The 576,716-nt window shown below is 41.3% G+C and overlaps 2 protein-coding genes across 4 annotated transcripts; one reads left to right on the plus strand and one right to left on the minus strand.

Moving 5' to 3' along the window:
- Positions 1-30,791: 30,791 nt before the first annotated feature.
- On the minus strand, positions 30,792-388,881 carry xrcc4 (X-ray repair complementing 4). 2 transcript variants are annotated; one of them, XM_080189183.1, is made up of 9 exons: positions 388,733-388,881; positions 379,418-379,447; positions 369,393-369,556; positions 364,497-364,684; positions 241,596-241,762; positions 235,609-235,761; positions 232,991-233,112; positions 156,083-156,215; positions 30,792-34,150 (listed from the first exon to the last, which is right to left on the minus strand). In XM_080189183.1, the coding sequence occupies exons 3-9, from the start codon at positions 369,535-369,537 to the stop codon at positions 34,036-34,038; spliced, it is 1,023 nt and encodes a 340-aa protein (XP_080045309.1). In that variant the 5' UTR covers positions 369,538-369,556; positions 379,418-379,447; positions 388,733-388,881; the 3' UTR covers positions 30,792-34,035. The 2 variants fall into 2 exon arrangements, with proteins under 2 accessions (XP_080045309.1, XP_080045308.1); XM_080189182.1 differs by lacking the exon at positions 379,418-379,447.
- A 269-nt stretch (positions 388,882-389,150) lies between these two features.
- Positions 389,151-416,032, plus strand: tmem167a (transmembrane protein 167A). 2 transcript variants are annotated; one of them, XM_080189715.1, is made up of 4 exons: positions 389,151-389,224; positions 395,296-395,405; positions 404,494-404,528; positions 415,615-416,032. In XM_080189715.1, the coding sequence occupies exons 1-4, from the start codon at positions 389,222-389,224 to the stop codon at positions 415,683-415,685; spliced, it is 219 nt and encodes a 72-aa protein (XP_080045841.1). In that variant the 5' UTR covers positions 389,151-389,221; the 3' UTR covers positions 415,686-416,032. The 2 variants fall into 2 exon arrangements, with proteins under 2 accessions (XP_080045841.1, XP_080045840.1); XM_080189714.1 differs by lacking the exon at positions 389,151-389,224 and adding an exon at positions 389,246-389,419.
- The last annotated feature ends 160,684 nt before the right edge of the window (positions 416,033-576,716 follow it).

Raw genomic sequence — 576,716 nt, forward strand, 5'->3', positions numbered from 1 at the left:
TATATTCCACTTTGAAGGAGCAGTGAACCTGTACCCCTACATCTCTTTGTTCTGTAACTCTCCCCAGTGCCCTACCATTAATTGAGTAGGTCCTGCCCTGGTTCGATCCACCAAAATGCATCACCTTGCATTTATCTAAATAAAACTCCATCTGCCATACATCAGCCCACTGGCCCAATTGATCAAGATCCTGTTGCAATCCGAGATAACCTTCTTCACGTCCAATATCCCATCAATCTTGATGTCATCTGCAAACTTACTAACCATGCCTCCTATATTCTCATCCATTAATATAAATGACAAATGGTTGGATAAGGTTATGTTGGCACTTTTATTGTGGGTTTTTCCCAGCGTTGGACCTTTATCCCAAGCAATCTGTGTGTTTAAGGGCAAACTTGCATTTTGATTCTTGACTTCCTGTGAACTGCACTGTTCTTGATGTTGCCATCATTTTATATCATCATCTAAGATTCAGAAATTTATCAGAGAAGCTCTTTGTGGGTTTCTGATAAACTTGGAACTCAACAGACAGTTACTATGAAGGGTGGTGGCTCTCTAAACACAAGAGGATTAGTGGATTTCATCACTCTGATGCTTTTTCACTTATGAACACAGAATGATTAAAGTCAGATTTCTTTTGGCAGAAGTGCAGAAAAGATTTTAATAATGATACTGGCAATAAAGTAACATCCTAACCAAAATTGTCAGGTGTAGTTCTATGGCAGAAGGAGCTGATGTTACAGCAAAGACATAACCTTTGGACGTTTAGGCAATACTAAGTGGATTTGGTGGGGATAGCTTAATGGTGTATCATTCTGGCATAGTGAGAGAATTGCTATACCAAATTTCAACTGATGATGGCATTGTTAGAAGATTAGATTTAAAGACACATCCTGCACATCATGATAGATTAACACAGAAAGTCTGCTTGTGGGGTAAATAATTCTTTTCATGCTTTGTCTACATATATATTGCACACATTCAAGGATATGTTATCCAAATTACTGCTTGATTCTACAAATTGTTAACCTTTTCAGGTTTCTTGCCTGAAAATTGAAGACAAAAATTTGGAGTCAGTGCACTTTTTTTAGAGTTATAAGAACATAAACTCTAAAAAAAGTGCACTGACTCCAAATTTTTGTCTTCAATTTTCAGGCAAGAAACCTGAAAAGGTTAACAATTTGTAGAATCAAGCAGTAATTTGGATAACATATCTGCAAGACATTATTAACAACTACAAAACAAAACTCCCTTTGTGGTGTCTGCCAGTATTTTAATAGAAGGGAGGCTAATATCACTCAGCACTCCGAAAGCTTGTGCTACCAAATAATCCTGTTGGACTTTAACCTGGTGTTGTGAGACCACTTATTTAGTTATACATAAATGGATCAACAACTTAAAACGTGCCCAGTTCAGTCTAAGTACCTTGATAACTATACATTACTGCCAGTCAATCTTTCTGAGCATGGACTCATTCAAGTGTGAAATTTCATTTCTTTGGGTTTCAATTGCTGGAGATTTTAAAACATGAAATTTGATTATTTTTTACTTTTATTTTCTTTCTTTTTTTACCCTCTCTCAAGCCAATCTTTCTTTCCCTCTTTCTGCACCTGATTTGACAATGAGTTCGCCCATTGTAATTTATACTTTCTTCTCTGTCCTTGTGCTGTTAATTTCTCAGCCCTTCATTCTGATAGGGGATAAATTGTAGTTTCCCTGTTCACACAGGTCCAGATGCTTGGTTTCCTTCATTGTGATATTATCAGCTCACACTTCAAGCAACTTGAGACACAAAGGGTTTAAAAACTTGAACACGCATGGGCAAGTCTAACAAACCGCAGATACTATTAAATTCCCTCCAATCTAGACAACTATGCTTTTCAATCTTGGAGACTGTGTCTAATTCAGAGTTTTATTATTATTTATTATTGTCACACGTAGGCTTACATTAACAGCGCAATGAAGTTATTGTGAAAATACCCGAGTCACCACACTCGGGCGCCTGTTCGGGTACATTGAGGGAGAATTTTGGAATGGCCAATGCACCTAACCGGCATGTCATCCAGATTGTGGGAAGAAACTGGAGCACTCGGAGGAAACCCACACAGCCACGATGGGAACATGCAGACTCTGCACAGTGACCCAAGCCGAGAACCTAACCTGGGTCCCTGGCCACTGTGTCACCGTGCTGCCCAAAAGGAAAGGGTGTTGCAACTTAAGCTTTAAGCTTCTTACAGGTTCTCCTTGAAACAGACTGCCACGTTCTGTCGCATCACTTATATTAGTTGATATATTTGAGAAGCTTTAGATAAGATATGCAGAACTGGGTCACTAATTGATTGGTCAATAACGCCAAATTTTCTAAGGAAATGAAATTTTATTGCTAGCTATGAAATCATTCATTCAGAAGAATTTGTGATACAGCTTGGTGAATTAGCCACTTTATCAGCAAAATTAGCACACAACACCACCTTGGAGCCCTGTTGCAAAAGTGAAGGCTTCAGCAGACATTATACATATAAAGATTGAAGGTGAGGTAAAAGGTTAAATGGTTTCCAAGAGTGCATATTTAGGGAGACATGCAAGGAGCAGAATACAAAGGAAGTTGGGGTTGTGTAAAATCCTTACGGGCAGCAGCTTCTCCGACTTTGAAACTAAAAAAAGCCTAACCAAAAAAACTAGTATCGACAAGAGATGGTAATTTTGGTTGCATTACAAAAATGCGTGGATCCACAAAATGTATTTATTTTTCATATTCTAAAATTTGTAATTTGTTGCAATTGTTACGAGTTCTCTTGTTCTGCAGCAGTGTGGTGTCAGATTTCAGAGGGCAGTGAAAGACAATGCTTCTTTTTAAACAGCTTTAATCAATAGACTTGAGTTAATCATCAAGGCACATTCAGAGGCCCTAGGAGTAAATTAATGTTAGTGGAGATATCTAGTCTGGTCAGTGCCAAAGATCATCAGATTGTGGAGATCAAAAGGACTATAACAATTAACAATGTTCAAACACAATGTCATCCATGTTTAGTTAACGCTTTGCACTTAAATAATCAACTCATTGAAATGTTAGGTATTATAAAACATCAAGGCTTCTTATAGAATGACAATTGAGCACAAACAGAATAAAAGCCAAATGCACAAGCTGAAGAATATTACCACATGGCTGCTAGCCACCTTCCAAAATAAGGATTATGGGACATTTTGTGCTAAATCCTCACAATAATACCAAATTTAGGGTGGTTTTCTGTGCTGTAAAATTACTGCTGTTCCCATAAATGTTGCCTACCAGCTTTAAACTATGATTAAAATTACACAAAATTAAACATCTAAATTCAATATTTATTGTACATGTCCAAAGAAATTCGAGAAGGTGATCAACACAAGTTCCAATAAAACAATGGAGAGATTTAATTACTGAGGTTAGAAAGACAAAAGAATGTGGTATGACTTAAAGGTCGAACTTTCATGGTAATTTAGGAAGAGAGTCATTCTGATGATGCCAAGCTGAAAAGTAAAACTTATTTCATTTCTGGCCTTCATAAAACCCAAATAATAAGTTTTAATATAGTTGTACAAAGAAATTATACGGTCTATTATAAGATGAACAGAAAAATCAGATTAATGATTCATTGTCCATTGAGATAAAGGCATTTGGAATTAATAAAGAGGTGAATGTATTGACTACCAAGTTCTTGAGTTAATCTTTTAGATAGAATCCATAGAATCCATGCAGTGCAGAAGGAGGCCATTCGGCCCATTGAGTTTGCAATACAACAATCCCACCCAGGTCTTATCCCCGTCATCCCACATATTTATAAGAACATAATAGGAGCAGGAGTAGGCCATCTAGCCCTTCGAGCCTGCCCCGCCATTCAATAAGATCATGGCTGATCTGTCGTGGCTCAGTTCCACATTCCCGCCCTCTCCCCATAACCCTTAATCCCCTCGCTTATCAAAAACCCATCAACCCTCGTCTTAAAAATATTTAGCGAGGCAGCCTCCACCACTTCAACGGGCAGAGAATTCCAGAGATTCACCACCCTTTGAGTGAAGAAGTTCCTCCTCAACTCCATTCTAAACCGCCCCCCCCCCTTTATCTTGAGGCTGTGCCCCCTAGTCCTACTGTCCTTTCTGAGTGGGAAGAGTCTCTCCACCTCTATCCTATCCATATACCCCGCTGATCCCTCTAACCTACGCATCCTGGGACAATAAGGGGCAATTTAGCATGGCCAATCAATTATTCCGCACACCTTTGGGGTGAGAGAGGAAACTGGAGCAAACCTACATAGACACAGGGAGAATGTGCAAACTCCACACAGACAGTGACCCAAGCTGGGAATCAAAACCCAGGTCCTTGGAGCAGTGAGGCAGCTGTACTAACCACTGTGCCACCAATACATATGATACAATGATTTCAAATGGTGATGGTTAAGTCCCAACTTGAATACTTCCTAAATATTCAACCTTAACGTATATTTACTGTGGCATCTTCAATGACTTCATGACTGAGGCAGAGACCTTTAAACTGTGGACTTTACAGTTTCGCACATATTCTTTATTTCAAAAGGTCACAAATGCATGGCAAAGAGTATTTCACATTACTTTGAAACAGAAAATGGAAGGCTGTAAACCTTAGCAACATACACAATCAAGTCAATTATGCCTTTAATGAAACTGACACCGAATTTTCAATTTTAACTTGGCAAAGTAGTTAGCACTGCTGCCTCATACTCCTGGGACCCTGGTTCAATTTCAGCCTTGAGTGACTGTGTGGAGTTTGAGCATTCTCCCTGTGTTTGCATGTGTTTCCTCCGGGTGCACACAGTAAGAAGTCTGACAACACCAGGTTTACAACACCAGGTTTAAAACACCAGGTTTAAAACACCAGGTTTAAGGTGTTGTCAGACTTCTTACTGTTTTTACCCCAGTTCAACGCCAGCATCTCCACATCATTTCCTCTGGGTGCCCCAGTTTCCTTCCATAGTCCAAAATTGTGCAGGATAGGTTGATTGGCCATGCTAAATTGTCCCTTAGTGTCAGGGGGATTAGCAGGGTACATACATTGGGTTATGTGGATAGGGCCTGGTTGGGATTGTAGTCAGTGCAGGCTCAATGGGCTGAAAGGCCTCCATCTGCACTGTAGTAGAACATAGAACAGTACAGCACAGTGCAGGCCCTTCGGCCCTCGATGTTGTGCAGAGCTATGTCCGAACCCAAGCTCAAGCTATCCCAGTCCCTATCATTCTGGTAGTAATTCTATGATTCTGTTCTATCTCTTATCCCCAATCACATTTACTGGAGGACAGTCTTCCTTTTGCCTTTGGCTTTGCATAAAATGTATTTGAATACACAGTAGAAACTAACAAAAAAGATTAACAGGTTAAAAGCTAATTATGTCCAGCCAGTCAAAATTGATTAAGAACTGATAAAAAGCATTTGAGAACAAATGGAAAATATTTGTTTTTTAAATGTGTATGTCTAACAATGATCTCATTAAGTATCGCTTTGGCAGTGATAGATGAGTACATTTCCTGGCTGGTTAGGGAATGCAAAATGACAGTAGTTGATAATAGTTACACTTCTTTGGTAATGACTCAGCAAGTTTATATACTGAACAGCTGAGCCATGGAACACCTACAGCCTTTGGCCTATGGTGGTCCTTTGGCTTACTGAATCTGTGCTGGTACTAGCTCCAACTGATAACAAAAGCCTTTTCTTGCTCTTTCTCCATTTTCTTTACATTTTTCCTTTTTTAAACATGGACCCTCTTCCCTTTTAACAAAGTTATAGCTTTTGCTTCAATAGCCAATTATGGTGAATCGTTCCGTAAATTATCATTATATATGGGTTACTGTGAGAATATTTTTTTCCCCTTTAATTTTTTTGAGTGAAATTCCTGAATCTATGCCACTTTGTTAACCCCGAGGAATAATCTTTCACTATTTACTTTCTAAATAGCAGAATTTTGAAGATATCTATTAGATATTTTTAACCCCAATCTAGTCTCTCATTACTGATTTAAATGATACTGAATTGCTGCCACAACCCTTTCATGACTAATACTACCTCATACACTTGAGTTTCCAAAAGTACATGCAATGCTCCAACTGTGGACATTGCTTTATAAAATTTCAACATATCGGTTTTTGGGTTCACTATGTCAAATATGATACTCAGAATTCAACATTTTTTTCATTGCCTCTTTCCAATTTTAGTCCCACTGGAAAAATCAATATTTCTACATTGTTTTATATCTCTACTTTATCTTCTACTTTATTAAATTGCAAGGCTGGAGGGGAATACAGTGATAGGCAGGAGAAGATATATGGAGGGATTTGAAAACAAGGATGTGAACTCTAAGGTCAAGATGTTGCTTGACTAGGAGCCAGCATAGTCAGTGAGCACTGGGGTGATATTACTTACGTGGCGAAAAACTGCAGCAGGCGACGGTGCAGAGGGACCTCGGGGTCCTTGTGCATGAGTCGCAAAAACCCAGCTTGCAGGTGCAGCAGGTGGTCAGGAAGGCGAATGGGATGCTGGCCTTCATAGCGAGGGGGATTGAATATAAAAGTAGGGAGGTCTTGCTGCAGCTGTATAGGGCATTGGTGAGGCCGCAGCTGGAGTACTGTGTGCAGTTTTGGTCGCCGCACTTACGCAAGAATATTTTGGCCTTGGAGGGAGTGCAGAGGAGGTTTACTAGGCTGATACCGGAGTTGAGGGGGTAGAGCTATGAGGAGAGGCTGAATAAACTAGGCTTGTACTCGTTAGAGTTTAGAAGAATGAGGGGAGATCTCATTGAGACATATAAGATGATGAATGGGATGGATAGGATAGAGGTGGAGAGACTATTCCCACTCAGAAAGGACAGTAGGACTAGGGGGCACAGCCTCAAGATAAAGGGGGCGTGGTTTAGAACGGAGTTGAGGAGGAACTTCTTCACTCAAAGGGTGGTGAATCTCTGGAATTCTCTGCCCGTTGAAGTGGTGGAGGCTGCCTCGCTAAATATTTTTAAGACGCGGGTTGATGGGTTTCTGATAAGAGAGGGGATTAAGGGTTATGGGGAGAGGGCGGGAATGTGGAACTGAGCCACGACAGGTCAGCCATGATCTTATTGAATGGCAGGGCAGGCTCGAAGGGCTAGATGGCCTACTCCTGCTCCTATTTCTTATGTTCTTATGATAGGGGAACATCATTTGCCTTAAGTTAACAGAGGGGAGTACAGTCTTAAGCTCTCAGTTTACAGAGAATGTGGGTGACCAGGCAGGAGCGTGTTAGAATAGTCAAGTTTTGAGGGAATTAAGACATCAATAAGGGTTTCAGCAGATGAGATGGGCACAAAGCTGGGCAATGTGATAGAGGTGGAAATTGGCAGCCTTAATGATGGCACAAATATGAGTTAATAAATTCATCTCAGGGTCAAATTTGACACCAACGCTGTGAATAGGTTGCATTAATCTCAGGCTTGCTGGGGGTGGGGGGCTGGAGTCAGTAGCTAGGAACGGAGTCTGGAGCGGGGTCCAAAAACAATGCTTTAGTCTTCCCAATGTTTAATCGGAACAAATTTCTGCTCAGCAATAGTGGAAGAGTCAAAAGATGGTGAAGTAGACCTGGCTGTTGTCAGTACACACGTGAAAACTGACACTATGCCAATGATGTTGTTGAAGGGCAACAAGTAGTTGAGAAATAGCAAGAGGCCAAGGAGAGATCCTTGGAAAACTTCAGAGGTAATGGGGCAGGATGCAGGAAGGAAGACATTACAAGCAACTCTTTGGCTAAGCTTAGATTATCCGGGACTTGAAGTTTTACTCACATCTAATATAAGACTAAGACTAGCTGGTTCTTCAGTTTCTTTGCGTATCCATTGCCCGTTTCAAACAGGGATAAAATGGAAGAAAATAATTAAAACATTTCCATCCTTCTCCGATCCTTGTACACAATTCTTGTTTCTAAAGGTATTTGGCAAATAACAGTTAGCGCCTTTGTTATCTTCTTTTGGAAAAGCAGTCAGAATTTCTGGAGGAACATCAGCAAGAACTGATGATATCACTATTCTTAGTTCCCTCAGCTTTACTAATAAATGTTTTCTTTTGAATATTCAGTGTGGCTCTTGCATTGCCTCCTTTTCCACTTTCACATCCCTCTGTAGAAACTGATCTTAAATAATTGTCAACCACTTCAGACAGTCCCTGCCCTCAAGTACATGGTGGCTCTATATCTCTTAAGTAATCCGTCTGCTTTTTATTGTTCTTTGACTTTCTAAGTGCTTTAAAAAAATTAAACCACTTCATATCTAACATGTGTACTCAACCTGTTTCTCACAGACTGGTCTCTTCAACCATCAGCATAAATAAACCAGATGAACCTTATCCCCAGTGTCTTAGGCAGATGGAAGGTTGCCAATAATGAGGCTTATTAAAAATCAATGCTATTTTCCTTTTCATTGACTGTTATTCCTCTCAGCTTCCTAATCTTTTCCTGATTTCTTTTCATGCTTACTGTTATATCATCATGTTTAAATCAGGATGCTGTTGATTCAAGCCCCACTGGAGCTTGCCCTGCAGCACCATGTTGTGTGCTGTGGACAGGCTAGATTGCCTGCCAGTGGGACCTTTGCCACTTTATAGCAAGTTGCGGTGTATTATCAGGACGAATTGTCTTGTTGAAAAGCTCAATTGACCCTTGATTGGTTATTTAGATATGGCAGGCAGGCTGCCAATTTTGTTGCCTGTCCACATGGCATGGTATGGGGGTGATTGGGAAGGTGGTGAGGTTGGCTCTCTCCCTCACCCGGCTGGGGCACGTGAAGTCCAGTCCCCTGTCTGGCTTCTCGGATGAACCCAAAAAAAAGACATTATTTTGAAGAATTAATGCTGGTGCACTGTCAATAGTTGTCCCTCAAGCAACGTCAATGGCATGGTGGTGCAGTAATTAAGCACTGCTGCCTCACAGCATCAAGGACCTGGGTCTGATTGCTACCTCAGGTGACTGTCAATGTGGGATTTGCACTTTCTCCCCATGTCAGCGTGGGTTTCCTCTGGGTGCCCCAGTTTCCTCCCACAGTCCAACAATGTGCAGGTTAAGCAGATTGACCATGCTAAATTCCCGTTTAGTGCCAGGGGGTTAGCAGGGTAAATATGCAGGGTTAGGGCCTGGTGGGATTTCATTTGATTTGATTTATTATTGTCACATATATTAGCAGACAGTGAGAAGTACAGACAAAGCATATCATTCTTAGAGAAGGAAATGCGAGAGTGCAGAATGTAGTGTTACAGCCATAGCTAGGGTGTAGGAAAAGATCAACTTAATGCAAGGTAGTCTATTCAAAAGTTTACCTGCAGCAGGGAAGAAGCTGTTCTTGAGTCCTTTGGTATATGACCTCAAACTTTTGTATCTTTTTCCTGATGGAAGAAGGTGGAAGAGAGAATGTCTGGGGTATGTGGGGTCCTTAGTTATGCTGGCTGCTTTGCCGAGACAGTGGGAAGTGTAGACAGAGTCAATGGATGGGAGACTGGTTTGCGTGATGGATTGGGCTACATTTGTGACCTTTTGTAGTTTCTTGCATTCTTGGGCAGAGCAGGAGCTATACCGAGCTGTGATCCAACCAGAAAGAATGCTTTCTATAGTACATTTGTAAAAGTTGGTGAGAGTCATAGCTGTCGTGCCAAATTTCCTTAGTCTTCTGAGAAAGTAGAGGCATTGGTGGGCTTTCTTAAATATGGTCTTGGCATGGAGGGACCAGGACAGGTTGTTGGTGCTCTGGACTCCTAAAAACTTGAAACTCTCGACCCTTTCTACTTCGTCCCTGTTGAGGTACGCAGGGGCATGTTCCCCTTTACGCTTCCTTAAGTTGATGACAAGCTCCTTCATTTTGATGACATTGAGGAAGGAATTATTGTCACCGCACCAGTTCACCAGATTCTCTACCTTATTCCTGTACTCTGTCTCATCATTGTTTGAGATCTGACCCACTACAGTGGTGTCATCACCAAATGGCCTTCTTCTGCACTGTAGGGATTCTAAAACAGATTTCACTTCGTGGAGGAGCTTGCTGCATTTACATTGGCTGCTGCAATCCCGACATTGTATCAGTGGCTCCACTTTAAACGTACCTCATTGGCTGTGAAGTGCTTTGGAAAATGTGTGGTTGTGAAAGGTGCTTGACAAATGCAAGTCTTTCTTTGTGCATAAACATTTTTAAATCCCAGTTAAGTTTGTCAGACTGGCTAGTCATGGCACAAATCAATTCCAGCCTCCTGGACAGCCTGGAACCACTACAGTTCACCTACCACAGGTCCACAGCAGATCCATCTCCCTGGTCCTGCAATCAACCCTGGAACACCTAGATAACAAGGACAACTACATCAGATTCCTATTTATTGACTACAATTCAGCCTTCAACACAACTATTCCTACCAAATTCATCTCCAAACTCCATGGCCTGGGCTTTGGCACCTGCCTCTGTGACTGGATCCTGAACTTCCTAATTCACAGACCACAATCAGTAAGGATAGGCAACAACACCTCCTCCATGATCATCCTCAACACCAGTGCCCCACAAGGCTATGTCCTCAGCTCCTGACTATACTCCCTGTACACTTATGACTGTGTGGCCAAGTTCCTCTCCAACTCGATTTTCAAGTTTGCTGATAACACCACCATAGTGGGTTGGATCTCAAACAATGACAAGATAGAGTAGAGGAATGAAATAAAGAATCTGATAAACTGGCGTTGCAACAATAATCCCTCCCTCAATGTCAACAAAATGAAGGAGATTCTCATCGATTTCAGGAAGCATAGTGGAGAACATGCCCCTGTCTTCATCAATGAGTATGAAATAGAAAGGGTTGAGAGCTTCAGGTTTTTAGGTGTCCAGATCACCTGTCCTGGTCCCTCCATACTAACACTATAGTTAAGAAAGTCCACCAACACCTCTACATTCTCAGAAAAATGAGGAAATTTGGTATGTCAGTTACAACTCTCACCAACTTTTACAGGTACACCGAGAAAGCTTTCTTTCTGGTTGTATCACACCTTGGTATGGCTCCTGCTCAGCTCAAGACCGCAAAAAATTACAAAAGGACATGAATGTAGCCCAATCCATCACACAAACCAGCCTCCCACCTTTGACTCTGCCTACACTTCCCACTGCCTTGGCAAAGCAGCCAGCATAATTAAGGACCTCACGCACCTCGGACATTTTCTCTTTTACCTTCTTCCATCGGGAAAAAGATACAAAAGTCTGAGGTTAAGTACCTACTGACTCAAGAACAGCTTCTTCCCTGCTGCTGTCAGACTTTTGAATGGACCCTAGCTGTGACTGTAACACCACATTCTGTACTCTCTCGTTTCCTTCTCTTTGAGCAGCACGCTTTGTCTGCATAGCGCACAAGAAACAATACTTTTCACTATATACTAATACATTTGACAATAATAGATCAAATCAAATTACTGTAAACCTCAGTAATATGACAAAATTGTTTTAACCAGTCTCAATTCAATTCACAGGAGCCAGCCTGGACAGGCAGCAAAGAATTTTCCTGAATTTGACACTAGTTGACAGCCTTACTTAGAGAAACCACAGAGTAGTTTATCAAAAAGGATGTCATAGGCACTAGGACTGATGTACATTGTTGGGGTGCAGTGTGCATCTGATCATGCTGTGCTGCCCAATGCTATCATTGGATGCTGGAACTATGGGCCGTAACTTCTGAGCTCCCGAGTTTGAGAAGCACCCCAAAGATAAAGTTGCGGAATTCCTCTTGGAACATCACAGAAATGCAAATGTCCCCTGGGCAATTGCCCTGCTTTGGGAATCACAAACTTCAGATGATGTGGACAGGATTATACCAATAGCTACACACGTAGGGTTAGAAGAATTAAAACCTTTTTTAACTTCTAGGTAAATATTATACAAGCTGAGACCAAACCGCAGTGGGACCACCCAGGGAATTCCCCTCACTCCGTGACAACCACCCTTCTCCACAGGACATGCCTCCCCCATTTCCCAGAATTCTCCCTCCACCCACAGGACTGCTCCTGACCTACAAGGGACTCATTCACCATGCCCTGGTTAATTGGACCCAATCTGAGGTCCATCCCCCACACCTTCCCTCTTTGCAGGTCGATTTGGCCTCCTGACTCAGCCACCCCCGATTTCCCACACAACTGACTCAATAGCCCCCTTACAGGTCTGTCCTGACTCACCTGATGAAAGAGCAGTGCTCCAAAAGCTTGTGAATCCAAATAAACCTGTTGGACTTTAACCTGATGTTGTGAGACTTCTTCATGGGAATCGGAGTACATTTCAGAAGGACATAGTTGGACAAGTAAAATGGGCAGCTATGTAAAAGCTGAAACTTTGACGCAGCAGAGTATAAAATGCTGTGTTTCAGACAGAAAGGTAATAAGCACTATAAATGAAATGATATGCTTTTAAAGGGGACGGTCATAGAGGCAGAAAAGAAGCTCCAAAAATTTGTGAAGGTAACAAGACAAGTTGTGATGGCTGTTAAAATTATATCAGATCCTTGGCTGTATAGAATGACATAAGAATGCTGAAGGAAGCTATAGTAAACCTTTGGGTTAGGCCTCAGCTAGAGTACTGAGTCCAATCCTCTGTACCACATAAGCCAAAGAGGGGATTTAATACAACGGTGCTAGCAATGAGTAGTTTCAATCATGCAGAGAGAGGAAAGAAGTTGGAATATTTTCCTGTGCCACAGAGATAGTTAAGAGGAAATTTAATAGAGTGATTTTGATTGAGAGAAATTGTTTTCACTATCAGGACGTCGGTAACCCGTACACATGGATTTAAGATAATTGCCAAAAAAATCCAGGGGGCAAATAAGAATTGATTTTACACAGTGAGTTATGATCTGGAAATGCACTGCCTAAAGGCATGGTGGAAATAAATTCATTATAACATTCAAAACCAAATTGGATTAACACTTGAAAAGGAGAAAATTGCAGAGCTTTGGAGAAAGAACAGGGGAGTGGACTGACTGGTTAGCTCTTTCTCAATAGGGTGAATGGCCTGATGCTGCGATGTACGATTCTATGGTTCATCAGCTTAAATTCATTATTTTCAGTGCAAAGTAAGGAAACAGTTTGGTTTATACTGGGACTGTGATTCATCCAATACATTTAGCTTCTGGTGCCAGTCACAATATTGTTAACACAGCCAACAAACCATGGCAAACAAAATAAGAAAAATGCCAAAAATATGTAAATGGGAATAATCTCAGCTATGATGTGATTTATGTAGTCACTGTATGTCAAATTATATGTTATGATTCTTGTATTAAGAGTGTTCATTTACCATTTTGTTACATCCAATTGTCCTTGTCCAAAACTGAATGAGTTTGAACAGCTTCAAACCAACCTTTGTGCCTCACAAAACAGCTTCTAATTCCAAACTGGCAGCTTCACGTGGAGGAGGTTATTCTGCAGGAAAGGGCACAATTAAACTACAGTATAAACATGAGTCAGGAATCAACCTGACTCCAGGGATGAACAATGTGAAACTTTCCGGAGTGGATGGTCTTAAATTAGCCTGGTTTGATATTGTTAACTCCAAACAGTATCAAAGATATATTTAAGAGATGCTCGGGAAGCCCTGTGTAGTTAGAGCTAAACAACATGAATAAGATGGCTATGTGCTGCATCAATGTGGAGGATCAAGTACTCTGTTTCTAGACTTGGTGGGATTTTATGTAGAGTGAGTACGTCAGTACATTACTAAGAGAGGATCTTAAAGGACCGAGATGTAGAATCAGTTTGGGTGGAGCTAAAAAAACAGCAAGGTGAACAAACACTGGAGGGAGTTGTTTATAAGTCACCAAGTAGTAGTGCTAATGTTGGGCAGGGTATAAAGTAGGAAATTAGAGGTGCATGTCATGTGGATAATACACTAACAATGGCAACTTCAATTTACAGAAATTTATGGAGTGGCACAGTGGTTAACACTGCTGCCTCACAACTCCAGGATTCAACTGCAGCATTGAATGACTGGGTGTATGGAGTTTGCACATTCTCTGTGTCCATGGGCTTTCCTCCAGGTTCTCTGGTTTCCACCCACAGTCCAAAGTTATGCAGGTTAGGTGGATTAGGTATACTTTTTGACGACACAAAGTTAACAGGGCAGCACAGTGGCACAGTGGTTAGCACTGCTGCCTCATAGCGCCAGGAACCCGGTTCAATTCCAGGCTTGGGTCACCGTCTGTGTGGAGTTTGCACGTTCTCCAGATGCTTAAAGCAGTGCTCCGGTTTCCTCCCACAGTCCAAATGATGTGCTGGTTAGGTGCATTGGACGAGCTAAATTCTCCCTCAGTGCACCTGAACAGGTGCCGGATTGTGGCAACGAGGGGATTTTCATTCACCTTCACTGCAGTATGAGTGTAAGCCTACTTGTACTAATAAATACATTTTAAATTCAGTGGCTGTCCAATGATTTGGGGGATTCAGGCACATAGCTCCTTAAATGCCACAAATAGAAAATAGTCAAGAAGACCAACAAAATGCTGGTTTTCATATCTAAAGGGCTGGAGTAGAAGGATGAAGATGTTATGTTGCAGTTGTACAGAACCCTAGTTAGGCCCCATTTAGAGTAGTGAGAGCAGATATGGGCACTACACCTTAGGAAGGAAGGTCCTGGAGGGAGTTCAATGAAGGTTCACAAGAATGATACCTGGACTTCAGGGGTTAAATTACAAAGACAGATTATACAAATTAGGCCTTTATTCTCTTGAATTCAGAAGGTTGAGGGTTGATCTGATAGAAGTCTACAAAATATTTGCAGGGAAGGAAGGGTGGAAAAGGATCAACTGTTTCCATCAGTTGAAGGCTCTGAAACCAGGGACCATAATCTAAAAATTAGGACAAGCCATTCAGCAGAGATGTTAGAAAACATTGGTACCAGCAGAGGTCTGGAACTCTCTTCCTCAAACAGAGGTGGACGCTGGTTGACTTGTTAGATTTAAGTCTGAGTAAGGCAAATGTTTATTAAGCAGGGGTATCAAGGAGTATGTGCCTAGGGCAGGTACATGGAGTTAGCCAACAGATCAGCCATGATTCTATTGAAGGGCGGAGCAGACTCAAATGGTTGAATGGCCTACAGCTGTTCTTATGTTCCAATAAAAGTAAGGATATATTGGATTTGTATAAAACACTGGTGAGGCCACAACTGGAGTACTGTGTGCAGTTCTGGTCACCATATTACAAGAATGACATAATTGCTCTGGACAGAGTGCAGAGGAGGTTTACACGAATGATTTGATTTATCATTGCTCCATGTATTGAGATATAGTGAAAAGTATTGTGTCTTGTGCTATACAGACAAAACATACCATTCATAGAGTACATAGGGAAGAAGGAAATAAGAGGGTGCACAATATAGTGTTACAGTCAAAGCTAGGGTGTAGAGAAAAGTGTTAGAGAACAGTTATAAAAGCATAGAACAAGAGTAAAAGATTGAATTAGAGGGCATCTCGCAAGAAGGCACCCTGTTCCGTTGCCATCTTGATTTGAGAATGTTGCTGGGGCTAGAAAAGTGTAGCCATGAGGAATGATTAGATAGGGGGTTATTTCCCTTGGAACAAAGAAGGTTGAGAGGTAACTTGATAGGGGTGTATAAAATTATGAGGGAAAGAGATAGGGGAGGGGTAGGGGAAAAGCGAGAAAAGGGGAGGGAGGGTGCAGGAGGGAGGGGGAGGAGAGGGCGGAGAAGAGGGAAGGGGAAAGTGGGAAGTGGGGACTGGGGGGAGGTGGAGGAAGGGTGGACAATTCTAGGACCAGGGGACATAGATTTAAGATAATGACAGTTAGTGTAGAGAGGACATAAGGAAGAACTTTTTTATGCAAAGTGTGGTCAGTATCTGAAATTCACTGCCCGAGTTGGTGGTGGAGGCAGAGATCCTAAACTCTTAAAAACTACCTAGATCTGCACCTTAGGGCTGTAAGCTTCAGGGCTTTAAGGCTGGGTACAGGAAGATGGGATTAGAAAGGGCATCTGGGTGTCTTCAGGTTGGCATGGACAAGAGGGCTGAACGGCCTCTTTCTGTGCTGTAACATTTCTATGGCTCTATGTACAAGTAATCAAGTGACCTGTGAAACTGAGAAATTAAAATAAATTAGTATCACTACTTAATAAATCCCCTGGACCAGATGAGTTTTATTCCAGACTGTCGAAGGAGTTTGCTGTAAAGATAATGGATACATTGGTGGTTATCTTTCAAAAATTCTGAAGATTCTGGAAAGGTTCCTGCAGACTAGAAAGTAGCAAATGTAACCCCTTTTTAAGAAGGTAGGAAGAGGGAAAATGGAGAACTACAGATTTATTAATTGGATGACAATAATAGGGAAAATGTTGGAAGGATGTGATAACTGGACATTTAGAAAAGAATGGTCAAATTGGGCATAGTCAATATGGATTTATGAAAGGAAAATCATGTTTGACAAACATTTGTTGGAGTTTTTTGAAGATTTTACATGAAGCATTGATAAAGGAGAATTAATGGATGTGTTGTATTTGGAGTTTGAGGAGGCTTTTAATAAATTCCCATATTAGAGGTTATTTAGCAAAATTAGAACACATAGGATTGGAGAATATACTAATATAGACTTAGAACCACAGAGAGTAGAAATAAATGGGTCATTCTCAGGATGGCAGGCTTTTACTAGTGGGGTACCACAAGTTTCATTGGTAGATCCATAACTGTTCACAATGATTTGGATGTGGGGATCAATATTTCCAAATTTGCTGATGACATCAAACTGCATGGGAACGTAAGTTGAGGAGGATGCAAGGAAGCTACAAGGGAACTTGGGTAGTCAAAGTGAAGGGGATACATTGGTGCGGTTCCCAATGTTTTCCATTTTGCAGATCACAAGCTCATCATCAAAAGCTTTTACAGGCCACAACATACACAAGTTGTTTTAAACTTTTTTTTACATAACCCATTGCTAACAGGAGTCAAACTTATGTATCAATGAGTATTAAAATGCAATTGTTTCAAATAGTTTATGATTCACACTCACAAATACATTGCACTTGTCACAAAACATTTACCTGCAGTAGGCCTACCAGTGGAAACTGATAAAGCTTACCTAATGAGAAAGCTGATGTTGTGTTGGGAGCAGGGAAGTTCTCACGTAGCTATGCTTTCAAACTTTACAGGTGCTCTCTGTTGTCATGTTTCAAATTGTTTGGAAGTTGCATTTCTGATGGATTTCGTTTCGTGGTTAGCACTGCTGTCTCACAGCACCAGGGACCCGGGTTTGATTCCCAGCTTGGGTCACTGTATGGAGTTTGCATGTTCTCCCTGTTTCTGGGTGGATTTCCTCCGGGTGCTCCGGTTTCCTCCGACAGTCCAAAAGGCGTGCTGGTTAGGTGCCTTGACCATGCTAAATTCTCCCTCAGTGCACCCAAACAGGCACCAGAGTGTGACAACTAGGGGAATTTCACAGTAACTTCATTGCAATGTTAATGTAAGCCCACTTTTGACAGTAATAAATAAACTTTTTAAAATTTGCAAACAAGTTGCAATTTAACTGCTCGAGTCATTTACCCACATTTTGATTATCGCTTCTACTTTGTCCTACATATGAAAAACGGTCACTGATTTCCCCAGGAGATTCCAATTGAGACCATTTCGGTTATCGAAAGTATCTGCAATTTCGGCATGCCACTGAAAATCTCTCACACGTTGTGAGAGCTCAAACTGAGTCAAGCAAAAAGATTCTCACTTCACCACGCACTCAAAAGGACATGGGAGTACCTTTCCTCAGGACAGCCGGTGGACCTCGGTGTGCAGAAGTAGTTGATGCTGAACAGTGCCCACCTTGTCACGTGGCTCTGTAAATATTCGCAAATTCAGTGGACAGGCCTTGATAAGATTAACTATTTTAACCATTTTCTCCAAAACGGTCATGAGATCAGCAGGCATTTTCTTTGCAGCTAATGCCTCCCCATGGATGCTGCAATGAATGGATGTTGCTGGTGGAGCCATTGCTCTTACACAAGTAACAACCTCACTGTGTTGGCCTAACTTGTACAGGCCCCATCTGTTCTAACTCCTGCACATGTTTACCAATCAATTCCATTGCAAGTAATAATGTAATATTGATTATGGGGCAGCATGGTGGCATGGTGGTTCGCACTGCTGCCACACAGTGCCAGAGACCCGAGTTCAATTCCGGCCTTGGGTGACTAAATGCAGTTTGTACATTTTCCCCATGCCTACATGGGTGCTCTGGTTTCCTCCTACAGTCCAAAGATATGCGGGTTAGGTTGATTTGTCATGCTAAATTGCTCATTAGCGTCAGGGGGACTTGCAGGGACTTTGGGGATTACGGGGATAGGGCCTGGGTAGGATTGTTGTCGGTGCAGGATCATTGGGCTAAATGGCCTCCTTTTGCACCGTAGGGATTCTATGATACAAGTACATGTAATTGTATTCCTTTTTTCCACAGAATGGTATTTAGCTGTTAAGTGTTATACAATAGTATGATTTTATTCTTGTTTGTAATTGGTAAAAGTTATTGTTTATTTTATTTCCATACATGTTAACTGTATTCTTAAATATACTTTGTTTGATAAAAGCTCCCTCGTGGATCAGTTGAATCATACCTGAAGTGAAGCATTCATGCATACCTTGCCAAATTCAAACTGCCAACTTATGATCCAGGCAGAGTTCATAAAACACTTTGGAGTTTCTGACCAGAATTAGAACAGGGATTCACTGGATTAACATTCGCAGACCCTCACCTGACACTTGGCTACCTCGATTATCTGGCCGGGAGCTGGAGAGCTGTTCTAGGGAACAATCCATTGTAGTCAGTAGCTGATTGGCATTCCCGTGAATTGCGGGAAAAGGTTTTCTTTCAGTGATCGATCAGAGCAAGATTGTGCTGAAGAATCCCCGACAATCAGGATGGTGTCTTTTTTTAAGCCTAAGCATTCCTTAGAAGAACAATGTCAAGGTTGAGGTTGGGGGGTTAGAGCAGTTGAAGGTGCAATGAGAGCACTCCTGTTCCTTCTGTGCGCGGAGTTCAAAGTTTTAAAACTTGCCCTGGCAACTTGATCCCTCCTGCTATGGTGGCACACAACTCGCCTTGCGTTCTGAGCAAGACTTTTGAATTCTAAGCAGGCCCCTCTCTACAGTTAATACAAGCTTCATCCACTGCCTAAATTACTGTTATTAATAGTATAGCATTTGCTGCCAAATAAACCTGTTGGACTTTAACCTGGTGTTGTGAGACTTCTTTCTTTTAATAGTATGGCAGCGGGGAATGCGGCAGTTGAAAACAAGATCTTGACCCTAGGGGTTTAATCCCTCAACTGTTTCTTTATAATCTTGTCTATGATGGTGGAGGTTTTGTGGAAGTTATGCTTGTAAATTGGGCAAATCAAAATATTTACCCTCCATCATCCAGAGTTGTTTCAAGGACATCACTAAGTCCCTTCTGTGACTATACCCTCTTCAAATCAGCCAATTCTCATAACTTGGCAATTCGGCTCTGTACAGGTCTTCTTAGCTTCTTCTCAAATTGATTAATCTCCATTTAATGGCAAGAAGAAAGCTTTTCAAAATTGTGCAGAGTATTCTAAATGTGTTCTTATCAATGGGTTACTGGGCAACCTGCTCTGACTTGTAATTAAACACCCATGATCCCAAGACTGGAGTGGTTGACATTTACTGCACACATTTTCCATATGAAATCCTTACAGCCACTCTAGTTCTTAACTACATTTGTTCAGACCTCTCTCATTGCTACAAATCTCCCGTGCATTGGTTATCTTGGCACACAGCTTGCAGTCTTCTGCAAAGTTTATAGCCCTCAAAGTACCTTCTTCCAGATTAGCATTCATAATTTAAACAACGTGGAGGTCGGAACAGATTGATTCCTGTGGAATTTAGTGCCCCAGAGAAAGCTCCTGTCATTTTCATGTCACACATGATGCAATTAGCATGAAATACGTCGTATGGTGTGAAAAATAAACCATTATTGGAAAGAAAAAGTTTAAAGAGTTAATTAAAAGCTACTGAAACCACTCTCTTTATCTTAAGTGAAGTCCTGCACTTTATCCAGCACCAGAAAAGTCCAAATTTTAATTCTTTAGCCAATGGATAACATTTATATAAATAAAACATTAGTCTGCCAACCAGTTGTAACACACTGACTTATGTGGCATCAAAGATCAGTGATTTCTGGGATACCTGTGGAAACACATTCTAAGAAATTTTAAATTCAGGGTTCTGACACCTTGGACAAATGAGTGCAACTGAGGAACTGAGAGTTTGGTGAGTGGGGGAGTTTGAAATGTTTACCTTGTTCTTGTGAAAAGAGGGAAAGAGTGTGGGGAAGGAGGGCAGGTGGCGGTGCGGGGGCAGGGGGCGAGGGGGGAAGGAGGCGAGGGGGGGAAGGAGGCGAGGGGGGGAAGGAGGCGAGGGGGGGAAGGAGGCGAGGGGGGGAAGGAGGCGAGGGGGGGAAGGAGGCGAGGGGGGAGGAAGCGTTTGTTTCTTTTTGCTTTCTCTACCTTTTCTCATCCTGTAAGCAATGTAAACATAATAACATAGAAAATAGGTGTAGGAGTAGTTCATTTGGTCTTCTGAGCCTGCACCACCATTCAATATGATCATACATTTTCAATATTCCACTCTCGCTTTCCCTCCATACCCCCTGATCCCTTTAGTCACAAGGGACACATCCAGCTCCCTCTTGAACATATTTAACAAACTGGTCCCAGCAGCTTTCTGTGATGGAGAATTCCATCAGTTCACAATTCTCTCAGTGAAGAAGTTCTTCTTCATCTCAGTTCTGAAATGGCTTACCCCTTAGTGCTTATAGGATGATGTACAGTCCCCTAATAATAATCACACAGTAAGATGGGGAATAAAAAAAGAAATAGTGGAAGCTTGTCAGAAAGCTGTAGCAATTTTCAGAGGTAATTTTATCTATGTATAGACTGGAATAATCAGTTAGCCAAAGGTAGTGAAGAAGCCAAATTCATAGAATGTTTTTGGGATAACTCCTTAGATCAGCATGTTCTGCAGGTAAGCAGAGAACAAAAGTATTAAACTTAAAGACAAAGCATATAATCTGCATAAGCATTAATTGTAATCACAGAAACATGGGTGGCAGATCAGTAGATTCAACAAGATATAAAAAACAGCAAAGAATAACTAAAAGATTAAGGAGGAGAGAAAAATTAGAGTACAAGAAAAAGCCAGCCAAAAATATCAAAACAGATAAAAGTATCTATAGATATTAAAAAAAAGAGTTAACAGTGATTTTGGCCCAACAGAAAGTGAGTCTGGACAATTGAAGATGGAAAACAAGGAGATGGCAATGAACTGAACAGATATTTTCCATCTGTCTTCACTATAGAGGATACAAATAACATCCCAGTATTGCTCTAAATCAGGAAATGGAAGGAAGGGAGGAACTCAGGAAAATCACCGGAGGATTGTTGCAAATTGTAGGCTGATAAGTCGATGGGCCCTTGATGAACTTCAATGCCAGGAGTGTGGTGAATAAAGTGGATGAGCTTAGAGTATGGATTGCTGCTTGGGAATGTGATGTGGTGGCTATTACAGAGACTTGGATATTTCAGGGACAGGACTGGATACTTCAGATGCTGGGTTTCACATGTTTCAGAAAGAACAGGGAGGGAGGGAGGCAAAAGAGGTGGGAGAGTGGCACTGTTGATCAGGGATAGTGTCACGGCTGTCGAGAAGGTGGACGTCGTGGAGGGATTGTCTATGGAGTCTCTGTGGGTGGAAGTTCGGAACAGGAAGGGGTCAATAACTTTGCTGCGTGGTTTCTATAGGCTGCCCAATAGTAACAGGGATGTTGAGGAGCACATAAGGAAACAGATCCTGGAGAGATGCAATAATAAGAGTTATCGTGATGGGAGACTTTAATTTCCCAAACATCGATTGGAATATCCCTGGTGTAAGAGGTTTGGTTGGGGAGGAATTTGTTAGGTGTGTTCAGGAGGGTTTCCTGACACAGCATGTGGATAAGCCTACAAGAGGAGAGGCTGTACTCGATCTGGTATTGGATAATGAACCTGGACAGGTGTTGGATCTCTCAGTGGGAGAGCATCTTGGGGATAGTGACCATAACTCTATCTCCTTTACACTAGCATTGGAAAGAGATATGATCAGGCAAGCTAGGAAAGTGTTTATCTGGAATAAGGGGAAATATGAAGCCATCAGGCAGAAAATTAGAAGAGTAAATTGGAAGGAGGTATTCTCAGGGAAAAGTCCCGAAGGTGGCAGATTTTCAAGGAATGTTTGTCTGGAGTTCTGTACAACAACGTTCTGATGAGACAGGGAGGTTTTGGTAGGTTATGGGAACTATGGTGCACAAAAGTTGTAACGAACCTAGTCAAAAAGAAAAGGAAAGCGTACAAAAGGTTCAAAGAGCTAGGCAATGTTAGGGATCTACAGGAGTATACGGCTTGTAGGAAGGAACTTAAGAAGGAAATTAGGAGAGCCAGAAGGGGTCATGAGAAGGCCTTGGCAGGTAAGATTAAGGAGAACCCTCAGGCGTTCTATAAATATGTGAAGAGTAAAAGGATGAGATGTGAAGGAATAGAACCTATAAAATGTGAAGGTGGGAATGTTTGTACAGAACCGGTAGAAATAGCAGAGGTGCTTAATGGATACTTCACCTTAGTATTCACGGTGGAAAAAAATCTGGGTGGTTGTACTGCAGGCTTGCGGTGGACTGAAAAGGTTGAGTGTGTGGACATTAAGAGGATGTGTTGGAAATTTTGAACAGCATCAAGATACATAAGTTACCGGGACCAGATGGGATGTACCTCAGGTTACTGTGGGAGGCAAGGGAAGAGATTGCAGAGCCTCTGGTGATGATCTTTGCATTGTCGATGGAGATGGGAGAGGTTCTGGAGGATTATGGATGTGGCTCCTATATTCAAGAAAGGGAATAGGGATAGCCCAGGAAATTACCGACTGGTGAGTCTAACCTCAGTGGTAGGTAACTTGGAGAAGATCCTGAGGGACAGGAATTATGAACATTTAGAGTTTAGTATGCTCAAAAGTAGTCAGCACAGCTTTGTCAAAGGCAGATTGTGCCTTACAAGCCTGGTTGAGTTCTTTGAAAATGTGACTAAACACATTGACGAAGAGTAGTAGATGTGGTTTATATGGACTTCAGCAAAGCATTCAATAAGGTTCCCGATGCAAGACTTCTTCAGGAAGTGAGGGGGCATGGGATCTAAGGGGCTGTTGCCTTGTGAATCCAGAACTGGCTTGCCTGCAGAAGGCAGAGAGTGGTTGTAGATGGATCTTTTTCTGCATGGAGGTCCGTCACCAGTTGGGTGCCCCAGGGATCTGTTCTGGGACCCTTGCCATTTGTAATTTTCATAAATGACCTGGATGAGGAAGTGGAGGGATGGGTGGTAAGTTTGCCGATGACACAAAGGTTGGTGGTGTTGTGGATAGTTTGGAGAAAAGTCAGAAGTTGCAGCGTGACATAGGATGCAAGACTGGGCGGAGTTCTTTGAAGAAAATGGGTGCTGTGGATAAAGGGGAACTGGTGTACTTAGATTTTCAGAAGGCATTTGATAAGATGCTTCATCAATGGCTTTTGCGTAAAATAGAAACTCATGGTGTAAAAGGCAACATATTAGCATGGATAGAAAATTGGCTAGCTCACAGGAAACAGATTGCCTGGCTGGATTGAAGGTCATTTATCCTTTTCCCACACTCACTTTGGGTGGAGCCTACAGTTGCCAACGTCCTCTGCAATCTCTATTCGGGTGTCCTGGGCCAGGCAGGAGGGGCTCTATCCCCTGCTCGTCTGGAAGAGAATCTGCAAGAGGGCATCACTGGTCAATATCTTTGTTCTGATACCTCCAAAATGATACTTGGACTTGATGATGGTGGAAATTCCAGGAAAACAAAATAGGGAGAGGGGAACTTGAGGGGAATGAAGGGCTTACGCAGGAAAAAAATGGCTCAGATATCTGACAAAAGGTGTACTAAAGGGCCTTGATGCAGAACCTCGCTGCTTATCCAGGTGTCTCTTTAATAGCCACCCAGACCTTCTGATCTGTTACCTGATGGTGGGATCCTACAATGGAAACTAGCCCCCTTCACATAATTGCATGTTTCATGCTCCCAGTGCTGGTCCATTGAATTTTCAAAGGAATCTCATGGGCACTGTCACTCGACACAAAAGCGGAAGTCGCACCCACTTCCTGTTCTGTCATTGGGAATGGTATGCCATTGTTAAATTCTGCATTATGTCACTCTCCATGTTAAAAGATTATTAACTGGTAAGGACACCACAGATTTTGTAGTGTATTATGGTTGCAGAAGAACCGCATATGTATTAATATTCCACTTGCACTAAATGAATTAAGAAATGAAAACATCTCCACTATTTGTCTGTTAAAATTTAATGCAAATTGAAGCTGGTTCAAATTGTGAAAGACAGCAGGTTCACCACAATGTTTTAAAGTAGGGTCTCTGTTAAAATATCTAATTTGAAATATTGCTGCAAAGGAATTACTCATTAATATGCACCATGGCCTCAACTTAGTATTTGCTGTCTTCCAATTTTCTCTTCATACAGCTTTTATTTCTTTCAGTGTCATTATTTGACATTCTTGTATTTTCCACAATTCAAACACTGGAAAAATACTTCCCGTGCCTGTATAATGCCAAGTACATTGGTAATACGTTCTAGCACTAATCAAATCAAACAGCATGATCCTATGGTTGTTTGTGATAGGGAGAGCATGTACTGCAGTCAATCAGTCTGTGCTTGCAAAATCGAAAGCAAAAGTTCCACTGTTAGATGTGATTCAGCACTTGCTGAACAATCCTGAGTGTGCTAATAGCTACTCTAACAACCAATTTAAGACATTCACTCAGGCAGTTCATGTGGCTCACTTATGCTTACTAGAAGTGAATACATTCACATGCAGGAACCCATTTTCTGCAAAAAGGTGTTCAAGCCTTGCCTTTTTGTGAATCTGGATGGATGGGGAGCCAGAGATTCCCTGTTGCTTCTTCTATGCCAATGCCTCACTTCTCAGATCACAACTCTTTACAATATATGTCAACGATCTACAAGCAGGGACAGAGTGTACCATGGCAAAATCTGCAGATGACATGGAAATAGGTGAGGAAGCAGGCTGTGATGAGGAGATAAAAAGTTTACAAATGGATATTGACAGGCTAAGGGAATGGGCAAGAATCTAGTAGATGGAGTTTAATGCGGATAAGTGCGAGGTTACCCATTTTGGCTGGAAATATAAAAGGGCAAATTACTTTTTAAATGGGAAACAGATTTAAAAGGCTATCTGTGCAGAGGGATCTGGGTGTCAAAGAACAAAACAAAGAACAACCCAGCACGGGAAACAGGCCCTTCGGCCCAACGAGCCCGCGCCGCCGCATCGCCCTACACCTATTCTACCCTGCATGTCTACGAATGGGACCCTACTCAGTCAGATTCAGGGAAGAAATAGTGTCAATTTGGTGGAAACCAATTAGCCTAAGAGCACATCTTTGGGGTGTGGGAGGAAACCGGAGCGCCCGGAGGAAACCCACGCAACCACAGGGAGAATGCGCAAACTCCCACAGACACAGGCCCAAATCCATGTATCTGCACAGCTAGCAGTGCTAGTCACTGAGCTGTTGCGGTGCCCGTCTATCGGTCCAGGATCAAGCACACACACCGACATGAAGTACTAGGCCACTCCTGGACTTCCAAGAGCAGCCCACGCACAACCTGCCGTGTGCATGCCCCTCGCTTGACACGAGGTGGACCTCCACCTGTGGAATAAAGACAAAACATATTAGTTATACAGCCTGCCCTTCCGGTGTCTCCCGAGGTTTACCCTATTTAATAGCCCCTACCATATCCCTCCATTCCCGTTTCACTCATATGCCTATCTAACTGCATCTTAAACGAGTCCAACGTGCCTGCCTCCACCACCCTACTCGGTAGCGCATTCCAGACCCCCACAACTCTCTGTGTAAAGAACCTTCCTCTTACCTCCAAATTATACCTCCCCCCCCTCACCCTTAATTGATGACCTCTTGTGTTCGTACCCAGTCTAGGGAGCAGTCTCTCACTATTAACTCTATCTATTCCCTTCAGTATCTTATATACCTCTATCATGTCCCCTCTCAATCTCCTTCTTTCCAAGGAGAATAGCCCCAGTCTCTTCAGTGTCTCCTCGTAACCCAGTCCCCCCATGCCAGGCAACATCCTGGTAAACCTCCTCTGCACCCTTTCCAGAGACTCCACGTCCTTCCGGTAATAAGGTGACCAGAACTGGACGCAGTACTCCAAATGCGGTCTAACCAACGTTCTGTATAACTGAAGCATTAGACGGCAGCTTTTATACTCTAAGCCCCTTCCTATAAAGGCTAACATCCCATAAGCCTTCCTAACAACGTTCTCCACTTGTGACACAACCTTCATGGATTTGTGGACCTGCACTCCCAGGTCTCTCTGTACATCTATACTCCTAATCGGCCTACCTTTTATCACATAACTCCTCTCTGCATTATTCCTTCCAAAATGCATCACCTCGCATTTGTCAGGATTAAATGCCATCTGCCACCTATCTGCCCACTGCACCAACCTATCTATATCCTGTTGTATCACCTGACAATCCAGTTCTGTACCCGCCAACCCTGCCATCTTGGTGTCATCAGCAAACTTGCTGATCACACCACCTACTCCCTCTTCTAAGTCATTTATGTAGACTACAAAGAGGAGAGGTCCCAGTACCGAGCCCTGCGGCACACCACTGGTCACTGGCCTCCAGCCCGACAAGGTACCCTCCACAACTACCCTCTGTCTCCTATTTCCCAACCAGTTCTCAATCCACCTAACTACCTGGCCTCGTATCCCATGCGCCTTAACCTTTTCTACCAGCCTACCGTGAGGGACTTTGTCAAACGCCTTACTGAAATCCATGTAGATGACATCAACGGCTCTCCCATCGTCAACCGTTTTTGTCACCTCCTCAAAGAATTCCACCAGATTCGTAAGGCAAGACCTCCCTCTAACAAAGCCATGTTGCGTATCCCTAATCAGATCGCAACGCTCCAAATGCTCATACATCCTACCCCTAAGTATTTTTTCCATTAACTTCCCTACCACCGACGTCAAACTCACTGGCCTATAATTCCCAGGGTTATCCCTACTACCTTTTTTGAACAACGGGACCACATTTGCTACCCTCCAGTCTTCTGGGACCTCACCTGTGTCCAAAGAAGAGACAAAGATGTGCGCCAGAGGCCCAGCAATTTCATCTTTCGCCTCCCTAAGCAGCCTGGGATAAATACCATCAGGCCCCGGAGCTTTATCCGTCCTTACGCTACCTAAAAGCCCTAGCACTTCCTCTCTCGTAATAACTATATCCTGCAACTGAACCTCCGCTCCCTCCAAGAGACCGCACGATTCCGAACCCCTCTCCTTCGTGAATACCGACGCAAAGTATTCATTCAGGAGCTCCCCCATTCCCTCCGACTCAATACACAACTCTCCACTCTTGTCCCTAAGAGGACCAATTTTCCCTCTAACTACTCTCTTGCCTCTAATATAGGAATAAAATGCCTTAGGATTATCCTTAATCCTACCGGCCAAAGCCATCTCATGCCCTCTCTTTGCCCTTCTAATTCCCCTTTTTAGCTCCCTCCTACTCTCTCTATATTCCTCCAGCGCACACTCCGTACCCATTTGCTTTGACCTAGCATACGCCTCCCTCTTCTTCCTAACCAAGTCTTCAATATCCCCCGTAATCCACGGCTCTCTAATCCTACCTTTCCCATCCTTTCGCTTAACCGGAACAAACCTCCCCTGCAACCATTTCATTTTGTCCCTAAAAGCCTCCCACTTGCCAACCGTGGACTTGCCAGCTAACAGTCCCTCCCAGTCAGTTTGCTGCAGCTCCCTCCTAATCCTGCCATAGCTCGCCTTTCCCCAGTTCAGCACACTCCCGCTTGGACGGCACTCGTCCCTTTCCATTTTTATCCTAAAGTAGACGGACTTGTGGTCACTGTTCGCCACATGTTCGCCTACCTCTACCTCACCCACCTGCCCTGGCTCGTTTCCCAACACTAAATCCAGTATAGCCCCTACCCTAGTCGGGCAAGTTACATACTGTTCTAGCGACCCTTCCATAACACATTTCACAAACTCCTCTCCCTCCGTACCCCCAGCTCTAGGCCCCCTCCAATTCACTCCGGGAAAATTAAAATCACCCACTACAACCACTCTATTCTTTCTGCACCTGTCCAAAATGCCCCTGCAAATTCCCTCCTCCACTGACTTTGGGCTGTTGGGTGGCCTATAGTACACCCCTAGCAGTGTGATCTCTCCCTTTTTATTCCTCAACTCCACCCACAGCGACTCAATCCCTATCTCTTCCATATCGCCCTCCCTCTGCACTACTGTGATGTTTTCTTTGACTAACAGTGCCACCCCTCCACCTCTCTTCAACCCTCCTCTGTCACACCTAAAACACCTGTACCCAGGAACATTCAGCTGCCAGTCCTGCCCTTCCCGTAACCACGTCTCCGTTACAGCCACCACATCCAACTGCCTCACAAACATCAAGGCCCTAAGCTCATCCGTTTTCCCTGCCACACTCCTAGCATTGAAACAGACACAGTTCAACCCACAAATGTCCCTCGGAACCACGTTCTCCCTTATAATTTTCCTTTCACCCGTCTCTCTCCCAGCCACCTCCCCACCCCCCCTCCCTATTAGTTTAAATCATTCCTGAACACCCCAGCTAACCTCCCTGCTAAGACACTAGTCCCCCTCCCGTTCAAATCCTCCCCACCCCTCCTGTACAGTTGCCTTTCTCTCCTAAACACCTCCCAATGATCTACATAAGTAAACCCCTCTACCCTACACCAGTCCCTCAACCATGCATTCAACTGCATGATCTCGTCATTCTTAGCCCTGCTCATACTGGGCAGCAACCCAGACAGTGCCACCCTAGAGGTCCTGCCCTTTAGTTTGGCCCCCAACTCCCTAAATTGCCTACGGACCTCTCCCCTACTCCTCCTTCCTATATCCCCCTCCCCTACATGTACTATGACCTCTGCCTGGGTCCCCTCCCCTTTCAAAATTCCCTCTACCCTTTCCATTATATCTTTTACCCCTGCTCCAGGGAGGCAGACCACCATCTTGGAGTCGCGCCCTTGCCCACAGAACCTCCTATCAATCCCTCGGACCCTCCCATCCCCTACCACTATCACCTTACCAGACCCTTTCCGTCCCTCTAAATCAGTCTCCCCTTCCTTCCTATTTTTCTGTGCCCCTGCCGACGAACCTTGGGGGGCCTCCGGGGAGGCCGGGGGACCCTGACTACTCTTCTTCTTCCTCTTTCCCCTCCTAACAGTCGTCCATCCTCCCTTCTCTTCCGCCCTTGAGACCTCCTCCTGCTCATGTTTCCCAGCCATTATCTCCTCATTCTCCCTAACTAGAAACGCATCTTCCAGTCGCCCCTCGAGTTGCCTGATCCGGGCCCTCAATCGCTGCAGTTCTAAACATTTACTGCAGATGTGTACCTTGGGGACCCGTGACACCACCAGGAACTCCCACATGTGGCACCGGACGCAACTTACATTCCTCCCTATATTCCCTGCCATGTCCCAACCTCCTGTAAGTGCCCAAGGTAGGAATCTGACTCTCACCTTCTCTAAGCCTGCACTCGCCTAAGCCCAGCAAGCCAAAGCCCTTCTCACTCAGTTCCCACTCACTCCGCTGCCCGCTCCCGACGCTGCCCGCTCTATACTGCTACCCCTTTTTTATACCCCCCGCTCCCCCTTAACGACAATCCCCTGGCCTAACTTCCGGTACGGAAGTAAACTACACTCTAACAAGCCCCGAGAACCGGAAGTACAGGAAAAAAGCGGTTTTCACTTTAAATCAGTCACTCACCACAGCCACAGCCACCAGGTTCAATGCTCCGGAGAACAATGTCCTTGTGCATGAGTCTCAGAAAGTGGGTATGTAGGTGCAGAATATTATAAGCGAAATAGGATCTTAGCATTAATTGCAAATAGCCCAGAGTATAAAACAGAAGTGTTGCTATAATTATATAATGGATGAAAAGGGATCGGTTTAGGTTAGAGGGTCATTGTTTTTTAACTGGTCGGCGCAACATCGTGGGCCGAAGGGCCTGTTCTGCGCTGTAATGTTCTATGTTCTATATAAGGCATTGGTCAGACCACACTTGGAGTATTGTGTTCAGCTTTGGTCACCACTTTTGAGGAAAGATATGGTGGCACTAGAGGCAGTTCAGAAGAGGTTCACTAAATTGATTTCAGGTTTGAAGGAGCTGTTGTGTGAGGAGCGGTTGAGTAGCTTGGATTTGTATTCGCTGGAGTACAGAAGAATGAGGGGGGATTTGAATGAGATAAATAAAATACTCAATGGGATTGGTAAAATAAATGTTAACCAAATGTTCCCCTTTCTAGAACAATCTAAGACAAGAGGTCATGGTTGTAGAGTAAGAGGGGGGAGGTTTCAGACAGAGATAAGGAGAAGCTACTTCTTACAGAGGGCTGTGAATTTATGGAACTCAGTGCCCCAGATTGCAGTGGACATAGAATCAATCAATGGATTCAAGAAAAAGATAAATATTTGATCAAAAGCAGGATAAAAGGCTATGGGGAAAAGGCAGGGAAATGGAGTTAGGACGAGATGGAGATCAGCCATGATCACATAGAAGGCAGAGCAGGATCAAAGGACTAAACTGCCCACTCTCGCTCCTAATTCCTATGATGGTCTTTGATGAAACAGCTGAAGGTGTTTGGACCTTCAAAATTGCACTGTGTGGAACTCTTGGAGTGGTGCCTCCAACGCCACAAACATCAGTTTTGTGCTAAGTACGAGTCCACTGAATGTAATAAAGTTGTTTCTAGCCCAGATGCGGGAGCTATGATTGACCTTAGTACATTAAGACAGCAATTGGAATATCACTCAATGACCCCTCTCCTAGCCATTATCTAGAGACCATCCCCCTCTTAACAATGCACATTTAAGCGGTTTGAACAAAGAGAGAATTGAACTCAACTGTGACACTCTCATAGTTTAACAGTCAGCTCACATACTGTATGAAAACCCAATGTTGCTTTTGACCAAGGTACTAGCAAGGAATCATGTAACATATTCCAGTAAGAAGCCAATACCAAAAAGAGAAACTGGGGAGACAAAGTTGCCAGAGAGGAATTGGAGGCAAAAATATTTTTTGAACACATCAATTTTGATAAAATTGCTCAGTAGTGACACAAAAGAAAACTTAGTAGCCCCAAACACCATTCAAAGAAAACCATTTACATAAATGTCTCTCCTCAGCTACCCTTGCCCCCCAATCTGGGTTGCTCCGTCTCCTATAGCTGGCCCCAGCTGATAAAATCAATGAACAAGTTACAATTTTCCATGGCAATGCTACTCAAAAATGTGGTACAGAGGTTCATTCACTTGTAGGGGCATAGTACGAGATATCCATCCCACTATGCAACATGGAATCATCAAGTGACTTGATGATGAATAATTCAGCATACGCGAATATCAGTGAATCCCAGTTTGTTCTCAAAGGTTGTTGTGCAGCAATGTCAAAGAAGCACCTTCAGTTCTCTGAGTGCTCCTTGCTCCTTGTATCCACCACCCTCTGTTTGTGATTTAAATGCGGAACCCCCATGTTTAAAAAAGAGAAAAAAACACCAAGCATTTTACTCATGGTACGGTATAAAATAAATTCTGATTGTGGTGCATGTTTACAGTAGAGAAACAGCATTAAACACAAGCACATCAATAGTAAGGCAAATAAAAAACAGAAAGAAAGAATCCCTTGTTGAAATTAAACCAATGAAATCATCTTGAGTGACATATTGTAAATTAAGGGGTTCAGATCATGTCATAGAACATACAGCTCAATGGTGCATGAGGTAATCGGAGCCCACAGTTCAGCAAGGACCTTTCACTCACAGCTATCTACAGGCATAATTGAATCAAAAATACTGCCTTGGTTAATTTGATTTGTAGAGATCCACTATCCAAAATGAATAACCTTATTAAAGGAGTGTAGAATACTCTGCTTAAAGAATAGTACTTACCATTGTTCAAATTCAGTGAGTAATTCATGCAACTATAAGAATAAGAGAGATGCCAGTCCCTTCAATCAATCCTCAAGCCAGACTCAGGCTATCCTCTAATTAGTGATCTTCGGTTCTTTGGATGAGAAAAAGGTTTTTTGAGAAGAAGCTTCAGTTAGGTCTAAATGATAAAGGTAAGATGTGCAATAATTCTAAGTTACTGTGACAAGCTATCAAAGATCATCGTGGAGTAGCTACTACCAGAATAACTGGCCACCTTAAACTTAATAAAGAATAGTGCTCTTCTCATTAAAAGCATAGTAAAATTACAATAACCAAAGAGAATTATATTTCAGAATGGGCGAGGCAAAAGCTCTGTTCCTAAATAATAGCGTCACTTTGGTCTATTACTTGAATCTCTTTGTTATGTCCTCTTGTCATGTAATGCACATAACAATGTATTTCTGATCAAAATTCTGTCTCTATGAGATTGAAGCAGAGGATGCATCTATATTATAGATCAGTTAGATTGACATGAACACTAAGTTGCTTGGCTAAGCCTGTCCTACAGGTAAATCTCCTGCTTGCAAAAGCAAAGATAAAATAAGGATTTGTGAGGCTACATTAACCAATACCTATACACCATCTTGAGCACTTTGTAGATGATAATTTGAACATACTGTTTTTGAAATTGGATGTACTTGTTAGGAATTACCAAGACGTGCTCTTGGTGAGGGGATTCAACAAAGAAATATCATGACTAAACAATGAGACATTGAAATCTATAGCCTAGAGATTATTGTTGGTGATATTAAAGAACAAAAGCTTAAACATTTGTAATTAATTTCCACTATTTTAATGTAGACATTGCTACTTATTTTAAATCATTTAATTTCCCTGCTAAAATACCAGACAAAAAATGTGAAACATGTATATTTTTGCTAACATCAGCAACAGCTATTTCTATTCTGACATAATTTGTTGATTCTTGAGAGTACTGAGAATGGTTTGTTAGGAATCACAGTTACCTAGTGGATACCACAGTTCCACCAAATGTCAACTTTGGGATGTTGAGAGTTTGTGGTAACAGCCACAGGGGCTGCGAGGTCCAGAGCTACTGTTCAAAAGGCCTGCATCATGCTGTAGGACTTCCACCTCATTAAAATAAAAATGGAAAAGATCTTCCAGTCTTCACCCTTCACAAACACTTCATGCCCCATCCATACCAACTCATTTCCCCCCATGCCAAACTATGCTCCCCACCCATGCCCACTATGCCAAGCTGTGGCCCACTACTCATTCGCCCATGCTAAATTATGCCCATCAACCCAGCATATTATGTATAATGTGAATGAACCAACAGTGACAATGAGAGGGAATCAGAACATGCCCATCATTTTTAAATAGCTTCCAAATCCTTCCTACTTGGCGAAAATCCAGGGCTTTGTCTTTTATTCAGCTTACGTTTATTTACATTTGAGGCGGTGGCACTGCAACTAACTGCATGAAGCGAATATTCTTAAAAGGTGCAGTTAAAAAAATCATATGAAACCCAGTAAAGAAATTTGAGATGTATGGATTTTCCTGATTGCATAATTTTCCTCCACACTTCCATATGGAGTACAACAAAAGAGGAAAGCACATGTCATGTCACTCATGAGGGAAATATTGCAGGAGAACTGAAAGCACAGTGCATAGCATCAATAAGAAACTACGTTTTAAAAGAAACCAAGTGATGAAGATTGCCATATTAAACAGATGTTGTAACTGTAACTACACATGTAAATTTACTTATACCATGTGGTTTCTACAATAAAACTTCTTACATGACCAATTGTATTTCATTTAATGATGTTATTATAAGATATATGTACTTTGTTTATTTGCTGTTCTCTGTGCATATCATGTTTTAAAGAGAAATGACAGTTTAAATATTGTTGAAGAGATCATCTGGCTCAATAGTGTTGGGCAAGGTTTCCAGCGATTGTTCCTCTTTAGCTTGATTATGAATTATTGGTGGTGTAGAGTTCAGAGGGCATGATCTGCAGAATAACAAGCAAATAAATTAGAGGTCAAAACTGCAAAATAACTGGATTTCTTCAATTGTGAAGATAACATTGACCAGTTTTTGTTACTGAATAGCAAGTGTTATGAAATGCTCCCAGACACGCTCTCTTCAATGTTCTTCCTTCCGGAAAAAGATATAAAAGTCTGAGATCACATACCAACCGACTCAAGAACAGCTTCTTCCCTGCTGCCATCAGACTTTTGAATGGATCTACCTTATATGAAGCTGCTCTTTCTCTACACTCCATCTGTCAGTGTAATACTACATCCTGCACTCTCTCCTTTCCTTCTCCCTATGTACTCTTTGGAGAGTACATTTTGTCTGTATAGCTTGCAAGAAATAATATTTTTCACTGTATCCTAATACATGGAAATAATGAAAATAATAAATCAGTTCAATTAAATTTGTAATTGAGTGCACTGAGAATTCTTGAACGCAAAAATATTAATATTTTTGGGTAGGGAGCTCTCTATTTGCACTGATGGGAGAATAGCTTGCTGTTGCACACAAAAAATATGGCTACAAATATCACATTGAAAGTCAGACAAGGTAACGATACATGGCATTTTCAGCAATTCCTGTGAATTGATGGCTTGCTTTGCCAGCCAAGTAATTGGGAACAAACTCAAATTATTTCAGACTGTCATGCTGGTTAGTCAGTAACTTGTGTTACCAGGTGCTGAAACTAATACGTCAAGATTTCAAGGCGGTCGTGAGTGTCTTTTTTTAGCATTTCATCTATCGACCTCTATTGCAAAAGCCAGATCACTATAGATGACAGCTTTGGGAATTCTATGATCAGATATGTGTCAAGACTAATGAAAATGTATCTTTTTCATTGTGGCTTCAATCCCAATTGCAATGCAACTCTTCAGGATATCAACAATGTCTTTAATTTCTATTTGACAAATTGCAATTATTTAATTGAGTGAAGAAAGCATACCATAGAAATATGACAGTGCTGAAAAGTAACAGATTGTACATATAATATATACATACACACACACAGCTAGATTTTTTAATATGTCCTATGATGTATCAATTTGAACATATGTACAGTTCTCTATAGTTTAAACAAATGCCTGCTTATCTTCAAAAATGTAAGATTAAATATATTAATAATGATCGTTGTCCATAATGACAAACAAGTTTTAATTAGTAAGAGAACCCAATAATGTGCAATTATGAAGTTAAATGTTACGAACATGTTTGTTGAAATGCTATTTGAAAAAAAAGGTGATCCTTAACCTGGACTACCATGGAAGATTGGGGAAATAAGTGTCTAATATAAAATATTGAAAACTTAAAAAGGGGCAGAGCTTTGACGCACAGATTGACACAAAAACTTACATGCAGCTTGCTTCCTGTAGAAAATGTTCCTTTAGCTCATATACCAAACTACTAATCACCAATGTTAGAACAATGAAGAACTACACCAACGGAGACAAGCTAGATGAACTACTTGATCAAAAAGAGACTGAAAAATTCACCTATAAACTTTAAAGTCCTGTGTTCACAATCCAGATGCTCCTTTTAGCTTGAGGCTACAGAATTCACTCAGTGTTGTGTACTTTCAAAAGTTCAAAGTTACTTTTTAAAATGGTAAAATTACAAAGACCACTTTGGGCTAACAATCTTAAACTTACTTGTAAGTGACCTTCATGTTCGCAACATTCTTGATTTAGACCGTTGTCAAATTCAGAGACAACAGGACAAAATATTTTCCACCACTATGACTTCCAGAAATATGCTGCGATATTGTGCTTTGGTATTTAGAAAACATTTAACAATAAAATGATTATTATTCATTCTAAACAGTTATAATTCACCAAGAAGGTAATTACTTAAAATTGAAATGTATTTATACAGACTATTCTACCTGCATTGTTAATATTTGTTCATTTAAGTTAAAATATAAAACTTAGGGTTGTATGGTAAAGAATTGTACTTCTGTTCAGAAAGACTAAATCTGAATCTTAACCTCAACAGCCACATATAACTATTGCTGGGCTACTAAGTGGAGCATCTGTTTAGTGAAAGGGTTGCTGGGCTCCTAACACTGTGTGAGACCTGTGAAACTTGGCTACAATTTTATTCCTGCACATCATTAACGGATAACCGCCCCTTTTAACTGCCTTGATTGGCTACATGCCATGAATGAGCAGATAGATAGCTGCTAGTGCAGGGAAGCCACCAAGATACTTCAGTCCGATTTTCATGCACCGCACCCCCCCCCCCCACCCCCACCACCCCATCCCCCAAATCTTACATTTGATTGGCACTTAATGCTTCCAAGGAAACTAGGCACAGGACAATAAATACATGTTAGTGTCATCCACATCCCATGAACAACAATGATTTGCTTTTTTATATAGAATGGAGACCAAAGATTTGAGCAAAGAGGTTGATTTTCATCACAGAATGGTATTGCACAGGATTTGGCCCATTTATTGTTAGGGGTATGGAGTCTGTCACTTGGCTGCAGATGATATTCCCCAAATGTTTAACTGGAGGAACATAAGAACATAAGAAATAGGAGCAGGAGTAGGCCATCTAGCCTCTTGAACCTGCCCCACCATTCAATAAGATCATGGCTGATCTGATAGTAGTTCAGTTCCACTTACCCGCCTGCTCTCCATAACCCTCAATCTCCTTATTGATTAAAAATCTATCTACCTGTGATTTAAACACATTTAACGAGGTAGCCTCCACTGCTTCAATGGGCAGAGAATTCCAAAGATTCACTACCCTTTGGAAGAAACAGTTCCTCCTCAACTCTGTTCTAACAGGAAACTGCAGCTTATCTAAGAAATGCTGTCAGATAAACAGTGAAATAACATGGATAGTGGAGGTAGTCCATGCCGGCGACCTATGTTGGAGGTCCCAATGCCCATGGCGGGAGGAGGGGGATTGAGAATGGGTGTCTTTCAATTGAAGGGCACCCTGATTTCTGTAAAGCCAGGCATGCCGGCATGTTTAGGACCCACCCCACAAAATGACAACGCAAAACATGACTGCCTTCAAAAGAATGAAGTGTAGAATGGTCTCACTGAAAAATCTGCCCATTTTCTGACTGAACCTGACACTTGGCCATTTTTTGGGAAAATTCCACCAAGTCTTTATCTTGGGTAAAAACTTAGGATGTGGCTTACAGTTCACAATATAGACTTTAAAGGAAAGATGAGAGGGGAAAAAGATAAAGACAAAAACTTTCTTCTTGACCATGCAAGTTGCAGAATTGGAAAATAAAAATCAACACAGTCCCAAATGACCAGAGGCTGTTTTGCCCTTTGTGGGCAGAAGTTGACTGGTGGTGATTTAACCTTAGGATCATCACACTTCAGGTGAGGGGCAAGGTTGAGAAGGAAGGTCTTCTTGAATAACCTCAGCCGGTACACAAACTGACACTGTTAGCGTTATTCCACATCACAAATTAGCCTTTGAGCTAATTGAACTAACTGACTCCCAGAATTGGAAGGGCAGTAGCCTGATCTCTGACCTTTGATCCTGGGGGGTGAGGCCCCTTCTATTAGTGTGAGTGGATGGAATCTGCTCTTAATGGCATGACTCTTTTAGGTGTTTCAAAGAAAGGGTCCACACATCAGTACAAATACTGATTAGAAAATCAAATCCCTTCTTGGAGAGTTTGAAGTATATGGTGTTATACAGGCAGTTACAGTTATCAGGTTTATAAGATTATTGTGTTTTGGATTGTGGTTTTAAAATTAGGTTAAAATGAATGGGGTCATGTGAATTCTCTGAATGCTGAATGACAGCAAGTCTGGCTAAGTCAAGCAACCTGCTGAGCAACGTGTGAAGTCTTCACACCTGGGAACAAAAGGTGAGGGCAGCTGTGCTAAAAGTAAATGGACTTGCTGGCTCCAAGCTTTCAGGCAGAAGGGCAAAGAGGAGCAAAGAACAGCAGTAGGTGTAGTCAGCAAAGAGAAGTTGCTACATGTTTTACTGAATGCTATTGAAGCCGGATACAGGAGGGAGACGGTCTCTAGTCGAAGAGACACATTACACAGCCATGTGAGGAATCCAGAAGGTTCATCCTTGCATGGCCTGGGGTAGGGAGGGGAAGAAAGAATCACTGAAACATGCTGGTAGCTGATTTGGGAAACGCTGAAAGTTGAGAGAGCACCTGCAGACAGACACTCTAAATGATTACTTGATCAAACAGGAAATTGTGAACCCACTGAAAGTGGGAAATGACAATGAGCCATTGTTTAAAGTTTATTTATTAGTGTCACAAGTAGGCTTACATTAACATTGCAATGAAGTTGCTGTGAAAATGCCCTGGTCACCACGCTCTGGCACCTGTTCGGGTAACTGAGGAAGAATTTAGCATAGCCAATGCACCTAACCAGCACATCTTTTGGATTGTGGGAAGAAACTGGAACACTCAGAAGAAACCGATGCAGGCATGGGGGAAGGTGCAGACTCTGCACAGACAGTGACCCCAAGCCTTGAACTGAACCCAGCTCCCTGGCGCTGAGAGGCACCAATGCAAACCACTGTGCTAGACTGCCACCCTGATTATGAGAACTGTAATTCTGAGGAGAATGCAATATGTATTACGTATAAAAGAGAATGGCTCTTTTCAGTAGTGAAAGTATACTTTGCCGACAAAAATAGTGTTCAGTTGTGTTTGTTTTTAGTTGTTTATCACAGTGAAAATCTTAAAATGTGAAATCTTGTCATGTCATCCTTTCCAGCTGTTCAGTGGAAGCTTGAAGGTCCCAGTGGGTATAATATGCCTTATAGCAGCATGCCATCACCAAAAGGCAAATGGGTAATGGGATCCAGCCTCAGTTTCACTTTGGCCTGCGAACATAACACAGCTCTGATGTCTTTAAGTTTTCTATCCATGTATACAGGTTCTCAAGTACCTTGTTTAAATACATAAACTCATGACACCTTACGAGTGATTGGTGCCTTCGTATCCTCATAAAGAGGATGGTGTTCAGCGGTGGTCAAACAATATAGCAGGAGGATTAAGTTCAGATACAACATGGTGAATAGCATTAGATCGTGCTACATGGTGTGACCCTTGACGTTTTTGTCAATATCGGAGAGTGTTGAAAACACAGCAGGTGACTGTGAAGAAAAGCTTTGAAGACAGAGCGTTGAGATAGGCTCAAGTAACCTTTTAGAGCTGGTAAGTAGAGGGATCCCACATGGGGAGATTGCAGCGCATAGCCTGTTCAGTGAGTAGGGGACCAGCACTCGGTTAGCTCAGTCAGGAAGGATGACACATAAGTTCTACGCCTTGCAGATGCACAATAGTGACTCTAGCAGTCACTTGAATTCCGAAACCTGCAGCTCAAGCTTCTGCAGCCAGTGACATGTCCTGCAGATTTGTTCATCTAGGACACATGGTTCGTCCATGACTTCCCACATGCTGCTGGATGTATATTCTAATATACCTTGTCAGCACAAAGAACCTGTGATTTCAGATGAAGTTCTTACTTATGTTTGGTTGAAAATACATTTGCCCTCTTTCATGTCCATGGCACTGACTTCAATGTCATCATCGACTACTTTAACAAATAGCCCATTATTTGACAATTACACAATATGTCAAGCATAACTGCTTCATACACTCTGAGTGCTAGTTTCGGTTTACTTGATGTTCCTAGAGACATTATTATGGATAATGGTTTGCAATTTATTGGCAAGCCATTTCAGGATGTGTGGTGTGAGAAGAGCAATATCAATCACACTACTTCATCTCTTCATTACCCAAGATCTAACAGTCGAGCTGACTGAATGTTTTGCATGATGAAATCTCGAGTTCTCAAATGTAGACAGGCCAAGCAAGATCTTCAAATTGCAATGATACACCTGAGAATGACACTATCACTGGCAAAGTTCATGTTTGGCAGACCAGTACTTTATCCATCTTACCCATTTTACGCTCTCAGATACTAGACAGAGTAACTTTTAAAACAGCAAAGGAGTTTGTAAGGCTTATCTTTACATCTTCAGAACAAAGGTGTGACATTTTAAATTCTTAAGTCCTCTGCCATCATCCCATAGTCTAAGAAAAATAGAAAAATAACAGCCAGTGCCTCCATTATTTGTACTCTCACTTCCTTCAATATCCTTGGGTACAGCTCACCCAGTCCTGGTCCCTTATCAAATTTAATTACAGACAGCCTATCCAATACTTACTCCTTATAAATTTTAATCCTTCTAGTATCCAAATTACTTCCTCTTTCACCATACTCGAGGTAGCATCTTCTTTTTTGGTAAAGACAAATGCAAAGTATTCATTTCAAATCTCAGCTATCCCCCGTCTACATGAATAAATCTCCTTTGTGGTCTCTAATTGGTCCGATCCTCTTTTTGCTAACCTCTTACTCTTAATATGCCTTTTGACAACTTTGGGATTCCCTTTTATGTTGGCTGCCAGTCTCTTTTTATACTCCCTCTTTGCTTCTCTTAGTTGCTCCCCTCTGAACCTTCTATATTCAACCTGGTGCTGGTCAACTTCTATTTGCTTATTGTACAAAAATAATACTTGGTTTGGAGATTACCAAAGCTCCCTAATAATTGCATAAACAAAAAGGAACCTATTATTTTTATTCCCCCATTAATGAGAGTCTTATTTAACACAGTAAAAGCTTCAATAACCCGCTTGGCAGGGTTATTTTTTGTATACTCAGTTGTATACTCAGAAAATAGTATTTTCTGTATACTCAGTTTGCTGGTTTGTGACGTGGACCGATGCCAATAGCGCACAACTAATTCCTGTACTGGCGGAAGTTATTCATGAAAGCCCACCTTCTCAACCTTGCTTGGTGCAGGATAGGGTTTTGGAGGACCCACAGTTTTACTGCTTAATTTCTTATTTTTTTGTCAGGTAACTGGAGGTGTGATGATCCTCAGGCTAAATCACCACCAGTCAGCTCTCTCCAAAAAGGGTAGAGCACCCTATGGTCAAATGGGACAAATCACCTTCATTACCAAAAAATAGTTTATAGTTCTGCAATGTATATTTTAAATTTCCAAGTTATTCTAATGGTTCTGGAGTACATTGCTTTACAAATGTCATCACACCTAAACAAGAAAGGACCTTCTCAACGGATCACTGGATGATGAAGAGTCATGCAGAATTTGAAGTTGTTTGGTTAAGTTACCAGACTGTGTGGAGTTAGCCGGCCTTAACTGAGTTAAGCATGACAACAGACCTGTGCCCTGACAAAAATGAAAGAAAATAAGCCAGCTTCCAAATCCTATTGCTACTTTGTCCAATCTCCACTCTTGCAATAAAACTGCAGGTCACTTCAAACTCTATCCTGCACCAACAAAGCACGCTATCATGTCGGTCTCACAGATTAATATTGGCTCCTGAATTCACAATGCCTGTAATTTAGAACTTCCATCCTTTTGTTTGAACCTCATTGTGGTCTCACCCCTCTCTTTCACCATAACCTCCTACTTTTCTATCACCCCTCCTTTCCCACCATCTTGACATCTCCGTTCCTCTGACTCTGGTCTCTTGTATCCACTTTGACAGCTGTGCCTAAGCCACTTATGTACTACATTCTGAAATTCACTCCACTCCCTCCCCAAACACCCCAATTCCCCTCCTCCCAACCCATAAGACACAGGAGCAGAATTCGGCTACTCGGCCCATTGAGTCCACCATTCAATCATGGCTGATATTTTTCTCATCCCCATTCTCCTGCGTTTTCCCATAACCCCTGGTCCCCTTATTAATCAAGAACCTAGCTATCTCTGTCTTAAAGACCTGGCCTCCACAATCTTTGTGGCAAAGAATTCCATAGATTCACCACTCTCTGGCTGAAGAAATTCCTCCTCATCTCTGTTTTAAAGGATTGTCTCTTTAGCCTGAGGTTGTGCCCTCTGATTCTAGTTTTTCCCACTGGTGGAAACATCCTCTCCATGTCTATTCTGTCTAGGCCTCACAGTATCCTGTAAGTTTCAATAAGATCCCCCCTCTTCCTTCTAAACCCCAATGAATACAGACCCAGAGTCCTCAACCGTTCCTCACACAACAAGTTCTTCATTTCAGGGATCATTCTTGTGAACCTCCTTTGGACCCTTTCCAAGGCCATCACAACCTTTCTTAGATACAGGGCCCAGAGCTGTTCACAATACTCCAAATGGGGTCTGACCAGAGTCTTATACAGCCTCAGAAGTACATCCCTGCTCTTGTATTTGAGCCTCTCGACATGAATGCTAACATTGCATTTGCCTTCCTAACTGCTGAATGGACCTGCATGTTAACCGTAAGAGAATTGTGAACAAAAACATCCAAGTCCCTTTGTGCTTCTGATTTCCTAAGCACTTCCCCATTTAGAAAATAGTCTATGCCTCCATTCCTCCTTCCAACGTGCATAACCTCACACTTTTCCACATTGTATTCCATCTGCCATTTCTTTGCCCACTCTCCTAACCTGTCCAAGTCCTTCTGCAGCGCCCCATCCCCCAACTTCCTCAATACTACCTGTCCCTCTATATATTTTTGTATCGTTTGCAAACTTGGCAAAAGTGCCTTCAGTTCCTTCTTACAAATCGTTAATGTATATTGTGAAACGTTGTGGTCCCAGCATCAACCCCTGATGCACATCACTAGTCTCCAGCTGCTATCCTGAAAAAGACCTCTTTATCCCCACTCTCTGCCTTCTGCCAGCCAGCCAATCCTTTACCCATGCCAGGATCTTTCCCTTAACATCATGGGCTCTCAACTTATTTAACAGTCTCCTATATGGCACCTTGTCAAAGGTCTTTTGGAAATCCAAATAAATCACGTCCACTGGTTCTCCTTATCTAACTTCCTTGTTACCTCCTCAAAGAACAGGTTTGTCAGACATGACCTCCTCTTGACAAAGCCGTGCTGACTCAGTAATATTTTATCATGCACTTCTGCAATCTCATCTTTAATAATGGACTCTAAAATCTTGAATGATCAAAGTCAGGTTAACCCATCTATAATTTTCCTTCTGTTGCCTCCATCCCTTCTTAAACAGTGGTGTTACATTAGCTACTTTCCAGTCCTCTGGGACCCTCCGTGCCACCAGCGATTCTTGAAAGATCACAACCAATGCCTCCAATGTTTCCTCAGCTATCTCTTTTGGAACTCTGGGTGTAGTCCACCTGGTCCAGGTCATTCATCCACCTTCAGAGCTTTCAGTTTCCCCAGAACTTTCTCCTTAGTGATGGCCACTGCACTTACCTGTGCCCCCTGATCCTCCTGGAGCTCTGGCATCCCACTGGTGTCTCCAGCTTGAAGACTGATGCAAAGTAACTATTCAGTTGCTCTGCCATTATTTTCCTATTATTATCTCTCCAGCCTCATTTTCCAGTGGTCCAATGTCTACTTTTGCCTCTCTCTTATGTTTTATATATTGAACTCTTCCAATCTTCTTTTATATTACTAGCTAGCTTACACACATATTTCATCTTCTCATCATCGCCCCCCCCCCCACACACACACACACACACAATTGCTTTTTCAGTTGTCCTCTGCTTGCTTTTAAAGGCTTCCCACTAATCCTCGCCACTGTGTATGCTTTTTGCTTTGCTTTTATACTGTCCATGACTTCCCTCATCATCCGTGGATGCCTTGTTTGCCCCTGAGCATGTTTCCTCCTCTGTGGCCACAATTTCTGTTGTGGCTCCTGAATAACCCCCAAAACTTCCTGCCATTGCTGTTCTCTATTCTCTACCTTGTTGTTCTTCAATTTCCCCTCCTTTGCCTCATGGACATTTTTTCAATGCTTTTGTCAAGTGCCAAGGGGCATTATTCTAATTTAAAAGTGCTTTTGAAATGCAAGTTGTTGTTAATTATAATCATCCAGTGATGCAATTTGGAAAGTATGTGCAGGGATGTCAGTTTAGAATAAGATTGTGTGGTCTGTGGTCACATGCAACATGGTCTATCTCACACATAAACAAGAACTTGGATTAACTTATTTGTTGATTTTCTTGCTACTTTTAAGCTTTAAATGCCTAAAGATGTGTTAAGATAATGTTTTGTGCCTCATTTTTTCCAGTAGGTTCTTATTTTTCTAGATTATCACTATCACTCCCCATGAATTCATAATATTTTGTAAATATGAGGAAACAATTGCATGAGGTCTATCATATCGATGATAAAATGATAAAAGGAGCTAGAAGAGGTGTCCTAATAGGCACCTAAACTTGCACTGTGATTTAGGGAACCAAAAAAGAAAATGCTGGAAAATCTCAGTAGGTCTGGCAGCATCTGTATGGAGAGAAGAGAGCTGACGCTTCAAGTCCAGATCACACTTTGTCAAAGCGGTGATTTACTTACTGTTTGACTATTTGAAAAATAGTCCTGAACATTACAGTATAGAAACAGGTAATTTAACCCAACGAGTCTCAGCTGATGTTTTTCTCTTCGCGTCACCTAGTCCAGCCCCATGTTGCTGCCTTCTCCCTGTAACCTTTCATTCTCTTCTTTACAAGCAAATTTCTAACAACCAAGTTTCTAGTCTTTCCTTGAAAATCCACGCTTTAACCATCCTCTGTGTATAGGTTTGTTTCCTAACTTTAAACTCTTACGTTCCCTCTAATTATCACTTTGCACAGCAATGGAACAATCTTATACAATATGCACCATTGAACCTTCCATAGTCTTAAAGTTCTATCAGGTTACTTATTAGCCTTCTCAACAATAATCCCTAACCTCTCCATCAAACAGAGTTAAATTCATTATCACTATTATTATGCAAAAAGATAAAATTAATAGAGATGTATCTGAAAAGTAGATGCAGTGAAGGTGATCTAATTCATTCAACCAGGAAGAACAGAGCATCCTGTAACAGCATCCAACATTTTCTTAAAAACATTCCAGGGTATTTACCCACACAACTCCACCTGAGAGTCCATTTTACAGTCAGGACTTTTCAGCCTGGTTGTGGCTGGCCCCTCTACGGCGAATGTGGTGATGATGTGGATATGCTGGCGTTGGACTGGGGTAAACACAGTAAAAAGTCTGACAACACCAGGTTTTAATCCAACCGATTTCGAATGTGGTGAGCCAGTCAAGACTCCACTGACTTTGGCAGGACTGAAGCTCCTGTTGGTCGGCTGGACCAGAAATTCCCGACCTATGTGTTTGCACGAAGATCTTTCTAAACTGACAAGGAACTACAAAAGGGTCATGAATGAAGCTCAGTCCATCATGTGAACCAGCCTCCCATCCATTGACTCTGTCTGCACTTCCCGCTCCCTCGGAAAAGCAGCCAGCATAATTAAGGACACTATGCTCCACAGACACACTCTCTTCCACCCTCTTCCATTGGGAAAAAGATATAAAAGTCTGAGGACATGTATCAACTGACTCAAGAACAGCTTCTTCCCTGCTGTCATTAGACTTGAAATTAAATTCACCTTTCTCTACACCCTAGCTATAACTGTGACACTACATTCTGCGCCCTCTCCTTCTCTATGAATGGTATGCTTTGTTTGCATAGTGCGCAACAAAGAATACTTTTCATTGTATACCAATACACGTGACAGTAATAAATCAAATCAAGTTAGTTCTAAGTATGCCTTATTTGAACAAATACCACCTTTTCCTATTTTTTGATTTAATTTTGAAGTATATTTCAATACTCTTGGGGTGTGTGTGTGTGTGTGTGTGTGTGTGTGTGTGGGGGGGGGGCGGTGGGGGTGGTGGATAACATGTCAGCATGGATAGAGGTTTGGTTAGTTAACAGGAAATGAAAAGCAGGTTTTTTTGGGTCGGCAAGATGTGACAGGGACAATGTTGGTGCCTCAACAATTTATGTCAATAATTTGGATGAAGGGACCAAGTGTATGTTTGTTAAATTTGCTGATGATATAAAGTTGTGAATAGCACATAAGAAGCCTTTAATGGAACATGGATTGATTGGGCATTTGGCAGATGGGAGTATAATGTGGGAAAATGTGAACTTTAATTGGAGGGACATTGCAGAACTCTGTAGTACAGAAGGATCTGGGTGTCCTGGTACATTTTAAAAAAATGATTAATGGGATGAGGGCATCATGGGTTAGGCCAGCATTTATTGCCCATCCCATTTGTTCTTGAGAAGATGATGGTGAGCTGCCATCATGAACCTCTGCAGTCCATGTGGTATAGATACACCTACAGTGGTGTCAGGGAGGGAGTTACAGGATTTTGACCCAGCAACTGTGAAAGAATGGCAATATCTTCCATGAAACACAAAAGTGAACATGCAGATGCAGAATGGGATTAGAAAGGCCAATGGAACATTGTCATTTATAGAGAGGGTAATGGAACATAGAAGTAGGGACATTTTACTGCAGCTAATCAGAGTATTGGTGAGACCATATCTAGTGTACTGTGTACAATTTGGTCTCCTTATTTAAGAAGATATACAAATGCATTAGGACAAGCTCACAGAAGATTCACTCAATTGATACCTTAGGAGATGGGGTCATGGAGTTATCTTACGAGGAAAGGTTGGACAAGCTGGGCCTATATCCATTGGAGTTTAGAAGATTGAGGGATGATCTTATTGAAATATATAAGATCCTGAGGAGACTTCACAGATTGGATGCTGAAAGGATACTTCCACTTGTGGGACAGGCCAGGCACTATGTTTAAAAACAAGGGGTTTCCATTTAAGATAGAAATGGGAAGATCACTTTTCCTCAGAGGTTTATGAGCATTGGGAACTCTCTTCCATGGAGAGTGGCGGAGATTGGAATATTTTTAATGTAGATGTAGGTAGACTACTGACTAAGAAGGGAGTCAAAGGTTATTAGGGGTGGTGAAACGTGGAGTTGAGGCCACCATCAGATTAGCCTTGACCTCAATGAACAGTAGAAGAGCAGACTCAAGGGGCTTAACGGATTACTCCTGTTCCTAATTCATATTAAGATTCACATCAGCCATTCTCTTTTGTGGTTTCTCTCTCAACATCAGTAAAATGAAGGAGGTACTCATCAACTTCAGGAAGTGTAGTGGAGAACATGCCCCTGTCTACATCAGTGGTGATGAAATGGAAACAGTCGAGAGCCTCAAATTTCCAGGTGTCCAGATCACCACCAACCTGTACTTGTCCCTCCATGCTGATGCTATAGTTAAGAAAGCCCACCAATGCCTTTACTTTCTCAGGAGGCTAAGAAAATTCAGCACATCCACCACAACTCTCACCAACTTTTACAGATGCATCATAGAAAGCATCCTTTCCAGATGTATCACAGCTTGGTATGGCTTCTGCTCTGATCAGGACTGCAGGAAACTACAAAGGGTTACGGGTGAAGCCCAGTCCATCACGCAAACCAGCCTCCCATCCATCGACTCTGCCTACACTTCCCACTGCCTCGAAAAAGCAGCCGGCAAAATCAAGAACCCCACGCACCCTGGACATTCTCTCTTCCACTTTCTACAAAAGTCTAAAAACACATACCAACTAACTCAAGAACAACTCCTTCCCTGCTGCCATCAGTCTTTTGAATAGACCTACTAAATTGATCTTTGTCAACACCCTATGACTACAATACCACATTCTGCACCCTGTCCTTTTCTATTCTATGTACTCAATGATCAGTATGTTTAGCCTGTGTAGCGTGCAAGAAACAAACTTTTCCCAATACATGTGACAATAAAAAAAACCTAATTTCTTCATAATCTTACCCTGAAATTTTACCAGTTTCCCCTCTATGTCTTAAATTAAGCAAATATTTCAGCTTATTCTTATTTTTCACTCAATTAAACATGTTGTGGATATAAAGAGAGCAGAAACAATGTAGCTAAGCTATTAGTAAGGGGAAAATATGTATCTGGTTGTGTTAGTAAGTGAGAAGTAAGAAAAATGTAAATATATCAGCAAGTAAAAATAATGTACTGAAATTGCTGACAATAAACAGGACTAACATTTTTGAGGATTCCCAATATTTTTCTGTTTCAGCTGCTAGTATCACTTGCCACACTAATTTTTCAGATGTGATTCCCCTCAGTGAAGGCTAAACAATCGGAATGCAGCAGATGGACAAACTGCTGATATGACAATATGAGGTTATTTGTTTACTATAGACTTGTGGAAATCCTTACCCTGTATCTCATACCTATTTCAGATCTAAAGAGTAATGGCTCTCTCTCTGCTTTCTTTTCTTTACTAACTTCTACCACTCCTCCAAAAGCATTGACCTGTTGTTGAGCATGGTTCTATGCACAGCAGTTTTCCTCTGATACCATGCTCCAGTGGCAAATCTAAAATTAGGAGTCTACATAAGTACATTTAACAGTATAAAACATTGAGATGGGAGTGGGGTGAAAAAAATACTCCACAAACAAGATGCCTTATTTCACTCATCTGCACTTCCAGCAAGGATTATTATATTCAATTAGGCACAGGAATCCTGGCCTGATTTCTTCTCCTGAATAGGCACACTGAAGATAATTGTAACAACCTTAAAACTATACTGCTGTTCTGGTTGATATCAACTAACTCAGCATAGATTTCACACAAGACCGGATCAAAGATGAACCTTGCTGGTCAGCATGGTTCAGCTACCACTTGTCAACTATGTTAGTACTGGGAGACCCTGGGGAATTTGCATAAACAGAACTTGCACAATGATGACAAAAAGATACCTGAAAACTAATTCCAGTTACAAACTTCCAGCTCGATTTGATGATGACATTTGATAAACTCTTGAGTCACACAAGTGCTGAATATTGCTAGAAATGCAGGAAGAATGGGAATCATCAAGACAATTCAGTCATATCACGTTAGTAGTCTGAGTGTGGTACAGCTTACATCAAAAGAAGTTTATATCAGATCTTCCACTGGGTTAAAATCCTGGAACTGCCTTCGTAACAGAGTAACTACACCACATGGACTGCAGTGGATCAAGATGGTGGTCATTAAATGCAATTAGGAATTGGCAACAAATGCTGGCTTAGCCAGCGGTGTCGTTAAACAGTGATATCCTGTTAAAGAATACATTTTTAAAAATTGTAGCTGCATTTGGCAGTGAAAATATATTTTTTGCTGTTGGACTCAATTTATTTCAAGTATTTTGAGAATAGATTTGAGAAAAGCCAGCAGCAATCCCGTTGGAATTAAATCGCAATTAGGCAGCCTGCTGCCTACCAGTGGAGTTCCCAGAGCCTGTGATTATTGGCTATTCCACCTCTCAGAGCCGTCTGCCACTCAGCAGCTGGCTGCTCTTCAGTCCATCCCGGGAGAAATGGCTACGGCCGTACTGCAGAAAGCCCCAACAGAAGGATCGTGGCAGTGTGGCTGGATTGCCAGGGCCTGTGAGGAAGGCCCTGTTGAGTAGTGGGTGGGGAAGCTTCCTGCAGGGACAGCCTTTGTCACTGGTGGTTTCCTCTGTTGGATGTCTAAACAGGAGGGTCCCACTCCTCGCCACTATGCCGCAGGTGTGCCTTTCCTCCACTGTTGATTGAACACCAGCAGCAGTAGGTTGAGGCCCTTAAGAGCGGCAATTGGTCCCTGGGCAGGAAGGCTTATTTGTTGTTACTGCCCTGAACTTTTGAGGGCAGTCAGGAAGGTGAAGGCCTCTTCCCCCACACGCTGGAACTTGACCATCTTTCCCGCCATGGAATCAGAGCAGGCAATGGTCCAATAATAGGAATCTCCGTTCACCGTGGGTGGGAATTTCTGGTCCTGCTTGAGTGACACCATAAATCCCGCCCATAGTCTTCTCACTCAATTATACAGCAACCCAATCCAACTTCCTGACCACTCCTGGGAAGTGATGGGATGGAGCACATTAAATTCTGCCTGTAGTATTCAAATCTGGGCACCACAATTTAGGAATGAACACCAAGGCCTTGGAGGGGGAAGGGAAGAAATTTATTAGAATGGTCTCAATTATGCAGAAAGAGTGGCAAAGCCAAAGTAATGCCTTTTATTAAGTTAAGAATAGACACAGCATTTCCATCTTTGGGTGCTCTCCCCCTCACTTACCTAAAAAGTGAGTGTGCTGATTCTTCAATGCTGCAGCACCTCCTATTGGTCCTCCAGTTTTGAGAACAACCTGCCACCCTCAACTAGCAGGTTGTTCTCAAAACCTGCTCTCTGGTCATTAATTGACCAAATGAAATCATAGAACCCCTACAGTGCAGAAGGAGGCCATTTCGCCCATCAAGTCTGCACCGATTTTCTGACAGAGCATCTGACCCAGACCCTAATCTCCATAATCCAACACATTTACCCTGCTAATCCCCCTAACCGACACATTTTTTGGGACACTAAGGGACATTTCAGCATGGCTAATCCAACCAACCTGCACATATTGGACTGTGGGATGATACCAGAGCATCCGAAGGAAACGGACGTAGACACAGGGAGAATGTGCAAACTCCACACAGATAGTCACCTAAGGCTGGAATTGAACCCAGATCCTTGGTGCTGTGAGGCAACAGTTCTAACCACTATGTCGCCAATCACAGCCAAGTGATTGTTACCCACATTGACTGCAAAGGTGGTGTTCCAAAGCCGGGTAGTAAAAATTTTGTTTCGTATTTACATCACAGGCACAGGCCTAAGAGTTTAATACTGATGCTTACACTCCCCATAAACCTCCTCCCATCCCTCTTCAACTAACCCCATCAACATATCCGGTTATTTCTTTTCACTCATGTTTAGCTAGCTTCCAGCTTAAATTACTCCTTGCAGTAGCCAGTACTACACTCTCTGGGTAAAAATGTTTGTCCTGAATTCCCTCATGGATTTATTTGTGGTTATCTTATATTTATGACCTGTGGTTCTGGTTTCTCTTGCAAGTGGGAACAGCTGCTCTATGTTGACCCAATCAAACGTTTTTAAAGAGCTCTATCAGGGTACTCCTCAAGTCTTGTTTATCTACGTAACAATTTTTTATAGCCTGGCAGAAAGGATAGCAAAAGCAGATTCAATAGTAACTTCCAAAAGAAAATTGGATAAATATTTGAAGGGAACAAAATCATGACATTATTACTTGAATGGGTGTAAACTGAGAAGTGGATACTCAACGAGATCTTGGAGTCCTCGAGCATCAGTCGCTGAAAATAAGTGTGCAGGTACAGCAGGCAGTAAAAAAGGCAAATGGAATGTTGACCTTTATAGCAAGAGGATTTAAGAGGAATAGCGATGTTTTGCTGCAATTGTATAGCATGTTGGTGAGGCCACACCTAGAGTATTGTGTGCAGCTTTGGTGTCCTTATCTGAGGAAGGATGTCCTTGCTGTACAGGGAGTACTGCGACGGTTGACCAGGCTGATTCTTGGGATGGGCAGGTCTGTCATGTGAGGAGGGACCAAGTCAGTTAGGGTCATATTCACTGGAGTTTAGAAGAGTGAGAGGGGATCTCATAGAAGCATATAATATTCTAACAGGGTTAGACAGGATAGATCCAGAAAGAATGTTCCCAGTGCTGGGGGAGCCTAGAACCATGGGTCATAGTTTGAGGATAAGGGATAAACCTTTTAGAACTGAAGGAAGAAGAAATTTCTTCACCCAGAAGGTGGTGAATGTGTGGAAATCACCACCAAAGAATGTTGTTGAGGCCAAAATGCTGTCTAATTTCAAGAAGAAATTAGATATAGCTCTTGGGGCTGAAGGGATTGAGGGATATGGGAGGAAGGGGGTATCAGGATATTGAATTTGATGATTAGTCATGGCCAAGATGAATGGCTGAACAGGCTTGAAGGCCTGAATGGCCTACTTCTGCTTTTAAACATTACGAGGAAACAGTAGGGAATGGTAACAATTGGATAGGTCTTTCAAAGAGTAGCAGAGGTATGATAGGCCAAATGGCCTCCTACGCTTTATTATCATTCCACAATTCACAACAGAATCAATTTGATAAATTGTGTCCTTACAGCAAGTTGCCTCGCTGCTCTGCAATTTAGTATGTGAAATATCCCAAAGTGAGCACTCTCTCGGCATTCAATGAAATGATGAAATGATATTTTTTAAATTGGTAGACTTTTCCATCTTATGACATGGTCTTAATATGTTATAAATATGCTTTTGTTCAGCAATGTATAGGCCCCACAATGTAGACATTTCACCATTTTCAATTTTCATTCATTTTCAATGAATTAACAGAGTGAACTTTTGTTGCGTCCATTCTTTAATCTAGATTTACTCTCAATTTAAATCTTTCATGTGAACTGAAACTAGCTGAAAAACATTGGTCTGTGTAAGAACACAAAGGAAGGGGCAGAGCCATACATCTGCAACAACAGCTCTTTATGAGCAAACTGCAGATGTCAATCATAGTAAGCAAACCATTGTACACATGTGAACCAGATGCTCCTTCTGTAAAATAACCCAGGGTGTTACACAGATGAATCATTGAGAAGTTAATTATCCATCAGTCCTAGCTATTAGTCTGGGCATTTTTTTTTCTATTCCATCTGTTGCAATCCAGTCCAAACTATATGGAAACAGAAACATTACAACTGAAAACTTAACAAGCACAAAAGCTCTTTTGAGGTTCTGTGTTTAACATTTTTGAAAGAACAAATTTCAATTGTTCTCCAGATTGCAGCCTAGAGTCACAACAGTCAACAGGTTTGCATTTAGATGCTGTGTTTATTTCTCATGTCCATTTATGAATAATGCTATTAACTACTGCCACTCAGTGATTGAAGACCACTGCTGCAGTGACATTTAACAAATCAAAAATGGCAAGTATATGTGCAAGCTAATACATACTTGATAGCAAACATCAATTCTGCTAACTTTTTGTATTTATGTAAAGCTTTCTTGGGATGTTTTTGAAGTAATGCACTGCGTGAAACTGGCCTGCTTGTTTGACCTGACGTGCACTCTCCTTTCCTAACTTTGGCTTCCAGCCGAGTCTAAAAATCTGGGTTCATTTAGGAATTGGTGGGAACAACAGATGAGGGGACACTGATTCATTCATACTGTAAACAAGCATTCAGTCATACAACTGAAAGGACAAAAGTTATATCTGCCTATCACTTTCCCTTAGGGTTATGATGGAAATATTACCTGGTGCTGATGATTCACGATCTAACGCACTGCTATTTTTGGGCCATCGGCAAAGTTAATTGTCTCATTGTACCCTCCCCCCGCATCATGGAGATGTGAGGGGAGGAGCTGTTTCTCTCATTTTTCTTGTGGTTTTCATTTACTGAGATTTTTTTTTACCTGCGGTTAAAACTCTGCTATGATTTAAATTCAAGTAAACAAACTTTATGTCATATTCAGCTTATTCAAGTGTGCATAAAGAAAACGTATTTCCTTCCAAACAGCAGCAGGACCTCCACTGTTGTTCTCAGAATACAACATAAGTTTTTTTACTTTTTTATCTTCAAGATCCAGGTGTTGAGACCTGTAGAGCAGGTCAGGGTTGGGAAGAGTTGGAGCAAATATGAGATGAATCATGAAATGATGGCTAAATGTATATGAACTGTTAAACAGGGTATTAATGCTGTTTATGCTTTCTAAACCTCAGTAATAACTTTAGATACCAGTGCTGAAATATGACAATGTTGTAGATACAAGTTCACAACAGGATGAAAGACTCAAAGAGATTTGAGTGAAGTGGCACTGAATGATTCTGAGTGCTTAATGATTGTAGTTTAAGATTCATGTTCCATTGCTCCTAAATCATGCTGGTATCTTTCGATTTTAAGTCACTTTGCAGAGACGTCAACTTCACAGGGTCACAACATCAAGGTAAGAGGTTCATTGGTTAGACCAGGCATGAGGAATTTCTTCACTCAAAGGGTTGTGAATCATTGGAATTCTCTACCTTAGAAGATTGCAGATGCTCCATGATTAAATAAGGGTGGGATAAATTTTTGGTCTCTCAACTAATCAAGGGATATCGGAAACATTCAGGAAAGTGGAGTTGAAATTGGATTAGCCATGATCATATTGAATGACTGTGTAGTCTATTCCTGATCCTGTTTCTTATGTTCTTGGTATGTTAAGCACCTGTGTTAAAAATGAGGATGAGGAAATGAGTTATAGTGTTGGCTTTCAATTGGAAAAATTGCTAGACGATTCACAACATCTTTCCAATTGGAAACATAAGAATAGATAGGTGTGGCAGAGTTGTTCATTTGCATTTAGCCACCACTTCTTGATTGACTTCATATTTCCCACACCCTAGAGCCGTCATATCCCAACACATGCTCAGCTTTGGCATCTTAATTGTTTTAAATCCAAATTCTATGCCCTTTCCCTATATCCTTTCACACTCTCATTTTACAAATATTGCTCTGATAAATACCTCATCTTGTGATCTACACAGGGAAGATATCAAAATCCACAGCTTACTTGTTTACTTTACTGGGAATACTGTTCGAATAGTTCACAAGTACAACAGACAATACCTGATAGCGGGGTAGTAATTTTTTCTATGAACAGATTGAGAGTGTAAGTCATAATGAACTGCAAGTTATAAATTGAACGTGCTGAGGTTTTGGTTAGCCATTATATAATCTGGATCATCGACAAAAATGGAACAAATGGATCTATCCAATAACACAATCTGCTTATTATTCTGTTTGTAGATCTCACCAATTTTTGCTGCGTAAAGTAATCCTTGACATCTACATATTTATGGTTTAATGAATAATATATAGCCAACAGGACCTGGATGAAGACCAATCCTGCTCATAGCAGAACAGCAGTCTTCCTAGCGAGTGCTAGAGGCCCTCTCTATAACATTTTTCATATTGTCAGGACTCCCTTTGAAGTACCAAAATGATGGTTCTCTCTTTCCAGCCACTGAAATCATCCTACTCTTTATGACACTGCTTTTAAAGAGCAGGCTTTATCCCTACTTTTGCTGAAATATGTTTAGTGCATGCCTGCTGGAAGATCATTACTAATAAAAATTGTAATTAATTTTCACAGCATTGACAATAAAAAGAACATTACTGAAAAACTAACTACAATAAAATAAGGTGCTTAAAAATGACAGTTTAAATAATTTAAAAATACTGAAGATTTATTTTTGTCTTTTTAATCACATTATTTACTTTCCCCCATTTTCTGAAAACATTGACTCCTGCTGAGGCTTGGTTCATCTGGTGCTGGCCACCCTCTGATACTCACTCATGTGGCAAGTCTTCAAACGTGAATCCAGATAGTAACTGTCATCAGGTTGTTTGACAGGCAATCCACAAAAGGTGACCCTGATCCTTTCATCACTAATGTCCATCCATCCATTCAAACTTTGCATCAAGGCTAACTGGTTTGTGATCAGGAGTGCAGAGTTTGACCGAATCTTCCATTTTCAAATTGTGAACAATGAGGTCAACTCTGCCACCTCAACTCCTTCGCGACACACCACATTGCAGAGTTGCTGAGCAGAGACTGATAGCCAAGTTCCACACAAGTGAGGACAGCCTCAACCGGGATCTTGAGTTCATGTCACACTATCCGTAACCCCCACAACTTGCCTGGACTTGCAAAATTTCACTAACTGTCCTGGAGACAATACACACCTCCTTAAATTGTACTTAATGCCCTCTCCACTTACATTGTCTGTACCTTTAAGACTTGATTAGCTGTGAAGACTCGCATTCCAATCATTATTCTGTAAATTGAGTTTGTGTCTTTATATACCCTGTTTGTGAACAGATCTTCCACTCACCTGACAAAGGAGCAGCGCTCCAAAAGCTAGTGGCATTTGCTACCAAATAAACCTGTTGGACTTTAACCTGGTGTTGAGAGACTTCTTGCTGTGTTTACCCCAGTCCAACGCTAGCATCTCCACACCTCAACTCCTGTCCAAACAGGATGGGTAGAGATTGGGAGGATGTAGAATCTTGTAATTTTTTTGATAACCCAGTGTACATAGCGTGCTGTACCTATCAATCAAGCAATGAGGCACTGAAATGAAGATTAAACAGATTCTCAGAAGAAGCAGCCTCTCTATGAAATGATATTTCCAAAAAGAATCTTGACTCCTTGGTGCTCTTACATGGCCCAGGAGCACTGAAGCTGACTGTCGCACCTTAACAGTAGTCCCTGCACCTAGCGACGTTAATCTTGGCTCAGCACTAATACTCTCACCTCAAGGTCAGAAGGTTGTGGGTTCAGATTTCATTCCAGAGACTAGGATGAATAATTGACGCTGGCACTCCAATGCAGTACTGAGGTAGTGCTCTCTTTCCTTGGATGCCATCTTTTTGATCAGATGTTATCCAAGGCTTTGTCTGCCCTCTCAGATGGATCCAAAAGATCCTATGACACTACTCAAGAACAACAGCAGGATAAATGCACGCCTTTGAAAAAATATTCTTTTGTCTCTCCTATTTCAATGTTTATTGTAACAGATTTTCAAAACATTTCAAATGTATCAAAATAGTTGATGGAGCTGATTTAATTGTTGAATGTGGCTGTAGTCCATTCAGCATTAAATTAATAAACTGGGAACTTTTCAATTTCCTTTACGTAGAAAAGGTGGAAAGCACATCCATCTCCAGATGCACAGAAATACAGATCCGCACAAAGCATTCCCACATACTGGAAACTATTCAATCTTTGAATTATACTGGCAAGAAATACCTTGAAGACATTTCAGCATTTCATTTCTGTTACACTAAATAATCTGGGTAACTAGACAGAACACTTTACTGAGGAAAGGATAAGCTGAAACTTGGCGTCATATTGCAAAGGGACACAATCTTGATGAAAGAGTGTTTGGCAAACCTTTTCTTTTTGAAATAAGTCATATTGAAACACATCACTGTGTCTAGTGAATGCGACATGAAAATGATGTGAACTCCAATCCTTCTTAGTTTCAGAGAATAATTGCCAAATGCTTTTTTTCTTAAAATGAAATTAATTTCAGAATTTAACTGCTGGTATTAAAAATCCAGACATTAAATCTCCTTTTAATAAGGCTCAAATTCAACCCAATAATAAGCTACAATTTTGAAATGCTAAAACAAATACATTTCAGATGGGCAATGCATCTTCCTCATCTGTTCACAAATTTATTTTATTGTACAAAAACAAAGGGCTTTCAATTGCGAAGCAGTAGACAAAGAAGACCTTAAATAATCTACTCTTCTGAAACCCATTCTCTCACAAGCTTATTTGTTCTAGTGTTCATATTGAAATATGAATTGAGAGGGAACTGCAGAGCTCTTAACTCATTCCGGCCCTGATCTTAAATTAATGCAGGGTCAGGCCGGCAGGAACGTTTGCAGCAAACATCTGCCTCTTTTGATGTCCAGTTAACTGACTTGGGAGTCAAAAGGTCAATGTAAACCTAACAGTATATTTAGACATCTTTACCCTGAAAAGTTTACAATTACTTTGATCTGTTTATTACTCTATCATTATTTTCAGCTGTTTCATACCGAGGAAAATAAAGATGCTTTGATTAGTTGATCTTTGAGCTCAAAAATATAGTTTTTAGTTACCTCGTTGGGCTGAAAAGGGTTAAACTGTCAGTTAGACAATTTATTTTGAGAAAAGAACACCAAGACTTAGAATCAAATCTTTTTATACCAAGTGTGTGGTCTGCGGAACTGTGGAATAACATCCATATAATAACAACTCAGTTGGATCTATTTATTATTAGTAATGCCTGTGTAAGAGTCTGGCACTTCCAGTGCAAGAGAACTGATCACTGACGCATTGGACCCACACACTATAAACCACAGTGCTCAGCACACTCTCCTTCTATACAGATCACCATTATTTTCAGGCCACAGACTTTACACATTTCTTATGCGTACCCATTTATACCATTAGCCATATTATCAAGCATGGCAACTACTTGTTTCTGGGTCTAGATCATTTCACAGAGAAGCTGCAATGATCTAGTCTCAAATAGGCACTCCCACAAACCAGTTGTCATGCCCTGCACGATCAGCAGCACCTGAGTAACACTTTTCATGAAATTGAAAAGTCTACAATGACCAAGAAACCATGCTGATCATTGTAAAAACTCCCCAGTGGAATTTCCCCAAAAGGTAAAAACAAGCTCAGAGTCTACATGGAAATACTTCACAATTTGTGTGCCAATTTATAAAAACAGATTGCAATGATATCAAATTGCTCCCTATGCTATGTAAAACCAAATTTAAACAGTTTTCCCACTCTGGTTCTGAAAAGATTCTAAGTACATAAATGTCAAGGGCCATCAAATCCATCTCTTCCATTCCACCACTGGGCTGCACTTGAACACCATAATGCCTTTTCCGAAAAAGCCTGGCAAATTATTCCCAACATTTGTCAACCTTTAAATGATCAGGCAGTGGCATTGTTACTGGACGAATAATCTAGAGACCCAGGCAAGATCTGGGGATGTGGGTTCAAACCCCATGATGATAGATGGCGGAATTGAATTCAATTTTTAAAAATCTGGAATTAAAGTCTAACAATGAACCTGAAACCATGTTGATCATTGTAAAAACTCATCTGATTCACTCATGTTCTCTTGGGAAGGAAATCTGTTGTCCTTACCGGTCTGGCCTACATTTGCTTCCAGATCCACAACAATGTGGTTGACTCTCAAATACCTTCTGAAATGAAGGGCAAGTAGGGATGGGCAATAAATGCTGGCCCAGCCAGTGATGCCCATGTCCCATGAATGAATGAAAATAAAGTTCGTCCCATTACTCATCTTAAATTTATTTCAATTAACTAAATTATTAAAAGAGAGTCTTTTGATTCTAATCTCCTGCATTATTTTCAAGTAATATTCAGGGCTTACCTTGTCAATTTATACTATAACATTTTATATACTCTAAACCATACCCCCTTCTCTCTGGACTATACAACTTCTGTTTTAATATACTTTCTGCATTGTAGACCCCATTTATATTAAAGACTCACTGCCATTTACAACATCCATTTAATAATTCATGGTTTTTGTGGCATGATGACCAAAACAGAACAAAGTGATCATGATCTGACACACTCGACAGATCTTCCCCACTTATTGGGCAGGATTTACATTCTAGAGGCAGGCAGTGGGAGTTGGGAAATTTCCTGACTTTGCCTGCCCTTCTGGAAAAAAGTTCCAGAACAGGGCGAGAGAGAGTGTGAGCGAGAGAGAGAGAGAGAGAATGTGAGCGAGAGAGAGAGAGAGAGAGAGAGAGTGAGCGAGAGAGAGAGAGAGAGAGAGAGAGTGAGCGAGAGAGAGAAAGAATGTGAGCGAGAGAGTGTGTGAGAGAGAGAGCGAGAGCGAGAGAGAGAGTGAGCAAGAGAGTGAGCATAAGTTGGAACAGAGAGTATGAGCAGCCCTGGGGGATAAGTGGAGGGACACAGGTTGGCATGGATGGTATTAGAGATCATGGAGAGTGGGTGGGGGGCATTGGCTGGCATGGGCAATAAGTTACCTTTTAAAAGATTCCCTCATCTAGACTATGGTTCATGACACCTTTGAGGGATGGTGAAGCAAGAGTCCTTGAAAAGCTGTTCTGACTCCATGAAAATTGTGGGGTCCATCTCGGTGATAACTGTCCTCGCAATGGAGCTAGCCAGGCCAGGTGTGCATGGTGTGGACGTTTGTGACTCTGCCTGCACCCTTAGCCGTCACTGGTGAAATTTGGGGGCACCGTGAGTCCCAGAATCGGGTCCCAACTACCATTTTTAAAGATCCGCAGAGTCTTCCTGAATCCCCAAAACTAAAGCTCCAATAAATCTGTATACAAATGAGTAGGAACACAGAAAAAACAAAACTTGAGAAATGATTCAAGATCAAATGATATTTATGAATTCTGGCTTCTTTAATGAACCCTATGTCTATCTAACTTTTGTGCTTCCTGTTTCAGCTCAGACTGTCTGGGTCACAGAGATAGCCACGGTTCTAGCCATTGGTGCTTATATCTGCTTACCCCAATACAGACTAATCTACTTAATATTTCCTATATTTTGAGTTCCTTTCTCCTGAGTGTCTCTGCTCATTTTCTCTTCCCCCTCTCGGTTTGCTTGCTTCTTAAGACCGTGGGAACATTTTAAAAATGAAGCACATCTTAATCCCCTGGTTCTCAGCACCAGCTCCTGCATAAAGGAAGAAAGCCATTTTTATATTTTAAAACAGTAACAGACATTCTTGATGGAAATTTAACATTCTGATGGTGCATTTTTGTCAAGAATTTTGGGAGAAGTCACTATTTTAAGAGAAATTATAAGAAATACTAGTCTGCTACTTTCCGCCTACTGAAATAGAAAGAATGATTATTTTCCTTCCTGAATATGTGGGAATTCCTTTGAAACTGTTAAAAATAACAGAATAACAAGGTTTGGAGATTGTGAATTTGGAGCACTGGATGCTTCCTTCACAGTATCTCTTTGGAAACTTCTATTGCAGTTGATAACAGATTTTCTTCTTGACTGAAGCTGGGTAAGTGTAAAAACATATGCAATTCTCTCTGTTCTCTTCTGCAGATATTGTCTCATGCCAATGTAGGGTTCCAAAAGGGGCAGTAACGCTTTTCTTCCTCAATGCCCCCTCCAGTGAGTATTCTTCATTAATGAGGTTAGGCAGTACCTCTGAACAGTGTGTACATTACAGCCAAGCTTCATTATAACCCCCACCCCCACACACGTACACTTTACAGCACAAAGCACTGGATCGAGATCAAGAGTTGGAAAATACTTGATTTCTTAATTTCCCTAGGTAAGAGATGCTGGTTTGTTGTAGTATCCCAACTGCTGCTTTAGCTAGATTATCTAACTGCATACAGAGCAAGAGTAGATCTTGGGACTTTCCAGGTCACTAAGAGGTAATACCATGTTAGTGAGTGCAATTACCCATGGATCCATCAAGGATTAAATTATGTTTAATGAAATATTGAAAATAAGCACCAGGTACTGCTAGCTCTATATCATGTTTTGCATTATTAAAATAAGTACAGTGCTGCACTTCATTCTTACATTAAAACAGCAACTTGAAAGAGAACTGATATAGATATTGATACTGTCTTTTAAAATTTGTACAAAAGGATTAAATAATTGCATCTAACAGATGCTGGATCAGCATGAAAGTAATTTTCTTGACACATATAAAATACTATCTTCCAAAATGTAAGCATGACACTGGGTGTAGCCCAATGTGCAAATCAAATGAGCCTCCCCATATGGCTCACAATTAATAGTTGCTGGCATGAATAAAAACAAAGTATGCCAGGGGGGGCTGAGGTTTAATCCGAGTAACCAAATCTTTGTAGCACAAACTGACATATTGAAATTATAATTTTTAAAGCTAATATTAAATATTTCAGTCAGTTGGTTAACTTCAATGGAATGGTGCAGATGAAGGAAACTAGCCTATTTAACAAAAGGCTGTCATAATTAATCATTAAATTACAGTAAATTCTCCCAAAATTGATTAGCGTATATATTAAATGAGCTGTGTTTAATCAGCAAGTGATGCTGAAAGAATATAAAATGCACCAAAAACTGTTTGGATAATAATATGCATATAACATTAAATACAATACAATGATTCCAGGGTCTACCTGAAGAGAGTCAGGAGCTGCCGCGGACCAGAGAGGAAGTGGGAGAGGCAGGAAGCAGAAATTGAAGCCCAGGCTTGTGGCCTATTTCTTACCCAGTGAGACAGAGTTGGTAAATGCAGCAGACCTGGGAGCATTTGAATTTGAAAAAAATGACAGAAAAATTAAACTAACATCACAGCAAGGCTGAGAGTTGTGTGGCTGGTAAGTATTGTAGTTCTGAATTCTGGTTGGAAAGAGATGCACTCAGGAGACTCCTGCATGACCAGTCTGTTTCATTTCAATTGCCTGGTGGTCAGCCATTCACTCTCTCCCTGCATAGCCTTAGGCTGAGGCATGAGTACCTCTCTTAATGTGTCTCACTTCTGAATGCCAGTTGGTGCAAGTGATCGTTTATCTAGGGAGTTCAACCAGAGCCAAATCCATGGCATCATGGATAGCTTAGCTGTGCAGGATACACACACATACACGCATACACACACGTACACACACGAAGTACACTGGAAGTGCAATAGTGGAAGTTAGGGGAATAGATGTGCGTTTCTGCAGCCACAGATATGAATCCAGGATGCTATGCTGCCTGCCCAGTGTTAAGATCAAGGATATCACGTATGGCTGCAGAGCACTTTGAAGGGAGAAGGTGGTCATGGTGTACAAAGATACTGTTAGGATCCCAGGTGATGTTACTTATGCACAGTCAGGTCTCAGAGTGGAACCCCAGCTCGATAGATCATTACTTTTAATTTTTATTTACAAACAGGGATGAAGAGATTTGCAGGACATTCAATTAACTTTTACCAAAAGAATAAAACTTTCCTTAAACAAGAAAATATTAACTACTCCTTCACCCCAGCTATATCCTTACAGGTATATATAGATTTATCAGGATAATACAAGTTCACAAAATCTTATACTCTAATATTGTAAGTACTCAGTCCATGTAAACCAACAGGCCAACTGTGATCAGACACATCACACTCTGAAAATAAGTAGCAGATGCCACCCAATACAACCTCTGTGGATTTCTCATCAAATCCCTCAGATGCTTGTCATACTGAGTCAACTAACTCTCACCAGAACTTTCCCCTAACCAATGCTTTCTCTTGGATGCTATCACCAAGGATCTACTTTCAGGATTTTAATATCTCCTTTTGGGATTCCCCTACCTTGGATTACCACGTTTATCCAAGCTTCCACACAATTTCTCAGGTACCTAGCCATGTCAACAGAACATTACAACTTCACAGGCAGCATTAGGGTGTCAGCAAACATTTGATTTTGGAGCAGGAGGCACATATTCAAAAACTCTGTAATAGGTTCTGAAGATCTTCCTTGGTCAATATGTTCTTGATCCAACTGGAAAGAAGGCATTGTTTGTTGGTGTTGGGCATGAGATGGACCAAGTGTCTGTTGGGGAACAACAGGGCTAAGAGGGATCTTTGAATCATAAGGTTTAGACTAATCATGGAGAAGGGAAAGGAACAATCTGAAGTAGAGTATTTAAATTGAAGAACAATTGATTTTGACAGAATGAGAAGGTATCCAGTCAGGGTAAAATGGAACCAAAGAGTGACAGGAAAAACTTTAACATGACGAGGAATAATCTTTAAGGAGATGATGTTTCAGGTACAGGTCAGGTATGTTCCAAGTTGGTGAATGGTTGAAGAAAGAAAACCAGGGCTCCTTGGATGATAGAGAATATGATTAAGCAAAACAAGAGGGTGTGTGATGCATGTCACGAGAATTCTTCAAGCAAGAAACAGGTCACCTGGATAGTTTGAGAGGGTAACTGAAGAGAAAAATAAGACGCGGAAAATGAGACTAGGAGAGTAGAATGGCAATCAACACATAAGGAAACCAAAAAAAATTCCACTGGCAGATAAAGTTAGTGGGGAATAAAAAGGTGGGGTACATCCTATTAGGGACAAAGAAGGTGATAAGTGCTGAGAGGTGCAGGGTAAGAGGAGAATACTCTATTTACTATGTGAATATTTTTGATGAATCAACAGCAGACAATTGATGAAGGGATAGCAATGAACGTTGTCTATGTATATTTTAGGAAACCATTCAACAGATTACCACATAAAAGGCTGCTTAACAAATTTGTGGCTAATGGAATAGAAGGGTCAGTGTTAATTGACACAAAAAATAGCTTAAGGACAGAAAAGAAAAGCTTTATGTTTATTTACACAAGCAGGCTTACATCAACACCACAATTAAGTTACTGTAAAAATCCCTAGTCACCACGCTCCAGTGCCTCTTTGGGTACACAGAGAGAATTTAGCATGGCCAATGCACCTAATCAGCACGTCTTTCAGACGGAGGAAACTGAAGCACCCGAAGGAAACCTACACAGACACAGGGAGAATGTGCAGCCCCCACATAGACAGTGATCCAAGCCGGGAATTGAACCTGGATCCCTGGCGCTGTGAGGCAGCAGTGCTAACCACTGTGTCACCATGTAAATAATTATTTTTCAGACTGGTGGATTGTAGACAGTTGTGTTTCCTCAGGGTCTGTGCTGGGACCCATGCTTTTTGTGATGTATATAATTTCAAAAATTGCCAATGTGGTAAACAGCAAGGATTATCATTAATATAAATTATTCATATGGGTCACAAAATCAAAGGGATTGTTTTGACGGTCGGATAGTTTGCATTTCTTTTTGGACCATCCTAAAGAATGGCATATTGTCATGGAGATGGACTGTGGAGTAAGAAGACTCTTGTATTGAAGCTAGTTGAGCGTTTCACACAGAAGGCATTTGATGATTTTGTCTAATCTGGGGTAGGCTGAATGAAAGAGGAAAAGGTTGATGGGTTTTTGATAAGCGAGGGGATTAAGGGTTATGGGGAGAGGGCGGGAGTGTGGAACTGAGCCATGAGAGATCAGCCATGATCTTATTGAATGGCGGGGCAGGCTCGAAGGGCTAGATGGCCTACTCCTGCTCCTATTTCTTATGTTCTTAAGAAGCTGGAAGGTTCTCCTAACTTGCAGCCACAAGAAGCATACTTCAATGACCCACACAGCGCAAAGTACCTAATCTTGTGGCAGAAAGCAGTGAGCTTGAACAGTTAATGTAAAGCTATAAAAAAGCAGTGGGAGTAAACTGGTAGTCTAGCTGTCCAAAATCCAGATGAGAAAGCAGTGAAATCCTGTCAGAGAGAAAGAGCTCTGAAAGACCAAGTGTTAAACTGGGAAATAGGCGACATCTAAGTGAATTCTAGAGTGCTGAGGCATACCTTTGAGTTAGCCCCTGGATTCATAATATACATAGTAAAACAATTATAGTATTGTTAGCAGTACTTGTTCTCTAAGTAATTTTATATATACAGTAGATGTTTGCTTAAAAATGTGAAATCTTGTGATTTTTTTCTGCTAATTGCTGGATGTTCAGATTTACTTTTAAAAGTTAGTGTTTCCTCATGGGATGGCAACAGTAGGATATATAGAGAGAGTAGCTACCAATGGAAGTGGGACCTTGGGCTTCATAAATAGAGGAACTGAGTATAAAAGCAGGGAAGTAATGCTGAACCTGTATAAAACTTTGGTAAAGCTACAGCCTAGAACATTCTGTCCAGTTCTAGTCACCATACTTTAGAAAGGATGTCAAGGTCCTCAAGAAGGTGCAAAGGAGATTTACCAGAATGATCCCATTGAGTTGGTCTTTTGCTATTATTTATTAGTGTCGTAAATAGGCTTACATTAACACTACAACTAGGTTACTGTGAAAATCCCCTAAAAAATTGGGTTGGAGAAGTTGGGATTATTCTCCTTGATGGGGGATTTGATATAGGTGTACATGACTAGAACATGTTTGGATAAGGTAAACAAAGATAAACTGTTCCCACGTTTCTATTTATTCTTACATGAGATGTGAGCATTGCTGGCTGGGCCAGCATTTATTGCCCATCCACAGTTGCCTCAACCCATGGACTGAGTGGCTTGCTAGGTCATTTTACAATCAACTACAGTGCTGTGGGTCTGCAGTCACACATTTGACAGAGCAGGGAAGGATGACAGATTTCCTACTCTAAAGGGCATTGATGAACCAGATGGGATTTCACAATGTTTCCATAGTCATCGCTAGACTTCTAATTACAGATTTGTTTTACTGGAATTCAAACTTCAAATCTGTCATGCGAAGGAGAATTTGTCTGTTGCAGCTGATGGTAATAGCCTGGAACTCTGCGCCCTTGAGAATGAGGGGAATCAGACACAATCAATGATTCCAAAAGGAAATTAAATGGGCATTCCAGGACATAAACTTACAGGGTCAAGGGGACAAAGTGGGGAAAAGTGGCTGACTGAACTGCTCCATGGAAAGCCAGTAGAGACTCAGTGGGCTGAATGATTTCCTTCTGCATCATGAACGAGTCTATGGAATTGATTTTGAGCCTGTGTTAGCCAACATGGGCCCAAAACTTGGCGAGAGTTGGGAAACAAAATTCTCGTAGCAAACAAAATATTGGCTCCTATCCTGGATATACAGGGCAAATACAGTCAAAGCAGTTGGGGTTCAGAGTTGAATTGATACCAGAAATTGATGGAACTCAAAAGATTTTGCATTGATTATTGCAAAATCAATGCTGTAACAAAAACTGATTCTTATCCTATTCAATGAATTAAAAATTGCATCGATAAGAGTTGGAACTTCAGAACTTATCAGCAAAATTGACTTCTTAAAAGGATATTGGCAAGTGCCACTAACAAAGGAAGCCAAGGAGATTTCTGCCTTTGATTCCCCAGATGGTCTATATCAAAATAAAGTGATACCATTCGGAATAAGGAATGCACCAGCCACATTTCAAGTCACATTATTAATGCAATATCGAACTGTGTTGATATCAATGACTTACTCATTGGCAACTACTCTTGGAAGACCATGCGGAATACTTCAGTGCACTCACTATTCAAGAGATTACGAAAGCTGACTCAGTGATAAATTTGGTGAAAAGTGAATTTGCCAAAGCTGAAAACCAGATGGGCAAAGGTAGCCTAGGTAAGGAGTTCATGGAATGTTTTCGGAATAGTATTTTAGAACAGCATATTCTGGAGCCAACCAGACAACAGGCTATACTAGGCCTGGTATTGTGCAACAAGATGGGATTAGTTAATGACCTTAGAGTGAACATGCCGCTAGATAGCAAAAATCATAGCATGGTTGAGTTTTAAATTTAAATTGAGGGAGAGAAGAGTGGGTTTAGCACTAGTATTTTAACTTAAGTGAAGAGGACATGAAAGCAGAACTAGCTAAAGTGAACAAGCAAATTTGATTTAAGGATAGGCCTAGGGAGATATGGTGGAAGAAATTTAAGGGGATGTTTCAAATTACACAGAATACATTCCATTGAGTATGAAAATTCTGAGGAGAGAATTTACTCTCTGTGCCTAACTAAAACAATTGCAGATATTATCAAACCGAAAGGAAAAACATATAATTGCACAAGGATAGCTGGCAGGTCAGACACATGTCAAAGAAACAGCAAAGAATGGTCAAAAGATTAATCAGGAGGGGAAAATTAGAGTACAAGAGAAAGCTGGCTAGAATTATAAAGACAGATAGTAAGTGTTTCTATAAATATTTTAAAACAAGTTAATAAAGAGAACTTTGGTTCCATAGAAAGTGAGCTTGTGGAATTAAGAATGGAAAATGAGATGGCAGATGAGCAGGAATCAGTCTTCAATGTATAGAATTCATGTAACATGCCAGATATAGTAGAATTGTAAGGGAGGAAAGTGGTATCGAACAAATTGCTGGAGATGTGGTCTGACAAATCCTTATGTCCTGATGGATTTCATCCTGGGGTCTTTAAAAAGTGGCTAGTGAGATAGCTGATGCATTGATTTTAATTTTGCAAAGTTCCCTAAATTTGGGGAAGGTTCCATTCGATTGGAAAATAATGAAATTCATTCAAAAAGGGAGAGAGACAGAAAGCAGGAAACTACAGGTCAGTTAGCTTAATATCCATCACAGTGAAAATGTTAGACGCAATTAAAGCTATAGCAGGGCACTTCAAAAACTTCAAGGTTATCAGGCAGAGTGATCGTGACTGTGATTTTCTAGCCTGCCTACCCCTTCCCCCCCTCTCATTTAGTCAGAACAAAGATCCCACAAGTCAGAGGGACTAGAAAATTCTGCCCATGGTTTTGAGAAAAGGAAATCATGTTTATTGGAGTTCTTTGAAGAAAACAGTTGTTGTGGATAAAGGGAAACTGGTAGATGTATCTGTGATTTTCTATGCGTGGGCAGGGAAGAGAGAATTTTGTTTTTTGTTGTGGTGATGGTCCCTTTAAGAACAATGTTCTTCTGGTAAAAAGTAGTTTGCTTCCAGTATATGATCATGTGACCAAGCTGCCCAAGAGATAAATAATGGAGGAAAAAGGATCAACCAGAAGTTAATTATAAGGATAAATAGTTGGGTGTGGTTCTGTGATCAAGGAATTTGGGTCTATTTCAGCACAATCTGACTGCAGAACTAGAAACATCTCTGTCAAGCAGATTTCATTTGAAATTTCATATGCTGGCTATAAGAGTTTAAAACTCTTGTTAACTGAAGGACTCCTAACACTGAGTTGAACCTTTAAGGATAGCCACACATAAAAAAGAGAATATTTTAGATGTCAAACTCCAGAGTGAAAGAATATTAGGAGCAAGAAAGTTCTGACCTGAAGTGACTATCCTCAAGATACTAGTGACACCTTTGTTTGAATCAGCAGTCTACGACTGTGGGGTAGTTGGAAGAGATTTGAAGAGACAACCTTGCTGGAAGTAATTGGTAGAACCAAGAAACTTCAGCCCTCAAACAAACTTTTGAAACAGTATTTTGAAATCAAGTGCATTACTCTTCCAATTTTGGATATTTATCTGACTTGGATTTTAAGTCAAATTGGTGCAGAAGGAAAATGGAGTTGAGAAGTTTGGTTTAAAGAAAAAGTAACTGTGTTCATTGTACTTTTAATATGTTTAACATTTTTGACGATTTAAGATAAAGGGGAGAATTTTTCTGCTCCACCTGCCATGGGAATCATAGTGGGCGGGGAGGGGGTGGTGGAGGAATGGACCATGCAAAAGTCTGTTGACCTCAGGCTGGATTTTCCAGTTTTGGGGGCATGCTTGGCCCAAAAATCCGGCCAGAATAAAGTAATCCCTATTTATGTTGTTTGATTTTTGTGTCATAAAATTATTTTCATTTAATCCCTGAAACTTGGAGCTTTGATCTTTTAATAAATAACTATGATTGAACTATGATCAGCCATGATTGAATGGTGGAGCAGACTTGATGGACCAAATGGCCTCATTCTGCTTCCATATCTCATGGCCATATTGCATGACGTTAATAAACTAACCATTTTATTAACTGGGAAAAAAAGAATCAATTTGTATTTTTCAAGGAATTAAAGTCCTTATTCACCAAGTATGGGGACTATCTCATTAAAATGGACTGTACAGATCCAGTTCATCCGTCATGAAGGCTCTTCAGTTAGGAAAATGTTATTAACTTTAAAGGATGAGCAACCTTCTTATTGTGCTGGGTCATCGGCTACGAGAACAATTAGTCATTTTCCCATTCTTCTTTAGGGGCCCTTCATGTCCACCAGACCTATTGTGATCTCATTACAATAAAGTCTCTGAATATAAATGGGCTGCAAGAAAAATACTAAGACAGGTAACAAAGGTTAAAATGAATAAAAAAGGCAGTTTGGTTTGAGTTTGGAAGAGCAAGATATATGATATCTTCTTTGCATACCTGATTATCTATGTTTTTTCCAAGTCTATATGCAAGTTAAAATATTGGTTTATTGTGCGCATATAGTTGTAAAAGGTCATCATGATCTGCTCAAGTGATTTATTTTTCTCTTTTGCCATAGATGAATTGTTTTAAACTGGTTCTCAGAGGTGGCATATTTCTCAGAGGATTTCTGACTTCCATGCCTGATTCATGGATGAACATTTAAAGTTTATTTATAAGTGTCATAAATCGCCTTACATTAATATTGCGATGAATTTACTGTGAAAATCCCTAAGTCACCGCACTCTCACTCCTGTTCAGGTACACTGGGAATTTAGTTTGGCCAATGCATATCTTTTGGACTACGGGAGGAAACCACAGCACCCAGAGGAATCCCATGCAGACATGGGAGAACATGCAGACTTCGCACTGACAGTGACCCAAGCCAGGAATCAAACCTGGATCCTTGGCATTGTGAGGTGGCAGTGCTAACCACTCTGCCACCATATTATTTAGTCCCTGATTTGGTCTGTTGCCAGGGCTGGTGTAGCTATCTGAGCTGTAGGTGCAGTGACCTTAATGACCCCTTGCCCAGATAGAAGATAAGGACAGGATAGGCCTTACGGCTGTGATGACGTTCATAGTCAACGAGCCTACTGACACTTATTGCAGAGTTTTACATAAGGTGGTACTGGAGGGCAGTTAGCAGCCAGCAATCATGGAACGATACACTAACATATGCATTTCAGAAGGGAGAAAATTAGAGACATTTTTTGATTCCTCTAATATCAATAGACATTATAATGTTAGCATTTTTAGAATATATTACTGGAACCAAATATGTTTTAAAAATCACTGACAATGTTTTGGTGAATTACAACTCTGGCAACTAAATATTTGTCATTCAGGATAAATTAAATGGCACATGCATGGGCACAAGAAGCACTGGACAGTGTTTGGGTTCCACTGATGGCCTTTGGGCCTTTCATTTCAATGCGCAGAAGTACTTATTCACTGTGTCATAAACATGGCAAATGCAAACTGAAGATAAGACATTTTAGAAGAATGATTTTATATCATCCTGCCATGTGTGAAATTTTACATTACAGAAACTAATCTCAAAAAACAGAAGAGCCACTGCACTATCTTTATGCAGATGATTACCCTGAATATCATAACAACAAAATCTGAACCCCGTTTCAGTGCTTTTATACCTTCCATCTATCCAAAGTAGGATACATGATTGTGAAAACAAGTATAAGCTTAATTGCTCACTCAAAACAAAGGCTGGGATTCTCCAGTCCCAGCTTTGTTGGTGGGAATGGAAAATAATTGCAAGAAGTGCAAAGTTGCGCTTTACATCGGCATGAACACATGATACAATTGCCCCGCCCCTGTCAATGATAGGGCACGATTCCCAATGGTCAGCATCAGGAATCTCATTTGAATACATTTATGCATTATCAGCCCTGCATGCCAGAATTATTCTCACATCAAAGAATCCATTCAGCATGGCATGATGGCAAATCAGCACAAAGCACGACTGTTTTTTGAATGTGTGCACCTGGCAAGCAGATCTCCCAGGTGAGCTCTGATGAGTGCAATTGCTCAGGGGGAGAGGTTTATGTCAGCATAGTACCTGGGCACTGCTGCTGTGGTGGCCTTTGAAAATGACACCCTGGACCCTTGAGTTTCTAAGTTGCTAATGATATTTCATGGAATGCATCATGAAGTTTTTTTCCCCCTCAAGTCCTGGACTTTTTGTCGGAGAAAGCCATGTTACTGTCAACACCACTTTTGTGCCTGACATCGGCCTTTGTCAAAATCCAGGGAAATCCATCAAAAGTCTTTCAAAAACATTTCATGTGGTAATACTATACCACAGAGATGCTTGAAAAACCTCTATCTGCTTGTTCCCAGATATAAATACGAAATATGTCAATCTTAGTTCCAGAAGTTTAATGATAATCAATGCAAAACAAATTGATGAAATATACTTGTGTTTGTACACAGGTTTTTCTTCTGGAACTGCAAGAATTAAAGATCAACCCCCTGGACATTGCTGGAAGGGATTTTTTTTGTTATTTTCTCTGAAATTTCTCCTTACCAGATATAAACATATTGGAAATGGGAAAGAAGACTGCCAGTGAAGCATCATCCAATTGGTTAATAAGTCTTAGTGCTTTCCAATTGGCAAAGGAAGGCAGTACGTCACAAGGATGGAAGTCTTGGCTGTCAAAGGATTGGAGCATGGGGTCAAATCATGTGATGAAGCCTCCAGGAATACTTTGAATCGCAGTTGGCAACCCTAGCTGGAGCTCAGAAAATACTTTGAAAACACTTTCAAACAATCTGGTTGCTCACCCTATTCAACCAAAAGGCCTCAAACATGAGATCGAATACAAAACGGTTGTAAAACTTTTCTGGAAGATAGTCCGTTTTTCTAAATACTCTGTTTTCTTCTATACCAAAAGGGCATTCATCTGTATTAATATGTAACTGCTTGCTTGCAGACACATCAAATCTAGTGACAGTATACAAAATTCTCTATTGTTATTTGGATTGAGTAACATTTAAGAAAATAAATATATGGCGGATTTATGCAGCAAGGCATCTGTTAACGAAGATTTGATTTCCTGCAAATTATAAGATACTGCACGATTAATGACCAAAAGGTCTGTTTAACCTTCTCATTTTAAAAATAGTTCAATTTTATAACATCTAAAAATTGGCAGGAAATAATTTCCAATGGGACTCATGTAATAGAAGCTAAGAAACAGTCCCAGTTGAGTTGTGGGTTGCCCATGTGGAAAGTCAGGTTTAGGTTAACTATTGGGGGACTGATTTTGTTCTGAAGTAAGTTTGTTCTGAATATTAAGCTGACTTCCAAATTCAATAGTACTTATTTGCAAAGAAACAAGTTCACTGGTGATAACATACAGGCAGTTAAATGTTAGTACAGATTTATTTTTTAAATTATTTCAGAATATCCTGTTTGTTATCATATTTTTGAATTGGTCCTCTGTGTATTCTTTTGTCTTTAAATGTCTGGAACAAAAACAAGATGGATGGCTTGCAATGTAGTGAATGAATGGATTTTGGGGTTTCATTTTTTGGATACATCCATTCTGCAAAGCTAGCTTCGAAAGTCAAATTAGCCTTGGTTACAGGTTGTTGGCTTTTTAACCAGGCCACTGATGCAGGTAAACCAGCATGTATTGGTGCTAGTCTCCAGCTTGAATAAATGGGATGGGTTAGTTGCAGCAAGGGCACTTGGCAGCAAAACCACCCGTCAGATCCAAATGTGAGCAACCAGTACTGTGGCAACCCCATGTAAGATGGGAAAAGCCTAAAGAGGTAAGCCTGTTGTCTTTGAATGTCCAAGTGTAAATTGCTTTAACAATAGGTGATACATATCTGGATCCCACAGTGCAGTTAAGTAGCAAGTATTGTTTAATTTGGAGGAGTAAGAAAAATACAAGTATGAGTTTTATCAAATAATCGCAAAATTCTGTAATCTGCACATTGTAATTTGAATCATCATTGATTGTGTTACAGTCAATTGCTATTACTTTAAGACTTGTAATGAATCTGACAAAGAACAATGGTTGAAACACTGTCCTGTGATGTAATTTTAATGATACAAATATTTTAATCATGGAGAGTCAGAAGACACTGATCTTAAATCCATTGATATGCTTCTATTAACAGCATTTATTTCACTGATGGCGTGGATAAATCTACTTCAAACTCAGTCATTGAAATATTTAAAGTAGCTACTTTTCCTCAGCTGAACCCAGGGCACTGATTCATTTGCGAAATACAATACAACCACCAGTTTCTATCCTTGTCACAAAAGAAAACCTTGGCTTTTCAGAACCAAAAATAATTGTTTCTTAAGCCGTGTGAATAGTCCTCACTGTACTTTTGTACTCATATTTCTTTGTGGACATGAATGGTAAACAAAGTTGCCTGGGGTGAATGAAATATAGCACATTTGAAGAAACTATGAAGCAATAGTATGGGAAGAGATTGAGTGGACAGGATAAAATTGTTTCCCTTGGTGCGAAAGTTTAGAATCAGGGAACACAAATCTAAGATAAGAGGCAGAATGTGTAAAAGGGACATGAGGAAGCGCTTTTATTATGCAGAGGGTGGTAGGTGTCTGGAATTCGCTGCCTGAGTTGGTGGTGGAAGCAGAGACCTTAAACTCTTTTAAAAAGGTACCTGGATCTGCACTTTAAGCGCTGTAAGCTATGGGCCAGATGCAGGAAGATGGGATTAGGACACCTGGGTATTCTTGGACTGGCATGGACAAGATGGGCCAAATGACCCATCTTCCTGTAACTTTTCTACGGTTCTATCATTCTAATTCAAGGTGAGAAATATAACAGGTAAGCAGAAAGGTTATGCAAAAATTTGTTTCTAAATTGGCAAATTAATTGAAAACCACCAATGCTCACAATGTAAGTAATGGTGCTATTAAAGCATTCAAAGAAGCATTACTCGACTCATTCCTGGGGTGAAGGGCTTATTTTGTTAAGATAGGTTGGACAGATTAGGCCTATATCCATTAGAGTTTAGAAGAATGAGAGGTGAGAGAAAGTGGTGGAGGCTTGGTCTTCAAATTTATTCGTAGCTGAGTTAGATAGATTTTTGTTAGATAAAAGAGTCAAGGGTAAAAGGAGTGGGGAGCCAAACAGGAAAGGAACCGAGATCACAATCAGATCAGCCATGATCACACTGAATGGCGGAGCAGGTTCCAACGGCCTAACGGCTTACTTCTGCCATATTCCTATGCCCATAAAATAGATGAAAAATCAAAACCATTTTCTTAGTCAGAAATTCTGAACAGCTGCATTCATTCACTGGAGCTGGGTTGGTCACTCAAATATTGAGCAGGTTGTATACATCCATTTTAACTTATTTATAGTGTTGCATGACTGGTTTCTTGGGCTTTGGATATCCAGCAGTTCTGGGAATTCCAGCAGATTAACGTTTAGGTGGTCACTGATGGAGGCTAAGAATACTGGACACCAGATTCCACCATTCCCAACACATATGCGTGCACGCAAAACTGGCTGAGTTTAAGGCTTGCCAATATAATGAATTAAAATAAGATTGCAGTTGCATTTGCACATTCAATCACTTCATTAATTAAGTTTAAATAATTACCAATGATCTGTACTAATTATTAATATATGCACTATAGCTAATATATAACTGATTACAATATCAATATTTTGAAGTCAATAAACCCACCATGGGAACAATAACTAGTGTTTATACCATCACTAATCATATTCAGATGCTTTTGTTCCCTAAGAACTCACAGGACGTATCTTTCCAAAATGTCTTGCTCCTCTTATTTATTTAGTTATTTAGAGATAATACAGAAACTGGGATTTTTCTTCTTAGCTGGGGAGATTAAAGGGATATTTAATAGATTTGTTCCAAATTATTAGATCTTTGATTCAGCAAATGGTCAGGAACTGTTTCTATTGGCAGGAAAGTTGGTAACCAGAAGATATAGATTTAACATAATTGACAAAAAAAGCCAGGGGAGATAGGAAGAATGTTTTTAACACAGTAAATTGTAATGACATGGAACGTATTAGCTAAGAAGATTCAGTAATAACTTCGCAAATGGAATTAGATGTCTATTTAGAGGATAAAATTGCAGGATTAAACGGGAGATGAGAGGAATGGGACCAAATGAAAGTTCTTTTAGACAGCCAGCATAGGCTGGCAGGGCTGAATGATCTCTCTCTGTGCTGTGCGATTCTATGATACTTTGTTAATTTTTTTAATCATTGATTCTTATATCTTAAGTAAAATTATCACTTTAATTACCTCTAATGGAGGCAGGAAGATGTAATTGAAATGAGGTGGGCTAACATAGGCAATATAAACGTTTATAATGTAAAAATAAGGGCAGAACATAGGACTTTAAAATGGAGACTTAAAAGTGACTGAATTAGATCTGTGCATTCTGGTTCAATTAATCCCTCCCTGTAATCAGTTGGCATTCAAAGACCACATTTGATTTTAATTTCCTGGATATAATGCCACTCTGAAAGTGCTGGTGCACTGAAAATTATTTGTTTCATGGAAACTGTATGGTTTATAAACATAAATCAAATTTTAAATGGGATAAATACGAAATTGCTCACATTATCTTCCTTTGTCCTGCAAGTAATCTTATCTTTTTCATTACAAAACCTTTTGGGTGTCTTTTTTTAAACTTCTATTGCATTTTTATTGCTGATAAGCATCAATGTCCATTTCATAAGCAGTTCTGTATCCATTTATATTTTCTCTTATTTATTCTTGGGATGTGGGTATTACTGGAAAGGGAAGCACTTATTGGCCAACCCCTGAGATGCCCTGATAAAGTGGCTTTTTCACCCACTTTAAAGGTTGGTTCAGAACTAACTACATCTCAATGGGAGAGGAGACGGCAAGGAAGACTATGACAAGGAACGAATGCTAAGGAATTTGGTACGGGTAGAATACCTCTGGTAAACTGTTTCTCAAGCCAAAATTTAGGTTCACAGTTAGACTCTGAATTAGGACGTTAAACTACAATCTAGTTTAACAGAAATTGCCTGGTATTGGCATAGCATGTCAACCAACTGAAAGTGGTTGCCTGAATAGGTGTTAATTACTGTAGCTGGACACTGACGAAGTAAGTTGCAACTTGGGTGTGAGTTGTTAGCTCTTTGTAAATGCAGACAGATTATGCTACCACACAGAGTGGCAGCTTTGAGTGGAGACAATAATGTCTGAGTGGACATGCAATGAGAGCCAAATTGGGAATTTGATGCAGAGAGGAGAGGAATGCTCCATTTTATACCCTTTTTCAGCTTCCAGTGGTTGGTGACTATTCTTTTAGCTCCAAACTATGAGACCTTCTATTATTTTATCTGTGTGAATTAATAATTGATTGACTAATTAGATAAATTTAGATAAACATAAGAGGGATGGTAGTACGCCATGGCTGCAACATGTGGGAATCTGTGGAATGCACTGCAGTTCTGGACAACTACATCTGCAATAAATGTTTGTGGCTTGAGCAACTTTGTTTCAGAGTTGCAAAGCTGGAGCCTCAGATGCAGACACTGCAGAGCATCAGGGCAGGGAACAGTTATTTGGACACTACAGTTCCAATAGGCTGTCACACCCCTTAAGTTAGGTAGAATTTCAGAGGTTGGTCAATAAATAACAGGGGTGTGCAACTGTGGGCCAGCAAACAGTGATGGAGGAGCCTCAACACTTAATCTTGACCAACACTTGAGGTGCTTGCTATCTTTGTGCATGAGGAGACGGTCTGCAGAGTGGATGAGCAAACTGACCTTGGCACCAAAAGCCAATGTAATAATTGTGGGGCTTTAATCTGCAAACAGACAGGCCAACTAAATTGACAAGGGTGGTCTAGAAAAAGGTTTGTTGAACATTTTTGTAAGAATTTCCTGGAACAATATGCTGTGGAACTAACGAGAGATCAAGCTTTTTAAGATCTCACATTATGTAATGATGCAAGATTAATTGATAATTTCAGCCTAAAGTTTCTGCTGGGAAATAGTAATCATAATACAAATGAATTCCATACTAGCTTTAAAAGTCACACTTTCCAATCACAAATGAGAATCTTAAGCTTAAACAAAGCGCAAATTGTGCGGAGGGTGTGGAGAGTCTGCAGAAGGATCTAGATAGGCTGGGCGAATGGGCCAGGAACTGGCAAATGGAATTTTATGTTGGCAAGTGCGAGGTGGTCCACTTTGGTAGGAATAATGGTAGGAAGGATTATTACTTACGTGGAGAAAAACTGCAGCAGGCGACGGTGCAGAGGGACCTTGGGGTCCTTGTGCATGAGTCGCAAAAACCCAGCTTGCAGGTGCAGCAGGTGGTCAGGCAGGCTAATGGGATGCTGGCCTTCATAGCGAGGGGGATTGAATATAAAAGTAGGGAGGTCTTGCTGCGGCTGTATAGGGCATTGGTGAGGCCGCAGCTGGAGTACTGTGTGCAGTTTTGGGCGCCGTACTTACGCAAGGATATTTTGGCCTTGGAGGGAGTGCAGAGGAGGTTTACTAGGCTGATGCCGGAGTTGAGGGGGTAGAGCTATGAGGAGAGGCTGAATAAACTAGGCTTGTACTCGTTGGAGTTTAGAAGAATGAGGGGAGATCTCATTGAGACGTATAAGATGATGAATGGGATGGATAGGATAGAGGTGGAGAGACTCTTCCCGCTCAGAAAGGACAGTAGGACTAGGAGGCACAGCCTCAAGATAAAGGGGTTTAGAACGGAGTTGAGAAAGAACTTCTTCACTCAAAGGGTGGTGAATCTCTGGAATTCTCTGCCCGTTGAAGTGGTTGAGGCTACCTCGCTAAATATTTTTAAGACGCGGGTTGATGGGTTTTTGATAAGAGAGGGGATTAAGGGTTATGGGGAGAGGGCGGGAATGTGGAACTGAGCCACGACAGATCAGCCATGATCTTATTGCATGGCGGGGCAGGCTCGAAGGGCCAGATGGCCTACTCCTGCTCCTATTTCTTATGTTCTTATGTTCTGTCTTCACAGTATAAGACATACATTGTATCACAAAAATAGAGTGTAACCTAGATGTTGAAAAGAGTGAGGAAATAAAGAATATTAGTGTCAACAGAGAAAAAGTACCAGAGAAACAGACTAAAAACTGATAAATCCATAGGATCTGATGGCTGAAGCCTTGAATTTTAAAATAGATAGTTACAGAGGTAATGGGTATTCTGGCTATGATTTTCCAAAATTCCCCCGATTCTGGAAGAATCATAGAATCTTACAGTGAAAAAGGAGGCCATTCGGCCATCAAGTCTGCACTGACCACAATCCCACCCAGGCCCTGTCCTCATAACCCCACGCATTTACCCTAGCTAGTCTCCCTGACATTAAGGGGCAATTTAGCATGGCCAATCCACCTAACCTGCACATCTTTGGCATGTGGGAAGAAACTGGAGCACCCGAGAAAACCCATGCAGACACGGGGAGAATGTGCAGACTCTGCACAGATGGTGACCCAAGCCGGGATTTGAACCCTGATCTCTGATGCTGAGGCATAAGTGCTAACCACTGTGCCTCCATGCTATCCAAACACATTGGAAATCAGCAAATGTGACACTGCTATTCAATAAAGGAAGATGAGAGAAAAGAGGGAACTGCCGGCCTGTTAGTCTGCCATCAACTGTCAGGAATGAACTGGATTCCATTATTAAGGAAAAGTTAACAATGCAGTAGGAAAATCATAGTATGATCAGACAAAGTCTACGTGGTTTTACAAAAGGGAAATAGTGGAGGGAATTCTCCAGCCTTGTCAGATAGCCAGTGAAAATGCAATGTTCTGCTGAAAGGGACGTTGGCCAAAATATTGGGATTCCTACTGGGCATGAGGACCTGCTCCACCGGACCCTGATTATTATATAAACCTGCTCCTTGTGGAATGATGGCTTATTTACTGTGTCCTCCCATATGTCACCAGCAACTCCTTAGCAAAGAGTGGCATTCTTCTCCCCACCACTCAAATAAGTAGTAACCCCCCCCTCCCTCCTGCACACAATGCAAGCATGTAACCTGACCTAATCTCCCGCCTCAGCTCTTTTTCCCCCACAGACTCCCACTAAGCCCTCTCTTCTCAGACCCCCCTTCAGGCCACATGGTGCACAGTTCCCTGGTGCATTGGCACTGATGCCCTGGCCTGGTTCTTTGTGCCATGAGGAAGGTCAATGAGTAAGTCCAGTGCCCATGTGCCCTCTGTGACTGCCAGGCTGCAGAGGAAGGGCCCTGCAAGAGTTGGTAGAAGGGGTAGCAATCATGTGTGCTGCTTTGTTCTGGATGGTGTCAAGCTTCTCAATTGTTGGAACTACATTCATCCAGAGAGTACTCCATTACACTCCTGACTTGTGCCTTGCAGATGATGGAAAAACTTTGGAGAGTTAGCGGACAAATTGCTGCAGGACTTCTAGCCTTTGACCTGTTCTGGTAGCCACTGTATTTATATGGCTAGTTCAATTCACTTTCTGGTCAATAGTAACTTCTAAGTTATTGATCGTAGGGAATTCAGCAATGGTACTGCCATTGAATGTCAAGAGGAGATGGTTAGATCCTCTTTTGTTGGAGATGTTCATTGCATTGGACTTGTGTGGAGCCAATGTTACTTGCCACTTGTCAGTCCAAGCCTGGATATTGTCCAGATCTTCTTGCATTTGAACATGGACTGCTTTAGTATCTGAAAAGTCGCAAGCGGTGCTGAACATTATGCAGTCATCTGCAAACATCCCCATTTCTGACCTTGTGTGATGGAAGGAAGGGCTTTGATGAAGCAGCTGAGATTGGTTGGGCCTAGCACATTAGCCTGAGAAACTCCTGCAGTGATGTACTGGGTTGAGATGATTGACCTCCAATTAGCACAACCTTTGTGTCAGGAGCATTTTCCCCAATTCCCATTGACCTCAGTTTTGCTAGGGCTCCTTGATGTCATACTTGTCAAATGCTGCCTCGATGTCAAGGGCAGTCATCTCACCTCTGACATTCAATTCTTTTGGTCATGATTGAACTAAAGGTGTAATGCAATCAGCAGCTGAGTGACCCCAGTGGGACCCAAACTGACCATCCATGAGCAGGTTGTTGTTGGGTAATTGCCGTGTGATAGCGCTGTTGATGATTCCTTCCATAATTGATTGCTGTCCATGACTGACTATATTTAAGACTGGGATATAAAGATTTTTGGTCTCTCAGGGAATCAAGAAGTATGGGGAACACACAAAAGTGGAGTGGAATATCAGCCATGATCATATTGAATACTGGAGTATGTTCAACAGGCTATATAGTCTCTGTGTTATCTCCTATCTCCTGAATTCTTATGTTCACAGGGCCAGAGCAGGAAAAGATGGCAGGTTTTCTTTTTTCTAAAAGATGTAATTAACCTAATTAGGTTCCAATTGATGATAATGCAAAAGGTTATAGTCCCTTTTGCTGATACCAGCTTTTCAAGGGAAAATTGCTTGACTGGTCATAGTGGAATTTAAACTCTCATTCTTTAGATTATTAGTCCAGTAACAGCCATGAAACGAATGTACCCAATTTCATACTTCGGACATCCTTGTACATCCTTATATTTCATTTGGTTCTCCATTGTTGTCTGTCGCTATGCTGGATGTTCTTTTACTGACTGCTCCTAATACCTCTGCAGTGCTTCAGAGCAAATAAAATTAGAAATCAACTTGGTCTTAAAATCTGAATGCTGCCAGTAAAGAAAGGTTTGCAGTATTGATTCACTACCGACCAGATACATACTTGCAAAATTAATCTCCCTATTGGCACTAAATTCTTCAGAGAGGCCACAAAGTTGGTTGCGTCAGATGGAAATGTGGCATTATGGTCAGAAGTATTTTTCAGAAATTGAGTTAATGGCAAATTTCTGCACAGAGTATGGGAACTTTATTCTGTATTTGACCTCGATTATGTTTGACTTGGCACTGCTTGATGCCAACAGCGAATGCTGAAAATGAAGGTATCTCACTGCAGAATATTGACATCACTCATTATGATAAGCACAAAATAAACCAAGAAATCAACTATCCAGACATTAAAAAATGTCTTGCAAAACAGTTGCTTTATTTTTTTAAGATTACATCATGGTAAATTGCAAGAGTGTAATTTTCTCCCATTGACTGTAAATGAGACAAAATTCTAATGCAACTCTTTCAACAGCTTCAAATCATCAACATAATATTTATCTCAAGTAATAATACTTCCGGTTGAATATTAAATTGTTGGTTGAAAAGAATGATTTTTTCAGGGTTCCTTTTCACTTTACATCACGTCTGAGAATTTTAGACTTTCACATTGGATTAACAACTGGCTGAAAGTTCCCTTTGAACAAAATCTAGAATTACAGCCTGACTAATTAATTTCCTTTTAATTGCCTATAATACCCTATTATTTGCTTTTCAATAATTGATAAGTGTCAAATTTCACGCAATTAATTAGAACAGTTTTACAGTTCACTGAATTGAGATTTCTCAGACAGAAGCCCTGTTTGCAAACCTGTTATGATGGTAAGAAGATGTTATTCTTGAAAGATTCCCATTATAAAACTCAAGCTAAAGGGACAATCCTTTAAACAGAGATGAGGAGGAATTTCTTCAGCCAGAGACTGCTGAATCAGAATCTCTTTGCTGCAGAAGGCTGTGGAGGCCAAGTCATTGAGTGTCTTTAAGACAGAGATAGATAGGTTCTCGATTAATAAGGGGATCAGGAGTTATGGGGAAACAGCAGGAGAACGGGGACGAGAAAAATATCAGCCATGATTGAATGGCGGAGCAGACTCGATGGGCCGAATAGCCTAATTCTGCTCTTATGTCTTATGCTCTAAAATGGATTATTTAAGAAAATTTTAAACACTTGTTCTGAATACAGCATCTAAAGTCATTATGCTGTTGCCACTGTGCATTTCAGGGTTTAGAGTCATAGAGGTTTACAGCATGGAAACAGGCCCTTTGGCCCAACTTGTCCATGCCACCCTTTTTTTAAAAACCTCTAAGCTAATCCCAATTGCCCGCATTTGGGTCATATCTCTCTATACTTATTGTACCCATGTAACTACCTAAATGCTTTTTAAAAGATAAAATTGTACTCGCTTCTACTACTATTACTGACAGCTTGTTCCAGGCACACTGTGAAAAAACTGCCCCTCTGGATACTTTTATAGCCCTCCCCTCTCACCTTTTATTTATGCCCTCTGGTTTTGGATTCCCCTACCTTTGAGAAAAGATGTCTATCTATCCTGTCTACGCCCTTCATTATTTTATAGACCTATATAAGGTCACCCCTCAGCCTCCTACGCTGCAGAGGAAAAGGTCCCAGTCTATTCAGCCTCTCTTATAACTCAAACCATCAAGTCCCGGTAGCAACCTTGTAAATCTTTTCTGCACTCTTTCTAGTTTAATAATATCTATTATAGGGTGGCCGGAATTGCACATAGTATTCCAACTGTGGCCTTACCAACATCTTGTACAACTTCAACAAAACATCCTAACCCCGGTATTCAGTGTTCTGACCGATGAAACCAAGCATGCCGAATGCCTTCTTCACCACTGTCCACCTGTGATTCCACTTTCAAGGAGCTATGAACATGGTCTCTTTGTTCTGTAACTCACCCCAATGCTCTACCATTAACTGAGTAAGTCCTGCCCTGGTTCAATCTACCAAAATGCATCACCTTGCATTTATCTAAATTAAACCCCATCTACCATTCGTCAGCCCACTGGCCCAATTGATCAAGATCTCGTTGCAATTGGAAATAACTTTCTTCACTGTCCACTATGCCACTAATCTTGGTGCCATCTGTAAACTTACTAACCACGCCCCCTTTATTCTCATCCAAATCATTAATATAAATGACAAATAACAGTGGGCCCAGCACTGATCCCTAAGGCACACTGCTGGTCACAGGCCTCCAGCTTGAAAAACAACTCTCTATAACTTGTATCCATTTAGATACTTCACCCTGGATCCCGAGAGATTTAACTTTATGCAACAACTATCATGTGGTACCCTGTCAAAGGCCTTGCTAAAGTCCATGTAGACAACATCAACTGCACTGCCCTCATCTACCTTCTTGGTTACCCCTTCAGAAAACTGAATTAAATTTGTGAGACATGATTTTCCACTCACAAAGCCATGCTGACTGTTCCTAATCAGTTCTTGCATCTCTAAATGTCTGTAGATCCTGTCTCTCAAAATACTTCCCAACAATTTGTCCACCACAGATGTGAGGCTCACCGTCCTGTAGTTTCCAGGCTTTTCCTGGCAGCCCTTTTTAAACAAAGGCACAACATTTGCCACTCTCCAATCTTCAGGCACCTCACCTGTGACTATCGATGATTCAAATGTCTTGGCTAGGGGATCAACAATTTCCTCTCTAGCCTCCCACAATGTCTTGGGATATACCTCATCAGGTCCCGGGGATCTATTTACCTTTGAGACTTCCAGCACCTTCTTCTCTATAACATGTACACTCCTTAAGACATCACTACTTATTTCCCCAAGTTCTCTAACATCTACGTTTGTAAAGTGATTGTTAATGTTTTAGGTAAAGAAGGGAGAACACACAAATTTGACATTTTTACAAAGTTGCATAACAAACAAGTTAGTTAATTTGTAAGTATATGTTGTTAGCAAGTTTCTCAATTTTAATCAATGCTTCCCAATGATGTTGCCTGATAATTAAGAGAACTACACAAATAAAAAAAAATGCAGGGTCTGCAGACATAGGTTACATTTTCTGTTTTACAACTCTAAATCATTGAGGCCAGACTACTATCCTCTATTCTGACCTCATCATGACACCACCCCATGTCCCTGGGTCAATGGATCATAATGCATTCAAGGTGGGCCTTAAAAGAGCTAAAAAAGACCAGCACTGCAGGATTAGAAGATGTGGGAGCAAGATTAATAGGGCAGTACCACATCAAAGATTTAACCAAGACTAAGGCCATCAAAGCTAAGTAACCAGGCTGAAATAAATGAAAAACTTCCATTTATGCACCATTCACAACTTGCCTAAAATATGCTCCAGTCAATATTATAGTTTTGAATTGTTGTCACTGTTGTAAGGTAGGAATCGTAGCAGCCAATTTTCCCACAATAATCTCCCACAAACAGCAATGTGATAGTGACAAGATAACATGCTTTGTGAGATGTTCATTGAGGAATCAAATTGCCAGGTTACTGGAGATAAATTCCCAGAATTAAAAGAGAGGAGACCATCACTTTACATTTACAACATTTGTCACATGTCAGTCTCAGACATTGCTACAGGTGTTTCTCAGGATAGTGTCCTAGGCCCAACCATCAGCTGCTTCTTAAATGATCTTCCTTCCATTAGAAGGTCAGGAGTGCAGATATTCGTTGATGATTGCACAAAGTTCAGCACCATTCACAATTCTTCATATACTAGAACAGTCTGTGTCCGTATGCAGCTAGACCTGGACAATATTCAGACATTACTGCCATACATGTACCAGACAATGACCATATCCAAGAAAATTCTAAGCATCTCTCCATGGCATCTCCATCACTGAATCCCCTACCATCTACACCTTGTGGGGGAGGGGGGAGGAGGTGGGGGGAAGGGGGCAGGAGGTTTTATCATTGACCAAAAACTGAACTGGACTAGCTATATAAAAACTGTGACTACAAGAGCAGGTCACAGAGTTGAAACTGAGGTGAATAATTCATCACCTGACTCCCCAAAACCTGTCCACCATTTACAATGACACAAATCAGAAATCTGATGGAATGCTCTCCATTTGTCTAGATGAGTTCAGCTCCAAAAATGCTCAAGAAGCTTGACACTTTCCAGGACAAAGCAGTTCACATGATAGGTACATCCATACAGCGGTAGAAGTATACATACATACATACACAAGATGCACGCATCCATAATGATCCTTTAACAGCACCTTCCATACCCATGAACTTCACCAACTTGTAGGATGAAGACAGCAGACACATGGAAATGTCCGCCACCTGAAAGTTATCTTCCAGGCTACACATCACCCTGATTTGGAACTATATTGTCACTCCTTCATTGTCACTGCATTAAAATCCTGCAACTCTCTTCCTAGTGTCACTGCAGCTATACCTGTAGCAGATGAACTGCAAAGGTTTAAAGAAGGCAACTCACTACCATCTTCTCAAAGGTAACTAAGAATGGGAAACACATACTGATTTTCCAGAGATACCCATAACACATGACAGAACAAAAAAAAAGTTTTGGTCTATTATTGCCATTATCCAAGGTGTATTGCCACTTTTCATTGGAAACCAGAGCCTTATGCACATGGCTGTTCCGAACGGCTTGACTGGGCCCTGGTGCTCAAATGTTCTCGCTCTTTCTTTTACTACCTTACACCTGTAATCTTCTAACTCAGTAGACCAATTCCATTCACTTCTTACAGACAATATCACTGCATTACAGTTAGATTTTATCATTCGGAAAAAGCAGATTTTTCTAATTTTCTTCTCTCCTTCCTCGCTTTTGTTGATTCCAATTGTAGAGGTTCCAAATCCTTTCTCAAAACCTTATCAAAATTGTCAGTCTTTTTGTGAACTTAGGTAATTAAAATTGGCCTTCTGTCTCATGAGACAATAGTTTTGTTGCATCCTGGTGGCAAACTTTGTGTTGAACATTGCTTGTTATCATTTAGGAGCCCCATTCTGGAATGGCGGTCTCTGCCACATTTGCTGCAGATGAAGACAGTGGGCTAAGTGCAGGAAATGCTGGCTTCTTTTTTTCTCAAGACTCTTCTCAGCCTTTTGAGCTTTCTGTTTCATCTTCCCGCTTTAACATCCTTCAAAGCAGTAAGCATTCAGTGATCATGACTGTCCCAATTGTCTCCCAGTTATCCATATGAACATATACCATCTTCACTTATCACTTGCAGATATCCTTGTAGAAGAGGTATGATGGTCCAGCAGGTCAAATCCAGAGGCCAATTCAGCATACAGGTGATCCTTGGTTAAATGGCTTATGGATTTCATCCACCTGATGAACGTGGCCCAGCCTAGGTAGACATCACTGCTTTATAATAAATTTATACTGATGGATCAGCATGCTTCAGGATCTCTCAGTTGCTGACCTTGACCTTTCAAGAGATGCTGAAGATATGTCTGAGACAGCAAAAGTGGAAACTGTTTGACTTTTACCCCTGCTGTGGATGTAATGTCCACATCTAACTACTACAGAGGAGTGCACAGTAGATGCAGGCCTCATGTCCAACACATCCAGCATACTGATGAAAAGAGTTAGCTTGCTTCCAGCTATTCGTGTTCTAGTTTGCTTCTCAATTTCAGCCAATATCGCTGGGAGCCAGTAATGTGAAAAGGAGAGCCTAATATTCTCTCTTCAGTACACAGTTCCTCAACTGGCAAGTCCCCTGCTCACCCTCCTTCTGGCAACACATGGAAACTAGGTCCCTCATATCCCCAGGATAAAGGCTCTGAGGAACTAGAAGGTGGTTTTACCCTTATATGTTATTGTCTGCATGATGTATAATTACTAAATAAATTTGCTCTCTAGTTTTATTGCTTTTATTGCAATCACATCAAGCACAATAGAGTTGTTGTACATGAGTAATAAAATCTTAACGCTTTTTGTCACCTTCAGACTACATTTTCCAATGCTTTCCTCTTTAATCTCACAACCTGCATTGCAGAGAAACTCAAACTCATTTATTATTTTGTTACCCACGTCCTAAGGCCCAAGTACTTGCCATTCCTGCTTCCATAACAGTACACTATTCTCCCCTTTAATTTCAGGACTCTCATCTTAATATACAAATCCTTCTTTGGCTCAAATCCCAAATCAGCCTTCATTATTTGATTCTGGTCCACTGTGTTTCTCCCAATCTGTTCATGTTCTCTTTGCCAACATTACTGATTACTTTTAATCCCCGGCCATCGTTCCCTCACCCTTGACACCTATTCTGACAACTTAAGACTCACTTCATTAATGCAACCATCTACGTATAAGTTGCTGTAATGTCTGGACTAAACAGCATCCTATCACAAATACTAAAATTCAGAGGTTTTCTTCTCAGTAGATGAATAGCAATGGAAATATCTATTCTGATAAAAGTATCTAAATGTAAATTTTACGTAAAATGGCCTGTGGTCACAACATTCCATTGGAAGTGTTTCTGTAGGTGGTGCTATCAGCATAACGTTACATTACCATTTATAGGAGAATTCAGTTCACATTCTGTTTGAAACACGAAAGACTAAATTTAAACCAGAGATGTTATAAAAAGAGATATTAATAAATATGTTTCAGCAAAGCGAGTAAGTACAGTAACTCATGGTTCCTCCAATTAAAAAAATGGATTCAAGGTCATTGCATGTGATGAAGGATTCCATTATAAAATAACTTGGAAAATAATTTGGATCCTTTTGACTAGAATTGCAAAGATGAAGGGGTGAGTTGATAAGAAATTTTCAAGATTATTATAAGATATAGCTAGTTACTTACTGCAATGTAATAACTTGTCAGAATTCAACAAACTATGATTTGGCCACAGGATGTGACCTTTTAGAATTGTCTTAATGTTTTCTCTTTATTGGCTCTTTGCTTGATTTACAGGAAAGAACTTCCTCCAGTAATTGAACCTTCAGTTTTACAATCCATTCAATTAACTGGAGAAGCATCCCAACAATTTTTACTCAACAGATTTATTGTAATGAAGAATAATGCTGCATTTCTTTTATTCTGGAGTTTTTTTGCGGCTGTACCCATTGGTTAAATTATATCTATGATGCATCGGCTTTGGCTATTTAATTGAAGCAAATTTCTTTAATAACATTACCATCTAATAAATCTATCCATGTAGTATAGAAGCAACAGTACTTCTTAACCAGTACCCTGGTTAAGTTCAAGATGAAGAATTGTGGTCAATTCTGGTTACCACACTTTGAGAAGGATGTCAAGGCCTTTGGAGAGAATACAGACGAGGTTTGCTAGAATGGAGCCAGGAATGAAAACTTTAGCAAAGTGGCAAGATGAGAGAAACTAAGGCTAATCCCCCGAGGGCAAGTAAATTTAGTTTTAAGTTTATTTATTAGTGTCACAAGTAGGCTTACATTAGCACTACAATGAAGTTACTGTGAAAATCTCCTAGTCACCACACTCCTGCGCCTGTTCGGATACACTGAGGGAGAATTTAATATGGCCAATGCACCTCACCAGCACGTCTTTCAGATGGTGGGAGGGAACCAGAGCACCCAGAGGAAACCCACGCAGACATAAGGCGAACGCATAGACAGTGACCCAAGCCAGTAATCAAACCCAGATTCCTGGTATATAAGGCAGCCTTGCTAACCACTCTACCACTGTGCCATTTAAGAAAAGATTCTGAGAGGTGTTCAACATTATTAATGGTTTTGATGGAGTAAATAAAGAGAAACTGTTTCCAGAGATAGAATGGTTAGCAACCGGAGAACATATATTTAAGTGACTGCAAGAACCACCAGAGGTTACATGAGGTGATTTTTTTTCATATAGTGAGTTGCATGCTTTGCCTAAAATTGTAGCAAAAGCAAATTCAATATTTTTCAAAAAGGCAGTAGATAAATACTTGAAAAGGATAAAAAGGACAAATTTTCAAGTTAACAGAAAAGAGCATAGGAATGGAAGGAATTGGATAACTCCTTCCAAGAACTGACACAGACAGGATGAACTGAATGGTCTTCTATCATTTTCTATTTGCTATGATCAACACTAACACTGTGACAAATCTGCATTCCAATGCTAAACATTTGCTGCACGAAAAGGTCTCATATTTCTTTTACTTCTCTTATCAATTACTTTAAATCCGTGTCTTCTTGTTCTCAATTCTGTCACGCGAGGGAACAGTTTCTCCATTCTGACCTCTCACAATTTTTAATACCTCTATTAAATCTTCTCTCCAAACAAAACAGTTCTAACTTCTCCAGTCTAGCTTCATAACTGAAGTTCCTTGTCTTGGAACCATTCTCATGAACCTTTCTTGTATTCTCTCCAATGCTTTCATATCCTTCCTAAGGTGTTGTTTACAGAATTGGATGCAATACACCAGAAGAGGCCAAACCAGTGTCTTATATACAAGATCAACAGAACGTCCTTGCTTTTATGTCCTATGCCCCAATGAATAAGATCTAGGGTAATGTATGCTTTATCAGCTGCTCTCTCAACCTGTCCTTTCACTTTCAATGACTCACGTACATAGATGCTCTGGTGCCTCTACTCCCCCTTTAGTATTATACCATTTATTTTTTATTGTCTTTACATGTTTCATTTTCCTATCAAAATGAATCACTTCACATTTCTCCATATTTAGCTGTCACCTTTCCATCATTCCACCAATTTGTCTATGTCCATTTGAAGTTCTACGCCAGAGATCAACAACCTTTTCAAACCAAAGAGCTAAGCTAGATCAAAATTCAAAACATTCAGGAACATGCAGAAAATTCAGGAAAGCTAATGGAATATTGGCTTTTCTTTCAAGGGTGTTGGAGTATAAAAGTAGGGAAGTCTTGCTGCAATTGTACAAGGTATTGGTGAGACCACATCTAGAGTACTGAGAGTAGATTTGGTCCCCTTATTACAGAAAAGATATTTCATTGGAGGAAGTTCAGAGAAAGTTCACTAGGATGATCCCTGATATGGAGGGATTGTCTTAAGAGGAAAGGTTATAAACAAGTTGGGTCTCTACTTATTGGAATTTAGAAGAATGAGAGGTAATCTAATTAAAACATATAGGATTCTTAAGTGGTAAATGCTGAAAGGATGTTCCCCCTCATAAAAGTGATGTGGACTTGCCGGCATTGGACTTGGGGTAGGCACAGTAAGTAATCTCACAACACCAGGTTAAAACTTCAACAGGTTCATTTAGTACCACTTTGGTGCTACCAAATAAACTTGTTGGACTTTAACCTGGTGTTGTGAGACTACTTACTGTCCCTCACAGGAGGGACTAAGACCAGAGAGCATAGTCTCATTATAAAGGGACATCAATTTAAGAATGAGATCATAGAATCACAGAAACCCTACAGTGCAGAAAGAGGTCATTTGGCCCATCAAATCTGCACCGACCACAATCCCACCCAGGCCCTACCCCCATATCCCTACATATTTATCCGCTAATCCCTCTAATCTACGCATCTCAGGACACTAATGGGCAATTTTAGCACGGCCAATCAACCAAACCCGCACATCTTTGGACTATGGGAGAAAACCAGAGCACCAGGAGGAAATCCATGCAGGTGCAAGGAGAATGTGCAAATTCCACACAGTAACCCAAGCCGGGAATTGAACCCAGGTCCTTGGAGCTGTGAAGCAGCAGTGCTAACCACTAAGCCACCATGCTGCACAGTGATGGGGAATTTCTTCTCTCAGAGGGTTTAGAGTCTTTGGAACTCTTTGTCACAGAGAGCTGTGGGGGCAGAGTCCTTGTGTATATTTGAGGCCCAATTAGATAGGTTCTTGATCAGTGAGGGAATCAAGGGTTATGAGGAAAGACAGGAAAGTGGGTGGTCAGGAAGGCGAATGGGATGCTGGCCTTCATAGCGAGGGGGATTGAATATAAAAGTAGGGAAGTCTTGCTGCGGCTATATAGGGCATTGGTGAGGCCGCAGCTGGAGTACTGTGTGCAGTTTTGGGCGCCATACTTACGCAAGGATATTTTGTCCTTGGAGGGAGTGCAGAGGAGGTTTACTAGGCTGATGCCGGAGTTGAGGGGGTTGAGCTATGAGGAGAGGCTGAATAAACTAGGCTTGTACTCGTTAGAGTTTAGAAGAACGAGGGGAGATCTCATTGAGACGTATAAGATGATGAATGGGATGGATAGGATAGAGGTGGAGAGACTCTTTCCGCTCAGAAAGGACAGTAGGACTAGGGGGCACAGCCTCAAGATAAAGGGGGGGCAGTTTAGAACGGAGTTGAGGAAGAACTTCTTCACTCAAAGGGTGGTGAATCTCTGGAATTCTCTGCCCGTTGAAGTGGTGGAGGTTACTTCGCTAAATATTTTTAAGACGCGGGTTGATGGGTTTCTGATAAGAGAGGGGATTAAGGGTTATGGGGAGAGGACGGGAATGTGGAACTGAGCCACGACAGATCAGCCACGATCTTATTGAATGGCGGGGCAGGCTCGAAGGGCCAGATGGCCTACTCCTGCTCCTATTTCTTATGTTCTTATGAAAGTGGACATGAGGAATACTTCATTAGCCATGATCCTAATGAATAGCAGAGCAGGCTCGAGGGGCTGAACTTTCTACTCCTGTTCCTCTCTTATGTCTTAGCTGGTCACGAAAGCCAGTATAAGAATGCCCATTTGCACAAATTAAAATATACAATTTAATATTATTGACATGATGATTAATAGTGACATGAATGAAACATTGTGCTCACAGATTTTATTTAATGGGATTTCAGTGGCTGTATCTTTTTGCACGTATTCAAAGTTTACATCATAACTGGTCAAATTCAGCTTCATGCATGGATTCAGGCTGTCTTCTGTCAATCTTGAGCGCAAACTATCTTTAAGGTGATTCAAATAGGTGGAGCCCAACTCAATGCAAGACAAAGCTGACATTCTGCATGCTGTTGTATGTGAACGAAGTTCTTTCCCAGTTTGCAGAATCGCATTATGATTGCGCTCCAATTTCTTCATGTCAACCCATTTGTGAAGTTTACCAATTCTTCACATTCTTAAGTAAGACATTCTAAATCAGAGTTCAGAGTTGCAATGTTTTCTATCCAGATATCTGCCTCCTCGAAATCTGATAATTCCATTCCCAAATCGCTGACTGAGATGACTGGAATGATTATCAAACCCATTCATCAATGGACTACTTAATCTGGACGAATCATTAACTTAAATAGAGCATTGTGTTTCTGAAAGTCAACGAAACAAGACTTGAACCCATCAGAAGCTCAGATACAAACTTGGAAAGCTGCTGCAAATCATGGCTATCATTTGGATTCTCACTCTGATAGGAAACGTTCGTAATCTTTCAAAATGTACCAGTCTGACTGTCTCGATATCTTTGATGAAGACAATCAATTTTGACTCAAACCTAAACATTGCCTGCAGCAGAGTCAACACTGCATTTCCTTACCCTTGTAGCTTAAGCTTCAACTCATTCAAATAACTGGTAACGTTGATGAGATAGTAAAACTTGAGCAACCAGTCACAGTCTGGAAACTCGGCATGTTTAATATCCTTCAAATCCAAAAATGACTTAATTTTGTTAACACAGATGACAAAATGAGACAAAACATTACCACGAGATAACCAGTGAACACTGCTGTGCATTAGCAGATTCAGACCAAAGAATAAGGGTTCACCTGTATTTGTTGACCATGCTAGGTGCACAGTCCATGTACACAGACACAAGACTATCCAACTGTATTGGTTTCTCATTTACATAGTTCATCACAGTTTTAAGGGTGTCTTTGCCCCTTGTTTGATTATTTATTGGTAATATCACAATCATGTCTTTGTGCACAACATTGCAATAAATATATTGCACCAGAATACACAACTGAAAGTCACATAAATTGAATGTCTTCACCAAAACAAGTGAAAAATAAGTAGCTGAACTCAGCTTTTGCATTTTTAAAATTTGATTTATTATTGTCACATGCATTGGTATACAGTGAAAAGAATTGTTTGTTGCGTGCTGTACAGACAAAGCACACTGTTCATAGAGAAAGAAAGGAAAGGGTGCAGAAGGGCCACTGCTGTTTGTAATTTTTATAAATGATCTGGATGAGGGTATAGCTGGGTCAACAGCTGAAAAAGACTGTGAGGGCGGAGAGATCTGCAACTTGAAAAAGACCACAAGTCAGGAGGGTTCTGTAACTTCAAAAAAGCCACAAGGTGGGGAAGAGGCTCATGACTTGAAAAAGGCTGACAGGGGCGGAGAGGTCCAAGATCCCAAGGAACTTCACTAAAAAAACCTTCCTCCCACCTCCATCAACCACTACTCTTTCTTATCATTCAGCCTATTTCACATCTGTTTTACTACTGTCTCTTTTATCCCATGAGCTATAACTAGCTAACAAATCCGTTGTGTGGTACGGTATCAAATGTCTTTTGGAAGTCTATGTACAGCACATCAACAGCACTGCCCTGATCAACCCTCGCTCTTACCACTTCATAAACTCCAGCAAGTTAGCTAAACACAATCTTACCTAACAAAATCCATGCTGCCTTTCCTTAATTAACCCACATTCACCCAAATGACTGTTAATTTTATCCCAAGCTATTGTTTCTAGAAGTTTCCCATCACCAAAGTTAAACTGACTGGCTTATGGTTGCTGAGCACATCTTCGCGTTATTTTTTGTCAAGGGAATAATACAATTGGTTGTGATTTCTCCTCAACTCAGTCCTAAACGATTGGCTCCTTGCCTTGATAAATGTTCCCCATGTTTTAGATTCCCCAACAAGAAGAAACAATTTCTCAGCGCCAACCCTATAAAGGTCCTTTAGAATTTTGTATGTTTCAATGAGATTGTCACTCATTCTTCTAAACTCCAAAGAAAATAGACCCAATTTGCTCATTCTCTCGTCAGAGGACAACCCCTTCATCCCAGGGACCAATCCAGTGAACTTTTGCTGTGCTGCCTCAAATTCAAATGCATCTTTAAATGTGAAGACGGAAACTGCAAACTGTACTCCCGATATGGTCTTGCCTAAACCATGTACAACTCTGGCAAGACTTCTTTATTCTTGTACTCCAATGCCTTTATATTGATTTTCCAATTCCAGTTCGCTTCCTGCATCTCATGGTGCAGTAAGGGATACTTGTGTCTGTTGACAGGGTGTTTGATGGATGCCTGAGGTCACCACGTCAGGAATGATGTTCAGGGCTAGAAGGTGCAGTCTAGCCATGAGACCCCCATCCTGGGGGAGAGTGCCGATGTCACCCCCCTGCCCCCAGCCCAAGCCAAGCCAAACCCCAGGAACCCTGGAGACCCTTCCTTTGCAGCTTGGCAGCGGCAGAGGGGCATATAGGCATTGCACTTACCTCCTTGACGCCCTTCAGCGTCTAATGCACCAGGTCCATGATACTCATGAGCAGCAACAAAGCCTGCCCGGTGCAAATCCCACTGTGGAGGCTTTGTATCTGACTTCAAGCCTGTTAATTACATTAAAATGAACTGTTCTGAATGATCAACAGGTTTCTAGCTGGTCTAGGTGTGAAACTGATCGGGGCCAGTGGATGGGTTGGGTGAATGGCAATGGGATTAACAGCAAGAAGTCTCACAATACCAGGTTAAAATTCAACAGCTTTATTTAGTATCACGAGCTTTCAGAGCGCTGCTCCTTCATCACGTGAGTCAATCACCTGAGAGCGGTGAGACTTCTTACTGGATTCACCTCAGTCCAACACTGGCATCTCCACATAATGGGATTGGCACATGTCAGGAATCCCATCTTAGTCCTGGAGCCCCTTTCAGTGGGACATTGATATTCCTGCCAGCAGCAAATGGGGCCATGAATCATCACCCCTCCCCCCCGCAAGTCTACAAATAAACATTCAGATATGTTGACAATGTAGTCAAGCTGCTGATTAATATGGGTGCCGAAGCAGCAATTATTTCAGGACTCTAGACAAGATGTATTGCAATTATTTACTTAACCTTTCTTCTCTAGATTTGAACACTGTGCATGGTGAGTCATATTAGATCTTTCTGCAACCTCAGTGGCCTTCAGCATGGCTCACAGCTGTCTAGAATGGACCACATGGTTTAGATCAATCTCAGCTCTCCCAGCTAAACTCAATAGCTCTGTAAAATCACTGATACTACAAATGTGGTATCAATGATTCCAATGAAACAAATTAAATGCAAATTGCCATTATTTAATTTTGTTTTAGCATTGAAAATACACTCAATCACAGTGTGATGAAAAGGCAATTTTTCAAGGATAGGGTTGCAGACCACGAAGGTACAAACAAAAAGAGCTTTATTAGAAAGGTGTTTACTTCATAAGCTGCGAGGTTAGACCACACCAATGGCTGATGATGTCATCAATACATCATGTCATTGGACTCTTAAAAGTGACCTTGTTCCAACTAGAAACAAACATGAATACACATGTTCTGAGTGTAAACTAATGAAGTTGTTGCATATTACTGAATACAAATGCTAGCTTCTGCTCAAAACCAAATTTTCTTCTGACTATGATGCAGTATGCATCATTGTGCTTTGTTCAATGGAAACAATATAGGTTTGCTTTTCAATAAAAACCAAAACAAACATATGGATTTTTCACCTATTTTAGTCATGCAATTGACCATTATTTTGACATTAGATCCTGTTCTTTGTACTTCACTTCATACAGATGTATTTTGCTTTTTATTGTTAGTAGGGATGGGAGAAAGATGAGCTTTTTCTTACTAAATAGTTCAGATTTAAGTGACAGGTGAACAATATGCATTTATATAGCATCTTCAATGTAGTAAAACATCTTGTGTAGGTTAGGTGGATTGGTCATGCTAAAGTTAAAGTTTATTTATTACTCACAAGTAAAGCTTACAATAACACTGCCATTAAGTTACTGTAAAATTCCCCTTGTCGCCACACCCTGGCATCTGTTCGAGTCAATGCACCTAACCAGCATGCCTTCTTGAGTGTGGGAGGAAACCGGAGCACCTGGAGGAAATCCATGCAGACACAGGCAGAACATGCAAACTCCACACAGACAGTGACTCAAGCCTGGAATTGAACCCAGGTTCCTGGCTCTGTGAAGCAGCAGTGCTAACTGTGCCATCCATACTAAATTGTCCATTAGTGTCAGGAGGATTAGCAGTGTAAATATGAGGCTACAGGGACCATTGTCAGTGTGGGTTCAATGGGCTGAATGGCCTCCTTCTGCACTGTAGGGTTCTATTCTATGATCTCAAGGCACTTCATAGGAGCATAACCAAGACAAAATATTGACACCGAGCCAGAGAGGGAGACATTAGGGCAGATGACCAAAAGCATTGGTGAGTTGGAGGCTTTAAGGAGCCTGTTAAGAGAGGATAAATGAATGGCTTTACTGAGGGAATTCCAGAGCTTAGGCATTGGAATAATAGTGAGGTGAAATGAATCAAGAACGCCCATGACGATATCATTGAGACAAAGAATTCTCAAAGGGCTATAGCCTAGAGGGGGAAATAGAGCTAAGGAGGAGTGAGATTTGAAAACAAGGATTAGAATTTTAAATTTGGGAAGGCAATGTCCTTCAATAAGCACAGATGGGTGATAGGTGAGCAGTGTTTGGCACGAGTCAGCATATGGGCAACAGACTTCTGGATTAGCTCAAGTTTATGGAGGGTGGAAGAGGGGAAGTCTGCAAGGACTGAGTTTGGAGATAGCAAATGCATGGGTGTGGGTTTCAGCAACAGATGGGCCAAAACTGTGGTGGGGATGGATGATATTACGAGGTGGGAAGGAGGTGGTCTCAGATAGGGTACAGGGTTAGAAGCTCAATTTACGGTCAACAGGATGGTGACTTTGCAAACAGCTTGGTTCTCCCTCAGGCAGTAATGAAGGTAGGGGATAGAATTGATGATGAGGGAACAGATTCTTTTTGTTCTATGATGGCAGAATATGCTATAGCATCATGTGACCAGTCTGAAAACAGATGGATGGGGGGAGGGGGTGGTAAATTCCTTTGAAAATGACACATCTTTTTCAACAAAGTACTCTATTTTACAAAGAAAGCTTGTAGATGCAACTTAAGTTCAGCAGAATTCATCTAAATGCCATACTGCTGCTGTACTCATAGTAAAAAAAAGTAATAAAGTACGTAAAAATATTTCCCTTGTTGTGCAGCAACTCCTTGCAAAGATCTCATATTTCCACGTGAACGTCTCCTGGTGAGGACTAATTTAATGCGGTATAGGATTATAGCAATGCAGTCTTGGCTGTATTTTATCAGGTCTATGAAGACTTAGTGAAAAGAGCCTTTACAAGTCCTGTTTTGACACTGTTTTTAGTAATTATTTTCAGTTGCATAGTAATATATTGTTTTGTTTTTAATTTCTGGCAGAGAGAATACTTCTTTCTAGCTTTTTTGCTGATCTTATGGGAACAGTTGCGCACACAAGCAGCAAAAGTGCCCCTTTTCACAGTTCAGCCAGCAGTGCTCAGGGATTTATGTTATGGCAACAAATAAACACTCTCATACAGACTATGGACCAACAAAGCCAAGTAAGAAACTGGAACTTTTAGAAGAAAATTATCTGGCACAAAAAGAGTAGTGGCTGTGTATGCTACTGTATGGTTGAAATACAGACCTTCAGAGGGTGGTGAGAAGTGGGTGGCACACCTACAATGTGCGCCTAAAGACCCAAGGTGTTCTGTAAATTGAGCTCAGGGCCTTTGTTCACCTAACATCAGAGAGCTTCAAATTTGTGGGAGGTATACCGGCATACCTGTGGGGTCTTTGGAAAATTTGGTCAGCTTGGTCTATAAGGGGGGTGAGCATGGATTGAAGGTAAGGGGGGGGCTAGCGCAGACCTCCAGCTGGAGTTAGCATTCATGCTCTTCCTGGCTCCACATTTAAGTAAGAATGTTTGCTATCTTTGAAGTCATAGCCAGATTTGACTGCAGTGTCTAAAACTGTTATCAGCATATTCAACAGGCCCTTATTAGTCTTAGAGGATGTCTTTGGCCTCAGTACTCAAGCCATTGGTTGGCAATTTGGCAGCCAGCAATTTTCAGTAAGCTTTTCCCAGAGATTGGTGGCCCAGCTTGTACTCGTTAGAGTTTAGAAGAATGAGGGGAGATCTCATTGAGACGTATAAGATGATGAATGGGATGGATAGGGTAGAGGTGGAGAGACTCTTCCCACTCAAAAAAGACAGTAGGACTAGGGGGCACAGCCTCAAGATAAAGGGGAGGCGGTTTAGAACGGAGTTGAGGAGGAACTTCTTCACTCAAAGGGTGGTGAATCTCTGGAATTCTCTGCCCGTTGAAGTGGTGGAGGCTGCCTCGCTAAATATTTTTAAGAAGCGGGTTGATGGGTTCTTGATAAGAGAGGGGATTAAGGGTTATGGGGAGAGGGCGGGAAAGTGGAACTGAGCCACGACAGATCAGCCATGATCTTATTGAATGGCGGGGCAGGCTCGAAGGGCTAGATGGCCTACTCCTGCTCCTATTTCTTATGTTCTTATGTTCTTAACTCCTATTTTTCACCCAAAGATTGGGTGTGAAGAAGACCCATTGCTGTTTAGTAAATCATTTTCTTTAAGATATGAACAATCTGTACAATAAATATATTTTTATCAGATATGGTGTGATGAAGCTTTTTTAAATTAAAGTGCAATGTTCTTGCAAGGATCTTAGAAGAAGAGTCAATAGATGCTGTCAAAAAGAAATTGGATATTGGCTTGAAAAAAGAAATTTGCAGAGATGGTAAAAGAGCAGAATGAGACAAATTGGAGTGCTCTTTGAAAGGGGGCGAGCGTGGCGGGGGGGAAGCAGTTACAGATACACAGTGGGTTGAATGGCTTGTTTCTGTGTCAAGTGATTACATAACAATTCTTTAATGTCACAAAAAGTTCTCATGATGTCTTACTGATTTTTTTTCAAAAGCTGGCGAGCCACAAGCTTAATTACTGATCCCAGCTGGTATGGCAGTCAGGGTACTACAAGAAAATACCAGGATTCCTCGTGTGACTTCTGTATTGACACTTAGGCAAGCCACACAAATGAAAGCCAGGAACTTTCATTTCTGGCTGGAGCTAGTGTCTATGTATTCCAGAAATTCTCCAGGAGCAGAGAAATGAGGACAAAACGTATGAAACAACAATAAAGTACATTTTTAGATGCATGAACATGAGGCTTGTTGCCTTGTGTGGATGAATTAATGATGTGGGTATGCCAGCGTTGGACTGGCGTAAACACAGTAAAAAGTCTGACAACACCAGGTTTTATTCCAACCGATTTATTTGATAATAGACTCACAAGCTTTCGGGGTTCACCTGACGAAGGGACTAACCCCGAAAGCTTGTGAGTCTATTATCAAATAAATCGGTTGGACTAAAACCTGGTGTTGTCAGACTTTTTACTGAATGAATTAAGGCATATTTGGAATTTAGTATCGGCATAGGGTATATTCCTGCTAAACTGAAAGTTACATTCTCCACCTTCCTTCACAGAGCTGGTGCAGGCATGATGGTTGAATAACCTCCTTCTATGCTATAATCATACCATGGTATCTCATTAATAACTTAAACTGTCTACAATTAAGGGATCATACAAATTTATAACCATAAATAAACAGCTTTGTTGCTTAAATGAATATTCAAGTTAATGGGGGGAAAAATCTCAACAATTCTAATTGTTCCTTCAACAGTTACTCCAATCCTTCATGTTGTTTGTGAAGGTGCCAGTCTGCATCTTGCTTTCATGTTTTTGCTTTCAGAGCTGTTCATTATTCTGCCATCAACACCTACTCTGGACCAATGTTTTGTTTCCTCAATACAACAATTAGCACTCAGTTTGCCTTTTGTTCCAAGGCATTTTTGTTATTTAATCTCTCCCATTGTCCTAGCCTCGGCCTTTCCTTTTGATCCCCCCCCCCCCACAATAGTATAAAACCCATCACATTTCGACCTCGCTTCAGTTACATATTCGATTCAAAGCATTAATTCTGTTTTTCCCTCCACTGATGTTGCCAGACCAGCTGTATTTTTCCAGCACATTCTGATTTTATTTCAGATTTCCAGCACCTGCAATATTTTGACTTTATTTCTTTGAATATTGCCTTGGGAAACTTTAAATCCTGAGGCTTCAATGTAATGCCTCATCTGCAAGATTGCACCTCCAGAAGTGCAACATTCTTTCATTATATTGAAATGTAAGCCTAAATTATAAGCTCAAATCGTTGAAAAGAAGCCTGATTTCTTGACCTTTTAACTCAGAAGTGTGAAGACTACCACAGAGCCAAGGCTGACACCCAATTAGTTGATTCATTGTTATGTTTTGTCTCTCTGGAGATCTTAAATGTTGGGGTCTCCCTTTGCAGCAGAGAGCTGCTCAATTTATGTCAGCTATGGAAGTTTCAATAAGCATCTTGGAAAGAAAATTCCTAAATGGCTTTTGAGCCAGCAAGTTCAGTGCTGGCGGAATGCACCTCACTGCTTGTTATTCATTACTCTCAAATCTTTCCACTGCTATATTTATGGGTCTCCAAGCTGCAATGACTGAATTCTTCAGCATGAATTTGGCACTGTGCCAATGGGTAACCCTAAAAAGTTAGTGAACAAAATGGCACAAAGCACTAATGAAGTACACCATAAATTTATAGCTCACAAATTACTGTGTACAATTTTGTTCTCCTTCACCACTCACCTTCCATTTTTACCATTAATCAAAAGTACAGGGATTGCATGTAAATTATTAGCGAAGAGTACAGAAATAATCAAACAAAAGAACCTGTGTTTACACATCACCTCCCAAGGCCTCAAGGCATCTTAAAACACTTCAAATCTAATTGTTGTTCGTCCATCGTCATCGATGAGGACCTCAACACCATTAGTCATTTTGAGGCTGGTTGCAGTGTGTCCGAAGATGACTGATCACGCCTATTCGGGCATGGAATGTCCTGCCACATATTGGACAGACTTGTGTAGACACTGTAGTTGTTGCACTAGTGACTCTGAACTTGCGCAGCTCGCGCTTAAGTTGTGCTTCAGCAATACACCTTGCTTCGTGAGCATGACAGCCTTTGTGGATGAGGCAGCACCAGGTATGGCGGTTTTGTGCCAGTGTTTCCCAGGTGGTCGTGTCAATGTCAAGCGACTTCAGGGAGGCTTTGAGTGTGTCTTTGAAACGTTTCTTCTGCCCTCCATGTGAGCATCTTCCAGCAGAGAGTTCCCCAAAAAGGAGCTGCTTGGGTATGCGCTCATCTGACATACAGATGACATGACCTGCCCAGCAGATCTGTGCTCTCATCAGCAGTGTGTGGACTGATGGTAGACTTGCTCTAGAGAGAACTTCAGTGTCTGGTACTTTGTCTTGCCATCAGATGCGTAATATTCTGCGAACACAAGTCATGTGGAAATGATTGAGCTGTCTTGCATGCCTTCGATACAAAGTCCACGTTTCACAGTCATACAGGAGGGTAGTGAGTACCACGGCACTGTAGACCTTCAGTTTTGTTGCTAGGCTGATTCCTCGATGTTCCCATACAGTGGAGCGCAGTCTACCAAAAGCAGAACTTGCCTTTGCTATTCTGCAGTTAACTTCTGCATCAATAGTCACTGCTTGGGAGAGGGTGCTGCCAAGATAAATGAACTGGTCCACTGCCTGTAGTTTCTGCCCTTTGATTGTGATTATGGGTTCTGTGTACGGTGCATGAGGAGCATGACTTCGATCTTTTTAATGTTGATGGTGAGTCCAAAGTTGTCACAAGCTGTGGAAAATTTGTCCATACTGACTTGCATCTCTGGCTCTGAGCCAGCATACAGGGCGCAGTCACTGGCAAAGAGTCATCGGCATGTCAAAGTTCAGCTGCTCCCCCAAATTCATTCAGATGGTACGCCAGTTCCATGATGGCATGATGGCCAGAGTACTGGATGGCGGAGAATCCTCTGAGGCATTCCCAGTCACCAATGGCATCAAACAGGGCTGTGTGCTCGCACCCACACTGTTCAGCATGATGTTTACTGCCATGCTGAACAACGCCTTCCAGGACAATGTGGCTGGAATCAGCCTCAAGTACAGATTGGATGGGAAGCTTTTCAACCTGAGGAGACTTCAAGCTATTGCCAAAGTGAAAGAGGCTGTTCAAATTTAATTAAGCACTTCTGAAGGGCAGTCATTGTTATAACATGATGCCAATTTGCATACAAGGTTCCACAAATGGCAATGAGATAAATCATTGCATATTCTGTTGAGCGATAAATAAAAGTAAATCACAAACAAATGTTAACTCAGCTTATCTCTCCGCAGTTCCTGCCTGACTTGTTTAGTATTTGTAGCATTTTCTGTTTTATTTCAGATTCCCAGCATCTCCAGTATTTCTGCTTTTGCACTATAAGGAACACTCTCATCTGAGTTAAAATGTTATGGGTTCAAATCCCACTCCAGAGACTTGAGTAATCAAGTCTGGAACTCTAAGCTGGCATTCCAATGCAGTTCTGGGGAACTGCAACATTACTGGGAGTGCTTGCTTTCAGATAAGGCATTAAACCAAGTCTAAAGCTACCATTTCAGGTGGGTGCAAAAGTTGATATGATCCCCATGGAGTCAGATAACCATTAAAAAGAAAAGCAAACTCCAGTTAATAACTAAAAGAATGGTTTGATTTTGATTTGATTTGATTTATTATTGTCACATGGATTAACATACAGTGAAAAGTATTGTTTCTTGTGAGCTTTACAGACAAACCGTTCGTAGAGAAAGAAATGAGCGAGTGCAAAATGTAGTGGTACAGTCATAACCAGGGTGTAGAGAAAGATCAACTTAATGACATGACATGATTGCATGTTTTGAGACATTTAGTGTAACAAACTAAAACACTATTAACTAAACATATTTTTACAGGCAATTTATACACAAAACTACAGAAAAGAACTTTTAACACAACCACTATTAGATAAAACATTACACTATCCTTTAAGTAGACATTCAATTCTCCCAGAATCAGTCCAAAATGATTTTTAGCTTCTGGGAGTTTATTTCCTTGTCTTTTCATTTCCCAGCCTGGAAACTTATAACTCCAGAACTGTTTTTCATGGTGTGAATCTTCCTGGAGACTTCTTCCTCTAGCTAAAGCTTGGCAAATCTTCCAGCCTCATTTTAATCCTCCCAAATTTGGTCTTTCCAATCTGTACCCGAACTCTCACCTTCATTCCTGCACAGTGAACAACAGCTACTCTCTCTCCTGCATACTCTAAGGATTAACCTGTGAGTTTTCAAAGATATCTCAGGAACCCTTGCCATCTGAAAGTTCTATGGCAATGTGCATCACATGGGTTTTGTAGCCAGGCAGAGGTTTTAATTAGCTATACACAAGAGCCCAGCTCTCCTCCATGTTGGGACTAAATGAACAATTCAAAGACAAGCGTTTATAAACCAACATTCTCAACACTTTTCTGAGACCATTGAGAGTCCTGTCTTTGATTTGGTTTGATTTATTATTGTCACGTGTATTGATATACAGTGAAAAGTATTGTTTCTTGTGTACTATACAAACAAAACATACCATTCGTAGAGTTCATAAGGGAGGAGGAAAGGAGAGGGTGCAGAATATAGTATTACAGTCACAGCTAAGACATAGAGAAAGATAAACTTAATGTAAGGTAGGGTACATTCAAAAGTCTGATGGCAATAGGGAAGAAGTTGCTCTAGTGTCCTTAGAGGATGAGAAGGGGGACTTAGTGGTAGGGGATGGGGAAATGGCTGAGGTCTTGAATAACTTTTTTGTTTCAGTCTTCACGGAGGAGGACGTGAATAATTTGCCGGGTGTTAGCGATGGAAAGGTGGTAGGACTGGAGGGTCTCAATGACATTACTGTTACTAGAGAGGCGGTGCTCGACAGACTGGAGGGGCTGATTGTGGACAAGTCCCCAGGACCGGATGGAATGCATCCGAGGGTTCTGAAAGAATGGTGGAGGTGATAGTGGATGCCTTGGTGGTTATTTTCCAAATGTCGCTGGATTCCGGGGAAGTGCCGGAAGATTGGAAAGCGGCTAATGTTACACTGTTGTTTAACAAAAATGCGGGGAATTATAGGCCGGTTAGTTTAACATCTGTTGTAGGTAAAATGTTAGAATCCCTCATCAAGGAAGAAATAGCGAGGCATCTTGAGGGGAATTGCTTGATAGAGCAGACGCAGCACGGTTTCGTTAAGGGGAAGTCGTGTCTGACAAATTTACTGCAGTTCTATGAGGATGTGTCTAGGGCGGTGGATAGAGGACAGCCAGTGGATGTGGTCTTTCTTGATTTTCAGAAGGCGTTTGACAAGGTACCTCACAAGAGGTTATTGCAGAAGGTCAGGGGACATGGAGTTGGGGGTAGGGTGTTAGCGTGGATAGAGGACTGGTTGTCAAATAGGAGGCAGAGAGTGGGGGTCAATGGGTGCTATTCGGATTGGCGGTTGGTGACTAGTGGAGTGCCTCAGGGGTCGGTGCTGGGGCCTCAGCTATTTACCATTTATATAGATGATCTGGAGGAGGGAACCGAGTGTATGGTGTCGAAATTTGCTGATGACACCAAGATTGGTGGAACGGCAAATTGCGCGGAGGGTGTGGAGAGTCTGCAGAAGGATCTAGATAGGCTGGGCGAATGGGCCAGGAACTGGCAAATGGAATTTAATGTTGGCAAGTGCGAGGTGGTCCACTTTGGTAGGAATAATGGTAGGAAGGATTATTACTTACGTGGAGAAAAACTGCAGCAGGCGACGGTGCAGAGGGACCTCGGGGTCCTTGTGCATGAGTCGCAAAAACCCAGCTTGCAGGTGGTCAGGAAGGCGAATGGGATTGAATATAAAAGTAGGGAGGTCTTGCTGTGGCTGTATAGGGCATTGGTGAGGCCGCAGCTGGAGTACTGTGTGCCGTTTTGGGCACCGTACTTATGCAAGGATATTTTGGCCTTGGAGGGAGTGCAGAGGAGGTTTACTAGGCTGATACTGGAGTTGAGGGGGTTGAGCTATGAGGAGAGGCTGAATAAACTAGGCTTGTACTCGTTAGAGTTTAGAAGAATGAGGGGAGATCTCATTGAGACGTATAAGATGATGAATGGGATGGATAGGATAGAGGTGGAGAGACTCTTCCTGCTCAGAAAGGACAGTAGGACTAGGGGGCACAGCCTCAAGATAAAGGGGGGGCGGTTTAGAACAGAGTTGAGGAAGAACTTCTTCACTCAAAGGGTGGTGAATCTCTGGAATTCTCTGCCCGTTGAAGTGGTGAAGGCTACCTCGCTAAATATTTTTAAGACGCGGGTTGATGGGTTTTTGATAAGAGAGGGGATTAAGGGTTATGGGGAGAGGGCGGGAAAGTGGAACTGAGCCACGACAGATCAGCCATGATCTTATTGAATGGCGGGGCAGGCTCGAAGGGCCAGATGGCCTACTCCTGCTCCTATTTCTTATGTTCTTATGTTCTTAGTGTCGGTTGGTATGTGATCTTTGATTCTTGCATCTTTTTCCTGATCGAAGAAGGTAGAAGAGAGTATGTCCAGTGTGGGCGAGGTCCTTGAGCTGGCTGCTTTCCCGAGGCAGCGGGAAGAGTAGACAGAATCAACCCTTTGTAGTTTCTTGGTCAGAGCAGGAGCCATACTAAGCTGTGATGCATCCGGAAAGGATGCTTTCTATGGTGCATCTGTAAAAATTGGTGAGAGTTGTAGCCAACATGCCAAATCTCCTTAGCCTCCTGAGAAAGTAGAGGTGTTAGTGGGCTTTCCTGACAAGTGTCAGTATGCAGGGAGCAAGACAAGTTATTGGTGATCTGGACAATGAGAAACTTGAAGCTCTTGACCATTTCCACTTTATCTCCATTGCTGTAGACAGGGGCATGTCTTCCATTATGTTTCCTGAAGTTGATGACTATCTCCTTTATTTTACTGACATTGAAGGAGAGATTATTGTCGTTGCACCAGTTTGCCAGATTCTCTCTTTCCTGCACTCTGTCTCATCATTGTTTGAAATCTGACCCACTACAGTGGTGTCATCAACAAACTTGAAATTTGAGTTGGAGTGGAATTTTGTCACACAGTCATAAGTATATAAGAAATACAGTAAGGGGCTGAGGACACAACCTTGCAGGGCACCGGTGATGGGGATAATCATGGAGGTGCGTTGCCTATTCTTACTGATTGCAGTCTGTGGGATAGGAAGTCTAGGATCCAGTTGCAGAGGGAGGAGCTGAGACCTAGGTCATGGATTTTGGAGATGAATTTTGAAGGAAAATGATGTTGGAGGCTGAATTGTAGTCAATGAATAGGAGTCTGATATAAGTGTTTATGGTTGTCTCACAGAGTGGATTTTCTGATTCTGAAAACCACTAGAATCACCTGATCCCATCAAAAGTCAATGGTCTTTTGGGTCACTGGATCACTCCTGGTAGGTCCCATAGAGATAGGGCCAGAAAACCCTGGCCACAGGCTGCTACTATTTTATACACGAAAACATCTTGCACAATAAAACAATCTGGACACCTTTAATCTCTAATAATCAAATCACACAGGTTTGCTGTCAGCCTGTTAAACAGGCTGATACCCTTCACTTCACTTTTAAGACATAGTTCCAAAACACAATAACCTTATAAACCTCATAACTGTAACAAGATCCAATGGCATAAATTAAAGAAGATCATTTATCACTTAGCCAACTTTACTACAATAAATTAGCTGATTATACATTATCTGGACCTTGATGTGAGCATATTAGTTATTTCTGCACTTACTACAAAATGCTATTGTCTATTACACTTAGTAATGAAGACCTTGTTTGACATCACCACCATAAACATTTGTGATGTGGATTTTAAAAAAAGTCATCAGTCATTAGAATGTGAATGGCATACATGAAAGGCATAACATCATAACCTGATAGATTTCAGGTGCTGGAATAGGGCTTCTATGTGAACTGTCCCCTTTAAGGCTCCTTTAAAGTGAAGTTTGTGCCTAGAGTACTTCTTTGGTGTACCAATAGAATCCCCTACCTTTACCTACAGTATTTAAATTACATTCTTCCACCACCAATGGCCTCCTGGGATGCCTATAGAAAGTATAAAGGTCATCAAGAAGCAGTACCATATTGAGGTGCTGTACCTAAACTGTTCCTGGACAGTGTGCAATATCAGCACTGATCAACTCCAATCTTCTATCAGTAGTGCAACGCATACCATAGAAAAATACAAAATTGATGCTTAATGATGACTAATATATGGTCCTTTCACCACTGGAATGTAGATTTGAATCCAGCACAGATTGGTGGGATTAAATTTCCATTTTCTACCACCTGCATACTAGATTTAAATTCACTTCCCCAGAGACCAGTAGAGGCTGGGTCTTTGAATTCATTCAAAGCAGTTACCAGACAGATTTTTGATAGGAGAGTCAAGGGTAAGGAGACAGGAAAGTGGAAATGAGAACAAAACCAGCTCAGCCATGATCTTACTGAATGGTGTTGCAGGTTCATTGGGCCAAAAGGCCTACTCCTGTTCTCAAGTCCTATGTTCCTATAAATGAGTTTGAGCAAGCTCAATCTAGGGGACAGGTGAGTACAAATCACTAACACAAAACTTCCAGTAATTTGTAATGAACAGAATTAAATTAGTAATCTTAATTAAATAGTTGACAAAGGTGGATTATTTTGGCAATTAAAATATCAGACTCGGGTAAACTAAAGAGAAAAAATGGTCAAAATTGATGGATTAAAATGACAGAAAGCACTGATAGAAATCCTAAAATCTTATAATAGGAAACAATGCCAATACAAATCCAATCCATTAGGTAATATGAAGCAAATGGCCAAAAAGCCTGTGCTAATATTTACAATAAGAGTGACTTCCTATCTGCCTGTGTCTAGCATTTCTGAAGTGAGACCAAAGGACTTTTGTCTGGACAGATCTGAAATTAATTTTCAGCTTTTGACTGAAAAATCATTGGTGAGTTTGTACATACCATCAAACATTATGAGAATCACACAAACATTCTTACAAGAAAATACGCAAAATGCACCATTCCAAAAAATTGAAAAAATATTGCCTGACATTTAAAATTGCACTACAGCTGTTCCACCAGCCAAAAGAGAGAAGAATTGTGGATCAAAGGTTAATCTGTTTCCAGCTTCTTCAACTCCAAAAGCAGCTCTGAATGTCTTTATTTGAGTTATATCATATGGATTATCGCTCATGGATGACTCTAGGTACAGACCTTCCAGATTGATTAATGATGTAATTGTGACAAGGGCAAGCATCTTTTTAATATATTGTCTTGCAGGCTTCAGTGCCAGATATGTAGTATAATAAAGGAGGTGATTGAGCAGGACTTTTACTCGTGTGCATGAAGAATAAGATGACACATTTACATGGTTAGTCTAGGTGGAAAACAAGTTACGTATTTCCGGAAATGAAGAAGTCGAAGTCTTTCAGCCATTTGGGAGTTTTAGTGTTGGGCTGTCTTGTACAAGATGTAATCTGTGTCAGCTACTGATTTGCACTGAGAATTCGAACATAAACCATTGAGAATGTAACAGAGGCACAAGGAAACCTTAAGAGTGAGGCTGGTTAATGGCTTTTGTTTTTCCAATTTGCACAAATCATTTCATATTTTAATCTCAATTTTTGCTTTCGCCTCTTTAATAGGCCGAGAGCTAAATGTCTTAATGAAAAAGTAGGAGACCGAGTAAATCCTCTTTCCACAGTCTGAAAAAGATGCTGGTTAGGTGTGATGACCGGATAAGGTGCCGGAGTGCGGCGACTAGGGGAATTTCACAGTAACTTAATTTCAGTGTTAATGTAAACCTTACTTGGGACTAATAAATAAACTTTTTCTTTTTAACTTTAAATTAGAAATTACTATAATACCCCATTTGGAGTACTGTGAACAGTTTTGGGCCCCATATCTAAGGGGGGGGGGTGTGCTGACCTCGAAAAGGGTCCAGAGGAGGTTCACAAGAATGATCTCTGGAATGAAGAACTTCTCGTATGAGGAATGGTTGAGGACTCTGGGTCTGTAGGAGTTTAGAAGGGTGAGGGAGGGGATCTTATTGAAACTTACAGGATACTGCAAGGCCTGGTTAGAGTGGATGTGGAGAGGATATTTCCACTAGTGGGAAAAACTAGAACCAGAGGGCCCAACCTGAGGCTAAAGGGACGACCCTTTAAAACAGAGATGAGGAATTTCTTCAGCTAGAGAGTAGTGAATCTGTGGAACTTTGCTGCAGAAGGCTGTGGAGGCCAGGTCAGTGAGTGTCTTAAAGACAGAGATAGATAGATTCTTGATTAATAAGGAGATCAGGGATTATGGGGAAAGGCAGGAGAACGGGGATGAGAAAATATCAGCCATGATTGAATGGCAGAGCAAACATGATGGGCCGAGTGGCCTAATTCTTCACCTATGTCTTATAGGTTAAAATGTGGATGTGCCGGCATTGGACTGGGGTAAACACAGTAAAAAGTCTGACAACACCAGGTTTTAGTCCAACCGATTTATTTGATAGTAAACTCATAAGTTTTTGAGGGGACTCCCTCTTCATTAGGTGAATGGAGAGTTCTGGCCTTGAGGCATTTATACTTTAATGTGGATATATATTCATAGCCCATCAGTTAATTGGACTACATGTTTTAATACTTTGCTGGTATTATGCAAGAATTACTTCAAATAACATATCCAATTGAATATTGAATTCCTTATCCAACTAGAAATTCAAACATAATTTTGTAGACTGTTAAAGTATGACATTTGGTAAGATCAGTTCAGTTCCTCTTCAGTTCTGGAGAATCATAGTGGACTCAAAATGTTAACTCCGTTTCTCGCCACAGACACTTCCAGTTTTTAAATTTCAGATCTCCAGCATTGGCAGTATTTTGCTTTTATTACATTCGACCAGATCAGCGATGTTTTAACTTTTATGAGGTAAATTAGAGGGAGCGACCAGAAATTTCCGCCATGGCTGCAAGCAAGGACAGAGAACTTGGCACTCAGCCAAATCCCGTTCACTGCAGCGGGAGCAGACAATCGCACTGGCATGAACTCCAGCCAGAATGTATACCATTGTTATGATTTCCTATTGGTATTCCTCAAAGTCACAAATTGCATTCTGTGTGATTGTGACAAAGGTAAACTTTACCTCCTTGCCCTGAGAACCAGAGAATCTCGACCTTGCAGAAAGAGATCATTTGGTCCAATGAGTTTGCTCCTACTCTCCAAAAGAGAATCTTACCCCCCACCTCATCCACATAATTCCACGCATTTACCATGGCTAATTCACCTAACCATCTATGGACACTAAGGAACAATTTTAGCCAATCCACCTAACCGGCACATCTTTGGACTGTGGGAGGAAACCCACACATACACATGGAGAACGTGCAAAACCCACAGGCATCCATGGCTGAAATCAAACCAGATCCCTGGCATTGTGAGACAGCAGTGGTAACCACTGTGCCACCTTCTCAATCAGTCCTCAGCCTTTGGCACAACTGATCCCACATCATCCTTCTGCAACATCTCTCCATTATCATCCAGTTGGTGGATTGTTCTTATGTGGTTCCATTCTTATCTATCTAATCATAACCAAAGAATCACTTGCAAAAGCTTCTCTTCCTGCTCCTGCATCTTTACCTCAAGTCATTCCCGAGGATCAATCCTTGGTTCCTTCATATTTCCCTTCCACATGCTGCTCGAAGTGACGTCATCCAAAAGCAGTTTTCACATGTACATTGACAACACCCAGCTGTACTGCAACATCACTTCTGTCGACTCTGCCACAGTTGCTGAATTATCAGACTTGTTCAGCTAACAACCAGACTTGGATGAGCAGAAATGTTCCTTTAATTAGCTATAGGGAAGAATGAAACCATTGCTTCCAGTCTCCACTTCAAATTCAATTTCTGTCCTTGGCAACAATCTGAGATTCAGCCAGTCCGTGCACAAATTTGATCCCAGAACGAACTGCTGATTTCATACTCATGGCATCACTAAGACAGCCTATTTCCACCTCAGGAACATTGCCCAACTTTGCCCCGTCTCAGTTTATCTGCTGCTGAAACCCTCATTGACGCCGTCATTATCTCCAGACTCAAGTATTCCAACCTACTCCAGGCTGGTCTCTCCTATTCCGTCCTCTGTAAACTGGAGGTCATTTAAACCTCTGCAGCCCATATCTTAACTCATCTCAATATCCTTTAACTTACACTGGCTTCCAGTCTGACAACATTTGGACTTGAAAAACCTTCATTTTAAATCCCTTGCCCCTTTCTTAGTCTGTAACGCCATCCAGCCTCTCAACTCTGAAAAATCTGCACTCCTTTGTTTTTGCCATCAAGTGCATTCAAATTATGGATAATTGGACTAATGATAATTACTCCCCTGTCTTCAGCAACTTAAACTCCGAGCTCCAAAATTCCCTCCAGATGCCTCTTTGCCCCATACCTTGCTTAAAAACTTTAATTTTGACCGAGCTTTTGGGCATCCAATCTAATATCTACTTATCTGGGGGCTAGGGTTTAATTCTCAGCAGGGCAGATGATGAAATTTGAATCCAATAAGACATCTGGAACTAAAAGCCGAATGATGACCATAAAACCACTGCCAATTGTCGTAAAACAATCCATCTGGTTCATTAATATTCTTTAGTGAAAGAAATCTGCTATCCTTACTTGGTTTGGCCTACATGTGACTTCGGATCCAAAGCAACATGATTGATTCTGAAATGGTTGAGCTCAGTTTCAATGGTAATTAAGGATGGTCAACAAATGGTTGCCCAGCTACTGACACCCACATCCCATGATTTAAAAAAGCGCTGGTTTGGTTCTGCGCTGGCACTGTTGCCTCCAGTCAGAAGTCCCTGGGTTCAAGTGCTCCTACAGGACCTGAGCACATAATCCAAGCTGATACTTCAATACTGCACAGAGGGGATACTGCATTAACAGATGCTGGGGGTTTCTCTGGCCTCCCTGTGGCATATTTCTTGCGACCATTTCTCATTGGCTGCATCCCACACCCTGTAAACCCAATGTGGTGTGCACAGTGGCACAGTGATTAGCACTGCTGCCTCAACGCCAGGGACCCGAGTTTTGATTCCTGGCTTGGATCACTGTCTGTGTGGAGTTTGCATGTTCTCCCCATGTCTGCATGGGTTTCCTCCGGATGCTCAGGAGATTCCGGTTTCATAAGAACATAAGAAATAGGAAATAGGAGCAGGAGTAGGCCATCTAGCCCTTCGAGCCTGCCCTGCCATTCAATAAGATCATGGCTGATCTGTCGTGGCTCAGTTCCACATTCCCGCCCTCTCCCCATAACCCTTAATCCCCTCTCTTATCAAAAACAGGCGTCATCAGACTGTGGCGACTAGGGGATTTTCAGAGTAACTTCATTGCAGTGTTAATGTAAGTCTACTTGTGACACTAATAAATAAATTTCAAACGTCAACTTCACTGTCAACAGGGCCAAAGGCAAAGAATCCTGCTGGCATGAACAACCGAAAAATACGAGTCACAGCCACCATTTGTTACAGAACAGATGGGAAACTGCTCAACCTATGCTGTCTTGAATTCAAAACCAAAATCACTCCAACTTAATATACCAATGACATTTGTGTGTGCATTCAGAAACTGAGCTCTACGTTATTGTCAACTATTCTGCAAAACAATGGGAAAATGGGTCTTTCACTAAGCCCAGAAAACTATAGTCCTTTTCTAACAAGCTCCCACAGCACAACACTTGCCCCTCGTCAATTACGAGGATTGGCACGATCCTGAAAAACCTGGATAATGTTCCATATCTTGGGAACCGACTCTCGATGAAGGCAGAAATAGACAACAAAATTCACCACCAGCTCTAATGTCCTAGCTTAGCCTGCGGCTGACCAAGGGACGGAGTATTTGAGGATCAGAATCTCAAACCTGAGACATGGTTTATCGGGTAGCATTAATTATCACGCTCCTCTATAGTTTGGAGACTTCAACAGCTATAAGAAAGCACGTCAAAACACTGGAATCTGACTGGCTGAATTTGCCAAAGACAGTAATGGCAGAAAAAGTTACAAATTCGACTTCTTTATCATGTTTTCTGAAGTCACACTTTAATTGTATTCTATCATTGTAATGCATTCCCAACCAATTGTTATTCTACACAACTTCTTCCAGGATAAACATTTTTCAAATACAGAAAAGCCAGTGAATAACCATTAATGAGAAAAAATGTTTGACCATTGCCATTGTTGCCAGGAGCTCTTCCGCCTTGGGTATTGTATTGGAAGCTACAACATCACTTAGAATTCTAAGCTTAGTGATCAGCTGCTTGGGACAGGAACAAAAACAATGGATGCAGACAATAAGATTGAGCTCTGCTCAGTTTGGCATTACCTTTAAAAATTGTGCTGCAAGGGTTCCCTTGTGTGAACTACCTGATTTGAATGTAACCACCTACAATTATACGTTATTGTTTAAATGGCTGTGAAGACTTCTTTGGCCTTTCACCATTTCCTTCATTACTGCAGTTATTGCTTACTGGAAACAGAGCTACATAAGATCTCTTTCACTTTGAATTTTGGTCAAGGTGAGAGATTCTCCATGACCTTAATCAACAGCTCTACAGGATTTCTTCAATTAGCACCTCATTATACTTCAGTGTAGCGTTTATCATGATCAGACTCAAAGGGTGACCTCACAAATAATGCAGGGGAGAGATTTGAAACAATTTGAGTGGGTTCCAAGATTCTTTGCAGACAGTAAACATGATTGCATCTGTAAGGCATCAATTTTCTTTTCAGTGCATTGTGAGCTGGTGTTGCTATAATCCCTTGTTCATCATATTCAATGTTAAATTTATTTGTGTCATCGCATTATCCAGATTGCCACTATTATTGATGTGCTAACCCAAGTGCACAAAATAATTTATTCTCCAACTATTCCCTGATGCAACCATACAGATCTATCATAATTTGCGTTTTAGTGTTCATTATTAACCAACTACTATCCAGTACCATTTTATTAAATGCATTTTGTGGCTCCTTAACGTTCTCAATTTCTGTTTATTAGTAGTGCTTAGGAAAGATTCAATCTTATACTCACCCTTCAGCTTTTCCTTATCTAACGGCTCACTTAATATTTGATGCAAACAACAATATTAATTTAGGCAATGCCATTCACAAAATATACTCTATAGGGACAACAATGCACTTATTGAACACAAAACTAAAATTCTACATCTTTTTCAAGGCTGAGAAATTTAGGGAGGATGAGTAAATTATATATTAATCTGCCTTTATCAAATTTGGGTTTTGAAAGCCTCTGCATTTAGGAGGAAACAACAATGGGAATAAATAAATGAGTTCACAGTTTTGAAATCCCGAGAATGAATTGAGACTAACAGGCAGAATGCAGTGTTTGGAGATAACTGTGCAATTACCACAAAACACGCTCACAAGAAAATAAAATGGCATGTCAAAACTGTTTCCCTGTTAAAAATGTAACACTGCTCAACAACAATAAAAATCTAGTTTTACTGGCTACCTAAATAACTCAAAACAAAACCACCTTCTCTGAAATTTTAAACTACATTATTCTTCTCATGACTGTCACTCCAACACACTGAAGTTACAACTACATTAGAGTCAGCAAGTCAGTGCTCAGCATTTGAATTTCTGTCATTCGTCACGTGAAATGGTGTGGTGGACAAACCTTTCTGGGTTGGGATAAACATGAAGGAGTTAAATGCAATTAAGAGTTAGCATTTTATTACAACCTCAGACTATTTAAAAAGACTTGACATTACTATTTGTGACAGTAAATTATTTTACATTGTATAAAATGTGCCCATTAATAGCAATTTTACGCTGCACACAGTGGCTGGTGTAACCTGATGGCCGAGATTCTGGAGATGGTGGGTAATAAGCAGGGAATGAATCTTTATTCTCGGTCTCTCCAGTAACTGCCAAAACACCCCAGAGCTTTTACTCAATACCTTGTGTATCCAGAATCTACATCTCCTGGGACCATACAAGTGGCTACAAGACTGCAACATGAGTGGATGGACAATGTCAGCGAGAATGAGTTAAACGCACCTAGTCTGTTTTCTCACCTTTTTCACTGGTAATAGAAAAGTTTGAAATGTGTTCCTTTTCAAATAGTCACCTTACTGCAAATGGGAATAAAGAAATCTAAAGAGGGTGCAGAGGGAGGGAGTTCTAAATGTAAACGTGCACAAATCATTGAAGGTGGCAGCACTGGTTGATGGAGCAATTAATAAAACATACGACATTTCGGTGTTTACAAATAGGGCACAGATTTTTTAAAAAATTCCTTTCTGAGAGAAACTTACCATTGGTGGAAGGATAGAGAACCAGTGGGCACAGATTTAAGGTAATTGGCAAAAGAAGCAATGGTGACATAAGGTAAAACTTTTTTACGTAGTGAGTGTTGGGAGAGTATGGTGCAGGCAGGTTCAATTCAGGCACTTAAAAAGGAACTGGATCATTATCTTAAAAAAGGAAAAATGTGCAGGGCTGTGAGGAGTCCCACCTTCTCCAATTCATCTACTTAACTGTAGATCCTCATCTTTGGAATCATTGTCATGAATCTTTTTTGCACCTCCTTTAATGTCATTACACCTTTCCTAGAACGTGGTGGTCAAAGCTGGATGCAATATTCCAGCTGAGACGGAACCAGTGTTTTACATGGGTTTAATTTAACCTCCTTGCTTTTACATCTGTGGCCTTCTCAGCCTTTTGGTTAAGATCAGATTGTAGAGGGTCAAAATAAACACAACAGTTGAGTTTTGTGCTGTAACCATTCCATGGATCCAGATGTGGACAGTTGCTTGAATAGTATGTTTAATACATTTTCATCAGCTTTTCTGTAACTGACATCTATGGTAATGGTAAATAGTTAACCCGATATAGGTGATTGCGCAGGATAAGCAGGAGATTAAAAAAGAGGTGGGGACTGTACATAAACAAACGGTTTGCATATTGTGAAAACTTTGTTTTAAATCATTCATTCATAGAATGTGGGAATTGCTGGCTAGGTCAGCGGTTATTACCCATCCCTAATTATCCTTGAGGCGGTAATGGTGAGCTGCCTTCTTGAATTGCTGCAGTCATAAAGTCATTGAGGTTCACAGCATGGAAACAGGCCCTTTGGCTCAACTTGTCCATGCTGCCTTTTCTAAAAAAATAATCACTAAGCTAGTCCCAGTTGCCCGCATTTGGCCCATATCCCTTGATACCCATCTTACCCATGTAACTGTCTAAACGCTTTTTAAAAGACAAAACTGTACTTCCTCTACTACTACCTCTAGCAGCTTGTTCCAGGCACTCACCACCATGTGTGAAAAAATTGCCCCTCTGGACCCTTCTGCATCTCTCCCCTCTCACCTTAAGCATATGCCCTCCAGTTTTAGACTCCCCTACCTTTGGGAAAAGATGTTGACTTTCTAGCTGACCTATACCCCTCATTATATTGTAGACCTCTATAAAATAATCCCTAAGCATCCTATGCTCCAGGGAAAAAAGTCCCAGTCTAGCCAGCCTCTCCTTATAACTGGAATCTCTGGAATTCTCTGCCCGTTGAAGTGGTGGAGGCTACCTCGCTGAATATATTTAAGTCACGGGTAGTTAGGTTTCTGACAGACACGGAAATTATGGGTTATGGGGAGAAAGCGGGAAAGTGGAACTGATCCACTTCAGATCAGCCATGATCTTATTGAATGGCGGGGCAGGCTCGAAGGGCTAGATGGCCTACTCCTGCTCTTATTTCTTATGTTCTTAACTCAAACCATCAAGTCCTGGTAGCATCCTAGTAAATCTTTTCTGCACTCTTTCCAGTTGAAAAATATCCTTTCTATAATAGGGTCACCAGAACTGTACACAGTATTACAAATGTGCCTTACTAATGTCTTGTACAACTTTAACAACACGCCCCAACCCTGTATTCAACATTCTGACCAACAAAAGCAAGCATGCTGAATGCCTTCTTCACCAACCTGTCTGCCTGTGACTCCATTTTCAAGGAGCTATGAATCTGTACCCCTAGATCTCTTGGTTCTGAAACTCTTCTCAATGCCCTACCATTAACTGAACAAGTCCTGCCCTAATTCGATCGATCAAAATGCATCACCTCACATTTGTCTAAATTAAATTCCATCTACTATTAATCGGCCCTCTGGCCCAACTGATCCAGATCCTGTTGCAATCCACTGTTCACTATGCCACCAATCTTTGTGTCATCAACAAACTTACTAACCACGCCTCCTAAATTCTCATCCAAATCATTACTCTAAATGATAAATAATAGTTATCATCAGGACCCAGCACTGATCTCTGAGGCACACCGCTGGTCACAGGCCTCCAGTTAGGAAACCAACTCTCTACAATCACCCTTTGGACAGCATCTCCACATTCCGTCATCAAACCAAGTTTGCACCCAATTGGCTACGTCACCCTGGATCTTGAGATTTAACCTTTTGCAACAACCTCCCATGCAGTACCTTGTCAAAGGCCTTGCTAAAGTCCATATGGACATCATCACCTACACTGCCATCATCTACCTTCTTGGTTACTCCTTCAAAGAGCTCAATCAAATTTGTGAGGCATGATTTTCCACTCACAAAGCCACACTGACTGTCCCTAATCAGTCCTTGCTTCTCTAAATGCTTGCAGATCCTGTCTCTCAAAATACCTTGTAACAACTTACCCACTACAGATGTTAGGCTCACTGGCCTGTAGTTCCCAGGCTTTCCTTTGTCCCTGTGGTGTAGGTACCCTCATAGTGCTTTTGGGAAGGGAGTTCCTGTATTTTCATCCCACAGCAGTAAAGGAATGGTGATATAGTTCCAAGTCACAATGGTGTATTATCTGGAGGAGAACCAGCCGCTGATGGTATTCTCATGCATCAGCTGTCCTTGTCCTTCTAGGTAGTGAAGGTGTGGGTTTAGAAGGTGCTGCTGAAGGAATCTTGGTGAGATACAGCAGTGCGTAAGGTAGATGGCATACCTACCACTGCACCATCAATGGTGGAGGGAATGAACGCTGAAGGTGATGGAAGGGATACAAATCAAGCAGGCTGCTTTGTCCTGGACACTGTTGAACTTCTTCAGTGTTGTTTGCACTGCTACCACCCAAGGAAATGGAAAGTGTTCTATCATACTTTTAGACTTGCGCCTTGCAGATGATGGACAGGCTTTGGAGAATCAGGTGAATTCTTGTTGCTGAATTCCCAGCCTCTGACCTGCTCTTGTTGCCACAGAATTTATGTGGCTGGTCCAGTTCAGTTTCTGGTCAATGGTAACTACCAGGATGTTGATACTGGGGGATGCTATGGGATAATGCCACTGAGTATTAAGGTGAGGTCGTTAGATTCTCTCTTGTTGGTGATGGCCTTTACCTAGATGTTGTTGAGGTCTTACTGTATATGGAATCTGACTGCTTCAATATCTGTGAAGTTGTGAACGGTGCTAAACATTGTGCAATCCTCAGTGATGTGATCCTAGGTGATGTGGTCGGCGCAACTTGTGGGCCGAAGGGCCTGTTTGTGCTGTAGTGTTCTATGTTCTATGTTCTATGTTCTATGTTCTATCCCCACATCTGACCTTGTGATGGAAGGAAGGTCCCATCTTCCTTTATGATTTGTATGATTCCAAACAGTGGAGAATTCTCCATCCGATTCCCATTGATTTCAGTTTTGCTAGAGCTCCTTGATGCCACATTTAGTCAAGGGCTGCCTTGATGTCAAGAGCAGTCACTCATTTTATCTGACACATCTATAACTGTACAGAATTAATGTTCCAGCAATAAACCCAAAAATATATTTTAAAAGATGTAAAGTTGAACTATTTCCCTCTGTAAATCTACTTGCAAAATTAAAAATCAAGGCATCCAAGCATAGTAGCAGCTTGGGCTTCAATCCATCAAACCTTAAATCTTCTGCAAAATTATATAAATAAAAACGACAGGCACCTGCGGTGTCTACTTAAATACATTAGGCAACTATTGGTGGAATATTGCACAGGTAATCAAGAACTTAATTTCATCCTAGTTTCTTTATCTCAATTATAATAATTATAGTGCAATTTGGATTTAATCTTATTGAGTTGCCAGACACTGCCTGATAATCACAGAATTCAATTTAATTCCCATGAGATTCTAATTTCTTTCACATAAACTAATATGTTGAGTTCTTGCAGCAAAACAACAGGATTTTATATTTCAACACTGCTTTGAAAGGTTTTTGTTTAACTGGAATATTGAACAAAATTACAGTCCTGGGATACAAATAGTTTGACTGTATTTGAAATCACTGACTTCTTTGTAATTTAGTAAACTAGTACGCAATTCTCGAAGTTAGGCTTGCAGAATATCCAAGAGAAAATAGCCTCCCCATATAAAATAATTCTAGTCTGCAAAACATCTTTTGATCTCCCAAATGCATTCCTATCTTTCTCCGAACTCCATGTTTGAATCTCTCCAATCAGGTCTCCATTCCTGCCACTTATCGAACCAGCTGATAGCAAAGTCACAAATTACCTCCTTTGTAACTGTGACATAACTTCCATATTTTGGACTTCATACCTGGGAGGTATCCCAGATGATGCTCTGGGGGACCCCAAGGAAGCCTGCACACAGGGCTGCACAGCAATTACTCAGCAAGTTCAAACTTCCCACAGGCAATTCTCCTGCATCAGTGTGGTGATTGTCCTTTTAAGGACAACACAGCAGAGCAAGGGTCACCTGGTCTGAGTGACAAATCGGGACTCGATCATCCCATGGCAAGAGGGGCTCCGAGGCCGAGACATCATGGGAGCTAGCTACAGCCATGCTGCGGCTGTCTTATTAATAATCTTATTAATAAGTACCTTTAGAGTTCACTAATGAACTGATTTATAGTTGTCCAGCTCATGTATATGTTTAGTTAGTATTTTGGACAGAATGAATTAGCTGTTGAAAACTGCATAAAGGAGTTGAAGGGGAGGAATGCAGTGATTATTCCTTTAAGGGAAACACGGCAGAATAAAGATCACCTGACTTGGGTGACCAATTGGGGCTCAGAATGTGGAATCACCCGAGGGTGAGAGGGGCTCCTAGGCAGAAACACTTTGGAAGCTAGCTACTACAGCTGCTGGACAATTCTCACTAATAAATAGCTTTTGTGATCACTAATGAAGTTTGTGAAAATGCATCTTTACAATTGGGAACTCCAGTTTAAATTGGAGACTTTGGATGGTTATAGCTGTCTTCACAAAGTAATTACCCAGGAAAAGTTAGAAGAATTAAAGCCACCTCTACTGTCTTGGTAACCATCGTACTTTCACCCATAGAGCTCCCAATTACCACCTCCTAACTATCCACCCACTGCTATGCTGGCCTTTCAGTCGCCCAGGACCAATTCCACCCACTTAGCTTCTCTCCCTGGTTTCTCAAAGTGACTTGGAGCTTTAAGCAGATTGCTTTACAGCAACTGCTGCTGCAAAAAACAGGAGCATGATTTCCTTTCCTTTGACTCTGCTGCACTCGACTGAAAGTGCCGGGAACCCACTGCTCTGCGCTTTTCTCACCCAGAACGAGTCACAGAATCGGGTGAGAAAGGTTCAGCTGAATTTAAGAGTGAGTGAGAAAGAACGGCGTGGCAGTCTGACCATGATTGCCACTTCTCGGAAGTTCTGGCCAATAGAATCTAGAACATCGACGCCGCAACTGATATTTTCTCAAAAGTGAGAGTAATGTACTCCAAGTGTTGTGTATTGTAGTGATACAAAAGGTTACAGTATTAATTTAAACAAATTCAATTGCTGCCTTCCAAATCATGCTGGAAAAAACACTTCAAAAGCTATGAGGCAATGCTGACATAAATCCCGTTGAGAAAACTTTATTCCAAGAACTTGTTAAAATCCTGCCACTTAATGTTACAAACAAGCAGAACTTATTTATTGAAATCAAAACACAGAATTAAAAACTGGAAACAATGATTACCATAAGTAACAAACAGGAATTGCGAAGGAAAAATGTCATTAGTCATGGTTAGGATCAGAAAAGACCTTGCAGTTAATGAACTTCAGAGTTTTTTTTCCAGTCCTAACAACACCTCTTGGCAATTCCATTTTTGGTGGGTAAAATAGCAACTTGAGTGTACTATGGATTGAGTTTTAATTTATCGTACCTTCATTGAATGATAAGCGAACCATAACTCTTGGATTTTTGGTGTTCATGTTTCCAAAATTCCTCTTGATCATTTCATGCCTGTATATATTTTGTGCAGTGTGATTAATAGCTGTTGATACATCACTGACTGTTATAATAGCCCGGACTCATCAAACGCTGAAAGCCCTTTGTCATCATTCAAATTAAACCAGCTTTCAGAGATGGAGAATCCACAGAAATTCAGTCGCAATACCTTTTTAATTCAAAACATTTCAAAGTAGAATTACAAGAAAACAGCAAGTGGCTCAAATTTACAGCATTCTCAAAATATGTATACTAGTTTATGAACTTTTCTTTAGGGTTCAAAGAGCTGGAAAAACCTTCAGCAAGTGGTTGGTTCCCTTGATTACTAGATCACGGCTTGGTCTTGTGAAAAAATTCAGCGGCCTGTAGAAGTCAAATTCAATAATCGTAACACCTTTTGAAATAGTTAACGATTGTTTGCCAACCTTTTCATCCAAAGCAAATTTGAATAATTGAAAACCAACTGACAGATACAGTGGTCTTCCATTTCCTCAGCTGCCTCAAGAAACATTTTTAAAGTTTATTTTACACGGTAATATTTTTGATCACTTTGTGATATTGATAGATTTTGTTGTGGTCAGGAAAACGTTAACTTTATTGGGACACATCTTACTGTGAGCGACATCTCACCACGAGGTTGTAGAAAAGGAAACAAGGTCATGTCCTAATTCATTACTTCTCATGATTATATTTGTCTCATTAGCATATTAATTAGAATTAACAGCTTTGTGGGGAAAATCAGAGACCCCAAGTCTCTGATTTCCCCATAAATCTCTATCTTCAATTTCTTTTGTATAGACAAACCCCATGGTGGTTTCACTAGTCTACCTGAGCAGGTCCTTTGTTCTTTTGGAGATTAGGAATTTGAATCCATGGGTGATCTCTCAGATTCTGCTGAGCAGAAGGAGAATTAATGGGTGAATCACGTTCATCAGTCTCGTAGTCACCTGGGTTGGTGAATGAATGCAGCATCTCGAGACTGTTTAATTTGATAAATGAATGCTTCAATCACGTAGAAGTTGCTTTTATGTGGAAACTAGTCAATGTCTGCTCTGGGTCACCCTACCATTATCCGTTTGGATGAGGTAGGACTGTAGTGTCTGTTCAACCACCTGCTTATAACAAACATGGTCTTGGATCCAAACTGGTTCTCCTGTTTGGAGTCTGTTAGATTGCATGCTTTGTGATATTTGCCATAGTTCCATATTAGGCTGGAATCCTTTCTCCCTCATCTTGTTCAAGTGATCCGCCTGGACAAGTGGCATGAGTGTGTGTGGAAGAGGAGGGAGCTAAATTCTCAGTCTTCTCCACCTAGGGTTTCACATGGCGCCCATTTAGAAATAGAGTTGAATGATGGCTCAGAAGTGCAAGTTGGATGTCATCATTTTTCTTCAGTAATGTTTTCACTGTATGCAATCCTCTATTAGCCTCAGTGTTGAGCTGGTAATATGTGTCATGTTGTTATACTGATATAGACACCAATCACTCATAAGGGATTCTGTAAACATGTTGTGGGTTCATTTATTTCGACCAGGCGCATGAGGACATTTATACCTACATTGAAAGCTTGAAGATTTCAGCAACAGAACTGTGTGTGCCCTGCTCAAAAGCAAAAATTACAGTTTCTTTCTAGTGAATGACCAGGCACATTACAACATTCACTTTTGTTTTGAAAGATACTTGCACCCTTCAAAGTATAACTGTTTACATGCTCATGTTTAGCTACATTACGTGAGTGCATAGAACTGATGAATTTGAGTCTCTGAAGTGTAAAGATAACCTGCTAGTACACCCAGATCTTGTCATGATAACCTTGTCTGGAAGTTCCTTAATTGCTTAGAATGAGGTGTGGCAGTATCATTCTTAGATGCTGTTCTTGGTTGTATTTGGGATCTTGACTTTGATTCAAAAGGATTACAAGCTGTTGAGGAACTAGTGTGACAATGTTGTGCCTTTATGAAATGTATTTACTTTCTCTCACTGGAGTTGTGCTGTATGAAGGATTCAAACCCAGGTCCCCAGAACATGAGCTGAGTTTCTGGATTAATAGTTTAGTGATAATACCACTAGGCTATTGCCTCCCTTAGGTTTAATTAGATTGATTGACGCTTGCATGTCATGTGCCAATGGAATGAATTAAGCTTGCACAGAGACAGGCAAGCAGTTGCAGTTTGAATTTGCAAAGAAGCAACAGCTCTTCTTTTTTCTCTGTCTTTCTGTAAGAAGTCTCATAACACCAGGTTAAAGTTCAACAGGTTTCAGATGATGAAAGAGCAGCATTCCAAAAGATCATGATTCCAAATAAACCTGTTGGACTTTAACCTGGTGCTGTGAGACTTCTTACAGTCCAACACCGGCATTTCCACATCATCTCTCTTTCTGGACACTGAGGTCTGGGACCTGCTAGAAAATTCTCTCTTCAGAGTTCTGCAACAAGAGGTGTTTTCTCCCCTTTTTTGTCATTGGAGTTGTGCTGTATGAAGGCTTTTCTTTAGCGGCTGCTGTCTGAGATTCAGAAGACAGGTGTCTCTTAATATCTCTGTCCTGAGGTGTCAAAAGGCTGGAGGATGAGCAACCCACATAAGCCAATGTGTTTTTGCTAACTGATTCTGAAGAGGAGTTTATATCTACGATGAAAATTACTTAAATAGGAACTAACAGAAATAGCTAGCAGATAAAATGTATACCTTGTCATGTTTAACTCAATGGCAAAGGTTAACATAGAACATAGAACACGACAGCACAAACAGGCCCTTCGGCCCACAAGTTGCGCCGATCATATCCATACCTACCAGGCCTATCTATAGCTCTCAATCCCATTAAATCCCACGTACTCATCCAGAAGTCTCTTAAAAGAACCCAGCGAGTTCGCCTCTACCACCACCAACGGCAGCCGATTCCACCCTCTGAGTGAAAAACTTACCCTTGACATCTCTTCTGTACCTGCTCCCCAGCATCTTAAACCTGTGTCCTCTCGTAGCAACTATTTCAGCCCTGGGATATAGCCTCCGAGAATCCACCCTATCTATTCCTCTCAACATCTTAACCTCTATCAGGTCGCCTCTCAACCTTCATCTCTCCAGGGAGAAGACACCTAGCTCCCTCAACCTATCCTCATAAGGCATGCCTCCCAATCCAGGCAACATCCTTGTAAATCTCCTCTGCACCCTCTCAATAACTTCCACATCCTTCCTGTAGTGAGGCGACCAGAACTGCGCACAGTACTCCAAGTGGGGTCTGACAAGGGTCTTATAAAGTTGCAGCATTACCTCCCGACTCCTAAACTCAATCCCTTGATTAATGAAGGCTAGCACACCATACGCCTTTTTGACCACATCCTCCACCTGCAAGGCCTATTTGAGAGTCCTATGGACCCGGACCCCAAGATCCTTCTGCTCCTCAACACTGCTAAGACTCCTACCCTTGATATTGTACTCCTTCATCCCATTGGTCTGCCAAAATGGACCACTACACATTTATCCGCGTTGAAGGCCATCTGCCACTTCTCCGCCCAGTCTTGCAACCTATCTATGTCTCGCTGCAACTTCTGTCATCCCTCTAGACTATCCACAACACCACCAACCTTCGTGTCGTCAGCAAACTTACTAACCCATCGCTCCACTCCCTCATCCAGGTCATTTATAAAAATGACAAACAACAAGGGTCCTAGAACAGATCCCTGGGCACTCCACTGGTGGCCGACTTCCATGCAGAAAAAGACCCATCCACAACCACTCTCTGCCTTCTGCAGGCAAGACAGTTCTGGGTCCACAAGGCCAAAGCCCCTTGGATCCCATGCCCTCTCACCTTTTCAAGAAGTCTTGCACGGGGGACCTTATCAAACACCTTGCTGAAGTCCATGTAAACCACATCTACCGCTCTTCCTTTGTCAATGTGTTCAGTCACATTTTCAAAGAACCCAACTAGGCTCATAAGGCACGACCTGCCCTTGACAAAGCTGTGCTGACTATTTCTGATCGTACTAAACTTCTCTAAATGTTCATAAATCCTGTCCCTCAGTATCCTCTCCATCAACTTACCAACCACTGAGGTCAGATTCACCGGTCGGTAATTTCCCGGGCTATCCCTGTTCCCTTTCTTGAAAATAGGAACCACGTCCGCAATCCTCCAATCCTCCGGAACCTCTCCTGTCTCCATCGACAATGCAAAGATCATCACCAGGGGCTCTGCAATCTCTTCCCTCGCCTCTCACAGTAACCTGGGGTACATCCCATCCGGTCCCGGTGACTTATCTATCTTGATAGAATTCAAAAGTTCCAACACATGCTCTTTCTTAACGTCCACATACTCAATCTTTTCAGACTGCCGCAAACCTGTAGTACAACCTCCCAGATCATTTTCCACCGTGAATACCAAAGCAAAGTACCCATTAAGCACCTCTGCTATTTCTTCTGGTTCCACACAGACTTTCCCCCCTTCACCTTTTATAGGTCCTATTCCCTTCACTTCTCATCCTTTTACTCTTCACATATTTGTAGAACGCCTTGGGGTTCTCCTTAATCTTACCCACCAAGGCCTTCTCATGACCCCTTCTGGCTCTCCTAATTTCCTTTTTAAGCTCCTTCCTACAATCCGTATACTCCTCTAGATCCTTAACATATCCTAGCTCTCTGAACCTTCAGTACGCCTTTCTTTTCTTCCTGACTAGGTTCATCACAACCTTTGTGCACCACGGGTCCCACGACCTACCAAAACCTCCCTGTCTCAACGGAACATTGTCGTGCAGAGCTCTAGACAAACATTCCTTGAAAATCTGCCACCTTCCTTCAGTACTTTTCCCCGAGAACACCTCCTTCCAGTTAACTCGTCCAATTTTCTGCCTGATGTTTTCATATTTCCCCTTACTCCAGATAAACACCTTCCTAGCCTGCCTGATCCTATCTCTTTCCAATGCTATTGTGAAAGAGATAGGATTATGATCGCTATCCCCGAGATGCTCTCCCACTGAGAGATCTGATCCAGGTTAGGCTAATTATTTTTGTTATACTTAAACTGCATTTTCTAAAAACTTTAAAGATGGTTTTAAGGTGTCCAGGGTTTAGGGAGGGAATTCTAGAGTTGAAGACCAAGGGTACTCAAGGCATCACTGATAACAATGGGACAATGGTGAGGCGGGGGGGTAACCCTTATGCATAGCACTGATTTAGCTGTACAGCAAGGAAGTGCAGAACATTTGTGGACTACTTAATCTGAACTTAAGTTTCCTTCCCCACTTCCATGCTGCTACCAAAACCCATTTCTTCCATCTCCACAAAAACATCCACATGCAGCTTTATTTTCCCAACTCTGAATCATCAACTAATCCAAATTTCTGAAGCTTGCACCATCACCAGCACTAAATCATGTACTCCTGTTTCCCCTGTACCCTCCACATTTCCCTGGCTCCATGTTTCTTAGTGAGGTCATTTTAAAATTTCCATCTCTCTTTTGAATCCCTCCATGGTCTTACTCCATCCCACTTCATAGGTTTCTTCTAGCTTTGTTTTAAGCATCTGCACATCCCTTCTGGCAAAACCTACTCTAAGCACCTTCTCCTTGACTGCTTTCAGTCTCTTTATTCTAAACCTCTACATTTTGCCTTTATTTCCTCCTGCTCAGTAACCATTATTCTGTCCTTCCTAACGTCACACTATTAAAACACACATTCCTTTGTTGTGGAGGGTCAATTTGCAAAATCTCCATTTCACCTATGACCAGCTGTCAGAAACTCTGTTTCAAGGCTACAATCAAAAAAGATAAAGTAATCCTAGGAATAATAATTCACATTTTCTCATTAAACTTCAGATTCTAGCAAGAATGGTTATAGAGGAGACCAGTGAGTTATAAATGAGGCCACGTAGCTTGATTGCAGCACAAGGCCAAACTACTCATCCTGAATAGTAACCTGCTGTACTCTCAGTTGTCTGTTTTTCTTCATTAGTACAGTACTGTCTATTGTTGATTTTAGCTATATAAAGAACTGATTTAAAAATACAACTCACTGTGGACAATTTAGTACCGATTTTGGCAGTTCTCAATACTTTCTGGCCAATTTTTAAAAAAGTTCAAAGCAGAACCATGGTAGTTACAATGCTAGTGGTAGGACTAATCATTGTGATGTTATATTAGATGCAGCAACATGTATAAGTTTAGGATGGCAAAGTGACCCAAACTTGTAGATCACAATGATAAAACTGGGACAAAGCCCAAGGGGGAAAAGGACAGAGCCAGGAATACGAAGATGACAGTCTGGATAGTAATGATTTACTTAGCATGATCAGGAAAAACAAAAAAACTTGGATGAGTCTCAGGAATCAGTACACACTAGAAAGTGACATTTACATATCTGAGAGAGACAACAACTACAACTCACAGCCTTACTGTGGATGTTGCTAATCTAGCATTTTATCTGTTGTGGTATTATCCAACCACTTAGCCATAATGCTTTTATTTTAACACAACGGACCTTATTTACCATTTTGATTCTAACTGCTGGGTAGACTTAAAACTGGGAGTGTTTCAGATCCAACTTTTGGATCCATTCAGGTGCCCCCATACGCACTTTGCCTGCAAAAATATCAGCAATTCCGAATGGCGCTGCACAAGCCTGTGGGCGTGAGTTAATGCGCCTGACACGTAATACCTTTGGACCTTCTTCATGGAGCTGATTGCAGAAACATAGGGGGTCACCAATCAGTGGGAGAGACTCTTGTCAGGCTGACTAATTCCTGCCCTGATTTTCTTCCCTTTAGTGACTCGCCAGTAGGCTTGCCAATAAAATTAGTCACCTTGCGTTTAAGAAAAACATACTTAGATATTCTCAAAATGAATGGAGGCCATCTTGGATCTGGGAAAAAGTAGTAGATGCTCATTGATCAGTTGTGGTATTATACAAAGTGGCCTGCCTGGTTCGAATACAATGGCTGCCTCTTTTTGAAAACAATAATTCAATCTCAAAATCCAGTTCAGATGAAAAAAAAACATAATTTTTGTGGTAACTATGTTGATACTGCAAATAACCACATTTTTGCAGGGGGGAAGTAGGGAAATCCAACACCAACGGTACCCTGCCCCTGATAAAATGCCTAAAGCACAGCCTTATCACAATAAAAACTGAATTCTGTCAGAGACAAAAGTGCAAGGCTACATGGCAACATCTTCATTCCAAGCACTGGCCCTTGCTTGGCTACATCATCACCCAAGTGAGTTACTGTGAGGGTATGTATATCACCCATATCATAACAGGAGCCACATGTAGGCCAGATCCAAGGTTGCCCCATCATCTACAGTATGCAGATGACGCTGGTGTTGGTGCACATTCGGAGGCTGAGCACCAAGCCACCATCAACACCTTCACTAAGGCATACGAGATCATGCACCTTACATTAAGTATCTGCACAACAAAGGTCTTCTATTAATCTGCCCCTTCCTCACAGCACCTCAGTTCCCAGGTAGTCATGAGGTTAAAAACTCAGTGCCTCCTCTGCCGGACGCCTCCCCACTCCTGCTCCATTTTTGGCCTCACTAACCTCCTCAATGGAATCCCTGATTGGCCAATTAGTATTTTCTGATGGAATGCCCAGTCAGGGCACTGAAAGGTGAAACAACAGGCCTTTCAAAGTTATCCCATTGGTAGCCAGTCCATTTCAAGGAAAAGAATTTCCCATAGCTCTGGCTATGGATGCTGATGAGAAGGGTTCCCTTGGTGTGGAGTACTGCAATACAACCACTTAAAGTTCAGTGAGTGGGTGCCATTTCAATTCAAAGGATGCAGCCAACAGGACGTTTTGAATTTGCCTAGTAAATGGAGAATATAAAACAGACAGGGAGAAGAAGTGAAAAGAAGAGGCGCTGATGCTGTGCAATAAGACAAGGTGCTGATGTGGTTCTTGCATTAGGGGAGAAGTGACAATCTGGGAGGTTTGAACTGTTTTGAGCAAATTGTCAAGAAACTGGGACATTTAATGAAAAGCCAGTCTGTCTCAGCAAACCTGGGTCATCTGGTCACCATACTTCACAACTTGCTTGACGTGAGATTCCTGAAACAAGTGCTCTACTTGAAGCTTTGAGACAGAAGTGAGCTTCAGGAGGGCAGAGGAAATGCTTCAAGGGTACCATCGAAGCCTGTTTGAAAAGTGCAATACCCCCACCAATGCCTGGAAATCCCTGGCCCAAGACTGCCCAAAATGGAGGAAAAATTTCCAGGAAGGAACTGAACACCCTGGGTTTCATTGCCGAAAGAAGACTGTAGCCAAGCGTTGACAGTGAAAGGAGTCTGTGGTAACCCCACCTATCTACTCCACCTGTGACAGAGACTGTGGGTCACAGATTAGACTCCTCAGTCACCTGAAAACTCATTCATAGTGTGGAAACTCTGAGGGACTGCCTAATAGAAGGCACAATACTCTAGCTAATAATTGTTTCATACAGTTCTAGCATAACCTCTCAAACTCTATGCCTTGGTCAATGAGGTAAGTTATCCTCAATACCTTTTTGTTCACATTTTCCCATTCTGCTATGAACAGGTGCTTCCTTTACGCCTCTCAGGTGGACATACATGACCTTATAACTCTAATTCAAAGAACAATGGGAGCTGTTATCCCCAGTGTGCTGACCAAAATTTCTCCCTCAATCAACATCACAGTCACAGATTGTCTAGTCATTGTAATATTGCTGTTTGTGGGAATTTGTTTTCATACTTCCCAGTCATTTGTCTATTGCCCTTTGATTCAACTTAGCAAATGTTTTCTGCAAATGAAAACCTTACATTCATCTGAATCTGTACCTGTAGCTAAAGTAATAAAGAGTAACTTTGGAAAATTGGCATTTTTTAAATTCATTCATGAGAAATGGGCATCATTGGATGGCCAGCATTTATTGCCTATCCCTATTTGCCTTTGGGAGTATGCCAGTTGAAAATCAACCACATTGCTGTTGCACTGGAGTCAAATGTAGGCCAGACCAGGTAAGGATGGCAGATTTCCTTCCCTTAAGGATATTAGTCAACCAGATGTTTTTGCATTGTTTTTTCAACAATGTTTTCATGGTCATCAGTAGATTCTTAATTCCAGGTATTTTCTATTGAATTCAAATTTCACCATCTGCCATGGCAGGATTTGAACCCCGGATCCCAGAACATTAGCTGAGTTTCTGGAATAATAGTCTAGCGATAATACCACTAGGCCATCAGCTCCTGTCTGTCCAAAATCTATTGTTATTTAAGCTCATGGTAGAATTTTTAAAAAGCAGGAAGTTTAGGCTGATGCGTTAAATAAAACTATCCTAGGAAAGCAGCAAAATCAAAGTGCAAATAAGAGACACATCAAAATCCCAATGAGTGGAATATTCACTGAGTTCACTGTGACTGTAGTCATCAGTGTTCATTTAGCAAGAGTATCATATAACCTTTATTTATATAATTTAATGCACTTGGATGTCAGACTTTAAAAGGAATGTAGCTGTAAAAGCAAAAACAGAGCTTCCTGAATGAATAAATGCTGCCCCATTAGGATATTTCTGCACATTTTTCTGCATCATTTGAAATTATGTTGGAATTAGACAGTTGAATGCTGATTACACAAGAGCAGTTGTTCAGGCTACAATTAGTAGCTAAGTAGCAATCTTCAAAGACAATAGCTCCACATAGTAGGTCAATTGACCTGAATGAGCTTCCCCTTTGTTCTGCTACCTCATTAAATTGTACTTTTGGCTGCCTCTCAAACAGAACATACTTATCAGGGCACCTCTTATTAATCACAGATTAACATTTTTATTTTAATAACTGCACATTTAATACAGTAAAAACTAATTTATTACATAAGAAATAAATGTGTTCTGGTCTAAAAATACATGCTTCATTTACAGTGAGACCTATCAATCCTACCACATCCTTTATTGATCACTAAAATATATCAACTTTTGCAAATCTGTCATACTCTATACACTGTTTTTCTTTGACAAATTTTAAAAACTGCACCCACAGTTGTACTTATAATGTTGAAGGATTCTGATCATCTGGAGCAAAGACTAATATCAACAAGTTATTGGCAAATCCATCAACATATTTATACTGTTAGCTATCCATACTGTCTCCAAGTACTGCAACAAGATATATATTTCATGCTTCTACTTTAATTCCGATAATAAGTCAGGAAATAACTATACTGACTGTTGAATATCAATTTTGAGTAAAGGAACTAAAACTAGTATTACATGAACAAATCATTACGGGAAAATGAAATGTCTAATTATTACAATCTTGATGGAGGCTTCTACAGTTACCAGCAACTCCTGCATTTGTTTTTTTTTTTCACTCTTTTTTGCTTTTAGAACATAGAACATAGAACATTACAGCGCAGAACAGGCCCTTCGGCCCACAATGTTGCGCCGACCAGTTAAAAAACAATGACCCACTAACCTAAACCAATCCCTTTTGTTTGGCTGTTTCTTTCTCTGCTGCTCTACATTAATATTCTGATCTATTTTCTGTTTATTATTTTCACTTTTGCAGAAGGAAGTTTTGCCTATGTGAAAGTTGGGAAACGTTAGACCAGATTTAGTGCTAATGAGAATGGAACAATGGTTGCGGTTGTTGCAGGCAATGCACTTTAGCTCAAGGACATCTCTGCAGGAGTTCTCAGGTAGCACCCGAGGCTCGACCATCTTCAGCTGCCTCATCAATTACCTTTCCTGCACCATAAGGTCAGATGTGGGGGTGGTCATTGATGATTGTACAATGTTCAGCACTATTCACAACTCCTCAGATACTGCAGCACCCTCTGCCCACAGTCAGGCTTGGGCTGTGAAGTGGCAGGTAACATTCATGCTACACAAATGTCAGGTAATAACAATTTACATTTCCAAAAAGGAAATGTGAACCATCTCCTCTTGACATTCAATGGCATTATCATTGCTAAATCCCCCACCATCAACATCCTCGGGGTTGCCATTGATCAGAAACTTAACTGAACCAGTCACACGAATACTGTGGCAACAAGAGCAGGTTGAAGACTGGGAATTCTGCAGTCAGTAATGCATCTCCCTACTCCCTTGAGTCTGTCTACCATCTACAAGGCACAAGTCAGGATTGTGATTGAACACTGTCCACTTGCCTGGATGAGTAAGGCTCCAACAACACTCAAGAATCCAGACATCATCCAAGACAAAGCAGCTCTCGAGTAGAATCCTTTTCAGCCCCTTAGATATTCATTCATCCACCAGGGGCGGATAGAGGCAGCAATTTGCCAAGCAGTATCCTTCCAATCCTCAACCTCTATAACACACAGAAGGGCTAGAGCAGCAGACAGATGGGAACACCACAAACTAAGTTCCCCTTCAAGCCATATGACATTCTGACCTCGAACTATATTTCCGTTCCTTCACTGTCACTAAGTCAAAATCCTGGACCTTCCTCCCTAGCAGCATTGTGGATATACTTGTATTATAAGGACTGCAGCAGTTCAAGATGGTGGCTTATCACCACCTACCCAAGGACAATTAGAGTTTATCAATAAATGCTGGCCCTGCCAGGGATGCTGACATCCCAAAAACAGATTAAAAGACTGTAATCAAACAGAAATCAATGAACTAATCAAAACCTGCCTTTATGCTGAGTCAGAGTGTAAAATCCCAGAAAATAGTTGTCATGAATAGGTTTTTAAATGCCATTCTAAATTTATAATCACTGATGAGCAGCCTCATTGGCCCTAAAAATATAACTTATTGTGTCAAATTCCTCCATATTGATAAAAAAGACATTTTTAATGATTTTATGTTATTTTAGTTTCTACCTTAATTCTCATCTAATATGGGTGGCACAGTGACACACTGGTTAGCACTGCCGCCTCACAGCGCCAGGGGCCCAGGTTCAATTCCGGCCTCGGGTCACTGTCTGTGCGGAGTTTGCACGTTCTCCTTGTGTCTGCATGGTTTTCCTTAAGGTGCTCCGGTTTCCTCCCAAAGTCCAAAGATCTGTGGGTTAGGTGGATTGGCCGTGCTAAATTGATCCTATGTCGGGGGATTAACAGAGTAAATGAGGGGTTGTGGGAATAGGTCCTGGATGGGATTGTGGTCCGTACAGACTCGATGGGCTGATTGGCTTTCTTTTGTACTATAGGGATTCTATGATCATTTATTGTGCTCTTTGTAAAATTTAATTGAAAGTTAAGAATAATAAGCACTGCTGACTCCCTGATTCGCTGTTTTGTAAGAATACCTGAATGCAATTGACAGTTTACTCTGCATGACAGTACTGCCGTTGCCTGGAAGTGTCCTTGCCTTGGCACTGGATTCTAATTAATGTCAGCAGAGGAATAACCTAAGTCACAGAGATTTCTGAATCTTTGAGGAGCAGCTTTCTCACTGAGCATCATCGCTTTGCTTCCGAAAGTAAAATTCGGGCCTTTGTGATTGCACGTGCAAAGAGCTAAAACAACTACCTGTAGGTATATCGCAGCCCAATCTATATTGCCTTCTTGCCTCTTCCTCTCATTTTGCCTCATCAATTTTTGCTAATCTTTCATGAGATTTGAATTTTTTTTTATATATTCCTACGTACATATTCAAATATGGCAAAACCTTCAGCTACCTCGGCCTTGCCTTCTGGAGCTTCCTCTTTGTCCAAACTTTTCTGCCACAATATATTTCACTGTCAAAACTTACCTTGAATAACCTCTTCTGTTAATTCCTTCACTGGGAAATGCCCTCAAACATTTACAACATGGAATTTTATTTTTCATAATGTGCTTGATTTTGCTGCAGTAGAATTTAACAAAGCTAATTGAAAATATTGCTAGAGAAGCTGATTGTTTCTCAATTTAAGTTTTATTGCAAAGGGAACCCTAACTTTTGACCAATTAAGAATGCAAGTGTAGAATTAAAACTGTTCAGTTTTCTCTCAATTTAATATTATTCAGAACTGGAAATGTCACCACCCCCAACCCTGGGAAGGTTAAATGACATTAAAAATTAGGATGTGACCTTGATCAATATTTTTCCTGATATCACTTGATGGAAAATGTTAAAGTTGGCCATGCTTTCCTTTTCTGATTACACCAATAGAAGTCACAGTCCAATGTTCAAGATAAAAGAAAATTTCAATGGCAACATGTGGAACAAATGAATTTACCCATCGTAAGCAAAAATATAGGTTGTAAATTTATTTTAGGTGACATTTTGGGCATTAGACAATAACCATGCAGTCATGGTCATATTGACTTCAGGATCAACATTCAACTTAAACAAAGCTGATAAACAATCTAAGTATTAAAAAGCAAATCTTTTAATATATACTTCCATTAGCAGCTGGCATGTTCTGTCAATCCGTGCACATTTTTAATACCCCACTTTAAAATATCACCATTACATATTATATAAAAACTTATGTACTCCATACTGAGTGTCATATATTAAGTTTTCTTCAAAAGCGCTTAGGTTTCTTAAGACAGGAATTATAGATGCTACTGTCCAGACCCTTGTTTCCCACCTATTATCCTTTTATTACTCAAAGGAGTATTAATTGGATTTATCATCAGTGCTGGCACAGCATGTATCTTTTCTTTCAAGCATGCTCTAGCTTTGGCGAATGGCATTAATGATCAGATCTCACCAGTGCATGCAGAGAACCATCACATGATGTGCTACTGTGGCAGCATTGCAGGAATTCTGAAACACTAGAATAGATTGTTGCTTGGGTTTCTTCCATTAAAACATTCAATTGATATCAAACTCTGGATGAGAATATATAATTATTATAATAGCTACCATAAGAATGCTGGTAAGATGAGAATAAAACAGTATTATAGCAATACAAAATTAACATTCCATGTATATATGTTGACAGTCATTCATAGAGAGCAGTTGAAATAGAGTAAAGATCATGTGCATAGAAACAGAAAGGGGCACCTAAAAGTTTTATTTAGTGTTATTTCTGAAGACTATTAAGTGGAAGAACAAAATAAACAGAAGCAGCTACTTAATGTGGTCTTCTGTAACTTAACATTTGTAGACATACAAATTATAGACATACAAAGCATACAAAATATTTTAAAATCAGCAATCAGAATTATTGTCATGTAGTGTAGGGGAGACCATTCAGCCAATCATACCTATGCCAACTCTTTGGAAGGGCCATCCAGTTAATCCCAATTCCCTGCTCTTTCTCCATGGCCCTGTAGACTTTCCTTTGGAAAGTTATTATTGAATATGTTTCGACTACCTTTTGGCAATTATCTTGGATGTTTCCTCTAGTTTCTGACCCTCCTGCCATAAAAGCAATTTCATCTCACGAGCTCATATTGTTCTTTTAAAATACAATATTGAGAATTTTGCAAATGATACATTCTTTTCAAATTCACATTATAAAATGAGAATGATGTGAATGAATGCACCATCCAATACTCCGTTCCTCACAAAATTCACTTTGTCTTATCCCAGTGCTGTAGTTGAGATTTAGATCTCTCAATCCAGCAAAATATATGCACAAGTTCAACCTCTGCAGACCTTTTGTACTGTGCATAATTCATCTGAAAACAGTCTAGTGAATCTGCATTGCTGACTTGGCATTTATTGCATTTTGCACTCAGGATACAATGGCAATAGACATCTATTAGCATCCCAGTTGATGTTACTACTGGACAAGGCAGATTCCAGAGGAGAACCTGGCTTGATAGGTCCTAATGTTTTTTCCCAAACCATAGAAGAAAGTTACTGAACAATTTTACAACAGTTTGCTGATGAACTTTTAACAAAAAGAAAACATTTATTAAATAGGAAAAATGGAGTATATAACACCAAAAGGTCGGAAAAGACTCAATACAACACAAGAAAACAATTCAAATATTCACTATTCCTTCACCTCTGCTATATTTTTATAGACACTTACAAATACGGAAAAGTCAAACAACCTACCACATTGATCCTACACAGTAAAGTCCTGCTGTTTGCGGGGGCTACATTCCTGCAAATTCTTACAAAGGACAAAATCGCAAACAATGAACATACTTTATAAGGGGAGCGATAGCTTCCAGCCATACCAAAATGTGACACTTAAAGGCACGAAGGCAATAAAAACAATGTCTCTCAGTAAATTCAAGAAAATTTGATTGGACAAATTGTTTAACAAAGCAAGAAAACAAGAACTAATTTTTATTAAAGTGCTCTCCTGTACCTGTATTGTAAATACTGGTCAGGAGTTGCAGTATCCGGTGAATCACAACAACTCATGTGCAGTGATAGACGATGCAAACTTAGAAACATAGAACAGTACAACATAGTACAGGCCCTTCAGCCCTCAATGTTGTGCCAAGCTATGTCCAAACCCAACTTGCTACTGAGGGAAACACAACATGGAAACTTTGGTTTATCTATTTTCTAAATGTATTTTTTTCTTTATTTTAGGACAAGTTCATGTTCAGGTACAAACTTTTAATGTCTAAATTGAGACTAGGTGAAGATTTGGAGCCCAAATGAGCGATTGTATGTATGAGGGCCTATTGGCAGATAAACAAATTTCTGAAAATAGCTGCAAATGTCCTGATTTTATTGTACATTAATATTCAGTAAGAAGTCTCATAACACCAGGTTAAAGTCCAACAGGGTTATTTGGAATCATGAGCTTTCAGAGCACTGCTCCTTCATCGGGTGAGTCACTCACCTGACAAAGGAGCAATGCTCAAAAGTTCATGCTACCAAATAAACCTGTTGGACTTTAACCTGGTATTGTGAGACTTCTTACCGTGCCTACCCAAGTCCAACACCGGTATCTCCACGTCATATTTAATACTCAGGGTAAGCATGTGGTACGTATGAACCAACTAGTGAACTGTGGTCAAACACCCCATACGCCAAGATAAATGACAGATGCGGCTAAAGCAGATTTGATGAATTTTTTAATAATCCACCCAGAAGCTCGTCACACTATGAGCCAAAGAGTTTCACTGAAAATCTTTTTTTCATATGAGGGTCTTCAATGCAGATGTTTGAAGAACTTACTTTGGCATTCTCTTCCAAAGTTGCTCCCATTCAGATGATTTCAGTAAGAATCCAACTCCAGGGTTTCAATCTCCAAGATTCCTTTACCCTGGATCTCTGAGTATGCTCAAACTTCACCTTACAAGCATTCTTTCAGATCTTTGGTCATGCCAAGTACAATATCACTGCTCCATAAAAGGGTACCTTTGCCCTTATGGCCCGCAGCACAGAGTCACCAACCTTCAGCTGCCATCTCAGATCTTCAGAGTTTCTCTCAAGTCTGCTTCACTTCTGTTCCCCACAGTTCTCTCTTTAATTCAGAGCCTAACTTCTCCGCTCCTGTAAAGGGATTTTCTCAGGGCATCCCACTGGGGGTTTTGTATTCAGCCGATCTCAGCTAACACAAAGACTTGCATATTGAGAGAGAAACAGTCAAAGGACTCCAACTTCCCTCTGACATAAAAACCACAGGAGCACAACAGATATACATTTCTGAAGATCCGATCTGCCCGCCCAACTGTGATCCAAGCTGGACAGTCCAGTTACATTAATACACCTTATTTACCTTGGCCAATAGCATTCTACCTTCCAGCAGAATAAGGAATTCATTGGTCAACTGAACCCAGAGGATTTCCCTCCATTGCCTAGTAACCTTACCTATGCAAATCCGGTAGGTTCAAAGGTTGCTCCTAATATTTGCAGTCCTGGAACGAGAAGGGAGTGATCTTTCTTGTCTGATTTCTATCGACTTATCAGTGGAGTCTGAATATGCCTATTCATTGCAGCTAGAGGCTGAATCCTTCAATTCATTTTCAAAAACCTTGGTAGCTTGTAGCTGCCTGACCTGCTTCTGATAATAATAGAGTATATGCTCTATGCTTCATTGTTCCAAAAGGATGTGGTCTCTCTAATTAAACTAATTCCCTATTATGCCTAGGGGTAAATTGATTGTTAGCCAAAGCTCACAACAAAATACAAAAATACAGTTTAAGTCTACAATACTGGTTCAAAAATGATTATGTATGCATTATAGAGACAATACCTGTGTATAGCATATAAGTGAGGCACATTGTGATGCCTCCGAGGCACACTGTGGTCCTTATTTTAAACTAATCTACTCTGTTTTAATAGTCCTCAAAAAGCAAGGGTTTCTGTATCCCTTGCTACAGTTCCTTTCTCTCAACTTTACAGAGCAGGATCTTTTCTGATTTCTGTCCTTGCCCTTACCTTGGACTGTCTTCTGGGATCTCTTTCTGATCCTTGCCTTTGTCCCTGCCTGAGGGCTTAGTATAATCTCAGTTAATCTATGTTGTGCTTTTTTCATTCCTTTTATACCAATCCCAGTAATGGGATTCATACTTGTGTCACAAATGTGGCACAATAAACATTGAAAAGTTTCCCTGATTAGAGGTTTCTAAACATACTTTGCCTAATGTGCATGACTAATAGTTGAACAAATTAAAAGTTTCATGATTGAAGAAATACTTGCTAAGAATTTAATGCTTTGCATGAGTCCTCATTGTTTACACTGATTTACATCTATTTTATGTTCAAATGTACACTGATGAGCTTTGCAGGGAATTACAGTATAATTTGATGTCAGCAGGTTGGCTGCATCATGGGACTTAATTTCTGGATTGCACCAATGGAGGAAATGCTTCTATTTCATCCTTTCAATGGATTTTATGTTGCTAAAAGGAGACATGAAATTGAAGTTATAGTTGCAGAAATGTGTTTGTTCTGGTAAGTACAAGATGAAAGTTTCAACAATACTGTTTCTCTTTTAAGCAATATTTAAGTTCTGTACTACAAAGCGACCAATTTTATATCCTTTCTATAATGTTGCGTCCAAAACTTTGCACAATAATCTAACTGCAGTTTACGGTCTTATGCAAGTTCAATGTTATCACTTTTTTGGAGTTGTATCACTGGTTCCACCACTATCAACAGGGTTTCCTACTGTGTGCACCCCTCGCCACTGGGACTCCCATGGTGGGGGTGTACCATTGGCGAAACCAGAAGATTCTGCTGTCGTGAACGGTTGGAAAGTTCCAGCCACTGTCTCAGTACCAAAGTTCTATTTGGGACCAGATTCATTTCATTATCTTCTGCAAGCAAAATTCACAGTTACCATACACCCAGCCAGCCTCATGTAGCTCAATGAGCCTAGGAGTTTTACTTATCCTTAGTGTCATCTCAATTAATCTATGTTGTGTCTTTTCCATTCCTCTTATTCTGAACCCAATTCATAAAACTACAATAGTGCTCCAGCAGCAGCCTAATCAAGTTCTTGCAAAAGTTCAACATCACCTCCTTGTTTTTGTATCTTCTAAGACTAGATGCAAAATAAAAGATTCAATTTGCTTGTTTCATGACCTGCATAAATGCACACTTAGCATCTATAGTACTGCTGTCCTAATTAGTGCAAAGTTTTAATTTTAATGCTGTGGTTCTTTTCCCTATTCTTTCTTAAATGGTCTAAAATTTCCTGCTTTGAATTGCATTTCATGACATTTGCTCAACTATTGTAACAAAGAATTTGAGATTTAGCCTAATTTAAACGGTCTATCTTCATCCATGTTGTGAATAGGAAGTGATACTACAACAACTAAACAGTTTATGGTCAGACTTTGTAATATTCTTTGCAGTTTTGGGCATCCATAATAGGAAGAAAATCCAGCAGTATTTCACCAGAATAATTCCTGTGAGAAATGCATTTAGTTATGATGACAGATGAGTAAACTTGAATTCTAATTCTAGCAGCTGATGTAGCAGTGGTCTGACTGAGGTGTTTAAATAATTAAATGAATTGAGAATATAAATAGGAAATGGTTCATCTCTTTGGTATGAAAGCCCAGAGTTAAAAATATCTACAAAAAGATTTGAAAAAGAGTCATGAGAATGCTTCAGATGCTTAAATCAGTTGAAGTGTTTAAAGGACAGGTTGACATTTATTTGGGGTGGAGAAAAGAAATTGGAGTTAAAGAATCACAGTGGCTAATGCAATTGAGGACAAGGCTTGTTGGGCCTGTTGGCCTATTTTATTCCTTTATTCATGTTGATTGACATCTACATGCATTTTGTTCTAGCTGCATCACCCTCAACAACTATCAGTGCCAAGTCCAACTGCGCAAGATGGTGCAAAGTATGATAGTTTTGCTTGACTTTAAACTTCCCTTCTTATCCAAAATCCCTTCAGTCATAGAGAATTTAATTATTCCAACTTACATGTTACACTTAGCTCTAACTTGCTTCTGCTATTGTTAAACTCTAATCTATGCCTTCAGCATCTCAAAGGTTGATTCTTTGAATACTCCTCTCACTCTCTTACCTTCCATCAGCTGGTTAATGCAGAATTCTACAGCCTGTGCTTCCTCTCACACAAGTCCTGGACATCCATCACCCTTATCCTTTCTAAGCATCACTGACTCATTCTACTCTGGCAGAATGCAGACATTTCCCAACATAAGGTAATTGAGTGCTCTTACTTATCTGATTACAAGGTCCTGGTTTTCAAATTCTTTCATGGTCTTACACCACTTTATCTTAATGATCTTCTCCAGGCATGTCTCTGGCCAGAACATCAGGTCCTTGGATTCTGGGTTGCTACTTATTTCCTGCTCTGCCTACTCCTCCACTAGAGGCTGATCTTTCAGAATGAGCACTCTCCTCCCTCTTTATAATTCTCTTTCAAAGCCATTATGCCTTTCTATCTTCATCACTTCCTTTAAATGTTTTTTAAAATACTAACTCTGTAAGTCATACTTTAGTCCCTTCCCTCCCATGCCAACATTCCCTCATGTCCACTCCAAGCATTTTTAATGGTTTGAAGTTCTCCATTTGCCCCTTTGTAAATTACTGGCAGCCACGTTTTACGTGAGCAACACCACAGTAAAGCCAAGTAGCCGTTGTAACAATTGTATTCAATATCAGTTATCAGAAGGATAGAACTAGGCAGAGGATTTAAATATGGATAAGGCAGGAGAGGATGCACTATCTTAAGGATTCAGGTGGGTGGACAGGAAGAGCAACAGCAGCAATGGGACTCAAGTGGATATAAACAAAGGCTAAACAGGTCAAGGAGAGCAGCTTGATCCTGAAATGTTATCTCTTTTTCAGCTTTCTGTATGCTGCTGGGTTTGGTTGCTTAAATTAGCAAAATGTTACTTGAAAGATTACCAGAAAAAATAATTGCTCAAAATATTCATCCTGATTCTTTTAAAAAATAACCTTCCCAATTCATTTTGTGGTATGAAAAATAATTTCTGCACAACTGCTGTAATGTTAAGGCTATATCCTTGCTGTTGTCCTGTTGGATCCTTTGGCAAACCAATGCAGTAACAAAATAGAATCATGCTGGAGAGAGCTGATTAATATTTATAGACAACTTGAAATGTTGCAATCCAATAAACAATGCCATAATGGATCATGGCTGTGCAACACCTATGCTGCACATACCATGTGAACCTAAGTACGGATCTTTCAATATCCTAAATAAATCATTTTTAAAAGATGTTTAAAAGTGTTGCTCAATTTTTAGTCTCATTGATAAAGCTTTGATTTTAGGCTGCAAGTTTTGAGATAAATAATTTTTTTATTATGGGTTATATTAAGGGTTAAGGTGTAGAGTTTTGGTTTAACTTAACTTCATAGGACGCTCAAAGCAGCTGTGCAGGTTGAAGGTGTGGTTAAGAAGGCGTATGGTGAACTAGCCTTCATCAATCAAGGAATTGAGTTTAGGAGTCGAGAGATAATGTTGCAGCTTTATAAGACCCTAGTCAGACCCCACTTGGAGTACTGTGCGCAGTTCTGGTCGCCTCACTACAGGAAGGATGTGGAAGCTATTGATAGGGTGCAGAGGAGATTTACAAGGATTTTGCCTGGATTGGGAGGCATGCCTTATGAGGATAGGTTGAGGGAGCTCGGCCTTTTCTCTTTGGAGAGATGAAGGATGAGGGGTGACCTGATAGAAGTGTATAAGATGTTGAGAGGTATTGATTGAGTGGATAGTCAGAGACTTTTTCCCAAGAGGACACAGGTTTAAGGTGCTGGGGAGTAGGTAGAGAGGAGATGTCAGGGTAAGTTTTTCACTCAGAGAGTGGTGGGTGCATGGAATGGGCTGCCGGCAACAGTGGTGGAGGCGGACTCGATAGGGTCTTTCAAGAGACTTTTAGATAAGTACATGGAACTTAGTAAAATAGAGGGTTATTGGTAAGCCTAGTAATCTCTAAGGTAGGGACATGTTCAGCACAACTTTGTGGGCTGAAGGGCCTGTATTGTGCTGTAGTTTTTCTATGTTTCTAAATTGAAGGTAAATTGAAGGTTGTTACTTATAGTTTGCTTTAGTATGCCTATGTATGTTTACCAATCATCCCTGAACTTCTAACCCAGCAGAGAGGCTTTTGGAAGCAAGAAAGCTTTAAGGTCGCTATAGAGGTAAACATTGAGGTAGAGCTAAAAGAAAAACTGGTGAGCTTTTCTTTAGGGGAAAAGTAAGTGTAAGAGAAGCTGACTTGGAGGCAGTTGCATTTAACCAGAGAATGCAGCTCTGCATATGTTCTAAGTCAAAAAAACAAAGTTCTAGAGCGTTAACCTGTGCAGCCAGACCAAAAGTTAAAGGAACTGCCTCCCAGATTATGTGTACGTTTAAAACCCCGCATGAGTGAAAGCCACAGGAAAAAAGTATGCTGGGCTAAACCTGTTGGATTAAATTTAAGGTAGAAGCTTATTGTTTAGAATCATTACCTTACTTGCTCAGTGTACCTATTTTGTTATTGCTGGTGTTTGTTTTGTTCAGGCTTGCATAGTAAAGATTCTTCTGGTGTTTCAATTTAATCTCTGAGTCCTGATGTTTGTTTTCTTACCATTGATCTTTCCATGCATAACATTCTTTGAATGATTATGGTCTATCAAGCCAGATCCTCACAAGTTTCAGGCTTTTTCAGTATTCTCATAGCTGGGATTATAACAGTGTGCACTGCCTATCAAATAACAATCTATTTAAAATTTGGATCTGAGGAAGGAATAGCAATCAAATACACAGCGACCTCAAATAGAGGTATCAGCTGGTTTGGGAACTCAGTGCATACCACCTTAATGATTAGTTCAGAGTTCTATTAGCAGAGGTCTAGGAGTAGATCATACCCACCCATTTTCTCTAAAGACAAAAAGGACAAAGAAATAGAATGTAAAAAGAGCTGAGTTGCACCCCAGAAACATTCTTTATGTTCTCAATTTTTCTACGGTTGCTATATAAACCATTTTGCATCGCCATGTTTTCAACATTCATGAATTTACTCAAAGTTGTAAGTATTGCTTACTCCCTAATTTCATTACCAATTTTATTTTCTTGTAAGCTGGTCAGCACTTCATCAGTCAGGAGACTGGAATAATTAAGACCGACTCTGCCCATGCCCTTTGTGAGTGTTTGTCTGCAACAATCTTGAAGGATGTATGAGAAAGCAAAATATTGTGGATGCTGGAATCTGAAACAAAAACGAAAATGCTGGAGAATCTCGGTAGGTCTGGCAGCATCAAAGCTCTGACGAAGAGTCATTTAGACTCGAAACATTGGCTCTATTCTCTCAGACCTGCTGAGATTTTCCAGGATTTTCTGTTTTTGTATCAAAGGATGTACTTTTTAATTGTAATATCTCTTTCTCATGCTCAAGATGAAGCATTTTGATACCCTCCACTCTATATCTTGTGGAAACCTGAAGAAAACATTCAATTTTTTCCGAGTGCAAATAGAAACAACAGCAATGCACATAGTTGTAGGTTACGGAACAAAGGTAAATGGTTGCAATTAAGGCGTGGATCAGCCAGTCACGATCAACTGAATAGCAGGACACATTCAAGCAGCTGATTGGTCTTCTCCAAATCCAATGTTCCTAGTTACTTATAGGTTATCATTTGGTCATTTAATATTCAGGATGGATAACTCATTGTTCTCCGGAGCAGTGTACCTGGTGGCTTTGGTGAGTGCTGGATTTACTTGGAATCACTTTCTGACTGCACTTCCGGTTCGCGGGTTTCTGTGCGTGTATTTTACTTCCGTACCGGAAGTTAGGCGAGGGGATTGTCGGGAAGGGAGAGCGGGGGGGTATAAAAAGGTAGTGATAGACAGCGGGCAGCGTCGGGAGCGGAGCTGAGTGAGAGTTATAAGGGCTTTGGCTCGCTGGGCTTAGGCGAGAGCAGGCTTAGAGAAGGTGAGTAGCAGTTTCTATCCTTCCCGTGTTGCATTTCGGCACACACAAACCCAAGGGAGGTTGGGACATGGCAGGGGCTATGGGGAGGAACATAAGCTGTGTTAGGTGGGAGTTCTTGGAGGCATCACGTCTCCCGAGGGTCCACATCTGTGTTAAGTGTTTAGAGTTGCAGCGGTTAAGGGCCCGGGTCAGGCAACTAGAGGTGCGTTTAGAGGATGCGTTTCTGGTTGGGGAAAATGAAGAGTTAATGGCTAGGAACCATGAGCAAGAGGAGGTCCCAGGGGCTGAGGAGCAGGATGGGTGGACAACTGTCAAGAGGAAGAAGAGGAAGAAGAAGAAGAATAGTCCTGGTCCTCAGACCTCCCCAGTGGCTCCCCAAGGTTCATCGACAGGCGCACAAAAGGATAGACAGGAGGGCCAGAATGACTTAGAGGGACAGAAGGGGGCTGGTAATGTGATAGTGGTAGGGGATGGGAAGGTCAAAGGAATCGACAGGAGGTTCTGTGGGCAGAGGCGTGACTCCAGGATGGTGGTCTGCCTCCCTGGGGCAGGGGTACAGGACATAACGGAAAGGATAGAGGGAATTTTGAAAGGGGAGGGGACCCAGGCAGAGGTAATAATACACTCAAGGGAGAGGGACGTAGGAAGGCGGAATAGGGCAGATGTACGTAGGCAATTTAGGGAGTTGGGGTGCAAACTGAAGAGCAGGACCTCCAGGGTGGCATTCTCTGGGCTGCTGCCTAGTACCGGTAGGGCTAGGAATAACGAGATCATGCAGCTGAATGCGTGGCTGAGGGATTGGTGCAAGGTAGAGGGCTTCATTTTTGTAGACCACTGGGAGGTATTTGTGAGAGAAGGGCAACTGTATAGGAGGGATGGGGAAAATTTGAATGGGAGAGGGACAAATGTCTTAGCAGGGAGGTTAGCTGGAGTGTTTAGCCAGGGTTTAAACTAATAGGGAGGGGGGGTGGGGATGTGACTGATAGCTCATCAGACACTGGGGTCGGGAGTGAGTTGGGTGATAGGGTAGGTTTGGGTGAAAGGAAGATTATCAGGGAGAAGGAGGTTCTGAGAGGCACTGGTAGGTTGGACTGCATCTGTTTCAATGCGAGGAGTGTGATGGGTAAGACGGATGAGCTTAGGGCCTTGGTGTTTGTGAGGAAGTTAGATGTGGTGGCAGTAACGGAGACGTGGTTACGTGAAGGGCAGGATTGGCAGCTGAATGTTCCTGGGTATAAGTGTTTTAGGTGTGACAGAGGAGGGTTGAAGAGAGGTGGTGGGGTGGCATTGTTAGTAAAGGAGCACATCACAGCAGTGCAGAGGGAACACAATATGGAGGAGTTAGGGATTGAGTCGCTGTGGGTGGAGTTGAGGAATAAAAAAGGAGAGATTATGATGCTAGGGGTATACTATAAGCCACCCAACAGCCCGAGGTCAGTGGAGGAAGGTATTTGCAGAGGCATTTTAGATAGGTGCAGAAAGAATAAGGTGGTTGTCATGGGTGACTTTAATCTTCCTGGAGTGGATTGGAGGGGGCCTAGAGCTGGGGGTACGGAGTGAGAGGAGTTTGTAAAGTGTGTGTTGGAAGGGTCCCTAGAGCAGTATGTAACTAGCCCGACTAGGGAGGGGGCTATACTGGATTTAGTGCTGGGAAATGAGCCGGGGCAGGTGGTTGAGGATGAGGTAGGCGAACATGTGGCTATCAGTGACCACAAGTCCGTCTACTTTAGGATAAAAATGGAAAGGGATGAGTGCCATCCGAAGGGGAGGGTGCTGAACTGGGGGAAGGCGAGCTATAGTCGGATTAGGAGGGAGCTGAAGGACACTGATTGGGAGAGGTTGTTAGCTGGCAAGTCCACAGTTGGTAAGTGGGAGGTTTTTAAGGGCAAACTGAAAATGTTGCAGGAAAGGCATGTGCTGGTAAAGAGGAAGGATGGGAAAGGCAGGATTAGAGAGCCGTGGATTACAGGGGGTATAGAAGACTTGGTCAGGAAGAAGAGGGAGGCGTATGTTAGGTCGAAACAACTGGGAACGGAGAGTGCGCTGGAGGAATATAGAGAGAGTAGGAGGGAGCTAAAAAGGGGAGTTAGAAGGGCGAAAAGAGGGCATGAAATGGCCTTGGCTGATAGGATTAAAGGAAAATCCAAAAGCATTTTACTCTTATATTAGGAGCAAGAGAGTGGTTAGAGGGAAAATTGGTCCTCTTACGGACAAAGGAGGGGAGCTATGTATCGAGACTGAGGGAATGGGGGAGATCCTGAATGAATACTTTGCGTCGGTATTCACGAAGGAGAGGGGTTTGGTGTCGTGTAGTGTCTTGGAGGGAGCTGTAGATCGGTGGAAGGAAATATCCATTACGAGGGAGGAAGTGCTAAGGTTTTTAGGTAGCATAAAAACGGATAAAGCTTCGGGGCCTGATGGTATTTATCCCAGGCTGCTTAGGGAGGTGAAAGATGAAATTGCTTCTTTGTCTCTTCTTTGGACACAGGTGAGGTCCCAGAAGACTGGAGGGTAGTTAATGTGGTACCGCTGTTTAAAAAGGGTAGTAGGGATAACCCTGGTAATTATAGACCAGTGAGTTTGACATCGGTGGTAGGAAAATTATTGGAAAAAATTCTTAGGAATAGGATGTATGAGCATTTGGAGCGTTGCGGTCTGATTAGGGATACGCAACATGGCTTTGTTCGGGGGAGGTCTTGCCTTACGAATCTGGTGGAATTCTTCAAGGAGGTGACAAAAACAGTTGACGATGGGCGAGCCGTTGATGTCATCTATATGGATTTCAGTAAGGCGTTTGACAAAGTCCCTCACGGTAGGCTGGTAGAAAAGGTTAAGGCACATGGGATACAAGGACAGGTAGCTAGGTGGATCGAAAACTGGCTGGGAAATAGGAGACAGAGAGTAGTTGTCGAGGGGACCTTTTCTGGCTGGAGGCCAGTCACCAGTGGTGTGCCACAGGGCTCAGTACTGGGACCTCTCCTCTTTGTAGTATATATAAATGACTTGGAAGACTGCGTACATGGTGTGATCAGCAAGTTTGCGGATGACACCAAGATGGTAGGATTGGCAGATACTGAGGACGACTGTTAGGTGACACAGCAGGATATAGATAGGTTGGTCTATTGGGCAGATAGATGGCAGATGGAATTTAATCCTGACAAATGCGAGGTGATGCATTTTGGAAGGAATAATGCAGGGAGGAGTTATGTGATAAAAGGTAAACCCCATTAAGAGTATAGAGATACAGAGGGACCTGGGAGTGCAGGTGCACAACTCTCTGAAGCTGTCAACACAGGTAGAGAAGGTTGTGAAGAAAGCTTATGGAATGCTAGCCTTTATAGGAATGGGTATAGAGTATAAGAGCTGCCGTCTAATGCTTCAGTTGTACAGAACGTTGGTTGGACCGCATTTGGAGTACTGCGTCCAGTTCTGGTCACCTTACTACCGGAAGGACGTGGAGACCCTGGAGAGGGTGCAGAGGAGGTTTACCAGGATGTTGCCTGGCATGGAAGGACTGAGTTACGAGGAAAGGTTGGAGAAACTGGGGCTCTTCTCCTTAGAAAGACGGAGATTAAGGGGGGATATGATAGAGGTGTATAAAATACTGAAGGGAATAGATAGAGTCAACAGTGGTAGGCTTTTCCCTAGATTGGGGACAATTACGAGAGGTCACGATCTAAGGGTGAGGGGGGAGAAGTATAATTTGGATATGAGAGGAAGATTTTTCACGCAGAGGGTCGTGGGGGTATGGAACGCGCTACCGAGTAGGGTGGTGGAGGCAGGCACGTTGGACTTGTTTAGGGTTTACTTAGATAGACACACGAGCGAAGCAAGGATGGAGGGTTATAGTAGAGGGTATTAACTAGGGTCAGAGCCTCGGGACGACACCGGAAATGTAGTATTACATGTTAACATATTGTCTTTTTATTCCACAGGGTCGGTCCACCTTGTTGTCAAACGAGGGGCATGCACACGATGGGTCGTGTGTGGGCTGCTCTTGGAGGTTCCGGGAGTGGCCTAGTACTTCGTGTCGTTGTGTGTGCTTAATTCTGGACCAGCAGATGGGCACCACAACAGCTCAGTGACTATCACTGCTAGTTGTGCAGATACATGGATTTGGGCCTGTGTCTGTGGGAGTTTGCGCATTCTCCCTGTGGTTGCGTGGGTTTCCTCCGGGCGCTCTGGTTTCCTCCCACACCCCAAAGATGTGCTCTTAGGCTGATTGGTGTACCAAATTGACACTATTCTCCCCTGAATCTGGCTACATTAGGGGTTCCACTCACATACACACAGGGCAGGGTAGGTATGGGAAGATGCGGCGGCGCGGGCTCGTTGGGCCGAAGGGCCTGTTTCCCGTGCTGGGATGTTCTTTGTTCTTAGCAAAGTCTGGCCTTCATCCAATCCTAGTCAAGAAAACAAGTGGCCTGATTAACTTGAAACTATAAAAGGTACAAAACTAATCTAAAAGAAAGACTTGCAATTATATAGCACTTTTCATGACCACCAGACATTTGAAACTGCTTTGCAGCCAATTTACTTTTTAACTGTAGTCACAGTCGTAAAGTAGGAAACATGATAGCGAATTTGGGCACAGCAAACTCCATCAGACAGCAACGTGATAATGATTGTTAGTTGAGGGATCGATATTGGTCAGGAAACCGTGGTATCACTCATGCACTTTTTCAAAATTGTGCCATGGGATTGTTTATGTACCACTGAAAGGGAATCCAAAAGATTTCACTGGAATCATATCAGTTTTGTTTCTTTTTGCTCAGGTTCTATGTGGGATTTGAAGCTGAAAACATGTGACTCAGCAGCAAGAATGCTACCAACTATGACACTATGATTGCATCATAGAAATAGCTGCAAGTTGACGCTGATCACTTATGCGCCACTAATGAAAAGGACACAGTTTTTCATTTTAATTTACAAATTTTTGTCAACATTTAATTGGTACCATTGTTCAGTTTGGAATTGTTTATTGATGATATAGAATCCCTACAACGCAGAAAGTGGTTATTCGATCCATCAAGTCTGTGCCACCAACAATCCCATCCAGGCCCTATCCCTGTGACCCAACGTATTTACTCTGCTAATCACCCAACACTAAGGGTAGATTTAGTCAATCAACCTAACTGACACATCTTTGGACTGTGGGAGGAAACCAGAGCACTCGGAGGAAACCCACACCGACACAGGGAGAACATGTAAACTCCACACAGTGACCCAAAGCCAGAATTGAACCTGGGTCCTCGGTGCTGTGAGGCAGCAGTGCTAACCACTGTGCCACCCAATATGTTTAATTTATTTTGGGTTGCTGTCATAAATGCTATAATTAACGAGCTGTGTCAAGGAATAAGAAGAATATGTTGTTCAAAAACTAAATGGAAGTGACTCAAAGATGATAAAATGGACTAACGCAGGCATTGGAAATCCTGAGACTGAAAGTGAACGTTGTTTTTTCTTGGCTAGAATGACATATTCCACCCACCGTATGTGTTATTACATCTCGAAACCAAATTCAATAAAGCTACAGGAAACCTCAAACACATATTCGTCATCAAACAGTCTGGTGTTTCGTGCTGGATGAGATTTCAGACAGTGATCTCAGCAGTGTATCAACCAGGGCAACATACTTCTGTTACATTGCCAGCTGATGTAACCAATGAGTTTATCCTGTGAAAGGCAGAAAGCAAACTGCCTGCAGAATCCCTCACGTGAGTGAGTGATCTCAGCGTAGCTGAAGTGGTGAATGATTTTAAGTGGTGAATGATTTTTCCCTTTGGCTGATGAGCACGTTAATATCTGCTCATATCCAGTTTTGCGGCTCACGAGTTGCTAACAAGTAATTTGAGGGTAACTTCTTACAACAAATTACAAGAAGAGCTGTACCCAATTTAAGGGTGGATGGTAATACCACCAGACTAGGAATACAGAGGCCCTGGCTAATACTCTGGGGAACAAGAACAGAAAATGCCGGAAAAACTCAACAGGTCTGGCAGCATTTGTAGGGAAAGAAAACAGTTAACATTTCAAGTCTAAATAAATCGTCTTCAGAGCTAAAGAGAGGGAGAAATGTGTTGGATTATATGTTGTATGGAAGGAGATGGAACAAACTAGAAGGTCAGCAATTGGTAGGTGAGAGCAGAGATTGCAACAAGGAGGTCAGAACGTGTTGATGGGAGAATAAAGATCAGTGCTAGATGAAATTTAAGAAAAGGTGACAGTTGGCCCAATGGGAAGGTTTTTGCACTAGGGCAAAACCTGTTTTGGCATATCAAAAAGAAAGTTAAGATGGAACAGAAGGGTCACAATCCAAAGCTGCCAAACTCTCAAGGGCTGAAACACATCTAGGAGATGAGGTTGTGCTCCTTTTGCGTGCACGGGGCTTCATTGGAGCACTGCAGCAGGCCAAAGATGGACATGTGGGCAGGGGAGCAAGATGCTGAGTTGAAATGGCAAGCAACAAGAAGGTTGGGATCATGGCTGTAGATGGAGTGCAGGTGTCCTGCAAAGCAGTCACCCTGTCTACGTTTAGTCTCCCCAGTGTAGAGGAGACTGCTTTGAGAGTAACGAGCAAAGGAGACCACACTGACTTCACCTAAAGGAGAGGCACTGCGAAAGCTTGTGATTCCAAATAAACATTTTGGACTATAATCTGGTGTCTTGTGACCTCTCAAATTGAAGGAGGTGCAAGTGAAATGACCTGAAAGGAATCTTTGGGGCCTTGAATGGTGTGGAAGGAGGTGGTAAAGGCACAGGTGTGCACTTTCTGTGATTATATGGGAAGGTGCTGTGTGAAGGGGATGAGGAGGTGAGCGTGATGGAAGTGGTGAGCAGGATGTCATGGAGAAAGCGGAATGCTGGGGGGGTGCATGACAAGGGGAGCGGAGTTTGGAAGACGTGTTTCGTGGTGGCGTTATGCTGGAATTGGCAGAAATGAGAGGGCAGAGATTGCAATAAAGAGGTAAGAATATGTTAGTGGCATGATGGCACAGTGGTGAGCACTGCTGCCTCACAGCGCTATGGACCCGGGTTCGATTCCCAGCTTGGGTCACTGTCTGTGTGGAGTTTGCACATTCTCCCTGTGTCTACGTGGGTTTCCTCCAGGTACTCCTATTTTCTCCCACAGTTCAAAGATGAGTAGGTTAGGTGGATTGGCCATGCTAAATTGCCCCTTAGTGTCAGGGGGACTAGCTAAGGTAAATGCTTGGGGTTATGGGGATGGGATCGTGGTCGATGCAACTCGATGGGTCAAATGGCCGTCTTCTGATTGTAGGATTCTATGATTCTAGATACCCAATACTAGATCCCATCAATATTTGACCTGCATTGCACCAGCAGTTCCACCTGCTCTTATATAGTATATAATCCAACACATGAGAATGTAGAGGGCATGGTTAGTAAGTTTGCAGATGACACTGAGATTGGTGGCATGGTGGACAGTGAGGAGGATTATCTTCAACTTCAATGCAACCTTGATCAATTGGGCCAGTGGGCTGATGAATAGCAGTTGGTGTTTAGTTTACACAAATGGGAGGTGATGCACTTTGGTAGATTGAACCAGGGCAGGACTTACTCAGTTAATGGTAGGGCACTGGGGAGAGTTACAGAACAAAGAGCTCTAGGGGTACATGTTCATAGCTCCTTGAAAGTAGAATCACAGGTGGACAGAGTGGTGAAGAAGGTATTCGGCATGCTTGGTTTCATCGGTCATAACATTGAGTACAGCAGTTGGGATGTCTTGTTGAAGTTGTACAAGACATTGGTAAGGCCGCACTTGCAATACTGTGTACAATTCTGTTCACCCTATTATAGAAAAGAATATTATTAAGCTAGAAAGAGTGCAGGAAAGATTTACTAGGATGCTACCGGGACTTGATGGATTGAGTTATAAAGGCTGAATAGACTGCAACTTTTTCCCCAGGAGCGTAGGAGGCTGAAGAGTGACTTTATAGAGGTCTATAAAATAATGAGGGGCATAGACAAGGTAGATCGTCAATATTTTTTCCCAAAGGTAGGGGAGTCTAAAACTAGAGGGCATAGGTTTAAGGTGAAATGGGACAGATACAAAAGTGTCCAAGGGGCAATTTTTTCACACAAAGGATGGTCAGTGTCTGGAACAAGTTGCCAGAGATAGCAGTAGAGGCGGGTACAATTTTACCTTTTAAAAAGCATTTAGATAGTTACATGGGTACGATGGGTATAGAGGGATACAGGCCAATTGTGGGCATTTGTGATTAGTTTAGGGCGGTTTAAAAAAAAGTAGCATGGACAAGTTGGGCCGAAGGGCAATTTCCATGCTGTAAACCTCTATGGCATATCTCCTCTTTAACTCTGAAAAAGAGTCTTTTGGACTCAAAATGTTAACTCTGTTTTCTCTTCCGACAGATGCCAAACTTTCCAGCATTTTCTGTTTTTGTTTCAGACTCCAGCATCGACACAGTTTTTGATTTGGTTTTAGTACTCTGCGAACATGGATTCAAATCTCACCATAGCAACTGGTGAAACTTCAAAACACTTACCCAAGAAACCAGAAAGGGCTTCAGCTCAATGCCTCAGCTGAGAATCGGGATCCCTGACAGTGTAGCACACTGTCAGTAATGCATTGGAGTGTTAGCTGTGACTGAGTGCTGGAGTGAGGTTTAAATTCACAACTTTCCAAGTTAGAAGTCAGTGGGCAACCACAAGTATGGACTTGATTCAATGGTTCAATTTATTCTGTTCTTTCAGTCAAGACAGAATTTTTTGAGATTTTTCACTCAGCCATTACACAAGCATATTACAGAAGAACAGGAACTCACCACAATACAAAGATGCATTCCTGAGTGTGGACAATTTTCTGGGGTTCGAGTCATTTAAATAGTTTTGGTGGGCCCACTGCAGTGTAATATGCATGGCAACCTTCACGCCACTTGCAAGTTCAAATACAATTCAAAGGTTTTCAACAAAGATGCTTCAGCACCTGCAGATCCCCTTCCATTACACATTATAACATTGGATTTCAGAAGCAAAGAAATAGCCCTTGCTGCCTCCTTTTCCATTACTACCCTGTTTCTTCCACAATCCTTGAAGCTCATTGCTAGATAGACTATTGGTCCTTTCTTTTCCCAAAGTACCAGATGCCATGTTGCCCATGCTATGCCATTATCAACTTAGAAATTCAACTACAATGCAAAATAATTTCAATCTGAAGGTGGTAGGAAAATGTCTCAGTAACTATACATGCCACAAAGAGCCTAACCTCAGCAAGATCTGGTCCATCTTGCCCAGAATTTGCTGGAAAAATAGCAATATTTGAATGATGCATACCATTATCAATGTGCAGAGAAAATATCAAGGAGTTCAGTTCCCTGGAGGAGACGTGCATTTAACCCAACTGAACATGAAATGGTTAACGTGCAGTATTTATATTATTGTATTATATTTGTAATACAAAAGTCAATTTATTTGGAGGCAAAACCTGAAAACGCAAGATTTGTAGCCACGCACTGCAGGCCATTGTTGAGAGAAGGGGAAAAGCAGCAGCAAGTCGACCTGTGTTCTTGAAAGTAACTTATTAATTCTTACTGACAGCTATAATTATCATTCAAAGTAAAGGATTCAAAGATCTGCTCAGTTAAAAACTTAGGAAAGGGTCTGTGATGCCAGGACTAATTAAATGCAGAGAAAAATTAAGGAAAGCAGAACAAAACTGAAATGAAGTGCAATTTAAGTTGGCACTCTTTCCATAAAATCTGTTCCAAGTAAAGTTAACTCCAGTACAAAATGTTCCCCTCCCTGTAATCACAAATGTTTGCTGATTCAAACCAAGATACTTGCGTGTAAACCAGTTTTGCATCCACAGTCCAAATTACAACATAATGTTATACACTGAAGTTTTGTACAAATCTGCAATCTCTTTGTTAAAGTGAAAATTGAAGATCAAACAATTTATATCAATTACTATTACACCTTTTACATTTTCACGTCCTACACTTCATAATGCATTCATCTTTTTTTAACCGATGGTTTTTCCCTTACCATGATGGCAATTCTGGGAATATATTATATTTCCATCTCTTATCCAGAATTTGTCTATTCCTGGAGATCAGGTGTACTGTACAATCTACTTTTAATTTGAAGTTGCTTAATTGAAATGTTTAGCTATTGTGAATTGAAATTATGCAAAAAAATGCAAGTTGTTGCTATTTACAACAATCTGAGTTTAAGAATCACAACTTTATAATTCAAAGTACTATTCAATGTGTAAAGTTAAAATGGGACTGGAGTAGACTGAACTAGTCAAGGTTTAGTTATGTCAAGAACAAAATCTTGTGTTCATGTAGCACTCCTAACAAAAATGAATAATTTGATTGAAAATGAAGATGGGAGGCCTAAGTGCAAGATGTGAGCTATTACTGGGATTCTGAAGACAGACAGCAGAGTGGCAATAAAACTTTCAGAGAGAATTCTAAAAGTCAAGATATAGTGATTGAAAAAACAGCCTCGGATGGTAAACAGGATGGAGTCGCAAAAGCACTAATCTGGTATTAGAGGTTAGGGACACATGGCTGAAGAAGATGAATGAGATTAGATGGAGTTAAAATCTCTTATTGGTCATTACCTGACACTGTGGGCATAAGTATTATTCTAAGTCTGAGTCTTGTTCAGGTGGGTACGAACTGCTTCAGGCTGTAATGAGGTCTGGTGCTAAGTGGCTCTGACAAACTTCACAAAGGTGTTAAACGTGTATGCCACTCTACATTTGTCCCACTTTGCTGTTGTAACTTCAGCAGAACCCCAGAGACAAATTCTGGCACAAACAACAATTTTCAGCTGTTTTTCATTTCTCTGAAGATTTATTTTAATTTTCCCTAAACTTATTTTAAAAGCTTGAGAGAATCCCAACAATACTTCAGGGCCATTTTAGTAGGTTGTCAAAGAGTTTTGATTTATGTTCTGAAATGACGTGCCAGTTACTCTTTGAGACTAAACCATATATCAGTAATTTTCTCTGCAAGTAAAATATGTCTCAAGAAACCAGTAATCAATTCTCTTTGTAAGCATTTGAGTTAAAGACATTTATTGGTAACTACCTACTTGTTCCAAAATGGAACAAGCTGTATGTACTTACCCTTACTATAACAATCTGTCAGGGCAACCTCTTTGCTGGCCAAGTTGAGGGTGATTAGAGTCAGTATTTGTAGTAGTGCACAGCTTAGAATGGGCCACTTCCCACCAACATTTTTATTTTGAACCAATAAAATCACATCGTCAATTTTTAATGATCTAACTGGAGGCAGAGACAATCAACCAAGAACTGTGTACCTCACAAAATGAAAATGAAGGATTCTTCCTTCACTGACATGGCAAGTAGGCTTAACTGAATAGGAATGTTAAATAATATATTCTCTCCTGCACACTATCTCTGTTAAACTCTTTGGAGACTACAAACGTCAATATGATAAAGTCCTAAAGCACAAGAAACCACATTGTTGTTCCAAAGATATTTTTCTTCCTTTAAAGAAACAATAGATTTCACAGGATTCATTTGCAATTTTGAAATATTATCTACAGATAGAATGAAAATATTGCTGATACATACTAAGCTAAAGCAAACTGCATGCCTCCAGGTTTAACATAAAACCAGTCGCAACAATATCCAAATTTTCCATGTTAGATTCATACACATCTCCAAACAGGTTGCAAATACAAGAAGGGAGTGAATATAATAGAATGCTAATTCTTGCCATGTAAAATTCTGAAGGAACACAATTGCTTTGCAGAAAACTGCTAATTAGTTTAAGCCACATTGTTCTGAATAAGTTCACTATCAGTACTGTACATCATGAATCCACATAAACAATTAACTCACTTTTGGTTCAAACTCATCCACGCAACTAGTTTAAACTAGTTTAAAAACGATTGTATAACATTTCCACCATGAAATGATACAGTGGGTTGTTAATAAAGAAATGCTTAGTGTGTTTGCAAGGCACAATTGTTTGCTTCTTTTTATGCAGAAGTTAAAGCGTTCTTGTGTTTGTGACTGATAGCTTAATTTCAAACACTCAGTTCATATAAAATAAACACCTTAGCTTCTGAGAAAACTCTTACCTCTTTTCTGGAGAATCTTTTGGGGTCTCTGCCATTTTATTCTGCTGGGGAAGTCGCTGTCGTCGCTTTCGACTTGGTGCTATATCAACCATACCATGTAGGCTGCTGCCAAAGGGATCACTCTGGGGTGGAACTGAAAAGGATGGGAAACAATTATAACGAATATGTATACTTTTCTCATCTGCAAGTTAAATAGACTGAATTATTGGCCTTCACAAGAGGTTATTGCAGAAGGTCAGGGGACATGGAGTTGGGGGTAGGGTGTTAGCGTGGATAGAGGATTGGTTGTCAAATAGGAGGCAGAGAGTGGGGGTCAATGGGTGCTATTCGGATTGGCGGTTGGTGACTAGTGGGGTGCCCCAGGGGTCGGTGCTGGGGCCTCAGCTATTTACCATTTATATAGATGATCTGGAGGAGGGAACCGAGTGTAGGGTGTCGAAATTTGCTGATGACACCAAGATTGGGGGAAAGGCAAATTGTGCGGAGGGTGTGGAGAGTCTGCAGAAGGATCTAGATAGGCTGGGCGAATGGGCCAGGAAATAGCAAATGGAATTTAATGTTGGCAAGTGTGAGGTGGTCCACTTTGGTAGGAAGAACGGTAGGAAGGACTATTACTTACGTGGCGAAAAACTGCAGCAGGCGACGGTGCAGAGGGACCTCGGGATCCTTGTGCATGAGTCGCAAAAACCCAGCTTGCAGGTGCAGCAGGTGGTCAGGAAGGCGAATGGGATGCTGGCCTTCATAGCGAGGGGGATTGAATATAAAAGTAGGGAGGTCTTGCTGCAGCTGTATAGGGCATTGGTGAGGCCGCAGCTGGAGTACTGTGTGCAGTTTTGGGCGCCGCACCTGCGCAAGGATATTTTGGCCTTGGAGGGAGTGCAGAGGAGGTTTACTAGGCTGATACCGGAGTTGAGGGGGTTGAGCTATGAGGAGAGGCTGAATAAACTAGGCTTGTACTCGTTAGAGTTTAGAAGAATGAGGGGAGATCTCATTGAGACGTATAAGATGATGAATGGGATGGATAGGATAGAGGTGGAGAGACTCTTCCCGCTCAAAAAAGACAGTAGGACTAGGGGGCACAGCCTCAAGATAAAGGGGAGGCAGTTTAGAACGGAGTTGAGGAGGAACTTCTTCACTCAAAGGGTGGTGAATCTCTGGAATTCTCTGCCCGTTGAAGTGGTGGAGGCTGCCTCGCTAAATATTTTTAAGAAGCGGGTTGATGGGTTCTTGATAAGAGAAGGGATTAAGGGTTATGGGGAGAGGGCGGGAAAGTGAAACTGAGCCACGACAGATCAGCCATGATCTTATTGAATGGCGGGGCAGGCTCGAAGGGCTAGATGGCCTACTCCTGCTCCTATTTCTTATGTTCTTATGTTCTAAATCTTGAAGAACATACTTAAAATGTAGAGCATACTAAAAATAAGAAAATGCTGGAAATACTCAGCAGGATTGTCAACATCAGTGAAGAGAGAAGCAGAGTTGTCACATATTAAAATATATACTACCTGGTTGAATCACATTAAGGCAAGGAACAAGATTATTGGCATATTCGTGAAAGTATTAAGAGAGAAATATCGGAAATGAATTAAAAATACTTTGTTTTTTTTTAAGTCTCCTGTCAGTTAATCAGTCTCCCTTAAAATGGAGATGCACGAAAGATGGATAAGTTAAATAGCTAACATAAAAACTTCAGGAAAAGTGGAGTATGCACTTCATGTATGCAAAAAACGTATGACAATTTGGCCTTTTGGCTAAGATCAAGTGTAGTATCGACATGCTGTACTTGGTTGGAGTCATTAGACGACATTCCAGTTTCATTTTAAGCAATTTTTAAAAGTGGCATCTCGGCCTTTTGGCTAAGATGCAAATTAGATCAAGCCTTGGAGGAGGAGCTATGCCTACTCCAATCAGCTTGCATCACGTAGATCAAGCCCAAGACAGGACTGAGAGCTCTGTCTTGTTAGCTTGGATCGGGAATGTCTCAACTTGTTGAGATTCTGAATTGGACTTGATTTGATTGAATTGGATTAAAAAAAAGTATGGCAATTCTATCTTGCTCTCCAGTTGAAACTTTCTTTCAGATCTTGCATTAAACATTCCTAATCTCCCCTTCACTATCAGTTAATCCATTTTGAAAGCTTGCACCATTCTACAATTTATTGTAATTCTATAGTTACAAAGTAAGGAAAAGGTTACTTCATAACTTTAATTTACCTTGTAGTTTTCATTGCATCTCGTTAAGGTCAAAATATTTGTTACACTGAAATTTCCAGAATTATCTTCAGAGGAAACTACCTGACATTACTTAGCTGACATGGAAAAGAAAGCAACAGTTATTGAATTTAGAGGTTTGCATAAATAGTTGTTCGTTATGGAGCAGGAGTAAGTCAGAAAGAAAGGAATTTTCTGTATTTTCAAGTGAAAACAGCCTACGAATTATATAATTTTGTGTTGCATTTAAATGATGCAATATTTTTCCTTTTTTTTAACCAAAACACAATGAACACAACATTGCTCAAAAAAGGAATGCACCATACACAAATAATATTACTGTTGCAATATTGAAATAATAATGACTTCGAGCAATTCAGTATGAACTAATCAGAGCCAAATGGAAGTAAAGCATAGAACAAGTAAATGTAGTTATTATATTAGTTTCTGACCCAATAGTAAATGCAACCAGAACTATTTTCTCACGTGTAAGTAATAACAATATAGTTTGGATGGGCTGAATGACCAGTTATGTTTATCTATGCCGATTCCACAAGGTGTTATTTGAAAATAGTAACTTTAAAAATGGAAGGCAGATGGCTCATTTGTTGGTGGTGAGGGGGGAGGGGTTGCACTGAGAAAATGCATGAACAGGTTACTTTAAAAAAAAGGGGTTTATGATGGAGTAAAAGGGTCACAATCCATAGCTGCCAAACTCAACACTGAGTTGACTTGGCAACATTCCCAACTAGAAGGTGAGATGCTACTCCTCTAGTTTGCAGCAGGTATCACTGGAGCATTGCAGCAGGCCAAAGGTGGACATATGGGCATGAGAGCAAGATGCTAAGTTAAAATGGTATGCAATGGGAAGACTGGGGTTATGCTTGTAGACTGAGTTGTGCCAAGCAGTCATCCAATCTATATTTAGCCTCCCTAATGTAGAAGAGACCGTATTGTGAGCAACAAATATGTTCGACCACATTGAAGAAGTGAATCGCTGCTTAACCTGAAAGTGTTTGGGGCCTTGAATGGTGAGGAGGAAGGAGATAAAGGGTCAGGTGTAGGACCTTCTGCAGTTGAAAGGGAAAGTGTTGTGGGAAGGGAATGGGGAGTTGGGAATGATGGAGTGGAGGACCAGAGTGTCACAGTGAGAGCTGGTGAAATGCTGTCAGGGGTTGCAGGGGGAAGGGGATTGTTGGAATGAGTGGGTTGTGGAAATGGCAGAGGATGATCATTTGAATGCGAAGGCTATTAGGGTGGAAAGTGAGGACAAGGAGGACCTTATAATGTTTCAGGGCAGAAGAGGGAAGGCCATGGGACGGGAGGGAGAATGTGAATGTCCAGCAGCACTAATAATAAACAAATTTGTCAACTAAACAACTAGAATCACTCATCCTGTTAAAAATGGTAAGAAGGTAAACAGTTAAGTATTTTGTTGAATAAGAGAATTCTTAAATTATAAAAAGGTAGAGAGCACTTCAATAAATTTGTTTTTCTATGTCTGTACGTATTGCATGAAAGCAATAACTTTTTTCATGGTTTAACTCCTCAATACAACAAAAATGTTTTCCAGGGGTCTCCTCAGTATTCTTGGGATGTTGAGGCTGGGAATGTTTGTGAAACACTGTTATAGAGGTTTTGTTTTCAGAACATTGAAAGGACACCCCTAACTAGGTTCTTTCTCTGGTCAATGACTAGCTTACAGTGGCTATGAAACTACTGCTTATTTAGTTTTGTTATAATAAGACATGATGAAGTTAATATCACAAAAACGGGTTCAATATTTCTTTTTAACTGAAGACATTAGTCTATTTATAAATGAAACTGAAATGGAAGGCAATCGGTTTACAGAAATTGTGTTTAGTTATGAATCTAAAGAAAAAGTTTATAACAATGAAATACTAGTCCAAAATATGGTTGAAAAGGCATAAACATCATAAACACAATTGTTTCATGCAGCTGATAGCACACGAGAATAATTAAGTGCAGTTGGAATTGCTCAAATAGTTCTATGTTAATTCTTCTGTTAGAAAATTCAGCACAGTTCTGGGTTAATCCTGACTTGCAGAGTGATGGAAGCTGATAACTGACGCACCTTGTCTGAAAGGAGTTGTTTATTTTACTCAGCCATTAAAATTAATCATAAATGACTACTTTTTAAACATATTATTTCAAGTACAGAATTTCATTTGCAGATTGGTTTGAGATTCCATGGCCAATTTTGTCAATTATTGAGCAGCAAACAATTTATTAATTTTGTAATCAATTTTACCCCTTTCCTTTCCTTTCACTGTGGGTTACTAATAATTTTGATTGGATCAGCTGAGACATGTCAGCCAATTTTCCCTTTGAGTTGTACTGCTGTGACTTGGGAAGGAAGTTGTGCTGTTAACAGACTGAGGCCAGAGACATTTGAACAGCTACATCACAAAAGCTGCAATTTTCCTCTTAGCCCAGTCTTGTACTTACACAGTAAACTCCTGCTCTCTCATCACTATTTGCTTTCATATTCCACAAGAGAATGAATTTTCTGTCCAACAACTGATGAAAAAAATGTGGTGGCAAAAAGAGAATGTCAGGAAAGGTATAAGCAAATTACTGTGGAAACAAAAACAGAAAATGCTGGAAAATCTCAGCAGGTTTGACAACATCTTTGGAGACAAAAAAGAGCTGATGTTTCAAGTCCAGATGACGTAGAGTCACCCAGTCTTGAAACATTTGCTCTGTTCTCCCTCCATAGGTGCAGTCAGACCCACTGTGATTTTCCAACATTTTCTGCTTTGGCTCAGGAAAGTTATACATGTGTAAAGGATGGATAGGAAGTGGTTTACATTTTGTCATAAACATAGAATAGTACAGGACAAAGTCTAGAAAAAAACTCTGTCAGTTTCACACATCTGCTATTTATCCCTGAATACAAAAGGCTGTGTACTACAGGTAGCTGTGGAGGCCAAGTCCTTGAATATTTTCAAGGCTGCAATCACTAGGTTTTTAACCAGCAGGGCAATTAAGTGTTACAGAGATAAGGCAGGAAAGTTACATCAGCTATGATCTTACTAAATGGCAGAGCAGGCTTGAAGAGTTGAATGGCCTATTCCTGTTCCTATTTTGCATGGTTTTATGGTCTGAGAAGAGCGTTCATTGGTTTCTTTATCTCTTATCATTTTGTGTTGTAGTATTCTAATGTTATTATGTTTTAATACAGTTAAAGTTGGTAACTTCTCTCAGATTCAGTTTATACATGCTTCCTTCTGAACAAGAACAGTTCAATAATATGCAAGTGGCATGCCTGCAACTCAAAAACAAATCATGTGTTTTTGGCTTATACGTCTGCAATTGTACTGAGCTCCATTTAATCTTCATATACATGTAATAACTATATTCAAATTGATAGAATTAGATAATTATTATTTTGATTCTAATTATTTGCATTTCTTTCCATCAGAATTTTGTTAAAACGAGTTGCACACATGGTTTCTGCTAGGTTAGCATGGAACAATAAATGAAAGTTGTGGAAAATTGCCTACTCTGATTATAACTGAAATAGGGAAGGCCCAGATTTTACAATAGTAATGACAGCAAAATTATGAACACTTGTGGTCAGTATTCTTCAGTAGCTGAGAGCAACTTCTCGACTCCCACATGGATAGTTAAATTCAAAAGTCTACAAATTGCTGTCAGTGATTTTCTCCACAGGATCCACTAATGAAGTCTCCCTAGACGCCACTCAACTAGAAATCACTAAACAGACAACAGTGTTCCCTTCTATGTTATGAGTATCACTGTAAAGACTCTTTAAAAAGTTACACATTGTTCAATGAGGAGTAATTAGGTTTTTAAAGGGAGTACAAAGGTCAATTAGGGTTGAACAACCTCAACTGATCCTGAAAAACAATTTTTAAATTTGTGTAATGTCAAATTTCTTCATTATTATAAAATAATTCCTTTTTTTATGTATTTTTGAAAAGTTTGCAATATTTCAGTTTCTACTTTAATAACGTCTCGAGAGATTTTAGCATGTTACCTGTTAAATTGAAAGTAAAATCAAAGTAAAAGTGAATGATAATCACTGATTTTTACTTGCCAGATTTCTGGCTGAGCGAATTCTTGAATGGCTACTTATTGCTTAATGATATCACCACTGCCCAAAAAGCCCCTTGACTTAGCGCCAGTCTGAAATTTTTAATGTTGGGAATTCCTTGCCACAGACATCACTGCAACTATATGGGTAGCTGTCTTTGAGATCAGTAGCAAATCAATGTTGTGGGCAGCTATCCAGGTCCGAAAGGTCTGAAACTCCATGGTGCTTCCCCCACTTTTAAAAATTGGTTCAGCTACTTGCTACTTGAAAATGGTAGCTTATGATTGATTCAACAGTAGTTCAGTGGGTCACATTCTTGCATCTCAGTAACAAGGTTGTCCCATTCCAACAATTGAGCACAACAATCTAAGCTGACCCCTCAGTGAAACACTGAGGAAGTGCTGCAATGTCAGTGGCGACATCTTTTAGATGAGATATCAAACTAACAGCATCCCATCTACCCTCTCAGGTGGATGTACACACAATTTTAAAAACCAGGGAAGTTATTCCCACTGACTTGGCAACACTTATTCTTCAATCAAAATTAACAGTTTACCAGATCATTTTCACACTGTTATTTGTGGGAGCTTGCTGTGTGCAAATTGGCTGCCACGCTTCCTACGTTACAACAGTGACCACACTTCAAAAGTACTTCACTGGTTGTAAAACACAGGCATGAAAGGGGCTATATAAATGCAAATCATTCTTGTGTTCCTCCCTGCAACGCGACAGCATATGAATGGCTCCTGGCACGTGGAAAAATAACTTGTGTTTTTTAATTGACACGGAAAATGGAAACTCCCCAGTGGCTCAAGTTGGGTAATACAGTGAGCAGCTAGCTGACTTATACAGAACAGGAAAAACTGCCACTTGAGCCAAGTATTGGAATCAGTCTCCTGCATTTAATACTTCCAGCAATAGGTCAACAACCTCAGATGAAGGGTGAAAAAAAAACAGTAGAAAAGAATAAGAGAACCAGAGTGAAGAATAGAGATGCACAACGCGGCAAGAATGGTGGCTTGTATTCAATAAAATTCTGGAAGTTACCATGGATCCTGCTCTGGAATATTGAGTTTGGCAATTCTAGCAATCTGAATTCTAAAATGAAATTCATCTTGGCTCCCAGTTCCTGGCTGTTGCAGCTGGTGGAAACTAAAGACAGGAGTGAATGAAATGTATCAATACCAATTGCAGTGATAGGGCAGTGGAGTTACTGAAACACATCCAGAGTACAGCAACATGTTTTTCTGGTGTTTTTTGTTTTAGCTCTAATTTATATCCAGAAATTCCTGTGGAGTGTTGTAACTTCAGAAGGCAGCCACATCTTCACATAATACAAAGGCTGATAGAATACATTTCTGAGAATCAAACAAGGGTACACTGAACTGCTACAATGGATAGCCAATCATGGTTGTTATAGTGTATTTTTATTTGTTTCTACTGGCTCATGCTGTATTAATGGATGTAATGGAAACAATGTAAAAGACATAGCAAAGAAAACAGAGAAAAAAGTCACAGAATCAATCACACACCATTAATAAAGTTTTGTTAATTTTTTTTAAACAGATGTCTGTCCTGCCTGTCATGTCTATAATACGCAACAAAAACTAGCGATGAGGACTACAGATAGATGCTTACTGGCCACCCAGAAAATAGAAATTAACCGAAGAAAAATCAAAATAAGAAGAAAATTTTCACACGTGCTATGGAGACTAATGAGCGAAGTGGGCGTGAGTAAATGATACTCTGCAAGCAAATTATAGAGCTGGCTGTGATAAATAAGAGGTTGGAGCTTGATTAGGTGCCTTGTATATAAGAAATCATGGTAGCTGCTAGAAACCTGGGTGTAAAGCATGCATGTGGGAAACCTGCTTACATGGAAAAAGTGGTGGGAGTTTTCAGCATTGTGGGATCTTTTGATGAAAATGTAGAGCAACGGAATTTTACACCAAACAATTTGACTATTTTACACAGGAAAAGAAGACAGCTTAAGATATTATGGTTCCCACTTTCTGTCTTCTTCTATTGTTCAGTGCAACCTGACAAATCCAGCACTAAAATATAAAAAGATTGTGGCCATTCTGCAAGAACATTTTCTATGAAATCTCTAGTAAATGCTAAATCATGATCCTAAATCATTTTAGGATCCATAACATAAACCAATGAGGCAGAGTCAATTATGCAATTCGTGGCAAAGACTTGCAGAATATTGAGAGTTTGGAGACGTGCTGAATGACACTATTTGGGACAAATTTGTGGTCTATGCAGTGATACAAAAATTAGGTTAATGGAAAGTAATCTTACTCTGCAGAAGGCCATTGAAATTGCTATTTCTATGGAACTGGCTGCAAAGGAAGCTCAGCAATTGAGTTTGTGTATTTGAATACACAAAACGTCCACTGGATTGACCCCCAAATCCGTTGAGGCTTGTGTGCAAAGCACTGAGGGTGACAAGGATGAAGAATGTACTCTGGATGGGAGACTTCAACTTCTAATACCAAGAATGGTTCTGTAGTAGCACTACAGATCGAGCTGGTCGGGTCCTAATGGACATATCTGCTTGAGTGGGTCTGTGACAAGTGGTGAGGGAACCAACAATAGGGAAAAACATGCATTGTCACCAATCTGTCTGCTGCAGATGTATCTATCCATGACAGATCTGTAGGCGTGAACACCACGCAGTCCTTCTGGAGATGAAGTCCCACCTTCGCATTGAGAATATCCTCCATCGTGTTATGTGACACCACTACTCTTAAATGGAATAGTAAGAACGCTCACAACACCGGTTGAAGTCCTCAGGTGAGTGCTCCAAAAGCTCGTGATTCCAAATAAACCTGTTTGACTTTAACCTGGTGTAAGACTTCTTACTGTACCCACCCCAGTCCAAAACCAGCATCTCCACATCATGGCTAAATGGAATAGGCTTCAAATAAAGCTAGCAACTCAACTCTGGGCATCCAGGAGGCACTATGGACCATCAGCAGCAGCAGAATTGCACTCAACCACAATATGCAACATCACAGCCTGGATATCCATCACTTTACCATTGCCAACAAGCCAGGGGATCAACCCTGGTTCAATGAAAGTCAAAACAACCTGCTTGACTGCTATCCATAATTATTCAATCCCTCCGCTACTCTTGAACATTTACCATCTACAAGATACACTGCAGGAAGTGACCAAGGTTCCTTAGGCAGCACTTTTTAAACCCCCGACTACTACTATGTTGAAGAACGAGAGCAGCAGATATCTGGGAACACTACCACCTGGAGGTTCCCCTCCAAATCACTCATCATCCTGAATTGGAAATATATCGCTGTTCCTTCGCTGTTGCAGGATCAAATTCCTAGACATCCTCCTTAACAGCACTGTGTAATACCTACACCTCAGGGACTTCAGTATTTCAAGAAGGTAGCTCGCCACCACCTTTTGAAGAGCAACTAGGAATGGGCAATAAATGCTGGCCTACCCAATGATGCCCATATCCTGTAAAATGAATGAAACTATTAATTATGCTGCGTAAGAAGAGTAAATCTTTAGTTATATTCATGTTAGACAATGGTGTGTGTACGTCTGGGGGTTTTGGTCATTTCAAACTGTACTTCTAATGTGCTTAGAGTGAGTTACAGCGTGAAAAGTAAACAAGCTGGGAAAAGTTTAAAAAAATGATTGCTTAGCAGCTAGTCGCACATTTAGAGTAAGAAGGTCTTTATAATTATATTTTTTTAAAATGGAATTCATAGCATTTGATTATAGGAAGCTAGAGAGGGAACATCTCTCTCAGCTTTGGGAGAAGAAATACCATACCGCGGGATAATAGTTAAGGAAACCAGTGCCAGAAACTGAAAGAACAGCTAGTTGAGAAAAGAAATGAAACTTAAGGAAAGTTAAGAAATGAAGAGGGGTTTCCAAGAAGCCTGAAGTTAAAGGAACAGAGGAACCAGCGACTGTTCAGTAATGTCATGATTGAAAAAGAATTGGTTCATGAAAGGCCAGAAAGATATTTGAAGTAGTTCTAAGGTTTGTGAGAACTTACTACAGTTGGTGAGATGTTAATTAAATAATAATTGGGAATTGGTAGCTGGCTGGATCTCAGAATTTAATGGAGAATAATTTAAGAGAAAGGAATTCTGAGAAATGGAAAACGTGGAGCTAGATTTCTCATCAAGGCAGTGGAATGAAAGCTTTGTTTCACAGGATATTGGATTCTGAATGCAAATAGAAAGTGGAGAGCATTATTTGAAGGATGATCTTAAAGCGTGCTTTTTTGGAAATGGAATTTGGAAATGCTCATGTGCCAATCATTTGACGGGATTGTGAGAAGAAATCCATGGAAGACTGGTTGAGCAGCATCAGCCATTTTGTTTCAGGGTTGGGTATTATCTTTGAAAACTGTATACATTTGTCAATCTGAGGGTAGAGTAAAGCACTATTGTATTATAATCAAACTTCTCATGTTTAATAAGTTTTTCTTGTTAGAAACTAATTAGTTACTTTTTAAGACAAGATTGAGGAAAAGTTATGACCTTTTAAGTCAGGGTTCCATTCTAGAATCTTCTCATCCAGTAGCAACACCATCTGGGATTGGAACAGCTGGTACAGATACAATGTAGTTAGCTTCCAAGGCTCAGTGGGTGAATAAATCCCATTCATTTGTCCTCTTGTCATGCATCTATCAAAATGCACCCACACTGCATAGTTGCACAATATCTCAAATAGCTGCTACCTCATTTCCTCAGGCCAGAAAATCCCTCAGGGATCAAAAGGAGAAAGACATGGCTGAGGTGGCAACATCACATTATACTAGCCAACAGTCCACCAACAAGATACAAACATTTCAAAGGGATACAGCATGTGTTTAGAGTCAGTGGTACATGGTAAAGAGCATTGCACCAATGTGCAGAAGGATATGTCTGAGTACAGTCCCCCTCAGAGGAAAGAGGAAAGTCATGATGATGCTCCTGTGAGCAGGAACCTTGAGAGTCAGCTTTTGGAGTACAGTATTTAAGATGCTTTCAATAACACACTGCACTTGACAGCAGCCTGCTTATTGATAAAAGGCAGTGGCTCTCTGTGTTTGAGGTGTAAAATCTACAGAGAAGCTAATATGATCCCCGGACAAACAAATAGGACAATAGGTACACCCTTAATGCAGCTATGTATTGCTATCAGGGATATACCAAACAGGTGTCCCAATGATCCCTGGAAAGATGCAGAGACCTGGAAGTTGATAGCGACTATTACCTTCGCAGCCACTGGAAGGGCACGAGGGTTGGATTGTGGCTCAAGTTGCTGTTGGACTATGCGATCAATGTCTGTCACCGCCTTACAACTTAAGTTTCCTTCGGCACTGGCTCTCTGTCACAAGTCCTAGGTCTTTTCACCCCCCCCCCATCACATTAGTTTTTCCTACCACACCTTTTCCTCCTTCCTGGTACACGAGCAGCAGCCTCTTCCTCCTGACTCTCCTGGCCTGCCCACAGTCTGCGGCTACTCTATGTGTCAGTGGTACCATGTCCATCTTCTATCTTTCTTCACAGAAAACACAATATGCCGTTCTCCAGCACAAAGTTCTTCTTTGCACCTAGGCGCACAAATCCATAGAAACACAAATAATTGTCCTGAGAAACCTGGAGCTCCACCCTCCTACTCTCTTCAATTAAACGAAGACAGTTGGAGCCTACTTTCTGCCACTCTTGGGGCCGTAAATAAAATTTTAAAGCAAATTACACAGGATATCCTACCTCGTCAAAGGGGGTCCCCTGGCTATCCAAACAAATACACCAAGTTCAGACTTTATTGATCAAGTCTAGTTTGCACACTTCAGGATCCACACTCTTCGGCTACCAAAATCTGAATGAAGTGGATGATTTAAATGGCGAGCTGCCTCGATAAAACATGCATGCATGAAATGCATTCCACCCTTGCAAAAATAGGAAGTGATATGTTCGGGGGTCTGGAGTTATGATTTTTGATAAGTTCTGCTATTTCCACTATAACAGAGAAGCTCTCTGAGGGTCCCTGGGCCCAAATGTTCATTATCAACTTAAAGGCGAGTGTTCAAACTTAGTTTTACCACAGCAATTCAGGGGATTCATGACTTCTCTGACAAGTACTGCGGTGACCTGCAAACTTTCGCAGGTCATATGGTAACCATGACGTTTACTTTTCAAAGGACTTAAAGAGCTTCAAGGTTAATTATCCTAAGCATGTGTTAGTTGTGACCCTTGCTCTGGTGGAGAAATACACTAGTATTTTAATTCCATGAAATAGAACCGATAACAAGTAACTAACTTGAATGAAGAGAAATTTTGTTAGAAAGGAGAAAAGAAGTATGTATCTTCCTTCACAGCCAAATATGTTTCACAGACAGAAAAGAGAAACTTGAGACTTAGATTTATGCTGCACGTGTGCAAAAAACGTGCAAACTAAATTATTGTATATAATGTTGTCAGGATATTTTATTCAACATTTAATTATATTAATGGTCTAAGCTGCTGGTTTGTGAGCAGAATACTTAAATGGAGATCGTGGAACTGCATCCTTAGTGAATTACAGAGGTCTTCCTTGCACATGGGATAAATGTTATTTGGCTCAGTCTCTAGTTAGCATCTTTTAAACAATATGCAGGCTTTACACTGTCTCTTTTTGATGGTTCTGCCTCGAGAGAAGGTGAAGCTTATATATTGCAATTTATTTTTTTATTTTTGTAGCTGAGTGCCAGCTTTTTTGTGAACAGGGAGCATAGGATCATTGTATTTATGTTGGGAAGTGACCTCACTGAATTCATAGCTCACTTTTGCTGTTGTATTTATACCACAGAGTGCAACAAATGGAGGGAGGCCATTGGTTGCATATATTACAGCATGTTGTTATATAACAGCTTGTTATATATAACTCCCCAAATGTAGATTAATATCTATAAGTTTATCCCAGTAACTTTTAAACATAAACAATATGGGATTTTTCAGCTGCACTTGCCCCAAGACTGGAAAATCCCACCTGAGGTTTGACCTTTGGATGGTCCTGTTCTGCCCTCTATGATTCCTGTAGAGGGCAGGGCAGGAAAATTCTGCCCAATTTGGGCATATTTAATAGGGCCATGTTATAAATTTTAAACTAATTATCTGAACATGGTAAAAAATGTTAATGATATCTGTCCTCAAATTCTAAAAAACTGCCACTTAATTCTGTCATTTAACAACTACTATTTTAACTGGGATACAAAACCAATTCATGTTTATAAACTATTTAGAAAAAAGAGAGGATTAATGTCAAGTCTGAATTTGTATGGTCCTACTTTAAATTCAGTTAAATACTATATAGGTCAATAAAATTGTCCTTCATCAGCCACACAGCCAAAATGCATTCTATGCCAGGTAGTGACATGTTAATTAGTGTTGGCAACATGAGGACTGACAGCAAGAACAAGAAAGCATGTTGTCTCTCACACCATGAAATAACTTCCCTCCCCTTTTAAGTGCTAATAGAATAATTATGCCACCAGCAGAGTTGAACCAAAGCATCACCACCTTCCCTTTGTACAATTACATAAATGCATACGAAACATTTTGTTAACACACCCACCTACAATAAATCTCAAATGGAGGACTTCACAAGAAAACTATTTTAAAACAAAGTCATTTCTTCCTTTATTCGCACATTTGCCTGAAGAGTCCCCATACTGTGGCTGCTAATATATAATAATAATAAAATCCTTTACCACTATTTTCTAATCTACTTTACCTACATAATTTAAAAAAGTTTTAAAATACTTTGAAATTGTTTACATGAAGTTATTTTTTAAATGAACGAATATGACTTTTTTGTTGCTGTATTGTGTTTTTGCTTTAATTTAAAAGTACTTCTGTGTTTGTCGCACGCTACTGTGGTTTTCAAATGAAACGACAGAAGGAAAGAATGCAAATTTATACAGAGCCTTTCATGACCGCTGGGTTTCACAGCCAGTAAAGTACTGTTAAATGTACTCACTGTTGAATTGGAAAGTAGGAAATGCTGTCAGTTTGCATACAGCATGATTCCCACTTTAACAATAAAATAACTGACCACATCTTTTGCTTAGACAATGGTTGAAAGGCAAATGTGGGCCAGGATAACAGCTGCCCAGTTGTTCAATGCTATTATTTATATTCACCTGAAAGAGCAAACATTAACATCTCATTTGAGTGTTTGGGACCTCCAACAGCGTAGCACTCATGCAGTAATGGAATCAAATGCCAACCTAGGTAATGGGTTCAAGTCTCTAACTTAGAGGTGCGAGTTCCAGCACTGAGCCAAACCTAACACAAAAACCAGAAATTGGAGAAAACATATTTCTTCATAACAACACTATTTTATAGCAATGGAACAGTTTCACATGGATATGTGTGTGATGTGGGTGTTGTTGGTTGTGTTAGACATTTGGCATTCACACTTTCAACTGCCTAATAGCACTCCTCAATCTAATGCTAATGAATTACTCCCAATTCCATGAGTTCTAATTTTGTGGCACTTTACTGAATGCTTTTGAAAATCCAAATGCACTTCAGCCACAATTCCCCCAATCTATTTTACTCGTTTCATCCTCAGAAACTCTACCAAAAACCCAGTTTGCAGGTGCAGCAGGTGGTCAGGAAGGCGAATGGGATGCTGGCCTTCATAGCAAAGGGGATTGAATATAAAAGTAGGGAGGTCTTGCTGCAGCTGTATAGGGCATTGGTGAGGCCGCAACTGGAGTACTGTGTGCATTTTTGGGCGCCGCACCTGCGCAAAGATATTTTGGCCTTGGAGGGAGTGCAGAGGAGGTTTACTAGGCTGATACCGGAGTTGAGGGGGTTGAGCTATGAGGAGAGGCTGAATAAACTAGGCTTGTACTCGTTAGAGTTTAGAAGAATGAGAGGAGATCTCATTGAGACGTATAAGATGATGAATGGGATGGATAGGATAGAGGTGGAAAGACTCTTCCCGCTCAAAAAAGACAATAGGACTAGGGGGCACAGCCTCAAGATAAAAGGGGGGCGGTTTAGAACGGAGTTGAGGAGGAACTTCTTCACTCAAAGGGTGGTGAATCTCTGGAATTCTCTGCCCGTTGAAGTGGTGGAGGCTGCCTTGCTAAATATTTTTAAGACGCGGGTTGATGGGTTTTTGATAGGAGAGGGGATTAAGGGTTATGGGGAGAGGGCGGGAAAGTGGAACTGAGCAGCGACAGATCAGCCATGATCTTATTGAATGGCGGGGCAGGCTCAAGGGGCTGGATGGCCTACTCCTGCTCCTATTTCTTATGTTCTTATGTCTTATATTTGTCAAACACACACTGTGCTGGTTCTATTTAATCATTTACGGCATTACCATCATTGAGTCCCCAGCATCAGCATCCTCGGCCACATCATGGATAACAAACTTAGCTGGATAAGCCTTCTGAATACTGTGACTACAAGGGCAGATGAGAGGCTGTGGCAAGTAACATACCTCCTGATACTTCCTGACAAGCCGTTCAACTGTCCACAGGCACAAGTCAGGAATGTAAGAGAACCCTCTGCATTTAAAGTTTATTTATTAGTCACAAGTAAGGCTGACATTAACACTGCAATGAAGTTACTGTGAAAATCCCCTAGTTGCCACACTCTGGCGCCTGTTCAGGTCACTGCACCTAACCAGCATATCTTTCGGATTGTGGGACGAAACTGGAGCACCTGCAGTAAACCCCACGCAGTCATGGGAATGTGCAACCTTTACACAGTCACCCAAGGCCGGAATCAAACCTGGGTCCCTGACACTAAGAGGCAGCACGGTGAAAGAATGTTGCAGATAAACGTGAAGCAGAGCTAAACTAAAGTTGGTAAGTTCATCCATAAAAGCATCAACTGACACCACATTAAGATTGAATAAGACAATGTAAGATTAAGAAAGATAATTCCAATCGTAAAATTACAGGTACATAGGAATTGGACTGGAGCATTCAGTCTCTCAAGTTTGTTCTGCAAGGTCTACAATCATAACTTCAGAATGGAAATTATTACAAGATTGCTATGGTATTGATAATTTTGTTCTGGTATTTTATTGTAACCAATTAGAAGCTGCAAGAAACAAAAGAACAGGATACTGTAAACGTGGCACCAGCAACTACTTTGATCTTCCAATCACATAATTTAACACATGCAGATTGCAATGGAGTATGGCGGGAGCGGTATTGCTTTACTACTTTTTTCAATTCTGTTTGCAGAGATTCACTGATCTGTTGTATGATCCCCAGCTGGGCATTTATTGCCAATTGAAGGAATTCCTTTAATACATTGGAAGTTATTCAAGGGCTGATCTTTTGAAACATAAAACTTGAGAGCGGTGATTGAAGAGAGGGGAGGATCTCACGGACGGGCTAGCAGAGGTTAACTGTAATCAAAAGATAGAATTACAGTTGATGTACCTTTAGGACCCATTTTATATAAAATGTATAGATTTGAGAATTAATCTGGAGCAAAACAGACAATTTTCCTTGCTGAACATGACAACAAGCAACCTTAGAGTACATACACCAAACGAGGCCAAATTCAATAGTGTATTTAAAGCGTACACAAAGTGAATCTCTTCCCTAGTTCTTATCACAATGACTTGAAGAAGTATTTCTCTTTCCTCCCCCTTCTCTCTTTATTTCATCTCTGGTCACTTTGTTCCCAGAGTCCTTGCCAGAGGAAAGCAACTCCTTTGAGCCCACTCCATCAACCCCCATGAACTTTGATTAGATCATCCCTCCACCTTCTATACTTAAAGGAATAAATGCAAAGTTTATGGTATTGTTTATGTTCATGGTCTTGTTTATGGTATAGTCCTGACGAATCTGTGCTGTACTCCCTATAAATTCAATACAGTTTCCCCTGATGACTGGTAACAAAAGCAGAACTCAGAGCACCAGGGCTCCAATGGGGCATGGTCCAGACTGAGGCTCCAATTGCAGAGCATTTCCCAGCTGAGCCATTCGAAAAGCAACTGTTAAATGCTTCAATATTAATGGGATACATTCAAAAGTATTTTGAATAACAATTAATTATTTGAATTGTTAATAAATACACTGACACACTAGGCTGCTGAAACCAGTTTACAGTTAAAATGCTTCTGACACAACGCAAATTGTAATTAAACTTCTCAGCCTCTTGGCTAAGATCAAGTGTAGTATCGACATGCTGCACTTGGTTGAAGTCATTAGGTTACATTTCAGCTTCATTTGAAGCAATTTTTTAAAGCGGCATCTGGGCCTTTTGGCTAAGATGCAAATTAGATCAAGCCTTGGAGGAGGAGCTACACCTAATCCAATCAGCTTGGATCATGTAGGTCAAGCCCAAGACAGGAGGTGAGAGCCCAGTCTTGTCAGCTTGGATTGGGAATGTCCCAACTTGTTGGGACTCTGAATTGGCTTTAATTTGACTTGGTTGGATTGGAATAAAGTTTTAAAAAAATTGTAATTAAACTCAATTTTCTGATATTCCTGCAAGAGATCAGGAAGGCACTGTGGCTACAATAATACATTTTGAATCTAGATTTAAGCGAATGCTAACCACAACTCTGATCCCAGAGACATTTTATAACAGTGGTATTAATATCCTATTCCATGAGAAGTGTAGAGTATTCTGCTATATTTCCTTCACTGGGAGTACAGTACCTCAATCCTCTGAAGTCTGATGTCTGCAGCTTTTTTGGAGTTACTCACAATAAACTTTACAAACAATTTTTCTGGCATTCAGTTTCATGAATGAAAGTCTCATCCCATGTAAATTGGAACATATTTCTGGTGAAGGGAGTAATTCAAATATAAACTGGGAGACAAGGAGTACTCTCTTAACTGGAGTGGAAACATTTGGACAAAGTAAATCGCATTGGATGAAATATTGGGAGAAAGAAATAATGTCCAAGTGAAAACAAATTCAGTTCAAGGTGCACAAAGGATTAAAAGCCAATAAAGCTCTGCCGACATCACAGGAAATGTCAAACTAATTTTGCCTCTAAAATCAGTTGTGATTCAAATTGTAAACAGTAGAAACAAATTTGTTGCTGCAATAAACACTAAAATTGACAGTCTGGTTGCACTTGTATTGTCTCTGTCAAGAAGTCGATGAAGTTTGAGGTTATCCCATAAAGATGATCTCATGCCAGGTGTTTTAAAGTCACCCAAGTTGAGTTTAAAGTAAATTACACTGCATTGCATGCATAAAAAATAATTTGCATTTCTGTCGAGGTAGTATTCTGGGAATCCATCTGATTCACCCACTGATGCTCACTGCACTTCAACCGTAACAACTTTTTGCATTAACATTGCACCTTTAATGCAGTGAAACATTCCAAGAGCCTTCATAAAATCAAGAATAAGGTGGATGTCAAGCCATGGGATGGGAGATAAGGTGGGCTGATTTAAAGAGCAGGTCGTGGAGCTGGAGGAATTTATAGCAATCTACTTGTTCAGACTCCTTCCTCTTGTCAAGGGTTGGATGCAATGTAATACCTGTCGCTTCTACTATAAGCAACAGTGTTTTGCGGCTAGTTTCACTGCCAACTATGGAACAATACCTGGTAAGGTTCTAACCTAACTGGCTACAAATCTACTTTGTCAGGAGGGGAGCCAGGATGTATCATGCTGATATCTTGCTGAAACCACTCTTAGAGTTTCTTACCAGGATCATCTACCTTCTTTCAGCGAGAGAGTGTGGCGAGGCCATTGGGAGGGAGATTTGAACACAAGGCTGAGAATTTAAAATTTCATGCATTTAAGTGGGAAAGGGCTGTAGGTCAGCAAGGACTGGTGTGAACAAGTCACGGTGTGGGATAGGATTTGGGCAGCAGAGATTTGGGTTAAGTTTCTGGAGGGCAAGAATAAAAGGCCAGCTAGGAAAACATTGGAATAGCCGAATCCACACAGAACAAAGGTCATGATATTAACAGATAGGATGAACTATGAATGATGTTTCATGATGGAAGTAGGCACATTTTGTGAAGGAGAGAACATGGGTACTGAATTATGGCTAAGGCTGAAAACGATGCTGAGTTTTTGACAGTGTGATGGAATCTGTGGAGTAAAGGGAAGAGCGTGTGCAAATTGTTGTTTGAATAGATTACTTTGCTGTTGGGTACCGTTGTGGTCAAGAAGGGGGTTAATGTGAAGAGCACTAATTTCTCCTCTCCTCTCTGGTCTGCAAAAGGAAAGGTGTTTTTGATTAGCTTCTCTCCATTTATGAGTGGCAGTATATTTTCCAACCCTTTGGTTTGGTGTGATCCAATTTTTATTAATAACCCCACAGCAAACTTGAATTATGATAACTCAAAGGGTTAGTTTATTTTTCACACTCTCAAAATGTGGGAACAGCATTGCAATGTCTTCTGTGCACTCCGGCAGTAAAAGAGGGATAGAGAAGAGAAAGATGTTCAGTGCAGAGACCACAGGGAAAAGGAATAGTGTTCCATGCGAGTCACAGAGTTCCGAATCAAAGTTCAATAGTATTCCCTCACAGAGGTTGGTGGGGTGTGAACCATAGAATCATATAAAGCCTACAGTTCAAAAGGAGGCCATTTGGGCCATCGAGCCTGCAATGACAATAAACCCACCCAATCACCATAGCCCCACATATTTATCTTGCTAATCCTCTTGATGTTAAGAGGGCAATTTAGCATGACCAATCAACCTAACACATATCTCTGGACTGTGGGAGGAAAACTGAAGCACCCGGAGAAAACCCACGAGGAGAACGTACAAACTCCACAGTCACCCAAGGCCGGAATTAAACTTGGATCCCTGGTGCTGTGGGACAGCAGTGTTAATCACTGTGCAGCACCAGCCAGTGCTGTGCTGTTCATGTTTCCAGTAGTGTTGACTTCACACAGTGAGATAGGCATATAGAGATGAATCAGTCTTATAAATAATGGTGCAGGATTTCTGGTGAAACAGTGTAGATAAGGACCTGGGGTCAAAATCTCTGTGAGGCTGCTTATAAGATTGCAAACATCAGACTGAGCTTGCAGTTCCAAAAGGTAATATTACTGATTTCACAAACTAGAGATCCATGTTACATGATTCCCACCTCTCTACATTGTCTTTGACAAAAGATGTTTATCTGTTGCCTGTGTCCTCCTGAGATTATTAAACGTCCACATCATTAAGAATGGAAAATTTGTGGGTCTCTTTGTCCTAGCAGACAAGTATACTCTGGTTGGTCAGCCTTGGTTATGAAATGCAGATAACCTCTGTGCATTCTCTTTGACTTTGGGCTGTGAAGTCCATAGGGGGTCTTTAGTGTCTCTTCAGTGATAACAAGGAGGAAGTTTCTCCAATACTTCCAAGTAGATCCTTTTGTTTGAGGATCATAGATACACATGATTTCAATTAGTTGAAACAGACCTTGTCCAGTAAAGATTTTAATGTGGCCATGAATATGTATTTTAATAAAATATACAGACAATAATTTTACCGCTCCACCAGCCACAGGAATCAGACAGGGTAAGGGGCGGACTATGGAAAGGTTCATTGACCTCGGGCAGGATTTTGGGACAAACAAGGCCATAAAATCCTGCCCACATTGTGAAATTTCTGTCCTCTCACTGACCTTGATTTTGAAGCCTTCTTTTGAGTCTGACGGTAACTGAAAGGGAAACTGAACCTTTAGGTTTCTAGGGAAACCAAACCTAAATGTTAAGATTTCTTGGAAAACTGAAACTGGTTGTAAATAGATAAAAAAGAGACACAGCCATCTGAACTCACACCATCCAGTGCGGTAGGCAGAAGAAAACAAGGGCCAAATCCAGAAAGTGGCAATAGACAAACATAAGGTTGATGCAGCTGTTTCTATTACTTAAAGTAATTGACTGACCATTGCACAGGTTTGTCACTGAGGGTTTGGATAAAGGTAATACTGGTGGACCCATGTCATCGGTTATGCGCAGAGCTGAGGTGGTTCTGGGAATTGAACCATTTTGATGAAAACTGTGCCCATGGAACTCACGTCAAAGGGGAATGGCTTTGGGATGAGAATCGGTGGCTAAATCCTGAAAGGAAAGGAGCTGGAATTCAACTGAGGACAACCTGACCTTCAGAGGTACTTGTGCCCAAAATTAGTGCCACATATGTTAAATTTTAATGTCTAGTAAAAATTTTAATGTCTAGTAAATCTGCGATCTATCATGGTTGCATCTGCTATTTAATGTGTAATTTTTCATATATATTGACTGTGGCTTGTTTGTTAATTCAAATCTAACTCTTGATTTTGGTTTGATTATTAAAGTAACAGTTACGAAAAGCGAAATCTTGTCCATACATTTATCTCCAGGGTTGTTCAGTCAAATTTGGTTATTTTGGTTTCTTGACCACGTTGGAGATCATAAGGACAGTTTGGTTAAATACCGTAGCCAGGGAGGTAGCTGATGTTGGTGATTGGGATACAACAGGGGCTGAAGATCTCAGTCTTCTCAAAGTTTATTTAAAGCAAGTTATGGATTATACAAAATTGATATTGCACAAGCAGTCTGGCAGCAAAGAGGCAATGGGGAAAAAACGGAGCCAAAGAGAACTGGCTGAGAGGTAGAGCTGGCTGTTACCATTGTGTAGATTAAAGCAAGCTGGACTCTACATCTGAGGATAATGTTGCCAACTGGCAGTGTGGACAAACATCCATTAAAGTGTCCTCAGGAACTCTAGAGGTAATACTCCAGAGGTGAAGAGCAATGCGCTAGCTAGAATTCGATTTTTTTTTGTACATTTGTGGGACACGTGCATCGCCGGCTGACTAGCATTTATTGCCCATTCCTAGTGGCCCGGGGCAATAGAGAAAGGATGGCAGATTTCCTTATCTAAAGGATATTAATGAACCAAATGGAAGTTTCCAATAGTTGACAAACACATTTCAGAATAGGACCTGCAACATAAATTTACTTACAAAACCAATAAAGTTCAAATGTTAGTTCTATTCTCTCTCAACAGATGCTGTCTGACGTGCTGAGATTTTCCAGCATCTGCAGTAATTTGCTTTTATCTTGCATATTCTTGAGATACTTCCATCACGCTTACCTTTCGTGGCATTTCCATAATATTGGTTTTATAATTGAAAGTTTTAATTCCTATTCTGAAAATGTGAATGCCTACTAATATATTTCTTTGTACCACTGTTAGAAGAGCAAGCCATCTGCTGCTTCTAGAAACATGCTATCTTTGTACTGGCTTCAACTGAACTTTTTGACATCATTTACATTGAATTCAGATTATTCTTTTTCAGTAAATAATGATTAATTATCACTTAAACTCAGCAACTAAATTACAAGGGGTCATGCAGACTTGAAATGTTAGCCCCAGATACGGTCAGACCTGCTGAGATTTTCCAGGTTACCATGCATCCAGTTTATGGCTAACCCGACTAGGCTTTGAAAATAATTTTATAAATGACATCTTTAACACATCAGTTTAAAAAATGCCAAGTAGCAAGCGCTAATCCAAAAATCACAATATCCAATACAATGAGTGCAGTTTGTAACAGAAGTTTGGAATAATATAGCTTCATACAAAGCCATCTCCTCCAAAGTCATCAGTTGATTTGCCATTTAATAACTACTCCAGATTTAAAGTGGCTTTAAACATTTTTCTGGAATTTACATTGATAGTGAAGGCAAAGATGGGGGCATCACTGTCATCAGAGTGTAAAACTAACTGCAATCCTACTGTCGCATATGAGAGTTATGTACAGAAATGCACAAGTTGCTGTAAGTGATACTCTCCTCCACAGAGTGTACTATCGTAATACTTGCATGTGCATTCAATATAGAATCATCTTTTTTATAAGAGCGATGCCCTCAACCTGTAAATGAATTAAGAAAAAAACCTGTACTGGATCTGTCCTGCCTGTGAGTTAGCACATACCCACAGATGCAGTGGTGGTACCTGGGAAATTATCTGAGAGATATGAATCTGAGAATATGACTATATCAGGCTGATGCTTGATGAGTCTAAGTGAGAGAGCTCCCAAATTTGGCACAAGTCCCCAGATGATAGTATGGAGGACTTCGCAGAGTCCTGGGTTTGCCATCGAAAAGTTCACATCATTGATGCGGCCTTTACCTTTTTATGCATTATTCACTCCATTAAAAAAAAGATATGCTAAGCCTTGTTCAAGTTATGATCTAACTATGGTATAAGGTTCTGGCTCCAAGGTTAGCAGGTGACTCAGAGTACCGGCCACACAGTGATGTAAGAGAGTACATGACCCCACCAGGAACAGTCAAGTGTTGGACAGCGCACTGTGTACCAGCAAGCACGGAGACAGTTCCTAATTGGGACCTTTCTGTATAATTGTGAAAAGTTTTAAGAATCAATAAAGACCTATAGTTAACCTAAGTATGACTAGGAAGATTTCTTTTGATTTGATTTATTGTACATGTATTGGTATACAGTGAACAGCATTGTTTCTTGCGTGTGATACAAAGCATACCTTTCATAGAATACAAAGGGGAGAAGGAAAGGAGAGAATGCAGAATGTAGTATCACAATCATAGCTAGGGTCGAGAGAAAAATCAATGTAATATAAGGTAGCTCCATTCAAAACTCTGATGGCAGCAGGAAAGCTGTTGTTCTTGAGTGGGTTGGTACCAAACTGTGACCAATACCTACAACACAAGTAACTGAGTTTTCAATGGTGTATTAAAATCAAACTTACTGATGAACCATCTCTTTGGCCCTAAATACAAAGTCCCATTCCCAACATAAAAATTCCATGATTTTTGACTTTTTTTATGCACATATTTCTAATGTTTCATAAAGACTGTGAGCTAGATGAACTATAATACTCAATAAAAGAAATTCTCTAATAAAACTGATCTTAGATTTTAACAAAATCAAAGTGCTGGTTTTTCTTAACAGTCTGGTGGCATCTGTGGCAAGAAGAGCAGTTAACTTGTGAGTCATGGTTAAAGGAATTGAAACATAGGGCAGAATTTTCCCATCCTGCCCATCTTGGAATTGTAACAGGTGGGAGACATGGATCACGCAAAGATCCGTTGACCTCGGGCAGGAATTTCCAACCTTGGGGTGAGCGCAGCCAGAAAACCCTGCCCACTTACTCTTTTCCTCTCTCTCCACAGATGCTGTCAGACCAACTGAGCAATTCTAGCATTTTGTGTTCTTATTTCAGATTTCAAGCGTCCAGCATATTTGACTCTTGGATTAGATTTTAATACGATTCCTCTCCTGCAGGGACAGGTATTACTGGATTTTAATTAGTAATTTTGCTGGTTTATTGATCAAAAGTGTTGATGTGAAAGTGGAGACAGTGCAAGTCACTGAACTGTAACGAGACTGCAGAAGAATGAGAGCCTCTCAGACATTCTCCAGGTGCAAGTACTTAAGCAGAGAGCTTTGATATTAAGTCAGGGATACAGGTCCATCAAAATCACCAATCTGAGTGAAATGTTGCCTGAGGGCATGGAAAACCTCAGACTGTATGTGTGATAATAAACTCTCAGTGCTGAGGCTGAAGTCTTCCAACTACTTACATTGCTTCTTCATTGTATCATTGATATTGTCATCGTACTTTGCTGCTGCTTTATTTTCACTCTAATTACTACCTCGCTAAAATACAATTAAAAATTAAAAGCATCGTTAACACATTGATAAATAGTTAATTAATCAGCCAACTATAGACTCTTTCACAGATAATTTTCTTACCACAGTCAAACAGTTCCAACATGAGGAAGTTTTTGTGAAATTCTGCTGTTTATATTCTTGGGTGAATTCATAACATGATGGCAACAATGAGGCAATTGTGAATATGCACAATTATACCTGCACGGTGCTCACAAATAAAGTTAATCACATTTCTGTAAATGATTGACAACTGACTATTGTCCGGTGGCTTTGTCATCCATCATTATGAAGTGCTTTGAAAGGTTAGTCACGGCACAAATCAATTCCTGGCCTCCCAAGTTGCCTGGATCCACTACAATTCGTCTATCGTCGCAACAGTTCCACAGTAGACACCATCTCCTTGGCCTACACTCAACCCTGGAACACTTTAATAACGAAGACGCTTATGTCAGACTCCTATTTATTGACTACAGCTCAGCCTTCAACACCTTTATTCTTACAAAACTCATCTCCAGACTCCATGGCCTGGGCCTTGGCACCTCCCTTTGCGACTAGATCCTAGACTTCCTAACCCAAAGACCACAATCAGTAAGGATAGGCAACAACACCCTCCTCCACGATTATCCTCAATACCGGTGTCCCACAAGACTGTGTCCTTAGCCCCTTACTATTCTCCGTATACATCTATGACTGTGTGGACAAATCCCCTCCAACTCAATTTTCAAATTTGCTGATGACACCACCATAGAGGGTCAGATCTTAAACAATGATGAATCGGAGTGCAGGAAAGAGAGAATCTAATGAACTGGTGCAAAGATAATAATCTCTCCCTCAATGTCAACAAAACAAAGGAGATTGTCACCAACTTCAGGAAGCGCAATGCAGGACATACCCCACTACATCAATGGGGACGAAGTGGAAATAGTTGAGTGCTTCAAAGTTCCAGGTGTCCGGATCACCAACAAGCTGTCCTGGTCTCTCCACGCTGTCGTTAGTAGAGGCTTTGGTGGGCTTTCCTTTCTCAGGAGACTAAAGAAATTTGGCATGTCTGCTGAAACTCTCACCAACTTCTACAGATGCACCATAGAAAGCATTCTATCACAGCTTGATATGGCTCCTGCTCTGTCCAAGACCACACAAAAACTACAAGGGGTCACACAAACTAGTCTCCCATCCATTGACTGTCTACATTTCCTGCTGCCACAGAAAAGCAGCCAGCATAATAAAGGACTCCACCCACCTTGGACATACTCACTACCACCTTCTTCTATCGGGAAAACAATACTAACGTCTGAGGATATGTACCAACTGACTCAAGAACAGCTTCCTCCCTGCTGCCATCAGACTTTGAATGGACCTACTTCATATAAAGTTGATCTTTCTTTATACTCTAGCTATGACTGTAACACTACATTCTGCACTCTCTCCTTTCCTTCTCTATCTATGATATGCTTTGAGCATATAGCACGCAAGAAGTAATACTTTTCACTGTACACTAATACATGTGACAACAATAAATCAAATCAAATCAAAAGACATCTTGGGGATATTTGTACACAATATCAATTTGAGTGTACGTTCATGTTTTGCTTCTCAAATTAAGTTCTTCCTCCTCCAAATACCATGTCCTAAGAGGGTGTGGTGATCATGGAGGTTTACTGAAGTGGTCCATGACTTATGCTTGACGAAGTACTGCAGTAGTTTGCTGTTGCCTTTTAAAGTCTGGCTTACCAGGAAACTGTCCCACTCCTACAGTCTGCCATCAGGTGTATTGTAATGATTGACAGGCCGATGGCCAAGCAGTTTAGCTGTGTTTTGAATGCATTTTCCATGACCATCAATTCCTGGATGGGACTTGAATCTGAAGCTACCGGCCCACTGCACCACATGACCTCTCCCAAGTTAAAGCATGGATCAGAAATCATTCCAGTGACATCCACTGATAGAATTTGAGAGAGGAAGGAAGAAGCAGGAAGTGTTCAGTTTTCTCCACAGTAAGAAATCTCACAACACCAGATTAAAGTCCAACAGATTTATTTGGATTCACAAGCTTTCGGAGCACTGCGCACCAAAAGCTCATGCTTCCAAATAAACCTATTGGACTTTAACCGGTGTTGTGAGACTCCTTACCATCCAACGCCGGCATCTCCACATCACGGTTTTCTCCAGTGGAGCTTTTCACACTCCACTAAACTGATTAATTCCCCAACATGCTCTGGATTTTAAAAGCAAATTACTGCAGATGCTGTCAGGCCTGCTGAAATTTTATAGTATTTTCTGTTTTTGTTTCTGCTCTGGATTTTGTTCCCCTGCTGCTAACAAATTTGGTTGCTCCACATGACCATTGATATTGCTCTGCCCCACTCAAATCATTGTTAAGACACTAATTCTACTTGGTACTCATTGTACTGGACGACTTCATTTGTCACTCCAACCCTTTTGTAGATTTTGGATCCATGATTCAAGGTTGCTCCAGTTGGATGCCATGGTCACAAGGTGACTTCACCCTACATAGGTTTTAGATCTGGGCTGGTGCAGTTCTCTCCTCCTCAGCTTACGATCAGGACATAGAAGCATAGAAAATAGGAGAAGGATTAGGCCAATCAGCCCTTTGAGCTTGCTCCGATATTCATTATCATGGTTGATCACCTAACTCAGTAGCCTGTCCCTGCCTTTCTTCCCCACCATTATCCTTTGATCCCTTTTACCCCAAGAGCTAACTCTTTCTTGCAAACATACAATGTTTTGGCCTCAACTGCTTTCTGTGGTAGTGAATTCCATAGGTTCACCACTCTCCGGGTAAAGAAATTTCCCCTCTTCTCAGTTTGAAATGGTCCACTCCGTATCCTCAGAGTAACACCTGGTTCTGATCACCCCCACCATCCTTCCTGCATCTACCCTGTCTAGTCCTGTTAGAATTTGATTTGAGATCCCCCTTCATTCTTCTGAACTTGGGTGAATATAATACTAACTGACTCAATGGGGGTGATTCTCTCAAAAAAAAATTCTAAGTGTCAAATTCGTGCAAAAACTAGAGTAAATCCCGCTGATTTCTTCAGCGGAATTTTCAAAATGAATCTCCCACATTCTGTGCATTGCAGAGCGCGCCAGCATGAATCATGCAAAAAATCTGGGTCAGGGCCTACTCCTGCTGAAGAAGAAAAAATCAGCACATTGAACAGGTCCCCGCGCATGCGCCAATCTCTGCGAGATTGCGAAATAAGTCTTCCCAGCATTGAGGTCGCTGGCCTCTCACTCCCCCTGTGGACATGGCTGGCCTCCCCCATGGACATCGTTTGCTTCATCATCAGCCTCTCACCCCTCCCCCCCCACAAAAGATCACTCCCCATCTCCCACTGACCCCAGACATCACAGGCCTCCCCATCCCCTGCTGATCTGGACATCGCTGGCCTCCTGACCTCCCCATTTCCCAATGACTTGGACATCACTGGCCTCCCATTCCCTCTCCTCTTCACATACAGAGCACTGGCCTCAATGTTGTCTTTCAAACGTAGAGCGCAAAATGGCTGTTGATGTCTTCTGGCCTGCTGTGCTACTCGATTAGCTCAGCAGGATGGAGAATCACCCCCAATATCTCCTCATACATACAATATCTCCTTATCATTCCCATCATCACAGGTATCAGTCTGGTAAACCTTCACTGCACTACCTTCAAAGTAAGGACACCCTTTCTCAAACAAGGAGCCCAAAACTACACACAATATTCAGGAATGGTCCCACGAAAGCTCTGTACAACTGCCGCAAGGCATCCTCGCTCTTGAACTTGAATCCTCTCAGTATGATGTCCAACATACGATTTGCCTTCTTTACCACCTGCTGCACCTGCATGCTTATCTTCAGCAACTGGTGTATGAGGACACTTGGCTCTCATTGCACATGCCCCTCTCTCAATTGAGAGCCATTCAGATAATAATCTGCTTTCCTGTCTTTGCTACCAAAAGTGAATAACCTCACATTTATCCACATTATCCTGCATCTGTCATGCATTAACCCACTCACTCGGCCTATCCAAATCACACTGAAGCACCTTCGCATCTTCCTCCAACCAGCTTTGTCATCTGCTCTCTTTCTCTTTGCTCAATGTATGTTGAATATTAACTGCGCACATTTTGGCAGCTTTTCTCTGCATTTCTCTCTAATATACCCATTTATTTGGAAATAACATTTCTGTCTCATTTTCTTCAAAACTGAATCAATGTTTTGTTTTTCACTAGATCCCAGATTTCTCTCTTCCACTGTAACATTACTGTGCATGCACAATGGTATAACCAAGCTCCATTTAGAATCCTCGTTCATTTTCACATGATGGATTCTAACAATAAAATAGATGTCTTGTGGGTCTTTTGAGGTTGGCTGTGATGATGGTCTGATGACACAGAGGCATTGAAGGGATTGAGATGATTGTTGTGAGCATACATGTGTAAATTCAACATGTCTTCAGTGGTTGCTTTCAACATGCAGCAATGCGATGTGAATTATTGTTACAGATGAGAAAGGCCATTTAAATTCATCCATGCTGGTTAATTTACTTTGATGGTGTTGGTTTAGAAAGGAATGATGGCTTGATCATAGGAGTATCCAAGATTAGAAAATAACCATTATGTCCAAGGGTAGGACTCAGTTGGAGCTGAGAATAGCTTCCGTTGCTGGGTTCAATTCTGGGCACCACAAGAGGTGACTATTCTGTGGAGAGGTGGTAGAAGTAGATCATGCGGAGAATGGGATTGTTTCCCTTTCGAGTTGCTCAAAATCATGAAGGTTTTTGTACAGTAAATAAGAAACTTTTTGCAATGGCAAGGGGTCGATAACCACAGGCCACAGAATTAAAGTAACTGGCAAAAGAACCAAAAGACATGAGAAAAGAAAAAATAATGCTGGGATTTGATATGCTCTTGAATGCACTACTTGAAAACGTAATGAATGCAGATTCAATAGCAAATGTGAATTGGATAATTACTTGAAGCGAAAGATGGGAAAGAGCAGAGGATTGGGACATAATTGCTTAGCTCTCTAAAGGACTGGCACAAAGACAATAGGCTGAATGGCCTCATCTTTTTCAATTTGTGAGGGTTTGAAATGCTATGGTGAGCAGGCAGGAAAATGGAGCTGAGGCTGAGATTAGAACAGCCATGAGACTATTGAATTTCAGAGCAGGCTTGAGGAGCCAAATTGCCTACTCCTACTCCTTACGTGCGATATTACTTTATGATCCTTTATTTTATGATGGGAGAAAATAAGTCTAAATAAGTATTGAAGCTTTCGGTGAATTGCTATCAGTAATAACAGATTCCAGTATTCAGTCTGAGATCCTGCACTGCCTCTTTCCTGGCTCATTTGCCTTTGGTATTGGATTCTCTATGAATCATCAGTGATCTTCAAAAATCATGAAAATAAATAACATCCATCCATCTTAGGATGGATGAATGAATGAAATACATTGTACTTGAAATATACTCCTTGGGCATAACCTTTTCTGTAGAAAAAGAAATTCCATCCATCCAGCTAGTTCGAACAAACAGCTGCTTTGAATCTTAATCTAGAGACTTTCCATCATTCTCAGATCCCTAGATTCCTCTTATAACCTTTAAAATACAAAGGTCACCGCTACTTGTGGCTCAGAAGGTGTGGGAAGAGTCAGTCATGATATTATCAGAATTTTCTCTTGTATCTAAAATATATACATAATGATGTGGATGTCACTGGGAAGGCCCAGGGACATGGAGTTGGGGGTAGGGTGTTAGTGTGGATAGAGGATTGGTTGTCAAATAGGAGGCAGAGAGTGGGGGTCAACGGGTGCTATTCGGATTGGCGGATGGTGACTAGTGGAGTGCCCCAGGCGTCGGTGCTGGGGCCTCAGCTATTTACCATTTATATAGATGATCTGGAGGAGGGAACCGAGTGTAGGGTGTCGAAATTTGCTGATGACACCAAGATTGGGGGAACGGCAAATTGTGCGGAGGGTGTGGAGAGTCTGCAGAAGGATCTAGAAAGGCTGGGCGAATGGGCCAGGAAATGGCAAATGGAATTTAATGTTGGCAAGTGTGAGGTGGTCCACTTTGGTAGGAAGAACGGTAGGAAGGACTATTACTTACGGGGCGAAAAACTGCAGCAGGAGACGGTGCAGAGGGACCTCGGGGTCCTTGTGCATGAGTCGCAAAAACCCAGCTTGCAGGTGCAGCAGGTGGTCAGGAAGGCGAATGGGATGCTGGCCTTCATAGCGAGGGGGATTGAATATAAAAGTAGGGAGGTCTTGCTGCAGCTGTATAAGGCATTGGTGAGGCTGCAGCTGGAGTACTGTGTGCAGTTTTGGGCGCCGCACCTGCGCAAAGATATTTTGGCCTTGGAGGAAGTGCAGAGGAGGTTTACTAGGCTGATACCGGAGTTGAGGGGGTTGAGCTATGAGGAGAGGCTGAATAAACTAGGCTTGTACTCGTTGGAGTTTAGAAGAATGAGGGGAGATCTCATTGAGACGTATAAGATGATGAATGGGATGGATAGGATAGAGGTGGAGAGACTCTTCCCGCTCAAAAAAGACAGTAGGACTAGGGGGCACAGCCTCAAGATAAAGGGGGGGCGGTTTAGAACGGAGTTGAGGAGGAACTTCTTCACTCAAAGGGTGGTGAATCTCTGGAATTCTCTACCCGTTGAAGTGGTGGAGGCTGCCTCGCTAAATATTTTTAAGACGTGGGTTGATGGGTTTTTGATAACAGAGGGGATTAAGGGTTATGGGGAGAGGGCAGGAAGGTGGAACTGAGCCACGACAGATCAGCCATGATCTTATTGAATGGCGGGGCAGGCTCGAAGGGCTAGATGGCCTACTCCTGCTCCTATTTCTTATGTTCTTATGTTCTGAAGGCCCATATTTATTTCTCATTCCTATATGTTGAGAAGGTGATGAGCCACTGTCATCAACCACCACTGTTGTCCATGTGATGTAGGTACACCCACAGTGTTATAAATTTAATATTAGCTGACATTTATGCTGAGTTCTAATGAAGAACCAACTGAGCTTCCAACCTCACATTTGCACCATCACTAAGGATGCTAATTTCCACCTCTGTTTGACTTCATTATTATCTCAGCTCATCTGCTGTTGAAACCCTCATTCATGCCTTCACCACCATTCTAAAGGACTCTGGCTGGTCTCCCATATTCTACCCTCTGTAGAACATCCATCTATTTTAGGAACTTCTGAATGAAATACATTGTACTTGAAATATACATCCAAAATTCTGCTACTCATGTCTTAAGCTCGCAAGTCTTTTTCCCCTATTACCCCTGCGTTCACTGAATTACACTGGTTCCATCCAAGCAGTCTTGCTTTTAAAATCCTTTCCTAGCTCTATATGCTCTCCAGCCTCACAACCCTCTGAAATGTCAGCACTCCTCTAATTCTGGCACCTTAACACCCTGGATTTTAATTGTTTTATTGTTGGTGGCTGAACCTCAAGTTGTCTAGGCCCAAGCTAGACAATAATAATGAAGGCATTCCTTAAAATCTACCTTTTTGAGAAAGCTTTTGGTCATCTGACCCAATATTACCTTACGTGGCTCAATGTCATACTTTGTTTTTTAATGCTCCCATGAAGTGCCTAGCGACATTTTATCACGTTAACTGCACTATATTAATATGCTGTTGTGTCATCTAACAATCGTCTAAGCTAAGCTGCAAAAGGCTCCTAGTGCTTTGCTTTGCACTAACTGCATGATACAGCGCACATCAACTTTGAGATATTGAGTGAAACAATGGGAATCAGGCCAACTACTCATTTAGCTGGAATATTTGGTCATTTTCATCATCCCTAATCACAAAGTACTTAAAGTACAAACGGATCATTTCACTCAGCAGGTCCATGCAGGTGTTTATGTTCCACGCAAGCTAATCCTGCCACTGCCCCCACCAATCCCTGTTCATCTAGCCCCAGTAAGAAGTCTCACACCAGGTTAAAGTCTCACAGGTTTAGTTGGTAGCAAACACCACTAGCTTTTGGAGCGCTGCTGTTTTGTCAGGTTCGTTTGTTGGACTTTAACCTGGTGTTGTGAGACTTCTTGCTGTGTTTACCCCGGTCCAACGCCGGCATCTCCACATCATCTAGCCCCAGCATATCAATCTAGTTATGTCTCCTTAACTTGTATATCTAGTTTTTCTTGAATGCATCTATGTTATTCTCTTCAACTACTCCCTATAGTAGGAAGTTACATATTCTAATCACTCTCTGGGTTATTGGACTTATTGGCTTATATTTAATGGTCTCCAGTTCTGGTTTCACCTACAATTGCAATCGTCTTTCCTACATCTATATTCTGCAAACTTCTCATAGCCTTGAAGCTTATCCACATGTCTTTTCTGTGCTAGAGGAAAAAACCTGGTGTTGTCAGACTTTTTACTAGAGGAAAAAAAGCAGAGATCTATTTAATCTTCCCTTATAGGCATAATCTCTCAGAAGAAGCAACGAGTTTCCAGAATTTAATGTCATTTACACCAAGGAATGCTGCGGAGGAGAAACCAAGTGATTGCAGAGGGCTGCACTCCTTACATGCAAAAGCATATTCTGACTGTTGTGGTATTAAAAGCATCATGAAAGGGATACACAAATTGCCTGCAGATCAGTTCACACTTGAGCTTTTGTTTAGGTCTGAAATGGATAAAAGCCACAGGCAATATTTACCACTGTGATAATTACTGTACAAAGTTCTCAACAATGCTATGTTAAATTGACACAGTGGTGTTCACAGATGTCAAACTGGTTAATGGAGGCCAATTTACCAGATGTATTGTAACATCTACCCGCGAAGTCTGACACTGGCAAAATGTACTTAATAAAAGCATCCTAAACAGGTCATTTGCTGTCTCTTGATATTTCTAACAAATGGTTTAAGTGTCAATTTCCAATCAGCCACCTTCCACATCTTTGCAAATTTCCGTGGTCTTCAAGGGGAGGAATGAATTTATTGGGGAACAGAAATCTCTTCCCTTTTTTTGTGTGGGGTTACAATCAGAATTCCTGAGTAAGGAAATCACTGCTTGGATCTAAACTTGTACTTCTCTAACAGTGTGTTTTACAGCCTAATCTTAGGACAGTAGCTCTAAAAAAAGACACACAAATGTACGTGTGAAAGTTTCCTGTTCCAAAACCAGCCATTCTATTGTCCCAGCAATAGTCTGCGTATGATTGAAGTTTCATTCTGTGGCTTGAGGTAACAAGTAATTAAGAATTTCAGATTAAATTCATTATTTATTAATCAGGGTGCAGGTGAATGTTGGAGGTCACAATCAGATCAACTACCATCTTATCGGATGGTACAGCAGGCTTGAGGGGTCAAATAACTTAATACTTACTGCTCCTAATTTGTATGATTGTCTATGGCCATTCAAACCCTTAAGCCTGTTTAGCCATTGAATTGACCAACATCCTAATTCTACCCAACTGCTGTTGGTCCATGCCCCTTAATATCCTTTTGTAGCAAAAATTCAAATCGAACAGATTCAAAATTAATTGAATTAGCATTGACTTTTTTTGTGGAAGAGAATTACACATTCCAGCTGCACTGTATGTGATAAGCTTTGCTCTGATTTTTAAGTTTATGCCCCCTTATCCTAGATACCCTCACCAGGTTTCCATCAGTTTTTTTCAAATCCAACTATCCAGTCGCGATTATTTCTTAACCTTCTCTTTTCTAGAGAATACGAGCCTAGTTTATATAATTCCAGTCCACATCTTGTCCTTGGAACCTGGTAACATTCTGGTGATTTTTTTTGATGTACTTTTTTCAAGGTCAATATATTCTTTCCAAGTGCAGTGCCCAGAACAGTATGCACAGCTCCAGATGCTTAAAACCATAGCAAACTTTTGCTCCACCTTTATACTTCAGATCCCAAGGTATTAAAACTAACATCCTATTAATCTTTCAGATTTTTTTTGTACCTGACCGTTACATTTTAGTGAAGGTGAGCCTGAACACTCTTTGCACCTTCACTATTCAAGGCCTTAACCATTTAAAAAGCCAGCTCCATCCTTTCATGGTCCTAAATGGATTACCTGCCTTCAAATCCAGTGTTCAAAATTTTGCCTACTTAGTTAGTCTATCATCGTGTCTTTTTACCTTTTCTATTATGTTATCCAAGTTACTCATAGTATTGCGATTAGTTGAGGATCCAGCACGGATCCTTGAGGGATTGCACTAATCACTTCCTTTCAATTTAAATATAAATCTATTATCCTTAATCTCTGATTCCTTCCACCTAACCAACCATCAGACCAGATCAATAGTTTTCTTTCAATTTCAGATTATGTGGAACCTTAGCAAATGACTTCTGAAAGTTTATATAAACTGCAGCTGTAAAGTTCCCTGTCCACTGCTTTAGCTGAGAGGACTCACTCACCACTGATTACCAGCTTTCAGCTGCAAGCCAAAAATCACTGCACAGCAAGAACTAGATTCCTCATTCCCATATCCTTTGTCTCCAGTTTCTGCAATCTTCAGAGAAGAAAATGAAGCAACAGGCTGGACTAGAGAAATGACAAAGGACAGACAGAGCTGGCCCCTTGGTTCAATAGATTCTTCTTCAGGCAGCAGGGCTACAACAGGCTATCCTGTTTCCAACGAACGGAAAGAGACCTTCCCATCTTACCAAGTAGGTAGCAATAGACACTAACAACAATGGGATCCAGCAGTGCAACTGGGTCCAATATCAGAAGTAGGTCAATGATCTCCTCCACACTGACAGGATGAGACCTAGTGAATAACATGTGTGCTGTACAATGGCTTTCAACGTGGGTAGAAATCAGCTGGATGTCTGAAAAAAGCGTATGTCTCAGCAGCAGCAACTTTAAGAATGGCTGCATGTGGATGACACCTACTCTTGGTGCAGCATCCTCCAAGTCTGATGAGAGTGGACATTTGAAAGATACATATAAGATGATCCATCCAGTGTCTTTGAGAAGCCAGGCAGAGGGACCAATAATCATTGTCTAGAGACTCACTTACCTCTTCTGCCTTCAGAAGAAATGGGTTCACAATGCGAGACAGAGGGTCATTGCAGATGGAGATGGGTTGAGGTGTGCCGGACTTGTGAACCATGATGGCTGCTAAGTTGGAGACTCTCAATTTAGTTAGAGAGCGGAATGGCTGGGCCATCACTGATGGAGAGATTGCTGTGAGTTTAAAGTTTATCAGTGTCACAAATAAGCTTACATTGACACAGCAATGAAACGACCCTGAAAATCTAGTCGCCACACTCTGGAGCCTGTTTAGGTACACTGAGGGAGAATGTAGCTCGGCCAATGCACCTAACCAGGATGTCTTTCAGACTGTAGGAGGAAACCCACGCAGTCACGGGGAGAACTTGCAGACTTCGCACAGACACTGACTCAAGCTGGAATCAAACATGGGTCACCAGTGCTGTGAGGCAGCAGCGCTAACCACTGCGCTTAAACTTTAAAAATCTGCCATGGTGAGATTCAAATCCAGGTCACAGGAACATTAGCTGAGTTTCAGGATTAATAGTCTAGTGGCAAGGATGGGAGGAGGGAATGGAAAGGCCCAAGATCTAATTGCTTATGTTTTTTCATATAGGCACTTGAACTCCAGAAGGATAGGTTGCCACATCAGAGACCAAAAGTCCAAACATCGACAGATGCAACAACATACCTCTCTCCTCACATCCTCCACCAACTACATGGTAGTTATAGGCACACAAATCGGAATTGTGTAGCTGGTGAACACATCATAGCACCTGTCAGTTGCCCCTGCATGGCTATGACAACAAAGGGCCCTTACAAGTGGAGCATTTTTGGAGGTTAGACCAACGTTGATCATCAGTCTTCTGATGTCAACCATGCTGGCTTTGCTGGAGATGCAATGAAAATAGGGCAACATCTGGTGGAGCTGCTTGAGGTTTTGTGCAGCCATGAACAAATAATGAAGGAGCCCATCTAGGTCATGTGTTCTGCCATGTATTAGGTGTATGTGTGCATGGTTTCCTGCACGCAGGGCTTGGTGTTAGTGATGGAGAGCCAGGTCCTGCAGGTTATTCAGTGGCTGCCGGGTTTGCATGCAGATCTGCAGACCACTGTTTTGGCATTGAGCTCTATGCTGCAGTCACCAGATGAGAGGGGACAGGGCGTCAGGATTCCAGGAAGTTGCCACTGCACACCCAGAGGGAGGAGGTGATGCAGCCTGCCACATCTGGGACTCCTCCCAAGTCTCTTTGAAGGTATACAGGCATTCCTCAGTTCCTCCGCTAGTGACCCAACCACCCCCAGTGAAAGCAGCCACAGAGACATCTACACTGGTGAAAGAGCTCCTCAGCATGCCTGAGCCCTCCAGGTCTTGGGCAGCCAGAATATGGCTACCGAGGTCATCTCAGAACATGGGGCAACATGTTCAGCAGCCTTCCTCTAACTCAGCTCCAGATGCCAGGGTTGTAGCTTGCCAGAGGACTCAAAAGAGCACTTAAACACAACAAAGGCATGGGTGTTTTACCCTTTTACATTAGTTAATAATGGCTATGCTTCATTAAATAGCATTAGTCCATTTACTCCTCCATCCGTTATCCTGCAGCATCATACAGAGATTGGATCAGACTCCATTGAAAGGTGCAGTCTTCTCTGGTACTGGTATTCCATCATTTCCAGGTAATTCCTTCAATTTCTGAACACATTATCATGAACTTCTTTGACCTCTCCTGCTGTCATTCCTGATGGTGTCCTGCCCAGTTGTAGGCTACACCTCTTACTCCTGCTGTTCCAGGAAGGGCAATTGTGGGGCCTGATGTACCTTTCCTCATGGGTCCTGATAAATTGGGTGGATGAGCCCCATCTCTGAATGACACTGACTACTGCCCTTGGATACAGTGTCCAGCTGTTGCTCCTGTGCCCACCATATTCACTGGCATCCTCTCTCCTTGTGGCAGAAGTTTACATTCTAATGGAAGGCTGACTGTCCCGAGACCTCACAGGAGCCAAAGAGACTTTGAACAAGTGGGGATCGCCAGTTCATGATTTCCATTCCCCAATCAGTAAATTCAGAATGCAACATTTAGTTCTAGTCAGAGGTACATTAATTTGGCTTAATGACCTTTGTAACAGTCTCAATTACCTTCCTGTCTCTTGCGTGCAGCATCACAACTTCTCATCTCCAGTATGATTCAGCTCACAGTTTCTGATGTTGAGCCTCCGGTACATGGTCTCCTATGTAATTCTATCAGTCTTTGCCTCCCACCCCCTCCCCCAATGACTCCCCTTCCAGTGGCCTGCATTGAATTCCAACCAAGGCTCTATTTATAAAGTTCCGGATCCTATATGCCGATTAACCACTTTCTCAATCTGCCTGCCATCTTCAGTGATTTGTTTACATATGCCCCCCAATCTCCCTGTGCCGCTGTTCCCTTTTTGGATGGTATCCTTTATTTTGTATTGCCTCTCCTCATTCTCCCTACCAAATGAATCACTTCAGACTTCTCTGCCTCACATTTAATCTGCAAGCTGTCCACCCATTTCACAGCTTGTCCATCTCCTCTTCAAGTCCATCATTATCCTCCTTTCGGCACAGCTACAAAATTCAAGTCTTTTATCATCTGCAAATTTTGAAACTGTGCCCTGCAATCAAGTCATCAATATAGATCAGGGAAAGCAATGGTCTTTGTACTGGGGAACGCCACCGTATTCCTTGCTATTCACTCCTCACTACTCTGTTTCAAGAATCCATTTGATGGGTTTTGCCCTAGCATGTTTGCTTTAAAATTATGGATATTTCCAAACTCCACAAAAGTTTATAAATCTAATCAGGAGAACAGTGGAAGAGAAAAATGGAACTACATGCAGGTTATGCAGCTGGAGGGGTACAGCATTCCTTGTCCTAATTTTTATCAAAAGGTTTGCCTTTAAATCATTAAAATATTCTACTTCAATTACTCAAGTCCACAAACATTTAGGAATGCTTAGAAAACCTAATATATGAAATAAAAGATGTTTATTTCTAGAATGAAACATCCAACCATGTTAACATAGCTTCTTACACATGCAAAAGAGACAAATGATTAGCCAAATCGTTTCACACATTCCACTAATTCATGAATCATCAATTATTTTATTTTGTACCTTGAGGTTAAAAAGTTAGTCGAAGGGTAGGATTTTTGGTCATGTCATCAGCAAACTTGAAAATACCACTATACGAGTCAATGCATGGAATTGAGTACGCGATATTGGCCCTATAGATGATGCACAGAAGTTTAAGATTTTAGCATTTAATGCCCAGGCAGCAGATTGAACATGGTAACTGACAGTTTTTTTGTTCACATTCTAAAACGACAATCACCTACATCAACATTGACGTTTCACATTTTATACACATCATAGGAGTTGTCCCCTTTTGGAAGGAATTTTTTGAAGCTTCAAAGAACAAAGAACAAAATTACAGCACAGGAACAGGCCCTTTGGCTCTCCAAGCCTGCACCGACCATGCTGCCTGTCTGAACTAAAACTTCCTACCCTTCCAGGGACCATGTCCCTCTATTCCCATCTTAAAAGATTGCTTTAAATGTTGCAATCTACGGTAATGTATCAGGGTGTTCACATTTTAGCATTTATAAACTGCTGCATTCTGACAAACTGCTTCAAAATGCTGACTAATTTCACATTTGGCTACTGTTAACCATCAACGCAATCCAAGATCATATCTCATACACTAACATAGTTGCTCAGTTTGATACTGCCAACCAGATCACTGACAAAAAATATAAAGGCAAAATTACAGGCTCCCACCCCAATATTGTGCCATTACCCTCACATAAATATTTGAGATCAGTTTCGAAATGAAATCACAATAAAACTAACTAGGAACAGAACAGATAACTGATCAGTTAGGCTAGACTGTCAAGTGCTTTGGTGTAGCACATTTGAATCATTATCATAGAATCCCTACAGTATAGAAGGAAGCCATTTGGCTCATTGAGTCTGCACCGACCACAATCCCACTCAGGCTCTTTTCCCATAACCTCACATATTTACACTGCTAATCCCCTGACACTCGGGTCAATTTAACGTGGCCAATCGACCTAACCCGCATATCTTTGGAGTGGAGTGCTGCAGGTATGACAGAGCCTCTATATGTCTCTTGATGTGAAAGCTCCATCTCCTGCAGCCATACTGCCTTCACTGCAAATGGCTTCTTGTTGTGTTCTTTGATCTCCCAAGTTAAATCACAATGTGCTGATGCTGAAGCAGACTGTCTCCTAACAGTACAGAGTTTTGAAAAAAATGTTCAATTAGTAGAATGTACAAAGATTTATATTTTTGACAGGAATTTTGTTTTCATTCAATTATCTTTTTTGTTAGAAAGCAAAGAAATCAAAAAAAAACTTCCAGATATCCTCATTGCTACCTATGCCACAGCATCCATTGCTTAGTCATTTCTATTCCAGTGTCCTGTGAATATATTGTGTTTAAAAAACGTAAAATAAAATGTGCCTTTCTGAAACAGTTGAAGAACTGAAAGGCACCAAAGCACATATAGAAAAATGTCTATTTGTGGGACAAAGGTTCAACTCTAACTACTTAAGTTTAAGACCTCTGAACTAGAAAGCAATTGGAGACAATTTAACATGTCAAGGAACAAGAGCAAATGTTTCTGGAACAAATGTTCAGAGAGTGGTCAAGCTACTGAGACACTGAAATGAAAATAAGAAATGGTGACAATCTATAGAGCAGAGACAGTAAAGATGGACAGACATGATCAAAAACATCCAGAGTAAATTATCCCCTTCAACAAGTCTGAAGCATTGGCATCTAGATGGAGGGGATACCAACTCTGGTCAGGGCCATCAAATGGCATCCAAAAATGAGATAATTTAAGAGTGGGTAAGAAATATTAACAATTCAATTGGCAGCACAGTGGTAATAGGAACCTTGGTAGCTTTAGCAACCTGGACTGAAAGAACTTTAGCAATCCAATACTTCCACATCTGGGTCCTCTCCACCATTTTAAAAGGTTTGTGGAGTGTTCCAGATTCTGCAAAGTCCAGTGCCATGTCAATATTTAAAGTCAGGTTCGCTAGATGGCTCACAGCAAAGGGTATGAGGGAATGTGGCAATAGGGCAGCAAAATAAGAGGTGTTCGTGGGATCAGAACAAATGTTCCTGCGGTAGATATCCACAATGACCCAATGAGTAAGTTTATTTAGCAGTCATTCTTGGTTATTATTTTGTTATATACAGTGACAACTTTCATGGCAGTTCCAATACATCCTCCACAGTGTGTGTTCCCATTCAGACTGATAGCCAAAAAGAAACCAACAGTCTTCTCTTATCTTGCTGAATGGGTATACAGGGTCAGAGTGTGTGTATGTGCGTGCGTGCATGCGGTACACTCAGCGTAGTCAACATATGCACTGCAATTGCTCTCCTTCCCTTCAAAAATAAATAATTGTTGCAATCTGTTTATCCAATTCTGCAACATAATTATTTTATTTATTTGAGATACTTGGTGGTGACTCACTGGATTGTTGGCACATGATGTGGATTTACGTTGTTTTTTTACATTGTTGGCACATGGCAGTTTTCTTCTATACCTGTTCATTTTCTTCATTACCTGCGCACACCAGAAGATGACAACTCATGCATCCAGCAGTTTTCTTAACATCCGCAGGCATGTACAAGATGTACAAAATTTGTAGATGTCTGTGCAGTAAAACTTTAGCATTTCATCAAACACTGAAATGTAGCAGATTATTCCTTGCAGTATTTGTGTCCATGATCTGCTCAAGAATAATTAATATTCACACATTTTAAATAGTTATGCTTTTTAGCATGCTACTTACAAAAAGTTCTGGTTTCTGTTGTCTACCTGGCAACCACTCAACTCATGACACATGAGCAAAACAAGGATGGAGGGTTATAGTAGGGGGTATTAAATAGGGTCAGAGCCTTGGGAGACACCGGAAATGCAGACTTACATGTTAACGTTTTTGTCTTTTTATTCCGCAGGTGGCGGTCCACCTTGTTGTCAAACAAGGGGCATGCACACAGTGGGTCGTGCGTGGGCTGCTCTTGGAGGTTCCGGGAGTGGCCTAGTACTTTGTGTCAGCGTGTGTGCTTGATCCTGGACCGGTAGACGGGCGCCGCAACAGCTCAGTGACTAGCACTGCTAGCTGTGCAGATACATGGATTTGGGCCTGTGTCTGTGGGAGTTTGTGCATTCTCCCTGTGGTTGCGCGGGTTTCCTCCGGGCGCTCCGGTTTCCTCCCACACCCCAAAGATGTGCTCTTAGGCTGATTGGTATACCAAATTGACACTATTCTCCCCTGAATCTGGCTAAGTTAGGGGTTCCACTCGCATACACGCAGGGCAGGGTAGGTGTAGGAGGATGCGGCGGCGCGGGCTCGTTGGGCCGAAGGGCCTGTTTCCCGTGCTGGGTTATTCTTTGTTCTTTGTTCTATGATCACCATTTGTCTGAAGTTCACACAGTGGCTTTCTGCCATGGGAAGGCAAAATGGGAGGACAGGTAGATTTCCTTGATCATCAAAGAGATTCCAAGATGTTGCACCAGACAATGAAAATGTAATTATCAATTGTAATCCTGTGGCAGTTGGGGTAGTCTAATTACTGAGCCCAATAGGTCTTCTACTCTTTAATATGCAGACTGACTCACTAATAGGAGTTGAAGGGATAGATCTATCAAGCAGAGCTGGAAATCTTACTTGGCTCCACTTAACCATGCATTGTTTTAATAGTAGGATGGGCCTGCTTGGACAAGCATCAGGAAACTTAAAAATATTTTGCATTGAAATGCTAATTGAGCACATTAGACTCCAAGATCCTTGCACTCAAAAGTTCCTAAGCCTTGCTGTTTTGTTTTGTTTTTAACTTTTGATAAATTTTTTGTGAATTGGTACTCCAAAAAACACAAAGAATGCAGTTTAGAACTGGATGACTTAGCCCTTCCTCTTCTTATCTGCTCCCAGCTCAAAGTGCCTGCATCTCTTGATGGCCAACATTTTCTCAGTCGGGCTCCACACACTGCAGTCTCAGCACAATCTCCTTCGTGGTCTCAGCCTCTTTCCGAAATATAGGCTTTGTCTGTCCAACATAACTACTCTGCTTTCTGTCATAACGTCTCTTACCCTGTGCATATAAGGAATCCTTCCCCTTCTTGTACTGTTGTACAAGGAGACTTAAATCCCTGTGAACATCAACAATTAATAGTTTTTCACCATCTTAAAAGTGTTTTGGTTTCCATAATTCCTAACAAATTTAAAAACCTCAAACTTCCCTAAATGATACTCCACCTGCTAATTCTTAGCCACTCACTTACTTATCTGCATTCCTTTGCATACCTTCTGTATCCACACCCAAATTAGCAGCTCATTTTCTTCTATTTAGCTTATAACATTTAAAGGTGGATTTTGTTTCCTTTTTCAGAACTTTGCAAAATGCAGATGTATCAAGAATTTGCTTAAGACCTTAACGAGGGAGCTTTAAAACATGAACAGCATTGCAAACTATTGTGTGGGGTTGCTAAACACTAATGAAAAGTTTAATGAGAAATTAGCAGTTACTGGAGCAGTGCAAGTGTGTTGCAACTTCATTCCATGTTCACCTTCACTGTACAGAAGCAATCTCTACTTTGGATTATTCTATTACCAGGTTTTCTCAAGCATTTTTGGCCACAGAACTTCTTTACTCTCAAGTTTATTGATGGAGCTCAAGAAACATTTTTATTATGTTGAAGCGTTAAACCACAATATTAGTGATTGCATTTACATACGAAAACAATTTTTTAAAGTATTTTCTGTTCCTTATATGTTTCCATTTATTATAATCAAAATGCTCGCTTATTCAACAAAGTGTTTAATTCTAACCTTTTTTTACCATTTTAATGGGAAGAGTGATTCTACTTCATTTGCTCTCAAACTTGTTTAAATTTAAGAATGCTGTTGGACACATACACTTCCCCTGCCGCTCCCCTCCCCCTCCCACCACATAGTCCTATCAGCAGCCAATCAGACAGGAACCAGCCTTTGCTTGGACAAGCAGCTTCATAGCACTTCTCAAATTTTGTACATTAGCCTAATCTACCACGGAACCCCTGGGTGTAACCAATGGAACCCAGTTTGGGAAACTGTCCAACACGATGGCTTTCCATCATTTTTCACTTAACTATTCTTGCATTTTGTCCATCATTTTTCTATTCCTAGATTTCAGTCAGTCACTATGGCTACTGTTACAATGCAGCACTGTTTAGAAATACCTGACACTCACTTTTAAAATGACGACTTAACAATTTATTTAGTTAACTAACAGGGAACTTTAACTAAACAAGTAACATACCGAATAAAATAAGGTTCAAATAGAATGCTGCTCAAATAAATGCAATACTCATTCATTAATTTAAAAAAATGGAATTTAGTCACTTTCAAAAAAATACAATCAGGTTTTGTGGCTTTCAGAAACTTTTGCGTTCTTCTGTTGATTCCTCTGTGTATATGTTCTTTTTGATGTGGTACCTTTCACTAGTTAGATGGTGCACTCTCAAGACATATCTGAAGCTGGCAGAGTTGATAATTGTTCTCTTCCCCCTTGAGGCTTGAGAGGTGGCAGTTGCTAACTGCTGTTTTTTACCCCCTTGCACTCTCTTTCATACCTGTGATGACTCATCAATTTTCCTATAATGGGATTGGTCTGATGTTGTCAACACCATCAAATTCAAAAGGTGTCTGAGTATCTGCTTTAAATTGATGATCTGAATTCAAAAACATTCAAATGCCTGAAGCCTGTTATCACGGCAACCCTGCTGCCTGACCTTTGATACAAATGTTTCAGTCTGGGACCCCATATGCACCCGCACTTTAACATCCAAGCACTGAAACAAAATATCAGCTTTTAAAGGGACCATGCAATTTTTTTTCCCTCTAGCATTTTTGCACTCTTTACATCTTTACCAACATCAAATTCCAACTCACAAACTCAACTTCGCAACACTACATTTTCCCTATCACATAAACAGTACATGAAAAGAGGAGGAACAAGATATAGATGTTGTAATGGAAGACAGCTGTGGCAGCTGTACTACATGACAACTGGGGGGTAGACACGCAGAATTAATTTGGATTTTGTACACAAGATGACCCATGTCTTATGAAGTCAAAAATGTTTGGTATTCTAAGAACCCTATGGTACAATCTTAAAATTAATTGTGATCAAAATTAATAATGATGTATCTAGCAGGAGAGAATTGTATAGTGGAAATATCACTGGACTAACAATCCAATGGCTCTGGAGACATGGAACAAATCCCACCTGTGGCAATGTATGGAATTTAAATTCAATTAGTAAGTCTGGAACATAAAGCTAGTTGTTAAAATAAAATCCTTTAGGGAAGGAAATCTGCCACCCTTGGTCTGTCTACATGTGACTCCAGACCCACATGTGCTTGACCTCTGAAATGGCCTAGCAAACCACACACAGTTCAAGGGCAATTAGACAACAAATACTGACCTTGTCAGCAACACCAACTTCCCACGAAAAAGAATAAAGAATAAAAATCTAAGCACATCACTGATTGCTTTTGAAAATAATCATACCTGCTGCGGTGCATGAAGTTAGTAACACATAGAATTACGTTTAAATGCTTTTTCCATTAGCAAAGGCAATTTATTTTTCCCAAGCCAGGACTTAATACTAATTAAAGTCAAATGAGGTAAGCCTGAACAGTCAATATAGACTTTCAGTAAATACTGAACTATGAAGCCTGCTCCAAGTCTATCAATTAAAACAAATACACTGTATGTCAAGTATGAGATTTATGAAAAATGGTTGGAATGAGTACAGTCAAGAAAATGTGGACAAAGGCACATGTTTCAGTTTATGCACTTTTTAAACCATATACACGTAGTTGAATACTACAATATCCTTTTTCAATGAGTAACATTATAGAAGTTATTCTGAACAAAGGAAGTTCAGTTTTAAACTTTCTTTACTGTCTAGAACTGCACAGGTGTTCTTCTGTTAGGCTTTTTTTTCAATGCTACCTGACCACTAGCAGTTATGCAAGAGTAACCAAGGATGACTCCCCTTTCTCCCTTGTTCAATATGGGAAAATGTCTGAGTACTTCTGAGCTGAACCGAGATCATCAACTTATATTTTAAGATCTCAAATTTTGATGCATCATTATCTACAAGTATATATAATGATACATCAAAAGCCTGAGAGTTTTTGAAAACCCTGGCACTAAATAAAGGTAAGATTTAAAAATCCAAATGTGCCTGACATCTCACTCATGAACAGATTACAGATGATCATTGGTAACTAATTACAACACGTGACTGCTACTAAATCCATGACAGTTGTTGCAGCAAATCAACAGCTTGTGCCTTTCAATTCTGCAAAAAAAATTAAGTCCAATTTCAACATTTTCACACAAACTTAAACTACACATGGAATGCACAGCTCCTTCTGCCTTTGTATCGACTCTGTGAACTATCAACATTTACCTGTGCATAACTGTTTTTGCTCAAGACTCCATATCTGTTTCTTTTTCACCATTCCTGGTGACATATTGTCTGAAGTGTGTGCTTTCTATGAGTGTGTCAATTCCATGTGCATCTGTGTCATGGATGATGACACCTACTGAAGAGTTCAATAGCTCACAGCAATGGAAAGCAATTATTTAACCTGAAAGCTTCAGATAGCATCAGACTTCAATAGTGAAACAGAACCTAGAGTGTTGTTTGTGAAGCTTAGTGTTATACATTAAGCATAACTGTACAGAAAAGCAAAATACTGTGGATTGGGCAATCTGGAATAAGAACAGAAAATGCAAGAAATACATGGCAGGCCAGGCAGAATCTGCAGGGAGCAAAACAGAGTTAAGGTGTCAGACTAATAACCTTTTGTCAAAGCTTGAAACAGTGGAGGGTAGTGGGAGAAAATGGTGAGTATGAAATTTGAGAGGGTAAAGGGAAAGAACATTGTTGGTTTGAAGTGGAACAGAAAGTGGAAAAAGAAGTCACCCTGAACTGGTGTGCAATTGAGAAAACTGTTGTCTTGAACTGGAAAGGGGTGGGGAATGGGTGGTTGTTAAGTGCTTGAATTCAGCCAAGAGCATGAGCTTGAGGACAAGACAGGAAGAATCACAGCATCACAGAATAGTTACAGCACCAGAGAATAGTTACAGCACAGGAGGAGACCATTTGGCCCATCCTGTCGGCACTGGTTCTCCAAATGTGTATCACTTCATGCCATTTCCCCATACTCCTGCACATTGTTTCTATTCAAGAAATTATCTAATGCCCTCTAGAATGCCTAAATTCAACTGCCTGCACTACACTTTCAGGCAGAGAATTCCAGATCCGTATCACTTGTATGAAGAAGCTTTTTCTCGCATCATTTTAACAAATCACTTCAAATCTGTCTTCTCTTGTTCTTGATTCTTTTACGAGCAGGAACAGTTTCTCACTATGTACTCTACACAGTCCGTCTGATTTTGAACATTTCTATCAAATCTCCCCTTGGCCTTCTTCTCCCCAAGAAGAATAGCCCCAAACAAATCTATCCTCATAACTGAAGTTTCTCATCACTGGAACCATTTTGTGATCCTCTTCTGCACCCTCTCCACTACATTTACATCCTTCCCACAGTGACTTAATCTTCATCCTGAGACTATGTTCCCTGGTTCTAGATCTCTCCCCCACACCACACCCCCCACCCCCACCCTCAGCCAGGGGAAATCTTCTTTTTGCATCTATGCTGTCTAGCCCCTTAAAAACCTTGTACCTTTCAATGTGCTCAGGGTTTCCTAAGTAGCAGAGCAGCTATCTTGCTGCAATCTATTGAAAGTCATCCCTCAAAATTCTATTTTGGGTAGCATGTAGCACAGTGGTTAGCACTGCTGCTTCACAGCTCCAGGGACCTGGGTTCGATTCCCGGTTTGGGTCACTGCCTATGTGGAGTTTGCACATTTTCCTCGTGTCTGCATGGATTTCCTCTGGGTGCTCTGGTTTCCTCCCACAGTCCAAAGATGTGCAGGTTAGGTTGATTGGCCATGCTAAAAAATTGCCCCTTAGTGTCCTGAGATGCGTGGATTAGTGGGTAAAATATGTAGGGGTACGGGGGTAGGGCCTGGGTGGGATCGTGGTTGATGCAGACTCAATGGGCCAAATGGCCTCTTTCTGCACTGTAGGGTTTCTATGAATTCTATGAGATCACCTCTTATTTTTCTAAATTCTAGAGGATATAGGTTCTGTCTTCTGAATCTCTCCTCTTAGATCAGTCCCACCATCCTATCAATTAGTCTGGTGAACCTCCATTGCACTCCCTCTATAGCAAATACATCCTTCCAAGTGAAGTGTCAAATGAATCTGACAAAATAACCTTCGCATCATCCTAAACATGTTCTCTATACACTGCAATCTCTCAGTCTGGAATGCTTGAGATCAAGTCATTTTGTAATTTCTCTGGATCGTAGGATTACATTAGAATGCTTAACTACAAGTGTGTGAAGTCGAAAAACGGTAGATACAATTATTTACCTGAAACCTAAAACAACGATGAAAAATTAAAAAGCAGCATTAAAAATTGCTTCACTTATCCAGAAACTGTACTATCCATGCCTTCTCAATTTGGTGCGAGGCCCAAATAATTAAGTGGTGAATCCACGAGTTGTTTGGGTCTGCTCAAAATATTTCTGTACAACCAGTGTTTCTAAACAATATATTTCCAGAATGGAGTGGTTACAGTACATTAGTAATAGTGAAGCTCCATTGGCAGGACATGTCATTCATCTACCTGACAAGAGACTACCATAGCAACTGCTCTTACTTGGAGCTCAGCTGTGGCAGAAGATTCTCAGGAGGACAGCAGAAACACTTCAGGGGATGTCCTCAAAGCATCCCTGAAGAGGCAAATATCCCTGCCAACTCGTGGGATGTCCTGGCCTGTGACCAACAAAAATGGAGAAGATTCATTGGGAAAGGCATGGAGCCCACCAACAACCTTTGTCGGGAACATACAGAGGTGAAGATGAGACATCAGAGAGAGCACACAAGTCTCCAAATAATTCATCTACCAGACCTTCCAAACACTACCTGCCCAAGGAGCACAGAACCTCTTCTGCACGCTCTCCACATCGTTCCTGCAATGTGGCGACCAGAATTGAACATAATACTCTTAAGTGCAGTCTAACCAAAGTTTTATAAAGCTGCAACATGACATCCAGATTCTTGTTTTCAATGGCCCCGACTAATAAAGGCAAGCATGCAGAGTGGCAGAGTGACTTACCAACCAACGCATAGCCCATGAAACCAGAGTGATTGCAAGTAATTCTCAATCCCGAGGGACTGCCGGGGAAGAATAGTACTGGACAGTTTTTAACACTTCGCCCATAGGCTCTTCAAAATAAACTGCATTTTGGACACCTCGACCTAGACTTTGTTTCTGCGCTTATAGACTAATAATTCTGCCTATATTAAAATGGAACCAGCCTAGCTTCAAAGAACAAAGAAAAAAGAAAAGTACAACACAGGGACAGGCCCGCCAGCCCTCCAAACTTGCGCCAATCATGATGCATACCTAAACTACAATCGTATGCACTTAGAGTCCACATCCTTCCCAAGCTTTTCATGTATTCGTCTAGTTGTCTTTCATATCGTACCTACTCCCACCACCTCCCTGGGCAACGCATTCCAGACATTCACCACCCTGCGTGTAAAAAAAAAACTCGCCTTGCACAGCTTCTCTAAACTTTTCCCCACGCACCTCAAACCTTTGTCCCCTAGTACTTGACTTTTCTACCTGAGGAAAGAACATCTGACTATCCATGTTTCCACTTCATGTTTGAGTTCAACACAGCACCGACCTGTGTGGGGCATCCATGGGACAACACAGTGGCACGGTAGTTAGCATTGCCTCACAGTTCCAGGGACCCGGGTTCGATTCCTGGCTTGGGTCCCTGTCTGTGCGGAATCTACACGGTTTCCTCCAGATGCTATGGTTTCCTCCCACAGTCCAGAAGATACGTCGGTTAGACGTGTTGGCCATGCTAAATGCTCAGTGTACCCGAAAGGGTGCCGGCGCATGGTGACAAGGGGATTTTCACAATTTTTTTATTGCAGTATTAATGGAAGCCTACTTGTGACACTAATAAATGAATTTTAAACTTTAAACCTCAACAGCTGAACATCACCTGGGAGAAATTGCCAAGTAAAAAGTCTGACAACACCAGGTTTAAGTCCAACCGATTTATTTGATAGTAAATTCACTAGCTTTCAAGGTTACCCTCTTCGTCAGGTGACTGACCTGATGAAGAGGGTAACCTCGAAAGCTAGTGAATTTACTATCAAATAAGTCGGTTGGACTTAAACCTGGTGTTGTCAGACTTTTAACTGTGTTTACCCCAGTCCAACGCCGGCATATCCACATCAGAAATTGCCAAATCAGAGGTTCACAGTGGCATCAAGTTCCTGAAAAACAACAGGCATCTAGAAATGACAAGATACCAGCACAGCTATGTGGGTGGCACGGTAGCACAGTGGTTAGCACTGCTGCTTCACAGCTTCAGGGACCTGGGTTTGATTCTCGGCTCGGGTCACTGTCTGTGTGGAGTTTGCACATTCTCGTGTCTGTGTGGGTTTCCTCTGGGTACTCCGGTTTCCTCCCATGGTCCAAAGATGTGCGGGTTAGGTCGATTGGTCAACATAAGAAATTGCCCCTTAATGTCCTGGGATGCGTAAGTTAGACGGATTAGTGGGTAAAATATGTAGGGATATGGGGGTAGGGCCTGGGTGGGATTGTGTTCGGTGCAGACTCGATGGACCGAAGAGCCTCTTTCTGCACTGTAGGGTTCTATGATTCTATGAACATGGCAAGAACAATGTCACAACAGAGCTCATGTATATATTCAACAAGATCTGGATAGCAAAGGATGTCCTGGACGACTGGCAGTGGCTAGCAATTGTCAAGCTGCCCAAGAAAGCCAACCTGAGCAGCTGCAACAACTGGAGAGCCTAATACTACTGTCAGTATCTGACAAGATTTTTTTCACAGTGTATCTCAAGAAACGTAGACAGTATCCTTTAGAACAGGCAGGTTTCCAGATTGGCAGATCATGATGTGTGCAGATCTTAGCTCTGCATCCTCTAACGTTGAAACATAGACTTACAAAACACAAAACGGGCCAGTCAACGCAATGTATCTATGCTAGGTTTATGCGAGAGCAATCCGAAATGAATCCTATTAGATCACTGTCTCAGCATGGTACCCATATCAGTATTTCAGATTAAACAATAAGGAACAGGTCTTCTTCAAGCGGGAAGTTCAAATAATGTCAAACAGCAAGAGCAAAATTTGAACCATAATTCAAACTCCAAAGTTAGTTTACCGTCTCAGAGTCACCACTGATAGGTGTGCATGCATTCTTTCCCAAAATATATGATCTAATTTGTGGCATTTTTAAATAAAGAAATTAACCGTATATTGTGCACTCAATATGTGATGGCACTGGCAAAATGGCTTTGTTTTGCTGACATTACAAGATGTAACAGAGTAAAGGGATTTGCTGCATGACTCCTGACCTGAATTCAATGTACTCAGTACTGCCTATGTTATGTCATGGTTTTCATAAACTTACACATTTCAAGAATAGTAAATCATGTATACCATGATATTCAGTATGATTTAACAATCAACAAAATTAATCATACAAAATCATTCTTTACGCATCAACTTCTACGTAATGACTAAAAATGAACATGCAGATAATATTGAAAAATATGATTTGCCATTATTTTTAGTAATCTCATATCAGGCTGAATTATTCAGCTGTTCTGTTTCAAGACACAAAACCCCTTTTTAAAAAAGACCCATATAGGGTACTCTCTTATGAAATGGATTGGTCAACTTAGGATAGGCTCTTAGTTAACTGAGGATACAGGCTCCTTAAGAATACAGTGTAAATATTTTAAACAGAAGAAGCATACTTCTGTATATCATCTGATTAGTTTATTCTGTATAAAACCAATCATGTGCTAGCAATAGGTAGAGTTCTATCATTTTCTTGATCTAACACTGATGTTTTTCTATGTTAGCATGTGCTGGGGAAATGGTGCCAATATTCAGATCTTTTGCATCAAAAATTGAAATGGCTCAGTGTAAAATCGAAGCCACAAGCCAACAATTTAAAATAAATGCAACAAATTCTTACAGCTGCAGTATATGTTCCTTTATTTAACTTTGGATACTCCTAAGGAAAGAACGTGTTACACTTAGTACAAACATGAGCTTGCCTTATTCATAAAATGATTAATCTTAAAACAAACTCTTAATGTTGTTGGGGAGATCTACTTTGTCTCACAAGGTCATGGAGCCAACAGCAGAGGGAATTATGACTCAGTTTTACTGTTACTAATCAACTCCAAAAACAGGAAACCTTCTTTGCTGTGAGCAATCAATCAGTTGGACAAACTCCTGGAGTATGTTGACAAACCATGTCCGAAGAACACTATTTATTCTGTGTTTGAAGGTTAATTTTCTTCACATAAAAACAGTGCTTGAAGTAAGGAACCAACTTGAAAAAACTTTCAGCAACATCAAAACTAGGGTATTTTTCAATCCTCACTTCTGACCACAATAAATAGATTGAGTTAATTAATTTGAAACTGTAGTCAGGTTACAGATCACTTAACTGCTTACAATCTTCAGATATTAAAATCGATGGGTTAAATCAGATGGTCTACTGAAGAAGCACATCAGGACCTTGTGCAAGTCCTGAAACACCAACCTACATGGGAATTGCCTGGATGTTTAAACTTCCAATGAGCAATTCCTTACCCCTTGAGATCCTCTCACTGTTTTCACAGATGCACCATAGAAAACATTGTTTCTGGTTATATCATAGCTTAGTGTGGCTCATGCTCTATCCAAGACTGCAAAAAACTACAAAGCATCGTGAATGAAGCCCAGTTCATCACACAAACCAGCTTCCTATCCATTGGCTCTGTCTATGCTTTCCACTGCTTCGGAAAAGCAGCCAGCTTAATCAAGAACCCTATGTACCCCGGACATTCTCGCTTCCACATTCTTCCCTCGGGAAAAAGATACAAACGTCTGGGGTCACAAAGCAACCAACTCAAGAACAGCTTCTTCCCTACTGCCATTAGAGATTTGAATGAAGCTATCTTTTATTAAGTTGATCTTTCTCAATACTCTAGCTATGACTGTAACACAATGTTCTCCCCCATCTCCTTTCCTTCTCTATGCTTTGTCAATATAGCACACAAGAAGTAATACTGTTCACTGTATACTAATACATGTGACAATAATAAATTAAATCAAGTCCCTTCATGAATATTTCTATGTTGCTATGAATGTCTCTGATGCTGAGCCAGAGTCGGAAACGCTGGTTGGTTCCACAGGATGCACCTGAAGTCATCCAGGGAATGTCTAACACCAGGCCAGTTCCATAACTGACCCCAATCAGCCCCATGACCACCTAACTATCCCCTCAGCCAACTACCCCTCCCGACCTGAGCTGAATACCTATGAACTCTCGACCATATGACTGACTGCCTGACCATCTGACTGGGTCCCAACCACACTCGACTAACATGACCCAACCAAACCTGACAACTCCTGACCTGCCCATCCCCCAATCTGTTCCAACGCAGCCCAACCTGACCAAATCCCTGACCTGACCCATGTGAATCAACCCGACTACTCCCCAATCTGACTATGTACTCGTTCATCTAGCCCTCAGTCACCATTTGTCCACTCACCCTTTCACTCACATCCAACGATTGGACCTTTAAACTTACTATACGGCAACTTGTGCTATCAGAAGTGAGTGAGTCTCATCTTCTCCAACTCTATTACGAAACACAAAGTTCCCAATAGACTGTGCTGTGCATTTCTTTGACGGAAAGATCCCAGAAGAAATTTGCAGCCATGTCAAATTAGGGGAATCTTCAAGCCCAGTGGCTATTCATTCATGCGTACAAGGTTCACAGTGGCAACCTTCTTTTTTCCATGGAATAGCCTGTGCTTCTCCATTTTATGCAACTGAACTTCCTCATGCCTGAAACCTTTCTCCTGAATCTTTTGTACGTCAACTTTTAATGTTTTTATATCCTTCCTAAAATGTGTTAAATGCCTTTATATCCTACCTAAAGTGTGGTGCCCAGAAATAGAACTGGACACAATACTTCAGTTGTGGTCCAAGCAGTGTTTTATATGGACTTATCATAACTTTTGTATTCTATTCCCCCATTTATAAAACCCAGAATCCCGTATGCTTTATTAACTGTGCTCTCAAACTATCCTGCCACCTTCATTCACACACACATACTCCAAAAGTCCCTCTGTTCCTTTAGCCCTTTGGAATAGCCTCTTACCATTCTTCCTAACAAGATTAATCGCTTTGCACTTCTCTGCATTAACTTTAATTTGCCACTTGTCTGTCCATTTCACCAATTTGTCTACATCCTTTTGAACTTTCACACCATTGTCCTCAGATCACAAAGCTTCCAAGTTTCATATCAACTGCTAATTTTGAAATTGTGCCAGTACACCCAAGTCTAGGTCATTAATATATATCAAAAGAAGAGTCCTAAAGCCCAGTACAAACCTTTCTACAGTGTGAAAACAACCATTCGCCACTATTCTCTTTCCTCTCAATCAGGCAGTTTTGCATTTCTGTTGCTTTTCATTTCATAGACTCAAACTTTGCTCACAGGTTTGTCAAGTGGCACTTTAGCAAATACCTTCTCAAAGTCCATGTACACCACATCTATCAGTTTACCCTCATCTACCCTTTGTTAACTCAATCAAAAAAATCAAGCAAGTGAATTAAGTATGATTTGCATTTAAGTCCATGCTGGCTGTCCTTAATTAAAACACATTTGCCCAACTGATTATTAATTTTGTCCTGAGTAATCATTTCCAAATCTTTTTGATTTATTTAATTTATTATTGTCTTGTGCATTAGCATAGAATGAAAAGTATTGTTTCTTGTGCACTATATAGACAAAGCATACCTTTCACAGAGAAAGAAACAAGAAAGTGTTGAATGTAATGTTACAGTCACAGCTAGAGTGTAGAGAAAGATCAACTTAATGCAAGGCAGGTCCATTCAAAAGTCTGATGGCAGCAGGGAAGAAGCTCCTCACCACCAAGGTTAAATTGATTGACCTGTAGTCGCTAGGCTTATTCTTACCACCGTTTTTCAACAAAGGGAGGTAAATATTTGCAATTCTGCAGTCTGAAGGCACCACCTCTAAGCATGAAGCATTTGTACTGCTGAATATTTTGCATTAGTTAATTATTGTGGATTATTGATTATTCATGTTTATTTTTCATTTGAATTAATATTCTTAGAATAAATTTTGAACTGGAGAAAATATTTTTACTGCTCTCAATCTACAACCACAGGGTCTTGAAGTTTATAGCCCAAAGCTCATCTTTCAACTGGCTAGCAGTCGGGAGATACTTGGTCAGTTTACAGAAGAAACACAGAGGGAGATGAGTAAACTAGCCCATAATCCCAGTACATACAAGCACAACATCTGTTAATGTAAGACATCCATATTCTGTATTAGTAACCTATTTGACTTGTATATTTCCCTTTTACGGATCATTTACTTTAAAAAGCATTGCCGAGAGCACCCTTGGAATGCTCCCAACATCAACCAAAAACTTATTTTCACTTATCCTTACCATACAAATCTTTTGTTTTTCAGGAAACCAAAGAGCTAGAATGGATTGCCAAAATAATACTTTAAATAATAAGCATTCTTGTCTTCAATGATCTTGTTATTCATATTATTATATTTTAAATGGTTACTATCTAATTTTACCACACTATTCTGTTGGTGGTGGAGAGCGAGGGGGGAGGTGGGTTTGGAAGAGAAATGCTGATTTAAAGAAATTAACACAAATAATTTCCTCTTTTTTATAATATCTGGATAAAATACACTCTAAAGAAAAAAATGACTGCTGGGATCTCCTGTGGATGCAATGTCGACACTAATTGTCACATTTTGCTTGCCTAACAGCCAGAAATAATATTGTTAAATTCTAATGAGGAGCACCAGAAGATTCTGGCAATTATGAATGAAGTTCAGTGTATGCATTTTGTTCTCTGAAAAGTATCAAAGTATTCTCAAATTGGTTCTATTTTAGAGGCAATGATAATACACTTACACAATTACTTTTATTGTTTCTGTATAATTTGTTTTCCATATTTTCCACTTTTGCCACTCTGAAAACTAAAAATAAAAACAAAAACCAAGGTCTAGTTCCATGAGCATCAGCAGCTGTCTCGAGTTCACCCTGTTATATTATGTTGGATCCTGTTCAGTAAGTCATAATTAAGTCTTCCTAGTCCTAAGTATGTTAACTGTACATATTTATTAACTGCAAGCATTATATACATACATAGTGAAGATCTCTAGCTAGGAGTTGTCTCCATGCTGGTTTGTGCACATGACTCTGTCCAATGCTAGACTGACCGTATGGCGCATTTCATTTGTTTTCTTACATCACTGTGCTAGAGGAACTGTACTCAGCCCCATGTTAACACTATATGTGCCAGACTCTCATACCAATGTTGCTATTTTTCATATGTGAGCTTGTTTAATTACATTCTTGGTTTTAATATCTCCTCTAACGTCATAAACCCCCTTCAAAAAAACTTGTTTTTTTCTCTTTCATTATGTCTTCCACTTAACTTTCAATTAAGCCAGAGTCTGAGCAGGTCTTGAGTACCATCCCTTTCTCCAACTTTCCTCGCATTACTCCTTTCCTGAATGCATTGCTTTTTTGCTCGGATATTGTTCCACAGACCTTTTACTTTTGAGTATTCTATTCAATTGTTTATTGTCAACACAAGATTTGACCATGTTTGTCAATAAGCTACTCAACTATAAGAGGCACCACAACTATGCTTGATCCTCAATGAAGAGACAAATGGCTCATTTTAACAATGTTATTTGATAGTGACCAGTAGCAATTTCTCTAAAAATGTGCAGCACAGTAGTACCTCTTCAGTTATCCCATCTAAGATCCCATCCCAGCTTCCACTAAATGAGGGAATCAAACATATACATTCTGATCTGACACAATCTCAAATGCTCAACTATACTATAGTAAGTGTATAAAAGTAACAAAAATTGTAACAGAAACTAGAGTAAAGTTGGAAAATAGAAAAGACAAAAAAGCTTCATAAACTTTTTAATAAGGACAATTGCTCGTGAAACTTCCTTTCAAAGGAAAAACAAGATCTTGATCCTCAGAATGTCATATGAATCATTTATATCCACCTTGCTTTGGTTTACTATTTAATACAAACAGTGAACCTTCGATAATATAGTACTGCACTGAAATGTCCACAAGACTGCATACTTAATTTGTGGCATAGTTTAAATTCTCAACATTTGGACTTGGGCATGAGTGCATCAACTGAGCCAAGCTGACATTAAAGACAAATCACCATTTAAATCTATTATAATGTTTAAATGAAAGAAAGGGACCTTTTCAGGAAGACCACTTGAGGCTGGTCTGAAAGGCGTGTTAGAAAATTTAGTCAGCACTAAATGGTATACATTCTAATTATACTCAAGCCAGTTTTACCAGGTCGCCAGCACCTGCCCTGCAACCATGCACTGACTTCCGTGACTGAAAAAAATCCTCCTATTGAAGCACTTTTTATGAGCAAGATACTGAAATGCAAAAGTACAGGAAAATAAAATAAGTACTTGCTTTGTGGTCATCATTAGACCTGTAATTGCAGATTTTTTATTGAATTCTACTTTCACAATCCGCCATGGTGAGATTTGAACCTGCGACCCCGCCCAAGCATTCCACTGCATTAGGCCTATGGATCATTAGTCCAGCGACAATACCACTACCCCATCACCTCCCCCCCGCCAGCATCAAACATAGAAACTGAATTGACACTTTCAGAGCTTCAGTAAATACATCTTTTATATTGATCAAAGGAGGAAATTAGGCCACTGCCAGAAATTGACCCTTTTCGTTAAAATCAGAGTTCTTTGTGTTAATTACTAATGATACAGGTTCCATAGAAAAAGCAGCAAACATGAGAAAGATTAATCAGGATTTCCAATTATATATTCTCAAACAAATATATATTATATATATAATATATTCTCAAACATATTCATCCACAAATGAGGGAAACAAGCCTGGGTCTGTGAATTCTCATATTGCCAGCGAAAAGTATAAAGGGTATATAAGCGAGCGAGAAGATCAGTCAGTGACGTTGGACCATTCAATCATATATCCTAGCTGGGTTCAGTATTTTCAGAGTTCAGGGGCCCATTCCCTATGGTGAAGGCATTACATGAAAGAGAAGAGAAAATATAAAAGAAAAAATAACTTTGAGCAGAACAACAGCGGGAATAGAAACTTACACTTCTGTATGCACTTCCCAATTGCTTTCTTTTTGTTGATTTCTAACCTTCTACAATTAACTCTCTTTCTCCTATTTATTTCTTTCTTCTCTTCAAACTTATATTAGGATAAAAGAACCACTCTTTTTAATCACTTGTCATGTTCTTCATCAAAAGGAGAAGAGCAATACCATTGTCAATGAGGCACTTTTCATGGCTGAGTGTCTCAGGGAATTAAGTAGCTTTTAATTGTAATGTAGGCACAAGCACCTAGCTTTTATTAATATCAAAAACTATTGTGGTGACATAAAACTGGGGGAATGGAAAACAGATGAAAGTCTCAGCCATTTGGAACTCTGGCCACTGTTGTGCCTGCCCCACTTGCTGATGTCATCTCTATCAGTTGTGGAAATAACTTTCCATATAGGAAAATATTCATGGAAAATTGGCAAAGAAAAATGGTGGCATTATGTTGGGTGGCACGGTAACACAGTGGTTAGCACTGCTGCTTCACAGGTCCAGGATCTGGGTTCGATTCCCGGCTTGGGTCACTGTCTGTGTGGAGTTTGCACATTCTCCCCGTGTCTGCGTGTGTTCCCTCCAGGTCCTCCGGTTTCCTTCCACAGTCCAAAGATGTGCGGGTTAGGTTGATTGGCCATGCTAAAATTGGCCCTTAGTGTTTTGAGGTGTGTAGGTTAGAGGGATTGGCAGGTAAATACGTAGGGATAAGGGGGTAGGGAATGGGTGGGATTGTGGTCGGGGCAGACTTGATGGGCCAAATGGCCTCTTTCTGCACTGTAGGGTTTCTATGATTTCTATGATTGTAGAACTTATTTTTAATCTTTTTCATTTCACTGGTGTCCAATAATGTTGCCACCTGTACAAAATGGATGCTTGGAATAACTAGGTGCTAATGTTAACAATTAAGAGAGCTCAGCAGAGGTATATTTTGATGTTTGCAGGATCTTTATTTTGCATCTGTCTTTGGAGACATTTTATGGCAGGAAGAAAGTGGTAAGTGGTGGGAGGTTTAATTTTGCCAACAACATCATCTGCCTTCATGCCTTTTGTTGCAGAGCTGTTGTTCACATCCTCTGATTTAGACAGCACAATGGGTTTCTGGTTATGAATTTCCAATACCCTTGCTTTTTTGGAAAAGGAATGGAAATAGGAGAAAGTCAGGCTTGTTCAACAGCACAGGAGGCTCATAGCATCCACCCACAAGATCGAAATAATATATGGGTGAGATTGTTGCTACTTTATTTGTCAGCTCTTTTCCTTTTTACATACTCATAGAAGTTTTTCCAGTTCATTTATATGTGTCTTACTAGTTTACATTGTATATTTTCCTTTCCATTCTAATTCTTTTGATGCTCCTTTAATGAACTCTAACAATCCCAAGGCTTACCTTTCTTTGGCAAATTTATTGGCCTCATCCTTTGATCCAATGCTTTTCTTATTAGCCACTATTGAGTCATTTTTCCTGTTGGTTTTTTGTATGTCAAAAGATTGTAACCATGTATCTATTTCTTAAATGCAAGCCATTGCTTGACCACTGTCATACCTTGTAGTGTAGTTTCACAGTCTGCCATGGCTAACTTTCTCCTCATAACTTTGTAGTTTCCTTTGTCTAGAGTTAAGACCCTAGTTTCGAATTGAGCAACATTACATTCAAACTACAACCCTTGGCTGTAGCTCTGTAGATCTTGGAACTTCTAATGCATAAGCATGCCTTGCATGTTTCATGCGCTTTCTGCCTCTAAACGACCCCCCCACCCCAGCCACACTCAGCTTAAAACATGCACAGTCGCTCATGTTCCAAATCCCAGTGCTCAATTTTCTGCAGCTGATGACAATTCCCGCACATGGTCATCTCGGCCATGGGAAGCATTGACAACTTCCCACATGTCACAGGATACACACATCAAACAGTCGAGCTGCCCTGCCAACTTTAATTCGCTTTACAAACTGCTTATTATAAACTTGGACTAGGCAGTAAACAATAGAATTACTACCTGTCAGCTCCTTCACCATGTGTCAATGTCACTTTTTACTCCTGGCGTCACATTTTGTACACTGCCTGTTATCAGCCCCTGCTGGCCACTTTTTATGGCCTGCTCAGCTCTTACTCCTTGCTGCTCTCTAATTAGCTAATTATTTATTTTATGAATAATATTTTAATTAATTTCTCGCCTCACCACTAAATCTCAACAAAGCTACTTAAAAATGTAGACTCATCAGTTTCTTCCTTCCTTCCCTTTGCTTGTGTCGCTTTAATAAAGCTTTTCCAATACGGATAAACCTTACTGCTATTAACAAACCTTAATACTAATAAATCCTACTCATACTTCATACATTTTACTAGTGGTTAATAACATCACTTATAAGAATAGAAGGAAAGACTCACCCAGCTACTGATCTATTACTTGTTATTAATAGTTAATATTTTTCACATTTGTTAAACTCTCAGGTATTTGGATTCAGTCCTTCAGTAAGAGTATGTACCAGCCAATAAATACATGGCTTTCCTCTGATATCACTGTTCAGGTTTTTTAATCAAATTCATGGCATTCATGGACTTCTTTCTTAAGGTAAATGCCATCAGCCTCATTCCTTGGGCTTCATTTATCTGCTGTCTGGTTTACGTTTTTCCTGCTGGTCTGCTCTTCTCTGCCTGTGTCCCTAAAGGACTCCTGCCAGAAAACTACATTTCTGGAGGTGGTATTGTACTTTTGCATACCTAAACTTTTCACATTTACTTCACACGCTGCCAAGAAATCAGCATTTGAAAGCAAAGTGCCATTAAATAATTCTATTGCTATCAGTGCTTTGGCAATCCTGCTAGAATGGTATGATTTCAAAGGGATTATCAGCTTATCCATAAATAACAGTATCAGGTATTCACACTTGAAAAACAAATATTCATTTGACCACAATCTCAATTGTTTAATTACTGCAACATTTATACCATTCTTATTTGTGGTGAAATAATTCATCTCAAATATATACAGATTGATTCCATGCAATGCTTTACATTCAGCAAGAAGCTGGAGGGTCCAGCATCAATCATTACACAAGGGAAAGAGGAGCAGAATTTTACAACCTGTATCCATCAATTGGCTGTCATCTTGATATATCATCTGGTAAAATGAATTTGATCATCATTATGGTTGTTGGCCGATAAATTATTCCCTAAACTTGAACAGCCCATGAATTATTCATGAACAAATAAACCACTTTAATTGAAAATACCTTTAAGCAAATAAATTTGCAGTGCTCTGACAAAAATGTCTGTTTTTAAAGTAACGAATCAAGTCAAGCATTATGCTAATTAATGCAAATCACAGATTTACCCCAGGGGGATTTGTTTTTCAACTTAGTCTACTTTCCTGGCTTTCTCACAAAACACTGGTTCTAAATTGTGCTACATCCCAAAAAACTATAATGGATTCTTTTATTTAAAAATACATTAATTCTTTTCAACCTAACCAACTAAGGTCTGCCAACTCAGTTGCCTCCAGAAAAGCAGTCCTTGGCACTAAAGATTTGTTACAAGATCGGCTGTGCAGAAACTTTCAATTCAGATTGGTTGTTAGTTGTAATATTCTACTTGAACTGGGAAAAGGAGACATAGGTATCCTTTAAGTGACTCAGCCAAGGATGAAGAGGTTGTCTTGTAAGGAAAGGTTGAGCAAGTTGGGCTCAGGCTCATTGGAACTTATAAGAATGAGAGACAATCATATTCAAACAATAAGTTTCTGGGACCTCAGGGTTTCTAAACTCGAAAAAGGAAAAAAAGAAAAAAAAAATGACCTATCCTTGTAGCTAAAACCCTCATCTCCTCTACACCATCTCAAGGATCCTCACATCCTTTCTAACATGTGGTGACCAGAACTAATAAAACCAGGCAAAGCTTTGGAATCGCTTGCTAGCCCTTTCCTCCTTGCAACACTTTGTAAAGCTTCAGATTACTGATTGCGTTTGTACTCAATTTCTCTATTTATTGAAACAAATTACTCTCTCAGTACGTCCTGCCACCTTCAAAGATACACATGCACATCTAGATCCATCTGTCCCTGCACACTCTTTAGAACTTGACTCATAATGTAAATGTACTAGTAACCCAAAGCCCACGCTCATGCCCCGGGGACTCGGGTTAAATCCCATCACAGCAACTCATAGAATTTAAATTCAAGCAATAAAAAAAATTCGGAATTGAAAACTAATAACGGGCAACCATGAAGCTGTCACTATTGTAAAGTCTAATGTTCTTTAGGAAAGGAAATTGGCCATCCTTACCTGATCTGGGCTACATGTGAATCCAGGCCCACAGTACTGTGTTAACTCTCCAACTACCCTCTTTAATGACCTAGCAAGCCACCCAGTTCAAGGGCAATTAGCAATGGGCAACAAGAGCTGACTTTGTTAGCAATGCACTCATCCTATGAAAGAATAAATTTTTAAAAATTGTGCCATTCTGCTATGGGGGCAGAATCTTTGTGTATACTTAAGACTGAGAGAAGGTAGGTTTTTGATCAGCAAGGGAATCAAGGGTTACAGAGAAAGCAGATGCGAGGAATGTTGGATCAGCCATGATTCTATTCAATGGTGGAATAGGCTCGAGGGGCTGAATGGCCTTCACATGTTCCTATTTCTTTTGGTCTAAAATGGATCACCTGTATTAAATAGCTTCTGCTCCTTTTTGCTCATTCTGCAAGCCTATGTCCAGCTGCAGTTGACTGGATACCATTTTCCAAACCTCCAAGTTTGGAACAATTGGCAAATTTCAAAATTTTACCCTATATTTCGGTATCCAAATCATATTGCCATCTTCCATTCTCCAATCTGAAAAATGGCCATTTGCCACAATTTGATGTTTTCTGTCCTTAAGCCAGTTGTTTAACAGCCCTCATTTTAAAAAAAAAGCAAGATTAAAGAGGATTTTGTTTCACAAAATGTTTAAAGGAAAGTTTCTAAGCAAAAAGTGACATAAGCAAAACAAAATTACTCCAGCAGCACAGCTGTATGAATTGCAACAGACTAGGAACTAAGATGCATCTTATGTGCACAAACTGCGCAATCCAAGTTCAGTTCATGAACTTAAAAGAAAAATACTGCAAACGTTGGAGGCCTGAAATATAAACAGAATCATAGAATTCCTACAGTGCAGAAGGAGGCCACTCAGCCCATCCATTCCGCACCACAATCCTACCAGGCCTCATTCCCGTAACCTCATATTTATCCTGCTATTCCCCTGACACTAGGGTCAATTTTAGCATGGCCAATCAACCTAACCCACACATCATTGGACCGTGAGAGGAAACGCATGCAGATACGGGGAGAATGTGCAAACTACACACAGATAATGATCCGAGGCCGGAATCGAACCCAGGTTCCTGGTGCTGTGAGACAGCAGTGCTACCCACTGTGCCACCATGCCACACATTGCTGGAAAGACTCAGGAGGCCCAGGAACATCCATGGAGAAAGAAATAAGGTTAAAGTTTCGAAGAAGAGTTATATTGGACTCTATTCTGTTTTTCCCTCCACCGATGTCGCTAGGCCTGCTGAATTTTTTCAGCTCTGTCTCTTCTTGTTTTAGTTCATGAACTTGTTCCTTTTGGCCTGATTCAAAGTTGAGGTGTTTGGAAGAGCCTTCCAGTAAAATTTTAAACAAAGGCATTGAAAGCAAAAATGGTAACTCTTTTGTATCATTATCTACGTGTTTTGCATTCAAGCAGCTTATGTAAATTAGAAACAATAACACTAGCAGAAAACCCTGGGGTACCTCAACTCAGTACTTCCCCTCATTTTGTCATAACTCCAGTAATGGACACTTGTGTCCTACCCTACAGCCGGCTCTTCAACAATTCCCACAATTGCTCATAGCTTTTCATGTGGAAGTGATTTTGGAAGCTAAATTACCCCTCGTCATAAGGCTTACCGTAGTCTGCCTGGATTGTCACTTCCTCAAAGAGACTGATCAAGACATTCCCATTCTAAATCCATGCTATTATTATCTGAGTTTTGTGCTATCAATTGGCAAATTTACTCATGATGATCAATTCCAATATTTTACACGGAATGGAAGGCTAATATATTTGTAACTGGGGCAGCTGTTTTGTCTCACCTCTAAATTAGCCTGTTTTCAATCTAACTAAAACTGTCCAATCTATAACAATGAAAACTGAACAAAGTAAATGAAACCTGTTTAGCATCATTATTGTGCATTCTAATTTTAACAAAGCAACAGATTTTCTTTCTCAGCTGTCATGTTCAACTGGCCAATCATAAATGGATTTTGCAGGTTATTATTTCCAAGTGGCAATAGTAGGGATCTTGGTATTTTGGCCATTTTGCGACAAGTACAGCTTCAGCTATACTGCCTTAAAACCAACATATTTAAAAGTGTACACCAAATCTTAGGTTGATCCATTCTAGCATAATGCAAATTAATCCAACTTCTCACTAACCTATTTCAGCAGAAATTGATGGTAAGCAATTCTCTTCGAATAGGCAGAATTAGATTGTATGTTTTTCAACCCTATCCCTTTAGTTTTTTTTTAAATGGCATGCAGCAAAATCAGGGAGTGTAAATAGGACAAGTTAAAGAGAGAGAGCTAAGGAATCATACAAAACAACAACTTTGCTTATCAAGCCTAACATATGACTCTTATTTGACATTGCTTTCTGATGTAGAACAGCTCCTGTGACATAATTTACATCAACAACATCTGAGGTCCATCTCTAACCACAAGTTTTTTACAAGGTTTTAACCATACAACAGATATCTGTAGAATGATACGCTTAGACAACAAAATAGGAGTTATTCTGCAAGCTGTGATTAGCGTTAATGCCTTTCAGAGAACTAATGCTATCCTGCAACTTACTTTTAAAATCACGAGTGTTTGCAGCGGTATCTGCTTTCTCATGACTTGAAATGGATTCTGTACAAGGTTTATATAGTGCCCAACAAATCGACTGAAATACTTGAGCATCTTTTAAAATTGCATCACACAACTTATGTTTGAGACAGAGTGAAGGCCAAGTAGTGCAAAAGCAAAATATTGTAGATATAGATGTTTGAAATCCAAAATTTCAGAAAATGCTGCAAAAACACAACAGGTTGGCAACATCTGTGTAGAGAGAAACAGAGCTAATGTTTCCAGTTGATGACCTCCCATCAAACTTTCAGATGCTGACTGAACTTTCTTAACATTTCCAGCACTTTGTTTTTACTACAAGAAAGCAGAAGGAAGAGTTTCACATATGTTTGCAAGATTCTGATAATTCTACTAATTTTTAGAACCTGCAACATATTTGGAATTTATTCCTTAACCATTTTTAAAAGGGTCAGTTTGAATTTCTGTTGAACAATTAACAGTCAAGGTAATCAAGGAACAGGAGGGAGTCATTAGTGAAGAAACAAAATTGTTTTATTGTTTTATGAGCAAGTTCCTTTGAGTCTTGAGCTGAAGCAGCTGTACGTGTCTTAATGGCCCAAAATACAATTAGGTGTTTTTTTAAAAAATCAGTTTAAAGGAATGGCTAAAGGCAGTCTGAACTTATGATGACACTATACTTAAACAAACCCATATATATTTTAATTGATCTGTGTTAGAAGGAAACCTTTATTTTCTGATATCTGTGGTGTTTGGGTTACAATATGCTGACAAAAAAGTGTAATTTTATTTATAGCTTCTCTACATCTGGACAAAATGTATTATTTGTTTGTAATGACATGTAAACTCTGAGGGACCCAGGGAAAGGGGGTAAATACTTGTCTTTAGTCTATATAGCTCCAGTTACAGAGATGTGGTGACGTAAGATGATTCGTACCCTCTTGCCATTCAAAGAGCTGAATTTTGAAGGAGGAAAAATGAGAGACTGAGGAGTAGAAGTTGAGGAATCCTAGTCCTTACTGGTTGTATAGCATTGCTTCTGGAGTATGACTTCTGGGCACAGTTGAACATCACTTCAAAGATGATGCGGACGAAGGAGGCACACAAAGAGGTAATGATGACTGTATCTTGTGAGCAGTTGCTTTCTTTTGTCCATCCATTTGCTGTCTCAAGGATTTGCAGAGGGAAGCAGTAGGTTATGTGGAAATGCCATTTTTCTCTGGTACCAAACAATGTCAGGTCTTCATGAAAAACAGCAAAAGCTCCAAGTTGGTTCCTTTCTTTATGCAGTCGCAGACAACTTTCTTCTCAGGTAGGGAGTGCAGGAGTTACATTTGCATTATCTGTTTTTAATCCACCATAAAACCATGTTATTGAACACGAGGTTTAGTCTACAACGTACCCCCAAATCTGAATGCTGAATCGGGCCATGATCTGTAGTGATGTGTAGCTTTACAAGAATCCGTAGATTGGGTGGATCCATGGGCAACAGCCCACCCAAGTCAAAGTCCAGCAAACAAACCAAAAGGGCACAAAACTCCTCAGTGGCAATTATTTTAAGATGCCTGTGTATGAATTAACTGTGGGTATGCCGGCGTTGGACTGGCGTAAACACAGTAAAAAGTCTGACAACACACGCATCTCCATTAAGGATGGTCACCTCAGCACCTCAGTGTACCGCAAGCCCACAGACAATCTCACAATGCTCCACTTCTCCAGTTTCCACCCTAAACATGTTAAAGAAGCCATTCCCTATGGACAAGCCCTCCGTATACACAGGATTTGCTCAGATGAGGAGGATCGTGACAGACACCTCCGGACCCTGAAAGATGCCCTCATAAGAACAGGATATGGTGCTTGACTCATAGATCAGCAGTTCCGATGCGCCACAGCGAAAAAACGCACCAATCTCCTCAGAAGGCAAACACGGGACACAGTGGGCAGAGTACCCTTCGTCGTCCAGTACTTCCCCGGACCGGAGAAGCTACGACATCTTCTCCGGAGTCTTCAACATATCATTGATGAAGACGAACATCTCACCAGGGCTATCCCCACACCCCCACTTCTTGCTTTCAGACAACCACACAACCTCAAACAGACCATTGTTCGCAGCAAACTACCCAGCCTTCAGGAGAACAGTGACCACAATACCACACAACCCTCCACAGCAACCTCTGCAAGACGTGCTGGATCATTGACATGGATACCATCATCACACGTGAGAATACCATCCACCAGGTACATGGTAAATACTCTTGCAACTCGGCCAACATTGTCTACCTGATACGTTGCAAGAAAGGATGTCCCGAAGCATGGTACACTGGGGAGACCATGCAGACGCTACGACAACGGATGAATGAACATCGCTCGACAATCACCAGGCAAGACTGTTCCCTTCCTGTTGGCGAACACTTCAGTGGTCACGGGCATTCAGCCTCTGACCTTCGGGTAAGCATTCTCCAAGGCGGCCTTCACGACACACGACAGCGCAGAGTCGCTGAACAGAGACTGATAGCCAAGTTCCGCACACGAGGACGGTCTCAACAGGAATCTTGGGTTCATGTCGCACTATCTGTAACCCCCGTGACTTACCTGGGTTTGCAAAACCTCACTTACTGTACTGTCTGGAGACAATACACATCTCTTTAACCTGTGATCAGTGCTCCTTCCACTCACATTGTCAGCCACTTCAGGTCTTGAACAGCAGGTTAGGTGTAAGGATTCGCATTCTAATCAGTAATCTCCAAACTGTCTGTGCTTTATATGCTCTGTCTGAGGCCAGAACTCTCCATTCACCTGACGAAGGGACTAACCCCGAAAGCTTGTGAGTCTATTATCAAATAAATCGGTTGGACTAAAACCTGGTGTTGTCAGACTTTTTACTGTGAATCAACTGGCCAGTAAGCAGAGGTTGTTGCCTTGAAAAAGACAGGGAAGTCCATTATTGGCTCCTTTTCTTCAAAAAGGAACAACTGCTGTTCTCCCAAGACATAATACCACCCTGTGTTGTGGTGGCAGTGGGACGAGGAAGATAAATCATGAAAGAACCCAAGCTGCAGTTTCATTTACAATAAATTCAATTCAGAGTCACATAACAAAAGAAAATGCACTTCTGCAGTGGCATGAACAGGGATGTACCAGATGAGATAGAATAAGTGCAATAGCAAGAAATGATCTTGGATTGAAAGACGTTTCAAGTTCATTGGTGTCACAACTAGATTTACACTGCAACAAAGTTACTGTGAAACTTCCCTAGTCACCACACTCTGACATCTATTCGGGTACACTGAGGGAGAATTTAGCATGGCCACTGCACCTAACCAGCACGTCTTTCGGACTAAGAGGAAACCAGAGCACCCGGAGGAAACCCACGTAGACACAGGGAGAACTTGCAGACTCCGCACAGACAGTGACCCAAGCCAGGAATCGAACCCGGGTCCCTGGCACTATAGGGCAGCAGTGCTAACCATTGCGCCACCATGCTACCCAAGAATCCAAATGGGGGGGAGGTAAGAAATAACAAGGGGAAGGAAACACAGGTGAGAGTAGTCTGTAGGTGCCCACACATTAGCTATATTGTAGGACAAATAAATTATTAGTACATTAATCATGGGTGACTTTAATCTTCTTTTGGATTAGGAAAATCAAATTGGCAGAGGTATCCACGATGAAGAATTCATATGATAAATTTGGGGCAATTTCTTGCAACAATATGTTGTGGATCCAATCAGGGATCAGGCAATTTTGGAGCTGGTAATGTGCGATGAGGCAGGTTTAATGAACAACAAAAGATTAATGAACAATGAAAGATCTCCTAGGAAACACTGACCATAACATGATCAAATTTAGCATTCAGTTTGAAAGTGAGAAATGAGAGTTAGGAACAACTGTGCTAAACTTAGATAAGGATAATTACAAAGGAATGAGGGCAGAGTTGGCTGAAGTATATTGGGAAAGGAGTTTAGCAGATCAGAAATGGCAAATGTTTATGAAAATAGTTCGTGACTCATAACAAAGATATATCTTAATGAGAGAAAGGATTTTAGGAAGGGGATAGCCAAGGTTAGCCAAGTTAAAGATAATATCAAATTGAAAGAAAAAACATACAATGTGACAAAATTAATTAATTGGGAACATCTAAAAACCAACAAAAGATGACCAAAAAATAATAAAGAGGAAGAAGAAAAACTATGAGGGTAAACCAGGAAGGACAAAACTGGGCAGTAGGAGTTTATTTAAATATATAAAAAGAAAGAAACAAAGAGGCCAAAATGAACATGAGACTAGGGAAATAATAATAGGCAATCAGGAAAAGACAGAGGAGTTAAATAAATACTTTGCATCAGGTTTTGCGGTGGAAGACACTAATAACATTCCAAAAGTACTATATAATCAAGGGGGTAATTGGGGGCTAAGTAAATAAATACAATGACTATCGCTAGGAAAAAGTATGATGGAAACTACTAGAGCTAAAGCCAATAATCAGGCCTGGACATGATGGGTTGCATCCCAGGATATTAAAAGGAAGTAGCTACAGTGATAGTGGATGCACTGGTAATAAAGTTCCAAGTATCCTTAAGTTCTTGAAAAGTCCCAGAGGATTGAAAAACTGCCAATGTAACACTCTTATTCAAAAAAGGAGGAAGACAAAAAATTCGGTAACTATAGGCCAGTTAGCTTAACATCAATCATTAGGAAAATGTTTGAGTCCATTATAAAGGATGCAGTAAAGCATTTAGAAATACATAATATAATCAAAAGATAGCATGGCTTCATGAAGGAGAAATTATGCTTAAGAAATGTATGAGAATTCCACATATCCGTTCATAGAGTAGGAAACGAGAGTACAGAATGTAGTGTTACAGTCATTGCTAGTGTGTAGAGAAAGATCAACTTAATGTGGGGTAGGTCCACTCAAAATTCTGATGGCAGCAGAGAAGAAGCTGTTCTTGAGTTAGTTGGTACGTGACCTCAGACTTGTGTATCTTTTTTCCAACAGAAGAAGGTGGAAGAGAATATGTTCGGGATGCGTGGGGTCCTTAATTATGCCGGCTGCTTTGCTGAGGCAGCAGGAAGTGTAGACAGAATCAATGGCTGGGAGGCTGGTTTGCGCGATGGATTGGGCTACATTCACGACCTTTTGTAGTTTCTTGCAAAATAATAGCTACAAAGCTAAAATCACTTTCCAATATTTTAATTATCAATAAGTTGTTATTCTTACTAGCTGTGCCTTTGTGCACCTGCTTTCTCCTTTTTGTTTCCAGAAGGGGCTTCGTATGCCTAACTAGCTCTTCCAAAAGCTAACTGACTTGCTGGGCATCAGGAAGGAGCAACATATCCAACCAATTGACAATACTTAAATAAAATGCCTCAAGTTGATGCTTACTGCACCACACATCCTCTAATGTTCTCTATTGCTATGGCACAACATTCAAGCTCAGTTAGAATAACAGGATGTAAACCATTATGTTGGCACAATACCATGATATCAAAATAATAATTTTCCTCCTCAGCATGATAAGGATACAAGCTGAGATGGGGCAAACAGTGTAACAGCTACTTCCGTACTATTCCTGTACTTAACTGATCGAGAATAAGCCAACTTCAGCCACTCTTCGATGTGCAAACATCTGTTTTCAGTTCATTTTAATTAAGTCCAAAAATACAAATTAGTAAATTTATGGAAATCCCAAATTACAGAATAGTTAACAGATTCTAATCATTTAGGCAGGATGTCAGTGAAGCAGACCATTTTGGATTATGTGGTTAGCAGGCAATCAAATACTTCATCTAGAACTTGATTAATTAGAAGAAGCTTTGAAGGATAGGGGTTTGGATGATAAATGTGGATGGTGTGCAAAATCTGCCCGCAAAATGGAACAGGTTTGCTAGGCCAACTATCGTTACCTTCAGAGATTTTTCCTTTAAAATCTGACATCTAATTGGATACAAATATTTGAATCAGCTAAGAAACTAAAACATTTGTGTAGTAAATGTAACATGCTTCAAGTTAGTGACATGAATTCTTGATTTGCTAAACAAATTTTAAAAAATGTTATTTTGCTGAAGCTTTGAGCTGATGTCATGATCATAATACGTAAACATTTGCAAGGTGAGATTACCATTATAGATTGTCATTTTGAGTACAGAATTCTTATTAGCCTTTCTCCTATGTAGCTGTTTTAGTGATGTCTGTTGAGGATTCTGAGCGTATGCGGGCTTTGGTGGGTTTTTCAGTCTGCAAGAAGGTGACTTGTAAGCAAAATTGGTTTTACTGGTGCTCTTGTTTTCATAGTTATTACTATTCTGCTGAGTTACTGCTAAACGTCATTATTTACATTAAAAAGTTCCTTCTTCTAAACAATTTGATTACCTTATTTATGGTCTGAAGTCACCAAGCTTTACACAGGACTGATTTGCTTTCACTATCGTCACACTGTATTCATCCCTGAATCTGCTGTTACTTCCTGGCCTGATCAGCAACCGGCCCCATTGCCAGTCCGATTCCACCTATGCCGCAATCTATTCCACCTCTTCCTTTTAGGAGCATTGGGTGAATTGGTCATTCAGCCCATCAAGCCAGTTCTGCCATTCACTACAATCATGGCTGATCCTCCATTTCAATGCCTTTTTCCTGACACTATCCCCATATCTTTGAATGTATTGATATTTAAAAACCTGTCAGTCTCTGCTTTAAACATACCCGATGGCTGTTCTTCCATCACCCTCTAAGGTACAGAATTCTACAGATTCATAACTCTCTCAGAGAAAAAAAACTTCCTTCGTTTCAGTCTGAAGTGGCTTCTCCCTTAGCTTGGGATGGTTTTCACTGCTTCTACAATCCACACAGGGGAAACATCCACTTGCAACAACTCTGTTCATCCCTTCAAATATTTCGTAGGTTTCAATGAGATCACATTTAAAGCCTTCCTTAAAAAAAATTCTTCGACCAAGAATGGTATCACTCTTATGTTTCAGCATTCATTTTCTCCTTGCATTTTTTTGAAGTTCCTTGGAACTTTATCTCTTGATTTAATGCACTATATAAATAAGTTGGAGTAAAAGGGATATACAACAAAAAAAAGGCAGGTAAAGCATACAAATTTGAACTTCACACCCTCAGGATGATCTGAAGTACTTCATGGCCAATGAAACTATTTAAAAATGGAGGCATAATTGCTTAGGAGGCAAAACATCTCATTGCAAACTCCAACGTGTGCATATCTAGCATAAGGCTGTAGAGAAGGACGCATGGGATAGTTGTAAAAGGAACTAAACTGGAGAACGTAGGTTAAATATTCTGACTTTATGGCCTCCATGAAATATATACTGTTTTGTGCAGATTCTTTCCTCAACACTGCCTCTTTCACAATGAGGACAACTTCAACTAAAGTAAACTATCCCATTCACCATTTTCTCTACCATCTGTACTTTGTATAATCATTTTCCTGCTGTTTTCATGGAGTCACGAGGTTCATTTCCTGCTCATTAAGGTGCTAGACTGTGCTTATCACAATAAAATGTTGATTGAGTATCCAAATTTATTGCAAACAGAAAGTAAACTGCTGCTATTGGGAAGTGCATCCTTCCAAGCTGGGTGGTAATTGAAGGCACTTAACATAAATGATGATGTAAAAAATCTTAATACGCAGCAGGCAGAAAATCACTCCTTGCTTTTCTAAGTAATGAAACCGATGGAGTGATTTCCCCTTTAAAGGACATAATGGGAAAGGTGATTAATATGTCTAATTAAATAAGAGGCTATTTATCAAATAATTCTAAAGCTTTTGATATCATGTACAAACAGTTCGGTCAGCACTGCGTTTAAAAATCTGTTGAAGAAATTTCAGGGTTCAAAGATTTTTCTTGGTGAAAACACTTTCTGCTTTAGTACCCTACTAATATCCCCTGTTAATAGATAATAGCCACAACAGAGCATGACAGAATCATTTGCACCAGAAGGATTTAAATTTCATCCCTAGTTTCATCCCTATATGTTGTTCAGGGAGGGAAAACTCACATCAAGATTCTGTTTCCAGATTATTACCACAGCCAAAACATTGCATGTTTTCAAGAGGCAGCTAGATACAGCACTTGGGGTGAACAGGGTCAAAGGTTATGGGGAGAAAGCAGGATTAGATAATTGAGTTGGACGATTAGCCATGATCATAATTAACGGCAGAGCAGGCTCAAAGGGCCAAATGGACTCCTTCTATCTTCTGTGTTTCTATTTTCTCCTGTTAAAAAATGTGTGTAAATAACAGTGATGTAGAGATGCCGGCGTTGGACTGGGATAAACACAGTAAGAAGTCTGACAACACTAGGTTTAAGTTTGAACCAGGTTTAAACCTGGTGTTGTCAGACTTCTTACTGTGTAAATAACAGGACAGGGGAGGATTGGATTCATCTGTGGCGTTCTGTCCCATTCTGCATGATCACACAGCCTGATAATATTTCTCATTGAGCTTGATGTTTGCAAATAACCACAAGAATACCGCAAGCATGGAAGGATTCATAATCCAGTATTAATCTTTCCCCCTCTTAGGCAAGGAGGGTAAAATCGGTTAGAGGCACGAGAATTAAAGCTTACAAAGAAAGTAATTGTTCCTGTGGCTTGCTTCAGTCAGGGCTCTGCAGAAGCCGTTCATTTCAATCTATGTTTTTGCTCCTTTAAATTATAGGAAGTCCCCAAAACACTCCCAATTAGGTGCAGAATCCAACAATACCCAGAATAGACTCCTGAAGCAAAAAAAAATAGGTTGTTAAATACTGCAACTAGTGCAGCAGGTTAGCAATTAGCCAATAGTTAGTACTATTCCTGGCTACCACACGTGAGCACAAGACTTCTTTGTTACTACACCCAGTTATCAAAAGAGCACCTGCAGTGCAAAATGTAACTAAATGCAGATAGATGAATCTCTAATTATATTTCAAATTGTAATTATAGAGGCATGATATATATGTATATATATATCTCTCTCTGCCAGGACAGCATTTTTAAACGAAAAGAAATGCTGATTCCTTTCAAAAAGGCAAAACTTATAAACCACAGATAAACTAAAACAATAGAATTAGAATATGGTGAGTGGGGAAATTTTAAGGATTGAACCGTTGTTAAAATCTGGTCAATTCCAGCCTCGAGTCACTGTCTGTGTGGAGTTTGTACATTCTCCCCGTTTCTACATGGGATTCTTCTGGGTGCTCCGGTTTCCTCCCACAGTCCAAAGATGTACGAGTTTAAATGGATTGGCCATGCTAAATTGCCCCTTAGTGTCGGGGGATTAGCATGGTAAATGTGAGGTTACGGGAATAGAGCCTGGGTGAGATTGTGGTCAGTGCAGACTTGAGGGGCCGAATGGCCTCTTTGTGCACTGTAGGGATTCTATGAAAATTACAATGAAAGCCTAGTGCTTGGTTTACATTTTGTTATGACTTTGCTAACCCTGTGGCTCAACATTTAATGATTGATGTATTGTACTCTGAGACCCCTTTGTTCATCCTCCCCACTTAGTTTTGGGCTTTCCAAGAATAAATTACCTCCCTATTCTTTCTGCCAAAATGTACTTCCTTACATTTGTATCTGTTGCATTTAATTTGATAATTATTTATCCATTTTCCAAGTTTACTGTACTGTGTTCCTATAATTTATTGCAGTCCTCCTCAGTATTGACTATGATTTCCAATTTTGTGTCAGACTCAAATTTCAAACTGTATTTTTGATTTGAAAGGCTAAGTTAATGTAAATTATGATCAGCAGTGATCCTAGCACTGATGCTTGTGAAACATCACTTCCCACCTTCTGTCACTCTGAATTGCTATCCTTCACTCCCACTCTCTGTATTCTGTCTTGAAGGCAGTTAGCAATCCATTCTGTCACTTAGACAAAAGCAAAATACTGCAGATACTGGAATCTCAAACAAAAATAGAAAATGCTAGAAAATCTCAGCAGGTCTGCAGGTCAGCAAGTCTGACAGTATCGATGGGGCCTGAATGGCCTGTTTCTGTGTTATATAGCCTACGTTAAAAATTAATATGGATTACAACTTTTCAAGCTGAGATGATCTGAGATTCCAGTGAATGCATAAGGAGTCAACTGTCACTTGGATTTTATTTTCTATTTGTTCACTTACTGGCATGTTGTCCTGTTGCTGTGCATAAAAAGAAAACATTTTCTCTACTGTTTCCCTCTCAGTTACCTACTGTGGTTTTGGGGATTTGCCAATATTACTCTGCTACATGTCAGTATTTTTAGGGGTCCTCACACAAAGTTTCAAAACCACTAATACATTGAAACATTTAAATGGGATTCAAATTTTGCATCTTGAATACTGCATTTATAAGAAATGAATGCATCAAAGTTTGCCTTTGTGTTGACCCTGTTCTGTACTAATGAATGGAATAAAGTGAAATTAAATTTCTTGTTAGATTGCTAGAAAAAAATACTTATCACATGTTATCACCAGGCTTAAATAATCAGAACTGAATCTTGTGTGAAAGTGCAATCACATTAAAATAGCAATCCCAATATACATTCTTAACATGGCAAGTAATGCTTGCATGGTACAAATGCCAGGTAATGACCATCTCCAACAAGAGAGAAACTAACTATTGTCCCTTGGCATTCAATGGCATTATTATCACAGAATTCCCCACTATCAACATCCTGGAATTACCATTGACCAGAAACTGAACTGGTGCAGCCATATAAATACTGTGGCTACAAGAGTAGCTCAGAGTTTGGAAATTCTCCAGAGAGTAACTGGTCTCCAGATGACCCAAAGTCGGGTGTGTGATGGAATACTCTCCACTAGCCTGGATTAGTGCAGCTCCAACAGCACTCAAAAATCTCAAAACCATCATGGACAAAGCAGCCCACTTGGTTGGCAGTCTATCCACTACCACCGCACAGCAGCAGCACTGTGTACCATCTACAAGATGCACTGCAACAACTCACCAAGGCATCTTGAACAGCACCATCCAAACCTGTAAACTCTACCACCCTAGGAGGACAAGGGGGGCAGATGCAAGTTCCTCTCCAAGCCCCCCAGCATCCTGACTTGGAACCACATTGCCATTTCTTCACTGTTATTTAGTCAAATTCCTGGAACTCCCTCCCTGATAACACCGTGGGTGCATCTACAACACATGGACTGCAGGGGTTCTTGCAATCTAGCCAATTGATGTCCAAGTCCCATGGAAAGAATGAAAATAATAAAAAATATGGTTATTATAAAGATACTTGTCTGATTACAATTGAAAAGCAACATTTTTCTCACATATATGCTCTACAAAGAAGAAATCCTTTTAATGAAACTGTTTTCACACTGCACCAATTGTTAGGAAATGGCTATTTTTATGAAGCAAAAACTAGCAGCTACATCATATAAAGAGAACTTGTCGAAAACAACACTTACAAGCCCAGGAGAGTAAGTTTACCCAAAGAAAGAAGCCTTAGAAAACCACTATTTATGGAATTATTTTCCAGTGCAACCCTCTATTTCTTTTGCAGTTAATTAAATATAGTTTTTAATTAAATATATTGTTTTGCTGTACACTAATCATTCACGTTGACAAATTCTAAAAATGAAATTATTTTCACAAGGGAATTATGAATTAAAACTCAAATCAGAATATAGTCTGCCCAAACTCGTAAACTGTCTTGCTTTTTCAACACCATATGATCGCACTTTCTTACCATTGGCTGACCTGGAAGGTTGAGGCCGGTTTTTGTTTTCAGAATCTTTCTTTTCTTCATCAGTACTACAATCATAATCTTCCTCAGCTACTGATGTTTCCTGGCTCGTGGGAACAGCAGTCCTAAAAAGAATTCCCATAGAAATAACATGTTCATTTACAGTATTCATAATTCCTCTTGAAATTTTTGATGCCTTGCTGGAAGCATTTATTGAGCCTCATTATTGTTGTACTCCAGCACAATCACAACATACAACAATGTCCATTGATGTATTGGAACTAAGTTATTTTGAGTCAACATTTCCAGTGAAAATATTACAGCACTTTGAATTTCCTTTTCAGTTCTTAGTACTATTTGCATTAGCACACTTTGCATCAGTCTCACGGTGAAAGACACCTGTAGGATGCCAGAGCTCCAGGAGAGTCAGGGGGCACAGGTGAGTGTAGTGGCCATCATGAAGGAGAAGGTGCTGGGGAAACTGAAAGGTGTGAGTGTGGATAAATCACCTGGACCAGATGGACTTCACCCCAAAGTTCTAAAAGAGATAGCTGAGGAAATTGTGGCGGCATTGGTGGTGATCTTTCAGGAATCATTGGAGGCAGGGAGAGTATCAGAGGACGTTAGAAGTAACTAAGTAACACAGTTCTTTAAGAAGCGAGAGAAGTAGCAGATGGGAAATTATAGGCCAGTTAGCCTGACTTCGGTCACTGGCAAGATTTTAGAGTCCATTATTAAAGATGAAATCGCAGAATAATTGGGAGTGCACAATAAAGTAGGACTGAGTCAGCACAGCTTTGTCAAGGGGAGGTCATGTCTGATAAATCTGTTAGAGTTCTTCGAGGAGGTAACAAGGAAGTTAAGTAAAGGAGAACCAATGGACGTGATTTACTTAGATTTCCAGAAGGCCTTTGACAAGGACAAGGCATAGGAGACTGTTAAATAAGTTAAGAGCCCATGGTGTTAAGGGTAAGATCCTGGCATGGATAGAGAATTGGCTGACTGGCAGAAGGCAGAGAGTGAGATAAAAGGGTCTTTTTCAGGATGGCAGCCGATCATTAGTGGTGTGCCTCAGGGGTCAGTGCTGGGACCACAACTTTTCACAATATACATTAATGATTTGGAGGAAGGAACTGAAGGTACTGCTGTTGAGTTTGCAGATGGTGCAAAGATATGTAGAGGTACAGATAGTATTGAGGAAGCAGGCAGCTGCAGAAGCACTTGAACAGGTAAGGAGAGTGGACAAAGAAGTGGCAGATAGAATACAATGTGGAAAAGTGTGAGGTTATGCACTTTGGAAGGAGGAGTAGAGGCAATAGATTATTTTCTAAATGGGAAAATGCTTAGGAAATCAGAAACATAAAGGAACTTGGGAGTTATTGTTCAAGATTCTCTTAAGGTTAACGCGCAGGTTCAGTCAGCAATTCGGCAGGCAAATACAATGTTAGCATTCATGTCAAGAGGGCTAGAATGCAAGAGCAGGGATATACTTCTGAGGCTGTATAAGGCTCTGGTCAGGCACCATGTGGAGTATTGTGAGCTGTTCTGGATCCCGAATCTAAGGAAGGATGTGCTGGCCTTGGAAAGGATCCAGAGGAGGTTCACAAGAACAATCCCTGGAATGAGGAGCTTGTCAAGTCTATACTCGTTGGAGTTTAGAAGGATGAGGGGGGGATCTTTTTGAAACTGCGTGGCCTGCATAGAGTGGATGTGGAGAGGATGTTTCCACTAGTAGGAAAAACTAGAACCAGAAAGCATAACATCAAGCTAAAGGGACAATCCTTTAGAACAGAGATGAGGAGGAATTTCTTCAGCTAGAGAGTGGTGAATCTGTGGAACTCTTTGCTGCAGAAGGCTGTGGAAGCCAGGTCATTGACTGTCTTTATGACAGAGGTAGATAGGTTCTTGATTAATAAGGGGGTCAGGTATTATGGGAAAAGACAGGAGAATGGGGATGAGAAAAATATCAGCCATGACTGAATGGTGGAGCAGATGCCATGGACCACCTGGCCTAATTCTGCTCTTATGTCTTATGGTCATTAATCTGCTCAAAGAAAGCAGAAGATCATAAAGAGAGCTGTGCCTGTATTCATAGGAAGAATGTGCAGGAAGTTATAAGATTGGAAACACATATCACAATTTAGTCTCAGGCTGGAGTTTACCAGCCCTGTGAAGACAAATGGCAGTGGATGGCATCAGGAGGAGAGTCCAATGTTTTCCTGCCGCTACAGGAGCTAACCAGTAATTCCTAGTGATCTGCCAGCAGTATTCTCAAGGGCATTGGGAGTCCTTCTTTATGGTTGCTCTATGGCCTATAGTGGCTGTCCTGCAACCCTCCAATTCAACTGGTGGCAATGGCTGTTTCCATGGCTATCGCAGGGTTGGTCTACCTGTCTTGTCCCAGCTAGGCAAGAAAAAAATACTTTGTCTTCAAAGATACTGCAGCATAGAAGCATTCTATTTGTAATTAAAGACAATTCAAGGCAGTTTGGTTCAGGCTCATGTTGTTCAGGAAAGACTTTATCTGTGTAACTATATAACACTGCACATAAAGTGCTGTTACTCTATTAACTGAACAAAATGGAATGCAATTGGAACAAACTCAAGTCCTCAACAGATACCTGGTTTGACTTTTAGATGCCACTTCCTCATCCATGCACTTTAATTTTTGCTGCAGACTTCGAATCTTGGCCTTTTTTTCATTTAGCACTAAAATGAAACGTGAATAGAGGTCTTGTTCCAACTCTTCTTTAGCCTTTACATACTTTTCCAACCTAAAGTAAAAGTAAAGCAAGAAGCATGTAAGAACTTGAATAATTATGTGTTCTAGCAATCATCTTTGCCAACAAAAGAATATTTATCTGAAACCTGCAACATAATGATTGATCTTTCTATTGTCATCATTGTGCGCCAAGGCCCTCCAGTGCAGTCAGTTAGACTGTTATAAATATGAAGTTTTTAAGATTGCTATATTTTAGCTCTGTCTCTTCATTTTAGAGCAAAATAAAAGAATGACGTGACCTGTTCTGAATTCTGACTGACAACAAACTTGGGTGCTTGATGCTAAAACTTAAAAACAGTGGTGCAGGATTTTCACACCTGTGGACAATGGCAAAATTATCTGTGATGATTCTAGATAGAGTATGAGGTCCAGGTTTTCACAAATAAAGGTATCTCAAATCAGGAAACTTTCCAACACAGTAGACCCGTCTTGGTGGAAATTGCCCCATCACATTTAATGTTAGCTTTGGGGAGTTGGATACAGGATGGAGTTAGGTCTGCCAACCCTAGAAGCAGATCCAGGAGACCAACGGACTGGAAGAGTGCTGAAGTGGGCTTGCTAGAAGATCCCCCCCTGGTTCTCTGGGGCTTTGTTATAAACAGTTAGACACCCTAGCCAACACCTTCATATCCCCACCCACTCACCACTCCCCCCTCCATGAACTCCATTCCAATTCAATGCCATCTCATGTCCCCCCCAATCCCTGAGTACCCCTCACATTGCTCATGTGAATTTAACACTTACTCATGCATCCCATTCACTACCCGAAGGGAAACCATGAAGGAAAATTGCTGGTCATTTTAAAAATCAAAGGGAGATCTTCTCTGGCTCAAAGTTGCCTACAAAATAATTTAATCAATGCTCCTTTTCAGTTTGTTGACGACAGTAAAAGTCTTAAAAATTGAAATCTTGTCATGTGATCTTTTCAATTGGTTAATAGAATTCAAATAGCTTTTTGAAAAAAATTATTGAATCTCTATGGGATCATAACTTGCACTCTCGGAGCAACTACCAAAAATAGTCAAAGTGGAACCAAATCGCCACGTGAAATTGAATAACAATTTCTTATCAACAAAATGAGCAAAAGAATGCTCCTAAGTTTCTCATTTAATGTTGGGATTCTGATCACAACCTGAGAATTGATATTATAAAGGTAATGGAAATAATATGGAAAATATAAATCTGGAACATTAATTTAAGTTTCAAGGTAAGGACAAGGGATTAGAAGTTCAAACATATAAAAGGCAAATTTAGGAAGGGTAGGAAAGATCAGAGTAGCAGTCATGGAAAATGCCCAGCAGGCTGGCAGCATAAGGAAACTTCATATATGATGACAAGGGATATGCAAAGTATTCTGGGAGTAATGAGTTAAAACATTCAGTGGCAAACAGACTAAATGCAGGAGAGTATTTGGTTCTGTACGGGAGATGGTGAATTGATTAAAGTATTGGATACTCACTCAGCACTTTTGATTAAGAGAACTAGCTAGTATGAACACCCACTCCTAGACACATAAGTCACACAATAGCACTTGTCCGCTTTCACCATATCTAAACATGATTGTGAACGAATGACAGGAGAAGAAAATTTAAGGGCCCAGCCCATCATAAGAACTTGAGACAGCGTTTACTGATCAGTGAGACAACCAGACACCTCGATGCTATCACGACTGAAATATTTACCATTTATATAGATGATCTGGAGGAGGGAACCGAGTGCAGGGTGTCGAGATTTGCTGATGACACCAAGATTGGGGGAAAGGCAAATTGTGCGGAGGGTGTGGAGAGTCTGCAGAAGGATCTAGATAGGCTGGGCGAATGGGCCAGGAAATGGCAAATGGAATTTAATGTTGGCAAGTGTGAGGTGGTCCACTTTGGTAGGAAGAATGGTAGGAAGGACTATTACTTACGTGGCGAAAAACTGCAGCAGGCGACGGTGCAGAGGGACCTCGGGGTCCTTGTGCATGAGTCGCAAAAACCCAGCTTGCAGGTGCAGCAGGTGGTCAGGAAGGCGAATGGGATGCTGGCCTTCATAGCGAGGGGGATTGAATATAAAAGTAGGGAGGTCTTGCTGCAGCTGTATAGGGCATTGGTGAGGCCGCAGCTGGAGTACTGTGTGCAGTTTTGGGCGCCGCACCTGCGCAAGGATATTTTGGCCCTGGAGGGAGTGCAGAGGAGGTTTACTAGGCAGATACCGGAGTTGAGGGGATTGAGCTATGAGGAGAGGCTGAATAAACTAGGCTTGTACTCGTTAGAGTTTAGAAGAATGAGGGGAGATCTCATTGAGACGTATAAGATGATGAATGGGATGGATAGGATAGAGGTGGAGAGACTCTTCCCGCTCAAAAAAGACAGTAGGACTAGGGGGCACAGCCTCAAGATAAAGGGGAGGCGGTTTAGAACGGAGTTGAGGAGGAACTTCTTCACTCAAAGGGTGGTGAATCTCTGGAATTCTCTGCCCGTTGAAGTGGTGGAGGCTGCCTCGCTAAATATTTTTAAGAAGCGGGTTGATGGGTTCTTGATAAGAGAGGGGATTAAGGGTTATGGGGAGAGGGCGGGAAAGTGGAACTGAGCCACGACAGATCAGCCATGATCTTATTGAATGGCGGGGCAGGCTCGAAGGGCTAGTTGGCCTACTCCTGCTCCTATTTCTTATGTTCTTATGTTCTTATGGTGGGGGTATGACAGATTGCTGAAATGCTGAGGTCTCAACAGATTATGCAAGGACTTAGCGCAGAAACACTTCATCCCTGCAGTGGGACTGTTGGTTCAGTAGATGTTAATGGTTTATCTATAGTAATTATTCTGTAACATTCTTAAGAAGCTTTAATGATTGGACTGCAAAGCATGATGGTTAGCTTAACTGAAAGCTATCAATTTGTCCTGGCTGGAGCATTTGTCTGAAATTGTACATAGTTCATGGAAGGATAAAGTTACGCAGACATAAAGAGGCCCCAAATATAGTATATATGGGTCATTTCAGGGACCTAGACTACCACATATTTTTCACTTCTGAAAGATTAAATAGTTAAATTAATAAAGCTAATAACATGTTCTTGGATCAATATATTGAAGTGTGTTTGTGTTAGCACCTGATTTATTATAAAATATTCTTTTTAAGGCTATATTCTGTTTGAATCCTATGAGGGAGATGTTTTGCTTCCATTTCTGGAGGTGGGAATCAACAGCAGGACTGGAAAATCCTACAGGAGTCCAAAGTGTGATATACGCCAGTGGGATTTCCCAGAGTGATTGTCCCCACTGCCTGTAACAGAACAATAGGGCTTGTTATTAGAATAAATTTAAATGTAACTGTTATAATATCCACATCCCCGTTAAATTGTCAGTTTGCGCCGGCACAAAGGCATGCTGATGTGAATCACGGGGTGCAGGTCCTCCCCATGGCATGCACCTGGCGAGCAGAATCTGCCAGAGAAGTTCAGGTGAGTGTTGGGCTCAGATTGGAAGAGGGTCATGCCCGGCACTGCCCCCAACATTACCTCCAGCATGACGCTGTGGGACCCATCACTTGGATTTTTTTTTTCCTTATGTTGCTTGCAACGTGGCGGAGAAAGCTGCCACTGGGGCCGGCAGTATCCATGATGTTACCCATCCGAATGCCACACTCTCCAAAATGAACTGACAGGTCAAAAAATAAGTGGAAGTGTAGAAATCACAGGAAGATTTCAGAAAAAGGAAAATAAAGAAATCAGCTTATCAAAAGAAACAAATGTGCCACTGTAATGAAAGTTTTTTTGAGTAATTCTGTAGCAATCCCACTCATCAACAGCTACTGGAAGTTTAGCTTTAATCTTGGATTTCATTTTACCAATTACTAAAATCAGAGATTCTATGAATAATTTGAAGACTTGGTATTGATTAGTGAAGCGGTTATATCATATCATCCCTTTTTTAAAAAGTTATTTAATTTAGTTTGTTTTAAATACATATTTCTTAATTGATTTATTTCTGAAAGTTGGATTGATAGCATCTTATAGTGTACACTCCAATATACAATTCATTATGCTCACAACAAAGCTGTATGTAGTAAAATTACAGCCTGGGTAGTATGGCCTAACTTTGACCCAAAGTCTACAATTCACATGTGTTTACTTTTAAATGAATAAAAAGGCATTATTAAAACATTCCCACACTAAATCAGTCATTAGTAACCAGATTAAGCCAAAGCTGGTGGAATTACCAGTATAAAATATGATTTGTGTTATTAAAATAAGAATCTTTGATAATTCAAGGACCAGTTTAAAAAAGTCTGTTTATTATGACCAAGGTCTTCCTGATCGCTGTTGGTTTAAATGACTGAGACTCCAGCTGCTTCTTTTAATTGTCCTATAGTGCACCGCTTCATAAAGCAACTCAAGATTTACTTCAGATACTCAAGGTCACCCTTTTTGTTTAGCTTTCATTTAAAGACATTAAAAATATTGCAGTTAAAATAGACTTGGTTTTGATGTTCTTTGAAAGATAGCCAATATACAAACAGTTTGCAGATTTTATACCTTTAACAAAAGACAAACATGAAAATACAATTCCCAACCACCAATTTTATTTCAGATCTCAGACTGGTGCAACCAACAATATATTCAACTTCAAACGCTGTTCTTTACAAGTTCAAATTACAGCAAATCATTTTTGTGCATCACATGTAGAAGTGTACAACTTGCTTGCCATGGGCGTTTATACATTAATCAAATAAATTATCAATTTGCAGCACCTCATATGTACTTTAGCCCATTTAATTCCCTGTGCTGAAAATAAATCTCATTGCATAATTCTGACATTTTCTAAATGGGTCTAAAAATGTGTGTCCTCCAGGCACACTTTTATTTTTCCTAAAACCACACCCCTTGACCTTGCACCAACTCAATCTCACCTACCTTACATCCTAGCACAGACCTTCTCTTTTGCCCTCTTCCCACTTTCACCCTCACCCCAACACCACATCCCTCACTGACCTTTCACTTGCTTAAGAACAATTACCTTTCTAATTTTTCCCAGTTCTAATAAAAGATCATCAACCTGAAATATCTTTCTATTTCTCTCCACAGATGCTACCTGGCCAGCTGAGTATTTCCATCATTTTATCCTCCATGTTTCCATCACCTACAGTGATTTTCTTTGTCTAATTGGCCCAAATTCTGTTCTACAGTTGACTGAAGGAAAAGCAGTATTTAGTTTTTTGATCTCATTGGTATCACATTCATACAGAACAGAATTTGAATAATTTAGAAATATTTACCACAGCAGCCAAAAGTTGCAATGTTTTTCATATTCTAGACACTAGTTAGTACCTTGGTTGGTTTTTCATGATATGGATGAGCATGTTCTGCAAATTATAGCAGAAAATTTTCATTTCATTGAGTAGGACCCTTTTAACAACCATATGAAAGGCAGTGATTGTTAACAGTGTTAACACAGGCAGCACAGTGGCACAGTGCTTAATACTGCTGCCCAGAGGCCCCAGGGACCAAGGTTCAATTCTAGCCAAGCGTCACTGTCTGTCAGGAGTTTGCATGGTCTCCCCGTGTCTGCGTGGGTTTCCTTCCATACTCCAAAGGCAACACAGAGAAAAAAAACTATATTGTTCCTCCAACGTTTTCTGCTTTTATTGCTAAAGTTATTGAAAACTGAACTGTCACTCCAGCTTCAGAATCAGTGCACCCCTAAAGAACGTCACAGTTGTTAATTTCACTAAGTTTTACATATTTCTCAAAATGATAATTGAAAAAGCTCAGAAAAGTTATCCAACATTTTACTCTTGACTGAAATTATTAGCATTCATTTCAAACACCTTGAGTCTATAACTTACTCTTTCAAGCTGTAACTGCAATCACACGAAAGTCGCTTATTCTCTTGCTGCAGGTGCTCATTTTTGTCTCGCAGATCTGTGTTGCAGTGTAACACATAGTCGATGAGTTCTTTCATGACTTCTACTGAGTCCAAGACTTTTTGCAATTCAACAGAGCCAAGCTTAAACTGGACAGAAACAGTGCAAATGATCAATTCCAAGTACAAAAAGGAAGCTTAAAGCATTTGTTTTCTAAACCTTAAAATTAGCCCAGAAATTGCTGTTTGAGGGTCATCAAATTACAAATGCTGGAAGCACAAGTTAATAATAGTGCAGTAAGGACCACATTGTAGCTGGGACTTCATGAACATTGTGCTCAACAGTCTATATTCTTCACCTATGCATTTAAGGATAAAGAAAGAAATGGAGAGAACAATAAAAAAGGAAATAGTGCAAATTAAAAGTCAAATTAGAAATAAAGAGAAGGAAAGGAGACTGGATTCAGAGAGAAAGAGAACAGCTAGGAAGATAAATTAACATAAATTGTAAAAGACTGAAGTTTAATAAATCTCTGGGAATTGGAATGTATTACCAGTGGAAAACAGATACCATGAATTCAGTGTTCCCTTTATGAGATGAGATTCAATTTGGAATTACAAATCGTGCATGTCATTAACAGCGTCTTTATGGCATGAATTTTCAGCCTGACATGTCTGTGATGAAATAATATATTCCTATTTACAGGGCAAAACCAGCAACTTCATGTCACTCATGGGGAGATTGATGCTGAGTTCCTATTTTGCAAAGCTAACGGAAGAGCAGTGTAAATCAATCAGCAATTTGCGGCAAACACAACTCGTATCATATCTATTGCTTGTCACAAATTGCTGGATTAATAGTGGCAAGAACTGTGAACTCAGGCTATTTTTCCAGCAATTTTTGGGCCATTATTTCTCCATCCACAAAATGTATTAGTTTCAGAAAACACATTATAACATCTGTAAGGACGGTCACATTTTAAATTCAAATTGAAAACAAAATGTGCAGATTGTTTTACTGAAGGATTTGTTTTGTAGTAGCTTTTAAATATTTTATTAAAATTTCTGATAACTTGTCAATATTTCATTCAACGTAAAATATTAAAAGCTCTAATGCATAGACTGTCCAGAAAGAGTTAACTGAAATACTAAATGTTGCAAAAAAAAGGACAACGGTCACATTAGTTCAACCTGACCTGAGCTATTGAGTCGCACATGGAGCTCTCACATTTAATTGTGACTCACAAATAATGAGGTATGGATCCTTCCAAAAATAACCTCTGACTTGAAACTTGATATTTGCAGTCAATCGCAGGCACATTCCAAAACACTCCTAAAGGCGCTTCAGCTTTGACATGCAACATGTTAAGTATGGCTCAACAGGAAGTATCATGCAAGAGACTGCAATGCAAAGAAGTGTGCCCCAAGCTTGTAAAAGCACTTTTAATGGTTATGTTACTGGTACTAATCACAAATTATTTCTTGATCGATTTCCTGCAACTATCGCTAATTCTTCCAGGTTAAAAGCCATTTACTGAAACTTGTCAATTAATTTCACCAATCATAAGTACTATGGTCATATGACCATCCAAAAATTAAACCCTCCAGGAGACTCATATGTGTTTGATAGATATTTTGTTTACAATGTATAATATATACATGCAACAACATATATAAATATTAACCAAATTTGGCTATGTGAGGTGTAATTATCTGTTACCCTTACAACTGGTGCTGTTAAAGGTGCCACTATGCCAAGCAATGGCTGCCTTCTAATATTGAAAGTACATCACAGTGTGACTTCACAACTTGGTTCTCTCAAGCTACTCAAGAAAACTCTGGCTACCCCTATCTTATCCTGCACCATGTGCTTCCCAATCATCACTCCTGCTTTTGCTAACTTATGTTGGTTAGCTCACCCATGTTTATTCTGTTCATACTATAAATTTTAAAACAATAATTTTTCTTAAGTGTTGGTAACAATTGCATTTGACGTAGGAAAAAAATCTTTCAGGAAACAGTAAAAGATGTCGGGTGTGATCTTACTAAAAGGATTCTAAGTGCCAAAGGAGCGTGAAAATGGGACAAAATTGCATCCATTTTTGAGTGAGCTTTTAGTGCAAAATAAGAGGCAAAGTGTCATTCACGCCAATTGGGGGAATGGACAGAGTCAATTCCCACCGGGAAGCCAACTGCTGACTGGAGGGTGGCACTTTCGTGCATGTGCCTTGATCTCTCAGCATTGTGTGTATACTTGTACACAGAACAAGAGATCTGTCATTCGGCCCAACAGCCCCAACATCGTTCTCCCCCCCACCCCCCACCACTCTCCCAATGGCTGGCCTCCCCCACTGCAGAGTGCACAGCTGCAACCAGCCAAGGGGCACTGCCTCCGCTGCCCCTATTGATCTGGGGGCCTCAATGACTTCTAGTCCCACCGTGAGGGCCTCCATTGGTAAGTACATTAAGGCAAATGAGCCCAGACAATTACGTTCTAGACGCGCTGATAATATTTAAATAAAAACTTAAATACTATAATTAGCCTTGCACCATTCCTGAGCATGAGGTTGATCCCACCAGCTTCACAGTGCCAGCAGTTTCATAAGAGGCAAGAAACTGGGTGAAGCCGTCTTTTCGCCTCTCGTGATCTTAGTGGCTTGCCGCACTGATCAATTGGCGGGGTGAGCCGGTAAGATCACCCTCATTATATATTTCTTCCTAACTTCATGAGAATTTTACCTCTCTCTCTGCTTTCATATCTTAGCATTTCTCTTGTGTCCAGGATCCCACAACAACAACAGCATAATCTCTGGCTTAATGGGAAATCAGGCATAAAACTTGACCGCACATTTCCTTTCAAGCATATTTCAGGAATCCTTCATAGTTCAATGGTAGCACTCCCACGGAAATTCTTGGAAGCCTTTGGGGACAGGCTCAGAGGAAGGAATTTGGCAAAATGACATGGGAAGGCATCAGGAGGGTGTGCTCACATCTTCCCATTGCAAGAAAGGTGGCAGACAGCTTGCCTGCCCATGGAATAATCAAGTCAATTAAGTGGCCAATTACCCTCTTCCCACCCCTGCTGCTGCCTCTTGGGGGCTCAAGAAGGCGAGGCCTCCTTCACGGGAACTCTCAGTCTATAAAAGGGTCCCCACATCCTGACAACTAGGCCACCCCCAAAGTGTCTGCATTGACCCTCCCTCACTGAGGCCTGCCAGACTGGTCTTGGCGCCTCTGGACCCTACTTAACTACTTATGAGGCTGCACATGTCTTATTGCTGTATCCTCTTCCTGCAGGTACAGACCAGCGCAAGCCTCCTCTCCCAGATCTGCTGCTGATCTTTAGGCTCTCTGATTGGCAGCTCTCTAAGGCAAGTTTATTAGGACAACAGGTCTGGCAACAGTTGATCAGTCAATTATGCCACCCATAATTTAAGGCCTCAGGTCCTAATGCCTGATGAAGCTGGGTTGCCCCTATTTTTGGCTCTGGTGACAGGACCCATGCAGCCTCTCAAAAAATTCAGTCAAAGAGCCTGAGTCAAAACCTATTCCAGTGTTTTGAATTTACAAGATTGGCCAACTCTTCAGGGCTTTGCCATAGAAGTTCAACTGCTGGACTATTCGAAGAGAAATAAGCATGTCTTCCCTGTATGTTGTCAACTGCTCAAACTAATTGTCTGGTTATTTACCTTGTGTGGGAGCTTGTTGTGCTTAAATTGCTATGTTAGTGTAAGAGATAGGATCTTTTGTACACTATGTATAAAAGACTATGAATTTTAGATAATGCGCTTTATAAATATATGAAGAGTTAATTGTTGGCATGTGAATAACTCTTGTGTATTGATAAGATTAGGCATTAGGGATAGCATATCGTATGAATCTGGACATTTATAAAAACAAAGTGTGGGATGTTAAAACAACTCAGTAAGACTGAATGGAAATGAAAACAATTTGACTGTCTGCAGAATGTGGAGCCTTAATAGTAAGAGGCAAGAAGATGGTTAAACAGTTATTCTGTCTGCATTCCTCTGATTGCATTACTAATGACCAAAATGTAAAGAACAATGTGAGCCGATTAATGCGTCTGCATGCTAACTTTGCTAATTGTTGTCCATGATGTAGCTATGGAGTATCGATGGTCTACTGATCTAACTGTGAGTGGAGTATCGATCACATTGATTGTGTTATGAATGATGCAAGTCAATTGTTTTTATGAAATATGGTAGGATAAATCCTGGATGCCAAAACTGGAGATTGATTAAAAAAAAGGCTGTCTGAAGGCCTGGTGTACACAGGTGCACAAGTTCACAGAATACAGACAGAGAGAAGAAACAAAAGAACAAAGATAGACCAAGCTAGGACAAGCATTGCCACATGTCAGAGTTGCTCTGGAGAACAAAGACCATGTGAGACTCAAAATTATCGACTGGTCATTAAGCATTACTTTATTGCTTAATAAATGGACTACACTTGTTGCACCAAAAACTACTGCCTATTTATCTTGTCAAGAATCCAAAGGTTTAATCAATTTACAGAACCTTAAATTTGCCTACAAATTAAAACAATTAATTGGCTGTAAAACACTTCAGGTCATCCTGAGGACATGAAAATCGCTATATAAATACAAGTTCAGCCATTTTTCCTATATGCAAATATATTTTAATTTACTGGAAGTTTTCATATTACAAAACAGTAAATTAAACCAACAACTATGAGGAATGGCTGAAGTTTGCTGGTAATAAAGGAGAGCCTAAACACAAATTGCATACTTTTAGTGCATAATTTTTAGTTCTCAAACTTATAATATTTGGGGAACAAATGAAATATGAAAAATGATATATTTCATATTAACATGGCAAAACTTACATATACATAATACATGCAAAGACTATTTTATAAGTCCACCTATAGATACATAGGCAGATAGATAGATAGATTTATTGATCAAGATAGATAATTATAGTAAAGAATCCAAAAAGACCTTTACAGCAAAATTTGTATAGGAAAAAACATAGCAAGATAATTAGTTAATACGGACAATATCACCAGGAATTCCAATGGTGTTTTCTACGGAAAGTGCACGCATCACCAAATACTTGAAAAATCTACATATATGTATTTCACACAGCAAAAATTCAGTACAGGTGATGCATTCGTACTTTTTATTGCACTAAGAGATTATTTCCTAACAAAATAAAGATCTAATTTGATGAGCAAATGGGGTGCGGAACTGGATTTTAAACTTGTTAAGAATACAAGTTACCAAGGATTAGACTGTAATTTTGAAATCAGAGTTTTCTACAGTTTGTTACACCAGATGTTTACATTTTTATTCAAGGACCTTTACTTCAAAAACATAAACATTTTGAAAAGGGAGTATTAATTGGAAAAACTGATGGCTTCCAAAATAGCAGGAGCAAGTCAGTCATTTATCAAGGCCTTAGATTGTCTGATTCATTAAAACTCACTCCACAGACATATATAAAAATGTGGTAGGGCTGGAAATATCTGCGTGGGTGAGAGGGAGTCTTATCTATCTGATTTTATTTTGGCTGGAATTACTGTTAGTGGGAAAATACAAAAGTTGCCTGGTGGTCTACAAAAACTGCAATTCTCCAAGTCAGGAAAAAAATGGTCCTCAAAAGATATAGTAGCAGTTTGATCCAGCTTTAAAAAAGCAGAAGCAATATGGAATGGAAAGAATGATCTGTGAGCAGCAAGGAGAGGAAAGGGATGGCCTAAAGAAAAACAGCAACAGGGTGGAGTGGGAGGGAGTGTGATGAATTTTTGTATAGCGAGAAATTCTTTCCAGTTATGTTAGTGGTAACAGCAGTAAAATCTGAACAGCACTGTTGCAAATATTTCTGAAAAATATCTTTGACATTTCCACTTTATTTGGCATTACATTATAGCCACATTGAAAATGTTCCGTTGAGAACATCAATGGGAACTTGCAGCACCAGCATTTGGCAGAACATTCATACTAAGAAGCACAGGGGACAGCATTAAAAAGTGCAAATGGTCCTTGTCTGACACTTATGTGGCATGAACGTTACTTAGTAAACACTCTGAAAACTAAGGTCCTCTTCCAACCAGTGCCCGCAGCAGAACACTTCCCCCCATCTATTAAGATCAACAATGAGAGCCTGGAAATCTGGACCATTTTCTTTATCTTGGAAGCTCACACTCGATGAAGGCAGCCTCGGACACAAAATTCATGATTGCCTCCAATGTACCTGCTCAGCCTTCAGCCAATGGAGGAAAAGAGTACTTGAGCACCCGGATCTCAAACCCAACAATGTCATGATTTACCAGGTCCCCATGCTCCTAAATGCTTGAGGTCATGGATAACGAAGAGCAGGAAGCTCAAAGCACTGAGAAAATACCACTGGCACTGCTTTTACAAGGTCCTCCAAATCCAGTAGGAAGAAAGGCAGTCCAACAGCAGTGTCCTCTCCCAAACAAACATGCCAAGTATTGAGGTACTAATTACTTAAAGCAAGTTCTGGTGGAGCAGGACATGATGTTTGTACGCATGACATCAGACTCCTGATGCAACTGCTCTACTTGGAACTCAGTGCAACAGCAGACTCTCAGGAAGACACTCAAAATTCTTTAGGGATGCCTTCAAAGCATCCCTGAGGAGATAAAATATCCCCACCAACTCTTGGGAGTCTCTTATTTCTGACCAATGAAGTGGGAAAAGGTACATTTGCGAAGGCACGAAATACATTGACAGACTTTGTCAAGGGTATACAGAGGTGAAGTCAAGGCATTGCAGAGAGTACACAAAGCTCCAAACACTCGTCCAACCCTTCAAGCACTATCTGCTTTGCATACGGCAGGTCACCCATTGGAATTATGAGGCTTTTCAGAACCCATCAAACCAGAATGGAAGCAAATCATCTTCAACCCAAGGGATTGCCTAAGAAGGTGGTGAATGCTCTTTGCAACTTATCGGTTCAATCTGAATGTTGACCAACTTAGGCAGTTTGTAGGCATTTCCAATTTATTACCCCATCAGAACATGTTGGGCAGAATCTTCCCAAAAAGATTCTTGGGTTCAGCACTGCGTAATTGCTGCACAGTTCTTCTGACAGCTTTTATTTTGGGGGGGTGTCCGCCCTAATACAATGCTGCCCCACATAATTCCCCCCCCCTTGCACAGCCACCCCAAGATACTCCCTCTTGCATAGTCCACCCTGCACAACTCCCCCCATCCTTGCAAAGCATCTCCATGCTGACCCCCCTTACCCCCTCCTCCCAGTCATAGCCCGATCTGCACTCAGACCCCACATGGCACACTAATGGTGAGGCAACTGCCCAGCCATGCCCACAACCACCTGGGGCTTCAACAACCTCTGATGCTCTAATCATGGCCATTGTGCCTGGTTCCCACTGCTGCATAGCAGCAGTGATTCTCGACAATCTGACAACATGCCGGTGAGGCAAGAAACAGCCATGAGGGCAGAAACAGCCATGACAGCAGAAGCAGCATGAGGAAGCAAGTGGTCTTTCCCTCTCACACTATCTTCCTGGCTCGCCATGCAGATCAAAGTCTTTGTTACCTAGGTGTTCCAGGGTTGACTGCAGGGCCAGGGAGATGGCGTCTGCTGTGGACTTCTTGTAGTGGTAGCAAATTGCAGTGGATCCAAGCAATTTGGAAGGCCAGAACTGATTCATGCCATGTATAACCTTTCAAAGCACTTCATAATGATGGATGTCAGAGTCACCAGACGATAGTCATTAAAGCACACTGCCTGGCTTTTTTTTGGTATCAGAATGACGATCTTCTTTTTGAAGCAGATAGGGACCTCAGATTGTTAGGTGACACTGTGGCATAATGGTCAGTACTGCTGCCTCACAGAGACCCGGGTTCAATTCTCGGCTTGGGTCACTGTCTGTGTGGAGTTTGCAAGTTCTCCCAGTGTCTGCGTGAGTTTCCTCTGGGTGCTCCGGTTTCCTCCCACAGTCCAAAGATGTGCAGGTTAGGTGGATTGGCCATAATAAATTGCCCCTTGGTGTCAGCGGTATTAGTAGGGTAAATGCATGGGGTTATGGACATAGGGCCTGGGTGGGATTGTGGTCAGTGCAGGCGCAAGGGGTCAAATAGCCTCCTTCTGTAGGGATTCTATGTTGTAAAGAGTGGTTGAATGTGTCTGCGAATAAATATCCCCGCTAGCCAGTCCACGCAGAATCTGAGTGCCCCATTCGGGCCATGGGTTGATCTTCAAGAAGGCAGCTCTGATGTCTGCAATGGTGATGCATCTTGATTGCAAGAGGCTTCACTATTTGACCAGTCTTTCAATTGCATACGAAAATCAGATGAGTCATTGTATGTCCCGCAATAGGAATGCTTTCAACAGCTCAGCATAAAGTGACTCAGCAAAGAAACACTTGAAGTAAAAAGAACGTAAGAATTATTATCATAGACAGCAGGCTGTCAGGGAGGGAAAGGCATTGTCCTTCATGCAATACACGGTCTTTAACTGGAACATAAATTTGAATTTAGGTATTTAATGTGTTACAAAGTTATTGTAACTGGACACAAGCACTTTGAATGTCTAACCAATATCCAGGTATCTTCAAAGATTGTTCCCAGCATGTTCATCACAAGCTCACATTGATTACACTGAAATAAAACAAATGCACAATAATGGTATTTCCTGTCATTCCCAATTTTACAACAGCTATTGTATTTGCATTTGCAAGATTAAAAGAGAACCAAGACAATTTGTACTTAAAATGGTTATTTTGTGAAGATGTGGATATGCCAGCATTGGACTGGGGTGAACGCAGTAAAAAGTCTGACAACACCAGGTTTTAGTCCAACCAATTTATTTGATAGTAAACTCACTAGCTTTCGAGGGGTTTCCCTCTTCTTCAGGTGAACTCTCCATTTACCTGAAGAAGAGGGAAACCCCTCGAAAGCTAGTGAGTTTGCTTTCAAATAAATCGGTTGGACTAAAACCTGGTGTTGTCAGACTTTTTACTTTATTTTGTGAAGAGCAGGATTTGGGACAGATGGCAAATTTGGAGTTGAAGATAAAGGATTCCAGAAGTGAGATAATAGCAGCAATTCAGGTTGGTTTAGGAACACAATTGCAGAGAGTAGAGCTGAGATAGTGGAAGGTTTGCCAAAAACTGCTGAGGGTACGCACAGGAAACCTGCATCGGAAAACACCAAACAAAAGTTGGTATTGGGATGGGGTGGGGGTGTGTGTGTGTGTGTGTGTGTGTGTGTGTGTGTGTGTGTGTGTTTGTTTGTGTGTGTGGTGATGGTGGTTAGGGTTGCAAGTCTCAGTAGAATTGGATTAAAATATTTTTCTAACCATTGTCTATTTGGAGAGCTACTGCTGAACAAAATGTTTGCATCCATAGACCGGTTTGCTCCATGACATACATTTGTGTAGAATATAAATGAAGATGGAACACAGCCAGAAGAAAAACAGGGAAAGGAAAATTAATAGCATGGCAACCTATATTTAAAGCAACACAAATTGCTGTTATCAGCAACACAGAACACGCTAAGATATGTTATAATCAAAGATGGTACTCTTATTAACAATAGCAGAGTACTTAAGTGGAGGAAGCAAGTTTTTGTCACTCATATTACACTCAAGCTATACAGAGGAAGCACTCATTTAACACTGATCTAGAAGTAAATGAATGACAAAATGCCATTAGATAAATCAAACAGACTCACATTGCATATAGTTATTCATCACAATTGAAGTGCCGAGACTCGTTTCCCTGGGACAAAATGATTTGTTTATTTTCTGATGATGTTACTTTTGTTGAAGCAAATTATTCAAATACTTATTCTATACATTCGTTGTATGTTTCCCAATTTTTAAAAATTATTTTAAAAATGTTTCTCACTTTAAGATGTGTATTTTATCTAATAAGGTAAGGAAAATTGCTTTTCTGATACATTTTCAAGGAAATTAGAGAAATGTACTGGACAAAGACATTGTTGTTGAAATTGATACATTTTCATACTTTAAAAATCTTGCTAAACATTAGATTGCTATTTTGACACGAAATCCAATTTGAATGAGGAATACACAAAATGTTATGTATGGAGAAAAAGCATTCCTTTTCCAGATCATGTCCAATTTATATTATCAATCTACAAGCAGCTGGAATCAAGGGATTCCCTGAAGGTGTACAAGGAATGATGTGGAGATGCTGGCGTTGGACTGGGGTAAACACGGTAAGAAGTCTAACAACACCAGGTTTAAGTAAACCTGGTGTTGTCAGACTTCTTACTGGGTGTACAGGGAATATAGGAGCACACCGAAGGAGAAAAGTAGGAGCACTAAAAGGGGGCATGAGGTAGCTTTGGCTGAGAGGTACAGTAAGAAGTCTCACAATACCAGGTTGAAGTCCAACAGGTTTATTTGGTAGCATGAGCTTTCAGAGCACTGCCCCTTCACCAGGTGACTATCCCTGTCCAACATCAGCAACTCCACATTTTGGCTGAGAAGATTAAGACGAATGCTTTAAGTATATTAAAGGAAAATTGAATAACTAGAGAGAGAACAGGATCCCTCAAGGACCAAAGTGGGCACATAAATGTGGAATTGCAGGATAATATTATTTCTCAATTAATATTTCTCCTATGTTTACTGTGGAGAAAGACTCCACTTGGAATACTTAGGAACCTGGGAAAGTTAGTGGCGATATATTGGGATAATACGCATTACAGTAGAGGAGGTGATGGACATATTAAATGTATGCAGGTGGATAATTCTCCTGGTCCTGACCAGGTAATCCAAGAACACTGCGTGAGGCTAGAGAAGAAATTGCGGCGCCCTGACTGAGATACTTGCACCATCATTAGCCACGAGTGAGGTACAAGACTGGAGGGTGGCAAATGTTGTGCCCTTATTTAAGAAGGGCTGCAAAGAAAAAACTGGGAATTATAGACTGGAAAGCCGAACATTTGTGGTGGGAAAGTTATTAGAGAGGATTCTGAGGGATAAGTTGTACAGGTATTTGGAAAGACGACGTTTGATGAGTAGTAGTCAGCATGGCTTTGTACATGGGAGATCATATCTTACAAATGTGTTAAAGTTCTTTGATGAAGTGACAGGGAAAGTTGATGAGGACAGCGTGATAAAGGCAGTCTATATGGACTTCAATAAAGTTAGATCATATGGAGTCCAGGGAGAGTTGACAAACTGGATATACAATTGGCTTGATGGTAAGGAGCAAAGGGTAATGGTGGAAGCATGCCTGTCGAATTGGAGGCCTATGACTACTGGTGTGCATCAGGGGTCAGTGTTGGGCCCACTGCTCTTTGTTTCCATATCAATGATTTAGATGGGAATGGATAAGGCATGTTCAGTAAGTTTGCAGGTGACACTAAAACAGGTGGTATTGTAGACAGTGAAGAAAGTTGTTCAAGAATTCCAGCAGGATCTTGAGCAACTGAGGAACTGTGCCGAGGTATGGCAAATAGTTCATTACAGGTAAGTGTGAGGTTTTGCATTTTGGAAAGTCAAATCAAGGTAGGACTTTCACGGTGAGTGGTAGGACCTTAGGAAGAATTGTGGAGCAGAAGGACTTTGGAGTTCAGATGCACGGTTCTCTAAAGATGAAGCCATTGGTAGATAGGGCAGTGAAGGAGGCTTCTGGCATGATGGCCTTCATCAGTTAGGGCACTGAGTATAGAGCTTGGGAATTATGTTGCAGTTGTACAGGATGTTGGTGAGGTCACATCTGGAGTATTATGTTCAGTTTTGGTTGCCTTGCCATAGGAAAAATATTTTTAAACTGGATAGAGTGCACAAGAGATTTACAAGGATATTGCCAAGAATCAACGGACTGAGTTATAGGGAGAAATTGGACAGGCTAGGACATTTTTTTTGGGAGCATAGGAGACAGAGTTGATCTTATAGAGGTGTATAGGATCATGAGAGGCATGGATAAGGTGAATGCATTCAGGGCTGGGGAATCAAGAACTGGAGGGCATAGGGTTTAAATTCAGAGGAGAAAGAATTAATGAGGGCCTGAGGAGCAACTTTTTTGTTTACACAGAGGGTGGTATGTATGTGGAATGAATGCTGGAGGAAGTGATTGAGGCTGGAACATTGACAATATTTAAAAGGCATTTGGATATATGGATAAGAAAGGTTTGAGGGTATGGACCAAATGCAGGAAAATGAGGTTGGCTTAGATGGGCATTTTGGTTGGCATGGACCAGTTTGGGGTGAAGGGCTGGTCTCCGTGTTGTAGATCTTATGATTCTAATCTACTCCATTTTTCAATATCCTAAGTTCAGATCCTATATGAATGCATTTCAATCCTCAAAGACATGAAAAATCTCTAGTACAGGCACAATCCTGGGAACATGGATATTTCCCACTGCGGTGGCTAGCAAGAAAACACATCTAATCTCATCAATTATGTACCCAGTTGTTTTATGCCTTATTCAGAGTTGGAGCAGGCCTTATGGCTTGGATTCCACAAGTGTGGTCAGGTGTCATATTGAAAAGACACCCAATATCACTGACATACTACTGAAGAAGGTGGACTTTCTGAAAGTGAAAACAGGTGTGCAAGAACGTGCTGAGGCTGGAAAATCGATACCCCTCCAGGACACCTAATCTGGAAGGATTTTTGGTGTGGATTGCAACACACTTTGTGGTGATTTAAATAATAGTTACGAAATGAGTTTAAAACGTGTTTCTCGTCAAAAAGGTTCACAAACCTTTTCTCTTTAGCATTTCTATATTTAGCAATATCTATGAATGAGACACAAAAGCTAGGTTTTATTACTCAGCTCTCAAAACTGTTTGAGCATTCAAAGGTAAAACACTTCAAATGGTGATTTTGCTGTAACTTGTAAAATTTAAACTTTTGTTCTGAGTTTCAACAGAAACTTCAGGAAGGGAAGGGACCTTGAAATCAGAAACAAATATTTATATCCAGTAGGGCCTTTAGCTGTGTTGTTAATTGGTATCTACAATGACCAAGTTCAAACTGTGATCAGTACGCTGAAAAGTCCCAGATCTGTTCGAAATAAAATTAAGTGCAGGATTCACAAGAATGAGTTGTAAATGACGTTACTTCATTAATCTTCCACCTTCACTGTTGCTTAAGTGCTCATTAAAATCATATCCTATTCCATATCTTCTAACAAGGGAGCCCAGTTTTTGTACAGTCATGATTTAATTATAAGCATCAAAAGGCAGGAAATGCATAATTCTGCATATTACATAGAAGGGAAGGACTTCCTTTGCTATTCTGTAGTCATGTACAGTGACACACAATGATTTTCCACATAAAACTCTACTACACAATAAACATTGGAACAAAGTGAGCCAGAGTGAACAGTGGTAGATTTGCATGCATGTGAATTTTTGTTGCCGAATTTTATTTTGACATTCTTCTCCCGCTGATTTATAATTCATCTTTTCCTAACACATTATTCCCTGGCTGACAATGCAGGAAATCAAACTGCTCCTGGTTTTCTTCCAATGAAGTTATTAAGCTGGCAAAGAATTACCTTCTGACTTTGTCTCCATTTCCTATCTGACAGTGTCTGGCCTTCTTTCAGTATTTCCCTGAGATTGTAGCTGCGACTCTCTGTCCCTGAACAATGGGTGAAAACCTGGACTATGAACTTTTGGTAGCTACAATATTAAAAGATTAAGGGTAAAGGTGTAGAATAGTAGTTTTCAACCATATAGAAACATATTATTAAAGCTCATTAACAAAAAAGTGACACAATACATAAACACTAACGTAGAGTGAACGAAGTTGGCATCATTCAGGAACACTGCTAACATTTAGGACTGTTGTAAAACAGAGGCACAATTGTTCACAAAAACAGCTGGCCTGGAAAACATTATAGACTTTTATTTTTCTAATCAATTACTCTGTGTTTTTGAGAATGTGAATGTTTTCCTAAGTGATGCCATTGTTGTCTCTAGGGGAAGTTTTGTAGAGGAACCATGACGTCTAGGGGTGCACTGTGAGCCAGAATACAGCAGTTGACAAGATTCCACAAGGCATCCACAGTTCCAACATAGTTGACAAAGTCCAGGTGTCAATATGTTTACAGACCAATATCAATCCAAATTTAGCGAATAGAAGATAGTGGCCAAATCTATGACTGCAATAATGATAAATGGGTATCTTTATCCACCAAGCAACTGGGCTATTGTTTTTCACCAGTTTCTTGTCTAAAATCAGGTTGAAAGCTGGTTCAAGGAGATCCATTTTACATACACTCTGTAACATTAGAAACTAAACTAAGTCCTGACAATGTCTTCAACTATTAATTAATTTCCATCTTCACTGTTGCTTTAGTGTTCATTTAAAAGTAAGTGCTTTGGAATGAGGACAAAAAATTAAAAGATCACTTTCAATATGAAGTGCTTTACCAAGAAATAGCATTATTTCTGGCTGCCTGCCAAGAAGGCAAATGTTAATTGCCACGTTTTCTGTTCCAGATGCTGATTGTAACATTACACCAAGGTCAAAGAGTCAGTTCTGTTCAGCGGCTGTAACTAAGACGTCGATCAGGTGCAAGACACAGGATGAGAACACAGCCATGAGTAGGATGGAGGTGACTGTTTGCTCCTGAGCCCAAAGGAAACCCATTATCTAAATTGGTTTTTATTTCTGGTCAGAACATATGCCTCCCAAGGTGGACTTCCAATTTACCTCAGTTAGTCTATCACTTCTTATTGAGGGGAGAAAGGGGCAGCGCTGGGATAGCGAGCTTTGCTCAGACTGACACAGTCCAAATTAAAATTTGTGTCAATGTCAGCTATGCCTCAGTCAACTTTCACGCCAGAGATTTGAGCACAAAAATCTAGGCTGACACTCCAGTGCAGTACTAAAGTAGTGTTGGAACGTCAGGGGTGCTGTCTTTCAAATGAAAGGTTAACTAAGCAACAGTCTGTTGGTGGACATAAAAACTTCCATGGCACTATTATGAGGAGAAGCGGCGGGCGGGGAGGGGGGGGGGGATTCTTCCAGTGTTCTGGCTAATATTTAACTCTCAAACAATATCATATAAAAAATAATCTGTTTTTTCATTGCTGTTTGTGAAAACTGACTGTTCCGTTTCCTACTTTACAACATTGTAAAATACCTTGGCATTTCCTGAAAGGCAGCATAAAGATACAAGATTTTGTTGACAGCACCTCCTAAATGTGTGACTTCTAGGATGACAAAGAAATAATGCACATGAGAATATTACCACCACTAAATTACCCATCATCCTATTTTAAAAATATATTGTCGCTTCTCGGACTTTTGGCCAAGATTAAGTGTCGTGTCGACGTCCTTCACTTGGTTGAAGTCATGAGGTTACACTGAGCTTCATTTGAAGCAACTTTTTAGAGCGGCATCTCAGCCTTTTGGCTAAGATGCAAATGAAATCAAGCCTTGGAGAAGGTGCAATGCCTGATACAGTCAGCTTGGATCATGTAGATCAAGCCCAAGACAGGAAGTGAAAGGCCTGTCTTGTCAGCTGGAATGTCTCACTTGCTGAGACTTTGAATTAAACTTTGATTGGATTGAATTGGATATATAAACAAAAAGAAATTGTCGTTTCTTCAACATTAGGTCAAAATCCTGAAACTCCCTACATGACAATATTGGTGGAGTGCCTTTATCACATGGATTGTAGCGATTCAACAAGACGGATTCACCACAACTTCCTCGGTAGAATTAGGGTAGGCAGTAAATGCAATCATTGCCAACCTTTCTTATAGCAAACACTGCATGATTGTGCGCATAGAAAAGGTGGTAGGAGGAATGTAGGTGAGATTATAGAAAAGTTGGATGAGAAAAGTTGGAAAAGAGGATGAGAAAGGGGACCTAGTGGTAGGGGATGGGGATATGGCTAAGGTATTGAATAACTTTTTTGTTTCTGTCTTCACGGAGGAGGATGTGAATAATTTGCCGGGTGTTAGCGATGGAAAGGTGGTAGGACTGGAGGGTCTTAATGACATTACTGTTACTAGAGAGGCGGTGCTCGACAGACTGGAGGGGCTGATTGTGGACAAGTCCCCAGGACCGGATGGAATGCATCCGAGGGTTCTGAAAGAAATGGCGGAGGTTATAGTGGATGCCTTGGTGGTTATTTTCCAGACATCACTGGATTCCGGGGAAGTGCCGGAAGATTGGAAAACGGCTAATGTTACGCCGTTGTTTAAGAAGGGTGCCAGGCAAAAGGCAGGGAATTATAGGCCGGTTAGTTTAATGTCTGTGGTAGGTAAAATGTTAGAATCCGTCATTAAGGAGGAAATTGCAAGGCATCTTGAAGGGAATTGCTTGATAGAGCAGACGCAGCACGGTTTCATTGAAGGGAAGTCGTGTCTGACAAATTTACTGGAGTTCTATGAGGATGTGTCTAGGGCAGTGGATAGAGGAGAGCCGGTGGATATGGTCTTTCTGGATTTTCAGAAGGCGTTTGACAAAGTACCTCATAAGAGGTTATTGCAGAAGGTCAGGGGACTTGGAGTTGGGGGTAAGGTGTTAGCGTGGATAGAGGATTGGTTGTCAAATAGGAGGCAGAGAGTGGGGGTCAACGGGTGCTATTTGGATTGGCGGATGGTGACTAGTGGAGTGCCCCAGGGGTCGGTGCTGGGGCCTCAGCTTTTTACCATTTATATAGATGATCTGGAGGAGGGAACCAAGTGTAGGGTGTCGAAATTTGCGGATGACACCAAGATTGGGGGAACGGCAAATTGTGCGGAGGGTGTGGAGAGTCTGCAGAAGGATCTAGATAGGCTGGGCGAATGGGCCAGGAAATGGCAAATGGAATTTAATGTTGGCAAGTGTGAGGTGGTCCACTTTGGTAGGAAGAATGGTAGGAAGGACTATTACTTACGTGGCGAAAAACTGCAGCAGGAGACGGTGCAGAGGGACCTCGGGGTCCTTGTGCATGAGTCGCAAAAACCCAGCTTGCAGGTGCAGCAGGTGGTCAGGAAGGCGAATGGGATGCTGGCCTTCATAGCGAAGGGGATTGAATATAAAAGTAGGGAGGTCTTGCTGCAGCTGTATAGGGCATTGGTGAGGCTGCAGCTGGAGTACTGTGTGCAGTTTTGGGCGCCGCACCTGCGCAAAGATATTTTGGCCTTGGAGGGAGTGCAGAGGAGGTTTACTAGGCTGATACCGGAGTTGAGGGGGTTGAGCTATGAGGAGAGGCTGAATAAACTAGGCTTGTACTCGTTAGAGTTTAGAAGAATGAGGGGAGATCTCATTGAGACGTATAAGATGATGAATGGGATGGATAGGATAGAGGTGGAGAGACTCTTCCCGCTCAAAAAAGACAGTAGGACTAGGGGGCACAGCCTCAAGATAAAGGGGGGGCGTTTTAGAACGGAGTTGAGGAGGAACTTCTTCACTCAAAGGGTGGTGAATCTCTGGAATTCTCTGCCCGTTGAAGTGGTGGAGGCTGCCTCACTAAATATTTTCAAGAAGCGGGTTGATGGGTTTTTGATAAGAGAGGAGATTAAGGGTTATGGGGAGAGGGCCGGAAAGTGGAACTGAGCCACGACAGATCAGCCATGATCTTATTGAATGGCGGGGCAGGCTCGAAGGGCTAGATGGCCTACTCCTGCTCCTATTTCTTATGTTCTTATGTTCTTACACCATTTCAGGATAAACAGGCTCAGTGGACAAGTGGTCTCTATTAATTTACTTCTTCACATTTTCATAACTCAATAGCACAGGCTTTAAAACCGCAATGACTATGAAACTGGAAGCGTGCAATATCAATGCTCATTGAAATTTATGACGACTTCTGGTTCTTCATGCGCAGTTATAGGCAGAAACTCAGAGGTTTCTATCAGTGATTTCCTGCAACTCCACAACGTGTGAAGGCCTCACAGATGGCAATCGATTAGAAATCACTGAACTCAACTGTCTCTTTTTACATTCTGTTCGCACTGTAAAATCTTAGAAAATGTTAGGTTGAATCAAGTGTAACTGGGTTTAAAATTACTTTCTATGTCATTATTATCAAACCTCTCTGACCCTGAAAACCAGTTTTATATTTGCACAATGTTAAATTTCTCCATTCCATAACAAAAATTCCATAGATTTTTAATTTATCTTTTCAAATAAATTAATATTTTTGCTTTGATCTTAATTGCTTGTGCACGTCACAAACTGCCTGTAAAACTAGAAAAAGTGAATGCTTGTTACTTCTTGGTTTGTTGTTTCTGAGAAAATTAATTGGCTGCTTAGCCAGCTTGATGATATCACTGCTGCTGAATGCAAGATATTCCATATAGCTAGCACCAGAATAAAATTAACAGTTGAAAAGATGCAATCCATTCCACGAAGCTCAACAGAATTGCGTGTGCAGATTTCTTTGATGTTAGTAGTGACAATGCTGTCACTTTGTCACTGGCTGCAAAATCCAGGCCTATCATTTTTGCAGTGCCTTTTTTCTTCCCCTTTCAGCATATTGCCCTTTTAAAGAAGAGTCATTTTCTTCAGGGAAAAAAATCAGTTGCCAAATTAACTGAAGTGCTTCTTTAAAGGCTGGCATAGAAGTTTGATGCATCCCAGCATAGCAATCAAGTCTTGCACGTCACAAGATTATCTCGTAAGGAACAATCTTAAGCAAAAGTGAAAATTCTTCCTGTGTCAATATATTATATATGAAAAATTTTCACTGCTTCAAGATAACTTCAGTGCAATTTATTTCTTTTTGGGTGAACATCACTTTAAATGGCAAAAAAGAAATAATCAGTTTTATTGGTAGAGCATTATTGATCACGTGGAGGAAAGGGCTAAGTGTAAGGACGTTGCTGCATATTCTAAAATGTTTTAGAAGCCCCAACTAGCTAATAAAGATTGATTTCAAGTTTTATTTTCCTGTTAATAGTGTTTAAACGGCAACTGACAGTTTGTTTCTGTTCTGTTTCTAAAGGTTTCATTCCCTCTTCCATCACTTGATGTGCACACACCTGTGCTGTTAGATGAAAGGAATTTCACTTGGCTAGCCTGATAGCTTTTTAATGTAAAATTAACTGAATTGTAATAAACCACCAGATATATAACCTCAAGCGTATTTCAACACCAAAAAACAAGGATCACTATTTTTCATGTTGAAATGTTTGTCAGCACGTGTGGTGTAATATTTTGCCATTATCATACAGCTATCTTTGCTTGTTGCTCATTAGCCAATGCACTGAATCCCATTTTTTCAGAATTGATCACTCCTAAATGCACACCGTGCTTGTCACTACGAAAATGTTGACATGCGTAGATGGGCTTTCCAGAAAACAGTGAAATACCATCCAGCTGTCAGTGACAAACTCATTATAACACATTAGATAAATTATTATTCAACCTAAAACTGCATTAAGCTGCTTTTCATAATGAAGCTAAAATTAACTTCATGTAGCATTTAAAATTTACACAACTGTCTGTCAATGTCTGAAGTTTTCTGCACATATTTGCATTATTTAATCGTAAGCACAATTGTGAAAGCAATACAAAATGCCACAGGGATAGGATTTGGCTTTCTACCAGTCATTTCCTATACATGGGCTACCTGATGTATTTGGAGAAAGACTTTTACAACAGGTCCTATGATTGGCAGAGAAGTGATCAATTCCAAAGAGGTAGCAATATAAAAATTAATTTACAACAAACACAATGTATCTCCATACTGAAATAATTCTTATTGACAATAAATAACTTAATTTGAACAAAACAACCTTGGTTGCTGTGATTCCACACAGAGAGTAGTCACTTAGGACCATAGACTTTTATAGTACAAAAAGATGCCATTGGCCCATATGGTCTATGCCAATTCTTTGCCAAGCTTATCCAATTCTAATTTTTTTCTCCAGTTTTCTCTTTGTCCTGTACCTTCAGCCATCATCCATGTAAAATTTCAGGATAATGAGGGCAGGAGGAGGGGGGGATTGGAGGAGGAGGGGGGGATTGGAGGAGGAGGGGGGGATTGGAGGAGGAGGGGGGGATTGGAGGAGGAGGGGGGGATTGGAGGAGGAGGGGGGGATTGGAGGAGGAGGGGGGGATTGGAGGAGGAGGGGGGGATTGGAGGAGGAGGGGGGGATTGGAGGAGGAGGGGGGGATTGGAGGAGGAGGGGGGGATTGGAGGAGGAGGGGGGGATTGGAGGAGGAGGGGGGGATTGGAGGAGGAGGGGGGGATTGGAGGAGGAGGGGGGGATTGGAGGAGGAGGGGGGGATTGGAGGAGGAGGAAGGGATTGGAGGAGGAGGGGGGGATTGGAGGAGGAGGGGGGGATTGGAGGAGGAGGGGGGGATTGGAGGAGGAGGGGGGGATTGGAGGAGGAGGAATGTAATATGTTTGGAGAAATGATGCTCAGAGAATACAAATAATTTTTGCTCCTGCCAGTGCGTAGATGCAAATTTCTCAAATGGGCAAATCAATTTTAATGTCAGAAATTAAAATTATGTTAAAATGCTTGCAAATTCATATCACCTTTGACTGGGAGTTTTCAGGAGCTTAATCATTAAACAGAATGAGAAAGAACTTTAATTATGCAGTGAGTGGTAATAACCTGGAACTTGCTGCTTGCGAGAGGGCTGGAGACAGTGGGTATCAATGACTTCAATTGAATGGACACTTGAGGGAAGTAAACTTGCATTGCTACAAGGATAAAGCAGAGGAATAATATTGAATGGATAGCTCTACAGAGATCCAGCATGGATTTAATGGGTTGAATGGCTGCTTTCTGTTCACAAAAATCCTTTGATTTAAAGACTTGGTGAGAATCACGTTTTTAAAATAAGATTCAACATCAACCTGATGGTAAGGATTCCAATAAGCTCCACTAAATTTTGAACCACATCAAAAACAAAGAAACTATCTTAAGTGGACTTTGGTGCTAAGGCATATCTGGCTGAGAAAAAGAAGATCAATATTAGTTCTTTTTTAAATGAAATCACTCACTGTTATCCTTAAGGTGCAACGTGCTCAGTATATTTGTATAATCACTTGACAGCCTGCATAAGAGGACAGAGGAGGCAAGAACACAAATTAACACTCCCACTCTCCAGGCCTTTAAGATATGGAGGGCAACTGTGCGTCCATTTTGTGGAAGCTATGGATGTTATAGAAAGACTTTTGCATTACTTAGTTCTGTTATAAATCAAGACTGCTTGTGCAGATCACCACATCTGCTTCAAATCTCCTTTCCCAGGAAGCTTCACCTACAACATAGCAGCTGTAGAAATGTAAGTAATAAATATTTTATGAAGCTTAGAATACTAATTACATACTTGAAAAAAAGTAAAGTGCAGAAAGGAAGAAACCAACAGTGGTCTTGGGAAGTATTGTGGCCTATATACTAAGCATGGATTTAAAGGAAATGCATTTAAAGAACACAGACAGGATTTTTCCCATATTGATACAGATGACTGATTGCAACCCACACACGTTGATAAAATGAGAGAAAACACAAGCTGTTTCAGCGTTATAAAAGGAGGTGGAAGTTTATTGAAATAACATGTGTCTATTGTTTGAGGTCTCGGGGCCAGAATTATCTCATATACAAGTTCTAACAGTACAATCATACATTTGTACTTTCTTGATTCAAATGTCTAAGTTTAGGTTAGTCAATTCCAGGCAACTATATACCCTATTAAAACACATTATTCCAGTTCATCAATCTAACTGTCATTCAACACTTTCTAATCCATGTATAATATTCAAATGCGTAATTTTAATCAAAATTAAAACTGTCCCCAATTATGGGGTTACAATGCACACTAATCAAATTACAATCCAAAATAGTAATTTGGCAACACAGCGCCTAATTACTGCTGAAAAAGTACATTTTGTCGAAGCTTTTCGTTTTGCAAGAATACCCATGTCAGGGAAATCATTAACATTACACTTCATGAGGAGCATGCTGCTTGGTTGGCAAGTTGATTCTGGATTGGTAGGTGCATTGCCATGGAGAATGTACCAGTTAATGATGTCTGACAGTTAACTGCCAAGCATAGTTAAAATTTAAAGCAGACAGCTGACTCTGCTAAGGAACGAAACAGTAAATGGCTATCACTTTGTTCAGCAAAAACAAGTGCAATGTGTGTGTACATGTCCTTTTTGTCTTCAAAGCATAGGGCCTTGTGCATTAATATTTGTAGCTTCCAGTACACAGAAACAGACTACACTGCAAGCCCAACTAACAATGAGGATTATTTACTGAAGGTATCAAACAGACTGTGCCTTCCGCTGTTTGCAACGAGCAAGCTTGCTCGTTTACAACTCGTGCTTGTAAAGCTCAAAACATAGTGTCCAACATTGGAGATAATTCTGCTATTGAACATTTGTTAAATAATCTTCAGTGTGCTAAAATAACGCGGTCTGGCTCCTCCAGGACAGAGGCAGGAAAATTTCCGACTCATATCTCCCTGGCTAAAATCTAGCTGTTTGTTTTCAGATGATGTCACCAAGTGGCAGGATGTAGATGAAAAATAGGAAGGGCCAAGATGAATCTTCAGAGACCATCAGATGTTTAGATGTGTATGGGAAGACAAACCATTGCACACTCAATACTCTGATTACAGTTAGATAAATAAGCAAGAATGCAACTACTGAATGCAGCTGGGTGACAGTGGAATGGTTTTGAACGAAGATGGTGTGGTCAACCACATCAAATGCTGCAGATCAGTCAAGGATAGGTTTTCTTTGTCACAGTCATGCAGGATGTAATTTGTGACTTTGATGTGAGCTGTTTTGGTATTGTGGCAAGCACAGAAACCTCTTCAGAGCAATTCAAAGCTGAAGCCCCAAGGTGATAACAAAAGACTTTGAGGATAGGGAAGTTGAAATTAGGGAGAGTAATACAGACTCAAATCAGTAACTAAGTTTCTCTCTACACAGATATTACGAGACCTGCTGAGATTTCCCAGCTTTTTTTGTTTTTATTTCAGATTTCCAGCATCCACAGTATTTTGTTTTGACTTTAGTGAAATTAGGGTAATGGCTTGTAAGGATAGAGAGATCAGGAATTGGCTTGAGGAGAGAGATGGTGTTGGCAGGTTTACAGGCACAAATTACATTGTATAAATCAAATATCCATGAATTTTTGGACTGGTTATTAAAAACTGCATGAGAAGCAACCCTGGCGGCACCCTTGATCAAAACAATCACCATTGCACATTTCTACTAACTACCCATTTGCAGAGCTTTGCGGAGGTCTTAGTAAGGTTTTTTTAAGGCCCAAGATCATGGTTTAAAAACTTATTTATTTTTAAAACTTACTTAGAAACCGGCTGCTGTGCACCAATAAATACAGTAGTATTTAATGTCAATTTCAGTTATTTTAAAATTGTGCAACTTGAATGGTGGAGATGATGCCAATTTAAAAAGCTCCTATTTTGTGAAAGTCCATTTTCGGTTGGAATAATAAACTGCATCAGGCTACCACTCAAAGCGCATCAAGGAATATATCACAATGTGATTACATTCTAAATCACTGCCCAATTGTACTGGTTATGACAATTGTATAGATGTGACTTTCTGTGGCTCATAATTTTAAATGGAAAACATCTTGGAACTAACATAATTGGGGTCTGCATGCCTATAGCACAAAATGAGAAATCATAGAATAGAATCATAGAATCCCTACAGTACAGAAAGAGGCCATTCAGCCTATCGAGTCTGCACCGACCACAATCCCACCCAGGCATGACCCCCATGTCCCTACATATTTACCCACTAATCCCTCTAACCTACGCATCCCTGGACACTAAGGGGCAATTTCTTAGCATGGCCAATCAACCTAACCCGCATATCTTTAGACTGTGGGAGACAAGTCCAAAGATGTGCGGGTTAGGTTGATTAGCCATGCTAAGAAATTGCCCCTTAGTGTCTGGGGATGCATAGGTTAGAGGGATTAGTGGGTATAATATGTAGGGATATTGGGGTAGGGTCTGGGTGGGATTGTGTTCGGTGCAGATTCGATGGGTCTCTTTCTGTACTGTAGGGTTCTATGATTCTATGAAACTGGAACAGCTAGAGGAAACCCACCCAGACACGAGGAGAATGTGCAAACTCCACACAGACAGTAACCCACACTGGGAATCAAACCCAGGTCCCTGGAGCTGTGAAGCAGCAGTGCTAACCACGATGCTACCGTGCCACCCAGTTGCTTCGATCAATACATTAGAATTTGCCGTTTCATCGTTTCATTACACCAGAAACAAATACCAAATTTGAATTGAAATAGCATCTTTCATGACAAAGGGCAATACAAGGACGCAGTAGTAAAATTACACTGCCAGTGATATTTATGATGGGCTATCAAGTCCATGTGAGATGTCAAGATCAGTGGAAGTGCCAGTAAAGTTTATATGAAGAGTGGTATTTAGAGAAGAGAGAGTGTTTAAAATTCAGGAGAATGAACCAGAAGACTTGATGTTGAGGCTGAAAGCACTAAGGATGATAGCACTATTGGGAGAAGAGCAGGGGAAGTCCTAGTATTGTGGCAACAATTACTGCCAAATAGTTCCTATTTTGGTGATCTTATTGTGTGCAAATTGGTTTCCATTTTTAACAGAGTAAAGTTACAAGTGACATCCTAGTTGACTGTGACAAAGATAGATTTTCTCTTCACACATCCCTGCAGTCTTTGAATTGGCTGATCATGTCAAATACACCTATGCTTCTGCATCGTTACCCAACTGGGTGGTATTGCACAAGAACCAATTTCATTCATATTTATCCTGTTGCAGCCAGAGAATTACTTGCAATGGCTTCTCTCCCCACTTCTGCATCATTACCCTTGGTGTTCCTCAAGATATTTCCTTGGCTCCATTCCTTTCTAATCTACATGCTGCCCTTTGGTGACACTGAGCAAAGTCATGGCAACTGTCTCCAAGTGTTCAATGGTCATCCCCACCTCTACCTCTTCTCCATGTCCCTTACTCTTCTTTCTTTTCAAATTGCCTGACTGATTGTTTGACATCCTGTACTGAATGGACAAAAATTTCCTCCAATTATAAATTGGGAAGACAGAAGCCATTATCTTTGGTACTGTTATATATTTAGAAGGGTTATAGGTTGCTTTATAAGCTGATCACATGATTTGATGGTAATGTCATTACGGTTTTGCTACAGGCTGCTGTTTTACTTCCAGTTTGTACTCTGTGAAATGCAGAGAGTAGTTCAGACATCAAATCTGTTGTTGATATGGTTTGTGATTTTGCACAAAAACTGACACAGTTAGGACATTACAGGTACTTAAAACAAACTCGTGCCCCTTGCCAGTAACACCATTCCTCTCCCTTGTAACCATCTGATGCTGAATGGGATTGCTTGTACAATTAGCATTATATCTGATCCTGAGCTGCACTTGGTCCCACTAATCGTCACCATGATTACAAGCATTTATTTTCACCTTGGTAACCTCAACCTTACCTGAACATACCGGCTGCTGAAACCCTTATTCAGGTCAATGCACTCCTAATTGGTCTACCACCACAAACTAGCATTTATTCAAAATGATGCTGTGTTAACTTGCACCAAGTCCTGCTCACCAATACTTCCTGACCTAGAGATAGTTACCAGCAAAAGCTCTATGCTGACTGGCCTGACTTCTCCATATCTCGATCAACACTACAACATCTTTTGATTTCTGTGCTCTTCTAACTTTGACCTTTTGAGCATTCTTTAATCACTCCCGTATTGGTAGCCTCGCCTTCAACATTGTCAGCTCTAAGTTCTGGAATTTCCTCCCTAGATCATTCTGCCACTGTATCTCCTCTCCTTCTTTAAGTTGCTTGCTGTCCAATTTTGTTCCTTTGTGTTCCTATGAAAAACCCTGGGCCATTTTATGATTTTAAAGTTATTATATAGACACAAACTGTTCTTGTTTTTGTTGTTTTAATAGGATGGCAGTGGGGAGAGTGCGTGGGCGATGGGGAAGGAGGAATATAGTTATACAGACACATGTATATTGGAGATACTTAGCACTATTAAAATGCCAGTTTGTAGTAAAAATTAATTTAACAAATCAACTATCCTTCTGTTCTTGGTTTCATATGTCAGACATAAATTGGCAGTTTGTGCAATGAAACCACATGAGATGTGACATGACATAACTGCCTGTGAAGTCCAGAAAAAGACAAATTCCATAAATTTTGAAGCCAAATTAGTACCAATTATCTGTTAAATGTTTCCACAGATTTTCAACTGTGCATTAAGTCATCTTGCGAATTAATGTTCAAAATTGATCTGATAGTCAAAAAGTAATTTTGAAAAGTGAATTCACAGCTGTTGATTGATTTGTACATGCTAACTGCAAAATGTTTTAACCCATTCTATTCAACCAAACCCAGAAGCATTGCACAGATTGGTGGTAAACTAATACTGGTTTACCACATTATGCCTACACATCTGAAAAACAGTCAAATATGATGGAAAGTAATACAAATTCTAATTCCAGGAGAAGGGTGGAAGGGGAGGAGAGGGTAGAGGACGGGTAGAATGATTTAACTACATTCACAGCAAGAAACATTAAGTTTCAGATGCAGAATCAATTTGTAATTGGCACATAGAGAAACACATCATAAACTTTAACTGACGGGTGTGGTTATATGGCTAGGAAATCAAAGATTTACTCATAACTCAGAAGAATATGAAATATCAAAATACCAGTTCACTTCTGATGAAGAAACCCGCAGTAAAATTAACGTTTCCCCTTCAGATGCTGGTTATCCTGCTAAACAGTCCACCATTTTCTGTTTTTATTTCAGATTTAACAACAACTTTGGTCATTGTTTTGAATTATATCTCAATAATAAAAAAGTAAAAGCAATCAAAATAATCTCTAAAGAACATGAAACATGAAATAAACAGAAAGATACTGAGGGGCTTTGCTATAAACAATGTCAAGGCAGCCAAAAGCCCCAGCATGAAAATGGACTTGCAGCATGGTGCACAGTGGTTAGCACTGCTGCCTCAGAGTGCCAGGGACCTGGGTTCAATTCTCAGCTTGGGTCACCGTCACTGTTTGTGTGGAGTTTGCATGTTCTCCCTGCGTCGACGTGGGTTTCCTTCGGGTGCTCCGGTTTCCTCCCACAGTCCAAACATGTGCAAGGTCAGTGGATTGGCCATGCTAAATTGCCGCAATAGTGTCAGGGGGACTCACTAGGATAAATGCATGAGGTTATAGGGGTAACCCTACCATTAACTGAGTAAGTCCTGCCCTGGTCCAACTATCAAAATGCATCATCTCGCATTTATTTAAATTAAACTCCATCTACATTTGTCAGCACACTGGCCCAATTGATCAAAGTCCCACTGCAATCCTAGATAACCTTCTTCAGTGTGCACTATGCCACCAATCTTGGTGTCATCTGATAACTTACTAACGATGCTGACTAAATTCTCATCCAAAACATTAATATAAATGACAAATAACAGTGGACCCTAACAGCAACTACCCCTGAGGCACACCGCTGGTCACAGGCCTCCAGTTTGAAAAACAACGATCTACAACCAACTTGTCTTCTGTCATCAAGCCAATTTTGTATCCATTTGGCTTCCTCACCCTGGATCCAATGAGATTTAACCTTATGCAACAACCAACCATGCGGTACCTTGTCAAAGGCCTTGCTAAAGTCCAAGTAGACAATGTCAACTCCACTAACCTCATCTCTCTCCTAGGTTATCCCCTCTTAATTGATCTAACTAATTTAGTTGAATTTAATACCTTGTAAAATAATTAAAATTCATTTTTTTAAGTTCAAATGAGACCTTGGATATGTTTGGGTTTAACTGACGTCAAATTAACATAACAAGCTTCAAAATATAATTCCAGCATTCAAAAGTGAAAGCTTATGCACACTGACAACATATTATTCTATTTAACATATTATTCTATTTACAGCTATAAGTTAATCAAAATTATTTTTCATCTGCCAATGATGCAACATTTACAATTTAGTAAAACAATCACAGAGTCATTGTAGCATGGAAGGAAGCAATTCAGCCCATTATGTTTGTGTTGGCTTTCTGCAAGAGCAATTCACCTCATGTCACTCTCCCATTCTCCCCAGAGCTGTGCAGAGCTTTCGTCTTTAGATAATAATCTAACTGCTTCTACAATACCTCAGTTGAAAAAGGGTGCCAGGCAAAAGGCAGGGAATTATAGGCCGGTTAGTTTAACGTCTGTGGTAGGTAAAATGTTAGAATCCTTCATTAAGGAGGAAATTGCGAGGCATCTTGAAGGGAATTGCTTGATAGGGCGGACGCAACACGGTTTGTGTCTGACAAATTTACTGGAGTTCTATGAGGATGTGTCTAGGGCAGTAGATAGAGGAGAGCCGGTGGATGTGGTCTTTCTGGATTTTCAGAAGGCGCTTGACAAGGTACCTCACAAGAGGTTATTGCAGAAGGTCAGGGGACATGGAGTTGGGGGTAGGGTGTTAGCGTGGATAGAGGATTGGTTGTCAAATAGGAGGCAGAGAGTGGGGGTCAATGGGTGCTATTCGGATTGGCGGTTGGTGACTAGTGGGGTGCCCCAGGGGTCGGTGCTGGGGCCTCAGCTATTTACCATTTATATAGATGATCTGGAGGAGGGAACCGAGTGTATGGTGTCGAAATTTGCTGATGACACCAAGATTGGTGGAACGACAAATTGCGCGGAGGGTGTGGAGTGTCTGCAGAAGGATCTAGATAGGCTGGGCGAATGGGCCAGGAAATGGCAAATGGAATTTAATGTTGGCAAGTGTGAGGTGGTCCACTTTGGTAGGAAGAATGGTAGGAAGGACTATTACTTACGTGGCGAAAAACTGCAGCAGGCGACGGTGCAGAGGGACCTCGGGGTCCTTGTGCATGAGTCGCAAAAACCCAGCTTGCAGGTGCAGCAGGTGGTCAGGAAGACGAATGGGATGCTGGCCTTCATAGCGAGGGGGATTGAATATAAAAGTAGGGAGGTCTTGCTGCAGCTGTATAGGGCATTGGTGAGGCCGCAGCTGGAGTACTGTGTGCAGTTTTGGGCGCCGCACCTGCGCAAGGATATTTTGGCCCTGGAGGGAGTGCAGAGGAGGTTTACTAGGCTGATACCAGAGTTGAGGGGATTGAGCTATGAGGAGAGGCTGAATAAACTAGGCTTGTACTCGTTAGAGTTTAGAAGAATGAGGGGAGATCTCATTGAGACGTATAAGATGATGAATGGGATGGATAGGATAGAGGTGGAGAGACTCTTCCCGCTCAAAAAAGACAGTAGGACTAGGGGGCACAGCCTCAAGATAAAGGGGAGGCGGTTTAGAACGGAGTTGAGGAGGAACTTCTTCACTCAAAGGGTGGTGAATCTCTGGAATTCTCTGCCCGTTGAAGTGGTGGAGGCTGCCTCGCTAAATATTTTTAAGAAGCGGGTTGATGGGTTCTTGATAAGAGAGGGGATTAAGGGTTATGGGGAGAGGGCGGGAAAGTGGAACTGAGCCATAACAGATCAGCCATGATCTTACTGAATGGCGGGGCAGGCTCGAAGGGCTAGATGGCCTACTCCTGCTCCTATTTCTTATGTTCTTATGTTCTTATGAATGTGCCTCCATCATACTCCCAGGCAGTGCACTAAATTCCAGATCCTAACCATTCACTGCATGAAAGATGTTTTCTCCATGTTGATATTGTCTCTTTTATCAATTACCTTAAGTCTACAAAGATCTTTATCCTTCCGCCAACGGGCCTGTCTAGACCTCTCACAATTTTGATTCTCCCAATGAAATCTCTTCTCAACCATCTCTTCTCCAAGGAAAACAGTCTCAACTTCTTCAATCTATCCACATTATTAAATTCCTCGTCCCAGGAACCATTTCCATGAGTCTTTTCTGCACTCTGTTTGAAGTACAGCACCCAAAACTGGTCACAATACTCCAGAAGAAGCCAAACCAGTATTTTGTACAAACTGACATAACTGACTTGCTTTTGAACACTATATCTTTATTAATAAAGCCTCGGATCTTGCAGACTTTGTTAGCCATTCTCTCAACCTGGCCTATTAACTTCAATGATTTATGCACATATACACACAAGTCCCTCTGCTCCTGCACCTCCTTTAGAAATGTACTAATTTTATTTTTCTCTGTGCTGTTCCTACCAAAATCAATCACCTCACACTTCTCTGCATTAAATTTAAACTTCCACTTGTTTATCCCTTGAAAGTTCTACACCGTCCACCTCACAGTTCACAATACTTCCAAATTTGCTATAATTTGGTAATCTTGAAACTGCACCCTGTATACCAAGATCTAGGTGATTAATATACATTGGTAAGAGCATAGATCCAAACTTGAATCATTGGGGAATTCCACTTTTAACTTAAAAAGCAAAATACTGCAGATGCTGGAATCTGAAACAAAAACAGAAAATGCTGGAAAACCTCAGCAGATCTGACAGCATCTGTGGAGAGAGAATAAAGCCAACATTTCAAGTTTGGCTTCAGAACTGGCAAAAGGTCATCCAGAATCATAATACTGGCTCTATTCTCTCTCCATAGATGCTGTCAGACTGCTGAGGTTGTCCACTTTTAACCTTCCTCCAGTCCGAAAAATATCTATTAACCACTATCCTGTTTCCTGACACTCAGCCAATTTCGTACCCAGGTTGCTAACTATCCCTTTAATTTCACAAGTTCTAACTTTGCTCGTAGGTCTGTTGTGCATCACTTTATCGAACACCTTTTAGAAGTCCATGTACACACATCAATAGCATTACTTTCTTCAACCCTGTTATCTTATCAAAAAGACTGGAAGTAAAACATGATTTTTCCTTACAAATCCATGTCGACTGTTCTTAATTAGGCAATGCCCAAGTGATTATGAATTTTCTCCCACATTATCCTGAATTGTCTTCCCAATTTAATCCACCATAATACAATACAAGTTCTGCAATAAATGTCAGCAGAGGTTTAAATATGTTCACTGAAAATGATCTTGGCTTTCTGAATTGGAAAGAAAATCTGTCCCCGCATGAATAAGCATGAGATAATGCCTAGACAGAGGCAAAATAAAGTAGATTTCCTGACAGAACAATCCTACCCTTTCCATTTGATTAACAGCCAGAGATTGCTTGTATCCTATTTCTAATGATGTACAGAAGCAAGATATGGCTGAATTATTCCTTCTTGTGAGCCTCTATTATTGCAACACAGGCATTTTGTGCAATTACTATACACGATGGCCTGTTAAAAACAATGGTGTCACTAATTACATATCCTTAACTTGAAATTATTTTTCTGCTATTAATATTTTGTACAGAATTAACTTATTTTTCATTTTTTGTGTGCTCAGAATAACGCATTTGAGTGCAACAGAATGAAATGTCTTATGCTTTCGGAATCTAATGTCAGTATCAGCAGGTCAAAAGTCAAGTGTACATTGAAACCTATTTACATTGCTTCAAGAGTCTCTCAAATATAACCTCACTTTCTACTGAGTCTCACAAATATAACCTCACTTTCTACTGTATTTGTTCTTCTGAGTCAGTTTATAGCTGCCAATATTTTGCCATTTTATAGATTTGAGCTGTGGATCTACACCTGCAAAGAATGGATGTGAAACTGCCTCAAACTCAAAGTTCCTCTGTCCCCAATTCCCTTCTCCCCACCATTGGACGTTATACTTTCAACTGTCTATGTTTTAAGCCCTGGGCTTGCCTCCCAAAGCTCCTTCACCTCTCTTGTCCTTTAAAATCCTCTGTAAAACTTCTATTTGACCAAATTTTTAGAGACCACTCCAAATGTCTCCAACTATGGTTGACTGTTAATTTTTGGCTGATTAAGTTCCTGGAATGTTTTTCCATGTTAAATGCCATATATAAATGCAAGAAAGTGGGCCAAGATCTACTGTAGCTGATGAACATACATTGGGCTTGCCCTTGAAAGCTTACTTAGCCTGAGTTTTTGCACAGCAAGCTGCTGTAATTGGGAGAATAAAATGGTTTAGCATCCTCTACTGGATTTGTGGGACATGTGGACAATGCGAGCAACGTGTATTTCCTTTACCAATCGACTGAAACCCTGTTAATTAATAATGCACAAACGTCATTTGAGATAGTGAATCCAATTGTCACATTGGTACCAAAAGCAAAACAAAGAGAGGAATAAAAGAAAGAAAAGAAATTAAAGAAACAGAGACTAAGAAAATGAATGAGACAAAGAAAATGTAGAACGATCTAATGGACGTCAAAGAAAAATATCTGGAAAGTGAAAATATAAAGTATGGTTGGCACAGATTTCAATAGGGAAGGCCAATATTTGACCAACCTTTTTGAATACTTTGAAGAAGTAATAGAAAGGTGGCCAAGGCAAACAGAATGGGTCCACATCTTCTGTGCCCAGGGGAAGGGTCTGTATACCCCAGGAGATGTGCTGACCTCCCCCACCCCCATACACTGTTTAAAAATAATGCTTAAAACGGCTTGCATATGTTGTGGCATGCAAAATCTTCTGATGACAATCTAAGCATAAAGGAAAAGGTTAGGAATTTAGGAATCACTGATCTAGAACAAGGGGATGTAGTTTAAAAATAAGAGGTCACCCACTTAAGATGGAGGTGAGGAAGAATTTCTTCACTGAGGGTCGTTAATCTTTAGAATTGTCTTCCACAAGGTAACAGTGGAGGCTGGGTCATGGAATGTATTAGCTGAGTTAAACAAATTTTTGATTGACAGCCGAGTTTCTTTATCAGGAACAAGCAAAAAAGTGGAGTTAAGGTCACAATCAAATCAACCATGAACTTACGGAATGATGGAGCAGGCTTGATGGGCAACATAACCTATTCCTATTGCATACGATTTTGTGACATTCAGAGATGTTCCATCAATGATATCCATTGATAATTAGAGTGTTTCGGACCATTTGCAACTCTGCAGATGCTGAAGCAGTCTTTGCCTCCATGCAGCAAAAACTGGATGACATTCAAGCATGGACAGATAGGTGGCAAGTAATAATCATACCACACAAATGACAGGCAATGACCATAGCCCAAAAAGAGAAAACATAACCATCTCCAAAAGACATTTCTCTCGTACGTTCTAATGTTTAATATTACCATCAACACTGGAGGTTACCACCTAACTATACCATTCAAATGAACAATAAGGCCACAGGAGCAGGTCAGACACTTGGAATTCTGTAATGACGAACTTACCTCCTGACTTTCCAAACCCTGTGCACCATCTAGAAGGTGCAAGTCACAAATATGCTGGGACATGAATATGTGAACAAGAAGCCAGTAGGCCATTCAGATGTTCAAGCCAACTCTGCCATTTAATAAGATCATAAGATAAAGGTGCAGAATTAAACTATTCAGCACAGGGTCTGCTCCGCCAATCAATCATGGCTGATATGGCTCTCATCCTCATACTCCTGCCTTCTCCCCATAATCCTTGATCCACTTATTGATCAAGAACCTATCTCTATTTTAAAGACACTCAATGACTCAGCCTCCACAGCCCACTGTAGCAGTGAATTCCACAGATTCACCAGCGTGGGAGATTGAGGAGTGATCTTGTCGAGGTCTATAAAATAATGAGGGGCACAGATCAGCGAGATAATCAATATCTTTTCCCAAAGGTAGGGGGTCCAAAACTAGAGGGCATAGGTTTAAAATGTGAGGGGAGAAATACAAGAGTGTCCAGGGGGTCAATTTTTTCCACACAGCGGGTGGTGAGTGTCTGGAACAAGCTGCCAGAGGTTGTAGTCAAGGCGGATACACTTTAGTCTTTTAAAAAGCATTTAGATAGTTACATGGGTATGATAGGCATAGAGGGAAATGGGCCAAATGCGGGCAATTGGGATTAGCTTAGGGGTTTTAAAAAAAAAAGGTGGCATGGTCAAGTTGGGCCGAAGGGCCTATTTCCATGCTGTAAACCTCTATGACCTCTAGTCCTAGGATCACCCACAAGAGGAAACATCCTCTCCACAAACCTTTTCAAGACCAGTGGATACAAGCATTGCTTGTCAAATCTTTCCACATTTATTACCCATCCACTCCAGATATTAGTTTGGTAGCCCTTCTTGAACTGCCTCCAACGTATTTACATCTTTCCTTAAATTAGGTGGTCAATACTGTATATAGTACCTCAAATATGGTCTCACTAGTTCGTTCTACAACTGAAACATGATTTCCCACCTTTCTTATTCAATTCTCCTTCCATTAAATTATAACGTCCTATTAGCTTTCCTAATTACTCATTGTACTTGCATACTAGTCTTTTACAATTCATGCACTAGGGCACCCAGATCCCTCTGCATCTCAGAGTTCTGCAATTCCTCCCTTCTTAGATTGTATGCTAATTTAATTTTTCCTGCCTAGAATGGACAATTTCACATTTTCCCCCATTATACTCCATTTGTCAGATCTATGCTCACCTGCTTAAGCTATGTCTTTTTGTAGCCTCTTTCTATCCTCTGCCTGAATGAGTGCAATTCCAACAATACTCAAATTCAACACTGTTCAGAGCACAGAAGGCTGCTTCATTGGCATCCTTTCCACCACCAATGCATACTGGTAACAGTGGGCACCACTGAAAGATGCTTTGCAGCAATGTATTATGGGGGCTCTATCAACAACATATTCCAAACCCATCACTTCTTTCACCAAAGAGTGGGGCAGCAGATGCAAGAGAACACCAACAGCTGTTAAGTTCTCTTCCAAATCACCTATTATCCAAACTTGGAAATATATCACTATTCCTTCAAAGTTGCTGGATCAAATTCCTGGAATTCCCTCTTTACCTAGGTATACATACACAACAAAAACAGCTTCAGCTCAAGAAAGTGGCCTATCACCATCTTCTCAAGTCTAATAAGAGTTCAGTAACAAGGTCTGGCATTTCAGCAATTATTTAAAGAAACTGATATAGGCCCACTGGGAGACCAAATAGCCTGTTACTGTGTTGCATATGCTGGATAATTCTACATAAAACATTTTCTTTAAAATTGCCGACAAGTAAAAGCAAAATGAATGAGACATCACACTTCAAAAAGTTAATCTTTTTGCCAGCAATTAAGACTTAGCATTCCATTAACTTAATCCCTACAGTGCAGAGGAGGCCATTTGGCCCATTGAGTCTGCATCAACCACAATCCTGCCCAGGCCCTATTCCCATAACCCTCATTTATCCTGCTTAATCCCCGGACACTAGGGTCAATTTAGTATGACCAATCAACCTAACCCGCATATCTTTGAACTGTGCAAGGGAACTGGAGTGCCCGGAGGAAGCCCACACAATCATGGGGAGAAAGTGCAATTTCAACACAGACAGTGACCCAAGGCTAGAATTGAACCTGGGTCCCTGGCGCTGTGAGGCAGCAGTGCTAACCACTGCGCCACAATGCCACCCAAAAGAATATAAGAAAGAGAGAACACAAGGGCAGCAATGAATTGACGAATTTATTGGATTTCTACGAGGATGTGACTAGTGCGGTAGACAGAGGGGAACCGGTGGATGTGGTGTTTTTAGATTTCCAAAAGGCATTTGATAAGGTGCCTCGTAAAAGGTTGCTACAGAAGGTTAGGGTGCACGAAGTTAGGGGTAAGGTGTTAGCGTGGATAGAGGATTGGCTGTCTATATGAAGCAGAGAGTTGGTATCAATGGGTGCTATTCTGGTTGGCGGTTGGTGACTAGTGAAGTGCCGCAGGGATCGGTGCGGGGGCCTCAACTGTCTGCCATTTATATAGATGATCTGGAGGAGGGCGCTGAGTGTAGGGTGACAAAATTTGCTGATGACACAAAGATGAGTGGAAAAGCAAATTGCATGGAGGGTGTGGAAAGTCTGCAGAGAGATCTGGATAGGCTGAGCGAGTGGGTGAGGACCTGGCAGATGGAGTATAATGTTAGCAAGTGTGAGGTTATCCACTTTGGCAGAAATAATAGTAGGAGGGATTAATATTTAAAAGGTGAAAAGCTGCAGCATGCTACGGTGCAGAGGGACCTGGGGGTCCTTGTGAACGAGTCGCAAAAACCCAGTCTGCAGGTGCACCAGGTGATCAAGAAGGCAAATGGAATGTTGGCCTTGATAGCGAGGGGGATAGAATATAAAAGTAGGGAGGTCTTGCTGCAACTGTACAAGGTGCTGGTGAGGCCGCAACTGGAGTACTGTGTGCAGTTTTGGTCGCCGCCGCACTTGCAGAAGGATATTTTGACCTTAGAGGGAGTGCAGAGGAGGTTCACTAGGCTGATACCGGAGATGAGGGGGTTGGACTATGAACAGAGACTAAATAGACTGGGTCTGTACTCGTTGGAGTTTAGAAGGATGAGGGGGGGATCTTATAGAGATGTATAAGATAATGAAGGGGATGGATGGGGTAGAGGTAGAGAGATTCTTCCAGCTTAGAAAGGATAGCAGGACTAGAGGGCACAGCCTCAAGATAAGGGGGGGGGGTGTAGTTTAGATCAGAGTTGAGGAGGAACTCCTTCACTCAAAGGGTGGTGAATCTCTGGAATTCTCTGCCAATTGAAGTGGTGGAGGCTACCTCACTAAATATATTTAAGTCACGGGTAGATAGGTTTTTGATGGACAGGGGAATTAAGGGTTATGGGGAGAAAGCGGGGAAGTGGAACTGATACTGATCCACTTCAGATCAGCCATGATCTTATTGAATGGCGGGGCAGGCTTGAAGGGCTAGGTGGCCTACTCCTGCTCCTATTTCTTATGTTCTTATGTTCAATGAAGAACTTCTCTGGGTGATGGAGGAGAAAAGATCTTTAACGAATACCATTAGAAAAGGCAACAACATTGGATTTGCCACATTCAAAGTCATGAGAACTTGCTGAGGAATGATTGAAGCAAGAATGGAGGGATGTTGGCAAAGAGAATGACAAACGCTAGACAACTTGAAATTAAAAATGGAGGCTTCCTTCGAGAAATTGAAGAGGAAAGTTCAAAACTGCAGGGTCTGGGGAAATGTGTAGACGACCCATCCTTAGGCAGATCACAACTTCTACTATTACAAGAAATAGGGGAGCAGGTAATATATCCCCTCAAGCCTGCTCCTTCAATCAGGAAGATAATAGCTCATCTGATCATGGCATCAAATTCATTTTCCAGCCTGTTGCCCATAACCATCAGCTCATTACAGGTGAAATATATTCAAGGTCGACAGAGAATGATTCAGCCTCCATAAGACCATAAGATGTAAGAGCAGAAGTAGGCAATTTGGCCCTTAGAGTCTGCTTTGCCATTCAATGAGATCATGACTGGCCTCACAGATCACAGAGTCATAGAATCTACAGTACAGAAGGAGGCCACTTGGCCCATTGAGCCTGCCCCATCAACAATCCTGCCCAGGTCCTATCCCCATAACCCCATACATTTACCCTTCTAATCCCTCTGACACTAACGGGCAATTTAACATGGCCAATCAACCAAACTCGCACATCTTTGGATTGCCCGGAGGAAGCCCAGTTTGATCCAATATGATAATCCTCAAATCACTTTCCTGCCTTCTGCTGGTAACCCTTGATTCTCTTGCTGATTACTGATCTGTCTATCTCAATGTAATAATCTCACTAAGGTCAGTCTTCCGTCACTATCACCCTTTATTTACAATGTGCTTAAAGTACTCATTGGTGGCTATAGTGTACAGGTTAAGCCCTGGAATCCTTTGACTGTCGGCCTGTGCTGAGCCAGCTGGTTTTAAACCTCTGCTGCTTCTTGCCTGTTGGGTGATCCTCCACTCGTCTGATAGGGGAATGCGCATTTTACAAAGCCAATGGGGCGATTTATTGACGATCCCCCTTGAAACTCAACCTTTCAACATTCTTAACGATCCAGCCTCTACAGCTCTCTGTGATAAATAACTCCACAGATTCACTACCCTCAGTGGAAATTCCTCCTCATTGCTGTCTTAAATGGACAACCCCTTATTCTGAGATTATGTTCTCCGGTCTTAGAGACACCAATAAGGTAAATCAACCTCTCAAAATCTACCCTGTCAAGGCCTGAGAATCTTAACTGTCTCAGTAAGATTGTCTCCCATTCTTCTGAATCCATTAACTACAGGTCCAACCTATTCAACCCCTCTTCATAAGAAAATCCCTCTTACTGGGATCAGCCTAATGAACCTTTTCTGGACTGTCTCCAATGCCACAATATCTTTTCTTAGATAAAGGGACTAAAACTGTTCGCAGTATCCTGGGTGTAGTGTAATTAGTGCCTTCTACAGTTTTAGCAAGACTTCCCTATTTTTATGCCCTTTGAAATCCCATCTGCCTTCCCTATTACCTGAAGTTCCATGCTAGCTTTATGATTTATGCACGAGGACCCTCAAATCCCTCGTTACAGGCTTTCTCCATTTAGATAATATTCAACTCCTTTATTCTTCTGACCAAAGTGCATACCTTCATATTGTCCTACATTATATTCCATCTGCCACTGTTTCTCCCCCACACTCCTCGCCTGTCTAAATCCCTCTAAAGACTCAGTCATTCTCACCACTTGCTTCGCCACCTATTTTTGTGTCATCTGCAAGCTTGATAATAGTACTTCACTTCCCTCATCCAAGTCATCAATGTATGTTGTATATTAATTGTATTATGACTTTCCAAATGTACTGCTACTACCTTCTTAATAATGGATTCTAGCGTTTTCCCAACATCTGGTGTTAGGCCAAATGGCTTTGAGTTTTGAACTTTGCCTCCCTACTTTCTTGAATAGGATTGTTATATTTGAAGTTTTTCAGTTCACTTGGAAATTTTGGAAGATTAAATTCAATGCATTTACTTTTTCAGCAGCCACTTCTTTTATGATCCTAGAATGCAGGCCATCAGGTGCAAGAGACTTGTCAATCTTTAATTTCTTTAGTTTATCCCAGGTTTTTTCTTAAGTAATAATGACTGTTTAAAATTCCTCCACCACTTTACCCCTGATTTGCTACTGTTTTGGGATGTTTTAGGGTCTTTTACTGTGAAGTCATATGCAGCATATTTGTTCATTCCCTTATTTCCCAGCCTCATCCATAACAGGCCAATACTTACTTTATCTACTCTTTCTTTTAGGTGCTTGTCGAAGCTCCTCCTGTTTGATTTTTTTTATTAGTGTCATAATCAATTTTCTTCCTCCATTATTTTTACTCATCTCTTGCTGGTTTCTAAAATTTTCTCAATCTCCTAACCAACTACTTACTTATCTGTCCACCATTGCAATCCTTTCCTTTCAGTTTAATTCTATACTTCTTTAGGTGGCCTTGGCTGGTTCATTCTTCTTGCAGAGTTGGGATTTATAAAGTATCTGCTCAAATGCCTGATACCACTTATTCACTGTTTTACTTATTAATTTATTTTCCCTGTCCTCTTCAGAGTGATAATGTCACAATTTTTTTTGTCTTAAATAAGTTTTGCCTGTACATAGAATTTCACTGAAATGCATACTTTATATAGTAACTCAAGTAAAACAATATGCTATGTAAGCCCATCTCAGCCAACAACTTCATGCCAGTTTACATTACTCAGATGCTCTGTGGATTTTCTAGAGGGTTCCTTTCATAATCAAGCTATTGCTATTTGTCCTGAAAATTTGATGAACAGCTCACTCTTCTTGCATGAAGAATACTCAACTAGTAAGTTTATCCTACCCTTGATAATCAACTGGCATGAGTCCTTGCCCCAATGGAGAAACCACAGTCATCACTAAAGGTCAAAAGAATTTGAAATAAAAACAGAAAATGCCAAAAATACTCAGCAGGTCTGGTAGTATCAATAGAGAAAGAAACTGCGTATTGTTTCAGGTCGATGACCTCCCATCACAACTTGAAACCTCGTGAAGACATCATTCAAAGCAACAAAACTGTTGAAAAAGAAATGTCAAATCCAACAAAAAGCTAAAGAACTTTCTCGAAAAAAGATTTCCCTCATGAGGCAGTAATAGTAAGATGTTTCTGGCAGGCAATTGAAAAGAAAGAACTGGAAAGTGATCAAGGGGCGCAGTATTTTAATGGCATGGGAATGAAAGAAACCATGTGATGCACAGAAGGCTCTCTCATTAGAAATGCTCAGAAAATCAACATCTCTACCTCTTCTGATGGCCAACCCTAAATCACTCAGTGTACATCACAACATAAAGAATTAGATATTTGCCATACTCTGACTTTATTTCTTATCTTTTCTGAAAAACCAGGCTATTTTCAGTGAGATCACTTCCACCATTGTTGGTGGAAACTGCAGCTGGCACACATACAGCAGTCCTCCAGCCAAGCTCTAGTGTCACTCCTCGTCTGCCAACTACTCAGTTTCCACAAGCTGCTACTTATTGAACATATCGCACAGAACAATATCTGAAAGACTGGAAAGAATAGATGTAGTAGCCTCAGTGCATTTAACCTCTTGGTTTTGATACAAATACCTGCTCTGCATATTTTTTGCAAGACTTCTGAAGCACAGTCTGCAAAAAACTAATTCAACAAAATATTTTTCACTCCAGGATCTGTTGATTCATTTGACTACCAAGTTCCAGCATCGCCTTGAACATGACAGCTTTCTTAAATTTTCAAAACCGTTTCAACTAACTTCACTCCTTCTCTTTTGAAATGCTTTTTTGTAAAATACAGTTACAATTAACAATGAGAACTCATTTCCCTTATTTCATTGATACTAGAGAATAGATGAACCCACACACAAAATTATTGATGGACAATTTTCAACTTTGTAACAAATATTATATATTCCTCTGCTGCTGTCAGAAAGGAGCTAGTGTGACTGCATTACAATATGTTCAACACAACAGTGTATTTATTTGAACACATCCAAACTGTGCTGAGTTACACAGCAAAATCAAAAATTTGTCACAATTAATATTTTTGCCTGGTTCAAAGTTTCAAATCAAGAAATGTGGTTTAGTTCTGTGGTTTTCTTTAATGGTGCTCTAAAGTACTGATCTAATTTTTTTTCAATAATTACACTTGCAGTGTTTCAGCTGTTAATGGTACTTTATTATTTCATGAAGTACAGGGTGGCCTTGGTGCAATATGTTCACAACCAATAGTGTCCAACATGTCTGTGCTTCAGGATAATTAATTTGGCTTAGGGTCAGAGGTTCCATTTGAATTGAGCAAAACTGGAATACATCCAAGGACAAACTAACCACAACTAATTAAGTAGTCTACATGTAAAATGTCCATTTATCATAATCAGCGGTACTTCCATCTATGTAAAACTATGGGACATACAGCAAATCAAGTCTATTGCAAATGGGGTACCTTAAGTGTTGCAACTTTACTGGAGACCAACATAGGAGAGACAGGTACTGCTTCAAGTGGTTATCAGGTGTTATGGATTTTGTTTTAGCATCTGCTACCATGATACTGGAGCCACTGGCAGGCATAGTGACACATATTGGCTCAAAAGTGATGCTGCCATTTTCCTGTGTTGGCAGTTAGTGTCTCCCAGATGCAAAAATCTGTCTAGGATCTTCATGTTATCCTGCAAGTATCCTTGAAGAAAAGCTGTTGTGGATCCCGTGCATGGTTTACTTCATTAATGCAAAGACTTCATTTTAAGATTTCTCTGTCTATGCAAGTACATTTAAATGCTAAGCTTTTAAAATAACTCAAGCACATTTTAAACTAAGCAGGCATGTCGGGATTAGCTTGAAAAATTGACTTCATTCTTTGAAATTATAATGCTAGCAGAAACAGTTTTCTCATAAGCCAAAACAAAGCTTTTCATGGCCACAGCTGCAAATTGTTTATGAAAATTAGAGACTGCCTGTACCAAACAATTTCAATACGAGATAACAAAAAAATTTGTAATTCTGCATTCAGCTCAATGTTGTTAGCTCAATCCAGAGTATGTTTGGGTCAAGTCTGTTTTCGAGACCTGTTCAGTACGACTGACAGACAAGCCAGTGTCTCTCTTTCTCTCTCTCTCCAATTTTTTTTGCTTTCTATAATGTGTTAATTATAAATTCTGCTTAATATAAGAAATTCAGTGTATCAATGCTCCCTATGTTCATTCTGAGGAATGAATGGACCTTACAAAAGCTTCTGGCAACCTACTGATCTTTTGGTTCCGGCTACTTCACCATGCAGAAAATCCTTGGTTACGTGACACTCATCCATCAGGCAACCTGTTCAAACCAGCAAAGTCACCTCTGCTTGATGCCGGTCAACATACTTGGGAGGTTTGTCTTTGAGAGCACTTTGTGATTTTCCCCTACAAGACGCCCAGAAACAGCAAAGATGAAAACTGTTGAGATTCCTATATTTTGAACAACATATAATTTTAAAATTGAATACATATCTATGGGCAGGATTCTTTGATCTCCCAGCCACATGGTTCTCAGCGGCAGGAGGCAACGTGCCATTCAACAGCAGCGCGATTCTCTTGTCCCACTGCTATCAATGGGATTTCTCACTGAAGCCACCTCATGCCTCTGGGAAACCCACGTGCAGAGGTGTGCTTCCGATGGGTTCATAGAATCCTGCTGGCTGGAATGATTAGAGAATTCCAGCCTATATATTTGTGTATTAAGAAAGACAAAATGTTTGAGTTTAATTTAGATTGTTTGTGAGCCTTGGTGCCTGGGAGTCTGGATAGAATCCTGACTAAAGGATCGGGTCTTAAGGGTCTGTTTGCCTATATACATTCTTAATTCGCTTTTACAATGCCTGAAGGTAAAGGGATGAGATAAAAAGGTAGGGATGCTGGGAAGAAAATATTACTGTTGCCAAGTAATAATGGTCCAGTGAAAGACACAGAGAAAGGACAGATAAAAGGAGTTCAACGTGTGAAGGGGAGAGAGGAAAAAAAATTTTAAGCTCTTTGATAAGAAAAACTATAAGCTGTTGGGGCAGTAGTTAACTGAATAATCAGTTATAACATGCAGTCAAGTGATCAGTTCAGCAGAAGTGCTTCTGGAAGACTGTGTTTAGACAACTCATTTTGATCTGTAGTTTTAAGAAACTTGATTTTTGAATGCAGTTTGTGGGTGTCTTGGGAATTGGATGAGAAACATAGGAATGCAGAAAATAGGAGCAACAGGAGGCCATTCTACCCTTCAAGCCTGCTTCACCATTCATTACGATCATGGCCGATTATCTAACTCAACAGCATGATCCCGCCTTCCCCCATATTTGAAGAATCAAGTGAATGCTCAAGAATTGACCTGAAGAAAACCATTTGCAACTGTGCTGGTCTCAAGCAAGAACCCTTTGTACCAAGCTGGTGGTAACTCTTCATTGGGTTTGTATGTCTGTAAAGATATTGCCAGAGTAAAGGAATAGTGGAAATTCAAATTGTTGAGTGTTTGTTTGGATTGAGAAGTTGACAACCTTTTCGTTTGTTGTAATGAAATTCACGTTTTTGGTTTTGGTAAACATTTTATTCTCTTTAATACAAAGTTAATGAGCAGGCTCTTGTGAATTTGTTCAGTAACTTTCCTCCACAGTTTCCAAAAATAAAGTTAAGATCCATCAAGCCAGGTTCCACTCTGGGATCTGACTGTCCAGCATAAACATCTAGAACATAAGAACATAAGAAGTAGGTGCAGGAGTAGGCCATCTAGCCCTTCGAGCCTGCCCCGCCATTCAATAAGATCATGGCTGATCTGAAGTGGATCAGTTCCACTTTCCCGCTTTCTCCCCATAACCCTTAATTCACTTGCCTACCAAAAACCTATCTACCCGTGTCTTAAATATATTTAGCAAGGTAGCCTCCACCACTTCAACGGGCAGAGAATTCCAGAGATTCACCACTCTTTGAGTGAAGAAGTTCCTCCTCAACTCCGTTCTAAACTGCACCCCCCCACCCTTATCTTGAGGCTGTACCCTCTAGTCCTGTTGTCCTTTCTGAGCAGGAAGAATCTCTCTACCTCTACCCTATCCATCCCCTTCATTATCTTATACGTCTCTATAAGATCCCCCCTCATCCTTCTAAACTCCAACGAGTACAGACCCAGTCTATTTAGTCTCTCTTCATAGTCCAACCCCCTCATCTCCAGTATCAGCCTACTGTGATTATAACACACTTTTTGACAGCCATAAATTTCCATATTTCACAGTTATACAACAAGATGCAGAGTACACAGGCCTCATAAACCAGCATCTTGGTCCTAAAAGTCAGCTTGACGCTAGCCCATGCACATTTTGAGAGCTGGCCAAAAGATAGTTGGTGCTTTCCCTATGCATATGTCCAATTCTAGTTAAAGCTTAAAATTTAAATGTAATTCTAAACTAATTCTCCTCAACAACACCATACAGCCCTTGTGGGAGCTCTAGAATCTCATGCTGATCTTTAAAAGATTTTTTTCCCTCCTCCCAAATAATATTCCAGAAATTTGGAGTGGCATATTAGGTTTCAATGTTGGGTACTACCAGACTAATTTTACATGACAAAGCTTCTGATAGCCTCACTCAACTGGCAGATAAACTGGAAAATCTGGTGTGGCAATCACCGTTAATTCAGTGTTCCCAATTTTTTCATTATTAAAATTAATCACATTAAAATCAGGAGTACTGTGGTTTCTGAATCAATGATTTTTTTGAGCTGCTGTAAGTGAGGATTCTGTCAGAAGTAGACCCTTGCGAAATTTGTCATTGCATATTTTTGCTAAATACGTTGAATTCTCCAATCGATACTCCAAGTGCTAAATAAAAGCAATTTATTTTATAGCCACACCTCACAGGATTATTTTTGAACATGGGAAAGGCATATTATTTTCACTAAACAGATCCTTTGAACTCCAAGATACAGTGCAACAACTCCTCATGGGTTTATGGCATCTTTAAAGAAGCATAATCAGCTAAAAAATTGTTACAGAGCCAAAGAACATTAGGACAGATATATTAAAGGAGAATCTTAAAGGCGAGAATTTGAGAGTGTTATGAAGGTAATTTCAGCGGTTCAGGCATAGACACGTCAATGAGATAAAGGCATGGGCCATGATGAACTCTTCAGAGTTGGAGATTGCAAGAGGCAAGGCCATGAAGAGATTTGAATGCAAGCATGAACATTTTAGTTGGAGAAAGTATAAACTGGAGGAAGTTAGAAGAAGATGGGATGGCATGGCACAGTGGTTAGCACTGCTGCCTCTCAATTCCAGGAACCCAAGTTCAATTCCAGCCTTGGGTGACTGTGTGGAGTTTGCACAGTCTCCCAGTATCTGCGTGGGTTTGCTCCAGGTGCTCTGGTTTCCTCCCACAGTTCAAAGATGTGCAGGTTAGGTGCATTGGCTATGCTAAATTGCCCACTAGTGTGCCAAGAAGAATGGTTGGATGGATCAGATATGATAATTGTGTGGGGTTACAGATACTCTATCAGAGAATTGTGCAGACTTGATAGCTGAATGGCCTCTTCTACGACTTTAAGTGGAGCACCAGATGCCATTGTGGGTTAGTGAGTTCAGGCAATTTGGGATCAGCAATAAATGCTGGCTTTGCCAGGGATTCCCCATGAACAAGTATGCTAAAAAAATGGAGTTATGGCAATTGAAACTTAGTTAGGATAGTAAATGGCCAGCAGGATTTTGGATGAGCTCAAGTGTATGAAGAGAAGGACAGCACTGGAATATTTGAGGTTGGAAATGACAACAACATGGATTATAGTTTCAGTTATTGATAAGCTGAGACAGAGTTAGTGGAATTTTGTTGGAGAGCATTTTGAATTAGAAGCTCAGGTCATGATCAAATAGGATGTCAAAGTTGCATATCGTCTGGCGCTGCCCAAAAAAGTAGTTAAGAAGGACAGCTGAATCAGTGGTGAGGAAATGGAATTGAAGGAGGTGGGGTGGTTGTGAAGACAATCACTTCACCTTTAGAGATAATTATGATTAATCTTGAATTGGATATTTGGTAAGCTGTCTGTTAATATCAAGATTATGAAAGGGTCAATGGAGATGGTGAAGAGAAAGAGTTGTCAAAGTAGATGAAGAACCTGACCTCAGGTCTTTGAATAATGTTAGTGAGGAGCAAAGGGATGAAGAAAGGAGGTCATCAAATCTGAGAGACAGGATAAACTGACACAAAGAAAGGCATGGATTAATTACGAGTAGTCAGCATGGTTTTGTAAAGGAAACATCATGTCTTATTAATTTGATTTTTTTCAGAAAGTAACAAGGAGCATTGATAAGGCTAGTGCAGTGGATATTGTTCACATGAATTTTAATAAGGCATTTGACAAGGCACATGGGCAGCATGGTCAGAATAATGAAAGCCCATGGGATACAGGGAGAAGTGTTGAATTGGATCCAAAATCGCTCAGCAACAGGAAACAAAGGGTTGATAATGTTTTTGCAAATGGAAAGTGATTTCCTGAGGCATTCCACAGGTAACTTGTTGTATATATAAATTATTGGAACTTAGATGTCGGAGACAAGACTGGGAAATTTTCAGATGGTGCAAAATTTGGCTGCATGGTTGATAGTGAAGAAGATAGCTATCGACTTCAGAATGAGAACAATGGATTGGTTGAGTGGTCAGAAAAGTGGCAAAATGGAATTCAATCCCAAGAAGTGCAAGTTAATGCATTTGGAGAGCAAACAAAGAAAAGGAATAGTCAATAAACGGAATGATATTGAGAGAGGATGAAGAGCTGAGAGACCTTGGGGTGCATATCCCCGACGGTGGCAAGGCAAGTAGATAAGATCGTAAAAAATGCATGTGCAATATTTTCCTTTATTGAATGAGGCATTGAATACAAAAGCAGAGATGTAATGCTGGAACTGTACAACACTAGTTAGGCCACAGCTGGAATTGTGTATACAGTTCTGGTCACTGCATTACAGGAAATACATAATTGCTCTGTAGAGAATACAGAGGAGATTTACAAAAACGTTCCCAAGGTTTAAAAATTGCAGCTATGAGGAAAGGTTGAATAAGCTAGGGTTGTTTTCCTGTGAACAGAGGAGGCTGAGGGGTGGCCAAATTGAGGTGCACAAAATGATGAGGGATCTAATCAGGGTAGCCAGGAAAGACTTGTTTCCCCAGGCTAAGGAGTCAATTATCAGAGGTTTAGATTTAAGAAGATTGGTAGAAGGATTAGGAAAATCTTTTCACCCAGAGGTTGGTGGACATCTGGAATTCACTGCCCCAATTGGTGGTTGTGTCAGAAACACAACTCATTGCTCAGCACCTGAAGGGCTGTAACCTGTAAGCCCATGGACCATGAGCTGGAAAGTGGCTTAAAAAGCTTTTCTTTGCTTGTATAGATAAGGCTGGTTCCTTGGGGGACTCCAAATGGTAACTGGGTGAGGGAAGGAGAAACAATTACAATAGACTACTGACTCAGATTGGATGGAAAGAGTGGAGCCAAACAAATGCAATCCCAGTCAACAGATAACAATGTTGTTGTGGGAGGATGGTGTGGTTGACAATGTGGAAGGCTGCAGAGTACAAGAAGGGCAAGGAGAGATAGTGCAGTATAGTCAAGACTCAGAGGATGCCATGTGACTTTCAACAAGGCCATAACAGTGTTGTGACTGGGTAGAAACCTGACTGGCAGGACTCAGGTACAGAGAAATGCGTGGATTTGGGTATTGACAACACCTTCAAACTTGAAAGGGAAAGAAAGGCTAAATGTGGGGCGGTAATTTACATGCAGAGAATTTTTAACAGGATGACGGCAGCTTTGAAAGGAAGGGGGCCAGCATTCCAACAGAGGGATCCATTTTCAACACATCCATAAAATTCCTAGTAGTCTTATCAGCAATGAAGTAACACTGCTTATATATTCTTTAAACTCTTGAGTTTAACTGGAGCTTTAGTGCTCAAACAATAGTTACCCAATTTATGACAGATGCATTCGGCTATAAACGAAGCAGCTTCCAAGTCCCACACTGGCACAGATCATTCCTCTGACAGATATTCAAAGCCAACACTAAAGAAAATTCACAGAACATTAATCTCCTGTTTCTCTTTACAGATGCCGACCAGCCTGCTGTGCATTTTTTTAAAATCATTTTATGTTTATTTCTCTTCCAGAGAGATTTTCTGGTGCTGGCAAGCCCCTATCCATATTGACACTGCATCACTTTTAATCTTTGCAAATGATGCAAAATTGCCAGAGCTTCAACAGAAAACCTTGCACTATTTTGTCCAAGGAGCAGGAATGGAGATTTAATAATAAAATTGAGGTTTGATCTAGATTGATCAAGTTGACAAAGCTTACAAAGAACATATTTGTGGAACATTCAGTGGTCCGACCTTATATTCAACACCACTTCTCTAAAAAAGTTAATATTTCAACAATGAGAAGCAGCTTTGTTTTAACAGCTCCGCAAAGTGGAAGTAATGCAATTTTAAACCAGGTCATTTCTGGCATCAAGTGTAAAGGTTATGATTGCTTTGAAAGGGTTAGGGCTATTTCATTAGGGGCAATAGTTATAATAAAGTAGTTATAACAAAACAGTAGGGAATAGACATCTGAATTCAGTCCAAAAACGTCATGTATTATAGTACTTCCAGATGAGTTACTGCAATAATTTCAATGAATATTGGTTTCCTGGAATTATAACATAAACTTAAGTCAATTATTTTCACTGATGTTTATGCAAACACCAAACTAGTTTATTCTATAGTTAACTGCTGAGCATGGGAATTTTGAACAAAAATTGCCATTTCTCTTTATGCATTAGAAGTTAGAAAAAAAAACAGATTTGCCTTACATATTATTGTATTAATAGAATATATGGCACAGAAGAGCCCAGAATGACTAACTGTCTTCATAGGAGGAGGGGAGAAATATGGGCAGGCAAAAAACACTCAGTAAAATATTGTGAAACTTTATTTTAAACTATTTTCCGCATAATTATTCAAAATGTACAAAAATAACTTTGTTGCAACACATTTCTCTCTTCCTGAGTCCTAATCACAGAATTTAAAAATAAATTTGCTGCAACCTGGCTATTACGTCAATATTGCACAGTGTGTTGGGATTTTAAATGCAGAAGAGATTCACCATTTGTCCTGCAATCTAGCTAGGTAAAGATAGTTGGCTTTAGTGGGGATATTTAGACTTCCAGAAAATATACACAACTGAAACTGCGCTAAAATGGATTGAAGCAATTTACAAATTCAGTGTCTTTTTGGTTACTTTTTTCAGTTTTATTGATGTTAACATAAGTGGATGACAATCCTTCAGTTTTCCAAGCTAGTATCCATGCATTTGCGCATTTGTCCATTATTCTATGCATAAAATTATTCCAAGGTTATGTTCATCCTCAGCTTAATAATAAATCTGAACTTCAAAAATATGCGGATGCAACAAGTGGTATAGACATAGTAAATTGTTCTTTAAAGGAATGTTGTAAGGTGCGGTCATACAATGGCATTATCATCAGGTACATGTTTAGAAAGAAGTCACATCATTATATTCCCTTTGAAGTGGTCTTCTTTTTGATATGTTTGTTGCCTCAATAACTGAAGTTCTACCCATGGAGTTTGAATTTCATGCACACATTATATTGAAAGTGCTGCTATCAGTGTAGCATCCCCTACTTCAGCATTAGCACTGCAATATGCAGTGTAAACACTGCCAGAAAACCATCTCAGCAGGTGGTTTTAAAAGACTCCTCAAATAATAGCAACTCCCCCATAGCAAATTCACAAAGCTATGTTATCTTATCTGTGTTTTGAGCCTTTTTTAAATTCTGGTCACCCTCCCTTCTTCCACTTAGATTTTCCATCTTTGCTCAACTACATTTTCTCACTTGCATAGTGGTATTGTGTTGATGACAAGAGAGATACAATCTCCAGCTTGCAAGGGAAGAATCAAAAGATATAAATGTGTCAGAACGTCCGAATTACTTTTATGTCCACGTATATTTACGAACTAAGTACAGCCCAATCGTGGTGTGGGTTATGTCATGTCCCGCACAGTCTTTGGTATATTCTTCGCTGCCATGCTCTCTAGAACATTTTATGGTTATGTTGATACAATCTACATCTAATTCAAATGGATGGCAACCTCTGCAAAACGACATCTGAAATCCTCAACTAAGATATGAGAGATGATGTTACGGAGTCTGCTGTTTGCCAATGACAGTGCCCTTATGTGATACTGTGCGCGTGGCCTTCAAAGGATCATGGTCCATATTTCAAAAGTGGCTGAAGACTTTGGAGTAATCATCAACTTAAGGAAGGCAGAACATTTCCCTGTGTGTGTGGAAACAAGGCATCAAATTTACAATGAAGCTGTAGTAATATGTACCCTCCTACATGCATGTGAGACACAGGCTATAATTCCAGACATGAAGAAACTGGACAGATTCCCCATGAGATGCACATAAAACATCATGGGCATCAAATGGGAAGAAAAGCTGAGGTACTAAGAGCAGAAATGTCTTGAATTGAAGTACTCATCATCAGAGACCAGCTTGTTTGAAATATATTTGTAAGTATGGCTAAAGATAAAATCCCCAAAATGGTCACATGTTCACAAGGTACACTATGACATCACCTGCGAGATAGGCTGAGATTAAGGTTCATGGACTCCTTGAAGGCTAATATCTGGAAATGTGCCTTGTCCACCACAGAGTGAGAGAAAGAAGTACCTGAAGAGCGATCTTAAGTATTGGCATTGTTTTCTTTGAACAGCGAAGAATACAGCAGCTAAGGACAAAAGGCAAGCTGGAAAGACCAGGCAGTCCCAACAAAATCAAATACTTCATTCTTGCCCATAACGTGGAAAGTCATGCAGATCTGCAGTCAGGCTTTGCAGTCAAGTTAGAATACACAACAGATGATTCTATGCATACAAGAAACAGCCATCCTCAATAACAAAGAGAAACAGATGATGACAACTGCCCAATGTTGCTGCAAAGCCCCTTGAATGATGTATATTATTTGTAACATCATAAAGTGTCTCCCTTATTTGCATAGTAAAGAGTTCATTTCTTCCAGACATTGACTCATCATGGCTCAAGCTTCTTGGATATAACTATGAACTCTGAATTCTACACATTACTAAATTAATACTTCTGATTCTCGATCTGACAATACAATTTACACACTGAACTATGATCAACATATTCCACAGAAGCATTTGCACGATTGCACTGTGACAGAGCCAGCATTTTGCAAAGTATTTGATCATCTGTTGTCTGGTCTAAACTTTATAACATTGAATCTTTTTTGAAAACCAGGTATTCGTCTACATTTATTTTGAAGGGATTAACTAACATAACACTTTACTACTTCTGTTGGGAGCCTAATCCACATGCCTATTCTAGTTTACTTTCAAACTTTGATTTTTAAGTTTGATAATCATAATCTATTTTAATTATAGCCAAAGAATTTATTTTAAATTGCATCCATTATTTTTCACCCTCTTATCTCTAATGAATAAAAATTGTAGCCTTTGTTCACAATTTGGGATTCAAATCACATTTCTGACCCTTCACTAAAGTAGCATTAATAAGATGGTCAAAATTTCATGCTATATTCCAAATGAGCACTCAGCCGACACAACATTGGCAGTCTCAATTTCTCTGCTTCCTTCACTTACTCTAACCTGCCTCTCCCTGAACTTGCTGCACTTCGCTTTCTCAGGGCTAACCCTGATATTGTTTTCAAACCTGCTGACAAGATGGTGGAGCAGGAAATAGGGTGAGTGCGGGTGGTGCTGTTATTGTCTGATAAACTGATTTCTGCTTTTCAGAGGCTGAATGCCAACTCCCCAACACTTCCTCCTACGTCCCACACACCATTACCAAACATCAAATAATCATTTCCAGAGGAATCAGTGACCTCAATACCTCTGGTGATCTTCCCTTCATAGCATTCTATCTTAGTTCCCCAATTCCATATAGCTCCCCCTTATAACATGCTTGTGACTTCTTCGCAAGGTCTTCTTCCAGGTACTTTATGTCGAGTTTGAATTTAATCTACTGTATTTGCTACTCACAGCATGGTCTCTACGTTGGGAAGAGCAAACACAACTTTGCAGAACACCACCATTCAGCCTGCAAGCATGATCCCAAGCTTCCGACCGCATGTCATTTTAATTCTCTACTATGCTCTTGCATCAATTTTTTCTGTTTTTGGCCTGCTACATTGTTTCAGTGAAGCTCAAGGCAAGCTTGGGGAACAGCACCCCTTCTTTCGATTAGGCACTATAAAGCTTTATAGCTTTCCGAACTTAACACTGAGTTTGACAAATCTGGCAGACAATTTCAGCCCATAAGATCGGTCTCCCCAATCACCTCACCCTATTTTGTTTCCTTTTCTTTGCCATGCACACCCTTAGCCAAGCTGTTCCAGTACAACAACAACAACAACACTGGCACCTACTCAGCAATGTAGAAATTTATCCAGGTTCACGCTATAAGCAGAAAGCAGGACAAATCCAACATGGTCAATTACTGCACCATCAGTCTACTCACGATTATTAGTTATGGAAGAGGTCATTGACAGTGCTATTCAAGCAGCACTTGCTTAGCAATGATTACTCACTGATGCTTGGTTTGGGTTCTGCCAGTGCCACTTAGCTGCCAACTTCAATACAGCTGTGGTTCAAACATGGATAAAAGAGCTGAACTCTAGGGGTGAGGTGGGAGTGACTGTCCTTGACCTCAAGGCTGCATTTGACCAAAGAGCCCTCGAGAATTGATGGAAATTAGGGGGAAAATTCTTCACTGTTGGAATTAGACCTAGCACAAAGTATGTGGTTGTTAGAAGTCAGTCTTCTCATTCCAGGACATCACTGTAGGAGTTTCTCAAGGTAATTTCCTCAGCCCAACCATCTTCAGCTGCTTGTTTAATGATCTTCCTTCCATCATAAAGGTCAGAGGTGGGATGCTTGCTGAAAATTGCACAACGTTCAGCACCATTTGTGACTCCTCAGATACAGAAGCAGTCCATGTCCAAATGCAGAAGGACCTGGACAATTTTCAGGCTGGACCGACATTCCAGAGAAAAGTGTCAATCCTCCTCATTGTACTATGACTACATTCCTTTTTTCTCCCCCCACTTGATTGGCTTCCTATACCACAGTCCCCATCACGCTTTTACAGAACGTGATAGAATTGTCTCCACTTGCCTGAATGAATGCAGCTTCAGCAATACTCAAGAGGCATAATACCATACTGGACAAAGCAGCCCACATGTTTGACACCTTGTCCACCACCTTAAACATTCACACTCTCCTCCACAGATATACTGTGGCAGCAGTGTGCACCATTTACAAAATGAATTGCAGGAACTCGACTTCGAATGCACTTTCCAATTCCATGACCTTTACCACGTAGAAATACAAAGGCAGCATATGCATCAATGGCAGGACTTAGTTCTTGTGACCATTTCTGTTACTTTCTCAGCGACATAATAAAATTTGGACCTCAATTCCAGAATTACAGCATTTTGCTCTTCGATTTTTGACTATTGTTTATCATGGGGCGTGTATGGTGTGTCAGGGAGGGGTAGTACCTTTGGTGGGGGAACATGTCACGTCCTTTCAAGGTTGTTTGTCATCCTTTGACCCCACCTGGCACTCAGCTCTCACCTGTGGCTCCCCGTAGCTGTTTGCATGCGACAGCCGCCACATCTCGGGCAATGGCCTCGACAAGCCGGCAAAACCAGGTGTGGGTAGCCGACGGGTCTCAACCCTCGGTGAGATAGGGAGATGTCTATCCCAGCATGTGAGGACAGAGTCCAACAGATTAAGCTGACAAGACCAATGGAAGGTCCAACGGTCAAGGCAGCAGTCTCTGCAAGCATCGTGGAACACGAAGAGCAGGACAAGACACAGAAAGTGTCCTGGTCATCCACTCGCCAAGTCCCACCTCCAGCTGTCTTGACTCTTGTCTTGCCACTGGATCTCGATGGGAATTGGGAAGAGAGAATGAAGCTGACACTGGCACTGTGCAACTCTCCCTCACTTTAATCCAAATTGAGCGCTAGTTTCGTCACCATCATCATCATCAGTGTCCTGTTCGATCCTTGAAGTCCTGTGGTGATGGGCAAGCGACGAAGCAGGTGTGGATACACTGGGAGTTGTAGTCACGGACCTGCATGCAGGTGGCTCAAGTCTAATGGTCGTTTTCCGCTGACCGAAGCAACAGTGAAATTCGGCATCTACCTGGGCGACTGAGCAGTCCTCTTCAGGAACGCACTGCTCACCTCTGTAGAATGAGGAAGGAGCTAGAAAAGGTGCCCTATACCTGCTTCACTACACCCTGGCCAGTTTACCACGGCTGTCAGGGATCCCATTTTGCAGTCGAACAAACAAAATAAAACACAAGGTGACACTGCTCACCACTGGCACTTGGAACGTGCGCACGCTTTTGGATAACCTTACAGCAGACAGATCAAAGAGAAGAACAGCTTTAGTTGCCAGAGAGTTTGTAAGATACAACATTGACATTGCAGCCCTGAGCGAAACTCGTCTCGCCAACATAGGTCAGCTGACTGAAACTGGAGGTGGATACGCTTTTTACTGGAACGGTCGCTGCAGCGATGAGCATCGTGATGCTGGAGTTGGATTCGCCCTCAGGAGTCACCTTGTTCAGAAACTTGATAGTCTACCCAAGGGTGTGAACGACCGGCTTATGACATTACAGCTTCCGCTACAGAACAGAACCCTGATCAGCACCTATGCCCCAACAATGAATAACCCGGACGAGATGAAAGACAAGTTCTACGAAGAACTAGATGCCCTATCAGCAGTGAGCAGTACCGACAAGCTGATCTTGCTTGGCAATTTCAATGCAAGAGTAGGTTGTGACTCTGCAATCTGGTAGGGAGTCATTGGGAGGCATGGAGTGGGCAAGTGTAACAGTAATGGCCTACTCTCAATGAAGACCTGTGCAGCATACAATCTCCTCATCACCAACACAGCCTTCCTTTTGCCTACCCGTAACAAGACTCCTGGATGCACCCCCACTCTAAGCATTGGCATCTTATCGACTATGTCATTGTCAGGAGAAAAGACAGGCAGGATGTCAGAGTTACTAAGGCCATGTGTGGTGCTGACTGCTGGACAGATCACAGGCTCATTTTCTCCAAAATGAGGCTCCGCATCAGACCCAAAAGTCAACAACTAGGAAGCAAGGTTATGAAAAGAATCAATGCGGCCAAGCTAAAGAACCCCAGCATAGCTTCAGCACTGGCTGAAGACTTAGAAATCAAGCTTGCTGACCTACACCTCACAGGCAGCGCTGAGGACAACTGGGAACGCTTCAGGGATGCTATCCATACATCTGCGCTGAAGATGCTCGGGCCCTCTACCCGCAAGCAGCATGACTGGTTCGATGAGAATGATGAGGAGATACAGACTCTACTTGTTGAAAAGCACCATCTTCATCGGGCCTGTCAGAATGACTCATCTTCAGCCGCCAAGAAAAAAGTGCTTGCAGGACAGTCCAGAATAAAGTGTGTGAAATGCAGAATGCCTGGCTGAGCACCATGGCAGATGAAATACAGGGATACACAGACAGAAACGACTTCAAATGGTTCTGTGAAGCCCTCAACACTGTCTACAGACCTCAATCTCTCAGGAGCTCCCCCCTCCCGAGTACAGATGGGATAACTCTCATTGTAGAGAGGGCTCAGATCCTGCAGAGATGGGCTGACACTTTGAAGCCGTCCTCAACCGACTGTCATCTATTAACGATGAGGCAATAGGCAGGATTCCCCAGGTTGATATTAGCAGCGCCATGGTTGACCCACCGGTAGCAGCCAGCTATCCAGTGCCAAAGCCCCAGGGGCAGATGCCATACCCTCAGAGATATATAAAGCTGCTGGTCCTGCACTTATCGAGAAGCTCACTGAGTTGCTCCAGTCCTTTTGGAAGCAAGGATCTGTTCCTCAGGAACTTAAAGATGCTTCCATGGTACACCTCTACAAAAGGAAGGGCAATCGGCAAGTATGCAGCAACCGAGGAATCTTGCTGCTCTCCATCACAGGAAAAACCCTCGCAAGAGTCCTGCTACATCGTCTGGTCACTCATCTGGAGTTGGACCTGCTTCTGGAGTCACAGTGTGGCTCCTGCAAAGGTCGTGAGATTACTGACATGATTTTTGCTGCGCGCCAACTTCAGGAGAAGGGTCAGGAGCAGAATCGCGAGCTCTACTCAACCGTTGTTGACCTCGCGAAAGCCTTCGGCACTAAGCCGACAAGGCTTGTGGAGGACCATGTCAAAGTTCGGCTGCCCCCCCAAATTCATTCAGATGGTACGCCAGTTCCATGATGGCGTGACGGCGGAGAATCCTCTGAGACATTCCCAGTCACCAATGGCGTCAAACAGGGCTGTATGCTCGCATCCACACTGTTCAGCATGATGTTTATTGCCGTGCTGAATGATGCCTTCCAGGACTGTGTTGCTGGAATCAGCCTCAAGCACAGAATGAATGGGAAGCTCTTCAACCTGAGGAGACTTCAAGCTATTACCAAAGTGAAAGAGACTGTTCTGAGAGATTTCCTCTATGCCGATGACCGCACCCTGTATGCTAGCTCAAAGCCAGAGATGCAAGTCAGTATGGACAAATTTTCCACGGCTTATGATAACTTTGGACTCACCATCAACATTAAAAAGATCAAAGTCATGCACCAGCCTGCTCCTCATGCACTGTACACAGAACCCATAATCACAATCAAAGGGCAGAAACTACAGGCAGTGGACCAGTTCACTTTTCTTGGCAGCACCCTCTCCCAAGCAGTGACTATTGATACAGAAGTTAACTGCAGAATAGCAAAGACAAGTTCTGCTTTCGGTAGACTGCATTCCACTGTATGGGAACGTCGAGGAATCAGCCTAGCAACAAAATTGAAGATCTACAGCGCCGTGGTACTCGCGACCCTCCTGTATGCCTGTGAAACGTGGACTGTGTATCGAAGGCATGCAAGACAGCTCAATCATTTCCATATGACTTGTCTTCGCAGAATATTACACATCCGATGGCAAGACAAAGTACCAGACACTGAAGTTCTCTCTAGAGCAAGTCTACCATCAGTCCACACACTGCTGATGAGAGCACAGACCCAGTGGGCAGGTCATGTCATCTGTATGGCAGACGAGCGCATACCCAAACAGCTCCTTTTTGGGGAACACTCTGCTGGAAGACACTCACATGGAGGGCAGAAGAAACATTTCAAAGACACACTCAAGGCCTCCCTGAAGTCGCTTGACATTGACACAACCACCTGTTAGAAAACCGCCCTATCTGGCGCTGTATCATCCACAAAGGCTGTTAAGCTTACAAAGCAAGGTGCAATGCTGAAGCGCAACTCAAGCGCGAGCTGCGCAAGTCCAGGGCCACCAACGCAGCAACCAATAGTGTCTACACAAGTTTGTGCAATATGTGCCAGGACATTCCGTGCTCGAATTGACCTGATCAGTCATCTTCAGACACACTGCAACCAGCCTCAAAATGACTAATGGTGCCAAGGTCCTCATTGATGACGATGGACGAACAACAACATTGTTCATCATGTCAACATAGTACTGGTGAACCTTTAGTTTACCCCTGATAACGGTTTCCATTATTTTGCGCTGAATGGAAGCAAGGCTAGTGAGCATGCAACTGTGTCCATTTTCTCACACTTTTTGAATTTAGGCCTACTTGGCCAATTTTCAGTTTATCAATGCCTCCCCATTGGTCAATGAATTTCTTATAAAAGTTACTAGTGCTTCACTCTCCAGTTGCTTTCAGTATTCTGCAATAAATATGATTGATGCCTTATGAGTTATTTCTTTTCAAAACTTGTGATCTATTGTTTGCTAATCAATTATTTTCAGTTCATACATGCACATTGAATACGTGGTGATCAATAGTCATACATGAATATTGATCACCACATAAAAGTGGCATTGAGCACACGCACATCTGCCAGTGTTTACAAATAGCAGTACCCTCCCCCGCAAAAAAACCAAGACAATCACATGAACAAAAAACATATTCTAAAATATATACATGCATAAATGTATCCTGCAGTAATTTCAGATATATAGATCAGAAAACAAACCTCCAAAGCAAGCAAATGAAAAGACCACTGCAATAACTTCTACATAATCAAAATTAATGATGATGTAATCCCATTGGCAACTGAAAATTTCAAATATATAACTAAAATTGAATTGTTCATTTTTTCTCCAAATAGGGTTGAAGTTTTTATAAAAATGACTTGCAATTTTAAAATCAACTTATCGGTTTACTATAGGAAAAATATATCACTGTTCATCAGACAACCTGAATTGTAGGCATCGAGACAAGTAGAGATAAAAATCATTAGCAAGCTGGACACAGTCCACATTGATAGGGAAGGAAATACTCAAAGTTATCTTCATGACCGAGCTTTGCTTTCTATCTGGGCTGACTACTGTTAATTGCAAAACCTCAGACTTCTCACTTAAGCTGGCTCCAGTCCCTCTATTCATCACCCTCTGATGATAGAAATGGCTAAACATCAGACTGAATGTCACATGATCTCAATGTGTGTGTGATTCTGTGATGTACTGACATTGCCTAGAAGCTGTTAACAGGTGACAGCACATGTGCTAAATTGCCTGTTTAAAATTCAGTGCACATCAATTTTACAATATGAAAGACAATAATTGTTCCCAGTTATCACAAAATATAGCTGCTTCATGTTTCTTTTTAAACTGCTCTTCAGCTTCTGCCACCCTTGCTCCCAGCAACTATAAAGGAGCTCATGGATTGAGGCCATCGGTCAATTCCTTCTCACTTCCCTCCCTTCCTTTATGCCAAATTTCCGCCATCATTTCCCTAACTGTCCTAACTTTAAATTTGCATATTTCTAGTTTCCCTCCTATCTTGCCTCTGCCCTCATAGATCATAGAATCCCTAAAGTGCAGAAGGCCATTTAGCCCATCGAACCTGCACTGACAACAATCCCAGCTCTAGCCCCATTCCAGTAATCCCACAAATTTACCTTGCTAATCCCCCTGACACTAAGGATTATTTAGCATGGCCAGTCTGCCTAACCTGCACATCTTTGGACTGTGGAAGGAAACTGGAGCACCTGGAGGATACCCACTCAGAGACAGGGAAAACATGCAAACTCCAACCTTGGCTGGATTTGAACCCAGGTCCCTGGCACTGCGAGACAGCAGTACTAACCACTGTGCCACTCTCTCTGAGCTCATATTACCCATTAAATCTTCCTTGACACTATACCACGAAATTGCTGACTTGGCTCCCATGATAGCTGGTAATGTTAACACTTCTTCCTCTCTAGGTACTGTCCCTCTCTCCTTCAAATCTGTCATTTTCACTTGCTTCTCTGCTATATTTCTTGAAATTCCATGTTTGAATCCCTTCAGTCAGGTTTCCATCCCTGTCACGGTACTGAAACAGCTCTTATCAGACACATATGGCACCCTATATGATTGTGACAAGATAAATTGTTCCCAAAGCAGATGATACAAGAACTAGGGGTTATTTTAAGGTTGTAGGCAAGAGATATTGGAGGAATGTGAGGAAGAACTTATTTATGCAGCAAGTAGTCATGATCTGGACCTCGCTGCCTGGGAGGATTTTGGAAACTAAAATGAACAATCGTTTCAAATGGGAATTGGATAGGTACTTGAGGGAAATAAGTCTGCAGGGCTACAGAGATACAGCAGAAAATAGAACAGACTGAATTATTTATAGAGACCCGACATGGATTTGATGATCTGAATAGTCTGCTTCAGTCCTGTAACAACTCCATTACTGTTACGATTCTAATTCACCCATCAGCTCTGAGCTTACTGACTGAAAGCTGGCTCTCAGCTAAACAAGGCTGAATTTTAAAATTCTCATCCTTGTCTTTAAATCTCTCTATCATTTCACCACTTCCTATTTTTGTAATCTTGTCCAATCCTGCAACCAGTGATTTTTCACTACACCTCCCCCTACACCCCAAGCCCCCACCATTGCTTGCTGTGCCTTCAGCTACAAAGTCCTAAAGACTGGTATTCTCTCCCTAAACATTTCCATCTCTTTAGGGCAGTCCTTAAAACCTATATTTTTAACAAAGTGACTGTCATCTGTACCAAAATCATCTTATATGACTTGGTGTCAATTTTCTGTTTTATAATACTGTGTAGTACCGTAGGATATTTTATTACATTGCAGATACTGTACAGGCTGTTGTTATTTTATGCTCATTACAGACAGGTAGTTTCCACAGCAAGGAGAGTCTCATATAAAGTGGAATCTGCATTTTTATCATTGAAGTCAGTAAATATCATTCATTCATATCATTATCCGACTTAAACTGACAGTCTCATTTATTGACCAAAATTGTGTATCAATGAAAAGAGGTCAGAAGGGATCAAAATGGCCTCTTTTGAGTACATCTTACCCAATCTGTTAAACTACTGAATGAAAAAACTTTTGTAGACTTCTTGATACATTATCATACATAAGTGATGCTAGTTAAATGCCAGACCACAAAGTCTAGATGAGCCGACAGAACTGGAGGAAAAGCTCCAGTATATGTTCCAGTGCCAAAAATCTCTGAATAAAAAACAGCAGGAATAGTTCTATTTACAATTCTGTGGCATTACTGGCTTTCCATCAAAGCAGTAACTAATTGTGACCATGCAGGCATTTCGGTCCTTATTCATTACGATGTGGCCAATAAACATATAACAAAGTAGTTCCTGAAACTCTAGTACAACCCTGAAGACAGGTCCACTGGATGTTAAAACAAAATATATTTAGCTAGACACTAATCTATCCTTTTAATATTGCTCCATTTAATTCATTAATGGACCTAGAATAAAAAAATGTCCTTAGTTTTATTGAAGCACAAAAAAGTACTGTACAAGACCAATGGAGAATGAGATATGAAAATAATAAATAAAATGTCAAACATAAAATTTAGCGATGATAGGACTTAAAATGCCTTATTAATGCAAAGAAATACAGATAAATTCTGGATCTAGAACAAAAAGTGTATATCTTATAGTGTGGGTGAGTGTCAGTTTATCTTTCTTACTGTTTAACATGAATGTTTTAGAGATCACAAACTTGCTTGCCAATTAAATATTTTCAGTGCATTAGTTATCATGACGGACAAAGATCATTAAAATCAATTGCATATAGTTTGATCAGCTGGATGCTGTTGTTATATGTGCCGTTTTTAAAAAAAACATATCATTCCTTCCACCAAATATCTCGATAACAATGTCAGAACAGTTGAAACTTTATTTTCACTTGCATTTGGAATCACAATGCTTTATTTACACATTTGCAGTTTACCTGCCTCAAGGAACAAATAGACATATCTAATACGGTTACTGTCAATAACCATATGAGGTATTAAAATGCAACTGCAATTTAGTCTATACGACACCTATGATTTAAAAACAAGAAACAGTGGTTGCAACAATGAGTTAATTCCCTCTATAAATTTGCCATTATTTCATGGTTAATTTCAAGCAATTTTGCTCCTCACAAAACTTAAGGCAGAAGACACATTTCCTAACACAAGTGTCAAGCAGTGGACAGCACTGGCCTATGTGAATATTTGACGGACTTTGTTCTGCCCAAAATAGAAATACACTTCTTAAAACTATTTCTTCCATGAATCCAATCAACTTGCAGGAGGACTACAGATGTACAAATGGAAGAGCAATACAGGGAAATATTTTTGGCATTGCTTGTTCTGGACTTGAACTACAATGAGCTACACGCACATAGAAATTATCATTAGTCCTTTTCAGTTGGGACCAATGGCAAAGGCAAAACCATAATAAAATTATATAACATGTGTATGATGAATCTTTGTTTTATTTATGCTTTAAGGCATAGTAGAATGGGAAATGTAAGGGAGCTAATAAGACTGTGCTGTGCCCTTGCATGTGAGGCAAGTTCAAAATGGAAGAAACAATGGTTTATTGTTTAGAAAGAACATTCATATTTATAGATTACTCAGTATTATGTCTTTGTTTATAATATTTCTTCTGTTACTCGTGTTTATTTTAACAAATACATCTTCCAAACTTCAGTAAAAATATTATGTTCCCAACTGCATAATATCCAGTAATGCTTCCAAGCTCAGTGTCAGATAAGGAGGCAGTCAAGTGTTTTTGGTTAAATTTTAGGCAAAGCCACGTGGTCTCAAGATTAAGTATCACACTACATCTACCCAGGCTGATTAGGGGGATGCTCATCTTAATGCAGCACTCTCATCTCTCAAGACTAACAGTACAGAACCTAATGTCACCATTAGCCAGAAGATGTTAAAAGAGCTGGGATCTGTTTTATATCTGCCTTCCTTCTCTATAACACCTCCATTTTTTAAAAAACATACGGGATTTTTTTAAAGCAGTTGAAATCAGGGCAACGTTTACTTCAAAATGTTTTTTTTTGATATGGAGGTTATTACATTTTACATTATATTTGGCTTATTGCTATCGCATTAATTTGCTTGGAAAACTATTAGGGATTTAGTTAAACACATAGCCAAGTGGCGCACAGCCTGAACAGATAGGCCAAATACCGGATTGGACAATCTAAAGTAAACAGTAGCCAACAGCCTCTGCAGTTTGATTCTCTGGCACCTTGAATTCCCATTGTTACTTTATACAGAAAAGGGCAACATGCCACCTGTGGACGTGAGAATGGACAGCGAGGGAGCCTTGACATCTTCCACATATGGAATCAGCAATCCCATTAGGTGTTGCAACCCCCATCTGATAACCTCATTGGTTGGAAGCCAGAGAACCTTCCAGAGGGCGCAAAATAGGGGAGATGAGATGACACCTGGAAGCTAGTCCAAGCAAAGACTCGGTGTTGACAGCAGAGGTGCAGTGAGGATCCAATGAGGAAGCAGCAAAAACCCTGAGTTCATAACTGAGCAAAGACCAACAACTAAAAATTGAGTCTGGCCAGTTCAATCTCATAAGTAGCATCTAGGTCTCAGATAAATTAAGATATAGTTGTTTATTTGAGTTAAGAGAGAGTTGTAAGAAGTTTGGTACCATGAGCATTGAAATAAAGGCTGAGGTATAATTATGAATTGACTCTTATCCTTTGTTTGTCTTACGAGTAAAAGCACTTTGAGGCAGAGAGTTGGTATCAATGGGTACTATTCTGGTTGGCGGTTGGTGACTAATGGAGTGCCACAGGGATCGGTGCTGGGGCCTCAGCTATTTACCATTTATATAGATGATCTGGAGGAGGGGGCTGAGTGTAGGGTAACGAAATTTGCTGATGACACAAAGATGAGTGGAAAAGCAAATTGTGCAGAGGGTGTGGAAAGTCTGCAGAGGGATCGGGATAGGCTGAGCGAGTGGGCGAGGACCTGGCAGATGGAGAACAATGTTAGCAAGTGTGAGGTTATCCACTTTGGCAGAAATAATAGGAGGGATTACTATTTAAAGGGCAAAAAGCTGCAGCATGCTACGGTGCAGAGGGACCTGGGGGTCCTTATGCATGAGTCGCAAAAACCCAGTCTGCAGGTGATCAAGAAGGTGAATGGGATGCTGGCTTTTATAGCGAGGGGGATAGAATATAAGAGCAGGGAGGTCTTGCTGCAACTGTACAGGGCACTGGTGAGGCTGCAGCTGGAGTACTATGTGCAGTTTTGGTGGCTGCACTTGCGCAAGGATATTTTGGCCTTGGAGGGAGTGCAGAGGAGGTTCACTAGCATGATACCGCAGATGAGGGGGTTAGACTATGAAGAGAGACTAAATAGACTAGATCTGTACTCGTTGGAGTTTACAAGGATGAGGGGGGATCTTATAGAGACATATAAGATAATGAAAGGGGTGGATAGGGTAGCGGTAGAGAGATTCTTCCTGTTCAGAAAGGATAGCAGGACTAGAGGGCACAGCCTCAAGATAAGGGGGAGGTGCAGTTTAGAACAGAGTTGAGGAGGAACTTCTTCACTCAAAGGGTGGTGAGTCTCTGGAATTCTCTGCCCATTGAAGTGGTGGGGGCTACCTTGCTAAATATATTTAAGACACGGGTAGATAGGTTTTTGACAGACAAGGGAATTAAGGGTTAAGGGGAGAAAGCAGGAAAGTGGAACTGATCCACTTCAGATCAGCCATGATCTTATTGAATGGCGGGGCAGGCTCGAAGGGCTAGATGGCCTACTCCTCCTCCTATTTCTTATGTTCTTGTGTTCACTGGGGTAAATGAGTTTCAGTGCAAACTAGTTGAAGTGTCTAATTTCCAAACAACAAATAAAATTGTGCTGCTTAGTACTTCATTTTTTTTTAATTTAGTTTCAAAGGATGAAAGAGAAAGAGGACATATGTCACTATTTGCTGTGGGGAATAAAAGTTGTTCCCCAAGTGTGCTAACTATTCCATAAATACTTTATGGTGGAGTCATCAGGTAACTATGAGAGCACTGTTGATATTGAGGAACAGTAAAGCTCGTTTAGTTTAAAAAATTCTTAAATTATGAGAAGTATTAAGTTCTCCTAGCATGCAAGACAAACTGCTTCCCGCTTTGCATTTTATTTAGACATGAAGATAACTGTACTTCATTAACATTTCACTGAGGTTTTAACTTCAGCAATGATTATTACAAATGCAGCCAGGTACTTTAATATTTGTTTGTTTTGCCATGTGGGCTACCTTGAACATCTTTCCAAAAGTGATCAGCTGACATAAAAATCATTATTTTGTAGTGAAGTATTAACTTCCCCTTGGTTTACCTACAGCTTAAATTTAGTGCGGACAATTAAGTCAGGAAATTTTGTAACTGTTAGCTCTGTGACTGTACAAAAGGTTTTAAACAGGATAATTTAAAAAGGCACATTTGTTGAATGTATTGAAAGAAATATACTTGTGGCTTCAGTTAGAATGTAAATATTACAGACAAGAGACAGTATCACATGTATAGCTGGTAAGCAATGTTAAGAAACTCAAACATGGATTAAAGGGGTTTATGTTTGGATGGTTAAAACATTAGAACTACGATATAGTTTTAGGTAGGTTTACATTCATATTTCGGTGCCTGGAGGGGAGCTGTGGATAGATTTTATGTTGAAAAAAAGTGTTTGGCTATTTAGGGCGTAACTTCAGTTCCTGCTGAAACCCAATGCCCCAGTAACAGCTTCAGAAATCAGAGAGAAAGAGTTGAGCTGCAGTACTCTGTGCTCTTAAAAGCAGCAAAAGTGAGGCAGGTGTCTTTTGAGGGAACCAAGAGTAAGGTCTCTCGCTCAGTTCTGCTCAAGGTTAAGACAACAATGGAGTAAACATAAGCCATCTCAATAGACCCAAAAAAACAGGATTGAAAACAGGCTTCAAAAGCTAAATGAAGTAAGAATAAGGTATGTTCCAGAAGTAATCAAGAAAGAGAGAAACAAGAACTTTGAGTTAAAGAAGCCATTCTATTCAATTAGATTTATAGTTGGGAGAAGACTTTCAGAGGCAACTGAAAGTTTTGAGGTAATTCTATTCAGAAGCTGGGCCGGAAAGTTAAAGCAATTGACAGTGAGAATAAACAGTAAACTAGTTCAGGTGGAGGAAACCAAAAGGGATTGGTTAGGAATCCTGATAGGAATTACTGCGAAAAGTGAAGTGGAAACGTGCCTACGAAAATTATCTGGGGAAATTCAGAGGAAGGATCCACAAATCACAAACTTGCGAATTGATGAGAACACTGTAGCTTTGAACATACTTTGTCATCCGTGCTAATTTTAAGACCTGTATGCATTTGTTAAGCTAAGGGGAGATTGTATTATAATCCATTTCTGTCATGTTAAATAAATGTTTTCTTTTGTTGGTACAAACCAATTAGCAGTCCTGTGACTCTATTTCCTCCCCTTTAGATAAAACAAAATAAAAGTTACTGTCTTTGAGCCAGGGTTCTATTCTGGGATCTTACCACCCAGTTATAACACCAGCTGGGATTGTAACAACAAGCAGTCAGGCATTTAGTACCAAATCCCTCAAGCCTGCTTACAGAATCACAATAGGAACAGAGAAAGGTGCTATTTCAACGATCATGGCTTTGTCAGCTCCCTTCATCCTTTTCTCATACCTTATACAAATAATCACCTACTTTCCTTTTAAATCTATCAATTCTTCTTCAATACTGTTTGTGGTAGGGCATTCCATCTGCTAACAATCAGAAATTACTAATGCCTCTCTTCGCATAATTAATTTCTTCTGGCTTGCAGTGACTGCAGTTATGGAGACAAATCACTGGAACAAGCACTCGCCAGCCTAAAGGTGGGAGGAATAATCAGGACACACACTAAGACTTACTCAGAGTGAATAAATGTGCAATCCTTATTATTCCAACTTAAGAAATTTCAAACAATTTTTTTTACTGTGTTTGGAATATAAACAAAATATATTATTTTAAGCTATTTTAGATGCTTTATTTGCTTGATGTTTGAAGTGAACAACATCATCAATGGGTTTAATTAAATGCCATTCCATAAAGAGGAAGGATATAGTTAGAAAGTTTATAGGTGGGATGAGAATTAACCAAAAAGAAAAGGTCTATTGGCCTTTCCTGTTCCCAACAATTAGTTTTTCTGTCTGTATAGAAATTAAAGTTTAAAAACCGTGAGTTGATTGGAGAAGTAGTGTATTTTGGAATTATCAATAAAACCATAATGCATATTGGAAATTTTAATTAATCAGGACAGCAGTCATTTCAATAAGATTACCTTCATATTCAGTATTGTCACCTATAACATAAAATGGCAATTACAAAACAAATTAGCCTAACATTTATTGCCTGGAAATAACTCAAATCTGTAAGGGTGGAGTGACTGAACACAGCTGATCAGGGAGCTCCGGCGTGGATTCAAACAAGTAGCTCATGTCTGATTAGCAACTTAGATGATGAGCTACAGGGACACACATCTCGGTTTGCCAAAGACATAAAAACAATTGGAAACGTAAAGTGTAAATGAAATCATAAAATTGTAAAAAAAAAACAAACGATAGACAAAACTGCCAAAAGGATTTCAATGAAGGCAAGTGTCAGATCGTCTGCTTTGGATCCAAAAAGAATAGTTCAGAGCACTTTCCAAATGTTGAAAAGCTAATGGAGGTTCAAACAAACTTAGTGGCCCAGATACTTATGTCATTAAAATGTCATAAACAGGTACAGAAAATAATCAACTTAGCTTAATGGAATCCTGAACTTTATAATTTAGAGGACCAATATAAATGGGGGCAAAAGTTATATTACAAGCAATACCAAATCTGGTTAAACTACAGCTAGAATACTTCATTCAGGTTTGAGCACTATACCTCAAGAATATATTGACCTTGGAGGGAGTGCCACATAAATTTAGTAGAATGATACCTAGGGTTATAATTTAAATGTCAGAGGCGGGCATCAGGTGGAGGGACTATCCATTATCACAATCTTGCCAGCAGGGTCCAGGCCCTAAGAGTCCCGGAGGTTGGTACTTAAAGCAGGTACTTTAAATGACCCACCTTAATTCCTAAAAAGCCTAGGTCCAACTTTTGAGGCAATAGCAGCTCACCTATATACAGTTGAAGCTTTTGACCACCTTAAATTCCACCACAACAAAAATAAAAAATACTGGAAAATCTCAGCAGGTCTGACAGCATCTGTAGGGAGAGAATGGAGGCAACATTTCAAGTCCAGATGAGCCTTCATCAGAGCTGAATCCATAGTTCATACCTCCATGCAACTGATGTATAAAATCCATCCATCTGCCCAACTGGAGTGGGCACTCAATGAACCCACAATATTACCTGTTTTATCCTTCACAAGATGTCAGGTTCTGGGGCCCACTCCCTTCCCAACCCTCCTGTAATCAAGGGTGCAACTATAGCCATTCCATTGGATGGCTTTTTTCTCAATCCTCTTTCCGTTTAGTTGCATTTGTGAATATGAAAATCTAGCCACTGGTTTTCAAGATTTAAATTACAAGGAGGAACTACTTAAAAGAAGCAATTTATCAGAAATTTTCAAAATATCAAGGGGGATTGAAAGATCAATGGAGAACTGCAAGTTTTGCTGGTTGGTAAGTCAAGGACCAGGGAAATAACCTAAACAAAAGAGCCAGTCCTTTCAGGTGCAAATTTGGAAAACACCGCTTTATATAAAGTGTGACAGAAATTTAGAACTCTTCCCCAAATGGCAATTGATACTAGAGAAATTTTTATTTTCAATTTGAGGATGATCGATGTTTTGTTAACAAAAGGCATTAAAGAGGACAGAGCAATGGCGAGTATATGGAGTTAAGTTATTGATAAGCCATGATCTTATTGAATGGGGAACAAGCTCCAGGACTAAATATCCTACTCCTCTTCCTAGGTTGCCATATACAATTGGAAATACCAGGTAGATATCTTACTGCTTTATTTAGCATAAGTACCCGCTTCTGTAACTTAATTTGTTATCTAATATTGTATTTACTCTTGTTTGAAAAAGGACTGATCAGTTGAATGCAAAACGTCAGGTACATTTTTCACTGGTAATTATTGCCAAAGTATTGAATTCCAGGCAATCACAGGTACTTTTTTGGAAAAAAGAAAATTATAAAGATTTTTTTTGTTAATAAAAATATCTAAGTGTTCAACTGTTCACCAAGAGAGTCAAGTACTTAACATTCCAAAGGAGATGCAAAAAAAAAAATCAAGCTAGCACACGGTCAGCAAGACTGATTTGATAAAATGCAGCTACTTTTTCGGGACAGAAATTCAATTGTGTTATGTAGCAACTTGCAAACACATTTGAAATCTACATCAAGGCTCTCCAGATAAATTAAGGGGAGATGGTGATAACAGTAAAGTCATTGGGGACGAGTAATCCAGAGCCTAACGTTCTGAGATATAGATTCAAATCCTACCACAGCAGCTGGTAGAATTCAAATTCAATTAACTAAATTTGGAATTGAAAGTTACTCTCAATACTGGTGGCCATTACAACCATCATTAAATCGTTGTAAAAATCCATTCGTTTCCTAATGCCTTTACCCAGACTGACCTGCATGCAAATCCAAACCCATAACAATAATGGTTGGCTCTTAACTCCTTTTTGAAATAGCCTAGTAAGCCACTCAATTCAAGGTCAATTAGGAATGGGCAATAAATATTGGCCCTTCCTGCGACGCCCATATCCCTTGAAAGAACAAAGAAAACAAAATACAGAAATTGCGAACTACTGCAAAGTACAAATTTGTTTTTCTTCATGTCTTTGGAACTTCAAACTGTCATGTAAGCCAACCAGTGAGAACCCAGGACTGGAGCAAACTGTGCACACAACTGCTCAGTGGACTGAAAACCTGGTTACATTGGACTGGATGTAATTCTGGTTCATGCACCACCCATTGATATTCAATCCTGAAGCTGAAATCCACAAAAGTGCTTTAACAAAATACCTTTCAAGCTGACACGTGTGCAATAGGCCACTAATTGCAACTAAGTGAAATTCAGTTGTCATTTAGTACATTTTATTACGGTTGTGAATCCAGTGGACTCATTACCTAACTCACTCTGGCACATATAAAACCATGATTGTAAAACAATAGAGGAGTCTTGCCGTATTTAATTTAGCTCTCCTGGTTTGTGATACTTGCTGGAGTTTTTTCTTGATACCAGACCTTCTTGGGCAATCAAGGAAGCCACTCCAGTTTGATGGGTTCTGGAATGGCTAATAAGTCCAATGCACCTTCTAGAGCAGTGGTGTCTGAAGAATTGGGTAGGTAGATTGTTTGGTGCTTCGAATGAAAATCTCTCAATGAATACGGTGTCTTCCCAAATTAGCCTTCTCCAATTTGGTTGTCAAAAGCGAGGGTCTTCCACAATTTGGCAGCTAAGTTTGACTTCTTTAGGGGTGCTTTGAGGACATCCTTAAAGTGCTGCCAATGTCCTTCAAGTAGAACAGTTAGTTCAGGAGTCTGATGTCAGGCATATGCACAATATGGAGGATCTTGCGAACGCACCAGTGGTTGTATGACTCCAGTACTTTGAAGACCTTGCTATAGGTAGTCCACATCACCAAAGTATATAGGAACACAGGGATTACTGTTGCCAGGTAACCAGGAGCTTAGTCTTGGGTTTGAGATTCTGGTCCTCAAATACTCCTTTCCTCCAAAAGCTCAGCAGCACACTGGAGGACATGATGAATTTCATTATCTATGCCAACCTCTGTCCTGAGGACCTTCCCAAGATATAGGAAATGGTCCACATTTTCTGCTGATCCTAATCAATGAGGGGAGGTGTTTTGCTGTGAGAGCTAGTTCAAAAATGATTTTGAGTGTTTAGTGACAGGCCCATTTTCTCATTTGGCAACACCCACTGCCCAAACAACAACTGGCATTTGCTAAATTATGTCATAGTTTGAGCAAGAAATGGCAGGGATGTCTGCATCATCCGTACCATGACTGACACTGATGACTACTAGACTGATCACCAATCACTGATTATCCTATCTATTATCTCCATCAGTCTGGCCCACAAACAGCAGAGGCAACAGAAGCAATGTTGTAAGAAAATGAGCATTGAATGCCTCAAAGATTCCACAAAGGCATCCCTCCTCAGTCAGCACCTCACTGCCAACCTTTGAACCATCAGTCACCAGAAGTTAGCGTGCTCGCATGGCCGGTCCATCCTAAGGTACACCATAACAAGCACCTACAAAGAGGTTCTTGGTCTCTCCGTCAGGAAATACAGTGACTTGTTTGACAAAAATAACTCAGAGATACAGGACCTAATTGAGCTTAAGCAGCGTGTTCATTGATTGGAAACTTCATCACAGCTCAAGAACAATGCAACAGTTCTTCAGGCGGTACAGCATTAACCCTGCAACATAAAGGATAAATGGTGGGTAGGAAGAGCCTAGAAGGTGCAACAACTCCTGAATACCTATGATATATGCTGCTTCCTCAACAAGCCACACAAGGATCCATCATGTTGAGAATCAAGCACGTTAATCAAGTACAGGGAGGCAGTCAGTGCTCGTTAGGCAGAACATTTTGAAGAACTGCTCAATCAACGCTCTATCTTCACCTCAAACATCCTCAGTTCCATTCTTCAACACCCTGTCGAGCTTGGCCTGGGCCCTATCCTAATCTGGAGGAAAAAAAATTCAACAGCTGAAAATCAACAAAGCCTCTTGAGCAGATGGAAATACTTTCCTGCCACAGCTGCAAAACCTTATATCCCTCATATGAGAAGAAAAGTACATGTCAAGGGATCTCAGGGAAGTTCATTATATGTGCTGAAGACCTCGGAGCACTGAGCTTATCGTTTGCCAGTATCACAATCAGGCTGACCTGAAAGGAATTTCTAAGCTTACCTTTGTTAATTATCATCAGTGAATTGCTGTTTATATGACCTTCCTTTAAAGAAATTTGGCAGCCACATTTCCCTAGATTACAGTAGTGATGAGACTTCAAAATTACTTAATTGCCTATGAAACATTATATAAATGCAAGTTCTGTTTTCCTTCCATGAATGCTGTGATAACCTTTAATTTCATTATTACTTTGGCAAACTATCCAAGTTAGACAAATTTGATTTTTCCCGGCATGTAATGACATTAAATAAATCATATTTAATGTTTAGAAAGATCCTAAATCCCAATACTCAATGCTCAATATGCAATTAAGTTAACATTTTACTGCTATACTTTGTCTCAATATGAAATTTAGATTTATATCACAACTTTGGTGTAATGAAATGTGCCAAGGTGCTTCACAGGAGCATTACAAACCAAAAGGACACCAAACCACTTGAGCACTGGGTCAGATAACCAAAGCTTGGTCGAAGAGATGAGAGTTAAGGAATGTCTTAGAAGGAAAAAAAGCAGTAGAGAGGAAGAGAAATGCAGGGATGGTATTCCAGAACTTAGGGCCCAGGCAACTGAAGGCACTTCCATCAATAATAGAGTGATTAAATGTGGGAATGCTCAAGAGTCCAGAATTAGAGTACAGATAACACGGAGGATTGTAGAGTTGGAGGGGATTACAGTGATAAGGAGGAGTGAGGCCATGTAGAGAGTTGAAAACAATAAGAATTTTTAAACAAAGACAATGCTCAACTTGCAGCCAATGTGGGTCAGTGAGCACATGGGTGGTAGATAATGAGGCATTTTGCAACTTAAGGCACGGACAGCAGAATATTGGATGAACGCAAATCAACATTGGGGAACGTGCAAGGCCAACCAGGAGAGCACTAGAATAATCAAGTCCAGAGGTAATAAAGGCATGAATGAGAGTTTCAACAGATGGATAGGTAGAGGGGCAAAGTTGGTGATATTACGGAGGTGGGAATAGGCAGACTTCGTGGTGAATTGCAAAAGGTGATTGGAAGCTTATTTTGGGGCCAAATGTGATACCAAGGTTACAAATAGACCAGATTAGTTTCAAACTGTAGCCAGGGAGAGGAAAAGAGTCACTAGCTAGCGGACAAAGTTTAGGGCTGGGACAGAAAATAGTGGTTTCAGTCTTCCCAATATTTGACTGGAGGAAATTTCTGTTCATCCAGTGATGGAAATTGGATAAGGAGTCTGTTAAATTGGCAAGTGTGGAGGGGTCAAGAGATGATGGTGAGGTAGACTGTATATGTGAAAACTTGTGCTGTGCTTTCAAGTTATATCCAGGAGCAAGTTGATGAGAAATAGGAGGAGCCAAGAGTAGATCCTTGGGGCACTCAAAAGACAGCAGTGCAGAATCAGAAGAGAGGCCATTGCAAGCAAACTCCAACTATTAGATAGATTAAAATGGAATTAGGTGAGAGTAGACCCACCCAACATCAGTGGAGAGGCATTGGGGTGGCATGATGGCACAGTGGTTAATATTGCTACCTCCGTGTCAGGAACCCAGATTCAATTCCAGCCTTGGGCTGGAATTGTGGAGTTTGCATGCTCTCCCAATGTCGGCACGGGTTTCCTCCAGGTACCTGTCATAGTCCATAAACGTGCAGGTTAAGTTGATAGGCCATCTAAAAAACGTCCTTCTGTGTTCCAAAACGTGTAAATTAGGGGGATTTGCAAGGTAAATGCTCCTGGATATGAGATTAGGACAGATGCTCTGTCAAGAGAATCAGTGCAGACTCAGTGGGCCGAATGGCCTACATCTGCACTTATGAGGATTTTATGATGGTGTGGCTAACTATGTCAAAGGCTGCAGACAGGTTACAGTCACCAGCATTTCAATTCTCATATAATCAAGTATCGTGAAACAATCAATCGATTCTAATTGGTTTAGACTGCTGAAACTTCTCTTCATTTGCCCTCTCTCAGAAAATTCTACTTCCTATCTTTCTCTCGCAACAGACTCTGAAAACATTGTAATATACTCAAACGGCAAAAAAATGAGCAATTCAGATGGCTCAAAAAGCAAAACTTGCATCTGTATCACACTTGTGTTCACGAAACATCCCAAAGCACTTTGCAGCCAATGAAGTGTTTTAGTGTCTGAGCAACCATGGACAGGAAAATTAATAAGGATCAAACCAGAGATCTTAGTGATTGTGAAAAGGCAGGTTTGCCATATTGTCAGTTACATTTGGATCACTCCTAATGCCATGCGCTTTCAAGAATGGAAAGTAGGAAGATGGGAGGATCAGTGTGTGGCTTGAAGCATGGTGCAGGGAGAGCACTTCAAATAACTGGGACAATGGGACTAGTTCTGGGGTGGGGGCGCCTATCCAGTAAATCCCCACAGGGAAGTTCATTAGTCTGTTTGCTGAGGATTTAAATTAAATTGGGGGGGGGGCGGGTTGAAAATTTGAATTGATGCTTAAAGAAGTGAAAGTGTTAGATAGCATTACAGAAGAAAGTGGTACCATAATAGATAGCAGACTAACAAAGGCTCAAAGGAGTCTAAAAAATGGGTTTACTATGCATGTACATAAATGTATAAAGTGGAATGAATATAGTTGGTGAGCAACAAGTACAAATAGCTGGGAAAATTATGTAACACGATTACAATGTTGAAGTTAGGGCACGTAATATTCAAGGTTACAAAATGTTCAAAAAAGAGAGAAGAAAACGGAAAATAAGATGGCAGTACTGATTAAAATACTATAATGTCTTCCCAAGTGTTCTTGACAGGTCAAAAACAGAATCCAGTTGATTAGAGTAGAGAAATAAAAAATGCATGATCACACTTCTGGGATATTCTTTTGGTCTCCAAAGACATGGAAAGCAGTAGAATACTGGTTATGTCACTGGACTAGTTATCTTTCTAGAGGCCCAGTCAAATGCTCTGGGGACATGGGTTCAAATCTGAATTCAATTAATGAATCTCGATTTTTTTTTTGTAAAAAAGCTATTCCCAATAATGGTGAACATGAAACAATTGTAGACTGATCTAAAACCCACTTTGTTCACCAATATTCTTCAGGAAAGGAAATCTGCTGTCGTTAGTTGTTCTGGCCTAGATTAGATTCCAGACTCACAGTGACGTAACTGAGTCTTACCACCCTCTGAAATGATCTAGCAAAGCCAGTCAGTTGCACCAAGTCAAAAAGGAATGAAACGGATAGCTGATATCAACCAAGGCACCATAAATGATAACAGCAAAGCCAGCTCTATTAATACTGCAAGGTCCTCCTTACTAACATCTGTGAGTTTGTGCCAAAATGGGGAGAGCACTCCCACTGACAGGTCAAGCAACAGACTGACATGGTCATACTCAATGAATCATACCCGACAGTCAATGTCCCAGGCACCACCATCACAATTCCAGGATACATCCTGTCCCACTGGCAGAACAGCTCCACCAGAGATAGCAGCACAGCGGTATACAGTCAGAAGGGAGTTATCCTGGGAGACTTTAATATTGACTTTGGACTCCATGAAACCTCACTTCATCAGGTCAAACACAGGCAAGGAAACTTCCCACTGATTACCATATACCCTTGCCACTTCCAGCTGATGGATCAGTACTGCTCCATGTATTCTGGGTACAGAACTTCCACTAGTCCTGGAAGTACTATCACTACCAATCAAGCTGTGAGAGTCCAAAGTCATGGTCATCTTTGACTATTATAGACAAACACTCAAAATTCACTTTCACTGTAGCCATTCAGGAGCCCAGAGTGACTTAGGCTTCATGCAATTGCATAAATTGCATTGTCCTCACACCCTGTAAGAGCAATCCAGGAAAGTTTTCAGATCGAAGCAAAAAGATATGAGGAGGTCTAATGATGCACACGAAGAGCAGAGACACTCACTAAGCTATATGAATAAAGGCCAACCACATTTGTTGAACGTGCATTTCCTCAGTTCCAAAGATAAGCATTCGAAATAGTCTTCAAAGTTTACAAGAACTGCACCATATAGTCGAGCTGATAAGAACATTTCCCTTAATTTCAATTAATGCAACCAGGATGATATGAAGCAGTCCATTAAGAAATTGTTATGCTATAATCACAGGATTATTTGTCAAGTTTTATTGAAATTTTACCATCTAGAAGAATCATTTTTATTCTGCGGAGCATAATCTCCAAACAAAAGACAGGAAAATAGTGACGTAGTGGTGGTACCACTGGACTAACATTCCAGAGACCCAGGCTAATGATGTGTGGACATGGGCTCAAAGCTTATTGCAGCAACTGGTGGAATTTAAATTCAATTCATAAAATCTGGAATTGAAAGCAAGTCTCAGGAGTAGTGATTGATTGTTGTAAAAGTCCGACTAATTCACTAATGCCCTTTAGGGAAGGGAATCTGCCATCTTTATCTCATCTAGCCTAAATATGATTCCAGATCACAGTATTGTAGTTAACTCTTAACTGCCCTCTGAAATGGCCTGGCAAGCCACCATGATGCAACAAAGCTGATCCTGCCAGTGACATCTACATCCCATGAAAGAATAAATTTTAAAATATCAAATTTACTTTTGCTTCCTCAGAAAATTACCTCTTATGTTCTCCACTTAAACAAAATATTGTTTGTATCTGTTATGTACTTCGATGTATTTTCTCTTCCTTTTCTATTAACCCCACTACTAAAGAACAATTTAGCATGGCCAACCCAGCTAACCGGTATATTTTTGAACTGAGAAAACTGGAGAACCCAGAAGAAACTCACGTAGACACAGGGAGAACATGCAAACTCCACACAATCACCCAGTCAGGTCCCTGGTGCTGTAAGGCAGCAGTGCTAACTACTGTGCCACCATGCCACATATTAAAGTCTCTCTTTTTGCTCTTTTGGTTAAAATTCTTATCTTTTCAAATGTAAAAATGCAAAAGCAAAACTAATGTAAAATTAGTTATTCAGTGACATCACAGTGATTGGCTCCACACCAAACTTTGCAAGGGTGGATCACAAAGGATCACATATTGCGGCCATAATTAAGATTAGCTCATTCAGAGCAGAGCAGCAATCAAAATTGGTCTCCTGGGCCAATAATGAGAAAGATCTAACTTAACTTTCCTTTTCTAATTGCTAACAATGACAGTGATAAGAACAAACTAAACTGGCTTTCTGACAAAACAGAGGAACATTCTATGTTGTAACCATCCAGCATCTCCACATCGTAATCATTCTATGGCAGGAACTGCATATATTTGGACACTGAGAAAGAGTAGAATCAGGTTTGACTGTGATGCATTCTCTACTTGAATAATCTGCAAGTGCTCAAAACTCAATCACATGTGAAGGATTATGCAGATACAGATGCATCATAGAAAGTATTCTTATTGTATCACAACTTGGTATGGCTCCTGCTCTGCCCAAGACCACAAGAAATTACAAAAGGTCATGAATGTCACCCAATCCATCATGTAAACCAGCCTCCCATCCATTGACTCTGTCTACATTTCTTGCCGCCTCAGAAAAGCAGCCAGCAAAATTAAGGATCCCATGCACCCCAGACCTTTTTCCGTAGGGAAAAAGAAACAAAAATCTGAGGTCATGTACCAACCAACTCAAGAACAGCTTTTTCCCTGCTGCCGTCAGATTTTTGACTGGACCTACCTTGCCTTACCTCTAGCTATGACTGTAACACTACATTCTGCACTCTCGTTTCCTTCTCTATGAATGGTATGCTTTGGCTGTATAGCGCACAAAAACAATACATTTCGCTGTGTGTTAATACATGTGACAATAATAAATCAAATCAAAATTGCCTAGAGGGAGGGGTGCCATCAGAGCTCTTTTGTGATCAGAACTCCCGCTCACCTATCGAAGGGACAAACCTCAAAAGCTAGCGGCATTTACTACCAAATAAGCCTGCTGGACTTTAACCTGATGTCGTGAGACTTCTAACTGTGTTTACCCCAGTCCAACGCTGGCATCTCCATATCAAGAACAAACTAAAGCAGCTTTCTGACAAAAGAGAGGAAGATTCTATGTGGTAACCATCCCACTGACTCTGTCTACACTTCCCGCTGCCTCGGAAAAGCATCCAACATAATTAAGGAACACATGCATCTCGGACATACTCTTTCCCAATGGAAAAAAGTGGAAGAAAGATACAAAAGTCTGAGGTCATGTACCAACTGACTCAAGAACAGCTTCTTCCCTGCTGCCAGACTTTTGAATGGACCTACCTTGTACTAAGTTGATATTTCTCTACACCCTAGCTATGACTGTAACACTATATCCTGCACCCTCCCCTTTCCTTCTCTATGAATGAGTGCTTTGTCTGTGTAGCAGGCAAGAAACAATACCTTTCACTGTGTACTAATACATGTGACAAGAATAAATCAAATCAAGTAAACATGGTGTACATGGACATCAAAAAGGCATTAGATATTGGGCACAAAATAAACTTGTTAGCAAAATTAGAGCCCCACGGAATAAAAGAGAGTGGCAGCATGGATACAAAGCTGGCTGAGTAACTGGAAGTGAAAGTGGTAAAGTCATTTTTCAGGCATATCATGGGTTCCCCAGGAATCAATGTTAGGACCACTGCTTTCCTTGACCTGTATTAATTATTTAGAATTAGGTGCTGAGGGTACAAATAAAAATTTGTGGATTACACAAAATAAAACTGAACACAATGGTGATAAATTTCAAGAGGGTATCAAAAGACTGATAGAATGAGCAGATATGTGACTGATGAAATTAAATGCAGAGAGATGTGAAGTTCTTCCTAAGAAAATGAACCACAAGGAAAGACAATATAAACTAATGGATACAATTCTAGGGGGCGCAGATGGGAAGAAACATGGATATATGTGCATAAATCAAAGGTGACAAAGCAGGTTGAAAAAGTGAGAAGACGACAACAGGATTACAGACTCTATAAATAGGGGCATAAAATGCAAAAAGTAAGTTAGTTATGATGAATCCATATAATCCTGACAGCGCGGAAGGAGGCCATTAGGCCATCGAGCCAGCACTGATCAACAATCCCACCCAATCCCTAACCCCATAACCCCACATATTTACCCTGCTAATTCCCCATCACTAAGGGCCAGTTTAGCATAGCCAATCCACCTAATCTGCACATCTTTGGAGTGTGAGAGGAAATCGGAGCAACCGCAGGAAATCCACGCAGACACATGGAGAATATGCAAATTCCACACAGACAATTACCCAAGGCCGGAATTGAACCCGAGTCCCTGACACAGAGGCAGCAATGCTAACCACTGTGCCACCATGCTGCCCCAAGCTTTATGAAACACTGGTTTTGCTTCAACTGGAGAACTGTGTCAATTCTGGGCAGAGAGGGTGCTGAAAAGATTTAGAGGAATGGTTCAAGGTACAAGAATCTTCAGTTACGTGGTAAGTTGGAGAATCTGGGATTGTTACCATTGGACAAGAGTAAGGAAATTTGCTAAAGGTAAGAAGGGTAAGAGAAGATTTATTACTGATGTTCAAAACTTTGAAGAGTCTGGACAGATTAAATAGGAAAAATCTATTCCCATTGGTAAAAGCTGAAAAGCAGAGAATACCAATTTAAGGTGAATGGCAAAAGAAGCAATAACAACACAAAGAAATGCTTTTCTTTACATCGTGAGCATTTAAGATCTGGAATGCCTTACAATAGCGGATAGTTGTTTCAGTCACTATACCATTTTCTGAACTGCCATCCTGAAACAATAATCCCTACTTTCAAAGCCCACTTAATTATTTTTTTCCTTTTTGCTGTTCCCCTCCCTGACCCCAGCTTCTTTTTTCCCTTTCTTTCTCGCCCAAAGTCCATTTTTTCTGCATATTGTTTTGAGGCATTGGTGAACTGCAGTATATAAATGCAAGTTGCTGTTAAAGCTGTCATTGTTAAATTTAACACTAGGCACTATAAAAGGTTTGTACGTAGCACAAATGATCAAATGCTTGCAAAGGAAAATGTGGAAGTAACACAATGAATTAGCACACTGTTTCTTTAGCTCTGGATTCAACTTGAGCCCAAGCTGCTGGGACAAAGTTGTCTCCATCTGCTGGCTGTAAAACTGTACCTGGGAGAGTAAGCCAGCTCCCTGTAGTTGTGCAGCCATTGCACAAACAGTTCAAATTTGGCACTAATCATATTCAGTGAAGACATAAGAATAACTGGTGTTCATGACAGAAAGTCCAGACCAATACAACTTTCTCGAAGTTAGAATGAAGACATTGTTTTTGCAAAGAAAGGATTTGCTCTGGAGCTACTTTACTATTACTGGGTTAAAGGTTTGGTGTTGATCATGGTTTCCTGAAGTGTCTATTTTCAAAGTATTTACTTCTCTCAATGTGATGTGAATAAACAATTCACAGACAACTGTTAGAGAACACTACCGAGCAACCTGATTTAAAACTCAGGCATTTAACTGGCACACCTTTGCTACAAACCACACAATATTCCTTAGAAGTTATTGAGAAAGCTCCTTTAAATTTTAAAGAAGATATTCTCACAAATTGCTCAAGTGCAACCACGCAACTTCAGGATCACTAATTTCAAGCTTTTAATTTTAGAAGTTTCTCCAAGCTTGTTCAGTAAAACTTCAACTCAATCACAAATGTTACCAAAGCAGCATTCAAAAACTAATTTTTTTCCAAAGCTTCAAAGGTGCAACTTCACTTAAGAGCAACAGTTAGTCTGTATTTCACTCATAACAGCAACTAGATCTGGATTGTCTTAAAAATAGAAGCAACTTTCTATACCTCTTAAATTATGTCGCCAGAATTCAAGACAAAAAAAATCTCTATCTGAATGATCAAAGAGCCAGAACTCCTCTGATTTGATCCTCAAAGGCTATCTTCGTGTTCCTTTTTAGTTTTTGATAACCTACAGCCTCCAGCTATTTTCACAAAGAGCAAATGTGCTGTCCTCTTAACCTTGTGCGTCACTTTGAAAGCTGTTGTAAGTGTTCTTTTTGTAAGTGCTAATACCAATTTCTAACATCTTGAAAAGAAAGCCCCCTGCAGAGCTGGGTCAACTTCAAGCATTTAGTGCATGTTACAACTGGTCTTGCATTTCCTTTAAGGTTCAGATTTTGCTAGTGATTGGATTTGAGATACAACTAAAGGCAACGGTAAATTCCTCTTAAAGTAAGGGTTTACAGATACCTGCATATAACATATGGATTATGTACTGTATGAGTTGAAAATCAGTGGTTTAATTTTCTGGAGCTACAAAAGATCATAAGTTGGAGCAGCAGTAGATTTAGTTCTCCCAACCTGCTTCACCATTCAATAAGATCATGGTGACTTAATTAAGGTTTTAACCCATTTTCCTGCTTAAACCCTATATCCTTAACTCCCTTGAAGAACAAGAATCTGTCTAACAAAACCTTGAACAAATTCAGTGATCTAACTCCACTACTTTCCGGGGAACAGAATTTCGGAGACTAATGATCATCTGAGAAAAGAAATTCTACCTAATCTCCATCTTAAATTGGACACCCTTTATTCTTAAACTACACTGCTCATTCTAGGTTTGCCTCACAAATGGAAACATCCTCTCAGCACCTATCCTGTTAAATCTGCTCAAAATCTTATATGTTTCTATAATATCAACTCTCATTCTTCTAAACTTCAATGAACCGAGGCCCGACCAACTCAACCTTTCCTAATAAGACAACCCTTTGCCCCAGGAATCAGCCTCGTGAACTTTCTCTGATCTGCTTCCAATACAAGTATATCCCTTCTTCAGTAAGGAGACCAGAACTGTAAACTATACTCTAGCAATGGTCTCACAAAGGCACCGTACAGTTGTAGCAAGATGTTGCCCTCTACTTTTATACTAATTCTCCTTGCAGCAAAGGCCAACATTCTATTTACTTCCCTAATTACTGCTGTACCTGCCTGCTAACATTTAGTGATTTGTGTGCTTTGTGTACAAAATATACTCAGATTCTTCTGTGCTACATTACCGTGCAATCTCTTTCTATTTATTTTTTTAAAATTCATTCATGGGACATGGGCATCACTGGCTGGCCAACGTTTGTTGCCCTTGAGAAGGTGATGCCTTCTTGAAACTCTGCAGTCCATGTGCTGTGGGTTGATCCACAATGCCTTTAGGGAGGGAATTCCAGAACAGCAATATATTTCCAAGTCAAGATGATGAGTGGCTTGGAGGGGAACTTGCAAGTGGTGATGTTCCCATGTATTTGTTGGCCTTGTCCTTCTGGATGGAAGTGGTTGTGGGTTTGGAAGGTGCTATCTAAGGATCTTTGATGAATTGCTGCAGTGCATCTTGCAGATAGCACACACTGTTACTACAGAGAATTGATGGTGGAGGGAGTGGATGTATTGCCAATCAAACGGCCAACTTTGCTCTGGATGGTGTCAAGCTTTTTGAGTTGCTGGGGCTGCACCCACCCAGGCAAGTGGGGAGTATTCCATCACACACCTGATTTGGATCTTGTACTTGATGGACAGCCTTTGGGGATTCAGGAGGTGAGTTACTCACCGTAGTATTCCTAGCCTCTGACACGCTCATGACAAATCCAGTTGAGTTTCTGGTCAATAGTAACCCCAAGGATGTTGACAGTCAGGGTTTCAGTGATGGTAACACCACTGAATGTCAAGGGGCTGTGGTTAGAGTGTCTCTTATTGGTGATGGTCATTGCTTGACATTTGTGTAATGCAAATGTTACTTGCCACCTGTCAGCGCAAGCCTGATTTTGTCCAGATCTTGTTGCATTTGAACACAGACTGCTTCAGTATCTGAGATGTTGTGAATAGCGCTGAACATTGTGAACATCCCCATTTCTGACCTTATGTTGGAGGGAAGGTCATTGATGAAGGAGCCGAAGATGGTTGGGCTGAGGACATTACCCTGGTGGACTCCTGTAGAGATAATTGGAGTTGAGACGACCGGTCCTCCACAACCACAAGGATCTTCCTGTATATCAGTTCTGACTCCAACTAGTGGAAAGTTTGCCCCTAATACCCATAGATTTATTAAGCTTTTCTATTCTTCTTGCCAAAGTGGACAACGTCATATTTTCTCTACATTGTGTTGCACGTGTTTATTTTTATCCATTCACTCATCTTTATCCTGTTGCAGACTTGTTGGGCAAGGTTTTCACCATCAAGGGTAATCTCACGGTTTGGCAAACATGTCTCCATGGAAATTAGCCCAGTATGCACAATTTTTATCTGGGGTGGGGTGGGATGTGCATAATCGAGTTGAGCCTGCCGCCTCGGAGGCAGTTCAGTTGCCACACAGAGGTAGGCAAATACTGCCTCAGTTCTCTGACATTTCAGTTCAGTTGTATAAAAGTGTGTTATGTCCTCTAGCCCTCACCCCCTGGCTACTTCAATGCCTCCCCTTAGTCCATGCCACCTCTTTGTTTTCATACCATCGTGCCACCTCCATTCCTCTTACTCAGAATCCATTGTTGTCAGATCCCAGGAGCCATGTCAAATTGAAAGATTTAAACATCTAACAATCTAAAAGAGCTCCCACTCATACAAACTCGACACTGAGATAAACTCATTCACGAAATACATTTAAAAAATTTAGATCCACTGAAGTGCTCAATCTCTAGTTTAAAAAAATCAAACTATTATTCATTACTACATCAAAGAAAACTAATCCTTTAGTCACCTCTTAAAGCTATCAAGACAGGAACTCAGTTCCCCTGCCAAGATAGGTGGTTCTTTTTTTTCTAACTGTTCCAGATATGTTTTCCCGCTCTCTCAGGGTATATGGGGCAAAGGGTATATGGAATTTGGTCTTGGAATAGGTCCCTGGATGCTCTCCACATCTCTACCTCACTTTCCTTTAGACAGTTTTTATGACCGACCACTTTTACCAAATTTTGGTCATCTTGTTTTGGGGAATGAGGTAGGTCATGTGGATCAAGTGTCAGAAGAGAAATACTTAGGGGACAGTGATTACAGTATCGTAAATTTTAGGTTGGCTACAGAAAAGGTCAAGGAGCAGTCCAAAGTAAAAAAATAATTATTTGGGAGCGAGCCAACGTCGACGGCATTTGACCCAGATAAATGAGAATCGAAGATTGATAGGCAAAATTGGAAAAGAACAAATCAGCTGCCTTAAGAGGCAACAGTTCAAGTTCGGTCAAGGTATGTTCCCAAGAGGGGAAAGATAAAATAAATAAAGAGAGCCCCCTGGATGATGAAAAAGATATAGACCAAGATAATTAGAAAAATATTCATATGACAGATGTGAGATGTTTCAGAGACCTTGTGTAAAACTAGGGAAGAAACAAGCAACTAACGTAAAAGGGAATCCTGAAGTCTTCCATAGGCATAAAGAATGACAAAAGAAAGAGTGGACCCTATTACGGACCAAAAATAAGTATTTATACATGGAGAAGAGGGGCATGGAAAAAGTACTAAATGAGCACTCTGCTTCCATTTTTACTGAGGAAGATGATACTGCCAACATCCTACTAAAAGAGGAATTGCTGATACAGTGGATGGACTAAAAATTATAAACAGGAGTTAATAGGCTAGTCGTACTCAGTGATAAGTCACCAAGACCAGATGAAATACATTCAAGGATACTGAGGGAAGCAAGGGTGGCCGCAATTTTTTGATGTTCTTTCAATATAAAAGTGGCACCAGAGGATTGGAGAATTGCAAGTGTTATGTATTTGTTCAAAAGAGAGTATATGGATAAGGCCTACAAGTCAGTTTAACGTCAGTCGTGATGAAGGTTTTGGAAATGATAATTCGGCAAACAATGCATACAGGGTCCTGGGTTTTATAAAGAATAGCACATAGTACAAAAGGAAGTTATCATAATAATTGCAAGAACTAGAATGCCTGATTACTCGTTTTCTGCAATTCATGCATGAGAACACCCATATACCTCTGTACCAAAGCACTACAAAGTTCGTCTCCATTTAAATAATAATTTGCCTTTATATTTTTCTTCCAAATGGATAACCTCAAATTTATTCACATTAAATTCCATCTGCCAAGTTGTGTCACATTCACTTAACCATAAAACCATGAAGTTATAACACATGAGGCGACCATTTGGCCCATCTTGTCCATGTCAGCCTGAGGACACCCAGGTGCCCTTTCTAATCCTACCTTCCTGCACCCAGCCTATAGCCCTGTAGCTCACAGTACTTCAGGTGCAGATCCAAGTATTTTTTAAAAAGAGTTTAGGGTCTCTGGCTTCATCACCAATTTGGAAAGTGAATGCCAGACACCAAATACCTTCTGCATTAAAAAAAAAAATTCCTCATGTCCTCTTCTGCCACTTATCTTGAATCTGTGTCCCTGGTTGTAGAATCAAAAGTGAAAATGCTGGAGAACCTTAGCAGGTCTGGCAGCATCTATAAGGAGAGAAGAGCTGACGTTTTGAGTCCAGACAACTCTTTGTCAAAGCATATGTACTCGAAACGTCAGCTCTCTTCTGTCCTTACAGACTGCTGAGATTTTCCAGCAATTGCTCTTTTGGTTTCAGATTCCAACATCCACAGTAATTTGCTTTTATCCCTGGTCCTAGAATTCTGCACCAAGGAAATTTTATCCTGTCCACTTCATCTCTTCCCCTCACAATGTTTTACACCTTAATCAGGTCACCCCTCAGTTTTCGTTGTTCCAAGAAAAATAACCCCAACCTATCTAATCTCTCCTCATAACTACACTTTCTTAGCCCTGGCAACACTCTTGCAAACCTCCTTTTCACTCTTTCAAGAGTGCATATCCATTCTACCCATATCAATTTGTAATTTTTTAATTTCATTATTGCCATTTACTATCCCACCTATTTTAGTGTCATCTGCAAATTTGGCTATGGTACCTACTATTCCAGCATCAAAGAGTCATTAATATAGATCGTAAATAGTTGGGGCCCGAGGACTGAACCCTATGGCACCCCACTAATTACACGTTGCCAACTTTTCTTTCAGTCAATTAGTCAATCTTCTATCCAAGCTAACAAATTACCCCAATCTCATATCAACTAACCTAAAGTATTGAAGCCAGATACACTACATCAACAGGATCACGCCTGTCCACCTTGCTCATTACAATTTCAAAGAACTCAAGCAAATTAATCAAACATGATTTACCCTTCATAAAACCATGCCAACTCTGATGGATTGCATTTTGATTTTCTAAATATCCTAATATTAGTTCTTTTATAATGGATTCTAACAATTTCCCAACATAGATGTTAAACTAATTGGCCCATAGTTTCCAACATTTTGCCTCCTTCCTTTTTTGAATAAGGGTATTATATTAGCATGTTTCCAATGCACTGGACCCATTCGCACATCCAGGGAATTTTAGGAATATTGTAACCAGTGGATCCATTACTTCCAACATCATTTCCTGAGGCTCCTACAGTGCCATCTCTTGGATCCCTCTACCTGCCTCACTTGCAATCACGCCCTCCTGTCCCTGACCACTGACAGAAGTTATGGCAGTTATTCTAAGCGATGTGACTGCTTCCTGAAACACTGCATCCAGATAACTCTTCCCCCTGACGTGTCGCAATGTCTGAAGTTCAGACTCCAGCTCATTAACTGAGCTGAAGTTCCACCAATATTTGCTGAAGTCACTATTGCGCACAATGGGGTCCACTAGCTTCCACATATTGCAGCTACAATACATTGCCTGGTCTTGCATCCCATTTTATTTAGTTAGAATGTATTTAATTTTAGAATTTAAATTTACTTTTACTTCATGATTCATGAGAATTGTTCCAGGAATGAGGAATATCTGGTAGTTGGACAAGATGGAGTAGCTGGGGCTATTCTCCTTGGGAGAAAATAAGATTAAGAGGAGATTTCATGGTGGTGTTCAAAATCATGAGGGTACTGGATAGACAAAATAGGGAGAAACTATTCCCTTTGACAAAAGAATCCAGAACCAGAGGACACTGCTTTGAGATGACTAGCAAAAAAATGCAATAGCGCCAGGAGGAAAAGGTTTTTTTAATGCAGTGAGTGGTTAGGACCTACAGTGCACTACCTGAGAGTGTGGTGGAGGTAGATTTAAATAAGACTTTCAAAGGAGAATTGGCAATTATCTGAAGGGAAGATAACTGCAGAACCATGGGAAAAAGATTGGGGGAATAGGACTAGACAAGTTAATCTTGCTGAGAGCTGACACAGACATAACAGGCCAAATAGCCTCCTTCTGTGCAGTAACCATTGCACGATTCTATCTACCCAACCATAACCTTGTTAATTCAGTGTCAAATTTTGCTGTGAAACATTCCTGTGAAGCACCTTGGGGTATATTGTTACATTAATGGTGCTATTGAAATACAAATAGTTGTTGTAATGGTAAAATATCCACCAGCTTATTCCAATAAATTTCTCACCTTTAAATACTACAATAACTGAGTAAATTATGCCAGCATGCTTCAGCATTAAGCAGACCTGGTTTCAGGCCAAAGACAATCCAAAAAGTTCACTATATTGTACACTGTAAGCTGAACTTCTATCTACTTAATTCTTTAAATTTATGTATATCTAACATGTATTTTATCTTGTGCGGACTATTCATTAATTAAAAATACAGCACTTTAAATTCATTCATGAAAACATCAGTTTTTTTAATATATTTGCAGTACAAAGGCATCATAATGGGTGCTATTTGTTTACAAAACAACTAAAATGGGGAAACCTCATTCATTTTAATAATTTTCCTCTCCTCTTCCATTCTATCTTTATCACAATGATTTTGGTTGAGCTGCAATTTCAATGACATCCTCTACACTCACTTCAGTATCTGAACCAAGTGATCATTTTCATATTCAGGCTGAGAAAATGAAAGTCAGCAAATTTTACAAACGCTGGAGACAGAGTCAAGTGAGTCACTCTCCATGTGGACACACTTTCCACTAAGGATCATTCCTACACAATCTGGAGCCAGAACCCATCAGATTTTCCTCTTCTCTTGCCCAAAAGACCCAAGGTCAATTGCTAAATACTGACTGCCTTATTGGTTAACTAGGCACAGACCAGGGATTAAACCTGGCACCTTCCTGATGTAAATGAATTCAAAAATACGTCAGGAGGAATTAACGCAATGGAAGCAAGGACAAGCTCACTTAACAGACACATTCACTTATCAGGCAATGATTGATGCAATGTCAGCAATAATCTCCCCTGTCCAACAGCAAGAGACTGTAAAAATACAATTTATGCTTTCTGTGTACCAAAATGTTAGAGAACAGGAAACACTCACAACTGGTAGTGACAAGTTCTAGAGAAAGTCCTGTTGACCTCTCATTTACTGTGCGCAGCAGAGTGATAAAAGTAGAATTATGAAAGTCCAAAGTGGGGTAACTATTTTTCCCACTATCAGCAGCAAACAGACAACATTCCATGGACACAAAACCTGAAATAAAACAGAACACATGCCATTATAGGAGCCTGTTTTGTTTCTGCGACAACACAAACGTACACTAGTAGCAGCTGATCTTCTAGCTGGGCCACTCGGTCAGTCTGAAACATGAACTGAAATTGCACTTGTATTCTCTTCATTTTTATAAGAAATGAGAGCTGCCTTAGAAAAAAAGTGTACAAAATTCTGAAAACTATTAATATTAAACATATAAACCAGGAAAAGTATGGAGTAGAATTTAAGCAGCACATGGTCTGAAACAAGAGCAGAGATGGGTGCTCAGGTCTCCATGACCTTTCCTTTTCAGATAATCCAATTCCCTCTTGAAGGTTCAATTGAATCTGCCTCCACCACATTCTCAGGCAGTGCATTCCAGATCTTAACCACTCAGTGCATGAAGAAGTTTTCCTTCTGTTGCCAATTATCTTACATCTGTGCCCTCTGGTTCTCCATTCTTCCATCAATGGAAGTGGTTTTTCCCCCATCTACCCTGCCCAGATTGCACGTGATTTTGATCACTGTCAAATCTCTTCTCAACCATCTCTTCTCCAAAGAAGAGTCCCAATGTATCTATCTACATAACTAAAGTTCCTCATTGCTGAAACAATCCTTGTGAATCTTTTGCTGGTGTCCCTTTTATTTCAAGAGCTCAACTTTGTTCACAAGCCCATTGGAAAATACTCTAGCAAATGTCTTTTGGGAGTCAATCTTTACACACTTTTATATTTATCTATTCACACATTAGAAGCCAACACCACCACAGTTTTTGTTTGAATCTATGTATATGGGGATCAAATGAATTCCTCCATTTAATGCCCATAGAACCATAGAATCACAGAAAATTACAGCTCAGAAACAGGCCTTTTGGCCCTTCTTGTCTGTGCCGAACCATTTTTTGCTGAGTCCCACTGACCTGCACTTGGATCATATCCCTCCACACCCCTCTCATCCATGAACCTGCCCAAGATTTTCTTAAATGTTAAAAGTGACGCTACATTTACCACTTTACCCGGCAGTTCATTCCACACTCCCACCATTCTCTGCGTGAAGAAGCCCTTAATATTCCCTTTAAACTTTTCTCCTTTCACCCTTAACCCATGCCCTCTGGTTTTTTTCTCCCCTAGTCTCAGTGGAAAATGCCTGCTTGCACTCACTCTATCTATACCCATCAAAATCTTATACATCTCTATCAAATCTCCCCTCATTCTTCTAAGCTCCAGGGAATAAAGTCCTAAACTATTCAACCTCTCTCTGTAACTCAGCTTCTCAAGTCCCAGCAACATCCTCGTGAACCTTCTCTGCACTCTTTCAACCTTATTTACATCCTTCCTGTAACTAGGTGACCAAAACCGTACACAATACTCTAAATTCAGCCTCACCAATGCCTTATATAACCTTACCATAACACTCCAACTTTTATACTCGATACTCCGATTCATAAAGGCCAATGTACCAGAAGCACTCTTTACAACCCTATCCACCTGTGACGTCACTTTTAGGGAATTCTGTACCTGTATTTCTAGATCCCTCTGTTCAACTGCACTCTTCAAAGTCCTACCGTTTACCCTGTACATTCTACTTTGTTTTGTCCTTCCAAAGTGCAATACCTCACATTTGTCTGCGTTAAATTCCATTTGCCATTTTTCAGCCCATTTTTCTAGTTGGTCCAAGTCCCTCTGCAAGCTTTGAAAACCTTCCTCACTGTCCATTACACCTCCAATCTTTGCATCATCAGCAAATTTGCTGATCCAATTTACCACATTATCATCCAGATCATTGATATAGATGACAAACAACAATGGACCGAACACCGATCCCTGTGGCACACCACTAGTCACAGGCCTCCACTCAGAGAAGCAATCCTCCACAACCGCTCTCTGGCTTCTTCCATTGAGCCCGTGTTAATCCAATTTACTACCTCCCCATGTATACCTAGCGACAGAACTTTCCTAACTAACCTCCCATGACGGACCTTGTCAAAGGCCTTGCTAAAATCCAGGTAGACAACATCCAACATGTTCCCTTCATCCACTTTCCTGGTAACCTCCTCGAAAAACTCTAATAGATTGGTCAAACATGACCTACCACGCACAAAACCATGTTGACTCTCCCTAATAAGTCACTGTCTATCCAAATATTTGTAGATCCTATCCCTTATCACACCTTCCAATAACTTGCCCACCACCAACGTCAAACTTGGTGGCCTATAATTTCCCGGATTTCTTTTGGAACCTTTTTTAAACAATGGAACAACATGAGCCACCCTCCAATCATCCAGCAACTCCCCCATGAATACTGACATTTTAAAAATATCTACCAGGGCCCCTGCAAGTTCACTACTAGCCTCCCTCAAAGTCTGTGGGAATACCCTGTCTGATTTGCCAGCTTTTGCATATAATTAGACAACAATAAGATATAATTAACAGGTTCTCTATACGAAATAAAAACGACACAAAAATATGCACAATAAAAATTTTAAAATAAATTAAACCAAATGTCTCCAAATTCTGTACACAGCATTATAAGCCGTCCTTCCTCAAGGACTGTTAACAATTTTATCCCACCTTCATCTGTCAGCAACCATCTTCCGCTACCATGTTCTATTCCAGAAAACCAATTGGTGGATGACTGGAGACAATCTTGCCACACGTGTATATTTATTTTCAGAGTTATATTTTTAAAATGTACCTTTCCTATCCCAACCACTACAGCTTTAGTCAGTGTCTATTTAGATGGGACTCAAGTGAATCAACAGTAAATGCCCATGACCGGCATACAACTGAACACAACTGATATTCAATAAACCTGCAAGACTGGATGTCGGACAAGCAATCTGCCAACACAAAAGCTGTGGAAGGGTTGACAGAGGTGATCATAAGAAAAAAACTAGATATCAGAGTACAGGTGAAAAACAATGCTGAGTATTTAGCTGATGTCGATAAGGAGCAATGTTTAGTGGAGAAAATGCAGGCATCTATGAGTAGATCCTGGAATAATTCAGGAAGTAAAAGTTGTCAAAGTACCAGAGGACCATTGGCTGCTCTCCCCATTTATGATAGAGAGAGACAGAGAGTGAGCTGACTATTGGTGATTTAACCTGAGGGTCACCACACCACAGACAAGGGGCAAGGTTGAGCCTACATGGATAACCTCAGCTGGTATGGGAATTGAACTCATAGGTAAAGCTCTTTATCACAAACCAGCTGTCCATCCAACTGGGCTAACCAACCTCCTAGTTCAGGAAGTAATAGCATAGGAGCAAGTAGAGAAACCATTGCAGGAAAATTAACAAGCAAAGTTTCACTGGCAGACTTTACATAAATGGTATAGTGGCATAATAGTTAGGTGCCAGTATCAGCAATGGTGACTATGTAACTAAAATTGGAAAATGCTGGGAAAACCAAGCTGTATCTGTGGAGAGAGAAACAGTTAACATTTCAAGTCTATATGATTCTGCTTCAGAGCTGAAGAGTGGAAGAAATATGATAGATTCGATACTGTTTAAGAGGGGCTGGACTGCATGGAGGAAAACAAACATTGAGAGATTGGTGGGAGTGAGAGTGATTTGATAAAGATGTTATGGGCACAAGACAAGTGAGTGTTAAAGACAGAAGATACTAACACCAGCACAAAAGGTAAGGTAGCAGAATTGCTGACTTCACAAGATGAGGAAGCAGAGATGAATCAGTCTTGCAGGTGATCATACAGAACTTCCAACAGAAGTGGTGTGGATGGGGCCAGAAGTTGTAGCTCGTTTCTGTGGGGCTGCTGGTTAGATGTTCAAGAGCAGTCTGAGTTATTCAGCTCAGCAAGGCAATATTAGCTTGTTCAACAAGTTCAACCGCCACTTCTCCATCAGGTCTTCAACAAAGGGTGTGATTGTCTGGAAGCTGACTGGGTCTCAAAAGCTGATAAGTATTTCAACCATTGAATTGAAAGGGAGGTTTGAGGGGTCTTTTGACTTTGGAGACACCCTGACTGCTGCTAGCAGGCCTGGATTATCAAATGTCAAGAGCGCTGTGTTGTGCAGTCCAAAAATGATCATTACTAGCTCTTCAGTGATAACAAGGTATGTGAATTTTCCCAAAACTGCAAAATGGCTTATTTTGTTTGTGTCACAGAAGGACATGTGTTTAGTCATTTTAAGGATCTTGCTCAGTTAAGGTCCTGTTTTGCGGATTAGAGAAAGCAATGAGTGTGTATTTGTAAAATGTACAGTGCGAGGTCTTAATCCATCACAAAAGGCATTCGGGAATGATTGAGAGTTTGGAAACAGGCATGCATTAATTATATGAATAGCAGATGAGCGCATGATAACAGAATACAAAGAAATTAGGGGTGAAGTTAAAAAAGAACAATTAGGAAGACAAAGTGAAACTTGAAATTAAATTGTCAAGGAACATAAAACTGGAATGGTAAAGTATTTTACAGGCACATCAATAAAAATGGAAGGCTGCAATGAGAGGAAGGCCGTTAAGGGATAGACTGGATAATATCATAGAGAACAACAGAGATGGCAGAAATATTAAATGATTATTTCACTTCAATATTTACCAAGGAGATAGAACAGGTCGACATGACACTGAATAACAAGATGAGTAATAAGATAAATGTACTCAAAAATAAAAGTGATGGCTTAAAAAAACTAAACAAACCTCAAAGAGGATAAAGCCCCAGGACTGGAAAGATTACAACCACGAGAAACAAGGGAGGAAATAGAAAAGGCATTATTCATATTCAACAATAATTTAGAAAAAAGATGCAGTGCTAGAGGACTGGTGGATAGCTAACGCTATTTGCATTTTAGAAGGGGAACAAAATACATCCAGGAAATTAATAACAGTCTGCTTAATATTAGTAATTCGATAAATGATGGAACACTTATTAAAGGAGAAAAATTGATTTCAAAAGGGAAAAATCTTGCTTGGCTTAATGAATGCTTTGAAAAAGGTAATAGAAAATAGACAACGGTAATGCTGTGAATACAATCTATCTGGATTTTTAGAAAGGCTTTCATTACCTAAATATTTGAATTCAAAACTTAAAAAAATTCAAATATTGTTTCTGTTTAGAGTTGGAAGCAAACTCTGCCATTTATATTTTCAAGTGTGACATTATCAAATGGACTAAGATGTATGTGCGTTCATGCATAATCCATCATTCCCCCCCCAACCCATGCCAGTAAATGCCCTTGTAATTTAATCCTACAGAAAGTTAACTGCGACAGCAACAAAAAATGCTGGAAAATCTTAGCAGGTCCGAAAACATCAGTGGAGAGAGAATAGAGCCGATGTTCCAAGTCTGGATGACACTTCATCAGAGCTTGCTGTAAATCACTTTAAAAATTGAATCTCACAAAATTAGGACTTGGGACAATACGCCACTACCGATTTTTAAACCAATTAGAAGACATCTCCAGTTACGGACAGATGGCAAGAGGACAATAGAGTTCAGTTTTCCTCCCTCCCTTATCCATAACCCTTGAATAATCTGTGGGACAACTCTACCAATTTTGGCACACGTTCAGTGTGAAGGATTTTGCAGAGTCAACTGAGCAAGGTACGCCTTTGTCATTTCTGTTGCTTAAGTTGACTCTGGGCGGTGTCTGGGTTTACTCTCATTTGACTTATTCCTAGCAGTTTGATACAACTCTGTGTTTGCTAGGCTAAGTAAAAAGTCTGACAACACCAGGTTTTTCAGACTTTTTACTGTGTTTACGCCAGTCCAACGCCAGCATACCCACATCATCTTTGCTAGGCTAATTCAGAGCAGTAAAGAGTCAGCCACAGATGTGGGCCTGGGACCTTTCTTGTCTTGGGTGAGTAAGATAATATATTTAATGCTTTAACATTTGGGTTTTTTTTTAAACTAATGGTGCCTTACTCCCATTCTCAGGTTTCCCACTCACCCTCACCCCACAGACCAACACATATTCACACCCAGTGACTGGAACTTTCCTGATCCTCGTGTTGGCGGATTCTTCCAGTCCTGCTGACAGTGCACCCACTGGGGGTTTCACAAGGGATGCATTCAATAGAGGGACACCTCCTGTCACTGTGGAGCACGTAGTGGGTTGAGTGGTAAATCACGCTCAGCAGGTGAGGATGAGTGAGTGAGTGAGCACCACGGGACTGAGTGTCAGCTAGACACATACACTGTTGACACTCTCGTACTCTTAACGGTCATTTTTATTACCCCTCTTAAAATATTAATTTATTGCTTCAACAAACATGACACCGACCATGTCACCCGGTCACCGTCAGGGATCTGAGGCAGGGTCGGACCGCTACCTTAGCCCTGCAGAATTTCGTCAGCGCCACAGGAATGCTGCACCTGGAGCACACTGACTGAGTGACATGTAAGAACTGACAAATGTTTTCAAATTTAAAAATGTCTTTTAAGTTTATCTCAGTAAATGTACGCAGTGTTAAAGACGGGTTGAGATGTGTGGCCACCTTGTCCTACCTTGCCAATGTTAAGGCCGACCTGCTGTTCCTGCAGGAGTGTGGGATACCTCAGCTCAGCAGCTACAGGCGTTGGTCGAGTGTGTGGTCCCACGGACCGTCCATCTGGTCAGGTGGGAACAATTGCCGTTCCTCAGGCCTTCGGCATCCTGCTGCAGGGTGGTGGCTTTACCATCTCCGAAGTTAGGGAGGCGGTGGGAGGTCGTCTCCTCATAGCCGACGTCATGTACAAGAACTGCCCTCTCAGGCTGATTAGTGTGTACGCCCCTGCCGTCAAGACCGAGCAGCTGGCGGTTTTTGAGCAGCTGCCACTGCTGCTCACCATCTCCAGGCTGATCATTCTGGGTGGGGATTTTAATTGCATCATCGACAAGGCCGACTGATCCAGCAGGGCTGAAAACAAACTGGACGCTACGTCCAGAGCCCAGCTGGAGACAGTCAAAGATGCCACGCTGCTCGACATCTTCAGCAACCCAGCAGACAGAGGGCAGCACAGGTACATGTGGTTGCGACCCAACGGGTCTGTCCGCTCCAGGATCAACTTCATGTTTGTATCCCGCACGCTCACAGTCAGGCCCACCGACGTCAAGCCGGTGTTCTTTTCTGACCGCTGCCTCCTGCTGGCCGACTGTCAGCTGGAGGAAAACCAGAAAGTGGGCAGGGGGTCCTGGAAGCTGAATGCAGAACTGTTGACCCCGGAGAACCTCAAGGAACTCAGAAGGGTTTACCACGGTTGGAGGACCGTGAAACCCTTCCCTGAGTCTCCATCGCTCTGGTGGGGAGCGATCAAAGGCAACATCAAAAGGTTCTTCATTCACAAAGGGGTTCAGAAGGCCAGGGAGAGAGTGGAAATGTTGGGAAATATCTCGAGTCCAGACAAGCATGCAGGAGCTACTCCAACTGCAGTCGATGGGGGTTGATGTCAGGGAGGATCTCCAGGAGGTGAAGAGCCAGCAAGCCTCGCTCTTTGCCTCGGAGGCCGCCAAGGTCATCTTCCACTCCAGGGTCCACTCTGTGGAGCAGGACGAAAAGTGCTCGCGTTTCTTCTTCCAGAAGGTACACAGAGAAACCTCTGTGATCAGCAGCCTGAAGGAAGAAGACGGCTCAATAAGGTCATCACAGTCTGACATTCTGAGGATCTGCAAATCCTTCTATGCCAGACTGTATGACCTGAAGCCAACAGACAGCACAGCCTCCTAGTCTTTCCTGTCGTCTATCACGCAGGTCTTAGACAACAGCGAGCAGGAGAACCTCGACAGACTGGTATCTCTGGACGAGCTGACAAAGGCCGTCGAGTCCTTTCAGAAGGGTAAAACTCCCGGAAACGACGGCTTAACGGCTGAGTTTTACTCAGCAATATGGGGCTTGACGGGCCCGGACCTCCTGGAAGTATACAAGAGTATGCTTCAGGAAGGCAGAATGTCAGAATACATGAGGAAATGCATCATTACCCTCATCTACAAGCAGAAGGGGGAAAGGGAAGAAATTAGAAATTGGTGACCCATTTCACTGTTGAACGTGGATTATAAAATTCTGGCCAAGGTCATCACCAACCGAGCCAAATCTGCTTTGGGGTCAGTGAACCATCCTGATCAAACCTCTGCTGTACCCGGCAGGAAGATCTCTGATAGCCTTGTGCTACTCAGGGATACGACCGCCTACGTGCAGGACAGGCAGGTGGATACGTGCCTCATCAGCCTCGACCAAGAAAAGGCATTTGACAGAATATCGCACAGCTACACGATGGATCTGCTCTCCAAAATGGGCTTTGGGGAGGGAATCCGCAATTGGATCCGGCTGCTCCACACAGACATCAGTAGGGCAGTTTCAGTCAATGGGTGGGAATCAGATAGTTTTCAAATCAGGTCTGGAGTCAGGCAGGGCTGCCCTCTCTCCTCCATTCTTTTTGTGTGTTGCATTGAACCCTTTGCTGAGGCCCTCAGAAGCGACCCAGGCATCAAAGGGATGACAATCCCAGGCAGCAGAGGCACACAGGTCAAAGCCTCCCTGTACATGGATGACAATGGCTGTCTTCTCCTCGGACCCCTCGTCTGTCCGCAGGCTCCTCCAGGTCTGCGAGCAGTTCGAGCTGGCCTCGGGAGCCAAAGTCAACCAGGGCAAGAGCGCGGCCACGTTCTTTGGAAACTCGGCTGACAAATCCTTTGTCCCCTTCACCGTCAGAGCAGACTACCTGAAGGTGTTGGGGATATGGTGTGGAGCAGCAGGGGCATGCGCCAAAAACTGGGACGAGCACATGGCAATAGGCAGGCAGAAACTGGGCTTGTGGGAGGAACGCTCCCTCTCCATGACAGGAAAAAAAACCTGGTGATCCGGTGCGAGGTGCTGTCTGTGTTGTTGTACGTGGCGCAGGTGTGGCCTATCCCCAAATCCTGTGCTGCAGCAGTGACACAGGCCATCTTCAAGTTCACCTGGAGATCAAAGATGGATCGCGTCCGGAGGGTGGTGATGCACAAATCTCCAGAGAACGGAGGGAAAAACGTTCCCAACGCCGCCCTCATCCTGATGGCTACCTTTGTGTGCGGCTGCATCAAGCTGTGCGTAAATCCTCGGTACACTAACTGCAAGTGCCACTACTTTTTGAGGTTCTACCTGTCCTAAGTGTTGTGGAGGATGGGCCTGGCCACACTGCCGCGGAACACTCCAAGTAGTTGGACTGTACCGCAGCACCTGTCCTTCGTGGAGAAATTTTTCCACAAACACACCTTTGACCACATGGCGATTAAGCAGTGGTCAGCGGGTAACATCCTTCAGGCCCTGAGAGAAAAGGAGACGGCGGATCCTGTCGGATGGTTCCCTGACAAGACTCAGTGTCATCTGGCAGAACGCCTCATCACCAGAGCTCACAAACAAGCACCAAGATCTGGCTTGGCTGGTGGTGAGAAGGGCACTCCCCGTCAGATCCTTCATGCACGCTCGAGGTCTCAACATCACCGCATGCTGCCCTCGAAGCAGCTGCAGGGCTGATGAGACGGTCGCACAACTCCTTGTGGAATGTGCCTTTGCAAAGAAGGTCTGGAGTGAGATGCAGTGGTAATTGTCGAGGTTCGTCCCGAGCAGCTCGATGACGCAGGACTCTGTGCTCTACAGGCTGTTTCCGGGGATGCACACCGAGACAAATATCAACTGCTGCTGGAGGGTCATCAACTTGGTGAAGGAAGCACTTTGGTCCGCCCGAAACTTGCTGATCTTCCAGGTGAAAGAGTGTTGCAGACTGGCACATTCCAAGGTCCAGGACTACATGCTAAGGGACGCGCTGAAGCTTAGGGCAGCCGCCGCAAAGGCACAGTGGGGAAAGGCCACACTGTAAGGCCTTTTAATGGAGGCAGACCGAGGGCCCGGGAACTGCAGAATGCCCTCGGCCTGCGTAACTGTGTGCCAATCTGAGAAGTAACGACACACAGTACATTTTGAGGCATGTACACAGTTTCAAGTTTTGAAATGTAATGACTAATTTGTATAGGACTGTAAAAATGTATTATTCTGCACTATTTGCAATTTATGGACATGTAGGTTTGTACTGGTTTAATTGAGATTTTTATGAATAAAGTATTTTTTTGAAACTAAAAAAAATTTATTGCTTCAACCATGTTTCATTTTCACTCAATAAGTTGCTTTTCTTCATAACCGAACACTTAAAAATTTATGTTGACTTTGTGCCAAACATTATGGGGGCGGTTCTCCCATTCCATCCCGCTAGGTTTTTGGTGGGTTGGGCCAGGAGATTTGCACATGCACTGATTCACTGGATTTGCGTATTTGTTCCCAATGCGCACGCATCTCCCAGCGACAGATATCCGGCACAGCTGGAACCACACTGGAAACCAGCAGGAACAGCAGATAAGTGATTTTAACCTTATTTGAATCCATTTTAAATGTATCGGCCCAGGACTGAATTCTTCAAGCCCGATAGCATCTCCCACCCCGCCAGTACAATTTCACTCCAGCAGGGTTGAGAGTAGCTCCCCATTTTCAGGGAACTAGCGGGAGACGCCCCTGGACATGGCACCCTAGCAGTGCTAGCCTGTGCCCCCTAGCATTGCCCAAGGGGTAAAGTTCCCATGTCCAGGGGGCACCTTGGCACTGCCAAGGGGACGAGGCATTAAGGGCCAGATTGGGGGGGGGAGGGGGGGTGGGGGTGGTGGGTGGTGGTGGTGGTGGTGGAGGAGGAGGGTGTGAAGAATCCGGCTGCCACTCTGCATAGGGATCAGTTGCGACTAGAGAGGCCAGCCATCAAGGTGGGCTGGAGATTGGGGCGCTCCAGGACAGGAGAGGGGGGCAATCAAGCTGGTCAGCAAATGGGAGGCTGACAGATTGGAGCCACTGTGCATGCGCAGAGGCATGGAACTGTCAGACTCTGCCATGAATAGGCCCCTTCCCCTGAGCTTTTAATGATATTCACGATTTTGACTTCTGCGGAGTGTGGGAGATTCAAGTCGGAACTCCTGCTGAAAAAAAAACAATGATTTACACCATTTTTCCCGCAAATTCAGCACATAGAACTTTTTTTTGGGAGAATCGCCCCCTATATTTCTACAATTTACTCCAACTGAACCTGACAATGGGCTCAATAGCCCACAGGAAAATCTTGCCCATACTGAAATGTGTTTGAATTCCATGCAGAGGATGTAGACTAGTGTCAGAGAAACAAAGGGTGCAAATAAGAACATAAGAGAATAAATGGCTAATAACGAACATTGTGGAGGCAGTTGAAAATTAAGGCAGAAACTTATCAACTGACGTCGGATGTGAAGTCTAGTGAGAACTAGCTGCTGCCATGAGCATTTGAGGACACAAACAGTTGCATTCTGAATGGTTTGTAATTTACAAAAGGTAAACGCAGGGAAGTAATCTCAGGGCAAATGAGTGAAGTCAAGCCTCGAACCAATGCAGCAAGAATAAGAAGAGGATACATTACAGTTGACTTTGAAGAAGCAGCTACAGAACATAAGAACATAAGAAATAGGAGCAGGAGTAGGCCATCTAGCCCTTCGAGCCTGCCCCACCATTCAATAAGATCATGGCTGATCTGTCGTGGCTCAGTTCCACATTCCCGCCCTCTCCCCATAACCCTTAATCCCCTCGCTTATCAAAAACCTATCAACCCACGTCTTAAATATATTTAGCTAGGCAGCCTCCACTACTTCAACGGGCAGAGAACTCCAGAGATTCACGACCCTTTGAGTGAAGAAGTTCCTCCTCAACTCTGTTCTAAACCGCCCCCCCTTTATTTTGAGGCTGTGCCCTCTAGTCCTACTGTCCTTTCTGAGCGGGAAGAGCCTCTCCACCTCTATCCTATCCATCCCATTCATCATCTTATATGTCTCAATGAGATCTCCCCTCATTCTTCTAAACTCTAACGAGTACAAGCCCAGTCTATTCAGCCTCTCCTCATAGTTCAACCCCCTCAACTCCGGTATCAGCCTAGTAAACCTCCTCTGCACTCCCTCCAAGGCCAAAATATCCTTGCGTATGTACGGCGACCAAAACTGCACACAGTACTCCAGCTGCGGCCTCACCAGTGCCCTGTACAGTTGCAGCAAGACCTCCCTACTTTTATATTCAATCCCCCTCGCTATGAAGGCCAGCATCCCATTCGCCTTCCTGACCACTTGCAGGCTGGGTTTTTGCGACTCATGCACAAGGACCCCGAGGTCCCTCTGCACCGTCGCATGCTGCAGTTTTTCGCCATGTAAGTAATAGTCCTTCCTACCATTATTCCTACCAAAGTGGACAACTTCACACTTGCCAACATTAAATTCCATTTGCCAGCTCCTGGCCCATTCGCCCAGCCTATCTAGATCCTTCTGCAGACTTTCCACACCCTCCGCACAATTTGCCGGTCCACCAATCTTGGTGTCATCAGCAAATTTCGACACCATACACTCGGTTCTCTCCTCCAGATCATCTATATAAATGGTAAATAGCTGAGGCCCCAGCACTGGCCCCTGGGGCACTCCACTAGTCACCAACCGCCAATCCGAATAACACCCATTGACCCACACTCTCTGCCTCCTATTTGACAGCCAATCCCCTATCCACGCTAACACCCTACCCCCAACTCCATGTCCCCTGACCTTCTGTAATAACCTCTTGTGCGGCACCTTATCAAACGCCTTCTGAAAATCAAGAAACACCACATCCACCAGCTCTCCTTTATCCACCGCCCTAGACACATCCTCATAGAACTCCAATAAATTTGTCAGACACGACTTCCCCTTAACAAAACCGTGCTGCGTCTGCTCTATCAAACAATTCTCCTCAAGATGCCTCGCTATTTTCTCCTTGATCACGGATTCTAACATTTTACCTACAACAGACGTTAAACTAACCGGCCTATAATTCCCTGCCTTTTGCCTGCCACCCTTCTTAAACAACGGCGTAACATTAGCCGTTTTCCAATCTTCCAGCACTTCCCCAGAATCCAGCGAGGTTTGGAAAATAATCACCAAGGCATCCACTATCACCTCTGCCATTTCTTTCAGAACCCTTGGATGCATTCCATCCGCTCCTGGGGTCTTGTCCACAATCAGTCCCTCCAGTCTTTCGAGCACTGCCTCTCTAGTAACAATAATGTCATTCAGACCCTCCACTCCCACCATCTTTCCATTGCTAACACCCGGAAAATTATTCACATCCTCCTCCGTGAAGACCGAAACAAAAAAGTTATTCAAGACTTCAGCCATTTCCTCATCCCCTACCACTAAGTCCCCCCTCTCATCCTCTAAGGGTCCAACGTTCACCCTAGTCAGCCTCTTCCTTTTTATACATTTATAAAAACTCTTACTATCCTTTTTTATATTAAGCGCTAGCCCAGCTTCATAGTTTATCCTCCCCTTCTTTATCAACTTCTTCGTCATTCTTTGTTGATATTTAAACCTCTCCCAATCCTCTTCTCGCCCACTACTCTTAGCTACTCTAAATGCATCCGCTTTTAATTTAATACTTTCCTTTACCTCCTTTGTTATCCACGGCTGATTATCTCTTCTCCTACGATCCTTTTTAACCATCAGAATAAATTTCTGCTGAGCACCAAGAAAGATCTCCTTTAAGATCCTCCACTGTTCCTCAGCAGACCTACCTTCCAATGTGCTCCCCCAATCAACATTCGCCAATTCCTCTCTCATCCTATCGTACTCCCCTCTGTTCAAACAAAGGACACATGTCCGGGAACCCACTTTCTTCTCCTCCATCTGCATCAGAAACTCCACCATACAATGATCACTCTTCCCAAGAGGATCCTTCACCACAAGGTCCCTAATTCTACCCGCCTCATTACATAACACCAGATCCAAGATAGCTCGCTCCTCGTCGGCTCCAACACACACTGTTCAAGGAAACTATCCCGGCAGCATTCCAAGAACTCTTCCTCAAGCCCACCGCGTCCAACATGGGTCGACCAATCAATATGTAGATTGAAATCCCCCATAATTATCCCCGTTCCATTCCTGCACGCCGCATTTATTTGCGCATTAACAGCCCGCCCCACCTCCAGATCATTATTTGGGGGCCTATGGACGACACCCACCAGCATCTTCCTCCCTTTGCTGTTCCTAATCTCCACCCACAACGATTCCACTTTCTGCTCTTTGGCTCCTATATCATCCCTTACTACCACCCTGATGCTATCCTTAATCAGCAGAGGTACGCCCCCCACTTTTTCCTCCCGCCTATCCTTCCTAAACACTTGATACCCCTGTACATTCAGCTCCCAGTCCCTGTCACCTTGGAGCCACGTCTCTGTAATGGCCACCAGATCATATCCATTTGTGCTGATCTGTGCCACCAGTTCATTCACTTTATTCCGAATGCTTCATGCATTCAGATAAAGTGCCTTCATCCCAGCCTTCACCTGTAACCTATTTGCCAGAACGCCACCAACCTTACTCACACCCCCTACTCCCTTTATTATTGGGACATCCTTGGCCTCTTCCCTTACCTGTACTCTCTCCTTTACTTTAGACCCCGTAATTTCACCTACCCTCACACCCTCCTCCCCCTAATTAGTTTAAAGCCCTATCATCAATGCAAGACAAAATGGGCAGACATTATTCAAATGTTTATAATAACTACTAAAGCGAGATCATTACAAAACCCATCCATGACAATCTGTCCCAAAACTTTCCTTTCCCATGCCAAATTAGATTTTTTTTTAACCTTGTTCTTCTGGATGTGGGCAACACCAACAAGAAGCATTTACTGCCCAAACCTAGCTGCCATTTGAGTTTTAAATATCCATAGCTGTGGAATTGGATTTACATGGCGGTCAGACTACACAGGGTAAGGAACTTTCCTTCCCTTGGGGACATTAATGAATCAGTTGCTTATTTATGACAATTCAATATCTTTAGTGATAACTTTCTAATACCAGTTTACAAATTGGGGTTTAAAATAAATAGCTTCACAAATTGACAGTTTCAGTGCTAAATGGTCTGACTTAAATTCACGATACAAGAATAAGATTTGTGGACAAGAAGTGTACGTCACTGGCAAAGCTTTTTTGATAGACAACTGTTGCCATTCATGTAAGTAATCTGATGTCCTGTTAATCTTTCCCCAAGAATGAACAAGTTAGCTGCTTCATGCTGCTTTTCATTAAGCATTAAATGATATTCATCAAACTCAATTTTTCCTTACTTATTTATTTACCCCATGCTCATATTATGTATTAACATTCCTGATTTACCTTGGCGCATTTCTTCAGATGTACCAAATTTTTCTTACATTGTTCCAGGTCCAGCAATGTTGTTCTTTAAATTGAAGTTAATCATTGACTGACTGAGCAGTTATACTCCATTCCTACAGAAGCAGATGAGGAAGAAATAGTCTTCCATCTCAAAGATTTTGTCCTTTGTTTCTCTCATTTCTTGAAAAAGACAGTCAAATGCCTCTGCATTAAAATGGGACTTGTGCTATTTCCAAAACTTCAGTATTGATTTATTCAGAAAACCTTTGGGCTGAGCTGATGAGTGGTATTTAAAAAGCGAAATGGGTACTTTGTACTTTAAAATGGCATTTAACATGAGAATTACAGTTACTGTTTCACTGGCTGAACGATTATGTAATTGTCACAGCATGTGCCATCTCATTTTAAGCAAAGTGTGAAACATTGGGTTAATACCTTAAATCAGTTAACACAAGTACAATGCCTGTTGCAAAATTATTTATGGGCAATAATTGTTGTTTATTTAGAAAACACAATGAACACAACATAACGTTGGTGTAATCTCAACTTTCTTTTTATAGCATAATTGAATTATTTGTTTGAGACAATAGAGCCTAGTATGTTTTGTAATAAATAGCACGATGTTTTTAACCTGTCTTTGCAGTCCTACTGCATGCACATCTTCTCAATATTTAACAGAAGAAAATCTGCAAAATGAAACACTCCATAACAATGGTATTAAAATCTAGTCCTGGAACCAAACCAGTGCATCCAGTTAGACAAAGTAGCACAGTCAAAAATATTTTTTCCTTCAGAAACAATCAAGCATCCATGAGTTAAATGTGGAGAAATTTTCTTTAATTGTGAAACCTTGAGGCCTTTCAATTCCATTCCAACTATTTGTGCTTCTTGGCAAATATAAGGACTTCTATTTTTCAGACTGGTCTCTGTAGACACAATGTGCATCTTAACTACTGATTTTGATGTACATCTGGATTTGAGATAATTGATTTTGAACTACAGCAGGGGATAATGGCAAACCAATGATGCACTCTTGCATATCCTCATTATTAATTTGTCCCAGTAGAGAAAATGATGACAGCATGTTACAAAATATAGAACACTCAACACAAAGTCTGTAGTGACTTAAACTTTACTTAATTTAAGTTTGAATTCAATTTCAATTACTAATTTTGTTCTCCTATTTCATTAGATCATGGCTAATCAGCATCGTATATTCATTTCCCAGTCTTTGTTTCATATCCTTTAATACCTTTATCCAAAATTTTATCCAAATGGCAGAAAAGATGGCAGGTGAAGGGGAGGGGGTCAAAGAGCTGGCAGGCAAGGGCATGGAAGAGCTGGCAGGTGTGGTAAGCAGGGGGGTGGCAGAGCTGGAGGGTGAGGGGAGAGGGGGTCAGAAGAGCTGGCAGGCGAGGGAAATGGGAATGGAAGAGCTGGCAGGTGAGGAAAGTGGGAGAGCTGGCAGGTGAGAGAAGAGGGGTTTGAGAGCTGGCGTGTGAGGAAGAGGGGGTCAGAGCGCTGGCAGGCAAATTGGGTGGGCGGGGGGTGGGTAAGGGAGAGCAGAAGAACTGGCGACTGAATAGAGACCAAAAGTTGTACACAGCACTCCAGATGTGGTCGTCCCACTGGTCTGCATAACGATAGCCAACATCCGTACTTTTACATTCCATACCTGTTGCCATAAATACCAACATTCCATTTGCCTTCCTAATCTTTTGCTGTAACTTACATTTGGCTTTTTGTTCTTCATGTGCAACAAAGAGACCCAGATCCCTTTGTATCTTAGATTTCTGCAATCTTTCTTCATTTTAATAATATACTGCTTTTCTATTCTTTCTGTCAAAGTCAGCAAGTTCACACTTCCCACATGCCGATGTTTCGTCCACTCACTTTATCTATATCTTTGCAGACTCATGTTCTTTCACAATTTACTTTCCTGACTATCTTTGTGTAATCAGCAAATTTAGCAACCATACGTTTGGTCTGTTCATTCAAATCATTAATATAGTCATTGGATCAGACCCCAGTACTAATCTCTGTGAAACTCTACTCATTACATTCTGCCATTTCAAAAAATTACCCATTTAAGCCTAACTTCCCTCCCCACCAACCTCTGCTAACCAATCCTCTGTGTTAATATGTTAACCCCATAAAGCTCTTCCATTGTGCGGTAATCTTTAGTGCAGCACCTTACCGAAAGACTTCTGGAATCTAAGTGCATCACATCCACAGGTTCCCCACTCGGTATTTTCTCAAAGAACCTTAGTAAATTAGTCAACCACTATTTCCCTTTCACAAAACCATACTGACTCTACCTGAAGGTTTGAGATTTTCTAAGTGCCCAGCTATAATCTCCCAAATAAAAAATTCCAGCATTTTCCCTATGATAGATATTAAGCGAACTGGCCTGTAGTTTCAGGCCTCTCTCCTTTCTTGAATGTAGAAGTCACAGTCATTATTTACCATTTAGATGGGATCACTCCAACTAGGAAAATTAAAACCATTGCATCTACTCTTTCTGCAGTCACTCCTTTTCAGACCCTGGGATGGAGTTAATTAGGACTTTGAGACTTGTCAACCTCCGATTTCTCAGTATTCTTCCCTCAGTGATTATTATTGTTTAAGTTCCACCATCCATTTGCCTCTTGATTCACAAATATTTCTGGCATGTTATTTTCATCCCTTTCAGTGAAGACAGACAAAAAATATCCGTTCAATTTATCCAACATTTCTTTAACTTCCATTATTAATTCCCTGACTTATTTTTCAGAGAACCAACGCCTTTTGTTTTCTTAAAATACGTTCAGAAACTGTTTTTATATCTCCAGCTAACTTTCTCTGAATTTGATTGCTCCCACTTTATTCTTTTCATAATGTTTTGCTGTTACTGATATTCAGATCTGCCACTAATTGCTGTGGAACTGTCCACGTTTTCTTCACTTTGATACTAAATTTTAACTTAGTTTGGTAGCCACACTTGGTTTGTCTTTCTCGTTGAGTCTTCTTTTCTCACTGGAACATATCCTTTTCTGTGTTATGAACTCTTGCTTCAACATAAGTCATTGCATTCTCTACTGACCTTAACTTAATTTCCCAGTTCACTTCACCCTCATAACTCCCACTTTTCTCTCCCTGAAATTGAACGCGAACTTCAATCATGTTATTCACTGCTACCTAGGAGCGCCTTTATGAAATAACTCCTCAGCAGCTGGTGTCATTTCATCAGATTCCCTTTAGTACACACCTAGAATGCTTCAGGTGCAAAGTCACAATCAGGGCTGCCAGTGGACCTGACACTCCCCATACTTATATACAGCTGATGCTCCCTGATTGGGCAAGCAATTATGATCTCAGTCAAGGAGATCTTACTCCAAGGGCCCACAGGTCTCATTCAAGTCATCACATCTTACAATGAGGCAGCACGGTGGTACAGTGGTTAGCATTGCTGCCTCACAGCGTCAGGAACACAGGTTCAATTGCCAGGTTGGGTTACTGTCTGTGCGGAGTCTGCATTCTCCCCATATCTGCGTGGATTTCTTCTGGATGCTCCGGTTTCCTCCCACAGTCTGAAAAACATGCTGGTTAGGTGTACTGGCCATGCTCAATTCTCCCTCTCTGTACCTGAGCAGGTGCTGTAATGTGGTAACTAGGGGATTTTCACAGTAACTTCATTGCTGTGTTAATGTAAGCCTACACTAATAAATAAACAAACTAATCCTCCCAACTTAGCTCGCAGCTTTCTCAAAATTCCCCAACCTTGTTTCAATTCAGAGGATTCCCTTCCTCTGATAGGACTAAAATGGCCCTCACAAAGTCACAAATGACATCTTGTGTGATTGGACAAAGACAAACTATTCCTCTTCATCCTTCTTGATCTGTTTACAGCCTTCGACATGGTTGAACACACCACTCTCCTTTAACACCTTTCCACTATCCTTCAGTTTGGTGGAATAGTCTTGGCTGGATCCTTTCTTCTCTATCTTATTATAGCAAGCAACTTACTTGCAATGGCTTCTCTTCTCATTCCTGCAGTTACCCCTCGGATCCCCAGAGGATCTATCCTGCCCTTTCCTATTTCTCATCACCCTTGGCAACATCATCCGAAAACATAGCATTAGTTTTCATATGCAGGCAACATCCAATTCGAACATACTATCATCTCTCTCAACCCTTTCACTAAATTATCAAACAGCTGTCTGACATCCAGTCTTGAATGAACTGAAATATCAGCAACTGAATAAAGGAAAGACCATCGTCCTCAATCCCTGCCATCAAATCTGTTCCCTAACTACTGATTCGGTACTTGATAATTGTCTGAGGTTGAACCAGCTTAGTTGTAACCTCTGTCATATTTGATGCCGAGATGAGCTTACAATCATATATTCACACTATCAATTTCCATGTTCATAATTTCATCCGACTGTCCTTTATTTCATCAAGTGCGGCTGAAACTTTAATCCACATCTTTGTTAACCCTAGACTTGATTATTCCAATTTATTCCTGGCCAGCATCCCAAATTCTACCCTCCACAAATTTCAGGTCATTCAAAATTCCATTGTGCATTGCTTTGCTCTTACAAGTTGAGTTCACCAAGCACCCATCCCCAAACTTGCTGGCCTACACTGGTTCAAGTAATGCCTGAATTTTAAAATTCTCATCTTAATTTTCAAAACCCTTCATGGACTCAGCCTTCCTGATTTCTGTAATAGACTCCAAGTTTCTCTGATCCTCATTTTCCACCTTCAGAACTTGCATATTCAACAGGTGATCCTCCACAATTTCTACAACCTCCCAGCATTTGCCACCATCAAACACTCTTCCCCACTTTCAGCATTATGAAGGGACCATTCCCTTTGTGATACCCTGGTGCACTCCTCAGTCAATCCCACACTCCTCCTTTTCCTATGACGTATTTCCATGCCAATTCAGAAGATGCAATAGTTGCCCTATTACTCCTCCATTCACAATATCCAAAGCTTCAAACATTCCTTCCAGGTGAAGGACTGATTTTTTTGTACTATTTGAGAGAGGAACTGTAGACCTCCATGCAGTCCAAAAGCATGACCCCTAGCTTACATTTACAGATACAGAGCGAGTAAGGCCAGAAGGACTTTTTTTTAGTTTAGGTAGGGCATCATGATCAGCAAAAGCTTGGAGGGCTGAAGGGCCTGTTTCTATGTTCACTAACACGTCATTTTAGTTTTTCATCATACTCCCACTCTTGACCTTTATGTCCTTGGTTTGCTGCAATGTTTCAACAATGCTCCACTGAGGAGCAACACTTCAGTTTTCAACACAGTGGGTGGCACACAGTGATTAGCACTGCTGCCGGTCAGAGACCTGGGTTAAATTCCGGCCACGGGTGACTGTCAATGTGGAGTTTGCACGTTCTCCCAGCGTCTGCATGGATTTCCTCCAGGGGCTCTGGTTTGCTCCCACAATTCAAAAATGCGCAGGTGAAGTTAATTGGCCATGCTAAATTGCTCATGTCAAGAAGATTAGCAGGGTAAATGGAGTAAATGCGTGGGATTACGAGGATAGAGCCTGGGTGGGACTGTTGTCGGTGCAGGCTCAATGGGCCAAATGGCCTCTTTCTGCAATGTGGGGATTCTATTCTGTGAGTACTTTATAGTTTTCGGGATTCCATTTACTCAACAGTTTTTGGTCATGAAAATGAAAATGGGGACAAACGTTATATTTTTGTTTATTTCTTTTGTTTTCTATAACTTTCAATTCAAGCAGCTACTATCCTGTTATTCAATCCTCCTCCAGTCATATCTTTTGTTTTCTTTAAACTTGTCAGATTACCACTCTTTGGTTTTATACCATGAAGCCACCTGGTCATTTAATCTGTCCTGCATCCTATCACAGCCTTTCATGTTCATCCTTCTTCCATTTGCTCAAAACCTTTTGCATTTCTAACTTCTCAGTTCTGATTGGTCACACATCTGTTTTTCTCTTTTACTCCATTTACTGATGCTGCCAGACCCACTAAGTATTTCTGGCACTTTCTTTCTTTATTTCAGATTTCTAGCATTAATTTTCATAAAATTTAATATCTATTATTTAATCTTTGATTTCAAGAATTTAAAGGTACATTTGCACTACAAATAAAATGTTTCTTTTAGCTTTACACCAGTAATCAAGTCGTGCCCTGACTACAGAACAAAGCAGAACACAGCTCCCTTCTATTCATTCTGATGTCAGGTAGTATTTACATCAAAACTGCAATGTTAGCATAAAGCAAACACTTTGATATCAAATCTGCAGTTGTAAGTGCACATTTGTTATACCACATTATTGGCAAATTTGATAATAAAATAACTTAAGGCCTTAATTAGGACAAAGGTAGGCATCCCATGCAAGGCCTTTCCACCCCACTGTAATCGCTGCAAGATGAGATGGGGCAAGACCCCATTCCTTCAATTTCACACTCCCCTTGTCTAAGAACCCAACTGTGGGTGGCAGGAGGGGGTGAAATTCAAGCCCATGATTGAATCTGCCTCCAACACTATCTCAGACAGTGCATTCTGTTTGGTACAGAAAAAAAAACTCCTTTATGTCGCTATTACTTCTTTTGCCAATCACTTTAAGTAGGTACCTTCTCACTTTCCATCCTTCCACCAGAGGAAACAGTTTCTCCCTAGCTATTCTGTCCAGACTACCCATGATTTAGTACACCTCTATTGAATCTCCTCTCAACTCTCATTTCTCCATGGAGAACAGCCCCACTCCTCCAATCCATCCCCATAATTGAAGTTCCTCATCCCTCCAACCATTTTCATGGTTCTTCGCTGCATTCTTTCTACAAACTACACTCCTAAACCTGAAGCAATACTCCAGTTGAGGGCAAGCCAGTGTTTTATACAGATTTATGGAGAGTGAGAGGACACCTCCTTAAGGTGATTAATTGCTTTTGTACTCAACTTTTTAGAAAGATCAGGATCTTGTGAGATTTGTCTGCGCTCTTAACCTATCCTGCCTATTCACCTTCAATGATTTGTGCACATCTACCCTCAATTCCCTCTGCTCCTGCACCCACTTTAGAAGTGTACTCTATTTTCTATTGCCTTTCCTACCAAAATTATTCACTTCACTTCTCTACATTAAATTTCAGCTTCCATTTGTTGTCTATCCATTCCACCAGCCTATGGTCTTTTGAGATTTAACACTATCCTCACAGTTCATAATACTTCCAGGCTCCTGTTTCTCCATTCCATATTTTTCCACACACCTGCACATCCTCCATCTTCCCTAACACCATTGTGTAAATGCCCCTCTATAAATCCCCTTTACTCTACCCCTTTCTATTTAAATTCATTACCCCCTTGGGGCTATTGTCCACATAGTACTTTAACCCAGTTTGGACAAAACATTATATTTGGTCTTTAAACCATGTGCAATCATACAACCTATTTCAATGAGCTTAAAAACACAACAGTTGGTGGGCACATTTTGCATTTTCTCTTAAACTTATTCTATCCCAGATGCACCAGTTATATGAAGAAAAGCAGTTTATTTGCCCATGCTCATTGCATTTCATTATCAAATATTAGCAAACTCAAACAGATGGAGAGACAGAGCAGGTGAGTGAAATACCTGGGTCTAGGTGTTCTAGTACATGAAATACAAAAAGCAAGCAGGCAGATCCAGCTAGTAATGTAGAAAGCAAACAACATTTTGGCCTTCATTGCAAAGGGGTTGGAGTTTAAAAATAGGGAGATTTTGTTGCAATTGTCCAGGGTGTTGGTGAGGCCTCACCAAGAATACTACATACAGTTCTGGTCCCCTTATCTAAAAAAGGATATAGTAACATTGGAGGCAGTCCAAGGATTCACCAGGCTAATTCCTGGGTTGAGAGGGTTGTCCCATCAAGACAGGCTGAATAGTCTGGGTCTGCATTCCTTGGAGTTTAGAAGAGCAAGGGATAACCTTATTCAATCATGTAATATCCTGAGGAGGCTTGACAGCGTAGATGTTTTCACTTGTGGGAGTGTTTCAAACAAGGGGACATCGTACAAGATGAAGGGCTGACCGTTTAAAACTAAGGTTCATAGAAGTTTCTCCTTGCAGAAGATGGTGAATCTCTGGCGTTCTCTACCCCGAAGGGTGGTGGACGCTGGATCATTAGAAATATTTGAAGTGGAGTTGGATAAGTATTTGATAAGAGTAATGAATAGAGGGCAATGGGGAAAGGCACAGAAAAGAAGTTGAGGCCAGCATAGATCAGTCATGGCAGGACAGGCTTGAAGGGCCTGCTGGCCTAGCCCTGCTTCTTTTTCTTGTGTTGTGATAGCAGCCACTACACAATTTAACACGCTAGAACAAAAATTTGAGGTAGCCAGGAAATAAATTAATAACGTTTCGCTCCTATCGAAAGCAGAGTACTAGTTGAGCAGTGGTTGTTGTTTCTCTGGCAAACTAAGGGAGGGAATAGCAAGGACTTACCTCATTCAATTTGAAATGCCAGCCCAATGAGTAATTTATTTTGTAGACCACCTCATGTCTCATTAATTTCTATGGGAATTCAGGGGCTACGTTAGGGAGCCAAAATATAAGACAATGTCTCTCAGGACTGTTGGTCAAAACAATTATATGCCAGCTGTGCAAGTAAGACAAAAATCCACATTAGCTCAGGGAGAATTAGGCAGCAACTTTCTGGACAATGGTCAGAAGAAATCACAAAACAAATAGTTTTAGGTCGCACAGACAACGAAATGAGAACAAATAAAGGTAGAGTCAGACAACAGGGGCATGAGGTAAATAAATATTTAAATCTTGATGGAGTACAGGGAAGCCAAAAAAAAAAGGATAATATAGAAAGGAAGAGCACCATGAAAACAGTGGGATTCTATGCATTATTTTTGGTCTAAAATTGTAGTATCACCAAAATACTGAAATCTGATTTAAAGCAAGAATTCTTTTAAAATCGGACTCGATTTAAAAAGCTGAACTACTACCAAATGAAGATACACAAGATTCAGACCAAGGCATCCCTAAAAACTCAGTTGGGAAGTATACTATCTGGTACGGAACTGTATCACATAGGTCAGGAAGATCCCAGGTTTAGCTTTTAATTCAATTCTTGGTCACTATATTCCTGTGCAAAGGATTACAGTATGGCATACACTATACAATCTATAAAACACAGGGACAGATTTAAATGTTACAGCTGTTTATTTTCTATGGCTACTAGAATCCACTTAACTTTATAATGTTACCTCCAAGTATTGTATTGTTACCAGACCACATGCAATTTATTCCAACATGGACTCAGGCCAATCCATATAACCTCCTGAGAAAAGATTATGCAAAATGCCTCCCTGTCTTTCAAATGTAAATCACCAGAAAAAGATCTAATCTCACATCCTAGACCAGTGGCTTATTCCAGGTGTTCAGGAAATATCTTCTTGCACGTAGCAATTAATTATCACCACCTGTACTTTACCTAATAACTCCCAATACTCTCTTTAACCACAAATATCAAACCATTTTTAAAGTGCTAAACAATGAACCATTACTGCAGATTATATTACGCACATCTAAAATTCTGCAGGGAAATGCATTTTCTTCAAATTCCAAGTATTGGTTGAAGCTCATTAAATTTATACCATGTCTGCCAGATATGTGCTCAATTCCAAATTAAAAAGCCAACGTGCATGTGCATTTATCCACTCCTCTAGACACTTCAAAACCTTTGTTCCTTCTCTATATTCTCCATGTTAATGGGGAAAAGCTCAGTTGTGCGAATTTCTTTTAATCCTGTGCACCATCTAGCCAACTCATTTGCACCATTAATCCTCTCCAATGACGCAAAAGACTGTTTGAAGGGAGGATTCGCAAAACTGAAACTGTGTTCCACGTGTGATCTCATGAGTCTCGCTTGTCAGACTAATAAAACTTCTGCACGCCGTTTAAAAAACATATAAACTTTCTGGAATACTGATATCAGTCTTTTCATGACAGCAGGTTTTTATAAACAATCATGATTTACAATACCTGCAACATGCTTCACAGCATCAAAAGGGGATGGGAATTCAAGAAGGCCTAGCCTTTATTTCCCTTAACCCAGTCCCCAAAAATAATAGACGCAGTTTCCCCCAACTCTACGCACTTCAATCCTCCCCAACCACAACAATGTTTTTTTCCCCCATATATTTACACCTCTGCAGGCCCCTACAGTGCTTGCATAATCATATTTCCCATTCCTACATCCTATGATTTCGTCCCTCTCCTGATATTTGCAACTTCCATGCCTGACCAGCAGACCTGCAGCCACACACACTTCTGTCCTCAAAGCTATAAGCTGCTGTTCCCAAATCCCAAGCTGCTAACAGACTCTCATTGCTCTATGATTCTTCCCACAAAACATGAATTCCATCGCATAAATCCACAGTAATACAGGATACAATGCAAGTAAATGAGGGGGATCGAGCTTTAAAATGGAGGTTCTCTCTTGCTCCAAAATGTTCCAAAGTTGAAACAAAAAATAGTTTTTGCAACTGAGCCATTGTTGGACTGGGGGTGGTAAAAAAGAAAACAAAACCTTTACAAGGCGGCCTATGGCTGCTACTGCACAAAGGCAAGGACTGGGGCCTGAATGCCTGCCTGAGTATCGGTACCTTCCACACACCTGACGAAGGAACACCATTTCCAAAAGCTTGTGTGATTACTACCAAATAAACTGGTTGGACTTAAACCTGGTGTTGTGAGGCTTCTTACTGAGTATCAGTCTGCCAGTCTGCTACCAGAAGTCAGCCTCCAGGCTGCTAAAACTGTCCCACACTGTCTTCCTTCAATTGTCTTTAAGTGGTCCTTCATGAGTTTATCCATCACAAGAGTGGGGAAGTTTTCCATGGCCAGAGTCACTAATTTTAGCATCCACTTGCCTCTGATCCGGCCCCAGTGGAAACTCAAAGCAAAAGATGAGTTTTTATTTTTCCATCTTACATTCCCTTTGCTTTTAAAAAAGCTTGTGTTTTCATGTCAATTGGGCATGTTCACACCACTGGCACTGAATACTAATAAATGTATTTGCAGATATCATTAGATTATCTTCATACTCCGTTTTTATGTGATTCTACTGCTGAGACATTGTGGCTACATCTAATACTTTACAGTATACAACAAGTACCTTCCCAGCTGAGGGCAGTTAACAAAACACAGACAAAGAATTGAACTTAATACCTGCTGGTCAGCACAACTTAGCTCTAAACTAACAAAAGGATTTAACTTGTTTATGTATTTCAAGTAATGTACTTGAACTTGTTTGATTGAAAAACGGCTTGGCAATTAGAAACAGAAAAAGCTGAAATTAAATGGCAACAGCACAATCTAGGAGGCAATGATTACTGGAGTCTCTCAGAGAACATCTATTAACACATTCATAAATATCGTGAATGAAAACAATTCCTGAGTGCATATTGTGAAATGTGTTAATGCCATGAGCTGACAAATGAAGATTAACAGTTTTTGAGATCTGGGCCAATTTTACAATTAAAACTGGAATTCACCCCCACCTTCTCCAGGATCTGCAACAAAAGTGGCTTTGCTAAAGATGTACACTACTCACAATCAAACAACAAAGATAGATGGGGCTTTAATGTGGAAAAGATAAAGGAATGAATTTTTGAATAGCAAAATTGGAAGAGACGAGGAAAAGATACATATGCAATTACTGCTCACTGAATATCACTAGACAATGCAAGGATGTACAAATGTCTGAAAATTTAGCTCCGCAACATTCAAGACAAGTACTCACACTCATTCATAAACTCATCTGAAATAGTTTGCACAAAGTGACTGTATTTGGAAGCATTTTAGCCTTGGAAGGACAAATTTGCCAATGATGGGGGCAGGTTGCATAAACTTAGAATTATAGGATCACAGAAACCCTTCAGTGCAGAAGGCGGCCATTTGGCTCATCGAGTCTGCACCGACAACAATCCTACCCATGCCCTATTCCCACAACCCCACATATTTACCCCGCTAACCTACACATTCCGGGATACTAAGGCACAATTTAGCATAGTTAATGCATCTAACCCGCACATCTTTGGACTGTGATTTGATTGATTGCCACATATATTAACATACAGTGAAAAGTATTATTTCTTGTGCATTATACAGACAAAGCATACCGTGCATAGAAAAGGAAACAAGAGGATGCAGAATGTAATGTTACAATCATAGCTAGGGTGTAGCGGAAGATCAACTTAACGCAAGGTAAGTCCATTCAAAAGTCTAACAGCAACAGTGAAGAAGCTGTTCTTGAGTCGTTTGGTATGTGACCTCAGACTTTTGTATCTTTTTCCCAACGTAAGGTGGAAAAGAGAATGTTTGGGATGCATGGAGTCCTTAATTATGCTGGTTGCTTTGCCAAGGCAGCGGGGAGTGTAGACAGAGTCAGTAGATGGAAGACTGGTTTGCATGATGGATTGGGCTACATTCACGACGTTTTGTAGTTCCTTCCGGTCTTGGGCAGAGCAGGATCCATACTAAGCTGTGATACAACTGGAAAGAATGCTTTCTATGGTGCATCTGTATAAGTTGGTGAGAGTCGTAGCTGATATACCAAATTTCCTTAGCCTTCTAAGTAGAGGTGCTGGTGGGTTTTCTTAACTATAGTGTCGGCATGGGGGGGGGGGGCAGGACAGATTGTTTGTGATCTGTGACACCTAAAAACTTGAAGCTCTCGACCCTTTCTACTTTGTCCCAAGTAGACAGGGACATACTCTCCTTTATGCTTCCTGAAGTCGATGATAATCTCTTTCATTTTGTTGACATTGAGGGAGAAATTATTTGTTGTCATACCAATTCACTAGATTCTCTAACTCATTCCTGTACTCTGTCTCATCATTGTTTGAGATCCGACCCACTATGGTGGTGTCATCAGCAAACTTGAAAATCGAATTGGAGGAGAATTTGGCCACACAGTCACAGATGTATAAGGAGTACAGTAGGGAGCTGAGAACACAATCTTGTAGGGCACCAATGTTGAGGATGAACGTGGAGGAGGTGTTGTTGCCTATACTTACTGATTGTGATCTGTAAGTTAGGAAGTTCAGGATCCATTTGCAGAGGGAGGTGCCAAGACCCAAGCCACTAAGTTTGGACATGAGTTTTGTGGGAATAATGGTGTTGAAGGTTGAGCTGTAGTCAATAAATAGGAATGTGACATAGGTGTCCTTGTTATCTAGGTGTTCCAGGGTTGAGTGCAGGGCCAGGGACATGGCATCTGCTGTCGACCTATTGCGGCGGGCGACAGACAAGCTGTAGTGGACGCAGGTAGTCCAGGGGGCTGGAATTGATGTGTGCCATGACTAGCCTTTCAAAGCATTTCCTAATGATGGATATCAGAGCCACCAGCCAATAGTCATTAAGGCATGCTGTTTGGTTTTTCTTGTGGGAGGAAACCCATGCAGACATGGGGAGAACATGCAAACTCCACAAAGACAGTGACCCAAGCCGGGAATCGAACCCAGGTCCCTGGAGCTGTGAGGCAGACATGTTAACCACTGTGCACCATGCTGCAAGGCTTGTATTATCTTGGAAGTTGAGATATATTCAACGTATTTAAGATAATAAAGGGACTGAAGTGCCTAGATACAGAAAGAACTGAATAAAAGAATATCATCTGAAAATTGGACCTCGGTTTATAGAAGTAAAACCAGAAAGCATCTTTCAAACAAAGATTAATGAAAACCTGGAACACTCTCCGTAAAATGGCACTGGATTTGGATCAATTGAAAATTTCAAGACTAGGATTGATAAATTTTCTTTTGTTTGTGAGTGCATGAGGGAATTGGAATAAAAGCAGAGAAATGGATTTGAAATAAAGATCAGCCATGAGAAATACTTAATAATCAAGCATGCTCAAGAAGCCTCCTCTTTCTCAAAATACTTTGAAGGTGCAGTAGATTGCTTTCTTTATAAGCTGTTTAAATGACAAGAAATACAATTTCCCTGGTGGAAATATTCAACATGTCAGCACAATTCTTTTAACTCAAAGTCACACCAGGTCCTTCAAAGGAGTGCTACAGGAACATCCATTGTAAGGAATCCCATGCTGGATCACTTATCCCTTTTAAATTGATAGATTCATAGGAAAACTCCATCCCCAAAAGGCTATCAATAGAATCCCGTTACTTCATGTCCAAGTTATGACTGTTCCTGCAAACTGCTGCCACAGTTATGGTGGTGGCCTACTGGAATAGGCAAAGAACTTCAGCCCCTATTGACTTGATTTTAATGGACCACTTGTTGGGCTTTCATTCTCCACAAACAGCAGTTTTGTCCAAATTGCAGCTGCCTATATCCTGTCCCAAAATGCAAACTCCATGACCGCATTTCAGAATCCCACCCTGGTCATGCTTTACATCTGCCACCTCCTCCTTCTTTATGAACACTCTGTCCTTTTGAATTTAGTCTCGTGCGTCACCCCTCCATGTGCCCCACCACTGCTGGCAGAACATTCAACTGTCTTAGCCCATCATCTCCCTCCCTGAAGGCTTACACCTCCATTACTCTCACCTCCTTTAAAATCTGTCTCAGAATGCCCTTCTCCACCAATTTGCTTCTTCAAACTTTATTTGATTTAAATTTTTGGTCACTTCTTGTTCCTCTTCTACATCATTTGTGGAACACCTTGGGACTTCTAGTTCTTCAAATTAAATGCACCATAAATTGTTCTTTCCATGGTGTTTATTTCATTCTGAAATAAGCTTCTGATCATATATTCGCTTTCACCAAAACTGCCTACTTCCACCCCATTATAAGATCACTCATCTCTGCCTCACGTCTGCTGCAGAAACCCTTATCCATGCCTGTTACCATGAGATTTGACCAGTTTAATGTTTGCCTTGCCAACCTGCCACCTTGCACCCTCAGTAATTTTAAACCATATGCTAACTTGCACTAAGTCCAGGTCACCCACCACCCCTGAAGTGGGTACCTAACGTATGAAGCTAAATGCAAATCAGGGCCCACCTCAAACTCCTGTCATCTTATTTATAATTATAGTTTGTTGTTTGCAGGTTTGAGAAATATTTCATACAGATATGTAATTTTGAATAATAATTAAGAGTAAGAAAATACACATCAGTTACAGAATAGTTCTTAATTCACAGCAATACTAAAAGGATGTGATAGTTTAGTTAGCATTAAAATGTTCACATATCAAAATAGAAAACATAGAGGCTGGTTAGAAAGGAGTAGGCTACAATTTAATGTAGAGCTTTAAAAGGCACAAATAAAGTTTCCCAAATTAGAAAATTTTCTCATCAGTACAAAATGAATACTGGAACGCTATTCTGTTAACAATATCATTTCATTTACAGGGAAACTATTATTTGTTTTCAACGTTCGGTATGTAGCTAACAAACATTATTCCTATCCCATGACATTAATTATCCTGCAAGTAACAACTTTTACACCTACTTAGATCATGGGTTAACCCTATGGCTGTGCTGTACTGTTTACTTAGGTGGCAGTGGTTTGAGTGGTCAGTCTACAATCTTAGGTGGCCCCTCACTGAGCCTGGTCTGTGGGTGGCCTAGTTTGTACTGCAGCTGGTGGTGGTGACACACAACTGCCTTCTTGTGTACCAACTACACTACGGCCACTGTTGTTTTAATGATGTGACTTATCACTTACCTCATTCTTGAACTCCCAAAAACGTATTTTGCGGTAAATCTTAATTATATGTTTATGCTTCATGGTATAGCCACTTGTTACAACGTCGATAACATGTCTTTACACTGATGTATATTGACAAGAATAATCAGTGGTCACTTCACAGACACATGTAAAAGCGAGTGAACAGCAATCTTCTAAGAAGTTTTAGTTAAGGTTTTTTTTAACAACTAAAGGCATAAAAGGTCTTAAATTTAGACTTTTTTACACTACACTGCATTATTTTCACTGCTCATGACAAACCATTTATTTGCCACATGATCAAAGTTATTGATGAGTGCCAACTCACCACTTTATAAACAACACTGATGGAAACAAGTCCAAACAAAAGTCAATATTACTTACTTTCATCTAATCTTATTTTCAAAAAGATTAAACCCCATTTGAAAAAAAACAGAAAATGCTAAAATACTCGGGTCAGGTAACATCCACAGAGAAAAAAATAGAGTTAACATTTCAGGTCACTGACCTTTCATCAGAGCTCTGGTGAAAAGCCATCAACCTGAAACATTAACTCTATCTCTCTCTCTATAGATGCTGCCTGATCTGCTGAGAATTTCCAGCTTTTTATGCTTTTGTTTTCCAGCATTTGCAGTATATTTGCTTTTGCATTGAACTCTAAGCTATGTACTTATGTAGCATTTGGGAGATTGAGTGGGAAGGTTGGAAGTTGTTTGCTTTTTCAAATGTAACATGATCCAATTCAATTTGCAATTCTTTGATAGGCCATAGCTCCTTGAAATGGGAAATAAGCATCAGCGCACAACAAATCAAGGGATGATGAGTAATACTTAAACAGAAATATGTCCTCTATACTTAATTTAGTACAGTAATCCACCAATCAGTTCCTTGAACTTCCAGTATTCTCTTTAACTGATTGTAGCAGCTGGGTTTCTGGCTTTTGTAGGTAAATTCTGATGATGGACATATCTATAGGATGATGACAGCTTCTAGCGAAAATAAATCCAACATTCATTTCAATACTGCCTCCAGGGGTTAGTGGTTTGACAATAAAATCTCCATTTGATTAATACATCCATAGGCAGATACCAATTTTCCATTTATGAAAGGGTCTAACAAGAAGAATGCCAGAGAGGCGTCACGGAGTGATACAAACAGGATGTCATCTTGGCAATCATGCAAACATGCACTGTTCCAAGCAGATCGACTTGTAAATCAATAACAAAAATTCAGCTGGTATCTTTCATTAAAATGTAAAAATGATCTTAAGAGGTGTGATGCAGAACATATGTACAGATCTCTATTTTTAAAAGATTCCTACTAGCACCATAACAAACTGCCAAGTTACAACATAAAACCTCAAATGCCTATCTAACAAATGTTTGTTACCACTTCAATAAGAACGTTTATTATGAAATCCAAACTTCCCTTCATGTTGAGAGTGGATGTCAGGAACTTCAACTCCTGAAAACCTCAGAGCTTTTGCACACGTGCAGATCAGGATTGGGCTACACATATACAGATTGCCATTTTAGCACCCTTTAGTCCAGTATGCACATGCATAAGATGCTATGAGAAAAATGAGATCATGTGACTGGGGATGGAGTGCCATGGAAGATTATTATCCCCGGCAAAGAAGAGTTCCAGACAGGGGACAAAAACAGGTCCCAGTTAAGTTAAAAAGAAGCAGAGGTTAAAAAACGCTCCAGATAAGGGCTGCGAGTAGCAAACTTTAAGTGAAGAGGATTCAAATGAAAGCTCTGAAGATCCAAGAAGGCAGCCAAAGGTTGGCAACTTCATGCTTCGAGCTTCCGTGGCAAAGCTATTCCTTTGCATCAGTAGTATACTGTTTGGCACGGCCAAGGAGCTGAAATTTTGCTTGCTTGTTTGTGTTTGAGCGTGGATTTGGGAATTCAGGGAAACAGAACCTCAGGATACAAGACTGAAACCCTGCGAGGTGAACCATTGTTGAAATCTGAGTTGGAGTAACATTTCTGAATTCCAAGGCAAGATCTTCAAAGGCAAAGATTGAAATCCCTCATGGGAGAGATTCAGTTTCAGTTAAATTGTTTGACTCAGTGTTACTCAAATGGAAGATGGAATACAATGTTGGCAAGTGTGAGGTTATCCACTTTGGTAGGAATAATAGTAGAAAGGACTACTACTTACAGGGCGAAAAGCTGCAGTATGCTACGGTGCAGAGGGACCTGGGGGTCCTTGTGCATGAGTCGCAAAAACCCAGCCTGCAGGTGCAGCAGGTGGTCAGGAAGGCTAATGGGATGCTGGCCTTCATAGCGAGGGGGATTGAATATAAAAGTAGGGAGGTCTTGCTGCAACTGTACAGGGCACTGGTGAGGCCGCAGCTGGAGTACTGTGTGCAGTTTTGGTCGCCGCACTTGCGCAAGGATATTTTGGCCTTGGAGGGAGTGCAGAGGAGATTCACTAGGCTGATACCGGAGTTGAGGGGGTTGAGCTATGAGGAGAAGCTGAATAGACTGGGCTTGTACTCGTTGGAGTTTAGAAGGATGAGGGGGGATCTCATTGAGACGTATAAGATGATGAAAGGGATGGATAGCATAGAGGTGGAGAGGTTCTTCCCGGTCAGAAAGGACAGCAGGACGAGAGGGCACAGCCTCAAGATAAAGGCGGGGGGGGGCAGTTTAAAACAGAGTTGAGGAGGAACTTCTTCACTCAAAGGGTGGTGAATCTCTGGAATTCTCTGCCCGTTGAAGTGGTGGAGGCTACCTCGCTAAATATATTTAAGACGCGGGTAGATAGGTTTTTGGTAGGCAAGGGGATTAAGGGTTATGGGGAGAAAGCGGGAAAGTGGAACTGAGCCACTTCAGAACAGCCATGATCTTATTCAATGGCGGGGCAGGCTCAAAGGGCTAGATGGCCTACTCTTGCTCCTATTTCTTATGTTCTTATGTACTCAAAACTGGGAGGGTTGTTCAGAAAGCTGTGGAACCAGTTTTGTTCACAGGTGACATTTACTGTGCAGTGTAGTTTGTTCAACCAGTTTGCCTGTAAACTCATAAATCCTGAATATTAGATAATAGGCTAGATATTGTAAATGGTTTTAGCTTTCTGACCTTGTAAAATTTATTTTTATGTTCAAAACCTGTGGAATCTTGGGGCTTTATTCACTGAGTAAGTATCTTGAATCTCAAACTTTGCCTACTTTAACTAACCGGATATTTGAGGTCTGATTGGATCTAAGATCATAACACATTCCAAAAGTGATTATGGTGTTAATGGTGGGAATGTTTGTAAATTTCAACTAGCTCTCTCTTGAGAATATTAGCATGTGCAAGTATTTTGTAAAAATAGTCAAATCGTTTTTTTTAAACCAATAAGAATTTCTATATCCAGGGATCCTAAAGTGATTCTCAGCCAATGAAGTGCTTCTAGAGTACTTCTGCAGTCACCATCTGTGATACCAGGTTAGTGCAAAGCAAAATTAAGAAATGGCAGAAAATGGAGTAGAAGCAGCCAATAGAAAGCATATGCGGTAGAGATGGGAAAGGAAAGCAAGAGGGGCTATAAAAGTTAATGGCGTCAACTGAGATTACTATACTTTTTTTTTACAAAAAGGTCTGCTACTTTAATGTAATCAGGCTAGAATCTGAATTCATAAAATTAATAGGGCATCGACATATACCTGTTTTAGATATAGCTCTATTCTTTCTAATACAGATTCCAAAGGAAACACCAACACATAACATCCCCAACAATTGTAAATACAGACTAGGAAATTAAATTCTGAGACATATTACCTTGGTATTAGCATAGAATCCCAAGTGCAGGAGGTCATTCAGCCCATCAAGGCTGCACCAGCTCTCTGTAGGAGCATCTTAGCCAGGCCCAACTCCCACTACTTCTCACACGCACCCCAATCCTACTCTCATAATGCCACGCATTACCATTTTCTAACGTGAAGGGGCAATTTAGCCTGGCCAGTCCATCCATCCAACCTGCACATCTTTGGACTGTGGGAGGAAACGGCATCATCCAGAGGAAATCCACGCAGACATGAGAACATGTAAACTTGACACAGTCACCCAAGACCAGAATCGAACCCGAGTGCCTGGCTCTGTGAAACAGCAATGCTAACCACTGTGCCACCCAGGAAGTTTCCATTCCTTTCCATTGGCAGGATCTTGCAGTACCACCAAAGGTCACTCCTCATGGCATATCTGGCCAACAACGCAAATGGCCATTGATTTCAGCAAGACTGGAAAACCCACTGTAGGGGGGGTGGAAAATCTCAGCCATAGAATTAAAATATGTGTTTGCTCATATCAGGAGCTAACATGTTCCATTTTTATTGATTGTGTCCATCTGCATAAGTCAGGAGTTTAAGAGAAAAATCTTTGCACAAATATGTTTTTCCAAGTTTGAAAAGCATATTAAGAAATAATTACTCATTTACGCTGGCGACAATATTAATGCAAAGGCATTCCTTCAAAACCAAACTAACAAAACAGTTACTATAACATTCTTATATTTGTGCTGAAATAAAACCATTGCCCTGAAAGTACAAAACTGAACTGTACTTACTGAGACATCTTGTAAAAGCTTTTCATATGAAAAATGGAAAACTTCCTTGTCGTTATCCTTAAAAAAGTCAAAGCTGTAGTTTTTCACTCTTTCTTCACCCACTGTCAATGCTTGTCGAAGTTCATCCACATATTTTTCCCTGTCCATTTCAGCCTCTTTTGCTTCCATTGTTACTTGATGATCTGACACTGAGAAGAACAGGCAAATTAAATATGCCAAACAATTTTATCTTTAATTTAATTAATCACTAAACAAAGCCATACTTTGGATGATGTTTATATTAAAAGCTATAAATGCAACACTTGTGTTAAGCATTTTGGAGCTGAATGGGCTGAAGTGCTTCTGAAATGGGTCCGGATTGGGTCAAGTAATTCCTGAGATAATGTTTGTGAACATTATTCTGTTAAAAATGTAAATGTCATTTTGGTTTTCATTTCTAAAAAAGTCTATTCATTGCGAAATGTTTAAAATGAACCAGAATGCAAAATTTTCTGAAGGATCGCATCTCCAGACACTCCAACAATGCCCCATAAATACTGGACCTTCAATATTTGGATTTTCCACTTTAGGTTTCCACCTAAAATGTTTTCTTTCCTTCAATTAAATATGACTTAAGATGTAAATTTGTGAAACTTTTATTTAATCCGTCCAGAGGGCTGACAAGACTAGATGCCAAGCTGGTTTTATGCCCCAGCTGACTTAACATCAATGGAGAGTAATATTGGGCAGAATGTAAAACAGGTGTTACATGCATTCCCAGTTTTCCTACACTGTGAACTATGTTAAATTTCACCCAAAATTGTTGTAACTATTTCCTTTCACAGCATTATCATTTATGAGTTGTCACGTTTACTGAAGTTATTTGAAATTTTTAGTTTGATATATATGTGTGACATCATCAGTACTGCAGAAGAGTTATATCAACAGAAGGGGGATACATTTTGCCATAATCTGAACTACTTGCACAGCAGTTATAACTGAACGGTAGTGACATGGAGCTTAATATAGGCTAAAACAGAACTTTAACAGTACAGTTGATACAACAACAACTTGCATTTAAACTAAGATTTAAATGTTGAATTAGTAAATGTTACCAGGTGCTTCACATTGGAACACTGTCAGCCTTTCAGCCTGTTCCGATGGAGCCCAAGTTTGAAACCAGGACACATAAGAACATGTTAGGACAGGCGAGTAAAAATTTGGTGAATGACTTAGATTCTAAGGAGAATCTTAAAGGAGGAAAAATAAGTGAACAGGTGGAGAGATTTGGAAGGGAATTCCAGAGCTGCAGCCTTAGCAACCAAAGGCAAAGCCACGAAGATGTGTTATTTTTTCCTCTCAACAAGTGCATGCTGTGACAATTACATTGTTAAGCCTTATTAAGCACAGGTAATGGTTATTAGTACAACCTCCAAAATCGTTTACACAAGAGGAACAGTTGCAGTTGCGGGGGGGATTTTATACCTCTGCCTATTTGCACACACAAAATTTGTTGAAGGTGAAAGACAAGCTGTGTATTTTTATTTATACGCTAGCAGCCAGTATCATCCAGGTGGATTCAGAAAACCCAGGATATGCAAGATGCCAGACTGAAGGAATGCAAAGGTCTTAGAGGGCTCGAAGAGGCGTAGAGTCAGGGAGGGATGAGGCCATAAGGAAATTGAAAATGAAGGATTAGAATGTAATAATGCATTGGTGAACGAAGAGCTAATGCAGGTTAGCAATCAATAATAAACTGCATTCTGGAAAAGCTATTTCATCTTTTAAACTATGTTAAGAAAAGTCTAACTGAAAGCGTCTCATTAATAACAGTTGCAATGACGCGCATTATTTTTATTCATTTGATAAGGCTATTTTGGAAGGAGCTCCTTTTTTAACGTATCTGAAATAAACTAAATCAGAAAGATCGGTTTCTCATGAGTTCCAATGAATTGCAGCCTCTACATAACTTCATCCAGCAAGAATATTTTATCTTCATTTACAGAGAAAAGTTTCAGTAGCATCAGTTTCTCAAACTAAATGAAGTGAGTTATTTGCTACTTCCATGAAAATCATAAAACAAAGTTAGTTTTGACAAGTTGTTAGGATCCCAGACCAGAGCCCCAAGTTACATTACAACACCAGGCTAGACCCCAATAATTCTTCTTCTTTGGCACAAATGTGAGGAAAAGATACTTCCTTCCAGGAATGATTCAATTGAGCAGGTAGGGATCTTTTATAGTAAAACAAATTCATTTAATAACAGAGTTTAAATATAACTAACAAATGAAGCAACTTAATTATTAAGTTGAACAAAATATATATATAATACACACACATGTAAATGGAAAGGAAACAAGATTCATCTAACTTATCACTGTTTCAGGTCCAAATGAGCAACATTCCTTTTACAGACATAATGCCACTTTAAATACAGTTAGCAACCATAAATATATTTGCTAGAATGAGTGTAGGCAGTCTTGGCGGAAGCTTTCAGGGAGAAATAGATAGAGTTCCAAAAACCTACAAAATCCTTCTAACTTCAACCAGGTTTCAGCTCCACACTAAACTGCTTTCTGCAAAAGCTTTTTCTGTCTGCTGTGGACCCAGGACGACGCACTACACACAAACCACCTCATTGCATTACACTGTCAATCACTTTAATCAGAAATCCTAGGGAACTTAAGTAAATAAAACTCTATTTACTCCACTTAACATAACCACTTGCATGGCTAAAATTATCAATTATCCTGCTGCCCCAGCATCCGAGTTGCATTGCCTTCAGAAATATTAACTGCCTATAGCATAAACATTGAATTAGTTAACATCCCCCTTAAACACAAAAAAAAACTCATTATTATCACACAGTTAAAGTTTCATATAACTATTTCATTGCAGATGAAAAGTCCCAAGTGCACAAGACTCACTGATAAACCTGATGTAGGAGTGACTCAGCAGCACAGATGTATTATCTTTACCACAAATTTTTCTGCCCTTGCAAAAGTTTTGACAGGATTGCATTTGCATCAATGCAACAAATTAGTTTGGGTTCAGTTTAGTTATTGTACACCTCCATTTTTCACAGCACATCTTTTATCACAAAATCCAGACTGATCTTTACTGCCTAGATGTACTGCAGCATTTGGGCCTATTGCAGAAAGGAAATAGTATCCCATTAACAAAGCCTGTCAGATTTGCTTTTATGGGCACTGCCCACACAATGTTGATGGCCAGGTAATAAAGTCAAACAAAGCTACCCATACATCAAGGAGAAGCATACAGTCACAGCTTGCGATTTCTTGACCAGATTTAAAGCATCATATCCATCAAGACCATTTCTCATCTTTTATGAAGTACTGATCTATTTAAATAACAATTATACTGATATTAAAATGGCTTGCTTTCCAATTTAGCAAATTATATGATTAAGAAGGAACAACTGCATCACTTATAGCATGCCACACATCCTGCAGAATCCCTGGATTTCTGGCACATGATGATAACATACCTGAAATTAAACCCAAACTTAAGCTTTTATCAAAGTACTTAAGTTGAACAACATTCAAGGGATTGAATTTGGCAAGTAAATTGTGTTGCTCACCAAAATAGGCAATCCATACCACAAATAAAACATGGTCTTTTGGTTAAAATTTAAATTATTTCACTTTAGAATTAAACCATTTTTTAAAGGAAGTCACAAACACTATTCAAGTGCATGGTATGCATTTCAAAACATGCTTTTGCATTTGAGAAGTGGAGTCCATACCAAACAGATTCTACTGCCATGTATGCACTTGGTTACCAGGTAAAATGAGTGAGCAAAGATCTGGCAAGTGGAGTATAATGTGGGAAAATGTGAAATTGTCCTGTTTGGCAGGAAAAATAAAAAAGCATATTCCTTAAATAGTGAGATATTGCAGAACTCAGTGCAGAAGAATTTCGGTGTCCTGGTGTGTGAATTGCATTAGGTTAGCAAGTAATATACAGGTACAGCAAGTAATTGGGAAAACTAATAGAACACTATTGTTTATTGTGAAAGGAATTGAACAAAAAAGTAGGCAGATTATGCTTCAGTTATACAAAGCATCCACATCCATATTGGTCTCCTTATTTAAGGGAGGATGTGAATGCATTCGGAGTACTTCAGAAAACATTCGTCAGACTAGTACCTGGAATGTGCAGGTTATCTGATAAGGAACAGCTAGACAGACAGGGTTTGTATTGGCTGGAATTTAGAAGGGTAAGAGGTGACTTGACTGAAACCTAAGATCTTGCAGAGTCTTAACAAGGCAGATAGGAAGAGGACATTTCCTCTTCTGGGAGAATCTAGAACCACAATTGGTTGTTTTGAAGTAGTGGAGGCAGCCTGTCATTTGCCAGTGGCAGGATCCCCCAGTTCCACAGATGTCAATGGCTTTTCCCACGGCTCACATCCTCCACCAATAGGGAACCTATGGCAGGGGGGACACCATCAGCAGGACCGGAAGATCCCACGGGCAACAAGGGCCAGAAAATTTTAGCCAGTATCTTTGAATATTTTTAGAGTAGAGGTAGATAGATTCTTCCCAAGGGGATGAAGGTTATAGAGGGTGGGCAGGAATGTGGAACTGATATTACAATCTGATCAGCCATGAGGGACCAAGTGGCCTACTCTCGCTTCTCATTCATATTCCATGTGTAAAACACCCACAAGATATTCATCTTGTGAATTTGCCTTCCTAACAAGTACTTCTTGTGCAGGCTAAATTCAACAATCAAATCCTGCATGTTAGCATTCCTCTATAAACAGGTCAGCATATTTCAGATCACACATCAAGCTTACAGGCACAGGCATCAAACAGCAAGCTAAACAGAAAACATATTTTGTATTCCAGTGACAAGAGAACAAAAAGAGGTAAAAAAAAATATAAATAATACCTCTTCCACTCCAAGCCTGTTCTCCATTGCAGACAGTCACACTAAAGCCATTTCCCAGGTCTTGGTCTTTTTCCCAACTTATCTGCAGATAGTATATGGTATCCGGTGTGGAGAGTGGCCAGATTCTGCAAACATGCCTTTCCATTGTTATGCTTGTTTGGTTTCTAAAAAACAATAAGAGTTATCTGGAAATCTCAAAACTGGCTTCTAGCAGCTACAAAACAAGGCACTTTCTGACAAAATGATTCGTGGTTAATGGATGATATTTTCAACAGTATTGCAGCTTCACAATTATAATAATAACCGGATGTTCCAAGTAATATCTCAAGACCAGAATATAACCAGGATTGAGGTACAAGTTACAATTCAGTCAGGCTGTTCCGGTCAGTTCCAAGCTGTTAGATAAGAGTTTAAATCTTTTATGACATTTATTTACAGAACGGGTTATAATTATTTAGAATGAATTGCCTGAAAGCACGGAGGAAGGAGATTCAACTGTAATTTTAAAATTGAATTGGATACATTTCTGAAAAAGATGAATTTACAGAGCTATCAGAAATAAGCAGGACATTCATAGAGTCAAAGAGTGGAAGTAATTGGATAGTTCTTCAAATGGCTGGCACAATTAGCTAAACAACCTCCTTCCAAGCTGTGATTCTGCAATTCTAAATATGATTCTATGAATATCAGAGAACCTGAAAATTAATCTTAATGTCAAGTACTTGCAATTCTTCAAAATATGTGGTCAACATAGTTCACACTTTCCATGGCTTGTTGTGCACATGAAGTGCCACAATGCAACGTCTTATATCTATTATTCATAGTATATTTGAGGTTTTTAATCATTTCCATCCCCTTTTCCTTCATTCTCACTTACTGTAAAGGCAGCAGTGTTAATTTTGTTTTGTACATTGTGGGCCAGATATTATCAGGTGGCAGTAGAGGGGGCAGTTGGCTGAAAACTGTCAGAGTTCATAACATTACCAAAGTGACTGCAACTTCACAATATTTGGCATTGCAGAATCCTGTGTTTTTGCATAGCATGAACAGAGGTACCTCCCAGAACCTGCAAACAGGTGTAACTGAGTTTTTGATGGCAATGTGATTAATAGAGTTCAATAACAGAACTGACCCTGAAAAAAATATATAATCATGGGATGCCAGTAAATAATTAATAGATTTTTAAAGCAATTTTTTAAAAAGTTTTTTGGAATTGTCAGTACTTAAGCTTCTGCTTTCATCCAATATGCATTTTCCAATCTTTAATTTGCACTATGTAAAATAAAAATAACAATGATTTTTTTAAAACACTTTTAGTTTTGTGTGGAGCCTTTGGAAACTCTGAATTACCCACCCCTTGGTACTCTTATGGTGATGGCAATGAACGGCCTTCCTGAGCCTTGCAAATAGTATAATGAAAGTACTCCCACGGTGCTGTTAGATACGGAGTTTCAGAATTTTAACCCAGTGACAACAGTGTCCATGAAAGAAACACATTTTGGAAGTGGTGTTATTTCCACTTCTTCTGGAGGTAGAGATAACAGGTTTGAGAGATACTTTCGAAAAAGCCTCGGCAAGTTCCTGCAGTGCATCTGGTTCAAATTTCAAATACATCGCATTAGTTGTAGAGTGGAAGTGAGCTTTTAATGAGAGTAAATGGTAGTGTTCTTACTCACAGTAAATATCATTAATCTATCTGCTTGCTGATCTCTGTAAGCTTGAAGTCAAGTAATATTTTGATTATAATTCTACCTTTATGTTTGAATTCCTCCGTGGTCTGACTGCTCCCTATTTCTGTACTCTTCCAAATATCTGAGCTCATCTAATTCTTCGCCATGGACAATTTTTTTAAAACTCAGTCGGTTGGTGCTCGCTGTTCCCCCACTCTGCTCTCGGCCGTTGCCTATCTCTCTGTCCCTTTCCCGCTCGCTCACGCCGGCCTCTTGGACACTCTTATTTTAATTGTTCCACCATTGATGAGCTTCAGCTGCCTAAGCCCCAAGTTCTGGAATTCCCTGCCAAAACTTCTGTGACTTATCTTTCTTCCTTTCAGATACTTCTTAAAACCTACATCTTTGACCAAGCTTTAAGCCATTTGCTCTATTATTGCCTAATGTGGTTCAGTGCCAAATTTCACTTTATAACCATCCTGTGAAGTGTCTTGAGTCATTTTATTAAGTTATTTTGCACGACATACAAGTTGTTGCATACTACTCTGTCCTGGATGGTATCTAGCCAATAGAGCATTTTAGGGGTTGTACTTATTCAGTTAAGTGGCTTGTACTTCAGCACATTCTAACTTCTGCCTTTTAGGTGATGAACAGGCTTTGAGGAGTTAGGGGTAAATAATTCACCACAGAATACCAAGCCTGTGGCCTCATCTTCATCTATATTTGGATAATTAAAGTTCCACATTATAACTACGTCATAATTCTTGCATTCTGCAATTTCCTTGCTCCCCTTGCAAGCGCTCAGATGTTACAAATGCTGCTTACACATTTTGTGCAATTTTTAGTTATTAAAGTTCATTATGATGTGGAGATGCCAGCATTGGACTGGAGTGGGCACCGTAAGAAGTCCCACAACACCAGGTTAAAGTCCAACAGGTTTTATCTGGTATCACAAACTTTCAGAGCACTACTCCATCAGGTGAAATAAAGTGCTCAAGATAAGCAGCCTAATTCCCAGCTGTTTGGCATCCCAATAAAGGTCATGATTTATAAGCATGAGGTGTGACTAGATTGCTATCACCTACACTCTTGACTTAGATTTTCAATTCTTACATGGTGAGGTGCTGATATTCAATTGACCTTATATGCCTTAGGGAACAAATTGTTGGTGGTCTTCTAGCTTCAATAAATCAAACTGAGATGGCGCTAGAATTCATAGCGATGGGAAAAGATTGACTGTCCGCATATTTGAAAGACGTGAACGAAGGAAGATAAAGGCAGCCATGTCAATGGCTTTTGAACAAAGCTCTACTGCAAATTTGATACAGAAGAAACTTTGTATTAATTTAGTGTTAATTAGCATGAACAGATACAAAATGTCACAATAGATCAAGAATACAGGACTTGTCAAATTTAATTCTACTGGATCATGAGCACAAATTAATTTCAAACAATGAATTGTTCATTCATCCATTATTCTAAAAAATAAACTTTTATTTAAAAACTAATCATTCATCATATGTGGCTCACATATAGGGTGGGATTTTCCAGCCTCGCTTGCCCCAAAACCAAAACTCCCACGCAAGGTCAATGGACCTTTCCACAATTGCCCCTCATCTGCCCTGATTCCCATGGCAGACGGGATGGTAAAATTCACCCCACACTTTATCTGCCAAAAAAGCAGATTCTCTCAAACCATACACAATTTAACACCGGTCATACAAACATATCGATTAGTACGAGTAGGAATTTGAGCCTTTTGTGCTTGATCTGTCAATTAATAAGATCATGGCCAATCCGATTGTGGTATCAACTCCACATTCCACCTACCCCCCATAGTCTTTGACTCCCCTTGCTAGTCAAGAATCTACCTACCTCTGCCTTAAAACGATTCAATGACTCTGCTTCCACCGTTCTCCACGGAAGAGTATTCCAAAGACTCACGACCCTCATAGAGACAATTCTTCTCCTCTCTGTCTAAAATGGGAGATGCCCTATTTGAAAATCGTGCCCTAGTTCCAGTCTCTCCCACAAGAAACACCTTACAGTATCCATTCATCAAGTTTCCTCAGGATCTTAAACATTTCAATATCATTGTTCTCACTCCCTGCCATGTCAATTATTCTGAATAATGGTGAGTGTAATAGTTCCTCAGGTGATTGTGTCCAGAATCAGGTTGACAGTACCATGAAGAGTCAGAAAGAAGATTGGGAAAGTAACAGTGATAGGGAATTCTATAGTTAGGAAACAGAAATGCAGTTCTGCTGCCTCAGATGTGATATTTAGATGGTCTGTTGCTTCCTGTTACTAGGCTCAAGGATGTCATTAAACAGCTGTAGAGCACCCTGAGTGGACAGGGTCACAGTCAACTGGCGTTAAGAACATAGGCAAAAGGCTGTGAAGGCAAAAATGCTGGTACTCGTGCCCCAAAGTAACTGTGCTATTGGTTAAGCTGAAGGTGCTTAAGGACTATCAAAAACATTTATTAATGCAAGTTGTTCTGGTTTTCTTTGATTCAGGTAATAAAAGCTTTCAATTAACAAAAAATCTTCATTTTGCTCAATTACACTGTTTGACAAACAAGCCAACTATTCCCTTGATTTATTGTCACATGTATTAGTATACAGTGAAAAGTATTGTTTCTTGCACGCTGTACAGACAAAGCAAACCGTACATAGAGAAGAGAAGAAGAGTGCAGAATGTAGTATTACAGTCATAGCTAGAGTGTAGAGAAAGAGCAACTTAATGCAAGGTAGGTCCATTCAAAAGTCTGATGGCAGCAGGAAAGAAGCTGTTCTTGAGTCGGTTGATACACGTCCTCAGACATTTGTATTTTTTTCCCAATGGAAGAAAATGGAAGAGAGAATGTCAGGAGTACATAGGGTCCTTGATTATGCTAGTTGCTTTTCTGAGGTAGCAAGAAGCGTAGACAGAGTCAATAGATGATTTGCATGATGAACTGGGCTTCGTTCACGACCCTGTATAGTTTTGTTGCGGTCTTGGACAGAGAAGGAGCCATACCAAGCTGTGATACAACCAGAACAAATGTTTTCTATGGTGCACCTTAAAAGTGGTAAGAATCATAGTGGACATATCAAATTTCTTTAGCCTCCTAAGTAGAGGCATTGGTGGGCTTTCTTAACCGTCGGAGAGACCAGTTTACTAGTTTCTAATAATGAATTTTAAAAATTAGCTCAAAGTTTTTTTAAAGTTGATTCGTTAGTGTCACAAATAGGCTTACATTCACACTGCAATGAAGTTACTATAAAAATCCCCTAGTTGCCACATTCCAGCACCTGTTCGGGTATATGGAGGGAGAATTTAGCATGACCAATGTACCTAACCAGGACTGTGGGAGGAAACCCACGCAGACACAGGGAGAACATGCAAACTCGTCACAGACAGTGACCCAAGCTGGGAATTGAATCCAGGTCTCTGATGCTGTGAGCCAGCAATGCTAACCACTTTGCCACTGTGTTGATTCAGGAATACATAATCATCAGGGCAATCATCAAAAAGTGCCATAGAATCTTTTGCAACCACCTAAGCATGCAGATGCAGCCATTTTTAACACCTCACTCAAATCATGACACTTTTGACAATCCTGGCAATACAGACTCCCTTCATCCTGCGCTGGAGTGTTAGCTAAGATAATGTGCTCAAGTCCTGGAAAGGGGCTTGAATCCTCAAGCAACCACAGAGTAAAGCTGATGTTTCTTTCTATAATTTTGTATGTTCTGGTGACTGAACAGAATCTGAGTCAATTTTATTATATCAACTTTTGGCATTTTCAACAATGTCTTCATTATCAAATGTTTGGAAACTGGGTGCTTGAACCTTTGGAAATCTAGTCCATTTAAGAATGATTCTGCAATGCATTATGCAAATTACAGAGATTTGTACAAAAATCTCTACTAATGAATTCAATTTTCAAACAATTTTGCCTGTAATCTCTTATTTTGTTTTTCTTTAAATAGTGCTTTTCTTTCACAGATTGTGATTTTTTTAACCATAATTGTTTACAGAAGTTTTATATTTACTTAGTAATTATATTATACAGAACACCATCACTCTGAAGTTGTTCCCAAAATGTGGACTTCCTTGCTCAGTATACTGCCATTTTATCCCAGTTAGGTTTATAATTACCACAATAATAGAAACCACATAACTGTAATGAGTTTATCTTCGTCTGTTATTAAACAACCCATATTGCTATTTCTGGAGACAGTGAAAGAGAATTAATGCAACTGCGCAAATTATAACTGGACTCCCAAGGTCATTAATAGTAAAAACCAACTGTGATCCATTAAAATATCAGATTCTTCTTTGATGGTGTCTAGAATAATAGGTATTTATGACCATTTCCATTTTATTTTGTATCTGCAACGGAGATTTGGAATTTGGTTGTGAGATCACTTAGCTCTGTGTATAGAATAACATGCCACTTTTGCTGTTTAGCATGCACATAGATCTAATTTTATATCAGGAGAGTGAGGTCACAGATTTCCATGCCACAGACGTTTAAGTGTAGCAGGTTGAAAGTGTGGGAGAGTCAAAGCAGGTGAGAGGAGCTATAAAATTAGAAAACAAAATTCAATAGCTTTATACAGCAGACTGGAACCAGATCAAAACTTCAATATACAGAAAGATTTAGAATAACTGAGTATACTCATTTAGGATTCCTCTTTACTGTGTATCTGTAAATGGATTAAATATTTTACATTTTAAAGCAATTCACCATAAAATGGCACTATTTTGATTAACACAGTAAGAAGTCTCAAAACACCCGGATAAAGTCCAACAGGTTTATTTGGTAGCAAAAGCCACATTCTGTAGCCACATTTGGTATTCAAAAGCCACAGTCCTGGTTAGGGACATCGGCTATGTTAAGTTCTCCCTCTGTATACCCAAACAGGCGCCGGAATGCAGCAAAAGGTGGCTTTTGTTATCAAACAAACCTGCAGGACTTTAACCTGGTGTTGTGAGACGTCTTACTGTGTTTACCCCAATCCATCGCCGGCATCTCCACATTATGACTACCATTTTGGTTATACATGAATAAAATGACATTTAAAACCATATCAGACTGGCTTTCCATCATCACAGAACAATTTTGTTCTAGTTCCAGCACACAGTGGAACTTTTCATTCTCAGCTGCATTCAAAGCCTTCAAGGATGGTAAGGAAACTGCTGGAAACTATAGTACAAAATCAGTTAGTCACTTAGACAAGTGCAAGATGAGAAGGTTGATAAGGACAATGCTGTTGATATGGTGTACATGGATTTTTAAAAGATTCAGAGCCACACAACAGACTTGTGCAAAATTCTACCTTATGGAATAAAGGATCAAGTAGGTATTTAGGTAAGAAATTGGCCAAGCGGCAGGAAACAGTGGTTGTTTTTCATATTAGAGAAAGTTTGTAGTGGAGGTCCCCAGGGGTCAGCATTGGGCATTTGTTCTTCCTAATAAATATTAATGACCAATATTATGGTTTACAGGGTACGATTTCAAAATTTGCAGGTGATACAAAGATTGAATCATTGTCAAATGCAATGAGGAGATAATCTTGAACTTCTGAGGGACATAAATATGTTAGTGGATTGGGCAGACAAGCGGCAGGTGAAGTGTGAGGCGGGAAGAATATGGAGAGACAATATTAAAAAAAACTCCATCGGAGATGCAGCAAAGGGACGTCGGTGTACATGTACACAAGTCATTGAAGGTGGCTGAACGTGTTGAAAGAACAGTTAATAAAGCACACAATATCCTAGGTTTTATTAATGGGTTATTGAATATGAGAGTAAGGAAGTCATGTTGAACTTGTAGAAGACATTAGTTAGGCCTCATTTGAAGTACTATGTCCAGCTCTGGGCATGATATTTGAGAAAAGACGTGAAGGCATTGGAGAGAGTACAAAGGAGATTCACAAGAATGATTCTTGAGATAAACAACTGTAACAACACATTTTCAAAACGATAGGCAAAATGAGAAGAAGTGATATGAGGATTCTTTTTCATTCAGAAGGTAGTTGGTTTTTACAGTGAACTGCCTAAGGGTATTGAATGCAGGTTCAAGCCAGGATTCAAAAGGGAATTGGATTGCTATCTGAAAAATAAATTGTGCAGGGTTATGGGGATAAGGCAGGATAGTGAGGCTAGATGGAGTGCTTTTTCAGGGAGCTAGCACAGACTTGATGGGCCAAACGGCCACCTTCTGCATTGTAAAGATTGTAATTCTATGAAGGAATTATGTGCTAGAGAGTTTGAATTTTATTGTATCTATTTCATCACTGAAACATTCTTTAGAAGATTTACTGAACAAGCTCTGATGAACAGAATCACACTTGAGTACAAGAACACTTTGACACCTGTACTATGAAGCTTCATTTACTTTTCACAAACTAGTTTTCCATTATTGTAATTACAGACTAATTGCTTACAAAGATTTATTTTGGTGTTGAATTTTGTTCTGCCAGGCATCTTACAACGTGCATGTTCTTTTATCAGTGAATTTATTCACTGTTTTACACTATTCATTTGCCAACCATTCAGCTGAGATAAAATGTATGCTAAGCCTTAAAGCCACCTGAATTGCTTCAATTGGTGTGTGCTCCTCTATTTTTCAGAACTTCCTCTGTAACTGAGTTACAGCTGAGTGTCTTTGCTTAGGACTGGACACTTTCTTCCTGTCCAGCTTTGTAGAATGGGTGGCCTCCAACTTCCTTTGTCGACACAAACAAACTACCCTTTTGTCACAGTCATTGAACTGTCTAATTTGTTAAAGAAAACAAGACAAACCAAGCCCATTCTCACACTCCCTCATTCAGTTTTTCCTTCCCTACCAGAAACTTCTAATTTGGCTGCAATTCTGCTTTTCCATGGAAAACTATAAATCGAAGTCATGATTCAAACAGCAGAAACTCTAAAAATTCTCCTGTGAGTTCCTATTTCAACATAGCTAATCTCAAAGTGAATTTCGAAGTCAGAAACACAAAAGTGGCATTGTTTGAACACTTCCACTGAGCTAATTAGAAACTTTTTGCTTTCCCATATCTTAAAGTAGTATTTCCACACTTCCACCACAATATTTTGTAACATTGCTTTGAAAACCATGGCCAAAGGAATACTTTTTACACTTCTCACTGTAATTGTAATTCCAAAATCCATCTTTATCATTTTTGCAGTTGCATTGCATACACTCAGTTCTGGTTAGTAATAGAATTTGCAACATAAGTTGCCAATTGAGTAATCACTCCTAAGTTGATGCTAGCTCTTCGACTGGAGCTTTCTATACCATGCTGTCCTTTTCCTCAAATTCAATTACATTCTGCCTTTCCAAATACTTATCCAGATCCTTTTAAATCATGTTTTAGCCTCTGCCTCAATGGCGTAGTGGTTATATTACTGGACTAAAATCCAGGGACCGAGAATTTAAACGCAATCCTGGATTCAGTTTAAAAACACTGGAAAGAAAAATTAAAAGTCATTATCAATAAAATTCAGGACAAACTGTCAGATCATCATAAAGACACAACTGATTTATTGATGTCTATTAGGAAGAAAGCCTGCTGTTTTGCCTTGTTTAGTTTATGTGCAACTTTATTCTTATACGTGGCTGGTAACAATGCTGAAGTGTCAAAGCAGGCCACTCATTGCTTTTCATATTCAAATTGGGATGCAGGCATCATCAGCAAGGTCAGCTTTTACTGCCCATTCCCAATTGCCTTCTTGAACTGCTGCAGTTAATCTGGTGTAGGTACATCCACACTACTTAAAGAAGGGAATTCCAGAATTTTGACCTAGCAGCAGTGAAAGAACTGCAACATAGTTACAAATCAGGATGGTGTGTGGTGGGAAGACTAATCACCTGATGAAGGAGCAGCACTCTGAAAGCTCATGTTACCAAATAAACTAACCAGGTTAACCAGGACTTTAACCTGGTGTTGTGAAACTTCTTACTGTGCCTATCCCAGTCCAACACCAGCATCTCCACATTTTTTTGGACAGATAGATCAACTTGACTCCTCTTCGGGGGACTGAACACAATATGTAGAGCGCCTTGGACATTACATCCAAGCAAAAGAAGTAGGGGAGGAGGCCAAGAGAAAGCAATTCACCCAATCGAGTGTGGGTACCAAATTTATAATCTGATTCATAGTCCCTCAGCCCCAAGCACGTCCAACTCCAAATCACTCAGTAAGTTTGTGGAATTGGTGAAGTCACATTTCCAGCCTAAACCATCAGTCATACTCCAAACATTTAAGTTTAAGTCAAGGGTGAGAGTCCCAGATGAAACAATTGTGACTATATCACCAAATTGAAACAGACATCAGCATATTACAATTTTGGACCTACCTTGAATGATATGTTACAGGACAGATTTGTCTGTGGGGTTAATAACAAAGTGATTCAACAGAGATTACTTGCAGAGGTCAATATAGAGCACTGAAAAGATGCACAAGAATTATAGAGCATGCAGAATAGTGCCATTCACCAGTTAGGATGGGAACCTGCAGTCAGCAGTGGTGCCAAAAACAAAGAAGTAGCTGCTTGGCTGGAAACGAGTTCTGCCACAAATAGGACAAGAAGATTTAGAAGAGGCAATCAATCAGCAAATGTTACCGATGTGGAGACAACCACGCCCCTGAATTCTGTGGGTATAAAGGAGACCTAATTTTTTTTTGTCATAGGAGAGGGCACTTAAGGTCTCGGTGCAAAGCCAGGCCAAGTCTATTGAGTAGCCGATTAAATAATATGTCACAAGTATACAATGTGAAGAGTCTAGCACCAACAATTTAACTACTCACTCACTGTTTAATATAAAAACATACAAGATAGCTCCTATTACTGTAATGCTCCAGATAAATGGGAAGCCTCTTAAGATGAAGTTGATACATGGGTGTCAGCTGCGATAGGTGAGCTTACATTTCGGTCCTTGAAGAGTACTGTGGCCAAGTTAACAACTTATACTGGAGAAGCAATAAAATAGCATACACTGCAATGGTATCTGTAACTATGGGCAAAAGACTGTCCAACTCCCAGTAATCATCATGACAGGCAAAGTACCAAGCTTTCTTGGTCTCAACTGGCTGAAGAAAATCAGGTTAAATTGGATAGAGATTTTTTCAAGTGCAGGAAGGAGGACTGCTCGAACACAAGAATGTTTTCAAGATGAATTAAGTAAAATAAGAGACCTGCAAACAAAGACATACGTGGATCCAGAGGTCAGCCCTCAATTCTTCAGGACAAAACCAGTACCATATGCTTTATGCGTGGAAGTAGGTACTGAACTAAAGTGATTAGAAAAACACAAAGGGTTGCTCCAACGCACGCAACTGCCTTTTGGCAATTTTCCAGAGGATAATGGGTAGTCTGCTGCGGGGCCGTCACAAGTTGTGGTTTGCCCTGACTATGTCCTGATTACTGATCGACAGAAGCCAAGCAACTAGCAAGCCTAGAGAAGGTGCTGAAGAGATTTCAAGAGGTTGGAGTTCGTCTCAAGAAGGAGAAATGTTCTTTTCAAGCCACTGACGTAACCTACCTGGAGTACTGTGTAAATACACAAGGATTCTACCTCATGCAAGACAAGGTCAAGGCCATAAAGGAGGCACCAGTCCCCAAAAACACATCTGAGGTCAAGTCATTTTTGGGAATAGTAAATTACTATTCATTTTTTAACCAAACTTGTTGACGTTATTGGCCCTCTTGCGTAACCTGCCAAAGAAGCACCAACACTGGTCTTGGAAAACTCTCCAGAAAGAAGCTTTCAGAGAAAAGCAATTGCTGCATTCCTAACACTTGTTTCAATCCATCTAAGGAACTGGTTTTGACCTGCAATGCCTCTCCATATGTGTGGTGCAGTATTATCCCATGAGATGGATAACAAATTTGAAAGGCCAATAGGCTGTCTCAAGAACCCTCTTAAGAGGCTAAAAAAAGGCTACTCTCAAATTGAGAAAAAAGAATTGTTAATAGTTTCTGATGTCAAGGAATTCCACCAGTATTTATATGGTAGGCACTTTACCGTTATTTCTGACCACAAACCGCTCTTGGATCTTTTTAAAAAGGCAAGGCTATTCCATCAATCACATTGGCAAGAATTCAACACCGAGTGTCAATTCTGTCCACCGACAAATATACATTCAAGTACTGACCTGGAACATACATAGTGAATGCATATGCACTTAGCCACCTATCTTTATAAGAAATTGTTACAGCTGCTCAAGCACCACAGGAAATGGTCATGGTGTTGAATTTTTTGCACATGTTGCCAGTCTTAGTAAATGAAATAAGCTAGTGGCCCAGTCAGGATCCACTTCTGTCCAAAGTGAGATACAAGATACTTACAGGTTCGGCCAATGAGCCTGTTTCTGAAGGAATAAAACCATGTTACCCACAAGGATGTATTGAATTGCCAGGATGACATCATACTCTGGGGAGCAAGAGTAGTTGTACCTGTCCTAGACAGGGAACAACTTCCACTGGAAACACACATGCTCATCCTGGCATCTCAAAAATCACCAGAGATTGTGTGGTGGCCTGGCATTGTTGCTGACACCAAGAACTTGTCAAGCACTGTGAACAGTGCCAATTACAACAAAGATTGTGGGGCAGCATGGTGACATAGTGGTTAACACTGCTGCTTCATAGCGCCAGGGACCAGGGTTCAATTCTGGCCTCGAGTGACTGACTGTATGAAATTTTTTTCATCCATGTAATACCTGGAGTCAGAGTATCTAACAATAGAATAGTACTCATATGCGCTGGGTTTCAAAATTTCACCATACTCAATTGCATAAAGTACATTAGAACTGCGTCTTACAACCCAGAATCCAATGACATAACTGAGCAAGCTGTCCAACTTTTAAGTCTGGCCAAAAGATGCAGTCAGGAGGAGCTCTGGGGACCAGAATCTCACGCTTCCTTCTTGGCTTGCCTTCCAGACAACTCTACATGCAACAACCCGCCAAGAAAGTTGCTAATGAACTGTTGTCTCAGAGTGAGACTGAGCCTTGTGTTTCCAAATTTGGCGGGGAGGGTAAAAAACAGCCAAAGCAGTGAGAAGACAAGTCATGATTCATAACAGTCAACATGACCGTTTATGGTGGATGCCATGTGTGAGGAATTTTGATAGTCGATTGAGTTGGATTCTTTGAATTGTCTCTAAAACTGGACCCCGTCTTATCAAGTGGATGTAGAAGGAAGGATCATTCAAAAAAAAGATTATTTGAGAAAAAGAGATACACCCTGGCAGCCAGTTCTGCCATCAGGAAATGTTGTTGACTGTTTCAGCACTGGGCTACCTGATCGTCCTGTGGCAGGCACAACTGACACCTCTATGGAAACAAATAGAACTAAACTGAAGAGACACCTATTATTGTAGTTTTGGTTGACAGCAGGTGGAAATCCCTTGACAAACAATCTATAATTGAGTAAATTCATGTACTAAATGTTTAATTATCTGTATATTTAGTATTGACATTTGTATAAAGGGATTTAAAGGAGAGAGGGGGGCGAGGGGACATGGTAGGAAAGTGTGGTGATTATCCCTTTAAAAATCAATCTGCAGATTAAGGGTCACGAGCCAGGAGAGGAATTAGGGAGCAGGGTGGTGATCTCCCTAGTAAGTAGGGCTTCTGTAGATAGGGACAAATTTTCCCATCCCACCCGGGAATCGTAGCGGGCAAGGGGCAAATCTTGGAAAGGTCCGTTGGTCTTGGGTGGGATTTCCTGGTTGAGGCAAACGTGGCTGGAAAATCCCATCCATGGAGTCATCTTGGGAGCTCATAGCACACACAAGACTGAAGCCTGTAAACAAACAAGTTGTGTTTTCCCTAAACTGGTGAATGAGCATCTTTACACATATTAGAAAATAAGACTATTGACTTTGCAGGAACAACTTGCAATACAACTTGTCACGCAACACCTTTAATTTTCTTATTGCTTTTCTACTTGTCTCATCCGGCATTAAGCAGAAAATTCTAAAAATATTAAAAGCATACCAAGTTAAAAATTTACTAGTTTTACATAAACAACGAACAACTAATGAGTTACAATCTAGATCCACTTTCAAACTTACATCAGCAGACTTACATCATTAACGTTCACAATTTACTGTCAGCTATTGTCCCACAGTTATACTATTTTGAAGGCTACACTCCAGTTGGGTATTTTGCCAACAACTGAAAGTGGGTCATCATCAGAAGCGACCAACTCTTAATCTAATTCCTAGTTTATATCGAATTAGCTAACCTCTATAGTTGGTTGGCATTAGGGGCATGCAGCAGACAATGCCATTATGGTTAAAAGAGAGGAGCAAATAAGCATATGTTTGCACTCCTCTTTTTCTATAAACTGACTCCTGCTGGGAAGTGTATGCATTTTGCATTGCACTCACATATGAAAAATGGGCAGGCAACTGTATGCACCCGACTGCAACGGATTTATTAAAAATATTCAATCATGGATCCAAGCGTCATCTTAAGGTCATCACTTATTGCCTTCCTAATTACACTTGAGTTGGTGGCTTTCTTGTACTGCCGTGTCCATGTAGTGCAGGTACACCCACAATTCCGTTTCTAGATCCATATGAAATTCCAAAAATATGATGTAAATTTATGTATCACTTTATGTACTGAAGTGATCATACACTACTCAAATAAAAAAACCTTAATATGCTGTATGTTATTTAAGTTTATTTATTAGCATCACAATGAAGTTACTGTGAAAATCCCCTAGTTGCCACACTCCAGTGCCCATTCAGGTACAGAGGGAGAACTTTAGCATGGCCAATGCACCAAACTAGCATGTCTTTGGGATTGTGGGAGGAAACTGGAGCACCTGGACGAAAGCCATGCAGACACAGGGAGAACATGTAGACTCCACATAGACAGTCGCCCAAGCCAGGAACTGAACCTGGGTCCCTTGTGCTTTGAGGCAGCAGTGCTAACCTCTGTACCACCGTGTCACCTAAATTAAAAGATGCTCTTAACTATTATGGTGACTAAGAATCTTTAAAGTTTAAGTACAACAATGTTTATTTACATCTGAAAAGAAATTGAAATTTATCAACATTAGTAAAATATTACAAAGCAGTAAATCAAGATGAAATTAGATGACATCATGAGAGAAAAAATCTACTCTGCAGAAACCATTGTTCATGTCCAAGACTATTTCTTTCCCGTTTTAGTAATTACATACTGTTTGTATGTTTTTTTCAGTTTTGAGTTCCTTTTGATGCCAACTGCAGCTGGCAGTTAGTGAAGACAGCCTGTGTTCTCAATGTCATTGATCCGCTTGGTGAGAACACTAATGAATTAATGTTTCATCTTGGCATCAGTATTGGTAACTTATTAACAAATCATTTGCTGCTGGTAGTTGTATTATGCAGAGAGATACTGGACATTTCCGTACTCTATTTCCAGGAGGAATTCCCATAATCTGAAGGCACATTCAGTATGAAAACATTGCAAAAATAATTTCCCAGAAGTGTCTATTTTATCAGCAATTTAGGATCATGAATTCACAAAAATCAGCAGTTAAGATTTTCAAAGAAAATATGAATGATTGTATGCCCCCTCAAAATCAAGTTGGTCTGTCTTTCCCTACCAATTTTCTTTTTCCCCTTTTCAAATTATTAGCTCAGGCTGGACTGCAGCTTCCTAGGTACCTGCTAACTTGGCCTGAAAGGTCATTTTGTATGTGAAAATTCTATACTGCAACTGCTTGCAGCTACATGACACTAAAGAGTCCAATGCTGCACTCATTCCAGTGACTGGACACTAATCGTAGGTGGAAATCCTGTCTGATATTTCTTCCTAGCCCAAGCACTCAACTGCTGACCTCTGAGCTGACACAAACTGCTGTATTATTCTATGCAACTATTAGGCTAAGTAATTTCAAAATTTGTAAATCACACAAAACTTGCAAGTATTATGAATGGTGAGAAGGGTAGTCTTCAAGAGGACATATGTAGACTGATAGAACAGGTGGGCACATGGCAGATTAAATTTAATGCAGAAAAGTGTGAAGAGATACATTATGGAAGGAAGAATGAGGAGTGGTAATATAAAGTAGAGGAGAACATTTAGGAGACAATGTAGTTGCAAGTATTCTGCTTTGCAAGTATTTTTTCATTAATATGGAAAAATTCTGCAATGGTAGCTCAATACATTGCAAAACCCTTTGTCATATACATGATTTAGCACTGAAGGCATTGCCTCTGACATATTTTTTATTACATGATGTACGTTTATTTATTTTATGCAAACATGGTGTGCAAACTGGTGCTTTAATCCACAACTGATTTATTTGAAACAAGTAAAAAAGAAAATTGGCATCAGTATTTCAAAAGTTTGAAAATACCATCAGCATTGTATATACTTTTAAAATAAACGTTTGTTTAAATTTGTTTTTAAAACATTTCCATCAATTTCACCACTCAGCACTTAGTCACTTTTCAGTGAAAACTCTCCACTCCCCTCATTCTATCACCTATAACTTTGTATGATAAATCAGATGTTTTATTTTGTCAGAGGGTTGGTTTATGAGGAGAGACTGGGGCAATTCTCATTGGAATTCAGAAGAATGAGGGGTGATCTTATAGAAACATATAAGATTATGAAGGGAATAGATAAAAGCAGGGAACTTGGTTCCACTGGCAGATGAAACTAGAACTGGTCTCAAAATAAGGGGAACCAGATTTAGGACTGAGTTGAGATGGAACTTCTTCACACAAAGGGTTGTGACTCTGTTGAATTCCCTGCCCAGTGAAACAGTTGAGGCTACCTCATTGAATGTTTTTAAGGCAAGAATAGATACATTTTTGAACAGTAAAGGAATCAAGGGTTATGGTAAGTGGGCAGGTAAGTGGAGCTGAGTCCATGGAAAGATCAGCCATGATCTTATTGAATGGTGGAGCAGGCTTCAGGAGCCAGACAAGCTACTCCTGCTCCTAGTTCTTATGTAGAAATTATGAACTGCTCCTCTATTTATCAGAAAAAGAATGACTTAAGGCAAGAGTAAATTTATCGGGATAGCATGTATAACATCTGTGCAAATGTTTACTTTTCAATCTGTACCTAATACAAAGGCTTACCCTCTTCTGATAAACATCAGAAATATTGCCATAGTATAAATAAGTAAATTACAAATGATTTTAAAATCTGAATGCAAGGCTCCTCTACAGCCTAATGGGTTAAAAACACACAACTTAATAGTGACTTTCATAGAGCAGAAGAACCATGATTTGACTCCCAGTCTGTATTTACTAAGCCATAATCAGGGTATGACAGTTGACTTAAATAACTACAAGGAAAAGAGATCCTGATATGGCAAAGTGCAAAAAGATCAACATTATTTAAGAAAGAGTGTATTTGTGCATCTAAAAAACTCATAACTAAAGCAGTCTAATATGGCATCAGCTAAGAGCTTACTAATGTTAGTAATTATAATTCTGAATTGCAGTATTTCTAAAATCTGATGTAAATTATGGTAGTTTCTTGTGGGACTATAACTGAGTGGTAAGATGCAAGTACAATTTCTACTGAGTTCTAGGTAAACACCAGAAATGTGCTGAATACAGCCTGGCACCAATGAATAGTAAAAGTTAACCTCGACAGAAGTAGAAAGGGATGATGATATCAGACAAATGGATATTCATTTTTCAATACAGGGAATCAAGTCACATATTCCACAAAACCTGGTCTTTCAATGGGACTAGATGACAGTCAGCAAACTTCATTCACCACTAAGCTCTTTGCAATATAGCCTGGATAGAATGAAATCTTCCTCTCAAACAATCCAGAGTGAAACTCTGGGAATGTCCATTCCTTACTTATACTCAAGAAAAAGATCAATAGATTTCATGCAGCAGGTAGCTGGAACCTGGAATATGCTACCCCAAGCATGAGTGTTTGAGAGTGCAGTGAAACAGCAACAAAACTATGCACACCAGACAGAGAAATATATGCAAGTGGCGGGAGTGACCACGAGTTCACAGACAGAAGGAAATGTCCTGCTCTGGATCCAACTACAGAGCCTGTGGAGAGCATAATAATTGGAAAAAGATATGACACGCAAAGAAAGATGGGTAAGTGTATAGAGACAGAGCAACAAGATTTTTTTGAAGTTTATTTATTAGAAACCAAAACATCCATACCCTGGAAAAGATGATGAGTTTGAGAGCATAACAGGCCAGCACAATGGCTAGCATTACTGCCTCACATCGCTCAGAACCCAGGTTCGACTCCCAGCTTGGGTCACTGTCTGTGTGGAGTTTGCACATTCTCCCCCTGTCTCCTCCCACTGTCTAAACATATGCGGGTTAGGTGAATTGGCCATGCTAAATTGCCCCTTCGTGACGAGCTACGATAAACGCATGAGGTTATGGGGATGGAACCTGGCTGGGATTGTGGTCAGTGCAGACCTGATAGGCGGAATGGCCTCCTTCTGCACTGTGGGATTCTATGACTCAATGAACAGACACTGGAACCACACAACTGAAAGAAATGGCTGAATGTGACAATTACCACAGAAAATAAATTCACAAAGATTCAGACAGAATGTGTGAGAAGTAAGCTCACAATCATAAATCTTCTGTCAAAGTGTCAGAGCACACAGCAAATTTAATTCTGCTCAGCATGAAACAGAAAATCTTGCAGGAAAATTTTGTAGAAAATGGTTACCCAAGGAAATTCTTTCTGACACTCGGCAACATTAGGCCAATGGCATATGGTGGGAAGCAAGATTAGACAGCTAGAAAGAATACAAATCGAGGACACACAAAGGAATAAATGTTAACTATATGTTACACGTTATTGAAAGAGATGGTTCTATTATACTGGGATATAGTAGCAGCTGCAAAGTGCAGGTAGAGGTAGAGAGATTCTTCCCGCTCAGAAAGGACAGCAGGACTAGAGGGCACAGCCTCAAGATAAAGGGGGGGGGGGGCAGTTTAGAACGGAGTTGAGGAGGAACTTCTTCACTCAAAGGATGGCGAATCTCTGGAATTCTCTGCCCATTGAAGTGGTGGAGGCTACCTCACAAAATATATTTAAGTCACGGGTAGATAAGTTTTTGACAGACAAGGGAATTAAGGGTTATGGGGAGAAAGCAGGAAAGTGGAACTGAGCCACTTCAGATCAGCCATGATCTTACTGAATGGCGGGGCAGACTCGAAGGGCTAGATGGCCTACTCCTGCTCCTACTTCTTACATTCTTATGTTCTTATTTCAGCAAAACCACGAGATGCAGGGAGCAGCACGGAGAGTTGAAGGTAATGCACTCAGTGAAAAAGCCATTTTCCTATAACGTGTTAAAGAGGGTCTGCAACCTTCCACTTTCATAAGGGCAGCACGGTGGTAGCATAGTAGTTAGCTGTCTCACAGCCCCAGAGACCCGGGTTCAATTCCTAGTTTGGGTCACTGTCTGTGCAGACTCTGCACATTCTCCGTGTGTCTGTGTGGGTTTCCTCCAAGTGCTCCAGTTTCCTCCCACAGTTTGAAAGATGTGATCAAATGCGTTCAGGTATACTCAGTGTACCCGAACAGGTGCTGGAGTGTGGCGACTAGGGAATTTTCACAGTGATTTCAACGCAGTGTTAATGCACTTGTGACACTAATAAATAAACTTTAAACTCGTGAAGTTGGGCATTAGAACGTTGACTTGTACCTTTGATAGCCACACTGAGCAACCACGATCGAACTGCATTGAGTTTAAATGATCCTTTTTACCGCCAGCCTTTCGCCGTCACTCCCACAGCCAATTTCACATCGACATCAGCAAACAACTCAGAAACTTCCGCGACTCCGACCAATCACACCAACGGCCCCGCATCTAATGACGTTTCACACACAGCTATGCCTGAGCCGGACCCCGCCCCGGGTGCGAACTGTGTATGAAACGTCATCAGCGTTCCCCCGCCCCAAGTGTGAACTGTGTGTGAAACGTCATCAGCATTGTCCCGGACCCCGCCCCGAGGGTGAACTGTGTGTGAAACGTCATCAGCATTACCCCCGCCCTGAGTATGAACTGTGTGTGAAACATCATCAGCATTGCACTGGACTGACAGACAGAAGTTAGCCGCCAACTGGCGTAAGTAAGCGTCTCGCGTCATTTCCAGTTCCGGCGGAAGTGTGATGTGGCTATGAAGTGTACAGGATGGTGAGTGAGGAGTCTGTCTTATTTATTATGGTGGTGATGTTGGAGGCAGGCTGATTAGTTACTGTGATTGATCAATTCACATTCTGATGTGCCGGCTGATGTGTCTCCACTGGCAGCCCGTTAGCTTGATGCTTCTTGTTTACAATGAGTGGTGTGGGGATGGAGGATAGCAGTGCTTGGGATCAGGGCCTCCAGGTAACAGACTGTTTTCTTTTCCGGCTTTAATGGACGTAATCGAAACTAATAATCGACAGCAATGAATGTAATTGAGTAAAGCTAAGCAGCCAGCATAATTAAGGACCCCACGCACCCTGGACATTCTCTCTTCCCCCTTCTTCCATCGGGGAAAAGATACAAAAGTCTGAGGTTACGTAGTAACTGACTCAAGAATAGCTTCTTCCCTGCTGTTGTCAGACTTTTGAATAGACCTACCTCGTATTAAGTTAATCTTTCTCTGCATCCCAGCTATGACTGTAACACTACATTCTGCACTCTCTTGTTTCCTTCTCAATAAATAGTATGCTTTGTCTATATAGTGTACAAGAAGCAATACCTTTCACAATGTTAATGCATGTGATAATGATAAATCAAAAGCTGTGGGCTGGCTACTATTAAATGGAGATGTTTCATTCCAAATGAATGACTGATGGTGTGAAATCAAGAAACGTAAGAACTAGAAGTCAGCAAATCCAGCTTTTTAATCTTGGTTCTCCCATTTAATCAGATCATGGCTGATCTCTCCCTGGTCTCAAATCCACCTCCTCGCCTGTTCCCCATGTACATTTTATTTATTAGAAATATATCATCTCAAGCCCTGAGGATTAGTCTGATTAACTACCCTAAATTCCACATTGTGATAGCCCATTTTGTTTTAAGTACTGGGACAATATATACTTAGAATCAGAGAATGATGAATAGCTTAATGTACCTGTCCTTTATGGAAAGAACAGAGCAATGGGATACAAGTAAGTTGTCTTCTCAGAATAGTTGAAACACAAGGAGGTCTTCAGTCTCTTATGATCATGCCAGTTCTCTGGAACAGCAGATCAGTTTATCCCACTCTTTTCATGCCACCTTGCAATTTTCTCTCAGTAGTTTCCGATGAAAGCCATGTTTGAATCTGCCTCTGCCACTCAGGTGGTGTATAGTAAGAAGTCTCACAACACCAAGTTAAAGTCCAACAGGTTTATTTGGCAGCACAAACATCCTTTGCAAAGTGTGATGCCCTGATTTGAACACAATAGTCGTGTTGAGGCTGAACTAATTTTTTTATAAAAGTTCAACTTCCTTTTTATATTATGTGCCCCTATTAGTAAAGTCTAGAATTCCATATGCTTTTTAATCACTATCTCAATTTGCCCTGCCACTTCAGTATTCTGTGTAATACGCCCCATTTCCTAGAATCCGTAGAATCTCTACAATGCAGAAGGAGGCCACAATTCCACCCTGGCCCTATTTCCATCACCCCATGCATTTACCCTGCTAATCCCCTGGTACTAGGGTCAATTTAGCTTGGTCAATCAACGTAACCCACTCATCTTTAAACTGTGGGAGGAAACTGAGCTCCCAGAGGAAAGCCATGCAGATATGGGAAGAAAGTGCAAACTCAACACAGTGTTGAGACCCAAGGCCAGAATTGAATCTGGGTCCCTGCTGCTGTGAAGCAATAAGGCTAACCATTGTGCCACTGTGCACCATCATTCCTTTGTTTCCTTGTATTTATTTCCTTTATTTTCTATATTTTTTCTTATTCTTCCCACCAAAATGTTTCACTTTAAACTTACTTGCATTAAATATCATCTACCACATATCTGTACCGTCTTTAAGATACACCACAGTAACTCAGCTAGGCTCTTCAGCAGCACCTTCCAAACTAGTGATCTGTACCCCCTAAAAGGTCAACGGCAGCTAAAGAAAGGGAACAGTAGCAACTGAAAAGTCTCATGCAAAAAAAGCACCATTTTCTGTTGAAAATATGTTGCTGTTCCATCGTTATTAGGTCAAAATCCTGGAACTCCCTAACAGCGCTGTAGATGTACCTTCACCAAGTAAGCAGACAGCAGCTCGCAGATACCTTTTCTAGGGCAATTAGGGATGGGAAAAATGCTGCCCATATCTTGTAAAATAACAGAATAATTGCTCGAGGAGGAGGTGATGACCTAGTGGTATTATGTCACTCGACTAATAATGCAGAAACTCAGCTAACATCCTGAGTTTCAAATCCTGCCACGGCAGATGATGGAACAAAAATCTGGAATTAAGAATCTGCTGATGATCATTTGTCAGGAAAAACCCATCTGGTTCACTAATGTCTTTTAAGGAGGAAATCTGCTATCTTTACCTGGTCTGCCCACACGTGACTTCAGAGCCACAGCAATGTGGTTGACTATCAACTGTCTTTGGGCAACTAGGGAGGGGCAATAAATGCTGGCTCAACCAGCAACGCTCATGTCCCACGAATGGATAAACAAAATGTCACACTGATCCTGGTCAAACTTAAAGCCCCAACTGCACAGATTTTAAGGGTGGCACAATGGTTAGCACTGCTGCCTCACAGAACCAGGAACCTGGGTTTAATTCCAGCCTCAGGTTATTCTCTGTATGGAGTTTGCACATTATCCCCGTGACTGTGTGGGTTTCCTCTGGGTGCTTCAGTTTCCTCTCACACTCCAAAGATGTGCAGGTTAGATTGATTGGCCATACTAAATTGCCCGTTAGTGTCAGGAGGATAAATGAGTGTAGGGCCTAGGTGGGATTGTTGTTGGTGCAATGGACAGAATAGCATTCTCCTGCACTACGGCCCCTATGAAATGAATGAGTTGTTTGGATGCAGTTTAACTTTGCGATTCATTACCTATCTTATTGGTTATTGTGACCTAACAGTGTCTGTAGTCTCTTGAGGGAAGAACACTGAGCATGATTCTGCAATTCTAGATTTCTCAGGGGATTGTTTTTATTTCAGTCAAAAGTAGTATTTTCAGTTTGTATTATGCGTATGTGCAGTACACCTAGGAAATGGAGCTGAAGTTTCAGTCTGCAGCAACATACAATCTTGATCGATTGGTACCTCAACTTCAGATCCCTTTGGTACCCTTAATTTGCTTAGATGTTGAACTTTGTTACTTGTGACCTCTCTCCATCACATTCTTCCACTATTTTGCTGCATGTGCAAATGTTAAAACACAAACTGGGCCTCTCAATAATGGGCATCTCTGGAATGAAAAATGGGAACCTGAGCAGCTCCGCACTATAACAAACAATTGTTGAGTTCTGCAAGTGTCCCTCTGAAAATCATAAAACAGAAGAATCATAGAATCCCTACAGTGCAGGAGGAGGCCATTTGGCCCATTGAGTCTGCACCAACAACAATCCCACCCAGGTCCTATCCCTGTAACCCCACACATTTAGCCCACCAATCCCTCTAACCTACGCATCCTGGGACACTAAGGGGCAATTTAGCATGGCCAATCCCCCTATCCTACACATCTTTGGATTGTGGGAGGAAACCAGAGCACCCGGAGAAAAGCCATGCAGAGACAGGGAGAACATGCAAACTCCGCACAGCCAGTGGCCCAAGCCAGGAATCGAACCCAGGTTCCTGGAGCTCTGAAGCGTCGGTGCTAACCACTGTGCTACAGTGCTGCCCGGTGCAGTTTGGCCATTGCTGCTCAGTGTGGCTATCATAGGTACAAATCAATGGTTCAGATAGTCAACAGTCTAATGCCCAACTTCACAAGTTTAAAGTTTATTTATTAGTGTCACAAGTAAGTTTACATTAACACTGCGTTGAAGTTATTCTGAAAATCCCTCTAGTTGCCATTGTCTAGCACCTGTTCAGGTATACTAAGTATATCTGAATGCATTTGATCACATCTTTCAAACTGTGGGAGAAAACTGGAGCACCCAGAGGAAACCCAGTCAGACGTGGGAGAACATGCAGACAGTAACCCAGGAATCGAACCTGGATTCTGGAGCTGTGAGGCAGCAGTGCTAACCACTGCGCCCCCATGCCACCCTTATAAAAGGGAAAGCAGCAGTTGTTCTGCAAAAAGACCTGTGGTTCTATGATTCTAACAAAGGTGGTAAGAAAAGCCATCATTTGTTGTCCAACCGTTGATACTTTTGAGAAGATTGTGGTGAGATACCTTCCTGAACTGCTACAGTCTGTATGCTGAAGTTACTCCTACAATGTTGTTAGGTAGACGGTTCCAGGATTTTGACGTGATGAAGAAGGAACGCAAATATATGTTCCAAGTCAGAAAAATGTGACTTGGAAAGAAACCTAGTAGTAGAGGTGTTCTAATACACCTGCCTTTGTCTTTCTAGATGGTGGAGGTCATAGGTTAAGGAAGTGCTACCAAAGAAACCATGACAATTTGCTGCAGTGCATCCTAGAAGAAATATACACTGCAGCAAACATATGTTAGTGATGGAGGGAGTGGAGTGCTGTTACTCAAGGAGATACTTTGTCCTGAATGAAGCATCTTGAGTGTTGCTGCAACTATTCGGGCAAGTTGAGAATATTCCATCATTCTCCTGACTTGTGCTTTGTGGATGTTGGAGATGTTTTGGAGAGTTTGGAACGAGTCATCCACTACAAGATACCTGGCTTCTGATCTGCTTTAGTAGCTGCAACATTTGTGGCTCGTACAGTTGATTTTCTGGTCACTGTCCCCCAGAAGGGGGTTGGATGCTGTTTTGTTGGAGATGGTCATTGCCTGCTACTGTAGCTCTTATCCCCCCCAAGCTTGCATCTTACTGATGGGCATGGGTTTCGTTATTATCTGTGTAATTCCAAATGGAACTGAATCCCTCCCCACCTCTTTCTCTCTGTCTTCCCACTGCCACCATTCATGGTGCTGATCTGAATTAATCACTATATATCGCCCTTTACAACATTTATAAATTCAATTATTATAGCAAACTCCAGGCAAAATCACACCTGACTCATGTGAAATTTCCAGTTTAACCTACTAAGTGTGGTGGGCAAATTACACTATCAGGACATATACAGTTTGAATCACAACAGTCATTGGGATAACTTCCAATGAATACATGAAGTGCAAACTTATGTTCATATTTAGTGGCCTTCTGGACAAGCGGACACTGGTCCTAAACCTAAATGGGTGGCACAGTAGTTAGCATTGCCGCGTCACAGAGTCAGGGACCCGGGTTCGGTTCCCGGCATGGGTCACTGGCTGTGTGGACTCTGCAACATTCTCCCTGAGCCTGCGTGAGTTTCTTCCGGGTGCCCCTGTTACATTCTACAGTTCAAAAGATGTGCTGGTTAGGTGATTGGACATGCTAAATTCTCCCTCAGCGTATCAAACAGGCACTAGAGTGTGGCATCCAGGGGATTTTCACAATAACTTCATTGCAATGTTACTGCCTACTTGTGACACCAGTAAATAAAATTTAATGTGCACAATGCATGGAGAATTGACACGTAGCACTTTGCTTCATCATTTCTAAAATGTAATCAATTGTCCACCTTATGAGTGCTGTACGTTCCATCATTGACCCTCACCCAATGCCATTTTTATATTGCAATGTAGATATATTTCAAAAATACTACTTTTGTGGAAGAGAGTACTGTCTAGCTATAAATGCATGCTCAATGCCAATCTACTGATAGAATACATGCTCAGTTATTAATACCCTTGTTACATCAGAAGTATAGGTGTTTTCCGAGTGACAGAATTGTTGGGAAAGCAATTCATTTTTAGTCCTTTTAAGAAGCTGACGTGTTGCCTGCATTTCATTCTTGAAATGTAGCACAGTTAGTGGCTTTAACTAGATCCTGGAGCGTCAAGCAGTTGAAGGGAAACAATTTGCATTGCTGTTGTCATTCTGTTAACCATGTGCTTTTACAACCCACCATGATTGTGGAATCTACCATAATACATATATTTTATGCAATATGTATAAAATTCATATTTTCCGATTCAATTTAACTTATTTGCATTGTTGCCCATTAACCACCTTAATTTTCAGTAATCGGTGTTTCAACAGGCCACAAATAAAACTCATTACAATTTTCTTCCCTCCACACCACCCCCCCCCCTCCACAGTCGGCAATTTTCAACTTTCAGAGTCTACTGACTGTCATACTACTCCTGATTTGTACCTGTGCTTACATCAGGGCCCTAGCTCCCAGTGTTCTGGACAAAAATAAAACTGGGTAAGTACACTATAGTTTTTGACTGTTGGCTAGATTATAGAAATTCAAGGTTTTTTTGAATTTTTTTTCAGCAAGTAAAATATAACCAAATGCAGTACTTGAGAAGTATGTTTAATACTGTGTTTGTCATCTTGACTGACTTAGCACTTTTCAGCCCCAGTGAGGTTAACCTTTGAAGGTTTGTTCCTAACAAGTTTGTGCCAAGATTCACATTTGTGTTGTGATTTCTGTAAGTGCACAAGTCTGTTTAATGGCTGGGAGAAGCTCTAAAAGTAATAAAACAAAAGTAATTCAATACAAGTTGTATTCATTCATTGTATGTTAAAGTTTTATTGCAAATATTTTCTGAATCACAAACTTTGCGTAAGCATGAGTTTTGTTTCTAGTGCCTGTCCATATTGATTGTTTGAAATTCACTTGGAGATGTGTACTGTTCAGTGTTTTGCTAATTATGTTACCATAATATATTAGGGATGTGTTTTATCATTATTGATGGTATAAATTGATGTGGCTATAGAATACTATTTGGGCAGATTATTTGAGAATTTGTGGTATTGATACGATTTGAATATGTTAACTGGCCTCTGCTAACTACTCAGTACACAGTTCAGGGGCTATGTCAGTGGGTAGGCTCTTGATATTTAAATCCATTCAATAGATCCCAAATGTAGGATATTGAATAAATGTACAACAGTTCAGCAAAACAAATACATCTCATGTAAGATTCTTTGATTTTTCTCATCCCATACCCAGTCACGTTGTCAAGTAGCCAACTTGTGCTTGAACTTAAACTGATCTTTGCATTTTCTTGGAAAAACCAGACCAAAATTAGTGTTTGCCTAAAATGAAAGCTGGAGCCTAAGTAGAAGAAGACAATATAACTCAACAATAAAACAGTTTTTTCTTTAGGCCAAAGGACTGAAGATTCAAGTCACTGAAGAGAGATCTGCCTGATATTTATTATCTTGGCCGATTGATACTGATTTTTTTTTTAATTCCGAGATGGAACTGCCTACCTAAACAAGCCACAGTCAAATACATTAATGCAAGCACATATAAAGAATTGGGTTATGGATTGCAAAACCAAACATCTGGGGAACTACCATTTCAACTTGTATCAGTTAAGTAGATGATGTGTTCAATTTTCTACTGAATTCAATACCAGTAATTATTTGAAATGTCTTCAAAGATGTGGATGCTTCGTCATAAGTTTGGTGAGGGGGTGGTGGAATTAGTGTAAGTAAATTCTTAGTCGCGCATCCATTGAAATGCAAGAAAGTATACTAAACCTTAGTCACTATAAACACTGAACAAATACAGTGCAAGTAATTAGAATGAAACTTTACATCTGGAAGGAGAAAAACTGGCAGAATTGGTCTACTTTGTGGAAATTTGAATTACATCTTGTACTCTACAGTGACACAAGATGAGCAATGTAATAGAAGCCAAACTAGAGTTTTGCATTGCATGTGAAAATGTCAGAAGATTGTCTGAAACCAATTTGGCTTCCCAACAATTTGTCATACCACAGCTCATACAAAGCTAACTTTTAAGGTGCACGTGTGCATATTAACAAACTAGTGGGTGTAATTTAACTACACCCTTGTATTTTGCCTCCTGAGACTAAGTTTTAAATCCAACCCAGACTGGTGCAGTAATATGCTGTTCTGCAGTTGTAAAGATCCTAAATTAAGATTAGACAGTCATAACCTAGTTCCTTGCAGACATGATTTCATAGCACAAAACTGTCTGTAATGTAGTATAGATTGGCAATTTTTGTGAGTTTCAGTGAGGATGCTGACATAGGAAATGGAAAAATTCAGTGATGCAGTGGAGAGTTTCCTCCTGATGTTGGAAATATTGGGTTCTTGGGGCAGGGAGGTAGATCCATTTTGCCAGCATTTGCCACTTTAGACACCTTTGGATGTGTTTGCCAACAACAGGCAGCAAATATGGTCAGGTATTCCATTTTTCTGAAACTTGAATTGTAAATAGGGCTGATGTGACCTTGTGATCCTTACATTATTAAGTAGGATTTAAATTGTCTGCCTTTAATAAACATTTTTTGTTAATAGAATTCTGTGATCCTAAATAATGTAAAATGTCCTCATTGAGACTGTGTTTAGAAAAATTTAGAATTCAAAGGATTGATTTCCTGAAAAATAACTTTTTTCATCTGCAAAATAACCATTTTCTAAATTCCGTGCTATTGTACCACAACCATTTTTCAATCCATTTTGCTATCCCAATGATTTCGAGCTGTCAAGTCAACTACCACTTTATTGCCTCATATTCACCCTATGTCTCCAGCCCAAAGCCTGTCCAAAGAGTGACCATAGTATGGTTGAATTTCTGATGCAGATAGAGGATGAGATAGTAGGGTCCCAACCAGTGCCCTCTGTTTGAACAGAGGGGAGTATGATAAGATAGGGGCGGAATTGATGAATGTAGATTGGGGGAGCAGATTGGTTGGTAGGACAGCTGAGGAACAGTGGAGGATTTTTAAGGAGATCTTTTTCAGTACTCAGCAGAAATATATTCCGATGGTAAAGAAGGACCGTGAGAGAAGGGGTAACCAGCCGTGGTTATCAAAGGAAACAAAGGAGAGTATTAAATTAAAAGCCGATGCATACAGAGCAGCTAAAAATAGTGGGGAATTAGATTGGGAAAGATTTAAAAAACAGCAAAGAATGACTAAGAAAGTGATAAAGAAAGGAAAGATAGAATATGAAGCTAAACTAGCTCTAAATATAAAAAATGATAGTGAAAGTTTTTACAAATATATGAAGAGGAGACTGGCTAGAGTGAATGTTGGACCCTTGGAGGATGGGGGGGGGGGATTTAGCGGTGAGTAACGAGAAAATGGCTGAGGTTTTAAATAAGTATTTTGTCAGTCTTCACAGAGGAGGACACAAGTAGCTTACCGAAATATGAAAGACAGAGGCGTGGTAGGAGATGAGGTCCTTAATGCAATTACTGTCACTAGAGAGGTAGTGCTTGGTAGACTAACGGGACTGAAGGTAGACAAGTCCCTGGGACCAGATGGAATGCATCCCAGGGTTCTGAAAGAAATGGCAGAGGTGATAGCGGATGCCTTAGTAATTATTTATCAAAATTCGCTAGACTCCGGGGAAGTGCTGGAGGATTGGAAAATGGCTAATGTTACGCCGCTGTTTAAAAAAGGTAGCAGACAAAAGGCAGGGAATTATAGGCCGGTTAGCTTAACGTCAGTAGTTGGAAAAATGCTAGAATCCATCATCAAAGAAGAAATAGCAAGACACCTAGAGGAAAACGGTTTGATCAAGCAGACGCAGCACGGATTCGTGAAGGGGAAGTCGTGTTTAACAAATTTATTGGATTTCTATGAGGATTTGACAGGTGCGGTAGACAGAGGAGAACTGGTGGATGTGGTGTTTTTGGATTTCCAGAAGGCATTCGATAAGGTGCCTCACAAAACGTTGCTGCAGAAGGTTAGGGTACACAGTTGGGGGTAAAGTGTTGGCATGGATTGAGGATTGGTTGTCTAACAGGAAGCAGAGAGTTGGAATCAATGGGTGCTATTCTGGTTGGCAGTTGGTGACTCGTGGAGTGCCGCAGGGATCGGTGCTGGGGCCTCAACTGTTTACCGTTTACCATTTACACAGATGATCTGGAGGAGGGGGCTGAGTGTAGGGTAATAAAATTTGCTGATGACATGAAGATGAGTGGAAAAGCAAATTGCGTGGAGGGTGCGGAAAGTCTGCAGAGAGATTTGGATAGGCTGAGTGAGTCGGTGAGGACCTGGCAGATGGAGTATAACGTTAGCAAATGTGAGGTTATCCACTTTGGTAGAAATAATGATAAGAGGGATTATTATTTAAAAGGTGAAAAGCTGCAGCATGCTACAGTGCAGAGGGACCTGGGGGTCCTTGTGTATGAGTCTCAAAAACCCAGTCTGCAGGTGCAACAGGTGATGGAGAAGGCAAATGGAATGTTGGCCTTTATACGAGGGAGATAGAATATAAAAGCAGGGAGGTCTTGCTGCATCTGTACAGGGCACTGGTGAGGCCGCAACTGAAGGACTGTGTGCAGTTTGGTTCCCGTATTTACGAAAGGATATATTGGCCTTGGAGGGAGTACAGAGAAGGTTTACCAGGCTGATACCGGAGATGAGGGGATTAGCTCATGGAGAGATTGAATCGACTGGGTCTGTACTTGTTAGAATTTAGAAGGCTGAGGGGGGATCTTATAGAGACTTACAAGATAATGAAGGGGCTAGATAGGGTAGAGGTAGAGAGATTCTTCCTGCTTAGAAAGGATAGCAGAACTAGAGGAAGTAGCCTCAAAATAAGGGGGGGGGGGCTGCAGTTTAGAACAGAGTTGAGGAGGAACTTCTTCACCCAAAGGGTGGTGAATCTCTGGAATTCTCTGCCCATTGAAGTGGTGGAGGCTACCTCGTTGTATATATTTACGTCACGGTTAGATAGATTTCTGATAGACAATGGAATTAAGGGTTACGGGGAGAAAGTGGGAATGTGGAACTGATCCACTTCAGATCAGCCATGATCTTGTTGAATGGTGGGGCAGGCTCGAAGGGTTAGATGGCCTACTCCTGCTCCTATTTCTTATGTTCTTAAAATGTGTCTTCTTGTCCTAATGCAATTTAGTTGTTCCAGCGGGAACAGTTTTTCCTATCTACGCCTGTCATAATCTTAGATTTATCAAATGTCCCCATAATCTCTTTCATAGAATAGAATCATAGAATCACTTTAGTGCAGAAAGAGGCCAATTGGCCCATCAAGCCTGCACTGACAACAAACCCACCCAGGCCTTACCCCCATAACTCACTTATTTACCCTGCTAATCTCCCTGATTAAATGGCCATGCTCAATTGCCCATCAACCTACACCGCCCATCTTTGGATTGTGGGAGTAAACTGGAGTACATGGAGGAAACCCACGTAGACATGGGGCGAATGTGCAAACTTCATACAGTTATCAAAGGCAAGGTACCCAAGGGGAAAAACCCCAGTTTCTCCAACATAACCTGAAAGCTAAAAGCCTTCATCTCTGGAACTGTTCTAGTAAATATCCTCTCCAGAATCTTCACATCTTTCCCACAGAGTGATGACTGGAACTTGATGCAACAGTTGTAACCTAACCAAGGCTTTTTACATGTTCAGCATAAAATCCTGCCTTTGTCATTAGTGCCTCTACTTATGAAGTCAAGATCCCATATACTTTGCTAATCTTTAAAGATCGACGCACATTTGCCTCTCTATCTCTATGTGCTGTTTGAACTGTACCATTTAGTCTATATTATCATCACCCTTCTTCCAAAATGCATCGCCTTCCATTTGTTCTCTATGTTAAACCCTATTTCGGAGCAAGACTCCAAAAGTTTGTGCTACCAAATAAACTTGTTGGACTTTAACCTGATGTTGAGAGTCTTCTTGCTGTGCTTACCCCAGTCCAATGCCAGCATCTCCACATCATTTAAACTCTATCTGCCAAGTTTCTGCTTGTTCTGCAAGTCTATCTGTATGCTGATATATTTGATTGCTATCACTATTTGCAAAACCTTCAAGTTGTTACCTTTGACAGATTTTGAAATTTTATTCCATGGGTGCAATCTTATCAGCTGGTAAGATTGTGTGCAGAGCGGAAAATTGGGTCTACTCCCTGTTTCTAGCTGCACACAAAGGAGGGATGTGGGGGCACAAAGCCAATTCAAATATTAATGAAATCATTAACAAGTCCCGAGCAGTACCCCCGGGCTCACTTGAGCTTACCACCTCGCCGATGAAAATCACGGTTTGGTCCCATCAATGGGGATCAGATGTGAAGGCCTCGAGAGTCGGAGGCCATCGAAGACCCTGTGTGATCAGGGGCATGGCTGGCTGGCACTGCCAACTGGGCACCATTATTGTGCCCAGGCAGTGCCAAAGAGACGTCGCTCGTGAAGGGGGGAGGCAAGGGATAGAGCTCTGCAGTGGGGGAGGGAGCTTTGCAAAAGGGGGAGGGACTCTGCACATGAGGGGGGTGGTGATTGGCGGGTGGGGGGGAGAAGCTAATGCCCATGGGAGGCAGTGGCAGGAAGTCTCCCAGTTCACTGACATAGCAGTGCACAATGGCACCCTGCGCAGTCTGCAGCTGGCTTCACCAGTGAACTTAGGCTCAGCTAAGTTTGTGCCCAATATTTCTCTGGTCAAGGAAGTTCCAATAGGATTAATTTGTGTAATAAGAAATGATGACTACTGTAATGCTCGTCTCTAACTTTCTATCTTAAATTTTATGTGCCATTAATTTGCAAGTATATCTGTTTCAATGCTGGTAAGCTAATTTTTCAGTATAGAAAATTCAGACTGAAAATCTGAAGAAAGTAAAATTAGTTGAATAGATGGTTCCACAATGGAATCAAGAATATGATATGATTTAATGGCCTATCTCTTTGTGATCTTTTGATTTTTGTTTGGTTTATTTTTATGAATGAGCATGATAGCAATTACCTCTAACAAAGGGATTGGCATGGTGATAGTGGTTAGCATTGCTGCCTCACAGAGCCAGGGGCCCAGGTTCAATTCTGGCATCAGGTCACTGTTTGTCCTTTGTTTGCACATTCGCCCTGTGTCTGCGTGGGTTTCCTCCCATCCTCAAAAGATGTGCGGGTTAGGTTAATTGGCCGTGCTAAATTGACCCTTAGTGTCGGGGGGATTAGCAGGGTAAATACATGTGGTTAGGGCTTGGGTGGGATTGTAGTTGGTGCAGGCTCAATGGATCAAAATGGCCTCCTTCTGCACTGTAAGGATCCTATGATTACTACAAGGTTTCCAATAGAGATTTAAAATCTACCCTTAGAAATGTTAGACTAATGGTAAAATATCATTCAGTAAGAAATTACTGCTCCACTTTAACAAAGACTATTACATAAAGAAATTTGCAATGTTTAGTGTATTATTGAAGTTCCGGTGTTGGAGTTGTGAACTGACAAGACCCTAAGTCCTGATGGACTTCATTCTAGGATCTTAGTAGTATGGAAGAGTAAAAGGGAACTTGATTGAACAATCGAAGATCTTGAGGGGTCTTGACAAGGTGTATTTGGAAAGAGTTCCCTTTTATGGGAGAATCTAGAACCAGAGACCACTTTAAAAATCAGGGGTCGCCAATTTAAGATCGAAAAGGAGCACTTTTCTTGTTTGAGGATTGTAAGTATTTGGTCTCCTTCAAAAGGTAGTGGAAGTGGATCTTCTTGAATCTTTAAGGCCGATACGTTGCTAATAAGGATGTAAAAGGTGTGTCTGGAAAAATGGAGTTTGATTACAGTCTGATGATCCATGATCTTTTTAAATGGTGGAGCAGGCTCAAAAGGTCAAATGGCCTACTCTGCTCCTAGTTCATATAGATAAAATTTGATATTTGCACAAGCAATTGCTGATCCTTGCCAGCCCCTACTTTTAAAGTTTTATTTTAAATTGTTTAATATTGTGTAGCTTATTAATATTAAGGCCTGATTTAAATTAAAACGTCTGTGAAACCAGTAACTAATTGGCCCCTGTTTTTTTTCTGTTTTATATATTGGATCATATCAGTTTTAACAGTTATTAGTTACTTTTGATAGTTAAAATGAATGGTAACTAAACTAAGTTTGTAATGGATCTGTTCTACCCTCCCCTAATTATAGTATGAGTTTAGTTTTGTATCACTGCAGTCCTTAAGTAAGTTCACCCAAGCTTTCTTACTCTACCTTGATCTCCTTTTAACCACAGGAGATAGAGCACATGCTAACGCAAGGCACAGTACCTCTGCAGAGAGAAGGGAGAAACATACTTCCAAATGTCCAAGCAACTGGTTCCGAGCACCATTGTTGGCTTGAAAGCTGGTCAACTGTAGGAGAAAATGGAAGATCAGGATAATAAAGAAAATGCCTGAAAGTTAAAACTTATTTCAACTACAAATCATATTCTGTAGAGGTCTTTGAATTATTTTCTCATACCTATTATCTTGTGAATTAATTTTCCACTTTGCAAAAATGAGAAATTACCACAAAAAAGTCTTAAAATTCTTGTGTTGCAGAATATCCCTTATTTTAAATCCTGGGATATTCTGAATTGAGTGCCCAACATTAGTCCCCAAATTCACTTTTGTACTTTTAGAGAAGGTTTTTCAAGTAACTATAAAACATTTCAGGATTCACAGTCCATAAATCACTCAAGTTTGTCTTATTAGCTGGAAAACTTCCATAATTCAACATCTTTACACCTGCAGTTTTCGAATTGTGTATTCATCTGAAATAAACAGGATAGAAGCAATCAAAATGTTAATTTATTTTTAAAACAGCATCTCAACTTACAGAAGAATTCTTAAGGAAAGTGTATGCTTTGTGCCTGAAAAGTCTGAAGTGAATGAGGTGTGACTTGAGCATTAATATCTTTTACATAAATTAACATTCTCGAAGTTCATGATTAGTTTTTTGTTTCGGAGCCTAATTAGATGAATATGGAGTTAATGAACCTAACATGGTACTTCTTTCATACCTTATCTTGGATTGGCAGACTGAGCATGTCTACTTCCATTTCCTCCAGTTCTGTAAAAGTGTCATTGTTGATTATGGTAATGCACATCACACTAATGAGTCTGAAATTCTAATTTGGCTGTTCTTGACACTTCTTTCCATCAGTGAGCCCATCGAACACATGTACTGTTGTGGTGCCATCACTAAACAAAGACTTTTTTTACACTTCAGTTTCTGTCTGATTTATTACCTGTTTCTTGATTTTAATACTTACAATATGTAAGGTCGCAGTAACAAAAATTGCCACCTAGTATTTTATAATTGATCATATATTTGAGTATGAGATTCTTGTTGGATGGTTTCCATAACCATCTGGAGCATCATTCTGCACAAAAATCAACTCTATACAGAAGGGATACTTATATTACTAGAGTAATTTAGATGGGTGAAGAATACTTTAAAGTATTTTCATTTTTCCCTTCTCAAATAGTAAATGTCAAATATAAAATTAAAACTGTAATCATTGATTTTTCTCAACAGTAAAGCTTTTTCAGATGTAACAATATCTGTTGCATTAACAAAAACATTTATTTTCCAGACTTCTGGGAATATTTTGGAAGTGTGCCAGAATAGGTAAGTAAAACTTTGTTGCATTTTCTTGACTATAATGTTCAATTTTAATTTTGCAAATCCCCTTTTTCAACAATATTGTTTATGATGGACATCAAGGTGAAAGTTATAGCTAAGGACATTTGGTACTAGATGAGAAAATATTTATACCAAAATGCAAGGCTATTTTCAGGCCTCAATGTTATTTCTGTCTATCTACATTTTTTTGTCTGAATTCTCAAAGTTTTATCATTTAAATCGATTCCACTTGGATTAAATTTTCTAGTTTTCCTTTTTTTTGACTTAATCCAGACAACGTATTTCCAGGTTCCAGCTGTCATGACAATTACCCATTCAACAATTGTAGCATGGCCTCAGTTGCCATGTTATATATATCCCCTCATTCCTGTACTTATGCTTTGCTTTTCATTCTTGCATCTGACCAAGTGTCAGCTGTACCTTCTGGGTTGCCCAATATATATAAATATCAATTTAATTGCAGAAACAAAACTGCGACTTGACGTCTGATTAATTCACTGTGTTAGAATGCATGATCCTCAGTGTATGATGATCCTTTAGTGCAGACCCACCTGTATGTCCAGAATGCCTATTTGCAGCACACTGTAGAGGAGCTCCTCGGAGAATATTATTTTTATATATTGCTAGGCTCTTTCAGGAACTTCATTCAATGAATACTTTAGTACTACGTACTTTTTATTTCCCCCCCCTTCCCAAATAGTAAGTGTCTAGTTCTGATTGGCCTTGACTTATGTCACAAATTGCTCATCTGTTTCCACTCAATATTGATGATCACTGCTGGGCACCAACTGAGCCTTCACTGGGGTCTTGATTTCAGAATCATTATATGATCACTACAAAGCCAAATGCACTTTGTATCAATGCAGAAGTAAAAGCCTAACTGCATCCTTAAATGGTAACTGTGCCTGCTTCAGCACTGAAGGAGTGCAGTACATTCTTATCTGATGTTGCCATCATCTTTTGCAATGTTCTCGTAGCCTTTTAATACTTAAATAGCAACCCTCCTTCCTGGCTTCAGTCCAGGCTATTGCTATTGATTTAAAATACAAAGACTATTTCAAATCATTGATAGGATCCAGGACTGGAGTGTGGAGGGGAAGCTTCAATTTACAAATTGCAGTGTTTACAATTTTATCAAGTTTACTCCCAAATGTTGGGCAGTTTGGGAATACAGCTGACTATGCCCACAAATAAATTCAAAAAAATTCTCTCCTTTCTGATTTTTTTTGTATTTGGCCCTTTAGGAGTGACTGTACAAAATTTAGTCCATTTGTTTCTGTTCTGAACTCTTAATGGGCATGGATTAATTCAGGGTATTATACATGCTGGATTGAATAGATTTCCGTTTTATAAGCATTTTAAATAATTGAGAATAGTGAAGCCTTTTGCTCTCTCAATCAAACTATTGAAGTCCATTTGTGTCAATAAATAACAAAAGCTGCTCTCTTGCTGCCAGAGTAACACCCTGTTTCAAAGCATTCATCTATTTACTACACAGATAGTCTATGCTTTCTGTTGCTATGAAAGAAATTGATTGTGCAATGCCTGCTCTTAATCTTGCCATTTTGACCAGGCAAAAAGGGGAGAGAAAAATATGTTTTTTTAGTTTAGATTACAGTATACCTAATTTATCTAACGATGGCACAGTGGTTTGCACTGCTACCTCAGTGCCAGAGGTCTAGGTTTGATTCAGGCCTCAAGTGATCGACTGTGTGAAGTACTTACTGTGCCTGTGAGTGTTTCCTCCCACAGTCTAAGATGTGCAGGTTTAGCCATGCTAAGTTGCCCCTTAGTGTCCAAAGGGGTGCCAGTTAGCTGGATTAGCCATAGTAAATGTGCAGGGTTAAGGGGACGGAGTGGAGGAGAGGGGCTGGATGGGATGCTCCTTCAGAGTCGGTGGGCCTCTTTCTGTGCTTTAGTGATTCTGTGGTTATGAAAATAATTTAGGTAACAGCCAGATCTTATAATAAGCTGCATTTTTGATTACTGGAGGTAAATTTTCTGCGCTTTTGAAAAAAATTGTTAAACTTATTACCTTCTCGCCTGAAGTGCAGGAGGCACACTGAAGCTTGTCAGGGTGGTATTGGCCTCCAACATTTCACTTGTTTGCATTTGAGAGCTGACACTGCATCAGGTCATTGGCCTGAGCTTTTCTGTTGTAATGATGATGCAACTGTCCATGTTCACCACTGTCGCCCAATGAAACTGAAACAACTTCTAGTGCCTGCATATGGATGGGTGATAAATGGTGGCCAAGCCAACATTGCCCACATCTTATGAAAGAATGAAAAAACACAACTGCATTTCCACAGGGAAATTTAAAAGTTGCTTTCAGTCCTCGACAGGGTCCATTATAGCATTCCTTGCAGATTGAAATCGATTATAAATCACTGGATTGGTGTAAACTTCCACTTTGTGTAGGTTAGGGGATTAGCGGAGTAAATACGTGGGATTACCGAGATAGGGTTTGGGTGTGATGTGTTGTAGAAGAGTTGGTGCAGATCTTTTAGGCTGAATGGCCTCCTTTTGCACTGCAGAAATTCTGTGAATTTTAACAGTTTGAATTAAACAAATGTAAATGTGATGCTGTCCAAAAATGAATAGTTAGTTAAGCAAATCTTTTGAGAGAAGTGGGGGGTTTTCTCTCTGCACACCAATTGTGGGTTAATATGGAATGGATGTTAATGTTTACTCCTTTCCTTGGGATTCAGTTCGACTGCTGCTTGACCTATACGTTCAGTGCTTGCATGAGGAAACTGGAGTTCACTATGTAAATGCCAGGAGCTGACTTATAGATGTTAAACTGCAAGCACCAATTCATTGAACCAGATTTGCTCATGTCTTGTTTGAAGAGTGTAAGCTGAGAGTTCTGTTGAATATTTGAATGGAAAGGAGCTATGTTTTATTAAGTGTTCAAGTATCTGAGATCCAACTCCCACTACCTTTTCTAATATCCACAGTTCACTTGCAAAATCTGTCGGGGCATTTGTGCCGGTTTCACCTTTATGGTTCATTTCAGTAGCGTTGCCCATTCATGGTTCTCAATAACCTGACACAATTCATTTCCACAGTGCGTCTGGCTGACATTATCTGTAGATTTAGAGTTTCTCTGTGTGCCTGAACAACATGTAGCTACACCTTTGCCCCATTCCTTCAGCTCAAAATCAAGCTCATGGCTATTCTTCAGGCTGAACCAGACTGCATGTAGTTTCTCCTCAGTTTGACCCAGAACTGAAGTTCAAATCGAAAATCCTACCCAGAACACACTTCTTTTCACCCCTGCACCTTGTTCACTTCCACCTCTTTACTCCCAGAGCCACCAAAATCCTTTTCCAAACCTTTATACCCTCTGAACCTTGATTTTTTTTTGTTCTCTTTTTGGTTTCAGTTGGTACTGGAGCCAGCGGAATATGAAACAAGCTTTTAAATTTATTTCTGAGCTCCATTAGTTATCTCTATTTTACAAAGTTGTTGAGGTTAATTCTCTCTATAATTGCAGTTGTATATATTAAAATTTCAAACTGTAGCTCACGTGCCCCAGTTTTAAGTTCCTAAAAATAGGAGTTCTGAAGAACAGTTGTATCATTAAGTCTGTTTCGCTCTACACAAATGCCACCAGACCTGCTGAATTTATCCAGAATTTATTTGCAGTATTTTGCTTTTATCCCAATATTAAGTTCTTTATGTTCTCCTCTACATAGAGCATGTTTTTAAAAAGTTGAATGTTGGCATTGAACCAGAACCCGAGAGTACATTATGAAGCCACACTAGACCTCAACAATTTTTCTACTTTGGCATAAATGTGAGAAAGAGATGCTTTGCTGCAGGACAAATTCTACTGACAAATTAGGGATCTGTAATCAAAACCTGTTTTTATCCATAACGCAGTTTAAGTATAACTTTAACAAAATAAGTTGAACAACCTTTAAACATGAAAAGAAACAGCTCTAATTTCTAAGTTATCACTATCTTAGTTCCAAATGGCCAACATTCTTCTTTCTGACTTAAAACTCTAAATATAGTTAGTAATCACAAATGTACTTGCTATAATAAGAGTAGACAGCTGTGGAATTTTCAGAGCTTTCCAAAAGCCTGCAAAATTTTCTTCAATTTCAACAAGAATAGCCAAACTCCCAATTTCTTTCCAGGACTGCATATAAGCCACCACCACTTGTGACCCTGTCAATCACTAATCTGAGATCCTGGGGAACTTTACTTAACCTCTTGCAAGGTTGCAATGAATGATTATCATTCTTTCCCAGAACATGAGCTGTGTTCCTTCCAGACATACTGACCATCTTTAGGAAAAACTGAACTTCAAAATATTCTCCTGAAACACACAAAGCCACTCTTTTGCACAATTTCATCACAGGCACCTTTATAACTGCTGTCTATGAAAATTGTCATATTCTCTGTGTACGTAAGAAATAGGAGAAAGGGATGGATTTTTGGCCCTTGAAGCTTTCTCTGCCTTTCTGTAAAATCATGGCTGATCTTCTACCTCCATTCTGCTTTCTGGCTGTATACCTATGCCCCTTGATTTCATAAGTGTGAAAAGATTTATTGATCTTGAATACACTCAACGACTGAGCCTCTTCATCCTTAGTGTAGAGAATTCCAAAAATTCACAACCCTTTAAGTCAGGGTTTCCCAAACCTTCACAGCCACAGAGCCCTTTTGACTTCCCAAGACTACTGATGAACCCTTTCAGAAACATTCATATTATGTTGAAGAGTTACACTACAAAATTTTGATTGTTTTTGCACAGTATGTACTAACATACAAAATTAGTTAAAAGGATTTTCTATTTCTTCTATGTATATATTTATTATAACTTAAAGTTTTCTTATTCAACTATAAGTCATAGCTTCTTTTTTTTATGGGAAATGTGATACTGCTTTTGCAGCTAGAGCAAAAGGATAAAGGAATGAAACACAGAACAAGGTCAACTGGACGGTTATGTGTGCCTTAGAGAGGGGGTCGGGCATTGTTCTTGATCCTGTGCCACTAAGCTTTGAGCCCTGAAGCCTAAGACTTCAACCCTTTACTTGACGTTGAGAGATACAGTGTGAGACTGACATTGCTAAGGGTTAATTCTTGATGGCCAATTAGTGTTAGCATGAGTCTCAGAAATGCAATAGGGCACGATTGCGCTAAATCACGCCCTTAGTGTTTTTGCATGATAGTTTTAATTTTATATTCTGCTAACATCTGTGATCTAGTCCCTTTGCTGTGCATAGCAGGGCTTATAACCAGCAAGAATAAGAAGGCAGGCCACTATAGCAACATATAGGCAGCAAGATAGCACAGAGGTTAGCGCTTCTGCCTCTCATGCCAGGCCCTGGGTTCAATTTCAGCCATGGATGAGTGTGTGGCATTGGCATGTACTCCGTGTCAGCATGGGTTTCCTTAAGGTGCCTTCTGTAGTCCAAAGATGTGTAGGTTACGTGGATTAGCCATGGTATATGTGCAGGGTTATGGAGATAAGGCAGAGGGGGAACCTAGGTTGGGTGCTCATTCAGAGAGTCAGTGCAGACCTGATGGGCCATATCGCCTATTTCTGAACTGTAGAGATTCAATAGTTCCATTCTATTCGGTTATCATTGGAAATAAAGTTACCAGAATACTTCGTCATGTTAAACTTACTGGAATTTGTAGGTTTCTGAAATCAACTTCAGAGGAGAATGGTAATTTTGATAGAACTTTTGTGAGCCAGAAATTTTTGTTAAGTCAGTCAGTATGTATGTGGTATTGACTTAGGCATATTTTTGGGCTATTTATACCCTGTTTTTGACACAGTGAAGACAACTGCTGACAGAAAACACACATTTGCTTGTTCTTATTAGTTTCTTATGCATATAGTACCTGTTGCCAAAAATGTGTTCCAAATGAGGTGGGGCAAGTTATCTCTTTTGTGTTCAAGAACCAGGTGAATTTTATGCATTTAAAGTTCCTAAAATTTTCTAAATATTTAATTTGGATTGCTTAACATTTTAAAAACTGCAACAACAATTTCAGATTGTGCAGTAAAATAATTAATCTCCTCTCCGTCATTATTTGCTATTAATATTGCCTGCAATAATAGAACTAAAATTTAGAACAAATGCTAGCTTAAGTGAGTGGTCATGAAGACAGCTGTGAACTTGAAGTGTTAACTGCTAGAAATCGACCACACTGGACTATTATTACTCAGAAAAATGTGGACCCTGATCTACCATCAATTCTTTTGCCCACAAACTCCTACAAGCTTTCCTTTGAGCTTATTAATATAAAACCTAGTTTTGTAATCTTAAAATACTTCTGAGACAAAAAAGTTGAATGGGAAACCCAGACAGTCTCTGGTGGTTCTCTTTTGAATAGACATACGAAGATTTGTTTTTCCTTTCATTTTCAACATGAGAAATAGAAATGAAACACTTTTTCACAGTTCTCAACAAAACAACTGTCCAGTCCACAATCATCCTAAAATATAACATTGAATAAATTCTAGAAGAAACAATTTGATCACAAATTGGACTGAAACTACATTTTTATCAATAGTGCATAGCTTTAAGAATACAGTAAATGGAGTAAACTGACCATTCACTTTAATGGCAAATAAAATCCTACAAGTATCGCTAGAGTATTGTGCAACCAGTTTGTAAAAATATAATTCTGGGAACCACACAAGTTGCTCCAAAAAGTTATTGAGTTTTTTAAATGGAAATTTGATTATTTTGTAAGTCTGGTATATTCAAAATCCTTAAAGCAATGTATATGATATTTATTGAAATGTTGGCAAGGAAATTCCAAGAGTTTGTGAAGATTCAATACCTCTTGCTGAATATTTTAATAAGTCATGGTATCTTCTTGAATGTATCATCAACTAAAGCTGTGTTCAACTTCTGTAATCATTCTGAAAATCTGAAACAAAAACTGACAATGTTAGAACTGAAAATTAGTCAGCATTTATGGAGGCAACGGACAAATTAACTTCTTGCATGCAGAATCTTCAGAACTACAAAAATATTAAAATAAGTTCAAGAGCATAATAAAAAATTGACAAATTCAGCAACTTTTTCAATCTGGGGCTTTCCACACAAGCATTTCAGTGTTAAGATCGGGAAGATAGTTCCAAGGGTGACAATGGGAATCTAGAAGCCAGTAAGAATATGGAGAAGTAAGAGTTTAGCTGGGCAACATGGTCGATGCAGGCTTGGAGGGCTGGTTCCTGTGCTGTAATTTTCTGTGTTCTTTATTCTAGTTCCCAATCCTGCATTTGTTTACAAATTTATAACCAATTCAAGGGAAAAGTGAGAGTAACAGTAAAGCCACAGGCTTATGATGACTGAAAGAAAGTATCCTGAATTGCAGGGTGGGGGGAGTGGTGCAACAGATTCCTGCAAGGAGAAACATTGGGAGGAGTATCAGTGAAACAGCAGTTTCTTTCTTAAATGCACAATTATATTATGAAAGAAAATGTAATAGAATTGAGCATGAGGTACTGAAAGTACCCTAGTAAAACCATGCATCTGGTAGAGAAGTTGGAATTCTCTTAGTGCTTAGTTCCAAGGTTTATAAGTTGGATCTAGTTTATGAATCCAAACAAGAACTTGGAAATGCTCAGTAGGTCAGGCAGCAACTATAAAGAACAGAAGTCTGAGAGTTGATGGTTCCAAAGGTTTGGAGGGCAGTACTAGAATGTCTTCCAGTGAGCAAATGAGGATGACGAGGCAAGAACTTAATCTTTCCCCAAAGGCAGTATCGAACAGAGCAATTTGTTTTCAAAGGATGAAGCTTGGATTAGCTGACTCATTGATATGTTTTTCAATAAACAGTGAAAACAGTGTGTTGTATCTTCTTCCATGCTTAATAAATATTTAATGCCAGATGTTTTACTATAATATCTGACTGGTGAAATAGTTGTTTATCGTATGGCTGTTGGCATTTTGATATGGATATCAGTTGAACAAAAATTGGTACTTTGCCTGGTTGGCACTTACAGTCTCTGCTGTAATCTTCTATCAAGGTAGAAGTGATGAGACTTATTCCAGTTTTAACAGTCAGAGAAAACATCAGCATGAGGGAGAAGGAAAGCAAAATAAGTATTTTAAACTAGCCTTTACACACAGTTGCATTCCTACTTATCCACATATAGCCAACAGACATACATCAGTGACTTTTCTTCCCTTCCCTCTGTCATTACAATAGAGGATTCATTCTGTGCCATCTTAATGATTTACTATTCCTCAGTGACATAATCTGCAGGAATTGTGTCAATTTCCACTTTTCTAGGAACATTCAACTATTCCCATTCTTTAAGATTGTCCATCTAACATCAGATCTTGAATGTGTCACATCATCTTCCAGCTCAGTACCAGGATGACCAAAAGCCATTATCTTTCAGCCCATCAAAATCTCTACTTGCATGCTGTTGATTCCAAACTTCCTCTGAGCTAATTTGTTAACAGTACACTCTCCTCATTCCTTCAAATATACTGTTACCCATGCAACCTACCACACCATCTCCAACCTCTTTCCTCCCCAGAGTCGCCACCCAAATCTGAATCGATCTTTCCCAGAATGTAATTTATTTCCATTTGAACTGAAACAGTTCTGATCAGAGTCTCAAATGGTGCCCTATGTGGTGGGAGCAGGGAAAGGTAAACTATCCCTCCACACGCATCTTGACCTTTCTACAGCCTTTGATTGGGTTGAACTCACCATCATCTTTCCACTGCCATCCAGCTATGGAGGACTGCTCTCACTTGGTTCCATTCTTATCTATCCAGCCATAGTCAGAGAATCTACCTGTAGTGGCCTTTCTTCCTAGTCTGATACCATAGGTTCTGCTTTTTCCCCCAAGAATCTATCTTGGCTTCCTCTATTTCTCAACTGTGCTGCAACTGATTGTCACCTGAAAATATTAGCTCCCGCATGTATACTACGGATACCCAGCTCGAGGTCACACTACCTGTCTGAGCCCCTCAATAACCCCAATACCAGATGAGCAGAAATCTCTTGCAGCTAAATATTGGGAAGACTGAATCTATTCCTTGGAATCCCCACATAGAGGTGGTGACCCTGCCTATCCTGCTAGAAAATCGAGGGCAAGTCTACCATTATGGGGCTGAGAAACCCCAACCTGATTTTAAGGCCATTGTGCTGTCGCAGGGCTTAGTGTGGGACTTGCCTCCACCTGAGAGGGAATTCCACCTCAGCTGCTGGCTAATCAGATGGCTGGTAGTTATCCAGCCCCAGTAACATCACTGGAATTATTGGCCGCTACTGGGACAGCAGGCAGCTCACCATGAAAATCACAAGCCAAATAAGGTAAGTGGAACGTTTTCACTCGGGTCATCCTGGTGAGGTGCATGAAGAAGCTGAGGTGAAGAGTTTCAAAGACTGGAGTACTGTGTGCAGTTTTGGTCGCTGCACTTGCGGAAGGATATGTTGGCGTTGGAGGGAGTGCAGAGAAGGTTCACTAGGCTGATACCGGAGATGAGGGGGTTAGCTTATGAAGAGAGACTAAATAGACTTGGTCTGTACTCGTTGGAGTTTAGAAGACTGAGGGGGGATCTTATAGAGACGTATAAGATAATGAAGGGGATAGATAGGGTAGAGGTAGAGAGATTCTTCCCGCTTAGAAAGGATAGCAGGACGAGAGGGCACAGCCTCAAGATGGGGGGGTGGGGGCAGTTTAGATCAGAGTTGAGGAGGAACTTCACTCAAAGGGTGGTGAATCTCTGGAGTTCTCTGCCCATTGAAGTGGTGGAGGCTACCTTTGCTGAATATATTTAAGTCATGGGTAGGTAAGTTTCTGATCGACAGGGGAATTAAGGGTTATGGGGAGAAAGTGGGAAAGTGGAACTGATCCACTTCAGATCAGCCATGATCTGATTGAATGGCGGGGTAGGCTCGAAGGGCTAGATGGCCTACTCCTGCTCCTATCTCTTTATGTTCTTATTTGGCATGGTGTCTGAACAGGAAGGATTCCCACAACCGAAAAAAGGTTGCTTTGCCATATTGCATGCCATCCTGAGCCCTTCCACCACCACCACCACTGACTAATATCAACAGTGATGGTTGGAGGTCTTTAAATGACCATTAATAGCTGGTTAAGGGCCTCAGGCCACCTGACAGTTCTTTTATTACTACTGTATTACCAAAGGAGCTGGATACATAAAGGGCACAAGGCCACCTGCCTACCCCAACTCCATCCCTCTCCCTGGAAATTGTTTGAAAGTGAACCAAACTGTTTGCTACTTTGTGTCCTATTTAATGGTGATGAATTTCCAATGACACATTCTTGCCATCGGTTCCACCTCCCTAACATCAGCTGGGTAAGCCCTTGCCTTAGTTGATCTACTTAAACCTTCATCCATACCTTTGCCCAGGAGTACATTGAGGTGGCTGTCTCCCATATTATACCCTCTGAGCCTCGTATCATTCAAAACGCTGCTAATGTTAATTCAAACCAAAGCTTGTTCCTCTATTACACCAATACTCACTGACCTAAATTGGCTCAAAATTAAACAATGCCTTGCTTTTAACATTTTCATCATTTTTTAAATACCTCCATAGTGTCTCCTCTCCCTATCTGTGCAATCTCCTTAATCACTACTGTCCTCTTAAGACTAGTGTTCTTCAAATTCTGGCCTTTTGAGCATCCTACATTTAATTCCTCCACTATTGATCTTAACTTCAACTGCTAAGGCCCCTAACTCTGGAATTCCCTCCCTAAACCACTTTCCTCTCTTTTTCCTTTTAAAAAATGACTTAAATCCTACTCTTTGACTGCACCTTTGGTCATCTTTCCTCATATCTCCTTATGTTGGTGTCAGACTTTGTTTAGCGCCCCTTGAGACATTTAGCTATATTAAAGGTGCTGTATAAATACAAATCATTGTTGTCGAACACCTGCTGCAATATGTGATGATATTTGCTCATTTCTATTGTTCCTTTCAAGATTTTATAGTAAATTGGTTTGGGGTTTAATAAGTATAATTCGTGTACTTTATGGAGTCATTGTAATATGTTACACTGTTTAATAAATTTGATGTCCTATTTATATTTTTCTTTTGCTTTGCAGGTGAAAGAAAAAGTCCTTATGTCGCCATATGTTGTATAGTAATGGCATTCAGTATTCTCTTTGTACAGTAACAATTAGCTCGAAAGGGACAGGATATGGATAATGGACTTTGGTTAAAATACATAGCAGATGAACTTTATAATTGTGAAAATGATCCACAAATGGCAGCAGCTTCCAAAATCCATGTTGTGCTTATTGCATCACAAGCTTTCCTTAGCAATGACATCAACTGCAACTCTGTTTCTGGACCAAGGACTGAAATATTTGAGATAGAGCTCCATTGTGGCTGAAATTTTTGTCGCACTGCAACAATCATCCTGCACTCGACAGCTAGTGTCTCTGTGAGAATCATTTGATCAGTTATTGCTGTGTGTAACTGTCTGAATACTGTATTGTCAATAAAAATCTTCTTAAAATATTTTTAAACTTTTCATTTGAATGAATGAAATGCTGAGACCTGTGGTATGCTTCATCACCCCAAAAGGAGGTAAGATTTCACTGAAGTTAGGTTTGCTCCAATAGGTTACATCTGGCACTTTGAAGTCAAGGCTGTTGAGTAATCTGTAACCCTCTGTTGCGGGGTTTTTCAGAGACTAGGTATTGCCAAAAACTTCGGCTAATATAAAGACTAGCAAAGTCAGTATCCCGGTTTAAGACATATCTTTATTTGACCAACGATCACTGGGAGAGAGAGCATTGGGCAATCCAACATCTCTCCTGCAGAGAAGACCCTGAGCACTGCAATACCACTCAAGTTACAATACATCAGGACAATTATACACTTTTTAAAGTTTGCTTTTCTCACCTTCCCGTTAGTTATGAACCAGTCATCATTAATGCAAATCGAACATTAACAGTTGTCATATACCTCAGCCAATTACATTCTACTCTGACATCATAGTATTTAATTGGTCTGTAGAATCTGGATGCTTCCTCCCCCCCATGCTTAGCTGGAGTGTTCAAAGGTACTGTTCTCACCAACTCTGTCAATTGGTGGAGTCAGATGTGATATTCCCATTTATGAGAAACACCATCTTATCAGTACAAATTGAGCAGCTCTATTAATTCAATGCCTTTGGAAATCCATACTGTCTATAACTTATGCTGATAAGAATATACACATTCTGTGGTTTCATTGTTCTAAAGAATGTGGTTTGTCTCACTGTCTTCATCCCATTATGTGTTGGGCAGCCTGCTTTTGGCTAAAGCGCACAGACCATTTTAAAAATACACTTGCAATACATTCTAAAATCAGAAACACGTGTTCAAATCTCTTTAAATCTCTTACTATGATTGTGTCTTTATGCAGACAGTAACTGCTATTCTGTAAGTTTGATTTTAATTCTTAGTAGTTTTATAATTGTCTTAAATTCCTGATTATTTGACATTTCGCTAATACTGTCAACCCCAAAATTAGGAGCAAGAGTGATCCATACAGCCCCTTAAGCTTGCTGTGCTATTTGGTATGATCATGACTGAACTTCTGAATCAACTTCACTTTCCTGCCCATTCCCATTATCCCTCAAGTCTTTGAGAGACCAATATCTGTCTACCTCAGCCATGAAACATCAATGATGGAGCATCAATGAGCCCCTGAGGAAGAGGAAACCGAAGATTCACAACCCTCTGAAGAAATTCTCATTAGTTCTAAATGATCAACCATTTGCCTTGAGGCTCTGCCTTGTTCCTCACTCATTTTAGCTTCTTGATCACTCTCTCATTTCTTGTATGCGTATCTTCTATGATGAAGGCCCTTCCAAAATATTTGCACATTCAATTTTTTTCCCCCTTTTTATCAACTTTAGTTGCCCTTCGCTGGTTTCCAAAACTCACCTAATACTTGGTCTTATGGCTATTTTTGCAACATTATATAGAGTCACAGGAGTTTGCAGCATGGAAACAGGCTCTTCAGCCCAACTTAACCATGCCGCCCATCATTTTTTTTAAACCCCTAAGCTAATCCCAATTGCTTGCATTTGGCCCATATCCCTCTATACCTATATTACCTATGCAACTGCCTAAATGATTTTTAAAAGACAAAAATTGTACCCGTCTCCACTAATACCTCTGGCGGTTTGTTCCAGACAGTCATCACCCTCTGTGAATAAATTGCACCTCTGGAGACTTTTGTATCTCTCCCCTCTCACCTTTAAACCCGTGCCCTCTAGTTTTAGACTTCTCTAACTTTGAGAAAAGGTATTGATTATCTAGCTGATTTGTGTCCCTCGTTTTGTATAAGACATTGGTGAGGCTGATTTTGGAGTATTGTGTGCAGTTTTGGTCACCTAATTACAGGAAGGATATTAATATGGTTAAAAGAGTACAGAGAAGGTTTACAAGGATGTTGCTGGGACTTGAGAAACTGAGTTACAGAGAAAGGTTGAATAGGTTAGGACTTTATTCCCTGGAGTGTAGAAGAATGAGGGGTGATTTGATAGAGATGTATAAAAATTGAGGGGTATAGATAGTGAATGCAAGCAGGCTTTTTCCACTGAGGCCAGGGAAGAAAAAACTAGAGGACATGGGTTAAGGGTGAAGGGGGAAAAGCTAATAGAGAATATTAGAGGGGGGGGGGGTGCTTCTTCACACAGAGTGGTGAGAGTGTGGAATGAGCTGCTAGATGAAGTGGTGAATGCGGGCTCACATTTAATATTTAAGAAAAACTTGGACAGGTACATGGATGAGAGGGGTGTGGAGGAATATGGTCCAGGTGCAGGTCAGTGGGACTAGGCAGAAAAATGGTTTGGCGTAGCCAAAAAGGGCCAAAAGGCCTGTTTCTGTGCTATAATGTTCTATGGTTCTATTTTATAGACCTCTATAGGATCACCCCTCAGCCTTCTTCGCTTCAGAGTAAAATCTCCCAGTTTATCCAGCCTCTCCTTCATAACTGAAACCATCAAGCCCCAGTAGCATCCTAGTAAATCTTCTCTGCACCCTTTCTAGTTGAATATCCTTTCTATAATAGGATGACCAGAATTGTACACAGTATTCCAAGTGTGGCCTTACCAATGTCTTGTATAACTTCAACAAGACATCCTGACTCCTGTATTCAATGTTCTGACCAATAAAACCAAGCATGCTGAATGCCTTCTTCGCTACCCTGTCCACCTGTGACTACTTTCAAGGAGTTATGAATATGTACCCCGAGATCTCTTTGTTCCATAACTCTCCCCACTGCCCTACCATTAACTAAGTCCTACCCTGCTTCAGTTTATCAAAATGCATCACCTCGCATTTATCTAAATTAAACTCCATCTGCCATTTGTCAGCCCACTGGCCCAATTAGTGAAGATCCCGTTGCAATCCAAGATAACCTTCTCCACTGTCCGCTATGACAGCAATCTTGGTGTCATCTAGAAACCATGCCTCCTACATTCTCATCCAAATGACAAATAACAGTGGACCCAGCACACCGCTGGTCACAGGCCTCCAGTTTGCAAAACAGCCCTCTATAACCACCCTCTGTCTTCTGTAATCAAGCCAATTTTGTATCCATTTAGATACCTCACCCTGGATCCCATGAGATTTAACCTTATACAATAACCTACCATGCGGTGCCTTGCTAAAGTTCATTCAGACAACATCAACTGCACTGCCCTCATCTACCTTCTCGGTTACCCCCTTCAAAACAATCAAATTTTGTGAGACATGATTTTCTACCCTCAAAGCCATGCTGACTGTTCCAAGGCTGCACTTGGAATATAGTGTTCAATTCTGGTCGCCACACTACCAGCAGTCCTTGCATCTCTAAATGCCTGTAGATTCTGTCTCGAAATACCTGCCAACAACTTACCCACCTCAAATGTGAGGCTCGCTGGCCTGTAATTCCCATGCTTTTCCTTGCAGTTCTTTTTAAACAAAGGCATAACATTTGCCACCATCCAATTTTCAGGGACTTCACCTGTGACAATCGATGATTCAAATATCTCTGCTAAGGGACCCGCAATTTCCAGGGATACACTTCATTAGGTCCCAGGGATTTGTCTACCTTGACGCGCTTTAAGACTTCCAGCACCTCTTTGTAATATGTACACTCCTCAAGACACCACTAATTATTTCCCCAAGTTTCCTAACATCTGTACTTTTCTCAACAGTAAATACTGATAGGAAATATTCATTTAGGATCTCATGAATATGAATTCCCTTTTCATTGAATGATATCCTAAATTTACTTAGCAAGGCATGGAAGGATCTTTCTCGCTCAGATTTTGTTTTTTTAATACAATGTATTATAGTTGACTATTGTGAATTATTTCTTTAAATATTTCTCACAGTTTATTTACTGCCACACCTTTCGGCAAATAGACTACATCAACTGTAGCCAGCTCCCATCTCAGGCATATATTTAATTAAAGATCGTTGTTTGGGATAGGAATATGTCATTCTCAAACTTAATGTGGAATTTAGTTGTATTTTGATCACTTTCTCCCCTCCCCACCAACAGGATTGTTTACAATGAGATTACTAATATAATCTGCCTTCATCAACCGGGGTATTGAGTTTAAAAATTGGCAAGTCACGTTGACACTTTATTGAATCTTAGTGAGGCCGCACTTAGAAAATAGTGTTCAATTCTGGTCACCACACTACCAGAAGGATGTGGAGGCTTTGAAGAGAGTACAGAAAAGATTTACCAGGATGTTGCCTGGCATGGAGGGCATTAGCTGTGAGGGGAGGTTGGAGAAACTTGGTTTGTTCTCACTGGAGTGACGGTGGTTTAGGGGAGACCTGATAGAAGTCTACTAGATTATGAGGCATGGACAGAGTGGATAGTCAGAAGCTTTTTCCCAGGGTAGAAGAGTAAATTACTAGGGGTATAGGTTTAAGGTGCAAGGGACAAGTTTTAAAAGAGATGTACGAGACAGATCTTTTACAGAGTGTGGTGGGTGCCTGGAACTCGTTGCCGGGGGAGGTTGAAAGCGGATACAGATACAGTAATGACTTTTAAGGGATGGCTTGCCAAGTACATGAATGAGATGGAAGGTGTAGGGGGTTTTTGTTAAGTCAGGCAGCATGGTCGGTGCAGGCTTGGAGGGCCGAAGGGCCTGTTCCTGTGCTGTAATTTTCTTTGTTCTTTGTTCTTTATTGCACAGTACTAAATTGAAATTGGATTTATCCCTTGTTGATTCCACAAAGTATTGTTCCAGAAAACCGTTCTGAAAGCGTTCTACTCATTTTTCCAGACTAATTTTCCAATAATACCCATGATTATTACATTACCATTGTTATAAGCTCTAGAAATTTCTATTTATTGTTAGAGGACCTATAAAATACTTGCATCATTGTTTCCTGATCATCTTAGCCAGGATCCATCCCCATTTTTCAAAATGTGTACCCTGGAATTCTTATTTCCTAACCTTAGTCATCTTATCCTCATGTCTCTGTAATGGTGGTGAAATCTAAACCATTTATTTCTTGGCTCTACTAATTTGTTTATTGTATCACAAATGCATTTGGATAAAGAGCCATTAATTTTATTGTTTTATTGTTCTTTGCATGAATCTTATTCACTGATGCACTGTTAAAGAATCTGTCCTGGACCTTGGACACCATCACTATAATTAAGAAAGATCACCAATGCCTCTATGGCAGGCATTTGCGTTAGCACTGCTGCTTCACAGAACCAGGGACCCGGGTTCGATTCCCGGCTTGGGTTACTGTCTGTGTGGAGTTTGCAGTTCTCCTTGTGTCTGTGTGAGTTTCCTCCAGATCCTCCAGTTTCCTTCCATATTCTGAAAGATGTGCTGATTAAGTGCATTGACCCGAACAAACACCATACTGTGGTGACCAAGGGAATTTCATAGTAACTTCACTGCAGTGTTAATGTAACCAATAAACTTTAAAACTTAAAAATTTTACTTTCACAGAAGGCTAAGGAAATTTGGCATGTCCTCTGTGACATTTACCAATTTTTACAGATGCATCATTGAAAACATCGTTTCCAGATACATCACAGCTTTGTATGGCTCTTGCTCTGACCAAGACCCCAAAAAAAATACAAAGGGTTGTGAGTGTAACTTCACACAAACCACTCTCCCATCCATTGACTCTGTCTACATTTTCCACTACCTCAGGAAAGCAGCCAGCATAATCAAGGACCCCACACAACTCAAACGTATTCTCTTCCACCTTCTTCCATTGGAAAAAATATACAAAAGTCTGAAAACACATACCAACAGACTCTAGCTTCTTCCCTGCTATCATCAGAATTTTGAATGGTCCTATCATATATTAAGCTGATCTTTCTGGTCACCCTACCTTTAATCGCAACACTATATTCTGCACCCTGTCCTTTTCCTTTTCCCCAGTGTACTTTATGAATGTTATGGTTCACTGTATAGCACACAAGAAACAATACACTGTATCCCAGTGTGTGTGACAATAAATCAAATCAAGAACTCTGTCCTCTTCTCCAATCCTTGTCTTTACCCAAATCATTAAACTGCTGTATTGCTTTGAGTCTTTCGAGATCAAAAGCTCCCTTCACACAGAACCTTTCTTTCCCCTCCATTTCTTAAAAATTGCGGCCTGTGTTTGTTGACATTGTGAATTGCAGGGGGCGCTCTCTGCACATGCAGTTACCAGTGCCTGCATCAAAGATGGTGCAGTCCAAACTCAGCTGGAACAGGGTGACATCTTGAGTGTGAAGCTGCAAACAGTGCTGTATCCTCTCCTCTAAAGAAAACACACGTTTTTAATAAAAATGGTAATGTTTAAGCAGATCATTTTATCAGATAATTATTACATGAGATTAAGACTGTTTCTGAGATAACGGTTTCAAGAGTGGTAGTGCAGACTCAGAAGAGGAACAGTAAGCTAGAGGTGAACATTGGATGCAAACATAATGATGTTACCGGTGGGAGAAACCTGTATTTGCTGGCAGACAGAGACCCTGCTAAGTGAGCAAAGGCTACTCTTTCAGTTCAGCATCAACAGTTAGTGTTAGTTTAAAGTCCTGTCCATTGCCCAGTTAAATGTTTTGTTAGGAAATGGTCCCAGTCTGGTTTAAGTGGAACCCATGCCAACAACATGTTACCCGTAACTGGGAAACCCTTCTTCTCACACCATGCTTTGAGCCATGTGTTTAATTCTCTCATGTGCTTGATTTAATGATAACTGGCGAATGGCTCAGGTAACAGCCCAAAGATTACCTTTTGAGGTTTGGTTCTTGGTTGTATCTGTAGTGAGCTGTATCTCTCACTCTGACTATACTGCCCCTTATTGCTGTCACGTTCCTGTATCCTGGATCACCAACTGTCTGACTTGCTGTCAAACCCACCAATTGGCCAAGGTCCACATACCTAAAAAAGTGTGGCTGCCTCCTAGAACAAAATGTCCAGGTAACTCTTCCTTTTCTGTTGCCCTGCTTTATTTGCAACTCAAACTCTAGGTCAACAAATGAACGAAAGTTGCGCAATTTGCAGACATTTAGCACGCATATGGCTGTCCAGGAAAACATCGCTTTCTACAAACTCCCACAAGTTGCAATTAAAACACTGCTGCTTTCCTATAACCTTATTAGGTACTGATTTAGTAATCACAAAAACCAAAAGACAAACATCAGCTTTGGAGGTTAAATTAAAAGCAGAACTTCCTTCCCTCTCTGCCCAAAGTCCTATTTTCCCAAATTCTTGACTCTAGCATTCTTGATGAAGTGTACAATTCCCCAAAGACTCCGTACTTTGCACTCATTGTGGGCTGGATTCTTTCCAGTTGGTTACATTTGAGTTTACTGGTGCCCTGTGCTGCCAAACCATGTGCTCTATAGATAAACTTCAACAGTATCTAGCATTCCTATGTACATTTGAGACACTTTGATTACGTAAAATGAAATTGGACATTGGCACAGAAATAGGCCATTTGTCCCAACAAGTCAATACTGATGTTTATGTTTCACTTGAGTTTCCTCCCATCTTTCTTTATCCAAATAATTGTAACTCTTTACATCCTTCTCCTTTTAATGCCTATCAGTATTTGATTTGATTTCTTATTGTCACATGTATTAGCATACAGTGAAAAGAATTGTCTCTTGTGTGCTTTACAGACAAAGCATATTGTTCATAGAGAAGAAAACGAGACAGTGGAGAATGTGGTGTTGTAGTCATGGCTAGGGTGTAGAGAAAGATCGACTTAATGCAAGGTGGGTCCATTCAAAGGTCTGACTGCAGCAGGGAAGAAACTGTTCTTGAGTCCGTTTGTGCGTGACCTCAGACTTTGGTATCTTTTTCCCAATGGAAGAAGGTGGAAGAGAGAATGTCCAGGATGCGTGAGGTTGTTAATTATGCTGGCTGCTCTGCTGAGGCAGCGGGAAGTGTAGACAGAGTCAATGGGCGGGAGGCTGGTTTGCGTGATGGATTGGGCTATATTCACGACCTTTTATAATTCCTTGCGGTCTTGGGCGAGCAGGAGCCAAACCAAGCTGTGATACAAGTAGAAAGAATGCTTTCTATGGTGCGTCTGTAAGTGTTGGTGAGAGTCGTAGCTGACATGCCAAATTTCCTTTGTCTTCTGAGAAAGTAGAGGCATTGGTGGGCTTTCTTAACTGTAGTGTCTGCATGGGGGACCAGGACAGCTTGCTAGTGATCTGGATACCTAAAAACTTGAAGCTCTCGACCCTTTCTACTTCATCCCTGTTGATGGAGACAGGGGCATGTTCTCCTTTATGCTTCCTGAAGTCAATGACAATCTCTGTCGTTTTGTTGACATTGTGGGAGAGGTTAATGTTGCCGCACCAGTTCACCAGCTTCTGACGTATAAGATGATGAATGGGATGGATAGGATAGAGGTGGAGAGACTCTTCCCGCTCAAAAAAGACAGTAGGACTAGGGGGCACAGGCTCAAGATAAAGGGGGGGGGGAGAGCGGTTTAGAACGGAGTTGAGGAGGAACTTCTTCACTCAAAGGGTGGTGAATCTCTGGAATTCTCTGCCCGTTGAAGTGGTGGAGGCTGCCTTGCTAAATATTTTTAAGACGCGGGTTGATGGGTTTTTGATAAGAGAGGGGATTAAGGGTTATGGGGAGAGGGCGGGAATGTGGAACTGAGCCATGACAGATCAGCCATGATCTTATTGAATGGCGGGGCAGGCTCGAAGGGCTAGTTGGCCTACTCGGCCTACTCCTGCTCCTATTTCTTATGTTCTTATGTTATGTTCTATCTCATTCTTGTACTCTGTCTCATCATTGTTTGAGATTCGACCCACTACGGTGGTGTTGTCAACAAACTTGAAAATCGAATTTGGCTGCACAGTCATAGGTGTATAAGGAGTATAGTTGAAGGCTGCGAACACAGCCTTATGGGGCACCGGTGTTGAGGATGATTGTGGAGGAGGTGTTGTTGCCTATCCTTACTGATGGTGGTCTCTGAGTTAGGAAGTTCAGGATCCAGTCGCAGAGGGAGGTGCTGAGGCCCAGGCCACGAAGTTTGGAGATGAGTTTCATAGGAATAACAGTGTTGAAGGCTGAACTGTAGTCAATAAATAGGAGTCTGACGTAGGCGTCTTTGTTATCTAGGTGTTCCAGGATTGAGTGCAGGGCCAGGAAGATGGCGTCTGCTGTGGATCTGTTGCGGCAGTAGGCAAACTGTAGTGGATCCAGGTAGTCTGGGAGGCTGGAATTGATTTGTGCCATGACTAGTCTTTCGAAGCACTTCATAATGATGGATGTCAGAGCCACTGGCCAATAGGCATTAAGGCATGCTGCTTGGTTTTTCTTAGGTACCAGGATGATGGTCGTCTTGAAGCAGACAGGGACCTCAGATTATTGTAAAGAGAGGTTGAAGATGTCTGCAAATAATCCCGCCAGCTGATCCGCACAAGATCTGAGCGCTCGTCTGAGTACCCCATCTGTGGGTTGACCTTCGAGAAAGCTGCTCTGATATCTGCAATGGTGATCCGAGATCCAGGTTCATCCAAGGCTTCCAGAGTGGAAAGCATGCTCTCACTGACTTCTTGCTCAAAACGGGTGTAGAATGCATTGAGCTCATCAGGGAGGAATGCGTTGGAGCCAGCGATTTTACATGCCTTCATCTTGTAGCCTGTTATATCTTACAGATCTTGCCATAGTTGGCAGGGGTCGGTGTGACTAGCCTGGGATTCCAACTTGATCTTTGATGGATCTTCTTAGATTGTATCTGGCTTTTTTTGTATAGGTCAGTGTCGCCTGATTTGAACGCTTCAGACCTGGATTTCAGCAAGCTATGGATATCCCTGTTCAACCATGGTTTCCAGTTGGGGAACACATGGATTTGCTTCTTTGGCACACAGTCTTCCACACACTTACTAATGAAGTAAGTTACTGTAGTGGCATACTCGTTCAGGTTGGTCACCGAGTTTTTAAATACTGATCAGTCCACTGACCCCAAGTAGCCCCGAAGGAGATCACCTGATTCCTCAGACCAACATTGCACAAGTTTCTTTGGTGGATTCTCCCACTTCAGTTTTTGGGTGTAAGTTGGGAGCAGGAGCAGGAGCAGCAGCTTTGTGGATTGATTCGCCAAAGTGTGGGCGGGCAATAGAGCAGTGGGCATGTTTGATATTTGTGTAGCAGTGGTCTAGGATGTTTGGGCCTCTGGTGGAACAGGAGACATATTGGTGATAACTTGTTGTACGCTCTTGAGCTTGTCTTGATTGAAGTCCCGGCCATGATGAACAAAGCCTCAAATATTTCGTCTGAAGAATATTCGTATGGTGTATATTTCGTCCAGTGCTATCTTTATGTCCACATGGGGCGGGATGTAAACTGCCATCAGGATAATGGAGGTGTACTCCGGCCATCCCTTTAAACGTATCTATGTAATTTACTTAAACCACTCTTTGTGATAGAGTTCAAACTTCTCAAAACTCTGGGTAAAGAAGTTTCTGAATTTCCTTTTGGATTTCTTGGCGACTACCTTTCATTAATGGCCTTTAGTTATCCTCTTCCCCACACAAACAAACATTGGGCAGGTTCTACCCCCTCATTCCAGAGCCATTAACCATCCTAAGATGGGATGCCCATCCCTCAACAAGAGGAATTTCCACCTCAGATAGCTGCCAGCCAATCACAGCAACTCTTGTGTTCCAGCAGTGCTACAGGGAGTGCTGGCCACTTATGTCTGCAGTGGGGCTAAAATGAAAATATTCAGCATTAGAGCTGGAATATAAAGTGAGTCCAGGGCAGATTGCAGGTGCTGATAAAGTTGGAAGCAATGGTTGAGAAAGGAGATCATTGGAAGGGATCAACCCTCTAAGAACCTCTGATTAGAATGGGGTCACCATTGTGGAGGCACTCACCCCCTTTCCCAACTGAGGCTCATCTGGTGACTTGGTAACAAGACATGGACCTCTTCATAAACCCCTCCCCTGCAACACCCCCGTCACCCCTTTGGATAACATCAATGGGTAAAGTGGCCATTAATTGACCATTTGATGACCTCAGTTGGTGAACGGACTGCCGCATTAAGTCTCACTCACCATTACACGTAAAATTGCAGCAGGCAGGAACAAGTAGATGCCGTGAATGGCATCACCGGCATGCTGCCCAATTCTATGCCCACCAGCCTGCCATCCTGTACCAGGAGGCCATTCGCCTTACAATTTCAGCCATTTACTGTCATCTCCTAATTTTACAGACCTCTATTAGATCCAAGAAAAAAGAGACCCAGCCTGGCAATTCTTTCCTGATATTTATATCCATGCATTTCTGGTATCCCTGTAAATCTTCTTTCAACCCTCTGCAGTGCCCTTTTATCCTTTTATTATACGGTAGCCAGGATTGCACAAAGTACTGTTTGTGCAACCCTGGCTACCAAAAATTCAATGCATATTTTTCAGTACTATTTTTCTCAGAATAAAGTAGTCTTAATGGCAACTTTTAGTGATTGATATGTTTGTATTCAAAGATCGTTTTTTTCCTTTACCCTATCTACACTTGCACCTTCCAAGTAATAAGTGACCTCTTTATTCTTCCTACCAAAATATCAACCTCCCATTTGGTTGTTAGATTTTGTTTGCCAATTGTCTGCCCATTCTGCAAGTTTATTAATATCCTTCAGTAAATTTGTTGGCAATCCTCCCCAGAATTGATTATCCCATTCAATTTGGTGTCACCTGCAAGTTGAGAAATTATAATATTGATTCCAAAGTGCAAATTATGAACATCAGTGATCCCAGCGCTGATCCCAACAAACTGCTGCCACTCTGGCTAACTTGGGCATTAAGGTGACATAGTGCTTAGCATTGCTGCATCACAGCGCCTGGGACCAGGGTTCGATTCCTGGCTTGGGTCACTGTGCAGAGTTTGAACATTCTCCCTGTGTCTGTGTGGGTTTCCTCCTGGTGCTCCAGTTTTGTCCCACAGTTTGAAAGACGTGCTGCTTAGGTGCATTGGCGATGCTAATTTCTCCCTCAATTTACCAAAGCAGGTGCCAAAATGTGGTGACAAGGGGATTTTCACAGTAACTTTATTGCAGTGTAAGCCTACTTTTGACAATAATAAATAAATCTAACTCCCACTCTCTGCTTTCTGGCTTGAAGCCAGCTAACAATCCATTCTGCCACATTTTCCCCTGACTCCACAATCTGTGACCATTTTCATCAGTCTATTGTTACGGACAGGGAAGGAAATTCATTTAAGCAGCCCTGATTTCTCCTTTTGCCATCCGACTGTAAACAGAAAGGTTCTTGTACTTTGATTTGCTTCCCCCTTTAGAAGCAGTGCATTTCTCAACCCCTCAATTGGTGTGATCTTATTTTTAGTAATAAACTCGAGATAGGATTAACTCAAATGGATAATTTATTTTCATGTACTCAAACATGGGAGGGGGATCACTATGTAGCCCCCTGTACATTCTTACGGCAAAAGAGGGATGGAGAAAAAGATTTATAAGCAACAACCACAGAGTAACGCATAATAGGTACACCAGAGTTCAGAGTCAAAGTCCAATGAGGTATTCTTTCATGGATGTTGTCAAGCTGAAAATCAATTTTGTATCATTAATTTTTCCAGTACCTTCTTCTACAATAATATAGGTATGTGGAGAAGAATCGGTCTTGTAGGTAATAGTACAGAAGCTCCAGGTGATGGGGCCAGGCATTCAAACCATACAGAGCCCCCTTTCTGTGCTGCTGCTTGTAGATAGTTAAAATGACAGACTGAGCTTTGCAGTTCCACAAGGCAATATTACTGGTTTCACTAGCTAAAGATTCATTTCACATGACTCCCATCTCACCACATAACACTTGACAAAGAATATATATTCCTCATCTGGATCCCTGAGGTTGTTATTGTTCCAATCATTAAGAATTGAAGGGATAGTTGCAGGATTCTTTGTCCCAGCAGACTAGTAAACTCAAGTTGACTAGCCTAGGCTCTGAAAGTATAGTTCTCTTTGAATTTGGTCTCTGCAGCTTATTGGGGGTTTGTTGGGGTCTCTTACGAGATAACTGGGTGTGAGCTTCTTCAAAACAGATTCAAAACAGAGATGAAGAGAAACTACTTCTCTTAAAGAGTCGTGAATCTGGAATTCACTACCCCAGATTTTGGTGGATGCTGGGACATTGAATAATTTTAAGGAGGAGATAGATAGATTTTTAATTAGTAGTGGGTTGAGAACTAGCAAGAAAGTGAAATTAAAGCTGAAACAAGATCAGCCATGATCATATTGAATGGTGGAGCAGGCTTGAGGGGCTGAATTGCTTACTCCTGTGCCTAGTACCACGTGCTTATGAAGCTGCCAAATAAATTCTTCTGATCAGGGTTACAGACAGAGATAGGTTCAACCTTTTTTAAAAGGGCAATGTCCAGCTTTCAAAATTTTAGAAATTAGTTGTGAGGGTATCTTCTTCTCTGTATGGAGGAATACTTGATTCATCAGCTGACACATAGTAGTTGATGGTCATCTGCATCAGATTTCCTTGCCCATTTTAGATCTCAAACCATGAGTCATCCTCTGATCCATAGTCAATTTATAGAGAGATGATGGAGCGATTTATAATTATGAAAATATATTCTGTTTTTATCTACTCAGTCCTATTTCTGGTGGTTAAGGAATGTATGACAACAAAGACATAATCTTTCTGGCAACTTTATAAACTTATTACTTTTTAAAATATAATGGATAAAGGTTTTACACCAACTGAAGCCATGACTGGCTGCCACTCACATAAAAGGAATTTCTACCCTTTAGAAAAGCACAGCAACCTTGTTACCTCTAAAGAGGTGCTAATGCCCGTGGCATTGTCTAAGTCAAATTCCCAAGAAATACACAAATTCCCTTTTATGTTTCTGAGGCAAAGCCATGGCCAACTGAGACAGTCTGTCTGCGAGGACAAAGGACCCTGAAACCACTGGTAAACTTATTAATAGATGAAACATTAGCCATCACAAGAATCCAGGCCAGGAATACATATCCTTTGTCCAAACCAAGGAGAAGAAGTTGGAGTTATGTCACATGACCCCCTATCCCCCACAAGCTGCTAGAACCTGGAATTTGCCTTTTGAAGCTAAAGCAGGCAGTCTGTCATCTTCCATCAACCAAAACAACAGCAGAACTGGAGCTCTGTCCATGTCTAAATTACTTGACACTCATCTATGCTGTTTTTGCTGGAAGGTCTAAATTTTTGTACCTAATATCTACCACAAGACCAATTCACTTCTGTATACTTCTTCCACTTTGGAAGTCAGCGCTGTTGGAAAAGTGGATTATCCCACATCAGCTTCAGCCAGTTAACTTCTCTGGAAGAATACACCGTTGGACTTTTGATTCTGGACTCACATGAAACAATCATTCTTATTTTGTCTATGGTCGTTGCTTTGTGCCTCTCTCTTTCCCTTATCCCTCTTTTATTGTATGAATGAAAAAAGGGGGGAATGTTTGTGAATCCTCTTCCCATGTTTTGAGTGTGTTTAAAACAAACTAACCCTCTGATTTTACCCTATCTTGAGTTTTCTGTAGAGTTACTAACAAAGGTTTGGATCACTCCAAAATTGAAGACTCAGAAAATATGCCACTACTAATAAAGGGAGAAATCAGAAATCAAAAATATCTTTCTGTTAATGGACAGGTGGTGAGAGGAGAAATCAAGGCTGCATTAAATTAAACCCCCTCATGTCTATAACAGGGGCTTTGAAGATTAAATGAGAAAGAGTTGGAGGAACTTTCAGCTAATGTCTCCCACGAGTTACAATCCTCTGAGCTGATGACTAAAGCATAGATAATGTCAACATATAAGAATATGTTACAAGGCAGTTGAAGGACAGCAAGATAAAGACATACTGGAGCAGGACGGGCACAAAGAATTGGAACAGCTATTCATTTGAAGGATAGAAAAACATCAACAGTGGATGAGTTGTTCATCTCTTCCATGTTATAATTTTAATGTAAATGTTGGCACTTATTGATTTCCTAAGTTCTTTGGCCTGTGCTAATACCTACAGGGTAATGGTTAAAAACATCTGGCTTGTTCCCTCTACAAAGCACTTCTGTTTACCTTACATAAAACATCCAAGCCAGATCTCGCAGCCAAAAAAAATCTGAGTGGACTGAATATAATTCTTGTCTTTTGTCTCCAGATGAAGTATTATTTATGCGTGATGTTTGTTCCAGTTGGTACTGAACATTACATTCTTGCTTTGAGCAGTAGGATCTGTATCCAGGAGCAGGAAGGATGCTGATCCCCATGGAGGCCAACACCAGCTGTCCAAGGAAGGATAAGTCAAATACGATTAATTCTTCTCCAGCCAGACAACCTAATACACTGATGATTTAGAGGCAGTTTATAAACAAGGTAATTAAACAATACATCTTCTTTGGGACACTTCTCTGCAGTTTCATCCTGTACCCACCCCTCAACCATTCTACTAATGTGAGGATTGCTATACATTAAAATTCTCCATCTAACTGCAGTTTCAACCAATGAGATTTAGCATCTCAAGGCCATTTTTTGGAATCTTAGATGACGTAGTCAACCATAAAGACAATACCAGTTATATGAAGGAACACTAATGCTGAGCTCCTCACAGTATCATATCATGGAACATTAAATAAAGCAAACGCAATATTGTAGGTCATGCTACAACAAGACGCAAATTTGAACAATAATTCAGGTAGGAAAATTAGGCAACATTGATCGATAGCTATATGCTACAAGCTATTCTGGTTATAAGTTATCGAGGCATTAAATGAATCTACTTTTTTTAATAAAATTGCCAGTAGTGACTGCTGGGTTGGATGATTCACTGTTTCATAACAATATGGGTATTTATGCTACATAACAACATGGGTATTTATGCCATATGAGGGATAAAATTAGGACCATTGATTTATAGTGACTATTACATTCCACTTTTATTAGACGTCATTGAGACCACTGAAAAGGGGATTGAATACTATGCCATTTTACATTATTCTATGTAAACATTAAATGAGTGACTGGTTAGGTTCATATATTCCTTTACCTATGTTTTTAATTGTTATCACACTACCAATTTTGAAGCTGAAAATATGGTATTAAAAAATGATATTCAAGCTGTGCCAAACAGAGTTGAAATCTGTTAATTAGCAGTACCAGGGATGAGTTGAGAAATGTGCAAGTTGTTCTGGACTATGGTGGTATTTATTCTGTCAGTACTGTGGAGAGAGTCTAGAGTTTGGACTACTTATAGGGGTGAAAAATGGAGTATGGCTCACTTGCAGATTTAAAATGCCTCTTAGCAATGAAGGTGGTTTATGTACCAAACAGTAGGAAGTATGGGGATGAGCGTGGCATTGATTGAATGGCACGGTGGCACAGTGGTTAGCACTGCTGCCTCACAGAACCAGGGGCCCAGGTTCAATACTGGCCTTAGCTGACTGTGTGGTGTTTGCATGTTCCCTCTGTGTCTGCGTTAGGTGAATTGGCTATGCTATGGAGTTCAAGGGTCTGTAAATTAGTTGGATTAATCATGTTAAATGGGCAGGGTCACGGAGCTAGGATGGAAGATGGAAGGGAATGTTGAGCAGGATGCTGTTAAGGAGAGTTGGTGCAGATTTGATGAGCCAAATGGCCTCCTTCTGCACCGAGGGGTTTGTAAATTTCTGGGCAACAATCTTAAAATAGTAAAGTTTTGGGAGTGGTTTTTGGAGTTGTAACTGTATTTGACTGTATCTCACTCTTGGAGTAGGGGTGCATTTGGACTTGTCCAACAGCACAAAGAAGTAGTGAACTAACAGGCTGTTTTGCACAGCACGGGCAGAATTTTCCCACCCCGCCTACAATGGGAATCCTAATGGGCGGGACTGAATCATGCAAAGGCCCGTTGAACTCGGGCAGGATTTTCCCATCTTGGGGTAAGCACAGCTGGAAAATCACATCCTACATTTTTTTTTTATCCAAGGAGTCTCAGAAGAAAGTGGAACAGGGTACAACATGGTTTGTCAATGTGCTTCCATCCAAGTCATTCACCACTACCCCCCGCTCTCCCTGCCCTGGCCCCCATCATTTAATACACAAGCCACTTTTTAAAAATCTTTTAAAATTTTTACAACATAATGAGTTATGGTATTCCTCATGGTGGGTCAGAGATTTGATAGGAACAAAGTGTTATGCTCAAGTGGTATAATCAAGGTACTTACTTATCAAGATTAGGGTCACTCCAGCATCTGGAAAGGTGATCTTGCGTCTCAGGGTCTTGCAGTGACTTTATTGAATCCAAGGGTCTTAGCACACTGAAAATTAGGTCTTATGGTTTCAAAACCATTGGAAAAGGAGTATCTGGGTAGCCTTGGAACCTGGTGTTGTTGTAGAAGGGGCTGTGGAGATTTTTCTAGGATCAGGAGCACCTAATGGGGTCTAGGAATTAATAGTACCAAGAGGACACTCTAAGATCCGGGAAAGGGGAATATACTGGGTTTGGTGGCTCAGCAGGAGTACCGTGCGAATTTGAGTGTTGGTGATTGAGAACTGACCATTATTGCAAGTTGATAGGCGCTGACAACAGTGGGGAGAGAGCCCCAAGAGATTAGGATAGTAACTGCCCTACATCTTTTGAATCATGAGGAACTACATCCCTCCCCTATCAAAACTGAGAGTGCTTCCCACCTTTACCTCCAACTAAGTATGCTGCTCTTGTTGCACCACCACATATTCCCCCATTGTACTTCCACCAGTAACTGCTTTCCCTATTGTTAGCTGGTTCCTGACTTTGTGTTTCTCCCTGAAAGCATTTAAGTAGATTTGATTTGATTTATTATAGTCACATGTACTGGGATACAGTGAAGAGTATTGTTTCTTGTGCATTATACAGGCAAAGCATACCATTCATTGAGTACATAGGGGAAAAGGAGAGGAGAGAGTGCAGAATATAGTATTACAGTCATAGCTAGGATGTAGAGAGAGATTAGCTTAACATATGATAGGACATACATTTTTGCTTCTTAAATCTAGTCGATGGAAAATCACATACTAGGAGTTTACATTTCGCAATGTGTTCCAAGCATGCACTTAGGTAGTGCAGAATCGGAAAATGTCTCCTTTATTGTACCATTGGTGAATTTTCTGATTTATCGGGATTTTCACAGTAACTCCATTGCAGTATTAATGTAAGCCTACTTGTGACACTGATAGACTTTAAAATGTTAAACTTTAAACTTCACTTCAATCTCCCAGTGGTGGCGAAATCTTCCCCAATTAAGTCAGAGGAGCTGCCGCTGGATCCCAGCAGAGAAATGTCAGTTAGGCTCATTAATGACCCAATTGACATCTGTTATGCCTGAGCCCACCCACAATTCAGTTGGCTTTCACTGCCCTTGGACGACCGCCCAGCGAGCTTCTCACGATGATCCTGGACCTCTAGTCCAGTGCAGTGCTATTCTTTCTGCTGGTGCCAGCATAATGAGGAGTTACTAGTGTCAGATTGGCCAGCAGCTCTCAGTAAGCAGGGCTTCTGCCACCAGGGATCTCAATCATAGGGAAAGCCCAATGGTGGCTACTTAGGTGCTAGAGGGGCAATTGATTTGGTTAGATCTCCCCCAGGGAGCTGGTAGGCTCTGTGAGTTCTCCACCCTGTCCAGTTGCTTCATATTTTTGGAATTTGTAGTCCAATGCCAATAACTTCTGATTAGCAATGTAAAGCCATGGACCATCAAAAATGGTTGAATTTCTTGTGCACTTTTCTTGCTGAAAAATTGTGATCCACCTCCCGATGGGGGCAGCAGCCTTCAGCCTGTGTCAGGGAAACCTCTGCTATTAAGTATTATTTAATATGCATAAATGAACATCGGTTTTGTTAATTGTTCTAAGTCTGTGAAACTGCTATTTAAATTTGCAGCATGTTATTATGTAACTTTACGTGCGGCTTACAAGTGTTTGTATGTTTGAATTTAGGAGGTGGAAACTGAAAATGTAATTTGGAAAAGAGGTCAGAAATTCTTGGACCTGTTTTGAATGCCATGGATGTGATTTTCTTGGCCCACTGCAGCAGCCAGGAGATTCCCAGCCCAGATTTTTCATCTGCACTGGATTCTGCAATATCCATCAGAGAGATAGTTCACATCAGCTTACACGTTGCTTGCATATTTTAAGGAATAGACTCACTTAAAGTATTTGAAATAATAACCAAGTTGCATATTTCCCACTAAATGTAGAACTCAGTGGGATTCTCCCAAAGTGCCGAATTCACGTAAAAACTGAAATAAATCCTACTGGTTTTTTCAGTGGGATTTTCAAAATGAATCTCCCAAGCTCTGTGCAGCACAGAGTGTACTAGCGTGAATCACACTGAAAATCTGTGGGCGTATCATATTCCTGCTGGTGAGGCCGGCAACATAACACTGAGCAGGCCAATCCGTCAGAGCAGAGATCTGTACATGTGATTCCACACTGCCAGCATCCCGATCACTGGCCCGCCCCACAACTCCATCTCACTGGCTGTGCAACCCCCTCTTCTCACTCTGTGATCACTAGCTTCCTGGACAACATATCCGGGCCAACTCTAATGCAAACCCATCCCCTGCCACCCCAATCTCTCCTCCCATCGGCAGCCCCGCCCACCCCCACAGTGCTCCCCCACTGCCCCCACCCTGATGGCCAGCCCCAATCGCTGGCTTCCCTTCCTCTGTCACTGGTCCCAGTGCAGAGTGGCAATGGGAACCATAGCAAATGGGGTGGCGGGTGTGCTGGAGCAGAAGGACATATGTCCTTGTTACCGCTAGAAAAAAATGATTTAATCATAGAATCCCTACAGTGCAGAAGGAGGCCATTCAGCCCATTGAGTCAGCACCAGCACTCTGACAGAGCACTTTACCCAGGCAATGCCTCCCCCACAGCACCCCCACTCCATTCCCTAAAATCGAAGCTTTGATTGCTCTCGGTGTGTTCAGTTTAGGCAAATGGTAATTTAGTTAACCAAATTGTCCAGGTGAATTGTGAACATTATAAGTGAGGCTCACATTATTTTAAAAAGCACAGTTTAAGGAAGTAAGCACAAATGAACAGCGAGACATGGCAGCATAGTGGTTAGTACTGCTGCCTCACAGTGCCAGAGACCTGGATTCATTTCCCAGTGTGGGTCACTGTCTGTATGGAGTCTGCTCATTCTTCCCTTGTCTGCATGGGTTTCCTCCGGGTGCTCCAGTTTTCTCCCACAGTGCGAAGGTGTGCGGGTTAGGTGGATTGGCCATGCCAAATTGGCCCTTAGTGTCTTGGGGACTAGCTAGGGTAAATGCTTCGGGGGTTGTAGGGGTAGAGCCAGGGTGGGATTGTGGTCGATGCAGACTCAATGGGCCGAATTGCCTCCTTCTGCGCTATAGGATTCTTTGATCTAAGGTGTGACAAATCAGTAGCAGACTTACACAGAAAATAAATTGCAAACTCAACAGCAATTTTAAATTTTAGTATAAAATCTTGTTTCGTGCCCCTCTCTTTGACATGAGGGTTCAGTTCACGTGAAGCAGACGGTAGCTAAATGCTTCAACTTAAGTAGCCTTCATTTAACAGAGCTGTATTAGCCCCATTCTGGGGCTTAAATGTTTAACAGCTCAAGCCCACAGCTACGAATATACACTACACACATATGTTTTATATTAGATTTTATTCTTTGTGAATTATGTAGTTTCGGATAACCGAACACTGTTAACCCTGGCTCTGGTTAATAAATAGGAACTTAATAAAGAGAGATTCCAAACACAATAAATCTTAGCTTAAAAACAAAATATTGCAGATAAATGCAAAATACTCCAGATCCTGGAATCTGAAACAAAACCAAAAAAATACTGGAAAATCTCAACAAATATGACAGCATCTGTGGAGAGAGAATAGAGGTTATGGGGGGGTGACGGTGTGTGGGTCTTGCAGGCTGCAAAGAAACATTGATAGGATGCAGAGCTGGGCCGAAAAGTGGCAGATGGAGTTTAACCCTGATAAGTGTGAGGTGATTCATTTTGGTAGGACAAACTTGAATGTAGATTACAGGGTCAACGGCAGTGTTCTAAGGAATGTGGAGGAACAGAGAGATCTTGGGGTTCATATCCACAGATCTCTGAAGGTTGCCACTCAAGTGGATAGAGCCGTGAAGAAGGCTTATATTGTGTTAGCGTTTATTAACAGGGGGTTTGAGTTTAAGAGCCGTGGGGTTATGCAACTATACCGGACATTAGTGAGACCACATTTGGAATATTGTGTTCAGTTCTGGTCACCTCACTATAAGGAGGATGTGGAAGCATTGGAGAGAGTGCAGAGGAGATTTACCAGGATGCTGCCTGGTTTGGAGGGTAGGTCTTATGAGGAAAGGTTGAGGGAGCCGGGGCTTTTCTCTTTGGAGCGGAGGAGGATGAGATGCAACTTAATAGAGGTTTATAAGATGATGAGAGGGATTAATAGAGTGGACGTACAGAGACTATTTCCTCAGGTGGATGTAGCTGTTACTAGGGGGTGTAACTATAAGGTTCATGGTGGGAGATATAGGAGGGATGGCCAAGGTAGATTCTTTACTCAGAGAGTGGTTGGGGTGTGGAATGGACTGCCTGCAGTGATAGTGGAGTCGGACACTTTAGGAACTTTCAAGCGGTTATTGGCTAGGCACATGGAGCACTCCAGAATTATTGGGAGGGGATAGCTTGATCTTGGGATTGGACATAGCTCGGCAGAACATTGAGGGCCGAAGGGCCTGTACTGTGCAGTAGTGTTCTATGTTTCTATAAAAGTTTTGTATCTGGTATATATCTTAGAGTACTAGACAACGTTTGTTATGAAGGAATAATTGTTCTCCTCTTGGAACACAATACTCTCCAGAATTATGAAAAACAACCAGCACATTTAAGAAAATTGTCAAAATATTCAAGGTGGTCATCAGACGATTTTTTTAAAAAAACAGCAAGTCATTAACAATTACAAAGAAATTGGAGATCTACTTGAAAAGGAGTAATTTCCAGGCCGGAAGTGGAATAGCTGGAGCTGCCACAGGCACGATTGGCCAAATGGTCTGATTTTTATAGTCTATGGGCCGAATCTTCTGGCCATTCACACTGTCCTGCTACAGTGAACGGAGATTTGGCTGAGCGCCAAATTCTCCGCCCTCACTTCCAATGGCACCAAGGAGTGAACATACAGTAAGATCGCGCTCTATGTTTCTGTGATTCACATAGCATGTCACAAATCTTCCAAAAAGAAAAAGAAGGATGCCAAGGAACAAAGAATAAAGAAAAGTACAGAACAGGAACAGGTCCTTTGGCCCTCCAAGCCTGTGCGGATCATGATGCCCTGACTAAACTAAAAAAACAAAAGCCTTCTGACTTTACTTGGTCCATGTCCCTCTATTCCCTTTCTATTCATGTGCCATTAGAAAACAAGGGTTGTTGCACAGAAGTATAATTTTTATGAGGTGAGGTAGTATTAAAATCAGATGGCTTATTGCTCGCAGGTAAAAATCATGCAAGACAGTGGAATTTTGCATGGACAAAGTTAAATAACATGTGTGTTGTGCAAAAGCCATACTGTTAAATATTAGGACATGCACTGAAATTTATGTAGTAAAGATGTTTCCTGACAAATTACTTTAGCTAATGTTGCTTTCACTGTGTGAGGTTGACAAAGGCTATCAATATTTGCTAAATTCCCACTGCCACAGTTGTAATGTTTCCTGTCCTGTGGAGTTAATTCAAAATACCCCCGTACTTTATAGAATGACATTCTGGAATATGTTCACACAACATTGTGATTGCACAGTGAGGAATGTATAGAGGTTGTATTATGTTCAGGGAAATTATCTTTCTTTTTTTAAAACAATCCATCTATTTGCTGAAAACAACAATAATTGGCATTTTTAAAAATAATCATTATAAATTAAAACTGAAAGCAGTTAAACATTTAACAAGTCAAGTAATTTGATTACATTTTCATTAAAGTAAAATGCTGTACATTCATTTACATTCTGGTAAAGCATGGACAGAATTTTATGTTCCTCCCCAGATGGGTGGGAGTGTAAAGTTGCATGGATAGGGTTCCCTCTGGGTTCTAATCTGGTTTTGATCTTACACTAGGGAGGCCACTGAAGGGTATTTTCCTGCCCAGCCTCAGTTTTTAGGCTGGCAGATGGAGGGGTGTGTGTGTGTGTGTGTGTGTGTGTGTGTGTGGGTGTGTGTGTGTGTGTGTGTGAAGACTGGGGAAATAAAAGTTTGATCCTGGATGGGAAAGGTTGGGGGATGGGCTGCCTGCATCATAAGGCCCCTTCTGACTGGGGGTTGCCCTCCTCCAAAGGCCCGGTGAGTTATGGACTCCCACCCCATCAGGCCTATCCCTTGAGACACTGATCGCCTCTTGGTGATCCATAAGACCTTCCCTATCCTTTCCGCTTGAGACCCCTGCCACTTGCCACTCCTCTCTCCAGGACTTAGTTGCAGCCAGCTCCCTGCAGTGCCTCTTTCAGCCATTGTTGTGTGCTGCCTGAAGATGTCCTGAGACCTGCAGCTAATCCAAGTAGGCAACAGTTCTTGAAGACAGGACAATCCTTAGAATGAGGGCACAAGTCCTGGCTTATGCAATTTACACTTGTTTGAGGGTAATATGATATCAAGGCTGCTGAAGTTGGTGGGGATGTGGTTCTACTGGCTCTTCAGATGGCGGATGCTAAAGATTTCTTAACATAGTACTTGCAGAAGGTTACAACGGTGGCATAATTATGCATATTTTGCAAGCTACTTTCAAATATTATTAAATAAAGGTGGAAATAAGATTATCTAAAGTTCCACCTTAAACTTTCATTTTCGTTTGGATTAATAATTTTGAAGTATTTCCGATTAATATTTTATTAAATTTGAAAAGCCTATTAAGTGCTATATTAGGAGGGATTTTTTTTAGAACTTTCAAGTGGACGACTGCAGCAGTTGGCTATGGAATTCATGAATCCCTGTTTTTTGCTATGTGTTACGGTCTAGCTGACAGCAGTGCACGCAACACACAAGGGTGACAGTAATGTGGTCCATTTTGATTTCGCCTCTTTATGAAACCAATTACATTGAAAATTGATAAAAGCCAAATACTGCGGATGCTAGATTCTGAAACAAAAACAGAAAATGCTGGAAAACCTCAGAAGGCCTGACAGCATCTGTGGAGAGAGAATAGGGCTGACGCTTTGAGTCTGGATGACCCTTTGCCAGAGCTAAAGACAAAGAAAATAGGACACGATTTATACTGTAAGGGTGAGGTCAGGTGGGGGGTGGAGTGGGTGTTATTTTGTAATTAATATATCTATGGCACTGAACCTGGCATAAAAATAATAATGTGCTCTTCATAAGTGGACCCACCATGCAGCTGTACTCTTGGGGTAGGAACTGGACTTTGATACATTTAAACTATCAAATCATCACAGGATAGAAGGAGGCCATTCAGCTCATCGAGTCTATACTGGCTTATTATACAGACATAAAATGTATGCAACAAGAGTCAATGCGGGTATCAACCTCCCACATTGTTATTTAGTCTGGCCAGTGGTCTGTCTATGTGCAAATGATGGACCTAGATGTGCTTTCGGTGCCCTGGCAGAAATTGTTTCGGTGTTAATGGAGCAGCAGAGCAGCCTTCCATGCTCACAATTCCTCAGCAGCCTAAGCAGTGGCTGCCATCGCTGGAAAAACTTATTCTTTTTTTAAATGCTGCTGTGGAACCAGGAGGATTGGAGTTCCTCTCTCCGTCTTTTCACCAAACTTCCACAGGCTATGCAAAGTCACACTCAGATAAGTATGTTACTAAGTAAGTTACCAGAACAGACGGAAATCAGGAAAAAAAAAGAGGCCATGGGCAGGATTCTCCAATCACATCCGTTGCTGCCCCATTGCAAGTGAGCATGGAGAACTTGGCATTCCAGCTAAAACTCCATTCGTTTTCAGTGGCACCAGAGAATGCCAGTCGTGAACTCAAGGCTTTTGGCACATGAATTTAAAGAAAATAAAATTTTTAGAAAGCAGTTTGGTCCTTGTCCCCAGGGAAATTGGCCCTTGATTGATTGTCTTTCACCCTTTTCCACTTGAAGCCCTAGTTTCACCCCAGACAGGGGACCAACACCAGCTTCCAGGTGGTGGGTAGCTGCCAAATGAACCTGGAAATGCCCCCAAAACTGCTGGTTCAATTTAAGAAGAAATGACCATATACCCAGGAGTCTGATCACTTGATGCTGAGGTTAGCTAGTGGGTGGGATTCTCCATTCAGAGTGCAATCTGTTCGAGCAGAGAAAACTGCCCAATTTCCAGCTCCTCTTCCCTGCCTCACTGACCTGAAATTTCACAAATGTGAGCATACAGTTTCAGGGCAAAATTCTTTAAAGAGCTCCATGATGGAGGGAATCTCTCATCACCTGATGTCAGCAGTAGACCTCAGCAAAGAGTGACAGGGTAAATTATGGTCCTGTTCCTTCCTCTTACATTAGACAAGGTGTGATTCAAACTGGGAGCTCTGAATTCCCATTAACATGAGTTGACATGGTAAAACCAGCTTGGACATCCTTTCAAAAATATGCAAAAATCACAATTTGATGCTGGCCTGCTGTATTTCAATGAAAAACAGAATATCCGTCCCGCTGTGCATGTTAAAAGTCTCCAGATTTGAACAACCCTTCAATGTTTCTGAACCTACCTTTCTGAATAGTGGTTTGTAATCCCAGGTCCCTGCATTCAACACAGCCTGACTCGTAGGTCATAGGTCATCTTCTCAATCAGCCAGTAGTCCATTCCATGATGAAAACACCCTTGGTTTGTCCAACATCAGTGTCAGGGTTCATGCTGCAATTGATAAGGAGAAGAAAGATGGGTGGCCTCTCATCCTTAAAGCTCCAACTGAGATGCTCACCTAACAGCACAAGGTCACACAAACAGACCTAGTCGTTATTCACAAAGAACATTGTTCCTTTTCCTCAAGCATTATTTCCACAAAAGCTGCTAAGGCAGGACTAGGCACCACATTTTGAACCAAACATACACACCAGTTCCTGGCTCCAACAACAAAAATTTATATAGTCCCTCGAAGGTAGTAATATGTTCTAAGATCCATCACAGAGAGTTAGAAAGCAAAATTCAACACTGAACCACGTATAGACATTACTGCTTCTATTTTCTATTTATTTTTCCATGTATTTGGTCAAAAGCTTGATCCAAAAGGTAGACCAGGATTTTCTGGCCCAGCCTTGATGGATCCCACTATGGCGGATGGGGAGAGCCTGCCAAAAGTCAATTGACTTAAGCGGGACTGGAAGATTCCGTCAGCAGATGGGGCTGGAAAATTCCTGCCATTGATTTTAATGGAGGAAAGAGACAAAGAGATTTGGGGAGGGTATTCCAGAGCTTTGGACCTTGAATACCAAAGTTGCAAAGCAATTACAAAATCCAGGTGCTTAAAAGACTAAAATTAGGAGAGTGCAGATATCTGAGGGTTGTGCAGCTGGAGAAGGTTACAAAGGTGCAGATGTAGGAGGCCATTCAGTTGTTTGAAATCAAGAATGGGAATTTTAAAATGAGGGTATTGCTTAAAACAAAGGCAGTGTAGTTTAGTGAGCAGAAGAAGAATGTGAATGTGAATGTGACTTGGTGAAAGGTAGGACAGGCAGCAGAGTTTTGGATGATTTGAAACTTAGAGGGTAGAAGGTTGCAGGGTGGCCAGGTATACATTGGGATAGTCAAACCAAGAGAGACATTCTATTCAAGGCTATCAGTTCAGCAAGACAACAATGCTGCATTTGTAAAATGGAGCAGTTTTACACATATATGTCTGGTTTATTGAATGTGTTCCAGTTTATCATAACTGATGTTTTTTTTGCAGAAAGGAGTACAGGAATGGAAAGAATTGTATACTTTAGAGTTGTGTTACACCACACTTTAATAAAATGTTTTCCTTCCCTTGACTTACAAAATTGCCATTGGCAGTTTTACTGTGCTACATCAAATCTAATCAGATGTTTATTTTTGGAACTATTTTGCAGCCATCAAAGCATCATTCAAATTTGCATCCAAAAATCGTGTAAGGGATAATTTTTGACTTCAGAATCCTGGCAGGGAGCCTTAACCATTAGAAGCACTTTCAAATTTGCAATGTTAACTTCCACTGGGTGAGGCACCTCTCACTGGAAATGCTGGTGTAAGAGTTTTCACTTTGCAAAGTCTGCTCAAATTTGCACCGATTAGGTGATTGTTCTGGTCTCCCATAGGTTAATTTTATAATCACAGATGTAAAATCTTCACTCACCCAATGCAGTCAGATGGCATGATAGAAGATAATTCTCTCCTTCCTTTCCATTAAAACATATCCTGTGGTATATTTAAAAGAGGTAACCATGCACACCTTTATTTACACAACTGAAAATGCGCATTTTTATTGAGGGTGATTGGTTGGCAGCTCCAGCAATCTCAGCAGCCCCTAAATAAAACAATGGGTGCTTCTAAGATTGCAGGAAGACAACCATAGTATCTGGACCCAGGGGCCTAGTTAAATCAAAGGCCTTTTGGCAGGTCCAATGGGATGGAGTACAATATCAAGGGCAGGACTTTTAGTAGTGTTGAGGAGCAGAAGGACCTTGGGGTCCAGGTCCATAGGACTCTTAAATCGACCTCACAGGTGGAGGATGTGGTCAAGAAGGCGTATGGTGTACTGGCCTTCATTAATCGAGGGATTGAGTTTAGGAGTCGGGAGGTAATGCTGCAACTTTATAAGACCCTTGTCAGGCCCCACTTGGAGTACTGTGCACAGTTCTGGTCGCCTCACTACAAGAAGGATGTGGAAGCTATTGAGAGGGTGCAGAGGAGATTTACAAGGATGTTGCCTGGATTGGGAAGGTATGCCTTATGAAGATAGGTTGAGGGAGCTAGGTGTCTTCTCCCTGGAGAGACGAAGGTTGAGAGGTGACCTGATAGAGGTTTATAAAATGTGAGAGAAATAGATAGGATGGATTCTTGGAGGTTATTTCCCATGGGTCATGAAAAAGGTGGGGGGAGGGGTTGGTGGGTGAAGGCATAGGTAGGGGTTGGCTTACAGCTGAATCCCCCTCCCTTCCTGACATGAGGTCCCTTGATGCTGGGTCCACTGAGTGCCTCATTACAAGGCAAACCCCTCAAGAAGCTGTTGGGAAACCCAATAGGGTTTATATAGTAGTCTTGGAGGGGTGCAGGAAAATAATGTGCCTCTAATTTAACCCCTAAACCAGCACTAAATTGTGGTGGGCCCAGGGAAAATGGGTGTCAACTGACTAATTAATGAGCCTAATTGACATCCTGCTGCTTCCAGTTGGGATCCCCTTTTGCCCTCTGACTGAACTGGAGGAGGCTTTAAAGTCACCAGGAGACTGACATGGAGCCTACCTCATGATGGTTCTTGTCATGACGGACTGCATTAAATCCAGCTGGTCGCTCCTAACTGCCTACAAAGATTTAATTCATTCTTATTTGGTCTTAATCGTCTCTGCACACCACCATATGGTATTTAAAAAGTATGGAAGGGTTAACAAATGCATTTACTTTTCAGCAGATCACTTGCTGACAACAGTGTGTAATTTAATATTTGTCAGCAGGCTTTAAGTCATGGATTGATTTCTCAAACTAGTGACAAATGTTTAACAGAAGAAAATACAAGCTTGCAACTGTGCTAATACCTCATGTGTTTCTAAGGAAGTCAGAAGAGTGACGACTCCCCATACTCCATGTTTTCTTCTGAGTTTGTTTACATTAAGCCTATATGGAGGGTTTTTTGTTTTTCCTTCATCCTATCTTCCATTTTAACACACACAACCAACAGCTGATTCTATAATTATGAATAGCCAGTTTGGTCTTCTAGTCTGGTTGCCTTTAGATCAGATCAGCTTAATGGGCATACAAAGTCTGGAGCATTGCTAAACTTAAATGAAAACAAAAGTTAATCTTTTCACCCTCCCTCCCAGTCAGCCACCAGCCCCCCAGCCCCAATCCCCCCACCCCCCCGCCCCCCCGCCCCAATCCCCCCCTCACCCCGCCCCAATCCCCCCCTCACCCCCACGGCCTCACCATTCACTATCATGCACTTTTCACCAAAAGCTTCTATTCAGTGGTTCATATTTGCTTTAACCAAATACTCAAGTGCATCACTTGCATTTAATTCTCGAACAAACACACACTTAAATGACTGCCATACTAGTGCACTAATGCTTAACATATTAGTGTGCCATCCTTCTGTTCATTATTTTGTCAGCAGTGTTAACATGTTTCCTTTGGAATCATGAATGGAGACAAATGCTCACTCAGTAATATTGCAAACAACATCTAGGCTTTACTTACATTCTTACTTTTTGATTTTAATCATGCAGTTATAAAACAATAGACAAAGCACTGTAATTCTCTGGAGAATTTTATCTTCTGGTTTCTGAAGTCTTGAACAGTCTTTTTGCTCAATAGTTAATTATTAATCCAAAAAGTGGCGCCTAGATATTTTGCTTGGATTAAGGAAGAACTGTGGGGGGTGGGCGTGGGGGGGGGATGGGTGCAATTTTCCCAACCCACCCGCCACGGGAATCATAGCAAGCTAGGGGAAGGAGGGTGAGGGAGGTGGGGTGTGTATTTCATTTGATCTCGGGCAGGATTTTCTGGTTTTGGGGGCAAGCGCAGCTGGGACATCCCACCCCTGCTCTTTTTCATGATTCATTTATCTATTAACAACAGTCTCACAAATATTATGATCCAAAATTGAACGTGTTATAGAGCACTCCATAATGCATCTCCTCATTTTGGTTTGTTTATGGATAGCTGAGATGGATTACTGTTTTAAAACTCTCCGCAAAATAATTGTCTCATGATTCCAAGCAACACTAGTTGAGGGTTTAGCTGTTTGACTATTTGTAAAAAGATAAACTGTGAAATAATTTTAGCATAATGTAGAATAAAGCCATTGACAGAAATTTTCCAGGCTTCTCTGAACACAGGGCTAGTCCCAGGGGACTGGAGAATTGGAAATGTGACTCCATTGTTTAATAAAGGGGCAAAGGATATCCCAGGAAATGACAAATCTGTCAGCTTGACATCAATAGTGGGAAAACTGATGAAGGTCATAATGCAGGATAAGATAAATAAACACTTAGAGAAAAATAAGTTAATACTAGGCAGTCAGCCTGGCTTTGTCAAGGGCAGATCATGTCTGACAAATATAATTGAGTTCTTTGACGGGGTGACATAGGCAATGGATGAGAGTAGTGCAGTGGAAGTTGTATATTTAGTTTTTAGGAAAGTATTTGGTATGGTGCCACATGGCAGGTTGGTTAGCAATCTAGAAATGTTTGGGATTTATGAGTCCTTGGCAGCATGGACTAGAAGTTGGATAAGAGATAAGAAGCAGAAGGTAGATACAGATGGGCATTTCTCAGACTAGGGACGAGTTGAAAATGGTGTTCCTCAGGGATCTGTGTTGGGAGCCTTGCTTTTCATGATTTATATAAGCGATTTAGAGATGGATGTCGAGGGCAAAATCTCTAAATTTGCAGATGATACTAAGCTAGGGAGAACAATGACTTGTGTGAATGATGCTGAATAATTCCAGAAGGACATTGACAAGTTGGTGAAATGAGCAGCCACCTGGCAGATGAATTTCAATGCAGTGAAATGTGAGGTAATGCATTTTAAAGAACAAAGAACAAAGAAAATTACAGCACAGGAACAGGCCCTTCAGCCCTCCAAGCCTGCACTGACCATGCTGCCTAACTTAAATAAAACCCCATACGCTTCCGAAGACCATAGCCTTCGATTCCCATCTCATTCATATACTTGTCAAGACAACACTTAAAAGTCATTACCGTATCCGCTTCCACTACCTCCCACAGCAACTCGTTCCAGGCACCCACTACTCTCTGTGTAAAAAATCTTCCTCGTACATCGATTTTAAAACTTGCCCCTCGCACATTAAACCTATGCCCCCTAGTAATTAACTCTTCTACCCTGGGAAAAAGCTTCTGACTATCCACTCTGTCCATAACCCTCATAATCCTGTAGACCCCTCATATCACCCCTCAACTTCCATCGCTCCAGTGCGAACAAGCCAAATTTCTCCATAAGAACATAAGAACATAAGAAATAGGAGCAGGAGTAGGCCAACTAGCCCTTCGAGCCTGCCCCGCCATTCAATAAGATCATGGTTGATCTGTCGTGGCTCAGTTCCACATTCCCGCCCTCTCCCCATAACCCTTAATCCCCTCTCTTATCAAAAACCCATCAACCCGCGTCTTAAAAATATTTAGCGAGGTAGCCTCCACCACTTCAACGGGCAGAGAATTCCAGAGATTCACCACCCTTTGAGTGAAGAAGTTCCTCCTCAACTCCGTTCTAAACCACCCCCCCTTTATCTTGAGGCTGTGCCCCCTAGTCCTACTATCCTTTCTGAGCGGGAAGAGTCTCTCCACCTCTATCCTATCCATCCCATTCATCATCTTATACGTCTCAATGAGATCTCCCCTCATTCTTCTAAACTCTAACGAGTACAAGCCTAATTTATTCAGCCTCTCCTCATAGCTCAACCCCCTCAACTCCGGTATCAGCCTAGTAAACCTCCTCTGCACTCCCTCCAAGGCCAAAATATCCTTGCGTAAGTATGGCGCCCAAAACTGCACACAGTACTCCAGCTGCGGCCTCACCAATGCCCTATACAGCCGCAGCAACCTCTCCTCATAGCTAATGCCCTCCATACCAGGCAACATTCTGGTAAATCTTTTCTGTATTCTCTCCAAAGCCTCCACCTCCTTCTGATAGTGTGGTAACCAGAATTGAAAACTATATTCCAAATGCGGCCTAACTAAGGTTCTATAAAGCATCAACATGACTTGCTGATGTTTAAACTCAGTACCCTGGCTGATGAAGGCAAGCATGCCGTATGCCTTCTTGATTACCTTCTCCACCTGCATTGCCACTTTCAGTGATCTGTGTACCTGTACACCCAGATCCCTTTGCCTATCAATATTTTTAAGGGTTCTGCCATTTACTTTATATTTCCTATCCGTATTAGACCTTCTAAAATGCATTACCTCACATTTGTCCAGATTAAACTTCATCTGCCATCTCTCGCCCAAGTCTCCAACTGATCTACATCCAGCTGTGCCCTCTGAATGTCCTCATTGCTATCCGCAAATCCACCAACCTTTCTGTCATCCGCAAACTTACTAATCAATCCAGTTACATTTTCCTCCAAGTCATTTATATATACTACAAACAACAAAGGTCCCAGCACTGATCCCTGAGAAACACCACTTGTCACAGCCCTCCAATCAGGAATGCACCCTTCCACTGCTACCCTCTGTCTTCTTTGACTGAGCCAATTGTGTATCCACCTTGCCAGCTCACCTCTGATCTCACGCAACTTCACCTTCTGCACCAGCCTGCCATGAGGGACCTTGTCAAAGGCCTTACTGAAGTCCATGTAGACAACATCCACTGCCCTACCCTCATTAATCGTTATGAACAATTTTGACAGGATAAAGAAGAATATTCTGTTTCCACTAGTTGGGATGTTAGTGACTAAGGGTCACAATTTCAAGATGGTCAGCAAGAGAGCTACGTGTGAGATAAGGAGAAATTTCTTTACTCAGTGAGTTATTGGGATTTGGAATGTGCTGCCAGGGAGAGTGGTGGAGGCAGATTCCATAGGAAGTTTCAACAGAGAGTTGGTTACATATATGAAAGTGATGAATTTAGAAGGCTATGGAGATAGGGCTGGAGAATGGGACTAGCTGGGTAGCTCTTTTGGGATTGGGTACAAACTGAACCAAATGGCCTTCTTCTGTGCTGTAAATGATATTCTATTATAATATGATTCTGATTAAAACAAATAATTTTCATTTTAATTATATACATACCACCATATATTTTAATCCTCGATACTACTTTAGACAAGCCTCAGGGTTTTTTTTCTTACAGAGAAAGAGTTATTTTCTCCAACTGTCTCACTTGTGCAATAGCTGAGGCTAAGTGACAGCACTCTCATCTCTGAGTTGTGGGTTTAAATCTCACTCCATGGAAAATATCTCGGAACTCATGCTGCAGTGCCGCACTGTTGGAGGTGCTGTCTTTCATTCGAGATGTTCAACTGCAGGCCTGTCCAGATGTCCGTAAGTGATCCATGACGCTAATTCAAATAAGACCAGGCAAGTTATTTTCAGCATCTTGGCCAATATTTATCCCTCAAGCAACAACACTAAATTATCTTAGATTATCTGATCATCATCACATTGCTGCTTGTGGGAGCTTGTTCTCAAATTGGCTGCTGCATAGTCCAATTACAATAACAACTTCAGTTGAATCTTTGGCTATAAAACGCTTTGGCATACATTGAGGTCATGGATGCTATACAAATGCAAGTCTTTCTTTCTTATTCATCTGAAAATGAAGGTTTCTGCTCATGTACAGTTTTACAGATGACATTTATCCTTTGGCACCTCGCTTAAGTGACGGTTCTTCGTGTATAAATACCAGCAGATTATTCACGCTTGTAGCCATTAGTTTTCTTTTCTCAGCAATTCTCTTGTGAACTTTGCAGAATCATTTATATTATTATAATAATTCAGATTTGGGATGTGTCCTGTAACAGCACAGTAGCCACTTTGGAAAACATGAGTCACTGTAAAACTGAATCCCTTCAGTAAAATTCGAGGCAGGTTAAAAAAAATTAGAACATCTGGCAGAACAGTAAGTCCAATTCAGCCAAGTGGCTTAAATATCATTGACTGTATTTATGCAAACTTTGGAGGTAATCAGTCAACTAGATTTAATCCAAGAAGTGAAACTTTTCAATAATAATCTTCATTCTAGCTGTTCAGAGGAAGACAGCATTTTTTGGAGAAATCTGAAGAGTTGGTAAGACTGAGCGTGAGCTCTTGAAAATCTGGGTTTTGATGTCCAGAGGAACTTCAACCCTGGAGAAGTGTCTTCCGAGAGCCTGAATAATTGGATGACTGAAAATAACTTACATTTTCTGGCTGGTTTGATGGGTTGGTTAGTTTCCTTGCTGATTTTTTTAATAAGAAAGAGAAGGGAATCGGGATGATAGGTTGTTGTGCATCAATAGATGGTGAAGAGGATGAGCAAGGACCATGTCCTGAGGTGAAATCCTTTCACTCAGGAAGAGAAAGAAACTGAGGCAGTTTTGTCAGGCTCAGCGGTCAATCAAAAAGTGAACAGTGAAATATTTTGCTGAATCTCTCTGGCTTTCTGGACCAATGGTGGAAATAATGGCTGTGATTCTCCCATCGCAACCTGCAACTTTTCTGGAGGTTCTGGAGGTGGGAGATGCGCGTCGCTGGCCTTGTACTGGGATTTGTGCATGTGCCAGGAATGCACCTCCCAGAGTCGGCGAACAGTCACCAGTCAGACCATGCTGAAAACTGGCGGGAAGGCAGGTAAGTAATTTAAAACTTTTTAAAATGTTCTCGATTGAATCTCCCACCCCATCAGGAGTACTTAGTTCCAGCGGAGTTTAGAATAGCTCTCCACATTCAGGGAACTAGCGGGAGACCACGCTGGGATGCATGAGGGGCAACTGGGGACTCCTGAGAGAATCAGGTGGTAGGGGGCTAGTGCCCCCTGGGCATGGGCACCCCGGCAGTGCCAGCCTGTGCTCCCTGACACTGCCCAAGGGGCAAAGTGCCCATGCCCAATGGCCACCTTGGCACTGTCCAATGGGCATCGAGCAGTGCCAAGGAGTGGGGCCTCTTGTGGGCAGGGCCTGGGGGTAATCAGTGGGGGGTCCCACTACCACTCTACAGACAGGATCGGTCTGGGATGGAGGGAGGGCAGCGATTGGGACGGGCTGGCGGGGTAATCTGCTTGGGGGGGCTGCCTCTGGGGGGGGGGTCCAAGCCTGGGAGGGTCAGTGGAGAAATGTCTACTGGGCTGAGGGGGTGGGGGGATCGCCATTGCCGGGGTGGAGGGCGGGTTGGACATTGGGGTGCTCAGGGACAGGGGGCCTCAGGCTGGCCCGGGAATTGTTGTGAGGGCCATGATCGAGTGGTGGGGTGGGGGGAGGGTGGTGCTGGAAGAGCAGCACTGTGGGGTTCCTAGCTGACCAGTGATTGAGCTGGCCAGGGGAGACTGACAGATTGGGATCATTGCGCATGTGCAGAGTCCCATTCCCTCCCCCCTCCTGGGTTTTTAATGATATTTTTAATAATTAATGGGACCTCTGCAGTGCACAGAGTGGGGAGATTCAGGTGAGAAGCTGAATTGACAAAACAGTTGGGATTTAGAACAGTTTTCCCACCAATTCAGCAGTTCTGGGAGAATTGCCCCCAGTGACCTGAATCTCCAAGGGCAAGAGATAAATAACATTTGCATTGCCCCTTTTGTAGCAACGCGTTCTGTGCTTTTTTCACCAGAGATGGAATCTGGCACTTTGATGCATGGAGAGTAAAATTCATCTTCATTTTTCTTTGGAGACAGATTTACAGTCCTGTTGAAATTAGACCACCCTGATAAATTGAGTAGTTTGAGCTAGTGCTGATAGAAGGACAATGCTCAGAACACATTCTTTGTAATTGATATGGTGAAGATCTAGATAACTCAACCCACAGACAACATTTCAAACATGTATCCAGAGTACCATGTATTAAATAATAACCAGTGCAATGACACAAGTGTTTTGATGTCTGCTTAGTAAACTTAAATATAGCATTTTCAATTGCAGTATACCAATAAATTGTGCATGGAGATACACACATCAGCCTAGAAATCTCAGACAGCGGTATTAGCAGGAAACACTTGAACATTTATTTATTCTTCTCCCTATTTTAACAGAGGTGTGAACCCAATTTAAATAAATAAGTTAATGCCACCATTAAAAAAGGTGAACAATGAAATGCCATGCAAAGTGTACTGAGTGTTAATGTTGCTGCTAAGTTTATGCTATTTCGTAAAATGTTTACCCTGCAGTCATGACAGAAAGATAAGTGTGAAGTGTAGTCACTTAACCATCTGATAGTCCATTTGTTTTTGGCTCCTGACAGCAAATGAAACCCCATCGTGTCTAGTTCTGACATATAGCTGTCAGTGCGTTTAAGCAATGTACAACCTGAGTCCTCTTAGAACAAAGCTCCTTTGAAAGTTCAGCCATTAGAGATTTAAAAATTAATCCATCAGCACAAATCTACGTTTTAATCTTTCAAAGAAGGATTGCATATAATTTCCAAGCAAACCTCGTCTTAAGTATTCTCTGCGTACAGGCTGAGGCATCACTAAAAAAAGTTAGCTTTCATTGATTCTTGTGCACTAATTCATCAGCAGTTACATTTAGTGCAAACCACTCAAACTCCCTGGACAGCAGGATACCTAATAATATCCTATGGATAACTTGATGCAAATCTGCATGTTCTAGACACCCTATTACTATACAGTCTACGTCCTGATCAAGTTAAGATCATTGAAGCCCTCGGCTCCTGCACAACCCTGCTAGCATAAAATTCATCCTAATCATTAGATCTTGTGCTAGTTTGGCTTTATTTTTCAGCCCCAACTTGTAGTGAGTACATGAACTACCATTCATTAATGTTTTAAACATTGAAATTCAACGATACTAACTAAAATTCTTACTTCATTTCCCTTTCTCCAAAATACTAGTCAAACTTTGGGCAAGACCACAACATTCACCCTCAAAATATCACCAACTGCTGGCATTTCTGTCCTTGAGGGACTGTTCAGAAATTACCAGAGTAATAATGTTAGATCAGCAATTCTTTGTCCCTCCATATTGGATCTAAAATATTTAATTTTAAGTTCCCCTTTTGGTGTGCACTTCCATAAACTCAGTGGATGTTAAATTGCCCAATGGTCATTAATTTTGGGACTGCTGTGTACTGGCCTGCTTTGCGTGACTTGTTCACTCATCTGAATTAGGATTTTGATCTTGGCCAAACATCTATACCCTAAAAGCATCCAGAATCAATACAGGCTATGAAGGATTACTCAGTAACAATTCATGTATTGCCCCCACGTCCACAAATTCAATATATCTTTGACTTCCCATGGTGGCACAGTGGTTAGCACTGCTGCCTCACAGTGCTGAGGACCTGGGTTCAGATTCCCAGCTTGGGTCACTGTCTGTGTGGAATTTGCATGTTCTCATGGTGTCTGCGGGGGTTTTCTCTGGGTGCTCTGGTTTCCTCTCACAGTCCAAAGATGTGCAGGTTCGGTGGATTGGCCATGCTAAATTTTTCCTTAGTATCAGGGGGACTAGCTAGGGTAAATGCATTGGGTTATGGGAATAAGACCTGGGTGGGATTGTGGTCAGTGCAGACTTGATGGGCCGAATTGCCTCCTTCTGCACTGCAGGATTCTATGATTCAATCATAATTGCTTCATAAATAGGATCTCCACTTTCAGCAATATTTTAAATTTTCACCTCAATGTGTCAGATAATAATTAATGAGAATTATTCCATTTACAACATATCTATCTATTCATGAGAATGGAATAAATGCTTCACTGCTAAGTGGCCATATTACCTTTCCCCATGCAATTCTTTTCACTACACCCAAAATTTGGTAAAAATTAAAAAGCACAAGGAGCAATCCACTTGTCCTCCTGCTCTCTCTTCATGTAATGTCATTATCATCCATAGATTGCGGATCACTGGTAGAATTTTCCTGTACCTGCCAATTATGACAGGCCCACCACCAGTTCACACGCAACTGAGTTCTGATTGGCTGTAGGCAAGACTTCTGCCACTTTTGGAAGGATGTCCCATCTTGGAGAACTTCGGCCAATCAGACTGTACGTCCAGGCATAGTGCTGCTATGGCCAAAAGAGGGACTGTAGCGCTCTGCCTGGAACTAAGTCCCAGGACCACACTTGAGTTGAGTCCAAGGGGTCCAAAGAGCGAGAGGGTAGGAGTTGCCCTGGGGATCAGGGAAAAGTGATCTCAGAGGCTGAGCTATGAACATTGCAACATCAGGGAAGGCGAGGTTACCTAGTGCTTTATACCAGGTATAGGTCACACCCCTTCTGATAAGGCCTGCTAATTTGAAGGTGGTCAGGGATAAGAGAGTGTGACTGCACCTGAGGCAGGTAAGGGGACCCAGAGGGCTGGAGTGCAGGAGTATCAGCATCTATAATTGTCTAACAGGTTTGAGGTTCTTTCAGCTTGTTTGAATGAAAGTGGGGGCTGCATAGTGGGTGCACTCACTGACCATGCCACTGTGGTACAGGAAGCCAATCTCGTGGGGGAAGTACAAAGAAATGTAGTAATAGGAAGAAGCAATATAGTAAGGGGAATTGACACTATTTTCTCTAGCAAGGAGCAAGAGTCCAGATGGCTATGTTTTCATGTCTGGTGCCAGGGTTCTGGATATTTACTCACGTATGAGGAGAATTTGTTTCTGTCAGAGGGTAGTGAGATTTTGGATCTCGCTTCCACAAAAGGTGGTGAACACAGGATCTCTGAATATTTTTAAGGCAGAGTTAGATAGAGTTTTGATTAACAAGGGTGGGTGATAAGTTATCGGTGGTAGCAGGAATGTGAGGTTGAATTTACAATCAGACCTACATGAATGGCAGAGCAGACTTGAGGGGCCAAGTAGCCTCCTCTGACTCCTAAATCATATGTTCAATGTATGTATGTCCCTTTAGGAAAGGGGGTGTGTTGCCCTTATCCAGTCTGGCCTATGTGTGACTACAGTCCCACACCATGATTAATTCTTATCTGTCTTCTGATATGGTTTACCAAGCCACTCATTTGTATCAAATTGTTCAAGAAGAAGATCCACATCTACCTTCTCAGTGATGTGCAATAAATGCCTTTTTCAGGAACACCTACATCCTTAGAGTAAAAAGAAATGCTCATATCTCATAAAATATTACTCTGGATAGACAACAGTAGAAGAAATAAGTTGACTCTTAGGCCACTGGGTAGAGTAAACCATATCTAACTAACTATTCATCAGAGTTGTAAACCTCTTTGCCAATTGAAGAGCATGCTGTCATTGTCCTTTTCTTCAGGCTTGTGCTGTTGCTGCTCATTCTGCCATTGACATGCCTTAATTTACATTTTAAACTGGCATCTTTGTTTCCTCTTCTTGCTGGCACACTCTTCCTCGTGCCTACTGTTCTTTTTCCGTATCGCTTCAGTGGGCACTGTTCAGCTTCACGAGGGCCAAGTTTTTCTTTCGCTGCCAGACAAATCAATGGTAATTCCATCGACACTCTTGTATACAGTGACAAAGAGCTCCTTCCCACTGACACTGGATAAATACTTGGTGATTTAGACTGGTAACAGGGAAATTAGATGACAGGTGTTAGCTCCAGATGAAGAGGCTGCAGTTTCTTCAAACTGTTATTTCTATGACTCTATTAAATAATATTTACCCTGTTGTATAAAAAATACAGAAATCGGTTCCTATTTAATGCAAGATGCACCCAACTGCCAATTGTGATTTTGAAGCAATGGTTTGAAATTAAGTTATCTTGAACAATAGTGTATTTAGCTGTTTCATGTATTTAACTGTTCCATCTTAATAGGAATAAAGTAATATTAACTCCCTGTCAACCGATTTGTTTAAAAGCTGACTCTTACAACAGAAATGCACAGAAAGGCCGACATTGTTCCTTCACATTTCTTTGTCTGATAGAAGTAGTTTCCAATTTTATCTCTGAAAGGATCTAATGTACAAAGTTCCAAAGAAGTCTTTCAGGTTCAGAAGAAAAAACGTTATAGATTTGGCATTAAATACAAACTTCTGAAAGATCACATTGTTGGCAAAACATAGCTTGTGGCAAGGAACTACATAAGCAAAAAGCTTACTATCAACTATTCTACAACTAAATCCAGCAACCGTCTTCCTTATGACACACGATTAAGATCCAAAAAGCTGCGTACCACAGAAATTAAGCTTTGTTTCCTCTGGCTTTGATCAACTCACTTCTCTCAGCCTTATACAGACAATTAAATGAGCCGCCTCTGCAGCTAAAACCCAATCTTAATCTCAATGGGAGATTTTCTCAAGTTTCAAAAGAATTCCTTTGGGAAGAGTGAATCTTTTGTTTTGTAATTGTTTTTAATGAGTAAAATGGAGAGTGGGCAAATTAGCTTTAGAGAGAGATTTTTCCTTTTCTTTAATTTAGAAACTGTCTTCATGCCTCATGCAGCCTTATGTTCAAAGTGTGTCCTGAACTGACATTACAGGAAGCAACATGCTGAAGTATAGTACATGGTGCGACCGTAATACATCTTCAAATGAAAAAGATGAAGGTGTTCATTCAAAATTCATCATTCTTCTTTAATTTTAGAAACTTTGATAAATATGTCTATAAATAAATTTATAAATTTATAATGGAGGCTGAACCCATTAATCAGTTAGAATTCATCAGTCTGTGGACAATTTTAATTTAGCACCACCTCACATTATTCTGTTTTGCTGTACGTGTGGTATACTTACACCGATCCCATCAATTAAACCTTTTTATTAACTGGTGGGAAATGCACCCAAGTGGAGTTACTCCAGTCCAAGTATGTTTCCAGTACCCTCTTTCAGGTTACCCAGATAAGTTGTGCATTTATTATCTTTCTGATTATTTATCATAGCTAAACAACCGATTAATAGTCTACACATTGGAGAGAATATCCATTTCTTTAAACACATTGTTGGTGCAGACCTAATAGACACACATCTTCTAAAATCTATGATGTGCCAAGTCAGAATCATTTCATGGCCATAATCAAATATAATTCCTGGTTTTAATGGATCAGTTTACAATCTTTGCCATATCGTGAGCAGGAACTGTGCAAATTAGAGACAGATTTAGGATCCTGAGGGACAGGGTGGATGTGGTGTGAATGTTTCCTCTTGTGGGAGAATCCAGAATTAATGGTCACTGTTTAAAAATAAAGGGTCACTCATCCAAGACAGAGATGAGGGGAATTTTCTTCCTCTCAAAGAGCAGTGTATCTCAGGAACTCCCTTCCTCAAAAGGCAGTGGAAGCAGAATTTTTGAATATTTTTAAGTCAGAGCTAGATAGATCCTTGATTAACAAAGGGGTGAAATGTTTTTGCGGGTAGGCAGGAACGTGGGATTTAGCTTACAGTCAGGTCTTAGTGAATTGCAGAGCAGGATTGAGGGGCTGAGTGGCCTACTATTCCTAATTTGTATGTTTGTTGTATATAGATACCATGGCCGTGATTCTCCAGAAGAAAAATGAAGTGTACCCCTCGTGGGAGAAACCTGAGCATTTTCCATTGGCACTGCCAGCGCTTGCCAAGAGGGATTCATCCACCTTTTGCTAGGGAAAAGAAAATCCCCAATGGGAGTCATGCTGGCCTAATCGGCTTCATAGAAATCGGAGTGCCATCTGTAAAGTGCCCGATCTCAGAGTTCAGTGACAAGCCACATTTCCCCACCCCCACAGAAATGGTGACCCACTACAGACCAAGGGAGCATCCCCAAATCTTCACCATCAGAGGACAACTTCTCCCCAAACACTAAAAATACAGGCCACCCCACCCCACCCCACTGCATGCAGGCACGAGGATGACTCAACCCCATCTCACCCCAATCACTGGCCTCACTCCCCTTTCCCCAGTCAGAGACCTCAACCCTACTGCACCCCCCTCACGAGACAGAGGCTTTCCAAGAAATGGAGTCACCAAATGTCCCACTACCTCAGGGCCCACCCTGACACTACAGTGCCAGGGTGTCACTGTGACACAATAGTTAGTGCCAAGATGTCAGTGCCAGGATAGCTTTCCAAGAAATGGAGTCACCAACTGTCCCACTACCTCAGGGCCCACCCTGACACTACAGTGCCAGGGTGTCACTGTGACACAACAGTTAGTGCCAAGATGTCAGTGCCAGGGTGACAATGGGAATGATGCCAGCCTTTTCTATAGCTGGAAGCTACCTCCAGTGCACGCATGCTATTCCAGAATGGGAAGTTGAAGGTGATCCACTATGAAAATAAGTCTGCCAAGATCTTCAGAACAAAGAACAAGCTTGTTTAAAAAGTGCTGCCAGAACCAGCAGCTGCTGACATGAAGAAGCATTAGAGATCAAAGAGAAAGCCAGTTTTAAAAAAATATGATTTGAAAAGACGAAGCACTTCAGATTTAATCAATTGTGAAGGAAAATAGAAGGAAACAAAACTACTGCCTGCTTTGAAATACAGTGGACCTTTCAATCAGGAAACTAGTTAAAGGTAGTGGAGCATGAAATTGAATGCAAGCAAAGGTTTCAAAGCATTTAGGATTCTCAGCAAGCCAGAAACTTGAAAAGAAACTGCAGTGTTAAAAAAAATGGGGCCAGACTGAATGGATGTGGTGAAAATAGGAAGTAATTGAGGCTTACTGGAATATTAACCGATTGTATCAACAATGAATTGTTTGAACTGCTCTGGAACTGTCAATCAAAGCAGTTCAAAGTGGTCAGGCAACACCTGGTCAGGCTACAAAGGGGAATTCCTTGAGTGAAACTGACATTTCCTGTCATTCAGAGTACTTCAAAGGGGTTTGGTCACACAAGGGGCTTCTGAAATTAACCAAGGACAATTCCTTTGGTAGAATGGGGTGCTGCTGTGATTTTACGACCAGACAATTTCAAAGGTTTTACAGAACACAGACCATAATAAAGATTTTTAATAGAAAGTTGCCTGAAATCATCATGCCAGAAGTGATCTCCATGTTTCATGGGGCAAGAAGGGGAAGTCCAGCCATGGGACTCCATCCCGGAGGAGAGTCCCAAGGTTTGATTTGATTTGATTTAATTTGGTTTAACCCCTTCCCCTCAGTTTAAGCCAATCTAATCTCCCATTTCCCTTGGTGGGCCTCTAACTGGGGGTGAGCGTGGCCGGAAAATCCCTCTATGACCGTCAGTCATTAAAATGATTTATACACATTGATAGGTTTTGTTGTTACAAATTTCAGTTGCTTCAAATAATGATACTGAGGAGAAAATTATACAAATTTTGTACTAATCACAGTAGGTACTTGGCTTAATTTTGCAGTAATGACTCCCTCTGGCACTATGTGCTTGGCAGTAAGTGTGATGGAAGTTTGAGACTTTACTCTAAAATGCAGTTACATTATTCAAAGAATCGTTGTACAGCTACAAAGTATTTCTCAGTAATGATGTGACTACGTGAATCATGTGTAGATGTTATCCTGAGTGCAGGGAGTGTGATAACCGTCTTGGGGAATAAACAGGCCAAACAAAGGTGCAATGAACATAAACCAAGAATACTCAGAGAAATTTAAACTATGCATGTTATTTCAAAATGATTTTAATGTTGTAAAGTAATTTCAAGCCACAGATCATTCCAATTTCTCATTCGAAGTTAACTACATTTTGAGTTCTTGGATTACCTTTCCATTTTATAATCTCTCGAAGGTTTCTTTTTTTTTTAAAATGTACATTCAGATTCAGGGATAGTGGGGCAGAGTGGGGCGGGAGGCATTTTCCATTTTAATAGCTGATGATCGTAGCGGGATTTTCCAGCCGTGCTCACCCCAAAACTGGAAAATCCCGTCCGGACTATGATTCCCATGGTGGGATGGGAAAATTCCGGGCAGAGGGTTGATCTTATGCTTTCACGCTCCCTACCCCGACCCTCCTCCCCGCCCTTCAAGCCTGTTGGCTAGAGAGTGTAAAATCCAGCCCTGCGTAGAATCTTACTGCACACAAAGCAGACAGGAATAGCGGAGGGGATGGGAGCCCCAAAATGGCTTATACACTGGCGGGATTTTCCTGCTCGATTGTCCCCATCCTCCACCAATGATTAATGGAGTCCCTGCCATGCAATAACAGGAACCCCTTTTGAATCCACTTAAATATAATTAGTGGGCACCCCCGTTGAAAAATCCCCCATGCAGCCATGGTTCCCAACAGGTTTTTACAAACCAGGAACTGACAAACACAACTCATTCGAGACGCATAGGTACAGCCTCAAGGGCAGAGAGAGTCATACCTGGGCAGTGCTGGGGGCAGTGCCAGAGGGCAATGCTGGGGGGGGTTCAGTTGAGATAGTTTGGGGTGGGGTTGTGTGACTAGGTGGGAGGGTTCCTTGTGGGGGGTGTTCCTTATCTATGAGGGAGGGGGATTGATGGGGACGAATTTCCATGTCTGGGTGGGGGGGGCATTCTTTAAAAAGATGTCAGGAGCTGAGTTTTCTGGCTGAGTCTGCCTCAACTTCCTACAGATCCTTCTGCCAATTACTTTAAATATATGCCTCCTGCTTGTTGCTTATTTGCTAAGGTGTTTCCTGTCCACTCCATCTAGGCCCTCTTAATTTTATGCATCCGAATTAAATTTCCCCTCAGCCTCTTCTGTTCCAAGGAGAATAATCACCATCTATTTAATTTTTCCTCATAATTAAAGTTTTCCAGTCCTGGCAAAACCCACAAAATCTGTGTCCATTCAATTGATATCACAACCTTCCAGTAACGATGACTGTACTCAGCACTCTAGTTGTGGCCTAATTAGTGTGTTAAACAAGAGTCATAGAGGTTTACAACATGGAAACAGGCCCTTCCACCCAACTTCTCCATGCTGCCCTTCTTTTTAAACCCCTAAGCTAGTCCCAATTTGGCCCATATTCCTCTATACCTATCTTACTCATGTAACTGTCTAAACCCTTTTCAAAAGACAAAATTGTATCCGCCTCTACTACTACCTGTAGCAGCTTGTTCCAGATACTCACCACCCTCTGTGTGAATAAATTGCCCCTCTGGACACTTCTGTATCTCTCCCCTCTTACCTTAAACCTATGCCCTCTGGTTTTAGACTCACCTACTTTTGGGAAAAGATATTGACTATCTAGCGGATCAAGCCCCTCATTATTTTATAGACCACTGTCAGATCACCGCTCAGACTTCTGTGCTCCAGTCTATCCAGCCTCCCCCTGTGACTGAAACCATCAAGTCTTGGTAGCATCCTAGTAAATTTTTTGTGCATTCTTTCTAGTTTAGTAATATCCTTTCCATAATAGGGTGACCAGAACTGTACACAGTATTCCAAGTGTGGCCTTACCAATGTCCTGCTCAACTTCAACAAGATGTCCCAGCTGCTATATTCAATGTTCTGACCAATGAAATCAAGCATGCTGAATGCTTTCTTCACACTCTGTCCACGTGTGACTCCATTTTCAAGGAGCTATGAACATGTACCTCTAGATCTCTTTGTTTTATAACTCTCCCCAATGTCCTACCATGAACTGAATAAGTCCTGCCCTGGTTCAATCTACCAAAATGCATCACCTCACATTTAGCCACATTAAACTCCATTTGCCGTTCATCAGCCCACTGGCCTAATTGACCAAGATCCCATTGCAATCCTGGATAACCTTCTTCACTGTCCACTATGCCACCAAGCTTCATGTAATCTGCAAACTTACTAACTATGCCTCCTACAGTCTCATCTAAATCATTAATATAAATGACAAAATAACAGTGGACCCAGCACCGATTCCTAAGGCACACCGCTGGTCACAGTTTGGAAAACAACCCTCTACAACGATCCTCTGGCCGGCATCTCCACATTCTGTCATCAAGCCAATTTTGTTACCATTTAGCTACCTCATCCTGGATCCCGTGAGACTTAACCTTATGCAAAAACCTACCATGTGGTACCTTGTCAAAGGCCTTGCTAAAGTCCATGTTTACCCCTTCAAAAAACTCTATCAAATTTGTGAGACATGGTTTTCCACTCACAAAGCCATGCTGACTGTATCTAATTAGTTTTTGCATCTCTAAATGCTTGTAGATCCTGTCTTTCAAAATAGCTTCTAACAACTTACCCACTACAGATGTGAGGCTCACCGGCCTGTAGTTCCCAGGCTTTTTCCTGCAGCCCTTTTTAAACAAAGGCACAACATTTGCCATTTTACAATCTTCAGGCACTTCACCTGTGACTATCAATGATTCAATACCTTAGCTAGGGGACCTGCAATTTCCTCCCTTGCCTCCCACAATGTCCTGGGATACACTTTGTCAGGTCCCAGGGATTTACGTACCTTGATGCACTTTAAGATTTCCAGCACCTTCTCTGCTTTATGTACACTCAGCAAGACATCACTATTTATTTCCCCAAATTCCCTAACAATTCCAGAATCATTTCCCCACATTGAAATTCCATGCCTCAGCTAAGAAAATATCCCACATTCCTTCTTAATCACCTTGCCTTTCTGTCAACATTATCTTCAATTATCTGTGGATGTGCAATCTAAGGGCGTTGTTCCCCTACATTTTTCAGTATCCCACTTTTCATTTCCCCGTCTCATTTGCCATCTGCACACCTGATAACCTCACACTTGTCTGGAATGAATTCCATTTGTCACTTTTCTGCTCACCTCGCCAGATCTATGTCTGTGGTTTATTTGGGTTAGACTCAGTATTATCTTACCTCAAATAGATTCTAATTGAAAGTATCAGTTAACATATTTCAGCAACAGTGGTTAACGTACTTGTTTAAGTTGAAGCAACCTGAAAGCACATTTACACTGATTGACATTTTGAGACATAGGCTGGAATTTTACCGTCCCGCCTGCCACGGGAATCGGAGTGGGCGAGGGGCAAACAATGGGAAGGTCTGTTGACCTCAGGTGAGATTTTGGGATGAACGAGGCTGTAAAATCTCGCTCATAATAGCTGTTGTGCACATTAACAGTTTAATAATGTCAACACTGGCATTATTATAACTATTAGTATTATCAGGAATAACCCAAAGAATGATATCTCTTCTCTTTGCTCCACTTTCTTATGCTTCTATTATGTTTATTATTTGAAACAACACTCATTAAGTTGAATATTTTAGTATCATGGTGGGATTTTTTTTGAGGGAGAAGGTAGCATCATGCTACTTGATCTGCCAACACCCACCCCCACCACACCCCCCCAATTAAGAATCAGTCATGAAGTATCCGATGAATATTTTGCGCAGGTAAACAAAATAACTGAAGATATTAAGGTGCCCACTTTCCTGTGCATGTTTAGTGCTATCTGAGAAGCCAGGTACATTAAAATGTGTGAACAGACCATAGGCATTTTGCAAGCACTTCAGATTTCACAGAAGAAACCAACAAGAGGGGAGCCAATTGCACAATTTGTGGCTATGTTTAAAAATCTTGCAGTGAGTTTGGAGATGTGCTGAATGACACAATTCGAGAGAGATTCATCTGTGGTCTATGCAGCAAAGCAGCACCTAAACTAACGGAGAGTAAACTTTGAAAAAGGTCATGGAAATTGCTGTTCATATGGAACTAGCTGCAAAGTTTTGGGGTACTGGGTCAGACTACACCCCAACAATTGTCTATTTTGGCATTAATGTGATGATAGGATGTTTCACTCCAGGCATGATGTTACTGACAGAGTTTGCGTACTCAAATGCACAAAATATTTGCTGAGTCAACACCAAAGAACCACAAACTTTGTATATGTAACCAGTGTGCAAAGCTACTGCATTCTGCAGCAGAATGCTGGTGTAAAAACAGAACATTGAAGCTGAACATCGTAGGATACATAAAGCATGTCCGCTGGAACAAAAAGCAATCTCGAAGTAAAAATAAGAAACAAGAACAAAATAAGACAGCATTCAAATAAAACAAACATGCTAGCCATTGCTGATGCTACACTGATACTGGGTTACTCCACTGCTGGGTAGACGCTCAGTAAGGATAGAAGTGGAGATTGGGGCAGCAGTTTTGCGAGCGCCAGAGACTGTTTATAAGGAGAGACTTAAAAAATTCCCTAAAACAGGTGAAGTTGTTCCAATGAAGGGCTGTATTGAAGTAATAGTTGCAGCTTATTGAGTAAACGACAGATTTTTCTGTACACATTGCAAAGAACAAATATCCAGCATTGATGGGTCATAAGTGGCTGCAGAAGATTCAACTGAAATGCCTGCCCCAGGACTGGAAATTCCCATCTGAAGTTGACGGATTTTTCACTAGTCTGCATACAGTAGGCAGGACTGGAAAATACAGGCTGTCAAATCTGTCTCTCTCATCACAGATGCTGCCTGACCTGCTGAGCATTTCCAGCACTTTCTAATGTTATTTCTAGTATTTTCTGTTTCACATCAGATTTTCGGTATCAATCACAATTTTCTTTGGCTTCCCATGTGGCTAATATGGATACATGAGAGACACACGTTACAGAGATTTTAGTCCGTCATCAAATGGAAATTCAGGACCGGATTTTCCAGCTCTTTCTGCTGGGATCTTCTGGTCCAGCCGATGGCGAACCCTTGCCATGGGTTTTTGGTAGATTCAATGGGAAATCCCATTGTCCGTTGCAGGACCGTAAGATCCTGCTGCGGGCCAACGGCATACTGTCTCCTGCTGCCGGGAAACACGGTACGGCTGGGGTGTGGGGGAGGGGGCATAAAATCCCACCCGTTATTCTCAAATATAACACATGTCGTTACTCATGAAAGAGAAATGTTTTCTGTTGCAACCATATAAGCTTCTGTCTACATGTCTTGACTTGTTCTGGTGCATTTGTTCTGGAATGAAGTAAGAATGAGAATAAAGTATTGTTTTCCGTCTGCAACTGGAAAATATTCCAGCTAGTGTTATTTTTGGTTAACTCAACTAAAAGGAAGTCTTTGTATACTAACCAAGGAAGTGAGAAGCAGTTCTGGTATTTATCATTCATGTTTTGTGACATTATTGGTTGCAGACAGACTGCATTAACTGTAAACATGCCACTGTCAATTAACACTTTTTAAAATAGCATAATGGTATCCTTGCCAGACTTTACATACATGGTTAACTATGAATACCCACACCTTTCCCCTTTTTATGGAAATACTGTTTCAAACTGCAAATAAATTGGTGCTCTCTCCATGTAAAGTGTTTTGTGAAGAAGAGCTTGGAGACAGCATATCTAAATGATGCAATTTTGTGCTTTTAGACAATTTATGCAAGTTTACTTTTGTGTTGGTGACCAAATGGAAAAATATATTTTTTAAAATAAGATCTTGGCCACTGCAGTACCTTATTAATTAAGTGGTGCAACAGTTCATTGTCAGTAGCTTTAATATGTGTCCTTTGCCTTAATTTACAATAGTCAATCATACTAAGCATATGCTACTCATCTAGACACCTATAAGTAGACAGTCCTTCAGATGGAACCTTGGAGGCATTGAGTTTGATCTTCAATCTCTTTAACTGCACTGACTACAGGCTGTTAGAGCACACTAATCTTTATAGGCATGTGTAACACACCCACATGTGTCGCCCAACTGGTTCATCATGTCCTATAAGGAACAAAACCAGATATTGTTATAACTCCTGGTCTAAATGTGGCTGCAACTTTATGCCAAAGTGGTTGTCTCTAAACAGCTTTATGAAGTAGCCTAGCAAATTGGTAAGATGTATCAAATCCCATGCAATTGTTCAAGAAGAATTTGTGCCATCACATTCACAAACCCTTGAGGAATGGATAATAAGTAGTGGCCATGTCAGCAACAAGGACGCTCTGAGAATGATCCTCTTGGTTTATTTGGGGTACAGGAAGCATGTTTGGAATGAAAGGGTGATGAGGTGGGAGAAGGAGGAAGAGCCAGGAAAATAATTGAAATGTTTGGGAAACAAGTAAAAGAATGCAACAAAGAGGAAAGCAGATAAAGGTGACGGGGGTAGGGAGTGGGTGAGCAATATACTATTGAAACACATTATGGAGAAAGATACTTCCAACCATCCGGTCTCTTGCTGTTCATGCTGGTTGAATGTGGCCTGAATTTTGACTTTGGCTGCCTACATCTCTTTAGCATCTTTGTTCACACCTGGGAAAAGGAGCATTTGGTCCCAGTGGTACATTTGAGGCCTTCCACAAGTGTTGAACACAGGAGAGACTGAAGTGAATAGTGGATCCAGCCAATTACATTTTGATTTAATAGGTTCCCTTTGCTTTGATTGTAATTTTGTTTCTATTGTTTATTCCCATTTTAAAAAGTTAATTTGATTTTGATTTATGACACCTGTATTATCCAAATGGACCAGTACCATTGCCGGTAAGTTATCAGGATTCACGGCCTTTGCAGCATCCACCGCCTTCAGCTGTTTCTTGATATCACATGGAGTGAATCAATTTGGCTAAAGAGCAGCGTCTGTGATGCAGGGGATCTCAGGAGGAGGCCGAGGTGAATCATCCACTTGGCACTCCTGGCTGAAGATAGTTGCAAATGCTTGTGAAACATGTATCTGATCCATTGTTGTTGATTTCTTAGCTCTCTCCATTACTTGCTGCTTTTCCTGTTTGGCATGCAAACAGACCTGTGTTGCAACAGGTTGTTACCTCAATTTTAGGAATGGCTGGACCTGCTCCGAGCATACTCGCCTGCACTCTTCATTGAACTAGGATGATCCTCTGGCTTGATGGTAATGGTAGAATAAGGAATATGCCAAGCTGTGAGGTTACAGATAGTGGTTGGATACAGTTCTGCTGCTGCTGATGGCCCAAATGCCTCATGAATGTCCAGTTTTGAGTTGCTAGATTTGTTCAAGGTCTATCTCATTTAGCATGGCGGTAGTGCCATGATCAGGGAAATTCTCCCCTGCTGGTGAGATCATTGGCAAGTGAGGAAGGAGAATCAGAGGGAGGCTCAAAAGTTGGTTTCACGCTGGCATGAATTTACAGCAGGAATTTCCAATGGGGCCCTCCATGGCAAATCAGGAAATCCGTTGGAAGCTAGCATGAAACTGATTTCCATCCTGCTAATGTGGATAAAACTTGACCAGCATCTACCACCCATGCCTAATTCTGCACAATGCCAGTGGGAAAACATGGCAGTCCAGAATACACCTGGACTAATGTGGCTTGAAGAAGTCTGAGCTTACTTGAAGGAGGCCAGGGGCTGCCTTTGGACTATGGGATGGGGGCCGATAACCTACAGCATTGTGTGGGGGAAGTGACTATTGGGTGCACTTTCCAGCTTCAGTGTCTTTAAGGAGGTTTGTCTTCCAGCCTCAGAGTACTCCTGGAGATCCATCTTCTTTTTTCAATGGTGGGTTAGTGATGTCAAGTGCCTTTTCAATATAGAACTTGGGTATGATGGCAGGGCGCACCATGGAATACAGGATAAGTGCAATTTCCCATCGGCTTCCACAGCAAGAAACACCATCTCTTGCTGCCCTGCCACAGAACATAGCCCCGGATGGGAGAATTCCACTCGATGAAGAGTATTCTCAATGTGATGATGAGACTTTATCTTTACAATGACTGTGTAGTGTCACTCCTACAGATAGAGTAGTGAGGATGTGGTCAAGTAACTTTTTCCCTCTTGGTTCCTCCACTTCCTGCCATAGGCATATTTTGACAGTTATATCCTTCAAGACTCGTCCAACTTGGCTCATTGTGATACTACTAAACCGCTCTTGGTGTTGGACATTGAGGTAACCCCACCTCAAGTACCTTCTGTGCGTAAGCCACAGTCAGTGCTTGTTCCAGTTGGTGTTCAACATAGAGGAGAACTGAATCATCAGCTGAGTGGAAGGGGGAACTTTGGGGGTGGGGGTGGCAATCAACAGGATGTTTCCTGACATATGTTTGACATGATGCCACAAAACTTAATGGGTCTGGAGTCATTGTTGAGGAATCCCAAGGTAACTCTCTCACAACTCTATACTCTGTGCCATCTTACTGCTGGCCGGATAGAGCATAACAGAGGTGGTGACAGTGGTTGCTGGGACATTGCTGTAAGGTATGATTCGGTGAGTATGATTATATCAGATGGTTGTCTGATTATCCATGGGATAGCTCTCCCAATTTTAACACAATCCCTCAAATAGTAATAAACAGGACATTGAAGGGTCATCAGAGCTGGGCATGCTGATGTTGTTTCCGCTGCCTAGGCCAAATTGACACCAGATCAATGTGGTGAGACCAGACCTGGAGTACTGTGAGCAATTTTGGTCCCATTATTTAAGGAAAGATATCATTTCATTGGAGGCCATTCAGAAGAAGTCCACTAGGATGATCTGCAGTGTGGAGGGATTGTCTTATGAGGAAAGTTGAACAGGTTGGGACTCTACTCATTGGAATTTAGAAGAATGAGAGATGATGTCATTGAAACATGTAGGATTCTTAAGGGGTTTGACAGGGTAAATGCCGAGAGGATGTTTCCCCTCATGGGAGAGTGGCGGACCAGCGGGCATCATCTCAGAATAAAGGGGGCGTCAATTTAAGACTGAGATGAAGAGAATTTCTTCTCTCGGAGAGTTGTGAGTCTTTGAACCCTTTGCCACAGAGAGCTGTGGAGGCAGAGTCCTTGTGTATCTTTAAGGCTGAGATAGATAGATTTTTGATCAGTAAGGGAATCAAGGTTTTGGGAAAAGAGCAGGACAGTCAACATGATGAAGATCATCGGATTAGCCATGATCCTATTGAATGGCCAAATGGCCTGCTCCTGTTCCTATTTCTCATGGTTTCATAGTCTTATCATTGTTAATTTTAGCTCTGAGACTGATAGATTTTTGTGAAGCAAAGGAATTAATGAATATGGGGTAAAGGCAAGGCCACAGATCAGCGATGATCTCACTGAACGAAGAAACAGACTGAAGGAGCTAAATTTCTACTTCAAAAGGTACTTCATTGACAGTAAAGCCTTTTGAAACATCCTGTGGTTGTAAAAAGTGCATAATACAAAAATCAATTTTACTTTCTTTCATAGCTTCTAAACTCAATCGAAACTTTCTCTTCTCTAGTACATGTGGTCAGAATTGGCTTTCTCCTTTATTAAGAAATTCAGCTGTGAGTATACCACATCTGCTGCTGGAACAAGGTGGAGAATTAATTTATCTCCAATTCTGATTAGCATGGGCCTGAGATGCAAGTTCTACCAGTCGTTTGTGTTTGTTTCCAAGACATTTCAGCTGTCACTCTCTGGAATCGTGTAACAGTAGAGTTAATATTAATGATACTCCTTCCCCTCCTCACTTCATCTCACCCAACCCATGACCTACCCACAGGACATTGCTCAGGAGGTAGCCAGCTCAAATTGGAAATCTTTGAACTAGTAGGACTGCCTCTGGGGAAGATAACTGTAATAACTTTAATCAAGCAGTTGAGGTAGGCATGTTAGAATATGAACTCTGTGATTAAGTGCCAAATTGATGGGCCACTCAGAGAACCTCTTGCTTTGTACTTAACCAGGAGTGTCAGTTCCTCTGAGACTCCTGGTGTAGGCTCTAACAGAAAGCATTCTGTATGCTGCTGTCAGACTTGTAAATAAGGGGATTTTGGTGAAGGGACTTCTGCCTCTGACGATTTATTACAATAACAAGTGCCTGTAGATCACAGTCTCTGGTAATATTGAAGTGAGGCCCTGTCCAATTTGCTGTGGGCCTTAAGAATTGAGCTTTTAGTGCATGTTCTCATCTTGGGCCATCAAATTCTGGGCTCAAGTCCCACTCCAGGGCTTGAGCACAAAAATCAAGACTCCAGTGCACTATTGAGGGAGCATAGTACACGATGTGCCATCTTTCAAATGAGATCTTAAACCAAGGCACTATCTTCCTCTTCAAGTAGATGTAAACAGCAGTCTTTCAAAGAAGAGCAGAGTTGTTATCCTTCGTATCTTGCTCAATATTTATCTCTCAACGGATCATCCAGTCAATATCAATTTGCTGTGTTTCCTGTAAGGTAAAGTTGCCCTCGTCCCAAATAACTATAGGCTACTTTTCTCCTTTGAGGGCAGAGCTGATCGGTGGTGATTTAATCCGAGGATCACCACATCTCAGGCGAGGAGCAAGGGTGAGACGGCAGGTCTCCATGAATAATCTCAGCCACTATGGGAAATGAACCTATGCTGTTGGCTTCCGCTCCACATCACAAACCAGCTGTCCAGCCAACTGTGCTAAACCAACTCTCTACATTCTGTTTCCTATATTACAATAATTATTATACTACAAAAGCACTTAATTGGCTGTAAAGTGTTTTGAGATGCCTGGTGACCAGAAGAAGCACTATCTAAGCCTTTCTTTCAGATCATGCCTGAAAATATTTCTAGTCCAGTGTATTATTTTTTGGAAAACTTCTGACTGCCATATTTTCTTTGCTATGCTGAGCACTTACAACAGGAAGTGAGGATTATAATGTAATTACAATGTATTTGGCAGAGGGTGAGGTTGGTGAATCTTTGGAATTCTCTGCGCCCAGAGGGTTGCTGAAGCTCGGTCGTTAAGTATGTTGACGACTGAGATTGATTGATTTTTACATATTAAAAACATTGAGGAAAACGGGGATAGTGCCCGAAAATTGTGTTGAAATCGAAGATCAGCCAGGGCCTCATTGAATAGGTTTGAAGGGCTGAGTGGCCTAGTCTTACTCCTATTTCTTATGTTCTTACGTTCTCCCTTGCTGGTGGGTGTCTGTACACCTCAGCAGAGGGTCCAAAATCACGAGAGGTTAGCCTCAATTAAGACCAGACTGCACTACTTATAGACAGCCTCCAAATCTTAAAGGAGGGATGCATTGTGGATGGAGAAGGTGCTGGAAGTCATTTTATAACCGATCTGACCTGGGAAAGACACAAGACTGGAATAACGCGAGAGAAAATGAGATGTAACATTTTACAGTGCAGCACTGGCTATTGGAGGAGAGACTTTGAATAAAAGTGCGGAATTTACAATGCTTTCCCTGAAGCATTTGCTTCAATAATGTTGTGAAAACATTTGGTAAAGAAGTTAAGACATCAGTAAGGCAAAGATTAGATGAATACTCCTTGGTTTTTAATGTGAGAAGATACATGGCTTGACCGACATTCACCTCTCAATCAATACTACTAAATTTAACTGTTGTTTTCATGTTCTCATTGCTGTCAGGGGGGTGGGGGTGGGTGGGGGGAGGGTTTGGTGGGGGGGTGGGGGTTGGGGGGAGGAAGCAGTAGGGGCCATGATACCAGATGGCCCAGGCATGTCAGGGTCCCTTCCTGCGACACAGGACACAAGATTAAGAGCAAGGGAGGGAGAGGATTTTGGAATGCGTGCAACTTACTTGAGATATCTCCAACAAGTGGAGGATTGGCAGGTGCTCACTTCTATTCTCTAGACTGACCATGCTGTCACTAATGGTGTGGATCCCCTCCTCTCCCACAAACTTCTGTGCCTATTACTCAAAGGGGGTGAGGATCCAGATCTCAGGCACACCACCCTTTGTCTTTGGCCTCTACCAGTGATTATGGGCATTCTTCTGCTGTGGGGACAGAAGGAGCCACAGAATCTGATGGCAGAGTTTCAGGGCATGGCCATCAGAGCACAAGTGTTGTGATACTCTTGGGCAGGAAAAGGGAGGGTCAGGGGCTCTAAGCATGCAGGGGGTTGAGAGTGGGGGGACCTGGGGGGGTCATTTAGGGGAAAGATGCTGAGGTTAAACATTCACCCTTACTGCCCGGATGAGGTCATTCGATTTCTTGTGACTCTGCTTCCTGGTTCTCCTGGCCAGTGCCCTGGCACCAACGCATGTGTTTCCATCCTTTCCTCTGGAACAGCATCCTGCTGGAGGGAACAGGGTGGCCCGCCTTGCCTCCATTGCCTCCAGCAACCTGGCAAGATCAGTATCGGAAAATCGGAAGCTGGCTTCCTCAAGGCCAACTTCCTGTATTGCCCGCCTGTCTCTCTACCTTTTGGGTTTTTATGGAGCTCTCTTTTGTTAGGGCAGTTTAGCTGCAGGCAGTTTGGGTGAGTCATCATCCGTTTGAGCATTCCAGTGCGTTTAATGCAGGTCGCCTTGTTACCATGGAGGGAAATCAAATCAACACTTGCAGATGTGCTGATGTAGGAGGGTGGGATTTGTGCCTCATTGATGATTGGGGGCAGGGGAGAGAGAGGGTCATTTCAGTCAGCCAACATGTCGAGGGAGATGATGAAGGAGCCATGTGAAAGTAAGCCTGGCAGAGGGTCAGTAATGTTGGGGCATTTTTTTAAAACTCAGTCGGTTGGTGCTCGCTGTTCCTCCTCTCTGCTGTCAGCCATTGCCTCTCTCTCTGTCTCATGTGTCTGCGTGGGGGAGGGGGAGGCTGTATCTGGCCTGGGGGGCATTCTGTCAGCAGAACTGTTTTTTTCTGCTTTTCCTGCGCATGCGCAGATTGTGGCTCCGATCGGAGCTGCAGGCTGTCTGGCAGACTAGGCCTTGCCCATTGTCTCTAATGGCTAGAAACACTCTAGCCCATATTTTCAAAGACTGAGTGCATATGATTGGGCGTGAAAACTCACCTGAAAGGTGGATCAGTAACTCTCCCATTCTCACGCTAGCTGGATACATAAAAAAACTCATAAAATTCTGCCCCATAAGATATGAAATGTATCTTTTTAATCTTCTTTACCAAATGGATTGTCGAAGTTTGGAGTTTGTTCGTATCATATAACATGTATAATGAGGACTTCAGTGGATGTGAAAAACTTCAAATGATTCATTGTCAGGGATAATTTTAATGTATCTTACTCAATGGATATTAAGAAGATTGGATCAGCTGTCCATTTTATACCCCCTCCCCTCCTCTATTTTGTTTTCTGTTGACTTCATTGGGAAGTAAAACCTGATGTGCTGCAGAACTGTTTCCTGTCATGTTTAATTCACCCCTATGTATGAAAGATAAGCCTGTCTAAATACACATTAGCAACAATAAATGTGCAATACAATCATAAATATAACTTGCAACAACACTGGAAGTGCTTCATAAGTTCCTATTCATTTGTTTTGTATTTGATATTACTGCATAACTATTTTACAGCTTCTGAGGTATGCTTCTGACCATCTGTCTCAGGATAGCTGTGTGCAGCAGTGTAGTGTCAAAGACTCTTAAATCTCAATGTCAGATTTACTAATACTGCACGACAGCTCATAAAGAGCTGCCGACGCATCTTCAATTACCTTTAAAAGTTCCTCCTTGAGTAGTGGTTGAAAGTAAAGTGTATCATGTGTACATATATATTCATCTAAAGCACATTAACGTAACGTTCACCATCAGGCAGGTAGTAACTTGAAAACCTGGGTTTCTACACGAAAGCTTAGAACTCAGACTGTGTTACATGGTAATGTAAATACTGCTGACAATTTTAAATGTTACAGCAGCCAAGCTATGGGAAGGCCTCCTCAGAGCTGGAGGCTTGCAAGTAATGCTGTCTTGGGTTTCCTGACTGAAGGCTTTGCTGGCAGTCAATGACTCTCATAATCAACTGCAGAAGTTGGCTAAAGTGCGGTTTGCTAACCGATGGTTTTATCCTTTCAAGGAGCAAATACTGACAATGGTATTTAAATGATGTCAATTTAATGCATAATGCAATGGATGAAGAGGAGTGACAATGAATGTCAAGATATTAACATTGTAATTTCATGACTTTCGTGTGGGTCTTTTCTCAGATTGCAAGGATGAGATTATTTAAATAATGGGCGGGTACCAGTGTGTGTGGCGATGGATCGAGTACCGACGGTGTGGAGCCAATATTAGCTTGGAGTGGCAAAACAAAACCAGAGGTTGCTTCGCCCAAAGAAGTAACTGCAATTTCTTTCGCCTGTTTTCCCACAACGTTTTTGTATGCAATGGCAATCAATTCCTCCAGGACCAATTATCGTTAGTTTTAATCATTATAGAACTCTTCTTTGATCCAGAACAGGATTTATACCTACTTGCAACAGACAGAGGCACTTCTGGGTCAATCTGAATGTGAGATATCTCTGAGAAGTGATTGAAATGTAAGGTGAATGGCATCCAGATATACAATGACACAAAGCTCTAACCTTTAAAATACATTAACTATTACATTTTTAAGATTGTCGTAGATAATTCTTTCAGGCTCAAGATCTGCCCGAACAAGCCCTTGCTGTCTATGCTAAGTGGCATAACTTTGAATGCACGATATCTGATAACATAAAAGTCTCTAGAGGTTTGAGTCCTTTTTGCAAATGTAGCTTATTAAATGTAACAAAATTTTTGTAATCTCCGAACTTCAGAAGTTGAGGAAATAAATGAACTATAATTTAGACAATGCCTGATTACATTATCAGGATTTCTCAAAGTGCTTTACAATTAATGGATTAATTTTGAAGCGTGGTCAATTCTGTTATTGAGATAAATGCAATATCCAACATTTGCGCATCAATGCATCACAAATAAATGAATGGCCTGATAATGTATTTCTTGTGGTGATGTTGAGGGCTAAGTGTTGATCTGGAAGGTGATGACCTCCATGCTTTCCATTGAGATATATTATTTTTCATCCATCTTAGCAGCAGATGGATCCTTGGTGTAACACGACATCCAAAAGACAGCACCTGAAGAAATCCCTCAGAAATCTCATTCCAGATTATATGCTCAAGTCCGGTGTGTGTCTTGAACCCATCAACCTTTGAGTCAGAGGTAAAACTATTATCAGTTGAGCCAAACTGGCAAGCTAAATATTCCATAAGATCCTGCTTTAGGCCACAAAATAGCTTCTTAAAAGTATCAGATAACCATTAAAGATGGATAGTAACGTCTCATACTATTTTTCAGAACTTTAACTTCATGTTTTCATTGAAAAATGTGACAATTTGTAAAATCTATTTGCCAAACTTACAAATGTCTGGAATATAAATTTATGTCTAATATATTGTTTCAAATTATCACCTCCATACCAGCTGTAATATAGTGGTACAAGCAGAACAAGGGAACTAGGAGAACACTGGCTTGAATTTGTGTCTTGAAAACGGCTCCACAGACAAACAAAGAACAAAGAAAATTACAGCACAGGAACAGGCCCTTTGGCCCTCCAAGCCTGCACCAACCATGCTGCCCATCTGAACTAAAACCCCCTATCCTCCCAGGAACCATATCCCTCTATTCCTATCCTATTCATGTATTTGCCCAGACGCCCCTTAAAAGTTACTATCGCATCTGCTTCCACTCCTCCCCTGGCAGTGACTTTCAGGCACCCACCACCCTCTGTGTAAAAAACTTGCCTTGTACACCTCCTTTAAACTTTGCCCTTTGCACCTTAATCCTATGCCTCTTAGACACTTCCACCCTGGGAAAAAGCTTCTGACTATCCACTCTGTCCATGCCCCTCATAATCTTGTAGACTTCTACCAGCTCACCTCTCAACCTCTTCGTTCCAATGAGAACAAATCAAGTTTCTCCTCATAGCTAATGCCCTCTATACCTGGCAACATCCTGATAAATCTTTCCTATGCCCTGTTCAAAGCCTTCACTTCCTTATGGTGAATTCCTTTGTGAACCTCACAAAAGGTTGCTTCAGAAGGTTAGGGGGCATGGAGTTGGGGGTAAGGTGTTAGCGTGGATAGAGGAGTGGTTGTCTAATAGGAGGCAGAGAGTTGGTATCAATGGGTGTTATTCTGATTGGCGGTTGGTGACTAGTGGAGTGCCGCAGGGTTCGGTGCTGAGGCCTCAGCTATCTACCATTTATATAGATGATCTGGAGGAGGGAGCTGAGTGTAGGGTGTCAAAATTTGCTGATGACACGAAGATGAGTGGAAAAGCAAATTGTGCGGAGGGTGTGGAAAGCCTGCAGAGGGATCTGAATAGACTGAGCGAGTGGGCGAGGACCTGGCAGATGGAATACAATGTTGGCAAGTGTGAGGTTATCCACTTTGGCAGGAGTAATAGTAGGAGGGACTACTATTTAAAGGGCGAAAAGCTGCAGCATGCTACGGTGCAGAGGGACCTGGGGGTCCGTGTGCATGAGTCACAAAAACCCAGTCTGCAGGTGCAGCAGGTGATCAAGAAGGCGAATGGAATGCTGGCCTTTATAATGATGGGAATAGAATATAAAAGCAGGGAGGTCTTGCTGCAACTGTACAGGGCACTGGTGAGGCCGCAGCTGGAGTACTGTGTGCAGTTTTGGTCGCCGCACTTGCGCAAGGATATTTTGGCCTTGGAGGGAGTGCAGAGGAGGTTCACTAGGCTGATACCGGAGATGAGGGGGTTAGACTATGAAGAGAGATTAAATAGACTGGGTCTGTACTCGTTGGAGTTTAGAAGGATGAGGGGGGATCTTATAGAGATGTATAAGATAATGAAAGGGATGGATAGGGTAGAGGTAGAGAGATTCTTCCCGCTCAGAAAGGACAGCAGGACTAGAGGGCACAGCCTCAAGATAAGGGGGGGGTGCAGTTTAGAACAGAGTTGAGGAGGAACTTCTTCACTCAAAGGGTGGTGAATCTCTGGAATTCTCTGCCCGTTGGAGTGGTGGAGGCTACCTCGCTAAATATATTTAAGTCACAGGTAGATAGGTTTTTGACAGACAAGGGAATTAAGGGTTATGGGGAGAGAGCGGGAAAGTGGAACTGATCCACTTCAGATCAGCCATGACCTTATTGAATGGCGGGGCAGGCTCGAAGGGCTAGATGGCCTACTCCTGCTCCTATTTCTTATGTTCTTATGTTCTTATGTAATGTGGCAACCAGAATTGAACACTACATTCCAAGTGCAGCCTAACTAAGGTTCTATAAAGCTGCAACATGACTTGCTGATTTTTAAATTCAGTACCCTGGCTGATGAATGCAAGCATGCCATATGCCTTCTTGAATACCTTCTCCACCTGCTTTGCCACGTTCAGTGACCTGTATACCTGTACACCCAGATCCCTCTTCCTATCAATTTTCTTAAGGGTTCAGCCATTTACGGTATTAGACCTTCCAAAATGCATTACTTCACATTTGTCCGGGTTAAGCTCCTATCTATGCCACTTTGTGCCACCTTCATGCTCCAAAGTGCATCCAATTGCTGCTCCAGCCTATCCATTGCAGTCTGTGAGGAGCTGAAATTTGGGTCATTTCCTGCAGATGTAGTCATCTGATGTGCTGGAAGAATCAGGGATCTCCCACATCTCACAAGTGCAGCACTTAATCCCACTGACTGACATTTCTAGCACCAATTAAATGATTTAAGAAAATTTATAGAACTCTTACCTTCACTTTTACCTTCTCACAGTGGCCTTTTTTGGAGCACTGCTCCTTTATCAGATGCGCGAAAGCAACTAAATTTTACCTGATGAAGGAGCAGTGTTCTGATAGCTCTTGATAACAAGTAAACCTGTTGGATTTTAAGCTGGTGTTGTGAGACCTCTTACTGTGCATGAATAATTTTATAACTTTTAAATGATGGCATTGAGCGCTGAAAACACTGACAAGAGTGACAGACAAATATGAGGACTGCCTTAACAAAACTGTTGTCCTAACAGGTGACTGCAGGAGTGCCTTTCAGGAATTTGAGTGCACACCCGATGAATTTCTGTCCATAAAACTGAGTGAGGGTGGTTGTCCACAAGACCACAAAATTCCTTCTATGATTTCAACTTCAATGGCTGAGTAGTTTGCAGTGAAGCCCCTGTATTTAAAGTGCTTCTTCAGACTGTCACGGACAGTTCTCTGAAGAATTTATTTACTTTTGAGAGATGCTTGTCCAATTTTTTCTGAGTTGACACCTCCAGTACAGCACCCTGTATGATGGGGTGGAAATCAGGAACTTCAATTAACATTAACAATTGGAAAAATTGGGAAGGGCTGACTGCCAGATCCAAATTTACCTCCCTCTCCACCCCCTCCATCAACCATGCTATGCGCTGGTAGTGCTAACTTGTAAAATTCACTCGAGTGGCAATACATGTGACTCATATGAACTGCAATCTGGATTTATTTAGTGCTGATGTGTGAAGCCGCTTGATGAATCTTGTTTTGTAAATCTAGATTTTAATGACAGATTTTATAATGTAAGTCCTTGTAAAACTCAACAGGATAAAATTTAAAACAAGTGGGAATCACAAACGTAATTCCTTTCTACCTTCCACAATAATTGTAATCTTGCCGGGAATAACGGTGCCGGTTTGCGGATGGGGAAAATGGTAATCAGACACAGAAGTCCATTAATCTAAGCCAACAAACGTGTTGAGTTTTACTCCATTTATTTATTCAATGTAATCCGACAAGAATCTATTTTATGATGGCACTGCGCTTCCTTTGTGAAAGCATGTCACTTAGTAAAGTGTAATAATTGCTTGGGGTCATGTGTTATTAGTAAACAGAGTCATGTTCTTCTGTTATGGCAACCACAACATCTCAGATTTACAAAAGGGAAAGAAGGAAAGCTTTCATAGGTCGATAATTTATCCGGATGTACAGCTAATTAAAAACCTACACATAAACACAGACAACAAATGACTGTATACTTAAAAATTCTGGCACCAGTTATTTCTTTTCTCCAAGCATCCAATTCACTCTGATTTAGGACTGAGATTGTCATGCAAATCTCCTCGAAAATATATTCAGTGTTTATCTATTAACCTTCTTCCCACTCCATTTACTCCAAATTACCTTGAGAATACAGTTTAGATAAATAAATATCCAGTGCCTATTTCACAGCTGTTTCTCATAATAAATGCAGAATCCGCAGTTCCTAAATCAGGTCATGTACAACTGTGAAGTCACAGGGAAACCAATCCACCCTCCTCCAGCCATTTTGATTGATTAATAAGAGGCACATACTGATTAGTGGCCAAATGAGTTTTTCAGCCACGTAAAGAAAAATAGACATCTGTGCGGTGTACAGTATCAAGAGTACCCCTGTGCAAGCTGAAATGAAGCCAAGCAGAGGCAGAAAAAAAACGAAAGCTTCCTGCTCCTAATGTGTGATGACAATCATGTAACTGAAAGAAAATGCACAGCTTTATACTCCTATTTACTTTACCACTCCAATTTTCTTTACAAGGCCATTGCAGCAAAGACCAGATTAGCAGGCAGTTGTGTAAAGCTATGGCTCAGTGGTAGCTGTGATTTCTAAACCTCACTTCAGGGACCTGAGCACATAACACACTTCATTGCAGCACAGATGGAATGCTGCCCTGTCGGAGGTTTATCTCTCAGATAAGATGTTAACCTTTTGATTGGCGCCACATCCAGAAACATCCACTCCCTTCACCTCTGACACTCAGTATGGACCATCTATCTACAAGATACACTGCAGCAATTCACCAAAGATCCTTCAACAGCACCTTCCAAACCAAGGGCAGCTGATACATGGGAACACCATCATCTGCAAGTTCCCCTCCAAGCCACTCGCCATGCTGACTTGGAAATATATCGCTGTTCCTTCACAGTCACTGGGTCAAAATTCTGGAATTGCTTCCTTAATGACATTGTGGATCAGCCCACAGCACATGGACTGCAGCAATTCAAGAAGGCAGCTCACCATCACCTTCTCAATGGCAACTAGGGATGGACAATAAACACTGACCAGTCAGTGAATGAATAAAAAAAAGTTAACATGAGGCCCTGACTCTACCATCATGTAGGCATTAAAGATTCCACAATTCTATTTTGAAGGACAACAAAGGAGTTCTACCCAATATGATGGCCAATACTTACCCATAACCAATAGAAAATGAAAATCTGATCATATATATGATTGTTGTTTATGTTGTTTGTGGAAATTGATTGCCACAGTTCCTACCTTACAATGATGACTACGCCTCAGATGCATTTCATTGGCTGCAACATGCTTTTGGACATTTGAAGCAATGTTCTCTTCAAATTTAGTTCTTATGTATGGCCTGTTTTTTTTAGCGTGAGGTCCTATAAATTAATTTTGTTTTGTTCAGCTGTATGCATGTCCATATGTATTATTTCTGACAGAACAAGGCTCCCAGGTTGTTGCACAGCCGTGCGCCCATTTGGCTTGGGGGCAGCATTCATTCTGATGTTGCAGAAGTTGCTATTTAAATGTAAGTTTTATTTTAACTTAAAGCAGAATGGCACAGTGCTAACTGAAGAGGCTTGATACATGGGACTTGCACCTGGTTGATTGCACTATTGTTGAACCTCATGATTTTTTGAAGCTAATTGAATTAGAACATCGAGGGTAAGCTACAGGCCTCTCCTAACTGGCAGTTTGTCCGTTTGGGACCAGGAAGCAGCTTATTGCCGCAGGACTTAAACACCTGCAGAATGCACACTGCAAACCAGTGTGGGAACGGAGATTGAAGAGTTGTTAATGAAAAATGTCTGTTAGTTCTCAGCATCTCAAAAACAGCAGTAGAAATGCTGTGGGACCAAGTAAGACACAGAAGAAATGTCTTGTGTGGAACAGTATGACAAAAGCGTTCAAAGAAAGTTGTGCATGTTGAAATCTCTAGAGCAGTAAATGTTAATCCCATGACAGACCCTCCCCTCTTCTGCATGATGATTCAGTGTAACAAAGTTTAATGACTTTACCAGGTCAGGCAAAGTAAAAGGATCCAGAAACACCTTTTAAGAAAGTACTGTACTAAGCAATTTATTCATCTCCTTACATTGCGAAGTGCCAGATCTGGTTTCTATAAACACCCATGAAGAAGCTTATTTATAATCAATGTTTTCTGTAAGCTGCTTGCACTGGGGACTGCGCAGTGACCCTAAAGTTACAGTGTTGGCCATTAACAAATAGTCTCCTTTTAGATGCTGTGTGTGAGGCCACGCAAACAAATTGAAAGGGAATGAGCAGTCCACTGAACAGGCCGTGCCTAATGAAAAAATGTAGATGGGGCATTAATAAGCCTCACCTTTACCTGGAACTGTTCTTTCAATCACACTTATGGAGTTTGTGAAAAACATCTCTTGGTTACAATGAAGGTGAAATTGGTGCTCGCCGAACAGACTGGCGTGCACATTAAAAGGCCATCTCGCTGAGATTAAACTTCCCCCCAAAATTCATTTTCCAACAGCAAGAAATCAGAACATACACATTCAGTACTGCACATAAGTGGCATGCACTTGATGAGATTAACATTTTTCATGATTAACATGATTTGTTGCTGCGTTATCCCCTTTGGGGAGTGTCTGTAAATGCCAGCCTATGCATAAGACAAGTTATGTGAGGGATGAAAACACGCTAATGTAATGCCCTTATTCAGAAAAAGAGAGAGGCAAAAAGTAGGAGACCATAGTCCAGTTAGCTTGACTTATGTAAGGGGAAGTTGCTGGGATCAATCATTAAGGAGGACATGACTGAATATTTGGAAAGGCAAAGCTCAATCCACCATTGTTAGCGTGGTGTTATGAAGGGTTAGTCATGCTTGATAACCTTGCTTGAGTTCTTTGAGGACATAACCAGCGGGGTGGAGAGTGAAGAATCTGTGGATGTGGTTTATTTAGACTTCCAGAAGGTGTTTGACAAGGTGTCACAGAAGAGACTGATCCAGAAGGTGGGATCATAGAGGATTGGGGGTAGAGCACTAGATTGCATGGAGCATTGGCTGACTGACAGAAAGCAGAGGATCAGAATAAATGAGTTCTTTTCTGGCTGGTGAAATATAACTAGTAAGGCGCTGCAGGGATCAGTCCTTGGATTTCAACTGTTTATAATCTATATAAATGATTTGCTAACAGCGACAGAATGTAACGTAACGGATGATACTAAAATAGGTGGGAAAGCAGACAGTGAAGAAGATATGAAGATTTTACAGATAGTTATAGATAGGCTAGGAGAATGGGCCAAAATGTGACAGATGGAGTTTATTGTAGATAAGTGTGAGCTTGTCCAATTTGGCAAAAAAAAAGACAAATTATTACCTGAATGGAAAGCAGATTCAAAATGTGTCTGTGCAGAGGGACCTGGGTGTCTATGTTTATGAGTCACAGAATGTCAGTATGCAGGTGCAGCATGTAATAAAAAAGGCCAACGGGATGTTGGCATTTATTGCAAAGGGACTAGAGTATAAAAGTGGAGAAGTGCTGTTGCAATTGTATAGGGTGTTGGTGAGACCAAATCTGGAGTATTGTATCCACTTTAGGTCTCCTTATTTGAGGAAAGCTGTGAAGGTATTAGAGGCAGTTCGGAGGAGATCCACCAGATTGATTCTGGGATGAAAGGATTGACATCTAAGGGGAGATTAAATAGTTTGGGCTTATACTCGCTGGAGTTTAGAAGGATGAGAAGGAATCTGATCAAATATATAAATGTTTGAAAGGGATTGATAAATTAAATGTAGACCAAATGTTTCCTCTTATGGGGCAATCTAGAACAGGAGGTCACAGGTATAGGTGAGAGGTGATAGATTTAAAACTGAGTTGAGGAGGCACTACCTCTCACTGAGGGGGTGAATTTGTGGAACTTGCTGCCCCATAGTGCAGTGGGGTCCGAATTGTTGAATAGTTTCACGAGTGAGATAGACATATTTCTAATAGAAAAAGGGGTAAAGGGATATGGGGAACAGATGGGAAGGTGGATTTGAGACCAGGGAGAGATCAGCCACGATCTGATTAAATGGCGGAGCAGGCTCACAGGGCTGAATTTGTCTACTTCTGCTCCTAATTCCTATGACCAAGGAAGGGAAGAATGTTAGCCAGGAAGGATGGAGCAATAACTGGGTAGAAGTGGAAAGGATAGTACAGGTTATCTGTAGGCCTTTTAAATATGATGCCTGGACCTCCAACCCCATGACCCTCCAATGGTAGGGCAGCGACTTTCTGCCTGCCCCCACTGCGAGATTTGGCAAGCTGCTCGTGGATGCATATACAATGGTCTCAGCTGTTTTAGATTGCATGTGGTCTGTCATCCTGCTCCTTCCCTCCCCCCATGGAACTTACCCCCACTTCTGCACCCACCACTGGGGATATTAGACAGTAGGACCAAAGATTCCAGCCATAGTAAAAAGGCAGCTTGTTTTGCATTGCACTTAATTTTCTTTTCATTGGAAAACTATGCAAAATGCACTGCTGATTCATTATGGGCCTGTTTCACACTACTGACGTAGGCTGCTTTCATCCTCAGTACTTTTTAATGCAGTGTTAAGGGAGTGTTAAATGCTGCAAAAAGGACTGTTGATCCAGATGGGCTCTATTTAACTTTTCAGAAGAGGGAATGGGCAAGTCATCTGAAACTTTGTATGTTTAAATCATCACTCAGATCTCTGGTTGCAAAGCATTGTGGTGCCACTCCCCGCACCCCCACCCCCACCCCCGCCCCTGCCCCACCTCACCTTCCTCTGCTTCTTGCTCACCTTCACACAAGTGTTCCCTGTCAGATAATGAACATCATTGTCTCTTCCAAGTCTCATCCTTTTCAGATGACCAGCTTGTACGAAAAGGTTGCAAGAGACTATCTCTGGAGTAGTTGGAGGATACCCCTCGGCCTGTGCAGGAGCCTTATAATGTGGTCAACGATCACCCCAACCTCATCCTGGCTCAGGTTGTACTTCACTTGTTCAGATACGTTGGAGGTCCGACATAGAACTTTGATAGCAAAGAAGGAGGTTATTTGGCTCATTGTCTCTGTGATATGTACAGATGGGGGAAGCTTGTGCCTCCAAATTAACCTTCCTCTATCATTTCTGGAAAGATCAATCGAGCTACCTCAGCCTTAAAAATATTCCAAGACTCTGCTTCTACCACCTTTTGAGGAAGAGAGTTTCAAAGACTCACAACCCTGAGGGAAAAAAATTTTCCTTAACACTGTATTAAGTGGGCGACCCCTTATTTTGAAACAGTGACACTGGGTCCTAGATCCTCCACAAAACATCCCCTCCACATTGACCCTGTCAAGACCCCTCAGGATCTTATGGGGTTGAATCTCCCAGATGGGAAACATAAGTGAAGGCCGTTTAGTGGGCTGCCCGCTGGGTGGACTCTGGGCCCCGGATTTCCAGTGACGTCAGCTGTCTGCCAGAAATCAGTGTGGAGCTGATTTAAACATACAACTTTTGATTTCAATCCCATTAAAGGGCCTGGGACTGAAGACTGTGGGCCCACTAACATCTTCCCCCTCCCCCCACCACCAGGTTCACTCCAGTGGGGTTTACAATAGCTCCCCACTAATGTGCAACGGGCGGCCTGACCCTGCAGGAGTGAAGCGTGGCCAGGGAGGCACCCCAGAAGATTGAGGGGCATCAGGTGGATTCCCCTGGGCATTGCCAGCCTGGTCCCCTGCAACTGCCCAAGGGGCAAAGTGGCACCGCCCGAGGGGAACTTTGGCACTGCCCCACCGGCATTGCCAAAGGGGCAGGGCCTATTGGCTTGGTCCCTATTGGAAGTGGGGCCTGTGGAGCAATCAGTGGGGGTGGGGTGTCCTGCTGCTACCCTGCGTAGGGATCTGTGGAGGAAGAAGGGAGGTCAGTGTTCGGGGCTGGCCATTGGGGTGGAGCGGGGTGAGTGGGGTCGGCCAGGGAGGGCTGTAGGGTGGAGCTGTCTAGTGTGCGGGGTGGGATGGGGGGTGCGTGTGGGGCATCAGGGCTGTGGCGACCTCAGAGAGGCAACCCTCCCTTTCCAGATATTAGTCAAGTAAACCTTTCCAAAACTCCTTCCAACATATGTACATCCTTTCTTAAATAAGGAGACTGATCTGTCCACAGTACTCCAGATGTGGTCACACCCATATAATGCCCTGCATAACTGAAATGTGATCTCCATACTTTGCATTTAACTTATCCTTGCAAAAAATAACTACATTCTGTTATATTTCCTAAACTTTTGATTCCTCTGCATCTCAGAGTTCTGCAACCTCTCACTATTTAGATAATATACTTATTTTTAGTACTTCCTGTGAAACTGTTCACAGTATTTGGTTTATTTTCTGGTGTATTTGCCATTACTTGAGTGTAGTCTGCTGTCCATGCCCATCAGGCAAGTCAGTTGCTACTGCAAATCATATGCTGGAATTTTACCACCTCACCCACCTGAGGCTGGTAAGATCCCACCCAAGGCAAATGGCGAATGCCGTTCTGCGAGGTTCACCTGCCCCGAATACGGGGTGGGCGTGCTGATAAAATTCCAGCCCGAGAGCTCTGCTATTGACTGTTAGTGTCCATTGAAAAGGTAATGCGTTTATTTGCCTTTTGTCATCTGTTTGTTGCATTTGTGCGCTGCAAATGAGGAAATCTTGGACATCTGTGACACGCAGGTAAAGGACGATAAGGGTGGAGCTGGCCAGCAATTAAGCGATCGGGAGGCAGGCAATGTGGGGCCAGTGCACATGTGCTGGTCTCCACTCTCCAGTGCATGTGCAGTGGCCCACTTAGTGCTGTGCTGCTGGCCTCTCGAGCAGGAATAGGCCTTGCCCTCGATGTTCAGAGAGAATCCTGCTAGGGCACTCGCCAGTGCTCAGAGTGTCAGAGATTCAATCTGAAAATACCGCCAAAAAACAATCGTTGGTAGATACTTCCGTTTTCATGTGAATTGGGGATTTAAAATTTTTTGGGAGATTCCCACGTCTTTGTGTCACAGATTGCAGAGATCAGCAATAACCTGACTGGTGAAATGCAGCCTCTTCTTATATTGATCTTCCAAGATATCTAGAAAGGAAATCTATTGACCTCTCATGGTCTATATACACTACTCTTTGAGGAGGCGCCCTTGTCTGGCCTCTTCTAACAAGCCCAACCACAATCCCTCCTGATGCTCAGCTTACTGCTGGTGATGTTGCTATTGTTGCCCCTCTTTCTCCATCCACAAATCTCAAGAAAGTCAAATAAAAACAAAGGATGTTGGAAATAATGCAAGACAGATCTTTTGAGCAAGAAACAAAGTTGATCTTTCAGGTCCATTTTAATTTCTAGCATTTTCTGTTTCTAGTGGCACAGTGGTTGGCACTGCTGTCTCACAGCACCAGGGATGCGGAGTCGATTCCCAGCTTGGGTCACTGTCTGGGTGGAGTTTGCACGTTCTTCCCATGTCTGCGTGGGTTTCTTCCGGGTGCTCTGGTTTCCTCCCACAGTCCAAAGAAGTGCAGGTTAGGTGGATTGGGCATACTAAATTACCCATTAGTGTCAGGGGGACTAGCTAGGGTAAATGCGTGGGGTAATGGGGATAGGGATTGGGTGTGATTGTGGTTGGTGCAGACTCGATGGGCCGAATGGCCTCCTTCTGCACTGTAGGATTCTATGATTCTATGATTTCCGATTTCCAGCACAGGCCTTAATTTTGCAACCTTTCTGAGACTCAGGCTGCCATTCCTTTGTTCATTCCCCATGCTAATAACTTGACCAATCAGAGTCGACTTGCCTGGTTTGAATTCAAAATGAAGCTTGGTAGTTAACTGTTCCCTGGTGCATTCTCCATGGCAATGCTTCGACCAGTTAGAGTCCACTTGCCAGTCAATCAGCACTCTCTTCTCAAGTGGTATAAGTTGTTGTTCCCTTTAAAATGTGATTCTGCCCTGACCAGCGCAAGACCAAAAGCTTTTTGTTGTACTTTATTCCTAATCAAAAAAGCCAATTAGGTCCAATCAGAGTCCCCAAATGAGCGACAAACTAGATCCAAGCTGACAAGACAGGATATACACCCCATCCTGGGCTTGATGAAATGGGATTCAAGCTGACGGGATGAGGTGTTACATCCCCTCCCTTGATCTGAGCTTCATCTTAGCCAAAGGGTTAAGATGGCTTTGAAAAATTGCATCAGGTAAAGCCTCAATTTAACCTCATTGACTACTCTGATTGCTGGCTGCACCCTAGCACAGACAAACCATGGTCGCAGGCATCAGTGCACCCCAAGTGCAATGGGCTAGCCGTGTCCCCTGCCTGAGCATGGTTTCACCCCTGCCCGTTAAGTTAAAATGACATCATGGGTGGGATTCTTCAACCGTTGATGCTATACTTACCATTCGACCCCTAGGGAAACCCCCACGGCAGGTCAACGTCTAGATAAATCTGTTGTAAATTGTGCTGACTTGACATCACATCGGCATGGCCTGGGGTGATGGGGGGAGAGTTGCGGGGGGACACAATATTTGGCGAGGGAGATGGTTAATTATATTTAAATTTATTGAAATGCAAAAGATCCAAAATCGTGATCTTACCAAAATCGTGATTTCAGTAAAATCATGATCTACGACTTCTGGATCCCAAGTCCCTGTCGGCATTTGCACAGACGGCAAGCGTGGGCCTAAGATTGCCCCGTATGTAGACAAAGTGAACTGAGACAACAGGTAATCCCTGAATTCCTGACCTCCTGATTGTTAGTCTCACCAAAGCTGATAGAAGGCCCTCCTCAGCACACAGCTCTCTATTTAGTGTAATCATGAAACTACTGGATATATGACAAGGTTATGAATTATTCCCTCCAAAGTCATTTCAGACTGGTAACAAATGTCACAGAGAACTTGTAATAATGTAACTTTTGGGCTTGATATGATAATCAAACTTGGAGCTCCAAAAAGCAACCAGTATAGCTATGGTCTTACTCCAACAGGTAATGAATTGTCAGAGAGTCATAGAATCTTGATAGTACAGAAGGAGGCCATTTGGCCCATTAATTCAGAACTGACTATCCAAAACAGCATCTTGCCCAGGTCCTATCTCCATAACCCCATTAATCCCCCTAATTTACAGATCTTTGGACACCAAGGCACAATTCCGCATGACCCAGCCAGCACATCTTTGGACTGTGGGAGGAAACTGGAGAACCCAGAGGAAATCCACGCAGACACAGGGAGAACGTGTAAACTCCACACGGTCACCCAAGGCTGGAATCAAACCTGGGGTCCACGGTGTTGTGAGACAGCAATGCTAACCGCCATGCCACCGTCAATTGTCCCACAATGTTTTTCTCAAAATCCGTTTTAGCATTAGCAATGAATTTACTTCCTGTGCCCTGATTTAAATCATTAATAAACATAGATCCTGAATTGCCATTGAGTTTGTTCTGAATTGCTTACCGAACCTCAGCAGCAACTCAGTAAAACTGCTGGAAAAACTGTCTAAAGGAATTGTTTTGAGCCACTTGCTTCATTTCCCAGGAGTTTTGCTAAGATTCAGCTGATGTAGTGACAGATCATGAGAAAGCCTGTGAAAACACCAATATCTCCTTAAAATTAAATTTCTCTCTCTGCTCTTTCACAACAGATTGGTTAATGTCTGATCTAAAGCAGCAGTTTAATAGGCATCCATTAACCTTACACTAATCTTCACTTAGTACAATATCAAAAGCGTGGGGTCAAGGAGGGTGCAACTCAGCCTTCTATCTACATTGCACCCTAAAAACACTTTATCAGCAAGAGTTTGTATAAAACAGAAATGTCTTGTTCATTTTTCTGACCAGAACCATTGCCACACAAGTTGAAAACGAATGAAGCACACCAGCTGCTTGTTCTGGGCTGCCATGTTTTAAATCCGATAGAGTTCTCCTTGCTAACAGCAGCCCCACCAAGTATTCACAATAATAACCCATAAAAATCAAATCAGCTTCTCTGATTGTCTAGAGGTATGAATAAGGGCTTCAATTAACTCTTCAGGTGTCAGCTGCAGCACAGCGGTAGCACTCACACCCAGGAGTTAGAAGGTTGTGGGTTCAGGCCCTGATACATAGTTCAGGCTGACATGTTAATACTCTACTGAGCGAGTGTTGCATTGTCAGAGGTGATGTTGTTCACATTGGATTAAACTGTGTTTGCCTTCTGAGGCCCAGTGGGATTATTAGAAGAGGACACCACATTTATGTCTCAACCAACTCCTAAAACCAGATGGAACGGTCACTAATTTCATTGCTGAGGCTTCTCAGAAATAGGCAGCTGCATTTCTGACATCACAACAGCTTTTCATATTCATTCTAGGGATTTGAGTGTCTCAAGCAAGGCCAGCATTTATTGCCCATCCCTAATCGCCTTTGAGTAGCCGGTGGGATGATGGATTACAAGCATTTCATTTTTGAGATGTCTTGAGACTGTGAAAAGTGCCATGTAAGTGCAAGTTCTTTCTTTCTTGTTTAACTGTGGATTCTGCTCCAACTATGTTCACAAGAGACAGAAACATGGGAGCTTCCAGCTGACACTGGATGAAACTACATCGGATAACGTTTCTATCTATCCAGTTGGAAATTATGCCCCATAGCTCATTCCCTCACCATCCATCACCCTCCCCTACACACACACACACACAAACACACAGACACACCCTCCTTCACAACCCTCACTTCACTGGATCCAAAGCCAGTTGTTGAAGATTTCTCAGTGGTACCATAGAAAAATAGATAGCTTGCAGTGCAGAGAGATGCCATTCAGCCCATTGTGTCTGCACTGGAATTGTCACAGTCTGAAGCCAATCCCTGGTTGAGCGCAACTGAGAACTCAAAAGCCTCAAACTGAGGCTGTTGGTCATCTCTCATATTTCAGATATGAGGCTTCCATTGGGAAGAGGCACAAGGATATCTAGTCAGCCACACCATCCACCATTTGGTGGGGAAAGCACCTGTGTGACAGAAATTAGGGTCAGAGACTCCTGGAAAATATGCACAATAAATGAGGGTGGGGACACAACACTGGTGGTGTGCCATCACCTGCCTGTTATACAGTTCATTGTAGTCAGTGGTGTAGAGAGGTGGCTGATCCATTATCATCCAGCTTCTACTCCCACTGTAAGGGGAGTAACACAAGAACATAGAATCCCGACAGAGCAGAAGAGACCATTCAGTCCATTGAGTCTGCACTGACCCTCTGATAGAGAGACTGACCCAGGTCCTTGCCCCCTAAACCCACAAATTTCTCATGGCTAATCCATCTAACCTACATACCTTGGGACACTTAAGGGACAAGTTTTTATTGGCCAATCGAACTAACCTGCAGATCTTTGGACTGTATCAGTCCTTATAACTTTTGGTACTGCTATGAATGAATGTGGGATGAGGCATCTCTAGTCTGTTCAGGAGAAGGGTTATGTGATGAGATTCTCACAAATCACACTTCCACCTGCTGTAGATCTGAAAATGTCATTCCCCTTCCTATTTCACTGGATCCTGGATATCTAATCTGGGAGAGTGTGTCTGAATGTATGTGTTTGTATCTGAGTGTGTGTGATTGGGTCTGAGTGCGTGTATTTGGTGCTGAGTGCATGTGTTTGGGTCTGAGTGCGTGTGTTTGTATCTGAGTGCGTGTGTTTGTATCTGAGTGCGTGCATTTGGTTTGAGTGCATGTGTTTGGGTCTGAGTGCATGTGTTTGTGTCTGTTTGCGTGTGTTTGGTTCTGAGTGTGTGTGTTGGGGTCTGAGTGCATGTGTTTGTGTCTGAGTGTGTGTGTTTGGGTCTGAGTGCGTGTGTTTGTATCTGAGTGCGTGTGTTTGTATCTGAGTGCATGTGTCAATATGTGAGTTTGTGTGTTTGGGTCTGAGTGCCTGTGTTTGGGCCTGAGTGTGTGGTGTTGCGGTGAGGAAAGGCATAGTAAGCTATTCTGTTCTTCACTCCCAACAAAGCACTGGGCAAAGCTGCAGAGTTTAAGTTGGCCTTTATTTCAAGCTTTAGCGTGGGGACGGGGGGGTGCGGTGGAGGACTTGCCTGTGTGTAGGTGAAATACAGGTGCCCTGAACAAAAGAATACAATGGCAATTATACCTCTTGTCCATTTGACAACCACGTCAATGAAAAGGAGACTGAGGAAATTTGGTCCGCCGTGTTTCAATATCCTCTGCTGTGCGGTAAATAATGAGTCAAAGAATCAGTGGTCCAGGATTCATTGATAAAAGGTAACTAATTCTATAATGTTTCATGGGTGTGGTAATTCTGCTAATTCTATGTTCTATATTCTGTCCAGTCTGAAAGTAAAGCCAAAAATACATGCCAGTGAGCAATTAAACAGTCACTGCAGGGGGAGGTTCCATAAATATCCCCAATCTCGGTGACTGGGGGAGCCAAACACACCATTGCAAAAGAAAAGGCAGAAGCACTTGAAACAATTTCCAGCCAGAATTGCTGAGTGGAAGATCCACCTCAGCCTCCTCTCGAGGTCCCCAGTATCACAGATGCCAATCTTTACTCAATTTGATGCACTGCTTGTGACATCAAGGAACATCTGAAGATATTGGATTCTGCAAAGGCTATGTATGGATCGTGACAATTTTTCTGCCACAATGCTGAAGCTCTGGAACTTGGCATGCCTCTAACCAAGCTGTTCCAGTATGTCTACCATACTGGCATCTACTCAGCAATGTGGAAAATTGCCCAGGTGTGTCCTGTACACAATAAAGAGGACAAATCCAAGCTGGCCAATTACTGTCCCAACTTCATCTCAATAAAGTGATGGAAGGATTCATCAACAGTGCTATCAGGCGGCACTTGCTTCACAATAACCTGCTCACTGACACTCAGTTTGTGTTAAAATCATAGAATCCCTGCTGTGCAAAAGGAGGCCATTCAGCCCATCAAGCTTACACCGACAACAATCCCATCCAGGCCCAATCCTCGTAACCTCACATATTTACACTGCTAGTTCCCCTAACACTAAGGCAATTGAGCATGGCCAATCAACGTAACCTCCACAACTTTGGACTGCCAGGGTCATTCAGAGTCTGACCTCATTACTGTCTTGGTTCAAAAAGGGCTAAATTCCCCAGGTGAGGTGAGTGTCACTTGAAATTTGACCAAGTGTGGCATCAAGGAGACCTAATAAAACTCGAATCAATGGGAATCAGAGAGAAACCTCGACTGGTGGAGTCATACCTAGCATAAAGAAAGATGGTTGTCATTGTGGGAGTGCAATCACCTCAGTTTCAGGACATTACTGAAGGGGTTGTTCAAAGTTGTGCCTGAGGGTGGACTATCTTCAGTTACTTCATCAGTAACAATCTTTCCAACATAATGTCAAGATTGGAGATTTTTGCTGATGATTGCACAATGTGCAGCACTATTTGCCACTCCTCAGATCATGAAGCAGTCTATGTCCAAATGCAGCAAGACCTGGACAATATCCAGACTTGGGCTGACATGCGATAAGCGATATTTTTACCACACAAATGCCAGACAATGACCAGCCTGTTGGAACAGTGGTTAGCACTGCTGCCTCACAGCATCAGGGACCCGGGTTTGATTCCTGGCTTGGGTCACTGTCTGTGTGGAGTTTGCACATTCTCCCCGTGTCTGTGTGGGTTTTCTCTGGGTGCTCTGGTTTCCTCCCACAGTCCAAAAGACATGCTGGTTAGGTGAATTGGCCATTAGGTGAGTTCTCCCTCAGTGTACCCGAACAGGTACTGGAGTATGGTGACTAGGGGATTTTCACAGTAACTTCATTGCAGTGTTAATATAAGCCTACTTGTGATACTAATGAATTAACTTCAAACTTCTTTCCAACCAGAGAGAACCTAACCATTGCTCATTGATATTTAATAGCATTGTTATCACTGAACCCCCCACTATCAATGCCCTGAGAGGTTATCATTGACCAGAAACTGAACAGGACTAGCTATATAAATACTGCGGCTACAAGCACAGGTCAGAGGCTAGGAATCCTGTGGTGAGCATGCTTAGCCATGATAATAATGAATGGTGGAGCAGGCTCGAAGAGATGAATACCTACACATGCTTCTAGTTTCTATGAGCAACTCACCTCCTGACTTCCCAAAATCTTTCCACCATCTACAAGGCACAAGCCAGGAGTGTGATAGAATACTTTCCATTTGCCTGGATGGGTACGGCTCCAAAAACACTCAAGACACTTGACATCTTCCAGGAGAAAACAGCTCACATGATTGGCACTCCATCCAGAAATATTCACTCCCTCCATCACCGTTGAACAGTGGCAGCAGTGTGTATTATCTATAAGGTGCACTGCAGGAACTCATCAAAGTTCCTGAGGCAGCACCCTCCAAACGCCCAATCCCTACCAAGAGCAGTGGATACTTGGGAACCCCGCCAGCTGGAAATTCCACCCCCCCAGCCCCACACAGCCACCACCACCACCACTGCGCCACCCCACGCCCCCCCCGCCCCACCAAGTCACTCACCATTGTGACTTGGAAATATATCGCTGTTCCTTCACTGTTCCTGGGCCAAGATCCTGGAACTCGCTCTCTAACAGTACTGTGGGTGTACCTACACTAAATGGACTGAGCAGTTCAAGAAGGTAACTTCCCACCAAGTCACTTGAAGTATAGTTGACATAAACATTGGCGGACTTACACTTTTGAGGGCCCCGCAAAGAGGAGAGTGCCCCCCCCCCCACCAAGGTGTCATGCCCCACCCCCTAGTGGCATGGTAGCTTGCCCACCAGTGAGGTCCTCACCCTCACCTGTCCAGCTCTCTTCAGCCCTAGCCTGGGGGTCAAGTCACCTTGCAGCTGCTCCCCTCAATGACCTAAGTTTATAGGCATGCTAGTGGCTCACTGGCTATCTGGCCTGGCCTCTTCTCCTGTCTGCACTGGTTCAGTTCCCGTCCAGCCCTCCTGACTCTCAGCCCTGGGCCAGTATTTATTGCTTATCTCTGAAGACATTGAAGAGTCAACCATATTGCTGTGGATCTGCGGTTGCATGTAGGCCAGTCCAGGTAAGGATGGCAGATTTTTAAAGTTTATTTATTAGTCACAAGTAGGCTTACATTAACACTGTAATGAAGTTACTGTGAAAATCCCCTAGTTGTCACACTCTGGCACCTGTTTGGGTACACTGAGGGAGAATTTAGCATGGCCAATGCACCTAACTTGCACATCTTTGGACTGTGGGAAGAAACCAGAGCACCTGGGGGAAACCCAAGCAGACACAGGGAGAATGTGCAAACTCCACAAAGACAGTGACCCAAGCCAGGAATTGAATGCAGGTCCCTGGCCCTGTGAGGCAGCAGTGCTAACAACCTTGCCACTGTGCCGCCCCCTGTGCCACCACAAAGAACATTAGAGAACTGGATGGGTTTTTGCCATGATCATTAGACTTTAAATTAAATTCAAATTTCACCATCTGTCATGGTGGAGCTTGAACGTAGGTCTTCAGAGCATTTTCCTGGGTCTCTAGATTACTCGTCCCACAACAATACCACTATGCCACTGCCTCCCCTGAAAACTGCTTGACCTTTTATGCCGTCATCCTATCATTGCAGTATGAAAAATAGTGCGACAAGTTACTGTTGTCAATAATATGGCATAATATTCCTGTGAGCAAGCCTTTTAGCAGATGCAATAACCCAATTGTGTTAAATGGGTTAACACCTCTGTGGAAGCAGTGGATGAAGGAATGCCATAAGGATGCTTTCAGTAATTATCTACTATTACTGCTGCAGTGATTTCTGGCTTCTGGCTTTCTAATGACTCCGATACTTGAGAGAGAAGAGCAGACTGAGAATGCAATGGGATATCTCACTGACTAGCTGTGAATTATAGGATCCACAATAATGAGAGCCTGTGAGAGCTCACACACACAGTGGAATTTGGAATTGCTTCTGCAGCTGTTTAGAATGAAGAATAGTTCCTTTGGTGGCAGATTCCAGTCAGTTGTTAATGAATTCATAGCAAAATAAAAAGATCTAGATGACAAATCATAGATTGATGTAAAAGCTTATTGTACAACAACATTAATTACAATGTTTTGCTGATATTAAAATGACAAATTGCAAGGTTACAAATACAGTAGATATAAGATTTGTATATATGTATAATTGAAAATCTTACTTTGTGTTTTGTGCTGTAAAGCAACATCTTTGAGGCCTGCAATTTGTAAGGCAAATTCTTGTTTAAAAGCAGCCTTGGTGGGTTATTAAAGGATTGGTGTACAAGCCAAACAAAACTGCTTATCTAAGGTTTTCCCTCAAGACCTACAAATGAAATACATTCATTAAAAATAATAGAAATTTGAGACAATAAATTATTGAACTGAACTTGTATTTCACTTGAACAGAAGGGGGTTGAAGACTCACACCATTGCTCACTTGCAAAGAGTTGTTTAAATCATAGATGGGGCCTCTGAAATACTGACACATGCAGTGAAGTAAGGCTGGACTGCTATCCGTGCAGCTTGAGGAGTCACTCCCCGGAGAAAGGTTGTCTGAAACATTTGGCAGAAGCCTCCAAACAGGATAATTGCATTGTGCAGTACTCAATGGATTATGCTGCAAATGTGGGGAGAGATGGAAGAACCGAGATAAGAAGATAGGCAATATGTAAACCATATAGCTATTCCTACAGTAAGTATCTGTCCCATATATGCACATTACTAAGTGTGTCCTGAGAAGCTGTTACTCCTGTTTTGCTGTTCCTTCCAAAGTCTTCACATTAGTCTTTACATCCTTCACATGCAAAGCCAGGCATTACTCCAGCACATATATAAGTTGCAACTCACATTTGAAGCTTTTGTGATATGGAGATCTTAACTGGGACTTCCGATAACAAATCTTCGTAACATATCCTAGTTTCGTGATGTATATTCAACTAATGACATTCACAATGTAGGTTGGTTGCATGTCTGTCCCCCTATAACTCCTTAAACTTACATCATTAGACTAGTTCTTAGCTTGCAAGATAAGATAGCGCACAATATAAAGAAACAGAGTTTTGGGATTAGGACTCAGAAGAAAATTATTGTCAGGAAATGACCTTAATGCAAAAAGGACAACTAGTAATTTAGAATGCAAATTAATAATGTTTATCATATGATTAAAATTAATACTTAATGTTCCACTAGTTGTGGCATGGCACAATATTGTCTTTCCCACAAATCCTGGGGCCTTCTCTTTTTCCTAGTTTCTAAAGTTTTTAAAGTTTATTTAAGAGTCACAAGTAGGCTTATACTCAATGAAGTTATTGTGAAAATCCCCTAGTTGCCACACTCCGGTGCCTGTCAGATACACTGAGGGGGAATTTAGCATGGCCAATGCACTTAACCTGCCCATCTTTGGACTGTGGGAGGAAACTGGAGCATCCAGAGGAAACCTATGCAGGCACAGGGAGAACGTGCAAACTCCACACATACAGTGATCCAAGCTAGGAATCGAACCCGAGTCCCTGGCACCATGAGGCAGCAGTGTTAACCGCTGTGCCACCGTGCCACCCTGAAACTGGGCCAGGATTTTCTGCTACTGGCCTAAGTCTGGTGGTGGGAGCGGCAAACTGAAAGGACTCCCTCTGGAGAGTGGGGCAGGTGACAACACAAATTGTACACTGCTCACCTCATTAATTATGCAACTGGGCTTTGACACCAAATCACCTAGTTGGGCAGTCAGGAGGTCATGGGCCTCTCTGTGATGTCCAGGTGCCGTAATCCATTCAAGCATTGTGACAGGCCTCTGCAACACCGAAGTATCCTCTAAGTAGCAACATGAACCCCAAGGTTCAGTGACACCTCACTGCAGACTTGGCCCCAGATCATAGAGAACAGGAAGGACAGCCTTTTTACTGCTAATGCGACTCACTGGTGTCCAGATGTACAAACCTGCTCCACACGCTCCTTCATAAAATTACATTATAGTATTCTGGTAATGAAAGAGATGCCAATTTAAAGACTTATTAACAAGATTGCAACAATATCTCCAATCTGAGGCTTTTGATCGCTCAGTTTATGTACAGTGCCTTTTGATCATTTAAGCTTTATTAATTATACAACTGTGTCAATGGGGCGAGGTCTCACAAGACCCAAGCTGCAGGAAGACTCAGGAATTACCATCTTCTTGATTGTGGAATCTATAAATGAAATAGTGTCTCTGAGATTAAGAGTGACACCTTATTCATGGAATAACATACACTGCTGAAGTCCTACTATATTTTCTGTCTTCTCAAATGTTGAGCTTAGTTGGCTAGACAATTGGTTCATGATATGGAGGAGCAACAGCATGGGTTCAATTTCCCGTACAGACTGTGGTTATCCATGAAGGCCCCACCTTCTCAATCTTGCCCTTTGCCTGAGGTGTGTTGATCTTCAGGTTGAATCATCACCAGCCAGCTTTCTCTCAAAGGGGAGAGCAGCTTATGATCCTCTGAGGCCAAGGCAACATTTCATTTCACGTGTACCAGTCATACGTGAAAGGCTAACACTCTCAGATACACAAATGTCTAACTCTCAAAAGCGTAAGTCAGGTGTGTGACGGAATACTTTCCACTTGCTTGGACGTGTGCAGCTCCAACAGCACTCAAGAACCTTGACACCATCCATGATGAAATATCTCATTTGATTGACACTCCATATTCACTCCTGCACTATTAATGCTCAGTGGCAGCAGTGTGTACATATACAAGATGCACAAAAGCAACTCACAAAGACTCCTTTGACACCATTTTCCAAACCCATGATTTCTAGAAGGGTAAGTACAGCAGATACATGGAAACGTAAGTTCCCTGCAAGTTCTGCTCCAAGCCACATAATCTTGACTTGGAACTATGTTGCCTACACCATGTGGACTGCCTGATTGAAGATGGTGGCTCACCACTACCTGCTTCGGGGCAATTAGGGATGGACAACAAAGGCCTGCCTCTCTAGTGATTCCTAAATTCTCCAAAAGAAAAAGAAAGCTACCTTTATTTGCAAAAATAATGCAGAATAATGTAGAAATAGAAAGGCGCCATAAGAAATTAGCATCACATTGCTGAATCTGATATCATGAGCAACATTGGATTGGGCTGAAGTTTTTCAAACTGAATTAATTCAACAATGATATCACACTGTTGGTGGTCTTAGCAACCTCAGGGCCAGACTTTCATCTGTCAGTGGAAAGAAGTTGCAATCTTGAAAACTACCAGTTAATCTAATTGGCTGGCAGAATCAGAAGAGAGTAGTGAACGGCAAGGAGCACCAGAAAGAAGACAACATGAATCTCAGAGACAGCTAACTTGGGAATTTTTGGGTGGGGAGGGATTGGGTGCAGTTGGAGGGAGGTGGTGAGTGATGTTTGGGGGTTGGACTTTGAAATATAGGTTGGGAAGCACAAATTCAGGGATAACATCTTGAGGGGGTTATCCCTGAGATGCAGAGGGCATTCCTGAAGGAGGTACCCCTTTTCTTTTCACTCTTTAATCAACTTTAATGAAAAAATGCTTTCCCAATTTTGCCTGCCTTCCACTATCCAGTGTATCATGGAAGTGGATGTGGAATTATACTCTTACCTGCCCCCTTAACTGGACAATTAAGGGGCTCAATATGCTCAAGGACTGGTGCATATTGAACACCTTATCCACCTATCATATTTTGGAGAATGGGTCAGGGGGTGGAGTAGGCCAGCTACCTGTCATATTTACATGCCCCTACCCTGCTGACCAACTATATGCCCAGCATGGGGGCCATAAAATCCCACACTGGCTCTCAGTCCAGCAATGTCACGATTTAAAAATTCTCACCCTTCCATGGCCTCACCTTTTTCTATCCCTGTAACATTCTCCAGTCCTACAACTTTCCAAGATCCAGGCGCTCCTCTAATTCAACCCTCTTGCACAGCATTATCAGCGATTCTGCCTTCAGTTGCTGGGGCCCTAGAGTCTGCTTCTATCTCTCTCCTTCCCTAAGATGATCCATAAAACCTGACTCAAATCCTAACTCTTTGACTAAGTTTTTGTCCCCTGTTCTAATATCTTCGTATGCAATTGGGGTTTTGATTTTGATAATGCTGCTGTGAAACACCTTGGAACACTTTGCAATGTGGAAGATGCTACACAAGTTGTTTCTGTTAGTGAAGAATAATCATTTGAAAAAGAAGCTGTTGAAACTCCTTAATGGAAGATTTCCATCCAGTTTTCTCAACAATCTTACATGGTACATGTAATTCAGAGCTCAGATCAGAAACTGTCCAGTTGTTCTTCAATTATATGGCTATTTTTACTTGATGGCCAAGCAGGCCAATACATTTGATGATCAAACAAATTCTTCTTAATGCTCAACCTGTGAGGCATTGCTAATCATTACAGGGAATTAGTAGATACGGGGGAGGTGTCAGTAGATAGGAAGCAGGCTATCAGGCTGCTTCTTTTCAAAAAGAGCCACAGAACAGACACAAGGAACTCAAACCCATTAGATCATTCTTCAATCCCTTGCGAAATATAAAATTAATTTAGAGTAACCTGGAGGATTACTATTACAATCACAACCCAATAAACAGCAACCAACATGTATTTAGAGTGAAGTCTTCTTCATGTTTGACTTCCCATGAGGTCTTTTGATTGGACCGAGCAAAGCTCCATAGCATATTCTATCCTGAACAAGCTGAGGGTTGGACATCCGCCCCTCAGTGGGATTAAGCAGCAACTCAAGCAGTCCCAGCAACTCAGAACTCAGTAGTAGGTGCCGATGGGACTGCTGGCAATCTCACAGACATTTGGCGCAATTCCAGGGTCAAGCTCAGATCTGTGGGGAATTCATGGAAAAATTTGCCAATGGATATAAAATTGTCTGAAAGTTGCAAACCAATTGATATTTATCAGAGGAGTTAAGTCAGAGTTGAGGTGTTGGATTTAACACCTCCTCTGCCCTGGCTTTTTTGGTGGGGGGGGGGGCATGTAAAAGAAGTTGGGGGCTAACCCACTGTCTTCACTAGACCCATCAACCTGGTCCCCATAATATGGGGTATGGCTAAGGTGCCCATGAATCTTCCTGCCCCCTTAGATTTATTGCGGGTTATGTTTGGCTAATTAAGACCACTCAAGACCTCAATCAGTCTCCGTTGCCCTAATCCCCATGGCAGTGGCAAGGGGATGAGAATGGAAGAAAGGCGAATCATTTGGAAACTGCCCTGTGCATATTGGAAGCATACCCCTGAGATGTTATTCTCCTTTTCTGGATCCCCACCTGGCCTCCAAAGCCTGCAGCCCTGCCATCCTGGCCTCCCTTCCTATTGCGTACTCAATCCCTCCCCTTCCTAAAATCCCAGGACTTACCTGGGCCTGGTGTCCATCCTTGACGTCTGTGAAATTGCCAGCTGTCCAGCTGGCATCTACTACTGAATTCTGAGTTTCTGGGACTGCTTGAGCTGCTGGCTAATCTCACTGAGGGGCGGAAGTCCAACCCTCAGCTTGTTTAGGCTCATTCAATGTGTTACCTGTTGTACAAATTGGTCGGTTTGGGACTGTACACTCCAATCCCCTGTAAAATCCAATCTGAGGGAGTACTAAGTGGGATAGCCCAGGATGTGGTGAAAATACTTGATAAATAGCTTGGGTTTGAAAACTTGAAGCAGATTGGTCACATATGCCAATGATACCACACTAAGAGGCACAGAGTCTGAGGAGGCAGTTCAGAAATTTAATTGACAGAGTCTGTGTGGACAGAAATTTGGCAGATGATTTTTAGTGTGAATAAGTAATAGGCAGCAATTAGAGAAAAACTAGGAAAGATACTAGGAAATAGCTCCCTTCTTTGATCCTGCCTCAAATTTGGTCTAAATAAGATTATGGCAAAAGTGATGGAAAATGTAGGCGGTGAGGAACATTGCCTCATCACTCGACTAAAATTGCCCTTCCCCCTACTTCATGCTCGGTGCACCTCCTCCCTGCTCACTGCAAAGTAGTTGGGAGTGGGGTTCCATTTCTGCCTGTGTTACTATCACTTATTTGGACCTCCGAGGGCAAGTTGGCAGCAGGCCCCATGAACGGGTCTGTTGAAGGCCCCACAGCCCAATCTGAGGCCTTCAGTGTAACATCTGTTGGGATCTTTAGGGTGCTTCTGCTTGTTTGAAGATGCTCCTTCTTCACCTGATACTGCTGTATGGGGATATTCCATCCTAACATTGGTGAGATACCTTTTGGTGATCCCACTTGGAGCCATGTATAATCAATGTATGGGGAGATGATGGCCTAGTGGTATTATCACTAGACTGTTAATCCAGAAACTTGGTTAATGCTCTAGGGAACAGGGTTCAAATCCTGCCATGACAGATGGTGGAATTTGAATTCAGTAAAGAAGAATCTGGAAATAAGAATCTACTGATGACCATGAAACTATTGTCGGAAAAACTTACCTGGTTCATTAGTGTCCTTTAGGACCGGAAATCTGCTGTCTTTACTGATCTGGCCTACATGAGACGCCAGAGCCAGAGCAATGTGGTTGACTCTCAATTGCCCTCGGGCAATAAATGCTGACCAAACAGTGACGGCCATGTCCCATGAATGAATAAAAAAAAATCCGTACCCTGCAAAGTGGGTAGTGCGGTTAAATTCCACCCTGTTGGTTCTCTGCCTAAAGAAAATACATCGTTTGTTTGCTAACAAAACACAAAATATGTATTGGTGGTCTTCAAAGTAACGCATCAAATATCCCAAGTCAAGCAAAATCTGATGCCATGATGCATTTTGTAGCAATCATTGAGTCCAGCTGTTTTCCAGCAGGTTTTCTTCCTTTTGTTTCAAAGCCTTTCCCTAATCCCCTCAACTTCCTGCTATATTAGTCAGTCACTTAGTCTGCTGTTTGATAGTTTCCATTAAACAATTCATTTTGATGTACAGGAAATATTTTGTTAATGCTTTGATGTGCTAAAACCAGCAGTAATTATAAGGAAGGTTTTGTGTTGCGTCGGTCAGAATAACCAACTAATTGCCAGATTATCCACATGTCATGCTTTCCATTTTCTTTTACATTTACACACGCCATTTTTCTCATTTGTCAAGGTCCATTAAGCATAGCAGTTGTTAAGCAATTCTTTGGGTGTTATTCCCATGTGCTCCCGATGGAAATATTTTCACAATGAGATGCTACTAAAGCTTTGATGTAACCTAGGCAGATCACCCTCAATGAAAAGGGTGGAATTTCCTGTGTGTTTGCACTCAGAGAGAGAGACACACGTAATTCGGGATATAAAGCAAGTAACTGGATGCATGACTTCTGGATTTTATCATTCTATCTTGCTATTTACATGACACTAATCACAGGAGGCTCTGCATTTCATGAACTATTGCTGCTGTTACAGTGTAGATACAGTACCACTGGCAGCAGCCCCTGCCATTCATAGAGCATTGAGCTATACTGGTTCACTCACACTGCTTTCTGCTCAAGCAAATTAGAAATCTGTGAAACATGCTGAAAAGCAAGCTATTAAAACTGAGGTCTGAATGCAAATATTAAAGTGTAGCCTGTCCTCCCAGCTTCATTAAAAATGTAAATGCACGAATTTTACCCCAAATCTGATTTTCATCTTTTCAAAATGCGTTCTGTAAGAATAGTCTTGAGATTATTAAAGGAGAATGTTACACTCATTAAGCTATGGGCATGTCTCCCCTGGCATTCCCATTAGTTACCAGATGATTGCTTTTGTTCATTGCTACTCCCAGCTGGTTCCTGAACCTTTGCCAGCAAAAGAGCCAAACAGTTGCAGTGTATTTCCTGTGTGACTGAATAATTTATAAAGAAGTTTATTAGAATTGTTGAAGCAAGAGCTCGCTGCCAAGAAATTGGAAGGGGTGCGAAGTTGGGCAGAGTGACAGCTTCCCTGCTGTTTCAAGCAGCGTTCCCTGCACCCCCGCACTGAAGCCTGAACCAAATGGAGAAGAAGAGGATAGGGCTGGCTGTCAGGTCAGGTTGGTGGGGGAGGGAGAAGAAAATCCTGGGAACACGGGACGGATAGCCTCAAATACATGGGTTTTTTTTTATTGTGGGCTGCTTCTCTGCTTTGAGAATAAAAAGCTGAAAATTTCCTGTGCTTTTTTTTTGAGTGGTCTCCCTTCATGGGTCAGTGCTGAGGCCGTTCACATCCGGGTACAACTCGGTGGAGCAGGTACAGCACGAGCACAGCCTATCTGAAATTGAATGTTGCATTAGGGGTTCTACAACTGGTGTTGGACTTCGATCACCAGGGGACGTGATTCTCCCAGCCTGCTGCGCTGTCTTAGCATCGGTGGAGGGTGTTTAGTGGGCGGCCTCCGTGCATCTCCCACATGAAGATTTTTTGCCTGATTAGCACTGCACCGCATGTCAGCGCAGAGATGATTTCCATATTAAAATTTGAATTTGAATGTTATCAATGGACCCGGATCTGAAATCTCCGAGCCTGCAAGTTTCTCCCCGCCACACTAGGAGTGGTTCCCTCCAGTGGGATTTACAACAGCTCCCCACTAAAGGGAAACTGGCGGCCTGACTCTGCTGGATGGAACAGTGGCCATGGAGGCCCCCCCAGGAGGTTGGGAATAAGAGGGGGGGGTGCCCCCAGGAACTGCCAGCCTATTACTCCAGTTTTCATCGGGGTGAGGACAGGGATCGCTCCAGGTGATGCTAAGCCTGGCATCCTGCAACGAATCTTAACCCCATCACTTCACCAATTCTTCAATTCCCATTGAGTGCTTTGTACTCATGGTGTCCTTCTGTCTTTTTAAAGTATCAGCAGCCCACAGCCCAGCAACTCTCTGAGCCCCTGGAGCACATCTGAGGATCAGGAAAAACCATCACAGTGCCTACCCGCATCCTCCACCAGTGCAGAGACACACACTTCAATGTGGACATAGTTCATGGTTACACTTAAGCTCACTTTCTGGAGAGCACTTCAGAGACACGTCCCTGTAGCAGTTAGAGGCAGGCACAGCCCAGGTCTCTGGCACCCCAAGGGTTGCTGAAGACCAGCCAACTGCTCAGTCCTAGTCAGAGGATGAGTCTTTGGAAGCGGCTGTCAGCTTACTGATGGAATTACAAAAAGAGGCAGCAGAATATTTGGACATCAGCCTTATGCAACATGTTACCAGACCATTGTGTGTTGTCAGGGAGATATGTGTAATTCTTTATTAGGAGAGGATGATTGGTAAGTTCTCAACACTTAGTCATCAAATGAAACCAATGGGACGGCTCAACAGATATGTGACTCTCCGTACGACTGGGTTTCCTAATAATAATGTTCCAATCCAAGACATAAATTTTAGGATGACAGCCCCATGCCGGTCTGCATATTAGTGGGAATACAGTGCATTAGGAGCAGAGCAACACTATGACAGATAGGCTTTGTTGCACTCACCCTGAAGTCGCTGGTGAACTGATGGCTGCCTTGTGCTAAAGGGATGGAGAGGAGTGGTATTGAGGTAGAGTTGGGTGCTGCAGACAAATGTAATTTCCTGCTTGCATGCCACAATCCTGGAAGGCCTGGGGAGATGCAGACAGGTGGCTATTTTGATGAGGTGCAAACAAATGAACCTCACCAGGGTGACTTAGAACATAGAACATAGAACATTACAACGCAGAACAGGCCCTTCGGCCCACGATGTTGCGCCGACCAGTTACAAAAACAATGACCCACTAGCCTATACCAATCCCTTTTCGTCCATAAACCTATCCATAGATCTCTTAAACGCCCCCAAACTAGGCACATTTACAACTGCAGCAGGCAGGGCATTCCAATCCCTCACCACCCGCTGAGTAAAGAACCTACCCCTGACATCCGTCCTGTAGCTACCCCCCCTTAATTTAAAGCCATGCCCCCTCGTGCTAGCTTTCTCCATCCGAGGAAAAAGGCTATCACTATCCACCCTATCTAAACCTCTAATCATCTTATATGTTTCAATAAGATCCCCTCTTAGCCGCCTTCTTTCCAACGAAAACAACCCTAAATCCCTCAGTCTCTCCTCATAGGACCTCCCCACCATACCAGGCAACATCCTAGTAAATCTCCTCTGCACCCTCTCCAAAGCCTCCACATCCTTCTTGTAATGTGGGGACCAGAACTGCACACAGTACTCCAAGTGCGGCCACACCAGAGTAGTGTACAGTTGCAACATTACGCTGCGACTCCTAAATTCAAACCCCCTACCAATAAACGCCAAGACACCGTACGCCTTCTTAACAACCTTATCTACTTGATTCCCAACTTTCAGGGATCTATGTACACATACACCTAGATCCCTCTGTTCATCCACACTATTCAAAGTCCTCCCGTTAGCCCTATACTCGACACATCTGTTGCTCCTACCAAAGTGAATTACCTCACACTTCTCCGCATTAAATTCCATCCGCCACCTCTCGGCCCAGCTCTGCAACCTATCTAAGTCTCCCTGCAGACTATGACACCCTTCCTCACAATCTACCACACCTCCGATTTTGGTGTCATCAGCAAATTTACTAATCCACCCAACTATACCCTCATCCAGATCATTAATAAAGATTACAAACAACAGTGGCCCCAAAACAGATCCCTGAGGCACACCACTTGTAACCGAACTCCATGATGAATATTTACCATCAACCACCACCCTCTGTCTCCTATCTGATAGCCAATTCCTGATCCAACTTCCTAGATTACCCACAATCCCATACATCTGCATTTTCTGCAGAAGCCTACCATGGTGAACCTTATCGAACGCCTTACTAAAATCCATATATACCACGTCAACTGCCTTGCCCCCATCCACCTCTTTGGTCACCTTCTCATTTGGTCACCTTGTCATTAATCCGCCAATTGCAACAAAATTTTATGACGGCAGATTTCTGACTTTTTGGCTAGATTCTCTGCTCTCATCTGCCACCAAACCCACCATGGGTGGGATAAGAGAATTGCACCCTAACATCTGCTTGGGCCAATATAGCATCTAATGCACTTCCAGCACAGTTTGAGGGTGGGGAATTATGAGATGAATTTCTGTGTTGCAATATGTTACACCAGTTGAATTACTCCCCCATGCTCTCAATAGAACTGTCAGTTTCGCTGTAATGTTGTGCTACAATTACATTAAGAATCTATCTTTTAAGTGCTGATTGATATTTGATATAGCATTGGCAACTGACTAAGCACTCTTGATCATTGAGCGGAATATCCGAGTGTCAATTCTTAGTTGTAAGAAATCTGTGTCAGAAGCTTTTGGTGAGGTTTTTGACGTGGCCAGGTATCGTCAGAAATGTCAGACAATACAAGACTCATGAAGCCAGTGTCTCAATTTAAAGACATCATTTAGACCAGCAGCCACTAGGAGAAATCATCAGGAGGTTGGGACAGCTCCTGAGATGGAACGGCTAGTCCTCTCCAATGAAATCTGTTATCAGTTTTCTTGCTTTTTATTAACTTTAAATCAATCATCTTCAATCTACATAAATCAACAATAATACCTATCATATACTTTAGCCAATCACATCTTACCCTTGGCATAATGACATTTCATTCATCCTTAGAATCCGGATGTACCTTCCCATTTTGACTAATTCAACTTCCTATATCCTTTAGTAAATTGATGCCAGACACAAAGTTCAATGTGAACATTCCCATAAGTTCCCCTGCAGGTCACTATCAAACCAGATTAACGCATGATTCCACATCTGGCCATGCATCCATTTTATCTGGACAGTGAATAAACCCTACTTATGAAGTTTGATTAAATGTTCTGAATGTTCTTACCATTAGAAACTCTGCTGATAAAACCTTGTATATTTCCAAGGTTTCAGTATTCCCTTGGAAAATGACTTTGTCCTAATGCCTTTTATTATGATGCTTTGCACCAATCTGCCTTTGGCTAAAGTGAACATTGATTTTTAAAAAATACATTAATATATTCAAAATATCAGCAAATGTGTTTTTAAATCACTTGTTTAAATCTCTTACTGCATTTTATATGTGTTTAAACTGCTTCCTTGTTAGCTTAGAAGTCCATTTTAAAGTCATTTCACTCAATGCTGGTAGTTTTGTCAGTGTCTTAATGTCTAATGGTTTAAAAATCTTTACTAATCTATTACGATTTCTTCCTCTTATAGAAAGCATCTTAAAGTTTGGTTGGTGCCACTTCTTTAATACACTTGGAATACATTCTGACCTAACCAGAAAACAGGCTATTTTAGAGAGGATTAATTCATGGTCTCATAATAAAGTTGATAGTCAGAAGCTTTTCCATAGGGTGAAAGGATCAATTACTGGGAGGCATAGGTTTAAGGTGTGAGGGGCAAGATTTAAAGAAGATGTATGAGGTACGTTTTTTGCACAGAGGATTGTGGGTGCCTGAAACTCACTGCCGGAAGAGGTAGTAGAAGCAGATATGATAGTGACATTTGAGGGGTGTCTTGACAAATACATGAATAGGATAGGAATAGAGGGATACGATCCCTGGAACTGTAGAGGGTTTTAGTTCAGTTGGGCAGCATGATCGGTTCAGGTTTGGAGGGTGGGAGGTCCTGTTCCTATGCTGTCATTTTCTTTGTTCTTTGTTCTTTGTAGAACAGCCATGATCTTATAGATTGGACGAATAGACTCAAAGGTCCAAATGGCCTACTCCTGTTCCTATTAGTGTATGTTCTTGTATTGTAATAGTAAGGGGGATAAGGGCCAACCTGAGGATGTAAAGTATTAGGATTTTCAGAAAGTATTTGATAAAGTCCAACACCTGTGTGGGGTGTGACTTGCTCAGTTCCATTTTTATCTAACTGTAGCCAAGGGATCAATTGCAAATGCTTCCCTTTCCTGTTCTTGCACTATTACCTCAAAGATCTACCCTGGGCACCCTCCTATTTCCACATTCTAATCCCACAAGGTCATCTTCCAAAACTACGTTACACTGGCAACACCCAACTCTACCTTAATACTATCTCTCTCGATCCCTCTAGCATCTCTAACTTATCATAGGCTGCTTGCTCGACAAACAATACTGGATGAACAGAAATTTCTTCCAACGATATAGTGAGAAGATTAAAGCCTTTGCGGGAATTTACCCATTCCAGTGCTGGTAGATTTGGAGGCTGGGTTTGGGCTGGGAGAATATGTAGGAGCCATATCAGGATAACTGCCCGAAATCTTCCAGCTGCAGGGTCTGGGAACGAAGTTGACAGCCTATTCACCGGTGTGGGGAACCAATTAAAGGCGAGTTTCCACTCTTTTTTGAGTTAGACCAATTAAACTAAATTAAAGAAACTGAGGGACAAAGCATGAAAGGCAGCCTGTTAAAAGGGAATGGCCAGAAACAAAAATAAAGCACTAATGAAATATAAAACATCAAACCAAAAGGTGATTAAAAGGGTCAATAATGTACTCCAGTCCCAACGATGCCCAATGGGCATGGAAGGCCTTGATGATGCCCATCTACACCGTATGCTCTCTCTCCAGGGTCACCTGGCCACAAATATAGCCGCAGAAGAGGGGCAGACGATCCTTTCAGTCACCCGCTTCCTGGACCCGTTGATGGCAAATTTGGCCAGCCCCAGAAGCAGACTCATGAGGAGGACCTCCTCCTTAACCAGCCCCTTCCGCACCGGCTGCCTGTAGATCAGGAGCACGGAGCTGGAGTGTAAACAAAACTGTAACGGAGAATTTCTTAAATAACCAAAAAGGAAGCATAGCCTAAAACACCCTATATAAACATGGTCCAGGTGGAAAGGTGCAGCTGAGGTAAAAGATTAGCTGTGTTCTTATTAAGTATTGGAGCAGGTTTGAAAGGCTGAATGGCCTATTTCTGCCCCTATTTCTTACAGGCTTATGATTCTTAAATACACTGTATGCTATTTGACCATAGAAAACTACGGATTAGGATGAGGTACATTATTAGCTGGCAGGAAGTTAATTTAAAGGAGGACCAGCTGTAATTTTAGTCAGACCATATTAGAAGTTTGGTTTTGTGAAACGTAAGTTACTTGTACATGTTTTTATTTTGGCAGTGGAGTCATCCTCTGGCCATTCCAGCTAAAATATAATCCCTGCAATCAAAATTTTGGATTATAGGGAATCAGTGTTGGTGTTCTTTTTCTCTGCGGGGTGGAAGGGGAATGACTAGAGGGATGCTTGGTTGGCTTAACTGCATCAGAGACTGCCGACCCTTACTCTTATCCATGCAGTTGTGTCTGTAGATACAGTTAACGAGGAATTTAGTAATATAAAGATCTGACATATTCAGGGTTAATGTGGGACTGAGTACAGTATCGCCCAGACAGTGATGATTGAAGACACAAGACGCAGATCCAGGAATCAGTGCATTGTTGAGCAGAGACTGATAAAGATCTAAACATGGAGACAGCTCCTAGCCTGCCCCTTACTATACATGTGTAAATATTTCTAAAGGCTAGCATTTTCCATTACCCCACTGCAAATTTCCCTGTGGAGGGGCCTGCAAGTCATTGAAATCTTCCTTTACATCAACAGGACCAGAAGGCCCCACCGGCATTAAAGGGCTAGAAAATTCTGGCCAAAGGTTCACAGTTAAACTATTAAGAAGACACCTTTAAGAGATACTGTTCTGTAACCAACACCCTCCTCACACAATATTTGAGAATTTCTGTCTTTGCAGGCTTCACTTCACTTAGGAAGCTGTGTCCTATTTTGATTTGACTCACAAACAATCCCTGACTGATCTTGTGTCATTGGAGAAAGACAGAGGAAAGGCTGAGGCATGTGCCATTTTTCTGAGTTATAACAACAACCAGTCAACCAGTAATAATTTTCCAGTCACCCCACCCTCTCTCTGCTTGTCTCTTGTTGGCTATATGGGCCACAAAACTTTCTGCAGACAATCTCAATATTTCATTCCTCCAGCAAGCTGAAACTAACTAAATGAACTAGTTGTGAATTAGAGCGTAAACCCGCTAAAGCTTCAATCTGAATAATCAGGATAGATGCACCATTTGGGCTTATGACTTCTGCAAAACATAGAATGCACATGTCTCTGGAGTTCCCTGAATTACATGCTTCTAAATGTTTTATAAAATTAATTTATGGGAGGCAGGCGTCACTGGCTGTGCCAACTTTATGATGATTGACAATGGTTTCATGGTGATCATTAGATTTTTAATTCCAGATGTGTTGAGATTAAATTCCACTACCATCCATGGTGGAATTTGAACCAGATCCCCAGAACATTACCCTGGGTCTCTACCAGTCAAGGGACAATACCACCGTGCCACTACTTTCCCTATGCACAATGCGTTATGTGCAATGGCACTCGTATGGATAATAAACTTTGCCACAGCCTTGTTTTAGGCTGACCTGCATGCTCTATACTAACAGAAAAAGAAAACTTTTGATGCTTTTCATGGCCTCTTTCTTTTTATACAAACCCTTTGAGGTTCCAATTCTGTATTCTATAACTGAAGATGTATGTGAGCTGGCTCTCCAAAATGTTCCTGCTTTTCTTTTGCCACTACATGCATACAGTGTGTATCGCAAGGGGCAGTTTACTCAATTTAATAATCAAAACTCCATAAGATGTTATGGAGTTCTGATGGTGCTTGTTACACAAGAGTGAAAGGCCTTATGATAGGTGCAGAGGGGTTGAATACTTCTTCTCTTTTCCCTCTCCTTTTTGGATTGCAGCAGACTTTTTTTTGTTAAAAATGGATATACTTGCCATTCTATGAGTATTTAACTGCTTATGTGCTATGACCATAAAGATAAGTTTGGACAGATTTCTTTTGAGTTTTTAAAAACAGAAGAGGATTGTACAATAATGCGATCTTAGTAAAATAATAAAAAATCTCCTCGAGTCGTATAAAAACAGGCCCTTCGGTCCACCATATATATGCCAACCATCAAGTACCAATCTGTACCAATCCTATTTACCATCATTTTGTCCATAGTGTACTATGCCTTGACAATTTAAGTTCTCCTACTTTCACACACGCAACTGAAGTCCACACACATGCACAAAATGAATAAAGAGTGGAGAGGATATCAAGCAATTTAGAGTCCAGTAAAATTCGAGTGAACATAAGAACATAAGAAGTAGGAGCAGGAGTAGGCCATCTAGCCCTTCGAGCCTGCCCCACCATTCAATAAGATCAAAGCTGATCTGAAGTGGATCAGTTCCACTTTCCCGCTTTCTCCCCATAACCCTTAATTCCCTTGTCTGTCAAAAACCTATCTACCCGTGACTTAAATATATTTAGTGAGGTAGCCTCCACCACTTCAACGGGCGGAGAATTCCAGAGATTCACCACCCTTTGAGTGAAGAAGTTCCTCCTCAACTCTGTCCTAAACTGCCCCCCTCTTATCTTGAGGCTGTGCCCTCTAGTCCTGCTGTCCTTTCTGAGTGTTGGTGATTTGACTGGTTTCACGGTGAATTTTATGGTCTTGCTCCTTTTACCCTATGATATCACTGTTATGACAATGAGATGGTTTACAATTGTGGATGGATGACTCATTGTTCTTCTGAAGTTAGCACAGCTGAATTGAGACCTTCTTAAAATCTCTGTTTGTGGTATTTGGGTTGTTAAAATCAATAGACAAGGCTCTAAATTTGCCAGTAGGATGGAATGTGGAGGGGGCTGAACCCACTCAAGGTCTTATTCCTTCAGCATCTCAGTTCCATGTCCAGTTCTGCAGAGAAAAGTGGTACACAAACTCACAAAAGCTTAGCCTGTCACATGACTTCCAACTGCCCAGTACCCTAAATATGGTCATGGCTAGTGTATTCCAGTTACCTTAGTTAGATCATTGCCGGGAACACACTTTCGGTCGGGGTCCCATTGTTCAAGTGATCATGTCTAATGGTTTGTCTCCACTCATTACCCAGGTGATTGTCTGGACATTTTGCCAGTGGGAAATCAGATTGCACCAACACATTCTTTTTCAAAGTCATTCTTCCTGTTGTGGCTTTGAAGACATGCTGGGTGGGATTTATGGTCTCGTTCATCCTGAAACCTTAAAATCTTGCCCAAGGTCAACTAACCTTCCCATTGTCCACCTCTCACCTGCTCTGATTCCCATGATGGCAGGATGGAAAGTCTTGGCTGTTGTCTCTATTTTAATGCTATTGGAATGCAGAAGATGCAGTAACACAAATGTATAGCCAAATTTGACCGTGGTCCCAAATCACTGGGGTGCAGTTTTAGTTTTAAAAAAACTGATTAGCGATTTCCATTCAGTCAATTCAAAAGTCATTTGTCAATATGGATCATGACTTCAGAACAATGCATTTGCTTCTTGGAAGCCAGTGGACCAATGGTTGTTTTGATAGCAATAGAAGAGGAACACTAGTTTGAATCCTGATCAAAAGACATTGTTTCAAAAAGAAATCACATAGTTAATAGATTTTTCTGGAATATACATTTAAGAGTAAGCTTCAGTGGTGGAAACATAACAGGAGGCAAATAACTTTACCCTTGGCTTCTGGGAGTCTTCCAGCTTTATGATACCACAGCCCTTCTATGTTCTCAGGCCTCAGGACCACAAAGAACTATTGACCCTAATTGGCTAATGCACTTCTGACATTGCCTGACATTGTCCTGGCAGCAACAATGTTCCAGCAGTGTAGGACGTTTGGAACCCAGAACTGCAACCCCAGTTTCCAGGAGAAGGATTTTATCTTGCATTTCTAAGCAGATTCCCAGTGGAGTTCCGAGTGCCAAGATGGTGGTTTTTCCCAAAGCAATTCATGTATCCAAACAGTTAGCACATTTGTCCAATTTTCCACTACCAGAATATATCAGCTGTGGAGCCAGGCAATTTTATATCTCATGCTTTTTCATTTTCCTTTTCATTTTAATCCATGGAGTCAATTTCATTTATTCTACACAACAATTAGAAAAGGCAATCAATGTGGAGGAATATCTTCTGGCGAGGATATCTTATACACAACTATATTCTTTAGGTTAAGCATACCACCAATCACACGAAGGGCAGGATTTACCAGTTACACTTGCCCCTCCAAGACCAGAAAATCCTGCCCAAGGTTAACGGACCTTTACATGGCTCTGTCCTGCCTGCTACAATTCCCATGGCAGGCAGGATACGAAAATTCCACCCGAAGAGTTTCAATTAACAAAACAACCAGATTGTCACTTCTTTCAGATTTAAAAAAAGTCTTCTTTATTTTACACAACCTTATGTGTGAAACAGTTGACAAATGTAGTCCTGAAACAAGGAAATTATTTAATTGTTTACCCGGCACAAGGGAGCAGAGATGAAAACTTTTTGGGTTTTCATACCACATCTGGCTTCTCCAGGGCTTTCAGAGATTCAAGAATATTAAAATGTGTGCATCACATTATAATGGCAATCCAACTCCTGTAAATGTGTTAGTAGTTAATATTGTGTATAATGTTACTCATCGCTTGACTAATTCCTTTAAACATGTTTTTGGACGGCAGGGATTTCATTGTTAATGTGGTAACACGCTCATTCTGCAAACTAAGTTACTACCTCACACTTTGAAACTTATAGCTCTGACCATTAAATAAGAAGTAAAAGCTACGTTCAGTTTGAGGCATGCGTCCACAGCTCTGTTTTCTTTAAATATTAATGACACATCTTATATGAAACTGAATTTGTTGCCTTGTGGGGCGTTGTCAGTTAATTTTCCTTTCTTCAAACTGCTCCAGTGAAATCAAGATGGGTAAGGACAGGACGTCCCATAGACCACAATATCAGCCGATACAGATGAATTGGGAGCCAATATGGAGCCACCCAAGCCTGGCAACAGCTATGAGTTGAATACTGTTGCGTGGAATTTGGTGAAATAAATTGTTGAAATAATGAAGCCAGGCTTGTTTTAATCTGAATTATCAAATAAGTAAGACAGGAGTGATTACAAGCTAATCTTTTCTCTGTTTTGCAACCAAATTAGTACAAACTTATATCTTGAAAAAAAAATAAATGCATACAACTAACATAAAGATCAATGCTCAGAGATGATGCCAACTTCATGAAATTTTATCTGTGCACAGCTGCTTTTGGACATTAAATAGGAGAAAATTGCTTTCTCATGTGAGAAAGTATTTGCATTTTCTTTGGCTTCCTGGCAGAGATGTAGATCTGGAGAAAAGTGAACTTTAGCACCTGAGTCAGAGCAAAAATATATTTTCCCACAAGCAAATAGGATTATCTCCAGTAAGATCGGAACCAATTGTGTGATGCAGACAATGTGTCATGCTGGCTGTCTGCTTCACAGGGAGTTGCAAGCAGCGACCAGAAATTGTGAATTATCAAAGAACACTGTAAGGCTGCTATTAAATGAAAGAAAAGTCAAAAAATGTAATATTGCGACTCCCTGATGTTCAGAGGGGACCCCACTAGTACTACTGAAAACACTTTCAAATCTCTGATTTAAATGACTTCAATAACTATGTAAACCATTACACTGAAACCCTCAGCACGTACAGTGCTTTGAAGTAAGATGTAGATGGTTCAAATGGAGGATTGTGTGTTAACCCTTCAATCTTCCTTTCTAATCTATGTAGTTTATTGTACCAATGAAGCTATTTTTTCTGTTTTAAGGTATATGGCCATATACATGAATAATAGAAATTCTCTTATGACGTTTTAATAGAAATCCATGATTTTTCTCAGCAGGATGCAAGACTAGACAGAAAACATTTACATTTGGTAACATATATTTTAGGAACAAGTGCTTATAAATATAATCCTATTACACTGACAAACAGAGTGTTAACTGAATAGTTTTCTGGATAAACTTATAATTTGTTCTATGAGTTCACTTTCTTATCGATGTTCGGTCATGATTAACTCATTGGCTACAATGGGCTATTTTGCATATGCAGTAAAAGGAAATGATTCGAAGACTCCATGAAAAGTGCAGCTATTACTTGTAGCACAATACAGGGCAGAAAAAATCCTTCCATGAGTCTGTTAAATTGCCAAGATTTCAGGCACAGTAGATCATTTGTTCACCATCATTTTACCACTCAACCAATCAGAGTGAAACTCTGGTGCGTAATTTGACCTGTACATTGTACTTTATTAAATTAACAAATTCTTATCATCCAGTTAACCAGTTCAACCCATGAAGATTGCTGGATTCTACAATTGCAAATATAGTTTTGCAAATTTATAGGCAAAACCTGTGATGTATCACATTGTGCAACATAATGCTGATCCCTGTGTTAATATCAGGGATTAACCAATTGGACCATTTAATAAATATTTCCACTATTACTGCCTTCTGTCAAATATGTCAAGCTAGGTCAAACAGCTTTTTTTCTAAAAGATAGATGACTTGGTTAAAACAAACTCACTCCTATTAAAGTTAATAGTCAGGAATGCTGCTCTATGCTAAGATTAGCTCTAACCATTCAACAACTCATTCGGTATTCCAGTAAAGAGTATCAGCTCAGGCCTAATTCTGGAACAGGGCTTGAACCAAAACGTTCTGACTCAGAGCAGAGATGCTACAAATGAATGAAGCTGATGTGTCAACCAGTTCACTATCTGCTTTGTGACTTAAATTGTTTCTGAAACATCTCAGACTAAATTACAACCTGATTCCTCCTTGAAGATTTTAGATTTCAGATCTTTATGGCAACAGAGCTTTGATTTATACACTACTGATGTTTCTCGAACCCATATTACAGTCTGCCTTCATCAAAAGGATGCATTCATCTTGGTTTAGTAATGTCAGGTCTTCTTATTTTATACATCTGTTCTTTGAATTAGTTGGTTTTTCTGCATTAGCCTGTGCAGAATATTAATCAAATGAAAGAACACTTTAGTACAATCTGCAGCTTTTCCCAATATCGCAAGGCTTGTCCAATTAATGTATGTACAGGTATTTTAGCAACATTTTGGACAATTAAACCAAATTATGTAAATTTATATTAAGGGAAAATAAATAATTCTGAAATGAAAACAAAAGACTTCCTGTATCTGGTAAGATAGAGGAAATCTGTCAGCACCTGTAATAAGGTGGAATGATAAGGTGGATCACAGGGCTGAATTTGTCTCCTGTTGGGCACCTGTAGTTGTCCCTGCAGCACAATTTCAGTGAAAGGCTGAGTGTTGTTGGGGATGGTGGGAGGAGAGCGGGCACTGAGAAAAGGGAGGGTGTAGGCTGGTGCTTCCAGTGTGCTCCCTCAGTGGGACAGCCACTGGAGAATGTCTCAGGATTGTCTCAGACCCATGAAAAACAAATAGCGATGTGTAAACTGTGCAAAGAGGTTCTGGGGAGCACATTTAAACACTGTCCCCAGACACATTTTTTAATTTTATTTCATCCTGCCCTGGATCAAGGTTGAAAACAAAACATAAAAGTCTGTCTAGCCAGTCGGCCCACCTGCCAACCGTAAAAGCAGACAAGCCATGTTAAATCCTTTTCCATTAGACTACATTGCTTGCTTGAATGGTGGTGGATGTGCTTCCTACTTGCGTGCCTGCTCGCTGACTGATATATTGTGCAAGTATACAGGAACACCAGCGTCTGCAAGTTCCCCTCCAAGCCACTCAGCATCCTGACTTGGAAATATATCACCGTCCCTTCACAGTCGCTGGGTCAAAATCCTGGAATTCCCTCCCTAATGGTATTGTGGGTCAACCCACAGCACGTGGACTGCAGTGATTCAAGTAGGCAGCTCACCATCACTTTCAAAAGGGGAAGCAGGGATGGGCAAGTCCCACAAATGAATGTTGGACACTGTCTGACATCTTTTCGCCTGATTTCATGGGCTTCTGGGTTGGGCGCGTGAATGCCTAAGGCAAATAAAATTCTGGGCATGATATTTCAGTTGTACATTTGTCCAATAGCACCAAATTTCACCTCTAATGAAGGACAGACACTGAAAGTATTATAACCTGCCTTTTTTATAGATAGCACACTGGTCAACACTGCTGCATCACAGCACCAATGACTCGGGTTCAATTCTAGCCTTGGGTCACTGTCTTTGTGGAGTTTGCATGTTACATAGAAACATAGAAGATAGGAGCAGGAGGAGGTCACTTGGCCCTTGAGCCTGCTCTGTCATTCATAATGATCATGACTGATCATCCAACTCAATAGTCTGATCCTGCTTTTTCCCCATAACCTTTGATTTAACCCTATATCCAGCCCCCTCTTGAATACATTCAATATTTTGAAATGTTCTACCCGTGTAGAACATTTCTGGGTTTTCTGGGGCATGGGTTTTCTTTAGGTGCTTTGATTTCCTCCCACAGTCCAAAGATGTGCGGGTTAAGTGAATTGGCCACGCTAAAATTGGCCTTTAGTGTCAGGGGGATTAGTCAGATAAATAAGTGGCGTTATGGGGATAGGGTGGGATTGGTATCAGTGCAGGCTCGATGGGCTAAATGGTCTCCTTCTGCTCTGGAGGGATTCTATGATTCTATAAAAGAAAATAATTATGGACATACCATAAAAAAAATTAAGACTTTTGCTTTAGAGAATATTTGGAAACAATTATTTTAGTTTCTTTCATTGAGGAATTGATTTAAGGAAAACTGAAAATGAGGAAATGATTCAGAGGATCACAAGGCGATGCAAGGTAAAGATTTATAATGAAAATGAAGGCTGAGACTGACATGAACATCAAGACTGCATTAGATTTCAGGCCATAGGAAAGGCAAATAAAAACTAGAACTCTTGAGCTGCCTATGCTCCACATCTGTCTCTTCGATAGCCATGCTGATATACATGTAAATGGACTGCCTTGGAGGAACAAGCTAATGACCATCTGGGTAAATCCATAATTCCTGCCACTTCTTCGTCAACGCTATCATAACACCTCAGCAACTTCATCATCAATCCTGAAACACCTACCTGGGGGGAAGTAGTGAGTCAGGAGCATTTTTGCTTTGTAAATGTAGTTACTGGCAATTAGTTTGACCAATAAATACCCTCTGAAATGGCCCAACAAGCCACTCAGTCCAAAAGCAATTAGGGATACAATGAAGGTTTTACCAGTGACACCCTCTCCTACGCCCCATGAAAGAATTTTAGAAAAAAACACAGATCAGAATGAAAACCTGGATATGAAAGAAGGTGAGAAATTGCTGAAGTTACTTCTGAGGTGCCAAGGGATCTGCATTCAGGAACAATGATGAGGAAGCATGGGCTTCATATGCAAGTGGTGAAAACAGTTTCAATTCAGTGGTTGAGCTGAGAGAAAAGTGTGGGCACAGGGCATTCAGAACTTAACTGAGCCGATTTGATTGTCAATGGTATAAACCAGGAGCATCTCTGAAGCTTTTCTCAATATCCAGTGGGTGGCAAGGGAGTATCACAGTTGTCAGCTGCCCTCAGTGAAGCAGGAAGGTCATACTGTCTCCCTGATCTGCACTGGGCCTCACAGTAGCTGTTGGCCAGGTGCCTGCAGGCAGGAGGTGGTGGAGAATGCCAGGTTGGTGCCTGGGAGGTTAGGGTCATACTTACAGACTGACCAAAGGCATTCCACAAAATGGTCACCCAATCTGCATTTAGTCTCCTCAATGTCGAGAAGACTGCATTGGGAGCAGCAAATACAATAGATGAAAATGATCAAAAGATTCAAGTGATTCCTAACTAATTGGTTGAGAATTATCACTGTTTATGACTAGATGGAGTTCCACCATTTTTACACTTACAGCAAAGTTTAAATGATTTTTGGCAGAAAATGTGAAATATAAGTGATGCAAAAATATCAAGTTAACCAGTATTATTTTCTATAATTCAAACATAACTGTGTGGGAAATTAATTTAACTGATCTGTGTGTGAAAAGAATAGATTTGCTTTGCATAATTGGTCAACCTGCTATACCCCTTAGTCCCACAAGTAGACAACTCAATGCACAGCTGGATTAATAAGAAACAGGTTGTCATTTCTATGAACAAAATTAACTAAAAATGGTAAAATATTTCATTAGCCTGTCAAATGCTGAACAATGCAATGGTATTATGGGAGGTCTGAATTGGAAACAGGAAACAAGAAATAAAGCAGAAATCTAATCTCATTGTAAGCACATCTGGGACATTAAGTTTATATGAATCTTTTGTCTTTCCTTGTGCAATAATTATAAGGGATCGTAAGAACTGTTAACTGAGGCAGGAAGCTGGGAATCAATAATTGGTAGTCTGATTCAACTGTGGATCTGCTTAGATATTCAAACAAATTAAACATGTTAAATAAGTAACAAATGATTCAGTGGTCAGTGTAAATTGGGCCTCTGTGTTTATGCTGTTCCCACTTTCTCTAGGATGCTTCCTGGAGTGAAATATTTTTACAAGCAATATAAAAAGTCCACTTTCGTGAGAGTGCATGCTTTTGCCTATCATCCAGAAGCCTGTTTTCAATTGTATCTAACCTTTTCTAACATTATTATTATTGAAGCGCAAGATCTGCTGTTCTTGAGTGCACTGTTCAACAATGTCCTTTAGAACGGAAAGCAACATGGCATACATTATTCTGAGATTCAATTCAAAGCATTTAGGATGAGACCTAGTGAATACCAACAGGATTAATTTTGGGATGCTTGTCTCGGGTTGTGAAACTTTGACAAATGGTAGTGAATTGGTCCGATTTGTTAGATTTGAAAAGTAAAGTAAAATTATATTTGTTAGTCACAAAGCAGGCTTACATTCACACTGCAATGAAGTTATTGTGAAATTCCCCTAGTCGCCACACTTTGGAGCCTGTTCGGGTCAGTCTTTTTGGACTGTGGGAGAAAACCAGAGTGCCCAAAAGAAACCCATGCAGACACAGGTAGAACATGCAAACTCCACACAGATAGTGACCAAAGCCAGAATCAGACCTGGGTCCCTGGCGCTGTGAGGCAGCAGTGCCAACAACTGCACCACTGTGCCACCCCTATTTGCATGACCCACTGTACTTATCTCCATCCAGTGAGGCTCTGTACTGGAATCGGAGTCTGCAAAATGACCCCGGATAATGCAATAGACAAAGGGGCTGGATTTTACTTTCTGAGGCTTAGCAGTGGGAGTGAGGCTTACACTCATCTCTCTAATGCTGCCATGATCCATACCCAAAACCAAGTCTCCCCCCGCTCTCCCCTGGAGTTGGTGTCTCTGGGTCGGACATCCCATAAGACTTCCATGGCGGGATCTGAAACTAAGGGTCATCATTTGTCCTGCTGCCCTCCCAGTGTCTGGCCACTCATCATTGGAAATGTCAGCTTTCCTTTAAGAAGGACAGGCTGGTTTTCAGAAGTGGACAGGTTGCTGGATTTCTTTTCATCCCAAATGGTGAACTGATTACCAGCAGTGATGTTAGTGCTGGCCCCTTGCCTCCTGTATTTAATTAAGGCTTGACTGTGACGGCTTATTGGGATTGCTGCCAAGCCTGCCATTGGCACCCTGTCAGTCGTCCACTTCATTCACAGCACAAAGGTACATTTTACTCAATACTTTTATTTCTGTCCGTCCACTGTGCAAAAGTTGCAGCCAAAATTGGAATAACTGCTATCCAAGAAAATGATGCACTGTGTTACCCCAATAAGTACTAAATACTTTTACAAGGCACTGAATGTACTGAGTTTTAAAACCCACATTAACTACCAGTACAATCCTAGCCATGGTTCAAGTTTAAGAATACTTTAACTGGCCACAATCCGATTGTAGGGCAGAAAATATTTTATACTGTAACCTACAATATTCTTCCAGAGCACCTGCCATCAAAGAGCAACACAATTAAAGTTCATTGCTGACTGACAAATCGAACTACGTGGCTGCGCCTCATCCAACAAGCTGTGACATGGGCTGAAACCCAACGCATAACCTCTGCTGCAGAGAAGCAATGAAAGTGAAATGGAGTGACAGCAGAACCCTGCCTCCAGAACTCCTCTTCCTCAAGACCATTCTTATCCTCTCTTCCCCAGGCACCTTGTCCTCCGCTGAGTTATTACTAAGACCATTCTTTCCACGTGCCCCTGCTCCTCCTTACTTGGAGGAGAGACTTGTGAAGTAGTGGAAGGAAAGATGATAAGTACTGGGGCTAAATTGATGCAGGGTAAAGCAGAGTGTTAGAAAGGTGTTCAGGGAATCTTGCCTTGACAACTATGACAAGGTCATTAACGTTCTTCCACAGAAAGAACATGAGCTAACTCCAGATGTTGGAGAGACAGTGTTGCCAAAGGCTATGTCTGTCCCATGAGGCCATGACTGAATTTTGCACCATGTTGGCAGAGTAGATGATCTCTGGTTGTATTGGTGATCATCCAATTTCAGCAGCAGTCAAATATGATTCTGAATTTCTATGCTTCAGGTACATTTGAGAGGCCCGCTGAAGAGATATGCAACATCTCCTCATCAGTCACACATTGCTACATCAAGATAGTGTTAGATACCCTCTTATATAGGCCAGTCAGTACATACTTTATCAAACTTATGCAGCCAGGCAGGCTGGGACAATCAAATGACTTGGTCTACTGATGGATCCAGGCCAGATGGAAGGTCTCATAGGCTGCATGGCATGTAGCTAGCCAATGTGCTTCATTAACCGATAGGGATTTCACTCCCTCAATGCCTAATGTCCGTGATCCTCAATAACTGATCCTGGAGTGTGTATTTGTTATCCTGGAAGTAAGCAAAATGCTTATGTTCTCTGGCATTCCCGGCTGATGCAGCTTTTCACCTCACCTCCGAGCCTACAAGCATGGATTTGTGCTGTGAGGGATTACCCACTGGAGAGGTATTTGCTGAACACCAGTAAGGAGCTCAGTGATGAAGGCAGAGGAATGCAAGTCGAGCTGCAACTTGAGGTGACCATTCATCTCCTCAAAATGAGACCTGGGTGCTTTGATGGGTCAGGTGGGGAAAGCTCAATATACTGTACCAGAGGATGGCACCCAACTGATCTTTACACAACCTGGAGCTCCAGAAGAGAGAACCCTAACTGCAAGTCGGGTGCAGGACATCCTCCTCTGAGGAGGAAGGTGAGGAAGCTGATGAGCAGCCGCAATAGCTTGATCATCGTGATTGGATGGTGCCAAGATATAGGCACAAGGCAGGTTCAAGAGGCCTAGAAACTCTCATTTTGGCTGAGCATTCCTGCTGCTGCCAGGCAACCAAATTAAGATCTATATTCCACTGCCACTAATGCCATTTATCCTTGATCTGAACACAGAGCTGCTTGCCACTGGCACTTGCTCCTTCTGCAAAGTGCAAGAGATGAACACAGATGCCAGGGCCAACCCTCACCAGGCGTTGGATTGACACTCCTATGCTGCCACAGGGCCACCACCAACAAACGGAAACCTTGGCAAACTAAGACATTTATTTCAGAAATCTTAAGACACAACATTTGCTGCAGTTAGTTTCTCTGGATAACCCCATGTACGCTGACACCGCACACCCCATGCCCCCCGCACCCCCCCCCACCCCGACCCCACGGGACCTCCACCCAGACTTGTTTGGTTAGATAGGGGGATGTCTCTGCCGTCTGCCTTTGAGCAAGTAGCCTGGAGGAGACCATGCAGGGGGCCAGCACCAGTGATCTTCCTTTCACCACGCTGGAGTGTACTTCTCCTGAGGATGGTGGAGAGCTCAGTGTTGAGTGGCTAATGCAGGGTAGCAGGGGATGGACACTGGTTGGAGGATGGTCTGGGGGGGAGTCACTGGTTGGAGGTTTGTCTCAGTGGGGCTCACTGGTTGGTGGATGGTCGGGGGGGGTCACTAGATGGAGGATAGTTTGGGGGGTCACTGGTTGGAGGATGGTCTCAGTGGGGGTCACTGGTTGGAGAATGGTCTTGGTGGGGGTCACTAGTTGTAGGATGCTTGAGGGAAACTCATTGGTTGGAGAGTGCTCCAAGGGGTCTTTGGTTAGAGGATGCTTTCAAGGATGGGGTCACTGGGAGGAGGATACTGTTGGTGGTTGTCACTAGCTGGAGAATGCATGGTGGAGAGGGGTGTCACTGGTTGAAGGATGCTGGAAGAGAGCCATTTTTGGAGGATGCTCTCGAGGTGGCCAGTGTTTGGAGGATGCTCTTGGGAGTGTCAGTGATTGGAATATGCTCTGCAGGGTGTGGAGTCACTATTTGGAGGATGTTCTCGAGGTGGGGGGATATGGGATTCACTGGTTGGAGGATGTTCTGGGGGATGCAGTCACTGTTTGGAGGATGCTCTTGACGTTGTCACTTGTTGGAGGACGCTCTGGAGGGTGTGGGGTCACTGTTTGGAGGATGTTCTGGGGGGGATATGGGGTCACTGGTCAGAGGATGCTCTGCTGGGCAAGGTTTGGGGTCACTAGTTGGAGGACGCTTTCGGGGTTAGGGTCACTAGTTGGAGGATGCTTTCGGGGTTGGGGTCACTGGTTGGAAGACGCTTTCGGGGTTGGGGTCACTGTTTGGAGGACACTTTCGGGGTTAGGGTCACTAGTTGGAGGACGCTTTCGGGGTTAGGGTCACTAGTTGGAGGACGCTTTCGGGGTTAGGGTCACTAGTTGGAGGACGCTTTCGGGGTTAGGGTCACTAGTTGGAGGACGCTTTCGGGGTTAGGGTCACTAGTTGGAGGACGCTTTCGGGGTTAGGGTCACTAGTTGGAGGACGCTTTCGTGGTTAGGGTCACTATTTGGAGGATGCTTTCGGGGTTAGGGTCACTAGTTGGAGGATGCTCTCGGGGTTAGGGTCACTAGTTGGAGGATGCTTTCGGGGTTGGGGTCACTAGTTGGAGGACGCTTTCGGGGTTAGGGTCACTATTTGGAGGATGCTTTCGGGGTTGGGGTCACTAGTTGGAGGATGCTTTCGGGGTTGGGGTCACTAGTTGGAGGACGCTTTCGGGGTTAGGGTCACTAGTTGGAGGATGCTTTCGGGGTTGGGGTCACTAGTTGGAGGACGCTTTCGGGGTTAGGGTCACTGTTTGGAGGATGCTTTCGGGGTTAGGGTCACTAGTTGGAGGACGCTTTCGGGGTTGGGGTCACTGTTTGGAGGACACTTTCGGGGTTGGGGTCACTGGTTGGAGGATGCTTTCGGGGTTAGGGTCACTAGTTGGAGGATGCTTTCGGGGTTAGGGTCACTGGTTGGAGGACGCTTTCGGGGTTAGGGTCACTAGTTGGAGGACGCTTTCGGGGTTAGGGTCACTAGTTGGAGGACACTTTCGGGGTTAGGGTCACTAGTTGGAGGACACTTTCGGGGTTAGGGTCACTAGTTGGAGGACACTTTCGGGGTTAGGGTCACTGGTTGGAGGATGCTTTTGGGGTTGGGGTCACTAGTTGGAGGATGCTTTTGGGGTTGGGGTCACTAGTTGGAGGATGCTTTCGGGGTTAGGGTCACTAGTTGGAGGACGCTTTCGGGGTTAGGGTCACTAGTTGGAGGACACTTTCGGGGTTAGGGTCACTAGTTGGAGGACACTTTCGGGGTTAGGGTCACTAGTTGGAGGATGCTTTTGGGGTTGGGGTCACTGTTTGGAGGATGCTTTCGGGGTTAGGGTCACTAGTTGGAGGATGCTTTTGGGGTTGGGGTCACTAGTTGGAGGACGCTTTCGGGGTTAGGGTCACTAGTTGGAGGACGCTTTCGGGGTTAGGGTCACTAGTTGGAGGATGCTTTTGGGGTTGGGGTCACTGTTTGGAGGATGCTTTCGGGGTTAGGGTCACTAGTTGGAGGATGCTTTTGGGGTTGGGGTCACTGTTTGGAGGACGCTTTCGGGGTTGGGGTCACTAGTTGGAGGATGCTTTCGGGGTTGGGGTCACTAGTTGGAGGACGCTTTCGGGGTTAGGGTCACTAGTTGGAGGACGCTTTCGGGGTTAGGGTCACTAGTTGGAGGATGCTTTTGGGGTTGGGGTCACTGTTTGGAGGATGCTTTCGGGGTTAGGGTCACTAGTTGGAGGATGCTTTTGGGGTTGGGGTCACTGTTTGGAGGACGCTTTCGGGGTTAGGGTCACTAGTTGGAGGATGCTTTCGGGGTTAGGGTCACTAGTTGGAGGATGCTTTCGGGGTTAGGGTCACTAGTTGGAGGATGCTTTCGGGGTTAGGGTCACTAGTTGGAGGATGCTTTCGGGGTTAGGGTCACTAGTTGGAGGATGCTTTCGGGGTTAGGGTCACTAGTTGGAGGATGCTTTTGGAGTTAGGGTCACATGTTGGAGGATGCTTTCATAAGAACATAAGAAATAGGAGCAGGAGTAGGCCATCTAGCCCTTCGAGCCTGCCCCGCCATTCAATAAGATCATGGCTGATCTGTCGCTGCTCAGTTCCACTTTCCTGCCCTCTCCCCATAACCCTTAATCCCCTCTCTTATCAAAAACCCATCAACCCGCGTCTTAAAAATATTTAGTGAGGCAGCCTCCACCACTTCAACGGGCAGAGAATTCCAGAGATTCACCACCCTTTGAGTGAAGAAGTTCCTCCTCAACTCCGTTCTAAACCGCCCCCCTTTTATCTTGAGGCTGTGCCCCCTAGTCCTACTGTCTTTTTTGAGCGGGAAGAGTCTCTCCACCTCTATCCTATCCATCCCATTCATCATCTTATACGTCTCAATGAGATCTCCCCTCATTCTTCTAAACTCTAACGAGTACAAGCCCAGTTTATTCAGCCTCTCCTCATAGCTCAACCCCCTCAACTCCGGCATCAGCCTAGTAAACCTCCTCTGCACTCCCTCCAAGGCCAAAATATCTTTGCGCAGGTGCGGCGCCCAAAACTGCACACAGTACTCCAGCTGCGGCCTCACCAATGCCCTATACAGCTGCAGCAAGACCTCCCTACTTTTATATTCAATCCCCCTCGCTATGAAGGCCAGCATCCCATTCGCCTTCCTGACCACCTGCTGCACCTGCAAGCTGGGGTTTTGCGACTCATGCACAAGGACCCCGAGGTCCCTCTGCACCGTCGCCTGCTGCAGTTTTTCGCCCCGTAAGTAATAGTCCTTCCTACCATTCTTCCTACCAAAGTGGACCACCTCACACTTGCCAACATTAAATTCCATTTGCCATTTCCTGGCCCATTCGCCCAGCCTATCTAGATCCTTCTGCAGACTCTCCACACCCTCCACACAATTTGCCGTTCCCCCAATCTTGGTGTCATCAGCAAATTTCGACACCCTACACTCGGTTCCCTCCTCCAGATCATCTATATAAATGGTAAAAAGCTGAGGCCCCAGCACCGACCCCTGGGGCACTCCACTAGTCACCATCCGCCAATCCGAATAGCACCCATTGACCCCCACTCTCTGCCTCCTATTTGACAACCAATCCTCTATCCACGCTAACACCCTACCTCCAACTCCATGTCCCTCGACCTTCTGCAATAACCTCTTGTGAGGTACTTTGTCAAACGCCTTCTGAAAATCTAGAAAAACCACATCCACCAGCTCTCCTCTATCCACCGCCCTAGACACATCCTCATAGAACTCCAGTAAATTTGTCAGACATGACTTCCCTTTAATGAAACCGTGCTGTGTCTGCTCTATCAAGCAATTCCCTTCAAGATGCCTCGCAATTTCCTCCTTAATGACAGATTCTAACATTTTACCTACCACAGACGTGAAACTAACCGACCTATAATTCCCCGCCTTTTGCCTGGCACCCTTCTTAAACAACGGCGTAACATTAGCCGTTTTCCAATCATCCGGCACTTCCCCGGAATCCAGCGACGTCTGGAAAATAACCACCAAGGCATCCACTATCACCTCCGCCATTTCTTTCAGAACCCTCGGATGCATTCCATCCGGTCCTGAGGACTTGTCCACAATCAGCCCCTCCAGTCTGTCGAGCACCGCCTCTCTAGTAACAGTAATGTCATTAAGACCCTCCAGTCTTACCACCTTTCCATCGCTAACACCCGGCAAATTATTCACGTCCTCCTCCGTGAAGACAGAAACAAAAAAGTTATTCAATACCTTAGCCATGTCCCCATCCCCTACCACTAGGTCCCCTTTCTCATCCTCTAAAGGACCAACATTCACCCTAGCCAGCCTCTTCCTTTTTATATATTTATAAAAACTCTTGCTATCCTTTTTTATATTAAGCGCTAGCCCAGCTTCATAGTTTCTCCTACCCTTCTTTATCAACTTCGGGGTTAGGGTCACTGGTTGGAGGATGTTCCGGTTCATTGGTTCTTAAATGATTCAGAACTTCACTTTAACAATTTACCTGGGGGTTCATTCTACACTTCGGTCATTCTTTCTGCACTAGAATGGTGGGTTTAGCTTTTGCTAGTTAACTTAATCTGATAAATTAATTTAAAGTAACTTAATAGAATTATCTTTTACATAATATTTAAAACGTATACTCCTCAATATAATCACCTCCACGGCACATTTTATGGCAGAGAACCCAAGATTTTCAGTTTATTCCTCAGAATAGAGACCTCTGAAGACATTCAGCACTGATACATTGAAAATCATGTCTCACAAATTTGATTGAGTTTTTTGAAAGGGTAACCAAGAAGATGAGGGCAGTGCTGTTGATTTTGTCTACATGGACTTTAGCAAGGTTTGACAAGGTACTGCATGGTGCGTTGTTGCATAAGGTTAAATATCATGGGATCCAGCGTGGGGTATCTAAATGGATACAAAATTGACTTCTTGACAGAAGCCAGAAGGTGGTTGTGGAGGGTTGTTTTATAAATTGGAGACCTGTGACCAGTGGTGTGCTTCAGGGATCAGTGCTGGGTCCACTTTTATTTGTCATTTATATTAATGATTTGGATGTGAATATAGGAGGCATGGTTAGTAAGTTTGCAGATGACACCAAGATTGATGGCACAGGGGTCAGTGAAGAAAGTTATCTCGGATTATGACGGGATCTTCATGAATTGGGCCAATAGGCTGACAAATGGTAGATGGAGTTTAATTTAGGTAAATGCGAGGTGATACATTTTGGTAGATTGAACCAAGGCAGGACTTACTCAGTTAATGGTAGGGCATTGAGGAGAGTTACAGAACAAAGAGATATAGGGGTACATGTTCATAGTTCCTTGAAAGTGGAGTAACAGGGGGACAGAGTGGTGAAGAAGGCATTCGACATTCTTGGTTTCACTGGTCAGAACATTGAATACAGCAGTTGGGACGTCTTGTTGAACTTGTTCAAGACATTGGTAAGGCCACATTTGGAATACTGTGTACAGTTCTGGTCACCCTATTATAGAAAGGATATTATTAAACTAGAAAGAGAGCAGAAATGATTTACTAGGATGCTACCAGGACTTGATGCCTTGAGGGCGGCATGGTAGCACAGTGGTTAGCACTGCTGCTTCACAGCTCCAGGGTCCTGGGTTTGATTCCTGGCTCAAGTCACTGTCCGTGTGGAGTTTGCACGTTCTCCTTGTGTCTGTGTGGGTTTCCTCCGGGTACTCCGGTTTCCTCCCACAGTCCAAAGATGTGCGAGTTAGGTTGATTAGCCATCCTAAGAAATTGCCCCTTAGTGCCCAGCGATGCATAGGTTAGAGGGATTAGTGACTATAATATGTAAGGGATATGGGGGTAGGGCCTGGGTGGGATTGTGTTCCATGCAGACTCGATGGACTGAAGGGCCTCTTTCTGCACTGTAGGGATTCGATGAGTTATAAGGAGAGGCTGGATAGACTGGGACATTTTTCTCTGGAGCTTAGAGGCTGAGGGATGATCTTATAAAGGTCTATAAAATAACGAGGGGCACAAATCGGCTAGATGGCCTTTTCCCAAAGGTAGGAGAGACTAAAACTAGAGAGTATAGATTTGTGGTAAGTGGGGAGAGATATCAAAGTGTCCAGAGGGGCATTTTTTTTCATATAGAGTATGGTGGGTGTCTGGAACAAGTTGCCAAAGGTAGCAATAGAGGCAGGTACAATTTTATCTTTTCAAAAACATTTAGATAGTTACATGGGTACGATGAGTATAGAGGAATATGGGCAAATGTAAGCAGTTGGGATTATCTTTTGGGCTTTCAAAAAAGGATGGCATGGACAAGTTAGGCCAAAGGGCCTGTTCCCATGCTGTAAACCTCTATGACTCTATGATACAGGAGTGTTTTACATTTGTTAAGAGGTAACATTCTTCCCAAATCTTTTGTCAACATTAAATTAATAAAATAATTGGACTTTTCTATCAAAGCATACCATTTTATTTTCAAATGATGTAATCAATATTGGATCATTAAACCCAATGCTAGATGGAGCTTCATGTACATTCTTTAATGGTACAAATATATGAATTATTGGTAGCAGAAAATACAATGCATTTTCCCATCACATATTTAACACGAACTTATGAATGTATTTGTGGAGCGACAATGGGAAGAGAAAGTATCTTGATGTAGAAATTCATGTAAATACTGGACTAAGTACAGTACTATAAATACTAAGTGAGATTCTAGTGGGCTCTTGTTTCATGTTTTAGGCCTTGAAACAGAATACTAAGTAATTCTGAAGTCAACAGTGCATTTTTCTTTAAAAGGTACATCAATCTTCAGCAGATTCTTTCTTAACATCACTTCTTTCGGCTGAATTCCACAATGTCGTCAGCAGCTTAGTTATTGTGTATAGTGTCGGCCTCAGTGATTCCAAACTGCAAAAAAGTATTTTTTAGATAAATACTTCAATCAACATCTTTAGTCTGTATTTTTGCTTTGCTGGCATCATAATTGTACAGGAAAGAATGGCACAAGAGAGGATAACTGGGGAGCCTCCTGCCTTGTGAAGAATTAAAAAATGAAGATCATTTCTTTGTTTTTTTTTGCTGAATGTCGTGCTGTTTGGTAAATGTATTTTGTGGTTAAAAAAATGAACACTTTCACATGTTATATTTTACGAATGAGCATTGGAGTCCCAGGTCAGATGTAACAAAGTTGGATGTTGAAGAAACACCTTCTACCCTTTCTGAAGTGCTCAGCACAACTCTCAACAGCATGCCTCCATGTTGTATCAGAGTGCCACTTTCTATTCCGACAATGGCCTTCTGTATGGTTTTAATGAATAAGACTGTCAGCTTAATGTGAAATTAACAGCCTTTCTATGCTGCAGATACATGCCCTCTGTTACTGACAGAGCTGGCACTTACAGATGCATTCATTCCTCTCTCTGCAGGCACCTCACTTCCTCACTTGAACAGCCAATGCTCACATTCACCCCTGTCGTCTTGCCCTCTCACACCTAAGCCTCACAGTCACCCTCCAAATGTCCTTTCCTCCTCTCCATACAAGCCATTACAAGCACTCTCAACTCTGCTGCTATGTGATTGCAGGAATTGGGCAAGAGGGAGTGATATGGTGAGGTGGGTGGAGGGAAGGTGGGGGTTGGAGGAGGTCACTCTACTGAACAAACAGCTTGTTGTCTATTGCCAATTTGTGCCCATTTGCTCTGCTGGGAAGGAGGTCCTTTGTTCAGGAGGCTGCAGATGTCAGCAATGACCTGCCTTGAGAAAATGACCAAGAGGTCCTGAACCTCTTAATGCTCAGACATGTTGAAACAGTTGATGCTCTGCCTATGGACCCCGTACTGGGAGTCTTGCCTCCTTCGAGCTGAATCTTGATGTTCGTCTTCCTAGCCCAGAAGCTGTGGTTGAGGAAAAGCCAGTTGGTGCTGTGATACTGTTACTCTTGCTGCTGTGATTGATGTTGATGTTGCTTGTCCACTTATCTCTTACTAGAGATGTGAGATGCTACTGCATAAACTGCTCTGATGCTTGATGAGGGCTGGCAGCGTGTAAGTGCAGTTGAAAGTGTTAGACAGGTGAAGCGCCTTCCAAGACTTTTGGTGATCACCTGTCAAGCATTGAAAGCACGCTGAAAGAATGTTTTGAAGAGCAACCTCTCACCTGGCCATATCTGCAGCTCCTCAATGTCACCAATCATAACATTTCCAGCTTAGCAATTCCACTGAAGAAGCTTTTCCCATTGTGTACTTTCTTCAATAATTCTGACAAGTTGCTGACAGATTGGGAGATGGTACCTAAACAGGAAATCCAGAATTGAGGTTTAAAACATTTTTTTAATGCACCTCTTAATAACCTTAATGACTTATCTGACAGATCCTTATCCAACAGAAGGGTTTCCCCAGCGTGGAAAAGTCAATTTCCAGGGGCCATAAGTGTAAGGTGTGAGAGATAAGTTTTAATGGAGATGTATGAAGCAAGTTTTTCACTCAGAGGGTGGTTGCCACCTGGAACTCGTTGCCAGGGGAGGCAGTGGAAGCAGATACAATAGAGATGTTTTAAGGGGTGTTTGGACTAATACATGAATAGGATGGGAATAGAGAGATATGGTCCCCAATAGGGTAGGGTGTTTTAGTTCAGCCGGGCAGTATGGTGCGTGCAGACTTGGAGGGCTGACGGGCCTGTTCCTGTGCTGTAGTTTTCTTTGTTTTTTTATCCAAGGAGATCTTGGGGGCGTGCAGACACACTTTTAATCCCATTTTAGTGAAAGTTGGAAGAGGGACATGATGTAAGGATCCTGACCCATGTTACTTCTCGGTGATTTAGCTTCCTGCCAACATACAAATACACTTCCTTTTCCCTAGGAAAATTCCCCACAAAGTCCCCATACAGGAATGACCAGAATATATTTAACATAGGGCCTGTGAAATTCCTAAAGATAATGTTACAGCATCCCATGCATTCTTAACATCACAAAGGGAAGCCTAATTGGATGAGCACTGGTATCTGAAATATTAGGGAGTGTTTGAGGAGCTGAAGTAACAATATTTGACTTATATTTTTGAGATTTCCAAAGACTTCTGCATTCTTTGGTTGATTGATTTCTCTGCTTTTAAATGTGGACTTGATTTGGAAGCAGGGGGATATAGCTACATGCTTCAGGTTTTAAATGCACTGTTGTGGGTCAAACTACCAAAAACAAATTTGGTACAAAATTGTACATTAAAGTCTCTATAACTGGCTGACACCTCTGTCAAACTTCCAGTGACCCACTTTTACCAAATGGCCGTCCCTCGCGACCCTCAATGCATGGGATGTGTAATGAAATACAATCTTTCCATTTTGTACTACCATTATACAGTATATTAAATGCCATAGTGTTCCTTCAGATCCATTTTCCAATATATTCAGCCATATTCCAGCTCAAAGAAAATTGGTTTCAGTATTTTGCAAAAACAAACGGAGAAGATAGAAGCAGGAGGAGTAGGCCATTCAGTGAATATTATCTCTACCTGTTACCATGCCATCAATAAAGGTGGGATATATCACATCAATATGACATTTTGCTGCATCCATTGAAATCAGCGGTTAATGTGTCGATTAGCCTTTCTCACATACAGCTCTAATTTAACAAAAATAAAGTGTCTCAATGGTTTCCCTGCTTTTTTGGTCGTCATCTCATTTTGAAATTGATTCAACAGTAAAATATTTTTATGCACATGGGAAAGTTGAATTGTGAGATAATGATGACACTTGTCAAACTATGAAGTTATAGCCAGCCTTCACAGTGGGAAATTCAACACTCTGGCAGGGTCCACTGGCCAGGCAAGCTGCAGTACTGATGCTACAGTCGCAATCTAAACGGGATTTACTGAACATTTCAAATTACACCACTCTCCTAATTCTTATCTTTTCCTTTCAGAAAGTGCAGATAACTTACATTGTTTCAGGCAATGCTAAGCTTTTCTTCCACACCAGAAGTCCTCACACTGGTTCTGTCACTGTCGGAGAGGTCCTCATTGTCATACTGTCTTCTACAAAATAGTGCTATAAACAGAACATCCCGAGTGCTTTTTAACAGGATAACAGAAAATCCCACATTTTTTAACAGAATCGCAGAATGTCCCACGTTTTTGAACAGGATTGGTTTATCGGGCAATGAGAATTTACCTGGCGAAACCTTTTTCAACATCCTGTGACCCACCTGTGGTTGCAACCCCCACTTTGACAAAGCTTGATCTAAGCCCATTCACTGCTCGCAACCAAGGCAGTGCACCCTACCTCATGCGCTTCCAGAGGAAATCAATTAACTTTGACATTGCTTGCACTTTTGGAAGTACTTGGCTAAATCTCCTACTATATTCCTTTCTACATTTGTGTTGTTAGAGGCATTAATATCCTGGAGGCCCTTGTCAAAGGAAATCTATAGTGCAAATGAGACATGAGAATACCATTGTCAATATTATTCTCAGCAGCTATTAATTTGATCTTTTCAAACAATGAAGTTAATATATCTGATGGAGATTGTTGTCAGCTCCATCAACATCTGCCAACAGCAATTTAATCACTATTTATATTTTAACCAGGGAGTTAACTATTCTACAGAGGTCAGTGTCATTAGCAAAAAGAAAATAACTTTTCATGACATCCACCAGGAAATTAAGGACCAGTGGAGCTAAACAAGCTTCCTACAGAGATCCCTTGTGGAGTGCTTCAATAAGGCAAATGTCCATTTATCAGATTTCCATCACCTAAGATGCTATCTACTTCATCTTATACTTTAATTAATGGCATTGCTGTTGAATGAGTTAGACACAGATGGAAATAAAGAATTAGGTCCTTTAATACTGACTAGTAAAACTGAGGTCATTTTCATGGGTATCTGATTTGCATTGGGATTCTGTGCTGTGATAGGTAATCAATGATTAGATTTTTGGACACTGAAGATTTTAAGTGCAGCAAAATTGTAAATGTTGGTTTGAGAGTTTGATGTGCACAGCTCACATGAGAGATCTTCCTCTACAGACCATCTGAACTTACTCCGTCTACAATTTCCACTGCCTCAGAAAAGCAGCCAGCATAATCAAGGATCCCACACGTCCCAGACATACTCTCAGACAAAAGTCTGAGATCACGTACCAACTGACTCAAAAACAGCTTCTTCCCTGCTGCATCAGGCTTTTGGATGGACCTACCTTATATTAAGTTGATCTTTACACCCTAGATAGGACTGTAATACTATATTCTGCAGCCCTTGCCTTTCCTTCTCCCTGATGTACTCTATGAATGGTATGTTTTATCTGTATAGAGTGCAAGAAATAATACTTCTCACTACGTCCCAGTACATGTGACAATAATAGGTCAAATCAAATCAAAATAAAGTGGAATGTGATGTTGGCTTAAAATCTGTAACAAGTAAATCTTAAAAGAGCTGTAAATTTCCAAGTAGTGATTAGGATTGAGTATATGCAAAAATATTCCAGGCCTCAGAAGGATGTGCACTACCTTGGTTGAGAGTAGCGGATGGGTTTAGAGCAGGCTTTTTCAAAGTGGGGGTTGCAACCCGCAGGTAAGACACAGGATGTTGAAAAAAGGTCACCGGATATATTTTCGCTGACTGATAAACTAATCTTATTAAAAAGTGGGATTTTCTGCGCTTTTGTTAAAAAAAAGTGGGATATTCTTTGATTCTGTTAAAAAAATGTGGGCTGTTCAGTTTATAGGGTATAAAATAAACAATTCATTCTCCAGTTTGAAATAATAATGCATTACCAAAGATTTCCATACTTTTCTTGCTAAGAAGTAACAAGTAAACCACACTATTCATTTCACATTCCCTTCCAGCAGATAAGAATGCAGCACTTAAAGGGTTAATGTTCATATAATATTGAATAGAATTGGGTATTGAATAGGAAATATGATGGAAGTTTTGAATGCTTTAAAAAAATAGATTTACTTCAATGTGGTTAATCTCCTTCTCAGATGTTAATAAATGCGTCACCGAACAGTCTGTGAAGACCTTCAATTTATCATTTACGATCTGTGAACCAGGACAATTTAGTACAAAGAAGTTACATCTCTGAAGTTGTCATTATTAATTAAGCAAACTGACCCAAATCTGCTTTAACTTGCCTTGTGCACTCAGCTGCCTGATTCAACTCGATTGCTGTTTATATACATTCGTGAAACATATTTACACAGACTATCCCATTTAAACTTAAAAGCTAGTTTACATTGGGTTTTTGCTCCAAGATATGTAGCTAACGAAACTTTGTACAAGAGTGAAAGCAGATAAAGCACAGATCAGCAATTTTTTATATTCCCCCAGGTATCAAACAATAGCTAATCATTTGGAATTTATGCAACTGACCACCACCATTTGGGAAGAAAGAACAAAGTTGTTTAATAAGTTATCTTTCTAATTTCTTTCATTGAGAGTCTCATATTCTCCCAGAAAGTTCCATCGCCAAACTCCGCTGCAGACAGCGTCGCAAACCACAGTAACATACCACCATCATTGTTTGGGTCAAAGCCACATTTATTTGCGCGGAATCATAGTTTATGTTATAAGTGCAAGTATAATAATAATGCTTATGACTCAGTTTATCAACCATTTCATTCTATAAACCGCAGAAAGTTTGTTTTGTTTAACTGTGGTATTACTTATAGAATTTCTCAAACCAATCCCTTCATAATCCACATAACCATGTGTAAACTCTCACATTTTAGAACCCCCCTCAAGCAATACATCCATTTTCCTCCCATGAGGCGAAAGGGCTTGCCGTTTAATGAAAGGCAGACAAGTTTCTTTTGTGAAAGTGACCAACACCTCTGCAGCTCTGCCCTAGGATAACAGTGTGTTAAGGCACTCGCTTACTTCATGTGGCTTGGGTTACATGTTTAAACTGCTGTGGTAGCTGGCATTCACATCTGCCAGCCAATTTTTCTATACAATGAATTTTGTCGGTTGCTTTATTTTGTGGTAAGAGCACCTCCTACTGACTGACCTACTCAGAACTGGGCGCAAGAACTCAACTCAGTTTAGAAGGTCATGAATATTGGGTAGGGTGAATCTTTTCAAAAAATGTTGTTTCCAGTGAGAAAACTGGTTTGTTTCTCTCTAGAACCCGCCTGCAAAGAGTTTGAGCGCCATGATCATGACAGGAATAAACTTCCCCCTATGTCCATCATGGAGGTCTCAGGGGCTCCCATCTCTACTCCCAATCAGAGTCAGCTCCCCACAACATCCTCCTGATCATTGGCCCCTTTGCCCGCTTCCCCACGATCATTGACTCCTTCCACCCAATCAGCAGCCTCTTGCCCCCACTCCCACTGATTGTCAGCCTCTTACCCCCACCTCCCACAGTCGGAGCCAGACTCTCCCAATGGCCATTGGTGGCATCTCCTGCTGCTCTGATCCACTCCCATCCCACAGTCAAGACTTTTGAAAGATGTTTTGTTTCAGGTGTACACAATTTTCTAGGGCCCTTCTTTCCTGCTCCTTGTTACTACCGAGTATAACCTTTTCAAACTATAAAGGACAGAAATTACACAGAAACACGATAATAGTGTACAACAACCACAATGCCAAGAGCAAAAAGGAAAAACCAATCAGCGCTCTCGCTTGTAGCGTCTGCTGCCTGTTTCACTGAATACCTTGTGTTCACCCAACTCCAAAAGCACTCCTCTCAGCCAGGCAGCACTCACCATGCAGGCTATGACTCTATCAGTTAAAAGAGTAAAATGGGATAGAGACATATGGGCCAAATGCGGGCAATTGTTACTAGCTTCGGGGTTAAAAAGACAAGGGCATGGAAAGCCGAAGGGCCTGTTTCCATGCTGTAAACCTCTATGACTCTATCAGTAGCACCCAATCAGCAAATCCTACTGAATTTCCAACGCATTCTAATCTGGCTGTAGTGATTACTGACAATGTGGGGACTCATATTCTACATTAAGGCGAGGCGTGGTTAAGAACCATCAGTAGCAGATACTATGCTCCCAAATCTATGCAAAAACAAAGCAATTAATTTTGTCAAACTGTGACAATAAGAATGATACAGTGGTTTCCATCAGAGATGGTGGGTGGGATTTCCCGGCCACGCGGGCCCCAAGACCAGATATTCCCACCTGAACTCGATGGACCTTTAAACGGTCTGCCGAATTTTCTGTCTCATCTGCTACGATTCCAGTTGCAGCCAGGGTGGGAAATTTCCAAGCAATGGCTGTCTAATTCATCTGTGTCTGACCTCATCTTGCTGAGTTAACATCGGAATTGTGTCAAGCAGTGATGGTGGTTGGGGAATTGGGGTGGAGGGGGTGCAGTTCATGGTGTTGAACTGCAGCCGTGCCATCTTTTTTCAGTGAAATTTGGGGATGGAGGACGAATGAAAATCATAGAATTTTAACTGGGCAATCCCTAATATCTTCTTGGGGTTAGCTACCAGGTGTATAAGCAGTGACTTAGAAGCAGAATGAAAAATATAAACAATTTGTCAGGCAGGTGGTGCATTAAACACTAGATAGAAGGAATGGCTTTTGATTCCAATGTGGTGGGGCCTCAATGTCTTTTCACATTAGCTTTTGGCCGTAACTCTCAATTAAAATAACAAGCAACACACAGTGGCAAGAACATTGTCGCGGTTTGAATTCGAAAACCCTTAGTGGCTACAATATATCTGATTGATAAACTAAACAGCCCAATAAGACGTAGAGCCAGAAGTTGAGTCATACTTCTTTAATTTCATTTTAGTAGTTAGAACAAGAAGCTGGGATGAACATTTCCATATGTTTTTCACTCTATGCCGTGCTATCTCTGACCTGTTCCTGCTTGTTTCCTTCTTGCTCTGGCTTTGGCCTAATTGCCATCGAAATACTGCTGGTTTCCGCTTGCTGCTCATAACTACTGATTCCACTAATTATTGAAAGTCCTCTCCATCACCCTTCACTGGACTGGGCTGGACCACTTCCTCACGATCTAACTGCTGCTCCTGATCTTATGGCTGCACAGTTTCTGGGGCCAGATTTCTCACCTCTATTGATCCTGTAGATTTAACACACAAACATAGAAAATAGGAGCAGGGGTAGGCCATTCTGCCCTTTGAGCCTGCTTCACCATTCATTATGATCATGGCTGATCATAATGATACACTTAACACTATGACTATCCTAATTTATGTTGGGAAAATTAAATCTAAACCTGTTTTTGCTTTCCCCCCATATCCTTTGATCCCATGAGCCCCAAGAGTTATATTTAACTCCTTCTTGAAAACAATGTTTTGGCCTCAGCTGTTTTCAGTGGTACAGAATTCTACAGGTCATGATTCTCTTGGTGAAGAAGTTTCTCCTCAACTCAGTCCTAAATGATTTACCTCTTATCCTCAGACTGTCACTGCTGGTTCTGGACTTCCTGTCACAGCCTCCAATACCTCCTCACTTCCTATGTCAAACTGTTCAAGGTCCTCACAGTCCTATTCCTGAATCCTGAATGATTATCAAAGAGAAGAATTAATTTAATGACCTTCCAACGTCCTGCAGTTTCATTGCTCCCTTTGTCTTTAATGGGCCCTACTCATTCCTTGGTTAACCTCTTCCCTTTAATGTATTTTTAAAAATCTTAGGATTTTTCCTAATCCTGTTCACAAGTTCTTTCTCATATCTCCTTTTTGCTTTCTAATTGCTTTCTTAAGTTCCCTGTTGCACTTCTTATATTCCTTCATGGCTACAGCTGAATTGCTCCCTTTAGGCATGCTAAAAATCTTTGTCTTCTTCCTCATCCAGTCCTTCATTGTCCTAGACATCCAGTGTCCCCTGAACATATTGCTCCTACATTTCTTTCTAAAGGGTGCATATTGGACCTGTACTCTCTGCAGCTCCTTTTTGAATGCCCCCCCAACCCCTGCTCTGTTGTAGACTTACTTGCAAGGAGCTGTTCCCCGTCAATTTTGGCCAAATCCTCTCTTGTTTTTATAAAACCTGCCTTCCACAAACCAAAACCATCTGTTGCAGGCCATTTTTTTCTTGTCCATAACAAACTTGAGCCATACTGTGTTGTCACTATCACTAAAATGTTCCCCCACTGCTGCATTGACTACTTGTCCAGCTTCGTTCCCCAGAACCAGATCCAGCACTGCATCATCTCTTGTTGGGCCTCCTACATATTGATACAAAAATTCGCCTTAATACATTTCAAGAAATCTGCCTGCTCTGAATACTTAACACTATGACTATCCCAATTTATGGTGGGAAAGTTAAATCCCCAAGTATAATTACCCAGTTATTACTCTTACACACCTCTATGAACTGTCTACAGATTTGCTCCTCTTTGGGGCCTATAATACACTGCCAGTAATGTGGCTGCTCCCTTTGTGTTCCTAAGTTCTACCCACAAAGCCTCGTTTGAAGACCGTTCCAAGATATCATCTCACCTTATTGTAGTAATTGGCTCTTTAATTATAGTGTCATCTCTATACCACCTCCCTTTTTACACCCTCCTCTGTCTCACCTAAAGATCTTATGCCTGTCCGTTCCCTTAACTTGGAAATCCCCTAACACTATTGCTCTTTCACCCTTCTTTCTCTCCTCCTATGCAGCCACCCTTGGTGCCACAGCCTTGGCTCTTGCTGCACTTCTCCGAGGAACAAGTATCCAAAATGGAAAACCGGTTAGAGAGCGAGATAGACTCATGGAGTATGTCTCCCTGCACTACCTATCTGGCTTTCTCAGAATGGCTGGTGGTCATTCATACCCTCTGTATCTGCATGCTCCTAACCTTTGGTGTGACCATCTTCCGAAATGTGGGATTCATGTTGTTGTCTGCCTCATGGATGTGCCACAGTAACTCCAGCCATCACTTGTGTTCTGTCACCCAGAGCTCAAGCTTCTGCAGCAGTGGTACATCCTGCAGATGTTTTTCAATGACATATGGTGCGTTTATGAGTTTTTACATTCCACAGGAAACACTTAGCCTGCATTGCCTGCCCAGCCGTACCTTAACTTTTACAAACTATTTATTATAAATAGAATAACTTGCCAGTTACTCACCAATTAGTTTCTTCTCCTGTATTGAAGTAAGAACAAAATATGGGAGGCAAACTTCCAGCTGCTCACTCTATAGTCACATTCCTGGCCTGCTAGTAAAGCTGTCTAGCTTACTTCCAACCTGGGTAGGGACAGTTGTTGGAACACTGCTTCACAACAGATGGCTCAGAGTTCATGGGAAGTGCATGGAGAAGACAGATGTATGGACCACCACATGGCTACCACAAAGCTATCACGGGGCTACCGCGGAGCTATCACAGGGCTATCGTGGAGCTGTCACAAGGAAACCACAAGCTATCATAGGGCTACCACAGGGCTACCCTGCCACATATTATCATAGGATTACCACGGAGCTATCACAGGGATGCCACAGGGTTATCACAGGGATGCATAGGGTTATCACAAGGCTATCATTGGGATACCACTGGCCATCATGGGGCCGTCTTGTGGCTACCACAGGGATGCCACAGATTATCACAGGGCTACCACAGGGCTATGACACAGCAATCACAGGGTTACCACAGGTCTACTTTGGGCTACCACACGGCTATCACAGGGCTATCACAAGCTCATCAATGACAGTTGTGCCACTCAGTGTCCATTGTTCTGTTGTTTGGACCAGATCCTTAATAAAGATCTCACAAAGTTGATGGACTACTGTAGCACATGGTGTGTCATGTTGAATCCCTCCAAAAACATATCCTGTGTATCTCAGCACCAAAATGTAATTGCAAATCAACATGGATGGCTAAAGACTGAAGCATGATCCTAACCCAACAAACTTGGGAATGACTCTAGATAGGAATTTGTCCTTCTTGGAACTTCTGAAGAAAGCAGCAACAAATGCCAAAACTATAAAGAATCTACTAACCAAAATTGCTGGATCTACATGGGATGCTGCTGTCACAACTTTCTGGACTTCAGCACTTTCCCTATCATATTCTGCAGCAAAATATTGTGCACCGGTCTGGCAAAGGTCTTCAAACATTCATCTTATTGACACTCAATTGAATGCAACAATGTGCATCAGAACTGGAACCCACCACCCAACACCCTTCCCCTGCCTTCCTGTCCTTGAAAACATCACTCTCCAACAGACCCATTAATTGACAAAGTTCCACAACCTGGGTGAAACCATCTGTACAGAAATTCAATTGCCACTCCATGTGACCTGCTTATTTTACCTACTGCCCACCTTCCACCTCAGTACCCCATATGAAGCGTGCTTGATGGGCAAGATCTTCCAGCAGACATCCTTCGGATCAAGGGATGGGTAATTTGGGAAGTCACTAACAGACTCCTTGTTGAAGATCCATCTGCTGAATGGCAGGCTTTGAACAGCCGCTGCCTTGCTGAGCAGGTTCAGGACAGAACAGGGCTCCGGTACATCTAACCCTCACCACTGTGCCTTAGTATAAAACACTTGTGGAGAAACACAAACCATGCTGCATATTACTGAGAAGTGTCACCTCTACAGACTAAACATTTTAAACTCAGCAAATGAGGATGCTTATACTTGACTTTGGGGGCTTGCTTTCCATAAATAATAACACAAAACCTGGCTTGGGTATTGTTTTGCCAGATCTGCCAAAGGGTGACTTGCTCCCAAACCTCTGTCTCACCTTGCAATTAAAATCCTCCCAAGGAGGATGGTTTCTGGAAGCTGGAGGAGACACAACAGTTCTACTCAGTTATGACCGCAGCTGGAGTATGCAGCAATCTGTTGAACGAAAGGTTAAGAAAAGAAAGCCTCAAGGGCACTATTTTCAATTTCAAAATGGATTAATTTTCAAACCATGTAAACATAGCATTTCCAAGATGAATTTTTAAATCTCTGGGTCATTCTCTTAAAATCTGGTACATCCCTAAGCAGCAAAGTAACTAAATTAGACTTTTTAATAATTGATGCTGGAGTTTCCTTGGTCCCGCCTGCAGCGGATAGCTTGTTTTGGCAGGAGGCCAAAAATCAATTTCCCGATGGTGAGGTGAACTTTTGCAGTTTGGGACTTTGATGGCAGTGGGGGGGATGGAGGGGAGGGAGAGGGTGGGGTTTGAGCTTCCAAACGAGCAGGAAGTCCTTTTGCTTGCTCTTGCATGTCAAGCATGCTCATTAAAAGGTCAGCTCACCCAAATTAAATCAACTTCCCCACCAGTGAGAAATAAGAATGTTCACATTTCTAACTTCATGTAAGAGGCATGTAATTGGGGAGGTAGGCTTTTTCCATGATTAACAGTGAGCTGCTGCTGCATTGTCCTCTTTGGGCAGTGTCTGCGAATGCCGGTCCCTATTTCAGATGGGGTGGTGGCAATGCACGTTGCGTGGAGGATGACCAAGGGATGAGGGAGGGAGGCATGCCTCATAGGAAAGGGCATACAGTGGCAGTGACGGGTTGTTGGGTGGGAGTGGTAGGGTCATGGGTGAGTACTATAGGTTTTCATTCAGGCAATTGTAAAAAGACAGGTTAATGGTAGCGTCCAGAATGGGTGGGGTCAGAGTCAGAAAAGACAGCACTTGCATGTGAGGGGCTTAGGGGGAGAGCAGACAAAAAGACTTAAAATGTTATAGAGCCAAAAGTGACAGTGTGAGGTGCAAGGTGACTGGGAAGAGATGAAAGATAGTGAATGTTGTTGGCAAAGGAAATGAAGAGGAAGTTGATGAGTAATAGGAGAGGAGAGAAGATGCTAGATCTTCCTAAATGAGAGATGTACACTATTGGCTTATTTGCAATGTTGCAATGCTGAAGTGCAGTCCCACAATAATAGCCAGGATTCAAAGTGGAATGAGGTTCTTCAGCAGTGGGTGGAGTTCCTGCTGGGCATTGTGGGTCAGTTAAAGGGACATCCTAATAATCATTAGACATCTGGATGGAGAACCATGTTCAGGTGCATTTTCATTACTATGGTCAGGCTCCCAAGACAGTAGCGACATTCATCCATAACTTATGGGTCTCATCACAGTGACACCTCAGCAAGATCCGAAGCAGCAGCGAAGCTTAAGCTGATGGCCAACTCTCGTTGACAGAGGCAGGGGAGTTCCATGGGCCTCGAGAGGGGGTTCGTCCCAATATGCAGGTAGGAATTTTGAGATATCAGGGTAGATAATAACACCAGATAAAGGGGTGGGTGTGAGGACAGGCTCTACTGAATGTGTCTCGAGGTTTTCAAGGGTAACAGAGCAGTGCCTGAGGGAGAGTGTGAGGACATGGCTTTCTTAAACCCGGTTCAGGCAGTGCATATCCATGTACATGGATGTGTGAAGGAGCAGAGAACTCATCTGTGATCATCCAGTGTGGGCCTCAGCGTGCAGGGATGTGGGTGGGAGTGATGAAAGTGCCAGATGTCAACCAATGCCCGGTACAGGCCTTCCCATTGGCTGAATTGATCAGGGATGGAGAAAAAGTTTCAAAAGTGATGACTACATGAGTCACTGCAAGGTGTTCACAGAGCACCTCAGACATTCCTAAAGATGGCCAAAGGCAAGCTTGCCATTTTACTAGCCATGGTGCAACTGAGGAGGAACTGGCATAGGGTGGTGCAGTGCCAGGAACAATAAAAGCCAGAGTAGCAAGAGGCATCATCTGTAGAGGCTGCTCCTAATCAGGTCACCAGTATCTACTGACTGACCAAGTTTGTACCAAAGTCTCAGCTTCAACAGTGATTCTCGAGGATGCCCCCTTCAGAGTTCAGGTTCTTCATACCTTCCACAACAACTCATATGTGACAATAAATGGAGATCAAATAGGCCCATATCATCCATAGGTGCATGGGAATGCAGTGTGATGTCCTTGAGTGACCATTTCAGCAACCAGCAGCATAATGAGAATGTAACAAATGTAAACATGGTGCAGTTGTACATATATTTACAATTGTAATTGATATTTACAGTGTTTAGGCTCCTGCATCACCTTTGTGCTCTTAGTGTTTCTCCATCTTTCTTTTCCTTTTACTATGTCTAAGTACAGGCCCATACCCACAGCTGAGGTGGAGGTATCCTATTGACGCTATACCTTGTTTACTGAGATTATTATGGTCGGCATCCTCTAGTGACCTGAGGCCTTGAGAGATCTGGCCTACTGAGGGTCTTTTATACAGGTGCAGGTGCACTCCCCTTGGTCTAACCTGGTGGTGGGATTACTAGGAGAGGGAAGATTGAGTGGCAGAACACTGAACAGTTGCCGGGTACCCTTTAAATTTGATAGCCAAAAGAACATAAGAAATAGGAGAAGGAGTAGGCCATCTAGCCCCTGGAGCCTGCCCCACCATTCAATAAGATCATGGCTGATCTGATAGTGGTTCAGTTCCACTTACCCGCCTGCTCCCCATAACCCTTAATTCCCTTATTGGTCAAAAATCTATCTACCCGTGACTTAAACATATTTAACGAGGTAGCCTCTCCTGCTTCAATGGGCAGAGAATTCCAAAGATTCACTACGCTCTGGGAGAAGAAGTTCCTCCTCAACTCTGTTCTAAATTGACTCCCCTTATTTTGAGGCTGTGTCCTCTAGTTCTTGTTTCCATCCTATATGGAAATAATCTCTCTGCCTCTACACTATCTAGCCCCTTCGTTATCTTATACATCTCTATAAGATCTCCCCTTAGCCTTCTAAACTCCAATGAGTGCAGGCCCAGTCTACTCAATCTCTCCTCATAAGCTAACCCCCTAATCTCCAGAATCAATCTGGTGAACCTTCTCTGCATTCCCTCCAAAGCTAATATATCCTTTCTCAAATAAGGGGACCAACATTACACAGAGTACTCTAGGTGCAGCCTCACCAGTACCTTGTACAATTGCAGCAAGACCTCCCTGCTTTTATATTCCGTCCCCCTCACGATAAAGGCCAACATTCCATTCGACTTCTTGATCACCTGCTGCACCTGCAAACTGAGTTTTTGCAATTCATGCACAAGGACTACCAGGTCCCCCTGCACAGTAGCATGTTGTAATTTATCACCATTTAAATAATAGTCCATTTTACTATTATTCCTTCCAAAGTGGAGAACCTCACACTTGCCAACATTATACTCCATCTGCCAGATCCTTGCCCACTCACTTAGCCTATCCAAATCTCTCTGCAGACTTTCTGCATCCTCCACACAATTCACTTTCCCACTCATCTTTGTGTCATCCGCAAACTTTGTTACCCTACACTCGGTCCCCTCCTCCAGGTTGCCTATGTATATGGTGAACAGTTGAGGGCCCAGCATCGATCCCTGCGGATTAGTACATGATGTGGAGTTGCCAGCATTGGACTGGAGTGGGTTCAGTAAGAAGTCTCACTGTACCAGGTTAGAATCCAGCAGGTTTATTTGAAATCACGAGCTTTCAGAGTACTGCTCCTTCATCCCTCACCTGATGAAGGAGCTGCGCTCCAAAAGCTTGTGATTCCAAATAAACCTGCTGGACTTTAACCTGGTGTTGTCAGACTTCTTACTTTAAATTTGGTGTCAGGACCTTCGACTGTGATGATTACTTGCTCATCCCACTGCAAGATTCGCCAAGCTCTTTGCGCAGGCAATTGTAATGAGCAGAATACTGTGAAATCACACGTGGCCATCCTGTGCCCACCTCCCGCCACGCCCCCCCCACCCCCAAGCAGAAGTCACTTCCACTTAACATTCTCACCACTTAACCTAGACTCCAGAATGGAAGGTTCCACCCTGAATGCTGGAAGTGTCAATAAAGAGTGGAATGGCACAAAACTTCTTCAAAGGTGCCTCATGCAAAATGAAAAATGTCCACACTTCTATCATATTAAAACTTGAACTGCCCTGACATTTTGAAGCACTTTGGTGGATATCTATTACTTATCGCCGAAGACTATTTCTGTTGACAGCAATGATAGCTTTGAGAATGAAGCATACATTGTTAAGATTCTTGCTCCTGCAGGTGACAATACAGCTAAGTGGATGCAGTTATCCTTCGTTGATGTCCAACCATCTAGTAAGCCCCTTCCATATTTGTGCCGACACTGTGTGATTTCAGCTTCACAATGCAAACCCTATCATATTACTGAGGACTGGGATCACTGAACTGAATGCCTACTTCATCTTTGCAAGTAATTTGAGACCACTTCAAGGAGCTGGTCATGCACCATTTCAACTCACATCGATTAATAGCACGATAAATCCAACCAATATAAAGCCTATTTTAAATTATATTTGTAATCTCTTTAGAGTTAGTGGAGAGATAACTGCCCTTCCAATGTTTTATTAACTTCAAAATTGAACCAGTATTTACTGTTGGTGAATGAAGTTCTGCACATCTTTGTTTGCAAGAAGGTGAAGAGTTCTACTTTTCCCAAGAGAGTCATACAGTGCAAAGCTTAGTGCACAATGCTACAAATGTGGCAAAGAGCAGTGAACATGCAACATCTTACTTTATATCAGTCTAACACTAAATGAAATTCTCGCTCAGAGAGCCAGTGCAGACCCGATGGGCCAAATGCCCTCCTTCTGCACTGCAAAAGTTCTGTTATTATTCATTGCATTAAGAAGTAGCAATGTAACTTTCATATTACTGTTACCTGTGGGTGGACTCATGCTGCAGCTGCAGGAAGCAGTACAGCTTTACACATCATTACAAGGTGATTTATGAAGCAGCTGAGGATGGTTTGGCCTCGGACACAATTTTGGAAAACACCTGAAGTGATGTCCTGGGCCTCCAACAACCACAACCATCTTCCTTTATGCAAAGTTTGACTCTAATCATTAGCAGATTTTCCCCTTGATTGCCATTGATTTCAATTTTTCCAAGGCTACTTGATGTCCAATGCTCTCTTGATTTCAATCATCTCCCCTCTTGACATCAGCTCTTTTGTCCATGATGGGACCAGGGCTGTAATGAGGACAGGAGTTGAGTGACGGTAGTGGAACCCAAATTTAGCATCAGTAACTAGGTAATTTCTGAGTGAGAGTGCTATCAATGACAACTTCCATTGCTTTGCTGATGATAACGAGGTGGCTGATGGAGCAGTGACTGACTAGATTGGATTAGCTCTGCTTTTTACGGATAAGACAGCTATGTGAATTTTCACATTGTCAGGTAGATGCAAGTGTTTTATCAGTACTGGAACAGTCTAAATAAGAATGTGGCTAATTCAGAAGCACAAATCAGCAGTGCTGCCACCGGCTTGTTACAAGGGCCCATAACAGTATCCAGGGCCATCAACTGTTCTTTCCTACCATGTGGAGAGAATTGCTGGTATCTGAGTTGGTGGGAACCTCAGGAACAGGCTGAGATGGATCATCCACTTGTGACTTGTGGCAAATGCTTCAGTCTTACCTTTTGCACTGATCTGCTGGGCTTCTCAGTTATTTAAGGAGTCTCCACCTCAGGTTATTGCTTAATTGTCCACCACCATTCATGATAGGATCTGACAGGATTTCAGATTTTGATCTGATCTGTTGGCTGTGGGATAGCTTAGCTCTGTCTATCTGCTCCTGCTATTCCTGGTAGGTGTGGTCCCTGGTGTTAGTGTGACAGATCTAATAGACTTCCAATGGAATCCCTTATGAAACACTGAACTCACACTCTCGGAACAAGTTCAGTGAGCACAAGCCTTTCTCACAGGTTGTTAGCCTCAGTGATGAATTACTCCCCACAGTCCCCTTGCCTTGAGGACCCTGGTGAAATCCCACAGCTTGGGAAACCATGTACTTTGGGTATCTTGGGCTAAAGCCTTAAATCATTGGCTGTTCAAATATTTAAATCATTGACCAAACAGCATCATGAGGGTTTCTTGCTTCCCTCAGACCCTGTTCCAGTAAAATCAGTATATGCCAGCTGACTAAGAAGCCTTTACAAGGAATCACATGTGCTAATAGACAAATGTAAGCAGTTAAATATAATAAGTATGTGTAGAGTTTTGAGAGGCTGTATAACAAATGAAGCATGCCTTAAGAACCAATAATTTAATGCAGAGAGGTAATTACAAACAAAGTGAGATGGTATTAAACACTATGCAAACTAATTCAGGTGGAGAGATCATCATCTATAATCAAGGTATGCATGGTATCACAACAAAGTGAAGTTACTTATTAATCACAAGTAAGCTTACATTGACACTGCAATGAAGTTACTGTGAAAATCCCATAGTCGGCATACTCTGGTTCAGATACACTAAGGGAGAATTTAGCATGGCCAATTCCAGCACTTCTTTGTAATGTAGAAAGAAACCTGAGCACCCAAAGGGAACCCATGCAGACACAGGGAGAACATGCAAACTCCACACAGACAGATGGGTGAAATCTTAAATGAATATTTCTCATCAGTATTTACTGTTGAGAAAAGCATGGATATTAGGGAATTTGGGGAAATAAATCGTAATGTCTTGAAGAGTGTACATATTGAAGAGAGTGACGCACTGGGAGTCTAAAACACATCACAGCAGATAAATCCCCGGGACTTAATGAAGTTTATCTCAGGACATTGTGGGAGCCTGGGGAGGAAATTGCAGGTCCCCAAGCAGAGATATTTGAATCATCGATCGTCATGGGTGAGGTGCCTGAAGATTAGAGCGTGGCAAATGCTGTGCCTTTGTTTAAAAAGGGCTACAGGGAAAACTTAGGAACTATAGGCCAGTAAGCCTCACATCTGTGGTGGCTAAGTTGTTGGAAGGTATTTTGAGAGACAGGATCTATAGGTATTTAGAGATGCAAGGACTGATTAGGGACAGTCAGCATGGCTTTGTGAGTGGAAAATCATGTCTCACAAATTTGAATTTTTTGAAGGGGTAACCAAGAAGATTGATGAGGGCAGTGCAGTGATGTTGTCTACATAGACTTCAGCAAGGCCTTTGACCAGGTCTTATGGTAGGTTGATGCGTAAGGTTAAATCTCCCAGGATCCAGGGTGAGGTAGCTAAGTGGACACAAAATGGGCTTGATGACAGAAGTCAGAGGGTGGTTGTAGAGGGTTGTTTTTCAAACTGGAGGCCTATGACCAGCAGTGTGCCTCAGGGATCAGTGCTGGGTCCTCCGTTATTTGTCATTTATATTAATCACTCGGATGAGAATTTAGGAGGCATTGTTAGTAAGTTTCCAGATGGCACCAAAATTGGTGGCATAGTGTTCAGTGAAGAAAGTTATCTCCGATTGCAGTGAGATCTTGATCAATTGGGCCAGTGGGCTGATGAATGGCAGATGGGGTTTAATTTAGATAAATGTGAGGTGATGCATTTTGTTAGATTGAACCAGGGCAGGACTTATTCAGTTAATGGTAGGGCACTGGGGAGAGTTGTAGAACAAAGAGATCTAGGGTATATGTTCATAGCTCCTTGAAAGTGGAGTCACAGGGGAACAGAGTGGTGAAGAAGATATTCAGCCTGCTTGGTTTCATTGGTCAGAACATTGAGTACAAGAGTTGGGACATCTTGTTGAAGTTGTACAAAACATTGGTAAGGCCACACTTGGAATACTGTGTACAGTTCTGGTCACCCTATTATAGAAAGGATATTATTAAACTAGAAAGAGTGCAGAAGAAATTTATGACTGGGACTTGATGGTTTGAGTTATAAGGAGAGCATGGATAGAGTGGGGCACTTTTCTCTGGCGCATAGAAGGCTGAGGTTATAGAGGTCTATAACATAATGAGGGGCATAGACAAGGTCGATAGTCAATATCTTTTCCCAAAGGTAGGGGAGTCTAAAACTAGAGGGCATAGGTTTAAGGTGAGAGGGGAGAGATACAAAAGTGTCCAGAGGGGCATTTTTTTCCACACAGAGGGTGGGGAATGTCTGGAACAAGCTGCCAGAGGTAGTAGTACAGGCAGGTACAATTTTGTCTTTTAAACTGTGTTTAGACAGTTACATGCATAAGATGGTTTAGAGGGATATGGGCCAAATGCAGGCAATTGGGATGAGCTTAGAGGTTTAAAAAAAAAGGGTGGCATAGGCCAAAGGCCCTGTTTCCATGCTGTAAACCTCTATGACTCTATGACAGTGACCCAAGTTGGGAATCAAACCCTGGTCTCCATCGCTGTGAGGCAGCAGTGTTAACCACTGTGCCACCTTGCCACCCCACAGGACAGTCAGGGAGATTTCTACCCCACAGAACAATATGGTGGTGTTACATGTAGCATGACATAAACCCAAGATCACAGTTGACACTTTCCTCATGAGTGCAGAACTTGGTATCAGTTTCTGATCAAGCAGAAACTTGTTATAGAGCCTTTTGACGCTTTACACACACTGATTATACTTAACTGTTTGCATTTGTCTATTATTATTTGTGATTAAGAACATAAGAACATAAGAAATAGGAGCAGGAGTAGGCCATCCAGCCCCTCGAGCCTGCCCCGCCATTCAATAAGATCATGGCTGATCTGTCGTGTCTCAGTTCCACGTTCCCGCCCTCTCCCCATAACCCTTAATCCCCTCTCTTATCAAAAACCCATCAACCCACGTCTTAAAAATATTTAGCGACGCTGCCTCCACCACTTCAATGGGCAGAGAATTCCAGAGATTCACCACCCTTTGAGTGAAGAAGTTCCTCCTCAACTCTGTTCTAAACCGCCCCCCCCTTTATCTTGAGGCTGTGCCCTCTAGTCCTACTGTCCTTTCTGAGCGGGAAGAGTCTCTCCACCTCTATCCTATCCATCCCATTCATCATCTTATACGTCTCAATGAGATCTCCCCTCATTCTTCTAAACTCTAACGAGTACAAGCCTAGTTTATTCAGCCTCTCCTCATAGCTCAACCCCCTCAACTCCGATTACTTATAAAGACTTGTTATTCAGCTGGCCTACACTGTCTGCACTTATCCTTTGATGTTCTTGATTACCTGTTAGTGTCAGGCTATTGTCACTCTGCCTATATATTCGTGCCTGTACACCTCGCTCCACTTCATCTGACTAAAGGAGAAGCGCTCCGAAAGCTTGTGATTTCAAATAAGCCAGTCGGACTCTAACCTGATGTTGTGTGGCCTCTCATCTTGTCCATCTCAGTCCAACACAGCATCTCCACAGCCTGGCTACTCTTATTTTTAAAGTGACTCCTAGTTTTAGATTATCCCGCAAGAGGAACTGTAATTTCTAACCGTCAGGATCTTAAAGGTTTCAACTAAATAATTTCTTACTCTTCTAAATTCCAGTGGATATCAGCCTATCCTGTCCGATCTTTCCTCATAAGAGAACCCATCCATTCTAATAATGTCTAGTAAACTTTCTCTGAACTTCTCCAATGCATTTATATACTTCTTTAAATTATGTGACCAATGCACAATGCTCCAGAAGAGGGTCACACCAGCCCCTGTGCAACTGAAGCATAACCTCCCTACTTTTGTATTCAATTCCCCTCGCAATAAATGACACTATTCCATTAGCTTTCCTAATTACTTGCTGTACCTATATGTTAGGCTTTTGCAATTCATGCACACAGAGTCCTCTGAATCTCAGGGCTCGGGAATCTTCCATCGTTTAGATAATATTCCTTTTTTTAATTATTGTCCTGCAAAAATGGACAATTTCACATTTGCCCACATTATACTCCATTTGCCAGATTTTTTCCCACTCACTTAACTTATGGGTGGCATGGTGGCACAGTGGTTAGCATTGCTGCCTCACAGCGCCAGGGACTGTCTATGTGCAGTCTACATGTTCTCCCAGTGTCTACATGGGTTTTCTCTGGATGCTCCAGTTTCCTCCCACAGTCCAGAAGATGTGCAGGTTAGATGCATTAGCTATGCTAAATTCTCCCTCAGTGTGCCTGAACAGGTGCCGGAATGTGGCGACTTGGGAATTTTCACAGAAACTTCATTGCAGTGCTAATGTAAGCCTACTTGTGACACTAATAAATAAACTTTAAACTCTCTATATACCTTTGTAGCCTCCTTCTCTCCTATTCACTTTTTAATTTCATACTTATCTTTGTGTCATCAGCAGACTTAGTAACCATACCTTCAATCCTTTCATGTAACTGATTTATATAAATTGTAAAAAGTTGAGGGCCGACCACTGATCACTGTGGCACACCACTTGTTACATTTTGCCAACCAGAAAAAGACCCATTTATGCCTGATCTCTGTTTCCTGTTAGCTGACAAATCTTCTATCCATGCCAATATGTTACCCCCTGTCATGAGCTTTTATTCTCCACAATCACCTTTGACATGGCACCTTAGCAAATGCCTTCCCGAAATCTAAGTACAGTACATCCACTGGTTCCCCTTTGTCACATTAACCCCTTTAACTTCTTTACATTTATTTCCTACACTTGCCAAATAAGTCTTCCCCCACAACCATTGACTAGCTCCTTGATCTAAAGCCTATCCTACTCAACCTCGGATAAATTCAGAGACTAACCACTGCTTTCTGGGAAGAGAATTCCACATGGTTGTGACTCTCTGAGAAAATTGGTGTTATCACTTCTTCAAGAGATAGGATAATTTGGGCACCTTTTCCTAAATGTCAGCTTTTTCCAGATAGCAAAGCTATTCATTGTGATGCTAACACAATTCTTATTATGGACAATATGACTGAAATTCTGTCAGTTGCTGAATATTTCAGATTGTCATTGTAATACCGACAATCTCATTATTATTGCCCCACCGTTTCAATGCTGGAATTTTGCTGCTTTTCTGATGGTAATTTAAAAGTCTTTAATATTTGTGAATTTCCAAGACCCAAAATATGGTTTCCATTTGGCTTTGTTTAAAATGCCATTTTCCGTTACTGCTTGTGTGCTACAAGCCAGATGGATTAGCAAAGGGTCAATTTCTGAATTTTAATGGGCTAAGTTTACATAACTTCAGCTAACTTTCCAATCGAAAAGGGAATATGTGTAGCCATTGTTTATTTACAAAAAGACTCCAATGTTTAAACCTTACACATTTGAGTCTCATTGGAATAAATCTGTTCGCCACACTGACCGACATAAATTGGGCGCAGGAGAAATTGTGTCCACTTCCTAAGCTATGCCTAACATGTTTGCAATAAAGCTGAGAGAGTGACAATCTAAAACAAAAGTCTTCTTTTTCTTCTTGACCAGTCTCGCTTTTTGCTGCCTAGGTGGCCTATGACCTTATGAAATGTCTGCAATTACTGCCTTAGAGAAGGTCAGTAACAGGACACTGGAATCTATTCCATTAGGAATTATTGTGCAGTGCACACATACATTTAGATCTAGTGTCAGCCTGACAAAGCGCAAGTAAAAATAACAAAACCAAGGCTATGCTATGAGGGACAGCTGCTCACAAGGTCAGTCTGAACTTTGAGTAAATTAGCTCAATGCTTAACCCTCAGAGGGTGGCAGTCATGTAACTATGCTGTGTCATTGAATATGACAAGTTTGCATTTCTACTTAAGCAAGTGTCATTAGAAACATTGCTGTAAGAACTTCTGAAGAGTGTGAAACACCATGTTAATAATTCTTCTCCAGTTATTGTGGACTGCCAATCTGAAACTAATGGCTGGACTGTGTGAACTGCAATATGCCACACATATGTTATACTGCAGATTGCAAACAGCATTCTAACAGGCTGGAACAGGCTCCACAAGCACAAAGATGTCCCCTGTCTCATGAGTCAGTACACCTTTAACTGTGAGAATTGTTGGTTTGCTAACCAACAGTGAGTCAGTTAATTTAATTTTTAACATTTTGCAAAGAAAGCAGCTTAACATACCATTTTCCTTTTTTGAACATGTCTAGATTCTGCTCTGAATTATCATCTATTTGTAAAACGTTGAATTGTATTAATGCATTCAAATTGCAACATCATCAAAAATCACCAATCGATAAGATTTGCTGGAAAACCAATCTGCCGCATGTAAATGAGGCCAAGATGACATGGCAAATCTCCCTCTGACCCATTTTCCCAAGCTTCATTATAAACTTGCTCCAGCTTATTACCAGCATGATATAACTAGCTATAGAAGCTGCAGGAAAGTATCCCTGAGGTGGATATCCCATTAAGAAAGGCATTTTACATGCTGCTACTGCAAAATGGTGTTATTTTGTTTGCACATTCATCTCTTTGACACTTTGACAGAACAGTCAGGAAATTTGCTGCTAATTTAATTCAAGTTTTCTCAAAGTTCTGCTTTAGACACAGGATGGAATCTTATGGAGGTGACAGTGATCTTGGTTGCCAGCTGTTGACTCTTTTTGAGAAGGCCCACTACACCTTATGTCACCCAGGTACTTAACAAACCAGGGGTGGGCCTTCCCCCAGATTAAGGACCCCAGGGGCAGAGGGCAAGCTTTTGTACTCCCATTAAGGAGGCATTGGCAGTCACTGGTACCAAGCCTTCTCAAGATTTCAAATTGAGGAGAGATCCAGAAGCAAATGAAATATGGCGAGAATTGGGTCACAGAGTGAGGGTTGCAGGGGAGGGGGTGAGGGACTCAGCAACAAGGTCGGACACTGACTGTCTTTGAACAAGGGATCACCTCGCCTCGTGCTCCCTGCATGGCCAGTCATGCAAACTTTTCCCAGATGTGGGGAACCGAACAGCTGAAGGAAGGTGATAAAGATAGGATTCAGAAGTTAAGTGCCTTTCCAGCACAGCTGGTGGGCCAGGAGGAGCAGGAGTCCTTCCCACAGGGTCCTTAAACAAAATTGATTCCTTCCCACATTTGGTTTCTCTTCCATCTGTTTGAAGTTTATCCCTCAAAATTGCTTATCCTCTGATTCGTGATCTCTTTGATGTTCCCCTATTGTTTCCCACTAACAATCGCCTCCCTGATGAACAATCTTTTCAAACACACTTTGTAATCCCTCCCTCCTCCAATCCCCCTCTCCCTCCCTCCTCCAATCTCCCTCTCACTCCCTTGATTCTGCCCTTCACATCTAAGGATCTCAAAAACAAGGCTTCCCAGCAACAGCCAACCAGTTTTTTGGTTCAACAGGGTGTCTGAGTAACTTGTATTTCTGAGCTTCCTAATGCTACAATTTCAGTCCACACCTTTTGCAATTATTGGGGCCTGGATGTCTGTACTTGATTGCATACTAAATAACATTGTGATGAAGAATAGCTTGCTGCTTTAGAGAGCTATGGAAGGTGGCGATGAAGGGTGGGGAAAACGGGATATTTTGTAAAAGGACATAATGCACAAGAGGGGGAAGACATAAAACAAGATAACCAGTAAAAGAATGTCACAAGTGATAACCCATACTTTTGATAAAGATCGACTCACTGGAAAAGTCATGTCACTCCTATCTGTTTGATCCCCACTTAGCTCATAAAGGCAATTACCATTAACGACTTGTACAAAATTTCTCAATAAGGCAGAAGCATATACTTCTCCTGCATTCATCCAGACCAACAAAAAGTGAGAGTGTAGCAAATGTGAATACAGAACTTTATTTGCAACAGTTGTGTATGTTTTTCAGAATGAAATTTAGGGGCGGTAGTGGTAGAGTGGTGACGTCACTGGCCTAGTAATCCTGAGGCCCAGGCTGATGCTCTGGAGACATGGGTTCAAATCGCACAGCTGCAGCTACTAGAATTAAAATTCAATTAATAAAAACCTGGAACATAAAACTCAGAATTGCAGAATTGTTACTGAACAGAAGAACACCACTTCACCCAGTATGACTACACTGGCTCTCCAAATAAGCAATATAGTTTAGTGCCATTCCCGTCTTTTCATGCACCTCTGCATACCAAGTAATTATCCAATACCATCCTGAATGCCTCGATTGAATCTGCCTCCATCACATTTCCAGGAGTGCATTCCAGACCCAAACCTCACATTTGCTGCTTTTGCAAATCAAATTAATTTTGTACTCATCTCAGTAATGGTACTACAAATATCACTGATAGTTGCAAACACAGATCTGATTTTCCATTACTGTCTTTAAGGGGTGTAATTCTTCCATCCTTACCTAGTCTGGCCTACAAATGACTGCAGATCCACAGCAATATTGGCACTTAACTGCCCTCTGAAATGGCCTAGCAAGCTGCTCAGATCAAGTGATGTACAACAAATGCTGGTCTTGTCAGTGACACACACATCTCATGAAAGAATAATGAAAACATTTTAATTAATTAGTGGAATTTTAATAGAATAGCTTCAAAGAATTGTCTTTATGTAGCATGTTTAAAGTAGTAAAATGTCTACAAGCGCACTATCAAATACAAGTTTATGCTGAACCCTAAGGAGATATTAGGGCAGATGAAGAGTTAGGTTTTTTGAGAGTGGAAAGAAATGTAGAGAAGCAGAAAGTTTGGGTGGTGGGGTAGTGTGGGGAGTCAGGCTGGACACTCAGCAACTGAAGGCATAGACACCATAGAGTGGAACAAGTAATGCGCAAGGATGCGCAAGAGGCCAGAATGGGAGGAATGGAGGTATCTCAGATGTTTGTGCAACTGAATGATTTACTGCTATGTTTTTACATGTACACATCAAAATTTCCATTCACTCTGTCTCATTGCTTAACACCAACTCTACATGATATCCTAGCGAATTTGTCTGTTCGAGTTTTCGGTGCTGGGTAATGGGTGTTACCTATAAATTTACTTCTTGCTTTCATTTAATTTACATTCCATTCAGTGGCTGCATGTTTCTCATATATAGTGATGGGGTTGGGAATGGAAGTGGGCACAATTTGAAAATCATTTTCCTGGAAGGTAACTATGGATCATGACGCCTCTGGGATGTATTCCAATTTTCAAAGTGAGGGACAGGTGAGGAGGAAGTGGGAACCCTCTCATCTCCAATTAACAGCCTGTTAAACTCCTTGAGAAGCATGTCCGTGAGCTTGGGAGGGCGAGAATGCAGTTTTCAATTTAAAATCAGCAAACCTGAACAGTCTGCTACATGTTAGTTCACAGCTGTTGGGTTCTATGTGGAGAGGTGTTAAAGTTTTTTTATATTCAGTACCTCAGGGACTTTGTGCTGGATTGCTGGTGTGCAATACCTAGCATGTGACCATTTCGCCATTTTTGTTGAAGATAATCCTGCTGGCCCTCCAAATAGCCATGATGTGGTGATGCCGGCATTGGACTGGGGTAAACACAGCAAGAAGTCTCACAACACCAGTTTAAAGTCCAACAGGTTTATTTGGTAGCACGAGCCACTAGCTTTCGGAGCGCTGCCCCTTCATCAGGTAAGTGGGAGTCCTGTTCACAAACAGGGCATATAAAGACACAAGCACAATTTACAAAATAATGGTTGGAATGCGAATCTTTACAGGTAATCAAGTGTTGAAGATACAGATAATGTGAGTAAACAGAGCGTTAAGCACAGGTTGAAGAGATGTGTATTGTCTCCAGCCAGGACAGTTAGTGAGATTTTGCATGCCTAGGTAAGTCATGGGAGTTACAGATAGTGTGTCATGAACCCAAGATCCCGGTTGAGGCCGTCCTTATGTGTGTGAAACTTGGCTATCAGTCTCTGCTGAGTGACTCTGTGCTGTTGTGTGTCGTGTGTCCAAATAGCTCCAGCTGTCTTCAGCAAGGCAGCAACAGGCTCTATCATGGCTGTGAGCTGCCTCTGCAGCTCACGCTCTGCAGGCAGCTCCTGTCTCCTGGTTACACTCAGAGCAGCTAATTGGGCGCTGAGCTTGCCTCTTACTCAATTCAAATGTTTATATTTGCCAGTTGCATGACAAGGATGACACAATTGTGGTTCAGGGCCTGTCTATTGTTTGGCCTGAGCCGAAAATCAAAATCATAGTGTGCATACTGAACAGATTGAAACTTGTCTTTTCTCTTTATTGAGGCTAACTGATCTGTGTATTTCTGAATCTTTTCTTTTTGAATTTGATCTTGTGGTGCTGCTATTCTTGCCAATGCAGGAAAAGGTCAAGCCCTTCAGAACAAAATAATTTTAACATTGTTTCTTAATTTAAATGAGCATTGTATCCAAGATACAAATAGGATACTCAATCACTACTGATGTGGCTTAAATTTAGTAACCCATGAACAATATTGTCCTCTCGAACATCATCTGTGTAGTTCACTGTCTATGAAAATTATTTAGTTGTCTTTTAGTGAGACATTTGTATTAATTACGAAGGGGTGACTCCTTTGGATGGTGAAAGTCGGTAATGGAAACTGTGTCATCCCATTTTAATCTTAGAAGAGGCATGAAGTGAAGTGAAGTGAGGTTTATTTATTAGTCATAAGTAAAACTGGGGGAAATCCATGCAAACATGGGGAGAATGTGCAAACTCCTCACAGACAGTGACCCAAGCCGGGAATCGAACCGGGATCCTGCATCTGGCCTGCAAAAGCATATATGATGACAATACGTGAAAAATCTTCAAGTCTAAACAACTCATCGGCAAATTATTTCCAGTGCCTTTCTGGAAAGCAAAAGGCAGATGTTTATTCATTTGTACTGTGTAGAACGAACGGTAAACAGAAACTATATTGATGCTGACCATATGTTAGTTGTTAGTAAATGTAACTAATGCTGCATTTGACCATGAAGTTCACAAATGTATAATTTTACAAATTGAAATTCAATCCTGAGAAGTGTGGATGGCTCCTTGACAACAGATAAATAACTGGGCATTGCATTTTCTGTTCAGAGTGTGATAGGAAATCTGAGTTGCCCCATGGAATACCATCAGTCTGTTACTTTTAAGCCTCATTTTGCTGCGGAACAACTTAAAACAACTTATACGGCTGCTACTGGCTACGTGCTGGCCAATAAAGCAATGTGCTGAGATGTTGTAAATCATTTCACATCATGGCTGCCACCATGTGCAGAGCGTGCAAAGTATTTGTATTCTGGTTTGCAATCATTCATTCCTGAATGTAGGAGCAATATCCCAATACTGATATTTATAAAAACCATGTTTATTCAGCTTCTTAAGATTACAGAAATGTGTTATAGACGTGGGACAGAGTAATTTGATCTATCATTCTATGTACCCTCTGTACTGTGTTAGTTCATTTAAACTCCTGTTTGAACCCGGGACCCTGTGAGTTGAATATAGGACAGGATCAGGAGGGAGGTCAGAGCATGCCCACTTTCTCTCCATCCATCCCTCACTTTGAAAATTGGAACGTGTCCCAGAGGTGTCATGATGTATGTATTGCAACACACACTTTTTCCGGATCCATCATTCCATGGCAAACTACATTGGCAACAATTAATTCTGATCAATCCATCATAAGAACACACAGATTAAGGAATGGGCTCACCAATGATGGTGGGCTAATGAGGTCAGGGGAGCTGTTGGGGTGGAAGACAGGGGGATCAGTTTGCATTGTTACCTAACAGTTGGTTTTAATCTTTCAAAATTTTTCCTGGGTAAGTATTCTGATCAGTGAATCAGAGTGTCTAAAGTCTCCGACTTTAACTCAGAATTTGAGAGGGTTCTAGACACAGTGGAAGTTGGAACTTGGAGGCGCACAGCCCTTGTGTTGGGACTTCCAAAGGGATCCACCAACACATCCTCTGGGGTCCTTCTGGGTACTCCCATGTGGGCCAATGTGAAAAAAAAGAATGTTTGTGTTCCTTAACTCATGTTGGTGACAGACTATAAATCATTTCACAACTGTTGGTCTAAAGCAAACTCACACTAAAAATTAAAACATAAAATTGGCAGCTCATTTTAAATATTTTCTAACAAAGCACAGCTCATTCATGTCCTACATCATTGTCAATACTGCGACCATAAAAGCTCCTTCAATGTTTATTTTTTCTCATGGCTGTGTAAAGCTGTTTTGTTCCTGAATAATGTCCATATCTCGTAGCTTGTCACATTGTGGCCATGATTTACAGATTCTGGCTCTTGCACATAACTGTTGGAACTATTTTATAGTTCACCTGTCAGCAATATAAATCACTTGTTTTTTTATTCATTCATGGGATATGAGTGTCACTGGCTGGCCAATATTTGTTGTCCATCCCGCGTTGCCCTTGTTCAGACAGCAGTTGAGAGTCAACCACATTGCTGTGGCTCTGGAGTCACATGTAGGCCAAACAAGGTAAGGGCTGCAGATTTCCTTTCCTAAAGAACGTTAGTGAACCAAATGGGGAATTTATATAAGACACTCAGCTAGAATACTGTGCACAGTTCTGGGCACCACACTATAGGAAGGATGCATTGGAGAGAGTGCAGAAGAGGTTTACAAGATGAATTCCAGGGGTGAAAAGGTCAACTCTGTGGATAGATTCTGAGGAGAGGCTGGGGGATGTTCTCCTTGGAGAGAAGAGGCTGAGAGGAGAGTTGTTGAAATGTTCAAAATCATGAGGAGGTTGGACAGAATAGATAGGGAGAAACTGTACCTGCGCGTAAAAGGATCAAGAACAACAGGACACAGCTTTCAAGTGATTGGCAAAAGAAGCAAACATGATGTAAGAAAAAACCTTTTCACAAAACTGCCTGGAAGTGTGGTGGAGGTAGGTTCAATCAAGGCTTCCACTTCAGAGGGCATTTGAGAGTCTATGGTTCTGGATTCACGTGTAGACCAGACCATGTAAGGATGGCAGATTTACTTCCTTAAAGGATATTAGTGAACCAGATAGGTTTTTCCAACAAAGGTTTCATGATTGTCAGTGCATTCTTAATTCCAGATATTTTTTATTGACTTGAAATTCCATCATCTGCCATGGTGGGATTCAAACCCTGGTCCCCAGAATATTAGCTGAATTTTGGATTAATAGTCCAATGATAATACCACAAGGCCATTGCCTCCCCCTTTTCCGATATCAGCTTTGGTTGGATTACATGGCCATTCTGCTGACCCCTCCGCCATCTTGGGTAGAAGTCATAACCTCTCCCACACCAACCTCACAACTCACTCTGCCTCCCCCACCACAAGCATCCACCCCATATCGACCATAATATTTCATAATGGTTTGACCTCTGATCTCACTCACATTTTTCTACAGTTCTCCCTCCTGATCCTGTCGTATATTCAACAAGACAGGGTGGCACAGTAGCACAGTGTTTAGCACTGCTGCCTCACAGCACTGGGGACCAGGGTTCAATTCCTGGCTTGGGTCTCTGACTATGTGGAGTATGCGCGTTCTCCCTGTGTCTGCGTGGATTTCCTCTGGGTGCTCCTACTTCTTCCCACAGTCCAAAAGATGTGCATTGGCCATGTTAAATTCTCCCTCAGTGTACCTGAACAGGTGCCTGAGTGTGGTGACTAGAGGGTTTTCACAGTAGCTTCATTGCAGTGTTAATGTAAGCAGCCTGCTTGTGACTAATAAATAAACTTCACTTTTTTTTGCAGAGAAATTAAAGCAAATTTTCTGGTGATTAAAATTGTGACAGATATTCATTTCTTATTTTGCTCAGCTTAATGTAACCATCGATGGATTTGGGATAACGAGGCTGAAAGTTAAGACTGGAGTGAGACTTTGAACTTGAGTGCTGCTGAGTGAGGGAATCTTAATCTCTTTCCAAAACTCTAATTTTGTTTGCATTTAGCAATTAAATTTAATTGCTAAATCTAAAAATATAATTTACTGCTTAAATTCTAAATTACCTCCAGTCTGAAGCAGGGGGATACAAGCACTCAATACGCAGTTGAAGTTAGTTAATTAAGGAAACTACTCTGAGCCAAAATCGCAGATTTTGGGTGCTCTGACTCACTGATCAGAATAGTTACCCAGGAGAAGTTCAAAGGATTAAAACCAACCACTAGGTAACTATAAAAACTGACCCCTGATTACCAGCCCGACACCATCCTGATTATTCCCCCTGACCAGATAACTCCTCCACCATTGACTACTCTCTGACCACCTGACTACTCCTTACCCCCTGACTACCTGACTACCCCAGTTCACTCTCCCCCAACCCACCTACCTGCCACCCTACCCCTTCAATCACTTAAATGCCATCTTACCTCCTCATCTACCCATTTGGGGAAATTTTTTCGGGAAGGCAATGGCCAAGTGCTATTATCACTATTGATCCTAAAACTCAGCTAATGTCTGGGGCCCAGGTTCAAATCCTTTCATGGCAGATGGTGGTATTTGAATTCAATAAAAAACATCTGAATTAAGAATCTATCGACCGTGCATCCATTGTTGATTATCGGAAAACCCATCTGGTTCACTAATGTCCTTTAGGGAAGGAAATCCGCCATCCTTATCTGGTCTGGCCTACATGTGACTCAAGAACCACAGCAATGTGGTTGACTCTCAATTGCCCTTGGGAAACTTGGGCTGGGCAATAAATGCTGGCCCAGCCAGCGACACCCATGTCTCATGAATGAATTTTAAAAGAAAAGTCCCGTCCCACCAGCTGTGGGAATTGTTGTGGCCGGAGGGACGGGTGAGGGGGTGGCTGGTGGACCATGGAAAGATCCGTTGATTTCGGGTGGGATTTTCTCGATTTGGGACGAGCATGGTCAGAAAATCTTGCCCATTGTGTGAGGAAGTAAACCAATTAAGATGTTGTTTTGAGCCAAACTTTCCAAGGAATGGCAATTACTATCAGATTACCTCTCCTATCCTCTTTACTTATCAGTAATTATCAGGGGAAGCCAAGCCATGTCCCCTTTTTATGGCACTAACTTCCACGTTTCGGTAAACTTAAAAATACCGGCCACTTTGAGAAGATGGTAAGTGTGTAAGGTAAATGGGTGAGGAATGGAGTAGGTCAGGGGACAGTTGGTCCAAAGGTGGGGGAGGTAGGCTTGTCAGGTGGGGTGGAGTGAAAGGTGGGGGTTAGTTGGGGCTGTGGAAGTCAAGCTTCTGGAGTTAGTTGGGGGAGGGGTTAATCCGGAAGGCAGTAGCCAGGAGAGGTGGGGTAGCCCAGTAACCAGGGGAATAGTAGTCACAATAGCAGTAGTCAGGGATGAGGGGGTTGGTAGTTGTGGCAGATAGTCAGCTGGTTGGAGAAGTAGCTGGCTGACACGGGAAGCTAGTTGGAGGTGTTGCAGGGATTATCAGGTAGTCGAGTGGTCATCAGATGTGTTGTCAGGTTGTGAGGTGTGTAGTCATGTGAGGAAGGATAGTTAGGGGTCCACTGGAGAGTGGGTAGGGTAGTAGTATAGTTACCCAGGAGTTTGAATTTATTTTAATCCTTCTAGCTTTTCCTGGATAACTACTCTGCTAAGAGAGTTGGAACTATCCGGGGTCTCCGACTTTTACTTAAAGTTTTGGAGTCCAAATATCCCAGGTAATTCCCATATTGTCAGTGTCTGAGGACTTCCAAGGAGCCCCCAGCACATCTTGCGGGGTACCTCTGAGATATGCCTACCCGGACAATAAAAATTCTGGGCCATGATTTCTTCATGCTCTGGTTTTGCAACATGGCTAAAGAATATAAGAAGTTATTAAATGTGAAGGAGATCACTAGGTTTCTGAAGCTTGCTCTATCATTGTTTTCATGATTAATATTGCATGGTATCCCTGAAAATGATCAAATTGTGGTTTTAAAAAAATCATTAAGCTCATTTATCATCATGTTAATCTGAATTTCATTGACCTTTCTATAGTTCATGTGTGAGCGGGGGTGGGGGGGGGGGGGTGTCCTGAGATGATCTGTCATTACAAGCTGATTGATTAGATTTCATATGCTTAAAGATAATAGCCACAATAGGTTTCACATTGAATCTTATATTCAGTTCCAAATGTTACTTATTTTAAACCACATCAGATCACATTTTGACCAGAAAAGGCACTCTAAAGGTTAAATCCTCATTTAGTGCAGCAGTGTAAAATGGGTGACTGAGTCATCTTTCTAGGGTTTTAGTCCCATCAAAGGTATAAATCAGGAGCTGGCTGCTGGCTTGCTATCACCAAAAGGAAGAAATAAAAACAGGAAATGCTGGGAACTTTTAGCAGGTTTGGCAGCCTCTTGTGGAGAGACAAACAGAGTCAGAGTTTCAAGCTGATGACCCTTTGTCAGAGCCGGAAGCAATTTGAGATGTAACAGTTTGTAATGATGGCAAGGAGAGAGGGGCGAGGAGGAAAGAGCGAAAGGGATAGATTGGAAGGCGAGAGAGATTAAATGACAACAGGGATGAAAGTGAAAGGCAAAAGGACATGGCGATGAGACAAGTAAAGACATGTTTGTTGTGATTAGAGAGATGCAAACAGGAAGGCAGAATATTCGACTATAACTGCCAAACAAGAAGTGGTTACAATCTAAAAATGTCAGTTTCAGTGCTGATTCCAGAAGGCTGTAAATTCTTTGTTGAAAGATAACGTGCTATTCCTCACACTGATATTCAGCTTCATTTGAACAGTGTAGGAGGCTGCAGACAGAAAGGCCAGAGTGGAAGTAAACTGGAGAATTAACATGATCGACAGGTGACCAGACTCCTCAGAGTCACACTGGTGGACTGAACATAGATGTTCTGCAAAGTGGCCACCCAATCTGTTTTAGCCTCTCCAATGTAGAACAGATCACAACCAGTAAATACTGTGTACCAAATTGAAAGGACAGGTCAATTGCTGTTTCACCTCGAGTCTTGAACAACAAAGAGGGGGCAGTAAAAGGGCAGAGCATCTCTTGCAATTACACAGAGAAGATCAACAGGAAGAGGAGAGGCTGATGGAAATGCTTCAGGAGTGGGTCGGTGTGTGGAGGAGGCAATGCTGAAAGTGGACGATAGAAGTGTTTTATGGTGGCATCATGCTGGAAGTGACCAAACTGTATTGAATGTAGAGCCTAGTGGAGTGGAAGGTGAGGACAAGGGGAAACCTGTCATGGTCCCAGGAGTGGGGGATCGGGGAAGGGATGACAGCAGAAACATAGGAAATGGAATAGACATGGTCAAGGGCCCTTGAAAACTATGGTTGAAGAAAAAGCATGGGATAGGGCAAGTGCTGCTATAGAAGGTCAGTGCATGTGCAAATGGAAGGGAGATATTAGGAGAATGAAATCGGGTCCTTATCAGAGCTGGGGTAGGAAAAAATGCAGTCATAGTAACTATGGGAGTCAGTGGGCATGTGGTTAAAATGTGTGGGCAGCCTACCTCCAGATACAGGGAGAGAGAGAAGCTAAGGAAGGAAAGGGAAGAGCCAGAGACAGATGATGCAATCTTCCAGTACAGCACTTCTGATATGACATCCATGTTCCTCAACTGACAATTCCTCTCCATCATTGTCTCAGAGCCATTTACTGTATTTCTTCCACTTCCCACACTTCTGCTCTCATCCTTTGCATTCCCTCACATAATCATAATATACCTTCGTTAGTACAGAAAGGAAGGAAGTTACTGACCCACCTGAACAGACTGTCAGTGTCCAGCTTGACACTGCTGTAGGCAGCAGACTGAGAAACACCACATAGATCTCTCACTGAGCCCTGTAAAGAAGCTGAGGTGAAAAAATTAAAAGGCACTGTAACCTTAAGAACCACAGGCATAGATTGGTTATCTACACAGTTTGAGGTGATCTCGTGGCAAATCTCTTGGCAAATGGAGATTACGGTGTGCATAGAGGCGGGATCTCCTTTGGAATTGGAGCTCAGACATGTCCACGTAACAAAAGCACTGTTTGTAAACTCTGACAAGCAGGATAATGGTATCTTCTGCAGACCCTCCTGCCTTGCACTTGCTAATGGCCCTGCAGCCCCTCTGTCTGAGCCTCTCTTACCACTGGTTGCTCTTCGAGATGCTGCCTGCAGTCACCTGGCCTCCTCTCCCTTCTGGCCCTTTCATCTTCTGAGGAGGAGGTCCCTCCAGACAATTCCCATTGCTGAAGGACTGTGCATAGGACAGAACACCAAAGGGAGCTCTCAGTAGAAAGCTCCTGAAAATACTCATAAACCAGAGTCTTCCAGAACATTGAGAAAATACAATGAACTGTCTGAAAGCTACCTCCAATCAACTCACTGACAAATACCTATCTAAAGATGTTCTTGCTCTAGTGGGAGTGCAGAGAAGATTTATCGGACTGATTTCTGGGATAAGGGAACTGACATCTGAGCGATTTAGTCAGATAGAATTATAATCACTGGAGTTCAGAAGAATGAAGGAGATCTCATAGAAACCGATAAAATTCTAACAGGACTAAACAGGGAAGATGCAAAAAGGATGTTCCCAATGGTGGGGTGTCCAGAACAAGGAGTTACAGTCTGAGGATGTGGGGTAAACCATTTTACACAGAGGTGAAGAGAAATTTCTTCACCCAGAGAGTGGTCAGCCTGTGGAATTCACTACCACAGAAAGTAGGAGGCCAAAACGTTGAATGTTTTCAAGAAGGAGTTAGATATAGCACTTGAGATGAAGGGGATCAAAGGATATGGGGGAAGGTGGGATCAGGCTATTGAGTTGGATAATCAGCCACGATCATAATGAATGGTGGAGTATGCTCGAAGGGCTGAGTGACCGCCTCCTGCTCCTATTTTCTATGTTTCTATATTTACTGAACTTGCCAAGATCCTAGTCACCTTTTAACCCACTCTTGTATTGAGTTTTAATTAAAAACATGACGGGCGCCTGACCAAATGGCCTATACGTTGAGCATGAAATCACAACGGCCACACAAGCTCCCAATGAATTGCCTTTTTAATTAACCTAATTGCCCCTTTAATTGCCGTCAGGCACGCTTCTGATAGCCACACATGCCCACTGACTGTAATATCACACAGTGGGGCAATTACATGGGCATGCACCCCGACAACTTCTCGCGTGACCTTGCATGAGATCAGGATCACCGCAATCTCTCGTCAACTTCGGAAAATCCAGGCCCAAGACTCGAAGCACACCTTCCAGATTAAATAGCAATTTATCTGTACTTCTTTCAATTGAGTAAACCTGATTCCCTGATTGTGATGCAGTTCCTCAGCATTGGAGAGAGCAATCGCAGAATGAGTGATTGTTTTGTGGGACATCTTTGTTCTGTTTGCAAGCCTCTGGCCGTGTTTCGTTCTAATTCTCCATTCCACCTTTCTGCCTTCAGCCTCCTAGACTGTTCCAATGAAGTTCAGAAAACAGCACCTCACCTTTCAACTTGCCACCTTATAGAATTCCGGAATCAACATTTGATTCAACAATTTCAGATCATAATTTCTGTCACTGTTTTTTGTCAGGTAGCATCGTTGATAATTCTGCCTTTCCATCCACACCCCCTTGAGACACATCTTTTGCACTGAATTTATAGAATCATAGAAACTCTACAGCACAGAAAGAGGCCATTCGGCCCATTGAGTCTGCACTGACCACAATCCCACACAGGCCCTACCCCCATATCCCTACACATTTACCCACTAATCCCTCTAACCTATGCATCTTAGGACACTAAGGGGCAATTTTAGCATGGCCAATCAACCTAACCTGCACATCTTTGGACTGTGGGAGGAAACTGGAACACCTGGAGGAAACCCACGCAGACACGAGGAGAATGTACAAACTCCACACAGACAGTGACCCAAGCCGGGAATCGAACCCAGGTCCCTGGAGCCGTGAAGCAGCAGTGCTAACCACTGTGCTACCGTGCCGCCCAAATTGTACAAAGTATCCAAATTCCTGCACACTCCAGCTAGAAAGTCAGGAGAGAACCCACTGAGTGGATGCCAGTTGTCCTACAGCCAGTAATGACTAGGTTGGGGTAGGGACTTCTGACCTTTAGGATGCTGCCTCAGGGAGCTGCTGGCTAATTCAGAGGCCAACAGCTCTCCGACACGTCAGGTCGGAGGTGAGTGCATTGAACCAGGATTTATTTTTAATTCTCGGGGATGTGTTCGGAGGTCTCAGCAGGTGTCAAGCTGGCAAATCCTGGCACGGGTGGGGGGAAGCTATGGTTTGAGGGGCCAGGGAAAAAGACAAATTTGATGGGGGGGAGTTTAAAAGCTTGGCTGGGAAAGTTAAGAAAGGATCCTCCCAGTCCACCCCATCCCACCATCAGCCCGCACAGAGAAACTTACCAGCTGGATGGACTCTAACCTGATGTTGTGAGACTTCTTACTGTTTTCACAGTCGGGCAGACTTTTCTGATCCTGGAAAAATGGCCTATCATGCCTCCTACCTGATTTTCCTCTTTGCCCTGAGCCCTGGTGATCAGATACACCCAGGAACATCCAGTCACCGGATAGCCAAAACTGAGATATAATTATATCAAATTGACTTCTATACCGGGGAACGGTCTGCACATCATCAAAGCTCTTGACACCAAAGTCTTCACACTGGAGCACAGAAATGTGAGGAAGTATATCTTCAGATCGTCACAGAAAAGCACCATCCCTGAAAAGAATGGTGTATGGCAGCAGTCCCCACATCAGCAAATGATGACCGACAATATACTCTCTTTGCAACTGACAACCCCTTGCTTGAATTGAAATGCAGTCCCGCCTGAAGACTCACATTAGAAGACCAGTAGATGTGAATCATCAGCAATTTTTAAAATTTATTTACGGGATGTGGGCGTTGCTGGATAGGCCAGCATTTAATATCTGTCCCAAGTTAAGTACATAAGAACTAGGAGCAGGAATAGGTCATCTGGCCCCTTGAGCCTGCTCTGCCATTCAATAAGATCATGGCTGATCTTTTCGTGGACTCAGCTCCACTCACCCGCCCGCTCACCATAGCCCTTGATTCCTTTATTGTTCAAAAATGTATCTATCTTTGCCTTAAAAACATTCAATGAGGTAGCCTCAACTGCTTCACTGGGCAGGGAATTACAGATTCACAACCCTTTAAGTGAAGAAGTTTCTTCTCAACTCAGTCTTAAACCTGTTCCACCTTATTTTGAGGCCATGGCCTGCTGGTTCTAGATTCACCTACCAGTGGAAACAACCTCCCTACTGCTATCTTTTCTTTTCCCTTCATAATCTTATATGTTTCTATAAGATCTCCCCTCATTTTTCTGAATTCCACTGAGTATAGCCCCAGTCTACTCAGTCTCTCCTCATAAGCCAACCATCTCAACTCTGGAATCAACCTCGTGAATATCCTTTGCACCCCCTCCAGTTTTATGCAGCAGCCTTTGGTGTGGCACCTTGTCAAATGCCTTCTGGAAATCCAGATACATCACATCCCCATTGTCCACCATGCACTCAAAGAATTCTACAAAGAATTCCACCAAATTAGTGGAACATGACCTGCCTTTCATGTACCCATGCTGCATCTTCCCAATGGGACATTTATTTTCAGATATCTCACTATTTCTTTCTTGATGATAGATTCAAGCATATTCCCTACTACAAAAGTTAAGCTAACCAACATGTTGTCTACTGCTTTTTTAAATAGTGGTGTCACATTTGCTGTTTTCCAATCTGTGAGAACCACCCCACAGTCCAGCGAATTTTGGTAAATTATCACTAGTGCATTTGCTATTTCCTCCACCATCTCTTTTAGTATCCTAGGATGCATTCCATTAGGGCCAGGAGTCTTGCCTAGCTTTAGTCCTATTAGCTTGCCCAACACTACCTCTTTAGTGATAACAATAGTTTCTAAGTCCTCACTTGTCATCAATTGTTGTCATCAATTTTTGGCATTGAGAAGTTGCTCTTGAATAAGAACATAAGAACATAAGAACATAAGAAATAGGAGCAGGAGTAGGCCATCTAGCCCTTCGAGCCTGCCCCGCCATTCAATAAGATCATGGCTGATCTGTTGTGGCTCAGTTCCACTTTCCCGCCCTCTCCCCATAACCCTTAATCCCCTCTCTTATCAAGAACCCATCAACCCGCTTCTTAAAAATATTTAGCGAGGCAGCCTCCACCACTTCAACGGGCAGAGAATTCCAGAGATTCACCACCCTTTGAGTGAAGAAGTTCCTCCTCAACTCCGTTCTAAACCGCCTCCCCTTTATCTTGAGGCTGTGCCCCCTAGTCCTACTGTCTTTTTTGAGCGGGAAGAGTCTTTCCACCTCTATCCTATCCATCCCATTCATCATCTTATACGTCTCAATGAGATCTCCCCTCATTCTTCTAAACTCTAACGAGTACAAGCCCAGTTTATTCAGCCTCTCCTCATAGCTCAACCCCCTCAACTCCGGTATCAGCCTAGTAAACCTCCTCTGCACTCCCTCCAAGGCCAAAATATCTTTGCGCAGGTGCGGCGCCCAAAACTGCACACAGTACTCCAGCTGCGGCCTCACCAATGCCCTATACAGCTGCAGCAAGACCTCCCTACTTTTATATTAAATCCCCCTCGCTATGAAGGCCAGCATCCCATTCGCCTTCCTGACCACCTGCTGCACCTGCAAGCTGGGTTTTTGCGACTCATGCACAAGGACCCCGAGGTCCCTCTGCACCGTCGCCTGCTGCAGTTTTTCGCCCCGTAAGTAATAGTCCTTCCTACCATTCTTCCTACCAAAGTGGACCACCTCACACTTGCCAACATTAAATAAATGGTGGTGAGCTGCTTTCTTGATCTGCTGCACTCCCTGAAGTATAGGAACAACCATAGTGCTGTTAGAGAGGAAGTTTCAGGATTTTGACCCAGCGAAAGTGAAGGAACACAATATATTTCCAAGTCAGGATGGTGAGTGACTTTGAGGGAAGCCTCTAAGTGGCAGTGTTCCCAAGGCATCTGCTGCTCTTGCACTTCTAGATGGTAGTTGTCATGGATTTGGAAGGTGCTGTCTGAGGAGTTTTGTTGAGTTCCTAAGTGTATCTTGTAGCCAAAGCAACTCATCCTCGACATCCTTACGTCTTGATTTTAGCCCAAAGTAGTGGAATGAAAGTCTCTCTCTCTCTTTTTTAATACTAAGGCTCCATGTTAAATAAATTTTGACTTTCCCAATGAGATATCTGCAAGACATCATGGACGCATGTTTCAAGGCACAGATTTACACTAAATTGCCAAGCTCATTGACAATCCAAAAGAATAGTCAGTGCAGGCATTAAACATAATGTTATGGATTTTCTCCACAACAGATAACTGGTGGAAGAGGCCTGAATCCAGAAGGCCTGTCCCCCATGTTTGCATCTATCATTGTGGTGGGGCAAAAATAGGCCCATAGAAATCAGCAGCTGCCCCCACTCCTGTGTGATTTTGGTGCAAGAGGTGTCTGAAGTGCCATGCATGCAAATTAGACTTAACAGGAGCAGATCTGAACTTTGTGGATTCATCTGGATAGCCAGGGAGCACCTTTTGGAAAGGTATGGTACACCTTTGGATATAGTCCTGGGACACCTTTGGCAGAGGTAACTTGCCGTTTGGAAAAGGTAAGGAGCCCTTTAGAAGAGGTGAAGTGCCTTTTGGGATTGTTAAAGTGAGGCATAAATGTGTATAAAAAGTGTGTAAACTCAGTGGAACTGTGGAGCTCACTGGAACCTCAAAAGCAACTGTCAAAAGTGTCGAGATGAACTGTCAAAGGGACTTGTTAAGCTGTCAAGACGTTTAAAATTCCTGCCCTTTAACTCTTCGGAAAAATTATCCAGAGTGTTTAAAGTATATGATGTGTTATTTCACTATGTTGATAGAAGATTGGAGAATTGTCATGACTAGTGTTATATGACTGATTTCACAACCATCCATTATCACAGTAGGGTGTCTGCCATTTCATGCTTTGATCAATAGCTCCAAGTGGTTATGAACTCTTTGAAGTCAGACTATAAATTCTGGTGTTTGTTTCTATAAGGAATTATACAACTGAATGAAATGATTGTTATTATAAGAGATAATATTGTTGAAGAATGTAACTATAATAAATGGGTGTTTATGAATTAGTGTTTTTCTTAATAATGTCTGCAACAGACAGTTGGAATTTTATTTAATTTAGTTACAGTCTGGATGCTGAGGTTTTCCCAGTGTGGCTACTGGGTAAGTTGGTATGGTAGGTGTAAGGATAAAGGGTGGTGAGTAGGGGGCATGGGTTGGCACCTAAATTGGCATAAAGGATGTTTGGGAGGATCATGGGTTGGCATGGAGGGCAACAGGAATGGGCAGATGGAAAGAGGTTTGCATGGAGGGAATGAGGGATCATGGGGGTCATGGATTGGCAAGGAGGGGGCATGGGGTGTCCGTGGATCAAATGAGGGAGTGAGAAGGCTTGAGGTTGGAGGGATTTTTTCTACTTTTCCATTAAAAAAAATGATACAGTGCCAATGGATTGAGGCAGGCCTTTCCCCATAATACCTCTGCAAGTGGCAACTTCCCCATTCATTCCAGAGTCACCTGCCTCTCCAAAATGAAAATCTGACCTTTGGTCAGACATTTTTAGAAGTTGATTTCATGGAGCAGGAATTCCAAGCACGGACATAAATCGAGGCCATAGATGCTGTATCGGGTCAAATTTGGGATTAAGAAATATTTGTTGGACAGAACAGAGGGAACTTTATTTCTGAAGATTCCTTGCCTAATCTGGGAATGCTTAATGCCATTACTGAGTGACAGTTGTAGAAAAAGGGTTTAATTATTCAGTACTGACATTTCTCTTGTGAATATGCACAAACACATGCAATATGTGTCTACAAAACTGTAACCACACTGCGTAATTCATTTGGGCTATGGTACTTCGTAATGGCATGACTGAACGGGATAGATTCAATTGACCAGCTGGTGTTTTCTGGTTGTCTGTTTCGTGCAGTTACACAACATGATAAGATTATGTACAAAAATAATTGTGGTCTTATTTTATTGTCAAATGAGTTTTCCTAAGTTTGAAATTATACTGCCTTCTGTTCCTTTGCAACTTCACTTTAACAGGTTTGCACCGGTTCTCCTCTCTTGTTGAAAACCTGGATTGCATCTGCCTTTATTCTTCCAATATATTTTGAGAAAGATTAATTACATTGTATTTTCTCTGCCTTCATATTGTCCAAAGAATTGTGTCTCCATTTAACATCAGCATTAACCAATTGCACAACACAGATTACAGAATATGGAACGTGCATTCAATGTCCCTCTGCTCATGCTGAAGATTGGTAATATTACTGCCCCATGTAATCAGAGACGTTTTAAGACAACCCACACAAGTCTTTTGGGCATTCAAATGTTAAACAGAGCTTTTTTTTTTACACAAAGGAACACCTCATTATCCCTGATGCCTCATGTCCTGCAGCTAATTGCATGATTTGACCTATCTATCAATAAATGCTATTGGAGACTTTGGAGATTTGGCAGCATTCTGTGGTTTCGGTCAGAAGCCGCAAATTACAAACAGAGACAAAAATAATTCTCTTTCTTAAATTCAGTACAGATCCCAGAGCTCTGAAGTTCACTGCGCATGGTGCCAGCCTCGATTGCAGCATCTTTCCTGCAATTAACTGGAGGCCTTAGCAATAAATGCCTAATTGAAACAAAACCTGAGGCCATCTTTGATTTTATACACCCTCATTAATTCCAAGCTGCTGGTCCCTCTTAAAGGTTCTGCTTGTCTTTCCAAAAATCTCTATTTTTCTTATTTTAACTTTGTGTGCTGATAACGAATATTGTGCCTTTTAACAGAATGATTATTGGAGGCCAGAGTCCTTGGAAAGGGAATACTGAATCAATTTTGCACTTATGGTCAATTTATATCACAGCATTGCCTCCAGGTGTAGGAGAAGAAGAGTTATATGAACTCAAAATGTTAACAGAAGAACCTTTACTGCACTGCCGAAGGGTCTTTCCTGTGCTGTAGACTTCTGTGGCTCTACGCTGGAAAATGGGATTAGAATGGTTATGTGGTTGTTTTTGACTGGTGCAAATGTGATGGGTCGAAGGATTGGAGGGTTGGAATTATGAGGAGAGGCTGGATAGCTGGAACTTTTTTCCCTGGAACGTAGGAGGATGAGGGGTGATCTTATACAGGTTTATTAAATCATGTAAGGCGTAGATAAGGTGAATGGCCAAGGTCTTTTCCTCAGGATAGTGGAGTCCAAAACTAGAGGGCATTGGTTTAAGGTGAGAGGGGAAAGATTTAAAAGGGATTGGGGGGCAAATGTTTCACACAAGAGGGTGGTGTGTAAATGGAATGAGCTGCCAGAGCAGGTAGTAGAAGCGAATACAATTACAACATTTAAAAGACATTTGGACAGGTACATGGCTAGGAAGGGTTTAAAGAGATATGGGGCAAACAGAGGCAAATGGGCCTAGTTCAGTTTAGGAAACCTTGTTGGCATTGATGAGTAGGGCGAAATGCCCTATTGATAGCTCTATGACTCTATGACACTTACTGTGCTGTAGGCCTCTACACCTCTGACACTGTTTTTCTCTCCACAGATGCTGCTGAGTTTTTCCAGCATTTTCTGTTTTTTTTGCACAAATGTTACCCCTGACAAAAATGAAATACAAATTCTATCAATTGTAAAACCCAGGCTGAGCTTATATTCAAGTGGACAAACCATTACCTTTAAAGTTCAGAAAATGTGTGGCAAACAATAAAACATAATGAAACATGATTCTTTATTGCATCAATTTCCTGTCTTACAACTTGCATTACACAATGTATGTATGACATTTTATTTCTGCAGTCATATAAGTAATTTAAAAAATTTTAACATCTACTTCCTAATGACAACCTTAATGCATGTGCATGTAGCCTTTATCATTGGCATGTTTCAAAATGACATCAAGTTCTGTCACAGCCAGTGTAAAGAAAAATTACTTTGCTTAATATTGGCTAATGTTAAAAAAAGCTTTCATTGTGTGAAGTGATTTCTTGTCATTTATGGATTTTTCAATTCTGACAATTGTATGAGTTACTTACCAAGCAAATAATAGGTTCTTTGACCCTTTCCCAAAGTCAAGCCAACTTGAATCTCTTCCATGCCAAGTTTTAAAGTCATTTACCCTCACTTTTTCCACTGTGTTTTGCAGTGTAATATGCGATTCAAGTGGAACAATTTTCTGCTGCACTTTCAATACTCCCTCTTGTAAAATAAATGCAATCCAGCAATAAACCACAGCAACCTGGGATCTCAGAAGAAAATTGGTCCTGAAACGTATGGAATACTGAGGTAAAACTGATTTTGTTTCATCAGCGCAGCACCTAATCTAAATCCCAAGAATTTACTTCTCTTGAGGACTGATTAAACGATTGAAAAGGAAGAGCAGGAATAATAGGCCATTTTTGAGTTGGCAGGTGATAATTAGTGGGACACAACAAGGATCAGTACTTGGACTTCAGCTCATTACAATTTACTGTTTGATTTAGATAACAAGACTGAGGATAAAGTATCCAGGTTTGCTGACAATACAAAGTTAGTTGGACAAGTAAGTGGCGAGGAAGATGCAGAATAGCTTTGCAGAGGGTTATAGGTTAGGTGAATGGACAAGGACACGTCAGATGGAAAATAATGTGGAGAAGTGTGAAGTTACAAATTTCGTTGATAAGAACAGAAACAATAACCTGGATCTTGCACAAGTCTGCAGTCACCATCTGTAGTTTCTTTTTCCCCCACACAGCTCTGCATTTCTGGCCAGGTCTCTTCCTCATCTCTGTCTTAAAAAGGAGGCCTCTTATGTCTTCAATTGTGGAGTCTAGTTCTAGTTTCTCCCACAAGAGAAAACACCATCCTGGTATCCACCCTATCAAGTCCCCTCAAGATTTGTTTCAATAATCTCATAGAATCATAGAATCCCTACAATGTACAAGAGGCTGACAGAGAATCTTATCCAGGCTCTCTGTCCCTTCTTATCACTGTAAACCCAAACAATTCCCATGGCTAATTCATCTAACCTGCATATCTTGGGACACAGAGGCAATTTAGCATGGCCAATCCACCTAACGTGCACATCTTTGGACTGTGGGAGGAAACTTGGGCACCCAGAGGGAACCCATGCAGACACGAAGATCATTTCATAAGTCCCAGCCTGTCCAACCAATTATCAGGAAATAAGTTCTTCTTCCCAGGAATGAGTCGAATGATTCTTTTCTGAACTGCTTCAAACTCAATTTTTTTTCAAATAAAGAGACCAAAACTGTACACACAACTCCAGACGTGGAATGAGTAAATAAATAAAATAAGTAAAACTCAATGCTGAATTCCCAGCTCCTGACCTGGTGAAAGAGGAACGTTATTTATGAAACCATTGTAGATGTTTGCATCCAAGACACTATTCTGAGGAACTCCTGCAGTGATGTTCTGGGATTGAGATGATTAGCCTCCAATATCTATAACTACCTTCATTGGATTAGGCATGACTACAATGAATGGAGGTTTGATTCTCATTGACTTCAGTTTTGCCAGGGGCTCTTTGATGGCACATAGAAACACAGAAAAGTTAGAACCGTAGGCCAGAATTTTATGGCGATCCACCGGACGAACTCCCTACCGGAACGTGCGAAAGCTTGTGTGAAAATATATTGGGAAGCACGCCACTGTTATCGCACACCTGTGTAATATTGATTCGACGGGGACCCACAGAAGCTGGAGTTGTGCACGGTGATGATTAAAATGCCAATTAAGGCCACTAAAACTAAATAAACCATTGACTGAGATTTTGTATTTTCCGTCCAATTTTGCACATGTGACATGGCAGGCATTACATTGATATGTAAAGAAACAATAACCTGGCTCTTACACAAAGTGACAGTCAATTTGTCATCCAAGCGTGGGATAAAAGGCCCGAGAGCAGAAGCATGTTTATTTCATTTTTGATATTGCTGCTGTCATATTTCTGAGCTTTGCCAGATTTCCTTTTGATTGCGATAGCTTTCTAAGCTGGTTCGCCGACAAATGTGTTCTATCAAAGTAGATCAGTCGGTACAAACCGTGGGGAACATTGGTATTTAGCAAAGATATTGCCCTTGAAATTCCATGGAGTCCAGAAGAATGAGAAGAGTTCAAATTGATGTATATAAAATGCTAAAGGAGATTGACAAGGTAGATGTAGAGTAGATATTTTTCCTTGTTGGGACATTCTAGAATGAGAGACCATAGATTTAGTCTAAGGAGTGGCAGATTTAAAACAGAACTGAGGAGGAATCACTTCACTCAAATAGTCATGGATCTATGGAATTCTGTACCCCAGAGTGCAGTGGATGCTGGAACACTAAACAAATTTAAAGAGGAGATAGACAAATTTTTAATTAGTATTGAAATGTAGGGTTATAGAAAACAAGAAGGAATGTGTAGGTAAGGCTGGAATGAGATCAGCCATGATCATATTGAATGGCAGAGCAGGCTCGAGGGGCTGAATTGCCTACTCCTGCTCATAGTTCTTATGTTCTATGAATAGGAGATTGAGCTGAGGGTAGGGGCTCTCTAAACATTGGACTCCCATTGATCCAGGCTTTCAATATGACCCAGCATACAGATGTTGCAGTATCCCAACCAATACAGCAGGAGATGTCGGGCAGGGTTTTCCAGTTGTTCTTGCTGGTGGGATTTTCCAGCCCTGCCAATAGTGACTAACCCGCCACAGGTTCCCTGGCAGGAAGAGGGAGTGAACAACAGACCACAAGATCCTGCCATCAGCCAATGGCAGGTCATCTCCGTCACTGCAAAACACACTGTGGGGGGAATGGAGAGTCCCATCTGTAGAATATAAACAGACCCCTGCATAATTAAAAGCGCTTTTTAAAAAAAAGAGTCCCCTATAAAAGGGAACACCCACACTTCATTTACAGCCCTCAGCACCCTCCCTCACTTCATCCCCCATCAGGTCCACTAATTCTAGCTGTGCCATCTCAGCTGGGCAGTCCAGATCTTCTTCAATAGCAAGTAAACCAGATGCATCTTTGATGGCATGGATGTCTACCACATTGGAGTATTCACCTCTTTGGAGTTCAGTTGTTTATGGGTGCAAGTCCCACTTCAGAGGGTTGTGTACATGAACTTACAGATTCAATGCAGTCCTGAGAGAGTGCTACACTGTGTGTGGTGCCAGTACTCAGCTGAGATGTTAATCTGAGACCATGTCTACCCTCTCAAATGGTAGGGGCTTCTTGGCCTGTGTCTGCATGGGTTTCCTCCACGGTCCCTAGTTTCCTCTCACAGTCTGAAAAACTTGCTGTTTAGATGTGTTGGCCATGCTAAATTTTCCCTCAATGTACCCAAACAGGAACCGGAGTGTGGTGGCTGGGGGATTTTTCACTGTAACTTCATTGCAGTGTTAATGTAAGCCAGCTTGTGACACTAATAAGTAAACTTTAATTTTGAACTTAAAACTTTAAACTTAAAAAACTTTAACTTTACACTTTATCAGAGCCACATAGGGAGATATTAGGATAGATTAACAAAAGCTTGGTCAAAGAGATAGATTTTAAGGATATTTTTAAAGAAGGAGA

Source organism: Carcharhinus amblyrhynchos, chromosome 5, assembly GCF_965287045.1.
Source record: "Carcharhinus amblyrhynchos chromosome 5, sCarAmb.v2.hapA, whole genome shotgun sequence".
NCBI classification, from domain to species: Eukaryota; Metazoa; Chordata; class Chondrichthyes; order Carcharhiniformes; family Carcharhinidae; genus Carcharhinus; species Carcharhinus amblyrhynchos.

What these genes read in the sequence shown, in the direction of transcription:
- xrcc4 (XM_080189182.1), bottom strand. Translation starts at nt 369,537, where the DNA reads ATGGAAAGGCATGTTTGCAGAATCTGGCCACTCTCCACACCGGATACC. An exon ending in AGCTTTTACAAGATGTCTCA is followed by an intron (nt 241,763 to 364,496) that starts GTAAGTACAGTT and finishes GTTTCTGTCCAG; the next exon opens with TTTAAGCTTGGCTCTGTTGA. An exon ending in AAAGATTCTCCAGAAAAGAG is followed by an intron (nt 34,151 to 156,082) that starts GTAAGAGTTTTC and finishes GTTATTCTGCAG; the next exon opens with ATCATGCCCTCTGAACTCTA.
- tmem167a (XM_080189714.1), top strand. Translation starts at nt 389,369, where the DNA reads ATGAGTGGTGTGGGGATGGAGGATAGCAGTGCTTGGGATCAGGGCCTC. An exon ending in CTGGACAAAAATAAAACTGG is followed by an intron (nt 395,406 to 404,493) that starts GTAAGTACACTA and finishes TTTATTTTCCAG; the next exon opens with ACTTCTGGGAATATTTTGGA. An exon ending in TTGGAAGTGTGCCAGAATAG is followed by an intron (nt 404,529 to 415,614) that starts GTAAGTAAAACT and finishes TTTGCTTTGCAG; the next exon opens with GTGAAAGAAAAAGTCCTTAT.